This window comes from Pantherophis guttatus, chromosome 7 (genome assembly GCF_059756535.1).
Source record: "Pantherophis guttatus breed Tessera chromosome 7, ASM5975653v1, whole genome shotgun sequence".
Classification (NCBI taxonomy): Eukaryota; Metazoa; Chordata; class Lepidosauria; order Squamata; family Colubridae; genus Pantherophis; species Pantherophis guttatus.
Genome location: NC_142069.1, coordinates 40,047,963 through 40,624,678, shown reverse-complemented (window position 1 = coordinate 40,624,678; position 576,716 = coordinate 40,047,963). Strand labels below are relative to the sequence as shown.

Sequence of the window (576,716 nt, the reverse complement as noted above, 5' to 3'; positions counted from 1 at the left end):
ACAGGGAGGGCCTCCTTGGGGTGCCGTTGGCCAGACAATGTCGGTTGGTGACCCGTAGGGAGCGGGCCTTCTCTGTAGGCGCATCTACCCTGTGGAATCAGCTCCCCCTGGGGCTCCGAGTGGCCCCTGACCTTCTCTCTTTCCTCCGTGGCCTTAAAACATGGCTATTCTGCCTGCCTGGCTTGGACTGAAGGGGTTTTAGAGGGGATTTTAATGGTTTTTATAGTTTTATTGGGTATTTTTTTAAAAATTGAACTTTGTGTGTTTTATTGTTGTGAGCCGCCCTGAGTCCTTTCGGAGATAGGGTGGCATATAAGTCCAAATAATAAATAAATAAATAATAAATCTGCTGCATAGAAGAGCAGAAGTTGTTTCTTTAAATCTCAATCTCTCTCTCTCTCTCTCTCTCTCTCTCTCTCTCTCTCTCTCTCTCTCTCTCTCTCTCTCTTTCTTATCACTTTTATCTTTCTATCTTTTCTATTTTGTTCTCAGTACTTTTTTCTCTTTTCATATATATTAATTTGTATTAAGCTTTATAAAAATCCTTTTCATAAAATTAACAGCTAAACATAAATAAATATATAAGAAAGCAGCAGTTTTTAAAGGCATCAGAAAGACTTTACAAGTCAAAGGCTAGCAATGCTAGAGGAAATAAGCAAACTAAATCCAGTCTTGCTGAGTTTCCATGTACAGTATCACATCACTGTACATCCATATGTCAGCTCAGTTGAATAAGTAGTCAGGTAAATAACTTAATCTTATCATTCTACTGCCACCTGAGTTAGTGCAAGTAAACATTCTCAAATGTTACTTAAAATAGGACTTCTATATTTGCTAAATGCTTATTTTCTTAGAACATAATGCTGTAAAATAATGATTGCCCAGAAAGGGGAAGTTAAGTAAATAATATCACATGGTTTCTACACTATTAAAGGCCAGTTAAAAGTTTATTATATGAAGATGCAGGAAAATAACCCTCATTACTGATGACATTTTATTGAGGCTATGTAACATTTAAACAAATGTAAACTCATTTACAAAGCCATCAAGGCAATAATATGGAAGCAAAATTTATAAATATAGGGTAACAGATTGTCCAGGACAGAACTACCAGTTACAAGTCAGTTAAAAATGAAAGTGCATGGCTTTTGATGAATATATACACTATTCTTTGTTGGCTTTACAATGAAGTGGTTTAAAGAGAGAAGTATTCTAAGCACCAATTGGTCTCTGGAAACTCCCTTGTCAGTCCCACCCAGTTAGACTTTTTCAAGCTACTTTTTAAATCATAATTAAAAAGAAGAGAAATTGGCATGCTATTGAGAAAGCTAACTTCCAAATTCTTTAATTACAAGAGTGCCCTGAATCTCACAAGGGTCCCTAGGTATTCTTTAAAATAGACTTTCAGGTGAACGTTTGAGTAAGGCTGTGCTTGCTTCATAAATGATTCAGAGAGACAGTGAGGGCACAACAGGTTCTACTGGTCATTACTATATATGTTCCTGTCAATATATTAGTGTTAATGAAACACGTTTACCTACAAAATTCATCAAACAAAGGAACAAGTGCAGACAAATAATCTTTAGAAGCCATAGTGATCACTTTCTGGTGTAGAGAGGAGACAATGGCATGTCAAAGAAATATAATGACTAAGGGGCCGGGTAGATTTGGGAGATCCGGGCTGCAGTCCATGGTTAGTCATGAAGTTTTGTTATATCCTGAAACAATAAATTTAACACCACCAAACAACATCTGTCTAACTCAGGTCTGTGGGAAGGACCCAATAGGTGGATAAAAATGCAAAATTCAGTAATAATATGCTTGCATTGAAATGACTTCTTTAGAAAGTGATTGAGCCTACAATGGAACTGATTCAGTGGGAAATATGGAAATGTGGAAATATCTAATGTAAATCTGAAGCATAAAATGAGTGCAAATAAATCCAAAATAAATCAAAAGGTTATAGCAACAGAGTTAAAGTGTCAAGAAAGTGGCAGGCATTAATGATATATGGTAAAACAAAGGTGTAAAGAACATGAGAGTTGAGGATTGATGAGACAAGCCTTAGGAATTCTTATAAGACTAAACCTTTCAGGAATTGTTGAAAGTTTAGCTGGTGAAAGCAAGCAGAGAGTATGATCTTCAAATGACAAAATTGAGAAGTAAGGGGTAATTCGGAATTCATAAAAGGATAGTCAAAGAGATGACTTCCAACTGATTCGGAATGAGTTTGCTAAAGGACAAACATCCAGAGCACTATGAGAGGTAATGGTAACATACTCTGTAGTTAATACAGTGCTGCTCATGACAAAAAAGTCATGAACAACACAGTATAAACTATAGAGCATTGCTGTAATTGTATAGTGGAGTACAAAGAAGGACGACATGAAATAAAAACTAAATAGGAACAAGAAGTCACAGGAGTCTTTTAAAAGGAAGGTAATTGTATGACCTGTAATGGAATATGTTGGATGACCTTGAGGAACAAGGGGAAGAGATGCTGCCTAGGAGACAATCAGACAAGAGAGGCAGGAGCCCTCGGTGGCTTAACAGCCTGAGAAAGAAATTTAGGAAAGATCCACTCTAATGGATCAAGCAGTTAAAAGTGGCAGCAGGAAGTTTGTACCTTCAGACTTGCATAATTTTGTTAATACAGCCTTACAATAAAGTAGAATTAGTTTATCTAGTCATGCTTCCTGTCTGGTTCACCTGGGAGACATGACACTTAAAAAAAAAAACCAGAAGAAAATGTGTCAAAAAAAATAAAAAATAACAAGGGATCATATTTTGATGAAAGTGCATAAATAAGAAAAAGAAGCTCTCTTTTCTACCACTTGGAATAGAGCAGGGGTTGGCAACCTTAAACACTCAAAGAGCCACAAAGGCCCCCCATTCAATTCTGGAGCCGACTAGAAGTTCAGTTTCCCCCACCATAATTTCCTCCTAGTGCAGCGTCCTTTTTCCTCTACCTGTCCTAACCGAAAGCCCTATCAATTGTGGAGCCGACAGGCAACAGGGAGCCACAGGAGAGAGATAAAAGAGCCACATGCGGCTCCAGAGCTGTGGGTTGCTGACCCATGGAATAGAGAAACTCTAGAAATATTCTTTTTTTTAAAAGAAAGATATTTGTAGGCAAATGGATGGAGAAAAATAAGCTAGTCCTGAGGAACCACTGAACTATCTATTCTGTGCCCAGAAATGCTGGTTCACTTTATGGACCCACTTTCTGTCCAGTCATTGCAGCTGTTCCCTTTGAGATACCCTTACAATTCCAAGAACTGCATGACAATTGTTTTCTATACTGCCTTGAATCAAAGCATACTTTTGCCAATTGTTTCATAAACGTACAAAGTGGCTGCCTTAAGATTACAGTAGATGTTAGGCATTTCTTTGTTTTGTAAAATGACTACAAAAAGGTTCTTCTGCTTTGATAAATTGGAAGATATTTTGGAGCCCTCCTCTGTGACTGTGAATTTATTTACTTGTTTGTATATACACTGTTCTTAAGCATGATCTATTGTTCTGCCTAATAATCTATAAACCTCTGTTTTACAGGCTATGGGCAAAATGCAATTGTAGTTGTAAATTGATAAATGGAATATACGTAAAAGAAAACAAAAAATAATGGATAGCAGCATAAAAAAACCCCCATATGTTGAAAGTTTTGGGGAATTGATGAGATTGTATCTTGGTGCTGAAAGTATTTTTAAAGTGTATCATCCAGTTGGGAACTCAGGAAGAGGTTTTGTGAATGTGTACTGCAATGGCTTCAAGGAGGAAGATTTTCAATAGACTAGGAAGTATAGGAAAGAGCCACATGTGATAGGTACAATACTCAGGCTGGTTTGTGTGAAATTGGAGAAAGTCCATATTTAAAGATATTGAACATGAATTTGCTATTGTAATGTGTGCTTTGCATCCTAGCCTGTAGTGAGCTTGGATAATTTTTTGATGCTATTTTCCAAGTAATGGAAACATGTTTGAAAAAAATCTAGAAATGCAGAAACAACTTTTTATTTGGGGGGGTGGAAGTTGGTAGAGTGAACTAAAGGCTTTACTAAGCTCAGTCAAAGTATGGCTCAGTGTTTAAGAATTTCTGATGGGCCTGTGCTTTATATTCAAGCACTAAAACTAATTAGTTAAAATGTAGTCCCATGAGCTATTTTAGTATTTTTGGTTTTCACACATCTTGACTTGCCTGGAAAAATAACAAGAATTATTTTTAACATAGGACGCAATGAGAACATTGTGTTTGTGTGTGTGCGTGTGTGTGTCTGTAAGTTCAAACATTTTACCCTTGGACTTTTTACTATCTTAAAAAGACTTTGGTTGGTCACCTCTAGTACATGACTTTTTCATTCTATTCCCCGATATGTATCTTGGGGACCCTTCAAAACTGCTCTGGAAGAGGAAGGAAGGAAGGAAGGAAGGAAGGAAGGAAGGAAGGAAGGAAGGAAGGAAGGAAGGAAGGAAGATTTTACGAATATGTATTTTAAAGAACTGGCTCAGACAAATTGGCATCAACAGGCAAAACTCTTTCTGGTTGTAGGATTGTTATGGTACATGACATTTGATTTATCCCAGAAATCTTCTCTTGCTCAGATTAATATCTGAGATGAAATAAAATTCAGGAGCATCTAATTTTTGCAAGTATTACTGAATCCTGGGTATGCACATGCTCTCTCTCTCATGTGCACATCAGTGGTGGGTTGCCCCCGGTTTGCACCGTTTCTATAGAACCGGTAGTAAAACTGGCGGGAGGCTCCGCCCACCGACCCCAACGTCATCAAAATGCTTCTGCGTATGTGCAGTCATGCTCTCACGCACACATTTTGCTTATTTATGCAACTTATTATAACAAAGAACTAAAAGGAAGAGAACAAAAAACAAGTATAAACCTAAGAACTTCTCATACATACATATGTCTATATAAAGTTTAAGTACAGTAAATTGCTAGTACATAACGTATGTCAGAAGCAATTTGTTCATAAGACATAAATAACTATCAGATCTTCAATGCACTCAGTAATTAACCATACATTTACTTTTCCAATTCTGAAGTCCTAGTCTCTTAACAATAAGAATAGGCAGATATTTCATTTCCATTGTCCAGCCATCAATTTCCATTTCAATAGAAATATGGTATGAAGACTATGGAGCTCTGAAAATATTAAACCCTCGTTCAAAGTGAAATTAACAGTATGCACTTTCTTCTTTTCAGAACATAACCAGTTTACCACATTACAGAAAAATATCTACATGTTTAGTTGCTCTTTTCTTTTTCTCTACAAATCCTTTCTTAACCCAGAAGCAGGAGAACTTTGCTGGACATCTCTAGTAATCCATAAAACAGATTTAACTGATGAATTAATGTCATTTTTATCATAGAAGTTTATAGCTCCATTAGAGATTCAGAGCTGTTGCTAAGATACCTTTCTGTTCTACCATGTATCAACATAATCTGAACAGGAGAAAAATATTCTATGGCTGAACCTGACTTTAAATTTTCACTCTGCTTTTCCATTAATACTCTGATGCATACTTCCTTGATATGAGCAGATTACATCTAGGCCCTCCCAATTTGTGCCCTCGTTCTGATGTCACTTTCCATACACTGCATGGAAATAGCATGGAAATTTTTACCCACATCTTTGCTGACGATTCCAGGGACAGCATTCATCTTGATCAAGGGCTGTCATTTAATCCTTGTTATCTGATCATTTTGGCTTGGCTTTGTTTTTGCTGCCATTGTTCTGAGGGTGAAGGAAGCAGAGGTCACTTTGTTCTGACTCGGCAGGCAGCTGTTCAGAATGTTCTTTGCTAAAGGGAGCTGCTACATAATAGAAAGAAAGCAAAAAAAGAATTTCCTGCACTCACTGAAAGGCATGCTGTTTCCAAAAAGCAAAAGAACCAAAGGAGGAAGGGACATTAAAACAAAGCAAAACAAAACAAAAGCCCTTGTGCCTAACTGTTCAAAATCTTCTGACTGTTTTGTCCTCAAAATGTCCATATTTAGAGAAGGAATATTCTTGTTGGGTGATTTCTTCTCTCATCCAAGTCACTAATTTGATGAAAGTGCCCATCCTCAGAGAGGGAAACCTTCATACACTGAAAAAGATATTCTCATGATCTGCTTGCACCGACAGAGCACCTAATTCTTCATGAATGTGTTCAGTTCCTTTTTAAAGTCATCTAAATTGGTAGTCATCGTCACACCAGAATGCAAGCTTTAAGATTATGGTCAGGGCACAGCTGAAAAGATTGAGAAATAGTATTGGACAAAGCAGACAGATTAGCGGTCCAACTCACTATGAAATGACTTTTTCTGTCCTTCTCCTTTTCTGTAAAAATCAATACAAATAGGAATTAAAGGATTAGTTTTATCAATCTGCTGTCTATATGTTTTTCCGAAACTATTTCCATAGTAATGAAATGAGTATCAACAGATATCACTGCTAAGGTACAGGAAGGCTTCAGGCAGATTCTTTTATATTGCACAATTTTGGGTCATGTATATATATGTTCTGTTTGTCTGTCTCTCTGCCTGTCTATCGATCATCATATGCTTCCTCAATCACAGAGTCACTCTAGGCAAATTACAGAATAAGGAGAAAATGAGTAAAATAAAAAGCACAAGATCAACAGTAAAATACTTCATGAATACTAGGAATTATTTGTAACTAAATATTCATAATCCCAGCCAAACATCATCAGGGAGCCAACTGATATACCCTACCCATTAATACAACTCAATATCTCCTTTTAATAACTTTATTTAAGCAAAAAATATGCATAAGGAACTTACTTTTAATATGAATAACTCTAGAAGCTGCTTCAGGTTTACATTTGTCTCCTTTGACTCAGTTAAAAGTAAAACCTCTTGAACAATCAATGCATGACCCAGGCTGTTTTTTTTTAAATCACTCATTGGTGATAAGTGAAGATACAAGTCCATACATGCTCCATTTGAGCTTTCAATGCTAAAGCAATCTTACTGAAATTGCATAATCAACCATCTATTATAGTGTGTGAGACTTGTATGTCACCAAGAGCTGATTATACATTCATGAATTCCAATCAATGCCATAAGGAATTTCTGGTTAAATTAGGTAAAAAGTTCTCCCAGCAAATTTCAAATGATAAAGGGTTTTTACTGTCTATGAATGAGGTTTTACATATACCAAGTTAAAACTGAAAATGTAATGCCAAACCTTAATAATTTATCCTCACTCATTTGCACAGACACAGACACAGACACAGACACAGACACAGACACAGACATACACACACACACACACACACACATTTGCTGCTGCTGCTGTTTTGTTAGTTGCAAAGTCGTGTCCGACCCATCGTGACCCCATGGACAACGTTCCTCCAGGCGTCCCTGTCCTCTACCATCCCCTGGAGTCCATCTAAGCTCACACCTACTGCTTCAGGGACTCCATCCAGCAGTCTTGTCGTCTCTTGTTTGACCATGTCCAGCTTGCCTTGATTCATGGATCTTAAATTCCAGGTTCCTATGGAGAATAGATCTTTACAGCATCAGACTTTCCTTTCACCACCAGATGCATCCACAGCTGAATGTCCTTTTGGCTTTGGCCCAGTCACTTCACTTTTTCTGGCGCTACTAGTACTAGCCCTCTGCTCTTCCCCAGGAGCATATTGGACACCTTCTGATCTGAGGGGCTCATATTCCAGCATCATATCTTTTTTTCCTTTTGGTACTGTCCATGGGGTTTTCATGGCAAAGATACTGGAGTGGGTTGCCATTTCCTTCTCCAGTGGACAACGTTTTGTCAGAACTCTCTTTTATGTCCTGTCTGTCTTGGGTGGCCCTGCATGGCATAGCTCATAGCTTCATTGAGCTATGCAAGCCCCTTCACCACGACAAGGCATATATACACACATCATATATTTATATACACATAGACACACATATGTATGTGCATGTGTATGTATAAATGTATATATACTGTATTTGTGTGTCTATATATATAAACACACATATGCACAAACACACATGTATGTATATGTGTGTGTAAAACATATTATTTAGCTCTTGGTTATAGAAATTCAGTTTGTTTTCTAACTTTACAGACACAAGATAGTTTTAAAATTGATTTTCATTTTATTTTTACATTACAGAATAGTGGAAAGTTCACAAATAATTTTGCATGCACTGAATAATATTTATGAAAAATTGTTTTGTTTGTAATGTAAAATAACAGCCTAATCTAGAAATTTGCTGGTAAATTCGCTGATCGTCTTCTTGAATATATTTTTATAAATACCAATTGGCAAATAGCTTCTAATTTCTTTCTCATCTTTTGACAAGACTAATTATTTATAATTAGGAACTGAGATAGTATTAAAAACATTTTTTAACTCAAGTAGAAATGCTACTGATTCCTTCTGGTGAAAGATATTTATTGGCTACAGTCTAACCTTCTCTATTACAGTTGTGGTAATATTGCCAATTTATTTATTTGTATCCCACAAATAATTCAAAGTAGCTATCATGTCCAAGACATTTTCTTCCTCCTATTTTCCCCACAACCACAAACATGTAAGGTGAGAAGGTCTGAGAGAGAGTCAGTCACCCAGCTGGCTGTCATGGCTAAGGCGGGACTTTGAACTCATGGTCTCCTGCTTTCTATCCTGGTGCTTTAACCACTAGACCATGTTAATGGCTACTTCCAACTTTAGATTCTGATTCTTTTTTTAAAAAATGGTGAGCTATCAATGCTTTGAATGGTAAATATTTTTCCAATTATGATGAAAAAGAAGATTTCTATGTGGCAGTTTGAAAAGAGAAAGGTACAATGAAAAGGAGGGAAATGCATTTACTGAAGATGAAGTCCAAAATGCTATTCAGAGTCCATAGTTTGCCTTTTCTTTTATTAGGCCAAGCCTGGTTCACTGAAATATTTTAAACGTGCACCTTGCAACATTGCTACATGAAATGATTACTAGAATTGGGGGGGGGATAGGGTTAGGGTATCACCCTGAGCCAAGAATGTGAGACCTGAGGAAAGTGAGATAGAACCTCATTGTTTATATCCTTATTAACCCACTATCAAAATCTATAGACTGAAGAGTACCACTCAGAAGCTTTGGAAAAGATAAAAAAATTATAATTGGAAATGCTACTCCAGAGAATGGAATTGAGAAGAGAATGAAGTAAATAACAGAGAAATGGTGTTAAAATACTGATCACATAGTAACTTCAAGAAAAAAAAAATAATGTGCTATCAAGATAAGGACTCCAATTAGCTCTGATTAAATCATTTTGGTATTCTGTATCTTTTAAGAACAAAATTAATGCCCAAGTGGTGTAAAAGGAAAAAGAAACCCCAAGTCTTTGTCAATCCTAAGTACTTTATTAGACTAATAGTACTTGTGAATGCTTCTCAACTTGAATTACAGTCATGAAATTTAATTAAAGGTACATTATGGATGTTCTTTTTGTTTTATTGTTATTGTTTTACTATGAACTAACCATAAAATTAGAGTAATACCGGGGCTTTAAAAAGTTTTAACTTTGTGAAATTTTACTCCCTCCTCTCACTCCATAAAACCCCCAAACTTTTCCAAGTTAAAAATATTATAGGGCTAAAACACCTAATTAGGCAGAAAAACTCAAATAATAAAGATGAAAGATGAAAGCCAAATTAAACTCTCTTTTAAGTGCAGTCCCAAACACAGTGTTTATATAAACAGACACATAGCTAATTAAAGTCCCTGTGCTTTGCAGGAGATATATTTATAGCTCTGCAAATTATAGCATTTCTATAGTGCATAATTTATTTGGATCTCTTTAATCTTTATCAAACAACAATGTTAAATTGCATAATGTTTACAAAGCATTCAGTTCCTAAAACAGAAGCATATGGATTAATTATTTAAATTATAAGAACAAATCAGTCAATGAAAGAGTAGCTTGACAATAATGTGTATTTCATAATAACTGGATATGATAGCTTCCAATCCATAAATATCCAGAAGAAGAGCATGAGACAGTGTAGTCTAAGTTGGTTGTATATAAATGAAGGAACTTGCTTCTCTGCAACTCCCCTTCCATTTTCTTTTCTGTAATCCACCTTAGTTCTGATATTAGAGATTTAGATGGGAGACAAATCAAATGGGCCATAGGTATAAGAGAGTAGACATGGAAAACTTAGTGTTGGTTGTTTGCTTGCTAGTTTATTTTTTAAAACACCTGTAGGAACGTAAGTATAATGACTAAGGATAATTGCTTTGACAGGAATGAAAGAATCTACCATAGATTTCTGTGGGAGTAGATCTGCAAGCTTTATTATATTGTAATAAAACATTGTAGTAGGTCTATGGTAGCCCAAAATCAAAAGGAGTTTGGCAGCACCTTTTCAGACTAACAAATTTTATTTAAAGGCACAAAGTTCCATGAACTGCAGCTTATTTCATGAAGTGGCTAATCTAATTATGCTTTTAAATTGGAAGGAGCTAGGCCAGGTGTGTCAAACTCATGTCGTCACAGAGGCATCACATGGTGTATTGGGACTTTTCCCCCCCTTCACTAAACTGGGCATGGGCAAAGCCGGCACATGATGCATCCGCCCCATAGGCTGGGAGTTTGACAGCCCTGAGCTAGGCAGAGAGGAAGAGAAGGTTTTTCCTTCTCCTAGGTGATTATACAGATGTGGTTACATATGAGACAAATTACAGATACCTTATCAATTAGCAAAGAAGATATGTTCAAAAATTCATTGTATTTGTTTTGAACTGAGATGGCCTGAAACTTTTGATTTATGTGTATTCAGTAATCTCTCACTTGATCAACGTCTTTGAAATCTGTTGGGAATGTTACATTCTCAGACATGACATTCTCCTTCCTTTGAGTCCTGATGTCAAAGAAGGTACAGATGTCCTTGTTGTTACAGTTTTGGGGAAATATAGATCAGTTCAAAGTTCTCTGATGAATACCATATTTATAACCTTTACTGAACAATGTACTTAAATGAACGATACCTTTATATGACTTGGAGAAGCAAGAAAAAGAAAAGAAAAAATATGCTAATTCTGAAGTACTCTTGTCACTGGCATTGCACAGTCAGCAATATTACTACGGTCTCATGTAGCTCTTGGTAACCTCAAGGTGTGGCAGATTGTATGCATATCTCTATAATCCTGTAATTATAAAGGAGGAGAGATATTCCAGCTAGCATGGCAAGAAAAACAATGTTAAAAATCCCTTCCATACAGTTGCAAAAAAACCCCAAATCCGGACACATAAGAAACACCTTAGCAAAGCTGATATTTTCACCCCTGTATGAACTAGGTTACAGAATGCAGAAAAACCATAGTTTCTTCATTGACATTTTCCTACCAATATCTGATTATGCATTATTAATTGACCATAAATTGCAAAAAATCCAAAAGTAGACTTGGCCTTGATTTCTGCTGAGATTGTGATCCTGCTATATATTTCCCTAGCTGGGGCCGAAGTGTGCTAAAACTGGCAGGTAAAATGCTTCAGTAGAAAATCTTGTAACAGGCATGGGTGTTAAGTAAGGCCGGTAAACGAGTCTACACCCTTTCCATTTTACTAATTAAGCATTAAAGGAAAGCCTAATGCCATGGGTGTATGGTGATGGTGATAGATTTGGTAAGGAGGTACAATTTCTGAAAGAGGATTATTCTAGTCATGAAATGTTACAAACATTTTATATCCATGTTAAAGTTCCCGGCCTTGTTTTCTCTAAATAATTTTATGCATTGCATAGCTCATCAGACTTTACTTCTACCTTTGGCAATTTCACTACAGATCTGTCTTTTACATTCTGTTGTTTTATAGCTTTACTTTACAATAGTTATGGTTGACATTGAAGGCTGCTACTTGGACCTGTGTATTAACCCCTTTGCTAGAACTCCAGGTTTCTTCTTCATGTGTCAGTGCTCAGTGCCAGCATTAGGTAACTTGCCAGTGCTCTGGACCTTTTAACTGTACAGAGGATTCAGAGTATACTCAGAAAAATCTCAGTATCATCTCTTGCTTATGTTTTGAAGTCAATGCAATGGATTAACAAAATACACTAATTACACCAAAAAGGTGGCTAAATTACTACTGACAATATAAAGATTTGAAAAGGATTAGAGGCACTCCTTTGAATGATAGGGAATTTTGAAGCATTTTGAAGATGTGGCTATCAAGATGGGTACAGCCCAGGGATGAAATCCAGCACGTTCTGACAGGTTCAGGAGAACCGGTAGTGGAAATTTTGAATAGTTCAGAGAACTGGCAAATACTACCTCTGGCTGGCCCCAGAGTAGGGTGGGAATGGAGATTTTGCAATATCCGTCCCCTGGAGTGGGGTGGGAATGGAGATTTTTCAGCATCCTTCCCTTGCCATGCCCACCAAGCCCATCATGCCCACCAAGACACACCCATAGAACCAGTAGTAAAAAAAAAAAGAATTTCACCACTGGTATAGCCAATTACAAATTGCCCATTTTTTGTCAAACATATAACTTACCACCCCTCCATCCTCTGAAATAGCATTCCCCAATCTTTCTGTGTTGGCAACCTGGCGTGGGGGAAACAGGGGATGGTTTTGTGTGAGAATGGTTTTGTGTGAGGAGCAGGCGCATGAGTGGGGCTGTGAGTGCCTGCTCCTCACGCGGCCCAATTGCGAATAGGCAATGGCCTGATAGTGAGCCATAGCCCACAGGTTGGGAATCCCTGCTCTAGAGCTTAGGGGCTGCTTCTTTTGTAGACTGAAAAGAAAGTACAATCTCTACAGAGGCTTATGTGAGTTCAGAAACTTTTTTTTAAAGTAAAGATGATGTTTAGGTTTTTGCTAGTTTTTTTTAAAAGCAGACTAGGAAAGGAAGTATCAGCTAGGCTTTGAAATTGCTGCTTCTCATTTAACTCTGAAATAGAAAACAAATTTGAATGGAGAAGAAATATTTATGGGAGAGAAATATTAGTAGGTATGAATCCAGAAAATAAATATATGGTAGTCATAATATCTTTGTAAACCCTTGAGTTTTGGTAACACATCCCATTATCCTTTAATATGTAGTTATTATCATCTTCTGAACAATAAACCCTATGGGGGCGGGGGGATAAACGAACTTGGCAAAGTAACTAGGGTTGTTCTGCATGGCCCAATTTGTTGTAGATACCTTAGAAACTCATTTGTTTTTATCCAAACAATATGCTGACATTTCAATGTGTTAGGGGGAGATTCCGTGCAGTTAACTCATGAATTTAAAAGGAAAGGAAGAGAACCTGCTGTAATAGGAGGCAATAAATCAGCTGGGTGGTTAGAACATTAAATAAAGTTATGCATCCAACTGAAGTTCCTATGATTTTTTAAATATTGGCAATGCAATGCATTTTCCACGGGAGTCTGCACAAGTTACTTTAACAGCGTCACTCTTACATAAACATGAAAAATTTAACCTCTCATCAGGCTCATTTTATGTGACTGCATAGCTCTTTGAATATAATCTCATAGTAGTTAACAAGCTCCAAGAAATAATCATGAAAACAGTGATACCTTGAATATTGTTGATGTCCAACTTTTTCCTAAAATGAATGTTCGGCTATATTAGAAGAGTCATGTTTGTTTGTTTTACTGTTCTTGGACATTTCTGAGCATTGGTGTTAGGGCTCGCTATGCGGTATCTGTATAACAAGCTCTCCAAGACAGACTCAAACAATTGTCAGGAGACTTATTTTTCACTGTGCAATTTGCAGTCTTATTGTTTGCATTAACAATCATTAACAGGCATTACAGGGATTGCATTAACAGACAAAGGCAGGAATAACTACTATAATCTTTAAAATGATTTATCAGGCAAGCAATATATCTGTATTCTTCCCCATGTTTCTACTCTTAAACTAAGTGTGTTGTTGAGTACCACTATCTTATTCTATTTGTCTTATTGACAAATAAAAATAGTTAATTACTAACATAATAATAAAATTAGAAAGAATATAGCTTCTATTCCAGAAGCTGAGATATAGAAATGGTAGTGGCTTCATGCTGGTGGTATTTAAGACACTTGAATTCTTCAACGAAAAAGTGAAGCATCTCCCAAGTGTCCAGAAAGAACATAGCTTGTGCAGAACCAAAGTTTCAAGTAGCAAAACAAAAATTCTCAAAAAGTGGTTATAAACTTATTCATTTTTTTGGAACGACCATGGACTGACCTTGTGGAGATATGTAATTTTGCTGTCTTTAATCAGTGCATTTGGGGATGTGAAGAAGGATGGAAAGTTGGTTGTCTGGTTTGCCCCTTTTGGGAAGTTTCACTGGGAAAACTTGGCCATTTCTGAGCAGGTCTAAGAAGAATGACCATTGATTATTGTAGAATGACTAAAAAGAATGATCATTATTGTGTATGGACCACTGATATAATCTTGCTGCCTAACTAGTTGGGAAGCTTGATTCTGCTTAAAAGGACTGATTATCACTAGCAAATCATGCCAGAGAAGGAAGTATTATTGACTTGCTATCCTGTGTTCTTAAAATAATGTTTGGGGTTGTATCTGGAACCTTTAGCTGGATACCCATGCAATAGTTCTAAAGAGATATAAGCTAGCTCCAAGTCATGCTGAGTTTTAAAATACAATTAACCAGTTGTGGATTCCTCCCAGTTTGGCCCGGTTTGGCTGAGCCGGTAGCGGTGACAATATGATGTCACCGGTTCTCTTTGTTTGGGAGCTGGGCCCTCCTGCCCCCCCACATTATTCTTACCTTTTACTTTGCCCCGCCCCCAATTTTTTGCTGCCTCCCGAGTCCCAACTGATCGGGTGGAAGGAAAAAAACTGTTTAAACTCTTGCCGCAGAGCTTCAAAGGGCCACCCTATAGCTGATCAGTGTTAAAAGGCAGTGTGATGGTAGACCAATGCGCTCGAAAAACAAATGGGTAGACCAGGGCGCTCCAAAAACAAATGGGTACACCGGATGCTTCAAGAACAAATGGGTAGACCGGTACAGCTCTACAAGCAGTTAAAAGCCTGGTAGACCAGTACCTCTGCTAAATCCTAAAGTATTGTCACATGACCATCAAACCACGCCCACAAAATAAGCCACACCCACAGAACCAGTAGTAAAAAATTTTAGAACCTACCTCTGCAGTTAACCTAATATTATGTGCTAAATTGACAGGCCTTGAACCTAGAATCAGAAGGCTAACAGATGAACTGAATAGCATTTATATTGGCAAGATCAGCATACAAGTGGAACCTTTGATTAGCACAAGAGAAAGCCAAGTTTAATACTTGTGACTGGCCACTTTAAACAAAGTGAAACAGATCTAACATAATTTTGTACCCAAAAGTGTTATAAATTGATTGATATGAGCAGTCAGCCATGTCTGAAAACCAATCAGACCTTTGAATTCTCTCAATACCCTTTGTTTTATAATTAAAACTGCAGGGTTATATATTGTCTGGAATAACTTCAAAAGCAACTGGGGAGGAAGGTGAATTGAATAAAAGGCTGCAAAGCACTTTGCAGCTATTTGGTTCTATGATTGCTTCAAAGAAATTCCTTGCTTTAGTGAGAAACTAGGTTATATATTCCAGTTTCCAAACGTAATTGAATCAAAACATACTTTAATGCTGTGCAAAACCTACTCTGACCATTTTACCTAGAGAGAAATTAAACAAATAAATCTGTGATTTCCCCATGTTTTCCTCTACAGACCACTTAAAAATGTATTTTGTGATTTCCCGACAACAGAGAGGATGTTTTCATGAGTTCTTTGTTATTGTAGTGGCACAAAAGTATCACAGGTTTATTGTACTGAGAATTGGTATGCACCCTAATGTTAAGAGTTCAGATGCAAGTTCTCTTCTGATTTGTACTTTGTAATTGGCCTTACACCTTAGCACTGAGTATGTAAGATTCATATCCCCTACATGGTATCCATATAGTATTTCCTATATACTGAGTCAAATTCTGCTTTGCAAAACAGCATAGTTTTTTGTTTACTTAAAAAAAAATAACATAAAAAGTGAATTCTTCTGGATCATACCTAGGTATTTCAAACTTTTCTTTCTCTCAGAGGCCAGATGGTAAGTATACATTAAAAACATAGACATTAGCTACTGCTATTCTTAATTTCCAATACAATGCAATACAAACATCATGCCACACCATTCCAGACCATACATATATCAGCATTGATTGATTAGATAATGCTAACAATTGTTGAAAAATTTAGCTTTCTCTCTACTTTTACATTCTGTTTCATTGTTGTCCTACTCTGTATTGTTCACATAGAAGCTGCAGTGGATAATAACCTCCCTTATGTAAATATTCCATTTTTTATTTCCAAAGGAACTTTTCATGTAAAAGTAGAGATGTATGGAACTGAAGTTATTTGTTTATCATTTAATTTTCTATAGGAAGTATGTGAAACTTTTCTTTTTTTTTCTTTAAATCCTTTTTATAGAATACTGTCTCATTATTCTTACAGAAGTAAGGCAGCTCCAAATAACAACCATTGTTTTATCTTACACCTCCAAGAAATAATTTCCTCTGTAATAGAGATACTGGGTATTTTTATAATATGTTCTGTATATCATATTTTAAAATCCTGTTCTAAGATAAATGTTATTAGTTATTAAACTACCAAGTTAAGGATAATTTTAATTTTACTATTGCATCTTTTGTCTTCTTCTCAGGAGGCTTCCTTTCATAGCTACCCAATTATAAGGATTTTGTTGCGGATGGCATTTTCAGGAAAAAATAATCCCAGAATAAATACCTACAATTTAATATGAAATCTTATATATTTCAGTTCATTTAAGCTCATGACAAACTTTGCATTTCTCTTCTGCAGCTTCTACATATTCTTGCAAAACCACTAAATGTATATACTATTTTTGAGGGTGGGGGCTATAATGTCTTTGCTAGCTTTTGAAATGTTCCAATTGGAGAAGTTGTATTTGATATTTGACAAATAAAGATCTCAACCACCTCAGGCTGGTTCAATGTATTATTGATGATGAATCTGGAGTGCTCCAGAAACAATATTGTTTGGGGATGCTTGGTTAGGGTGAAGTCCAGCAACATCTAAAATTCTTCCCTGTTTCTGCAATATACCTGTAATATTTCAAGGTGATTGCACTTTCTAAATATCACAACATTATTGTTTAGAAAGTAAAGAAAAATCTTGGATATTTATCATACTTTCTTTGCTTCCATGATGACTCTGTTCTCTATTCTCTCATGAACAATGTTTCTTGCACAGCAGAAGGAGAAGGAATAATAGGAGAACAGAATAGGAGAAGAAGAAGTAGTAACTGACCTACTAAGTTATTAAAATATTACAATAGTTTTAAAACTCCACATGATAAACTCTTAGTGAAATTTATGATTAACTATGGGGATTTCATAAATGAGTAAAAATCAAATAAATAAAAAGGAGTTCAATCATCCCACACTTAGTGTCTTTCATATAGTAGTTTCTTTTCCAACAATCTACCAAGCAATACAATTCATAATTTTATTGTTACACCCAAAAGCCATCAAGTAAGCTCTTACAAACAGCAAGAAAAGAGTAAGCTATTGAATTACCAGTGCAGAGCAAAGGATGCACACGGGTAGGAATTAAATTATTCTCAAGTGTCACACACTAGTTGATACACAGCAGTTGATTTTATATTATAAAAGGTAATCAAGGAAATGTACAATATAGGTAGTCCTCAACAATCAACAGTTCATTTAGTGTCTGTCTGAAATTACAACAGCACTGAAAAAAGAGATTTATGACCATTTTTCATACTTACAACTGTTGCAACATTCCCATGGTTGTGTGATCAAAATTTGGATGCTAGATAACTGACTCATATTTATGACTGTTGCAGTGTCTCACCTTTTGCGTCCTTCTCAGAAGCAGATTCACTTAACAACCATGTTACTAACTTAATTGAGGTGATTCACTTAACAACTCTGTGAAGAAAGGTTGTAAAAAGGGGCAAAATCACGTAATAACTGTCTCACTTAGCAAACAAAATTTTGGGCTCAGTTGTGGTTGTACGTCAAGGACTATCTGTACAATAATAAGGGCATCATGTTTTCAATCCTAATCCACAGCATTGATATAATATACAAAAAAGAAATCTATGGTATACCTTAAATCTATAGCGGCAACTTTATCACCTAATTTTCTTCACATTTCCCAATATATACCTCTAATATTATTGGTGCTTTACTGATTGTGGAAAAAAACAACAACTAAATTTAGAGACTAGACTGCCTTTCTTAAACAATCTAGCCAAATCCATTAAATATTCTGCTGATTCTGCAAAAGCACAAGTCTTGTGGTGGTGTCAATATTCAAAGGGCTGGCTCCATTTCAGTTTTGAAAAGAAAGGCCCCAATAATCTGAAGTGTTGATGGAATTTATTGAATATGAAAGAGAACATGCAGCAACAGAATATTTATCTCTCTATGGCAAGCAGGAATACCAATAGACCCAATTTGCATACACAAGTTTTTTAAATTATCACTAAGATTCAGATAGTGAAAAATCTTTTTAAAAAGCTTGCTCATAATGAACACACTAAATGTGATTGGGGAATTATTGTTTCTCTTTGTCATCATTTAGAAAGCAACTCTCTCACTTACTAGTTTACTACATCCACATAATTCTCTCTCTCCCGTATGTACTGTTCTCTCCAGCTTTAATTCCTACTCATCTAACTGTCGAGAATCAATTCAAAGTAGAAAGCATTATTTTTAGATTCAGTTTCTTTTCCCAGGGAAATATAACACCAGGTACAAGGAGTGCTTTGTTAGTCTTGGAACTTTGTTCTTTTGGACAAGTAGTTGTTAGCAAGATGCCTCATGGAAAAAAAAAAGCATAGAAGACATCTGTAATTTAGACTGAAACTTTATGCTATCCCTTTTCTGAAAAGCAGTAAATGATCGGGCTGAACAAGCTATTGATTTATATCCTAAAACTGCTGCTGTGAAGATTTGATCTGCAACTTTAGGTACAGCAAGTTTGAAGTTCAGATGATTCAATGAATAAATATAAAGATATCACTACACTGATAAATATAATTAAAATTATTTATGATACAGAGTTTAATATATTTGCAGGAAAACATAGGGCTCTGTTTTCAAACTTTCTTGCCAATTCAATTAAAAAAATTAGCATGTTTTTATAAATGAAAATTTTGGTAAATGTTCTTACTTTTCAGAATCTAAACATATACACAATTAAAACACACACACACACACACACACACACACATACACAGCATATTTCTCCAATTCATTTAAATCCTACAGAAAAGACGTTTATACTTTGGCCAGAGTTTTTTACGCATAATATGCAAATGCTACAAATTGTAAAATGATATGTTTTCTCTATGAAATCAACTATCAAAATTTCATGATAGTTTTTAAATGGAAAGCAAAAGTGAGATAAAGTTCACAATTGTTCCTTTGTTTACAATTGTTTCTTTTAGCACACTTTTGTGCTGAGAATAAAATATTCTAATTGTATTATGATATTTTGTTTGTTTTCTGCAACTCTGATATAAAAATGCTTCTTAGAGCAACTAAAAATAAACCATGTATATCAGTTTATTTGTGATAAAAACGGTATTCTTGGGTGTTGTGGAAATTTGGAAATGATTTCCTTCTCCATTAGATTAAAATATGTCAGCATAACTTCTTATTTATGATCACCTATCCTGATGATGTTAAAAGACCAGACAAAATTGTAGAACAGAAAAAAAAATTCAAACACATATTTCCATCATTCAGGATGGACATAAAAATAGGGAAGGAATAAAATATATTTCACATATTAGGAAAACTTGCTAAATCAGTGCTTCTCAAATCTGTGTTAACTCCATTATTTCTGAATTTTAGTACATTTTAGGAAAAAAATCTACACAAAATGGCATACCATTTTACCCAGTTAATGGTAATAAGAATGGGAGTTTTAGTACCATATAGTTTTTTTCCCCATTTTATGGCATTTCTACAATCTGTTCTGAGCAGGTACGGATACTGTATAAATACTCTAATAACAACAGAGAAATTCAGATTTCAGTTTAACAAAAAATTTTTTTACATATCGGAGTATCAATGTTTCAGAAAACTTCTGCTTAAGTAACTGCATAGGCTTGAGTTGTAATTAGAAAGATGGGGGGGGGGGAAGTACATTAGGTGCACTTTGTTGCCATGACATGAAATTCATTTGCTGCAAAGCATATATTTGCTAATTTTATCTAAAACCCAGACAACTTTCTGTTTAGGCTGCTATTGTGGTCAAATGCAAAGAATGTAATTACCTATTTTGATTTTATTAGCAACATCAGTCTCTAAGGATCTCTAAATGTCAGCAATCAGCGGTGCTTAACTACAGTGGTCTCCTGGGATTAAAACAGACAGATGTCACCGAATATGGATATCCGTAATTTAAACAAACACACAATCTGCTGTGAAAGAGGTACAGTAGCTACATCATTTCCAGTTTGCCTGACTGCTTGTTTATGGGGCATAAATGGAGTTCTCTGGACCCAACAGAAAACCATAATAGGATCAGACCTTGAGTTCTCTTGGCTGAAGTGTCTGAAGATAAAAGAGAAAAAGGGAAGAAGGGAATCACATACATGTTATTCCCAGGACAGTATCTATAGTAGGTTAGAGCTCTGAAAGGTTTCCCTATATCCAAAGTATGATTTTTTCTTCCTCAACCTTCTGCACTCATGTTCCTTCCCACAAAGTCTCCCCCACCACTTTCAAGATGCCTGCCTTAAATACTTTCTCCATATGGTTTTATGCTTATGTCCAACTATGATATACAAATGCCTAACTGATCTTTCTTGCAGCCCGCAACCTCATAACATCACCTTAATGTCAACCTCAGCTGTGACAGTCTAAAAATTGTCTTTAGATATGCAATTGTTTAAAAAGTGATCACCTCCCTTCTCCTGGATCATACATACAAGCTATGACATCATGAGGTGTCATTCATTCAGCATCCCTACTCTCTTCTATTTTTGAAAAGTCAGTGTTTTTGAGAACATTACTAGGCCATGTCCAACTTTAGTTACAAGTCACCAACATAGAGAATTTCACACTGCTGATATAGTAATACGTAGGCTACTTAAAAGCTAGCTAGAACTCCCACATCAAGTTCCTGCCCTCAATCACCAAAGCCCACCACATCCCACATTAAGAACAGTGTTTTTCTACCATTAGGTGATACTGGACAGGAGGAGAAATAGAGGATTCTATGAATGATTGACACCAATTATATGTCACATTAAAAGGTCGGCACTCATCACTGAGATAAAATAAAACTCTGCCTTTTGATTAACTATACAACTGGTGGCCTGCGGGCCAGATGAATCATGAGCAGGCCACACCTACCCCGGCTCTGAAAAGGCAAAAAAAATTGTGATATGTCACAATATGTCACGTGATGTGATTGAGTTTGACACCCGTGCTATACACCATCAAGTCATTTTTTATTCCTAGTAACTACATAGATTCCCCCCCATCACACTGTCCCTAATCTTGTCTTTCAGTATTTGCAATAGTTCACTCATTGCCACTGTGAATAAATCTCTCCACCTCACTGGTCTTCTTCTTTTTCTTCTCCTCTTTATTTCACAAATTATTTTAGCATATTTTTCTGCCGTTACAAAGTTGGGAGGAAAGGATACTAATATGACTGTGAAGAATAGCTCTACATATACCAATCTGGGCTGCAAAACTGCAGACAGTTGAATGTCCTGACTTTCTAGTGACTGAATTTTTGCATTCCAGACCTGATATGCTTACTCTTTCTCCCCTCTTCCTTCAGAAGAATAGAATAGAATAGAATAGAATAGAATAGAATAGAATAGAATAGAATAGAATAGAATAGAATTGGAAGGGACCTTGGAGGTCTTCTAGTCCAACCCCTTGCTTAGAAAGAAGGAGGAAAGAAAGAAGGAGGAAAAAAAACAAGCCAAAAAAGAGAGTGGCCATCATGAAAGATCACCATGAAAGCTTCCAGACCCTGCAAATCTCTTTTTCAAGGAGTTATGCTGCTGCTAGCTATTGTGGTGATTGCTCACTAGAGAGCAGCACCTGAGGAAGAGGAGATAATAGAAGGAGAGGAATGATAAAAGCTCTTCCTTCAGTTTTTCCCCTTGAAAAGATCTTCTCAGAGCCTGGAAAAGAGAACGGAATTTGCAAAATGTTACCAGTTTCAAGCATCTTCACAGTTCTCCTTTATTTTCTTTTGCCTACAAATAAAAACAGTTTCTCAACATCTTCAAAAATATTGTTGCTAATCAATATTTTTATTTGAAAAGCTATAGTGCAGTATAGCTCCGTTTTATTCTTATAGAATATCAATATAAATGGTAATAAAAAAATAGAGAAAATAACAATTGCAAATCAAACTACTAGATTTCTTGCCATAATAACATTATCTAGATTTTCTCTTATACTGGCTCACATTGATTTAGCAACTGGTGTTAAAGTTGTATGAGACATAGTATAATAGACTGGCTAATTTATTATAGTGGGGTTTCGGTTTCCTTTTATTGCTCTATGTTCAATGAAATCCTTCTTTTAGATTGGGGAGTAAAACAACATGTTCAGAAGGGCAGTGGAGGATGGGAAGTCTCACAGCCTACATGATGTTGTGCTAGCAGAAAACACCCATTGAGCATATGGCAATGATGTTTCACCAGTAGTGAAAACATGAGGACATTTCACTGAGTTGCAAAATTTAGGCACAGCTACCTAGGAATGTTGTTGATGGTGAACCTTATTGCACTTTTTAAGGCAAATATTATTTCACAAATCCTTCCTGTTCAATATGATTGTGCTCCAAACATATTGATTTTAAAGGGATGGTCTCACAGTTGACAAAGTAGCAATGGAAACCTTATATCTATAAAGGTTAATGGTTAGCAGCCTAAAGGATTATATTGCAAAATTGGCAACAAAACAGTATAGTTTAAGATTTTCTTTTGGAAACATGCAGCAATGATTTTAAGCAAATAAACATGTATTATTTATTAAAGTAAATAGGCACAAATAGGCAGTTTATCATGAAGGTCTACATTACCTTACACTGGATGCCCATTCTTTATTCTTGTTCCTACAGTCTTAACTCTGCCCTGAAATTAAGAGTTTATGCTGTTGAATGTTTTATAAATTTTCACTTTTAATAAAATAAAAAAAGTGAATATGAATGTTGCCATATTCCACCAATTTTATTTATTTTGAAATGGATGAATTAAAGTAATTTTTTAAAAAAACCTTCCTTAATCTGAATGTAAACTATATCACCAAAGAATAGAATAGAATAGAATTCTTTATTGGCCAAGTGTGATTGGACACACAAGGAATTTGTCTTGGTGCATATGCTCTCAGTGTACATAAAAGAAAAGGCCAATGCATACATAGATGCATGTGTTGTACAAACATGTGCATGTGCACACACACACATTTTTACATATATTGAGATCCCATGTAAACTTGGATTCTATAAGTACCAACATACCTTGTGATAATAAATACCATAAATTAATTATGTATTACATAAATGGAAAATGTGTAGTCTAAAAAATTGTGAAAGCTTTTGTGAAAATTCCTAACAAAAAAGTTTTGGGTCTCTTATCTATTTGTAATAACTTACCCCAAAGAAATAAAATACTTGTTAATACATATTTTAACGGCAGCAAGGATAACATATGCCAAAAATTGGAAACTGGAATAAACCCCATCGGAAGAAGAAATAATGGATAAAATTACACAATGTGCTGAAATGGACAGGCTGACAAAAGAGCTAAAGGAAAAAGAAGACACAGAATTTTATAAAGTTTGGAATAAATGATATCAATGGCATACGGCTATTACGGAAGAAATATAACTAGAAGTCAGATAGAATAGAAACACAAGAGTGTATACTCTTATTTTCTTATGGGCAAATAAAACCACAGAGAGAAACCCAGAAAGCAAAGGTATAATCCAAATATATAATACACAGATTATTAAAGCAGAAGTCTTAGAGAGGAGAAGAGAGGAGAGGGAGAAAAGGCAAAAAGAAACTATTAAGTTAAGATTTAGGGGAATAAGTATAACTGTAATACTTGAAAGACCATTACGAAACAAACGCTTCAAATGATTGATTATTTATAATTGTTTGTTATATAATGTATTTTTATGTTTTTGTTATATGTGTTTTATATCTGTTTTAATAAAGTTTATAAATTTACAAAAAAATTGTGAAAGCTTATGTTACTTTCCATTTTAAAGTTGCTTACAACAGTAGCTAATTGCAGTTTGACTATTAAGCGGAGACATAGAGAGATGGTATAAAATATTATAGAACAGCGGTCACCAACCGGTGGTCCGTGGACCACTGGTGGTCCATGAGAAAATTTTGGTGGTCCCCAGAAAAATTATTTGCATTTTTTATATTGCACTAAATCAGGGGTCCTCAAACTACGGCCCCTGGGACGGATACTGCAATGAACGTTTGTGTTGCTGCAAAGAGACCCCCCCTGGTTGGGGTCTTTTTGTGTGGGTCAGAGGGGGACAGAAATTCTGACTTGGGGTCTGCTTCAGCCTCCTGGTGTGGGCTTTTGGTGAAGGCTGGAGGGAAGCGCCACTGCTGGCGAAGAGCTGGAGGACCTTGTTCCAATGGGACTGCATCATGGCCTGGAACTGGCTGACTATCTCAGCCCAGTGAGCCTCCAGGTGTCGGTACCTGGCCTTGCATTCCAACCTCTGTTTGGAAAGCCTTTGCTCGTAGTCCTCAGTGAGGTGCTTCTGCTAAGCCACCTTCTCAGTCAGATCCAATTTGAACTGAGCAGGTGAGGAGTAGCAAATAGAAGCTGGCAAGGTGCCCGTCGATGTGAGTGACATTGCGTTGGCCATGCCCACCCAGTCAAATGACCTTGCCACGCCCACCCAGCCAGTCATTAGGCAGCTCAAATTAGTGGTCCGCGGGATTTAAAATTATGACTTTAGTGGTCCCTGAGGTCCAAAAGGTTGGTGACCCCTGCTATAGAATGTCATTCAAAAGCCTGGTGATCGTTTGATCTTTTGAACATGAATTTTGAAATGTTTCATTGAAAATGGTATGTTACCAATGAAATCTCACTTCTTTCCTAACTTTTCTCTAAGTGTATGTTGAATAGATGGGCTTCATTGTAAAAAAACTCTAAAAGTTGGTTTATGTGTGTGCATTTGTAATGCAACATTTCAAAGCAAATTCACTTTCAATATCTGTAAAGTTTATGATAAATAAAAACTAAGGTTAAAAACATATGATCTGAAGTCTATGTATGGAACATTAATAAGTAAGAAAATGGCATCTATTTTAAGAGTTGGTAATAAGTGAACTATTATAAGATGCTTTTTCATTAATACATTATGCCATTATCCATTACCAAAATAGATAATGCATCTTCAAAAAAACTACTGACAATATAACAACCAGGTCAGATCATTTTTTCAAATCTGGTGGCAATGTCACAAAACTATGGAAGATATTTGTCATAGAATAAAGCACATTTTAATAGTAATTTAAAATAAATTTAAAATAAATGTCCATTGTTGTCAAGTGTTTTTAGAACAGCAGCAAAAGAAGACTTAATGACTATTATCAATAGGGAGCAAAGTTGAAAGACTAATTGGTATCCCCAAATTTATATTAATTGGTTTTGACTTTTAGTTCCTACAACAAATCCATGTTTGTAGTTGGGGTTCCATTACAGTATCAGACTCTGCTTACTTAATCTATTCATTAACTAGTGAAAGAGTCCTTCCATATTCTGCATTCTTCCCTTATTCATTATATTTGCTCATAAACCACAGCTCTCTATGGACTAAGTCCATCTCATAAGCATTTTGTGGACATGAAGAGTGGCATGACAAATGCTTTCATCCATATGAAAGGATTGGAGTCTTTTGCCTCAAAGGTAAGCAACAGATAAACTGCTGCTTTTAATATTTTTCTCATTCTGTCACAATTTGGTGGCAACTTCTACAAACTGCTGAGTTTATTGCTTTTAGAGGAGGCAAGTTGTCTTGTGGGCACCTCACTCAAATAAAATCTATAGTGGATTCTGCTTATATTTTCACTAATATATCATTTATCCAGCCAAGTTTCTCATACTATTCCATTTTCTAAGAATTAAAAGCCCCACATACTTTATTTTCTACTTTTAAACCCTAAAATATGATTTTCCAATATCAATAGCAATAGCACTTAGACTTATATACTGCTTCAAAGTGCTTTACAGACCTCTCTAAGCAGCAATTTGGGTCCTCATTTTACTGACCTCGGAAGGATGGAAGGCTGAGTCAATCTTGAGCCTGATGAGATTTGATCTGCCAAATTGCAAGCAGCCAGCAGTCAGCAGAAGTAGCTGCAGTACTGCATTCTAACCACTGCACCACCATGGCCCTTGGAATGAATCACATTCCTTCTGCTTATACTTTTACCAGAAGCATTTTCATTTAAATGGTGTCCCAAAGGTGTTTTTCAAAAGGCAACTGGATTTTCTTAGTTCTGGAAGAACTGAAGTCAGAAGTCAGAACGGAAGTCAAAACTGAAGAAGCTTCCTGGATGAGAAGCGAAATGTCTTCAAGGAAAAAAAAAACTAAGAAACTTCAGTTGCTTTTTGAAAAACATCTTTGAGACAACCATAACCTGGATGGATGGGAATTTCTATAGACATTTAAATGATGGGAAACCATCTTGCATGGAGTATATAGAATATGCTTTCAGTGCAAAATAAAGAAAAGTCTGTTTCACCTACTCTACTGCTACCTGAACTTAACTAAATTGCCCCCCCCCAAAAGCTATTAGTACCATTAAAACAATAAAAGGTAAAGGTAAAGGTTCCCCTCGCACATATGTGCTAGCCGTTCCCGACTCTAGGGGGCGATGCTCATCTCCGTTTAAAAGGTGAAGAGCCAGCGCTGTCCAAAGATGTCTCCATGGTCATGTGGCCAGCATGACTAAATGCCAAAGGCACACAGAACGCTGTTATCTTCCCACCAAAGGTGGTCCCTATTTTTCTACTTGCATTTTTTTATGTGCTTTCGAACTGCTAGGTTGGCAGAAGCTGGGACAAATAACGGGAGCTCACCCTATTACATGGCACTAGGGATTCGAACCACTGAACTGCCGACCATTATTAATAAATTAAAAATTAAATTAATAATTATGTATTATATAATTATTATATAAGTATTATATATTATTCATAATTATTTATTATATAATTATTTAATAATAAATTATTATTATTAAATTAATTATTAAGATAATAATTAAATATAATTCATGCTAATTGATTTTCTGAGGAATAAATACATTCAACTGCTATTTCTTAAAATGAAAATACATTGTTAAAGTAATAACAGTTGTGTGATCATTAATTTATCACCCACACAAGTTGACATGATTGAATGCTTCCACATTACTTTCTTTATTGAAAACAACTTTTTCCAAGGCATTTTTAACATTTTTGCAATTTTTTCAATTACATTAATATTTTCAATGGAAATGCTTTAATTTAGCCCACATGCTATTACTAATATCCCACCTTAAACCCCATCTAGCCAACTGAGACCAGCTGTGTTTTGGGCTGAGTTTTACAAACACATTTGCAAACATACAGATGCTACTGTCTATACTGATACTGTAAGCAAAAAAAAAAAGGCCTGTTGTTATATAAAACAATAATCTGAACACATGTGTTATATTTATCAAGTATACCCTTTTTAAAAAATAATAATTCTAGCTTTGCTTTCTCCAGATGGGATGTGTGCAGAAAGTGGAAAATGAAGCATGCTTTGCAAATATCTAATCTGGCAAATGTAGTTCAAGTCAGCAGGGCAGAAGCCACCTGACAATTAGCATGAATAAGTGCAAGGTAAATGCCTAACAATCGGTTCTAGGTTTTCTTTTAACTGAATATTCAAATGCAGTGTGTCATATGCTCTTATGTTACCTGATTTACAGGGACTATTTAAGAAAGAAAATGTGTTAACATAACACATTATTATTATTATTATTATTGGTTAATCTTTAGTGAGATTCACAGCCTTTGAGGCTGGTTAATAGCTCAGCAACTCGAGTCCTAACCAAGGACCTAGGAACTGTTAAGGTATCGTCAGAGGATGTAAGCTGTTCTGAGTAAGGTGGTTGTTTGTAAAGTCAAAATGTTCAAGTCCGGCAAATTTAGAATTTCTAAATAGCGGGGTAGCCCTTTGGGTATTGCTCCAAGGGCTCCAATTACAATCGGGACAACACACGATTTCTTTTTCCACAGTCGCTCAACTTCAATTTGCAAGTCCCGGTACTTTGTGATTTTTTCTTGCTGCTTATCTTCAATCCTTGCATCACCAGGTATTGCAATGTCAATGAACCATACTTTTTTCTTTTCAACTATTGTTATGTCAGGTGTGTTGTGGACCAAGTGCCTGTCAGTCTGAATCCTAAAGTCCCACAAGATCTTGAGTTTCTCATTCTCTAAAACTTTCTCAACCTGATGTTTCCAGTGGTTTTTGCTGTACTCAAATCCAAACTTCTGGCACAATTTCCAGTGAATTATCTTAGCAACACGGTCATGGCGTTGTAGGTAGTCAGTTTGTGAAATTTTGCTACACCCACTGATCAGGTGGTCGACTGTCTCATCTTTCTCATTACAGAGGCGGCATTTGCTGTTGGTGGTAACATGTTGAATTTTTGCCTTCATGCAGTTTGTGGCTAGGGCTTGTTCTTGAGCTGCCAAAATAAAGCTTTCTGTTTCTTTTTTCAGTACTCCTGATCTTAACCAGTTATTATTATTATTATTTATTATTATTATTATTATTATTATTTATTATTATTATTATTATTATTATTATTATTATTATTATTATTATTTAATCTTTAGTGAGATTCACAGCCTTTGAGGCTGGTTAATAGCTCAGCAGCTCGAGTCTTAACCAAGGACCTAGGAACTGTTAAGGTATCATCGGAGGATGTAAGCTGTTCCGAGTAAGGTGGTTTTTTGTAGAGTCAAAATGTTCAAGTCCGGCAAATTTAGAATTTCTAAATAGCGGGATAGCCCTTTGGGTATTGCTCCAAGGGCTCCAATTACAATCGGACAACACACGATTTCTTTTATTTTTATTTTTATTTTATATTATTATTATTATTATTATTATTATTATTATTATTATTATTATTATTATTATCACGGTCATCGAGTCCTTACCAAGGACCTGGGATAATCTGGATGTTTGACCATGTTATACATATTGTCACAGGATGGAAGTTGTTCCAAGCAAAGCTGCCTTCTGCAATTGACTAATGGCAAATTTGCCAATGTCTATGGTGTTCAAGTGGTGCTCCAGATGTTTTGGGATTTTACCCAAGGAGATTATTATTATTGTTGTTGTTGTTGTTGTTGTTGTTAAATTTAAATGCCACCCAACTCCCAACAACAATCAGGTATAGACAGAGGTGGGTTTCAGCAGGTTCTGACCAGTTCTGGAGAACCGGTAGCGGAAATTTTGAGTAGTCCGGAGAACCGGTAGTAAAAATTCTGACTGGCCCCACCCACATCTATTCTCTGCCTCTGAAGTCTCACCTGATTGGGAGGAAATGGAGATTTTGCAGTAACTTTCCCCTGGATTGGGGAGGGAATGGAGATTTTGCAGTATCCTTCTCCCGGAATGGGGTGGGAATAGAGATTTTACAGTATCCTTCCCCTGCCATGCCCACCAAGCCACACCCACCAAGCCATGCCATGCCCACCAAGCCACTCCCACAGAACCAGTAGTAAAAAAATTTGAAACCCACCACTGGGTATAGATATTTTCTTGTTCTTATTGCCTCAGTGTGAAAGATAAGTTTCCAAAATACATTTACAATTAATTCCTTAGTGGAAAATTGTATATTATAACAGAAAAGTAACGAAGATGATAAAGGGTCTTGAGGCTAAATAGTATGATGAACATTTGAGGGAACTAAATGTGTGTAGCCTATCAAAGAGAAGGATTAGGGAAGGGGACATGATAATTGTTATGTTCCCCCCCCCATCCTTTTGGGCACATGATAACTGGAAGTACTTGAGGGCCTGTCACAGAGAAGATGGAATGCCAGGACAAGAAGTGATAGCTGGAAGCTTGTTAAAGAGAAATCCAATCTAGAAGTAAGGATAAATTTTCTGACAGTGATAATAATTAATGCAATAGTTTGTCCCCTAGAGTTGTGGGGGCTCCATCACTGGTGGTTTTCAAGAATTGACTGGACATCCATTTGACTGGGATGGTATAAGGTCCTCTGCCTTGAGCAGGAGGTTGGACTAGAAAACCTTTCACGGTCCTTCCAGCCCTATGATTCCATGTCCTATGTTCTATCTGTTTAGCATTCTCTTTATTTTGCAGATTGCAGTTGCAAGAAAAGCAGAAAGATACTGATTGGCACAGTGGCATCCTTAAAGGGAAGGAAAGGGGAGTAAAGCAGTGTTTCTCAAACTTGGCAACTTTAAAATGTGTGGACTTCAAATCCCAGAATTCCCCAGCAAGCTAAAGTTGCTGACCCTGAGAAACACTAGAGTAGAGTAATGCAAGGAGAACTTTAGCATTGCAATGCAAAACATTGTCCTTTTCTATGTGTATCATCACATCAGACACACATTCTCAAAAGGTGCAGGGCTTCATAACGATGCTTTTATTATTCTGACTCCTTTTGCCTCTACTATGGATTGTGACCACCCTATGGGAAAAGACTATATTGGCTTAACTTTTAAAGCTATTATTTGTTCAGATAATAAAAGAAGGAAAGGGGGAAAGCCTGTTGTGCTCTGTGTTTTTATTATGACAAAAAGAAGAGGAAGCAAATTTCAATGGGAAAATGGTGTAAAAGAAATAAATAAACTTTGTTCTAATGATGAGGCCTAGCAGATTCATAAATACAGCATGGCCTTACAGTTATAGATAGGATGGGAAACATCCAAAACATCAAGTTGGTTGTGTCTCATTGGAACAAAACTTGACTTCTGAAGGATTTTGTTGTGAAAGAAAGAAAGAAAGAAAGAAAGAAAGAAAGAAAGAAAGAAAGAAAGAAAGAAAGAATATAATTCTTGGAATGTAAACATTTAGTTTCAGAACTGAGGTTAAAAGGACTTGTTTCAAGATTATTATTTTTAATCTAACTTTTCAAAATGAACAAGCTTTGAAAACACAAAATAGAATGCTTGAAACATAATGGTTTTATTTAATGCTCAGAATGTTAAGAATGTTTTTCATGCTCCTGCATGGTAAAATAATCATTGTAATCATTCCTCAACTTTTTCTTTTATCATTTTGAACACAGGAAATCATATTCTCTACAAAGCCTACCACAAATATAAATAGTACCATGTCCAAAGCAGGCATTTTAAACAGATATTGAAGTGGCACAGTTAATTTAGTAGCACACAGCATAAACTTTAATGTTAACCACAGAAGAACAATGATTAGGTTTTTCAGACCTGGCTTCTTTGGTATATATCCCTATTATTTGACAAATACAGAATAACAGTGTTGGAAGGGACCTTAGAGGTCTTCTACCCCCTGCTCAAGCAGGAAATCTTATATCATTCTAGATAAATGGGTGTCTAATCCCTTCTTGAAAACTTCTGGAGGCAAGTTGTTCTACTGAATAATTGTTCTTCAGGAAATTTCTCCTTAGTGCTAGGTTGGATCTCTCCTTAGAAAGTTTCCATCCATTACTTCTTGTCCTGCTCTCAAGTGCTTTGGAGAATAGGTTGATCTCGAATATTGGAAGATGCTATTATGTCACTATTAGTCCTTCTCTTCATTAGACTAGACACACCCAGTTCCTGCAACCATTCATCATATAGTTTAGCATCTAGCCCCCTAAAAGATCCTTGTTGCTCTTCTCTGCACTCCTTCTAGAATCTCAATATCTCTTTTATATTATGGTGACCAAAACTGGACATGTTTCATGATCATGTATTTTTCATTCTAATTTAGTTGATTCAATTTGAATCTTTAATGAAATCTTTCATGTGCTTGACAGAAATTAGACTTCCTTCCTTTTCTAATTTTGTTTTTATGGATGAAGTTTTAATTACACAGCTGTGTTATTGTTGTGAATTTCAGGGAACACATGCTTCAAGCCCCCTTTTCTGGATTTATTTTTAAGAAATATCATTAACCCTAACCCTAACAATAACCTACAAATGAGAAACCAATTAAACTAATATAAATACCTCCATTAATCATTCAAAAATATTCTGCATATTCAAGTCAGCTTTATTATTTTTTTTTATACTACTACAACATAATTATTTCCCAAGGAAAGTTAATGTGGTTTGTTTCCAAATAATAATATAAATATTATCTATCTATTCTTTAAGTAGGCCACAGCAATATTTGTGAGTTTATTTCCAGGTATATTACTATAGGACCTTACTTCATGCTCCTCCCCATATTTTCTGAGCAAAATTTGTTTTGAGGGCTCTGCTTTTGAGGATAATGATTGCAACTTTGCATTACATTACATTAAAATTATACATATTGAAATAAGAAAACTGCACATGCTGCTAACATGGAGAAGAAATGATGGAGAAAGTGTGGGAAGGAAATGACTGATAATACATTGTGGGATCCCTCAGAAAACATTTTCTCTAGGATCCCATCAATCCTAGCAGTATCATTGCTACACTCCATTGCTTTTGATCCACAAAAATATACACAAAGCATATTAATCTCCACATCTTTCAGGGATAACAGTGGGACCAATATATATCATGTTTTCAACATGAGTTTTACTGCAAATATGGAATCAAGAATCTCTTATATCATACTGTTCCTTCATTTTAGTAATTTATTTTGTATTCTTAACACTGTTTCTCATACTTCCATTGTTTTATCATCTACTATCAGAAAGGGAACAGATAATTTTAAGTTCGCAGACCTGTTAAGTAATGTAGCTATACCATCTGCTTCAAAAATTTAAAACAGAATATATGCATCTTTTATGCTCTAACAATAAATGGAATCAAATAGAACATAGCTTAGATTTTGATTTAATTTAAGCCTATGTTGTCCTAATATTGCAGGTTTCTTGACTATTATTTATTGGTAGGTGAAGTACAAGTCCCAATTTATATTTGACATCTTAGAAGTTTATAAAATCCAGTACTGGCATGGAGTGTGGTTGTGCGACAGCTCCCACAGTACCTGGATGAAACCATCTATCTAGATCCATGCCAGTCCGGCTTCAGGCCTGGGTACAGCACGGAGACGGCATTGGTCGCATTGGTGGATGATCTCTGGAGGGCTCGGGACAGTGGTTGTTCCTCTGTTCTGGTCCTGTTAGACCTCTCAGCGGCTTTTGATACCATCGACCATGGTATCATGCTGCGCCGGCTGGAGGGATTGGGGGTGGGAGGCACCGTGTTGCGGTGGTTCTCCTCCTATCTCTCTGACCGGTCACAGTCTGTGTTGGCAGGAGGGCAGAGGTCGACCTCGAGGCGCCTTGCTTGCGGGGTGCCGCAAGGGTCAGTCCTCTCGCCGCTCCTGTTCAACATTTATGTGAAGCCGCTGGGTGAGATCATCCGTGGTTTTGGGGTGCGATGCCATCTGTACACTGATGACACTCAGCTGTACATCTCCACCCCAGACCACCCCAATGATGCCCTCGAAGTGATGTCCCAGTGTCTGGAGGCCGTGCGGGTCTGGATGGGGAGAAATAGGCTCAGACTCAACCCTTCCAAGACCGAGTGGCTGTGGATGCCGGCGTCCTGGTATAGCCAGCTGGTGCCATCGCTGGCTATTGGGGGCGAGTCACTGACCCCACAGAGGGGGCTCGCAACTTGGGCGTCCTCCTGGACACATGGCTGTCTTTAGAAGAGCATATGACGGCTGTGGCCAGGGGGGCTTTTTATCAGGTTCGCCTGATACGCCAGTTGCACCCCTTTCTGGATCGGGACTCCTTGTGAACAGTCACTCATGCCTTGGTCACGTCACGCCTGGACTACTGCAACGCTCTCTACATGGGGCTACCCCTGAGGAGCACCCGGAGGCTCCAGCTGGTGCAGAATGTGGCCGCGCGGGTGATTATGGGAGCGACGTGGCTCCCACGTAACACCTCTCCTGCGTGAGCTGCATTGGCTCCCAGTGGTCTTCTGGGTGCTCTTTAAGGTGTTGGTTCTCATCTTTAAAGCGCTCCATGGCTTAGGGCCAGGGTATTTGCGAGACCGCCTGCTGCTACCGATAACCTCCCACCGGCCAATACAGAGAGGGCCTCCTCAGGGTGCCATCGGTCAGGCAATGTTGGCTGGCAGCCCCCAGGGGGAGAGCCTTTTCTGTGGGGGCACCCGCCCTGTGGAATGAGCTGCCTCCTGGAATACGATTGATCCCGGACCACTGGACCTTCCGTAAAGCTCTGAAGACGTTTTTATTCCATCAAGCTGGCCTAGCCTAAATGGTTTTTAAATTGGGATTTTAAATTTTATGGATTTGGGGAGCTAGTGATTTAATTATTTTTAATTATCTTAACTTTTGTATTTATATGTTTTTTAATTTTGGCTGTTCACCGCCCTGAGTCCCTTCTGGGAGAAGGGCGGTATACAAATTAAATTAATAAATAAAATAAAACAAATAAATAAATAAATTACAACATCAGATTCTATTTATGATTTAATCAAGCTTAAATTGTCTTAATCAAGCTAAAACAGTAAATGTTCCTTATCCTAAAACAAAGAACAGAATATGAAAGTCATACTGGAGGAAAAATAGAACTCTCTCCTGAATTATTTTTATTATGCTTATGTACTATTCTCCAAATATCTGTAGTGCAAAAACACGCCTTGTGAGATTTCAAGAGATAATTAAAATGCGGCCAAGTATAACTCTTCACACAATTGAGGAGGTTTTTTAAAGCGCTACAGACAATGCCAGGGAGCTCTATACTTGTTTTCAACCAATAATGAGTACAAGTCCCCTTCAGATATTTCTGATCAATGCTAGAAGGTCAAACATCTGAGAGGATGGTACAAACGCCTTTCATGGGTATGAAGGTTAAGGTTGATGTGTCCTGCCCCTCCTATCTTCACATTTTATCCTTCAGTACACGAATGCCAGAAATCAAAGGAACTGTCTGAAGATTTAAACCAGAGACAGATAATCACTTACTTGAATCAGATGATATTCTGGCTAGAGCTGTGTAGGATTGCATTACATTATTTCAGCATAAAGAATGTGAAATCGTCCTAGCCTTGTCCTTCCCTAATGAACACATTAAAGCTTCTCCACCATTGCTTCAAAGGGTAGCTAAGTTGCCTTCAGCAACCCAGCACATTCTTCTTATGGTGGAACAGGATTGTCCCATGACACAAGTACGGTTGATGCTAATAGGTTCATCCCTAACACTCTTTTTATCCCATAATCCCTGAACACCTCCAAAATGCCTTATTCTAAATTTGCTGCCTTCAAATGGATGTGGAAATTATCATCATAGAAGGATAGTCAGAAGTTTGAGCTAGTACTCTAAATTATTCAACACACACTCACACACACACACACACACACACACACACACACACACACACTTCTCAGCATTTATAATATACATTGTTTCCCCAATGCTGATAAAGCCACTGTTCTGAATGTGATTTTTCATTCATGCTAAAAAGAAAAAGAAAGCTACAGATCTTTGTAGTTAACAAAAGTGAAGGTGAACTGCTCACTTAAGTCTGTTCTATAAAAAGTGCCATGGTACCTTTCATAGGAGTTTGACAGTTTTAGGAACATTTACATTTAGATTCATATAAATAAGTTTGTATTCATGGTACGGTCTACCAAGTGAGATGAGATTTAATCAAAATATAATTTTAATTATGCTTTAAACACCATGATAATTAAATAAATATTTAATTTAATTTAAATATTGCCAAATTTATTTTATTCATAGCTTTAAGCAGTTTGATCTGATTTGTAATTTTAAGAGTGCTCTTGATTTTCTAAATTGTTTTATTTAGTTTAATAAAAATATATATTCTCATCCTATAGATGGTATGTTTTTTACTCAATCTTGGGTCCTCTATCAGAGGCCTGTGAGTTTGAGGCTTCTGCATATTATATCCTAGCTCACTGATAGCTAACCTTTTTGTTGTCGCGTGCCAAAAGCGCATGCATGCGCAACAGCATGTGTGTGTGCTGACACCCATTATGCAATGCATGCCCTCCTGTGCGCCCTGCCCCCTGCGCATGCATGCACGAACCCCACATTCCCCCCTGCCCCCGTGCATGCACACACGACCCCCCCATGCATGTGCATGTTACCCCTCTTCCCTCGTTTTGGGCCTAGTAGGTCTCCCTGCAGCCTCCTGGGAACAAAAATGGGCTGTGGGGGGCACACCGCACCCCCCTGCGCCCCATTTTGGGCCTAGTAGGCCTCCTTGCAGCCTCCTGGGACCAAAAATGGGCTGTAGGGGGGGAAACACATGTGCAGTGGAATTGAGCTGGGTTACAGCTTGCATGCCCACAGAGAGGGGTCTGCGTGCCAGCTGTGGCACATGTGCCATAGGTTCACCATCACGGTTCTAGCTGTTCCTAACACTGTACTTACCTGGACAGAGAGCTCTGATGTTGTTCCTGGGATCTCTTGGAGTCACTTTCCTAGCTTAGGAGTCACAGCCCTGAGTGCTCCTATCATCACTGGGATCATTGTGGTCTTCACTTTAAGCATCGTCTCTACTTCCTACTTCAGACCCTGATACTTCAGCTTCCCATACTCTTTCTTCCTGATGTTATTATCTCTTGGCACTACTATATCTGTTACTACTGCTATCTTACTATCTCTTATAGCAAGACTAGTGGAGCTGAGCTATATGTTATATAAAAATTTGTCTAGTCTACGGAGAGGTCAGCCTAAAATTATTTATATTAGAAAAAATGATTTGTTTGAAAATATTTTTTTCTATAATATAAACAAAAAGTATGTTACTAATTATGAATCTATGACTAAACATATTCAAGACATACTGGATATAGATTGTCCTGTACACTCTGATTTGACTGATCTAGTTATCACTATATTAATATCAGAGCAGCATAATGCCTCTAGGCAAAATGCTCACATTGGAATATAGAACATTCTTAATAAGTATACAAAATAAAATATAGGAACCTAGTTAATCATATATAAAGTTTGCAATTTATTATAGTGTCTTTATCAAATTCATTAGTTACACATTCTTCAAAACTTGGCACAGGAATTTAAGTGGAATTCTGTTAAACTTCAGTTTTATTAAAGCACAGTACACAGTATAAATAAAAGATGCCCAATTAAAGCTTGCTACGTGCAGTGTTATAATATATGAACATTTTGATTCGTAACTTCAACAGATAGTTATTACCATAGCAACCTACTGGATCATAACTTGCCAAAGTTGCCTGAATGCAAGATAATCATATTAGGGCTGAAATTATACATTGTGAATAATATGTGTTGTCTGAAATTGCTTTGCAGCCTTCAAGGGACAGATCTCCACATTCACTTAATTCAGAGCACCAATAACCTCCTGCCCCACCTCTTGGCTTGCACAAACAAAAATACTTTCATATTGTCATGACTATAAGCACCTTATAGCAGTATTTATATAATGAACCACTTATCAACTAAAGGAAATAATGTAGATATAAGGACAGGGTTGTAACAACTATATTGTATGGATGGAGAATTATTTATTTATCCAGTTTATATGGCTTCTCATCTATCTAAAAATGATTGGTGGTGAACTCTAACCTGAACCTGGTCCCATACTATTTAGAGTTTTAAAGGTGATAAATAGCAACTTGAATTGCATTCAGAAGTCTACTGGTGCCAGAGCAGCTAATCAGGAGTGGTGTTATATGGGCATATCATAGTGCATGTAAAGTTTCATGTGTTGCTGCATTCTGCACCAAGGTTCTAGAATGCTGTCAAAGGGCAGTCCTGTGTAGAGTGTGTAGCAATAGTCCAATAGTGAGATGGCTTGGCCCTGAGTCATCCTGAGTATTGCTTCTCCATCCAGAGAATGCGAGCAACTGGCATACAAAATACATTTCTATAAAAACTCTCATGGCCATGATTCCCACTGGCTTTTTTCTTGATTTTTACTCAGGAGCCATGAGTCCAAGACAACCCTCACATTGTGCACCAACTCTGAGCAGGGGATGTAAGCTTATTCAGGGTTAACAATGGAAAGTCATAAAATCCAAGGAGTCTTAAAACCCAGAGCAGCTAGGACTTGTCAGGGTTGAGCTGAATACAGTTTTCCCCCATCCAGTTCTGCACAGCCTCCAGTGATTGGGAAAGCACCTCAGTAAGATCACTTGGCCAGTCGTGGGCCAAGATGTACCACTGAGTATCATCAGCATTCTTAACCCTGTGCCAATGGATGATCTTATCCAAAGATTTCATGTAGATGGTAAAGAGGAGTGGAGAGAAAGTTGAACCCTGTCACACTCCGCCTAGCAAAAGGTCGGACCTCATGATAGCCACTTCAGCATTGTCTGACTCTGAGATTAGGAAGCTGCTCTGGATGCACCAGTTGAAAGCATTCCTCAAAGGGAGCTTAGCATCTGAAGCTGACTGAGTTGGAAACATTCAAATCAGCAAGTGTCAGCCTTCAAAATAGATCAGTCTAGGAATCCAATGTCATGCAGTTCAGTACTTATTTCATGGTAAATCTAAAATCACAGAATCTTGCAATGATTCTGAATGCACTCCCCGCCCCCTTCATCCTCTATCTTTGTGAGGCTTTTGTCAGAGACATTTACTCAAATGACATAGAAGTAATAGAATAATAGAGTTGGAAGGGACCTAGGAGGTCTTCTATTCCAACCCCCCTGCTTGAGCAGGAGATCCTGTAGCATGTCAGACAAATGACTGTCCAATCTCTTTTTGAAAGCCTCCAGAGATGGAACACTTACAACTTCTGAAGGCAAGCTATTCCATTGGTTGATTGCTCTCACTGTTAGGAAATTTCTCAGTTCTAGGCTGCTTCTCTCCTTGGTTAGTTTCCATCCATTGTTAATACCACTTTATAATGCCTTGGTAAGGCCACACTTGGAATATTGCATTTAGTTGGTTACCACCTTTAAAGCGCTCCATGGCTTAGGACCTGGTTATCTACGGGACCGCCTACTACCACCAATAGCCTCCCACCGGCCAGTACGCTCTCATAGAGAGGGACTCCTCCAGGTGCCGTCAGCCAAACAGTGTCAGCTGGCGGCCCCTAGGGGGAGAGCCTTCTCTGTGGGGACACCTACTATCTGGAATGAGCTCCCCCCAGAGATATGGAGGATCCCAGATCTGCGCACCTTCCGCCGCACTGTGAAGACCTTTTTATTCCATCAAGTGGGCTTGGCCTAATCTCCTCCCTCTTTTAATATGTAAATTTTAATCTGTTTTTAAATTATTGGGGTATTTTAATTTGTCCGGGCCAAAATGATTTAATTTGATTTTATCTGGTTTTTAAATTTTTTGTATTTAGGTATTTTATTGTTTGGCTGTTCACCGCCCTGAGTCCTTCGGGAGTAGGGCGGTATACAAATCAAATAAACTAAACTAAACTAAACTAAACTAAACTAAACTAGTTTTGGTTGCCACAAGGTAAAAAAGATGTTGAGACTCTAGAAAGAGTGCAGTGAAGAGCAACAAAGATGATTAGGGGACTGGAGGCTAAAACATATGAAGAATGGTTGCAGGAACTGGGTATGTCTAGTTTAATGAAAAGAAGGACTAGGGGAGACATGATAGCAGTGTTCCAATATCTCAGGAGTTGCCACAAAGAAGAGGGAATCAAACTATTCTCCAAAGCACCTGAGGGTAGAACAAAAAGCAATGGGTGGAAACTAATCAAGGAGAGAAACAACTTAGAACTAAGGAGAAATTTCCTGACAGAACAATTAATAAGTGGAACAACTTGCCTGCAGACATTGTGAATGCTCCAACACTGGAAATTTTTAAGAAGATGTTGGATAACCATTTGTCTGAAGTGGTGTAGGGTTTCCTGCCTGGGCAGGGGGTTGGACTAGAAGACCTCCAAGGTCCCTTCCAACTCTGTTATTCTATTCTATTCTATTCTATTGTTTCTTGTCTGGCCTGCCCTTGACTCAATCCTCTTGAGTGCCTCCTCTGTATGAAATTTTCAAATGCCACGTGAAGATATTATTTTTGTAAATAAGTAGGCAAATCTATGTCATAATTTAGCATTCTTTTATTCAATTGTCAAAGCATTTAAATTTGTGAGCAAAGAGCATAAGGCTGAAAGGTTGCAGTGAACTTTCAAGTGTTTAAATGGGAGGAGCAATGGGAGGAGAAGAGGTTTATACTTTAAACAAACAAGAAATAAATACATTTAAATAACTTTTAAAACAAATTTTGTGTTTGTGTCAGTCTGAGTCCATTAGTGTTCAAGCTTGTAGAATGTTTTTGAGATTACATAGCCATAATCTTTGAATAGAATAAAAGGACATTTTGTTTTTCATGTTGATGTGGAGAATATTTACTCAATTTTATGAAACATAAATTCTAGTTAAGTATTAGCTAGCTTTCATGATTTTATTCTGATTTTAGCATTGCTCTCTGTAAACATAATTAAGAGTGTAGGAGATGATTAGGCTGAGCCCAAGGGTGCAATCAAATATGTCATTGGTTTGGAGTCCTCTGTTCCCAAAAGAGATCTAAGTCCAGGCCATCTTGAATTCCATTGACTCTTATCTAGCATCAATTTGCCTTGACCATTAGTATATAAGATTCTTGTGTATAGCTGGCATAAAGTAAATTTATAGTACTTTTGAACTAGATCCTGGGTCCTGATTTCTTGTTTCTGACAAAATGCTTCTCAGAAGTATCTTTTTTGAATAACATACATTTCATTGTGCACTGTATCTAGAATCTATAGTATAATTAGATCATTCATTAGGGTGTTGAAAATGGCCTTTTGCCATGAAGAGATTATAATCTCTTCCCTGAATCATGTTTATATTCTGACATTTGATGCAAGTCACTTTTTTCGTTATTACATCATACCTTTAATCACTTGCCTCTTCTTGTGAACACCTGTCAGGAACTATTTTAGCTGTGTGTTGCTGTTTTACATTGCTGGATTTTATTTCTTAGCAGTTTAGAATAAATTAGCAGGTTTGGATGTTAAAATTAGGTGTAAATAGACAACATGTGAATGGTGTTTTGCTTCCTATGTTTGCACTGGTAAACAGCATCCAAAGCAATGCATTATGGAATATGTCACAAACTGAGTGTATACCCCAATTAAGGAACTACCAATTCAAAACAAACAAGCTGTAAGCAGCAGCCTAATCTAGAAACTATCAAGGAGAAAACCACACAACCACCAATACTGACAGGGCAAGGTATTATGTGTACATTGTGAACAAACTCCACTTCCTTTTAACAATGAAGATGTCACCTAGTCAGCAAGCAAATAACCAAGCTCAAAATGTACCAAGGACTCCACAGTTCAACCTTATACTACATATATCCACTTCTAAGTACTACCTGTATACAAAGTAAGCAATCAACTTTCAATTTCAGCAATTCCTTACGAGGAGTTATTAAAGGTCATTTATTACTAGACAAAGTAAGAAAATCTCTGTTTCCTCCTCCTCCTCTGTAGTTTGTTTATGCAGTAACTGTATGACTTTTTAAACAAATGTGTAAAGTCTATTTGTGCCTGACAGAAGAATGCCCTATACAAAAGTAAAAGTTGAAAGGGGAAGTATGAAGATTACAAGGGGAATAATTTGTTAAGCATGCCTGGGAAGGCATTTGGCAGAATTCTCATGAAAAGGTATAAGAATGACACTGAGCAAAATTTGGAAAGGGCACAATGATTTTAAGTTGGCATTGGTAGACAATATGTATACAAAATATTTGTTTTTCAATGAGTCATTGAGAAATGTGGGTGTGACATAGTTTACTCAATTTTTGTATATGTAGAGAAAAGCATGTAATACAGTATATAAGCATGGATTTTGAACATTCCACACAATTATGAAATCATGAGGGATAGTCGCTTAATTCAATAAAAAGAATTTATTGGAAAACAGAATACTTAAAAGGTGGCTCCATTTTGAGCTGGGATGAGAAAGGAAAGTATAATCTATTCTTATACTTTAATGTATGGATGAATAAAACCATACATTACATTGGAAATACATTTTAGCATGAAAAATGAAATAATGATAATTAGACCAGACTATAGGGAAACTGGAAACTTATGTCCTGAAGCCTGTGGTTATTCTCTTCAATCAATCAATTTTACTCATGGCCAGAAGACCCAAAAGCAATTAAAGTGAATAAAACCTTTTGATAAATAAAATATTTAATAAATATTAAATAATGGAATTTAAATTCCAACTCATCCTGCAAATTCTAGCACTAATAGATACTGATAAGTGCTTATGTTCAGGGATATGTGCACTTATCATTCCTCATAAAACTGTAGTTATCCTTTTCTTACACTAGCACTTTTTCTTCTCATAAACACTTTCCTTTTCCTGCCATTGTTAGCATGGCAGAGATTCAGAGGAAAGATTATCCCAACTAAAAGTAACAAGCAGTTATTGGTGTGGGTCCAGAGCAATCTTCAGGCAACGCTAGCATCCAACAACATGTCAGGTGTGAACAAGCAGGTCCACATGTGAAGAGTTGAATTAATTGTTTTATTGCTCAAATCAATACACAGCAATCTTCTTGGACTGACAGTGTGCAGCTAGGTGAGACTAGATAAGGTTCAAAGGCATTCAAGGGGGTAGGAGTCAAATGTCACTCTTATGTCCATGTAGAGATTGCAGGTTAATTTCCCATTTGGTTCAGCCAGTCTCTCCAATACAACAAGGTCAAAAAAGACCCTTGAGACTGTGAAAAAAGCTGAATATGTATGAATCATGTGGCATGGTGGGACAACTCCATCTATTACCAATAAAGCAAGCCAACCCAAACAAGAAAAAACATAGCTGTTCTAAGAAATTGTGTGGATCAAAAAAGATCCATCTTAGCCAGGTTAGAAGGCAGAGTAAATACTTTTTCAGATGTCCTAACTTTATCATAAACAAACAAACCTTTATGAACACCCACAAACCAGTCTGCTAATGTACACATTTCTAAAATAACTCTTGTCCCTGCCAATAGATACATGAAAATGTTTACTCACGTAACACAGAATAGTCTCTATTTTTTCTAGTACTTTTATGTTTTGGAATTGTAAATGAAATTTCCTCTATGAAGAGTCACCTGTATAAGCAAATGCTTTGGAGATATTAGAGGTGTAGGGGTTAGAGATTAAGTACATCCATACTTTTGTACACACAAAGTGCTTTGTTGTGGCAGAATGCTTGGCAGCAAATGCTAGATAGATTTTATGAGGAATAGCCCAAGTAGTATCGGTGTATTGAAGTCGTTTGTAAATGTATAAAGAATGAATAAGGATTAAATTGCAAAACAAATATAGGCAGGAATAGAGAATAGAATTGATAGAGAAGAAAAAAGGTTGAGAAAGTTGTGATTGGATGGAGATAATGAGAAGAGAGATGAAAAGTTTAAAGAACAACCACAGAATATAAAATGGTTGTGGATGTGATAGACACAAGGATGAAACATGATTCTCTGATTCTTATATCAGGAAAAGCTACAGTAAAGAAAGGACAGATGGCAACTTCCAGGTGATAAAAGGAATGAACAAAGAAAAAATTGTTGATTCAAAAAGGTGGCAGGAAATGATTCAAGATTTGAAAACTTGGGATCAGTGGCTTGGTGGATAGATAGATGATAGATGAATGATAGACAGAGGAATAGCACTTAGACTTATATACCGCTTCATAGTGCTTTTACAGCCCTCTCTAAGCGGTTTACAGAGTCAGCATATTGCCCCCAACAATCTGGGTCCTCATGTTACCCACCTCGGAAGCATGGGAGGCTGAATCAACCTTGAGCCTGGTGAGATTTGAATTGCTGAACTGCAGCTTGCAGTCAGCTGAAGTAGCCTGCAGTACTGCACTCTAACCACTGCACCACCTCGGCTCATTGTGCCACCTCGACTCAGATGAATGATAGATAGATGGATAATAGATAGAAATCTATAAAAATGATAGCACCTTTTAAAGAAATTAAGGGAAATATTATCTAACTGAAGAATGAATGAATGCAGGTCTATATTAAAAAGGCAACAAAACAAAAAGAACACAATTGATAGGACAAGAGTCAAGTAAGTCTCCGGAAAAGGGCGGCATATAAATCAGACCAATAAATAAATAAATAAATAAATAAGTACAGTTAAAAACTAGGAAGCATAATTTAAGCAAATGAATTCTTGTAAGCCATGATTCCATATTAATTCTGATTTAAAACAAATTGCTGTGGTGAAAACTTTAGTCTAATTCATGGCCAGATGTAGGAGATGACCAGGCTGAGCCCAAGGGAGGAGTCAAACGTGTCATCAGTCATGAGTCCCTGCACACTGAGTGCACACCCACAAGAGACCTATGTTTAGGTCTCACCTTGAATGCCTTTCTTATCTCTCACTAATTTCTATTGACCATTAATAGCTTAGATTTTTGTAGAGAGCTTCAGCTTGCAATAAATCTTTATACTCATTTGAACTGCCTGATTCTCCTGATTTTCCCGGCTTTTTGGATTCCATCTCTATTTTGCACAAAACCAGGACACAACTTAAGGAAAAGCGTGATCTGCATAAGCAAATCAAATTTATTGTAGCGCTTTATACATTTAGGATAATTACCAAAAGCCTTTGAAAGTTTTAGTTATTATATACTGACTAAAAGCACTGAATTCTTTCACACTCCTTTTCGAGAGCTTTGCAAGTAACAGAAAGAGACAATAGGAAATATAGCAATTTTCTCTGGTGACATTCAGAACCTACACTATTTCAACAAAGATGTTCGGTGCATTAAATAAAATATGGTTATCTTTTTGCTTTTTAAGCAGACCCTGGCAAAGTTTTATACTTTTCTTTATGACTACTTGCTGTGTAGTTGAGGAGTGGTGGACAAAAATTTCAGGGACCTGTGGGAAGTGAAGAAAAATGCATTATGATTAGAAAGACAACTCAAATAATGGACAATAAACCCCATTATGTAAGCTTTAAAGGAAATTGCATGGAACTAAAGTCCTGATGGTGATAATACTATTTTTCCCCTGTGTCTTCAGATCTCCAGAATCTGCACACACCCTTTCATGTTATAACTTGAGAGCAGAAGCAAATGTTACTGAGAAAATTCTGTCTTAAATACTTACTCATAATAATGCCCTTTATTATCAGATGCCTGACTCATACTTTTCAGGATATCTGCTGCGCAAAAGGTATAACTAATTAATACTTGTGGTTCAACAAGTGTTTTTCATCTCTTGCCCATCTCTTTATATTTCTCCAAATCGAATTTCACAGACATGATTCTCCAATTATCTATCATTATGAATGTTGATATCTACAGACTAATTTTCCATGAACCCATTTTAGGGTTTGTATTATTTATTTTTCTTTCCTTGTTGTGATACATAAACTGTGTGAAGTAGAGTCAGAAATTAAATCATATAGAAGTAACGTGAGACTGGAACATTGTATAAAGAAAACTCTAAGTGATGAAATCTGTTCTTCCTATATCTCCATGTTGAAAATACAGTGGATCCCCAGTTAAATATGCTTACATGTTGTCTGTAAATGAAATGAAAAAAAAAATAATTAGTTGGTGCTTTTTAAAAAAAAACATTAAAATGAAAATTTAAAGAAATAATTTCCATTCAAGCATAATGATTTTAACGTTATTGAGTTAAACTTTGCATCAGAGAAATGGAATTTTTTATTTCTTTCTAAAGATTGGGCAGAACTAGCTTTGCAGATCTCCATTAGAAATGGCTGCAAGAGTGGCTGCTTCACAGATTTTCCCCACCACAATCTGCACTAATTATTTTTGACTACACACACACACACCAGTGGTGGAATTCAATTTTCTTTACTACTGGTTCTGTGTGCATGGCTTGGTGGGCGTTGTTTGGTGGGTGTGCTGGGAAGGATACTGGAAAATCCCCATTCCCTCCCCACTCCTGGGGGACAGATATTGCAAAATCTCCATTTTCACCCCACTCTGGAGCCAGCCAGAAGTGGTATTTGCCGGTTCTCCAAACTACTCAAAATTTATGCTGAGAACCTGCCAGAACTTGCTGAATAGCAACACACACACACACACACACACACACACACACACACACACAGAGAGAGAGAGAGAGAGAGAGAGAGAGAGAGAGAGAGAGAGAGAGAGAGAGAGAGCGCCAATGCTCCTCATTTTGTCCTTTATGGAGAATTGCTTTGCTAAGGAAAACCCTCTTGAGTCCCCAAATGCTTTTTCTGATTGGAAACTTATGTGGTGGATTCTGCCAATCGCCATTTTCCTCACAGAACCAAAACACAGGGTAGGATAATTGCTTCAGAAAAGAAAAAGCAAAGACCCAAAGCTTCCTCTTTTGATCCCCATGGAATCCTTTTTCTCCTGGCAAGAAAAAAGAGCTGAGGGTTAGGACAGATGGGAAAATGAAGATTGTTCTACAAATCTTGTGTGGAATTTATCTATTACACACCACAGCAACATTTTAATGATTATTTATTTCAAGCACTCTGTTTTTTTCTTTGATAGTTAATTTTCCTTGACAGTTAATATTAATACTAATTAATGCTTCATCAATATTAGCAATATTCCAGATTCCTTGAAATTAAAAAGAACACAAAGCACTTTCCAATGGTCTATCCTACTGATAGTTGACTATTCTAACTCATTCTGTTTTGGAGTTGATCTCTAAATGATTGCTATTGGATTAAAGATATTTAGGAAATGTTAATTTTTTTCACTTAACGCACAAAATGCAATTGTAAGAAGATCTTTTCTTTGAATTAATATATAATAAAATAATAAAATATCTACAGACCTCTCATATCCTGGACATAAATTGTTTCAACTTCTACCCTCAAAACGATGCTATAGGGCAGTGGTCCCCAACCTTTTTATCGCCGCGGCCCGCTGAGCGCGCGCAGGGGTGGGGGCACGGCCCAGGAGCTTTTGCGCACGGCCCATTGCGCACGGCCCAGGAGCTTTTGCGCACGGCCCAGGAGCCTTTGCACTGCAGCGTTCATGTCCCCCGGCCGCTGCGCGGCCCGGTGCCAGGTACTCCACGGCCCGGCACCGGTCCGCGGACCGGGGGTTGGGGACCACTGCTATAGGGCACTGCATACCAAAACAACTAGGACAGTTTTTTCCTGAATGCCATCATTCTGCTTAACAACTAATTCCCACAACACTGTCAAATAATTTACTAAGACTGTATTACTATTATTCTTCTCTTCCTTACTAGTGTCTATCTCTTCCCACTTATTACTATAACCATGTTGCTTGTATCTTTCAATTATATTGTTTTTATTTGTTTCCTAGTATGATTTGATACCTTATTAGTAACCTTGACTATTACTAAGTGTTGTATTTCTTTATTCTTGATGAATGTATTTTATTTTCCTTATGTACACTGAGAGCATATACACCTAAGACAAATTCCTTGTGTGTCCAATCACATTTGGCCAATAAAGAATTCTATTCTAAAGAATTCTATTCTATAATCCAATTGTTTGATAATGATAGATCACATAAAACCATAATCTTGCAGCATTCCAAACACAATTTAATATCCCAAACCATTGCTTGAAATATTTGTAATATAGGGTATTGAAACTCTTAAATTACTTTTCCCAATTACTTTTCCAGTGAGAAAACAATAAATCTATTCCTATTTAGAAGATTACAACATTTTGTAATGTTAATTAACCTTAGATCTTAAGTTATCCCTTTTTTAAAAAAAAAAATAGCAGGGTTGTCTTGCTCAAGTCTTTGGTAGATGAAGCTAAATCTTACTATTTCTATAAAGCAGAGGTTAGACAAGAAATCTGTATATACAATATCTCCTAGCCTGTACAATTTGGTATGTAAATTGCTGCGTAGATGCTTTTACTGTATATCCTCATATTTTGTACATGCTGATTAAAAGAAAAATACATGCAGTCTTGAACTATATGAACTAATTATACCCTTTCTAGCAACAGCTGCTGTTTCTTTCTTCAAGGAATCGTAGATAAAATCCCAGTTTCTAGGTTTGTAGGTGTGCCTACTAAAGAACATTTGAACCACAGTATTTTTTTTTTTTCTATAGCTGATCATCTGGCATAATTTACACTGCCTTTTCAAAATATGCTTTAGCACTTTTTCATACATTTGATATATAAAATGAACTGCATGTATTCATAAAGCATTATTATTTTTTTAAAAAAATAAAACACAATGATCAAATTTTCACCAAATTCTATTCACTGTATTGTAGCTCTTTCCAAGATGAAGAAAAGCTCCTGGATGAAACAAAATAAATTCTGATCGAAAGAAATGACTGTCTTTACTTATTATTTATCCGGGAGTTGCTATGAAGTTGGACAGCCTTGGAAATTAAAATAATAATTCAAGTTTATGGGAAGGCAAGTCAAACAATTACAAATAGTAATTACAGATAGTCCTTGATTTATGACCACAATTGAGCCCAAAAATTATGTTGCCAAGTGAAACATTTGTTAAGTTAATTTGCCCCATTTTACAACTTTTCTTCCTACAATTGTTAAGTGAATCACTGAAGTTATTAAGTTAGTAATACTGTTGTTAAGTGAACCAGACTTCTCCATTGACTTTGTTTGTCAGAAGGTTGTAAAAGGCGATCACATGACCCCAGGACACTGCAGCCATCGTAAATATGAGTCAGTTGCCATGCATCTGAATTTTGATCACATAACTGTAGCAATGCTGCAACAGTTGTTAAGTGTGAAAAACGATCATATGTCACTTTTTTCAGTGCTGTTGTAACTTTGAACAGTCACTAAATGAACTGTTGTAAGCCAAGGACTATCTATATTAACTTAAGTCTAAGATACAAATTCCACTGAGAATTTGTAATTCTCTTATAATTTAACTTTCCTGAAACTGAAGCAGTCAGAGCATAGAAGGGTGCTGATCCAACAAACATTTCCATCCTTTCTCCCCATCCTCTCTATCCGAATGGATACAAAGCATAACCAAAATCAAAATTAAAATCACTACCAACCCCTTCACCAACTCCTGAGACATTGAAAAGATTTTTTTTAAATGTTCCAATAAGCACATATTTCATGAAATGCATCACCTCCTATTCTTAAATCTCAAGAACTTTCTAAGAAGCCCTCCTGTCCTTGCAATCATTTATTGTTTTGCTTTGACTAACAGGAAAAAAGGGTGGGAAGTCAGTCATAATATAAGCCTAAAACTGATTATAGAAGTGTTGAAATGATTGGAAATTCACAGCATTTAATTATGGCTGGATTATGTCCCATAAACTGTATGAAAAATAGTTTTTTTTTTTAAATTTCACATAACATTCTCTTATTGATGTCATTTCCTTGCTGCCACATGTGAGTTTGAAGAGTGCTTCTAACAGGTGTGAATCCCATTTCTTTGTTTAACATTACAGTTAATCATAATAGTAACAGCTGTTTAGGGAAGGTAGAACAGGTCTGGTATGTGTTTATGTCTGCTGACATTGCTCTAGATATAAATTATCCATTATGAACTAGCTGAACATTTCTTTGTTCAGATGACTTTGTGTGAACCTCAGTGTATTCTGTACCATGAAAATGCAAATGACACGTACTAGGAAGATTCCCACCAAAATAAGCGTGCTTTGTTTCTCACTAACAGTTACTCGTGATTTTATACATTATTATTTAGAATTAATGTTCTTTCCTATGGTTTCTTAAGAAACTCATAGAAAAATGAATAATACACTTAAAACTCAGATGGTTAAAAATCTATGAGCATTCTGATTATGCTGATGCCTTTGTTTGTCCTCCTAATTATGGGGCAAGTTGAAACTCTGATATGTTAAAGCGTGTGCTTTATACAAATTATTTCCTGATGTTGTCACATAGGACTCAGAAAATAATACTATATAATGTTCTGACACAGCATAAGGCAGCTCCATCCCCAATCTGGCCTGACTAATAAGCTGTCTAAAATGTAATCTTTCCATAAAATTTATTCCCTCCATTTCTAATGTCCAAGCCAAAACAGTACTGTCTTTATGCCATCTGCTTTATATAGACAATTAAATGGAACAGAACAACTAAGGAGTAAATCTTAAACAGTTCCAGTGTAACTGGAATGGTGTAAACATGCTCAGTGATAATTTGTGGTCAGTTGCTTCAGATGGTGACAAAAGAGAACCCAGTGAGGTACTCCACAGTTCTTTCTGTTGGGTATAATTACAGATTGTATGGTTATAGAGACTAAATTGATTTTAAATTTAATAACAGCAGCCAGACTTTTGGTGGCACAGTATTGGAAGAAGGAAGACTTACCAACTATTGAAGAATGGGCGTTAAAAGTAGTGAATTTAGCAGAGATGGCAAAAATTTTGATACTTGAAGGACCATTCAAATGAAAGATATATATTGGAATGGAGAAGATGGATTGACTATATTCAAAACAAATATCGGACCAGGGAGAGGGGGGATGAGGGATGGGGGGTGGGTGGAGGAGGGAAGGGGGGGAGGAGGGATGGGAAAAATTGTTGTAATACCTGATAAAACTTTTTAATTAAAAAAAAGAGAGAGAGAACCCAATGAGGGAAAAATGGAGTATCGTGAAAGAAGTATGGTTGGCTGACAATCTGCACACTGAGGTATTCCACCCTGTAAAATTTTATTCTATTGATCCAGATGGCTAGGAATAATAATAATATTAATTATTATTGGGATTGTAGCCAAGAATGATCAAAACCTATGAGGGAGGGGAAGATTCTTATTGCTTTAAAGAAGCTACTGGATTGTCTGCTTCTAATCGGTCAGCCCTAATTAAAATGGTTATTGTCAGCTGTCATTTTCTCTCTAATTTTTACTTCTTGGAGGAGGTTATTGAGAGAGTAGAATCAAAATAAAAAAAAATAACCTCTGAAAGATATTGATCAACCACAGTCATAGCAGTCTGTATTCAAGTCTGGATATGAGATGGAAACTGCATTGGATATCCTTACCAATGGCATTATGTGCAACCTGAATGGTGGAAGAAAAGCAGTTCAGGTTCTGGTGACCTCTCAATGATCCTCAATATGAAGAATGGTAGCTGAGCTTTTTGTATGGTAGCATTTCCATTCATTCGTGAATCTAGTCAGTGGTGGCAGGCAGGAATGAATTGGGGCCTCCCAGACACTCTCATATGGGGACCTTTATTTGTTGGCTGCCTGGGGAATTCTAAGAGCTTAAGATCCATCCATCTTAAAATTGCCAAGTTTGAGAAACACTGCTTTACTGTACAGACAATGTGCAGAGTACTTTTTTCTGCTTGTAAGGAGAACCCAGCAGCCATATAATCATCCTTTTCCTCACATGCTTATCTAATTTAGGCAGCCACAGAAAACTAGCACTGTTATTTTGGGAATAGCTACTCCGAATCAGAAATTCTTCCAGCAATTAAATGTATCTTGATTGTATATACAATATGGCCTACAAGCAAAGGAACATGATCCTGATTTACACTAATTACTTAGCCATCTGATGTCTTTTCAAGACGGGAGAAAGGTAGTTACACTACATTATATTTGAATAAAATAATTTGCATTTCCCTGAAAGCTCTTTAAAAGATTTTTGGGTCAAAGTAATAGCTATATCAAAGGCAAGCAAATAATGATGCTGTCATTAGTAATATCATTGATAGATTTGGATTTATGTTTTTATTACAATAATTAAAATCTCTGTTCATTCTTTTCTTTTACCTAGAAACATAAAAACTCTTCTAAGTGTTTTTTTTCTCCTTGTGCAATCAGGTAGGGTTAACTGATCAGTATATCAAAGAAGACAAACAAGATCTGATCCCTCCATAGATTTCTTCAATTGGCTGGATGACAGAATTGAGAATGAGATCTATTTTGGATTATTTTTTCAGAAAAATATTGCTTTTCCACTTCAGCAGCTCCCTGAGAGCCAAAGATGTTCTCAGCTGAGAACAAGATTCTTTGAATCATTGTGAAATAGTGTCCTCAGAGAACAGATTTACCTACTCCAGTGGTAGAAGACAGAACAGAACATGAACATTTTCAATGCCTTAAAACTCTGCAATGCCTGGTTTTGATTATCACAAAAAAAGAGAGAAACCAGTTGTCAATAATGTTATTTATAGGGTACATACAAATACTGATTTTCAGATTTGTTTTTTAAGTGTCTAATCATCTGAATGTTTTTTTTTTCCCAGCATCCAAAATTTTGGCTACTAGAATGTCTTCCTATAAATATCAGGGAGAAATACAATCAGGTTATACTGTACAAATACTCCTAAAGTAGACCCCCCCCCTCCCCAGAGGACAAAGAACAGCTTGCTTCTGTTGTACCTTGGGGATTATGTTCTATTAACTGAAAAACAGACAAGAATACTTTGAGCATTTCAAAACAAACATTAAGAATTGATTTATTATTCATGTCTCACTTTAACAATGGCCAAAGCACCTTATAGTAAAAATGACATCTTATTATCTATCAAGTTTGCATTCCGATTCCTGGCAGCTTACTACATTTCTTGTAATAAAGCAAAACACTAGAACATTAATTTGCAATATGATGTTAATAGGCCTTAAATCTCACTGAGTTCAGTGGGAGTTAAGTAGAACTTACCTTGGCTCCAAATATTACTTCATTAAAACAATAACATTTCAAAATGGAAATAGATTTAGACAAATTTCTATAGAGGAGTTCCAAGAGACGTTGCTGCCATTGAAAATTAATTGAGGAAACAATGGATCCAATTTCACTAGATGTATATCAACTTGAAGATATGTTTCTCCAATTTCATATGTAAGAAGAAACACATTTTATCATTTCCCGATTAACGTGTAAATAATATGGATAGACCTGGAATTAATGTGAAATTAAGTGAGTATTCTCCCTGACAGCATTGTTGTTGTTAGTTGCGAAGTTGTGTCCGTCCCATCGCGATCCCATGAACAATGTTCCTCCAGGCCTTCCTGTCCTCTACCATCCTCTGGAGTCCATAAAGAAGTGGCAGCATACAGGAAGGTTTTTCCGAAGCAGAATTGTTCTGCTGAATTTGAACTTTTTTCAGGTACCATGTTTTGGATAAAACAAAAAATATTATTTTTGTCTGTGTGGCAAACAGTGCTTTGGGGTTGGTTTCATTAGGTCTCAAAATAACTTCACCTGGCTTTGTGAGCGTGAATAAATGGTTTTATCAAGCATCAGTTTTATTCTGCAATACATTCTCAGGTAGTGACATAACTGTATATAGGTCATGTTTTCAAGATCTCTTGAAATTTTTGTATCCCTACCCCTTCATTTTAACTAATGCCCAATTCCACTAGTGTTCAACTTGCCTCCCATATATTTTATGGACAATCCCACAGTAGTATAATCAGAAATGTATCACTTATCTTATAAAAAAAATAAAGGGACAACTGATTAGAAAACTCTTTCTCCCTCTCTCACTCCAATTTTGGGTAATATAAATAAAACCAAGTCTGCTTTATATTTATATTTATTATTGACAATCTGATTCTTGCCAAGCCCACACCGGTCACTAAAACAATCTAAAAAAATGAATGTATTTAATGAGAAAATGTCAGGGCAGCATCAAAGGATGGCACATGTGATGGATGAATCCATTGGAACGAAGCTTTATCAATTAATAGCCATAAAAACAGCTTGGTGGTGTTGTTGTTTTGTACAAAACTAGTCAAGTTTAACTAATCAAACAGTGTTTTTTTTAAAGATTGAAATTTCTATTTGCCATACTGATCAAACAAGTACATACTGTATCTCAATACATATCGGTGAACAATATGGCAATAGCAATAGCACTTAGATTTATATACAGCTTCACAGTGCCTTACAGTACTCTCTGAGTGGTCTAGAAAGTCAGCATATTGCCCCCAATAGTCTTGGTCTTCATTTTACTGAACTCAGATGGATAGAAAGTTGAGTCAAGTTGTGGGTAAAATGCAGTACTGCATCCTAACCACTGTGCCACCATGGCTACTTATGGTATATCAGGGAAATTATGTTGCTGAGACAATGAACTATTTAGATATAAATAATGTTTTGTTTAATGTTTTGATATGAACACTGGGAATGGAGTCAGATAAAATAAGCTAGCTAAATGGAGCCTATATTTAATTAAGACTTAATTTAAACTAATGTTATATTGAATTTCTCTTCATGCCTCTGATATCAAGAGAAACAAGGCAAGATCTCCCCTCTTAGTTCTCCCTATCCTAACACACTCCTTACGGGTATACTTATAGTCTTCTTTTCTGTTCTTGACAGTGATTTCATGGTAGCAAGGAAGGCCACTTTAGGTATACTACTCAAAGTCAAAGACAAGTACATTTTCTAGAATCTTGACATCTATTAGCTGTTGAAGTAATGAATAAAATCTTATTAGCATCCAGCAAACTCAATAAACAAAGGAATGGTCTGATTGTGGAAACAAAAAAGGGATGATATTTGGTTCAGGACAGAACTAATTATAAGCTTAGTTTAACCTTTAGCAACGTTTGAACTTGGTTCATAATTAGCTTTCCAGATTATTCTTCCCAGCTGTCTAACTCTAAATTTAGCCTAACTGATTACATTCTATGACTCCTGTATCATCAAGTATTTTAGTATATCATCCTAGAGATTAAATGGGACAGGAGATATAACTGTGACCCGAAATTTGTAAATAAGTAGTTACAAACGCTTTATACCACATAAATATAACAGCAGATATATTCTGGGCATGTCCAAACTATAACTAAGGCATGTCTTGTGCTTTCCACTTAAAAACTTTCCAATTTATATGCAGAAAATTTCATGTTGGAACTTGATGGACAGATTAAGTTCCAGAGACAGGCTTAGCATTTGAAAGTGTAAGTGACATGAAGATATAGGTCCATGGATTCAGGCTATGATTGAAGGGAATTTGTATCTAATGGAACATTTTTCAATTATGCCAATAAAGTATGAAAGGAACGGAGAGACCTGACTTGCATATCTGTGATGGAATCTTGTCTGTGATTTCTAATCACAATAGTGCCAAGTGTTTAAATTGCATTATATATGATGCACTCATTATGAAATAAGCTAGGTGATAACAGGTCCCCCATTCCATGTGCAGAAGCCAGCCAGTATTTAGGTTGGATTTTACTTCAGTTCTGGAGATTTGATGGTCTTTTGTTGTATTTTATAAAATTAGTCTATTTTAGAGTTGTTGGAAAGATATTGTGGTATACGCCATTGTGCCCTCCAGTTTCTGACCTCTGCCTGTTGTCTGATTGCTTGCCTGTTCAAACAAAAGCTTACATGCTGAATAGTGGCACAAATGTGCCTCATGTGAGCAGAGTAATGTATAATGGAGTGCATGCTGTGGGATTTTTTTTTTTTTTTTTGCTTGAGGTAGACGCCTTTTTGAATTAGAAAGGAAGAAGGCAATAAGCGAAGACAAACAGCTACTCAAGATGCTAATTCAGGAGTATGCAAATAGTTGGTAGGACTGAGGCTGCAAATATTGCTAGAGGTGGCTGTCATAGTTAAAAACAGATCCAGTGCCAACTGGAACCAAAACAATAATCTGCCTATCTACTACCTATCAAAAAATATTTTACATAATTCCTTGTTGCAAAGCAGTTTTATTATAAAACATTTTAAATAATAACACAGTAAAACCCAGGATACAATCAATCAACTGAAAAAAAACCCAGAGACGTGTTTCTCATGGCAGCAGTGAGCTTGTGGTCCTGATGTAGTATACTACAACTATTGGAATATCTAGCTAAACGTATTTTAGGCTGCCTGACATAGCTGCAATTTTGAGAAGATGACATGGGTGCTCTTACCAAATGACTGCTACATGAAGGCCTTTCTGGGACTTAGAAAAATTTAATGAAAGGAAGACATTACTGCTGGAGGCTCATGGTTTACTTTGCAGCTCAGCAGAAATTCTTCCATATAATCTTATAATAGGCACTTACTATACTGTCTTGATTCTGCTGAAGTCATAAGCCTCATCTTTAATCCTTATATTTATCTTTGTAAAGTTACTGAGGAACTTATATTTAATACTCTATCACTAGAAATTCTCTTTTCAAGGAGAAGTTTGCAAATATATTTACTGGGTTTTTTAAAAAAATTATATGTGATACAAACGTTTTGAGGCTAAAACCATACAATATATGGCAAATCACTATACATATGACTATGCAAGTTAATGAAACTTCGGACAGGAAAAAGAAATTTGGTTGTAGCATATAGGGTTTGAAAAGTTCTGGAGTGAAGATGTTATTTATTTATTTATTTATTTATTATCGAATTTCTATACCGCCCTTCTCCCTGAGGACTCAGGGCGGTGTACAGCCAGAATTAAAAAACATGCAATACAAATATTAAAAAAACAATTAAAAGATATATAAATTTGGCCCAATTAAAACTCACTACCAATTAAAATATTTAAAAATTTCTTCTTAAGCCAGCCCGGCTTGCTTGAAAAAATGGGTTTTAAGGGCACGACGGAAGGCACTGAGGTCTTGGATTCTCCTTATCTCTGGGGGCAGCTGATTCCAGAGGGTAGGTGCCCCCACAGAGAAGGCCCTCCCCCTGGGGGTCACCAGCCTGCACTGTTTGGCTGATGGCACCCCGAGGAGGCCCTCTCTGTGGGAGCGCACGGGTCGATGGGAGGTCGTCGGTAGCAGCAGGCGATCTCGAAGATAGCTAGGCCCTATGCCATGGAGCGCTTTAAAGATGATAACCAACACCTTGAAGCACACCCGGAAGACCACCGGGAGCCAGTGCAGCTCGCGCAGGAGCGGTGTTACATGGGAGCGCCATGCTGCTCCCGTCACTACCCGCGCTGCTGCGTTCTGGACCAGCTGGAGCCTCCGGGTGCTCCTCAAGGGGAGCCCCATGTAGAGAGTGTTGCAGTAGTCAAGGCGAGAGGTGACAAGGGCATGAGTGACTGTGCACAGGGAATCCTGATTAAGAAAGGGCCGCAACTGGCGAATCAGGCGAACCTGACAAAAGGTCCCCCTGGTTACAGCTGTCAGATGTTCCTCCAAGGACAGCTGCATATCCAAGAGGACTCCCAGATTGCGAGCCCTCTCTGTGGGGGCCAACAACTCTCCCCCAATAGTCAGTGATGGAGTCAACTGACTATATCGGGATGCCGGGAGCCACAGCCACTCAGTCTTGGAAGGGTTGAGCTTGAGCCTGTTCCTCCCCATCCAGATCCGCACAGCCTCCAGGCACTGGGACATCACTTCAAGGGCATCGTTGGGGTGGCCTGGGGTGGAGATGTACAGCTGGGTGTCATCAGCGTACTGATGGTATCTCACCCCAAAGCCACGGATGATCTCGCCCATTATTATTACATCTTTTAATGAATAAATAAAGGCATTTCCTGAATTAGAGCCATTTTTATTTGTTTTTCCTTTTTTGTGATCAGATGTTTCACTTTGCTTATCAGGTCCATTTTGAAAAATATAATAATCTGTTATACAAACTTTTATAAAACAGAGTGGTGGGTTGCCTTTGGTTTGGACCGGTTCGCAAGAACCTGTAGTAACACTGGTGGGAGGCCCCCCCCAACGCTCCGGATGTCGTCATCTGTGAGCTGCACATGTGCAGAAGCTTCTGTGCATGCGCAGAAGCAAGGCGCGCGCACGATCCCATTGCGAACCGGTAGTAAAGGTAAGTAGAACCCACCCCTGATAAAACATCACCTGTAATGCAGATATGACATCTGATTACTTCATTAAAATGAAAGTGTTTTCTTCAGTTTATAATGCCAGTTACAAGTCATTGCTCTAAAGGAGCTTCTCCTTTAGAATAATATTAAACAAAAGATCTCATAAAGTAGAATTCGATTTATAGTCACAAATAAAGGACCCAGTGCTATATTTCTTAATTTTTCAGATTTCAGATTTCAGTTCTATTTAGATATAATTGAACAGAGGCTACTTTCCTTTCTTCTTTTTTCTACACTTACAATGCTTACAATTTTCTGCAATCCAAAAGGATGCATTCAAAGGCACTTTTGTGTTTGTGAAATGCTTATTCAGTTCATAGCAGGATTAATTTACCTCTTGTATGGAGACATTCATCAGTGTACTAAATCAAGATGCAAAAATATTCTTACACTTGCACAAAATGCTGTTTGCATATAGGTTACATTATAAAATAGCATTAAAATAATAAAATAACATTATTACAGATTTCAGTGAAATTAACTTACAAATCTCTTATCCAATAATTTTGAATGGTAAATGGTCAGCAATATCAGCGGTCATAAATTTAACATTTAAATAGGATTGAGATCATCAAAATTATGATCACCTAAATTCTATTTAAACCTTAATTTTTTAAACATATATTTTTATTGGTTTTTCAAAATATAAAATACTAAGAAAAAGTAAAAAGTAGTGGAAAACTAAGAAGAGCGGGAGGGAAATGGAGCTCGGGAGGCCTGCATGTGGTCCTTCCGAGCTCTGTTTTCACTGGCAGAGGCATCGCGGGCCAGTCATTCACTGTTTCCAGGGTGGCCCCGTGGCCCCACAGACCAGATCTAAGCACCCCATGGGCCAGATCTGGCCCTCGGCCCTTGAGTTTGACACCCCTGTGGTAAAGGGAGAAAAGGAAAGAAAAAGGCACTGACTTCAGACTCTCTTCAGCACAATAGGAAATAACAACATTACAACCACAACTTTTTGCTTTTACACAACAGTATGTACAAGCCATTTATAACAATAGGCCTATCTTGTTAACAAAAACAAAATCAAGGTTTCATAAACCTGAAATTTCTAACTATTTAGATATTGATTTTTTTTCTGCTGGTTTTTCTTCTTCCTTCTGAGTCAATTACAGTCAGAGGTGATTGGGCAGAAGAAATCCTTTCCATGGCCCTATTGTGTTAGGTACTGCAGAAAGCATTGGGTTTTTCCCCCTCCTATTTAAGATCAACATAACACCACTGGGTAAGCTCATCCATCACCATGGATTATACTGAGGAATAATCAGTATCTTAAAACTTCAACTGGTGCAAAATGAGGCACACATAGTACACTTCTGCTTCACGAGCTACATTAGATTCTGGTGTTGATCTTTAAAATCCCTTCATGGTATGGGACTGGGTTTTATTTAACCAACTTCCTTGCTCAGATTTGCTACCCATCCCACTGTATCCAGCAGAGAAGGCATGCTACATATTCTACCAACTAGGGAGCTACAGTTAATTGGCCTTTTCTGCAGAGGCACCCACATTGTGGCTTCTCTCTCTCTGAGGTAAAATTGGCCTTCTAAGCTTCCAATAATCCTTTAAATCCTGGTTATGTCAAGAAGCTGAGGACTGCAGGGAACATGTGAACTTATAGGTGGCTCCTTTATTAACAGCCCTTTATTATTTTCTTGTTAGATATATTTTTATAGCTTTTAAATTTTTACAACTAATAATGATAAGGGCTTTAATGTATTTATTCACTGGTTTAGCTTTGTTGTATGCTGTCCATAGTCACATTTGGTGAGAAGGTGGCTAAATAAATCAGATGAAACAAATAAATATTAGTGATATATGAGAGTCTTAAGTAATTGAATCATTATTTCTGGTGATTTTTATGGGATATGTTGGTTATAAGATGGAAGGTTCTAAATAAATAAATAAAATGTTAACAGAAAAGGAAAATGCCAAATCAGATGTTATTTGGGGAGACCTCATAAGATTCACCTTTCTGGTCTTTCTACCTATTCTCTCTCTCTCCTTTCCATTTCCTTGTCTACCAATCCATCCCCACACCATTTAATTTAGAACAGGAATGATCATATGTAGTATGAAAGCTGGTAAGAATTCTCAGAAGAAAGTAACATCATCTCTTAATGCCACAAGTACAGCATGCAGAGCAATAGCAGAATCTCTAGTACCCAATACTTGCATATGATAAAAGTTCATACTTACACAAGAGAGGAAAAGCTGGTAAATTTTTTCTCAGCTGAAAGTCAAATGACACATGATGGCTCCACTAAGGTTGGTAACTCTTGCTCCAATCATAAAATGGGATCTCCAACTGTTCATTCACCTACTCTTCATATTGTTTCTCAACTGCCCTGAGATGGTTTGTAGTGGTCTGCAGAGCTGAATCTTTTGAACAACATAGAGAATATAGAAGCTTCTAACCCTAACTCCAGGTAAGTACAATTTTCCTGGTGGAAGGACAATGTTTATTGAGTTATTTGGACATCATACTTTATGAAGTTCTACCTAACAAAACAAAGAGAGATGTGGTGGCTCAGTGGCTAAGATGCTGAGCTTGTCGATTGAAAGGTCAGCAGTTCAGCGGTTCAAATCCCTAGTGCCGTGTAACGGGGTGAGCTCCCAGCTTGTCCCAGCTTCTGCCAACCTAGCAGTTCAAAAGCACATAAAAAATGCAAGTATAAAAATAGGGACCACCTTTGGTGGGAAGGTAACAGCGTTCCGTGAGCCTTTGGCGTTTAGTCATGCTGGCCACATGACCACGGAGATGTCTTTGGACAGCGCTGGCTCTTTGGCTTTGAATTGGAAATGAGCACCACCCCCTAGAGTCGGGAACGACTAGCACATATGTGCGAGGGGAACTTTTACCTTTACCTTTAACAAACAAAACAAGAGTTTTGGGGTTTTTTTCTGGAAACTTGCACATTTCCAGGTAGCTGGCCCACTTCACTTAAATAGATTATTTATACCTTGGATCTATTTTTGTTTGTATTTGTATGTGTATGCCTTAAAGTCAGTATTGACTTCTGGAGGCTGCCTTGATGATCTCTTGCAGCTTTCTTGGCAAGATTTTGGATGCGGTTTGCTGTGGCCTCCTTCCTAGAATTGAGAGAGAGAGAGTTTTGTCCAATGTCATCCAGCTGACTTTGTACCGAGGGCAGGACTAGAGCTCATAGTTTCCCAGTTTCTAGCCTTTGGGCCTTAAACACTGTATCAAACTGGCTCATTATTCTATACCTTGCAAAAAAAGAACAAGAAAACTAAACACTGGCTGCTATTATTTGTGATTGTTATTTTTAGGAACTATTATTGATAAGTTCAACACAGTTAAACTAAGAAATTTTTGCAAATAGTAAAAGAAGGCAGTTGTGAAGCATGTCCATATTGTTTTGTCAATAAAATTACATAGACACATCTTCGTAGATGACATCTATGAAGTCATCAAGAGTCAAACTCAAGTCAAACTCCTCTCGAAGGAAACTTGTTTTTTACATCTTCAAAAACATAGCAAGCTGTTATGTGCAATCAAAATTAGAAATATCTAATTGTGAAAATTCTTTGTCCCCTATTAGCCTTCCCTCTATCAATTTATTTAATGAAGACGTTTTTATATTGGCTTTTGTGATAATATTCCAATGTAGCAGCAAATAGCAGCATAATGGATGTCCCATAATGTGGGAAACGGCATTAACCATTCTAAACAGCCCTTATAAAATCAAAAAGGAGTGCCTAAGTACTAGAAACTGAGGAAAAGTAGTTTAAAGTATCAGCAGTGAGGTTTGCTTGGTGAATTTTGGCTGGTTATGGTCAGTTCAGCCTCTTTCCTAGAATTTTTATGAAGATAAAATTAGAGCAAGGTGGAACAACCATAAACATATAAAAAGGAAACATAAATGCAGTAAAGATAGAATGCATTTTGATTGCTCACATAGCACTTACATACACAATTAATGCAATCTTAATAGTTTACTGTAAATCACAGTAGATTTTAGTATTTCACACACCTGTTCCTCCTTCTGCCCCTCTACCTGATTGTTTCTACCATATACCATGTATGTTCATAACAGGGATGTTATTATTCACGATTAATGTCAGTATTATTTTTAATTTATTGTATGTCAATTGCTGGTTGATGACCGTAATAAAGTTTTTATTCTATTCTACCATATACGATTGAAAAAGGTCTTTGTATTATCCAGTTCTGGATATTTTTAAGGGGTTACTTCATTGAACTTTCCTTTGCAGTCCATTAACTGCAAGTTATCCATTATCAGGTACTTTCCCCACCTGATTTCTCTCTTGCTAAGTAAAATGACTACATTTATATAGTATAATAGCAATTTTGAAATATATTTTTCTGAGATCTTTATCCATATGATAATATCTCATTCACCACCTTGTATTTCTTTTCATTGATAATTTCAATAGAATAGTTAATTAAGTTCACAGTTATGTGAACCATTGTGAAAGTGAAACCATTATATAATTTTTCTCCTTTCTAAGGTATAAAAGCTTTCTAATGTTCAAGTAGATGATATAATTTGGCTTATTTCTTATGATAAATATGATGTCCAGATTGCTGGGCAGAGCAAAGACAATCTGTGATGAAATCCTAGCAGTTAGCCTTACCTGAGATTTGCACATTTCTGTATAGCATTGGTACAGAGAGAAATAAAAAGAGGTGCAAGAATAATAACATTGCACAGTTATTCCAGAATCTCTTCTAGCTTATTTTCTCAGGAATGAGAAGCTGAGGTTTGTATGAAAGAACCTGTTCCATGTATTTTGCCCTAATGATGTGAAGTAGATGCTTATGAAGGAGAAACTTTTCTGTGATGGCACTGCCACTGTGGAATGGCCTTTCATGGATCCATGCCCTGCTGGTTGTTTGCACTTGTTATTTGTGATATTTTTAGCTCTAGAAGATACTTTTATTCCCCCAGACTTTGATACTTGAGTTAGAGGGTGATGTATGCCATGAACAGAATAATTTGATATGAATGCCAAAATGGATTATTTTCCTTTCTCCCAAGATGGAAAAAAATGGGGAAATTCTCAATGGTGGATGCATTATCTTAATTACAGAAGTGACAAAAGGATTGAGCATGTGTAAGTGGCTTATCTTTCCCTAGGCAATTATCTCTCCAATATTTGTTATCTCTCTGTATTCACATTCTCCAAATAAATCTCAAAGGGAAATGATCCCATGACACATTTTTAGATGTGGAATCATGGGCATTCAGGCAAATCACAGTGTGTTGAAGAGATGTGTAACCAACTAAAACAACCAGGCAGAACAATAGATTTTCAGTCAATTCACAACATTAAAACAAGTTGTTAAATACTGCCAGACGAAATGCATAAAAACAATAAAATATGAACAACATAAACTTTTTACCTCAGAACAAAAATCCAAGCGATAAGCCATTTAGGCATCTGTAAGGAATGAGGGAAATTATTACTTCATGTTTAGCTCCCATCTTTTTACAGCATATGTACATTTCAGAACATCACACGGAAGGCCCACTGTTTTTCTCTTAGAAGTATTTTATTCCACAATTTATGCGGGTATCAAGAAAAACATAGGTTTAGTACTACGATAAGTAGACCGAATTAAGGATTTACTAACATAGTTCGCACTCGATAGGGAATATCTTCATATAATGATTTTTTTTAAAAAGGAAAAGAGATTGACACCAAGACAGAAATATTTTAGCCTAATCAAATAAAAAGTGGCTACAATCTTGTATTATAAATTATTTCTCAAAGCAATATTATTATCCAAGATGTACATAGATACTATTTCTGGGATTCTGAAATAAGCAAAAGTATTATGTGATTTATTGGAAAATGTCCATGGCATGCCATACTTTATTCCTTTTTATCTGGCTGATAAACCTGTCAGCTAGCTACCAAATAGCCCCATTTGGGAACAAGCAAAAGCAGAACAGTAAATGAATAGAATTGGTTAGTAAATCTTTTAATGGAAGCTCAGATAAATGAGTGGTTTAAATATTTATAGCATGAAAGGTGTTTGAACAGTGAAGTGGCAATGCACTTACTCTTTGGTGTCATTTAGATTTCAGTTTTATGATAGAAATTGGCCATAGAAGGGAAAACATTATAAAAAATTTTTTTATAAATGAAGATAAATGAAAGTAGTCTACTATCTATGCTCCTATGTTCTTGTCGGTTCATTATTTGGAATACTAAAAATGGGCAGCTACATGGCACTTATTACATTTAGTAGCACATCCAACTTCTAAAATGAACCCTTCATTACTATTCAAAGTATTGCAGTCTTTGAATTTTTAAATATTGGATATTGATATAGAGTCTTCATCCAATAAATACTTTGTCTCTACATGCATCGTATTTTAGGAACTACTAACATAGGTTTACCTTTTTTAAAAAATAGCATTTATTCATGCATTTAGCAGCCAAGCAGGAAAGGTATGAATAGCCATGTATTATTTTTTAAGTCCATTCTGCCATATTCAAAAGTTAACACTTTTTCCAGTTTCTGTGAATGCTAACTGCTTCATTCTCATTATTGCATATCCATCTGTAGCAATTCAACTAAAATATATACATTTATTTATTCACCAATAATAAATTGATTCTAGTAAAGAATTTACTTAGGGCTGATCAATATTCATTTTCCATATGCTAAGTAATATCTTTTTCCTTTGCTATTATATCAAATAAATCTGTAATTCTTCAATTACAGGATATAATCTCTGCATGTGAACTGGTGATTAGCTATGCCACTGCCTTTAAGAGTTACCTTAAGGCAAAATTAACCTTAAATCTCAACCAGAGCAGCTCTGAATAAAATTGCTTAGATAAAATGTTGATATACAGTAGTATTGACAATGGAATAAATTTAGTTCAATACTTTATAACCTTTCTGGAAAAATGTGGAATTATTTGCTGATTTTAATAAATACATAATGCTGAGGATTTCTTGCTCCCTAAATGTCCAATAGATGATAAAATGGATCCTTCCATTTAAATAAAGTGTGCATTTTATTACAATGATGTTTGCTAAAAAAAATCCCTTTACCCTTTTTCTGTGCTTATAGAGAATTAGACACAAAAGACACAAATATCCCTGAATTGCAGGAATCCCTGAATTGCAGGGCAGCGCTGAGGATTTTGTGCAATTCCTGCATGACAAAGTCACTCAGATTCGGGAAGGTCTGGACTCTGATTGGGTAGATCCGGATGGAGTGATGGAGGGGAATCTTGAGAATGTTATCTGGGAGGGGTTTGACTCTGTGACTCCCGAGGACATGGACAGGATTCTGGGGAGGCTTAGCGCTGCCACATGTTTGTTGGATCCGTGTCCCTCCTGGTTGGTGCTGGCCTCCAGGGAGGTTACACGAGGCTGGCTCCAGGGGATTATTAACGCTTCTTTGAGTGAGGGTTACTTCCCCCCCTCTTTGAAAGAGGCGGTGGTGAGGCCTCTCCTCAAGAAGCCTTCCCTGGACCCGGCTACATTAGTGAATTATCGCCCAGTCTCCAACCTTCGCTTGTTGAGAGTGTGGTAGCGCGACAACTGCCCCAGTACCTGGATGAAGTCGATTATCTAGACCCATTCCAGTCAGGCTTCAGGCCAGGACACAGCACAGAAATGGCATTGGTCGCATTGGTTGATGATCTCTGGAGGGCTTGGGACAGGGGTTGTTCCTATTAGACCTCTCAGCGGCTTTTGATACCATCGACCATGGTATCATGTTGCGACGATTGGAGGGGTTAGGAGTGGGGGCACCATGTTGCGGTGGTTCTCCTTCTTCCTCTCCGACCGCACGCAGTTTGTGTTGGCAGGGGGGCAGAGGTCGACCTCGAGGTGCCTTGTTTGTGGGGTGCCACAAGGATCAGTCCTCTCGCCTCTTCTGTTCAACATTTATGTGAAGCCGCTGGGCGAGATCATCCATGGTTTTGGAGTGAGATTCCATCAGTACGCTGACGACACTCAGCTGTACATCTCCATTCTGAACCACCCCAATGATGCCCTTGACATGATGTCCCGATGCCTGGAGGCCGTGCGGAACTGGATGGGGAGAAACAGGCTCAAACTCAACCCCTCCAAGACTGAGTGGCTGTGGCTTCTGGCGTCCCGGTATAGTCAGCTGGCGCCATCACTGACTATTGGGGGTGAGATCTTGGCCCCCACAGAGAGGGCTCGCAACTTGGGTGTTCTCCTGGATGCATGGCTGTCTTTGGAAGAGCACATGATGGCCGTGGCCAGGGGAGCTTTCTATTGGGTTCGCCTGATGCACCAGTTGTGTCCCTTTCTGGACCGGGATGCGCTGCGCACAATCACTCATGCCCTTGTCACATCCCGTCTGGACTACTGCAATGGGGCTCCCCTTGAAGAGCAGTCAGAGGCTCCAGCTGGTCCAGAATGTGGCCGCACAGGTGGTTATGGGTACGACTTGGCGCATCCATGTAACACCCCTCCTGCGTGAGTTGCACTGGCTCTCGGTGGTCTTCCGAGTGCGATTCAAGGTGTTGGTCACCACCGCTCCATGGCTTAGGACCGGGATACATACGAGACCGCCTTCTGCCATCAACAACCTCCCACCGGCCAATACGCTCCCATAGAGATGGTCTCCTCAGGATGCCGTTGGCCAAACAATGCTGACTGGCGACACCCAGGGGGAGAGCCTTCTCTGTGGGGGCACCAGCCCTTTGGAATGAGCTGCCCCTAGAGCTTCGTCTTAGCCCCGACCTGCATACTTTTCACCGTGCCCTAAAGACCTTCCTGTTTCAGCAAGCCGGACTGGCCTAATATGAATTTTAAGTGGATGTATGTGTGTTTTAATTTGAAGGCCAAATTGTATATATTTGTTTTAATTGGTTTTAAATTTTATAAATTCATGTGTTTTAATGTGGCTGTACACCGCCCTGAGTCCCCTGGGAGAAGGGCAGTATAGAAATCCAATAAACTCTAAACTCTGAATTGAAGTTGTGCAAAACCAAACTTATATAAAATAATTACCTTTACCCAGGGATGGTATTGACTTATCTTAGCTACCGGTTCGCAAATGTGAGCAACTACCTCCACGTGTGCCATCTCCGCGCATGCTCAGGACATTCTGTGCATATGCAGAGCATAAAAAAAAAGACGTGATGACGTCTGCGCGGGTGGGCGGGGCCTCCAGCAGCCACAGATGCCAGTTCGCCCGAACTGGGTAGAACTGGCAGAATCCCACCACTGCCTTTACCGGTATATTGCTCTCTTCTCTAGACCAACAGGATTACATTTTTTTTGTATTTGGAAGCAATGACCACACAGCATGAGTATTTAAGGCTTTAGTCCAAGGCAGTATAAGAAAATAACTTGGCAGTATTTAGAAGGTAACATAATAACACTGAATAGTGAAAAAACAGACTTTACAGCCTTTGTGGGAACTCTCAGGAATTCCAAAAAAATGACAGTGAGCAGACCCCTTCAAAACTGGCAACTATGCAGCATTTTTCCAGGCTTGCTCTGCATCAAAATCCCATCACAAGGGAGTTTCTGACAAGCTTATATAGACTCCTAACCACAATTAATTACAGCTGTTTTCAATGGCTTCTTCTCACATGATTTCCCAAAACTAGGGAGGATAAATTTATTGCATTTTATCCTTAGAAAGCTTTGCCTGCTCCTGCCAAGGATGAAACCATCCCAAATGTAAGCAGTCTTTGTTTACACCAGGTGATTTGTACTGAAGATGAGAATGATAACCCCACTCTGGACAGATGTTCCACGCCAAAGACAGGACAAAACAGATTATAAACCTTTAAAACAATTGCTTAATTTGGTATTACATACTTAACCGTCACATGGCAATGTAAATTTTTATGGGTCTTGCACCTAATGTAAAGAGGTATACATCGTTATCCAATTCCTATTTATCAATCTCCTAGTGAAACCGTCAACCCAACCATGTCACAAAGTGTAATCTATATGATATGACCATAGTTCTGAAAATTTAGTTGCTCTAATTTATTTACTCCATCCTGATGATTTATTTACTTTTTCCTGATGATTGAGAACATTGCTTGATTTTCTGCTATCTCTGTGTGATAATTACTGATCCCATTTCTGCTTTTTGAAAATACTGTTTTGGGATATGGTATCATCTGTCGCTAGGCTTGTTAGTTCTTGAAGCTTCATTTCTTTCTTCAAGGCCAAGTTGAAGACCTGGAGACTTGTATATTGTACAAATACGGTATGTTTTGTCTAGTAAATGACAAAAGATCACTCTTCGTTGCATCTATTCTGAAATATCAAAAAAGCCAGATATTAGCTATCTCTGAGAGCTAAAAATGGTCTTTGCAAGTTACCAAAGCTCTTTATTACTACGGAGCAGATGTAAGCATTTCGGTTCTGACAGCTCCATGTAATGCTTTGATAAAGCTTGTTGGATTCAATCTGTAGAAACTATGATAGTTGCTTTGTCCTTTTGTGTAACATTGGTATCAGCAAGAGCTGGGCCTGCTGCTACACAGTGAAGAATGCAGCCTTATAAGCTTCTGGCTTATCTTCTATGCCCAGATATCACAGTGGCACAACTATGTTGTCTTTTATACTGCTCACCACTGGCTAGAGACTAATGCTGCTGTATTTATCACTGCTTCCTCTCTAATCATCTCTTTATTTTGACACAATGCTACTGAATCATCTCTTGAAATCTAATTTAGATTAAAGTAATCCGAAGGATTGTCATAATAAACTGGGAAACCAAGCCAAATGATGAGCATAAAAGATGCAAGATCTTTTTTTTCAATTTCTTAGAGGAAAAGGAAGAATATCTGCAGTGCACTTATTGTAATATTACACTTTGCTAAAGAAAGTGCTATGATGAACATTCAAAGGAAAAAACTCTCATAGTTCAAATGTCTTATTTGGAATTGACATTGTTCAAATGTCTTATTTGGAGATGAGTTCAAATATCTTATTTGGAGTTGAGATTGTTTAGGCATTATTCTTTTTTCATCTGGAGATTCCATGTGCTAAAACCATGATGACGAACCTATGGCACAAGTGCCAGAAGTGGCACGCAGACCCCTCAATGATGGCATGTGAGCCGTCACTCCAGTTCAGCTCCACTGTGCATGCATGCAAGCCTCCCGCCGGCCAGCTGGTCTTTGGGTCACTGCCGCGCATGCTTGGGTGCGGGAGGCATGCGGGGGGCAAGTGTGGGGGTGGGGTGCATGTGGGGGGTGCATGCACGGGGGGATGGGGTGCACAGAGGCAGGGGCACATGCATGGAGGCCATGCACACATTGCGCATTGCGCACTTTGGACACTCAGTCCAGAAAAGGTTAGCCATCACTGTGTTAAAACGTCTCTGCTATAGTTGTAGTTTAGGTATTCAGTCCAAAGACTCCAGCATGCAAGCAGAACAACAACATGGAAAAGGGGATTGAGAAAAGGGGATTGAGGAGCCTTGGTGGCGCAGTAGACTAAAGCACTGTTAAGTAATACCAGTTGCCTGCAATTACTGCAAGTTCAAATCTCACCAAAGTCAAGGTTGACTCAGCCTTCCATCCTTTCGAGGTAGGTAAAATGAGGACCCGGTTTGTGGGGGCAATAAGCTGACTTTGTATAAAAAGAACACTGCTTGGGGGGGGGGAAGCCCTACTAAGCAGGTATATACAAAGGTATGAAGGCTATTGCTTAACACATTGTAAGCCGTCCTGAGTCTATGGAAAAGGGCGGCATATAAAATCAAATCAAATAAATAAATAAATAAAACACCAGTAACAAAAAATGTTCTTAAAAAAAAAGACAAAATAGATCATTGGCTATAAGATGCCCAAATCTTCTCAAATACTATATAATATTATAATTTAAAATTATAAAAGATATTAAGATATATTATTCCACTTAACATTTATTCAAAGCTTCTTAATATGTATAATGAATATAATATATCAGCATGTACTACATTGAGATAAATTATATTGTGGCTTTGAATCCAAAGCTTCTTTATTTGTAGAGGTATTGTATATTCTTTAATTCTTTATTGCTATAATACAGGTGCTATTAGACATGCCATGAATTTCCAGATGATGAATATTTACGACATGTAAACAAATTGCAGTACACAAACAGATATTGGTGAGTATTTGATCAATATTATCATGTAGTGTCAAATGCAAAGGAGAATAAAAATGCTTTCTATATTGTTCCAAGATATTTGATATCTTGTTCCAAGATATTCTATTTTGCTCCATCAATATTTCTCTTGATTCCACATCCTAAATGGAATTCTGCAAACAGTGAGAGTTTAGAACCATATTTATTTTCCATTTTTTAAAAAATGGATTTTGGAGCAAAAAAAAATATATTAAAGTAATAGTTTTCTATTTCAATATTACAAATGCCACTTTTGCCATATATTGGGTATAGGTTCACTGGCAATTTTTTTTCTTTTTTTTAGTTTCTTCTGTTTGCTCTCTGGGAAATGAATTACATGTTACATTCACTTACACGGCCTTTTTGTGAATGGCCAGCCCTTCTTCTATAGCGGTTCATGACAGTCTGCCTTCAGCAGTGGCATTCTGCTGACTGTTTGAGTTTCTACACAGGCACTCAAGCAAACTCTTTGTGCTTTAGTTGATAAAAGAAGCTGAGATTATGGGGTAGTTTACTTTACCATAGGACAAAGTTCTCATAAGACAAGGAAGGCTATTGTTCTGGCACCACAGGTAGTCTTAAAGGTTAGGATAGGATTAAAATGGTCAATATAATGTTATATTGCTGAAGCTTTGAGGGGTGTTGTGGGGGGAAGGGGGAATGGTGGAAACTGTTGGAAGAGGATCTAGAAAAATGTGCTGAAGAATAGGAGGAAGAGTTGGAATGAAATAAATCTCATCTCTCAGATACCCAGCAACATGTGAGATAAGAAATTTTACTAGCGAGAAATAGTAAAACATTTTGCCCACATTTGTGTGGGCAAGACGAAAAGCAGATGTCCAAACATGCTTGTATAGGTGGATCACATACCAAAAAAAAAAAAAAAGGAAAATAATTTGCATTAATTGTTTTAAGCATCTAGTCAGTTTCATTTGATCCTATTGCCAAGAAACCAGGAAGTCTTCTATCTACACTTCAACAGTTAGTAACTGGCTTTCAATCAATTTTTCCTCTTTCACTAGTCATGACAAAAATGTGGCTCTCATGTTAGCCACATCCTGGCACCCACAGGAGTACTTAACCTTGAGTATAGTACAGTTAAGTTGAATTCAGTCCCAGGTGCAACTCCATGTATGTCTACAACTGACAGAAATTGCCAGCTAGTAACTTGTTTTTTTCTCCATTCTATTTAGTATTCAGAGCATTTAGAAATAAAGAGGGGTACACATACTGAGTGAATCTTAGCTTAAACATATTTACAGAAAGTTAGGTTACATTACTCAGTAAATGAGTGGGAAAGAGAATCACATTTACCATAAAAATGGACAGAAAAAGGCAGGAGAGCCCATGTGTGTGTGTTCAAGTCAGTCTTCTGGTAATTGCCTACTACCCACAGTTCACTTGGCAGCATTTTCAGACGTGATTTGCCATTGCTTTTTTCTAGGGCTGATGGTCAATGCTTCTTTATGGATAGAATATGTCCCGATAGACCTAAAGGATGGAGATATAAGACCTTAACTGAAAAGGCCTTTCTTTATCTAGAAGATTTTTCTAATTACTGTTCAATCTCAACTATTTCATTGCTGGTATTTCAGGTATTTTTTGTTTTTTTTAAAGTCTCAAAACTTCAGATGCATTTGGAAGAAACTCATAATCTGAACCCATAATCAGAGTTTCATCCAGAATAGCCACTGAGGCTGCTTGGATTACTTTGGTGGAGCCTATGTAAAAAAATTATATGCAGGAGTGCCACCCTGCTAATTCTCCCGGACTCTTTACATCTTTCAGAACCATTAATCATGGTATCTGTCATCTGGTACTGTTTGCACACTTGCACAGTGATAACTACCGGTAATTGGTACAGCTAAGGCATGTGTGACCCTTCCCAAACTGGTCAGACTTGAAAACAGTTATCCATGTCTTGTCCAATTCATCTTAATTATTGTAGTGCACTCTACACAGTTGAACTGTCCCAAAATTGCAATTCAAGCAAACACGTTGTGCCTGGTATAAACTATAGAGATCATTTGATGCCTGAACTGAAATATCTGCAATTCCTGCAGACACAATGAAAATATACAACTTTTTGTTGTTGTTAGTTGCGAAGTCATGTCTGACCCATTGCGACCCCATGGACAATATTCCTCCAGGCCTTCCTGTCCTCTACCATCCTCTGGAGTCCATTTAAGCTCATACCTACTACTTCAATAACTCCATCCAGACACCTCGTTCTCCTAAATCTTTAAAGTCGTAAGCAACTTGTCTATGTGACAGAAAGGCTTTCAAACTTCACTGAGAAAGAGACCCAAAAGTATAGTGACTAATTTTATTTCAATCCTTTGAATTGTGCTCCAGGCAGATAGCAAAAGATTCCTGTATTACAAGATACTGGTAGAGAAGATCCTGTGGCATTCCTAATGCTCTCTGAGCTTGGTTATTGCTTGCAGATATCTCATTACCTAATTAGATAACATCTCAGTGCTGTTGAGTGTTGGGTTTGCTCCCTGTTTACATACAGTGGCTTGCCCTGTCGGTATTGATGGGGATGTGGGTTTTTCCTTGGTAGTTTCTTGATTATTGTTGTCTGCATGACTGTTTGTCTGTTGTTAATCCCTGCTTATGTGGGTGTTGATTGCTGTAAAGGATGTGCTTGGGTGTTTTTGTTTCCTTAACTTTTTATTGTCTCTTTTGAATGATATGTAAATATGGTTTTTCTCTATGTCTCTATGCATAATTGATTTGTCTGAATCTCTACTTTCCAGGAATTCCCTTTGGTTAAGTGTGGTGAAATTAACTTCTGGCTGCTACTTGGTGTTCATGGATGCACTCTGCTACTCTTCTGCCCATCTGTCCTACTCAGTGACTGTTACAGTCATTACAGTATATTATTGATGACATTCATTTTTCTCGGCCTACTTGGTCTTTTGGTTTATTTAAGATATTTTGGAGACCTTTAGTTAGTTTGTGTGCTACAGTGATGTGGTTATAATATCTGTTGATTGTTTCTGAGATGTTTAGGATGTTTGGTAGCATTATCTGCTGGTTGTGCTGTAGGATTGAGTGATCAGGTATTTTTTGATAAAGTTGTGTCCATTTTGTTGGAAGATATTGTATAGGCAATCTTTTTCCTTTTTCTAGTGTTGCAGTATATTTGTGCTCATTTGAATAATATTCTCTTGTGGGAAGTTTAGCTGTTAATTTGGCTAACAGAAGAAACTAGAAGATATAGATGATAACTATGTGAGCTTGAGAACTGAAGCTCTGGGATCAGTTGTTTTACTGGCTTCTTATTGCAAATGTTTTGAAGATGTGCTCTTACAGCCTTTACAAAATATAATGAATTCTGTTTTACAGAGAGAGGGGGTGAAAGATGTTGGACTGCTGGAAAGAGGCTAATGTTGCATTAATACTAAAGAAATATAGAATTTGACTTTAGCCAGAAAATAGCAACCAATATCATTACTGAATAATTACTATAAATTGTTAAAAGAGGTTAAAAATAATTTTGCAGGAATTTATTCATAAAGGTCGATTTGAATTTTATCTAAAAGATAGTTAAGGGATAGTATTAGAAATACATTGGACATTTTGAAATATTTGGAGCAATATAATGAAAAACAAGCTGCACTCATTTTCTTACATGCAGCCAAACTCTTCGATGATTTGAACTGAACTATTTTTAAAAAAAGTTTTGGAAGTTGTGAAATTTGGAGATAATTTTTATTAAGTGGGTGAGATCAATTATACCTCATAGAAAGCAAAAGTAATTGTTAATGGAGAACTAACAGAACTTTGTGAGATACTGAAAGGAACACAAGGATGTTTACTATTTCCTTACCTGTTTATTTTAGTTCTTGAAATATTGAATAAAAAAGCAGGATAAGAGAATTGCAGGAGTAGAGATCAAAAGGGAAATTTAAAATTTGGGGTTTTTGCTGATGATGTGTGTTAGTTTTGAAAGATTTATTAAAGGGAATAGAAATATTAATAGGAGAATTAAAAGAATTTGGTATGCCAAGTTTCAAGATTAATAATATAATATATGTAATAATATTATATATACATAAAAAAAGAGAACTGAAGCTCTGAAAATTAAGACCTAGCAAACTCACACAGAACTTCATGAAATCTCATGCATTTGTGGCATTGATGCAGGGAGATATGTTTGAGATCTAAGAATTCTTGCTAAAAGGAACTTTCTCAACTGCAGCTTATATTTAGAATAACAATAAAAGCTCAATTTGTATTCATGATACTTTTCACCCTGGCATGAATTTAAATCCGGACTTTAAACAAAGAAGGAGTGAGGAACACATTTAGTGCTTTCAGCATATAAGATGGGTGAGTTCCTGAAAAGAATTAAGAATCTCTATTCCTGCTGACATTTGATTTCTTTTTAGCAGCAGGACTGACAAAACAATCAATACCTTTCAAGCTAAGAAGGACTGTATCAATATTAACCTCCACGGCATCCTTTACTGGGGCTTTTGACATTTGTTCTAAGTACACTGAAATGAACTTTTCTGACAAGTACCCAACAAATATTGTCCCATGTCACAATTAAACATTAGCTAGGTTCCTTTTGTGTCCTTTTAAAGGGAAGTAGATATAATTGAGATGTACTATGTGTGGATGTAATAATTCCTCTGCTAGTGTTACTATGCTGATAGCATTGGGTCTGGTTAGCATTGGGTCATTTGATTCAAGTTGAAGGGGAATGCCATACTTAAGCCAACAATAACAAAGAATTGCAGTTGTCACAATTTTATCCAATTTATCACTTAAAATAAATTCCCTTGTTAAACTGTGATTTGTTAAACAAGTTCCAATTAGCTGAATTCTTATATTAGACCATAACTACAACCCCCCCCCCTCTATTTGTATATTGCATTGAGTTTAGGTACTGGAGATTACCAGATAGGAAAGTGTTTTTCTGGCTAACAGATCAGATTTCTACAAGTACATTTCTAGGTCAAGATGATACAACCAGAAGAAGCTGTGAAGCATTCTGGCTTTTGATATTCCTTCATAAGTAAATTGAGGAAAGGAACAAAGTAAAGAAGCAAACAAATAAAGCAAAGATAGTAAAGTAAATCCCTCATTTTCAGTGGAACATATTTGTTGCCCCAAAGATTACATTTTTTGATGGGGACTAAAAAATCTGGGAGCAGGGGAAGTGGAGTGGAATATCTGAATGAAGGCATAGCTAGAAGGTGAAAAGGTGTATTCACACAGTTGCATGGGTTTGCATAATTCACTTGTCAGAATAACATAACACAGAAAAAACCTTAATTTGATAGAGTTGTTTTATTTGGAACACACAGAGAACAATTCTAAGTATTGCCCATGGTCATTTCTATACAAATTAATGTTAAATTCTGCAACAGTATTCTTGATAGAAGTAACAGTGGTTGTTAGTTAATTTGTCAGTTATAAATATTTTAATTTGAACATTACTTTTTAATCTGGAAAAATAGGATACTCAATAAGGAATGTTTTCACACACACTACAATACAATACCAAATAAATGATTTATGACCAGATTTCAGCCATTGGCCTTAACCCAATGAAAATTATTTGGTAATTTCCACTAAAACTAATAGGAAATTTATTAATGAGTAAACCCCTATTGAATTCAGTGGAACATAATAACAATTAGAATTAGATGGTTAAAGCTGAGATTTAGTGAAATGCTACACTAAATCATTTTTCTAACTCTACCCCTCAGAGCAAGATCTTCCAAACTATTTTTTGCAAACCAAAATGAATTTGGTTTGCAAACTTCCAAACGAATTGTACACCCAATCCTAAACAGTTTGGAATTTCCATTCAACCATTATAATTTAGAATATTAAAATGTATTTAAGAAAATGCAATAGAATAATATAGTAGTATATTTAAAATTTCAGTTGATATTTCACCTGTTTTAGAAGGGTGCAATACAGTTTGGATTTCCACCCTAATTAGGTCTAATTCTGATGTATATCCTCTTGTCATGCTTTGTTTGGAACATTATTTTGTAATTTTCTTCTGACCAAGAATTTAAAAAACATGGCTTCCATAGCTACATAAAGATGTCAATAATATAATATCAAATGAGAGGGTGGAACAAATTTTTCAGCACATTCCTGAGAGGCTACAAATGGAATGGGTATCTTAAGTCTTGTAAGGCACAATTTTTCCCTTTAAAATATCAAAACCAAAGTACAACCATTTTGAAACTATAGTGTTGTAAAAGGGATGCTGGGGCAAAGATTCTTTCAAGTGATTAAAACAAATCATAATGTAGTGCAACACAAATCTATCTGGGAAGTCAATGGTTACAAGGTCCACTGACATGAATATACAGTTACATTAGGAGTAAACCTTGAATATATTTCACAGTACTTAATTTAAAATAAATATGTATAGGATTGGGCTAGGTTTTTGTTTATCTTAATGGGCTCTGGTTATAACCGAAGCCACTTCATGTAGAAGTAAGGGAAGAAACTTGAATCACACATTTCCTACACAATATCTTCTTCAACTTTTATATCTGTTAGATACATTGAATCTTATGCTTCTCCCACTCCCACTTTGGAAAAATCCTAGATGCAAACAGGAAAATTTCAAAGCAAATGTAATGGTTACTGATTTTTAAATAAGTACTGTAAGATAGGTACTGTCTTGGTCTTCTATAAATTCTATGGATTACTTTTCACCCAACATTTATAACTTAATATAAAAAGAACATGGATATCCATGTGGGCTATAGAATGTAATGCAACTACTTATTTTGTAAAAAACTTCATAAGAAAAGGAAATTTGATAAATATTGCACATTAGATTTAACTCAGCTATGGGACTATCCAAGAAAAATAAATTAATACACGAATAGGAGGTACACCTCAGTCAATCCTACAGCTTTAGAAGGGGTGTGTACTGGAAGAAGTCCTAACTGCTTGCATCCCATAAATTAGTAAACCTTGAATATACAATAAACAGACACTTTTTATCCACAGACACTTGAATATGCACACTGAAGTGATGAATGGAAGGCAAAAGGTAGAATTGAATTGAGTCTGAAGTGAACACTGAAGCCCATTCAACATAAATTTAATTCTGATTCACAACATAATGGCATTTCATAGAATCAAGCAAAATGTTTTGTAACATTGCCAAAGATATGAATAATTATTTTTTTATATCACATGAACTGCAGAAATTTTTCAAATAATATAGGTTAGTATATTTTCAACAACAGAGATTTGAAAATTACAGTGTTTGTGCGTATGTATACATATGTATATCTATAGGTATCCTCGACTTATGATCACAATTGGGACCAGAATTTTTGTTGCTAAGCAAGGCAGTTTTTAAGTGAATCCAATTTTACTATTTTTCTGCAATGATTTTCTGCAAATCACTGCAATTTTTAACTGAATCATACAGTCATTAAGTGAATCTGGTTTCCCCTATTGACTTTCTTGTTAGAAGCCAGCTGGGAAGGTCACAAATAGTGATCACATGGTCCCAGATTGCCAAAGTTGACCACGTGACTATGGGGATGCTGCAGGGTTCATAAGTGCGAGGACCAGTCATAAGTCACTTTTTTCTGTGCCATTTTAACTTTCATCACTAAATGAATGGCTGTAAGTCAAGAATTATCTGTCTATATTTATCATATTAATAAATTATTATAAAACTATGATAACACAACTGCTAATCGTGTTATATTTCCAGTAGGAACAAGATAGATAACAGAACTCAAAAATATTCCCATTAAGGCATTCAGCATAACACCAAATGATTCAGCCACATTTTTTAAAAAAATAATAACAAAAAAAAATATTTAGGGAAAATCTCTTCATAATGTCCAGAGGTTAATGGGGGGGGGGGGGATCCAAAGAAGAGAATTTTCCCAGTCATTAAAAATAACAATAGAGTAGATGATGTTTGTAAAAAGTGAAACATCAAGTTGGAATATAAAAGAAAAAAAAATAAACATAGAAATAATGCTGTATCACTACATTAGTCCAAGGTAAATAGCATTCATATGCTATAATCTGGGATTACTAGTTTCGTAGGCCTTATTTTACTACACCAAGTACTGTCCTCACTTGTTCTTGCTTAACTAGCATATGCTGGTTAAAGAGTTATCAGATTCTTCTTTATATTATGGCACTGTAAAATTTATTTACTTCATTCTCTTACAATTATATTTAGGAAAAGAACTGATCTTTATAATCTGTACCTTATTTAGAGATACGCAACAGTAGTAAATGAGCTATTGAAAATTTGATAAAACATTGCTTATATGCAACTCTGGAATTTTGACAGGATTAGCAACTTTGTTTTATGATTTAATAAAAGGCAGCACAAGAAATCTGCTGTACTGCTAGCTCTAACGCCATACATTTTCCACAAATATCACAGACATTCGAAGATTAGACTTTGCATTGCAAAATATCCACATTGTTATCGCATTGAATTGGCAGTGAATCAGTATATAAAAACAAAAAACAATATTCCCCATAGAATTCTATGGACTGATAATGCATACAAAGGAGAATTTGTATTGGTATACGAACTTATACTTCTGTCCATCTCTCCCAAATCTGATTAATTAGTCTGTATCTACATGTTTGATTAATAGTTGAATTTGCTATATTTTTTTAAAAAAGGGGAATATAATTTTATTGTATATTCCTTTCTGTTTATAAGATTTGGCTTATGACTTGCTTGATTTATTTCTATAAAAAAAAATCAGGAAAACTTATCCCATTAGAATTAGATTCAATTTTAAAAAGTGCCATATTTCCCATGTGATTTTTAAAGGGTGCAAATATTACATTTGCCTCAGTTAAAATAATTGTTTTCAACTATGTGGACAAAGCAATGTGTCTCCTATAGCTGTCTCTGAGTCTTGGCTGTGAGTAGAACTGATCCCAGTGTCGGAGTCTGTATCATTTAGGTCTAAATTTGTCATTTTTTGAAGAAGGTCTGTTCCTGGAAAGTTTTTTGTACAGGTTCCAGTTTCATTGTCCTTCATTTCCTCTTCACTGATTGGATACCTGAATATATTTTTATCTTTAGCATGCAAACCACTAAGCTCTTCTACAAGTAGTTCATATTCTTTTTCCTTCCTTTGAAGCATCAAGTCCCGATATTTTAGTTCCTGCTCTATGCAATTCAACTGAGAATGAATCCTTAGAGCATCTTTCATACTTCTCTCTAGCTCATTCTTAACACTTTCTAGATTAGTGTTTTCCACTTCACCTTTAGATGCGTCTTCTGTCCGTATGTCTCCATTTTTTTCACTTTCCTTAACCTCTTGTTCAATTTCAGCAGAGAGCTTTTCAATCATTAACTTGTGGTGCCTTAGTCCTTCTTCCACTTGTAAAATCCCATCATATTTGTTTGAACTTTCCTGCTGATGGTTGTGAGGCATTTCCATTAGCTGTTCAGAACTGCTACAAGATGACATTAAATAAGACTCTTGGACATAATTTTCCCCATCACTTTCAAGCTGGAATTTGGCTTCACACTCTTCAATTTCCATATCTAGTTCCTTCATTCTATTAATCTGTTGGTGAATAGTATGGTCTTGAGAAAGGATGAGATGGATTAGTGTCTCTATATTGTCCCTCTCCTGCAGAACTCCTTCCTGTTTAAGTTTGGCCAGTTTCTTAAAGGTTTTTCTAAGAATTCTCTTTTGTTTGTCCACTGTCAACATCTTCATATAATTTGCTGGACTCAGATCCAAGTGCATTTCTAGGTTTGGAACTATCTTGGCTTCAGATGTCCTCCACAAAGGCAAGGGAAGGAAAGCATCTGCCTTGACCAAGACAAAGTGCAAATTAGGTTGCTCTTCCCCCCAGGCTTTCCAGAGTCGGAGCATTTTTGTGAGAGGTGGAAGAACCCGCTCAGAACCTCTCCATTTTTCTATAATGCAGTAATCTTTACATTCCCCAAAGAGAAATCTCTTCTCTGCCAATGTTGTCTGATGTTCTTCCAGCAAAGCTTCAATTACTTCCAGGCAAGTTGTGTGTTTAGTCAGTCCACTGACAATCTTCTCTTCCTGGCAAACCCAGACTATGATTTCTTGTTCACTGGAGCCCATTTCTTTCACAGACGACCTGAAGTTAAAGAAACAAAAATATTTTATAAGCCAAATTGTAGCTTTGGGTAAACTCTAGATTATAATAAAATATGGTCATTGTGCACTGAAACTATCATGTAAATATTTATATACACATGCACACGTTTGAAAAGTGTTTCAGAAATTCAAGAAATGTTTGTGTGTTTGCTCCTTTGCCTTTGTTCTTCCTTAAAAAAATTTTTTTTTGTTCTGTTCTGTTCAATTATATAATATGCCCCCTGCAAACCCCCAAAACCATGGATAGGCTTTAGAATCTTAAGATAACTTGGAAGATTATGTAGAAAAGGTGGTCAAGAATCTCAGGAGGAAATAATTTATCCTACATTTTTAATATATATATATATAACCTGTGAAAAAAGCTATGCATGCTCAATCTTTAATCATATGCCTTATATGCATTACAGTAATTCTCATGGAACTTAGTGGAATATGTTTTTGCATACTGTATACTTGTACAGGACTGTATTGCAAGTTTAATTTAGTTTCACTAAAGCTTACAAAGACTGGATGGTACCCTGTATCAATTACACAGAATATAACACAGAGGCAGCTTAAGGAATTGATTATAATTATTGGAGTTGGCCTGAATAAGCCCAGGTTCAAGTCTCTACAGAATTCACTGGATGACTTTCCCCTCCCTCCTCCTCAACCCACCTCACAGTATTTTGTGGAAGAAAATGGGATGCTGGAAGAGCATCAACATGTAAACTGCCTTGAGCTGATTGAAAAAATACAAGATATAAATGAAATGAAATCAATCAATCAATCAACGAATGAATTGGTGAATCAGTAAATCAATGAAGCAAGCAAACAAACAATTCTGTGCAGTTTCCCATTGGGTGAAGTGTAAATACTTTACATCAGTTAATCAGAAAGAGAAAATGTAATGAATCTATAATTTTGAGTTGCATTTCATTTGTTATGTTTTGCACGTTAAATTGCACATTTTCATCTTTTTGTTTGCTTGTTTTGAAATAGGCTTCTTTTTTTTCTATTTACATACTATGTAGACTCCTTCATAGAAACTCTGAACTATTTAGAAAATATGTTTGCTGAAATGTACAGAAAATGAAGGGCATTCATAAGACATGAATATATAGACAGAAGTTAGACATGGTTGTTTGACAGATGTCTACTTAAGAGATGAAAAGCAAAACAGGGAAGTCAAGAAAAGCAAGGAAACACATTTGTAGGAAATGAGTAATCATGTAGTAAAAAGCAAACTCATTAAGGTAACATTGCATAGAAACCACCTAAGATCATTAGGAAGGCTTATTTCAGCTACCTACTTCCCCTTCTGCATGATATATTAATTAAACGAGAATATGGGATCAAGCAGTCTGCTTGAATTAGTTGCAGTATTTGCAGCCATATGTCATGTTAAAATTGGCTCTTGCACAGGCACTTCTTTCTACATTTTACCCAGTAACTGCATTTGGCAAAGATACTGTGCCATCACAACAATTTTTTAGTGAATAAATAAAGTATATGTGAGAGGTGAGCACTTAATAGATTTATAAAAAAGGCATCTCAGTGAGAACTGAACATGTTCAGTGTATATACTGGCATGCTGACTGAGTGGGGTTGGAATGGAATACAGTTTCTTGAAAAATAGCATGATCAAACACATCTAATGTTCAACAGGAATGTTCCAGACTGCAAATTTGGTCAGAGACTTCCCAGCCTACAATGAATGTTTGAATCTTAATCAAAATCACTCTTTTCAGTCAAAGCATGTGTGAAAGGAAGATTGTGTAAAGCTTGTGATGCAGAGTATGGTTTTGCTTTCTTTTTGGCCTTTCTCCACCAGCATGGAAAGCAACATTTAAAGATTATAATATAAGTCATCTTGAGGGACTGCCTTCTCCCATTGCATTTGCCTGGACAAATCAATCTTACAAAATTGGCATGTTCCAGGTTCTTTGATTAAGCAATGTCATCTATGAGACTTTGGAAGTGTGCTTCCTCTGTAGCAGTGCCTGCCCTCTGGAATGAGGATCTCTCAGTGATCCAGATGTCCCTCACTCTGTTGGTATTCAGAAGAGCTATGAAGAGCCTGATTTTCATTGATGTGGGAAGTGAGACTCCTCACTTCATTCCATTTGATCTGCTGCACTTGCCATCTTTTATCAACTTTATTGCAGTATTTTGTTTGATTATTGTAAGCCACCCAGAGGTCGTTAGAAGGAAGGGGACAGACAAATTAGTATTATTATTCTCTGTTCACAACAATGTGAAATTACAGCTGTCAGTTCTGTAGCTGGTGTTGCTTTCATGCACATCATGTGCATTAAAATATAAATTATACAAATTTAAGCTCTTTGTGCCACTTTGCAGGTTTTCTGGCTAGTTCTAAACTTCTCACTATCTCTGTCTGAAATAATAGTGAGGCAATATTAAAATGATTGTGGTTTTCAGTTACAAATTGAATTATGCAGTCTAGAGGAAACTAGGGATAAAGATATTTAGTTAATAAAGTCTGACATTCTAAGAAGGAGATTGGTTGTTTTAATCTCTGAGCTTGTCAGAGTAAAAAATTACACCAGCATGATGAAAGAAATAGTTAACTATCCGGAGAAGAGAAAGCAACCTTATGGATATTTCAGATTCGGTCTTTAAGAATTCTAATGTGGAATAATTAGATCTTCACCTTAATGACTACCTAGGCAGGATTTTTTTTCTTTTTGGAAAAATAAACCCTAATTAATCCATAATGGGTTGAGAGATGAAGACTGGGGAAATGATATGGACCAGAAATAATGTTTCATATACAGCCTGTGTATATTTGTATTATCTCTCACCTAAGAAGATAGAATTGGCTAATTTGAATAGAAGCCTAATGGGCAAAAGCAATATCCATTAACAGGTTCTGAGGAGATAGAAGGAAGAGAATTAGAGGTAAACTTGGCCTTTATCATTACTTGATAGTTATACATGTCTTGAGCTGCTTTACAGCATTGATAATACATGTACCAATGTTTTAAGATTCATAACAATAATTACTAATCAACTTAGGAGAAATTATCTGACAGTTAGAACAATTATTCAGCAGAACAACTTGCTTCCAGAAGCTGTAAGTGTTCCAACACAGGAGGTTTTTATGAAGAGATTGGACAGCTAGTTGTCTGAAGTGGTTGGACTACTGTAGAAGACCTGCAAGGTCCCTTCCACTTCTGTTATTCTGTTTATTAATTTCAAATTTTAATTGGTAGAGAATATGGGGATTTATCAATTTGGCTTTAATTCAAACATTAATTCTAAATGGCTAATCATGATAATTGCCCTCATTTTATCTTGTAAACTTTGTAGCACAATCTCTCTGCTCTAGTTTAATGGGTGAGCAGGACATTAATGCAGTGGAATTGCTATGCTTAACCAGCAATAGTCAATAGCATAGCTATTTGGCATGAAGGTGATATAACTGCAGATTCATAACTATTGAAAACGCCGTTGTCTTTGTAGCTGAGTGAGAAACTCTATGATCCTGAATAACATGCAGCTTAGAAGAAATCCATCTGTTCTGTCCACTAGACTGTTCATACTGGGAACAGCAGCAGAAACAGGTGAGACGTGCTGAAAAGCAGGACAACACTGAACTCATGGTTGACAAAATGTAGGTGCCTCCATTGAATAACTAACCTGCCTTAGAAGAAAACATATAAAAACTTCATGATGGGAGTCTGTACTATATTGAAATGATGTCCCAGTGCCTGGAGGCTGTGCGGATCTGGATGGGGAGGAACAGGCTCAAACTCAACCCTTCCAAGACTGAGTGGCTGTGGCTCCCGGCATCCCGATATAGTCAGTTGACTCCATCGCTGACTATTGGGGGCGAGTCTTTGGCCCCCACAGAAAGGGCTCGCAATCTGGGAGTCCTCCTGGATATGCAGCTGTCCTTGGAGGAACATCTGACGGCTGTAACCAGGGGGACCTTTTGTCAGGTTCGCCTGATTTGCCAGTTGCAGCCCTTTCTTGATTGGGATGCACAGTCACTCACGCCCTCCTCACCTCTCGCCTTGACTACTGCAACGCTCTCTACATGGGGCTCCCCTTGAAGAGCACCCGGAGGCTCCAAGTGGTTCAGAACGCAGCAGCGCGGGTAGTGATGGGAGCAGCATGGCGCTCCCATGTAACACCGCTCCTGCACGAGCTGCACTGGCTCCAGGTGGTCTTCCGGGTGCGCTTCAAGGTGTTGGTCATCACCTTTAAAGCGCTCCATGGCATAGGGCCTAGCTATCTTCGAGACCGCCTGCTGCTACTGACGACTTCCCATTGACCCGTGCGCTCCCACAGAGAGGGCCTCCTCAGGGTGCCATCAGCCAAACAATATAGGCTGGTGACCCCCAGGGGGAGGGCCTTCTCTGTGGGGGCACCTACCCTCTGGAATCAGTTGCCCCCACAGATAAGGAGAATCCAAGACCTCAGTGCCTTCCGCCGTGCCCTTAAAACCCACTTTTTCCAGCAAGCCGGGCTGGCTTAAGAAGAAATTTTTAAAAATTTTAAATTGGTTTGTGATTTTTAATTTTTGGGCCAAATTTATTTATATATATTTTAATTGTTTTTTAATATTTGTATTTCATGTTCTTAATTCTGGCTGTACATCGCCCTGAGTCCTCAGGGAGAAGGGCGGTATATAAATTGGAAATAAAATAAATAAAAATAAAATAAAATATAGATTACCAAGTGATCTCCCCTGCCTATCCTAATATGACCCAAATATGTATTAGAACTGAGAGTCCTGCACTGAGTCATAATTCAGAGAAAATAAAAGGGGATTTAGAAATTATTTTATTCAACCACTGAGTTATAGATTATGGTACTAATCAGTAACTACTTTAAACCTTTTAGCTAAATTTACTATTTCCTTCATCTCTAGACAGTTAATACCAAATGTATCAAACCGCATCATAAAACTGCAAAATCTAAGCATCTCTTCTTTGTCAACTCATATTTCATAAGGTTAAATCAATATGATCTACTATCATATGGTCCTTTCTGGCAAATTATATCATCATTCTTTAATTATAGATAATCCTGGTAATACTCAGCAAAGATACTCTGACTCCTGCTTCTGCTTGTCAGTAACAATTTCATATCATAAACATTTTTGCTCTACCACTCAGAAGTTGATATAATTAATATTTATTGTCAAGGAAATACTTCATGTTATGTGTTCTTATGAAGAAATAAACTGTTTCCATTACCATCTGACATTGTTCTACTGATTCTTTTATCAAGAAAGGGCTTATTACAGCTCTCTGCCTCTATCCTAGCCATAGAAACAACCCTTCTCATTAATGTCTTCAATGTGCAGAATACTGTCCCAGCCCTATTGGTATTTCATAGATAAAAGCTGTTCCAATGTCCATTTGGTCTTAGATTTATTAATTGTATGGCTTTAGTTTAATTAATTTATTGTGGGCACTAGGTACCAGATATCATATTTTTGTTTTAGGACTTGTTGTATCCCACTGAGAGCTTTTTACATTTAAGGCAGGCTAACAATATTGTAAAATTTATTTATTTATTTTATCAATTTATTTTGCCATCATCCTACAAATAAATAAATAAAGTGTGTTCTGAAATCAGGTACAGTCAATTTATACTTTTCCTGGATTGTACACATCTATATAATATTCTTATAGCTAGAAAGCTGCTATATATCACCAAAGAAAATATATTTTTTTCTCCAGGACTTTTGTCCAGAAAATTGTATTATTAGGAAGAGGCCAAATGGGAAGTAGAATTCAGTTGATCAGCTTCAGGTCTGGGACATGCTGGTCATGAAATCCACTCTAGAATGCTCTAGAATCAGTGGTAGGTTGCTACTGGTTCGCCCCGGTTTGGGCAAACTGGTAGCAGTGGCGCAGGAGGCTCCACCCACCCGCCCAGACGTCATCAAATATGATCTGCATGTGAGTGAACCGGCAGCAAAGGTAAGTGAAACCCATCCCTGTCTAGAATGCTCTATATGCCCAAGTTTCTGGTCCTTCTTCCCAGTATGGTTTACTTTTCTGGTATTTTTTCTTTCTGATCTTTCCTTCTCCCCATGTTTCCTCTTACCTAGAAGGGGGAAAATGTGCTTGCTTTATTTTTATGACAAGTGTGGAATTCAATTTGGAAATTTGCAGAGAAGAGCAACAAAGATGATTAAGGGACTGGAGGCTGAAACATATGATGAATGGTTGTAGGAACTGGGCATGGCTAGTCTAGTGAAGAGAAGGACCAGGGAGACATGATAGTTCCAATATTTGAGGGGCTACCACAGAGAGGAGGGGGCCAACCTATTTTCCAAAGCACCTGAAGGCCAGACAAGGAATAATGGATGGAAACTGAACAAGGAGAGATTCAACCTGGAAATAAGGAGAAATTTTCTGACAGTGAGACCAATGAACCAATGGAACAGCTTGGCTTCAGACGTCATCACTGGAAGCTTTCAAGAAGAAACTGGGCTGCCATCTGTCAGAAATGGTGTATGGCAGGGGTGTGAAACTCGATTTCATTGAGGGCTGCATCAGGGTTGTATTTGACCTTGGGGAGCTAGGGTGGGTGTACCCAGGGTGGGCATGGCCAGCTTGATGTCACTCGTGTCAGGGATGCCTGTGGTGGCCCAAGCGCTCTGCCAGCAAAAACAGGCTCTTGAGCTCCATTTTCGGGTGTGATGGCCTCCTGCAACCCTCTGCCAGTGAAAACACCTGTGGCCATTTTCGCTGGCAGAGGCACCGCGGGCCGGTCCTTTGCTGTTTTCAAGGCAGCCCTGTGGGCCAGATCTAAGCACCCCATGGGCTGAATCCTGTCCCCCAGGCCTTGAGTTTGACACCCTTAGTGTAGGGTCTCCTGCTTGGGCAGGGGATTGGACTAGATGACCTACCAGGTCCCTTCCAACTGTTAATCTGTTAAATCTTTCAAGAAGAAGAAGAAGAAGAAGAAGAAGAAGAAGAAGAAGAAGAAGAAGAAGAAGAAGAAGAAGAAGAAGAAGAAGAGGAGGAGGAGGAGGAGGAGGAGGAGGAGGAGGAGGAGGAGGAGGAGGAGGAGGAGGAGGAGGAGGAGGAGGAGGAGGAGGAGGAGGAAGGAGAGGAAGCCATCTTTGCCAAGTATCCACAGAGAGTCCAGTTTCAATGTTTTCCTGCTGTAATCCTTAATCAGTCATTGCACTTGCTACAATTTAAAACCAAATTTCCAAGAACAGATTTCTATCATTTCTGCAAAAATCAAAAGAATATTCATGCCAAGCTATATTTTAAGCAGTAAACAAATAAGTATTTGTTAAAGCTTTCATGGTAGGAGTATTCAAGTTACAAATGCATTTCATTTGAAATTCAAGGCTTTCCATGCTCTGTGCTCATGGAACACTGAATCCTAGGTATGCTGGTTATTTCTTTTGTAATTTTTCAAAGACTCTTTCACGGTAGAAGTAAAATAGCACAACTGATAGATCTAATGAAACTGTATGTAAACATATATATCTATTGTAGATATACCTTATTTTTGGCTTATAGCCTTCATCATTATATTCTATTGAGATATTGCTTAAAAGGATATGACACATCTCTCTCTCTCTCTCTCCCTCCCTCCCTCCCTCCCTCTCTCTCTCTCTCTCTCTCTCACACACACACACACACACACACACTCCTCAAGATTCCTTATGTGGAAATGTTGGCTAAATGAATTAGTACATCTTCTATGGCTATTTGGATCAGGCACAAAGCACATAACCTGTAGTTTTTTATGTTTGACTAAGCCATGATGAATGTTTAACCCCGAAACAAATTTCAGAAGGAAGCTCACCTGACTGAACTAGAACACAGGAAACTGATATCCTTAGTATAATCATTTCTCCATCTAGTCTAGAATTCTTCACATTGACTATCAGCAATCCCATCACCATAGCCAAGATATCAGATAGGAATTTTACAATTGTGTCTGCAATCTTGTACTTGCAAATGAAATTGTTTGTTTGTTTGTTTGTTTGTATTCTGCCTTTATTATTTTTAAATATAACTCCAGGCAGTGAACTTACTTAGCACTCCTTCCATCTTCTATTTTCCCCACAACAACAATCCTGTGAGGTGAGTTGGACTGAGAGAGAGTGACTGGCCCAGAATTACCCAGCTGGCTTTCATGGCTAAGTGGGGGGGGGACTAGAACTCAGGGTCTCCTGGCTTTCTAGCCTGTGCCTTAACCACTAGATCAATCTGGCTCTATCCAAGTAGCAGCCTATCCACAGAAATAACATGGTGTAATTGAACCAAATCTGAATTGGGGGACAACAATAAAAAAAAAAGAATAAATACATGGTAAATATGAAGCCAATCCACCATTATTATACCCTGTTTCCCCCAAAATAAGACATCCCCTGATAATAAGCCCAATCGGGCTTTTGAGCGCATGGCAATAAGGCCAAGCGCTTATTTCAGGGTTCAAAACAATATAAGACAGGGTCTGATTTTCAGGGAAACATGGTACATTTATCCATGATGCCACACTCATGGAAATGAGTTTTCTAAAAACCAAGAACTAAAAGCATTCTTAGCGACTTAGCCCTGACACTTTTCATCAGCACACTCTAACTTCATTATTAATACTTTTTTTTTTACAAATTAGCTTTTCTTTAAGTTGCTTTACTCTGCTTCTCTGTTATTTCTTAGTACTCTTGATTTATTTCATAGGTCTCCTCTGTTCACTGTTGCTAGTGAACCATCTATTGTCATCGCATTCTCAAAATAACCAAATGGCAACACTAACAAGCAACTGAAGTACCCTGTGGTATAAAGTGGCCTTATTTATCATTATCTATTGAAACTCTATGACAACCAAGTAATGAACAAATAAGAAGTACAGTGCACAACAGAATCAGGTTTCTGTCACCTGAGCTCACAAAATGCAGTTATAGTCGCTTTACAATGAACTTGGACTAAAGCCTGAATAAATAGCCCTTTATTCAGCAAGTTTGAACAAAACACTGACATTTAATGAGATATGTTTCATTTTAGTTTCATCATCTGGATAGTCAATTTAAGAATTTGACATGTATTTTACAATTTCAGTATGTCTTATCTTGAACCAGGTTCATTTAGAAGAACACACGCACAAAGCATGTATCTGTGGAGTCGATTCAAGTATTCAATCAACCTGATATCATGGAATAGGATTCTAAAGTGCAGTTTAGAAATTGTTAGGGGAGTTGCAAGCAAGAGAAAGGGAATCCATTACCTAGGCTGAAATGCATTATGGATCCCCGTGAACAAGCAAGATAATGTTAAGAAATCCCAGGTTTAAATCATATTTAGGGTAACTAAACAGTGGCAATACTGCATAATTTGCATGGGGGAAATTACTTTCAATTCACATAGCTCCAAAGTCTGACATGAAATAAACTACTCCAGAGAAGGGGGCCATAACATAAAAGAATCATCACTGGATCCCTCTTCGTTAAAAATCTCAAGAGGGAGACACCTGGGATTTGCCTGTTCTGTTCGTTTTTAATAGATAAGCAGATTTATACAGAACAGGTAGTCTTATAAGTACCCAGCTCCACAGGACCTTATGTATAACAACCAGCATTTTGAATTGCACCCAGAAAATGGTCATCTGGAGAAAGAAGAAGCAAATTCGGCAGCATGTGTTACAACACAAATGCTAGCTTTTTCATACTTGCATGATGGGATGCAAGTATGAAATGTAAAGGGTAGAACTTGATTAATTATACGGAAATAAAAGTATATATATTTGAGATTTTTTTGAATGATAACTATAACTGTCAATAGAAGGGAACATATGTTGCTCAGAGTTGAACTATGATGTCCCTGGTACTCTGAGCTTGGTTGTTTATTTGCAGATGTTCCATTACTTGACTAGGATGTTACCTAGCTCAATACCAAGGACTCCGCAGTTATAGCTGCTTTCTGCTCAGGCATTTTCGAAGTGCCTTTCACCATCTTCCTACCTCTCTTTGTTTCATCCAACAACCTTACCCACTCTGATGTCGATTTTCCATATCAATTTTAAATTGGGAAGAAAGGTCAACCCAGAAATTTGCATGCTAACACATTCAACTTCAGGTTATTGAAATGTACTGGTTGTAATCCATTCTTAGTGAGTTAGTGAGTTATTAGCTAAGACTTAAGTAAGGAATCTTAAAAGTTCAGGCTGTGAAAAAAACAACATTCGCTGGAAGTTAGACTTAGTTTTATGAACTGATTTCCACAGCACAATAAAATAATTGAAAATATCTTTAAAATTGTTTAAAACACTAATTCAAAGGTCTTCAATACCCTGATATTAATTTTTGACTATCCCATTTTTAAGATGCCACAAGAGTTTGTATTGTTTCCAAGATATAATTACATCTTTTGGTTAATGTGACATATCTTCATTTTGGCACTGTAGTTTTCCTTCAATATGTATTCAAACTGATATTTTTAAAAATATTGAATGGATGTTGTATCAGTCCAATTGCTCTATATAGCTTACAATACAGTAAACAATATAAAAACAATATCACAAAGAACAAACCAAGAGTTGGATAAAGAGAAAGAAGAACAAGATGACTCCCATACAAACCATAAAACATCCTACCAAAAACTTATATGCAAGAAGGGGCATCAACTATCCTAGCTTCCTGGGAGAACAGCCAAGTCTTTATGGCACCAATTGGTGCAAACACTTTTAATATTTATGAAACCAAATATGCCAGCGCCAATGTTCACTTTAAAATAATCTGATGATGAGATTTTAAAGGAGCCTAAGGAACATCAGAAATAGGAATATCTGAAGCACTATTTGATCTGCTTGAAAATAGCAGCTTTCCTTCATTTCTGTGCAGTTTCCTACATTGATCCCATTGCAAGTCCTTTTCTATGGATTAAAGATTTAAATCTGATAGTACCTGTAAGGTTAAAAAGTGACAGTACAGTACTTAAAAGGAAAAGCTTTATTTTATTTCACATTATATGTTCACTATATGCATTCATCAATTCATCAGTACAAAACTGTCGGTATCAAACTTCACAGCTATTTTGTGAATATAATTATCTGTACGTTCATTGTGATCTATCTCCTACATTTCATTTTATAACCACTTTTCCTACAAATGGATATATCTGTTGTTCTCTTAAGATAATATTCCATGCATCTCATGAATCAGATTTAATTCCAGATTTAGTTTATGCTGTAATAAAGCATAAGGTCCATTCTTGCTACTGGAGCTCTTACACCTACACTCTTACATATTTTATGCCATTATATTCTTTAGTTACAAACCTACAATGCAGAATGGTTAGGTATACAGACCTTGTTAAGTACTTAATATGATTACACTTTGGTTTTAATTCTCCTAACAGGAGTAAATGGTAAATTCCTAACCACCAGAAACTCTTGATTCAAACAAATGCAATTGCAGCTTCAGATGCTAATCACAAAAATGATTGTTAGACATGACACAAAGTTTCTGTGGAATAGTTGATTAACATATACAGTGTGCATAAGTAATGAAATAAAAACCAGCATATTAACATAATCATAAAAGAGAACAGCTGAAAGAGGTCTAACAAAAACACCGCAGCTGGAAACATAGGAAATATTGTCTTGAGGACTGTTTGCAGTCTTCTGAAAACAAGTATCTCCTTTTATGCAGTTCCCAGTTCTACCCATCAAATGGCAATGTAGAGCTAGAGAAATCTTTCCTTTTTATTGATTTACCGATTAGTGAATCCTACTCACACCAGTGGTAGGTTCAAATTTTTTACTACCGGTTCTGTGGGTGTGGCTTGGTGGGCGTGGCATGGCTTGGTGGGTGTGGCTTGTGCGTATGGCAGGGAAAGGATACTGTAAAATCACCATTCTCTCCCCAATTCAGGGGAAGATTACTGCAAAATCCCCATTTCCTCCCGATCAGCTGGGACTTGGGAGGCAGAGAATAGATGGGGGAGGGGCCAGTCAGAATTTTTACTACCGGTTCTCTGAACTACTCAAAATTTCCGCTACCGGTTCTCCAGAACTGGTCAGAACCTGCTGAAACCCACCTCTGACTTACACCCTCGAAAATCCTGTCTTATGAAGCTTCTTTTGAGCAAGTCTCCTTAAAAGGTGGAGAGCCAGTTTGGTGTAGTGATTAAGGTCCTGTCCTAGAAACAAGAAGACAGTTCTACTATTGCCTTAGGCACAAAAGCCAACTGGGTGACCTTTGACTAGTCACTTTCTCTCAGTCAACTCACCTCGCAGGATTGTTGTGAGAAAATAGGAGGAGGAAGGAGTTATTAGCTATGTTTGCCACCCTGAGTTACTTATAAAATAAGAAAGGTGGGATAAAAATCTAACAAATAAATGTTTGGATATTCATTGACATACTTTCTAACAATTGTAATGAAGACTTACTTACATTACAGTTTTTAGCTTGGGTCCTAAACTATCAGTCCTGCTGAAATCATTACCTGCAATCATGTGTAACTTCTTTTCACACCCAGTGAATCATTAAACATCAGGGAATGGCTATTTTACATCTCTTGAACTATTGCAGCACTAGGCAATTAGGCCTAACCAGTTATTATGTTAAGACTACCAGACTGGGATCTGCTGAGATGAAGACTGTCTCCAAAATCTTGCCTGATTACTGAAAACTCAATTATTTTAGGCACTATAATATGCAATTCTTTGTGGATGATATTTTTTCATACCTCAAGGCATCTTATTACTTTGATTCAGTCTCTCCCCCTCCCCCACAAGTCTTACATTCTTTCTTGGGGTTTTTTTGGCAACTATCCTGTAATCTACTTTTAGTTTTTTCATTAAGGTAACCTCAGTGTAGCTACTGTATTCCATTCAGGTTTGCTTGGAATTAAATCCCACTGAGTTGGAAGATGCATTTTTAACATTTCAGTAACAATTTCAAAGAGGAATTGTATTACCTTCCAACATTCTGATAGTGATTACTGAAAAAAGAAAGATTGGCCGGGAAACTGTTTTCCATCCTTGTAGAAAATTCCTAATGTGTAATTATCATAAGCATAGGAGAAAAAGAGATGTGGCTTGCTGTCAAGAAACATAATGAAAAATAATAATTAACAGTAATTTTTTTTCAGAGTAATGTCGCTTGTTTGAAATGCTATACGAATTGTCTTTTTAAAAAACTTTCTACCATGTTGATTTGTGGGAAAATGTCCAAGGCTGACAACTTCTTTCTTATATACAACTTTAAAGCCTGTCTATGAATTTTAAAGTATACATATCTGACAGTGCAAGTAAGTGTGAATAAGACAGCAGCCAAGTACTTTTTAACATATACGCCAGTGGTGGGTTGCTCCCGGTTCACACTGGTTCACAAGAACCGGTAGTAAAAATTTGCAGTAGTTTGGAGAACCAGTAATAACATTAGCTGGCCATGCCCCCGAATCGGTCCCCGGCCCGGTCGCCACTCACTTGCCCCGCCCACCTCATCAGAGGCTTTTTTTTTTAACTTTTAAAAGCATTTTTTTCTACAACCTCTTTGGCTGAAAAAATGCTTTTAAAAGTTAAAAAAAAAAAGCCTCTGATGATCGTGCGGCTCAGCTGGGATTGTCAGAGCTTTTAAAAGCATTTTTTTTACAATCTCTTCAGCCGAAGAGGTTGTAGAAAAAAAAAAGCCTTTAAAAGCCTCTAGTGATCTCAGCTGGGTTGCCTGATTGTCAGAGGCTTTTAAAAGCATTTTTTTTCTGCAACCTCTTCAGCCGAAGAGGTTGTGTGTGTATGGGGGGGGGAAATGATTTTAAAAGCCTCTGACGATCCCAGCTGAGTTGGCCATGCCCACCCAGTCACATTAACCCCCACCAAGCCATGCCCACAGAACCGATAGTAAAAACATTTAGAACCCACCCCTGATATACGCCACTTACCTTCTCTACAACTATGGAGGGGGGGAATCACTTCTTAATGCTCACAGGCAGTTAAGGGATTGCTGTTCAATTTACATCTAATTAAGCAGACACAAATACCAGTAAAGCAACAAATAACTCTAGTCTGATTTGTGGTAAGCAAATCTGAATTTATCTCACTTGAACTATCACAGAATAACTACATCGGGTTGACATAACTGGAAAAGATCTTGGCTTTGGCTACATCAGCAAAATGGAGCAAAGATAGCAAGTGGTGAAGCACAGCTCTAATATTCCACTAATTATGAATGATATTAGCATATCAAGTGATGCCAACAAATTCCATTCGTGCAGAACTGTCTACACAGATACAATCTCATACTGAAGATCTTTCTGAATAGTTCCTTACTCCTTATATCCATCTCTACGGAGAAAGATCCTATCTTTCTTATACAGAGAAAGTGATATTTTTGCTATCAGATCATTTTTTATTAATTTGTTAATTAGATTAATATATTACCTTTTATAATACATGTATTGATCAATTCTCTCATTTCAAATCTTCTGTATTAATACTTTGAAGTATAATTTGTCCGTTTTACATCTTGCTTTATGTAAACCTCATAAAATAGTTCTGCACTTAATAAACTTGATAACAAAATCCTATTCCTTCATGCTTTTTGTTATTTATTTGTAAACCACCCCATTTATACATCTTCTAAGCTTTGTACAAGTAAGAAAAATTTGAAAACAACAGAACGTAACATAAAGAGATCGTACCTTAAAAATGTTTAGGAAGATATTAAAAGCCTGGATACATTCCCAGGCTTTGAGACAGGGTAGGGGATGAACCTGTGTCACATGGGTATCTTGCTTATTATATGAGTTTTTGACCTACCTTTGATTTTACAGTTTGTATGTTTCATATTTTTTTCTATTTTTAAAACTATTCGAAGTCTGAGAGTTGGACAATCTGCAAATTGTAGAAATAAGATGTAAAAATAATAAAAAGCTAATAGCATTGACAGCTATTATTGGTTGCAGCTATTACAGTGAATATGTGAAAAGCTTTAAGGAAATTATACATTGTTCATAAAATTGTGGGTTATACAGGTATAGTTACAAAATCACGGTAACAAAAATGTCTCAGTACTTTTCTTGAAAGGAAAATGTCATCTACTAAGTTTATCAACTTTTAAAGTTTCCTCAATATAAAAATAGTTCCTGAACCTAATCATAACATTCTGGATGAGCCTTCCACCCTTTAACCTAAGCCCCTCTAAGGCAACAGTGTCAAAGGTGTTTTAGCTCTTCCAGGAACCACAAACAATTAGGCCTGATACAAGAACCTATCAAGTCCCTGAGACCACAAAGATATAAAATTCAAAGCTAGAAGACTAAAAAATAACTGGGATACTCAACTGCAAGAGACCAGTTCTAACCAGTTTTTGTTCAGAACAGAATTGGATCAATGTCCACTTCAGATGAGATTCATCTCTTTTTTACTCTGGATTACTCAGCTGCTGTCCCTTTGTCGGCTTTCTTTTTATATCTGTTATAAAACACAACTAGTTGAGCTAAATCTACTTCATTGTAACTTTATTGTAAAGCTACGGTACTTAACAGAATACACTACTGAAAATACAAATTTTCCGCTCTTCATCTTTAACTGCTTGCTCCATTAGGATGGGTCCTTCCTTAATTCTTTCTCTGAATTAAGTGAAAGTGACTGCAGGCTCCTGCCCCTTTTGTCTGATTGTTTCCTAGTCAGCATCTCTTCTCCTATTTCCTCAAAGTCACCCATACATTCCATTACGTCACCTTCTTCAGACTCATCCTTCCCTCCCGAGTTCTCAGGGAAAATAGGTTATGGGTTATGAAAACAAAAAGTAGTTCTATCCCTCTCCTCTTCTCCAAGCAGCTTCTTTTAAGCCCACAAAGTGTCTATAAATCGGGTGGCAGCCAACCCTTCCTTGGGAATCTTCTGATTCTCCTCTCTCATATTTTGTATGCCTGATGTGGAAAAAGCTGAATCATTTTCCCCTAGTTGTTCTCTTGGTACATACAATGAACACAGGAGTAGTTGCTTTCTTTTGCCCTGCTCGCCTGTGTACTCTTTTAGGAAATATAGAACAATCCAAAGAAAGAGATATAGACTCTCATTTTAATGTGTGATCAATATAAAATACTTCATTAGCCAAATGTGATTAGACACACAAGGAATTTGTCTCCAATGCATAAGCTCTCAGTGTACATGCAAAATAATACTTTGATATTATTATAATTATTGATAATAATGTCAAGCATGGACAATCAGGAAGCATATGTTCTCTACAAGAATTTGAACTACTAATGGTCAAAGCAAATAGGTGGTAGATAAGAGTCAATGGAATTCAAGGTGGGCAGGATTTAGATCTCTCGTGGATGTGAAGGGACTTCAGACTGATGACACTCTTGACCATTCCCTCAGGCTCAGCCTGGTCATCTCCTACATAACTTGTAATCATTAAGAGCCCATTCCTGTTTCTTTGCTGTAAGGTCATGAGAACAAAGTCATAAGCATTAACAAAATCAAAGTTCTTTGTTCAAGGTATAAAAGTGGTCAGGTGTTTGTATCTTCCCATTATCTACTGAGGATCTCTTTGAATTAAAGATGTAACTTTTTCCAGAACAAACTATATTTACAGAATCACAATTGCAATAGCACTTAGACTTATATACCGTTTCACAGTGCTTTACAGCCCTCTCTAAGCAGTTTACAGAGTCACCCTATTGCCCTCAACCATCTGGATCCTCATTTTACCAACCAGGTTGTTGGTAAATAAGAAGGTTTGGAAGGCTGAGTCACCCTTGAGCCTGGTGATAATTAAACTGTCAAATTGCAGTCAGCCGGCAGTCAGCAGAAGTAGCCTGCTGCCTTCTAACCACTGTGCCACTGCAGCTCTTGTCTTTCTCCCTGTATCCAACCTTTATAACATATGAGCTGGAAACAATTGCCCTACATGGCAAACTCTGGAAGTTTCAGTACAAGTCAATTTATCAAGTGCTGTAAATGGCTATTTGATGATTTAAAAACCCAGCTCTTTACATATCTCCTCCCCATGATGTATCTCTGTATCACATCAGTTATCCTCAATGAAACATTCAATTAAATTTAGTTAATATTTTTTCAAGAATGAAGAGTAATGTCTTAAATATTTATTCTGACACCATAATTAGGCTCTTAGACTGGAAATGCAATCTACATCTAAGATACAGTAGTTTATCTAGTAACAAAACACTGAGAACCAGGAAGCCCTGAATCTAAATTTGAATCCTGGCTGAATAGAATACAGTGACTTGTTTGTTTCCTTATTTATAATTCTCATTTCTATGGCTGTCCACTGGTACATAACTTTGTTCAACACTTCGGCTTCCAACTATTTCTTAAACATTTTCATAAATCCTGGTGTAGTAATGTATGGCCAATGAATACAGAATTCCAACCTTGGTGTCCTATCTACATGAAACAGCCTTAAAAGGTAACATGAGATTAATTGATGGTTGCCTCTCTAATTCATAAGGAAGCAGTGGGAATTGATGTTTGCATGATGTTTGTAATTACAGCGTTTGCATATTATGATGGTTAAGATAATGTCTGTAAAATATACCTTTAAGTATTTATTATTCTTATGTGTTCATGGAACTTTTGTCCCCTATGATGTGAGTAAATAATAATTTTCTGAATATATTTAGCTACTTAATGCCTAAAGGAGCTGCTGTCTTTTAACCTGTGATCCCATGTTTAAAAACTAGGACAGATTCACGCAGATGTCTGCTTTGCTACTGATTCAGTTTTTCAATATTCACCCTGTAATACAGAGACATACTCACATACAGGTGAGTGTTTCTCACATACCTCACAAACAGCCTCTTAGCAACCATTCAAAGTTATGACGCACTCCCCCAAAGGTACTTACCACCTGATTTTTAAGTTTCAATGGCCGCACCTCCCTATGTGATCATGCAATAGCATATTGGGTACTTGGCAACTGGCTCACTTTTATGGTCATTTACAGCCACCTACAATCATGTGACCATGAGTTTTAATATTTTTGCCAGTTTTCAGCATTTACTTACAGTTTCTAACAACAACAACAACAAAATCAATTGGACAAGACAGAATGACATTAATGACCACCATGTTCATTGATTGTGTTCGCTTAACAACCACCACAAAATAAGTTGTAAAATTGGGTGCAGTCACATGGGAACCCATTTAACTACCGCAATGACTTACAACCATAATTTTGGGATCAATTACAGCCATTAGCCAAGGATATCTATTAGCGCCTCCTAATGTGGAAGTTTAATGTTTAATTAAACTCTAATGGCAGAAAGTGAAGAGGAGCTCTCTCAATTCCTAGCAAATAGATGGGGAAGAAATGGAGGTAGTGACAGATTTTATTTTCCTGGGCTCCAAGATCACCGCAATGGGGACTACAGCCAAGAAATTAAAAGACACTTGCTCCTGGGGAGAAAAACTATGGCAAATCTAGATAGCTTACTAAAAAACAGAGACATCACTCTGCCAACAAAAGTGCATATAGTCAAGGCTAGGGTTTTCCCAGTTGCAATGTATCACTGTGAAAGTTGGAACTTAAGGAAGCCTGAGCACCAAAGAATTGAGGCCTTTGAACTATGGTGCTGGTGAAGACTCCTAAGAGTCCCTTGGACTGCAAGGCGATCAAACCCATCAGCCCTAGAGGAGATCAACCCTGACTGCTCTTTAGAAGGCCAGATCCTGAAGATGAAAGTCAAATACTTTGGCCACCTAATGAAAAGAAAGGACTCACTGGAGAAGAGCCTAATGCTGGGAATGATTGAGGGCAAAAGAAGGAGGGGATGACAGAAAATGAAGTAGCTGGATGGAATCACTGAAGCAGTCAGTGTGAGCTTAAATGGACTCCGGGGGATCATAGAGGACAGGAAGGCCTGGAGGAACTTTGTCCATGGGGTCACGATGGGTTGGACATGACTTCCACAACAAGAACAATGTGGAAGTTTAGGTTATTTTTATTATATGGATGTCCCACTCAAGTAGAGTTCACCATTCTTTGGCATACCATCTAGAAGGATTTCAATTCTGAGTTAGTCTAGTTTGTTTTAACAAAAGACTTACAATCCAACTATATGTAATTTTTTTTTTAAATTTGATTTATATGCCGCCCTTCTCTGGAGACTCAGGGCGGCTTACAATGTGCTAAGCAATAGCCTTCATCCTTTTGTATATTTATACAAAGTCAGCTTATTGCCCCCACAACTGGGTCCTCATTTTACCTACCTTAGAAAGGATGGAAGGCTGAGTCAACCTTGAGCCTGGCGAGATTTGAACCTGCAGTAATTGCAGGCAGCTGGTCTTAATAACAGGGTGCTTTAGACCACTGTACTACCAAGGCTCCTAATAATTTAATTAATTATTATGATCCAATGCACTAGATCTTAAATTTTGTAGCTCTTATATACTAATAGTTTAAATTCAGAATGAAATATCTCAGGGCCTACAGTCACTTATCAGATGCTAAAGAATACAAAGGAAGTAGACCTCGATGTGTTCATTAAGACCACACAGAAGAAAACAAGAGTAATAAACTCTGACCTCTTCTCAAGAGGGAAGTTTATATATGTTAAGGGCATAAATATATTCAAATTAATGTGGTTACAAATGCTATGCCACCGTTAACTGAAGTGTCCTTATTAATCTTCTCAAATAGCTCAGATAGATTGGGTCTGCAGAGAACGGCTCCAGAATGCATATACCAGTTTACCCAATAGCTTCTTTTGATGGGAACCTGAAAATGACTACTAACAATAATTTAAATTTGACTAGGCAATACCTTACACAAATATGTTTTTTTAAAAAATTGATTTATTCTAATAAAGCTTAAACAGAATCTAAAAACAGGTATGAATATTAGCTCGTTTTGCCATATCAGTTCATTTCTGGGATCCTTATAAAATTACTAGAACTGCTGCCCAAAACAGCTGGCTTCAGCTGATATACAAATTGATATTTGTTTTGTTTATACTGAGTATAACACTGCAGAAACACATAAATCAAGCAACTTGCAGACATCAAAGGGCACTAAAATCAGAACACTTAAATATTTAAAAGCAATGCACAATATACATTTAAGTATTACTTGTTGACTGTCAAAATAAAGTACTTTTGTATCAACACAAATAAAATCCAACAAAAATGGTTATATGGTCCTAAATTGAGGGCCTCATATGCAGTCCATTTAATAGTTCATCACTATAAAAGATTTCTCTTTTCTGATTCAATATGATGAGCTTTTTTTATACTGCACTGAGTTTTTCATTCTCCTCCTATATCCAATACAATACTGAAGTTATGAACAGGATTTAAGAACCCAAACATTTGGCGGATTCCAGATACACCATAATCTAATTTATTTAGATGTGCACCAATGGTGGGTTTCAAAAAATTTTACTACCGTTCTGTGGTGTGGCTTGGTGGCCGTGGCATGGCTTGGTGGGCATGGCAGGGGAAGGATACTGTAAAATCTCCATTCCCACCCCACTCCAGGGGAAGGTTACTGCAAAATCCCCATTTCCTCCCGATCAGCTGGAACTTGGGAGGCAGAGAATAAATGGAGGCAGAGCCAGTCAGAATTTTTACTACCGGTTCTCTGAAGTACTCAAAATTTCTGCTACCGGTTCTCCAGAACTGGTTAGAACCTGCTGAAACCCACCTCTGATGTGCACCCAAAACTGGGATCTGGAGTTCATATTAATCATAATTTAATTAAAACAGTTGGATGAAAAAGACCATTCATTTCATGATGTGATACCACTTAGCATAGTATTATGTTATTTAGTAGCTACACTAAATTTCAATCCATATCATAAAAACTACATAGAAGTTCTTGCAATTCCGATTAATTATACTTAATGGACAAACGTTCCTGATTATTTCATAAAGGAAATAGAAACTTATAAGAAATTAATCAGTGACCTTCTAGTCAAGAATTGAACTAACATTTTGGCCATTATACAAGCAATATTTTTCCAGGTCATTGTGACAATTTAAGGCATCTACACTGATTTCTACAATTTAATATATATATTGTACTGATAATGGTCAGATGGGAATATATGAAGGACAGAAGTAGCTGTTCCTGAGCTCTTTTGCATATAATTTGTAACAAAAGACATTAACGTAGGACTTTGATGAAAAACAAAGAATGTGTGATTCAATAAAATTTATCTTGTTTTACTGATTGCATTCATAACAGAGTGTTCCAGTCAGTTTATCACTCTTTTAAAAAATCTACAGTAGTTTAACTGTTCACAGGCCTTTCTAACATATAACCTTTAAAAATAAAACTTTCTTGATCTGTGTAGTTTCTACAATACATAATTTTTAAAGAGGTAACAACAAAAACAAAAACACTTTTTGGATCTTTGTTCTGTAAGTATCCCAAAAAATGCACTATTACCTCTTTTTTATGGAAATACATTCGTTTGGGTTACATTATTCACAAATGAATTAAATTTGATTTAATTTGTTTTATGAATAATCAGACCCTAGTGAATTCTGCCTACGGTTTTAGTGATCTTCAATTTTAGAGAGTATGGCATTTTGAAATAAAAGAATCATAACTGTCTTATCTTACACCACTTCTCTCTATAGAAGACATATGTACTGCTTCCTCACTTAAAACTTTCAAATGAGTCAATTCCATTTGTGATCAGTCTTTTTAAATTATTATTAAGTATTTATTTCTGACTATATTGCCTGTAAAAGCTGTAAACATTTTCATGTCCTGTTTTTTCTATCTGTTCTCTATAGGTAATGAAGCATTTTCATTTAGGGCCTATTTTTGGTACCACAGGTATAAGAAAATAAATGCTTCACAGTTCAATTCATTTATATATAAATATTTTATTCACGAATCATTAAGGTGATTCTTATTCTTTCTCTGGATTATGTAAGCTTATCCACAAGTCCATGTAATTTTCTCTACTGGAATGAAATCATTTCCTATCTTCTTCAAATAATACATAATTAAAGCCATGCAGCAAAATATCTTCCTGAAGGTTAAATTAGTTCACTTCCAGATATTATAAAGAATGCTCGCCAGTCTCATCCTCAGAAATCAGTCATACTAAGATTTAACTAATGGGAAAATGTTTTAAAAATTGCTCATTTCTTTGAGTGCCATTTTTATATTAAATACAGTGTGTAAGAGAAGAGAGCAAAATTCTCTGTCTGCTCTACCTCTCTACTCGGAGATGGTTTTTCCTGTTATCTCTCAGCCCAGCTCTAATACTTGGATTTGCATATTAATAAGCAAGAAGCAGACTCATCCCCCCCCCCCAAAGTGGAGTGTTCCAATTCAGGGTTCTAGTCAGTCAGTCATGCTCCATTCTGAGATCCTGTTTCATTCTGGGTCCCACCCCACTTCAGCATTTTTTTAATTCTTTTCTGCCACAGGCATTCAGTACTCAATGGCTATTGAACAAGCACAGGCCTTCATTTGGCAGCATCAGAAGGATTGTTCCTTTAGGTTTCAGCAGAAAACGAGAAGTTGATTTATTTCATGTGTTTCCATGATGTGCATGTTCAAACTTAACTATTTTTTATCCTGGCCTCGTATAACTTACATGTATGTCAGAATTCAGTGGCTGAGCATGCTACTAGAGGGAGTGATATGGCATTCATGCTAAGACAAGTCATATATTTCATGTTTGTTTTCAATTTATCTCTTTTTCAAGTGCTGTTGAAAACAAGCACAACTAACTATAGTTGATTGCTCGGGTTACATTTCATCTCCTACATGCTTTGCTTTTCTTATCTGAAACAAGCTTTATTGTTTTAGCATTGAGAGTCAGATAAGCATAATTTTCAACTTCAAGTCTCTCAAGTAAGGCATCCGTCACAAAAATCCAAGCTACTTAGTAAATCAATCCAGTAAAAAGAAGACTATAATCTATGAATAACACTAAATTATAGCATGTCCCATAGAGAGAGCCAGGCAATAAGCATCACATTCAAGATAAGGGATGCTTTTTCAAAGACATGATGGATTGATCATGCTGGCTATGCCACATGCTTCTGGAGAAAATGAACTGTGAAAACATAATATTCTGTTTGATGCAATGGATAATGATCATGATAGCTTGTTTCAACATTTTGACTACACAATTCATGAGATATCTTAACATTCTTTAGAATATGTTTGTGATATGAAGGCATGATTGGAGATTTTTTTGGAAAGCAACATTAGCACTTACCAGAAAACAAGTAAGTAGTAATGTTGCTTTCCAAAAACATTTCCATTCATGCCTTCATATCTTCACAACTATCTAAAGAATGCTAACGTATTCCATAAAGTGTGTAGTCAAAATGTGAAAAACCACAATTGTTTTAGAACCAGACAACCACTGCTAAAATCACTCAATTTAAAACAAAAATAAAAATAGCTGGATCAGTATTTAGTCTTCATTCCTCATATGTCCTCAGGTGCCGGTTATTAACATAAAAAGAACGTAACAGTCTAACCATATTTATATAATGCAAATTCTAAAACATGTCACCAAAAAATAAAAGTGATTCTGTAACTGAGCAAGCTGTGACACTAGGGCTGAGCTTTTTTAATGTCACAAGTGTTTATATAATCCTTGATAATTAAATTTAATATTCATGTTAATCCAATAAATCCCACTGTTCGATATATGACAAGGAAAAGGTGCCCCATTTCTATTTTGCGCAGAAACATTTGGCTATTCAGTACTGAAACCCCCAGAATGGACGCAGACAACTGATCTAGGAGGCTTCTGCTTATGTTGGTATAATCTCAGACGTGGTTAAAAAGTAAACACCGCAATATTTACTGAAATCAATTAGAATGTATAGATGCTTTGATTTCACTGGAGGCATCTGGAAAAAAGGAATCTATACACCAACCTGTCGCAGTAGGATGATTTGCAAACAAGAATCGTAGATAATGATTTGGTTAATGCATTTCTTGCTAGATATGTATTTTTAAATTTTGATACATCAATAATTGCTATAGCATTTCAAATGTATTTTTAAGACAGTTTCACAAATGTTATTCTGAATTCACAAAAGTTTGCTGAGCTCCCCCCTCTTAGAAACATAACTCGTAGGAGTCTCCGTTTCCAAAAAACATTGGTAATGTTACAGATGTAACACTGTCCAGGCATCACTTGTGTCTAAGCCCTAGAACTACGCATCAGGAAATCCAAAAGCTCCATTTCAGGATGATACTCTACATTCCAACAACAAGCAGGTAAATCCTACTCATAGCCAAATTAAGATACAATGCAGCAAAAGCAAGATAATGATGATCTCATTACCATTTCAGCTTTAAAATATCAATTTTCCATCTCTCTTGGCAGCTCTTGAATGACCAGACATAGATTTGTAGCAGGAGCAGACTCTTGCCAAATTTATTACAGTATAGTGGCTCACTGAAGGATGCTTCTGTCTACTTCATGCCTTTTGTTACTATGCAGGTTTAAAGGAGTAAAATTGATCAAGGAGAATAAGTTAAACGCAGGCCAGATTCTTTGGGCTTTAATAACAATTCTTTTCTCAGGGAAACCAGGGTTAAGGTTAGCCCCAGTCTCATTTCAAATAACCCAAAATAATTCTAGCCAAGTATGTCCTTGGACCCTGCTGAAATTACTTCCAGTGTGTACAACAGTTATGTGGATTCATGCTTGTGTAAATTTATACATAATTATAACCTAAATCAATTATTATTGCCGTATAAGGTTCAACATAAAGTAGAAAACACATCTCAAAATATTGTTTGGTCTACAGCTCTTAGTATCATTGGAATATACCTATCTTCTAGCAGTACCATCTTATCATTTCTGAACCCCGGTACAATGCTGAAGAAAAGTCAAGATACACACAGGTACTGAGAAAGACCAGAATACATTAATTGGGAAAACAGGAAAATTTTCATTATGAAGGATATTTTTCAACAGAAACAAAATAGAAACAAAACTCTAATCGGGATTACAAAAACCAGAAGATAAACCAAGATAACACAGGGATCCCCGCATTAACCTCGCCCTCCCCTTTTGCAGAGGTTAATCTCTCTCACATCAATTGTACACGATGGTATTCCTTCCAACACACTTCAAGATGTTAACCAGCAGTTAAAAATAATTACAAAATTCCAAAGCATACAATTTTCAGGGTGCTTTTCTGGGGGGTGGGTGGGGAGAAGACGGGTAGAAAGAAGCACAATAGGAAGACGGGGGGGCAGAGAAAAACTAACAGAAGCCCCCAATGTCACACACCCTAGACATCTTAAACTTTAAGTTGGAAAGTTGGAAAACGACTCCTCCTCCCGGGAGCGCTCAGGAAAACTTTGGAAAAAGTTTAGGTAGCCAGCAAGTGTTTTTTTAATCCGAATGTTACGAGTCTTCGCCGTTTGCAGCGGGGCCAACAGTCACCCCTTTCCCCTCCTCGCCCCATTTTAAAATAACAGCGCTTTGACGTTTGTGGTGAACTTTCGTTCCAACCTGGGATATTCTGCAATCATCCATTCATCCCGGACGACATTTTAGAAGTAATCATCTCTTCCAAGGCTCAGTTCGCAGGCTAGGCTAATAAGGCGATTGTGCTGCTTAGGTACACAGACCGATTTTATACTCTGCTTCACACACCCCTCCCACCACCACCTTTATTCCCCTTTTGAAAAGAGCAGGCGTAGGAGGAGAGAAACTTTGGAAAGTTTTGAAATTCCTTTGGGAGAAACTCACTTCTACCAGGCAATGGCGGAGCAGAGGTAAAGTGGGTAGCGGAAGGTATACGCCCCCTCCCATCATAACCACTTCAGAGGCATCTGTTTCCAAAAAACATATGTTAACCTTTGGAATACGCGGAGATCTGGGATAAAACTGGGACAGGCTGACACTTGGCTGGAAAAGAGACGAGCAGATCCTCCGACGAAAACAAACCCCGCGCACTCGGACCTAGAGTTGAGGGTTTCAGTCCTCGCCTTACCTATTTTTGTGGCGGGTCTTTAAGAGATTCCTTCCAAAGGGAGACATGGTGAGTCCCAAAGGCAGCAGGAGAACATCAAACTTGGGGACCAGGCTGGTGGGGGCAGTGGATGAGCCGTCTCCCCGCGCGTTTTCAGTTGCTGCTGCTCCCGCAGCCGCTGATCCAGCTTGTTAATAGTCACCCGGCGTAGAAGTTGTGCAATCCGTTGCTAACTTTGAACTCCTGCCTCTTGTTGTTGCTGCTGCTCTTTTGGAGCCCTGCCCAGTTGCGAGCTGGAAGGAGGCATTTAGGACAGGGAGAAGGGAATGAAAGCAAGAACAAAGGGAGGGGGAGGGAAGAAGTGGATGGGGGGGGGGACTCTAATTAGACGCTCTTTCTGACTTCACTAATGAAACACCCATAGCTTGGATAAGACTCAAGACTTGCAGTGGGCAGGAAAGAATTTACCGCAGAATGTACAGCGAGGTCATTGGCAAACTTAACCAGAAGACAAACCGTATGGTTGATCCCTTCTGAGCCAAGGATGACCTTGTCTCTCACAGTTCAGATGGTGTTCCTCTTATCCAGATGAACTTATTGAAAATCCAACCTGATTAGCAAACTTTTGAACTTCATTGAATTCTCCATCAGAAAAAGAGGGGAAAGGGGAAAATAGACCGGGAAGGGGGAAAAAAGGACCCTCCGGTGAAATTGCAGCAGACTCAGATATGATTCCTATAGTCCAGAGGTCTTCAAACTTGGCAGCTTTAAGACTTGTCGACTTCAACTCCCAGAATTCTCCAGCCAACATAGCTAGAATCCATAGAATCCAGGCAGCTTTAAGCCTTGTGGAGTTGAAGTCCACAAGTCTTAAAGCTGCCAAGTTTGGGAACCCCTGCTATAGTCTGTTGCTAGTGTGCAATATGGTTTAAGTTTACAAACCACAGTGGCTTGCTTCATTGTGGTTTGTTTGGGTAAAGCAAGTCACTGATGTATAAACTCTGGTTTATGACTTAGTATGCATGTGAACACAGTCATTGTGGTATATTTAAAAAAAAGAACTATGGGGAAGCAATTCATGGCATATCACAACATGCTAGACCAATCAAAGAGGTCCTAATAGAGGAAAAGAAAAATCTGTTTGTCCTTAAATTAGCAGAATTATGAATGAATTTTATTCCAAAACCAGGTAATATTGCAGAGTATACTTTCCCATTAAACCACATTTCCCCTTTTCGTTCCTTGGAAGAATGACTGAGGGGACTATGAGAAGTTGGGATAGTGACCAGAGAAATATCTTTCCCAGCTCTAGTGATTTGCACTTTTATGTAATACCATATTTTTCCCACTAACCAACTGGAGGATATGAGATCACAGGTTCTCTACTGCTAATGTCAGTATATATAAAAAAAAATTTCCAGGGACTGTGCTGTACAGCAGGAAAAAGTGGCTGGGCCTTCCTGACAGTTTCATGGACTATAATTTTGCAAACAACATCTAGAAGACTGTCAGCATATTATTGTTGTATGATTTTTCATAATTTATTTTCTTTGCTTGGGTACTTTTAATCCTGTTTTCACGGGATTAATTGATAGATGATAGATCAATCAATAGACAGACAAACAGATTGGTTATGGAAGATAGATAGATAGATAGATAGATAGATAGATAGATAGATAGATGATAGATGCACACATGCTTCATGTCATTGTTGACTCCAGTGACTGCCTGGTCCCTAAATTTTCTTGGCAAAATTTCAGAAGTGGTTTGCCATTGCCTGCTTTTTCCTAGGCTGAGAGAAAGAGACTGGCCCAAGGTCACTCAGCTGGCTTTGGACCAAGAACTAGAACCAGTGGTGAAATCCAAATTTTTTTACTATCGGTTCTGTGGGCTTGGCTTGGTAGGCGTGGCAGGGGAAGGATACTGCAAAATCTCCATTCCCATCCTATTCTGGGGCAGCCAGAGATGGTATTTATCAGTTCTCTGAACTACTCAAAATTTCCGCTACCGGTTCTCCAGAACCTGTCAGAACCTGCTGGATTTCACCCCTGACCAGAACTCAGAGTCTCTTAGTTTCTAGCCTGGTGGCTTAACCACTGTACCAAATTTGTTCTATGGTACTCACAAAAATTGATATGATGTAATAAATACATATGGTTGGGAAGTCATTTTGTGTACTACAATTTACAAGATGCAGCTGATCAATGAAATAAAAAAACAGCAGGCCATTTGTTTCCATCTGTTGTTCAAATGGATAGATATAGAATGAGGGATATCCAACATGGTAATGATACTTATAAAAAAAATGGTTTGGTATACAGTTAATGCAAAGTGAAACAACAGTGTGATACGGTTTTTTTAACAAAGCAAATGAAATTTTAGGTAGTAATAACTGAAATATAATTCTTGAGTCATTGGAAGCACTTTTTCCATTTTTGTCTGCTTTATTCACCTGAAGTACTGAAAAACAACAAGATAATTAGGGACCTAGAAGTTGAATTCTATAAAGAAACACTGAAGAATCTGGGAATGTTCATGGTAAGAAAAGACACATGATGAGGTATGATAGGATAGGACCCTCCAAACAACTCAGGGAGAAGGAAACTACACAGAGTAATTTCAAGACCTGAGTCTCTTGCTTTGAATATTTGATTCCAAGCAACTAGTTTAAATTACTAGAAAGTCAATTCCAACTGAATGTTAAATTCTGTAACAGTTAAGAGCATCTTGACAGTAGAACCATTTACCCAGACAGCTAGTGGCTTCATTGGATGTGCTTACACACAACAAGCTAGACAGCCTCCTGTCTAGGATGCTTTAATTTGGATTCCTGGAATCAGGAGAGCAATAGAATGAAGGAACCAAATGTTCACTTCCAAGATGGTGACTAAAATATTTTCGCACTTTGTGAGACAGATAGAAAGAGCACATCCTGTAGCAATATAAATCTTGCATTTTGGAAAACATCTGTGACGCTTTGCATACTCACTAATTAAGAAATACACTTCAGGACTCAATGGACATAGTAGGATCATGGACATTACACTTAACGCAGGAAGTATGAATGGGAGCATGTGCATGATGTTTAAGAGGTTACAGCTCATGTAGACCCTCTGGGAAAGGTGTAGAAGAAGTCTTTACTTTGAAAGTTAATTATATATATGACTCAAGGAATCACAAGTTATTTACCCTTCCTGTGTTTATTTACCCATATGATTAGAGTGCAAAGCTGCTTTTAGGGCCCATTCCATTGCTGGAATGCCATGAGAGCATAACTCAGTAGGAGTCTTTACCATTCTGTTCCACCAATGGGGTATACTTAAAATGGGAGCATATCCAGGTTCCTTGGTGATACCATATTATCTTCCTGTAGTACTCAAAATAATTTTTTCTTCTTTTTAAAACGTTGATATATTTTCCAGTTTGGGTACATGGATTTCAACTTGTAATCTTACTGCTGTTAATGTCAGCATTCCAGAAAATCCCCCAATTCCAAGTAAAGACTCTGAAGCAAGCATTTTTCAAAGTTCTATTTACTAGAATAGGTAAACTGACACATCTGGGAAAATCCGAATTTGAGAGGTCCGGATTTTCCCTCAGTAAGTCAAAACCCCCAAAACCATCCCCTCACTCCTCAGTCGATCACCGTTCCATCTCGAGACATCACTCCGACCACTCCTTCTCCAGATGCAGGATCGCCCTGACCTTGACTGAGAGGAAGAATGCTATTATGTCTACAGACAACCCCTCTACTAAATCCCCCCTCCTACTTTCCCACACATGAGAAGGTGGCAGAATGGAAGCTTCTGGCCTAATATGGCTTCCAAAGCTGACAACTGCCTCATTATAAATTATTATGCTATCCCCAAGCTTGAAATATGAACTTTTAAATATATTATCTGTCAAATAACTTGAGTACATTAAGTACGTCCAATGCTTTGAAGCAGAATTTCCAAGCCTTCCTGCATGTATGATAGCAATAGCATTTAGACTTATATATCGTTTCACAGTGCTTTACAACACTCTCTAAGTATTTTACAGAGTCAGCATCTTGCCCCCAACAATGTATGTCCCTATTTTACTTACCTTGGAAGGATGGAAGGCTGAGTCAACCTTGAAGTGGTGAGGATCAAACTCTTGGCAGTGGGCAGAGTTAGCCTGCATTACTGCATTCTAACCACTGTGCTACCCCTATTAATCCTCAATTACTTCCAGCAATTAGGTACTTCTTAACCACTGTGCCACCACAGTTCCTATCCACTGTTGCTGCTGCTTCCTATTCCAGGAATCTCATCACCGAATATACTGTTTTGGCAAGCCAGTTACAGAGAAGAATGCAGACAGACCTCTCAGTTCTCCTTATGCCAGATAATTTCTGGATGGGAAATCTAGAACCCCAGCTGAATAGATAGAAAGTTTGCAATGCCACTGGAGAGAAGGGAAGAGTTGTGTGGGGCTTCTTTCCATTTTCTTCTGAATGATGTAGTGATTTCTCTGAATTGAGAGAACTGAGAATTAAAAAAGGTTATACTTTGCCCCTTTTCAGTTAACTATTTTACTGAATATGTAGAATAATCTCTTTTTACCTTTTCTGCTGAAATTAATTTAATATAAATAAAAGGATCACTAAAAGCAAAAAGAAAATGGGGACTTGGCAGTTGAATGTAGATGTTGTCTCCAAACCATTTGATCATAAATTTTTGTTCATTTGTTTTTAAAGTAACCCCATTAATCTGCATGCAATGATGTTAACATCTACTCCGTGAATCACCTATTAGTACCAGACATACCCTGCATACTTCAAATTAACGTATTTCAAATTAATGTCATGTCACTAAAGTACCTGAGCTGTAGCTATATGAAGAAGGAGCAGAACTGGGTAATGAAACTGAGAAAAAAGAGCAAGGAGAAAAAGCAGCAGCAACTAAATCCTATAAACTTGGCAATTGATCAGGTGGTTCAAATTTATATACCCACAAAAAGTTTTCTATTCATACAGCTACATTGGAGCTGAGTTCAATCATGGGGAATTTCCTCACTATTCAATAGTGACAAATATTTCCTAACCACCTGAAATGTTTGCCAGTGTTTCTTGGCAGAGAAACTTCATTCCACAGCTGCGAATTTTTCCAATATACATTAACTCCCCTCTCCTCCACCCAACCTTCCTTTTTCTTTGTCTGACTTGAAATATTATGGTCAGATTGTTTCAACAGGCAGTTTCACAATATGACACTTTCTCTTATTACAAAGATAAACAATAATATAAAGCTTCAAAGTATCATTAGCTAAGCTCAAGTCATTTTGCCTGACCCCCCAATTTAAGAAATACATTTCTTACAATGAAATGTTCTTCTTTTTCTAACAACTCAACACATCCAAACAGAAAACCGGAAGTATGGTAGCTTTTCCCTTTTCCTTGCTGAGGAAGGGGACAGTAATCTATTCACCAACAAGTGGAAAACAGCTGGGTTACACTTAGGCTGAATTGAGGTTGGTGTACTGCAATTGGAAGCCAATAAAAGAGAAATAGCAAATACAGATAAATGGGACATATTAAAAATTATCAAGAGGAATTCAAAATGAAATCAACAATGTAGTTGTCAATGGATCTCCCAATTATCTGATGAAAAAATCCATGATATACAGCAAACTAAATTAGAATTATCTCAATATATGGTCAGAGCAGCAAGATTTGCAAAGAGATGGAAAGATTTAATGCTACCCACTATGGAGGAATGGGAATGGTAAACTTGCAGCTTTGTCCGTTTTAGCACCAACGTGTAAAGTTACTGCATTTTCTTCCAACAACAGATAAGCATTGGTTCAAATTGTACAAGATTCTTCTCCATGCTTTCTTTGCTTTTTAAGAAAGGGGTCTCCAACCTTGGCAACTTTAAGACTTGTGGGCTTCAACTCCCAGAATTCCTCAGCCAGCAAAGCTGGAGTTGAAGTCCACAAGTCTTAAAGTTGTCAAGGTTGGAGACCTCTGTTTTATGAGAATATGGGCACATAATATCCATATCATCACCATCTTCCTAGTGTTATTCCTGCAGGTACAGGGTTTACGTTTCGGATTGACAAACACCATCCGGTTCATTGTCTGCATTCTGGTGGAGATGGCTGGTTGCTACCGAAACAAAAAACAAAAACCCTGAATGACTGACCAACTGCCTGGTCCTAACATTGGTTTGATCTGTGTTTGGCTCAGCATACCCTGGTAGGTGGGCAGAATCCAGCAGCACCACTAGCAAGAGCAGACCTCACAGCTAACATAATATCCATATATACAATAATATATATGCTTCATCTGTATATGTCAAATATGACAGTAACATAAACTAGAAGAGTGATGCCAGCTCAGATATTGGCCAGATTAACAAGATCCACATCAGATGTAGGAAGGGCCGGATTTTCCTATAGGGTAACTAGGCTTCAGCCTAGGGCCTCAAGATCAAGAGGGGCCTCAAGATCAAGAGGGGCCTACATTCAAATTGTTAACAAAATTAAAATTACATTTTCACTATAGGTGAAAGGGCCTCATAAGTGGAATAGCCTAGGGCCTCTTTTCATCTAAATCTGGCCCTGGATGTAGGGAAACCAGAACAATCTGATAAGGGGGGTACTGGAGCAAACCATACATGGATGAGACAAGAGATCCTGCAATTGATGGTATGCTCTAGGGGTGGGTTCTACTTACCTTTACTACTGGTTTGCAACGGGGCTGCACGTGTGCTTCTGCGCATGAGCAGAAGCTTCCTGATGATGTTGGGGTCGGTGGGTGGAGCCTCCCACCGGTTTTACTACTGGTTCTATAGAACCAGTCCAAACCGAGAGCAACCCCACCACTGGTACGCACATACATATAGAATCAAAGTCCAGATACATGCAGACATGTATGTCACATAAAGAACTCCATTCTTTCCCTAATGCATTCTGACAGGTACTATACCTCTCTATAATGGCATTGCCTGCAACAAACTGAAGCATTGCAGATGATATAACTGGAAAAAGTGTACTGGTACATCAAAAGTAGATCAGAGAGATTTGCCCTCGGGCTACTTCTAAGATGAGTGGGACATGGCAGAGGTTGCAATTGTCTGTCCTGCACATTCCGATAATAGGGCAATTGGGCAGCCTAGATAAGTAGTCACTCTGGTTAGCATGAGCCAAGGAGAATTCATTTGTTGGTTGCAAAGGGGGAAAAAAGGCCAGAAAAAAAATTATAGTCATACAGCTAACCTGAATTGCTTGAAAAGGCAACAGAATGATGTGGCTGAAAGAATGTCATGGACTATTTGATTCAGGAAAGAGATAGATAGATGATAGATAAATGATAGATTAGATAGATAGATAGATAGATAGATAGATAGATAGATAGATAGATAGATAGAGAGGCAGGAACACATTGCTAGTGTTCAGAAACAAGTATGGACTCTGTACATGAAATAGATCATCCCCCTGCATATGATAGTTGTTAAGCCTAAGATTTTTGAGATATATATATAATTATATGGTAGAGAAACTCCAAGTACAGAAGATTAGGAGTTAGCATAATTAATGGACAGAGAATGCTGACTGTAGGAGGTAAAAATGGAATCTGGGTAGAAAAGAGAAGATGTGTGGGGTGGTGAGCGTAGCATCTTTTTAAACCAGATGCATCTTTTTCTGATTTCTGTGTGAACCTGACGAGCTCATACTGTGTTCATATTGCTGCCCATTCTACAGGAAACCTGCATAACCCTGATTGGGTATCACTGATATCATTTAAGTATCAATGCAAGTGTTCCATCTGCTTATTGTCTGTTTCATTTATGAGATATCAGTAACTTTTAAAACATGGAATATTGTCAGTGGTACTTACCAATTTTCAAACATGAATACAATTAATTTTTTCCCTTATTTTTATTTTTATAAGTGATCATATTCACTATCACCTTCAAAAATGTTCAGCTGCAAAACGTTTTCGAAATAACTCTTTTCTATTCATTCCACTACATACAGCAAGTCTTCCTCAGAATGAAACCTCAACTAAACAGATTAGGGGAAAATTTTTGAAAATTTTTTCAAAAAAAAAAAAAATACAAGCAATGTTGCTTTTTAAATGAATATTTAGAATGGTACTGCATGAAACAGCAGCAACAAGTTTTGATTCAAAGCAAAATGTAATTCAGTCATCATTGAGTTTGGGTGAAACAGAAGCATTCCACTTGTTTATTAACTGGCTACACGTGTCATTTCCTGCCTTAAATAGTGTTTATGTACTTCTAATAGGCATATTTCAGGAAAATGTCCACCAGGTGAATATCTAGAACCAGCTGAACATGTTGCTTTCATTAAATTTTTAAAGGTATAGAGCAATGTTCAAGGCCAGGTGTTAGCAGTCCTAACTAACAATTACGACTGACCTTCCTTTGAAAGATGCAATATTTTCTGGACATGAAGTTTTATTCCAGATGGTTTACAAAATTAAAACCATAATACAATTAAGATAAAAATACAGTCATATGCATTTAATAGCCAGCAATGATAACCAGAGCACATTCCCAGATGCTTAAATCATGGGAGGAATGGAAGAAATTGTGCCTGGTACCTAAAATTAGACATTGGTACCATGGAAACTCTATTAGAATGGGTTCATAGTTGAAGATGCTTTTTATTTCACCTCTAACAAGAAGGGAACAGAGCCTAAACCATCCTGGCTAATGGCAAGAGGATGAGAGCTGTAATAACCAGATTATTTAGCCCTGCATGTTAGGTTTATGTGAGTTGAGTTTTGTAAACTGAGTTCAGTAGGATTTCACTTTCACAAATAGGATGGTAGTCACAAAACAGAATATATCTAATCCCATAATACCTGCTCACTATGTCAATAGTTGTGATCATAGCATCTTTAAATCCTTGTCAAAAATATATAGGTCTATGGCATTTGCAGTCTGGATGTTAAAATATATATTACCTGCTCACATAAACTTTTCAGTTAAATTTGGAAGGGAAAGTCATTGTTGGAAACACATGTATGTATGTGTATATATCATGACTGGCCAATAAATTTTGTACATGTTGTCTACTAAAAGTGGATTTTTGGTTTTAGCTACCTTTTCTTGTTATTTAGTCCTCATTTTCATGTTCTTGTAGGTCGTGAAAATATGAATATTCTTCAATGTAATCCATTACTAGTTGTAATGAAGTATGCAATGGGGCAAAGGATATGAAAGATCCATTTTAAGACATTTTTTTGTCTTGTCTCATCTATAACTTTGATTTAATTAATTTTATATTCACTGAATCAATCAAAGTCATTCTGTGAAGAAACAAAATTAACTGGGAATGAAATCTTAGCACGAGTACAATTTAGTGTGTTTTGCTTGTCTAAAAGATCTAATGTTTGGGTGAATAAAAATGAAATATTTGCCTGAAGACCAATTGATTTTGCATAGATGATACAACAAGAATTCTGTTCAGGACTTGGCTCTGTGTTCTACAGTTCCACAGTAATTATTTTATAACGAGCAAAAATGTAATATGTTTTTTTTTAAAAATTTGATTTATATGCCGCCCTTCTCCGGAGACTCAGGGCGGCTTACAATGTGTTAAGCAATAGCCTTCATACTTTTGTATATTTATACAAAGTCAGCTTATTGCCCCCACAAACTGGGTCCTCATTTCACCTACCTTAGAAAGGATGGAAGGCTGAGTCAACCTTGAGCCTTGGAGAGATTCGAACCAGCAGTAAATTGCAGGCAGCTGTGTTAATAACAGGGTGCTTAGACCACTGTACTATCAAGGCTCTTAACCTATGCATACATTTTTTTTAATGAAAAGTATATCCTAAATTAAAAGGGAAAGAATTAGTTTTGTGATGGTTACTGTTTATAATTTCTATAATTTGCTATTAAAGCATACATACATTTTTGATATGCTTATCCATCATTTTTTTTTGTGAAACCTGTAGAAAAATGAGTATTTCATAAGCCACCTTGCAGGCCAACAGTAATGAGCTGTGATCACAGATGGGAATGAATGATCCATCCATCTATGTTTTAAACAGGCTGGAATGATGCTCAGCTCTATCTGACATTATGTGATACAGTAATCAGCATTTGCAGGATATAAATTTTCCCCAGTCTGGTTGAGATAGTCTGAGATAAATTTTCCCCAGTCTGGTTATTTCAATTAGGGTACAATTCAAGAAGTTCAATAATACTGATACATTTTAATTATCTATAATTATTTTATTTTAAGCAAATATTCTATACATATTTATCTAGACCTAAGTCTCAATGAACCTAGTGGGCCATCCTTCTAAATAAACATAGCATTACTTTGTACATACTAAAAATTACAGTTAATAGATCTAATCAAAAACGTTCAAGAAATGACATGTGGATTCTATGACTAATCACTCTTCCTGACTGCAAGTAATGAAATAATAAATCACAATTTTGTAAAAACATTATTGAATGAACAAGCCTTGATTTTCAGCAACTTATAAACAAGTATTATCAATTACTGGATGATTCACTTGGGATTTGCATGAAGTTTGAAAAATTAACTCATGAAATTAATATCTGATCTTCAAACTGTCCTGCCAAAGCAAATCTTACTCATTGTAGGCAGTGCCAGGTATTTTGGATCCTGAGGCAAAGATACTTTGGGTGCTCCAGTTTCATCACCTCTACCAGGTATTTTGGACCCTGGTCGAGATGCCAATCTTAATTTCATATATTTCATTTGTATTCATCTACCAAATAACTGTGAGATGCACAGATACTTGATTCCAGAATTGTTGCTTGTACTTAATGGTTGTGCCATACATTTGTTTTTACAGGTTGCTCTGTTTTTATTCTAATGACATTGAATCAGTAATGGGTGTAGAAATAGTTCCAAGACTTGGCTTTCCTCCATATACAACTTCACAATGATGATTCATTTTTATTCTTTAGCATGTTTACTTGGAAATACATTCATTGGTTTCAGTGGTGCTTATTTGCTGTTTGGACTTTTCCAAGCACGTATTTTTTCCTCTACAACCCTATTCTCCAAAAAGGAAGGAAGAAAGGAAGGAAGGAAGGAAGGAAGGAAGGAAGGAAGGAAGGAAGGAAGGAAGGAAGGAAAGAAGGAAGGAGGAAGGAAGGAAGGGAGGAAGGAAGGAAGGAAGGAAGGAAGGAAAGAAAGAAAGAAAGAAAGAAAGAAAGAAAGAAAGAAAGAAAGAAAGAAAGAAAGAAAGAATTAATTTCATGGAGCCATCTTTAGTCCACCACTAATGTTTCTGATTTTTTAATCATTTATTTTTATCTCTACAACCCTATTCTCCAAATATTTACATTGGGCATTTTTAAATAGTTGGGTCAGCTGTCAGGTAAAGCATCTTTAGTTGTTGAAAATCATTCCATTTTATATTACAGAAAAAATAACTAATCACATTTCAACATTAATGTATAGCGTTTTCTCTGTGATTGCTTTATACAGCAAAAATGGCAATGCCGTGCATTGCAAGGCAGCATACCGATTGCCTTGATTTTGTGTTAAATTTATTAATTTGCATTGATCTTTCAATGAAATCCCTTATTAAATGGACTCTGTAGATTTGGATTACTATCTCACAACCCAACCTACAATAGGAGAATATGGGAAGGGAATGTTTTATTAGGCTGCCTTGAAGTTCTGGAGGAAAAGGGTTATAACTCTAATACCCTGTTTTCCCCAAAATAAGACATCCCCTGATAATAAGCCCAATTGGGCTTTTGAGCGCATGGCAATAAGGCTTATTTCAGGGTTTAAAAAAATATATAAGACAGCGTCTTATTTTCGGGAAAACACGGTAAATCTCAGTTTCTTGGTCTCTATGCCAGAATACAGGATGGAATGGAACATAATGTAATATTATTTGGACTGAAAAAAGTTGCATATTTGTATTTTGACTAAACTACAACTGTGATGCCCTAACATGTATCAGAGCAGAGAGAAAAAAAGATTTTAAAATGGTATCATTATAACTGTAAGTTATATTATCACATCAGGGGTAGGTTCTACTTACCTTTACTACCGGTTCACAATGGGATTGTGTGTGCACGCTCACTTCGCTAGCACACATGCCTTGCTTCTACACATGAGCAGAAGCTTCTGCACATGTGCAGATTGCTTCTGATGATATCAGGGTCAGTGGGCGGAGCCTCCCACTGGTTTTACTACCGGTTCTATAGAACCGGTCCGAATCGGGAGGAACCTACAACTGTATCACATGATATAAAAAATGTCACAGTAAGTTACATCTTTTGATACATGTATTTCCATTCATAATATCACTAGTGTGCTGTAAATAGGATCTTATGTTTGAGTAAAAAAAAAAAAGAAATAAAATAGCCATCTAACCAAATTGCCACATTATTCCTTGCTTGGTTTATTTTATTGAAATAAATTCTGTTTGTTCTGGTTTAATTCTTAAATAAACATGTCTCACACATTAGAACTTCCACCTTCTTTAATTTTAAAAATATCTAACATGGTTACAGTGGCACCTGATTCTTTGAAAAGTAAAGGATTCATTCTGTCAATTCTGGAAACACCACATGACACCCGGTCAGATGAATATTACAGAAAGCCCAAACAAACAAACAAAAGCTTTACTTGGCAAAGATTATAGAATCTGGATTTTGTCTTAGAACAGATGAGATATTATCTCAGGGTGGTGGGAATTAATATCTATCCTTCTAATGTTTAGATTACTTCTGGTTGCTATGGATCTTGGCAGTCACAGCAACCTTTACAGAGAGGAGCAACTATTTAGTCAATGTGCCCAAGAAATCTAATGGCTCCACTTGATATCCAAGGCCCTGGTGGGCACCTCAACCAAGGCTTTGGTCTGTCACTGGAATACAATCTCTCACTAAAGTAGCATTGATTCCGGGAAGATCCTTAGTTTACTGAAGAGCTATGCAAGCTGAAAAAAAGAGCAATCCTGGTAAAAAATAATAATAAGTAAATTCAATTTAACTCAAGCAGGAACTCAATGACAATAGAAGTATCAAAACAGCAATATTTTTCTGTTTTTATTACATTTGTGAATTGCTGCTTGGTGCGTCTTTTCAAAGTACTCTTTTAAGTAGGGATGGGCCAGAAGAGAATTTGTTCTGTAAGACATTTATTTGGCATTTGGAGGATCAAATCATTCATTTACTCAGAATTGGATGCCATCTGTACAGGTTTGATAGAAGTAAAAGAGACTACACATTTTGAGATTATATGGGATGACTTTCATCTTGTTGATCCTGAGGAACTAGACTGCTGTCAGCCTTATGAGGTAGTCCAGACAGGAAGCATGACTGATGAGCTACTTTATTATACTTTATTGTAAGGCTACATTAACTTGGAGATCTCCTTCCCAGTCACCTTTACAGCCCAAGAAACTTAGGGAGGGTCCCTTCTGATATATTTACTATGATCATATTTCCTTTGCAAGCTGAGCTGCCTCATGTCTGACTGTTCACTGGACTCTCTGTGGCTCTTCACTTGTCTCCTGAGGTCATTCTTGTATAGTATTACAGCAACCACCTGTGAATTGGATTCTTTCTCTTAGCATGTGGTTGTGGATTCAGAAACCAAGTGAAATAGGTATCCTCCATTTTTTGTTTGCGATAAGACATGAATAACCATCATGCTGAACCAATGCATAATCTCAGGCAGCTGTAGTTAAGAGACATGGGGCTTTTATACAGCTTCATCTTGTGTGATTTTTTTTTTAAAAAATCTTTTTCTGAGTCAGGAGGCCCTTTTATAATCACTTTGTTCTTGGTCACCACTCATGACTATTTTAGTGTCTTTTACTTGGAGCTGCTCATGAAAACCTCATGAAAGCTACAGCAATAAGTAGTGACAGATTTGCTAAGGTGGTGTGACACCATTTCTTGTAATTACATTTGATTGTTAGCTAGTCTTCTCCCAAATAAGGGCACTTTTAGTCCTTATTATCTCTTTAATGTGTCATCAGAGCAATAGTATTTCTCGATGAGGCTTTTATGAGCAATCACCTTATCTATTTTATTTGACAAGAACAAGAACAGGAAGTTTATAGACCGTTGATGGGTGACACCACGAGCCTCCCATTATGGATGCAATCTTATCTTTTTTTCTCATTGGCCTTCTCGCATGCATGCAACTTCCTAAGCATGTGATCATTTTCAGGTGAACATATGGATGCCATCCCAACCCTTTAGAGGAAAAACTAAATAGAGATGCCTTCTCCCAGCACCACAACTGTACCTCTGAAACATTCCCAAGAGTATGCCACCAAAATGTGGTGACAAAATACCACTCTGTTAGAGAGAAGTTCCCTGAGGATGGGCTCCAGCACAAGTCTATAAGCTTGGAAGACTAAACTTCTGATCTGAGTGACTGACCCAGATTGGATCCTGCAACGTTATCCTGGGACACATTTGTCTTCATTCATGACAAAATACCATATTTTGTACAGGGCATTGTGTTCAGAGCTGTTTTAAGAATGGTAATGGGGAACACAAGGCTTTCATGCTGCCATTCCCACCTTTAACCCCAGACTCAAAATCAAAGGAACATTTGCCAGGTTTGTGCCCCATCCCTTTTGGCAATATAATATCCCTGTAGGCTACTTGCAGCTCACAGAAGATAAATTGCAAGCCCTAATCCAACAGAAGTTATCTGCACTGGTTTTGATATCCTGTATCACTCCCTCCCTTTTCTTTATGCCTTTTGTAGAAATAATATTATCTTCAAAGGATAATCAGATTCTTTTCCTGCTTTAAGATTAGCCGGATCTTCTTGAAGATAATCTCTAAGATAATGTGATTCTCTATAATACCTTTACAACACAATCCATCCTTACAAATCTATTCAGAGATAAAGTCCACTGAGTTCAAAAACCTTTAATCACTGTTCTATCTCCAGATTCTTTGAGGTGAGGAGGTAGGGATATTCTATTACAAAGTTTCATTCTATTTAATCTTAATAAATCATATTTTCTGGACATCTTTTTCCTGAAGTTTAAATCATGAATGTTTCTCATGTATCACTTATATATGAATGCTGCATGGAATTTAAAAACATGTAGGCTATCAGAAATATAGAAATAGAAACGAAAACTTTTCATCAGTACGTTACAGAATAACAAACTGAAGTCATTGCTTCTTGTTTCCCATGTAGGTTCAACAGTAAACTATTTCTAGAGAAGTTGATATTGTTCTCATACTGCCATTCTGCCCCCTAATGGAAGAAAAATAGAAAATGAAGAAACTTTATAAAGTAAGGAAACATTTCTTTATTTCAGTATCTATCTACCAAGGTTTAGTTTAGTTTAGTTACCATTGCAGGCTACCAAATATTAATGACCTATTCATTAAGTTCTTTTTTTAATGAAGCTATTTGGATTTTATGTAATTTCTACTTACTTTGCAAGAAAGAACATATAAAGTTCTTTATTGTCTGTTTTGCAGGCCAAATTTTAAATCTTATTTAAAACATACAGAAATTTCAGTCCTTGCCTGATGGACTATCCCATTAAATGCTGTATAAAGACATGGATAGGGGCTATATTTAAAATGGGACAGCAAACATTCTCTCCCCATCAAATAATTTAAACAGCACAGTTCTTAAAACCAATCTATATGGTTCTGCATTTTAGGACACCAAAAACATACAATTTTCAATGGTTATGCCATTTCTGAGAGAAAACTACTGGTTCTATTCTTTGTGTGATTGCTCAGCATTGCCATATATGGCACATTTATATCCAAAGGAAGACCTAAAAGTGTTTTAAATAATGAATGTATATAAATGTATGTGCATATATTCTTGTAAGTAAAGTGTGCGTCTCTCTTCAACTAATTATTGTTTCATTAATCAGCTATTTATATCTAGCTTTTTAACCCATCAAATATCCAAAGGCACTTCCAATCTAAAATCAAGTATAAACAATTAAAAGCTGAGTTAAAACAATTAAAGTATTAGCAAAGAATCTAAACAGCTTGAATGAAGAGGAAGATAAATTTCTGTTCAGAAAGCAGAGTGGGAACTGAACTCATCCAGCATTATTTACTTGGAGCATCTATGTGTCACTTCCAGGGCATGGGGTTGCATCTTGAAAGATATGCATTTGAGCTTTAGCTACCTTTCCACCGATAAACTGAATTATTAAATCCTGTGTTTGGTGCACACAGTGCTTAGGATGACTTTAGTCAATGCTTACTGGAATGTAGTCTTGGAAAATAAAAATAAGTTATATCTATAAGTAGCAATCAGCAAAATATTGTTGGATATCCAGGGACAAAAATGATGATGATGATGATGATGATGATGATGATGATGAGGAGGAGGAGGAGGAGGAGGAGGAGGAGGAGGAGGAGGAGGAGGAGGAGGAGGAGGAAGCTCATTTTCACTGCACCAATTTTATCTTCCCTAATCTGATTATTTCCAAATGTATAGGACCCTCATGGTCTCTGACTATGAATTCTTAAGAATTGCAATCCCAACATTTCTTCTGAATGTCATTTTGGTTTGGTCTCTTGCATAAGTTGAAATAAGTAAAGAAAGAATGACATAAGAGCACATTGCAAAAATATTTATTTTAGCTAAACAAATACTATATTTCTCAAGTTTTGGGGTTTTTTTTTTTTTTTTTTTGGCTTTAATTTATATGCTGCCTTTCTCCGGAGACTCAGGGCGACTTACAATGCGTTAAGCAATAGCCTTCATACTTTTGTATATTTATACAAAGTCAGCTTATTGCCCCCACAATACCTACCTTCACCTACCTTTGAAAGGATGGAAGGCTGATCAACCTTGAGCCTGGTGAGATTTGAACTTGCAGTAATTGCAAGCAGCAGATGTTAATAACAGTGCTTTAGTCCACTGTACTACAGGCTCTTAAATTCTTTTCCTGATTTACATGAATCATAGAAACAGCTGACTTATACAGGTGACCTGTGATGGGCACACAAATACAAAGGTGACATTTAACTTACTCTCATTAGATTCTTTATACTAGCCTTTTCCAGCCACACATCCCTCACAAATCACAAATCCTGCATTCCCACTTGGGGGCAAAGATTTTAAAATCGGGGGCAACTGGTGAGACGGTCCTTTTTGCGCCGTCTGTCTCACACACCCTTGCCCACTTTCTTTCTGCTTCAGGAAGTGTGAAGCGCAGCGCAACTAATGGGGGAATCGCGTCAGTTTCGCTCCGAAGAAGAGGAGGAGGAGACGGAGCAGGCGGGCTTGGTTAAATGAGAGCGGCTGCGTTCGTGACATCACCCTTCTCTGCTTGCTTATATACTTAGGGGACATCCGGCGCTTCCTTTAGGGTCCAGTTCTTTAAAAATCAGCTCACGGCAGCAGCTCTTTTTTTTTTCCTGCGCGACTCTCTCTCTCATCCAGATAGCTTGCCTTTTTGTATATGGACTTCACTTTATAGAGAGAAAAGGGAGAGAGCGAGTGGATGGCAAGAATGGTGAAGATGCAGTTGGTGTGCGCGATGCTGCTGGGGTCCGCTTCCTGGAGCCTGGCCTCAGGTAAGCTCCCAGGTGCGCTCTCTAGCTCTCTCTTTTTTTGGCAGGCTTCCCTTCCGACTGGGAGAAGGATTTGGGCTAATCCCGCGGTGCTGCTACTATGGGAGGAGTTTGTGTTGTCCAATGCAGGGAGGCTAATGTCTGGTCAATTTCAAAAAAAAAAGTTAGCTTCAAATATAAAATATAAACCAGTTCTAGGATAATTGCTTTGAGAGAGAATCTGGTGGATTAAAATGTGAGGGACAAATGAGAGTTTCTGAAAAGCGTTTTTAATCGGTTCGTTTATCAGCAAATTCACCCTAAAAAGAGGTGAATTGTATCTCAACAGCTACCTACTCTCTTTCTGAAGAGGTTCTTTGGGGCAGATCACCCTGGGACAGGGACTGCATTTACAGACTTGTTGAAATGCACCTGTAGGTTAGCACAGGGAAGAGGAAATTCTATACTTTCAGTCTCTAGGGTTTTGGATTCTGTAATGGACTGTAGAAACAACCTTGAAGAGCAGGAGGAAGAGCTGCAACCAAGACAACCATTAAATAAAAAGAGGCAGAAATGTAATTTGAGAAAGTATCTCAGACTTGACCCTCCTTAGTTCTCTTCAAAATAAAGTGTGTGTGTGTGGGGGGGAGACATTCAGACTTGCAAGATTCTGTTCCTGTTGTTTTATAACAAAAGTAGCATTAGCATTTATGACTTAGGTTGCATGAATTAGTCTAGCTATATAAGGGATTAGTTTCCTACTCCGATCTTTGACTTTTTCAAATGGAGTTTGTGGCATAGAGGCTCACAGTTCATCATACACAGATCCTCATGGACCAGTTTTTCCTAGCATGTTGGAACTACAAATTGTAGCATTCTGTGAGTTGTTACCCAGCAATTATGAAATGCATTACATGGCAGAAGGCTGATAAACAGAATCCAGACCTTGGGAGATGTGGGTGTACAAGGTTCATTACACAGCTATATCATGACAAGATGAATTAAATGTCACAAGTGTCTAGACTGAGTTTGGAATTAGCAGGGGAAAGAAATGGAGTGAATAGTGCCCCCTATGTGTATAATAATACAAATCTACTATAGATCTGGAATCTTGATACAAAGGAACAAGAGTTGTGCCAAGGCAATCAATCTTTATATTTTTAGGTTAAAAAAATGCATACAATTTTGTGCAATGTTTTGGAAAAATCATATATATATATATTTCCCACTAATAAAATAGTTATAACAGTGATCTATACAGAAATAATTATGATAATGAATACCATATTACTGCAAAGACATTTTTTTTTAAAAAAATGTAGGGATGTTTTACAAAACAAACAAACAAACAAACCCACCTGGCCCCAAATTGCAGCTATGGACTATGTATTTGCTTGCTATGTATGTACTTCTAGTAGTCTATAACATGCATCCATACCTCCCCCACAAACATATATACTTTCACATACATGCATCAAGGGAATAGAATAGAATAGAATAGAATAGAATAGAATAGAATAGAATAGAATAGAATAGAATAGAATAGAATAGAATAGAATAGAATAGAATTCTTTATTGGCCAAGTGTGACTGCGCACATAAGAAATTTGTGTCCGGTGCATAAACTCTCAATGTATATACAAACCACAAAGTGATAAGTTATACATCATAAATCATAAGATACAACCATAATTATAAGATACAAACAAGTGATAAATCATAAGATATCAAAAGGAGAAGGTAGTAGGAAAGATGAGAAAGTTGAGAAGATGACCAGGATAATAGCAATATAGCCTATTACATGGGTAAATATAAAAAACATTGTTCTCTTTATAATCTGCTTCAAAAATCAGTACAAGTAAAATCATAGATTAAAATTTAAACTTTTCCAAGTGGAATATAAAATCTATAAATAAGTTTACACAACACTCTTGAGATTCATATGCTTATGCCATATACACTCATTTTTGCCTATTTATTTGGGCATCTTAATGAAAATCATAATTTAACGTACAGTTGTAATGAACCTATTAAATTTTTTATAAATCAGTCAGGCCTCAGATGTGTATTTTTGTACTAAGTGATGCCTGCTAAATTTTGTTTCCAGAGAATATTTTAGAATTAAATATATTTTTTATATTTATTTATTCCAATCCAATATATTAAATAATTCTATTTTTAAATTTTAAATTTAGCTGTAACTCATTACTAAACTCCTGGGTAGTTTCAAATATTTGTGCATCATAACAGTCTAAATCAATAAGCAAAGCAATAGTATTTAATCTTTGTTTTGATAGACAAATAATGCCTATGTTTGTTGAGGGCAATGTATCTATTTCAGCTTTTTAAATTTCTATTCTTTATTTTAATAACTGTTCTAAATACAACCCTGAGGATTAATGTAGTCATATAAAAATATAGTTATATGACCACAATTAGGACAAAAGGAGCTTTGTTCTTCATTGTTTGCAAATTGTGAAATGATTATTAGTATAAATCAATGATACGTATTACAGTATATTGTGATTCTTTGAATTGGATCACAACGGACGCAATCCAGGCATACATTCTTTCAAAATTTATTGATCCAAAGGATCAGATTAAATGAAAATCCATAAAATGTTTCAGGAAAATTAATGGCAGTATTAGTGCTAACAACTTTGCTGTGGTCCCTGAACATTGGAGGAGCAGTTATTTTACTGAGGTTCTGAGAAGTCCTGATTTTGATGATGTTTATTATAAGAATTAGTCAATGTGTGAACTGTAAAACAGTCTCATAAATATGTTTAACTTTTTCTCAGTAATATTACAGTTATGTGTGTAGTTTTTCACTTCACTCTGATGAAATATATTTCCATAATATCATTTCTGGATCCTGTCCAGATAACTTCCCCTAATCCCCATGTCCTATTTCCTGAGCTCTTATGTTTGGAATTCTTTGTCATTAGCATTTGAAGGATTTGTTTTACTATAAGGACTATACAGTAATTTGGATTCAAAGTGGGGACATATGTTTCAGAGCATGCATGGACAACACGTTGCACCTGTTGGTAACTCCTTAAGAGCTCTCTCTAAGGGCTCATGCATGGTCCTGGGGGGGGGGGTGTTGAGGGTGATGGAATTGATTTAAGGCAGTGCCTATGTTTTCAGCGTGTGCATGCTTATATATTCCATATCATAGTTTCTTCTTCAAATCTGGATCACTGGATAACCCTGAAAAACAGATCCATTAAGCATATTATTTCTCATTCATCTTCCACCCTTACAGATACTTTTTAAAATACCAGCACCTACCGGTACATTTTGATTTATTTCTTTTATTTTTTCTGATAATTAAGATTAAAAATATCTTAAAATATTTTTTATTTATTTTCCCTACTATCTTGGCAACATTTTATTTTTTTAATAAAATATAATGTTTTATGCTTTTTGTGGGCCATTTATACTATAGTGCCCATTTATACTATAGTGCCTTTAAAGTTCATTGATATTTTTTAAAGAGACAGATTTTACCACTGGTTTCCATGAGACAGTGACTCTATTTTATAACATTGTTTTACTTTACAGTACTGTTTTGAGGATGTAAACTTGAAATGCAAGATAAAAGCAATATATTAGTCATATTGTATACATTTATGAGCCATTTACCATTTGCTATTTTTAAATTAGGAATATATTGTTTATTACTTTAGTTGGAGCCCATCCAACTAAAGTTACTAATGACTTGGGTCTATTGAAATACATGGAACAACAAGCAGCAGCAACAAATCACAAGAGTTCAGCTATTTGTATCAATGGACTTATTTTCCATGTATCTAGGACTATTATTTTATCATTCACAATTATACTCAACTATAGAGTTTAGATGATGATGATGATGATGATGATAATTAGATAAAAATAGTTTCTGTTTTAACATATCATCCTTCTTTTATTAAGACATTCTTCTAGTCCTTCTAACACTGAACATTGAAACGACCAGGAAATTCAATTAAACTCACTAAAACTTTAAATCTCTTTTCATGCTACGTATACTTAAAGAGCTTCTTTTAAATATATACAGAACATGCTGTCAGTGCAGCAGTATCTTAATTTAGAAATTAAATTTAATTTCATATCCTACTACTTTCACTATTGGTGATCAGTTCTTTAAATGTTTCAGTTGACCAATAATAAGCTGTTTTCATTACTAAACATATTTTTTTCCAATGAAATGGCATAAATTAACAAGCATATATTAAAGAAAGGAGCACTTGCCAAACATTTATTTTAGTCAGTTCTTAACCTAAAATTGTCTTTCAGGGATATTTCTAAATTCTATATGTGAAATCCAAATGCTAGTGATTTATAATTCAATAGTTAACATATGTTTTTCTTTAACTTGCAGATTCAGAAGAGGAAATGAAAGCCTTAGAAGCTGATTTATTGACTAATATGTATACATCAAAGGTAACACTTTTTTGTGTCCCCCCCCCCACTTTTAGGATTCAGGAATACTCATAGCAAATGTATATGTTTAAATGTATAATAATACTACACATAAATGTTGAATATAAGAAATAAGAAAAAAGGGCCCTTAAATCAAATGCAATAAATAAGAACAAGCATGAATAAAAAGACAATGCGAAATAATATTTTATTCTTTGTATTATGGATACATTGCTTAACTAGCTAGCACATTCCCACCAGCTGGCAATTATGGGATAATGTCAAATTATTGGCAGAAGTTATATTTCTAGACAGAATTTGCTTGATAAAAGCTAGGTTAACCTTAAGTCACAGAGCAATATTAGCTTTTCTTATAGTACCAATCGACCACACCAAAACAATCAAACCATTACAAGGAATTATTAAGTGAGATACCCCAAGGTTCTCTCTTAGGCCCAGTACAGGGAGTCCTCCACTTACAACAGTCCATTTAGTGACCGTTCAAAATTACAACAGCACTGAAAAAAAGTGATTATGACCATTTTTCACAGTTATGACCATTCTAGCATCCCCATGGTCATGTGATCAAAATTCAAACACTTGCCAACTAACTCGTACTTTTGAAGGTTGCAGGGTCCCAGGGTCATGTAATCACCTTTTGAAATCTTCTGACAAGCAATGGGGAAACCAGATTCACTTAACAACCATGTTACAACTGCAGTGTTTCACTTAACAAATGTGACAAGAAAGGATATAAAATGGGGCAAATTCACTTAACCACTGTCTCACTTAAAACATAAATTTTGGGCTCAATTGTGGTCAAAACTTGAGGACTATCTGTACTTTTCAACATCTTCATAAACAATTTAGATGAGGGGAGAGAAGGGGAACTCATAATATTTGCAAATGACATTGAGGTGGGGGAATAGCTAAAACCTTAGAAGATAGAGTCAAGATACAGAAGAATCTTAACAGGTTTTTTGACACATAGCCCCTTCCAACAAAATGCAATTCAGTGGTGAGAAAAAGCACTTAGGCAAGACAGACCAAATGCACAAGTATAGAATAGGTGGCTCAACAGCAGAAACCATGAGCGGGATCTAGGAGTCCTAAGTGGATAACCACTTAAGTATCAGCCAACAGTGTGCTACAGCTGCCAAAAGAACCAATGCAGTTTTGGCGGCATCAACAGAGGGATATTATCAAGGTCACATGAAGTATTAATACCACTTTATACTGCTTGGTAAGACCACACTTGGAATATGGCATCTAGTTTTGATCACCACTATAAAAAAAAGATGTTGAGAGTCTAGAAAGAATGCAGAGAAGAACAACAAAGATGATTGGGAGGCTGGAGGGCTAAATCATATGATGAATGGTTGCAGGAACTGGGTTGTCTAGTCTAACGAAGAGAAGGACTAGGGATAACATGATACCAGTCTTCTAATATTTCAGGGGCTGCCATAGAGAAGAGGGGGTGAACTTCTAACCAAGGAGAGAGCTAATTTAGAATTAAGGGTAAATTTCATGACAGTGAGAACAATTATTAGTGGAATGGATTGCCTCCAGAAGTTGTGGTGCTCCATCACTAGAGATTTTTAAGAAGAAAGTGGACATCCATTTTTCTGGAAGGGTATAGGGTCCCCTGCTTGAGCAGAGGGTTCAACTTCCAAAATCCCTTCCAACTCTGTTAATCTGTTAACACAATACAGTTGTGTGCAACTGAATTTTGATGTCCCTCATATTTGATCAAATCACCTCAGATTCTCAAAGATTCAAAATATACAACATATGCCTTGACAGGCATATACTTCCCCACTTCCCAAATCATCTAAATACTCTTTAATCTGTGATTTGAGAATGTAAGCAAATTTTCAATATTTTGCTGTCAAAAAAAATTATTGCATAAACATGAAATCCTGTTATGCAGCTTGTTATATTTTTCCAGGAATAAAAAAGAAAGAAATGATGCATTTCCTCTAAATGTTGGTAAAATGCAGCAAATATTATTGTTATTTTAGGTTCATCACTGAAAATTCAGATGACCATTATTTATAACCTTTTACTTCATTGCATATTTCTGTAATATCATAGTCTGCATCCAGTAATGGCACTAGTTATGCTAGAATCTGCCATTACTCCTCTTATTCTAAATTGAATAAATGCCATCTCTTTTTCTCTAGGCTTATTACAAAATAAGATTTTTTTTCCTGGAAAACATAAAGCATTCACTAAATTCACTGGATTAGTAAGAAATAAAATCTCAGTTTCAAGCCTATAATACTAAAATCCAGATAATGGGCAGGGCAACTGATAAATCAATCAAGTTGTTCTGTTGCAAACCATCAACTAAAAATCAAATTACACCCTTCCATCTTCATAGTTTCATATTAATACAATATTATACACGAGGAAATAGCATTCTTTCATATAAGAAATGTGAACACAAGTGCTAAGAAAACAAATGTGATATGTGGTTAGATTTATACAAAATTTAAAACAAAGAAACAACAACAAAACACCTTAAACCCATAGGAAATAACTATACACAGAGGCCCTATGTTTTGAAGGGCAACAAAGAGCCCCAAAAGATACCAAGAATTCGTCTTTCAAGGTAGGAAAATTGATTGAGCTTATTTTTTTTAAGGTTTCACAATCTATGTTCTCAGGTACTTAATTATTTTGGAGAGCTCTGCCATTAGTATGTAAATGACTGCATGGTAAATTGGATATTTAAGTAATAAGTGATCTGTCTGTACAGAATTGATTTAAATTTCACATTACTGAAATGTATATTTTGCAATTGACAACATAAGACATACCGGTAATTAAATGAAAGCAATTTCCTGGATTCTACATAAACTCATAAACCTAAGCTCTATACATTTTCAGAGCCTCCAATAGTAAGAATGATACTAACACAGTGATGCATACATATAAAAATAGGAAGTAAACAAATACTTGAAGAGTTTCTTCTCTTCAGTCAGAATTCACATAAAGCAACACTTTGAAGCTGATCCACAAATGACATCTCAGAGCAGAGTGGCTGCGTTGCTTCATTGAAGAAAAGAGAAGAAAACAAACTGCAGTTGTAGAGAATAGCCCAAGGTTGGCACCAAAGTGGAGCACCAATCCCATCAAATAGCCTTTATGTACAATAAAACACAGATATAAAGACTGCAGCATTTTATTTCATATATTAATTTTCAAGTCAACTTTTGTGTTTATTTAATAAGTAGAATGTGTAAGGTTTGGGGGGGGTTGCATTTTGTTCAAACTTGTTCAACTTCTCCATCTGCCAAGAATCAATATTAATAAACAGATGTTCTGAAAATGAATAATTGTCATTCAATAGTTTATATGAAACTGACATGGACAGTTACAATTTCATGAAAGAAACAGACGTGTGTGTGTGTGTGTGTGTGTGTGTGTGTGTGTGTGTGTGTCTAAAATCTGAAGAGGTCAAATAATTTTTAGAAAGTGTAATTGTTTTTAAATAAAATCTGTTACACAAATAGACTTCAGTTTCCTAAATTAGGATAAGGATAATTTTATTTCTCTACCGCCCCTCTCCCGAGGGACTCGGGCAGTGTACAGCCAGGTAAAACACAATACAAATATCACAATTTAAATTTAAAAATTCTTAAAAATGTTAACTGAACTCAATTCCCACCAAATGGAAGAAATATTATCAAACATAAATCATTATTATTTCAGATTTTTGCCCATGCTAGCTTTTTAGAATCTTAGACAGATGATACTTACCTAATGCTGTGATAGCAATTTCTTCTTTTTGATCCTTAAATTAAGCTGTTATGTATTGGCTTTTTGGGGATTAATCTTTATTGAGCAAGATGGTCAAAATTAAGAATAATAATTTTATGTTTCTAGGAATGGCTAGAAAAATATTTATCATGAGATTAAGCTCAAAGATTTATAGCTTTTATAGATTGCCAAAGAAAAGTAGAAAAAAACCTTTCAGAAAATCTAGTTAACGTGGAAGAAGAGGAAGAAAACTCAGAGAGAGCAAGGAATCAATCCTAAATGAAACAAATTGATTTGATTAAAAAATGAAAAGCAAAATGATTTCACCAAAAAGGCAAACCAAAATATGTGATTAAAATATAATGTCTCAATTTATTCAGCAAGACACTCAATATTTTATTTTATATTTGTTGTAAACAGACTAATACAGGTAGTCCTCGAATTATGACCACAATTGAGCCCAAAATTTATGTTGTTAAATAAGACATTTGTTAAGTGAGTTTTTCCCCATTTGATTATCTTGTTATTAAGTAAATCATTGCAGTTGTTAAGTTAATAGCATGGTTGTTCAGTGAAACTAGCTTCTCCATTGACTTTACTTATCAGAAATTCGCAAAAGGGGATCACATGACCCCGGGACATTGCAACTGTCATAAATATGAACCTGTTGCCAAGCTTCTACATTCTGATCATGTAACTATACAGATGTATAATGATAATAAGTGTGAAAAATGGTCATAACTCACTTTGGGCCATTGTAACTTTGAATGGTTACTAAAGAAACTGTTGCAAGTCAAGGACTACCTATTCCAAAATATACAAGACATGATATATGAGTTTGTGTTTATCTGTATTTTCCTTTCTATTATGTGGCCTGAGAGAAATATAGAAACAGTTATGGCGAAGAAAACATTCCTCTTAGGAACAGATGCCCTATCTTAAGTAAAGTGAGTTATTTACCTTTAAGGCAGTGGTTCTCAACCTTCCTAATGCCGTGACCCTTTAATACAGTTCCTCATGTTGTGGTGACCCCCAACCATAAAATTATTCCTAAAGCTATTGAAAATATGTGTTTTCCGATGGTCTTAGGCGACCCCTGTGAAAGGGTCATTCGACCCCCAAAGGGGTCCCGACCCACAGGTCGAGAACCACTGCTTTAAGGTAAAGGTAAAGGTTCCCTTTGCACATACGTGCTAGTTGTTCCTGACTCTAGAGGGCGGTGCTCATCTCCGTTTCAAAGCTGAAGAGCCAGTGCTGTTCGAAGATGTCTCTGTGGTCATGTGGCCGGCATGACTAAATGCCAAAGGCGCACAGAATGCTGTTCCCTTCCCACCAAAGGGAAGGTCCCTATTTTTCTACTTACATTTTTTATGTGCTTTCAAACTGCTAGATTGGCAGAAGCTGGGACAAGTAACTGGAGCTCACCCCATTACCCGGCACTAGGGATTCGAACTGCTGAACTGCCGACCTTTCGATTGACAGGCTCAGCATCTTAGCCACTGAGCCACCGCATCCCTATTACTTACCTTTAGTTACCTCTAAATTGTTCCCCTAGGTTCTTTTCCTCTAGCTCTTCTCTTCTTGTGGAAGATAGAGAGCTATGTGTATCATGCAGCTTGCCTGGCATCCATTAAAAGCATCTGCTACCTTCTATCCTATTGCTTGCATTGAAGTTAGTTTTAATTGCTATGGTTGCTCAGCATGTGGTCTTCCAGATATTGTTGAACTAAAACATACAGCAAACCCAGCAGAGTGGCCGACACAATGGTCTCCTCGGTGCCAGATTTTAAAAGTAAAATCTTGTTTATTCAAAAAAAAAAAAAAGAACAATTTTCCTCATACCTAAATTCCTAATGGGGAAGACAGTCTTTCTCATTCAGATAAAATATTGACTGTTAGCATATCAAACCCAGTTAATGGCATTATGAAGTAACTGTTTTACGTTGGCATATATATTTCCTTAGGGAGACTGATTTTTTTGGGTTAGCTACCAAGTACTGCAGTTTTCTGAAACTGAACAGCATAAAATGCCAAATTCTATTATCCTTTGTCTGAAAACAACAACAACAAGATGGCAGATACACTATGAGGGGAAAAAAGAAGTATCAAAATAAACCATGGAACAAGAACATTTTCAATCTAGTCAAACAATTCCCTTTGGAACAGTTACATGTTTTAAGAAATTAAATATGATTTCTGGCAAGATAAGCAGGTTAATAAAAAAAGGCATTTTAATTTAAGAGTTTGAGGTTGAAAAAAATTGGAAAATTTCTATGAAAAGTGAGTAATTGTACCCTATTAAAAAAACTTCCACTATCGTATTAAATGTTTACTATTAAACATGATGCTTATCGCCACAAAGAAATTCCAAGGTGCTTTGATGTTGTGCTAAAAAGTAGAAAGTAACTAACTGTTGGACGGCAGTGAATGGAGGATTATAACCAACTAAACTTTTGTTTCTGTCTCTACCTTGGATATTTTGTATACATAATAATCAAAGAAAATGAAAGTGAGGAGAGGAATCAAAGTTCCTACATATCTGCATAAATTGTTTCAGCAGTTTGCCACAAGACTCTTTGAACCATAATATCTCTCAGCCTTTGGGTGATCTGAGCCTGTGTGCTTAACTTTTAATCATATCTGTATTGCTTGTATTTCGGCTGATCCTCATTAAAATGTAATTGGATCATTTTATCTCTGTACTTCCTTGGGCATTATATGTGAATCCATTGTTTGAAAAAAGAGATAAGTTTAGGGAAAAACTGAGTGTAAAAATTATTTGGACATTTAACGTGGAAGCATTTTATCTGAAGAGCTTCTAAGCAAAGAGAAAGGTGATAATTCAAACAGTTGTCAACTTATGCAGTTACAAACAGCTAATATTCCCCTTGGAATAAAAGAGTTCTGGTTTTAATTAGTGTCATCTCTCACCTTTGAAATCTGGTCAGTCTCACATTAATTCCTAACTTAATATCACTGGTAATCAAGGATTGTCCCTTCCTCTCATATTGAAAATTATAATTTGATGTCAATTTTGAGGAATCACATTCAAAGTTTTGAAGGCTACCTATGTACTTTGAATTAGTCTTTTTCATAAATATTAGATCCTATCAGTTGATCAGTTTGGGATATCAATTCAGGATATCAAGCGCTCCAAAATGGATATTGTGATTGTCATGTTTGAAACCTAAGAACATCCAATTATAGCATCTCCTTATTTGGCAGGGTCTACTTTTAGACCTTAGTTTTATTTATGCGACATTTAGCATTTGTATAGTAATGATGAAGCAATGATAAATATATGGAACATAAAAAGAAATTTCCAAATAGTCTCCTTCACTATAGCTGTCTATAGAGGTCTGTAAGGGGTGTACATAAGAGCACCAGCGTGCCTACCATTCCTGTCCTAATGTTCCCTTTGATTGTATTAATTTTATGTATTCAATTCATGCTTATACTTATATATATTATCTAATATGTACTCAACAAAATAAAATAAATAAAATAAAACAAATAGCTATCTGACATCTGCTAAACCTCTTCTGTAAAAGAAAGGGAAGATTGAAAAAGATGAAGCAAGATGAGTTCCCAACATTTTTGCATCCCGTCTTTTTGATGCAAATGACTTTAGACAGAGGACATTGCTGTGAAATTTTCCTTTTTATAATTGATTGTGTCATTGGATTCAGGGTTAAAGAGGTGGTAATGGTGGTGATGGAAACTAAAACTGAATCGCTTATGAGAGAATAGCTTAAGTTGGAGGTGAGAGCTTGTGGAAGATATTAAAAAGTTCATTTTCCCAGCCATTTCCTGCAGTTCTTGCAATAAATAATGATACATTTTTTTAATTTTTTTTTTTTATATGCCACCCTTCTCTGGAGACTCAGGGCGGCTTACAATGCGTTAAGCAATAGCCTTCATACTTTTGTATATTTTATACAAAGTCAGTTTATTGCCCCCACAAACCGGGTCCTCATTTTACCCACCTTAGAAAGGATGGAAGGCTGAGTCGACCTTGAGCCTGGTGAGAATTGAACTCGCAGTAATTGCAGGCAGCTGGATGTTAAATGCTGCCTTAGTAGAAGGCATTAGCCTCCTACGCCACTCAGGCTCCTGAAAAGACCTCACACTTCTGAGGTTTGATTGTGGCAAGGGAATTATACTATTAAATGCAGTCTAAACTTACCCATTTATTATTTGCAAACATTATAAATTACTTCAGTCATTATTATAACGCCTGGATTATAATTGTTCATTCTTTCTGGGGGGGTGGGGGAGGAAACAGCACCTAAAACAACAACGAACAGAATAATTTACAAAGTTGTTGAAAAACTTACTGCTATACTGAGCTAAAATGTATTTTGCTCATCTTTTGCATATTGGAAAGATATCTCTTCATAATTTAGTAAGAAATAGGACACTAGGCAGAACTATCATATCTCATTCAGAATATAAGGGAGAAGCAAGAATGAATATAGAACAAAGGCTAGATGTGTCTAGAAGGTGGAAGCTTCAAGAGGAAAACTCAGCAATGGGTCATCTTACAGATTATAATTAAAACATGACAATAATATTTCAAAAATAGCCAAATTTATTATTCTATGTTTTTGAATGGAAAATTAGAATATGGTGGTGAAGGTTCGTTCTCCGAGCTTGTGAGTTGGTTTCTGAACGTTTCATTACCAGTCTAGGTAACATCTTCAGTGGAATTTAGTAAACTTCACTGAACATGTTACCTAGTCTGGTACTGAAGCATTCGGAAACCAACCCACAAGCTTGGAGACCGAACCTTTACCTTTATCCTACACCCGAGCTATGGATATTCACCACTATTGCACATTAGGATATTTCAGCCATTTCATTTATTTTATTTTAAATATTTTATTTGCTTTTTAAAAAAAGTATTTTTACATATAGTTTTTAATTGGGAGGGCCCTTATGATATTCCACACAAACTCACAATAGTTCCTGCCTCTGAAAAGGTTGCCGATTTCTGCTGTCCAATAGTTGAGCTTAATTTTATGGCCTCATTATTGATGTCTTGTAATATATGTTTGTAACTTTGTCATTTTACTATATATTAAAATAACTGACAATTCAAAATATTGTTAGTTCAATATTGGTCTTTCTCTAGTCTATACTTGTAATGTATCTTGTCAATTTGACTTGGAGACTGATTCATAAGAAGCTTGCCACAGATAAATGCATGTAGATGCCAATCTGGAACAAATTAGGTGTATCCAGATAAAGTTTTGCTAGTCAATTCCACTTGAGGACTCTCTGAGTTATATTCCAATGAAATAATACTACATTTTAATGTGGGACCTTCTCTCAGTTCTACTTTGGGCACTTGTAAAATTATGAGATTTACAAAATGTCAGTGCTGGGGAGAGTCACATGTTCATACTATGCCCTTTATTCATGATCTGAATGCTGCAAAAGACAAAATAAAACATAATGTATCATTGTGATTAAACCAATATAACATTGATTATATATCATACCATGGGTTCAAGGAGAAAGACCAAGAAAGAGGGAGATATGGCATTAAGAAAGAGTGAAATACTCTTAGAAACTTTTTTTGCAGACAAATGACTAATGTAACTGCTTGGTGCCAATATTACTTCAGAAAAAATCTGGCTCATTACCTTTTCACAATGAAGTGTTGGAACATACAATAGTGCCCAAAATTGTGGAAACCTTTTGGGAAAAGTATATTTTTTAAAACTAGCTAAGAACACCACTTTTTTTTTAGTAGGACCATAAAATTATATATCAATGAAAAGAGAATTTAATCAAGAATGTAATGCAATAACTTTTATGAAGAATTTGCTATTAGAATAGTAGTTACAGTATAAAGAAGAAAAGTGAAACACGTAGAAAAAATGAGATATACAAAAATTATCAGGTCAGTTAATACTTAGTTGGGTAACTTTTAGCATGAATTACGCCTTACAACGTCTTCCCATGGAGTGAACCAAGTTTAGTTCTGCAGCTGTTATAATGTGAAACCAAGATTGAATGATTGCTTCTATTAACTGGGTTTTATTGCTGGGTCGCTTCTGACTAACAAGTTTCTTTAGTCGGCTCCATAGATTTTCAATTGAGTTAAAGTCTGGGCTATTCCCAGGCCATTCCAGCAGTGGAATATGATTATCTTGAAACTCCCAAAAAAAGAGGGGTGTTATTAGCCATCAAACCTATCATGCCAATAGACAAGAATACACCTGCTGAATAATTAAAATATTCAAATTAATCACAATCAGTGCATATTTCCCACATTGTATCGAGTAGTTTTATTTTATTATGAAAAAAAGCATCTAGGGTTTTTTTTTTTTTGATCATCAGAAATATTTAATTATTTAATGTCTTGTTTTGAAATTAAAGGAGAGACATATTCAAATTCTCTGCCATGTTGTGCCAATTTTCTATCATCAAGGAAGACATTTTGAAACATTGTTATGCAAATTTGTCCTTGCCTAGCAGGCTAGTTGACACCATGATTAAATTATGTATTGCAATAACAGACAAATCCAAGAAACAACTCAAAATAGAAGCAAAGTTCTAACCTAAAATTAAGTTTTGGATTCACTGAAGTGTATTCACTCTGCAAAGCATATATATTGGCACATAGATAATCTGCTTTATATAGATGTCTTCAATTTCTAAATTTATCTCAGGTAACAAGACAGTTTTCCAGAATGATGGTTTAGAGCTAGTTTAGAGCTCAGCAGCTATGGGGATCAGCTTTTTACATGACTGCTTATTACTGAGTTGGAAAGACAAGATGATATGAGTGTGAATCACATAGTATGAACCCCAGTTATTTAAAGCTATGATCATTTTGTATAAAAACAAAAAACAAACCATACTTAATTAGAAATATGGCTGAGTTTATTTTTTGCATCATGTGCAGAAGTCTCCCCTTGCATTGGGGAGGGTGTGGATGAAAATATATTAGCTAGGAAGGGAAGAAACCTGCTAGTTTTCTTTCATAATTAATTCATCTTTCTGAGTTACAGCATTATTCATTATTAATAATCTGAAGACTTAATTAATTGTGCATAGGACTCGTTCTAACTGCATCATCAGAAATCCAGAATTTATAGCTCTTGAAGCTTAGATATGACTGTTAGAATCAAGGAATGTAATTTTTATATACCACAGATGACTTGAACAATAGTTTCAGTTGTGTTCCTACCCAGATTCTGGAGTTTGCAGAAATGTATTTCATTTAGTTCTGTCAAACATTTTATACATTTTTCTATCAGTTTTCATTCAGTTCGAATGAATGCAAATTCTTTTAAAGAAAAAGATAATTTCAGTGCATAGAATACTTGAATGAGTTTATTTCATTATATGGTTGTTGACTAGTGTGTCTGTAGGCTGATTGTCCTGGTAGTCTGCTTCTTATTCTCACAAGTTTCATTCAAATCCCAGGTGAAAATATCATTAAAAACACCTTCCCCAGCAGTTTTCACTGTGGAAACTGTTAATTCCTGGATGGCACCAGAAAAATGGAAGAATGTTTGAGAGAGGGAGAGGGAGAGATGGATGGATGGATGGATGGATGGATGGATGGATGGATGGATAGATAGATAGATAGATAGATAGATAGATAGATAGATAGATAGTACCAGTGGTGGGATTCAGCCAGTTCGCACCACTTCGGGAGAATGGGTTGTTAACTTTCTGAGCAGTTTGGTGAACTGGTTGTTGGAAGAAATCATTAGGGCAGAGAACCGGTTGTTAAATTATTTGAATCCCACCACTGGATGAGACCTATTGTAGTATAGTGGTTAAGGTGCCACACTAGAGCCATAGTGTAACATGTCCATAACTTTCTGTGCAGAGGCCTTCATTCTGCAGTAGAGTGATGTGGCTAAAAACATATACATAGGCATAAACATCATATTAGCAGTAGTACCGGTAGTATTATGTGCCTTTCAAATAAGCTCAGAAAAGGCCATCAAGAAAACTTCCGAATGAATGTCTGAAGTAAAGTGGGAAAAAAATGTTTTCATGAGGCAAGGAAGAGCAGGATGTGAATGTGCTCCAAATGTGCTGAATTCAAATGTGAATTCAGCACATTTGGAGGACCCACTGTTGAAGAATGTTACTACATAACTGTTGAAGAATATTACTACATATGAACAATAATTTCTGATTGTCAGCCTGAATGATAGCAATAAAGACATTATTCCCCTTTAGAGTCACTGAAGCAAGGACAGCAATTCCTGTAGTCCAAACTGCAATACACGCACACACACACACACACACACACAAAGTTTTTAAACCATCAACTGCCATACCAGTAGGGAAGGAATCTCTAATAATCTGGACAGGCAAAGACAGGCTGCCTTACCAAAAAATATATGTAATGTAGCCAGTGGTGGGATTCAAAAATTTTGACTACCGGTTCTGTGGGCGTGGCTTGGTGGGCATGGCTTGGGCATGGCAGGGGAAGAATACTAAAATCTCCATTCCCTCCCCCCTCCAGGGGAAGGTTACTGCAAAATCCCCATTTCCTCTCGATAGCTAGGCGGGGCCAGTCAGAGGTGGTATTTACCAGTTCTCTGAACTACTCAAAATTTCCGCTACCGGTTCTCCAGAATTGATCAGAACCTGCTGATTATATGTAGCCTGACTCTTATATACCTTCATACATTTTTGGCTTACAATAGAATAGTTTCCTCCTTCTTAATGTATATATGTGGTTCTTCCTATAAGGTCTTATTTCCATGCCAAAGTTGTCATTTGATTCTGAAAATAAATAATAGCAGTTCAATTATATTTCTCTCCCATTCCTCTATAATATCCTTCTGCTGATACTGTGTTTTCCCAAAAATAAGACCCTGTCTTATATTTTTTTGAACCCTGAAATACGCGCTTGGCCTTATTACCATGTGCTCAAAAGCCCAATTGGGCTTATTATCAGGGGATGTCTTATTTTGGGGGAAGCAGGGTAGAAGGATAAATAATTTACTCACTGGATCTTGCCTTTTTCAGATAAACAAAGCAAAATCACCCCAGTGGAAACTAATACTTTGGAATATTTGTGACTTCATAAGCAACCTGAACAATCCAGAAGAAGAAACAGGTGATCCTGAAGAAGATTTTATGATGAGAAGACCATTTGCTTCTACTTCTGAGAGCTTCACTTTGGAAGCAATGTTGACACTGTATCAGCTTCAAAAAGTCTGTCACACCAGAAACCTTCAGCAGTGGGAGGTAATATTAACAATTAGCATCTTATTATTTTGTATTATCTTGTTTGTATTACAATAATTTATACTGTACATGTAGTTAATTATTTTCTTTTGGATAATAAGTTGGAACCATACTTAGCAAGATACTAGTGAAATCTTATCATTTTAGCAAGCACAGGCAGTTTGATATTTTTATTCTTAGAGCATATTCATAGTTTTACTGCTAAATTATTAAGACAAATTAACAGGACTTCAGCTTAACATAAAGTTTCAGGACCTGTTTAGACCACAAGAGTACAGTTATCCATTTGTGAAGCAAGGCTTCAGAAAATCTGCTATTAAGAATGTGCCAAAGAATTTTATTTGTATGGAAATGTGTGTCCTACCCTTCAAGCACCAATATGCTACCCATTACAATTGAAAACATATTGAAAAGCATATATTCAGTATTAATAATAAAAAAAGTAAAAGTACAGAGGCACAAATGAATGAAAAAGCAACTTATTAAGAAAACAGGTTTTGTTACATTCTCTCTCTCTTTTCTTCCTTCCTTCCTTCCTTCCTTCCTTCCTTCCTTCCTTCCTTCCTTCCTTCCTTCCTTCCTTCCTTCTCCTTTAGAATACAGTGAAAGGCTAAAATTAGCTTAATTCTCCAGGTCATCATACTGAAACGTAATTCTTCCTTTTTATAAGCTTTGCTCATTGTGTTCTTGTTTTTTCAAATTATATTGCTATGTTCATCCCTATTTCTGTTAAGTAACAGAATTCAGGAGAATTTGGACAATATTCTTCACAGAAAAAAATGTTCCGGGGGAAATAATGATTCCATATTTTCTCCTTATTGCCAGCAGTTGCTCCAACAAGATATTTATGATCCAGAGAATGCAAGTCAAGATAAAGATCTGATGAAGAGAAAAACCCCATACATTCTGAAACGACAGTTACATGCTAACAAAGCCCGACGGCCATACATCTTGAAGAGGAATTCATATTACTGACTCAGCCTTTAAAATAATGTACATGTAGTTTATAACTAACTATGCTTTATGTCTCCCTTATTTCAACCTCAAATCTTATGTGTGGAAATATATTATGGAACGCAATCAAGATGATAACATAATTGTGTATTTTTTGCTATTGTTGTTAGTTGATTGTGATGTTTTTCCTACTTAAAATTAACTGGACAAATACATTTACAAATAAATCTAGTTTCTAAGCATTATGTATTGTATGCCATTGATAATATTAAAGAATTGGCAATGCTATTTACTCTATACTGCATACCTGTTTCTACAAACCATAGTTTGTATGAAACCATAGTTCTATGAAAATTGCCCATTCTATCATGTGCTATGTGCTATACTATACAGTCTTCATAAGCAAACAGATGATTACTTAAATTATTTTAAAATATCATTAATGAGTATTTGCATTAAATAATATAGAATTAATAAATTAATAACATCCCACTCAAATTCATTTGCTTGCATTTCAGCATAAGGTGATGGAACAGATAATGAACATTGTTCAGAGTAAGTTAGGCACATTTAAATATTTGACAAATCAGATATTTACTGATCAACACAATTCATGAGTAACAAAGATACATTCTGTTCAATGGCACTGACTTCCATATATATAGGTTGACAAGGATAATTCTTAAATATATTAAATTAAATGCTATGATCTTATCTTGCATGCATTTATCTCCACTTGACATTTGTTAGATGGAAGAGTTTAAGATGTTAAAAATGGAATATAAAGTTTGGATACTATTAATGGCATATTGGTTAAACATCAGGTTTTTTCCCCTACAGCTAGTAGGAAAAACCACCTAATTCTAACCAAATGTATTGTTGTAGCAGTTAAAGCAAGGTATCAACTAACACCAAACATAACATGACAATTCTTTCTGTTTCATTTTTTTAAACTCTTTACTTTTTATCTGCTTGTATTTATTGCTTGTAGTAAAGAATTTGACATTTGACGTATTGTAGATTAAGAATTTGACATTTAAATTGGAAATGTGATTCCCTGTTATCAAAATATAAGGCAGATTTGAAAAGACAAGGAGAAAATGCCCTAAATTTTTATTATATAGAAAAAAGATAGATATTGTTGTGGCCTGCCGGCGGCCAGCAGACAAGAATCAGACAGTGAGAAGGTTGGGGAGGAACATGGGACAGTCCTGGGGGCTGGGGAAAGCTCGGACGAGGGCTCTGCATCAGAGGCAGAGAGGGAGATAGACAGCAGCGAGGCAGAGGAACAGCTGGAGCCCATTCCCAGTGTGCGCATGCACAGAGCTGCCAGAAGACAAGAACAACTCAGAAAGCAGGGTCAACTTGGGAGTAAAGCCACACCTTGGAGATAATTGGCCCCTCCCATATGAAACAAAAGATGAGCAAATGGGGAGGAGCCTTTTGCAGGAAACAATTAATTGGTTCGGTGGTTTCAAGAGTGGAAAGTTCTGTTCGTGACTCTAAGAGACTCTGTGCCAAGTTTTGCCTTACTCTGCGTTTGGAAACAAGTTACGTGGCAATTTGCCAAATGAGATAAGGTGTGTGATAAATATTCCTTTGAAAAACTGTTTGGACAAACCTTGCTGACTGTGAATGAAAATAATTCACAGTCGTGTAAATTAAAGAGGTTTTGCCGGGACCAATTCCTGCTTCCTGCTTTTTAAGGGAGCCTAGGTCAGAAAAGATATTATACAGATATAGATACACATACATATACTAACAATTGAGGAATCTTCTTGCTCCTTCTTTGGGGTTCCTATTATAAAAATGCATCAAGACAAACCTCAGTTAACAATGTTGTTGTGTCAGTTCAGTAGCAAAGTCTGAGGCCAAATTCCTTTGACCTGAGTTGTGTCTTTTAAATGTGACATTTCCCTCTCTGTTTTTCATCTCTATTCAAACACCCTATGATTGGTTATAAAAACTATAAAAGTGGCATGCCTTATTTATAAAGTCTAATGCATGGATTTTTCTTTCTGGCCTATATTAGCCATGCAGGACTTGTTACAGAGATTTTGAGTTCTGAACCAGCTTAAATGAATCCCTAATTTACTATGCAGTTTGTACAAGGCAAAGAACAGTTGCATAATTAGGAACAAGCTATTACACTAGGAATGGGCTACTGATGGCTTGCATGCCATGCGAGTCCTTCTGAAGCTTCATGGATATTGAGCCACTAAAGTTTGGTAGCAGATAAAAATTACATTTTCTCCCTAACATAGTAAAAGAGGCAAAAGACCTCCAGAAGACAAAATGCTTTGCTTTGTAGTCTTATTTCCACCTCCCCCAAATATGGCAGCAAAAACCTGCATTAAAATTTTAGACATCTTGGCTACTGAGGGGAAGATGGTTAAAGATGAATATAGAAGAGATTTGCCTCCGAAGAGCCTTCTGCTTCCATTCTCTCTCTTCACTCTCCATATGTGTGTGGGGAATTAAATATAATTATAGCCCTGCTTTAGGATTCCAAAAAGTTGGGAGGCAGAGCTATGGTCTCCCACTCCTCACACATTGTTCTTTGCCATCTTATAGGTACATACTGGATCTCTACTAATCTTTTCCAGATGCTAAAGGCCCCCTTTTTACACTTCCTACTGTCTTCATACCTCAACTTGACTGAACTTTAATAACATTAAGTTATTGAATATTCTTCCTCTACAATTTTGTATTTGTCCTTTGCATATTCCATTTATAAAACATATATTGGGTTACCAGAGGCATAGACACGGCTGTCTTTAGAAGAGCATATGACAGCCGTGGCCAGGGGGGCTTTCTATCAGGTTCACCTGATTCGCCAGTTGCAGCCCTTTCTGGACCGGGATGCCTTGTGCACGGTCACTCACGCCCTTGTCATCTCCCGGCTGGACTATTGTAATGCTCTCTAGATGGGGCTCCCCTTGAAGAGCATTCGGAGGCTCCAACTGGTCCAGAATGTGGCCACGCGGGTGGTTATGGGCGCAACTCATTGTGCCCACATGACACCCCTCCTGCGCGAGCTGCACTGGCTCCCAGTGGTCTTTCGGGTGCGATTCAAGGTGCTGGTCACCACCTTTAAAGCGCTCCATGGCATAGGATCTGGGTACCTTCAAGACCGACTCCTGCCACCAATAGCTTCCCACCGGCCAGTCCGCTCCCACAGAGAGGGTCTCCTCAGGGTGCCATCGGCCAAGTTATGTCGACTGGTGACACCCAGGGGGAGGGCCTTCTCTGTGGGAGCCCCTGCCCTTTGGAATGAACTGCCCCCGGAAATGTGTAAGATCTCCGACCTCCATGTATTTCACTGTGCCCTCAAGATCCTGCTGTTCCGCCAGGCCGGGTTATCAATGTAATGATTTTAAATTGGGTGTTTTAAATTTTGGGGGTTTTAAATCTGAGCCGAAATTATTTAATAATTTTAATTATTTTTAATTGATGTCTGTCTTTGTGCTTTTAATAGGCTGTACACTGCCCTGAGTCCTTCGGGAGAAGGGCGGTATAGAAATTAATTAATTAATTAATTAATTAATTAATTAATTAATTAATTAATTTATTTATTTATTTATTTATTTATAGTTGGGTTACCAAATTAGATGGCATAAGCAGCACTTCTGCAAAGATCAATGAATTAAATAGTGTCTCTGCCAGGAATACTTCTTTTTCAAAGTACAAAGGAAATTTCCTGTACTTTTATATGCCAGGAATTCTGGAGTATGCAAATATACAATATCTATAGGCATATTTGCATGAAAGGTAGAATTCTTTTGAAAATTTTTGTTAGAAACATGGCATTGCCAAATAAATTGCTTTCCTCTTTTTCATAATTTTCATAGTGCTGACGTGTTGGACGTGTTCCAACACTGATTCTCAACCATGCCCGCAAAAGTGTGGCAAGGGAGGGAAATAACAAAATATAGCATGGATCTGCAACTTTCACACTTTGCTTTTGTATGCAACTTCATGACGTAAATATGAAAAAGTATAACGCTCACTATGATGTCACAATATCTTTTAATTATCTTGGTATCATCTTAGTTCTCCATAAACTTATGTTCCCCTCCCTCCCTCCTCTCCCTCCCTCCCTCCCTCCCTCCCTTCCTTCCTTCTTAAAAAACCCTCAAGATTAAAAACAAAAGGGCTACTTTTTCAAAGAAGTGCATAATACACATTAGCAGTTTTACCAAAATTATCAGTTATGGTAAGATTTTAAGGAGATGAATATTACAACATTATTGTTGGTAAGAATTTTCACTGCTAAAACTGTAAAATAACAAGTAAAACCTAAATTGAGCTGAAGCAATGTTTATTATGGGAAGAGTCATCATATAAGCTCAAAGAGAGAGGAGGGGAGAGAGAGAGAGAGAGAGAGAGAGAGAGAGAGAGAGAGAGAGAGAGCTTTCTAGCACTTTATATTATTTTATTTTAGCTGATAAACTCAGATCTTTCAGAATCTGCTTCAGTTCCTGACTTCAAGGAAGTCTTTCCAGAACTACTCAGTTCCATTTTGCCCCTGGATATTCTACTGGAGACTTACTGCTTTGTCCTCCACCTCTGTTCTTCTATTCTTCTCTCGTGTCCTTTTATAATTTGGTTGTGAAGTTAATTGACCATTAATAATATATGTTCTTCTGGTTAAGAAACCTGGTCTACTGCAGTGTACTCAAAGATTATTTATGTGTGCTAACTAGAAAACCCATGGCTTTTGCAAAACTCATAACTTCAACAATCTAGAACTATTTGAGTAGAAACAAGTCTGGACATATCAAATAGAAGTAGCATCTCTGATTCTTCCTTAAGAAGTTGCCAACAACCATTTTCAGAGATTACTTTGACCTTAACATAATAATATCCCAACCCCCACTGGAATCACTAATGCCAGCTCAGGGGTGAAATCCAGCAGGCTCTGACAGGTTCTAGAGAACCGGTAGCAGAAATTTTGAGTAGCTTGAAGAACCGGCAAATACCACCTCAGGCTGGCCCCAGAGTGGGGAGGGAATGGGGATTTTACAGTATCCTTCCCCTGACATGCCCACCAAGTTACACCACACCCACCAAGCCACGCCCACAGAACCGGTAGTAAAAAAAAATGGATTTCACCACTGGCCCAGCTTTAAGCAATAAGCAAGTTGGTGTTGAAATAATTGGAAAAGACTTATATCTTTTAACTTTTGTATCTATATATTTTATTTGGTGCCTGTTCACCGCCCTGAGTCCTTCGGGAGTAGGGCGATATATAAATCTAATAAAACAAACAAACAGACAAACAAACAAACTTAAAATAACAGTTGATTCCATTCTTTTTTATCACACACATTCTATTCCTTTTAACACACACATACACACAAATTTTGTTATAAAATATAATAAACTTAAACTAAATCTTGAAATATCTACATACAGTGCAATCTTTCCCTCTTCTTCACATGGCTCTTGTCCAGCTGCTGCTGCTATTATCATTGGTAAGTAAAGTAATGGAAAAAAGTGTTTTGTCAAAATCAGCTTCTATTATTCTGGATCTTTTTGCAAGAATCTCTGTGGACTAAGAATCTGCATACTATCCTTTTCATACCTTTGATAGCCATTCTTCAGTGGCATCATCGCTGCTACTTATTTTGGGCTCTATGGGCATCTTTCTGTAAGATTTGTAAAACAACTCAGAGATGGTTTGGGTACGGTTGTCACTTTGGCAGCTTGCCTTTGGCACAATAAAGCAGCAATTCCAGGCAAGAGATGAGAAGCCAAATGAATGGCATTTGGTTGCAATTCAAAATTCATCCCAAATCACCAAGTCAAATAGCTGCTTTATTTTTCATCATGGAAGGGCTGAACAGATTTGTTTGTTTGTTTTATTAGATTTATTTAATTCTGTTCAATTGATAATGCTGCCCACTTGCCATGTGACTCTATTTAGAAGAATCAGCTACATATGCAAATGATAAAATAAAGAAACATAAAATAAAGCATGATGGCACTGAGGGCCAGACCAGGGGTGGCTTCTACTTACCTTTACTACTGGTTCGCATCGCACGCACGCAATTCTGCACATGCACAGATCACCTATGATGACATCTGGGTCAGTGGGCGGAGCTTCCTGCTGGTTTTATTACCGGTTCTTGCGAACTGGTCCAAACCGGAGGCAACCCTCCACTGGACCAGACCCATATATAGTTATAACTGACTCATATAGCACCCTGCAGTAAGAACAAGGCCTTCGGAGTCTTTTTAAAGGTTGGCAGCATCAAAGTAAACCACATTATTTGGCTGGGTGGCTGTACTATAAGGTAAGCCCTTTGACAGAGAAGACACTTTTCCTGGACCACATAATGTTACACTATTTATTTGATGGGATCCAAAGCATCCAACTCTCTTGGGTCTAATAAGACAAGCAGAGATAATTGGAGGCAGAAGGTTCTGTAATATCCTTGGTCTGTGTCATGTAGAATGGCATAGGGAACCACTGGCACTTTGAATTTTACCCAGAGGCCCCTTGATAAACAGTACAGCTCACACAGTAGTTGTGTTACATGGGTAAACCAAGATAGGCTAATAATTTATTGCACTCCCACATTCTAGATTAATTGCAGCTTTTGAGTGGTCTTCTTGGATTGCCCGTGAAAAGTATGCTGCAATAACATAGAAGAGACAGCTACAATTTTGATAAGTTAACAACTCATCACAAATGTTGCTTACCCTTCAAATATTAATTTGATAAGCAGATATCAAAGGTTGATCAATACTGCCCATCAATCTGTTCACTCTGAATTTTTCTATTCTGAGAAAGGAACAAGGAAAATAATGTGCCTATTTTCCCCCCCACATTATGTATAATTGGTAAGAAATAGAAGAAAAATGAGATCACTGTAGTATTTTGGAGATTGAACCGGGCAAGTTTTATTTTCATTATGTAAACATTCCAGTTTTCTGGATGTGAATTTAATTTCATTTATGAATAAATGTTGTTTACAATTTTTTTTTTGGTCTGTTGTGGAGCTGCCAAATACTTCTATATATTTTCTAGATGAATAATTCAACACTTAAGAATACTTTGTTCAAAACTGTCTTGTTTTACATTTGTTTAATCATCTGCCTTCTTGTCTAGTTTTTCCAGACCATACTGGCTAAATGTCACATTCTTCCAGTTCTGAATGGATTTATTCTTTTTGCAATTTAAATGGAGTTTTCTGCCACTTGGCATTGATTCCTACTAGAGTAAGCTTTCTGCTTTTCCTGGTTTGTTGTTTAAAGATTTCAACTCCAATCAGACAGGATTAGAAGCCTAGAGAGCAGGCAAGCCCCTATTAGGATATACATACATTGGCATCTATGAACCCAAGAGTTTTTGGTACCACAGCTTTTCTTTTTTTCCTCTGTCTGTAGTTACATAGTACAGTTTTATAACACCACACTCTACAAAGGCTCATCGTGAATACGATGAAAGCAATAATAAAAGTTAACATTGAGTCTGTTTGAAATCCTATGCTTTGCGAGCTCTGCTTTTCTGTCACTCTTTATAAACCATCAAAAGGGAGAATTTCTTGAACTGAAGCTTTAGATGGCAACTTTGAGCAAAAATCAATGAGGATGTTTATTTATTTATTTATTTATTTGTCAGATTTTTTTGTCAGATGTTCCTTTGTACAACATTAGAATTTATTAATCAGTATTCAGCTAGGGGGAATATTATGTCTATATGTGTTGGGTTTTTTTAATGCACACTTTTCTTTTTTAATTGTTTTGTATGTTTTAGTTTTAGGTTTTTTTCGATTCTTTTTTTGGGGAGAGTTCTGTATTTTGTATTTTAATCTTTTTTCAAACAAAATAAAAATACATTTTAAATAAAGAAAAAATGTTCATTTCTTTTTTTAATAAGTTTCCCCAAATATCTTCATAAACAGGGTAGCAATAATTATTAAAAGTAGAATATGGGAGAAATTGAGATAGATATGACAATCCCTCAATCCAGATAATATAGCCTGCTATTGTTATTATTATAATTTGTATATTTACATTTTTATGCAGCTCAGTCTTACACAGTGGGGGTTGATGAAAGAAAGAGAGACTCTCCCTAATGTTGAAGCCATAACAGCTGCCACTGGAAAGGCAGAATGAGAGAGATAATGGCAAGACTGTTGATTGCTTTCATTTTAGTATTAATTTTAATGGCTTAATCAATTTTCTTGTTATGCTTTTAACTGTGAACCACCATGAAATAATGGAAATATTAAAGAGAATAAAATTAATGAATTACCGTATTTTTCAGAGTATAAGACACACTTTTTTCCCTCCTAAAAGAGGCTGAAAATTTGGGTGTGTCTTATACTCTGAATGTAACCCCGTGTGGTGCCCAAAATGGCTACCCAGAGCAGCTCCTGCCTTCTCTTACCCCTTCCGTGCTTTGCCTGCTTTGCCTGCTATTTCTCTGGCAATTTTTTGTCCAACTCTCACCTATATCTAGCTGGATCTCAAAAGTACATGTTTCTTCAAATTTGAATGCACATAGTAGTTTACAAATTCAGAAAACAAAATCACTCCAGGGAGAACTTGATGTTCAGATCTTTTCAGGTTTATATAAAATGTGTTGATCACAAATAGTATCTGTTAACAATTGTATTACTGTTAATTATTATGTAATTTTATGTTGAAACTGAAACTAGTCATCTTGCTCCATAGGCAGCAAGAATTAAATCAGTATCTGGAGGAATATATTCAATGGCCCAAAGCAGTCTATGAAGCACATGTCATTTTCCTTTCCCATCAATCTATTCTTTCTAAGAAACTCCATTCTTGAAATATGACACTTGGATGTATTTTGGTTTTGCTATTTGTGATCAACATACTATTTTTGACTTCATATCATGGAGAAGTTCTGCCAGCTTCTGCTCACCTAAGGATTCATTGAAACACACAGTTTGACAGGAGATGTCAAAATGTTTGCATGCAACTGTATAAACATACCCAGTGATTGACCTGGATATATTTAATGATATACAATAATGGTATTATTTATATCAATTGATATCAATATCATGATCTCAGACTTTGCAGTACTTGAATAGTAATGTATGAATTGAAGTGAAAAGGAACACAGTGGCCAATATGAACAAGAATTTAAGCTGATATCAATCTAAGCAGAGATTATTTCATCTTTATACATTTGCAACAATTGTGTATATACTGTAGTAAATATTGCATGAGAGAATACATTTTGTGACTTAAAGCCTAGAGATCTCTAAAAATTATATATAGGACTCTCTAATCACTGTGTAAATTCCAATAAAATGTGATGTTCACCATTAATGGTAATGATGATGATAATGATGATGATGATAATTTTTTTTTTATTTTTGAATTTGTATACCGCCCTTCTCCCTGAGGACTCAGGGCGGTGAACAGCCAAATAAAAACATCAGATACAAATATTAAAATACAGTTAAAAATATATATATATAAATTTGGCCCCATTAATTAAAACAATAAACCAAACAATTAAAAACACTTAAAAAGAATTAGGCCAGCCCGGCTTGTTGGAAAAGGAGGGTTTTAAGGGCACGGCGGAAGGCACTGAGGTCATGGATTCTCCTTATCTTAGGGGGCAACTGATTCCAGAGGGTGGGAGCCCCCACAGAGAAGGCCCTCCCCCTGGGGGTCACCAGCCTGCATTATTTGGCTGATGGCACCCCGAGGAGGCCCTCTCTGTGGGAGCGCACGGGTCGATGGGAGGTCGTCGGTGGCAGCAGGCGGTCTCGGAGATAGCTAGGCCCTATGCCATGGAGCGCTTTAAAGGTGATAACCAACACCTTGAAGCGCACCCGGAAGACCACTGGGAGCCAGTGCAGCTCGCGCAGGAGCGGTGTTACATGGGAGCGCCATGCTGCTCCCGTCACTACCCACGCTGCTGCGTTCTGGACCAGTTGGAGCCTCCGGGTGCTCTTCAAGGGGAGCCCCATGTAGAGAGCGTTACAGTAATCAAGGCGAGAGGTCACGAGGGCATGATGATAATGATAATAATAATAATAATAATAATAATAATAATAATAATAATAATAATAATAATAATATAATAGACCACCTAATCAGTGGGTGCAGCAAAATTTCACAAACTGACTACCTACAACGCCATGACCGTGTTGTAAGATCATTCACTGGAAATTGTGCCAGAAGTTTGGATTTGAGTACAGCAAAAACCACTGGGAACATCAGGTTGAGAAAGTTTTAGAGAATGAGAAACTCAAGATCTTGTGGGACTTTAGAATTCAGACTGACAGGCACTTGGTCCACAACACACCTGACATAACAATAGTTGAAAAGAAAAAAGTATGGTTCATTGACATTGCAACACCTGGTGATGCACGGATTAAAGATAAGCAGCAAGAAAAAATCACAAAATACTGGGACTTGCAAATTGAAATTGAGCGACTGTGGAAAAAGAAATCGTGTGTTGTCCCAATTGTAATTGGAGCCCTTGGAGCAATACCCAAAGGGCTATCCCGCTATTTAGAAATTCTAAATTTGCCAGACTTGAACATTTTGACTCTACAAAAAACCACCTTACTCGGAACAGCTTACATCCTCCGACGATACCTTAACAGTTCCTAGGTCCTTGGTTAGGACTCGAGCTGCTGAGCTATTAACCAGCTCAAAGGCTGTGAATCTCACTAAAGATTAACCAATAATAATAATAATAATAATTAGTCCACTGGTCATTATGTAAAAAATACGACTTTCCTGTATCCAAAAAGTCATGGGAACATAAAGTGGAAAAAGTTATAGAAAATGAGAAGGTGAAGATCTTGTGGAACTTTCGAATACAGTCGGATTGTCACTTGGAACGCAACACGCCAGATATCACAGTTGTTGAAAACTGAAACGTACAATTTATTGACATCGTGGTACCAGGAGATGCCAGAGTCGAAGAAAAAAATTGGAAAAAATCATGAAATATCACTATCTGGCCATCGAAACTACACAGCTATGGATGAAACATGTAACAGTGATACCCATTGTCATCAGGGTACTTGGTACCATGTCCAAGAATTTTATAACATACATCAACAAATTGCAGCTTCCTGCAATAACACCAGTGGAACTGCAAAAAACTGCACTACTTGGAACATCGTACATCTCAAGATGGTAGTTTGTTGATACCTAGGACGCTGGCAGCCACCTGTATCAACCATTAGCACCAGTCAATGGTATTTGTGATGCATTTTTGAATGTTCAGTTGACTGAGTTTCATGTTTAATCAATAAAGTAAATAATAATAATAATTTAAAATAAAAAGAACTAAGTAAAAGTAAAGGCCACCATTCTGATAACAAAGAACATAAGGAAGGTTGTCTTTTGGCCTTTCTACATGATGGTTCTGCACCAGTTTGAAAGCAGCTTTACACCTCTGAGTTTCTGTAAGTTCCACTCTAGTAGAAAGTTGACAGGAATTATTTTCCACTCAGGTGTAATGTGGCTGAAATTACTGCACAGTTTGTTGTAGTGGTGATTGTGAAAGTCATTCTGTATTTGTTTGACTTTTGGCAGCAGCTTCCCTCTCCCCTCCCCGTCTTCCTCGTTCATAAACTATAGATGCTCTCAACAGATATAGCTTAGTGGTTTGCAGTTGCTTCTGGGGAAAACCAGCAAGAGTTTGTTAATTATTGATTTTCTTCAACAACTGCAAATGGACTCCAAATCGCTAGGCAACTGAAAGGTTTTCCCTTTCTTTTTCATTGGAGTGGGGATGAAGGAATTGTTAATGCTGAAGAAACTAAGCACAATGATTTCCAGAATGACAAATAAGCAGAAAGAGGAAAATTACACTTGATCTTCAAGTACATGGTATTTGAGAAGTAAAATAATTGCATCTTTTGTTTTTCAAGAGCTTTTTCAGAAGCCAGTTGAAACTATCTAAAGAGAATCAATGCTATGTTTAATATTAGACCGCCATCTTGTGGATATTATAAGACTTACTACATAAAGAAGAAAGCTTGTATCTCAAAGAAAAACCACCCTGAGGATATATAACAAATTAGAAGTTTGCAAGAAAGATAGGTGAAGCTAACAGGTTGCAATGTGTGTTTTTTGTGTGGGTGCATGATAAGACAAATTTGTTTAATGACTCCACTCAATGCTAAATAATGCATGTTTACTATTTTCATGTAGGGTTTTTTAGTACATCACATCCAACAAATCACTGGCAATAAGTGAATACCAACACTTAAGCAATTGGTAGTCAGACCTGCAACTATTTCATTAAAATGCTACACAAAGATTTTCACTTTAAATGAGAGATATAATGGTTACATTTGTCCATATCACCACTGTAGTTTCCTGCAAATGTTGTGAGTTTTTCTGAACCAAGAAAGTAATGACCTTCCCAGCAAGTCTAAACTATTTATTTAGCAACCGCAGAAGAAACACTGAGAAACTATCTTCATGCTATTTTCTCTGGAGCAGCAATAGAGTTAAAAATTAATTGGCCCAGCTTGTAAAGACCTTTGCAAGCTTCTCAGTATCTTGTGGATGTGGGGATGACATTTTAAATTAGTAACTCCATTGGCCATGGATGGGACATACTTCTGATGGCATGTTTAGCTGATTCTTCTATCATGTCCCTATTTCTAGTTCTGAAATAATGCAAGTATGCTATGCTACATTTTAATAGGAGAAAAAGTAATTGAAATAATTCAGAATGTGTATTATGGACTCTCATTTATTAATTTTGCATATAAAGCCATAAAGAATAAAGCCTTAATTATGCTCTATCAAATTTCTATGAAAGGCAAACAAACAAAGCAAAAATTCTGAATTCCTTTTGCAGTAAACAAGGCTTTCAGTGGCCACTAGGTGTTACTCTAACTCTAAACTTCATGTGGGAAAACAAAATGGAAAATTCTGAGACAACATTCAAATGTAAAAACTTATTTCAATTGTTATGAACTAAGTTTACAACAATATATGAGCTATTAGAGGAGCTGCATTAAATCTGATATTTTTTTCTGATTCCAAGCAGCATCGTGATCTGGCTACTTCCCAAAATTTGCAAGATTTTTGCATACTATTGTGAATGCTCATGAAATTATTTGGCATAAGTGTTGCTTCTTAAGGTGTAACGTTATGTGTGAATGATCTTGGGAGCAGGGGGAAGAGTTGCTGCCTAGACCAGGGGTCTCTAACCTTGGCAACTTTAAGACTTGTGAACTTCAACTCCCAGAGTTCCTCAGCCAGCAAAAAAGGAAGAAAGGAAGGAAGGAAGGAAGGAAGGAAGGAAGGAAGGAAGGAAGGAAGGAAGGAAGGAAGGAAGGAAAATTTTTAATGTTCCTGCCAGCTTCCTACAATGAAACTCAGTAGGGAAGCTCACACGAAGTCGGAGGTCAGCCCTGTTCCCACTCCTTTTTTGCCTACCCATGGTCATTCTGTTTTTTTGTTTTAGGTAAGTAACTTACTGAAATGATGACTCAATGCAGCACAGGCTATCTAGTATCCAATTATAAGTACACTGTAGTTAGTGTTGTAAGAATAAATACAGGAGATCCATCATTAAAAATGGACAAGTATGATGTTTGCATAGTTGCATAGAAACAGTAGATTTGAATTGTTGATGTATTCCAGCTAACAGTGTAATACAATTGTCAAATCAATTCAATAATGTTTGATTCAATTATTTCATTTCACTTTCCTATTTGGAAAATCTACTGATTAGAATTCCACAATGAAGGTTTGCACAACGCAGCTGCAAGGCACAGCATGGACAACTGCAATCAAGCAGTTTAGGTCCTGCTTAGTCTGTCGTCCATATGCTAAAAGCAGGATAATTTTAAGTCCCTTGCTTTGCTCTCTTACATTCTCTCTTTTCTCTTTAAACCAGTTCTTAGTTCTTCCAATAGAGTAGGAGTTTACAATTGGCATCAGACCTCTCTTTGTTCTCTACTAGTAACTCTCGTAGGTGTGCCAAGTGACATTGTGACAGCTATGGAATGAACGGGACTAAATACAAATAGTCCTTGATTTACGATACAACTGGGACCAGAATTTTCATTGCAAAGCGAGTCAGTTGTCAAATGAATTGTGCCCGATTTTACAACCTTTTTGCCATGGTTGTTAAATGAATCACTGCAGTTGTTTAGTGAATCATGGGCTCATTAATCAAATCCAGCTTTTCCCATTGACTTTGCTTGTTGGAAAGCGGCTGGGAAGGTTGCATATGGTGATCACATGATGCCAGGATGCTGGTAAATATATACCAGTTGCTAAGTGTCCAAATTTTGTTCACATGACCAAAAGGATGCTGCACTAGACTTAAATGCAGAGACAGGTTGTAAGTCACTTTTTTCCAATGCTGTTTTAATTTCAAATGGTCGCTGAATGATAGGTTGTAAGTTGAAGACTACCTGTACTCTGCCTTTAACAGAAGGAGTTCTAAGAAACAGACTCCCAAATATCAAAACCCCAATTCTGAAATAGAAAATAGTAACCTAGATATTTATCTTTGGGAAAGATAAACTGTGGTATTAGGAAATCCTGATGGGATGGAGGCCAAATGGTTTTTGTGGTGCAAATATTGAGCACTTGGATGCAAAATATGTTACGGTGAAAAGCAAGTAGTAGAGCAGCTAGTTTTCAAGCTTGGTTCAATTGAATCATCCAGCAGAATTCAGACTAGTTAGACAGTATTTCTTATGAAAATATGATCCAATGGTCTTCATTTCTGGACATATGGGATTAAAAATTATTTGCTTCCTTATTGTTCTTTGATACTTCCAAGCTTGTAGACATTAAAAATACACAGTATATGAGCAATTAAAGGAGGTGGGGGTAGGAAAAGATAGATCAGCCAGATCAGAACTGCTGGCCCAGTGATTGTTTTTAATGTCTTCTTACACTGGTGCAAGGGAATCTGGTGCCCCTGGGTAACATTGGCTGATGGTGCCCCTTCCCACCAAAGCAAGGATTTTCATAGTTAAAATGATTTGGAAGTATGGGCAACATTGTACTCTCTAAGCTTTAGTGTCTATTTAGCCTTAGACTAAACGTAGCCCTGCTCCTGAATCATTGATGGGATTCAAAAATTTTTACTACTGGTTCTGTGGGTGTGGCTTTGTGGGCGTGGCATGGCTTTGTGGGCATGGCAGGGGAAGGTTACTGCAAAATCCCCATTTCCTCCCAATCAGCTGGTACTTGAGAGGCAGAGAATAGATGGGGGAAGGGCCAGTCAGAGGTGGTATTTACCAGTTCTCTGAACTACTCAAAATTTCCGCTACTGGTTCTCCAGAACTTGTCAGAACCTGCTGAATACCACCTCTGTCCTGAATACATGAGAATTTAGAAGCTTGTTAAAAACCGATTCTCAGATTCATTGTAAGATCTATCAGAGGCTACATAGAGACATATATTTGCATTCAAGCCAGAATATATTAGCTATTTTTTTTTTTAGATCTCTAAGATAAATGTGTGAAAGTCAGATGGAGGAGATGGGGCTGCGTGCATGGCCTTTCCTTCATTCGTGTTCAACATCCTCCCTCTTTGTTCATGGAAGCATCTGAAAAGGACTTTAGCTGGGCAAGTATAAAATGGGCAAATTCCGTTTGTGCACAGTTTGTAAGTATGATCATTATTCTCATCAATCTGTTTTTCTCCACAGCTTGCCGATGTACAAAGACATCAATAATTTGTCTGAATGACTCTACTTGCCCACAGCAAGAGTCTATAAAACTAAACAAATTATTGCAATTGATGCTAGAAGCAATGCTAAAGAGGATGCTGTGAGGGAAGTCACTTGGTTATTGAATGTAGAGAAAGGCTAATAGATACTGTGACCAAAATAAATATCAAGTAGCTGTTCCTTAACTAAAAGACAGAAAACTTTGACTTCAGCTTTTTAAAGAATATATTGCTTTTAGGGTTGTGCAAGCCACAAAAAACTTTTGCAGGAGAATTTGAGATTACCTGCAAGTGGTTTTCATAGCCCTAATTGTTCAATCTAGTAATTTAACAACTATCATTGCGAACCGATAGTAAAGGTAAGTAGAACCCACCCCTGTCCCCCACATACACACATACTCATGATTGAAATATGGAGAGTACAGTAGCAGCTGGTTTTACTTGTGCTGCCTTTATTTGGATCTAATTTAGAGGTGGAGAGGTGGGGGTGAGGAAAAGTCAAATAAGAAACGTTTCTCTGTGTTACATGTGTTTTATGCTTTTTTTTTTTACAGGCAGGTGGCCAAATGTGAATGGTGCACATGCATTAAGTTAGAGTTGATCTGCTGTCAAGCTTTGCAAAAATGATGTGCTTTGTTTATTGAGACCGCAAGCAGGTTGCTAACTGTGAAATATGTGCACATTATAAATAACCAATATGCTTTTGAGAATGTAGGTTGCCAAATGTAAAACCTCCCTTGGTTTGTTGCTTATTGAGTTCTGCAAGCAGGGTCGAAGAGTGCAAGCGTGCGGATTAAGGACTTCAGGCCAATTACCACAGAAATATATATTTGTTGTCATTATATTATTTATAGACTATGCTGTTCAAGTAAATCAATTGTTGTTGCCTTTTTATTCCCTTTGTGAAGGCAGGTAGCAAATTGCTTCCACAATTTATTATAGAAATAGTGAAAATGTTCCTGATTTTTTTTTTTTTAATTCCTACGGCCATTTTTAAAAAAAATAATTTGATGATAAATAGCACTTGGAATGGACTAGCAATCATCTGTTTTTGAGGTCTAAGAGGACAAATTAAACAGTAAGGAACTTATTTTGCTTTCCCATTGTTTCATTTTAAGTTGTGCTGTCAGAACTGATGGATACATCATTTCTGTCTAGAAAATGTTTTGCTTCATATGCAGAACAGAGGAGGGATCAGCCCATGTCTTCTTTCTTTCTCTATTATGCATTTGTTATGTATATAAAAGAGCTCTCTCGGGAGAACAAGGCGGACCAAGAACTGAGGCGACACAGGATTTGTAGAATTCACAAACCTTTATTGGTTTAACAATGCTAACAGGCCAACTCGGAACTGGCAACAACTTATCTGTCTGACAGTTCTTTATAGAGCGGCTGTCAGACGCTTTAGCCAATGGCAGGGCTTCATTCTCCCACCAAGAAAACTCCAAGTTTAACCAATAGGGGAAGTGTCTGCATCACCACGGCGGGCATCAGAGGAAGCAACAAAAAGGGTTAAAACTAGATAGCTAAAGGTGCTCTGTCCATACTAACTATCCACAGTATTTGATAGCCCTACAAATCAGGCCAGAAAAAGAAACCATTGTCCTGTATGTTGGAACTACATTAATTGTAACAGCAAGAGTAGCAAAATCTTACAAGTCTGAATGTGCTTTCCACAGTATTGTTTCCACTGGATCTGAAAGAATATTTATTTATTCATTTAACTATCATATTCATATGGCCACTCATCTCACAGAATGTGACTATGGGCTGCATACAATAAAACCATAAATAATATTAAAGCATAATGTGATTTTAAAATATTGATATCATTACTTTAAAAAGCCTAGACAAGAACATTGGATGTTATGAACAGTAGAACCACTTCAGCAGAGAACCATTCCCTGAGACCCCAGGCACCTATTGATACAGCCAAGTGCTGAGGGATTTGGGGAAGGGTGGTAGGGAATGAGTAGAGAAGAGCCAAGTGTTCAGGAGTGGGGGGACCACAGAGTGGGTGCCATGAGAAAAAAAGCCCACCAAATGTAACTTTTTAGTTGATGGAGCCACAGCATAGTTGTTCTACTGGATCTGATGGGATGGGCTGATGTAACTGGGAAGAGGCAGTTCTACAGTAACCTGAACCCATGCCTTGATGGTCCAAGTCAGCACCTTGAATTGGACCCAGAAGCAAACTGGGAGCAAATGCAGCTCTTGGAGTGGAGGTGTAATGTGTGTTATTCTAAAGGCATGCATATCTGCCTGCACTGCCACATTCTCCATCAACAGAAGCTTCCTGATAGTCTTCAGGGGAGCCTTATGTAGAGCACATTGGCCAAGTGACCAAGACATGAGTGACAGTGAGCAATTATCTCCTTTTGACAGATAGAACTGAGAATGCAGGTTCTCCTTTGCCTTTTTGTCCCTTTTGTCCTTGCCAGTTGTCTCTTCCCTGCTTTTGCTGGCTTTCTATTTGTTTTGTCAGTTAACTGTTTTTGACATTAGCTAATGTTAACAAATAAACTTCAAACTACATTTTTGCTAGCTGAACTGACTGGCAGTTGTGTTTGTTCTCAGGTGGATCATTGACTGGGAGTCAGAGGTAGTATTCAGCAGGTTCTGACCAGTTCTAGAGAATCAGTAGTGGAAATTTTGAGTAGTTCAGAGAACCAGTAGTAAAAATTCTGACTGGCCCCTCCCCCATCTATTCTCTGCCTCCCGAGTCCCAGCTGATCGGGAGGAAATGGGGATTTTGCAGTACACTTCCCCTGGAGTGGGGAGGGAATGGAGATTTTACAGTATCCTTCCCCTGCCACGCCCACCAAGCTATGCCCACCAAGCCACACCCACAGAGCCGGTAGTAAAAAAATTTTGAATCCCACCACTGCTGGAAGTGTGCTGGAGACAAATTAAATTGGTCATTAGCCACAATAATTTTCAAAAAATAAACAACCAACCCAACCCCAGCCAAATCAAAACATTCCAAAGAAATATCCAATTGGGGCAATTTATTCCAAGTTTAGGGCAAAGTTTCTTGCTATCTTTTGTGCATACCGTTGATTAACACAAGTTAATATATTAAATCTTTTTTAACAATTATGTTAAATTATCCCCTTCAAACTTCAATTTTTTGCAATACTTTGTGACAACTGATAGAAATCAATATTTCTAAGAGCAATGAATCATTTCTAAGTCAATGTTTTGCATCAGGTTGTGTTCCTAATTACATCACTGACACCAACTCCTTAAAGATGAAATCTGCTTCTGTTCTTTGCTAGCTGTAAAACATAACAAGTTACAGTGAGGTACCGAGAATTATACAGTATATAATTTCCAGCAGTGAACGAATAAATTACTGACATAGTTGATATACAGACAGTGACAAAATTGTTGTAAGAATAGAACATCCAGTTCACAATAAGTTCTCAATATCACACATGACTTTGATTAAACGGATATCTTAAATCTTGAAATGTTGTATGTACTGTTTGTGCTGATTCAGACTGTGCTTGGGATATAAACATTCAATACAACTTAGGTCAGTTTTCAATACCTCCTTCTCTCTCTCTCTCTCTTTTTTAAAAAATAGTTTTTATTGAATATTTTATATTTTAAAGCCAAAAACATAATAGAAAAAGACAAAAAAAAAAGAAAAGAAAAAGAAAAAGAAAAAGAAAAAAAAGAAGAAAGTTGTAAAATAGTATATAATGTTGTTATCAACACCTCCTTCTCATTTTCTTACTGTTGTTAGGGATTCAGTATTCTGTGATCAGATTCTTTTATTCACTAATATTTAACATTGAGAGAAATAAAAATGAAGAAATGTATCCTTAAGACTTGTGTCTTCCTTTGTAGGAAAATTATAAAATAGAACTTGGAAAACAAATGTGTTTTTAAAGTATATGTTGATATGTTCTTAAAGTTAAAGGGTGTTTTAATTGGCACAAATCACACCAGCACTTGAAACTTAGGTTCAGAAGGTACTTCACATATCCTGTTTTCCTAGGGATTAATGACATGGATGGTTGCTAAGGAAATAGAGGAAATTTAAACAAAGGTTCTTCTCTTTGAGAAGGAGAAACTTTTGTGCATTTTCCAGGGCTGTTTGTTGGATCATTTATTTTGTGGAACTTTGTGCTTTAAATAGCTTTTTTTTTTGCCAAGCCACATCTAAAGTTCGTTTGATTTATGATTCAAGAAAGCTATTGGCCTACTACTTCTTGCAGCCACATGAATAATCTGTCCTTTTGAAAGAGCCTTACTGGCATATGCAATGCAGAATTTGACTTCTTTTCCTGTTGGCATGTCTGTACAGACATTCCTTCATCGTAATTTTAATCAACGCAATGGGAATGGCACCAATTTTTCCAATTAGGGATGGCGACTGCATTCCTAAGAGGACCAGTACAAGAATTTATTGTGCTCCCTTTCATGAGTTGACTATTGGGAAACTAATTATACCCTGAGGAAAGTAGAACACACCAATCTCTCAGCTTGGAAATCCTTTAGGAAGATTTTTTTTTTTCCTAATGCACACAGAGCTCATTTAGATATTATGTTCATGTTTTTAAATCACAAATCACAAGACGCACATAATATGATAATATTTAAATCTTAAAATCTTATTAAACATTTGTACAGGTAGCCCTTGACTTACGACCACAATTGAGCCTAAAATTTATGTTAAGTGAGAAATTTGTTAAGTGAATTTTGCCCCATTTTATAACTTGTCTGGCCGCATTTATTAAGTAAGTCACTGCAATTGTTAATTTGGTAACTTGGTTGTTAAGTGAATCTGGTTTCCCCATTGACTTTGCTTGTCAGAAGATTGCAAAATGTGATCATATGACCAATCAAAAATAAGAGTCAGTTGCTAAGCATTGGAATTTTGATCACATGACCAAAAGGATACTGCAATGGTTGTAAGTATGAAAAATGATCATAAGTCACTTCTTTCAGTGATGCTGTAACTTTGAACGGTCATTAAATGAACTGTTGTAAGTCAAAGACTACCTGTATATCTCTGAAATATGAAAAGCCTTGAAAGAGCCTAAGTACAAATTCGTCCATTTGTTTATCCTACCAGGAAATGTGCAGCTGCATAAAAAAATTGCAGCTACTTGTCATAGGGCTACTGAATTGGGATAATGTAGATAATATGCATTCCATAATGTGGCGAAGTATAATATGTAATGGACCATCCTTTTTTTGACAAAAATATATTTTGAAAGCCTAACATTCCTACCATCTTGATATAGATCTAGGAAATATTCATCTCTGAAACCCTAGAGTAGTATTTCTCAACCTTGGTAGCTTGAAGATGGGTGGACCTCAACTCCCAGAATCCCCCAGCCAGCAGCACTGGCTGGGGGATTCTGGGAGTTGAAGTCCACTGATCTTCAAGCTTCCATGGTTGAGAAACACTGCTCTAGAAAAATATTGCCAATCAGCATAGATGGTATCAACTTAATGGATCAATATGTTAAACTCTGATAAAGTAATTTCTGTGTTTCCTAAAGTAGTTAAATTATGATCTGTAGCCTGTGAAGTTATGCTGTTTCATTGTTTAATGCAGTTCATAAATCTGACTCAGTCCAGGAATCAATACAGAAGTAAATCACATTAAAATGATGGGCAGATGTCGATTTATGCTGGATAGTTTTGCTCTACATTCTGTCATATCTACCTTTGTTAATAGTTTTGTATAGTGCAGGGGTGTCAAAATGGCAGCCCCCAGGCCGGATGAGTCATGTGCATGCCACGCCCACCCCAGCTCCATGAAGGGGGGAAAATGTCACAATACGTCACGTGACAGCAATGTGACACCATGAGTTTGACACCTGTGATCTAGTGCAATCTTCCATCTGTCAGACCTAGACTGCAAAAATATTACTGGCTAATACAGATAGTCCTTGACTTACAACCACAGTTGAGCCCAAAATTTTTGTTGCTAAGTGAAACACTTGTTAAGTGAGTTTTGCTTCATTTTACAACCTTTCTTGCCACAATTGTTAAGTGGATTACTGCAGGTGTTAAGTTAGTAACATGACTGTTAAGTGAATCTGGCTTCCCCATTGAGTTTGCTTGTCAGAAGGTCACAAAAGGTGATCCCACAACTGGACACTGCAACAGTCATAAATATGAGCCAGTTGCCAAGAGTCTGAATTTTGATCATGTGACCATGGGATGCATCAATGATGATAAGTGTGAAAAACGGTCATAAGTGACTTTTTTCAGTGCTGTTGTAGCTTCAATCACTAAGTGAACTGTTGTAAATTGAGGACTACCTATAGATAACTTCAAAAATTAAGCATCTTTTTGCTGCTATTTTCAGTCGTCCATATTTTTTTTTTAAGGTGGGCAAGGGCGGACAGGCTGTATAATTGTAGGATTTTATTTGTTTTTAAATCTGGAGGTGCATTTAGTTGTAAAAACAATCACAAATCATCATAGTTCTTTTAATTTGTCTTAGATTCTTAGATTACCAATCTTAGATTACCAATCTTAGATTGTTTTAGATTTCTTAGATTACCTTACTGGCCATTTGGTTAATAAAAAATAATCCTCTCACTGATGTTCCAATGGTTGATATTTGCAATAATTTAGTAGTGTGAAACAGTTGAAGAAATCCCTATAGGCAATGATCTAGCCCAGGGGTCTCCAATCTTGGCAACTTTAAGTCTGGAGGACTTCAACTCCCAGAATTCCCCAGCCAACAAAGTCCTCCAGGCTTAAAGTTGCCAAGGTTGGAGACCCCTGGGCTAGCCCTCACTAGTATTTCAGTTGTTATTTTGTGCACACTTTTTCCCCCCATGTGTATCAGCAGGAAGAAATAAGAACAGGCTCATACTTGGCCTAGGCTACTGGTCGACTGCATTCCCAATTTTCTTATCAACTTCCCTTTTTCATTTCGGTGTCTCCTTCAGCGACCCTTACCAGTGTCCTTGGCTTTTCCCCATTCTTAACATTCCAAACACTTTTGCTGAAAACTATGTTTATCTGCATCTTCATTTCAATTTATATGCAGACCAAACGACCTACACAGTATATACCAGTTTGGGTGCAGAGAATGCAAAGCCAAGATTCTTTGTATAGAACAGTTCACAAATGGAACATTTCTGATATTGCTACTGCTAACATATAAACACATTTATCCTGTGTTCCATATTTGGGTATTTTTAGAAGCAAAAAATAAGGGGTGACACAAAGCAAAAGAGTGGTCTTCTGAGGTTAGGACTCAAATGCACAAAAAGTAAAAGAAAAACAAATTCTAATATTGATAAGGGGAAGTGGAGTAGGAAAGGAAAAAATGTTCCTATTCCACAGCTGGATGGTGGTCCATTGAAAGTATGGTTAAGAATTCGAAGTAATCAGGTATATATTTCATTCAAGTGAGTAATTGTCTTCCTATATGTCTGTCATAAATTTCTTTTTTCTTCCTTTCTTTCTTTTTCTTTCTTTCTTTCTTTCTTTCTTTCTTTCTTTCTTTCTTTCTTTTCTTTCTTTCTTCCTTTTCCTTTTCTTTCCATCTATCGTCTGTCTGTCTGTCTATCTATCTATCTATGTATCTATCATCTTGTAATTATTTCAATAGTTGAAGTTGTACAATATTTCTCTCTCTCTCTCTCTCTCTCTCTCTCTCCCTCTCCCTCTCCCTCTCCCTCTCCCTCTCCCTCTTTCTCTCTCTGAAATTGGCTTCTATGAGAGCAACAGTGGAGTAGGAAAAAAGACTCAGGGAAGATCAAGTATACACATAGCATGGCTAGCCGTCATGGTAAGTTACGGCAAGGGTAGAACCTACCTCTATCATGAGATCTCCAAACCCTGTCAGTTGATTGAGAATATGGAACTTTGAAAGAGATTTTAATTCTTTCTGATAAGAGGGATAGAATTTTTTTCTTAGGTATATTCAAATATGATATCTACACCTGGGCATATAACTTCACTTGTTGAAATGCTAAACATTTTTTCTCTTTGTAGAGCAGCATAAACTAAAAAGACTTAAATTTCAAAGGAAGACTGCTTTCCATTTTGTCAGCTAGATCAATATGAGAATGGAAATTCTCTACAGTTGTTTCCATAGCGATTTATCACTGCTACTGTCACAATTGACATCAGTTATCACAATGAACATCACCTCCAACATAAGGGCTTCAGAAATGCCAATTTCACAGTCTGTGCACAATGACAACTACTTCTAGCTTAGTAGTATGAAATATTACTAGAGTTTGTGTATGTGTTTTGGGAGTGGGAGGTTTAAGGAAAAATGTTAAGCTTATATATGAAAGATAACTCAAAAAGATTTGGGGAGAGGCATAAGGATTACTCTAACAATAAAATCAAGACACTCCTATTTTTTTTTCTTATTTGAAAGGGAATTCTTTCACAGATGGCCCTTAAGCAAAAAATTAGAATTTTTCTACCTGATCTGATAGCCATAGCGGGTTCCCCCACCCCCTGTGCAATGGGAATGTATATATAGAGCAATGAAATATGTCACATGAAAAATCACAGAAACCACAGAAAACAAAAAAGTTAAGGGCATCAGACAAACAGGTAAATATAATTACATGAAATAAAGGATGTCAGTCAATATAAGGACAAACAAACGGCCTTAAGGGACATCATGAAAGTCTGATAAAAGAATCACAAGTTTCCTTGTAGCAGAAAGGGATATATAGATGGTTAATGTGTACAAAAGATTATGGTCAGAGATGCAAAGTAAATTATACATTTCATGAATGAAACATGGGAGGAAAATAAAAAAGGAATTCAGAAGATTCAAATAAACATGGTTTTGTGGAAATTGGGCAATACCAAAAATTCTATAGAAAGAAGAAAATGGAGTTGGATGGCTGAGTGACTCAAAATATGAGAAATATTTTGCGTAACAGATAGTATAATGAAAAATGCAATCACCCATACATTTTCCTATTAATAGTTTGCAAGAAAGGTAAAGGGCATAAAATATTTTAAGACACTGAAATGGAATAAAGCTATGCAATAGCACTATTATGTATTTGTGATAATGCAAAAATTGGCAGAAATCCACTGTAAGCGAGGTGCTTATTTGATCAGATCCCACTCCCAATACATGAGATTGTAGATTGGTGTTCTGGGACTCCTTGATAGCGAATTCTATAAAGAGAAATTATAGTTCAGCACCATAGCATATTTTGTGGGAAAAAATACCTTTCTAACATTAATCTGTAATATTTTCAGTTTTAAAGGAGTTTGACTAGAGTGGCTGGTGACAACCTTGGCCTGAATCATTGACAATAAAAGCTGGAGCATGGCTTTACAGACATCACATAGTATTGTTGAATCTAAGCAGGTTTGTGCCTGGTCAAGGCTGGACTAGAACTGGGGATCTTAAGTTCTGCAGTTACAGAAAAGTGGTGATTGAAATATTATAACTAAATAAAATAAAAAGGTGGAGTATAGTCAATATAAGGCAGATTTTTATATTCATATACTTTATCATGCTAACTTGTGTTTAATTTTTTTTTTGAGTTTTTTGTTATATTTCTTATACTGAAAAAGAGGTTCCATATTTGTATGGCAGCTCTAAAGAACTTTAGTTTATATTCCTGGGAATGTGTGCATAACAAATCATTGGTAGAATTCATTGTGACCTCACATAATACATAATTCTTAATATTCTTGCAGGTCTATGTTCATCTTACTAAAATCATTTGCATTCTACACAAATTCAAAAATCATAGTTTTGTGTAAAACCTTGAATAATATTTCACGTAAAGGTATAAATCTGGTTTGAACAATGAAAAGTAGAAATTAAAGATAGATGAAATTCAGTTACCCCATCAATGCATCTGACTAGAACAAGTAATGTTTGTAGAGAATTCAAGAATAGTGGATACACTTACTGTAGTTTACAGGATAAGTACAGATTTATAACCAATTGTGTAATTTCAAATGTAATTTCAACATATCTTTTTTACAATGCTCACAGTAGAGAACATCAGCTGTATTAACAGGACTTCTTTATCAAAATTATCTCAAAACAAGCCACCAACCACTGTACAATTACAAATCACCACCACATTTTTAATTTGTACATGAATATGAAGGACTTAAATTCCTTTGACAATTGATGATCATGAACCCACAAAATCTATAAATTGTACGATGTCAAAAACACAATCAGTCCTTCCCAAAGGAGAAAAGAGAAGAAAACAACAAAGAAGTGGATCTGTGTCTGAGTGATGGACAAAACTTGTCTACACGTTCTATAAAATTCAGACATTCCAACAAAGTAATACTTGAATATTGCCTCACTGAACTAGTAAAAACTAGATTGCTTTTATTTGTTTGGTGATTTCCCAGATTGCCAGTATCTGTAGCAAAAAGATTGAAAAAAAAAAGTCATTTCATGGCACTATTTCATTGGATTTAGGCAATGGTATATTCTGCTGCTGTTGATTTTCCTTATTGACTTGGTAGCTGTGAAATCCATATGCTAATGCTTCTAATGATCAACCATTCCTTTTGGCTTTTGGTAACAAGTATTCTCATGCAGTTAATATCAAAAAGAACTTTATGCTCCACATCTGTGATTTCCAAATTTCCATTTTTAAATTCTCCTAGTCTCAAGAAGGTAGTACATTGCCTTTCCTTTTTGCCCCCAACAGTTTTTTCTCCAACTTCCAGAGCACCATGATGCAAAACATCATTTTGACGGTCTTCAGTACCAGTGACAACTTTGATTTTGTTAATTTTAAGAGGCCTATCAAAGACAACGACATAAAAATCTCCAGTAGAGGGTGCTTTCGCCCAGAAGTATTCATCCACACTACTATAGGCCTTGCTCGCCTCATAATTCTCAAATACATTCATATTGGTATGCAAATTGGCAGGAGGGTTATCTGGAAGGTCAAATGAATCCTCTTCAAAGTCATCATCTTTTAATTTATTTTCAGCTCCTTTGTAAGATGAGTAATATCCCATGTGCTGAAAAAGGGATGGTTTGAAGCGTATGACATCCTTTTGAGCCAACAGTCCACGGAAATGTATCAGCAACCAATCACAAGGCATTTCCTGGTAGAACATCAATAAAAAATGAGCCAAACGAGGGAGATCATGGGAATGATACAATTTCCCAATGTAACCCAACTTGGAAAATTCTAAAGTTACCCAGTAGGTTCCCTCTCGTGAAGTTATGACTTTCTTAATAACAGTCAAGAAGTTTTTTGCACATCTAACATCATCCTCTAACATTACATAATAATCAGAAAGGTTAGCACAAAAGTTAAGCAAGAATGCATAATCAACATTTTGCTTGGAGCGAAATTTCACCCGGTCTTCTGGATCATTGTAATTTCTCTTAAGTCCATCCAAAGCTGGATAATATTCCTCTGGTGTATGGATTACCATTAATCTGCCAGCAATTACATGATGGGCAAATTTCTGTGAAATATCTTGAACCATGCTATCACACCACGTGGAGTCAAATTCTGCCAGATGTACGACCACAGCAATTTCTTTCAGTTCTTCATAACTTGACTGTTCAAATATGGATTTGATTGTCTCCAGCAAATAATTCCCTTTTTTCCGTTTGACTGAAGATAGTCCAATGGTAAGATATCCTGAATAATAACAACAAAAATAAAAACAATTTTTAAGTTCTATAGAACTGAGCAATAAAAGCAAATTCATAACAAATGATCTGGAAGATAAAAACATAACCAAGAAATATGTGTGCATGTCCAGAAGAACGTTTCCCTTTTTGCTTTGGCTGCTTTTGAAGCAGCCCTTCTTGCATATATCGCTTAGCAAACATTTTGCCTTGTCCATCCGTCCATTCATCCATCCATCCATCCATCCATCCATCCATCCATCCATCCCCCTATCTCAAAAAAGAAAGGGCCTCTTACCTTTCAAGTAATAGAGTTTTAGACAATATGTGTTAAAGCGTGTGAACTAAATTATGCTAAAATGTCTTCATTTGAAAGTGGTGGGATAGCAATAACAATAGCACTTAGACTTATATACTGCTTCATAGTGCTTTCCAGCCCTCTCTAAGTGGTTTACAGAGTCAGCATATTGCCCCCAACAATCTGGGTCCTCATTTTACCGACCTCAGAAGAATGGAAGGCTGAGTCAACCTTGAGCCTGGTGAGATTCAAACTGCCAAACTGCTGGCAGCCAGTGATCAGCAGAAGTAGCCTGCAGTACTGCACTCTAACCACTGCGCCACTGCGGCTCTTCCATTGATTTTAACTGTACTTAAGTCTATCTGGGCTCATGTAAGAATATATTTTGAATTGGCTTTCAAAATTGCTTGGGAGACATAATTTTGGCACTTTGAATTCAAAGCACCAAAACCGACAGTTTTATAAATAATATCTTCTCTATTGCACCCTAGTATGTTTGCCTTCTCATTTTAGAAGAAATGAAGCCACATCTCGAACAAGCAGAGAAAGCAATTGCTGTTGTATCAAAATTACCATGTGGTGAATGTGGATACAGAACCTTAGGGATGGTTCCTCATGCTCATCCAAACAAACAAAGACCTATTTTTAGGAGCCTGGAAACAAAGAAGAATTAAGAATTCCCTTAATTTCTACAAAGTTTTGGCTTATTTATAAGCTATAGCTATCATTATTAAAATACAGCATAGTTATACAAATTGTATGTCTGTGTTTCTTTGGAGATCTGTAGATGTTGGTAGTTTGGATTTATCAGGACAAATTTGATTCCAGATATTATTAAAAGTCTTCTGCTGATGGTATATTATGAAATATTTTGCATTGCATCTAATAAATAACTTTACTGTAGATTATATGAGCCCATCAACCTCAACTGTATGTTTACATCATCACAGGTTTTTGATGACACTAAATCTTTTTAGAATGCCAACTGTTTTCTTAAATATGGTTATCATTCTATCTTTAGATAAACAGAGGGCCTTGGTAGAAAACTGAATCTCTCATGTAATCCATAAATGAAAATGAAATAGTATTAAGTTGAACTATGGTGTTCCCCAACAGCTACCTAATTCCAAGAGCAGACAAAGATTGTTGAACTCTGAATGTGCAATGAAAAGACTGAGCAGGAAAATGTCTTCACGGGAATGTGTCTTAACAATGAATTCTTCCCAAACAAGTTCTTTGAAGAAGCCAGAACTAACAACGTTTTTTTGTAATCCTTTGTTCATGCCAGGAGAAAAGACATAAAAGAACTCAGCTGGCAAAACCAATCATTTCCTGATATTTTTAAAATTTCTATCATTTTTATTTCTTCCATTTTTCTTAGGTAACCACTAACTGTGCCTCAGGACAGAAATCCCCGAAAGAAAGATAAGGTTATGTCTGTGTATGGGGCAAGGTTGCCTAGCACTGATGGAAAAGGTAATCTCTCTCTCTCTCTCCCTCCCTCTCTTTCTCTTTTTATCTTTCTCTCATTCTCCCCTCATTAATTAGAGGCTCTTTCTAGCTTTTTTGCCTAGAAAGCAACCTCTCTTTTTATTCTCAGATTCCAAGTTAAGCTGTGAGCTTCAACATGCTCAAATGTTCCCTGCTTAGCATCTAAATATGTGTGTGTGATGTAATTTAAAGATGTAATGCTACATCTTTAAAATCTTTACTTTTTTTTTTTTTTTGCTGTAGCAAGAAATTTAATACTACCTCTGTACATTTCTTTCTTTGTTATAACAATAAGCCTCAGGATTTTTCTTCTTCACTGCTGTAGCAAGAAACCACATCTTTTTATATATTTCTTTGCTTGCTTCCTTGCTTTTACTTACTCGTCTATGGCTAAATTCTCTGTATGTTCCATTAAAGAAGATCACTTCTCAAATTCCACTACTTCCTTTCTTTGAACTTGCATTCTCTTTTTCTCTCATTGAATGCAATATAATTCCATCCACCAGAGATTGTTAACTGCTCAAATTCTCTGGATTAGCATTTGGACTGTAATTGTTTAAGAATGCTGTCTGAAACTGTTAATAGTATCTATGGACTATCAAAGGATTATTTGATTGCATTATATGTCTTTTAGATCAAATATTTCTCAATACGATGTACTAATGGATTATTAATTATAGCTTAATTTTAGACTTCCAGATTGCAGAAACCATTTATAAGTCTCTGGATCCTAGAGAGAAATGGTATGAGGTGGTAGGTCCCCCTCCCCCCCTTTTTTTGTAACCTGGGTCAAAATATGATTTCTTTGCTTTTGCTTTAGAATTTTGTATGCATCTACTCATGATGGCATGGAAACATAATTATGGTTGAGATTGATTCAATTATTTTTGGTTAAAAGAAATGACTTATTGTAATGTGTAAACTAGCTTTTTTCCTCTAATTTACCTGTAGTTTGTGGGAGCAATATGTGAGCAAAATTACTCAGTTGGCTGCTTAATGAGAATATGAGATATTAAAAATGATTCTCAGATCTATGGAAAAATGTCATAACTACTAAAAGTAGAGCTTCTCTATTTGTTTGATATCCCACTTTTGAAAGGGAAATGGCTGAGATCTCTTATATCTAAACCTCAGCAGAGACAGGAAACATCTGGCTCACCTTTTCTGGACTTGGAAGTTGAGTAAATTTAATCCTGGTTAGTACTTGAACTAACCAATGAACCCCAGAGAAATAAACTAGGCAGGGAAAGTAAAAGAAAAAGAAAAAGAAATATCCTTCTGGAAGAAAGCAATGACAAATTACTTCAATACAGCTAGCAAGCATGTCCAGGGGTCCCCCAGGAGTTGACCTCATCTTGAGGACATGTTTATTTTTATACCATGTAAAGATAAAATTCTAGGTGGATCAAAAGGTGTTCCCCAGTTCAGCAAGATTACAGAGCCCTAGCTCTTCTTCTGAGTTGCACATAAGCTTTTTATGTTCTGTGAAAAAGGAGTTTATTAATTTAATGGCAACTTAAAGCTTTTTTCATTGCCCTCTAAAAAGCTGATGAACTTACATCTGCCACATTTTCTTTGTGATATTTAGAATAGATAAAAACACTATTTGTTGTTAAGAAAATGGAAAAATTCTGTTACTTACTTTTTCTTAGTAAAGGTGTGCCAGCCAGATAGCGATAGGAAACATTTATTGATCCTGAGAAGTTGGACAGATCTTTAAAACTGTGAACATATCGCTCAGAATTTAATTGATGTGTTGCCGTATCTCTGATTAACTGCTTATCTCCATTCTAGAAGTTGGAAGAGAAAAGAAAAACAACATAAAAGACACACAGCATAAATATTGTAAGACGGGGAAGGAAGCAATATGAACAATATCTTGTATTATTTATCTGCTTCTATCTTACTTTATATCCAATCCAGGTACCGGCATGTTTAACACATATATAATGTCTCCTATGTTTTCCAGCACCAAGACAGGCCATATCATGTTATGTCAGATTTGTTCAGGCCTATATATAGGCTCTTATAGATAGTTCTCAGGTATGGAACTACCAAATGCTCTTAAGGAGAAAGCAAGTAGTGTTAAATACTCCAAAATGTAATGGGCTAGAACCCAATCTCTTTTGTTTGAGAAGAATGATATCTATTGTTTTGCTTTGGTAACAGGCTGGATTGTCTATTTGGAACTGTACCAGCTCTCACATTTGTTAACTTTGATCCCTTTCAATCAATGGCAGGTAATCACAGGAGTGAATAGTACTCCTATAAGAACAGCAAGACTGCCAGAAGTCACAATTTAGGTTATCTATCTAGCTATCTAGGCATTAACTGGATATATCTCAATCTAGCAGCCTAGTACTTTTTTCCAGCAGTTGCACCCAAAATTATAGGTTAGTGGGTGTTGCTTATATTAGTAGAGAAAAACTGAAAGTTTTAGTGGATTTATGAAAGTGACTAAGTTTGTATAATAATAATAATAATAATAATAATAATAATAATAATAATAATAATAATAATAATAATAATAATTTTATTTCTATACCGCCCTTCTCCCAAAGGACTCAGGGTGGTGTACAGCCAATTTAAAAACACAAGACACAACAATTATTAAAAATTAAAATTATTAAATAGATTTGGCCGATTTAAAACCCCAAAAATTTAAAATACCCCAATTTAAAATTATTATGTTGATAGCCCGGCCTGGCGGAACAACAGGGAAAATGACAAGGGAAAATCAACAAGGGTTGTATAGGAATTCTAAAACCAATAAGTTTCTGATTTCTAGGATTAGATTAGGCTAAAGGATAAAATCTTATCTGCTAAAAAGCTCTGAGTTCAGAAGATAGGCAAGATAAGAGCTCCTGTAAATGGGAAAATTGATTGGCTCCAAATCGCATGGAACTCCAGTGTTTTAGACTTAAAAATAAAAGTTTAAAAATTCTTCTTATGACACAGCTGAAGCAGAAAGAAGTCCGCTCAGTTGCCCAACATGCCATGCTAAAACAACATGAATGTCTTCATGTGGAAATCCCATGAGTTCACTCCAGTTTGATGTGGTTATCTTTTCTCCTTTAATACTACCTCTAGAGTTAAGGATGATAGTTGATATTTCATTATTTAGCTAAATAATCATAAATCATAATATTTTTGTGATATGGTTATTGTTATTATTTTACTATGTGTGGATATTTTGAATGTTAATTCATATTTCATTTAACTAAGTCAGATAGAATGCTCAATGTACTCTTGGCTTTTTACTGTAGATTAATAAAAAGAGAACAATATGATACTTTTATTGTATAATCTCCTTTCTCCTTCTCCTGAAAATAAGGCTAGAAGCCAGGATCTCAGATTTTCTTTGAAATAATCACTGAATGTGATTTCACTAATACAAAATTTGGCAGTCTGAACAATGCTTCCTTGTGATTCATATATCTCTTCTGTACAAGTGTCTTCTTTAATGCATCTCAAAGCTAGGCTTCTTCTACTTGTATTCCTTTCTACTTCTCAGGGGATATTCATGCAAAAACTACTTTGTTGCATTGCATTGAAATAGAGATTTTTGTCCCTTTTTTCATGGCAGATTAATGTGGCTAATGCTGGTAAGCAGCTTTAGTCATAGCACACGTCTAGAAATATGGAAAAGAAATTTGCATAACTGTTGAAAATTTGAAGAAGTCAATTTCCTTGCATGTATTCTGCATCTTTTGAGAAGTCTCAGCAGTAATGCAATCTATTTCCAACTTCTGACAGCTGTGTGACTTCTCATCTCCTCCTCTGTCCCTTGGCTGCCTGTGCCAATCTATTTTTTCCTATTCCTTACCCAAGAGAAGATGACAAAGCAAACTGAACTTCTTTCTTGTCCTTTCCTCTCTCCGAGTGAAAAAGGTGACTAGGTATTCACCAAAGAAAGGGATGAAGCAGAAGATTTGATAGCAGAAGACAGGAGGGTTGGCTAGATATTTTTCATCTAAGTTCTAACACCAAGTGTCTATATTCACGTTTCCTTGACATTGCCTCTCTACTTATTTATAAACTGCTTAGTCTCTGAAGGATTATAGGTTACATTAATTAAGACAAAACAATAGGACTAAGTGTAATACATAATGAACTAAAGTGAAAGATATACTACATATGTTTCACTGACAGAGAAGCAGTGAAGGGACAAAGGCATGTTTAGAAAAAAGGATCATAAATCCTAAGTGAATGGTTAAAACCAGGTCTTCATTTGGTACAAAAGGCAAATATTATTAACACTACTCTGGCCTCCAAAAGAAAGTCATTCTAACTTGTGTTGTACTTTTATTATCACTGCCTCAATCACTTTCACATGTTCATTCAGGGTCCTGAGGACTACACATCTAAGTACACCTGGAGAGCTTTAAAATGTTTGTTGTTTCCTATCCTTTTGGATTTTGAATACAAAAGCTTTCAGAAAAAAACATAATGAAATCATTAATCTTCTTCATTAATCAGAAGACAAACAATATAATGGAGAAATCAGAAATGCTGAGAGCTCTGCTCACAAAGAGAAAAAAAGCAAAACAAAGAAACAAGCAAAGAAATCAAAAGCTTGATAAAGGTCAACATACATACTGTATTACAAATGAAAATAAAATCATGAATTATTTGAACCATGGTTTGTTGAATAAGCTAAAAACAAGGCAGATGAACAGGGTAATAATTTCAAATCAATATGCAACAAATCAATTCCTGATTTGTTGCATGTCCTTTCTAATGCAATCTTGCCTTCAACCTCTGTGGATTGGTTACAGATTTGTTGCAGCACAAAACTAACCCATCAATAAGCTATGAATTCCTGTTCACCTGATACATTAAACTAAAAATAGGAAAAACACAGTTTACTGGGAGCTGTAACTGAGCCAACATTATATTTAGCTTAACTTTTTAGTACTGTTTTGCAGAAACAATGACAATGATGTCATAATATCATTGATTCATAATGTCTCACAGCTGGATGTGGCTGGTCTTGAAGAAACATTGCAGAGAAATATTTGGTAAAGGTAAGAGAGTTTCTTCTTTTTCTAAAAAAAAGTCTGTAAAATTGGTAGGAAACAATGTCTCTGTATTTTTGATATTTGAATTTTGATAGGTTGGTAGCTTTAGAGAAGCTATAAAAAGGCTGATCTGATTAATCCTAAAGGTACTTTGCTGTTAGATGTGAATTCAGAGTCAATCAAAAATTACTTATGAAATTGAGTTTTGAGGTGATGAAAAACTTCAAAGCAAAATAGAAATCTTTATCTGCTTGTTGCCTGCTTATACTATAATTTGTGTTCTCATCAGCAAAAACTTGGTTTCATAATATATCTAAATGCATCTGCCGAATTGGCCTTAAAAATTTCAAGAGCATTAGATAAGCAAAGCTGAGACTTGGCAATTAAATGTATCAGTTTTGTTTTGAAAGAAACAATGAGGGACAAACCTTTTTATTATTAAAAAAAGACAAATTAAGTGTAAGACATCATGCCATCTGGGAAGTTCACATAAAGATCTGAAAACAAGCAAAACAGAAATAGCATAAACTGCAACAAATAGAAAGCAACAGGATGCATGCACTTAGAGGATCTTGAATAATTAGCAAACCAAAGTAGGTATCAACAAATGTGACAAAAACATGGTGTAAACCAGGTAAATTTAATCACAAGTGAGGGGGTGTGAATAAATAAAATCCTACAAAATATTTTAATGCAAACAATGCCATTAGAAGAAGCCATATTTCAAAAGCCTAGTGGACTAAAAATGGCTAAAGAGGGAGTTTCCTTACTTCTAAAAAAATGTGATTGAAACTGGAATATCCATCTACAAAAGCAAATTTTATCGGTGGTAAAATGTGTGTCAAATCGAACATGAATCATATAGTCAGTTGGAAAAAGGTCTTTCGATTAAGTGAAATGGTCCTAAAAATCCAGATTCTCTAGAAGTCTCCCATGCAAGAAGCAATGACAGAAGTCATTTTTGACTGTACGGATGTGAACATCAAATTATTACCCATCAATTCCATATCTTTGGCTCGCAGATAAATTTAGCTAGATGCTGTCGAAAAGCTGGCTAGATGCTGTCAAAAATAGTATGGTGGTATAGACAAACTTTTGACCTAAGCCTTTGCAAGCAATTTATGGGTTCCTTGCCCTGATATTTCTTACTGAAATTTTTGAAGGAATCCAGTTTTTGAGAAAGAAGAGCGTATTTACAACATAATGTGGAATTCTATTTCCACAGTGCTACAGCATCTGACCAATAGTAACTATCATTGTATTGAACATGGGTTCTTAGGGTGATACCAGACAACCCCTGACTTGCTGAGCCATCCTTTCAGAGATGCTTCCTTATCTAAACAGAGAAACTGAATGACCACAGGAAAGCAAAAAAGGTACTGGGAACAGAAGTGCTTTCTGGCTTCCACATTGAAATGTCTTCTAGGAAGCTGGAAGGGAACATTAGAAATCTTCCCTTTCCCTTCCCAGGTAAGTGACTGCTGCTGTGTATGGGAGGGGACATAGGATTGCAACAGTGGCTAGAAACTGGGAAATATCATGGCATGTTCAAAATGAGCATCATACCAGCAACCCTGAAGCAGACACAACTTCCCCAAATTTCATTCCTTTGGGTCCTGGATTTTGGATGCCCATCTAAGTTAGCCTATTTTCAGGTCCCTTGGTTCAAAAATTGTTGCCCTGTGATGCATTGTTTCACGCAGTTCAAGTTACGGGAATGAGAACTTTAGCATTATATAGATTTGCTGTTCTCTATCATGCAGGAATAAGGTTCTAACAGGGACTGTTGCATTTGTCTTAGTTTGTCTTTTTGTCAGTACATCCTTTCTTGATTTAGTGACTGTACTCTGTTCCAGTGACTTTGTTGCTAAGCAGAAAGGTTGCTAAGTTAACAGGTGGCCAGGGGGAGGGGAGAGAGGAAGGGAGACTGTGAAGATTGCTAGTTGCTACCATCTAATTTAAAGAGCAATTAATTCTATATAATATCCAACTTACCAGAACATAGCTATCTTCAATGTATAAGTTCAAGAACAACAAGCAAATGACAAGGACTCCTAGAAAGGATACAGCGGATCGCTTGCGCAGGCACCTCATTTTGTCCCAAAGCTTCAATGTACATCTCACATGGAGATACAGCACCTCCTAAGAAAGAAAAACAGTAAAATTTGGTTGGGGCATTTAGCTATCACTGGAAATTTACTTTTTTGGTTACATTTTTAAACAAAAAATATATTAAATTCATTTCCTGGCTCCATAATATGCACAATCTTGCAATGGCTTGGTAGGAGTTTTTGTTTTAATTTGTTTGCTTTTTAAAATCTGTTTCTAGCCATTTTAACTGATCTTTTTAATTTTTTTAGCTAAAATTGATCTATCAGTTACATTTTCTATCTTGGATAAAATAAGGAATACACTAAGGAATACAGTATTCCAGATATGGAAATAATTCACTGGAATTTCTACACAATCATCATGAAAACTAATCTAAAACAGTTTATGTTCATTTTTTTTTCCATAGAAGACTATAATTTGGGGCAGATTAAATGTTACATAGAATTTGAACTTTTAAAAATTGGTATTATTGCTTCTCTGTTTAAATGGAAAACAACCTTTGCAGCCTACTGCTTTGACACACCGAGCGGTTAGATAATTTAGTCAAATTACATAGGAAGGAAACAATATGTTAGTTAAAGGAAATTAGGAAGGAATAAAATAATTGACATGTTTTGATTTTTCTGCAATGAAGTTATAATAATAGCAATAGCACTTAGACTCAAATACTGCTTCAGAGTGCCCTACAGCCCTCTCTAAGTGGTTTGCAGAGTCAGCATATTTTCCCCAACAATCTGGTCCTCATTTTATAGACTGAGGCTGAGTCAACCTTGAGCCTGGTGAGATCTGAACTGCCAAATTGCAGGCAGCCAGCAGAAGTAGTCTGCAGTACTGCATTCTGACCACTGTGCCACTGCGGCTTAATAACCTTCCTTTTTACTAATAACATTAGTAAAAAAATAACATTTATTAGTAACTTTACTAATGCTTTAAAAATCTTGTTAGGACCCAAATAACCCATTTGGATGGTTGATGCTTTGAAATAAATGCTGTATAATACACATGTTATTGCAACACCTTCTAAAGCATAAAAACATGAGCCTGGAAAAAATATATGGCTGCTTTAATGATTTAAGCAAAGGTGCTTTGAATCTGCTCTCATGCATTGCAAATAATTTCAAAGCACAAGTAAAGTTCTACAACTCAATAATACTCTAAGAGATTTTGCTGCAATTAAAACATCATACTTATTAATGAGTGGTGCCAACTAAAGTGGATTGCATTAGCTGCGTCACAAGTTAAAAAGTCTAATTCATATTTCAAAGTTGAAAGTGCACTAATTGGATCATTGTTATTTTGTTCCTCATGCTTTAGAGGAAAAATAAAAGTGTGTAACCCTATGGATATATATCGAGATGGCAAATAAATTCACTTATTTATGTATATTATGTACATTAAGTACAATATCTGAAAGAAAATAATACCAAAAATGCAGAGTTTTAAAAATAAAACTAAGATGTTTGTTATATCTAGAATGGTAATACCACTTTGTTTTTTAAAAATTCCTAACTTCATTAATTGTTCTGAAATCACTAGATGGCAGTATGGACTTATAGTTGTTGTTTCTGCATCTATTTTACCTCTTTACAATTAGGTTACAAAAATGCATCATTTCATTTCACTTTTTTTTTCCCTTAACATTTTGGACCAAATCTGATTTAACATTTTTCTTTTCAAAAGAAATTTACAGTATATTAAAAAGGTTACATCAGAATTCAAAACTGATGGGGATTTTTTCCCCTCTGGATAAGGAAAAAATGTAAGGCAAAGACAAAAGCTGTCTGTTCACTAAAAAAGCTATTTCCAAAATTCATTAACTACATAGCTGCATATGTCACAGAAATAGAGCAGTGAAAATAATTTATTTGAAATTGTGTATTGCATTTTAAAGATTAATTATACATACTTTACAAAAAAACAGTGAAAACAGACAAAGAAAATAAACCAGGAGGAATGAAAGGATAAGCAGATAAGTTTTGCAAAATATAAATAATATTTCACCTCCAAATCTGTGAAAAAAGATAAAAGCAATAAGGCTGGCTGAATAAGAGATACAGCTTTATTAATTAATTTGGAGATTCTTTAGTGGGGATATGTTCATTCATCCATTCATCCATTCCATTTGTTCATTCGTTTGTTCATTCATTCCATTTGTACACTGCCAATCTCAATTAAAATAACCAACTTCTTTCTTTTCACTTGTTCTGCAGAGGTCCATACTACTAAAAGTTTAGGATCGGAAATATCTCCTCACTTTTCTAAGTTCATCCTGCTTGACTCAAAGTATCAAATCTATTATTAAAAGTTATCTTTATCTCATACTGTTGATTTACCTTAAAAATATGTCTAAAGCTTCCGGTCACAGTAATTCTTGTCATTAAGGAAGTTGTCACAAAGCATGATCCAGCTGTTAGGTCACCACAAGACAATGAGATACATGTAAAAAATGTATATACATCAGAATTCTGCTACAAGGGATCAAAGACATATCTGGTCCATCAATCTGTTTCCACAGCTAGATACTTAGGGGATATTCAAAAATAGGATACTAACTGCACTGGTTTTTTTGTTTATTTATTTATTAATCACTTTTAAAATAAAGAGAGAGAGAATCAGCAAGCAAAAAGAGAAATAAAAAAATATTATTCTATATTCTATACTATTCTATATTATTTACAGATATATACTGATATACAGAACCTTGCACAGGTTTGTCTGGTGCACCAATTGCGACCCTACTTGGATCAGGAGGCTCTCCTCACAGTCATTCATGCCCTTGTCACCTCACGGTTGGATTATTGCAATGCATTCTACATGGGGCTACCCTTGAAAAGTGTTCGTAGGCTACAGTTAGTCCAGAATGCAGCCACGCGAGCTATTGTAGGTGCACCTAGATACACCCACATTACACCAATTCTTCATGAGTTGCACTGGCTCCCTATCAGTCTCCGGATGCAATTCAAGGTGTTGGTTATTACCTTGAAAGCCCTACATGGCTCAGGACTGGGCTACCTTCGAAACCGCCTTCTACCGCATAGCTCCCAACGACCAGTAAGATCCCACAGAGTCGGTTGCCTCTGGATCCCATCAGCTAAGCAATGTCGGCTGGCGGGCCTGTGGGGGAGGGCCTTCTCTGTGGCTGTCCTGGCTCTCTGGAACCAATTACCCCCTGAGGTCCGGGCTGCCCCCACCCTTCCAGAAAGCGGTGAAGACTTGGCTCTTCTAGCAGGCCTGGGGCCATTGATCTCGCTATGGTGATCTTGTGAGACCCGGCCACGAATTGGAGTGTATGGGTTGTAATGTTTTCTTTTAAACTTTTGTATGGGATATTGTTCACATTGTTTTATTCTCTGTTGTTAGCCACCCAGAGTCCCTCGGGAGTTGGGCGGCATAAAAATGTGACAAATAAATAAATAAATATTATCTATAAGTAAATAAAGGAATTCCCAAAGTTGTACAATTGGAACAGCACATATTAGAAATTAACCATAAAAAACAAAGAATGCAAAAAAGAGAGAAAAAGAGAATAAGGGCGAAGAAAATTACTAAAAATCTTATAGATTTTTATCGCTTTCCAACTTCTTTATTGTACTCTTGACTAATGTACAATATTTATAGACTTTAATTATATCAATTGATATTCTAAGGCAGGGGTCTTCAATAGTGGTGGGTTTCAAATTTTTTACTACTGGTTCTGTGGGTGTGGCTTGGTGGGCGTGGCATGGTTTGGTGGGCATGGCTTGGTGGGCATGGCAGGGGAAGGATACTGTAAAATCTCCATTCTCTCCCCAATCCAAGGGAAGGTTACTGCAAAATCCCCATTTCCTCCTGATCAGCTGGGACTTGGGAGGCAGAGAATGGATGGGGATGGGGCCAGTCAGAATTTTTGCTACCGGTTCTCTGAACTATTCCAAATTTCCGCTACCGGTTCTCCAGAACTGGTCAGAACCTGCTGAAACACACCTCTGGTCTCCAACCTTGGCAACTTTAAGACTTGTGGACATCAACTCCCATAATTCCTCAGCCAGCTTTGCTTTGCTGGTTGAGGAATTCTGGGAGTTGAAGTCCACAAGTCTTAAAGTTTAAAGTTGCCAAGGTTGGAGACTCCTGTTCTAAGGTACTGTTTCCAATACTAAAAATTACTGAAGCTCTTACCCTCCATAACTTTCAAATAAGACCAACTAGTATCCATCTATGGAATTCCTTTCAATCAGATTAATGGAGGAAACAGGCACTGTTTCTTAATTCAAGAGGGACAGAGATATGTGAACTGTAACAATTGCATCAGTTCATTCCTGGTTGTTCTGTGATCTTTTTAGGTCGGCTCATTTTCTAGAACCAAATGGAAGCTTTGTGACAAGCTATTTGGCAAACATTCAAATAAAATGCATGGCATTAAAATGTGTGTGAACAAAGAGCTCCTGTGAGCTTTTCTATAATGCTAAAGTAATTACAAGATAATCTTAGCTCTAAAACAATATGCACATTAAACACATTTGCTAATGTTCTTAGCTTTTTAAAAAGTAATAACTTATAAAGTTGAAACTAAAAGAAATACCCCAAAAATAGTGGGTACTAACAATGCAGAGTATTTGCTTCCTTGGTGTCACTCTGAGTATATATCTTTATGCTTTATTGCTCAGTCTTATGCTCTGCTTAGCTGAGGTCATCATCTATAGGAGCTGATGCAAGCATACCTTCCCCATCACTCATATACAAGGACACATTTTCTTCTCATTCCAATAGGAGGGTATAGTTCAGCTCCAGCATGTTGCTGCATCTTCTCCTATGCCACTATTCAGCAAACCTGTTTGTCACATCTATGAAGCCATCAAATTGCACTATCTTGCATTAAAGTGCTATTTAGAAAATATGGATGGTGCAAAGGAAGTGCAAATTTCTGTCTGGTTTCACTTCACAGAGAGCCTTGTTGAGCACTCTAATATTTCAATAAAGGCTTTTCCATTTTATTGTATAGGAAGCATTAGTTGTTAATGATATTATTATCAAATATGATGGATTTTTTTCAATGGTGAAATCCAAATTTTTTTACTACTGGTTCTGTGGGCGTGGCTTGGTGGGCATGGTGTGGCTTGGTGGGCATGGCTTGGTGGGCATGGCAGGGGAAGGATACTGCAAAATCCCCATTCCTACCCCACTCCTGGGGGAAGAATATTACAAAATCTCCATTCCCACCCCACTCTGGGGCCAGCCAAAGGTGGTATTTGCCAGTTCTTGGAACTACTCAAAATTTCTACTACCGGTTCTCCAAATTGCTCAAAATTTCTGCTATTGGTTCTCCAGAACTTGTCAGAACCTGCTGGATTTCACCCCTGATTTTTTTACAATGTACAATCCTCTTAGACTTTATATGAAGAGATAATCTAACTAATTATGAAAAATATGTACTTTTTAAAAATCTGTGGGGTCCTTAGTGCTGAGTTTGTTGTCTTGCAGACATTTCATTATCCAACCAGGTAACATCATTGGTGATAGAAGGAAGTGGGGTTTGCTCTCTGTTTATATACAAGTGGCTTGCCCTGTCAATGTTGGTGAAAATGTTTTTAGTATTTCCTATTGTTTACTGTTTGATTGCTGGTCTGGAATTAATCCTGGTTTTAATCACTGATTATTGTTGATTGTTTCATATGTCTATTCTAGTTATTCCATTTTCATTATGACAAAGGTGTCATTTGCATACTGGATCCATATTAGATTTGTATCTATGGGAGTACTATACTTTCTAGACATTGCATTACAGAGTCTGCTATGTATCCTGAAAGTGGTGATTTGTTGGTATATATTTGTCAAACTGAAAGTAGGCAGTACGGCAAAAGTTAATGAGGTCCATGATTCTGGGTATTTCATTTTTAGTATTTGTTTAATACTATGTGTTGTGTAGAAGTGCTGCATGGATTCTTTCACTAATTCTGGATCTATAGATGTAACGAGTGCTGTGACATCAAATGAAATGATGATCTTATCTTCTGTTATCATTCTCTGATTCTTTTGCGGCAGAGCAAGGAGTTGGAAGAATATTGCTTCCCTCTGTAAGATGTCCAATCTTATTTAGCTGTGCTGTAGATTGGGTTAATGATAGAATTGCACAGAAAATATGTCAGGCCAAAGGGACTTTGGGGCATTCATAGAAGTGTGGGAGAATGGGTCCACTGCTTTTCATCTACCACTATTCTTCTTTTGTGATTTTGTTTTTCTTGGTAAGGTCACTAAGGGATCTCTTGATCCAATGGTCTAGTTTCTTTATTGGATTCATTTTAACTGGGATGTAGGTTTCTTTATCTTCCAATAATTCTTTGGCTTTTTATATATATGGTGATCTGTCCATCATAACCATGGTTTGGCCTTTGTCTATAGATAGGATGATGATGGTTTGTCTGAAACAGAACAGAAACAGAACCAACTCAAAAGCAGAAGACAGAGCAGCCCTCAAAAGCCCAAAAGACCAAACCATTGTCATCCTACCAGCTGTTATATCAGAGTGATGTATTTTGATACATTATTTTTAAACAATGCATCAAAATTTAACCACCAGAGAAGCTTAAAATTTGTATGCCCATCAATATTTGGCTGATATTATAAGCATTTAGTTAAATTTTATCTTGTTTTCATTATTTTTATAAATAACTCAAAGTGGTGAACATACCTAACTTTGTCCTATTTTCCTCACAACAACCATTCTGTGAGGTGGGTTGGGCTGAGAAAGAGTGACTGGCCCAAAGTCATCCAGTCAGCTTTCATGCCTAAAGTGGGACTAGAACTCACAATCTCCCAGTTTCTAGCCTGGTGCCTTACCACTAGATCAAACTGGCTTCTACATCTACATTTCTTGAACATATTACTTCATATTTGTTTTTTTTTTTCCTGAGACAGTTGCAACATATTGCATCTTTCAATTGAGATGATCTCTTATCTTCAAGCATGTTCAATTTTATCTTTCTATTCTTCCTCTTTAAAAGCTGTTAATGATGCCCCCAGGCCTATATATTATTGCCTTCATCAAACTTCAGAAGAGATATTTCAAAACACTATCAAAATAACAGCATGTCTCCCATGGATAATATTAAATTAAATTAAATAGGACATAATTTCAAAGTTATTAAACAGATTTGTGGAATTTCTTGCTAATGAAGTGAAAAACGGTGCAGGCAAAAAAAAGTATATTGAAGATCAAAATATAGGTTGTAATTTATAATAAAAGTTTATTGTCCAAAATAAAAATATGGCAGTTCTCCTCAAATTGTACATTTATTATCAATCAGAAAAGAGAAGGAAAATATCAAAAGAGAAGGGGTGGGGAGGAAAGAGAAGAGAAGAGAGGGTCCAAGACAGGATTGGGATAGGGTGACATGGGAGCTGTAGAAGGTTTAGTTGGGAAAAAATTCCTTTCCTTTCCTTCCTTCCTTCCTTCCTTCCTTCCTTCCTTCCTTCCTTCCTTCCTTCCTTCCTTCCTTCCTCCCTCCCTCCCTCCCTCCCTCCTGCTGTTTACTTCATTTAAAAAGTGGCTTAATTTAAAAAAGAAAGAAGTAAAGAAAGAAAGAAAGAAACCCTCCTGTATTTCTCAAAGAACTAATGGTCTCTTAGGGCAGCAGCCCTGCTGTTCTCTCTCATCATTCTCATAATCCTGCAGGAACTGCAATGAGCCTGTCTTCAGACAATGCAATGTCAAGTACAGACTTTCATATCTACAAGCCATGTATGGCTTAAAAAGAAATTCAAAAAGCAAAGTCAAATGAAAAACCTATTTCCAAATAGTAGTTTTCACTTTGAAAATGGCACCTATTTTCACAGAGGAAGAATGTTTTAAGTAGATTGAAAAAAGAATGTGCATCAAAAGATTCAGAGGAGGCACATAGCGAGAAGATGCCAGTAAATATAATTGCTAGGGATGATTCTGACGTCTATTCCCATCAGAATCTGTCTTGAAACACATTTTGGCAAGGATGCAAAGGAAAGATGTTGGGGATTGGCCATGTCCCAACACCTTGCCTGTAAACAAATGCCTTGTTTTTAAGTAAATGTGATATTTGCTTTCCTGTCATCCTGCTTCATTTAAGAAAAGGATCTAGAACAATCTATCACAACTTTGGGAATTTAAGGTGCATGGATTTCAATTCCCAGAATTCCCCAATCAGCATGTTGGCTGTGGAATTCTGGGATTTTTAAGTTCCCAAAGTTAGAACTTTAAGCATCTTAAAGTTCCAGAGATTGAAAACAATGGTCTAGCATAATGCCATTGGTGGCTCTATATTTTCCCTTCTGATATGCATTCTAGTTCAAATAAAGCAAAAGAAATAAAAGGCTAACATCCCAGATGGAACTGTTGACATCCTTTTTGCAGCCAAGAAGGAAATGTTCCCAAAATAATAAACCCTCACATAAAAAAATATTTTCCTTTTAAAATAATAGTTAAAATATTACAAGCAGCAGGTCTGGAAAAAAGGAAAATCACAGGGAATAATTAGTTTGGCATAGATATAGCAATGGTCTGCATCAGTTTAAATGCTTATTTTCAGTTTCATCTGCTTATTTTTTCAGTAGAACTAAATTATGTAAATGTTTGGAGAATAGCTTAAAAATGTTGCTCTATCTTAATACAAATATTGAAAATTAGTTGCAGAGACATTTATGAATTTAGAGTCATATAATAGTATACAAATCACTTTGGAAGTGCTGATTCTTTTTCAAACACAGTATCTTCTGTATCTATAGGTCTTCAAAATTCTATTTTCATTAGTATGTTGCGGCTATGTCTATATTTCTCATTACATAAATGTAATAATCAGGGGCTGCCACAAAAAAGAGGGAGTCAAGCTATTCTCCAAAGCACCTGAGGGTAGGACAAGAAGCAATGGTGGAAACTAATCAAGGAGAGAAGCAACTAAGGAGAACTTTCCTGAGAGTTAGAACAATTAATCAGTGGAACAACTTGCTTCCAGAAGTTGTGAATGCTCTAACACTGGAAGTGTTTAAGAAGATTGGATAACGATTTGTCTGAAATGGTGTAGGGTATCCTGCCTAAGCAGGAGTTTGGACTAGAAGACCTCCAAGGTCCCTTCCAAATCTGTTATTTTATTATAATAATGAAACTGCTTGACAGCTGAACTTTGAACCTACCTGTTTTTCCCAAGTGCACAAATATTTTCCAAGCACGCAAACAAACAGATATACATACTGATAAAACACCTGCAAAGAGTAATATTTTACTTTGTAGTATAATATAACTTTTTCTGTATCCAACTTCCCCTTCAAAGAAAAACAGGATGTAATGAATATGGATGATCCATTAGGAAACGCTCTACAACAACCTTCTCGAATTTAAAATTCTCTAGATGTGTTGGGCTACAATTTTGCAGAATTCCCATGTAGCATGGCTTAGGAATCTTAGAATATCTGGAGAGGACCAGAATTAAAAATGCTTGTGTGTGTGTATGTATATATTCCAAATAATTCCAACATATCAAAACAATTATTAGAATGACCTTTGCTTTGAAAGCTGATTGTGGTTTGAAATTGAATTATATACAGAGATAAATTCTTCCACCCACAACTAATAAACATCATTCTCTTGTTATGTTGTTTTTTAATCCAAAGTATCATTTCCCAGATACTCTTCACTGCATGGAACTTTCCATATATCATCAGTTCATAAGCTCATCAGGGATAAATGAAAAGCATGATCAAGATGTTTTAATTTGTTCATAGCAGAACGGACTGGGATTTCGTTTGCATCTGTGTAATTAAGATCATACTCTATTCCAAAAGGAATGAATATTAGATTTTCTTTTGCCTGCCATCCTTTCATTTATAAAATGAGAAATAGGAAGCTGTAGATTCCCCTCTGCTGCTTTGTAACACATGCAACAATTCAGCACCCCATTCAATAGGAGTAAAACAATGTCACCAAAACAGTCTTCTAGAAAGGAGGGAGGGAAGGAAGGAAGGAAGGAAGGGATAATTCTGCACCACAGCCTAAACAGCTCTTGGCTATTTCTTAAGCAAACTTCAGTAAATACAGTCTGGATTGCAGTAGGATAACCAAGGAGCTGGGCTGGTGCTCAACTGGACTATAGCTACTGCAAGATGATTGCTCATTTCCCTCTTGCCCTTTCTATCAGTATCTGCCTTTTCTTTTAGGGTTAATTCCATTTCGTTGGTTTCCAATCTCTGAACACTTAGTTTTAGTAACTTGGATGTGCTGAGTTGCAATATTAAATGTAAAACATGTTGGTTTTGTTAGTAGCTTTAACTTACATAGTTATCAAAGTTAATTATTGATTGTCTGTATTTATATTTACCCATTTATCATTGGACAAGCTACCTGTAGTGGTGCTTGTGATTTTTATGAAGCCATTTATTGGTAAACTACTCACTGCAGATGATTCCAAAATATATTAGCATTTACAATTGCAGACAATGTTTTCAAAAACTTGTCTGTTGAGATTCAAAACTAACCCTGGAAGCCTTGTGGTCTGTTAGCATTTGCAAATGAGAAGCATGACAACACTCATCTGAGTTATCCACATGGACCTGTGTGGTGTCTTCTTCAGTTTTATCTTAATCAAGTTAATATAAATTTTTGAACTGTTATTTACTTTATGGTCTACATAATTTTCTGCCCAAAGCATCAGACTATTTTCTGAAAGCTTCATGTTTCAATATGTAGCACAAATATTTTTGGATATGAATATTTCTAGTGAGGCAGCATCCATATTTATAAATCCCTCTTATTATGGTTGTTCAAATAAAACCATATTGACTTTGAGCTTGTTTGGAGGACTTTGAGCTAGCAGAAGAGCATAGTTATATACTCTTTACTGATGATAGTACACTCCTTTTATATGACACAGTCATCCTCTTCCACTGTGCACACAGCTTTAGAAGGGATACATAGGGAGTAGTGAGTAAAGAAGGGATCTCTCCTTATCCAGGCACCCCATCCAGGAATGGGGTGACATATTGCACCCAGTCTGTCATCACACCTAAAGCCATATTAATTGATACACATCCACACCATAGCTCAAATTATTTACAAAAAGGAAAGTATCTAAGATATTTTTTTAAAAGTGCATCCATTTACTTATGTTAAGCCAAATTATGATTTCTTCTACATTGCTGGTGGTTTGTCTTTGGCCAAAGGTATGACAGACAGAAAGGAATGGAAGGAAATGGCCAAGTTGCAAATAAAACCATCCATCTCTAGAATGACTACATTCAAGAATGCTTATATTATGCATAAATGTTTTGTGATTTCCAAAAATGTCCTTGGATTTCTACAGAGGTAAATAACTGAGTGGTTGTAATTTTCATATATAAATGTCCATATGCAAAAGTAGACTTCAAAGAAGAAACTATAGTCATTCTGAAAAATTAAAAAAATATAAAGCCAGAGTTTCAAGTAATTCTCACAACCTTCATCATTATTTTAAGGGTTGCACTGATGTGTCATAAAATAGAAGCAAAAAAAAAAAATCTTCCATTTAAGCACACATAATAAATAGATTTCATACGGAGATGGAGGAAAGGGAATAGAGGAACCAAGATGTCAGGAGCAAGTAATGTGTTCATTTTCCTTCATCTTATTTATAATAGGAATGTCAAGTCTCTCCTCAAGCCCTGACCAAAGAGAAGTTTCTAAATGATCATCTAAAAGTCAATGGACTGAAATCTGATGAATGCAAATCTTATGATTTATTATATCAAAGTTTATTATTTATTTTTCAGTGCTTTCCACTAATTAATGCAAATATTAACATCTTCATTTGGGAGATAACTTTTCACATTTTCCAAAAAACATTTGAGAAAAAGTCTTCACCTCTCAAGATTATTGCAAAAGTGAATAGTCTTTTCTTGAAGACAAACAGCACTCCTAATACTTCTGTCCTTTAGTGACATAGAAAGAGAATCCAGGATGAGGTTAACAAAATTCAAATTATGTTAGAATTGAACAACCTAAAATGAAAGCTTAGGAATGACTTTTTTGTATTTTATTCATATATCAAGGATAATTGATTTAATTGTTGGTTTTGTGGTTTTAAGTCTTTGTCTGTAAACAGGTACAAGGTGAATCATGCAATGATCAGTGTATCCCACAGCTGCTCATAGTAAAGACTGATAAGCATCCTTTAATGTTGTGTAGCAATGGTCTAAAGTATTCTTGCCTTTCGTGAGACAATTGACATGCTGAAAATATTTTGGTAGCTCTTTCCTTAAGTTAGCTTTGTTAAAATCTCCTAAAACAATGGGAAATGAATCTGGGTATTTAACTTCAGCCCAAGTAATCTGGTCAGCTAGAGTTCATAATGCATGGTTTACACAAGTTTGTGGAGAAACATACACAGCAATTAGGAGAAATGAGGAGAACTCTCGTGGAGAATAAAATGGTTTGCAATTGATAATTAATGTCTCATATCTGCCTTCAAAACATATTGATGAGATTTTGAGAGATGGTGCCATATAAAAATGCCACATCACTGCCAAGATTCTGGAATTCATACAAAGCTTTTCTAGTCTACCTTATCTATCCTTGTTCACATATAAGAAGTTTATATGTTCTTTCAGTTCACCAAAAAGGGTATAACAAAGTATTTGTGTGGAGGAAAAGCACTAGTACATGAATGAAAGGGAAGGAGATTTCAAAGATGAAGACAGATCATTTATTGCTCAACACATTTCAAATATTATATATCCTCAGGGATGACTTTTGTCAATTCTTTCGAAGAAAAACCATCTTTGTTATAGATGATTTGCTATACTACCTTAGAACCCCAGTTGTATTACTTGAAATATGTCAGGTAATAAGTCACCTCTGTACATTTGTATGCATACAGTATGTTTATTAGACAAATTTTGATTGATAAACAATCAGCTGCATTAGGTACTATTTTAAACTATATTGAGCAAAATCAATTTTTGGAATTCAAATGTATTCTTTCATGTTTTCCATTAATTTAAGATATAAAAACCAACATGTCCTGGAAATGATGAAACAAAACAATATATAATTAATAATAATAATAATAATAATAATAATAATAATAATAATAATAATAATAATAATAAATTTATTTCTATACCACCCTTCTCCCGAAGGACTCAGGGCGGTGTACAGCCTATTAAAAACACAAAAATATACAGACATCAAATTAAAAAATAATTAAAATTATTAAATAATTTCAGCCAAATTAAAACCCAAAAATTTAAAACACCCAATTAAAAATCCTTTACATTGATAGCCTGGCCTGGCGAAACAGCAGGGTCTTGAGGGCACAGCGAAATACACGGAGGTCGGAGATCTTGCGCAATTCCGGGGGCAGTTCATTCCACAGGGCAGGAGCTCCCACAGAGAAGGCCCTCCCCCTGGGTGTCGCCAGCTGACATACCTTGGCCGATGGCACCCTGAGGAGCCCCTCTCTGTGGGAGCGGACTGGCTGGTGGGAGGCTACTGGTGGCAGAAGGTACCTGGGTCCTAAGCCATGGACCAACACCGTGAATCGCACCCAGAAGACCACTGGGAGGCAGTGCAGCTTGCGCAGGAGAGGTGTCACATGGGCACAACAAGTCGCGCCCATAACAACCCGCACAGCCGCATTCTGGACCAGTTGGAGCCTCTGAGTACTCTTCAAGGGGAGCCCCATGTAGAGAGCATTACAGTAGTCCAGCCGGGAGGTGACCAGGGCATGAGTGACCGTGCACAAGGCATCCCGGTCCAGAAAGGGCGGCAACTGGCGAATTAGGCAAACCTAATAAAAAGCCCCCCTGGCCACGGCCATCATATGCTCTTCTAAAGACAGCCATGCATCCAGGAGGACACCCAGATTATAAACCCTCTCTGTGGGGGGCAAAGATTCACCCCAATAGTCCAGGCAGCAAAACATCACATCAAGGGCGTCATTGGGCATATGTAACAGAAGAAATTAACTTACTGTATACTGGAAAAAGTCTCAATTAATAGGTGGTGCTTGGAAAATGCCCTTTCTGTACCCAATTAAAATTTAATTGCTGCAAACAAATACCTATTAATTCACTTGTGTGTGAGGGATATTTCTTTCTCAAAGTTGTCCAAAATAATATTAAGTGTTTTCAACATGGTTAAATATACCTAACATTGACACTCTTGCTATAGAAGTTAAGACAATAACATTGTCTAGACCAGAGATCTTCAAACTTGGCAGCTTTAAGACTTGTAGACTTCAACTCCCAGAATTTTCCAGCCAGCTGACTGGAGAATTCCGGGAGTTGAAGTACACAAGTCTTAAAGTTGCCAAGTTTGAAGACCCCTGGTCTAGACCAAGAGAGTCAAATTCGTGTTGTCACATCGTCACGTGATGTATCACAACTTTTCCCTATACCAGGGTTGGGAGTGGCCAGTGTGTGAGGCATCCAGCCCACGTGCCATGAGTTTGACACCCCTACTCTAGACAATATAAAAAAGTCTAATTGTTTATTCCACAATTAGGAGATTTTCAGTATGTTAATTTCATTCAATTCCACTGGGTGATTTTAAAAAAATCCATATTTTCAAAGTTGTTTTGCAGCTCTGGTTGTGTGAAATCTCATTCACAAGCTTCAGGGCTTTTTTTCTGTTGACAAACTGCAACTCTGTGTTGCTCTCTGGGAGACTCAGATAGCTATTTCTGCCTTATAAGGCTTCGTCGGTTGTGATTTAGCTGTCTCTTCCTTTTAACTGCTAGTGGGGGTGTGAGCTGATTGGGTGGGAACTTGGCTGTGTTCTGATTGGGTGGAGGTGTGTTTTGATTGGTTAAGGGCTTGGCTGTGCTCTGATTGGCTGGGGGTGTGTTCTGTTTAGGTGGGGGCTTGGTTGTGCTCAGCTTAGTCTGAGTTGCAGGGGGATTTGAGCTGGTGAGCTGCGTTGTTGTTGTTTGGCTTCGTGTTTGTGGCCGTGCGAGCTCTTCATGGTGGGTGTCAGTCTGCTTCATGTATGGATTGGAGGGGTTTAAAGTGGCTAATGATGCAGCTGCGGTCTGGCTTCTGGTCCTTGGTCATGGCTCATTATCAGTGTGGGTTTGAGTCTGCTTTCTGCGTGGATGTGTGGTGATGACGTGGCTCTTGTGAGTGTGGATCTGGTGTCATTCGTCGTGTTAGGGACTCGTTTGTCAATAAGGGCGGGTTTCCAAATGGCTGGTAGGCGGGAGGTATCGTCTCGTTTGTTCATGCTGTGTGGGTGTTTTTCTATCTCGATGGCTTCTCTGATTATTCTGTTGTTAAAGTGTTCAGTTTTGGCGATAGTTCTGGTCTTTTTAAAGTCAATATCATGTCCTGTGGCTTTAAGGTGTTGGACCAGGGAAGAAGTTGGTTCCTCTTTTCTGACTGAGTTCTTGTGTTCTTCTATGCGTGCACTTATTCGTCTGTTGGTTTGTCCGATGTATGTGGTGGGGCAGGCGGTGCATGGGATTTCATATACTCCTTGATTTTCTAACTCAATTTTGTCTTTGGGGTTCCTTAGGATGGTGGATATTTTTCGGTTTGTGCAAAATGCTGTCTTGATGTTATGTTTGTGGAGGATTTTGCTTATTCTGTCTGTGGTGCCTTTTATGTATGGGAGGAGGACTTTGCCGTTTTCTTGTTCTCTGTCTTGGATTTTAGTGGGGGTTTCTTTTTGGATTAGGTTGGTGATCTTATTTCTTTGGAATCCATTGGATGTTAGTACGTTAGTGAGAGTGTGTAGTTCGGTTTTTAGGTGTTGTTCGTCAGCTAAGCGTTTTGTTCTGGAAATGAGTGTCTTGGCTACAGAGTTGATCTGGGCAGGGTGGTGGTGTGAGAGTGCGTGCAGATAGCGGTTTGTGTGTGTTTTCTTCTGGTAGATAGTGTGTCCTAGGGAGCCATTGGATTTTCTGTAGAGCACAGCCAAGCCCCTAACCAATCAAAACACACCTCCACCCAATCAGAACACAGCCAAGTTCCCACCCAATCAGCTCACACCCCCACTAGCAGTTAAAAGGAAGAGACAGCTGCGATCTCACATTGCTCCTGGAAACACGAAGCCGAGAACACCAGCCTGAAGATGACGAATGAGACTTCGTCGAAACGTCGCCAAGACACTTCCAATTTTACATGGGAGAAGACCATATATATATATATATATATATATATATATATATATATATATATATATATACACACACACACACACACACACACATACACATAGACTATATATATATATATAACATTACTCTCTGGGCATGTGTATTCTTAAAGACAGATAACCCTACCCTTAAAAGTCAGAAGACGCACAAAGAAAGAAGAATTTTTACTAATCTCTGCTTCAATTGTTTAAAAGCAAGGAGAAAATCTAGACTCTGAAAAAGTGATCCAGCAAGCATAACAATGAAGCAAGTTAACTTTTCTTATATTAACATATGTCATAATTTCTTTGGAAATTATTGAGATTGTGACATTTATTATTAAGTGGTAAAATAATATATAATTAATGTGTAAATTAAACAAAAGAGCATAAAAAGAATGTAGGTGGTTCTCACAGTTTTCAAAAGCCACACGAACTTACAGCTTTAAAGTGTAAATTGAATTTTAATCCATTTTTGAAACTAGAATTTAAAAGTGAAATATGTGAAAGAAATAGTGGAGAACTTTGACAGTTATGTACCATTTTAAAAAATCTAATAATTGGGCTTCTTACCAAGTAACCAATTAATTTACTTGGTAAGAAACCCAATTATTAGATTTTTAAAAATGTTAAAGTAGGTTCCTTATCTTTTATATACTTCCAATATCGAAACAAGGGCAAATATAGCCAGTAGAATGTTTTACTTCCTGTGTTAGGAACTCTATAGTATAAATGCTATTGTTCTGACCTCTCTCTGGCATCTAAGCTCATTAAGACTTGACTATCTCCTCTCAGTTGGAATGGTTCTTCATATTCAGAGTCACTTGTTCCCCTTTATCCTCTGAAAGTAGCCTGCCTAAAGAGATACTCTTGATAAGAAGAACTATATAATCATTTAGGCCATTTAGTCCAATCTCTTCTCAGTACAAAATTTCAATTTAAAGCATTGCTGAAAGATGAACACTGCCAATGAAGGGAACCCACCAGCTTTCTAGGTTTTCTTGTTGAATTGATATTCTGCTGTGAAGTTTTTTCTTATATTCAGTTAGAATTTTCTTTTCTGAAATTTAAAGCCCTACCTCTGAAATGATAGAAAAAAAGCCTAAACCTTCTTTTCTATGATTTCCTTTCAGATGCTTGAAAAGTGGTATTGTATCCCCCTTTAATCTTCTCTTCTCAAGGCTAAACATTTTCAGGTCATTTCTCCACCAGTGACTTATTGTATCTTCCTGGCATTACCAACTATCTCTGAAGATGCATAAAACATGGCCTCATTACTCTTATTTTTTCACAATGGTTGAGTGCAATACTTAGACACTATTAGGAGTGAAAACTGTGCAATGGACAAAGCTTCTTTACGTTGTCTTTGTAGGCCATATATTTTAATCTCTTGTCATCCTCACTGCCCTTTATGAAACCTGTTCTAACTTGACATCCTATAACTACTTTTAATGTCTTAAAAATCATATTATTGTTGCTACAGGCTAAAATTACAATTTCTCCTCTACTGAAAATGTGGGGGAAGGGGAGAAGTGACGAAATCCAAGTCAGTACTTCCAAATGGAATAAAAAGTGTATCTGGGGACAGGCAGGGCTCATGCATAAAACCTGGTTTAATACATCCTTTGACAATAATGTAACCATATAATATCCACCCACAGACATGGCTTCAGAATGCTTGCCTCACCCTGAGGCCATTAAATATGCCAACCCCATCACAGCATTATCTCTCCAGAAGATAAGTGTTCAGCTCTGCAAACAAGAACAAAAGAAAAACAACAGGAAGTATGTGCATAGTATAAACAAGTATACAGTATAAACAAATAAATAATGTTCTGAAGATTTAGTCTGTTATATTAACCCAAAAATTGATAGCTAAAAAATTGTGTTACAACTCTGCAGGAATGTCTAATGCAGGGGTGTCAAACTGGATTTCTTTGAGGGCCAGATCAGCATTATAGTTCTCTGTGGGCTGGCCAGGGGGGAGACGGGACAGATGCCTCCTGCACCACCTTGCTGGCCAAAATGGGGCATGGGGGGTACATGCACCCCCATGCCCCATTTTGGCTATCAGAGGCACCATGGGCCAGTCCTTTGCTATCTTCAGGCTGGCCCCACAGGCTATATTTAAGCACCCCGTGGTCCACATCTGGCCCATAGACCTTGAGTTTGACACCTCTATTCTAATGCAATGAGATTATATCCTATATTATTGGCAAATGAGTGAACAAATGTGGCTTTGATTTAAAACAAGGCTTGAAAACCTGTCTTTATGGTTTATGGAATGTACCTAATTGCAAAAGAAGAATATGCTTACCTTGGCATCTCAAGGAATTACAAATTTATATTCTGGAAGCTTTAAAGAATCACAAGATATTTTATAGCCATGCTTAATTTTGTGTTTAATTATTGATTGGAAATCTATGCAATACAGATTTTGAAATGAAGATGTTCAAAGTTGATGGCATTTCCAAAAGTCCAAAGAATTTGAACCAACTGAAATCTGAACTAGTTGATATTTCTGCCCCTCACCTTACTAATTTTGAAACAGATGTAATGTTAGTGGCAGATATTATAACTGATTCCAAAGCTCACATTATATATGAAATCTGTGTTGTTGTTATTGCTGACTCCATTGATACATTGGCATTTCATGGCAAATAAAATTGGCATTTCATTTGAGTTAGTCCTATAAAAGGAAATTGGGTGCAAGGCAGGAAAGATTAAAATTGTAAGCTAAATAACTAGATTGCAGAACACAAAAGACAAGACATTCTAAAAAATGTAGGTACACAAATTTTGAGAAGAGATGGGAATATTTTTCAGTGAGATATTGTATATGATGCCATCCCTAAAACTCAGGAAATGGGAGGAAGATAAAATGGAGGAAATAAAGTTGATTTGGGAAGCAGAATAGGGACAAAGCAAATTCAACCACAATTTTGACAGGAATACATTTTACAAGGGCTGAGAATCTGCTTTGCAAATCTCTCAAGGATTCAGATACAGCAAGCTCAAAACCAACTCCAGTATTATAACTTGGCATTGTACATGCAGTTCAGGAAGGTATGGCAGAAAAAAAAAGCATACACTTGGCAGTATCCAGAAAACTAATGAAGTGAAAAGGGAATGCAAGATGAAAGCCATTTTAGGTTGGAAAAAGTAACATGGGGAGAAAACAACATCAACTTGAGTCTCACAATAAGTGTACTCTACAATACTCTTTTCTGTAACAGGTGGATACAATTAACCTAAAAAGAAGCATATTACTACTTGTTGAAGAATATTGAGTTATATATTACAATAGTGGAAGTAGTTAATATTTACATACTCAAAACTTCAGTGACATGCTTTATAACATGGTTGTCCAATCATTTGGCTTCCCTGAAGATTGAGCTACATATAAAACATATAATATAGTTAATGTATATAAATAACAAGCTTCCTTTATTTTTTAATATTTTTTATTTCGTGGGGCCATATTAACTAGCTGTCCAGGGCTGCATGTGGCTCATAGCCCATGGGTTGGGAAATACCTGCTCTATCAGCTTCATGTGCTCTTTTTAGTATCCAAGAATGCAACAATTTTAGAAAATGTTTCACTTATTTGCAAATAGTCTACAACAACATCTTGGGAAGCCTCATAAAAGGTGCTAGAAAATTATATCAACACTGATTTCACGTATTTCTGTGATAATAGTATGAAATGATATGTAATACATACACCATATGCAAGAAACTAAATAAAATGCTCTGAACTTAACCATGAAGAAGAAAAAAAAAGATTAAAGATCTGAAATATCTGTGGTTGGGCAGTTTGGTCTGGTGATTAAGGCACCAGGCTAGAAAGTGGGAGACTGTGAGTTCTAGTTCTGCCTTAGCCATGAAAGCCACCTCGGTAACCTTGGACCAGTCACTGCTCTGAGCCCAACTCACCTCACAAGATTGTTGTTATGGGGAAAATGAGTGAAGGAAGATCAGTTGGATATTTTTTGCTGCCTTGAGTTATTTGTAAAAAAAAAAAAAGCATGGTACAATAAATAAATATTTTAAAAATGCAGCAAAAACATTTTTATTAAGTTTTATAGACTATTTAGGAAGTAAACAGTTACAACTGAGGGCAAAGGATTAAATTATTTTAGCTTTTTGTTTTATATGTAGTCATAATAAAGCAATAATGGAAATCAGTGATGAGGGACACTGGGAATGTTAGCTATTTCTCCACCATCACTGCCACAGTAATAATAGTAAAAAGTCTTCTGACAGCACAGCTCTACTGCTTTAATATAATTAGGCCACTATTGCTAATCTTAGTGCTAAAGAGCTTACTTGTCTTAGTTTTGCTCAACATGTAGATATTGCCATAAATGTTTTCTTCTTCATGAATGTTTAGGAAATTAGATGATAAAGAATCATCACTTTTTGAATATCCATTCCTTAGAGAAAATGTGATCCAATGCTTAATATGTTCCATTAGGAGCAGGAAGACCAAGGTCGTCCTCTCCCAGCCCCAGAAGCTAGGTCAGTTATTCTTTCTCTGCCCAACTTATCTTTTGCCTGTGTGCTGCCAAATGGTGACCTATTGTAACACATTCAGTATAGTTTCCTATTAATTGCTTTGTGCTATTAAGAGATTAGAAGTTAGTTTAGTTTCCAATAAGACAAAAGAAGCTCATAGGTTATCAACTGGCATCAGAAGTGGAGTTTTGAAATGCCAGAGGAATTCCTTTAAAAAGGATCAGGGAAGAGATTGTAACTGGGAGTGAGTATTCTGACAAGTAAGATAAACTAAATAGTTTTGCCTATTGAAGATTGGCTGCTGGTTTTATGAAAGCAAATGGCTTGATGATCATCCTGAAATGGATTTGATACTATTATACTACTGAAACTCCAGTACCAACTCCTGAGATGTTGGTTCAAGAGGAATTTGAAACATTCTGAAGTGGAACAGGGCATAGGCCAAAGAAGAATGCTGAAGAGAAGTATAGAATAGCATAAATCTACCATGCATAAATGATTACTCAGAGAGAAAACAATGGAAGGTCAGAGGTTTTAGCAGGCCAGTAAAGTCATTTGCAAACCTGACTGACCCAAGGAAATTGTTGGCCAGAATCTTTAACATCTTTCTTAATTCAAAATAGTAGTAGTTAAAACTACTTAGAAACCCAGAGAAGGTAAGACAAACACAACTAAAAGTACCTCTTGAAAATACAGTATTTATGTGGTTAGAGCAGCTTTAGACTGCATAATTAATATTAAGAAAAAAACAATCCACTTACCCTGTATTTTAGATCTCAGGTTGAGCCTTCACCCTCTTTTCTAGTTCTTAAAAGGGTAAAAGAAGATGAGGTAATGCATTGGGTTGTGTATCAGTATATCACTCTGCTAAGGAATATGCCTAAAATGAAATTAGATGCTGCTTGTTTAATAACAGAGGAAAAGAGGTTTCCCCACAGAAATTTATTTATTAGATTTTACTGTTGTGTGGAAAATTAGAGGAAGTGCTATTTACAGCACCTTGAGCTTCTGAATGAAAGACTAGAGATAAATCTTTTCTTTTTTGGGGGTGGTGGTGGTTCGAAATCTGAGTCCAATTATTTTGATTCTTTAATACTTCGTGGCTTACTGACCATAAAGGGACAAGTATGGACAAAGAGTTAAATATCTCTTCTTGGTTTAATTTTCTGCCTCCTCTTTGTCTAAAACAATTATAATCTAAATTAGTTGCCCTCTGCTTTTCTTCCAGGTATCACAGGCTCTTTTAACCTATTCCTAGTAGAAGAAAGCCAGCTAATTGCTAAACTTTACTGTATATCTCTATAATTTGCTCATCTCTATAATCTCTAATTATAGAGTTTAAATACAATACATTTACCATTAAATACAATTACATTAAATGCAATGCTCTTGCAAGTTTAAATAAAATTGTAACCTGCTTAACTAATTGTTGCCCAGATCAGATTCGTAGGCACCTTCACATGTGCACACCGAGAATAGTGGCAAAATAGAAATTAAATTATTGTGTCAAATAAAGGGCTGAATATTCCTAAAGGATGCTGGAAGATCATTATTCTGGTATTTTTCATTGGCAATTCACTCTTAGGTTGAGCTAAAATACCACTATTGAGGGTAAACAATGTTTGCAGTTTTACAAAGCCTTTATGTCTGCAAAAGGAAAGTGGCATTGAGAAATTAGCATTAAATTCTTGCTGCCATGTTAAATTGATCATAAAATATGTGAGTATAGAATTCTTTGTATTACAACATTATTTTCATTAAGGAAAAAAAATGACATCTGCAATTCAACAGAAATTAAAAGAATAAAGGCTTCTTTTAAAGCATATGTTCTCTCTGTTTTCAGTGATAATGCTTTATGAGAGAAATGTGGCATGAAATGTACCACAATGAGAGTTTTGGTGAAAAATGTTCTCCTGAAACAAGTGACATGAGAAGAGTATAGGAAATGGACCAGAACACAAAGCCTGAATACATAATTGTCCAAACTTCTTTTCAAATACGCTGTGATGGATAGCTAACTATTTTTCTTCACAGTTAGTTGATATATTAGCATAACGACAAGAATCCCCAGGATATTTTGTTCCTTTTCTTAACATTAATGTAATTAAAGGGGAAAAAAAAATCTACTTCTGAGAGAAAGGGAAAGAGAAACAGTAAGGAACTGCCAAACAGAGGAAAAAAACAATCTATACCATTATTAATCAATTGCTTCTAGCGCTGCAGTGGAAGATAATCCATTTTGCAAAAGTAGCGAACTATGTCCAACTATGAAAAACCATATGGAGCCCTTTTCCTATTCTTGCTTTGAAGAGTTGAAGCAGAGGATCACACTGGGCGACTCCCTTAATCTTGAGCCATCCCTTTGCAGTGTAGGGAACTGTTAGACACTGATGCCATGAATCAATAGAATGGAGAATTCATATTTCCCCAAAAGGCTTTTTCAGGTATTTCAAAATGTGCCCAAGGTTCTATATTTGGAGGGTAAAAGTCTGTATAGGAGAGATACCTTGATGCAGAAACCCTAGGTTGTTCTTGAAACATGAAAGCTTACACATTCTTTTTGCCTTTTTAATAAATTAATATGGCCATGACTGCTTTTTATGTCCCTAGAGAATTAGATTTTAAATTATGTGGAGAATATTCAAGCATTCTAAACTGGGGCAACGTGTGTGCACCAGTTATGCTCAATATCAATACACCTCTGTCCTCTGTGCTCAACATCAATACACCTCTGGAAATAACTTTGTACCTGACATAACGTTGAGAAAGTCTTTATTTTTTTTTTAAAGGAGCTAAATGGCAAAGTATAAATTTTATCTCAGACCGAGACCCGTGTTTCAGTTTTTTGTTGGCTGTGGAACTTGCACAGTCCTGCTGGATCAATCACTCTCAAATCAATCTACCTCATGGAGAGTGCCCTCATATTAAAATACGTTCCAGCATGTTTTTTTTAACCCCCTCCCCAAATGTTTTTTTTTTTTAAATAGATGTGATTACTGCATTCCTACAAAGTAGTTGAATCAGTTTTCTCCTATGCATTGGACATGTTTATTTTGCACATCAATGTATAATATTTCATTTTAATGCTATCCACCTTGGCTAATTAGAACAAATATAAATAATACTAACAATATTAATAACCTAATGCTTTGATTATGATTACAAAAGTCATATTCTGGAGGACTGTCTTTTCAGATATCTAGAAGGTTTCATGCTCCACAGAACAGACCTTAGGAAGCGAAACAGCCCCTCACTGCCAACTTTTCCACTGTAGTGGCTGTAACTGTACAGGTTAATGTTATATCGGATAAAACCAGCATCCAGTTGGCAGTGAGGGGCTGTTTTGCTTCCTATGGTCTGTTCTGTGGAGCACGAAACCTTCTAGATATCTGAAAAGACGGTCCTCCATTTGGAGAAGCAGCAGTGAGCGAGAGCGTGTGTGGTGTTCTGCATTGCATTTGCTTTGATGACATGCAAAGAGTACCATCCCCAGTTGCCCCCCCTCCCCAAAGAGGATGTTGAAGTATGAAAACAAACAAATATTCATACATATTCAAGGCAGGGAATCCGCAGTAATTTTCAAGTCATAAACTCATAAAATTGCATCATGATATTTATCTTCAAAAATGAAATTTAAAAGGTTGGGTGAAAGAAGGAGCTTTCAATGGTGCTAAATTGCCAAAAGCTGTTTCCAGGTGCTTTTTATTTTTCTTTCTGAACTTAGATACGGGGAAAAAAAGCAACCCTTTTTGTCAAAAATTGAAAAAAACACGATTCATGGAAATCAGGTTTAATTTTACAAATTCTTTGTGTACTCAAGAATCCTCTCTCTGATTCAAAGCTTCTTTTAGGCAGGTGTTTCTTCAATTAATTGAATGCTAAATAATGGACTGCTACTCTCGAATTGTTCATTAGAATTAACTGGGAAATGAAAGAATTATTATTTCAATGGAAATATTCCTTTCAAAAGACTTGGGATTGTTTGAAATAAATTTTGCTGCCTCAATCATATTGATCAATATTAAATGCAATAATAATTTCTACAGTTAAAAGCATTGAATACTGCTAAGCTACCATTTAAAAAGAAATAGCTAAAGATCTTTGTAGCACTCAGGGCTGATGAAAATTTTAGCCCTACAGTTGGAGGGAATCGGGTTGGTGAAGGCTGCTCTTTACTGGAAGCTGTGCTTCTAACTTGCTTCTTTTTTTTAATGTGGCAGTTTTCTCAACACAGCATAGAAGTGGAGAGACTCAATACAATGCTCTGAATAAAATTCAGAAATAAGAAACAGTAGGCTTAGAGTTTTGTAATGTTCCAATTTCATGTGCGAGAAAAACAACTAATTGAGAACTCTGAAAAAAATCAGCACCAAGCAAAAGTGTTTTGCAAGTTTGCTGGCATTCTGAAGGAAATTCACTCACCCAGAGAGACAAGTAGCACTGCATAACTTTTTCTTTCCTGTAAAAGAAATGTGTTCACTTATGTGTGAATGTTCCAAGCAAATCATCCTCTTTTTCTTGCTGCATTTCTCCCCTTACAAAAAAATCTCTTCAGTGGCTGATCATAATTATTTTTGAAATGTTACCTCATTATTATATCAAAATGCAAAGAACCCAAAAAAAACTGCCCTTCAGTTTGATTGGAAGCAAGGAGACAAATGCAGCCCAGCCCAGTGGTGGGATTCAAATAATTTAACAACTGGTTTGCCCAGGGTCAGGTTGGCTGTCGTGGGAGGTGTGGCCTATCCCCATCCTCCAGCTTCGCCGCACATGCAGGACAAGCCTCCTGCAATGGCCAACCTGACCCTGAGTGAACCGATTGTTAAATTACACACACACACACCCATTAGCAAAGTGGATCCTGGGCGCTGCGCTGCAATGGAGAAACGGGAAATAGAGCTGTCAGCACAAGGGAAGGAGGAAGAGCAGGGAGAAGAAAGAGGGAAAGCGGCCTTCTCCTTTCCTCATGCCAGTTGCTCTGTTGCCTGTTTCTCCATTGCAGCGCAGTACCCAGGATCCACTTTGATAGTGGGTGGGTGAGGGGTTTAATTTAACAACCGGTTTCTTGAACTGGTGCTAATCTCACCACTGGCCTAGCTTATTTCCAATTAGAATCAAGTAACTTAACTTGCCCTATCCTCATGGTTCTTTGCCTACTCATCAGCTCTATGCAGCAAGGTTGTTGGATTTTTTTAGCTTTACTTTTATGTATGCACTCACAACTACATTCAAATCCAGATGTAGCCCATCCACATTGCATTCATAGGTGAACTATGTACTAGGATAGGACTGTACAACTTGGCCTTTGAGTCATATACAAGGTTCAGCATTCAGGTGGGGTCTGAACAAACATATAGACAGTGACACTTACTGTAAACTAAATTAATTATAGATGACATGTTATTATGCAATCATTTCTTCTTGCTAGCATGTTGAACTTTTTAAATTGATAGCAAATTTAGGAGCACTTCTGAGATTGCATTCAAAGTTTTTATGTTTTGTATTTGGCTCTGAGAACTCAAATTGTGAACCTCCAAATTAGAATATTAACACAAATGAAAGCATGTCTATATATGTGCCTAGTTGATCAACCACATGTGAATAGATCAGGTTACAGGAGTACTGGCAAATAAAGAACAGTTTCAGAAACATATGCAAAGAGTTGCTAAAAGGGTATGAGTCTGTATAAGGTGGATATACAACTCTCACCTGGCCATTTTAGTTGTACAATATAAAGAAATTAATCACTAACTGAGTTTAAGACCTGTTGGAAAAGGAAGGACATTGAAATGACATTGAAAATGAATGGAGTAAACTTCTATCAATCTGACTATTAACTCCTAAGGTGGTAAAGAAGGTAAAGGAACAGCAAATTAAAACAATCTCTACCATGTTTTCCAGAGCTTAATAATGTCATCTTAGGGTGAGAAAAACAATCCAGTAAGAGACAAGTCTTGAAGAACTCCTGAATACCTAAAAAGACAGAAAATCAATACAGGCCATAACTATTGGCACAGACATGTAATGAAGTGTAAAACTTTGGTGTAACAACAAATTAAAATACCATTAATGTCTAGGTTAATGAGGGAACATAAAATGAATTTTAACATATACGTGTTCTTTGCTTTCCTCTTTATTAAAGGGGCTGTGAAGCATTCCATTGTGAATGTCAATGAAGAGTTAGGACTGAGAATAATCTATTAAAAGCCACCCCTTCTCAAAATTTTAAAGCTAGTGCCATAGTTTAAATGAATAACAAGCTTTGCAGGGGAAAAAAAATAACATGAAGATTGCAACAGGCAGGTTAATTGGGTTCATGTCTTGAAATGTCTTCTGAATTGATTATCATCAATTTTCCCCCCCATTGATACAGCTCCAACTTCTGACAAGAGGAGAAAAGCATTTTCGCTGCAGACTGATAGTAGTAGGGGCTGAGCCATTTCGGAAAAGAGAAGTCAGATGTTTATAAAAAGAAAGCTGATATAGACAGACAGACAGACAGACAGACAGACAGACAGACAGACAGATGATACTGTAGACAGACAATAGATATAGATAAATCTGTTATTTCTTCTACTTCCCTTTTGTCTACAAATGCAATACAATTTATTTCATTTAGTATGTACATTTCTGGGAGTCCTTTTGTCATTTATTGTCATTTTGCTTCATACATAAATTGATCATCTGACTACACTGTCATTGTTTGTCCTAGCAGTGCTACTGTACATAGTTGTATTTCCATTTTCTCCAGAAGCATGGAGTTTCTTCTAAAAAAATGTCTGTTCTGACACATGTTGGCCTGCTAGGTTATAGAGACTAATGACTTCCAAAGTGAGAGATAAATGACAACATGCTCAGTTCATTTAGAGTAGGGGTGTCAAACTCCTGGCCTGCTGGCCAGATGGGTCATGCGCAGGCCACACCATGCCCAGTTTAGTGAAGGGGGAAAAAGTCCCAATACATCATGTGACACCACCATTATGACACAGCATTTGACATTCCTGATTTAGAGCCCCATATCTGGAAACATCTTGTGAAATGCATCATAGGTAAAAGTAAATTGGGTCCAATTTAGCACTATGGCAATAGTTATAGTAAGATTTCTTCCAGTTATGTACCCTGTTTTCCCCAAAATAAGACATCCCCTGATAATAAACCCAATTGGGCTTTTGAGCACATGGCAATAAGGCCAAGCACTTATTTCAGGGTTCAAAAAAATATAAGACAAAAAAAAAGACTTATTTTTGAGGAAACACGGTAATTATGATATGAAGAAAATATCTAAATCATATAATTACTTTCTGTAACATTATTAACTGGAAAACAATATAATGATTCAAGCCTTCATCATGTTGTACTTTTCATCTCTAGCTTTGATGTCGTTTAAAGCAGTATTAGGTGATATTTTGGGAAGGATGAATAACTGAATGGTAGAGCATAATCTTCTCATGCAAAATAACAACAACAACAACAACAACATAACAACAACAACTTTATTGTCATTGTATGTGTATACACAGTATACCCATACAATGAAATTCACTTAACACCCAAAGACCAGGTCCAACACACATAACAATCCCCAAACACACTCCCACCCAATTCCCTAAGCCTAAACCACTCAAACAACAGACCAAGTAATGCTGTACAACAGCTCACTGATGATGGCCCTTTAGCTCATTGTTGAGTGCAATTATAGTTCTGGGATAAAAACTATTCAGAAAACGTGTGGTCCAAGTTTTAATTGTTCTGTATCTCCTGCCAGAAGGCAACAGTCCAAAAAGATTGTAAGCAGGATGGGAAGAGTCTCTGAGAATGTTATGCAACTTTCTCAAACAGTGAAATTCGAAGATGTTGTCCAGGGCTGGTAGCTGGAGTCTGATGATATTCTAGGCAGTTTTAATGATTCTCTGTAGAGCTTTTTGTCCGCTACAAAGCTGCTCCCATACCATGCAAGAATGCTGTATGTCAGGACACTCTCAATTGTGCTGCGATAGTAGGACAGAAGTAGATGTTGAGATAGATTTATCTTCCTGAGCATTCTCAGGAAGTACAGCCTTCTTCAAAAGTATGTCAACATTCATAGTTCATGAGAGGTCCTTCAAGATATAAATGTCCAGAAATTTAAAATTACCAACCCTCTCCACCTCCTCACCATTTATGTACAATGGTAAATGTACATCTCTCTTCCGCCTGAAGTCAATTATAAGTTCTTTAGATTTTTGGGTGTTAAGTGTAAGATTATTTTCTTTGCACCACAATGTCAGCCCTGTACTTCCTTTCTGTAAGCAGACTCATTGTTCTTATTAATGAGTCCCACCACTGTTGTGTCATCTGCAAATTTAATAATTGCGTTGGTGTTATACAATGGGGTGCAGTCATGTGTGTACAAGGAATAAAGGAAAGGGTTTAGCACACAATCCTGGGGGGCTCCTGTGCTTAATATCAGAGTAGAGGAATGGTGAGATCCCATCCTTACTGACTGTGGCCTATCTGTTAGAAAATCCTTTATCCACAAACAAATCCTCTGATTTTTACCCAAATTGGACATTTTAAGAAACAACCTGTTGGGTAAAATGGAGTTAAATGGTGTTAAAGGCAGGTTCAACCCACACAATCCCCACAAAGGGATGGGAAAATATTTTTTGTCTCAAATATTGAAGACCCATTGACAATCAGCAAAATATATCAGTATCAGGAAGTGTGCTATGTTGCTTTAATGTTCAATGAAGACCTCTAGAGATCTATTTAAATATAAAATCCAAGAGACTTTCATCAAAAATCATAAGAACCTAAAGAATCCAAATCATGCATCAAGAGTTACATTTCCAGGAACCCATTTATATGTTAATGTTGTAATTCCGTATAGATGGTTGACCAAACTTTATAACATTTTATGTATTATTTGTTGTCACTTTTCTTCAACAATGCCTTAATGCAACCTTCTCCACCAATGACCCTGTTGAGGATTCTGGAAGTTAAGCTGCACCAATATAAGAAGTACTCAGGTTTGGCAGATAGAGTAAAAAGTACCATCAAAATTCTTCTTCCCTATAACTATTTGAGTCTTATTTTCCCTCGTAGAAGATATCATATTGTTGAGACTACTTCCGTAGGATTTTCTCCAAGAGAACTAATCCAGCTGCTTTGGTAATGTGATCAAGGGATAAGCTAATATGTCAAATTTGAGTTTCTATGTGTTAAGCAGTAGGATATAAGAGAAAAATAGCACTTCTCAGAAGTAACACTTCTTAATCCTTAACTATGTTATAAAAAGAACAGAAGCAGCATACTACAGAAGGAAAAAGGGTTGGGAATCACAAAGTGCTATATTATAAAGATTCTAACAAGCTGCTTAAATGGCTCTGTACATCTATATGATGCACCACTAAAATTGCATCCTTCTTCTTTTCTCCAATAGAAGAATAGAATAGAAAAGGGACTTGTTATGTCCAAGAGCTGAGAGTGGTGATGAAACAAGAGGAAGGCCAATTTAAAAACAAATACTCTACAAACTCCTTGTGACCTCGTGCCTCCCCATCCAACCTTCTCCAGTTTTATATAATTGGTATGAAACCACAAATACACCATTCAGGAATTCTCATGGCTGAAATTAAGCCAAAATTACAGACTGACCTGAGAAGATTGCTTTAAACATTGCTTTAAAGACAGCAACTAGATGTGTGTAGTACAGAAAACATTATGCAAACATTAGATTTTGATATTGATGAAAGACATTCATACTAAGAGAAAGCAAAGTAACCAGTATCCAAAACATACTGAAATCAATACATGTATTCCTATTTAATTTAATTTGGACCAAGCTAATTTTATGCTGATTTCTTTCTAAGATGAAACAACTATGTAGATAATTGGTACACTCTGTGTTCCTTTAAATCAATACCAGAACAATTACAGGTTATATTTGGTTTATATGTCTACTATATTGTGATTCTGAGCATATATCTTGGCAACATGAATCTGAGCTAATAATGGAAAGAAAGAAAAAGGAAGGGAGGGAGGGAAGGAGGAAGGAAGGAAATTTGTTTTTAAACATATCAGAACTAACACAATGCCTTATGAAAGCCATGGTTCTGCTAAAGAAGAACTATTTCAAATCTTAATGAATTGTTTCATCATTTTTTACAGTGGAGGACATAAGTGTGATCCCCCGATCAATATTTTCAGCAGAGTTTGAGATACTGGATTAAAAGGAAACACTAATCTCATTAATGGCTGGAATTCTTTGATAAATTATTTGAACAAACATAGCCATAGAAATGTACGGTAGATATTATAGATTTGGATTTCCAAATTTTTTATTCAAATTCTTACCAAATGGTTTTCAGTCAATATAGCAGTTATAGTAGTTTATTAAGCAGTTATTGATTAAAATTAGGAAAAATATTATAAGTGTAATTAAACTTAACTTGGTTAAGTTACCAAGTTAAATCTTAACTTGGTGAATCAGAATCAGAATTGGAAACTGTGCTATTTCATTTTTCATAGCTAGCTGGGGACACACATGAACAAGGAACAGTCTACAGTTTACTGATGATGTCAAATTAATCAAGTCCATTAGTGGAGAATCATCAAACCCACTCATGATGTTCAGTATAAAGGAAAGTTGGCTGGGGGGATAAATTCAATTCATGTACTAGTAAGGACTGCACTGATTTGAGTCTTATCAGAAACCAGATATGTTGGATTGTTCAATTAAAAAGTGCAATAATTGCAAAAGCTTTGGAAAAACCAAATACCATATTTCCAGTTACTAAAAAAGATATTTAAATTATACTGACTTTATCTTACTTGTGTATTTATTGACATGTCTACTTTATACTGCCATATTCCACATAAACTCAATATTGCAATGCTCTCATTCAGTTTGACAATACAGGTGTATATAATTAAAAGGACTGTAATTCTATTTAAAGGCAATTCAGTTATGTTGCTTCTTGAACCAAATTGCTTCATAACTTCATACTTGAGGTATTCAATCAGACACTTTTGCATTGCTTTAAGAAATGTGATGGTGGTTTTATGGAATTTCTAGTACTTCATTACTCTGTTTCAAGCATAATTAATATTTTCTTTCCAGTTACGGAGAGAGCTAAGAAGAGCTAGAGATATATAATGTGTTCTCAGATATCAATATGAGTAGCTATTCAATAAGTCTCATCACCTGTGTAAAGCCTTTTAGAGTGTTTGGGAGAATGTCACCCTTCTATCTACATCTGCTTTTCTGCTGCATCTTTTCTGCTACATCTGCTTTTCTGCTTTGTAATTTGCTTACAAAGGGTCACTAGGAGAAAAATAATTTAAGATTTATTCTGTTACTCTTTAACAAAAAGAAAATCCATCATTTGTTTGTTTCTGCTACTTGTCTTCCTTGGATTCACTACAAAGCGGGCCTCCTATGGTTAACTGTTAGGACTATTCAGTATGCATGCTATAAAATTTGTTATAATTTATTACATATACAATAGTGAAAACATATTTATCAAACTTTTTTTTAAAAAAATTGGGCGATACATTCCCTGTTTCCATTTAAAAGTGATGAAGACTTTTGTACGATTTAATATATTTACTTCTATCCGTGTGTGTGTGTGTGTGTGTGTGTGTGTGTGTGTAATCTCTCTCTCACACACACTTGCTGGATATTTGCAAAGCTATCTTAGTTCAGCATTTTGTTTCTTATAGTGATCAGCCCAAAGCTATCTCATAATTTTTTTTTATTGTTCTCCTGCAGTGAATATTTGGAGGCAAACTACCTTCAGTTTCAGATATAACACTGAATTGCAAGGTTGATAGCCTTAATTAAAACCATCTTTTTTGAACTTCTCCAATTATTTTTTAAAGCGAATTCTGTGAATTACAGAATTATGTTCTAAGTAAAAAAAAAAAAGAGTAGCTTGTTTTGTATATTCTAAAAATTTTGGTCAGTTCCACTAAGTTAAGTTCGGTCCAAAATTAAATTTAACATGAGAGGGTAATATTTCACTAATTACTTCATATGTTTTTTAACTGTGAAAAAATTAATTAATTATAAATAATAATTGTTATATATTCTATTTGTTTGCAGTGTCCTGTAGGTAATGCTAGGATCAGACATTGTGCATTTTATATGACATCCATGTTAGAAGACAGTTTCAGTTCAAATGGTATTTAGCATTTTCTGTGTGAAGTAAAACCTTCTTGTAGAACTCTCAATAAAAATAATATTGTACATTGAATGGAAACTATTTCATAATCATAACTCCTTTTACTAATCTTTTATAAGTCTCCAAATATGTGCCTGTACCTATTATCAAAATACCATCTTTTGAATTTATCTATTTCAAGTTACTTGATATGCTAATTTTGACCTACAGTTAAAAAGAATCCACACATTTTATTTCTGTTTAAACACTGTGATTTCTCAGTGTTCTAAAGAAGACCAAATAAAAAGAAAAGAAGCCTTTTTTTCTTAGACATATCAAAACCAAACATGCCACCAAACTGCCCTTTTATTTAGTTTAGTATAGAGCAGTGATGGCTAACCTTTTCTGGACTGAGTGCCCAAAGTGCGCATGCACCTGGACCCCCAAAATGCAATGTGTGTTCAGCCCCCACGCATGCGCCCCACCCCATGTATTTGTGCCCCCATGCACCCCCGCATGTGCCCCTGCATGCACACATGGCCCCCTGCACATGCTCCACCCCCACACATGTGCAGCAGAGACCCAACAACTAGCTGGCCGGTGGGAGGCGTGCGTGCATGAGCGGCGGAGCTGAACTGGGGTGACGGCTTGCATGTCCACAGACCTATGGCATGCATGCCATAGGTTCACCATATAATATAGAGGTTACTAAATGCATTTTTCTTTAGTAAGTAACTTCACTGCTTTTTTAAAGTTACTTGCATAAAGGAGCTCATTTGTATAATTCAGCATGACTGTCCATAAGGATAAAATGATGAGTATTCCAAGGAAGTGAATATTCAAAGCTGATCTAAGATATTTTGCTTCCCAAGAGGAACCAACTGATGCCTATCACTCAAAAAGCATAGCATCATAGCAGATGGTCCCCCCAAATCACCATCTCTTTGATGCTCTGGAAATTATAGCAACGTTTAAAAATAATAGAGCTATATGCAGAAAAATTATAAATAACAAAATGCAAATTTTCTAATTTTTTCAACATCTAAACTTTTTCACTGTACACAAGACATGACTATTTAAAACAATACAAAACTTCAGTCATGATAATAATGACTTACTTAAAATGTATCTTGTTAAGTAAATCATTATAAAGTCAAATATTAGAATTTTCTTTGAAATTCAAGTTTTCCCAAGAAATTGCCAAAATCCTCTTGAAATTAGTTCAGCTCATATTTGCAATGGGAACTATTGAACAGTTCACCATAGGATAAAATGATATGCATATTTATTGAGATGGATTTAGAGTATATATACTTTCTGTGTGTCTGTATATGTTTGTTCTATCAAGTCATTTTTGATTCCTGGTGGCTACCTGCATTAGTTCCTGTTGTCTTGGCAAGATTTCAATAGTAGTTTGGCATTGCCTTCTTCCTAGGGCTGAAAGAGAGAAAGACGGGCTCAAGGTTACCCACCTGACCTTGTGCCTAAACTAGTACTTGAATTCTCAGTTCCTAGCATGATGCCTTAACTACACCAAACAGGCACTAACATATACATACAATAGAACATAACTATTGAAAACAATGGAAAGAGAATTCATGACCCATGAAATCCTATTTTTTTCTTCCATTAATGCTGAAAGTTCTTCATTTGGATATTGGGCTTAAAACAATCTCTTATTAGTCCAATGAGACTAAACGCCCTTCAAGAACTGTTCTTACAGAATTTTAAAAAATCTTCCCTCCTCCACTTTTGAAATGTCATCTTCTCATTATCTTATAACATCATAAATAACTCCATAGCTAATGCAATCTGGTTTATTATGGTACCTAGTGATTTCTATTCAAGACTTGGGAAGCGAGGAAGGGAGGAAGGGAGGAAGGGAGGAAGGGAGGAAGGAAGGAAGGAAGGAAGGAAGGAAGGAAGGAAAACTCTGCATTTATCTAACTCAAAATCATTCAGGAATTATGCCAAAGGTTACTGTTTAATTGATGCTATGAAAACAATTCAGCCTCATTTACTGACAATGTGTAAAGATTTGGATATTCATAAAATTCTCCTCCCTCCCTCCCTCCCTCCCTCCCTCCTCTGGGTCTTAATATACAAATGTTTGTTCTCTTGTTTAGCATTTTTTTAAAAAGTGCATCTATCTACATTGTTTATTTCCTTAGCTCCTCCAGTAAATGAAATGGACATACACGAATGCAACATTATTATAATTAATTTAATGTTTCATGCTACATGTATTCATAAATGTTCCATAAAGGAAACATATAAATAATGTAAGAGAGGGCATGTAAAGAAACTAGCAAAAATAACAAATGGTGTCGAGTTTCGAGGTTGTCTCAAATAAATTGCATTTCAAACAAAGTCTTTGAAGAAAAACTCCTATTTATTAAGCACAACATTCTAACCTGACTCCAATCGAAGCCAACACTGATGTCCAGCCCCAAAACCCTCCCTTTCCGTTCCCCACTCTCCTGCACTCATTGGCCATCTTCCAAGTCATTCTACCCCTAATCTACTCCAGCTCAAAGGAATTTCCCCCCTCCCATCCCATCTTCTAGGGGATATTATCTCCAGGGAAAATAAGTAGGTGAAAAGTCAAACGTCCCTTTCCAGACACCTTCGCTTCTCCTTCTTATGTCAGCACTAGAGTAAATGCAGGTTGACAAATGGTTTTGTTCAAACCTTTTATGAAGTGTTTTATTGAATCCTCAGGGTAAATAATTGAAAATAGGGGAAAAAAGAGTCATAATCTTGCATCTACAGATATCATTACCATAATGCTCAGTGTAGTATAAAATTCTTTTAAATAACTAATAGAGAATCATAGTTGGCTAAGTATAAAAAGAGATATTTTTCCTTAAAAAACCATCACATTTCTAAAGTAGATGGTAATTTAAAAATTAAAATTATTGTAAAGAACAGAAGAGTTACATGTTCCAAAATTTGAAATACTAGCAAATCTATAGTAAAATTATAATAGGGTAATTGCTACACTGTTAACTAGATACAACATTATGTTAGTTGCACACTGGCAGCCAAAGAATATCAAGCAGATGTGTTTGCATGGATGGCATGAGAACAAACTGAAATAACAAAAAAATGCATGCTATCAGAAACAGAGATGCATTGATGGACCATCCCTATATGCCACACTCTGCCCTAATATGCGAGAATTCAAACATCATTTGTGGAATATTTGAATTATAAAAGTAGGCTGCAGCTGCAAGAGCTATTACTATCCCAAATGAGTGTATCATCTGAATAGCAATCACTTATTAAAAGAGTCAGTTATCTGTTTAGAAACTCTATTACTGAAAGATCCAAATCAAGAACAAGAATAAAATCAGGAATTTTATTATTTTAGAATAAAATTCTAAATATCTGAAATGACATTAATGAAAAAAAATCGAACAAGGAACTCTTCAGTTGCCCTATTCATTGCAATATTGCTGGGTTGGATTTAAACTATGTTTCACAAGGACTGAATCAGGACCAAAGTTTCTGTCTTCAGATCATTTTCCCTCCCTCTCTCCCTCCCTCCCAACATTACTTCTATTTCTTTCCTGTAACCAAGTCTACTCTATTCTAACACCATATAAGTTCAATGCCACGGTAAAATAGTTTGAATCTCTGGATTCTCTTGAATCTCTTGTGCAAAAAGATGGCTGTTTAAAAATTGGTGTTAGATGTAAGAACTTTTCATGATATTTTGAAAATGGAATAGCTGGTAATACATATTGTTCAGTGAGTTGTCCAAGGCTACTTAGAATATCAAAAAAATCATATTTCCAATTGTCTTTTTCCTATACCCTAATTATTATACTTCGTTGAGTATGTGAATTACAAATATACCCAATACATGTTTGTGATTGCTTTACAATGATATACACATTTTTTTGCTCCTTCTTGAAAGTGCCACAAATTCTTTGTTATTTCTTTTACTAAAAAGCAATAATTAATAATGATGCTCCTAAATAAAATATCTCTAGTTAAAGAATGCTCCATCAGATTCAAAGGATACAATTGTCAAGTAGGTATTTAATTTTTTTTCAAACTTACAGTAGTTTTCTATATTTAATTTCCATTGCTTAGTCCAGATCCACAATGAAACAGCAGCAGTATATGAAAGGATATTGGAGCTCCTATAGTGCTCAATATTGTACTTCTATGCCTGATGGACTGTGACTCATATTGCAGTTTTCTCAGCTGTCAGACTAGTTTTGTCAGTCTCTTGTACAACCACACTGATATTAAGAGAAAGAGAAATTAAATTGGTTGAATGTGTAACTATGAATTATATTTAGTCACTGTATGCTTTATTTACTCATTATGAGTAAAATATAATGTCCACGATTTAACTTTTGAAAGGTTACAATTAAGTCTATTAAAATATTTTAGGGACATTTAACTGTCCAATAAATATTAACTTTTTTTCTGTTAAGTTTTTCTGTAGACATATTGATTCCTTAATGATCCTTTTGAGCTTCCCTGTGATTTTTGCTTTCATACCAATTTTAAAAATGGAATCTTATTTCTTTTTGTTCAGTTTATCAGGAAAAGTTTGGAAAGAAAGAAGGAGGGAGGAGGGAGGAAAGAGGAAAGAAAGAAAAAAAGAAAGAAAGAAAGAAAGAGAAAGAAAGAAAATGAGAGAGAGAGAGAGAGAGAGAGAAAAAAAGAAAGAAAGAAAGAAAGAAAGAAAGAAAGAAAGAAAGAAAGAAAGAGGAGGAGGAGGAGGAGGAGGAGGAGGAGGAGGAGGAGGAGCAGGAGGAGGAATGTTTGCTTGTCTGCAATAAGCAAATTTAATATTTTAATGAAAAAAGGACAATGTTCTACCTGCCCATCTCAAACTGTTAAGTTGATGCATCTTTTAGAAGAAAGAAATTACCCAAAATCAGCTTCAGAAAAATAGCTAAAAATATTCAAGGTTTTAAAACAAGTGTTCAATGCTTCTATTTATTCTGCAGTCAAAAGACATAATCAACAAATGATAAACTTGTTATAGATCAAGAGTGAAGCAAAAAGTTAAATCCCAAAATATTGCTGAAACAATCCAGAGAAATCAAGTCAGACAACATCCCAAAATTTTAACTACCAAAGAAACCTGGATAACAAAACTCAAATCTTGTCATTTATTAAGTATTCAACTGAGTCATGACAAAACATAATCATCGTTATCACATCTTATACTTTTTTGTCTCAATTTCTTCTCAAAGTGCATCCCTAATTTTACATGAGTTGAATGTGGAGATTCTGCACACACACATATGTACATATGAGCAATCTGAGTTTAGAAAACCGTATGTGATTGCATTGTTAATAAGTACATCTGGATAAGATACAGCTGGAATGAACTATTAAATTAATCTTCACTAAAGCTGGTTGAATGGAAATCTTGAATAATCCAGTCTATTAAATTTGCAATTATTAACATGTGGAAAACTTTTAAACCGGCTACGGCTAACCTCCTTCCCAGGCTGAAGGAAATCAACAACTGGCAGATGACCTGAACATGTTTTACTGCAGGCTTGAAAGGAAACTATAGCCACCTATCTCCACAACCCTCATCTCAGACACACCAACAACAGCCAAGCCTCCTACAACTGATCCCATCCCATTGGGTTCACAACCCTTAGTGATCACAGAAAAGGAAGTGCAAGACCTATTTCACAGACAAAAGCCAGGAAAAGCTCCAGGCCCAGACAAGATAACTCCTTCTCGCTTAAAAGTCTGTGCTGACCAATTGGACCGCGTATCTTCAATACATCGCAAGAGATGTGCTATGTTCCTTCTTGCTTCAAACACTCTACTATCATCCCAATGCCAAAGAAGCCCACCATCAAGGAACTGAATGACTACAGACCAGTTGCTCTAACATCTGTACTCATGAAAACCTTGGAAAGGCTAGTGCTGTCCCACTTGATAACCATTATGGATCCGCTGTTAGACTCCTTGCAATTTGCATACCGAGCAAATAGATCAACAGATGATGCTGTTAATATGGCTCTGCACCACATCCTACAACATCTTGGATCTCCAAAGACCTACGCAAGTCCTCTTTGTAGACTTTAGTTCAGCATTCAATACTATCATTCCAGACACACTTCTAACTAAGCTAAACAAGCTACAGGTACCTGAACACACTTGTAAGTGGATCATAAGCTTCCTAACAAACAGGAAACAGCAGGTGAAGCTAAGCAGAATCACATCAGATACCTCTACAATTAGCACAGGGGCCCCACAAGGCTGTGTGCTCTCCCCACTTCCCTCTGTATACCAATGACTGCATCTCTAATAATCCATCTGTTAAACTACTGAAGTTCGCAGATGACACAACAGTGATCGGTCTCATTCGAGACAATGATGAATCTGTATACAGATGGGAGGTTGAACAACTAGCTTCGTGTTGCAACCAGAACAATCTGGAACTGAACAAACTCAAACCCATAGAAATGGTGGTAGACTTTAGGAGAAACCCTTCCATACTTCCACCTCTCACAATACTAGACAACACAGTATCAACAGATGTGACCTTCAAATTTCTAGATTCTACCATATCGCAAGATCTAAAATGGACAGCTAACATCAAAAACATCATCAAAAAAGTACAACAAAGAATGTTCTTTCTGCGCCAACTCAGAAAGCTCAAACTGCCCAAGGAGCTGCTGATACAGTTCTACAGAGGAATTATTGAGTCTGTCATCTGCACCTCTATAACTGTCTGGTTTGGTTCTGCAACCCAACAAGACAGAAACAGACTTCAGAGGATAATTAGAACTGCAGAAAAAACAATTGCTACCAACCTGCCTTCCATTGAGAACCTGTATACTGCATGAGTCAAAAAGAGGGCTGGGAAAATATTTACAGACCCCTCACATCCTGGACATAAACTGTTCCAACTCCTACCCTCAAAACTATATGGTATAGAGCACTGCACACCAGAACAACTAGACACAAGAACAGTTTTTTTCCTGAACACCATTACTCTGCTAAACAAATAATTCCCTCAACACTGTCAAACTATTTACTAAGTCTGCACTATTATTAATCTTCTCATCATTCCCACCACCCATCTCCTTCCACTTATGACTGTATGACTGTAACTTTGTTGCTTGTATCCTTACGATTTATACTGATATTGTTTCCTGATTGCGTATTTGTGCCCTATGACTATCATTAAAGGTTGTATCTTATGATTCTTCCTGAACGTATCTTTTCTTTTATGTACACTGAGAGCATATGCACCAAGACAAATTCCTTGTGTGTCCAATCACACTTGGCCAATTAAAAAATTCTATTCTATTCTATTCTATTCTATTCTATTCTATTCTATTCTATTCTATTCTATTCTATTCTATTGTTTGAGATGAGTACATATATTTTCAATAATGAATCTGGACTTACAAAGAAAGCATGAAATAACATTTTTGATTCTGGGCAATTTTTCATAGAGATAAAAAAGAAATGCTTCTAAAATGTCTTTTGAGTATTATGGCTAAGATGACCTTTGAACATTTTTTTTCTTTCAAAAGGTGACATCATTTCAAATTGCTTTTCAGACCTTTCTTTCTCTTTTGCAATTATTATGTTGCTTAAGTATCATGCAACCAAGTTATTTTTTGTATATTCATATTGCTGAGCCAAATATGACCTTAGGTTATAACTGTAAACTCTTTATTATTAGGACTCATACAAAACTGAAGCTCTCCTTATTATAACTTTCCCCATTTCATTCATAAATTTGATGGTAGGAGAAAGAAGAAGAAAAAAGAATTTAATACAGGCAGTAATTTCTATTTTATAAATGTAAAATCTAGAATTTATCATTAGCCCTATATTTTGCAATTAAATAACATATAATAAGAGGCGATTTTATTTATCAAAGTATTGTGTTTCACACCCATTCTTTCTGCAGGCTTTGTAATACCCTTATTAAGGGGTTAAACTGTAAGAGAAAATCCAAGTCAGTGCATCAACCGATCTGTACTCAGGCAATAACAGATTTATGAGAGAGTCACTGTACTATTAACTCTTGCAAAAAATATTTCCATTTGACTTTGTGTGACTCCCCCCTGTGGCTATGCTGAGTCTTTAAATTTCATTTCATTTTTCAATGAACAAGTCTGGCAGGGCTTAAAATGTATGTTACTCATTCCTGTGGGGAAAAATGATACATGAACTAAAACACAATAAAGGAATTTGTGTGGCCGAGAATATAAACAGCAGATCATTCTAGGCATCAAATTCAGTTCTCGTTTTTTCATGAGTTGGCTTAAAGCTACAGTCATATATGATATGCACAAAATGCTTCCCTGCAGACTTCTTTTATCTCAGGTACCAGTCCACCTTCCTGTTGACTAGTAGTTGACCAAGCATTGAGAGCATAACTACATCCTTGTGGATACAAGCAAATGCAATTTTTGAACTGCATCCTGCTGCTGCTACTCAATAAATGTTTTAGTGGTTGAAAGGCAGGGGACTGATATTAAACCTGACAATTTCTGGCTTTGTTACTTCCCAAGAATAGATGATAGAGTCATTTGCTTATTTTTGCTTTTACTTTACTTCTTATTCAGAGTTAGTAATGGAAATTATTTTAAAATATTTCTTGAGATGCAAATAGTCCCTGCAGATTTTATTCTGCTAGTCGTTGCTGACTATAGGGGTAGAGCTCATCTCCATTTCAAGGCCATTGAGCCAGCGATGAAATGTCTGAAGACATTTCCACAGTCATGTGGCCAACACAACATCATGCAGCACTGTTACCTTCCCACCAAAGTAGTACCTATTAATCTACTCGCATTTTCATGCTTTTGAACTGCTAGGTTGGCAAAAGATGGGGCAAGGACGGGAGCTCACTCCATCGTATGACTCCTCGGGTCTGTAAGTGGGGGAGACTAAGAGAGAGTACAAAGGACAAAGGTAGAGTGAGCCTGTCTCCACTGCATTTGAACTTCCTAGAGGCTGCTGGGAGGAGCTGCTGGCTGTAAGTGGGGGTGATTGAGACATTACTTTGGATGAAGAATGTCAGATAAGAACAAATGTTAATTATTCTCTCATGTAATATTCTATTCAGAAATATATAGTTCTCATCCATGATCAGATTCATCAGAATAAGGGGGTGCCTATGAATATTAGCTAGATATTGGGGGTTTATATATTATTTTTAAAGGAGAGACAGAGGGATCTATCACTACCCTCTGAATTACTAAATGAATTACTAAAACTGAAAAGGGAGGACTTGCAATAAATTCCTCAATTAGTTAGATGCCATTCAGTAGAGTTCCCTATTTAATAATAAATCATAGCTCTTAGAAGTTTCTTGGAAGTAAGATCATCACCTTCCTTATTAAATGTAATAAAAGAGATAGCAACATGATTTCTGTCAAGTCCCACACAGCTGGGCAAGATTAAGGAACTACAAATGTCTGTAAGGTATCTTTAATGCTAGTCTAATAAATAGCAGTATTTTTGAAACTGTAAGAAGCATTTCCTACCTTCATTTGTAATGAGTTCATTAAGGAAGAACCTCTTTGAAAAGTTTGAAAGGTTTCTTTGCAGGTTTCTTGCCATACGGGCTGAGTTGCTCTTTATAAGTTAACTACCAAGGAATTTATTTTCTATCTCTTTAATATTCTATTTTTTTAAAAAAACTTTGATTTCCCTTCTATTACTTTCCTAGCCTTCTTACAACCTTTCACAATACCCTTACATTGATTATCCCTCTCAAATATCAGTTGCCACTAGAAATGAGAAAGGATAATGGACAATATCAGGACAACATGTATATTTCTTCACTGCATCTTTTAGCAAGAGAACATTTACATCATATTGATATAATGTTTAGGAGTGATAGAGGATGAATGGGAAAATACAAGATGCTTACTGGGTGAGCTTGAGACACTTACCATCTCTTACCATCTCTCATCTTAACTCACCTGTCATCAAGATGAAACAGAGCCATGGATGCTGCCTTAAGTTTCCTGGAAGAAAGATGATACAAAATGGTGATTGAAATGCTGATATAGAATGGTGATATAAAACTAAAACACAGAATTGTTGTGTGTTTTTTTAAATACCAAAACCCTGATATCTTCTTCAGTCTGACAAACTCATTATCAGCATGTGTCATTTGGATTGCTTTCAGCTAGTTTTTATCTGAATGGTAGCTGTCCACTTATACAACAAATGCCCTGATAGCAAAACCTAATAACAGAACCTCTAAGCATAATCTTTGAAAAATCTTTCAGGACCAGCTCCTTGCCCAACCTATGGTCACTAGGCACGTCATCCCTATCTTCAAAAACGGTGACCTATCTTCAAAAAGGGTGATCTCTATCTTCAAAAAGGGTGAAAATTACAGACCAATATCTTTATGTTGCGTCACCTGCAAAGTCATGGAATCAATCATAAACCAATCCATTACCCTTCACTTAGAGACAAACAACCTATTCTCTAACAAACAATTTGGTTTCAGAAAAAAGTTGTCCTGTAATCTGTAACTCCTACACTGCAAAAAACATATGGACTACACAACTCAACCAGGGCAAAGCAATAGATGCAATTTACATAGACTTTTGTAAAGCCTTTGATTCAGTGGTACATGACAAACTACTTCTAAAACTAAAATCTTAGGGCATTTCCAAACCCCTGCATAATTGGATAGCTGCGTTCCTGTCAAACAGGCAACAAGTGATCAAAATAGGGAGCACTCTTATCAAATCCTGCACCTATTAACAGCAGTATCCCCCAAGGCTGCATTTTAGAACCAACACTCTTTATACTTTATATAAATGACCTTTGCGATCATATTATAAGCAACTGTTCTGTTTGCTGATGATGTAAAACTATTCAACACCACTGACAATGCTGCTACCCTTCAAAAAGACCTTGACTATGTGTCAGAATGGTCAAACAATTGGCAACTCCAAATCTCAACCAACAAATGTTCTGTCTTACACATTGGCAAAAAAAAAAAATCAGAACACAAAATACAAGCTGGGCAGATACAACCTCGTAGATGACCCTCACTTTGTCAAGGACCTTGGAATACTCATCTCTAATGATCTAAGTGCCAGAGCCCACTGTAACAACATTGCCAAAAAGGCATTAAGAGTCGTTAACCTAATCTTGTGTAGCTTCTTCTCCGGTAATATTACACTACTAACCAGAGCATACAAAACATTTGCTAGACCAATTCTCAAATACAGTTCATCTGTCTGGAACCCACACTGCATATCAGACATTAATATAATTGAGTGAGTCCAGAGATATTTCACGAGAAGAGTCCACACTCCTCTGCTCGTAACAGAATACCTTATGCTACCAGCCTTGAAATTTTGGGCTTAGACAACTTAGAACTATGCCGCCTTCAGTCTGACCTAAGCATAGTATATAAAATTATCTGCTACAATGTCCTACCTGTCAATGACTACTTCAGTTTCAACTGCAATAATACACGAGCACACAATAGATACAAACTTAAGGTAAGCCGCTCCAAACTCGATTGCAGAAAATACGACTTCAGCAACAGAGTGGTCAGTGCCTGGAATGCACTACCTGACTCTGTGGTTTCATCCCTAAACCCCCACAACTTTAACCTTAGACTGTCTACTGTTGACCTCACCCCTTCCTAAGAGGTTTGTAAGGGGCGTGCATAAGCACACCAACATGCCTACCATCCCTGTCCTACTGTCTCCATTTATTTGTATCCATTTCATGTATTCATAATTATGTTTATAGTTATATATGTTATCTTATACATGCTTAACAAAAATAAATAAAATAAATAAATAAAAATTGTTATCCAAAGACTTTTCAAGTTCTGGGCAACTCTTTCCTTTTATGTTTCACAAAGCTTCTAGCAAATTAATGAAGGAAATAGAACAGGTGTTATTTTGTTTAGTAACATTCAGCATCCTCATTATTTTTGTAACAATATGAAGAAGGAAGAAAACAGAGACACTGAAGCAAATAATACTGTGATTTGATTATGACTGATTAATACTGAAATGCCAGCTTTGCCAGCACTTTGAGATGCTGCCTCAACTACAAGTTTAGCAGAACCATGAGGATTCATAACTAGGAAGACTGGCTTTAGAATCCATTGTTTTGAATTTCAGCCTGGGTAACAATTTCAGCTCAGATGTTACCCCTATAAATGGGGTTAATTTAAGTTTTAATTTCCTAAGTGTCAAAAGAGAGTGGCTTAATGGATTTGGAGATATTTTCTATTGATCACACATCGTTCAACCTCTGGTGTTCTGTATTATCACAGTTTATTTCTGTGATGAAGGAAATAGGATGAGATTAAAGAAATCTTTTAAGTGGTCCACAGAGGAAGGATTCAAGGCAGTCTGTTGGAGAAATACCAGAGTGTATTTTATTAGAGAAACTTATGTCTTTCTATGGTATGAAGCAAGAGTGCAAATTCAGATAAATTGAAAATTAAAATAGTTAAGGGATAATTAATCTCGGTTGAATGATCTCTCTTATGTATAATATCACATGGGTTCACAAAACTGTTTATTCTGAGGTATGCACAGATTGCTGGCTCAGTGGTCACAAATATGTGTGGATCCAATGTGCATTTTCACACATGCAACATCCATAGGCCCATTAATCTTTTCTGGTGACATACTTTGCATAATATATTTAACATGCTCATGTCAAACCCCAAATACCCTTTGAGAATTCTAGGTCTTCATAGTTTTTCAAAACTTAGTAGGGTTGGGGATAGTCTAACTTCTGGAGGAATGCTATTCCAGCAAAATCTTTCCACCTTGATTCTAACTGAAGTACTCCTTAAGAATAGGAATCTGGAGAAAGCTCTCTCCTCTACAGTAAATATTACTAGGCAGGCAGATATAAATTGAAGAAAGCAATCTTAAAGATACCAAATGAGCCATTTAAATGTGAGAACCAACAGCCTGAATTGCACCCAAAAGCCAGATGATAAACACAGTAGAGAAGTTAGATGGACAAATTTCAATGCAGATGTGTTAGATGGACAAATCATATGGGATGTATGCTACTTTTGGACAAGTTCAAAGCTTCAAATGGTCTTCATGGGAAGTTCCACACATAGCAAATTTCAATCACAAGGTGATCCTTCTTCAGCCCATGATAACATTAGCCTATAAGCCCCCAAGTAGAATGGTAAAATAAAGGTCCTAGTGTTTATTCAGTTTCTATTCTCTGTCAAGATAAAATTATAGATTTATCTAAAAAGATTCAAAATACTTCAACTTTCTATGAAAAATGAAATCATAATGACATAAGGAAAGTCAGTCCCCATTCTAAACATATTTTTATTCACCTTGGCATTTTACACTTCATGTTGGGAGTTGTTAAGCTATTTCTGAATTCTTGAAATTCACATATGTGGAAAATCAGATATATATTGTGTACAGAATGCCTTATATATGTTTATATTAATTAGGGTATTTTATAAAACATATTGTAAGTTATACCCTCCCTGGTCATGGATAACTACTATATAAATATATAATTATTTAAGTGTAGTAATATTTATTAAAACATTGATTTGAAATATTAATATTTGTATATTATTTAATGATACTTCAAGTCACTCTCTAATGAAAGAATTAATAACAACCAGTTACACTTATTTCTATGCTGCCACAATTAAGATGTCTTTTAGTACTCGCATAGAAAAAACACTGTCAAAATAAAATAAACACCACCACTAGAGGCATGCCATATTAATATTTTTATACAAAACCTATTTAACATATTGTTGAGAAAGAGCAAATCCTCACAGGGAATACAATCTTTGACCTGTAAGTAAGAAAATAGATACCTTCTTATAAATTTGGATAAAATTTGGATAAAACTCAGAGTCTTGACAGTGGACAATTCTCATTTTGATTTCTATTGTTTCTTTTGTCAGAACTCAGGGGAAGAAAATGATAGGTCTGTCATCACTAGTTTTCTGGTTTAATTAGTGTTTATAAATTCAGCTGAAAGCTGATAACAGATTATAGGACAAAGCAGACACTTCTACTATGCTGCAAAAATGAAAGCTATTGTTCATTTCCTCCTATTTCACCTACATTAATGAAACTGGTAATCGTTCTGGACCTCATGGCCTTCTGTCATGTAGTTACAGCTTGTCCTTTCACAAAAGAAAATGAGAAAACTGCTGAGTATTAGAGATATTAACGGTTGCTAGAACAGTATAATAAAAAGGCTCTTTTTCAAAAGCTTTGCCAAGTTCATGTCATTATTCATGAATGAGTAATGGATTCACAAGGAGAAGAAACCTGTTCTCTCAGCGATGTGGAGCAGCAAGAAAGAAAAACAAAAACAAACAAACAAACAAATCATGTAAAACATGCACATCTGGGCATATGGAAGAACAATTTTAGCTTGAAGTGATAATAAAGTCCACTTACAAGAAATGAAGGTGTCTTTGCATTCTGAGAAGGCATTGCTTAACATTCATAAAACTACAGAGATAAGCAAACATTTTCAGGAGGGGAAAAAAGGCACTAAACCCTGGAGGCTTTCCATAGAACTCTTCGCTTCACTAGTCCATTCAAATTAAAAGTTTAACAATGCAAGATCAAACTTGAGTATATCTTGAATGAAAATGTGCCAAGCCACACTTGACCTTTGCAGAAAGAGATGGGATCCATATAACAAAAGTCAGAAATAAGTCCCATTGTATACAGTCAGCTTTTCTATACCCCTTGTCAGGAAGTTTAGGCTTGGGGCATGAAATAGATGGTTTATTGTGATTTATTTCAGTGGAAAATATTCAGCAAATGTTCAGCCTAATTATATGGAAAACTAGACTGTGAATTCAACAAGGCATATTCTCATGTAAGGATTAGAATAAGTAATAAAGATTCTATTTGTGATGGGATTGTATACAATTCTATTTTTAGTTCAATGAACATGCAATGTCTATTTTTCCCCAGATTGGATCACAATCACATAACTCTTCTAAACAATAAACATTTCCTATATGGATAAAGAAATCACCTGTGTTTAATCAGAGTATGCTTTCTTCAAGAAGTAAAAATATACTGTTTGAAGTGAATATTCCACAAATGTTAGGTCTTATCAGCCTACAATGATTTTAAATAATTTGTATGATACAGATATGTCACAGAGGAGTCAAAAAAAGTCAAGATGGTAGTCACAATCATGCAATCAAAGCCTTGCCACCTTTTAATGTGTGTTGTGATGCACATAGAAAAGGGCAAAGCTTTGATCACATGGTTGTGACTGTCATCTTGACTTTTTTGCCTTCTGTCCTCTCCCCTCCCCCTCGTGAACATCCCTGCTATGTTGTTGCTTATGGGATTGCTTTTAAAGATGTTACATGATATGCAAAAATGCAATGGCCAATCAGTTGTCAAAATAAGAATAAAAATATAAAATTGAGTTTATTAAAACCACTTTGTTCTCTTATATTATTGTCCTCTGGTTACAATATTTTTAAGCCCTGCTCACATTGTTTTCCTCCCAAGATTTAGAAGTCCAGTGTTCCAAGCCTGCTGGGATATTTCAGAGTTTTGCACTTAAAATTAAAGTCCTAACTTTGAAATGTTTTCCTTCCCAGAGTCACAAGAAGGAATTAATCATTTGACTGACTCTGGGAGATGACATTGAGCCTCAGATAGTTTCCCAGATTATTTGGTAGAAGGTAGGAAAGGCAGGGGTGTCATCATACTATTATAGACAGCTTGAGGTATACTAAAATAAATGATTCCTCCTTTTTCATTTTCACAGAAGATATTACATGCTAGAGAAAAATAGGGTGACAGCTATAATTAATGGCAGGGAAAGTGGCATGCAATATTCTTTTGGGCAGCTATAAATTGTATGCTACCTTGATCATAAAGAAGTTTCAAGCTCTCATAACTAGGATACATAAAAATGAGATGTGAAATGATGAGATTTAGAGCCTTCCTAAAGATTTTTTTATTGTCATGTAACTTCTGTCAACCACAGTGGAGAAGATAATGATAACATGTATATTTGCAATACAGCATGTGAATTATTTCCTTTAATGAAGGAGTGCAAAGCAGAAAGTCTTAAGAAATTATTCACAAACAGGCTGATGCAGGCTGAACTTCAGATTCTCTACCAACTTCAGTATATTAACTTCACTATATTAAACCAAGAAGCATTGCATTATTATTAATATCAGTGAACAGTGTGCACTTAAGCCCAAAATGAAATTAGGATGGTTATGTATTACAGACCACCAGAAGACTGTCATTTGGATGATGTACAGTAGAATACTAAGAGCTGCTCTTTTGGTGAAGTATTACACCTCATGTCATCACACCAATGATATATTTCACCATAGAATAAGGACCACTGTGAAAATAGATCATTGGATTAATATATAAGGGAAAAATATATCCCCTCAGCAAGGGCAATCTACCCAATGTTGGATGATAGTTTACACAGTGTATATATTTCCCATATTCCTAGCATAAACAATTGTTGGGTCTTGTTTCCATATTGCTGTTACGGTATTTGTATATGTCAGAAGTCTGAACCTGAGGTTTCATACAGTTGCAGAATGCTTAAGAAAAACAAAATAAGTTAGATGGTTATATTTCTGTTTCCATGTGGCTTAAAATTGCTGGCTTAGTTGCTTCCTACAGTGCAGTAACACATTAGCGGGGAAGTTAAGCAGTTACTTTGAAAAGCATGAGTGCCACGGATAACTAGTTTGCATAGCAGTAGGCTTAGCATTTCCTAATGGACAAATACTGCAGCCTTTGTCAATTATGTAATAATGACAGTACATTTTTGTACAATAGTGGGCAGCTTTTGAAATGTTGATAGCTTATTGCTCCTCTACAATCTAAACACTCCGTGGTTTAATTCTCTTAAATGAAGAGAAAATGACTTGGGATTGCAGAACTGAAATGTTCAAAACTTGAATGTTTTTTATTATTATTATTATAGAACACATGCACTACCTCCTTAAGTAAGAATTACTTTATCTGTAGCACATCAATACTTCTGCAATCACAACCTATGAGAAATGGCTGCTAGAAGAAGAAGAAAGGCATTATTGCTTCCAATAGCAGAAAGGTATTGACTTATTGTTCCCAGTCCAGCAGTCTAAATTATCTGTCTTGAGTTTAAGAAATGTATTTAAGACTGTAAAGGTAGAAATTAGGAAAGAGGGGTAAAATCTTTTCATTTTAGTTATTTCAGGCTCCTTAGAATGACTACAAAGTTTGGAAACTGGGTCTAAGTTTGGAAGAGAACTTAACAGCACTTACTATTAAGTTGTCCAGTTGCCAGAACATCACAACAATTTTTAGAGGGCAGAAACAGAAGTTGCTCTTTACCCACCTCCATCACAATTACAACCTCTCCATGTGTTTTCTTACTGCAGTTTTAACACAATCTTTCCCTCATATTGACTCCTAATCTATTTTGTCTCCTATTTATTTTACTTCCTTTCAGCCTAATCCAAGCAGTTCAGTGGTATTTCATGGAGGAAAGATGTTTTCTGTTTCTCTGTGGTATCACAGAACACTTATTTTACTAATAGAATATCCCTAGTTTGAAACTCAACAGAAATGTTTTGGGTTTTCTAATCACTACTTTTCCTCTGACCTCTCTATTTCCCATTTTTGTGTGGTTTTAGTAAGTCTAGGGCTACATCATTTCTACAAGCATTCTTTTCAATGCTTCTGGAAACAGATTTGTCCCCACTCCCAAACTGACTTAGACTTAAACCATCATGAGTATAGGATAAAAACAGCTTATGGGAGTGCAGTGCAAAAATGCTTATAAGAACCCTTTTCTCTGCCAGCTTCTGACAATCGTTTTTATCACATGATTCTCATTATATTCAGATTGATTTCATGCAATTAATCAGATATTTAGATGAGCTTTGACTGGTAATATGCTGGGGATTTTTTTCTTCCATGGATTCAGTTCTAATTCAGCAAGCACATTTAAAAGTCATTGATACGCTTACTATCTCTGGGCTTGTTTTATCCTTAGCTCTCCATTAGTTAAACCTGAGGGAGAATTTCCATTGAAGTATATAAGGAACTGATTTCTTTTTTTTTTTTTGAACAAATGTTCGCTTTACAGGTTTCCTTTAATATCTGTGCTGTGATACAAAAAAGTAAAATAAAAAATAAAAAAATGAGAATAATGGTAACAAAATAATAAACATTAAATATTAAATCAACATCATTAAAATTGCAGTGTAACATGTAGCTGATGTAGCAGTCATATTTAGCATATACTACAGGAACTCGTATTATTTAACTTAATGGTATCTGTATGAGGAAGACAAACTCACTGGCTTGAAACTGTAATGAGGTAAATTTCAAGTCTGATCTACCTGCATGGAAATGAATTCATATGAGTGCTTACATTTGCATTTTGATAAGACCATGAAAAATATGGCAATTTTCTTTACAATTTCTATCATTTCTATATTTTTATGCATACACACAATACCTCTAGAAAGTCTTTCCATTCCAATATGTGTTTTGCTCTGAAGCTCTTAGTTTGATTATAGAATGTTTAACTTCAACTATAAAATGTTAAACAATTATTTTAGGCAGTTTATATTTATTTGAAACCTGATTAAATATTTTTGACTTAAACTGTAAACATGCATTTCAAAAAAATAATGAAATGTCAAGTCCTTATATTTTCATGAAAAATGCATTAACAACTTTAATTACATTTTAACCTAGCCAATCCTTTTAAATTATTTTAAATACTGAGATGTTCCAGCCCACGTTTTGCTACACAGATTTTACATTTTTACTTAGAAAAGTGTCACAAATGATCAAATTTGCATTAAAATGGTGTGTGGACATATCAATTTGGTTCTGCTTAGTTTATTGATCAACTTGAATATAGTCTAGAAGGCACGTATAATACCTAAGCTTCTTGGATGGGAAACAAAATGTTTCCAAAGACTTGAAAAAATAAATCCAATTGTCTTTTTCCAAAACTATATTTCCAATGACTATATTTTCTTGCTAGATTCTGCGCAGCAACTCTGGGGATTTGTCGGAAACAATGATTAATCCACCATAGCTATTTTACACAACTAATACAGCAAACCCTTTTGCATTATTACTGTTTTGCATTTTAGTATTTAATGACTATTGGCCTTACAGTTTAAGGATTTGTATGATAGTATAATTAAGCCATGCTGTGTTTTGCTCATGGGTAACTGACAGATTGGATGCCAAATTGTGATTTTAATATAGATTTTAACTGTTATTTATTCTTTTATTCTATAATTTTTAACTGGATATTCCTTGAGTGTTTCTAACTTGTTCTGGTCTCTGGTCTTTGACTGCAATAAATGTACTTGACTTGATAAAAAATGTTTATGTTTATAATTTTGCTTTGCAAAAGAGAATTTGAAGCCAAGAAAACAAGGAATTAAATAAATCTAAATGAGACTTTTCTGAAATAAAGGACTGTCCTTTATAATAATGAATATATTAGTGGTGGGTTGCCCCTGGTTCGGACCGGTTCTATAGAACCGGCAGTAAAACCGGTGGGAGGCTCCGCCCACTGACCCTGACATCATCAGAAGCGATCTGCGAACCAATAGTAAAGGTAAGTAGAACCCATCCCTGGGATATATGGTCACTGTTAGTATAGTTCAGTGCATTAATTGAATTCAACCCACAAAATACCAGATGTGGCCATTATTATTCAGACTACTATCATGATTACTATGTTCTAGAAATATTCTAGTGATATTTCAAAGAAGAAATGCTTGGATTGCAGTACAATTAATATATTCATAAAGAAAATGCTGAATTCCATTAATGCAGTAGAAGCTTTCAAGTTGCCAACCTCATTCTTTTACTCCTCTGACCAACACCAACTCTCTCAGCTATAGAAAAAAGACAATAACAAACCACTTTTGAAATCTTGATGAGCAGTTGCTAGGAATCAACACTGACTCAAAAGTACACACACAAGTATTAAATAGCTGATAATTAACAGTCTGAGAAAAAACAGGTGTCTATAGATTTTCCAAATACTGTGAGAATAGAGGATAAATGCAAGTCTTAAGAGAAATCATATAATCTCCCTCTTTTGTGTTAGAAAGACAGTGCACCCTTTCCTGCTGATCTTACCTGGACAGGCTTGCAAGACATTGATGTGAACTCTCTCCATAGCTTGATTTCAAATGCAATATTCTTCACACCCCCTCACTCTCTTTCCCTCCCTCCCCTCCCTCCCTCTCTCTCCCTCTCGCTCCATCTCATCATCTCCATCTCCATCTCATCATCTCTATCTCACTCCAGCTCTCTATCTTTTCTCTCTATTTTCTGTATCTCTATCATTCTCATCTCTATCATCCCTATCTCCATCTCATTCTATCTCTATTACACAAAAATATACACACACGCACACACAAGCAAAGCACCATTTTAAAATTACTGAATGTATATATTCTAATAAATTCAATGATTGTTACATTAAAATCAACATGAGGCATAAGAAGGAACAAGGAAAATTATGAATTATTTATTGACTGGTTCATGAGAAAGCTTTCAGCTAATAGTTCAAAGTAAATAATTCAGAACACCTCTATATACCCATAAAGAATCTGAATTAATAACATGTCAAGGAAATGCAAAAAGAAGGATATGTTGATTTAGCAGTCTTAACTATGCTGAGAGATCACTTTTACCAATCTCAAGAGACAGGAAAAGAAGAGAATAAAACTAGCATACATAACAGGTGATATACATAGAAATGAAGATTTACTGCATGTCAGCAGAAATAAAACATACTGAAAAATCCAAATAAGAAAACAGAAGAACACTGGGTTAGTTTCTGGTAAGCCCTTGATCCATCCAATTTTAAAATTATACTAGTTAGCCAATACTATTATTTATCTGAACATTCATACGCATTTATTATGTATTACTTTTTATAATTATAAGTGTTTGCAGCAAATACAGTAAAAATAGGCAGAATACAATATTATAACATAAATAAAATTATTGAAAAAGAAACAAAATGAAAATACAATAGATGTATTCTGTAGGAAGAAAACAACTGACAGCTCAAATTAAAAATAATACCAGGATTATTCAGGATTTGTAATTCAGGATTATTAAGGACTACCAGGATTACTCAGGATTTGTAATCCTGAGTACAGGTTTTAAACCTAGCTATATTGATGCTCTGAATAGTGCACTTTCTTTTTCTTCTTTGTTTTGCTCTCTCAGACTAGACTAGAGAGCTCTAGTGTTAATTTTGTCTGAACCAAATTTCCCACAAGTAGCCCTTACAGTTGCTCCTTTGAGGAACCACTCAAATTGTATCATGTCTAAACTTTTCAAAATTATTTAAAGCATCTCAATTTAATGCAATATATCAGATTAGTTCAACAATTTACTTTGAATATTTGAGTTGAAGTGGTGAGTCACTCAAAAAATTGTGAGTTAATTTGTTGAAACTGGTACTACAAACGTTCAAACAAATAATAGCCTTTGAATTTAATCTTCCAAATCTTCCAAAATAATCTTCCGAATTATTTGCATGTCCATATGTACTTAAGATCTGTTCAAGACAAATTGATATTGTATTAAATTATGCAATATATAATAGGATAAAATTTCAACAAATGTTAGCTCCTTCATTGTTTATTGTTCTTGATGGGTCATCAGAAAATTGAAAAGCCATTTTCAATAGCTGAATAGCTATTGCCATTGCTATTTGCCTGTATTTTCAAAGTTCTTCCCCCAAAATTTTTCACCGAAGAAATTGGAAAAAAAAGATAAGAAAACATTTTCTTTCTGCTCTTATGAACTGAACTAGGGCTCATGAAATAAATTATGGTAAAAAGTTTAGCTTTAAGATCAAACCTTTATTGTCAATGCACAACATGTGTACCACGAGATTGAATAAGCCTTTCTTGGAGCACCTCCCCCCGAAACAGAATACATCACAATAACTCAATAAATAAAAGAAAAAGAAATCCCTAAACCCAAAATAAGTAAAAACTATCACACATTCCTATATACATATATGTATATAACATTATATTATAGTACACCGGTATGAACATGTTGCATGTTGTGCTGGCCCTGCAAGTCTATCATATTAAACCTAATTGTGTTATGTTGCATTCAGAAGTCTGACAGCCTATGGATAAAAGCTATTTTTCAGCCTATTCATTTGGCTGGCTATGCTTCTATATCTCCTGCTATATCTATATCTTCAGACTGGTGAACGGGATGGGGACAGAAGTCTGGAAGAACAACTTCCTCCGATCTGTGGAAGTGGGAATTGACCTTTGGAAGAAAGGTGGGGTCCAAACGAAGGACAACTCGATCGGAGTGAAAAGAACACAGATCCTTGTGAACAGAAAGTGTGGCAAGCTTGGAAACTTGGCGAGCAGAGGTGATGGCAACTAAAAAGGCAACTTTAAAAGATAGAAACTTAAGACTGACTGTGGATAAAGGCTCGAAGGGTGAGTCCATAAGGGCTTGTAGGACCAGGCAAAGGTCCCAGGAAGGATATCTGTGGACAACGGGTGGGCATAAGTTGGTTACTCCTCGGAGAAAACACCTGACACGAGGATGAAGCGACAGGGACCTGTGGCCCTTGCAGGAAAGAACAGTAGACAGGGCTGCCACCTGTCATCTGAGGGTATTGACCGCCAGATCTGCCTTGAAACCCACATGTAGGAATTGCAGGACCTGCGGGATGGAGGCCCGAGTGGGGTCAATGTGTGCCAAATTACACCATCGACGGAATGCGGACCAGGTGGCCTCATAGATGCAAGTGGTGGAACTCCTGCGAGATGCAGGAGAATGTCTATAACTTCCTCGGAATAAAGCTCTCACTTTAGTAGGACCCTTTCAATAGCCAGACGGCTAGCTGAAGCCATTGGGGGTCTAGATGAGACACGGCCCCTTGTCGCAGAGAAACCTGGTCCAGTGGAATCCTCCAGGGAGGAGCGATGGAGAGGTCCTTGAGATCCGCAAACCGGGCTCTCCAGGACCAGAAGGGAGCAATTAGGATGACTTCTGCTCTCTCCTCCAATATTATCCGGACAACCCTCGGAATCAGAGGAATGGGAGGAAAGGCGTAGAGCCAACCCGGAGGCCACTGGCAATGTAGGGCGTTGGTGCCTTCTGCTCCTGGTGCCCAGTACCTGGAGAAGAACCAGGTCACTTGCGCATTGACCGGGATGGCGAAGAGATCCAATGCTGGTAGGCCGAAGTGTTGAACGATCTGATGAAATAGAGAGGGATGCAGCTGCCATTCTGCCGGATCGATGTCGGTGCGGCTGAGCCAGTCCGTGTGAGTGTTGTGGATTTCCACTATGTGCTCCACTTGCAAGGAGAGCAGGTGCATCTCTGCCCAAAGACTAAACTGGGCGGCCTTGTCCATGAGTAGCCTGGAACGAGTGCCGCCCTGGCGATTCATGTGGGCTTTTGCCGTGACATTGTCCATCCGAAGAAGAACATGATGACCTGACAGGTGGCTCTGAAAGTGACAGAGAGCTAGATGGGCAGCTCGCAACTCCAGCCAATTGATGTCGTTGCGGAGATTGTTGGCAGTCCAATGACCTTGAATGAATTGGGAGTTGAAGTGGGCCCCCCAACCCACCAGACTGGCATCCGTGGTGATCACCAGGTGGTGAGGTTCAAGCAGGGGGGATCCTTTCCCCAGGGTGGGAGAAATCCACCAGAGGAACGACTTGAGGACCTTAGGAGGAATCCTGACCCCAATGGAAGAGTTGCTGATGCCTGCCCTCTGGCTTGGAAGAAGGAGCATTGAAGAGGTCTGGAGTGCAATCTTGCCCAGGGAACGATTGACAGGCATGAAATCATCTGCCCCAGCAACTGGGAGAGCTGGAGAAGTGGAACCCTGTGAAGTGCCCTGATCTGCCTGATCGTGGATCTGATGTTGTGACACCTCTCCTGTGACAGAAATACCTGACCCAATGATGTATCGATGTGGGCTCCCAGGTGAACTAAGTCTGTGGAAGGACTTAACTGACTTTTCTCCCAGTTCACGGTGAAACCGTGTTGTTGAAGAGCTTCAATGGTGAGTCGAACATCCTCCTGGGCCTGTTGAAATGAGGGAGATTGAATAAGAATATCGTCTAAATAGCACTGCAGTCTGATAGGGAAGGAACACAAATGGCCCACCACTACGTCTAAAAGCTTAGTAAAAATACGGGGGCTGAGGAAAGGCCAAAAAGCATGGCCCTATATTGATAATGTGCGTGCCCGTAACAAAACCTAAGAAACCTCCTGTGGGAGAGCCTAACGGGAACATGTAAATTGGCCTCCCTGAGGTCAATGGATGACAGAAAGTCCCCCAATCTAATGCCACTCAGTATGGAATGAAGGGAATGCATCTTAAAGTGCCTATAACGAATGTGAATGTTCAGGCGCTTCAGATCCAAAATGGCCCTATAACCCCCCGACTTTTTTGGAACAAGAAACAAAATGGAGTAGAACCCAGAGCCCTGGTGTTCTGTGGGGACCGATTCAATAGCCTGAATGGAGAGAAGATGCAGAATCTCAGCTTCCATCCAGGTCCGCTTGGAAGGGTCCACGGGAATAGAACATTGAATAAATCTGCATGGGGGGGAAGAAACAAACTCCAGGGTGACTCCAATGGACACCGTCTGAATGGCTCATGCATCTGTGGTCATGGAACGCCATAAATCTGCGAAGTGCATGAGCCAACCACCAATGGGATGTAAAGGAGATGCGATATTATTTTCTGCAATAGGGTTGAAACCCTGATCCTCTGAGGAGGCGTCTGCCCTGGGATTGAAGGCCACGATCCCTGTAGGGTTGATGGTCCTGGATCCTGTCAGAGGACTGGCTGAATTGACCCGCAAGTTGTGGGATTGTAGACCCCTGTTCAGTGGGACGAAAGGACTGCCTGCGATACGGGAAGAAAGACCTCCTGTTGTATTGCTTGGACGAAAGAGGAAGGACTTTCTTCTTGTCCCGACCTTCCACCAACACAGGATCTAATGCCTCACCAAAAAGAGCACCCTCCTTGAAGGGGGCGGACGCCAAACACCACTTGGTCTTCATGTCCGCTTGCCAGTGATGGAGCCAAGCAGGTGGCATGAAGCAATGTTGGAAGCCATGGTGCGGGAAGCGAATTTGGCTGAATTGAGTGTCGCGTCTGCCATGTATTCAGTGGCGGCAACTATCTTGCTAATGTCCTGTTGTAAACGGGTATCCTCTGTGGATGCTCTGGCCTGCATCTGTTTAAGCCAGATGAGAGAGGTCCTGGCGAAAAAGGAGGCCGCTGTAGCCAACTTAATGGCCCATGCAGAGGCCAAATGAGTCTTACGTGTTGATATTTCGGCCCTTTTGTCCTCCGTGCGGAGACCTTCAGCAGCGTCAGATGGAAGGATGCTGGGGGAAGTCAGGCTGGCCATGGGAGGATCAATGACAGGGAGCTTCAAAAGCTCTTCAAACTCTTGCTCCACAGAATACAATTTCTTATCCAAACCACTGGGGTTGGAAATGGAACCCGGCTGAGACCATTGACGCTGAACAGTATCAATAAAAAGCTTAGGAGAAGAACTGCATCTTGTTGGGCAACACATTCAGTGAAAAGTCTGGCGTTGGAATCAGAGGACTCCGGAGCAGGCATCGGTGTAGGCTGAGCCAGACCCATATTCGCTGTGACCTTGATCTTGTGCAGTAGAGTCTTGAACATCTCGTGATGGAAGAGTCCTGTGGAAGGAGAACTGCTAGAAGAGGGATCCTCATCATCATCAGAAAGACAGAAGTTGAGATTTTCATCATCAATAAAGGACTGGTCATTGCGATGCAAATGAGAAGGAGACAGGGAAGGAGCAGGAGCCTCCTGGGTCAAGAGTGGAGGAGAACCTGAAGAAGGCCTGGGCGGAGCTGGCACAGAAGAAGGAGCCAAAATACCTCTTTGTGAGAAGATGGATTCAATGCCTCTAGCCACCGACTGGGCTATCATATCACACATCTCTGGTGGAATAGAAAAGGACTGACCTTCTGGAGGGTGGAGCCCCATTGATGTAGGAGTGAATGTGGCAGAGGGCTGAGTGACCGCAGGTGAGGGGACCTCAGTTCCCTGCGTAAAAACCTCTCTCACCATAGACTGGTCACCCTGAGCAGAGAAATCAATGTTTGGAAACCAGGAGGAGGAGTCCTGAATGGGAGGTGGCTCCGGAGACTCTTCTGGAATGAGATCAAGGGGAACAGGCATGACAGAGGGAGGGGAATGCACAATGGCTTCAGCTTGCTTTTTTGCTTTACCAAATTGCTTGTTGAGGGCCATGTGCCTTCCCTGGGCATCCTTCTCTGCAGCAGCAGAAAGAGAAGCAGAGGAGGGAGAGGGAGAGCTGGACCTGGATCCTCCTTTATGCTGAGAGTGGACTTTGGAACTTCTAGTAGAACGGGTGCGTTCTGCCATGATTATAAATCAGCAAAAATATATAAACAGTCAGAAGAGTCACTGAATCTTGCCCAAAAGGGACCTGAAATAAACAGGGAATATCAGGGCAGTTAGTAAAAGCAGACAGGCATATGAAATAAACTGCAAATGGCCCAGTTGGGAACAAAATGGTGCCCAATGACTCAGCGCTAAAGGCGGGACCAAAATGGCGGCTCAGGTGAAGGACTGACGAGGCAGTCCTACTCTGAAAAAGGTGTCAAGCCTTGCAGAGTAATCCCAGGACCCAGAGCAAATAAGCGTAATTATCACAATTTAAAAAGGGGGAGGAATGCCCCAGGACCGATGGAACAGCCCCAGAAGCACTCTAAAAATCCTTGCAAACAACCCCTTTAAGCTTATCTTGAGGAAATACAGGGAAGAGCTGAGCCAAGGCACCATGAAGCTACTCTCCATTCCCTTAGCGCGAGGCTGAGCAACACAGCCTCCCACGCGCTCTCCTTCCTCTGCAACGCCAGAAAAAAACGGCACAAAAGGACAGCCAGCCTTTGATTCCATCCAACCCACAGCAAATATATTGTAAAAACAGTGCGAGGCCAATGAAACAGCCCCTTACGCGCCCTCCGGTAACTCACAATCACACGCTGTCGGAAGAAGCACTTTGAGCCGCCGCCAAAGCTAGCGCTCTACAGCTGATCAGTGCTTGCAAAATTCCTCCCTGTGCTAGCTCCCCGACAAAGAAAAACAAGAATATCCAAGAATCCAAACCAAATATTAGCTTAGAGAGTCCAAAGAGTGGAGCTCCAGGAAAAAACAAATAATTGAGGCTCGGATTGAGTAAGGAACTGGGCTAAGCAGGAAGAGGAGGTGTGTTTAGTCTAATTTCTTACTCAGTAGAGGCCAATCGGATGAGGAACCTCCCACTCAATGGACTCTCTAAGCAGCGCAAGGGAGAATTAAGCAGATTTACACTCCACCAAATTAATATTCTTAATTTCAAAGATTGCCTTATAGTAGTTGCCAGAACTTCAAGGATCAAATTCAATAGCAAGGATGAAGGTAGACAGACTTGCCAAATGGCACATTACAACTCAAAAAAATAAATAATTTGATTTGTTACAATTATGACACAGAGTTGTATATAATAAATCTCAGTTCATTGAACAAATTTCCTTGAGAAGTCTATATAATCATTACTTGCCTTAAAATGTAATCAAATCAAAGATTTTATTGCATCTAGAGGTATAAGTACAGCAGGGTTCATCCTATCTTTAGCTACATTCAATGTTTCAATTGATCAATATAAATTGTCTGATGCTTTATGGCACTGTGAGGTGTGAATTATATTTGATAAAACCTTCTGCAGCAGTCTTGCCAATAAAGTGCCCAAATTCTGAATATCCACAACAAAATAGCTTATAACTTTAGGATTTAGGATCTTTATCTGGTTTTAAAATCAACCCTGCATATTCCATAGTGGCAATTTAGCAGCAATTTAAAATATTAATTATACATCTTCAAAAGTATATAGTCCAGCAAATCCTCAAATGCTTTGTACTATTGCACTGAAAAGTCATATGGGCCAGGAGCTTTAGTATTTTACAGCAATTACATAGAATTAAATAGTTCATGAAATGATAGAAGAGCTTTCAGTATAGCAGTTAAACAATAAGAATTGACTATCCACCTGACTCAAAAATTCATCAGCTTCATATAATTCTCCTTATTATCAAAACTATATATTAACTTACAGAAAAAAACTGATAAGTTCTGAATCAGTCTGGTCCTCCTCAATATCTATTAGGTCATTCCATGTCAAATGGTCTGGGGGGTCCCTGCTCAACCATCACGGATTTCAATTAAATTTTGTGTGAACATTTATACATGTCCCCAATGAACATTGGTAAAGTGTGTTCTGTCCCCGTCCCACACACGCACACAAACAGACAGCCGGGGGTTAAATAAACTGGCAGACAACCAATTCTTCCAATAAGAAGCTTGGCAGCAACCCAGTAGCTGCTTGCCAAGAACTTTACTCAATAAACAAAATACACACAGTCAAGAATTGTCCAGTTCATAAAATAAATCCAAGGCCGATAATGTTGTTTCCAAAGATGCAATGTGACTCGATAGTAGTTAGTTTTGTCCATCACAGAGTCTGAATGGCCACCTCACCTCCTTTTATACCCTGTGGGGTGTGGTCCAATGACTCAGCTTAATCTCTGGCACGCCTTTTCTTCTGTTGCGCGCGCTTATCTCTGCGACACTGCCGAGGATCCAGCCAAGACTCATTTCCCTCATCACTGTCCACCTGTGGCTGCGTGGACGTGCTTGGCCCCGGCCCTATCTCTTGCCCTTCGGCGGACACCAAAGGCATTGCCAGAGAGGAGGGTCCTGGAGAGGGAGGCCTTGCCAACTCCTCTCCTTCACTCTCAGAGTCCTCTCCTGCCGATGACACAGGCTCAGGTAATGGAGCCACAACAAAGTGTTACATGTGCCGATGCAATACTTGCGGACACATATCCGGAGATATATTTTCAAACCGAAGTCCATACTATTTGTATGAACTGCCAAATTCCAACTATCACTTTTTTATTATTGAATTTACGTGCCACGTTCTTTAGTGTCACTTCTGGGAATTGATACTGTCAATCTGATGATGTAACTGAAGGCGCTGGAAGCACAGAAATAAGATGTGGTTTTGAAACCCAACAAACATCTTGTCTTTCAGGCCAATAAAATAATGAGCAGGGCCTCGCAGATGCATAAATGTTACCAACACATCATTTTGTTTGATCAAAATTTCCATGACATTGCCTACCCACCATTTTTTGTCATAAGTGCAGGCAACATAACATCAGGGAAATATGTCGGCCAATATTAAATTCGGATCAATAGTATTGGACATTTTGGCCATAAAGTTAATTGCGTCATTTGAAACTTTGTTGACAGAAATTGAATTTGAATCAACTGGCACAAACTGGTGATGATCTCTTGTGCCAGCTATTGTGCTACTACCTTTCCATCTTTCTTCTTGCAGCATCCTGCTTTCTTCAATTTCTTCCTTCAGAACATATATATATTTAATTCCGTGAATGTTCCCTATGGCGATGGGGTTGCTGGTTCAAGTGCTTGAACTGGTAGTGACAATGTCACCATGGACCAACACAATATGATAGTAGTAAGGATGTCTATATAAAACAAACAAGATGACAAACTAATAGAATGCATGTGACATTGCCATAGCAACATCCTCAACTTTGTCCCTATTGTTAGGGCTTTATATGTCTGTGATGAAAAACCAACCCTACTTTTTTAAGGGGGTTGTAACATGCTCTTTCTAATGAGAATGAGTTAACACAGTTTCCAGAAGGTCTTTTTTTTTTTTTTGTAAAAGTGGGCTGAAAATACCCTATTTTTGGCGTTTTTACAAAAAACATCAACTTTACACTCAATTTGTAAAGGATTAGAAAGCAGTAGGAGAATGAAATTTTATATTCAAAAACCCTGTGTTACTAAGTTATTACGCACTAAGTTTCACGTTTATCATACCTTTCCTTCCAGAGATATAAAAAGCCAAACTTTAACCTTTTTTTGAGCTGCACTATTTTCATCCAACTTTGCTCCAAATTATCTAGCTGGAGATTGGTCATGAGAATATTTTTATTATTTTGTTTAATAGAGCACAAAAAGTTGTACAAGATGGCCAAGTTTTGTTTCTCTCAACAAAATATTGCTGGAGATATTATGTCTGAAAGTTGCTAGAACCTCAGAGTCATACTGTAGAAAGCTGCAGTATGGGGTCACACAAAAGTCTATATCTCTGCAAGTATTGCATCGGCACACGTAACACTTTACCAATGTTCATTGGGGACATGTGTGCATGTTCACAAAAAATTTCATTGAAATCCATGATGGTCAAGCGGGGCACTTTTCTGAAATCAGACCACTTGACATGGAATGACCCTATTGCAAAAATTAAATTGTTAATTTTGTTGAATAAAATGCTGTGCCAACAATTTATCGGCTTTGTCAATGAACTCCCAATCATTCAATTGACTCAATGAGAATTCTACCTTGTCAGCAGAACATTCCCCCAAGTGTAGCTTGGCTAATAAAAAGACATTATTAGGCCTGACCTATTTTTCATAATCTAACGATCTCTCTTTAACTAAAGTGTCTAGCTATTGATGCAGAAGACATTTTTCTCATTTCGTCTTATGAGCATATATGCCTTATAAGCATCGCATTCGTTCTGTGAAATGGAATTAATTTCAAAAAATGGCAAAGTTAATTGTCCCTTTTTGCAATAAGAATTAAAATGCCACCTTCCATAAGCATCAACTTTTGAAATTGAAGAGTTAATATGATAAGGGCATGATCAGCTGTAACAATAAGATAGATAGAAAAATCAAAAACAAATTCCAGTAAGAAAGAGGAAATAAAATCTTAGATTATTTTGGATGTCTATGAGCATAGGAAATAAATATATAGTTCCTAACCTGAGGCTTATAGTTTATTTAGGAGTCAGTTTTACATGAATCAGCCATTCAGTAAGATATTCAGGTCATTAAATACTTTGCTTATGAAAAAGCAGATGTTATCCCCTGTAGATCATTGAACTGTACAATGAAATATTCATGAAAAGAAAGGTGTTGTTTATTATTAATAAACCTGCTACTCACTATGGAAATAAGGGGGTACATTTCATTATAGCAATCTGGACGGCTTAACAACTTCCAAGCCATTTTTTGCTTGAAACTTTATTTAAGATTTTAATAAATAATCTTGGTGTCAAAAACATATATTGTACAATATGGTGCGATGCATCTTAGAACAGAATAGACTTTTACATTCTAAACAGCACATTTGGTTTAAAATTAAGCAATAGAGGAGGAAATACTGCATGAACAGAACCAGAAAAGATAAAGGCTTGAACAGTTAAACACATTAGCACAGTTAAACTTGCTACTTCAAAACTCCCTTATGGCCTGGCTGCATGAATTACTAAGTCAATATTTAATTTAAAATGGAGCTTTATACAGCTGCCATTTTTAACCATGAATTTTTATCGTGAGTTAAATATTATACATCTATTCACTAACTACTGAAAATGCAGTCAACAATTTACATTCAGCTCAGTTTATTAATTTATAGAATTATCCATAAGGTATATTATTATATCCATTTAACTATGAAAGATACTTATTTAGAAAATCTCTAATATAGAATAAGAAGAAAGCCTGGGCCCTGAATGAAATCAGAAAGGACAGAAGTAAACAGAACTTGGATATAATTGAGAAGAAAACAAAGATTAAGATTGATTTCAAGCCATATTTCTATAATGACCTTTTCCTGCGGAAACCCCCTTTTTACTAAAAAAAAAAAAAGTTACTTTAGGCGTAGCAGCAGAGATCAATTCACTGAGATTAACTTCAGTCAAAATGGCTATTGCAATGTACATTAGGAGGTAGTCTAGTATTTCAGAGATTGTGAGAAGACTTGTAAATAACAAGAGGAATGTTAGACATAAGCAACAAGAAATAAGAATCTATTCATACTCTGTCTCTTAAATGGCAACTAAATCCAGGAAGAGGCATCTGGAAGGGAAGTAATTGACATAAATGTTGCATGCATGACTAGCTGATAGAAACCCTTTGAATGTGATGCAGGCGGCACATATTAACAAAGGGCAAGGCTTAGATCGCCCAGTAGTATCTGCCAGTGTGATGTCGCAGTTCTCCATCCTGTAAACACTTCAGAGTCAAGGTGTCAACAATCCTAGACATAAATATTTCAGAACATTCTAAGAGTTTCCATCTTAATGAAGTTACTAAAAATGGGTTAAAATTATTCTTGCTATTTCTATAATTTATCTCTAATTCTAGTGTTAAAAACATCTTACTGAAGCCTATGTAATTCTTCTTTCCTTGATTTCCCTCAGCTCTGTGGGGTTTGAAGTCATATCCCTTTGCACATCTGGCAATAAAGGTCTACTACTTATAGAAGGATTTTGCTGCAAGTATATACTAAGTTTCTTCCTGCCACCATATGTATCTGAAAGACAAAATTAATATTCCTTGAATGAATGCAAAAATCATTTATTTAATAATGACATATAATAACATAGCAACGGCATAAGTAGTAGATCTCAAGCACCCAAAGATCAACAGCATCTATCAATTTCCATGACTTGAAAATTAACACCTTGGAAAGCAGTTTGAAAGTGGTGGGGAGGGGGACAGAAATTCAACCCTAAATGAGGTTAGCACTTGAATTATTCTACTCCCGGAACAAATTAATTGCTTTGTGAAGCCCTGCAACAATATCATTAAAAGTTTGTTTGGCTCAGAGGAAAAAAAGATAGTGTACACGACCTCACTTTGCTAAACTAGACTTATTAAAGAATATTAAAAGAATATCAGTGGATTGGTTGTGTTCAAAATTCCATGCTTCAGTCCTGAAGTATTCCAGCATGGTACATATACATATTATTCCGTTTTTAAAAAAGGAATCACGCTATCACACTGGAAATGGTCCTTTGTTTTCTGAAAGCATATGTTCTAAAACAGGAAATGTTTTTCAGCATTCTGGATGATTAAGAGAAAACTATAATATATGTAGTCATATTTGGACCAACAACTCGGTCGTTAAGCAAAGCAGTCACTATTTGAAATTCTCACCGTGTGTATGTCACTATAGCTTTCCTTTGCTTTACAGTTGTGCAAAAGTCATAAAAGTGGGCATTACTCAAAAATTTACTTTTTCCTCACCACTGTAATTATGAATGGTCATTAAATAAGGCAGTCACTAAATGAAGTCTCTGTGTCTTTCATAATACTAAGCATTGCACATCTTTACAGTAAAACTGTTTGGTCAGGCCTTTTTTATAGTCAAATCGGTATCTAAAGAAATGTTTTCCTAAACACCTGTTGGTGTTTAGGAAAATGTTCATACATAATATCCAAACTTTTTTGTGCATTTTATGAGAAATCAACTTTGAAAACAATATGGAAATTTTAGCCTGGGCACAAAAAAATTTGAAGTAAGATGGATATCTCTCCCCATCTTAACAATTAATTATGATACATTTCAGGACCCCCATTGAAAGTACTGGCTTTAGAATTTACAATAAGCCTCAGATAGTTCAAGGTCAATTGGTCTGTCTGTAGGTATTTAACAGTAACAGAGTTGGAAGGGACTTTGGAGGTCATCTAGTCCAACCCCCTGCTCATGCAGGAGACCTATACTAGGGATTTGAATTGTCGAACTGCCAACCTTTCTGATCGACAAGCTCAGTGTCTTAGCCAGGTAGTGAGTTTCTTAATGACATAAAAAGTAAGAAATTCTTTGCCAACTTACATCGCTCAAGTCTCAGGATTACAGAATGTTAAGATATATCAGGGGTGAAATCCAGCAGGTTCTGACAGGTTCTGGAGAATATGTAGCAGAAATTTTGAGTAGTTCAGAGAACTGGTAGCGGAAATTTTGAATAGTTTGGAGAACTGATAGAGGAAATTTTGAGTAGTTCAGAGAACCAGCAAATGCCACCTCTGGCTGGCCCCAGAGTGGGGTGGGAATGGAGATTTTGCAATATCCTTCCCCTAGAGTATGGTGGGAGTGGAAATTTTGTAGTATTCTTCCCCTGCAACGCCCACCAAGCCACGCCCACAGAACCAGTAGTAAAAAAATATTGGATTTCACCATTGAGATATACCATATATTTACTAAAGGAAGGGAGCTGATTTTCCTTTGTAACTCAATCCTTTGACTCCACCATTCACTCATTCCACCATCCATTCTCCATTGGAGCCTGCTTTACAGGATAGATTATCTGCATAATTCAGAACCTGAACATAATAATTCTTAGTTTTGCAAAATACTGTGATTTGATTTGTGTATAGTAGGAACAGTTGAAAAATTGTTCATCTAAAAATAGGTACAAAAATAAATGTGCAGTAGTGTGAATTTAACATCTACCTACTTGTTCATTTATACTTACGATATTTTAACCATACATTTAATATGTCCGTTTTGGCTATATTCCTAGTTAATGAATCTGCATCTCATCCTAATTATTTTTAAAAATCATCTATTATAATTACTTACATTCCAGTGTGATTAAATAATGATAATTAACACATGGAAGATAGTTGTAGAGATTTAAATTCATTAAATTGAAAGAGCAGACTATAGAAATATTTGTAATCCAAATTTACCATGCTATACATTCTTTCTTGCCTGATGCAACCAGTACTCTATTATTTAGAGAAACAATAAACTAACATATAGTAGATAAACTTATGAATATAAAGAACAGAGCCTTGTTTCAGAAGGCAAGTATTTTTGGAACAAAAAAGGGAAGAAGAATAAAAAAAATAATCTTGTTATAGTTTCTTCTCTTCGATTCTGTTGTCTCCAGATACTGCCATGTCCATTAACCAGATCTTTTTGTCTTTCTAATTGATAGTTTTTAAGTCTGGATTGTTAATGTGACACGTGTTTGTTTGTTTTAATTCTAAAATCCTAAAGCATTTTAACTTCTTCATTTCTATTACTTTGGTTTCTCTTCAGATTGTATAAATCATATTGTCAGGGTTCCAAGTAATAATCCCATAGCAAACAAAACCGAGGACAGGAAATACCTCAAAGCAGTGGTGAAATCCAATTTTTTTTACTACCGGTTCTGTGGGTGTGGCTTGGTGGGAGTGGCATGGCTTGATGGGCAAAGCTTGGTTGGTGTGGCAGGGGAAGCATACTGCAAAATCCCCACTCCTGGGAGAAGGATATTGCAAAACCTCCATTCCCACCCCACTCTGGGGCCAGCCAGAGGTGGTATTTGCCAGTTCTCCAAACTACTCAAAATTTCTGCTACTGGTTCTCCAAACTGCTCGAAATTTCCGCTACCAGTTCTCCAGAACCTGCTGGATTTCACCTCTACCTCAAAGAATAGTTTATTTGGATATATCATGTTGGCACAGTTCTGGTGAAAACTGACTCTGAAGGTTCCCGTGGTTTTCACCTAATTAAAAATTTTCCCCCTTCCCCAGACAATCAGTCACATGGTCCAATGAGGTTGCTATCTGGTTGTCTGGTAATGTCACCCCTCCTCTCTCCGACCAGGTGTGAGAATGTCCTTGATTCCCAGGAGAAAGTATTTTGTCTTGTCTACAAAACCCCAGCTATCTCCATTCCCCCCTCCCTATCCCTCAGCTCCAGTGTGGCAACACTGAAGCTTCAAAATGGCTTCAATCAGGTCAGTTTAAGGGTTGACACATACTATATAAAACCATCTATTTTTTGGTCTCACCAATATTACTGTTGTTGTTGTTGTTGTTGTTGTTGTTGTTGTTGTTATTATTATTATTATTATTATTATTAGTTGTAGTAGAATATCTTTTATTCATTAAAGATGAAACTCAATCAACTGAACATTTAAAAATTTATCACAAATATCATTGACTGGCGCTGATGATTGATACGGGTTTCTCCCAGCATCCTAGGTATCAATCAAGTATTCTCTTAAAATGTACGATGTTCTGAGTAGCGTAGTTTTTTGCAGTTCCACTGGGGTTATTGCAGGAAGCTGCAATTTCTTGATATATTTTGTAAAATTCTTGGACATGGTACAAGTGCCCTGATGACAATGAGTATCACTGTTATATGTTTCATCCATAATTGTGTAGTTTTGATGGCCAGGGCGTGATATTAGTGATTTTTCCCAGTTCTTTTTCTTTGACTCTGGCGTTTCCTGGTTAAATTTAGACAAGATTTATCATTTTTGTCCATCTACCTAAGTACTATAATTATTGTTATTGTTCGTTTTCCTCACTTTAAGATCTGAAAGGCTCACCTTAGCATCTGAAAAATTCATTGAAAGATCAAATAAAGGACAGGTCATCATGAAGAAAATCTACTTATGTAGTTGCTATAAGTCAACACTAACTTCATGACACCTAATAAATCAACCATTCAAATCAATCAGCATATTTAAAAAAAAAGAATCATGATGAAGCCCGTTCTCTATCATGGTGATGCCAATTAGAATTATGAAAATTAAATACCCAGTGTATTTTGAGGTCAGTAGTTTGGTGAAGCTTCTTTTAAATTAAATTAAGAGAACCTTACTAATACCAAACTATATGTATCGTATCTCTGAAGAACAAATGTTTACCATTTGTAATTCCTCAGTATTGTGCTTTTATAGTGAAGAGACAGTCTTTTGTTTATATATGTATCACAATCCTTGCTACATTGAGAAAATATCACAAAAAGTACCACTTGAAAATGTGTATAGAAAAAATAAATAATTGGGCAGGAAATACATTCTTATTTTATTTGCTCAGACTTCCTAAATTCAGGACAGCATATGACCAAGGAGTTCGAGCTGAAACAGTTTCCTCACCAGCCATGAAAATGATAGTTAATAGATATCAAAGACATTCAAAGGTCTGAAAGAATCCATAAAAAAATCAGAGAAGAGGGGAAAGGCAACAGCCTGCTAGTTCTATAAATAAGAATTACCACTTTATTCAAGTAACGCCAAGAAGAATATGAGTTTGATTTTTTTTTTTAAAAAAAAATGAAGTGCAGTATTTCTATTGATTTAAATCAATATAGGACAAAGTTTAAGGGACACGGTGGCTCAGTGGCTAAGATGCTGAGTTGATCAGAAGGTCGGCAGTTCAGAGGTTTGAATCCTTAGCACCACATAATGGAGTGAGCTCCCATTACTTGTCCAAAACGGGAAAGTACATAAAAAATGCAAGTAGAAAAATAAGGACCACTTTGGTGGGAAGGTAACAGCACTCTATGCACCTTTGGAGTTTAGTCATGCCAGCCACATTACCATGGAGACATCTTCAGACAGCACTGGCTCTTCAGTTTAGAAACGGAGATGAGCACCGCCCCTAGAGGTGGAAACGACTAGCATACATGTGTGGGGGAACCTTTACCTTTATCTAGGACAAAGTTTAGATTGGTTGTGGCTGTTCTTTTATTATTTGTTTATGGGTCTTGAAGCTCTGAAAGTTTCAGGAAATATGGCAGTCACACTGTGATCTTATTAGATTAGTAGAACCCATTTTTTTTCCAATTTCTGTGGGTTTGGGAGATAAAAGATCCCAATGGATGTGTAAAGGCTTGTAATAGCTTAGGACCCCCTGTTTTGAACTTAATATAATTTAATTCAACCTTTAATTATGCCACTGAACATTTTAACAAGACCCAAATGCATGATGTCCTGCATTCTTTTGTTAACAGTTATAAAAGCAACTTCTTAAACACAATAACAAAAGAAAATTGTTCCTAGCATCTTCTCATCCACAACCTCCCAGTATTATTTAATAATTCACAAATTGCAATATGTCCTAGTTCCATCTGTCTGATTTCATTTATGTCTGATTCGTGATTGTCACTTCCTTTCTTCTATAGACTTTCATTTTCCACTTGAAATATCATCCTGTGTTTGTAACTGCGATGCAGTCTTCCAAATTTACAAAAGAGCATTTGAAATAAATACTCCCAGAATTTTATAAGGTCACTTCACTTCTAAGTGTAAGGGCTGAAAGGATCTTCTCCCACAGCACTGGAAAAAAAGCCCTTTAGCAAATGCCCACAATATGACTAAAGTGGTTAGCTTGGAAACCTCTCAGCATGTTTTAAGGTTTTCAAGGTTGGGTAGCTTCAGCAATCCTGTCTGGCTAGAATATGTTGTACTGCAGAGAAGATGGTATTTTTCCCCCTCTGGTGAGTACTATTCAGGATGTACCCCTCACTTCCTTGAGACAGCTTGTCAAAAACTTTGTGCATCTAAGATCTTTCAGACTGGACAGTTCTGTCATGCAATGTGTGCTTTGCATATAATACTTTGGACTCATCTTGATCTCCTAGGCTATATTAAAGGTCATCTGGATCAAGTAACATTGATACATGCTGTGGACAATCATAAAGCCATCCAACCTGAAGATCTTTGGTCACTAGGAAAGAAGCCCAATAGCGGCACTCTTCTTTGTCTGAAATGGTATAGGGTTTCCTGCCTAAGCAGGGGATTGGACTAGAAGACTTCAAAGATCCCTTCCAACTATTCTATTCTATTCTATTCTATTCTATTCTATTCTATTCTATTCTATTCTATTCTATTCTATTCTATTCTATTCTATTCTATTCTATTCCTCTACTCTACTCTACTCTACTCTACTCTACTCTACTCTACTCTACTCTACTCTACTCTACTTTGTCAGCCCTTTGACAACATGATTGGACAAGGTTCTTGAATAAAGTCCTTCACCTGATCCTTTGTCAAAGTAAAATATTCTTATAAAGTTCTGCATAGCCAAAGTAGCAAAACAATAATAATAACTTCTGTGTTTTTTATTTCAGATCAAGTTATGATGGCTTAGTGATAAAATTCATGAAATCAAATTTCTACAGATACTGGAGAACTTTGAGAAAAAGGACAAAACTAAGCTATTTTCACATATTATTTAATTTGTTAAAGATAAGCTTGACAATTTCCTTTATTTTATATCAATCCCCCAAAGTCACTGAGAAATATATGTTTCTTTTCCCCACTAGTTTAGAGTAAACATCTACAGGCAAAAACTATGTTTTCCCAATTAACATCCTGTTTTTGCCTCTGTGATAAAAGACATCACTTGAATGCAAATAAGCAACAATAAATTGTCAACATTAAGAGTGGAAAAATGCAATAGGGTCTAGCAGGATTTCTGTCATCTCTAGAATTAAAAAATCTCTGGAAACTATGAAATACCACATACACAATTATAGTAGGCGAGTCTTCAAGCATTTTTTGTATTTGTTTCAGGAGTTAAAAATACAGACATTTATTTATCAAAACGCAGATGTGCATTTCTTCATTGCATTTCTCTACGGCATTATGACAATATAAGGAAAGCACATATATACAAATGGAAACCACTGAACAAAAAGATGGTGTGAAGTGATTGCAAATTCTAATCATCTGTGGGACTAAAGTTTATGCAGCTCATTCAAGCATAGAGATAGGTCTATGGAAAAAGAAAATCAGAAGTGAAAATGGGATATGTTCTGTTGCCTTAGTAACATTTAAATTGCTAGCTAATGTGTTTAAAGTTATATTCAAGAATTTATCTGATGGAGCCACCAATATTTTTCTTATACAACACAATTCTTAATATGAAAAAGAAAAGAAACATTTGGTAAATTAAAGTGCAGTTTATTTAGTGTCTGTTTTAACATGTTCACAAAACATATACAGTATACACAGTTAATTATGATGCACTTCATAATTAAAGCCACATCGTTACCAATTTCATTCCATTCTCAAAATTGTAGAAATATTTTATAAGCATATAGTTAATACATTAGACACTAATTGAGATTATGTTTGTACTGTGCTATAGGAAGAGGATGTGCTAAAAATGAGTAAACTAGAACAAAAGCAGGTCAAATTAGCATTCTTCTTTTTTTTTCTGAATTAAATATTAAACTTATATTAAGCAAGAAAGAGCCAGTAAATGAAGATGTGCTACTTGAGACTGGCAAAACAGATCAGCCAAGTCTCAAAACCTCAAAAGCTCAATTATGCTCACTCTCATATCTTTGTTCTGTTAATTCTCATTTATAACCTATTTAAAAGACAATAAATTCCAGAGCATAGATTTTTGTAGGACAATTTACTTCCTTTAGCTAAAACCTGTCACTTATAATTAGAACATATATCACAAAAATGTTTGTTTAAATGACTGTGTTTAGAAGAGAGGTATGTTTTTTTTAAAATTGTGAGTTCTTTATATCAAATTCAGCAATTAGCAAATGGAGTTCTAGCTCTCCCAAAAAAAAAAAAAAAGTTTCAAGATGTTTTGCAAAATATGATGTTAGAATTGACCAGGGAAAGGCAATTTTGTCTGGCTTTGGTGTGGCATTTTGTATCAGAGAGATGATACAGTTATACTAACCAAGGTGAAAATATGGTGAAATTTGCCTTGGTAAGCCCTTTCTTAACACCTACTTTTCAGTCAACCCCTAAAGTCTTTTCCATCTGTTTCAAAGATTCAATGAGGCACTCAAAGCAGGCAAACTGAAGCATTAGAAATGAGGGGTGCCATGTTGCTTTATGGAGTAGTTTAGTGGGGGTGGTTTGTTCATGTTTTCTCAGAAAAAAGCATATTTTCAAAAATCAGTATGGCCTACTCTAATGTGATATAGTTCTTAAAATATTTTTCTTATGTTTATTTTTAATCATTTAGTTTTGGAAGTTTCAGTTTTCAGCAAAAACCATGTTGTTTCCATGTAGCTGGAACACTTCCCCAGGGAGTATACTGTATACTGTATATGGTTCAAATCCTTACTGCCTTTGCAATAAGTCTTGGATTTTTTTCTGTTGCAATATGTTCTGCTCTAATTAGCATTCTGAATTAGGTTTTACACTGATTAAATTCATCTTCATCTTAGTTTTGATGTATTCTTAACCAAAGTACACATTTGCATGTTTAAATTGTTACTTCTTTTAATGTTATAATTGCTGTATAAATGTCTGAATTGTTGATTTTACTGAATATTATTTTCCCACAATTATTTTTAGATTATTTCTTATGGTTTATGCTAAACGCTGATTTCTAAAACGCTTTTGTCTTGAAAAAATAGGATTTAAAGGATAAAGAGTATATTGCGAATTAACCTATATTTGAATGATGGGACTACTCCTTAACTAAGCTGTAGGTCTTATGATCCTCTGAAAGGTTATCCAACAACTTAGTTAAGAGCCACATTGGCTACAAATTTGTTCTTCTGCCAAACAACAAATATCATTGAATATAATCCCAACACTTAAATTAAAAATCAATTATTGTTGTCTGTGTGTTCTTTGTGCTAATATTCTATATTCAAGGAGGAGGATGACATTAAAGGATATAATATGTGAAGGACCTACTTGCTTGCTTTTTGTGGTTTTGTTTTTAATTCTGCAGGACAGAAAATGGGGGCAGGTTCATTTTGTAGTGGAATTTCCACCTTGATCATTGTAGCACATGACTAGATAGTGATGGGCAGATAACAGTTTCTGAGGGATACCAAAAGTTAATTCACTTTCTAATGAAATCAGGAAGCATTCATCTGTGGCATGGCTCAGATACAGACTGACAGTATTGGAGATGTAGCTGTTGATTTGAATTGTGTAACTTCTGAGTTAGATTAAAAAAAAGGAAAACAAAGAATGCAGCTGTGAAAAATTGAGATACCGGTAACTCAGGAGTTTTCAATAGACAGCTGGAGAATTAATTTCTCAGTTTAAATATGTACTTATATTTAGCAAAATAATCACTCAGTAAATAAAACCTGATAGATAAGGTAAAGGTAAAGGTTCCCCTCACACATATGTGCTAGTCATTCCCGACTCTAAGGGGCAGTGCTCATCTCCGTTTCAAAGCCGAAAACAAAGCAGAGCCAGCACTGCCCGAAGACATCTCCATGGTCATGTGGCTGGCATGACTAAATGCCAAAGGTGCATGGAATGTTGTTACCTTCTCACCCAAGATGGTCCCTATTTTTTTACTTGCATTTTTTACGTCTTTTCGAACTGCTAGGTTGGCAGAAGCTGGGACAAGTAACAGGAGCTCACCCCATTACATGGCACTAAGGTTTTGAATTGCTGAACTGTTGACTTTTCAATCAACAAGCTCAGCATCTTAGCCACTGAGCCACTGTGTCCCTTTTACATCATAGATATTACTGTTAATATGTACCCTGAATCTAACAGTAAACATTTGTTATTAATGGACAATTAGGAGATAAAAATTAGGGTATGCAAAATGGTATTCTTTCTTGACCATTCTGTGCTTTGTGCTGCACAGGAAACTTGGTTCACTTCAAAGCGTCAACACATTTTCACTCCAAGAAAGATGGTTTGTGTATGCATACTTGTTTTGGTTGAATAAAGAGGCATAGTTTTGTATAACCCTATCAAGGGCAGGAAAAGCAAAGGGAGATGCTCTGGTAAAAACACAGATTTAAAACTGAAAATATTTTTTTTCCACTAAATATGACTTGATACAGTTCTTATGACTGAAATCAAGTTTCTCCCAAATACTTTAATTTAGACTAGAGAGGATAAATGTAAACAGACTTGCAATGTGAGCATTTTTTAAATGCAACTAATACAGTAAAATTATTAAATATTGATGCTGAGCCTCAGTTGCTAGAAAGTGTCACGAGTGTTTCCAGGATTGCTGTGGCTATCTGCCTACTCACAAACAGTATGGTTTTAATCAAGCCATCTGCTGTTGCCAATTACCTGCAAGCCTTCCCCGCCCTAGTTAATTGCAGGTTAACTCCCTATATAAGCAAGGACCTTTTGCTTGCTACTCGGGCCTAGTCTGATCTAGGCCTAAATGCACAGCTCCTGCAGGAAGCTTGTTGCAACGCCGCAGATGGGAGAAGAATGCAGATAAGGACTCCAGACGCCGCTACAGAGAGACTCCCACGGATGCTTGCCTTTTGCTGTTTTGTAGCACGCAAGCTATCATCGGGACTACTGTTGCTGGATCTTCTTCCTCCCACAAGCTTCAAGCAATGTTTGCTTTTTGAACTGTTTTTACTTCAGGTGACTTTCAGCTGTGAAGCTCGTGCTGCTCCCATTATGATTGCCTTGATGATGTATCGACGCCGAAGCTGCTTACCTTCATGCTAGCTTTATTCTTTCGTGAACTGTTTTGGTATTGTGGAGAGGGATCTAGGGAGATAGCCTTGTTTCACATACCCAGATAAGACTTTGTTTTTAATGTGCTTTCTTAAAGACATAGTGCTTTTTAAATGTTTTAAAGTAAATTATATTTTTACACAAGACGCCTCTGTCAGAATCATTTCAGTCTCAGTGTGTTTACTCATGAGCTGGTTCACGGTCCGGGGTACCCCTCAACCCCATTTCGTCACAGTTGGTAGCAGAGGATGGTTTAACGAACTTACGCTCATGTGGTAACGCGCTAGACTGGAATGTCTGCAGTTGAATAGATGTTGACTAGGGCAGCAGCAGCAGCACAAAGTATGAAGTCACAAACTGGACTGTCTGGGGCTCAGGCCAAAAATGTTTTGGCTGAAAAACCCCAAACTCTAATTGACTTAGAGAATAGTGGAGCTATAAGTTTTGGAGCAGAGGCCTCAACTCCTGAAGGGCCTAAGATAGTGAATAAACCATCATCACCAAAAGTAGTAGAGACTGGAAGAACGCCACTTCAGGTCTTGAAAACAAATACAGAGGTGGATGATGAGTTTAGGAAGGCAATCCTTCAGTTTTTAGGTTTGCCCACAGTAAGTCAGAACCCGACTGCTGATTCTAGTGAATTATTAAAGAATTCAGCCGTGAAAGGAAAGAAGATCGAAGTCCTACAAAACACCGGATCGGTAAGAGACTTTCAATCTTTTCCTAAAACCCCCACCTCAGACCATAAGTGGGTAATGGGGGATAACAGACTGCCTGATTCAAATGTTCCTGCTTCTTTGTTAAACCAGCATGGCCAAGTTGACATTGCGCCACCTGCTGTTGAAGCCATCATAGATCAGGCTATAAAGACTTTAGCTCCCTTGATGACATCAGTGACTTCTGCTAAAAATTTAAGAGACTCTCATGTTGAGCGTAAGGTTGCAAGTGTGATAGAGACTTTGGCAACCATTTTAGGCGATGGTTTGCAGGCACCATCGGCTCAACAAATAGGAGCTGCGCATCCCAAAGCCCCCCTGATGTCTGCGACTAATTCAGCGCACGCCACGAGTGGGATATATCCATCCGTGACGACATCGACATCCAGGACGGTTCCGGAGGCTACCTCAACTGAAGATAGGAATTTGGGAGCGCGTCCAAAAATTCCTAGAGATGTGCACCAGAGAGGACCCTCGAGTTTTTGTGATCAAGCCAGGATGAGTTTTGCATCCGCACAACGTGAAGTTTTAATCCCTCCCATTGGGGAGGAACGATCGTCAGAATGCCAGATGGAAGACACTGTGTTGTGTGCTTCCATTCCAATGCCTTATTGCCCGTTCCAGGACGGACCACATTTTGAACATCAATTAATGTCTATTTCCATGTTTAATAATGTACAGGTCCTTCCTCCTAATTTTAAAAGTTTAAGTGTGGGTGGAGGAAATTTTAAGGAATGGGTTAAAAGTATTCAAGTAATTTTAATGAAAGAAAATGTTTTATCGTTGCTGTTAAAACCCCCACCTAGACCATGGTCCTTAGAAGCTGATATTTTACACCATAAGGCCTTTTGTATTTTATTGATGTCCATTAACCCTGCACTATATCCCAGTATACCTAGTAACCTGACCGTAACAGAAGTTTGGGTGAAACTACATAAGCTATTTTGTTCAAAAAGCTCCCATGTTACAAACAGAGTTTATAGGGAGTTCTATTCCGCAAAGTTGAAGGCGGGAGTAGATATTAATGAACACTTATGTGAGTTGAACAGGTTAAGGCAGGAATTGATGTTGAGGGGGGAAACAGTGTCTGAACAAACCCTCATTACTGTTATACTCAATTCCCTTGACCCTAGCTGGGATAATTTCATATCGCAACTGGATAATGTTAGTTGTAATAACTTATCTTTAGAAGTGTTATCTGGCAGACTGATTGCTGAAGATAACTTGCGAAAATGCAGGGCGGCTTTTCACAAAAAGGAAAAACCTTTAAGAAGGCCCGATAGTTCAGATAGAGCATATACTATCGGAGAATGCTTCAATTGTGGTTCAAGAGAACATTATAGAAGGGATTGCCCACAAAATGTGAATGCTAGGGCATGTTCAAAGGCACCTTCTGATAATAAATGTAAGAGGAGGCCATTGCCTCCTGGTAGAAAGCCAAGTATAGATGTTCCTAACCACAGAAGGGGTAAAAAGCCAAATGGAGGCAACAAAGGGAACAATCCCAGGTTTAATGATAGCTCTGTAGGTATAGTGGAAACTACTGAGTCAGAGCTTACAAGGGAACAGCGAGAGCAACTATGGTTAATGGACAGTGGAGCCAGTAACCATGTTGTCAGTGACCGAAGGTTGTTTGCTAATATGAGAAGGCATCAATCCATGGTCAAAGTTGCAAATGGTAAAAAGGTGAATGTTGTTGGCATTGGAGATGTTTATATCCCTGGGATAGGGGAGATTCACGGAGCATTGTATGTACCAGAGATAGAACATAATCTGCTAAGCCTGATGAGGATATCTGAGAACCCTAGAGTGGAGATTCTGTTCTCAGGAGGAACAGCTGTGATCAAAAACAACAAATGTGTGATTGGGGAGGTTTTGAAGATAGGTGGCTTGCCTTATTATTCCCCCAATACGAATGCTGAGTCCTGCAGTGATAGCAATTATGCTATCTCATTTGGTAGTAACAATGAATCACAGTTAGAACTAGGTGATGAGGATCAAGACTTTCACCAGAGGAAGCCTTGTAAAGACAAATGTAAAGTTAATAAAAAGTTTTTAAATTTTAACTTAGAGTCAGATAGTAGGAAACCTGAAAATGCTAATGCAATTGCTACAGGTGAGCCGTTGCACAATGAATGTGCTCACTTGATGCATCGTAGATTAGGTTATGTGAGTTTTCCTACAGTGAAGAAGGTAACCGAACACTCAAGGGGAACCAAGATCAATGACTGTAACACATTCCTAGACTGTTCAATTTGTAGGAGTGCAAAGTTGAAGGCGAAATCTGCGCCCGAGAAGTCTCAGAGGTACTCTGAACACCCGTTTCAGCTCGTCTACATGGATTTGGTGGGTCCATTCGCACCTTCCGTGGGTAAGAGACGGTACTTTCTTACCATAGTAGACGACCATAGCAGATTTGGATTCGTTTTTCCCCTAATGTCCAAGAGTGAAACGTTGACTAAGTTTAAGGAATTTTGTAACTTAGTCCAGAACCAGCACCAGGTCAGAGTTAAGAAGATCTTAACTGACAGGGGGACTGAATTTAATTCCAGGCAGTTCTCCAGCTGGTTGAGGAGTAAGGGTATAGTCCACTTACGCACCGCGCCTTACTCTAAGTTTCAAAATGGCGTTGCAGAACAGCGCAGCGATGTATTACAAACTATGATGCGGTGCGCCCTACAGGATTCCGGACTAGACTTCACGTACTGGGTAGAAGCAGTTAGATACGCGAATTACACCTTGAACCGAGTGTGGTCTAGTGTAGTGCAGAAGACCCCATACGAGGTGCTATACGGCCATAAGCCTAGCTTGGCACACCTCCACGTTTTCGGGGTGATGGCCCATGTTCATGTCCCGAAGGAGCTCAGGAGAAAGGGAGACCCAATCTCTGTTAAACTGAGATTTGTTGGTTATGAGCAGGGCTCCAAGGCATTTAGGTTTGCCTACCCTAACGGGAAATTAATGATATCAAGGTCTGCCACTTTTCACGAAGGGGCCAACTGGAGTAAAATCCATGCCAATGAGATTCTTACTCGGAACCCTTCCCGTAGTCGTCATAGGCAATCGGAGGATGTATCGGAAAACCTACCCGAGGATAGGGATACATCTGGTTCTGGGAAGCGTGCATCCCAGGCACCCTTGAAAGGGGTATTGAAGCGCAAGATGGGGGTAGCCAGGAAGGATAGGCGCCCAGCTTCTGAGACGCATAGTGATAGTCACGAGGTAGATGACTCATCGGACGACTCTGATGTAAGTGACTCCCCTAAAGGCAGACCAGTTAGGGTTACCAGGGGCAATAAGCCTAAGAGGTACGACGACTTTGTTACCTCAGTCGACCAGGTTTTGGCCACCCCTCAGAGATATGAGGATGTGTTGGCCTTACCTGACCATGAACGACAGAAGTGGCTGGCCACCATGGATACAGAATTAGACAGCCTGAGAAGGCTCGATGTATTCATGCCAACAAGATTGCCCAAGGACAAGAGGGTGATCGGCACCAGGTGGCTTTTCAAGCAAAAGCCCATTGAAGGTGGGGGCTTTATCTATAAGGCGAGACTAGTGGTGCAGGGATTTTCGCAGAGATTCCCTGACGATTATGAGGACACCTTCTCGCCCACGGTGCGCCCTGAGAGCGTGAGAACAGCTCTCACCATCGCTACCATGCGAGGCGAACATGTATATCAGTTCGATATTCAGACCGCGTACCTGCACGCCCAGTTAGACAAAGAGCTGTACGTGAGGATTCCTCAGGGAGTAAGCCATCGGGAAGACGATGTGTGGTTGTTGAACAAGAGCCTATATGGCTTAAAACAATCTGGTAAGCGATGGTACGAGTGTCTCACAAAAGGCCTGAGAGAGATGGGCTTTTTACCATCATCGGCTGACGAGTGTGTTTTTGTCAAGGAAGATCAGGGCATTAGGGAAACAGTACTGTTGTACGTCGATGACATACTATATATTTGTAGATCAGAGAACAGGCTTAAGAAGTTCTCTGAGGACCTAAGTAAGAGTTTCACCCTAAAACCATTAGGTCACATTAGCAAATTTTTAGGGGTGCAATTCGTAAAAACCGAGAAGGGGTTTCGGCTCTCTCAGGAAGATAAGATTCAGGAATTGCTTAAAAAGTGTAGCATGGTAGAGGCGAAGCCATGCGATACCCCTATGGCAACAGACTTCCTTAAGAATATGTACACTGAGAGTACGGAGTTTGAGGATAAGACCCTTTACAAGTCCGTGATTGGGTCATTGTTGTAAATTGCAAATTGGACTAGACCGGACATCAGTCTAAGTGTAAATGTGTTATCTAGACATTCTGAACATCCCACACAGTACCATTGGAGCGGAATCAAACGACTCCTGAGATATTTAAAAGGTACTGTGAACTATTCATTGTTATTGGAACCAGAAGCAACTAGAGAATTAAGATTGAGTTGTTTTTCGGATGCCGATTGGGCAGGGGATGTTAGATCTAGAAAAAGTACCTTGGGGTACATCGTATACCTAAATAGTAGCCCCGTGTATTGGTACTCTGGGAAGCAGAAGTTAATTGCAACCTCCACAGCGGAAGCTGAGTATGTGAGTTTGTCCAAAGCTTCCAATAACTTAGTTTGGTTTGATGATCTTCTGGTAAGTTTATGGAGGCAGCCCATGCAACCTATAAAAGTTTATGAGGATAACATGGCTGCCATTAACATATCGGAAGCCGATGCTGTAGGCCAGAGATCGCGCCATATTGATATACAAAACAAACATGTGAGGCAATTGGTGAAAACAGGTTTCATTAAGACTGTGTATTGTGAAACCAAGGAACAGGTAGCGGACGTGTTTACCAAACTGCTGCCCCGTGACCAACACCTCTATCTTCTGGGAAAAATGTCGATGGCTATGTGAATGTACTTACCATTGATGTATATATGTACCCAATGTAGAATGTATGTTTGTTAACCAGTCAAATAGCCGCAGAGAAGGGGATTGTCACGAGTGTTTCCAGGATTGCTGTGGCTATCTGCCTACTCACAAACAGTATGGTTTTAATCAAGCCATCTGCTGTTGCCAATTACCTGCAAGCCTTCCCCGCCCTAGTTAATTGCAGGTTAACTCCCTATATAAGCAAGGACCTTTTGCTTGCTACTCGGGCCTAGTCTGATCTAGGCCTAAATGCACAGCTCCTGCAGGAAGCTTGTTGCAACGCCGCAGATGGGAGAAGAATGCAGATAAGGACTCCAGACGCTGCTACAGAGAGACTCCCACGGATGCTTGCCTTTTGCTGTTTTGTAGCACGCAAGCTATCATCGGGACTACTGTTGCTGGATCTTCTTCCTCCCACAAGCTTCAAGCAATGTTTGCTTTTTGAACTGTTTTTACTTCAGGTGACTTTCAGCTGTGAAGCTCGTGCTGCTCCCATTATGATTGCCTTGATGATGTATCGACGCCGAAGCTGCTTACCTTCATGCTAGCTTTATTCTTTCGTGAACTGTTTTGGTATTGTGGAGAGGGATCTAGGGAGATAGCCTTGTTTCACATACCCAGATAAGACTTTGTTTTTAATGTGCTTTCTTAAAGACATAGTGCTTTTTAAATGTTTTAAAGTAAATTATATTTTTACACAAGACGCCTCTGTCAGAATCATTTCAGTCTCAGTGTGTTTACTCATGAGCTGGTTCACGGTCCGGGGTACCCCTCAACCCCATTTCGTCACAGAAAGCATGGTTATACAGGAATTGAATTATATCACTCAGTTGCAGGTTGGCACTAACTGAGGCTCATTCACAACTCCATTCACAAAATTCTCTTGCTTTGGTACTTGTCTTACTAACTTATTTCATTTAATTTGAATATTACTGTAATCTATAGGAACTCAAAGCTATTTGTTAGAAATGCAAGTATTTTACCTTTCCCTCTAGTCTGAGGGGGTGAGTCCCTAAATGACTCTAAAAAGAAAAAGCAGGACTACCAATTATTTCTTCATTGGGTCACATTGGCAAGAAACAAATGATAATATTGAGGAGAAAGGAATTAGGAAAGGTAAGGAATGTAACTTGAGAGAAGGTCACAGTCCATTTAGAATATCTTGTTCCCCAAAATCCTAAATCCTGAACTGCCTCTAGGTTATATTTGTTTGAATGCTGCTTTAAGCAAGCATTAAACTGACCAGTATCTTATATTTACCGTATTTAAGGACAAACAATTTATAAAGAATTATCATACTCAAAATTCTTCTGGCTGAGTTGAGGCTCTGGAGATTTTGTTCTTTAAAAGCCTTTTCTACTTCCTTTGTGCTTTAAAAATATATCCATATTTATAAATACACTTTGAAATCTGAATTAATAATTAGGTTTTAGAAAGATTTTGATTTAAATTAATTTAAATAATTTATTTTACATTGGATTGAAAAATAGGAAATTTAGTAATGGTAATTAACATAGAAACAATCATTTAAACACTGTGAAATCTCAAGCTTTGCTAACATTAAGAGAATCAACATCTTACTTGAATTGAAATGTTAAACCACAGACTTTTTCTAGAATAGAAACCAGCAGTAAGATATAAATTCTATATATTCTTTGTTCTAATACAACTATATTTTAGAGTTTTTAGCTAACTTTTCTATTTTTAAAGGATATAAGTTAATGTTAAGAATACAGAAAACTACATTGTCAGGAAATATCATTCAACATTCTTTACGCTTAAGAAAAGGAAACATTGGTAGACGGTAAAGTGAGCCAGATACTCCAAGAAAGAAGGATGCGGTTAGTTTTCAAAGAGTTCTATAAACTGTCTTTCAGGAAAAAAATAAATAAAAGAAAGATGTTCAATTTACACATTAGTGAAAAGTGACTCTGCCTGGACTGGCATGCCTCTGGGGACTCTGTGCCATCCCTTTTTTTTCCTAGATAATAGCTGAACTAACACTTGCTATTTGTGCCAGCTATCAAGATAAATTGGTGGCTGGAGGTTATTTTTCTCATTTACTAGATATTTCCTGATAGCCTTGCCCTTCTAGCATGTAGCATTACTGATCTAAATTGACAGATCAATTAGGCTACTGCAATATCCTCTCCTATAGGCCTACCTAGCAAGAGAACTGAGTCTTCTTTTGTTCCCAGTTTGTGAACACTGCCTTCCATGGCTAAAGTCGCACTCAATAGAGTATGGTGAAGATGCTGATCCAGAGGACTTTGGTATTCAGAATTTCAGACTCATAAAAGTGAGCTAATAGAGGTCATGTAGCCTTTTTTTCAAATCCAATTCAATGAGAAGTGCTACTGTAAATACAAGTGGGTGGTTATCACACTGGTGCCATTTCATGTAATAGTTTTTTTTCCCCCTGTGATAGAGGATTACAAACAAATGTACAAAACAAATTTCCTTTTCAAAAGCTGGATATAATTTATATTTTGTATTACGTAGTTCAGTTCACATTATATTTAAACGTATATAAATTATGGGTATGAATGTGATATTTTGGGATCCAGACTTTGTCTTGTTTAGAAGAGTAAAGAAATAAAAATCTCAACATTTGTAGCTGCATTAAATCATATTCTTTTTAGTGGGTGTGCTCTCTCTCTATAACTTTGGGGCTTCTGAAACTAGGCCAGTCTGCATCTTACTTCATATTTGGATCTGGATTGAGATGTGGAAAAATGGAGTTTACTGGGAGGCTTCTCCTTATAGTAGGGAAAAACAAAAACAAAACACCATTGTTCCAGAAATTGTGGGTTATTATTCTATCTATACTTTCACTGAGCGACCAGTCAGCTTAACTACATGATGTCTAGAGAGAGAAGTGGAATATGATAGAAGGAATAAAGGTTAACATTGCCTTTTCTAAATCCTGTATTGATGCTATCACAACAAATACTTCAGCAACGTCAACTCTAATGTTTCCCTAGCTACATTACAGTCCTTAGTCTGAGTCCCCAAAAGAAGATCTAAACTAAGGTTTCACATTGGATTTACTTGCTGATACTTGCTGATGCTCGTTTCTAGTGGCAAGTGACTCGCCCTTTAGAATTACAGCAACAAATCTAGTAAAGCTTAACAAAATATATAGTCAGTATTTTAAAATAATTATTCATATGAATGTTACAATTTAAAAATGAATAAAGAAATGACCCTTATTACTCTAATGATTAATGTCTATGGAGATTCTCAGTCATCCAGGTCATGGTTGTCACAAAGGTACTTTTTCAAGAGGCAACTGGACTTTCTGGTTTTTCTTTTGAAGATGTTTCACTTCTCATCCAAGAAGCTTCTTCAACTCTGACTGGATGGTGGGGATTGGAAGGATTATATTCTTTGCAGACAGCTGGACATTTGCATTGTTTTAGTGAATCATTAAGGTCACCTGGAGATTTATCTGTGTCATCAGGGTCACCTGAGTGGTGCAAATTGGTATGGAGCCTTCTTGGAACTCTTCAAAGGACTGTATTGTAGATTGGCAATAGATGATGTAGTATCCCTCCCCTTCTGTTGAGAGAGGGATGTTCAATTTTGACATAGATGGCCTCTTTGACACCTCTTTCAAACCAGCGGTCTTCTCTGTCAAAAATGTGAACTTTTCTGTCTTCAAATGATTGGCCTGTATCTTTTAAATGCAGATGGACTACTGAATCTAGTCCTGATATGTTTTTTTCTCCTATGTTGTGCCATGTGCTTATGAAGTGGTTGTTTTGTTTCCCCAATGTACAGATCTGCACATGGCTCGCTGCATTGTACTGAATATATTACGTTACTCAGTTTATGTCTGGGTGTTTTATCTTTGGGGTGGACAAGCTTCTGCCTTAGTGTATTCTTGGGTTTGAAGTGTGCATGTATGTTATATTGGCTGAAGATTCTCCTGAGCTTTTCAGATATGCCTGCAACGTATGGAATGACAATGTTGCTTTGTTTATTGTTTTCTTCATTATCTGTTGTGGAGGAGCTCCTGTAGGGTCTTTTTTGAGATTTGATGAAAGCCTACTTGGGATAGCTACACATTCTGAGGGCTTCCTTGATGTATTTTCATTCTTTTTCTTCCCCATCTTTGCTGGTAGGCAGGCCTTAAGCTCGGTGGTGTAGGGTTCTGATGATTCCCATTTTGTGCTTCAGTGGGTGGTAGGAATCAAAATGTAAATATTGATCTCTCTGGGTGGGTTTTCTATAAACTTCAATGTTAAGGCTTCTGTCTTCCTTAATGTGTACTGCATAGTCCAGGAAGACTAGACTATTTTCCTTAACATCTTCCCATGTGAATTTGATGTATCTGTCCACAGTGTTGACAGTTGATATGTTTGGTGAATGCTTCCATTCCTATGTTTCGATCTTGATCCTTTGATCTTGGTATAGGTATGTGGATGATACTTGGCTCAAGATGAAAACACAGGAAAGAAAAATGCATAAATGTCTATTTCATGGCCATCTTTAAGCAGAAGCACATATTATATCCCAATATCAGAACATCAAAGAGATTTTTCAAATTTTTTATTGATAAATGCTCCATATATAAAAGAACACAGTAATGAAGCTCTGTATTGTGTATAGCTATTATATTCTTCCAAACGGCATCATGGAATATCTCTCTGTTAGTATGTTAATATCACTAAATCTCACCTTGTTTAATATTCAGGACTATGATATCTGTATAAAAAAATCATACTTGCCAAAAGATAGCAATCTGTGAATGTCTATTCAGTGTCATAAGTTAATTATATTTTCCTAAATGAATGAGCAGAAGATAATAACTGCAATCCCATAGACATTTATGAGGATATAAATCCCATTGTTCACTGTAGTTGACATCTGAGTATGCAGGATACACTGTTATTCTGCTTATTTCTAGCATTTACTAATTTAAAGTCAGTTTTTATATGTGCTTAATAAGCATGCATTATGAAAACAATCTAAAATAAAATTCAGCATCAATGCTGTTAGAAAACCAATCAATTGAGCTGCAAATTTTATGAGCTACGTCCTTCAATTATTATACAAGTCTTTGTCATTTTCATCTGTTGGGCTAGAGCCAACCATTGTTCCCCACATAATAAATAATCAGTAAATTACATTTATTTGATATAAAGTTAATAGTTAAAATTATTTACAATTCATATATATATGAATATTATATATTATATATATTATATTATATTATATATATATATATATGTATAATATAATATTATACATATTTTATATATATATATATGTATATATATATGTATATATATATATATGTTGTAAGTTTTATATATACATCAAAAATTATCATTGTTTATATGTATATAAGAGAGAGAGAGAACAATCATCACCTGAATATTGAACTGCTGCATAAGAACAATTAACCTGATACATTATTTCATCATGCCATTCCCCAATGAACAAACATTATTTCCAAATTAATATGAATTTATCTCTTCAGATTTCAACATGCTGCATTAAAATCAGGGAAACTTCTCTAATATACATCACTCCTAATTTAAAATCTAATTTAAGGAAAAGCATGTCTGCAGGTTATTTGTCTGCTGCCAATGCAAAATAATTGTTCCTTTCTTGAATTATTTGTCTGTCTATAGAAGGTTTGATTTTAATGATACCTTTGAAAAACCTATATCAGGGGTCAGCAACCTGCGGCTCTGGAGCCACATGTGGCTCTTTCACCCCTCTGCTGTGGTTCCCTGGCACTCAAAATATGCATCACAACCGCCAATGTGCGACACCCGCTGGCACGCAATTTATTGAGCTTTTCAACCCCCAGTAGGTCAACCATGGATAAATCCATGAAAAGAAAAATTTCAGAAGAAAACAGAACATTTAATTCAACTACATTTGCTAGTTTTGTGATGGCTCAAGAAATAGTCAGGCACAGGAAGGGTTTTGTGGCACCCGGTGTTTTCTTTTCTGTGGGAAACCGGTCCAAATGGCTCTTTGAGTGTTTAAGGTTGCAGACCCCTGACCTATATAGAACTATAAAATTAATAGGCGCATCAAATCCTTCTGATTATACTCTTCACATGTTATAGATTTTTGTTTTTTGAAGACCAATTTATCCTTAGTGTTCCACTACATGTGATTTGTCCTTGATATTTTTGATTCCGTTATAACTGATATCCAGTTTTTTTTTCTTTCATTCTTAGAAGGACATTTTGACACCTAATCTAAATAGAACAGAAGGGGGAGCTTGTTTTTTTTAATGTCCTCAGCAACAGAAGCTGATTCCTTAGCATATAAATGGGAATGAAACTGCAACAGCTGGCTGTAGAAATTTAAACATCATTCCAAAAATCTATAGTGGTGTGATTTTTTTTGCTGCTGTACGATATGAAAAAATGAAGTTGATTATAAGTGAACTGATTTACATACACCATTATCTAATCCATGCATGGTTCTATATTTGTGCTTTTCCAGGTAGGACTTTCTTTGTCATTTCTTCTCCCAGCTTAGAGCAACTTACTCCTCCCTTTAAGGGCACATTTTGAGTTGGAACAACTGCAGGTTTTAACATTTTGAAATTATATGTATATATATTTTTTTCATTCTGATTTATGAATAAATGAGCTGAAATGCATTTATGAATGCACACATAATTTAAGCAAAACTTGGATTGATCTCTACATCTCTTAATTCTAGGAATTTCATGCAATTGTTAAAAAGATGACAACCTAAAGCACACAGATGAACCCTGTAATGCAGAAAATGTTTCATGGATGAATCACTTTGATTCCAAAGCTTCCAATATTAGTAGAAGACTGTTCCATTTTTGGGAGGGATCTGACTGTGAAACAGACTGTTTCATCCACCAAATGTTTTGCTATTTCTAGGAAGGGAAAGAATTTGTTCATATTACACAAAGCTTCCTAGCATCATGTTTTAAATTTATTTAGTCCTACTAAATTCCATGATGCAAGGATGTAAACGTGGACTAAATTAGTCTAAGCAAACCTAGGGAAGTTTAGGAAGGCAGAAGAAAAGTTCAATGGCTATAATCTGTGTTCCACCCTAAAATAAGTAACAAAAAAAGTATAACTGTAGAAGAATAAATGTAAAAGCAAAACTAAGAATTAGCCCTGACCTGTTAAAACTATGTTGATCAATAGAAAGAAGGTATGAGGATAGAAAAGAAATAAGGTAACTATGCAAACAGAATGATGAGGTTTCTGTTTCAATTTGGAAGCCTGAACATGAGAACTTTTACTAAGTGTTGAGGACATTCTCATTTTCTTTCCGATCTCTAGATGGTACTCGAGTCATGAGAAATATACTAAGTAAAATAAATGTTAAGGGAAAAAACCATCACATAATAAAGCAAAATCCACCTGTCTGCAAGAGAAAGCATCAAAATAATGTCTTCACAGAAGGAAGCTCAATATGATGGAACTCAAAAGCTAGCCGTACAACTAAAACATCAGACCATTCTTTGTTATTCCCATGGAGCTGTCATTTTTAAACTGCCTTTTCTTAGAGGAAAAAGACTGGTCTAGTAGAGAAAGTCAAGTCATCCATCAGCCTGGTATGTGAAATAAAAAGGTACATGGTAATTGCTTGTACCAGATCTGTCACGAAGATGTTTCTGAAAGTTTGACCTTTAACAGATACTTGCCTTATGCAGACATGTTTCTATTGAGTTTCTACTTAATTTATATCTGAAATGGAGAAAGGCACAGCTACTGGATCATGAACAGATCATCCTCCTCTCTTCAGTGTTAACAGGTATATTATTCTGGGATCAAAATAATCAGTGATTGGAATAGATTAATCATTAACGCATCATTGCCGGTATACTATACAAAATGATAAAATTCTCCAATAATGCTGTTTCCTATAGAAAGCCTAAATTAAAACTACAAGACAAACTGTCCCATTGTGACCTGACAGTGGCCTCCAAAACTCAATACAACTTTTCAGATCAGTAGTGCAAACCAGATGGTCATTAAATATTTTCAAAAAGAATCTTTCTCACCTTTCAGGCCTTTTTCTGGTCTTTTTCAGGCACAGGCAGGGTATGGTTAAATAAGTCAAGCTGATGGCCACAATAAAGTGATCAAAGCTGCAGGTATTTTTTCAATATGCAACATACCATCTTGACTTTTCTTTTTCTTTTTTAGCACACTCTGTGGACATCCATATCCCTTTCATTTCAGTTGAGTTTTGGGTTGGGAGATGCCTATTGCACACCGTAACACAAACAACTCTTTTGAGACCTATGTTGCATGTTCATATTTATATTTATCATATTTATCAAAGCTGAGGAACAATTGCTCCCAATTTCTAGGGTACCAATTTCCATGGTGTGGTTGAAAGCCTAGTTGAATTAGTACAGTAGTAAACAAATGATTTGTTTGTTTTCTTATATTTTCCAGCTTTAAAACTGCTCCCTTTTTTAAATGAAGAAAGAACTACTGTATTTTAGAAGGAAAATAATTAAAGGAGGTGACCAGAACTAAGCTCTGCTGAATTATGAACTGATAATTGGATAGTATCATGTAGTAGATTTTATAGATATATGCATTTTAGGAACTTTTCCTGCTATCATATTCATCATGATTAACAAATTACAGAAAGAGACATTTTAACTACCAGCCATTTTGTAAAATACCCTGTATCCCAAAGCAGTTGGCAATATTTTTAACACCACCACCAGGAACTTCTACACACTATTTTGAGAAGTAATTCAATTCTAATAATAGCTTATGAAATATTGGTAAAATATTGGTGAATAACGCAATACCTTACATATAGTGGATGCTAAGAATTTTCTTCAGTCATCTGAAAGTATGGAAGAATGAGAGAAGGACTTACTTCGCCCAACACATACAAACAAACATACTTTGAGATGCCTGGCTCCTTGAAGATAGTGTGATCTATCAGATCTTGGGGACACAGCTGAGGCTGTGAAACTGGGCTCTTAAAGAAGAAATTCTAAAGTTCAGGAAAAGGGAGGAAGTGTCAGAAATAGATTCAAAGTAACTCCTCCATAATTACATTAGGTATAAGTTGTGCAGGGGAATTGCTTCGATGGGCTTGCAAGATTCTGTTACATTCACAATAAAGGTCTTTTCAAAAATCCAAGCAGTTGTTTCCTGAACTTCCCAGTCTTGCAGGACTTGACAGATAGAAGCATAGCTAACTAGCCTCAGAACATACAGAGATGTTTGAAGCATTGTATTGATTTAAATATGTACATAAAATATGTTTATATTATCATTCATGCAGACAGTAGTAACAGTCCTTGCCCTGTTTCTAGAAGATTATTGCTCAGTCTGACCTTCATGAAAGTGGGATAGACAAGGAAGTGACTCCTAGCTTTCAATGTCTTCTCTTTTGTCTGCTTGCTAACAGTTAATAAACTTAGTCTATCTGGCTTAGTCTCTTGCATATCATTTGCAGTTTGTTAAAAGCAAATAAAGATTATGATATTCATTTAACCCAAGGCTGTTATTTGGATTGTTTTATTGTTTATTGTAATTGACTACTGGCAATTTTCAAAAACCTCCTCCTCACACTTTTTTCTTTCTTTTTTTCTTTCTCTCAGAATAGACATTTAGGCTAGAAAAATCCAAACATTTTTTAAAAAGTGCGTTATGCCTTCATGTAATTTTATATATGCTAAAATCCACCATAATATATTCTTCTAAAACAGATATATTATTTCTTGAAGTTTATGGATGAAGTTTAAAAGTATGCCATATAATGAATGCAACTGATTCATTGGTTTAGTAAAGTTAGATATAATTTAGGCAGACAGTGATTTCCATCTAATCTTGTCCATGAAAATAAAATTTTTATCCATGGAACAGTGGCATTTATCATAATAGCCTAAGTTATTTTCAGAACCAAAAATGGAATTTTAATGTGCTAATATAAAATAACACTTTATCATTATCTACTAGCAGACAGACTATCTGGAATTCTAACATCATTTTGTATTGGCGGGGAAAAAAGATTCTCCTTGCTTCATGGTTAAAAGACAGATTTTCTTCTAATCATAGTTATTTTAATGTCTAGAATAGAAGAATGTGATATGATAAAACCTCTGTGCTGAATACACACACACTTTATTATTTATCCTAAGAATATCCTGAAACACATGATACAATTAGAACAGTGATGCATATTTATTTTTAGAAATATCTGGCATAGAGAATTATTACTTTTATATGAAAGTTCAAGAAAGTAAATAGGTTATTCAATAACATCTGTTCCAAAAGCAGACCTCCTGCAAATTACTGTATAGGACATGCAACGATGTATGAAATCTGATTGCAGCTGCAATTTTTCTTGTAATAATACCACAGAATATTGAAAGTATAGCTGAATATTTTTGTAATGCTCTGATAAATACTAACTTTGGATATAGCAGATATAGTATTGCAGACTTATTTTAGTTTTTGGCTGACTTATCCTGCCACTCCATAGATGAGAGATAAGGAAGTTGTAGCCTTCTAAATGTTCGTTAAATTAAAAACATCCCTCATCATGGGTAATGCTGGGAATGTTTGGAAGTATAATTCAGTTTGGAGAGTTACCATTTCTCTATTCCTGACTGAGACAGAAAGACAGCCTGTTTGACAGGTTATATGACACTTCCACATGGTTAAAATGCTTTCACACCACAGTACTCAAAAGCAGCTTGAAAGTGTCTTCCTTTCTGCCAGTTCAAAAATGCTGAGAACAAAAAACATAAATCATGGCTACACCATGAGTAGATTCTGTAGCAAAAGAAACAAACCAGCAACAACCCTTCAATGCCACTCTGTGCTACAGAAAAAGGAAAATAAATTCTTTTCCACTTTCTATCCCATCAAACCATATCCTTTCTGTTATGGTAATTTTTTTGACTGTTTCAAATAATGTCAGTGATTTCCATGTGGAAGAACTGAAAAGCTGTCAAGCTTTTTTTTCTTTCTTGAAAAATGTGCCAACATGGCTACAGGCCAGGAACTAGAAAATGTGATGAGGTGTTTCCATAAAAGAAGAAATGGTCCATCCACAAACACCACTCAGCTTCTGTATCTCAAAAAAACCCCACAAATTTACTTTTTAGCAGTCTGGAATTAATTGCCTTATCTTCATAACAGAGACATTATCATGGGATAGAAGAGTTGATTCTGGAATAGTGTAAATGGCAGATTTGAGAGGCCTATCAATTTATAATCAAGCTTGTTTAGAACTGCCTATTCTATCAATATAGATCTTTCCATATATATATATATTATTTCTGTACATCCCTTTTTGGGCTTTCATTGTGTTATATCATTTTAATATTATAATTTTATGATTGTCACAATTATTTTGGTTATTGGAAAGCTTAGAAGTAATATGAAAACTGCATCATAAGACAGCAATTAAAATGGAGGTCAACAGTGGGTCCCAGAAAGTATCTCTGAGGAAAGAATATATCTTCTCTCTTAGTGCACCACTAGATGTGCTATGAAACTGTTAAAAGCTTTGGCTCTGATCATTAAAAAGTTGGTATAAAAAGATAAATTTTATCTGTAGTGAAATGTAAAGAAAACTAATAAAGGAAATAAAATGAAATATAATCTTAATTTTGGTGCCACATATTCTTTTTCTTTTCCTTTTGTTTTGCTCCTGGCATTCCACTCAAGTGCAGTCCTCAGATAAAAAAAAAATTCTGCATCCCAATTTAAATGGTAATGGGAAATAGGAGAGGCAACATGTACCTTATGAAGGTTATAAAGATTAAGCAGATTTATCTGATCAATCTTTCCATTTGAGTGACAAAAGATTGTTAACCCACATCGTAAGCATAAAATCCTTTAATATCTTGCTGTTACAATTCACCAGCTCTCAGCATATATAGGAGATAGAATCACAGAAGCAGCAGTAGCTCTTTAGTCACCAACCACTTTATCAATTGAAGATTTACTCCTGTACATATGCAAGATATCCAATGCCCGATATATTCAGAGCAATCTACCTGATTGTTTACCCTGCATATTAGATTCAAGATGATGAAACAAGGAGCCAAATTGTCCTTGTTACTCACTGAACAGTTTATCTGATGTGAACAAGTTATTAAGGCATGCCAACTTTCTTGGAAATCAGATTGTCAATTAGCTGAAATGTAAAGTTGGATAGAAGTTCTAAGTCAGGATTTTAATTGGATATTCTTCCAAAATCATTCTTCACTCTCTCCAGTCTCTCCTAGACTGAGATAATGCTGGAAATGAATATAGAATGTTTTACCGAACAATATGATTACTACTGTCTTGGATACAGGTAATTAAAAAAATCCACAAATGAAGCCAATATTGAAGTAGCCCAATACAATGTCTTCTCTGAGAAACATCTTTATTCCCACCACCATTAGAAATGACTGCAGAAAGGCTTGCAAAGCAAATATTTGCCTCCATACCACATAGTCCTAAGTCTCCCTGTATATCAGTCAGTCATGGAGAAGTGAAAAAAGACAAGGGGAGTTTCCTGTTTGTTGTATGTATCAATCTCCCCATTCTAACCCTTTATGAAATATGTTTTTATTAGAAAAACCCTGTGAAAAGACAAGACACATGTTTGGCCGAAATAGCAGGAATTAAATCTTTAAAGGCTTGTTGATTTCAGCACAAAAATTCAATGGGAGTTGTCTAATGGTTAAGGCACTAGGCTATAAACTGGGAAACCATGAATTCTAATCCTGCGTTAACCATGAAAGGCAGCTGGGTGACCTTGGGCCAGTCACTTTTTCTCAGCCAAACTCTCTTCACAAGGTTATTGTTCTAAGGAAAATAGGAGGTGGAAGGAGTAATAGATATGTTCACCACCTTGACTTGTTTATATAAATAATAAAAGCAAGATTAAACAAACAAACAATTCTTCCTAGCTATCTATCTAGACCCGTACCAGTCGGGCTTCAGGCAGGGGTACAGCACAGAAACGGCATTGGTCGCGTTGGTGGATGATCTCTGGAGGGCTTGGGACAGGGGTTGTTCCTCTGTCCTAGTCCTATTAGATCTCTCAGTGGCTTTTGATACCATCGACCATGGTATCATGCTGCAGCGGTTGAGGGGGTTAGGAATAGGGGGCACCGTTTTGCGGTGGTTCTCCTCCTTCCTCTCCGACCGCTCGCAGTTCGTGTTGGCAGGGGGGCAGAGGTCGACCTCAAGGCGTCTCGCATGGGGAGTGCCGCAAGGGTCGGTCCTCTCGCCCCTCCTGTTCAACATTTATGTGAAGCCGCTGGGTGAGATCATCCGTGGTTTTGGGATGAAGTGCCATCTGTACGCTGATGATACTCAGCTGTACATCTCCACCCCAGACCACCCCAACGATGCCCTTGATGTGATGTCCCGCTGCCTGGAGGCCGTGCAGGTCTGGATGGGGAGGAACAGGCTCAGACTCAACCCCTCCAAGACCGAGTGGCTGTGGCTTCCGGCGCCCCGATATAGTCAGCAGGTGCCATCGCTGACTATTGGGGGTGAATCTTTGCCCCCCACAGAGAGGGCTCGCAATCTGGGTGTCCTCCTGGATGCACGGCTGTCTTTAGAAGAGCACATGACGGCCGTGGCCAGGGTGGCCTTTTATCAGGTTCGCCTGATTCGCCAGTTGCAGCCCTTTCTGGATCGGGACGCCCTGCGCACGGTCACTCATGCCCTTGTTACTTCCCGGTTGGACTATTGTAATGCTCTCTATATGGGGCTCCCCTTGAAGAGCACTCGGAGGCTCCAGCTGGTCCAGAATGTGGCCGCGCGGGTGGTTATGGGCGCAACCCGTTATGCCCATGTGACACCCCTCCTGCGCGAGCTGCACTGGCTCCCGGTGGTCTTCCGGGTGCGATTCAAGGTGTTGGTTACCACCTTTAAAGCGCTCCATGGCATAGGACCTGGGTACCTCCGAGACCGTCTTCTGCCACCAATAGCCTCCCACCGACCAGTTCGTTCCCACAGAGAGGGCCTCCTCAGGGTGCCATCAGCCAAGTTATGTCGGCTGGCGACGCCCAGGGGGAGGGCCTTCTCTGTGGGAGCCCCAGCCCTGTGGAATGAACTGCCCCCGGAAATTCGTAAGATCTCCGACCTCCGGGTGTTTCGCTGCGCATTGAAGACCCTGTTGTTCCGCCAGGCCGGACTATCAACACAATAGTTTTAAATTGGGGTATTTAAATTTATTGGGGTTTTAAATTTGAGCCACTTATTTAATTATTTTAAATTTTATATCATTGTTTTGTCTGTGTTTTTAAATAGGCTGTACACCGCCCTGAGTCCTTCGGGAGAAGGGCGGTATAGAAATAAAATTATTATTATTATTATTATTATTATTATTATTATTATTATTATTATTATTATTATTATTATTATTCCTCTACTTGCCTGGAAACAAAACCCAATGGAGATTATTTCAGAATAGACATGCATGAAACAACTATGATACACATCTCTTCCATTAAAATCAATGTAATTTAAATGATTCTACACACTCAGTTTGAAATGTCCTTTAGAGAGCCAAGTGCTAAAAGATGTTGTCAGGAATCATCTTAGCAAGGACCATGCCATTTCTCTTGATTTTTACCTCTCCATTAGACTGGCTCTACTCTAAATCACTCCATATGTTGCAGGTGATAAATAGGTTGCCATAGCTAATCACTTATGGTTTACCCACCAGTGTGGTTACCAAAAAACAGCCAATGGCACTCCAGGGTGCTCATCCCTTGATTTGAAAAAGGACCTTCCTCATAATAAACATTTTTAGAAGCATTTAATAGTTACCCGTATTTTCCGGCGTATAAGACGACTGGGCGTAAAAGACGACACCCAACTTTTCCTGTTAAAATATAGGGTTTGGGCTATACTCGCCCCTCTTCCAATGCACACCAAATAAAAATTAAAAAACATCAACTGGCTCACCCACAATGTAAAAGCAGCTGTGCTAGACCCAAAATGGCCCCTGCAACAAGCAGGAACCTCACACAGCCACAAAAAGTCCAAAAAACCAACTTTCACACTTTACACACACAAAATTCCACATACAGCTTTGTGAGATTTTGTGTGTTTGTGTAGTTGGAGTGAAACACTACAGAAACACACTAAATCTCAGAAAGCTGCACAAATATTATTTTATTTTATTTTTATTTTTATATGAAAGCTAAATTTAAAACTTCCTAAACTTTAAATGGCTAGGTCTAAAAAAGAACAACTAAAAAAACCCCAATTGACTATTTTTTTTAAAGCTCCCAAAGGGGAAAAAAACTTACCCAATAGAACAGGGGTCTCCAACCTTGGCAACTTTAAGACTTGTAGACTTCAACTCCCAGAATTCCTCAGCCAGCTTTGCTTTGCTGGCTGAGGAATTCTGGGAGTTGAAGTCCACAACTCCCTCCTTGCTTGATTGCAGGCAGGGAGTTGCTTGCTTGCCTGAATAGATTCATGCAAACAAAGCAAGGCAAGCGTTGCGACTAGCAGCTGAGGTAAGCAAGCTGGAGGGAGAAAACTTTTTCCCTTTTACATGGCTCTGGCCATCCCAGCTGAGTTGCAGGGAACTCAGCTGGGATCGTCAGAGCTGGGATCCTCAGAGTAAAAGGGAAAAAACTTTTTTCCTTTTACATGGTTTCTGGCGATCCCAGCTGAGTTGCAGGGATCTCAGCTGGGATCGTCAGAGCTGGGATCCTCAGAGTAAAAGGGAAAAAACTTTTTTTCTTTTACGTGGTTTCTGGCGATCCCAGCTGAGTTGCAGGGAACTCAGCTGGGATGGGATCGACCATCAGAGCTGGGACCATCAGAGCCATGGTTCTGGCGATCCCAGCTGAGTTGCAGGGAACTCAGCTGGGATCGTCAGAGCTGGGATCGTCAGAGTAAAAGGGAAAAAAGTTTTTTTCCTTTTACATGGTTTCTGGCGATCCCAGCTGAGTTGCAGGGAACTCAGCTGGGATGGGATCGACCATCAGAGCTGGGACCGTCAGACCCATGGTTCTGGCGATCCCAGCTGAGTTGCAGGGAACTCAGCTGGGATTGTCAGAGCTGGGATCGTCAGAGCTGGTATTGCCAGAGCCATTTAAGGCTCGTCAGAGCCTTTCGGGCTGGTCTGCCTGGTTACAGGAGAACGACACCCGGCGTATAAGACGTCCCCCGACTTTTGAGAAGATTTTCATGTGTTAAAAAGTCGTCTTATACGCCGGAAAATACGGTATATGTAGTAGACTTTGGAAGTTTAAGATATATCACCAGCACATTGAAATTACAGTTAATACTAAGCACTTTTCAAGGCTACTTGATCAGCCCAAATAGAAGCTTTTTGCAGGAAGTACTTGGTCATACCAAGTAGGATTCATTAATAAGTTATGTAACAAAATAGCTAGAGATGATATCTGATGTGGCATGGGAGGAGGGTTGCTATTTGACAAATCTAGAATACCTTTTAGTGTGTTGGTCCATCTTTCTTTCAAACCTAGATCTAGTATTTCCCTGCTGTCCCATTTATCTAAATGCTAAAATGCATTTAAGATTCAATTAAACTCTGTGTTCAGTTATATTATTAAACACAGTTTTCAAAGCTTGAATCAATCCTTTTCCATTCAGACTTCTGATTCAGTATTAATATTAATTGATCTGCCACTGATTCCCAGAACTTTGAGCAGAAATGATGAATTTTTTATCTTATCCCATGTCATTAATCTATCTTCCTTTTTGCAATAACCAGCATAAAGTGTAATCAGGAGACTGAAAACAGCTTGTGAAATTTAATGCACTGGCCCCCTTGACTGAAGCTTTGGGTTTAACTCTTCTCTTTTCTAGTTATAGTGGATTTTTTTCCCCTCCAAGGACCAAATAATATATTATGAATAAAAATTAACACATTGTCCCTATTGTTTACAAAGAAGTAAAAGTTAGTCGATTGAGAAATGTAGAATGTACAACACATAAATCCTTGTGGTAAAGTTTTTAATTGTAAAGGGACTGAGATTTGCCAGAAACTCTGTAATAATGATAGTAGTTTTAGTTTATTTTATGGTTTATAGTTTATTGTCATTGTAAACTGGGGTACACAGTATACCCCAACAAAATTAACATAACACCCAGAGACCAAGCCCAACACACATGACAATCCCCAGACACATTTATTGAGTAATAAAACTGAGTAATAAAAACCTCACTCATTCCTCTATTTAATAAAATAGTTTTTTGGACAAGAAATATTTGAAGGTAAATGTAAAGATACTTGAAAATACTTGGATTAGTCAAACTGTTGTTAATGTAAAGGTAAAGGTTCCCCTCACACATATGTGCTAGTTGTTCCCAACTCTAGGGGACAGTGGCCATCTCTGTTTTAAAGCCAAAGAGCCAGAGCTGTCCGAAGGCATCTCCATGGTCATGTGGCTGGCATGACTAAATGCCAAAGGCACATGGAACGCTGTTACCTTCCCAGAAAAGGTGGTCCCTATTTTTCTACTTGCATTTTTTTTTATTGGAAAAGTTTTACAAATACATTTTCTCCCCAATTTCCCCCCCTAACCCTCCCTAACCCCCCCTAACCCTCCCCTCCCCCCATGACTTCCACAAAATATAATCCAAATCAAAATCACATTTTATAAAACTTGAACCCCTCCACCCCCTATATACTGTTTATACCTTCATAAAACTCAATTATTCTATCCCTATATAATACATTCAGTTAAAAGCTATCTGATATTTCCTAGTTTGATATTTATTCTGCACATAATCTATCCACTTTTTCCACTCCCATACATAAGTCTCTTGAGTTCGGTCTTTTAAATATGCTGAAATCTTCGCCATCTCTGCAAAACTGGCCATTTTCAAAGTCCATTTTTCAATAGTGGGCATAGCTTCATTTTTCCAATATTGACCTATCAGTAATCTCGCTGCTGTCACCATATACAATATCAGCTTTGTTTCACCCAATGTAAAACCCTTAACTATACCCAGTAAAAACAATTGTGGAGAAAACTGAAGTTTTTTTTTCAAAACATTTTGCATGACCCACCAAATTTTTATCCAAAAGTCCTTCACTTTCTTACAAGTCCACCACATATGGTAATATGTGGCATCTAAGCAATCACATCTCCAGCATTTTGGTTGAACATTAGAATACATACAGTACACGATAATTTCTTAGAATCTAAATGCCACCTATAAAACATTTTATAAAAGTTTTTCCTCAAGTTCTGCGACTGTGTAAATTTAACATTTTGGACCCATATTTTTTCCCATGTTTCCAACATCACTGGTTCTGCAAAATTTTGTGCCCACTTTATCATACAATCTTTAACCAGTTCATTTTCTGAGTCCCTTTCTAACAAAACATTATAAATCCTCTTAATATGCATTGGACCTTTCTCTTTTGTATGTCTAACCAAATCTTCTTCATGCGTCATTATACCAGTTTTTTGGTCCTCTTTCCATCTCAATTGAAGTTGATTATACTGTAACCAAGTTAAATTAATCCCTTCTTCCAACAGCGTTTCTAATGTCTTCAGTTGCTATCTGCCCGCATCTGTAAAAAGAACTTCTTTGTATAAACCCCCCCCCGCCCGAGTGACATTATATTTGTATTCCACATGATATGACCAAGATCCAGCCATAACGGTATTTTATAATCCCATTTGAATCGGTGCTTCTTCCAAACTCTCATCAAAGAGTTTCTAAGTATGTGGCTTTTAAATACTTTATCCACTTTATTCTCATAGAATAAGTATGCATGCCAACCAAATTCAAGATCATAACTTTCTATATTCAATATTCCAGTTTTTTTCCTTCCAAACCAATCACTTGCTTGCGTCAAAGCTGCTGCTTCATAGTATAATTGTAGGTTTGGAAGTTTAAGGCCTCCCCTTTCTGGAACATCTTGCATAATTTTCAGCTTAACTCTCGGCTTTTTTCCATTCCATACAAACTTATTCACTCCACTTTGCCATTCTCTCAGCTGTTTATCACTTTTAAGCACCGGAATCATTTGAAACAAAAAAAGAAATCTAGGTAGAACATTCATCTTAACTGCTGCTATTCTTCCAAGTAAAGACAGCTGCAGTTTCTTCCAAGTTTCCATATCCTTTTGTACCTCTCGCCACAACACCTCATAATTATTTTGGAACAATTTTATATTTGAATCTGCAACTTGAACTCCTAGATATTTAACCTTTGATACTATTTCAAAGCCTGCCTTACTTTCAAGTTCCTGTTTTCGATCTTGTGTCATATTTTTAACTATCATCTTAGTTTTTTTCTGGTTCAGTCTAAATCCTGATACCATACCATATTCTTCTATAATGTCTTTCATCTGGATTATTGATTCCATCGGCTGTGTTAGGGTAACAACCAGATCATCTGCGAATGCCCTTGTTCTATAATCCTCTTGCCTTATCACTATTCCCTTCAAGGTACTTGAATCCCATATTGTGTTCAACAAGACTTCTAATGTTAAAATAAATAACAATGGGGATAACGGACAACCTTGTCTTGTTCCTTTTTCAATACTAAAATTTGTAGTCAAACTTCCATTAATAATAATTTGTGCCATTTGTTCTTGATAAATTGCTGAAACCGCCTGTATAAACTGATCCCCAAAGTCCATTTTTCTTAAAGTCTTTAGTAGAAAGTTCCAATCCACTCTATCAAAGGCCTTCTCCGCATCCAAGAAAACCAGCACTGCAGGGATCTGTTTATTCTTCTCAAGATATTCCAATAAATCTATAATTTGCCTTACATTATCCTTCATATATCTGCCTTCTATAAATCCCGTTTGATCATAATGAATCACCTCTTGAATAACTGGCATCAACCTGTTGGCTAATACTTTTGCAAATATTTTATAATCATTATTCAGAAGAGATATTGGTCTAAAATTCTCAGGTTTTTTTAGGACCTGCTTGCTCTTTCGGTATCAATGAAATATAAGCTGTTTTCCATGATGGGGGTATTTTACCCCCTTGTTGTATACTACAAAATAGATCTTTAAGATGTTCAATCATTTCTGCTTGTAAAGTTTTATAATACACCACAGTTAAACCATCCGTCCCTGGTGCTTTAGCTGTTTTCAATTGTTTAATTGCGGCAATAATCTCCTCAGATGTTATAGGATGATTCATTCTCTCCTTTTGTTCACTAGAAATTTTTGTAACTCTTCTTTTTTCTAAATATTTCTCTATAAGTCCATTCTGTATATCATCTTTGGCATATAATTTGGTATAATAATCTAAAACAACTTCTTTGATTAATTTTTGTTGAGAAATTTCCTTCCCTCCACTATCAATACTATCAATGACCCGTGTACTCTGCCTCTTCCTTAGTGTATAAGCCAACTATCTGCCCGGTTTATTAGCGTTACAAAATGTGTTATGTTTCGCAAATTGTAAATTTGTTGCTGTTTGTTCCACCATAAGCATTTGAAATTGATCTTTCAGAAGTTTTATAGCTCCTCGTATTCTTTCATCTGTTGGATTTTTTATAAGTAACTGTTCTTTGTTCTTTATTTCTGCTTCCATTTCAGATCTTTTCTTTTGTCGATTTAATTTATGTTTAGAATTCATATAAATGAGTACCTCTCTCATATATGCCTTACTTGCATCCCACACAATTTCAATAGGGGTACCCTTGTTCAAGTTCATTTCAAAAAATTATTTCATCTGCTTTTTAAGTTCTGTTATATTCTTTTCATATCTAATCAAATTTTCATTTACTTTCCATGATCTTCTCTCACTCTTTCCCATCTCAATTTCTATCCATACCGGGCTATGGTCAGTTAAAGTCCTTGGAAAAATCTTTGTTCTTTTCGTTTTTACAAGTAAATCAGATGATAGTAAAATAAAGTCAATCCTAGAGAAGGATCTGTGTCTATCTGAGAAGAAAGTAAAGTCCAAATCTTTTGGGTTATGTATTCTCCAAATATCTTTTAATTCCAAATCTTCTTTCATATCAAAAAAAGTCTGTGGTAATCTAATCCTTGACTTTGCCAAGCTCTTTTTGTCTATTTTGGAATCAATTACTCAATTCCAGTCTCCCATGATTAAAATAGATCTATAATCCCATTGCAATATTTTAGAATGCAAAATTTTGTAAAAATTTTCTTGTTGTTGATTAGGAGCATAAATTCCAATCACCAAAATTGGACCGTTTGCTGTGTAGAGTTCAATTGCTATAAACCTGCCACAATCATCTGCTTCTATAATTTTAGCTGACAGTCTTTTATTTATATAAATCACTACGCCATTCTTTTTTTCCAAATTCGAAGCTATAAATTGTGTTCCTAATCTTGAATTTATCAAATATTTTTGATCTTGTATTCTGATATGAGTTTCTTGTAGACAAATAATATTGTTATTAAATTGTCTCAAATAGTTAAATAGTTTCTTCCTTTTCTGTGATGAGTTTAATCCATTCACGTTCCAAGATAAAAATTTAATTGTCATCTAGACTTCTTTGAAGTGACAAGAACATATGCTGAAGGCTTTCCGAGTCGGTAGTCTTCGGCTTTGCTCCTCCCATGGCTTCACATTCTTGTATATTGCCCTTGACTCCTTTCTTGTATTGCTGTGGCTTGGTCCTTTCCTGTTGTTGTTTTTCTTTAATTTGCTTAGAAACTGCTCGAGTTATACGCTGATCTTTGGCTTCACACATCCGGGCTAGGTCCAAAGCCACTTCTCTTGTAGTCTTAGGTGGTTCATTTACAATTTCCAAAGGAAGATCTATCAGGGGCGCATCCAGAAATCCTCCTGTAGCTCCCTGCATTTCCATTGCCTCCAATTCCAACTGCTTAGACTGCTCTTCAATCTCTTGCTGAAATTGCTTCTCCTTATCGCTCCAGCACAGAAGATGTACGTGGGGATGGTGAACTCGCTTTGAAAAAGTTAGAATAAAATTCTTCCACCTTCTCAACAGTATTTAATCTATATCTTTCTCCTTTAAACCTCAAAATTATGCCAGTTGGAACATCCCACCTAAATGGGATTTGTTGTTTTTTTAATTCATTCACTAGAAATCCAAAATCCTTCCTGTCTTTTAACATCTTAGGTGGCAACTCTTTATAAACTCCAATTTCCTTTCCATCCACTTGCACAGCAGAGACAAAGGACTTTTGCAGAATATCATTTCTTATTTTTCTATCTGTAAAATATATCACCACATCTCTAGGCAGTTGTCTTTGTCTGGCCACCCAAGAATTCACTCTGTACACTTTATCCATTTTACAAAAAATCTCTTCAGGACTAATCTTTAACATCACAGCTAATGCATCAGCACAGATCTTTCTCAGGTCTTCCCTATCATTCTCTTTTAAGCCTCTCAGCCTTATAGCAAACTCCATAGACCTGAATTGCATCATTGTCATCTCATTTTCAAGTCTTTGCATTTTATTGTCAACATTAAAAATTTTATAATCAGCCTCCTTCATTTTGACATCCACTTCTGATCTAAATTCCTCCACTTTTTTATCAATTTTAATAACTGCTTCTGACAATCCAGTCACCACTGTCATTAATTTTTTGGTCACCTTGTCATATTTTTCTTGTACCACCTCTTTAATTTCTTTTATCTCCTGCTTAATTTCCTGTTGTGACTTTTTAAACTTCTCATCCAAATATTCATCTTGCCTCATCAAAGCCTGGGCAATAAAATCCTTTAAGTTTTCAAGATCAATCTCTTTTTTCTGGCTCTGCTGGCTGGGAGGCTGTTGTTGAGGCTTGTGTGTGTGGGATCCCCCCCTGCCACCTTCACATCCTGTTTAGTCTGTTTAGAAGCCATTCTGCCACGTAGTCTAGCTTTTTCAAAAAAGGAAGTCTTTTTTCCCTTTCCTCCTCCACAAAGTCCTCTGAACAATTCCCCCAGGTTTAATCAAATTAAAGATGAAGTTGGATCAGAATCAGGCTTGTTTTAAAAGAAATTCCCTTTTCCTTCACTTGTTACAGACAATGCTACTTTGTAACTTGTTGAAATAGCTATGCAAATCCACTCTCACTTTCAGCTCTCATTAACGCTGAAGCTGGGTGCCATTTTCAGGAGACTTTCAATCTTTTATTTTAAAGTTAGTCACAGGGCTAGTATAAATACTTGCAGTTTCGTGGTTCAAGTTCCGATTCCACCCTGTTTGTTTGGAGAATTCACTTTGTTTTCGATAGAAAGGTTGGTCCCGCCGCCTTGTTCTACGATGAGTAGAATTGTCCTCGCTGTCCGGAGCCTCGGCGAGCTGGATAGGGAGCCACGCCTGTTTCCTCCCCAGAAGCAAAGGGGTGCTATCTGGGGGCTCACAGGGGCTCTACCTGACTCTCGCCAGCTCTATTCACAATTCCTAAAGGATTCAGAATTTTCCGAGCCACTTCTCCTTGTTCGAAGCGGCTCTAACAGGCAACGGGGCTGGCGGTCTGAAAAAAGACCGTCTGTCGGTGACGGGAACCAAACCGGAAGTCCTCTACTTGCATTTTTTATGTGCGTTCAAACTGCTAGGTTGACAGAAGCTGGGACAAGTAACGGGAGCTCACCCCGTTATGTGGCACTAGGGATTCAAACCGCTGAACTGCCGATCTTTCGATCAACAAGCTAAGTTTTAGTTACACTAAAAGGATTGCCATTATTATTTGTAAATGCCAGACACTAAACCAGAATCTTTTGTATTCAAGTAGGATTGTGTAGATTAGTTTAATTGGGTATGTTGCTTTAAGAAAGTAAGTCATTTTATCTTGAGGCATAAGTTTGCACTTCTTGAAGTTTCTAACTGAATAAAGACAACCTGTGTCCCATTGAGTCCTTCTTTCAGAGATATGTCCTTACCAGATTCCTCAGTGCCTTCAACAATGGCAGAACTTCAGGCTTCCGGGTTTGTCTGCCACCGGCGAAGACGGTCGCTTTTGAAGGACCGCCAGCCCAGCCGCCTGTAGAGCCGCTCCGAGTGAGGGGAGCGGCTTGAAAACTCCTAAATCCTGAGGATTCGAGGAGAAGAGTGAAGCAAGAGGCAGGTCGAGCCCCTGTGAACCCCCAGAAGTTTGCTACTGGGGAGGAAACGGGCGCGGCTCCCTTTCAACTTGCGGAGACTCCGGATGGCGTGGGACGACTCTGCTTGTCAGAGCAAGCCGGCTGCAGCAAACATTTAAATTGATGAAAAATAATTTTACTACAAAACAACCTCAACCCCCAAACCAAGAAACTGCAAGTAACTCTTTGTTTCTGAACTTTTGATTTGGGAAAAGGCTAGAGTGAGCGGAACGGCTTGAAAAAAAATGGCGCCGTTCCAGCGTTAACGAGCTGAAAGGGAGAGTGATCTTGCAAAGCTATTTGAACAAGCTACATTGTAGCACTGCTTGTAGCAAGTGAACAGAGAAGAGTGGAAGAAAAAATTCCTTTTAACATAAACCCGAGCTTGCTTCAGCTTACTTAATTTCTAATTTGGTTAAATCTGGGGGACTTTTTCAAAGGACTTTGTGGAGGAGCAAAGGAAAAAAGACTTCCTTTTTTTAGAAAAGCTAATTTACGTGGCAGAATGGCTTCAAAGAAACAGGAAGGAAAGGCTGCAGGGGAGGGATCTCCCACTCATAAACCGGAACAGCAGCCCCCTCCCAGCCAGCAGGGTGAGGGAAAGGACTTTGATGTTCAAAATTTGAAGGACTTTATTACCCAGGCTCTGGATGATAAATTTCAAAAATCACAACAGGAAATGAAGAAAGAAATTAATGAATTCAAAGAGGCAATGAAAGAGAATTATGACAAGGTGTCTGACAAATTGACAAATGTGGTTTCTGATCTGGCAGAAACCATTAGCAAAGTGGATTCCAAACTGGAAGAATTTAAATCAGAAGTTAATGTTAAAATGAAGGATACTGATTCTAAAATTGTTGATGTGGATAATAAAGTGCAGAGAGTTGAAAATGAGATTACAATGTTACAGTTTCGATCCATGGAATTTGCTATTAGGCTTCGAGGAATAAAAGAAAATGATAGGCAAGATTTGAGACAGATTTGTTCAGATGCCTTGGCTGTATTGTTAAAAATTGATCCAGCAGACGTGGTCTATAAAATAGATAAAATTTATAGAGTAAATTCATGGGTGGCTAGACAAAGAAAATTACCCAGAGATGTGGTGATATATTTTACAGACAGAAGAATAAGAAATGATATTTTGCAAAGATCCTTTCTTTCCTCTGTGCAAGTGGAGGGAGCTCAAATTGGAGTTTATAAGGAACTGCCACCTAAGATGTTAAAAGATCGAAAAGAATATAGGTTTCTAGTGAATGAATTGCAAAAGCAAGAAATACCATTCCGGTGGGATGCCCCAACTGGTATAATTCTGAAATATAATGGAGAAGGACACCGATTGAATACTTTTCAGAAGGCGGAATATTTTTACTATAATATTCTTAAAGAAAGATCATCATCCCCACGTACATCTACAATGCTGGAGATAAAAAGTGATAAGGAAAAGCAATTTCAGCATGAGCGGGAACAACAGTCCAAGCAGACGGAATTAGTGGAAATGCAGGGAGCTGTAGGAGGAGGAGGCCTTATGGAGGAATCCCTGCTAGAATCTTCACCAATTTTGTCAACAAGAGATGCTGCTTTGGATCCAGCTCGGATACCTGAAGTTAAGGACCAACGTATAACTCGCGCAGTCTCCAAGCAAATAAAAGAAAAACAACAACAAGTAAGCCAACATAAAGGGGGAGCCAAAAGCACCACACAAAGTGAAGCTATGGGGGGAGCAAAGCCGAAGACCTCAGAAGAAGCGAGGCAAGGCAGCTCATCGCTTCAGAAAGGTCAAGATGACAATTAGGCTTTTATCTTGGAATGTTAACGGATTAAACTCACCACAAAAAAGGAACAAGTTATTTACATATCTGAGACAATTTAATAATGACATAATTTGTCTACAAGAAACTCATATTCGAACTCAAGATCACAAATACCTGATAAACTCTAAATTAGGAACACATTTTATAGCTTCAAACTCGGAAAAAAAGAATGGTGTGGTTATTTATGTAAATAAAAGATTGTCTGCTAAAATTATAGAAGCAGATGAAGGTGGTAGGTTTATTGCAATTGAATTGTATACAGCAAATGGCCAAATTCTTTTGATTGGAATTTATGCTCCGAACCAACAACAGGATCATTTTTATAAGACTTTACATAATAAAATATTGCAATGGGATTATAGATCTATTTTAATAATGGGAGATTGGAATGGAGTAATTGATTCTAAACTAGATAAAAAGAGTTTGGCGAAAGTAAGGATCAGACTACCACAGACTTTTTTTGATATGAAAGAAGATTTGGAATTAAAAGATATCTGGAGAATTTACAACCCAAAAGAATTGGACTATACTTTTTTCTCTGACAGACATAGATCTTTTTCCAGGATTGACTTTATCTTGTTATCAGATGATTTACTTGTTAAAACAAAAAGAACAAAGATATTTCCAAGAACTTTAACTGATCATAGTTCTGTATGGATAGAAATTGAGATGGGAAAAACTGAGAGAAGGTCATGGAGATTAAATGAAAATTTGTTTAGATATGAAAAAAATATAACAGAACTTAAAAAACAGATGAAAGAATTTTTTGAGATGAACTTGAATAAGGGTACCCCAATTGAAATTGTATGGGATGCGAGTAAAGCGTATATGAGAGGGGTACTCATTTATATGAATTCTAAACATAAACAGAATCGACAAAAGAAAAGACTCGAATTGGAAGTAGAAATAAAGAATAAGGAACAGCTACTCATTAAAAACCCAACAGATGAAAGAATATCTGGTGCTATAAAACTTTTGAAAGATCAATTTCAAATGCTCTTGGCGGAGCAAGCTGCAACAAATTTACAATATGCGAAGCATAATACGTTTTGTAATGCTAATAAACCGGGAAGATGGTTGGCCTATACCTTAAGGAAGAAGCAGAGTATACGGACTATTGAGAGTATTGACATTGGAGGGAAAGAAATTTCTCAACAAAAATTGATTAAAGAAGTCTTTGTAGAATATTATACTAAATTATATGCCAAAGATGATATACAGAATGGACTTATAGAAAAATATCTAGAAGAGAAAAGAGTCTCAAAAATTACTAGTCAACAAAAAGAAAGAATGAACTATCCTATAACAGTTGAGGAAATAATTGCAGCAATTAAACAATTGAAAACAGCTAAAGCTCCTGGAACAGATGGATTGACTGCAGTGTATTATAAAACTTTACAAGCAGAAATGGTGGAACAACTTAGAGACTTATTTTGCAATATACAACAAGGGGGTAAAATACCCCCATCATGGAAATCAGCATATATTACTTTGATACCAAAAGAACATGTAGGTCCTAAAAAACCGGAAAATTATAGACCAATATCTCTTTTAAATAATGACTATAAAATTTATGCAAAAGTATTAGCCAACAGATTGATGCCAGTAATTCAAGAGGTGATTCATGATGATCAAGCGGGATTTATCGAGGGCAGATATATGAAGGATAATGTAAGGCAAGTAATAAATTTACTGGAATATCTTGAGAAGAATAAACAGATCCCTGCAGTGCTGGTTTTTTTGGATGCAGAGAAGGCCTTTGATAGAGTGGATTGGAATTTTCTAGTAAAGACTTTGAAAAAGATGGACTTTGGGGACCAATTTATACAGGCGATTTTGGCAATTTATCAAGAGCAAAAGGCACAGATTATTATTAATGGAAGTTTGACAACAGAGTTTAAAATTGAAAAAGGAACAAGACAGGGATGTCCATTGTCCCCACTTTTATTTATCTTAACACTAGAAGTCTTGTTAAATACAATACGGGACTCTAATATCTTGAAAGGTATAAAGATTAGGCAAGAGGATTACAGAATAAAGGCATTTGCAGATGATCTGGTTGTTACCCTATCACAACCAATGGAATCAATAATCTTGATGAAGGACATTATACAAGATTATGGTAAAGTTTCAGGTTTCAGATTGAATCCAAAAAAGACTAAAATGATAGTTAAAAACATGACACAAGATCGCAAACATGAGCTTGAAAGGAGGGCAGGTTTTGAGATTGTACCTAAGGTAAAATATCTAGGAGTTCAGGTTGCAGAATCAAACATGAAATTGTTTCAAAATAATTATGAGGTGTTGTGGCGAGAGGTGCAGAAAGATATGGAGACTTGGAAAAAACTGCAGCTGTCTCTACTTGGAAGAATAGCAGCAGTTAAGATGAATATTTTGCCAAGATTTCTTTTTTTGTTTCAAATGATTCCGGTGCTCAAAAGTGATAAACAATTGAAAGTTTGGCAATTTGGAGTGAATAAGTTCGTCTGGAACGAGAAGAAGCCGAGAGTGAAATTGAAAATTATGCAAGATGTTCCAGAAAGAGGAGGTCTTAAACTTCCAAACCTACAGTTATATTATGATGCAGCAGCTTTAACTTTAACAAGTGATTGGTTTGGAAGTAAAAAGGCTGGAATATTGAATGCAGAAAGTTTTGATCTTGAATTTGGATGGCACGCTTACTTATTTTATGATGACAAAGTTGATAAAATATTTAAAAGTCATATACTTAGAGACTCTTTGATGAGAGTTTGGAAGAAGCACCGACTCAAATGGGATTATAAAATACCGCTATGGTTGGATCTTGGTCATACTTTGTGGAATACAAATATAATGTCACTCGGGGGGTTTTTATACAAAGAGGTTCTTTTTACAGATGCGGGCAGATGGCAGCTGAAGAATTTGCAGACACTGTTGGACGAAGGGATTAATTTAACTTGGTTACAATATAATCAATTACAATTGAGATGGAAAGAGGACCAAAAAATTGGTATTATGTTGCATGAGGAAGAATTGGTTAGACATATAAGAGAGAAAGGTCCAATGCATATTAAAAGGCTTTATAATGTTTTGCTAGAAAGGGATTCAGAAACTGAATTAGTTAAAGACTGTATGATTAAGTGGGCACAAAATTTTGAAGAACCAGTGAAGTTGGAAACATGGGAAAAAATCTGGGTCCAGAATGTTAAATTTACACAGTCGCAGAATTTGAGGGAAAATTTTTACAAAATGTTTTATAGATGGCATCTAGACCCTAAGAAACTGTCGTGTATGTATCCTAATGTTCAGCCAAAATGTTGGAGGTGTGATTGTACAGATGCTACATATTTTCATATTTGGTGGACCTGTAAGAAAGTTAAGGCTTTTTGGATAAAAATTTGGTGGGTTATGCAGAATGTTTTGAAGAAAAAAATTCAATTTTCTCCACAATTGTTTTTATTGGGTATAGCTAAGGGTTTTACAGTGGATGAAACAAAGTTGATTTTGTATATGATTACAGCAGCGAGATTGTTGATAGGTAAATATTGGAAAAATGTAGCTTTGCCCACCGTTCAAGAATGGACTTTGAAGATGGCCAGTTTCGCTGAGATGGCGAAGATTTCAGCATATTTAAAAGACCGCTCACAAGAGACTTATGAATGTGAATGGAAAAAATGGATAGATTATGTGCAGAACAAATATCAAACTAGGAAGTATCAAATAGCTTTTTATGGATAGTATTATATTACATTAAGATAGAAATATTTGAACTATGTGAAGATGAAAAATGATATGGGGGTTGGGGTGGTTTAAAGTTCAAGGGTTTTTTTTTATATAAAGGGGATAATGATGGGGTACACTCTATGGAAGTCCGGGGGGGAGGGGAGGGTCAGGGGGGGTTAGGGAGGATGGGATGGGGAGTTTGGGGTGGGTTAGGGGGGTGAAAATGGGGTGAAAATGTAATTGTAAAACTTTTACAATAAAAAAAAAAAAAAAACAATGGCAGAACTTCTAATGTACTGCCTTCACTGGAAAAACTGGGATGCATTCAGAGATGTATCTGCCTTGAAAGACTATAGTATAGTTAAACATCAGCACAGGAAATGTTTTGTGACATTTTGTATTATGTCATAAACTGCTCAGCCATTTTGACCTATATAGGATAGTCAAACGTCAACCCAGGAAATGTTTTAAGACATTTTTGAATTACAGTATGTTATAAACTGTTTTAGGATAATTTTTATGTCATGAAATTTTTTATACAATTTGTCAAATTTCAGTTCCACAGCAGTCATGGAGTGCCAAATTTTAGACGCATTCTATAAATTAATCCATCCAACGTACTTGGAACAAAAAGTTTTGCCCTATCAGCCACCATTTCAGCCACCTAAGGTTACTGGAATCAGTGTTTTAATAGTGTCTAGATACCAAGTTGGAACTGATTTGACTTATTCAGCCATTGCACTGTTTTATTGTAAACCATGCAGAGAGCTTCAGCTGTTGTGTGATTTAATTATGTTTAATAAATAAAAAATATAAATAAAATATGTCCTACCAATCTGTTACCAAATACATCAAAGTGAAACAGTAAGGCATTATGTTAATTCTATCCAGCATTTTGAAAGAGGGCAACTATTTTACTGATATATGTAGAATTGAGGTGACACTTTCACTTTCCTTTGAAGCAGTGGTTCATTTGAAGCTCCAGCAAAGCAAAACAGCCCTTCATATCCCTAAGGTGGATTATGTGTTCCACCACTATGCTACAGCTCTTCCCCTTATATGCAATGTAATAAATATTCACTTTAATTTAAAATAAATGTTCCTAAAATATGAGTGGCCAATCTCCATCTTCCAGACTGTCAATATATCACTACATCTGTCTGTCTGTCTGTCTGTCTGTCTGTCTGTCTGTCTGTCTGTCTGTCTATCTATCTATCTATCTATCTATCTATCTATCTATCTATCTATCATCTATCACCTATCTATCTATCTTGATATGTAGATTTAGATGAGGGAATAGAAGGGGAACTCATCAAATTTGCAAACAACACTAAACTGGCAGGAATATCCAACACTCCAGAAGATAGGCTCAAGATCCAGATGGATCTTAACAAGCTTAAACACTGGGCAGTATCTAACAAAATGAAATTTAATGTAGAGAAAAGTAAGGTTTTACCCTTAGGCAAGAAAAATCAAATGTATAGTTACAGATTCGGTGAAACCTGGCTTAATAACAGTAACTGTGTGAAGGATCTTGGAGTCCTGGTGTACAAACACTTAAATATGAGCCAGCAGTAACCAAAAAACCCAGCACAATGATATGTTGCATTAACAGAGAGATAGAATCAAGATCATGTGAAGTATCTTGTAAAGCCTTAATAAGGCCTCGCTTAGAATACTGCATCCAGTTTTGGTCAACTCTGTTCTGTTCTGATATAAATACAGGCAGAGGAAACTCAGAAAGCTCTCAAGATAATCTTCAAAATTCAAGAAATTTCAAATTAATACAGCATGATTCTCACAGATTATGGGAGGAAAGTTAAAGAAAATAAGTAGGTTTCATCAGGCTTAAATCAACATTATCAAGAACAACATACTTTGAAAAATGTAATGAAGGTGGAAAACTTTCTCTTATCTCATCATTATACCTTAGGGGATCCCCTTTCATCATGTTTTGGAGTTTTCAAATTATTTTTTTACAAATTAAATTATATTTTTTTAAAAAAGGCTAGCAGAAGGGATACAATTTGAAATCATGTTTGAGATATCTAATAGTTGTTGCTATTGCTTTGGTTAAACGATTTGTAATCAGAACTCTACTGCAAATCAAAGAACTGTATTAGTATATTCTACAGATAGTCCTCGATTTACAATACTTCAAAGTTACAACAGCTTTGAAAAAAGTGATTTATGACCTTTTTTCACACTTACACCCATTGCAGCATCCCCATGGTTGGAGGATCAAAATTCAGACACCTGGCAACTGACTCATATTTATGACAGGTGCAGTGTCTTGGGATCATGTGATCTCCTTTTGTGACCTTCTCGCATTTAAAGTCAATGGGGGAAACAGATTCACTTAACAACTGCGTAACTAACTTAACAGTTGCAGTGATTCACTTAACAACTGTGACAAGAAAGGTCGTAAAATATCTCACTTAGCAACATAAATTTTGGGCTCCATTATGGTTGTAAATTGAGGACTACCTGTATTTACTTCCCTACATTCCCCTCTCACATTCTCATGCTTATGATTAGTTTGTCAAAAATAATAGGAAGGTGTCACTGCGTTTTTGTATTTACCAGATGAGCTCATATTTTTGGACTCTAAGACTTTCCGTAGCTTGCCAAATTTCTTATCAGTAAGCTAACTTCTTCTACACTTTCTTTGTTCTCCTGCCAAGAGGTCCGGCTGCAGAGAGGTGGCCGGCAGGAACATTGCCAAAATGTAACTAGATAGTGAGATGTTTTTATTTTCTTTATAACAAATAAATGAGTTTTTCTTAGAAAAATATATCTTTGGGATTTATTTTCTTGCAAAAGTATGCTTCAAGGGAAAAGTCTCGATCCACGTCTCTAAATCAAGGTGCGATTACCCAAAAGCAGAATGGGATTAATTAGCACTCTGACAGAAGGAAGGAAACATTCTTAACCTCAGTGAGGTTGCAAGATTTTTCTATTATTTCTACACCAGTGACAAAATAAGTAAGTACATAAAATTTAGCTAAATTGAAACTTTAACATTTCATTAATGCAGAACAACAATCTCTGAGCATGATGAATGCAAACAAATATACATTAAATTTCAACTCGTGCACCATAGCAGAATATCTTCTTGAACAGGAATGGATTTAAAACTGTGAGCGGAATGAATGTGGATTTGTTCAATTTCCATTTTAATGTGAACTTAAACAATTTCCCCTTTGATTTAATCAGCTAAATTATACATCCATATAAGTACTTTTCAGAATTAATAATAAAGTAAAAAATTGTGTATTAAAATACGTAGAGTGGATAAAAGTATGCACAAAACATGTATATCATGAAAAAAGTACACACTAATTGCATTACATTAGGGAGAATTGCCAAGGCAACCAGGTGACACCCCCAACCTTTTCATATTTTGCTAAGCGGATAGTTTCATTCTCCTGTTTAACAAGGAATATATCTCTGTGTTTTATTTCTTTCTCTGGTTCTTGGTGTCAGCTCTCAGAAGAGGACTGGTTTGCTGGTTTTATTCCCCTTCTGAGTCTTATCTTCTAGTTTTCTCTTTCTTTATGGCCTCTTTTTCATTATTGGAGGATAGGGGTTAACTTGGTGTTTTGTAGTCATCCACACTTGATTATTTAATTATGTCTCTGGTCAGCCCTGGTACAAATATGCCTCACCGATTTCTTCTTTTTTTCAGGCATCATATTTCCCTTAGCTCATGAGAAATCAGGTTATGTCAATGTAAATTATTCCAATTTTAACAATGTTTTTCTCTTAAAAGAAACAGCAACTTAGGGCAGTTTCAACATGTGAAAAATCTGATATATTTCTTCAACTACTCCAATGGGGATGTTGATAGTGTGAGGCCTATTGGCCACTTGAGGCTGGCATAAAGATACCCTCACCTCAGATTTCAAAACTCTCCTCTGTTGCCCTCCTTCTCCTTTCTCCTCATCCTCTTTCTTAACTACTGTCATTGAGCATGTCATTTCCTCAATTCTAAATCTTTTTTCCCTATTATTGATAGATAAAACAGAAGAAAGAAAAAATATTTTACTATTAGGAACCCAACAATAGAAAGCTATTTTTCCACTCTCCTGAAAGATTATTTGCAAATCAAATTATTAAAGGAAATTATTTAAAATATAGTTTTAGCTAATTTAGTATAAAACACAGTACGATTAGTCCTCAACTTACAATAGTTTGTTTAGTATCCATTCAAGGTTAAAATTGCACTGAAAAAAAGTGAAGATGAACAAAATTCAGTTGAATGGCAACTGACTCATATTTATGACAGTTGAAATGTCCTTGAGTCATGTGATCACTTTTTGCAACCTTCTGACAAGCAAAGTCAATGGTGAAGACAGAATCACTTTACAACCATGTTACTAATTTAACAATTGCAGTGATTCACTTAACAACTGTGGCAAGAAAGATTGTAAAATGGGGAAATATTCACTTAACAATTGTCTTGCTTAGCAACATAATTTTTGGGCTCAATAGAAGGGATTCTATTCTATTCTATTCTATTCTATTCTATTCTATTCTATTCTATTCTATTCTATTCTATTCTATTCCTGTATTAGTAATTTATTTAGTTTAAAGCTTTGGGTTACTGGATAATAGCATGTTCTTCATTCTGAAATCTATATTACTGAACCACCATCTGATTTTCAATGCCTGTCCTTTGGAACCACTGAAAAGTTACACTTACCAATATTTCAATGACATAAGAAGACACTAATGTGAGATGGATTGAGATTTTTACTTGGAATGTCTCCAAAGCAATGATTATTTAATAATGCAAGAGCTTATCTTTTTTTCATATGATTAATGTGAGTTGGGATCTCTTAGTAGCTATAGAAAACAATCAGTTCTATTTCCATGGCAGATTGATTGGTCACCTTACTAGCCGAAATAAAATTTTGGGAAATAAGTTGGTAAATCGTTAACTGAAGATTACTTTAAGAAGCATTGCTGTATCATTAAAGAGAAAGTTTTAAAGAAGTTGAGTGTAAATTGGTGCAGATCTATAGTAGATAAATTAAGTAGTGTAATAACAGTGTCAGTTAAATTTCATTCACATTTACTCAAAAGTAAGTCTTATTGTATTCAATGGTCTTACTCCAAGGATGCATGATATGTGGAAGAAAGACCTCACTGAGTATATTTCTCACCATCTTTATAAATGATGCTATTAAAATCCATAAGAGACACTACAGATGGAGTCTTGGAGAAATGGATAAGAGACACTACAAATGGAATCTTGAGACTCTTCATAGAGATGTAGAGGGGAAAAATAAATAAAGCATCAGTATATTTTAAGCAAGAACCAATACAAATGACTTTGACTGGCAGATATATGGAAATACTAAGAAAAGGAAGTTTATTAGCTTACCCTGAAACTTTGGAACATCTGCTTAAATGAAGCTTTTGGGCTGAGATAGCAGCCCTAGAATTATCAGTGGATCATATTATATAATAATATATAAATTAATTTATGTCTAAAGTTATAAAAGAAAAAGGAAGAAGAAAAGAAAGAGAAAAAGGTCCTTACTCAATTCACATTGTTCTATCTTCTTTTAGTAGACAGGATTAAATTTTTCCAAAGTACCGGTATTCATTTTGAATGTTGTATAAACAGTTCAACAGAATCTCTCCATTAATGGGCAAAAACCTGGTTGTCTGTAGTAATGCTTGAGGAAAGATTATCATTATTTATTAAATTTATATGCCACCCATCTCACTATGGAGCAAAAAAACTGAAAAGTGAAATCTAAAGTGCTTCTAAATGTACCACACATCAGCCTGTCTTATTTTCATCTCAAGATATCTATCTGAGGGGGGATAGAGAGAGGAAGTATAATATCAACTTACTCACACACATTTGTTGTTCAGTTAAGTCATGTCCAACTTTTTGCTATTCCATGGACCATAGCATGCTAGCCCCCCCATTTTCCACTGTCTCCCAGAGTTTGCCCAAATTCATGTTCATTTTATCAATGACACTGTCTAACCATCTCATCCTCTATTGTCCCCTTTTCCTTTTGCCTTCAATCTTTCCAATGAGTCCTGTGTACTCATTAAGTGGCCAAAGTAATTGAGCTTCAGCTTCAAATCTGTCCCTCCAAAGAATAGTCAGGGTTGATTTCCTTTAAGAATTCATACACATGCATATACACTGGTATAAATAATTTCTCAAATTGCCCATGTGTGCTTCAGGCAGATGCTCCACAGAGGAGACTGCAATTGGTTTGAGTGATGGAAGACAAAGCAACTGCAGTGGAGTGTTTTAAAGGACACTAAATTTGCAAGCCTCATTTTCTAATCATTTTCAGAAATTGCTTATTAACCATTTTAAGCTATTAGAGGCCTTCAAAAAACAAGTTTGAAAAGTTGCGAGATGAGTTTAATTTCACCTCTGAACAAATAATAATAATAATAGTTACAAGAACTTAAGGAATTTGAAATAAAGAGTGAAAAGCTAAACAAGTTTTTGATCTAAAAAAGTTATAAATGGATTAAGGATAGAGTTATATTTGGAACATTGACTTTTACTATAGGATATGGGAATTAACTATAAAAAATAAATAATTTCTCATGGGAATGAGAGTTATTTTGGCTATCTTGGTTTATAATAAGTATAAATAATTTTATGATTTTAGAAAGTGGACACTAGAGGGGACTAAAGATTCTAAGCAGAAATAATACAAGCCAGCCTTTGGTATTGGTTAACTACAAAATGTCAGAAAAAATCATAACATTGGAAATATTAAAAATCTTTTCAGAGTGAACCCAGAAATTAGTAACTACAATATCAACAATGCTCATAATAATGTCTGCTTCTATAGACAAATTCTGCCCAAAAGATATCAATGAGGGAATGACAAATGTGGAACATTTTTTGTCTGACAAGACAGGAAAAGTACCAAAAATGGAGCTACAATTGATAGGCTCCACATGGGTCTATCCTTGAAGAGCATTTGCAAGCTTAAAATGGTGCAGAGGTTGGCAGCGTGGACAGTCTTTGGGGGCCTTTAGAGTGGTCCATTTTATGCTGCTGTTCCGCAAGCTGCACCGGCTGTTGGCTTCCTTCCGAAGGCAATTCAAGGTGCAGAAGGTGCAGCCAGGTTTTAGCCAGGTTTTTCTTACGTAACCAAGGGCTGCAGAAAAACCTGGCTAAAAGAAACACACACACACACACACACACACACACACACACACACACACACACACATATATATGGTTTTATTTTGATATTGTAAGCTGCCCAGAGTCACCTTGCAGTGAGATAGGAGACAAACAAATTTAATTAACAACAAAGAGTGGGTAAATCCCTCCACTGTTAAAATCATTTGGGAATACAGGTATGTTGACATATGATGATAGGAAAGAGAGAAAGATAGAGAGACAGACAGACAGACAGATTTCTAAATCTGTTAACTGCCATATACGCTCTATCCACAGCAAAGCAAAGAGAAGATAGACAGATGCACACATACAAGCACACAAATATAATACACAGAAAGAGAGAGGGTGGAGGAACAGATAGATAGAAAGGGACAGAGAAAGAGAGACGAGAGGGGAAAAGAGAAAGATTATCAAACTAGCAAAAGTGTGGTATAAGTCAGCTTTTCTCCACCTTGCACCCTTCAGATATGCTATATTTATAATTTCCAAAATTTGAAAGTTGTATGGAGAAACCCAAAGGTGCTTTTCAAAAGGAAAAAAAAACCCAAAATGTCCGGTTGCCTTTTGAAAAGCATCTTTGGGACAATCATGACCTGGATGATTGAGAATCTCCATAGACATTCAGCATGGGCTTGGAATTCTGGGAGTTGAAGTGTGGAGGGCTCACAGTTCAGAATGTCTGAACTAGGAGTTACTGCCTCAGCTCCAATTCTTCCAACCTATCACCTAAAGTTAAGACACCAAGATGTGTGGGACTTGGCTTGGGGTGAATAGAATGGGGTCTACATTTCAAGAGGAATATTTGGCCATCAGCCAAAGAGAAGTACTCTAACACATAAGTCTCATGATAGTTGGATTAAATTTAGCCAAATTTTTAAAAAAATGTAAATAAATGCAGGCCTCCTTTTTTTTCCTTCTCGCTATTGAACAGGTAAAGAAACGTGGTCCTTGACAGTTGAGCCTTGGTGCTTTGTTATATTTGTGTTTGTATGAGAAAAAGAGACTAAAGATGCAATGAAGAGTTGCTACAAATATAAAAGTTTTAAGTAGCTGGTGACTTTATGGAATACTTTTTAAAGAATTAATAATGAAACAGGTTTGCATATCACATTTCAGAATCTAAAAGCAAATGTATGCCCACTACAGAAGAAGGAATGAGATTTGCATTGTGATAAACAAAAGTTAGCATTGTGGTTTTCAAGATATACAGTTGTATCATTAAGCACATTATTATGACCAAACTTTTTGTTTCAAAGAACCCCCCCCCCCCCAAAAAAAATCTTCTGGTATTTTTATTATTTTTTTCAATATGTATTAGTACATAGTAATATTTAAATATTCCAATTACATACATAAATAACACTAAGAAAAATAGAATATGGACCATCAAAAAAAGGAATATCATTTGAATAAGTAAGGCCACTTTGTAATCCTCAACTTACTAAATGCTCTCACAATTTGTGCCATTTGTGAGGAAAGGATTGGAATAAGAGGCAATATATTACTTATTTCTTTTCATCTGAAGAATTCACAGCAGATTCACAGAAGATTGACAAAATGAAGTGTCTTTAACTTCATTCAGAACTGAGGGACATCAATAAGTTTAACCTTGAGAATGTAAGACTAAGTAGGATATTGCAACGCTATCACACAGAATAAAATCAAAATCATCCCAGATTGTGAAAGAATGCAGGATTTGGAGCAATTGTCTCAAAGTGGAAGAAAATATATTCTGCTTGAATATTAAGCAAAATAGTAAGAGTGCTTTGATGATTAATTATCATCAAGTAATGCACTCATCTTTATTGAATATGCTTAAACAGAAACTGAACTGCCATTTGTTAGCAATGTTTTACTTGGAATTATTTCATTCAGCAGAGGGTGGAACATGATGGTCTAAATAGGCATTTTCAACTCATGATTCTATAATTCTGTTTCTATGATTCCATGAAGGTGGTAGAATTATCATTAGGGATGGAAGTTTCCAGAGTAGGAGCTCCATAATAAATAAGACTTGCTTCTTTATAGAAACATAAAATGAGGCTAAGACCCACATTTGGAAACCAATATGAGAAAATTGGTTGAATGTTTCTTAAAATTATTTGGCTCCCAACTTACTTATGAGCTTTAAAAGTAAATGCAGAAAACCTGAATTGGATGTGGATACAAACGAGCAGTCATGAAGACTAAGCGTATAGTTTAGTTTTAATGGTATCAGTACTCTTAAACATTGGTTTGTAGTATGCTCTAATCTTTATAATACTTAGCTCTTGTTATTTGTTCACCCTTTAGAATTTAATCCTTTCTGGATTTACCACAAATCCTGATCTCTCCAAGGCCAAATCACCCCATAAATATAAGAAGAGATGCATAAATGCTAAAAAAAGCACAATGCAACTTTGCTATTATATCTCCCAACATAAGAGAATTACAATAAGAATTTGCCTTTTTAAAGACTTAGGGGAAACATGAATGAAAATAGATGCCAAAGCATGACTGAGCTGTTTTAATTCCCATTTACTATGAAAATGTTTCATATACAAAAAAACACAATAACCAACTTCTATTTATATCTGTTCCATATATAAATAAAAATAAATGTACTTGTAATATCTTTATATAACTTCTGAAAAATATAATATTTATTCAGGATATTTAACATTACATATTTTTTTAAACACTTCTTTTAAGTATTATAGAAAATAGCATCTGTTGTAAAACCTTTATGATAGATAGGAAATAATAATAATTAATAATTAATAATAATTAATAATAATAATAATAATAATAATAATAATAATAATAATAATAATATACAATCATAATGTGGCATTTCTTTTACATAAATTATTACATATTTTTAAGATGTGTAATTTCTATAAACATGTTTTGCAGCCTGATCTTATACAGGTTTATTCAGAAGCATAAGTAAGCATAGTAGAATTTATTCCTAAATCAAGTAATGGCTGCCCAGCTGGGCAATGTTAAAATGGAATTATAAAAATCACTGAGAATAAAATTGTCAGTGATTTCTAATCACATGGGCTATATATTATACTTTTATGCAAATAGGGAACCAAACAATTGTCAAATTATAAATCCCCAAATCCCTCATCATTGGCCATGCTGGCTGGAATTGCATATAGTTGTTCTTCAGTAATATCTGGAGATTATTCCAAACTTCTGAAATATTAGATTTGAGAAACTAGATTTTCTCATGAAATCTTGCTAATGATATATGGCTTGTTATTGATGATTTTATTATTAGCCTCTATCTTATTTATTTTTCCCCTTAAGGCATCATACATAATTCATTCTCAAACTTGTGAGATTTTAGAATAAGCAACAACCTGAGTCATTGAGTAAGTGTCATGGAGTATGGTTTTGAGCTCAGTCTATCTAGTAGTATTCTATCACTCTAACAGCAACACATACTATCTGTTTTCTCATAGTTAAAAGCAATATCATCATCCACAACAATAAATCTCATTTCTGATGGAAGTGAGTTTTGATGAGCTTATAAAGCATCCTGATGCAAAATAGAGAGGGGTGCAGAAAAAGTACCATGACTTGCCTTTGCTCTAATATATTAGCAATAGAAGTAGAGTGCTATTTGGCAGTTACTTTTTTTTTTTTTGTTTAAAATGCTTAAGATCATGACTATAAATCCAATATATGAAATCTGACTCAGAGAGCCATTATGGTTATGATGGAGTGAAATGATGTATGGATATATCTGTTTCTCCTTCAGTGGGCTAATACTGCAATGCTATACATTTCTACTCAAAAGGAAATCCTACTGAGTAAGTGGATATAGGATTACAGCCTTAGGGTTCTAAACGGAGTAGCTCTATTTCTTGCTCAATAAACATCATAGTCATGAGAAGCTAGCAAGCAGGTCCTAAATTATTGCTTCAATAGTTTCATCCTAATGGCCATTTGGGTCATAAAGCAAAAGTAATGTTTTCACTGTAAAATGAATATTTCTGATGTTGTTGCTATATTATGTATCACCTTCCTTTTAAAAGAAACTGGGATTATTTATAACACAAAACAGCTAGAAACAAACAAATTGCACTGCCTAACAGACTATACAAAGAGAGAAAAGCAGAAAAATAATTAAGGAAGAAATGGGGTTATTACAGAAGACAGTCCAGAAAGGGAGGAAGTTTGGGAGATTCAGAATGATTCCACCTTAATTACCCTATAAGTTGTGTGATAGAATTACTTAGAAGGTTTTCAAAATTAATGTCAAGCCCTTCAAATTTAGGAAACAAGAACCACTTGAACTTTGGGAAATATCTTCATTGCTAATAGGTAATGGAACAGAATCTTGAACACCTTCCAGAGCAATTCTCCTGCACAAATTTTATCTAGCGTAATTAAGGTGGAGTAACTCTGAATCTCCATCCTCCCTTGGACTCAAGAATCTCTTCTGTAAGAGCCCTGTTTTATTCCTGAATTGTCTTGCTTTCTCCTTGGTGTTTCCAAAATCTATTAGGCACAACTACTAAGCAAAGCTTTTGAAGTAAATGTTAATTACAGTGTTATAAATAAATAACATTCCATAAATAAATATGTACTTGTAAATAAACAGCAGAGAAAAATAAGAAGATAGATTCAGAGATGTTATATGGCCCATGGTTGGATGAACAAAGACTGTCTTCAGATCTTCATGCCTGTTTGATGAAAAATGGCATTATAGGTTTTGCTTACCATCTCCAGATGTTTGGGCTGTGAAGTGGGGAAATATCCATTCACACTGAAAATCTGGGATCTGGAAACGTAATGAGATAGTTATGTGATCTCAACTCCAAAAGTTTAGATTCAATCTATATTGTCACTCATCATCCAATGTCATAGTTCTAGGTTCTTGCTTAAACTTGCTTATAGTTCTTGCTTAAACCATTAGCCAGGATGCCACTCACTGATTATTATTTTCATGATGGAAGAGGGAAAATTCAATAACTGAAGTCTTGTTATAATCTGATTTTTATCTGTCATACTGTATATTTACCAGTTGATTCCATTGAGCATATCTTTTTGGACATGTATGTACCAAAACAGTTAAATCAGATGTGGTAAATAATTTATGCTGCTGTGAAAACACTTCTGAGACAAGGAAAGATGAGCAAGCAAGCTCATGATTGCAAATGATTGTATTAGTAACAATCTTTTGTTTCAAATTAGTGTAACTCCTAGAACATTAATATTTCAATACAAATCATAGCTATAGATTAGTAGTAATGGAATTATAATTGGCATTCCCTCATAAAAGTTCCAGTAATTAGAAAACAACTTTTACTGTAGTTTCTCAGATTAGTTTAAAAAATGCACCCAGTAACTATGTGGTAAATATTCAATATAATCAAACCTTTCCTACATAAATAGAAATTCAAACTTCTAAATTAACTCTGGTCTGCTGTTTAGTTCTTATTATTATTACTATTTGATTATTTAAACTGGTTATCGGATTGTTCAGACAGTAGCCTTCAACTCCCTCAGTCAATTAAACATTTATTGTATCTGATTTGTCAGAGTCAGTGTCACAGCTAATCTCTTAAACCCACATCAGTTCAGGAGCTTTACATGTGTTTACTCTCTTGCAAAATGAGGTGGGTACATATAAGTAGACTCATAAAGAACCACAGATAATCACCACTGCTTTACTTTGCGCATGATAAAACAGCAATTTTTAATCCCACATATAGACAAACATACAAACATATTTCCATATACGCATATATAGAGAACTGACATTTCACAACTGCTCTCAGGGTGTATATTCTACATGTTGATCATAAGGAATACACAACCAGTATGCCTTCTCATAAAGAAGAAAGGCAAACAACGTATTTGGTAATCATGACTATCACAGTCATATCACTGATACAAAACTACTCCAGAGCATTTAAAAAAAAAGTTTGATGTAAAATTATTCTTCTATGCACAAAAGCTTTCCCATACATTCCACTGAAGTGATTAAAGTGCATACAAGGAGCAGGCAGGAAACTACAGCAAATAACTGATCAGAATTACAGATTTATCCAGAGAGTGCCAAATATTTAGAGAAATATGCATAGGCTTGTCACGCTGTTGGAATTTCACTCTGGCAGGCAGGCAGACAAGCAGGCAGGCAAGCAGGCAGGCACACGTGTTTTTCTTTCTCTTTAAAAATTAACCTTTTCATAACAAAGGCCATATTTAAACATAACAGCAGGAGCTCCGGGATTCTAAACCAAGCTCCTTTTTCTTAGGCATCGACAGATATCCATCATCACCTTCATTTTGAAAAGGAAGATAAAAGCAGAATACTCTCTTACCACCGGAGTAGAAAAAGCAATTTGTTCAGCTGCATCCAACTGAGGCTTTGTGAATGAGGCTTTGTGCAAGCAGGCAACACAAGTGATTCTCGGGCCTCACACAAAAGCAAAATAATTGGCTCTCAATGAAGAGATGTAAACATCCATCATAATAGCACTGGAACTGAAGCTGAAAGCTACCTCAGCTGTTCTATGTACTCTGACTGTAGGATGATGTCACAAACATCAACTGGGTGTACTCTCATTGGTTTCTGTTACCTGGATTCATATCTTAACCCTAAACTGGCAGCTGCAAATTTGAACGGGATTGCTGTTCATTTGGGGATGGGGCGAGATGCTCAGAGATCCTTCAATCTGAGAAAGGAGAGTAACAGGTGCTTATTGATTAAAGAGAGAAAACAAGATGCTGGTGGGGAGAGGAGGCAGTTAACCCCCCTAATTTGCTTATACAATTAAAGCTTTGGTAATTGCATTCCTACACTCTGTTTACTAAATGACAGTAGTAATCACAATCTCATAGAGAATGGATATTAAAGGAATTGATAACACATTGCATACCATTGCATTTAGAGAGTTATCTTTTCTTTTGGCATAAGCTTGCTGAAAAAACATGCTTAAAAAGAAATAGTGGGATAAGCATAGTTTGCAAATAATTTGTAAGCATGGTTATAATTAAGATTGTTGAAGCCAGAACTGGACTTCTACAGAATATTTTTTGTCAATGTAATCAATGCTCAGATGAAAAGTTCTCATTTGTATATGAAATTGGAGTTCAAATATTTTATAGTCAAATTAAATGAAAAGATAAAGTTCAAATTCACAAACGCATTGTAAGCCACCCTGAGTCTCCGGAGAAGGGCAGCATATAAATTAAAGCAAAAAAAAAAAAAAAAAGCAATTCTATGACACTAGAATTGATCAAAATCACCATCCAAAGTCAGTCACAAGATTCTACCTTCCCAGAAATGAATTCAACATCATATTTATTGTTCAGTCTGTCAACTGTGTTTCTGCATGTGTTGTAGGTTACATTGCCAACCGTTTAGTTGTTCTCTAAACATCTTCCTTCCCCTTATGGTCAACACACACACACACACACATCATTATCATTATCTGGGTGAAATAGTGCATCATAGAACAATAATTTTTGAATTAAGATGCTCAAATGAGCTAAATTACAGGTGTCCAAAACCCAAGATTTATGACTCCTGAGGGAATGAAATTTGGGAAAGGTGTGACTGATTCAGTACTACTGATTACTCCTGTGCTGTGTGGCTGCTACTGCTACTGCAGTCTTCTTCTTCCGGCGTGTCCCAAGATGGCGGCAGTCAGCTGAGCTCCGCTGAGGAGATGGAGAGGTCGCTGGTGTCAAGGGTCTTCGGGAGCCGCTTTAACTACCTCCGGCTCCAGTCCCAATGAGGGGAATGCCTGCCCTGCCTGCTGAGGGCTTTTTCGCCCTCCAGAATATCAGGGCAGGGCGGGACTCGCTGTTTGAAGCCGCCGCAGGAGATGGGGCAACGGCCTGCTGAAACAGCTGTTTCCGGCTTGTCAGCGCCGGGAGGAGTGGAGGCCGGAGCGTTCGGCAGCGGGCGGCATTGCTGTGCGGCGGCGGCGGCTTGGAGGTGCCCTTCATCCCCCTCGCCCCTCAGGGATCTCTGGGACACTCTCCGGACGTTTTTCGGGAGTCCTGGAGGCGCCATGGGAAGCCCAGGGTGCCGGTTGCGAGCTGGCAACGGCGGCGGTGGCGGCGGTGGCGGAAGGCAATGGCAGCCATGGATCATCCGGTTGAGGAAAGAGCTTGCAGTAAGTGGCTGGGGGAATACGGACAGCCTTGCCCTCAGGATTACCATCTGCTCTTTTTTGAGCCTTGACCCCTATTATCCGGGGTTTGTTTTGTCATCAGAACTGAGACTGGGGATTTGGGGAGATTTGGGGCAGGAGAGGCGGGAGGCTGACCAGGGCTCTATTGGTCGCCTCGGGTGGCTTCTCCTCCCCCCCCTTCTTCCCCCAGGTATGGGTGGGTGTTGGCCTTTGATGGCCACCCACCCTTGGACTTGGACTGGGTTCTTTGTCTGCTATCCCTACTCTTGCCCCAGGGAAGAACTTGTGCCTGTGGGATTATCATCATTGTCTTTAATAACCTTACAAATTGCTGGCTTCTTGTGCGACCCCAAACTGGAGGAGAACTGGGCAAAATGGTGTGCAGGTGCTGAGGGGGCTGTTTGTCATCCGCCAGATGAAAGGATGGACTATTGTGACTTTATTGTCGGTGTCATCTGCCTCAATCACTGTGAGAGGGTGACTGGGATAATTATCCTCCAGACGTGGGGGGATGTCACTGGCCCCTTTCACTGCCGTGAGAGGGCAGTGAACCAGCTCCTGATATCTACTTTGACCCATTATTATTGGACGATCTGGTGAAGCCCTGACCAGTTGCCTCTCCATCTCTGTTTTGTGCGATGTTTACGGCTGCTGACCTGCTTGCGCTGCGAGACTACCCCCTCTCGCAGGTTTGGCCCTCCTCACTATCGAGGGCCTACCTTGATGATGGATTTTGGAATCCCGAGAGGTGGCACGCGGCGAGGAGGGGGTTGTGGGGTTTTTTGGGGAAATTTTTAGATAAGGTTTTAAAGGTTTCTGGGAGGGGGTGGGTTCGGTGGGTTTGGGGGAAAACCTGTCGGGGAGGAGGCCAGATCCGGCTGAAGAGCACGGCACTAGAGGTGCGGGAACCGGGGTCAAGGAGGGGGTTAGAGCTTGTGTTGTGGATGGACATTACATCAGTACTGTGGGTGGGAGGGGCAGATATGGCGGGAGCAGGGGGCAACATCAGGTTGTGGGAGCGCGCGCCCGCTGGCTCCAAGCGGTGGCGCGCTCCGGCCTCCAATGCTCCCCTCGTTCCCCAGGTTGCACAGACCCTCAGGCCCTGGGCCTTCGGCTGATGCTGTGCAACGCCCGGTCCGTGGTAACTAAAGCCCCCCCTCATTTGTGATCTTGTTCAGGAGGGGGGAGCGGACCTGGCGGGTATTACAGAGACCTGGTTGAGCCAGGAGGGGGGTTCCCCCTCGTTGAGATGTGCCCACCTGGTTTCCGCACATTCCATCAGCCGAGGAGGGGAGGGGCGGGGTGGTGGTGGTTGTCATTAGAGAAGGTCTTGGTCCGAGGGAGGCCACTGTTCCTCAGACGGCTGGTTGTGAGTCCCTCCTTGTGAAGTGGGGTCATGAAGTGCAGATGGGCGTGCTGGTTACGTACCTGGCTCCCTGCCATGTGACGGCAGCCCTGCCTGAGCTGCTCAACGTTATAGCCACGGTGGCGGTTGACACCCCCAGGCTTATGGTCATGGGGGATTTTAACCTGCCATCCATTGGTGAGGTATCTGAAGTGGCTCGGGAGTTCATGGCTTCCATGACGGCCATGGACCTGACCCAGTTAGTTCATGGCCCTACTCACACGGGGGAAAACACGCTAGACCTGGTTTTTGTCTCTGGTCAGTGGTTGAGTGATCTTGAGATAGGGGATATAGTGATCGAGCCCTTGTCATGGTCAGATCACTCCCTCCTTCGCTTTGACCTTCGAACCGCCGCACCCCACCGCAGGGAGGCGGAACCATTGAGGTGGTACTGCCCCAGGCGCCTGATGGATCCTGATAGGTTCCAGACAGAGCTTGGGCCATTTCCTGAGGCTCTGGCACACGGCTCGACTAAGGAGCTGGTGGCCGCCTGGGATAGGGCGGCCACTGGAGCTTTGGATCGGGTCATGCCTTTGCGGCCTCTGACCCGGCATCGATCTCGCCTGGCTCCTTGGTTCACCAAGGAGCTGAGGGAGATGAAGCACTGGAAAAGACGCCTGGAGAGTGGTTGGAGGGCCAGCCATTCTGAATCTGACCGAACACTGGTAAGGTCTCATATTAAGACCTACCTGGTGGCGATAAAAGTGGCGAAGTATAACTATTTTGCCACTCTTATTGCATCATCAGATAATCGCCCTGCCGCCCTGTTTAGGGTGACCCGCTCCCTGCTCCACCAGGAAGCACGGGAGGACCCCTTGGAGGGCAGAGCCGAGGATTTTGTACAGTATCTGTATGACAAAATCACTCAGATTCGGGAACACCTGGACTCTGACTGGGTAGATTCAGCGGGGAGGACAGAGGCAGGTTTTGTGAGTATTATCTGGGAAGAGTTTGATTCTGTGACGCCCGAAGACGTGGACAGGATACTGGGCAGACTGAGCGCAGCCACATGTTTACTGGACCCGTGTCCCTCCTGGTTGGTGCTGGCCTCTCGGGAGGTTACACGAGGCTGGCTCCAGGGGATTATAAATGCTTCCCTGAGTGAGGGTGTCTTCCCTGCCGCCTTGAAAGAGGCGGGGGTGAGGCCTCTCCTCAAGAAGCCTTCCCTGGACCTGGCAGTGTTGGTAAATTATCGTCCAGTCTCCAACCTTCGCTTCATTGTGAAGGTTGTTGAGAGTGTGGTAGCGCGGCAGCTCCCCCAGTACCTGGATGAATCATCATATCTGGATCCATTCCAGTCGGGCTTCAGGCCCGGGTACAGCACGGAAACGGCATTGGTCGCATTGGTTGATGATCTCTGGAGGGCTCGGGACAGGGGTTGTTCCTCTGTCCTGGTCCTATTAGACCTCTCAGCGGCTTTTGATACCATCGACCATGGTATCATGCTGCACCGGCTAGAGGAGTTAGGGGTGGAGGGCACCATCCTACGGTGGTTCTCCTCCTTTCTCTCTGACCGGTCGCAGTCTGTGTTGACAGGGGGGGCAGAGGTCAACCCCGAGGCCCCTTGTATGTGGAGTGCCACAAGGGTCGGTCCTCTCACCCCTTCTGTTCAACATTTATGTGAAGCCGCTGGGTCAGATCATCCGTCATTTCGGGGTGAAGTACCATCAGTACACTGATGATACTCAGCTGTACATCTCCACCCCAGACCACCCCAATGATGCCCTTGAAGTGATGTCCCGGTGCCTGGAGGCCGTGCGGATCTGGATGGGGAGAAACAGACTCAGGCTCAACCCATCCAATACCGAGTGGCTGTGGTTTCCGACATCCCGATATAGTCAGTTGGTGCCATCACTGACTATTGGGGGCGAGTCATTGGCCCCCACGGAGAGGGTTCACAACTTGGGTGTCCTCCTGGACTCACGGCTGTCTTTAGAAGAGCACATGACGGCCGTGGCCAGGGGGACTTTTTATCAGGTCCACCTGATTCACCAGTTGCATCCCTTTCTGGATTGGGACTCGTTAAATACGGTCACTCATGCGCTCGTTACTTCCCGCTTGGACTACTGCAATGCTCTCTACATGGGGCTCCCCTTGAGGAGCACCCGGAGGCTCCAGCTGGTCCTGAATGCGGCTGCGCGGGTGGTTATGGGAGCGACGTGGCACTCCCATGTGACCCCCCTCCTGCGCGAGCTGCACTGGCTCCCAGTGGTCTTCCGGGTGCGCTTCAAGGTTTTGGTTACCACCTTTAGAGCGCTCCATGGCATCGGACCGGGGTATTTACGAGACCGCCTTCTGCTACCAATAGCCTCTCACCGACCAGTACGCTCCCATAGAGAGGGGCTCCTCAGGGTGCCGTCGGCCAAACAGTGTCAACTGGCGGCCCCCAGGGGGAGAGCCTTCTCTGTGGGGGCACCTACTATCTGGAACGAGCTCCCCCCAGAGATACGGAGGATCCCGGACCTGCGCACATTTCGCTGTGCTCTCAAAACTTTTCTATTTCAGCAGGCTGGCCTGGCCTAACTCTCCTCTTTTAAATTTTTTAATTTGTGATTTTATAAATTGGGTGTTTTAATCTGTGTTTCGGCCAAAATATTTAATAATTTTAAGGGATTTTTAATATTTGTATTATCTGTATTTTATCTTGGCTGTTCACCGCCCTGAGTCCTTCGGGAGTAGGGCAGTATAGAAATTTGATTAATAATAATAATAATAATAATAATAATAATAATAATAACAACAACAACAACAACAACAACAACAACAACATGATCTTCATTTTCAACATTCTGTGACAGTTTCTCAGCCAGTCTCACAATCCCTTGCTCCTTTCTCCACCCAGCAGCAATGAATTGACTCATCATATGGCTCTTAAATAAGCAACAATGTTAAGGTGCATGAAGAAAGGCCTGGATATTTTTTTTTACTGCTTTATGTGCTCTTCTCTGGCACACAAACATGCACATCAATCCCATCATTGTTCAGGCACGTACATAATACTCCATGCATGATTTGCACAAGGTAATATTTCTGCTGATGTTGATGCTATGGCCAAAGTCTGCCCTCAGTGTCATGCATTTCTATTCTTGAAGAAGCCATCAATTTATGTTGTATAAAGGGAAAGGTCAGGATAGTTCAATTTACAACCTCTGTCTAGTGAACGTCTCATTTTATAGGGCAGTGGTGAACTTACTGAAAATAGGTTCAGGAAGAATATCAGACAATACAACTGCCTCTTCCAAATGATATTCTTGGTGCCAAAGATGTCCTTCCAATGAGGAAAGGATGGAACCCTTCTGTGACTTTTCAAGAACAAATTTGTTATTATATCGGACATGTTAATGCTGGATCCTAACCAACAAGCCAAATTTATTCAAATTTACCTCATGGATCCTCAAGACAATGTAGAATTGAGAATGGGTTTACTCTACAATGATGGAATTCATCATTGAGATTGTCTGTTGAGATTGTTGAATTATTGGAGAAACTACTACAACAAAGAAACTTGCACATTGCATCTCTTTCACTTGCAAAAGAACAAATTTGAGAAAGTCAGAAGCTTTCATTGTCATTCATCTTGACTGGAGATCACCACTTGAACTTGGGAGATGATTTAATGCACAAATTGACAATAAAGTCACCATCATTGTACCAAACAACACTGGAACTGAATCAATAATAAAGGCACATTATGTTGAAATACCAAGAAGGTTGTTTGAAAATAATTTCAGACTCTCATTCAAGTTCTTATAACAGTTTTCAATGCATACTTTTCTTTCCTCTTGGAGATGATGGCTGGAACCATCAGCTCCAAATGTTGTACAACAAGAAATGAATGGCAATATGTTATTATGCATATTGAATAATGAACCATGAGAATGAGATTAATAACCTTATAAGCATGAGAATGAGATTAATAACCTTCTAATAACCTTCTATTCCAACAGTATGTGGTTGGTATGTCTGCTAAGATTGAAGGTGAGAGACTGAATTACATCCAAATGAATCAAGCAATCTGGAGATCAACAACATATAAAAGGCCTGTCTGATGCATTGAATAATAATGATGGTTTTAGAAGCAACCCGAAAGTGCATCATCCTATCTTTAACATTTGTTGGTAAACCAAGATAGATGATGGAAAGATGGAAAGATGCTGCGATGGCATGATGTATAATATATAGAGTATGGCACTGCTTAATTTTTCACATTGACATGCAATCCAAACAGGCCAGAAATACAACAACATCTTTTTTTGAGTCAGCAGCCAAATAATCAGCCAGATTTAATCACAAAAGTATTCATCAAGAAGAGAAAGTTGTTCCTGAAGTATCTCACTGGAATACATGACCTCCTTGGTAGATGTATTGCTTACATGTTAAGTCTGGACTACTCCAGGTGGGGTCTGCCTCATTTGCACTGTCTGCTGGGCTTGATGAAACATCCAAGCCAAGACCACAAGATTATGACACATTTGTGCAAGCTGAAATACCAACCCTACAAAAGTCCAGAGCCACATAAAATGCTATTGAAGCACATGATCCATGATCCATATTTCAACAAAATCTCAATGTGTTGGGAAACAAGCAATAAGAGTCATTGTACCAAACATAAACATTGGCACATTCAAAAGTGACATTGTCATGATTCCAAGAACTATGCTAAATTTATGAGAAGGTGAAAATGTCCCTCTTCAGTATAAATGGTTCCCAATACAGTCATGTGCTGCTCTCACTATACATAAAACACAAGGACAAACCATGGAGAATGTGCTAATCTAGTTGGAGAAAGTGGTATTTCAGCATGGTCAGCTGTATGTTACTTGAAGCCATGGAAAAGGAGGTAAATGTTAAGAGTATTTTAAAGAATGGCAGATTAACCACAAATGTTGTCGTAAAAGCATTCTTTGTTAAACAAAAACTTACCATACATATTTCTTCTTTAATAAAATGATGTTTCCTTTTTAAATTTTACAACCAAAACAATAACAATCTGCCCGTGGTCATTCTGTTTCTTTGTTTAGGCAAGGAAATAATCCTGAAAGGACAATGCAACAGGACATGTGATGTTTAGTGCAACTTTGGGGCCATGGCCCACTATCAGGCCACGGCCTATTCACAACCAGGCTGCGTGAGCAACCGGCTGGTGTGTATATGCTCACACAGCTGAACTCACACAAGCTGCTGGCTGGCGCGCACATAACTCAACTTGCGCAAATGTGAATACCCACATAGACACACATTAGACCAGTGGTCCTCAATCTTTGCAGCTTGATGGCTCAGTTCCCCTCTCCTCACCAGCCGGGCTGCCAAGCTGCAAAGGTTGAGGACCACTGGTCTAGTGTGTGTCCGGGTGGGTATTCACATACATGCAAATATACATACAGTCTGTGGGACCCGGGATAGGCAGATGATGTTGTTTGATCATGTTAAAGGTACTGTCACAGGATATAAGCTGTTCCAAGTAAAGCCATTTTTTTTCAATTGATTGATGGTGGTCTTGTCAATGCTAATGGTGTTCAAGTGGTACTCCAGATACCTTGGGATTGCACCCAAGGTGCTTATTACAATTGGTACTATCTTTGATTTTTGTTTTTTGGCACTGTCATTGTACTTCTATTTGCAGCTCTTTGTATTTTGTGGTTTTCTCCCACCTCTTCTATTCTGCTATATCCAGGTACTTGTAGCAGACCCAGTCCAGAATTGTCTTTCTTAATGATAATAAGCTTGGGGTGCTATTGTTATTCCAAATTAGGCCACCTTAATGGCTAGATCAGTTTTGGGCTAAGAAAATCACAGATCAACTCCTCCGCACCCTGTCTGTGATATGCCCTATTTTGGTGCCAGGATGTTCTCTAGCAGCTTTTTAATTATTTTTCTCCTTGCACTGTTCTGAGCCTAGAAGTGCTGAGAGGCTGTTGCTGCTTTACTTAGAATGTCTAAAAATTTTGGATTGCAGCACTGTGACACAGCTATTGTCATCCTGACCCCCTGTCTACCCTATGGACTCTCTGTCATTTGAACCACTTCACCTATCAACACTGAAGGATCTGGATGGTGTTCTTCATTGCAAAAACAATGTGCTGGTATTCGTACACACTAAATATACTAAAATGGGTTTCTTTTGTTAACTTTGTTGGTTGTATCCTTGCGATTGATATTGATATTGATTGTTTCCTAGTATGATTTGATTACTTATTGGACCGTATGACTGTCACTGGGTGTTGTGCCTTGTGATTCTTGATGAGCGTACCTTGTCTTTTTATGTACACTGAGAGCATATGCACCAAAGACAAAATCCTTATGTGTCCAATCATACTTGGCCAATAAAGAATTCTATTCTATTCTATAAAGATAATAACTGATACTATGAAAACCTGTTTTATATAAACATTGGATGGATAACTTAAGCATAATATATGCAAAACTGAACCAGACAGAATACAGCACTGCCAATTCTTTCTTTAAGTCAATTTTGATTCCTGTTATCGACTATATAGTTCTTTGGTTTGGTATTGCTTTTTCCAAGAAATTATTTTTTATTTCCCAGTATAGTCTGCAGCCCTGGTATTTTCTTAGGAATCTCATCTAACCAGCTCAGGATTGCTTTGCTTTTACAGATCAGCCAAGGTCAACCATATGAACCACTCTTGCTGAGCTATTTCTTCCATTCTCAGGATCTCTATGTGATAAAACCTGAGGTTTGAGAAAATACTGCAAACACATTTCATTCTGGATCCAGGCTATCCCTTTATTTTTGTTTTGCTTTGCCTTGAAGCTAAGCATTCTCATCCTCTACAAAGAAGACCCAGCTAAGTGAAAAATACCAAAAAACAAAAAAGACATAAATTCAATAAATCACTCCATCATTGCTGTGTGATTCTTTAACAGAGTTGTACAAATTCAGGACTTGAAATTCAGGAGACTTAATAAACAACTTTTCTGTGGAGGGTCCAATGCAAGCTTTTTGTTAAAGTATACTTTAAGTGGAAATGAAAACTTCTCATTTATTTCTGGCTCAAAATGTAGATTTTTAGATGGAAACATATAGAGAGAACAAGATTCATTGCCATGCAAAATGATATATTAGTGATCAAAAAGATTAATTTGGACAATGGGGATGCCAACTTTGGAGGTTTCTAATGATTAATGATAAAAATAAAACACAGTAATTGTTAAGGTGATATGAGCCATGATTAAAAGAATTATTTATGAAATAAAATCTGTTTAGGCATATCACATGTATAAATTATATTCCTCTGAAAATCTACTACTATAAATAGTCAAGATCAAGAAGAGAGATACTCTCTATAGAAATCAGTGTGTGGTTGGTTCACTCAGCTACAGCTTCTTTTTTCTTTCAACCAAGAAGTTCAGAAGACCACATATTCTGTTTTTTTCTATGACGTGTTTCAATTTAATACCTTCCTCATCCAAACTACACTTTTCCTTGGAAAAATTCTAATGCAAATGCATTAATATAGTTTTATGCATAAAATAGCCGGTCTGTAATTCCTAGCCCTATAAATAAATAAGCACAATTCAACCATTTTGTTTTGTTTTCCATTTAGTCAGTTGCCAGTAATGATAGAGGAACATCATAAAGTGTTAGTTTGATTTTCTTATATATATTTCTATTTGTACATTTTACCTAAATAGATTGCTCATCTTGAGTTCTTGCCAAGAGCATTTTTCCAGCTTTCCCCAGTCTAGTTCCCTCCAGCTGCATGGAGCCTGCAACTTGCCTTGGAACAGATGTTTAATGATCTGGATGTGGATAGCATAATATCTAACTCTTTCCCGTGATCTGATCATTTCCCTGTCACAATAAGATTGGCTGCTTCCTCTGACCTCATGTCCATTCATGTGGCCTGCTCCAGATGCCTTTTATGGATTCTTGTGGACTCTTGAGATCTTTCTGATAATTCAACGGGCAGCTCTGTCAGTTGCCATTGGCAACAGGAGGGGACCCAAGCTCTTGATTGGTCTTCAGTGACCTCTCTCGGTTCACAGTTTGTTTTCCTATTGTTTTGCTGAGGACTGACAGGAGATAGAAGTGATAGAAGTTGTTCCAGATAGAAGTGATAGACGTTATTCCAGGAGTAACAGTGGAGAAAGACCAGAAATGAACTTGATCTAAGATGGGTTTCAGCTCACATCTAAGCCTACACTAAACCAATAAGAGAGGCTTTACTTCCCCTCCCTTATTTCATTAGGGAGGATACCTTGTTTAGGGTGTCAAATTCCCTTTGTGTTGGGAAACATCTTGCAGCAGTTATGGCTATTAAAGGGAAGAAACCTCAGAATACCTTAAAAATATGATTATTTAGAAAATTTTCAACTGTAATTCAGAACTATCATGGAATAGAAACAATACTGGTTATACTTGATATAATCTAGATAAGAAAGTTTATATCTTCTGATTCTATTAGACCTCCACAATGATCTCCTTCTAGAATATTTCTGAGGACAGAGATTGGGGTACCAGGATCCAGTGGATCTACCCATTTCCAAAGGGCAGTTATAGCTGGTGGTTGTAAGTGGAGAGAATTTAACCAAATGGCTTCTTACATGAAGGATGCTATAGGATCTGGTTTTCTCATTATTTTTAACATCCATATGAAGCCATTGGGAGAGGTCATCTGTCCATTTGAAATAATAACAGTATGTTGCTGATATATAACTTCGACCATTTCAATGACTCCACTAAAGTCTTGTACTTGGCTGTTGAGATCTGAATGGGAAGAAACAGGCTGAACCAAGCAAGCTACATCCCAGTAAGCTAGAGTTGCTATTTATTCAGATGATTTTCTGTTCAACCTAATGGTGTCTCCAAAAGATACCACCACTCCTAGGTAAGTGTGTTGGAGTCCATCTGAACTCACATCTTTTGCTGTATGGGTGATAAGACTATGGCTAGAAGGTCTTTGCTCAGTTTCATTTAGTGCATTAGAAGCCTATCAGGAACCAGGGTTGAATTAAATTGCAACATTCATGCTCTTATTGTCACCAGTTAGATTAGACAACGTGCTCTATCTGAGGCTGCCTTTATATACCATCTGAAAACTGAAAATGATTCAAAATGTAGTGGATCATGTATTAACCAATACTAAATGCTATGAGCACATACACCTGTGTTTATGAAATTGTTTTCTTGGTACTATTTTAAGTGCTGCTTTTACTTATAAGCTTTATATGGTCTTGTAAAACTATAACTAATATGACTTGTTTCCAAATATTGGAAACACTGCCACTTCAGTTAGAACCAACCTATCTAGTAAGAATATAGAAAACTTTTTTGTGTCTCCACAAAATGAAGTTAGAAGAGCTGATGCCAGGATGAAGGGTGTCTTAATAATGGAATCTCTTTATAATCTCTTTATTATGGAACACTGTCTCCTTGACAAATATAGCACTGTATTTACTGTCCTTTAGGAAACAAGCTAAAATGAAGGTCTTTCAGAAGCCTTTCTATTTGTTGAGTGAATGACACATATATGTCTATGATAGTAGGAAATAAATATAATTTAGTGTTATACATGTTAGAGTTGGTGCATTGTGTTGTAAGAATTTTTGAAGTTAGGTTTTGGGTAATAAATGTTTCATTACCATACTAGGTAACAATAGTACAGGAGATGTGCTGAACTGAGGTTTGTTGACTGGCATATATTATGCAAATGAATTGTTGGTGCTGCATCTTGTGACACATCTATGAACAAAATTAAATATGTACTAAATGCTAACAATTGCGTGTCATTTGTCTAAATATTGAATTGAGTTATTTTATCTCACTTCACTTGTATGCTGCCTGTTCCTGAAACTCTGGACAGATAAGCAGATCAACCTAAAATAATGGGCAAAATAATAAATCTACCCATAATATAAACAAAGTTGGAAATATCAAATAATAAACATTAAAAAAACCCATATACCTACCAGATTCATGCTTACACAAAATTCAAAATAAACAACAAAAAACTAAGAAGGAAATAAAGACCAGAACACAAACCCTCCAGCCAACATCCAGATAAACAGGGATTAACAACAAACAAGCAATCAAGCAGAAAACAATACTTAAATCAAGGAACTACCTAAGATGAAACCATATCCCCACAATACTATGTAAACAGGGAATAAATTGCACACTCACTAATATTGACAATGTTATCTAGTTGGGTAACAATTGTCTGCAAGCAAACAACCAAGCATCAGGTAGTATCCACAGTTCAACCTTGAGCTACACTTATTCTCTTCTATTGGGATATCCAGGTCTTGACTGTTTTCCTGAAACTCAGAAAGGAAAGGAAAAGCCATGAGAAGAAAATTTCAACCAAGGGGAAGTGGCAACAAGAAATGTCTGCTTCCAAAGTCCTGTCAGATGGCAATTGTATATAATCAGGAGGGGAATTGACCCTATTCATTTTGATTAGAGAGGTTAATGCAGAAGAAGGCAGTCCCTCCCACTGTTTAGGACCATGCAGATGTTTCAAGGTAATTCAAGGTGACAACCAGCACCTTCAACTGGCAACAAAATCTCTTGCATTTTTCAACACACCATATTCTAAAATTTCCGCCAGTTCCAAGTTGAGATTAGATCTTAGATTGTCTGTATGAAAGGAGGTTAGTGGTACAGTATACCAGCATGTGTTTTGCCTTCTAGTTGATCCTTGCAGATACGTTTTACTAATCACTGTCTGTATATAGTGGTGTTTTTAGCCTTTATTTTTATTTAATTCCTATTTTGTTTCTATTTAGTATTATGGATTCAGATTTGCACGTAATGGTTTCTGTGCTATAGTTATTCAGAATAGTTAGAGTAACATCTTGGACTAGAATATCTAGATGTGTGGAAGGGTTGTTCTTTTCATGGCTATTTATTTAAATAGAATAAATAAATCCTAAATAAATAGGATTTTGTGATGTTACTGCTATAGCAGTTGGATGTCTGTGTCTTTTTGGATGAAGTTGTGTGAAGATTGGTTGAGCTGGACAGTGTCTTATAAATGATTTTTTGTGTGTTTTATGATCTGATGTGCTGTAGTGGATTATGGCTGATCTCTTTATCTGTATGAAAAGTTTTCAATTACAGATAAGGGTAGCTGCAAAAAGGAAGGAAGGAAGGAAGGAAAGAAGGAAGGAAGGAAGGAAAGAAAGAAAGAAAAAAGAAAGGAAGGAAGGAAGGAAGGAAGGAGAGGCAGAAGGGAAGGAAGAAGGGGAAGGGGAAGTACAATATCAAACTACAAGAGTGTATACTGAATCTTTATAAGAACAAATCAACCCAAACCAACATAGAATCTTTTCATTTAAGAAGAGCAAATGTATCTCTTGGAAGATTTAAGGGAATACATAGACTGTTGCTCCATACTAAAACTTAATTAACCAATAAAAATAACTTTTACACAATCCTAACATATTAGCATTACCTGTGTGAAGTGCATCCTTTGCATTACTTGTCAGGAAATATACTATAAGAATACACACTAGCAATTCACCATCTACCCACATGAACTCTGACTTTCCCCTGGGGAAGAAAAGACAAAAGTAATTTAATAGGCAAACTGTCATGTAGCAGCTGTGAAAAGTCTTCTCTCTGGCCATGTGTTTAACTGCTTATGTCCTCCTGATGCTTCTCAGACTCATCACTCCATTCATCCAAAACTAAAAATAGAAATGACATGACTGGTTACTGTTGTTCTATTGGTTAGGCTTGAAGTTCTATTGGCTTCACACACACACACACACACACACACACACACACACACACACACACACACAAAGGCTCAGTCATAAGCCACAAGACAACAGTCCAATTTCAGTGCACCTTTTGAAATAACCATGGTGGTGACTGTAGTAGTGGTCATAGTGATTATAGCAATTTCTTGAAACATTTATATTTTTGTTTCATGCTTGAATTACTCAAAAGAGTGGCTTTGAGATTAGAAAATTTAAAATTGGTTTGGTATATTTTGTCTAATTTTAGGTGAAGTCTAAATAATTGGAAAAGGCATCCTGAATTTCCTTTAATGTACCTATTATCTACATTGCATTGCTTGTCAGGGAAAGCCAAAGCTTTCTCTATGCCAATTTACTTATCAAGCTGTTGTATCCATGGGCAAACTTTATAGCCATTTATTACTGTGTTTCTCAAAACACAGTAGAGATTTTTTCCCCCTATTTGGTTATAAGCACAATTAAAAAGCTAATTCATCTGAAAAATTCTAAATTATAGATGAATGTGTTTCTTTCTTCCTGTGAATTATTACAGATTAATCCTGCTTTGGTAACATAAATCTTTTTATATTGCTTTGCCTAGTCCTGCCATCTTAAAGCAGTGCATAGTAGAAAGCACATCTTTAAAAAAAAATCCTGCTACCCATAGCCAAAAACTATTATAGAACTGAATGACAAAATCTTCTTGGCATTTAAAGAAATGGCAGTTTATGTTCAAAATGATGGAAATATTAAGGGTTCGGAAAGAAATGGGTAGAATAAAACTAAATGAAGCAAATAATAACAATCAACACATTGAGGAATCTACACTGCAAGATTTCATGACATATAAGAGATTTAGAAAGATTTCAGTATGTGTGTGTATACTACACATTTACTTGTTGACATTGTATTATTCTGTATACTACAAATGAACATTAATTTCAAAACCTCCTTCAGCTATTTTCAGTGACTGAGTAAAAAATAAATACTGGAAGATTTAAGTAGTTGAAATATTTTGGTTTATTATCCCAGTTCTTAATGTGACAAAAATCAGAACACAAACACACACACACACACACACACACACACAGAGAGAGAGGGGGGGAATTAATATGGAATTCTAATGTTTAGGGCCGGGGTACTTACGAGACCGCCTTCTGCCACCAATAGCCTCCCACCGGCCAGTACGCTCGCACAGAGTGGGCCTCCTCAGGGTGCCATCTGCCAGACAATGTCGGCTGGTGACCCCCAGGGGGAGAGCCTTCTCTGTGGCGGCGCCCACCCTCTGGAACAACCTCCCCCCAGAGATACGTACAATAACAGACCTCCGGATTTTTCATCGGGCCCTGAAAACCTATTTATTTCAACTAGCTGGGCTGGCTTGAGTTAAATTTTAAATTGATTTGAAATTGGGTTGTTTTAATTTACGGCCAAAATATTTAATTATTTTAAACTGTTTTTAAATTTTGTATGTTCTGTTTTTTATTTTGGCTGTTCACCGCCCTGAGTCCTGTTGGAGAAGGGCGGTATAGAAATGGAAACAAACAAACAAACAAACAAACAAATAAATAAATAAATAAATAAATAAATAAATGTAATATGTAATGGTGGCTTCCACTGATTAGCAGTATTCATCAGAAGTACAAGCTTCACTTCTCCCTTTATCCCACCTTTTCTGAATAGTTTTTATCCCAGAGCTATAATTGCACTCAACAATGAACTAAAGGGCCACCATCAGTGAGCTGTTGGACAGTATTACTTGGTCTGTTGTGTGGATGTTTGGGTAGTTTAGGGGTGGAGAATTGTGGTAGGTGGGAGTGTGTTTGGGGATTGTTATGTGTGTTGGACCTGGTCTTTGGGTGTTAATTTCGTTGTATATATTCGGGTATACTGTGTATACACGTACAATGACAATAAAGTTATTTATTTATTTATTTATCACCTTTTGCATATTCTAATTTTGATTATATAGAGGGAAGAACTCAGGGGAGTTGCTTTAATACCCCAATCAAGAAGTGAACTGCCAAACAAGTCAACAATAAACAGCCCAACCAAAGAACCAAGACCAATCCCACCAACAACTGACAAGGCAAGGCGAGACCATAATATAAAATTAGAATAAGCCCTCTCTTACTAGCACTGATGAAGTTACATAGTTTAAGTAATGAAATGTCTTCATGGAAACAATCAAGTTTAGAAAGTATCAAGGATTCCTCATTTCAACTCTCAGCTGTGAGTTAACATATTCTCCTCTAGGTCCCTATACGGAAAAACTGGGTTCGTACAAAATATTGGACAAAAATAAAATTGGATTATGTAGGTTCTAGCATGTTAGGTGAACCAGACCAATATATTCAGCTACAATACATTTAAAAAATTTATTACAATGTAAGGTGAACACAGCAAATGTATTTGTAGACTGAGCTTTCGATTTAACACATGGGAACTTAAGCAAAGATTTTGCATGAATCTGTGTCCTATTTAAGGAAGAACGGTTCTTGCAGTTGTAAACACAGCTTCATCTTCAATTACTAATGTCTTATTATATTGGAAGTAGGATTTGAGAGACCTTGAGAGAGAAAGTGGGGTGTGGTGAGAAACACCCCCCCCCAAAAAATGAATACATTTGGGAATGATGGTATATGTAGTTTGTTGGATAAAGCAAATCTTTCTTTCTCCTAATTTTCCTGTATTTAAATTTTTCTGATATGATAATACTGCAAATGAGGCATCATGTTCTGAATTTGAGGTTAAACTACACTAAGTATTGGGTCTGGCATAAGAACCTCATTGTTTCCATCTAAATAAATGCCTAGCCCTTTTTTATTTGTCACATTGAACCAAAGTGAAATACATTTTTGACTGACCATTAAGCTAGTCATAAGAATTGAATGTGCAGTAAAATTGTCCAGTTTACAACAATTAAATGAGAGGTAGACAAGAACAATTATTAACATATTCATGATTTTTGGTTTATTATCCATAAATTCACAATATCTATTTAAACAATCACTTTCAGCTCTAGTAATTGTAACATTCAATATATTCTAACACATTTTAAAAAAAATATTTCCAATGTCAAAAGCAGCTGTAAAACAATAAATCACTGAAGTACTGAAGTGGGATCCATAATTATAGATTCTACAAATCAATGAGAGTTAATTTAGTTGTGATTTAATTAATTCCTTTTGGTTTGCTTTTTAAAATTATATTGCTATAACATAGAGAAATAAATAAGAGGGGAAAAGATGCATTAAACAAAACAAAATTCAGTGAATTATAAACACGGAGGCGGAAATAGAGCCCAGTCAGGCCTATAAACTGGTATCAGGCCTACTAGATGGACCAGACCAGGAAATCAACTCTGCAAGGAGGCTAAAACCACTTTATTGAGTTTTGCTATCGTAACAGGACTTCTGAGAAAGTAGTGTTGGACTGAACATTACTTTAATGACCGTAGTGAAAAGAATAAGTCCTGACTACAAGAGTGATATTGAAAAATGTTCTATGGATTTGAAAATGGATTTTCAAAAAATCAAGCTATAAGAATAATATGGAAAGCGGTAATACAATTGATTTACCTTTGATACTGGCTGATGTCTTAATAACTAAAGAGGACATATAAATAATAAATCAAAAAAGTCATTTGGAAAGCTTGAATATCTTAAATTTTCAAAGGGGATATGTTAAACCACTGAAGCTGTTCCTGAAAGGAAACAAAGTGAAATCAACTTGGGGACATTATTTAATGGGATTAATGATCAATGTTTAAAAAATAAAAGGAGAAATATAAAGTAAACTTATTTCACTAGTTAAATTTTTGTGTTGTGGATTCTGGCAACTTCTAATGGATGTTTTTTTAACTAGGACTGAATGATGAAGGGTTAAAGATCTGTGTATAAATGGGAAGAATTTTATTTTGTTTCTTAGAGAAAGTGATAAATTGAAATATGAAAGTGTTTTACTTGACTAAGGTTAAAAACATGTATGCATTAGCTGATAGCTGGTAGCTTTTAATAGGGGTGAATAGTGAACTTTTATAATTTGATTATTGATAAGGAATGAGATGTTTTAAACTAAAATATTAGGGTGTTAAGTTACTGAAATGGTTTATATTTGTCTAGAGAAAGGGTGAGACATTTTTATATACATTTTCTTTTTTGTTTTCCTTTTTTCTAGCTCTTCACACTTTTTTTTTCTTTTCTTTATTTTGTATAGTTTTTTCTTAGTTTGAATTAGTATTTTATCTTTATATTTGTAACCTTTTACAGGTAATCCCCAGCCCCTGACCACAATGGAGTCTGTCCATTATGTTTACATAAGTGGTGATCAGTAGTGGGTTCCACTTACCTCTGCTACCGGTTTGGAACTGTGAGCATGTGTGCACACTTGCTTCACTTGTGCACGGTGCTTCTGTGCATGCGCAGAGCGTCCGTGATGATGTCTGGGTGGGTGGGCGGAGCCTCCTGCTGCCACTACCGGTTCGCTTGAACCAGGGTAAACCAGTAGAAACCTGGTTGACGTTGTGAGATAGCCTCGCTTAATGACCCTACTCCCTGCTTTCCCTAATGCTGCCATTAAACAAACCTGAGTATTGTTAAGTGAGCATGGGGTACATCATGGATGGGGGAAGCCCTGAAAGGCTTGCCACTCTGCTGGGTCCCTAAAGTAGGCAGACAAGCAAAGGTTTCCAATTATTTTTCTGCCTGTCTGACTTTAGGATCCAGCTTCTGCTGCAACCATTTTCTGCATGTTTATGGTTTCACTGCTTTTTCTTTTGAGATAAACTTTTTCTTCAACTCCTCAATGCAAACAAGCTGCAGGGAAAAAAAATATCTTTGCTTGCTTTCTTCCTTTCCTCTATTTTTCAGCCTGGCAGTCACTCATCAAGGTAAATAACTTAGAGATTTTGTCACCCTTTTTCCAAGAATGCAGTAAATTCAGTAAATGAGGTGGTTAAAAAGGACTGAGATTGGAAGGCAGAAGGTAAAGAATTCAGTTTCAGCCTCTAGTGTGGGGGTGGGGGGGAGGAGAGGGTGGGGAGGAGAGATCAACAAGTCTATCCTTCCCAGATTTTTGGTTTTCTTTGTTAAAGAAATATGTGTTTCTGGGAAGAAAAGGAGTTAAACAGGGGAAAGGTTTTGGGAATCTCGTATTGAAGCTGCTTAGTAGCTGACTTTCCCAAAGACTAGCAAAAGCCAGGAGAGGCTTGCAGTCTCCAGATGGCCAGCTGATCGGGGCAGAAAGCTCCAAAAGCAGCCTCCAATTCCACAAGGAATTTTTGGAGCACTAAAAAGGGCAACTGCTTCCTGGAGGAATGGGAAATAGGTCCAAGCACTACAGGGATCAGTCAGGGCGGGATGAGGGGGAAAGAGAGGACGGGCCACTGCAGTGTCCCTGTGATCATTTTAAGGGCAAATGACTGCGAGGGTGCTGCATCCGCATAACTTTGAAACAGGTCATATGTTGTAACTTCAAATGACCATTAAGTGACCTGTCATAACTTGAGGACTACCTGTACTTACACCTTATTTTATTTTTTAAAAAAAGATTGGCTGTCACCGAATGTTGAAAGTCTGGTTGTGCTGTACCACTTCCTCCTCCTTCTCCTCCTCCTCCAAGTTCAGTGAACATTCAATGGTTTCAGCCACTTCTAAATGTCTGGAGTTGAAAATTATTTAGCCCCTTATCTAGCCTAGGCAAGAGTTCCTGCATCATTCTGTCAAAGTCATCTTCCTTACTGCTTCCCTTGGCAAAGCTTCATTTGGAACCGTTCAAGAAATGTTCAATATTTTCTGTAGAAACGTTGGCTGAACTATCTCTATAGTGGCACAGAGTAATTGAGGAATTAATCTGATGAAGTAGAGTTTTGTAGTAATGTACTATGTGTCCAGTAGAAGATGGCTTGATGACTGTAGATATCAAAATGTTTTCCACAATGGACTTTGTGAGGTTTGTTTAGCCAATGGATGTTTCCTGGATATTTTAATATTTATATTTGTTCATTTATTTGTCATTTCTGTTCATGGCTGCTTAGAGAAAGCTAAAACTTGAGTTGGACTAATTTATCAGTACTTTTTCCTCCTTGTATAATTTCACTAGGGATTATAGTGCTTGGAAGTCCCAAAGTACTTTAGCATCTTCATTTTTTATTATTTTATCTATGTTGTGATCCCCCATTCTTGTTGCAGGCAAATGATATTTCTTGCAGCTATTCCAATTGTTGCTACTTTGTCATGATGTTGTTTGTTATTAATCCATGTGATCTTCTAGCAGCAGCTAAGTGGTCCATTGTTTCTTCAGCTTCTTTGCAGAGGCAGCATTTGCTATATGTTACTGTTTTCTCAATTCTGGCTTTGTAGGCATAATTACATACAAATATAGTACATGTGCATAATTATTATTTCAATCTGATCTTGAATTGGTCTTTCTTCAGTGGTGGGATTCAGCCAGTTCACACCACTTCGGGAGAATGGGTTGTTAACTTTCTGAGCAGTTTGGTGAACTGGGTGTTGGAAGAAATGATTAGGGCAGAGAACTGGTTGTTAAATTACTTGAATCCCACCACTGCCTTTCTTGATATCCATGAGAGATTCAGAGGCTATTACAGTCAATCTCTTGTAGGTTTTGGAACGTGGAAACCAGTTTCATGAAGCAAAACAATCTTGTTGCCTTGGAAATATTGAGAAAAAAGAAGAAAGATATACCAAAGGAAACTTTTCCTTCTGCAATGATCAATAGATTACTGCACTAAATGACAGGAGCGTTCTATGTAGTTTCTTTTAAAGCATGTAACATTTTTAAGGCCGTTGCTTTTTAAAGAACTTTCTCCTTCACATGAACATTTTCTGTCCTTCTTTTCATTAATGTGGCTACTAATCTTTGACAATAGCAGACAGTCCAAATTTGACACTCCTAATTTGATTTTTTCCAACAGCAGGTTTTATTGATTGCTGACATGTAATAACCTACATGGCCCCATGCTTATTTGCTAAGTTGTTTTATCTTTGTCTTTAAGATTTTCCAGTAGCTTTCATTGTCCTTACCATGCAAAGGAAGCATCATATGCCATAGCTGCTGCCTAGTTAATTGAGTAACTCTTTACAGATACTAATAGATGATTTTATTTTGACTCTGAAGACAAGTACACATAAATAATAAGTAGTTTTGTCAATTTCTGCTCATTTAGAAATTAGGAGTCATCAGTTTGTTTAATAAATGAATTTTACTGGCACTGTTGCTTGCAGTTCAATTTTCAGTAGCTTTCAGAATGTTTTTTTTTTTACACTGCCCTTGTTAGTTACTACAATATAAATTGATCTTTTTCAATACTTTGGCTGTTTCCATTCCTGCTTACAAACCATATACAGCACTTTCATTGCATCATCTTGTAAGCCCTTAAACAGTTTTTCTGGTATGTCTTCCATTTCTGCAGATTTGTTAACAACATTTTCTAAGGCCCATTTAATTTCCCTTTCCAGAAAGTTTGATATCAAACTTTCAAAACTTTATAATAGTATTGATATGGACCAGTGGTGGGTTGCTCCCGGTTCGGTCTGGTTCTATAAAACCGGTAGTAAAACCGGCAGGAGTCTCCGCCAACCTGCCATAATGTCATCATGGGTGATCTGCGCACGCACTCCCATTGCAAACCAGTAGTAAAGGTAAATCGAATACATCCCTGATATGGAGATCATCTTTATATAACTCTTATACATATTCACACTGTTTTGTACATTCTCTTCCTTTACTCATTGTTCTGCTTTTGAGATAGAAGGTTCTCTTTCTACAATTTTTTTAAAAAATAAATATCACTTTTATTTTATTATTCTCTAAATACTTTCTGGTCTTTTCTTGCTATTTTCTGCTTTCAGCATTTAGTTGAGAAAATATACTTCTGGCTTTCAACTTTCTGCCTTTCTATGGATATTTTCAGCACATCAGCAAAGAACTATTTCTCTTTCTTTTGCTCTTTGTATTTCAGGATGTTTTTATTTTTTTCATCTTTAATGATGAAATTAACTTCAATCCATATCTTCTTTTAACTAACTATCCACATAATATAGCCTAAAAGATATATATGTACATATGTACATGTATTGTGACAACAAAATACATCTGCATGTGCATGGATATGTCTATGTATTTTGTCAACAACAAAACAGATTAATTTGCTGAGAAAAATTAGGTCAACGTTACTCAAAATGCATTGATACTGATTGGTCCTGTTTTGTGTATCTTTCCCCACTGAAAACAAAGAGAAAACAACTGAAATGTTAAATAGCTCTGATTCTAAAAAAAGAAAAGAAAAATATCACCTTGAAATAATTAATAATGAAGACTGCAGAAAGTATCATGTATACATAGGATACCTTCAAATTAATCTTAGTTTATATTTCAAATCTGCTTTTTTTCTTCTATTTTACAAAAGCTGCTGTTGCATTCTGTTTGACCTTAATTAGTATAATTGATAATAGCTTCAGAACTGCATGCTGTTTAATCATGTAGTTACATCTTTCCTGACAGAAGAAGAATGAAGGAACAGCTGGGAGTCATCTATTAATACTTAGGCAATGGAAAGCTCTTTTTTTGTTATTGTTGAAAGCTTGGGTCTCCCATGGGATAGCTAATGACAAAATAATATATTTTCAAGTGGATCACAGTGATCTGTCCCAGAATATGAAGGACAAAAAAAAGAAGAAAAGATCAAAGCATAGTGGAAATCTGGCATATTAGGAAATCTAGGTCTAGCAAAAAATACACCTGCACAATAAGCAAACAACAAATAAGCCTACTATCAGATAATGAAATAATGAAGTTTATATTCCCCAAATTTCAGATGTTTGCATAAGCAACCACAAAGCTCAACTAACATATAATATTCAGAATCATATATTTTCTTCTTCCTTCAGTGATATTTATGCTTAAACCAGTAATTTGTTCTTATCCAAAGCATATATTTCAGCAAGTTCTTCTGGATAAAAACTATCAAAATCCCTCAGAGAAAGAGTCTTCTATCAAAAATTTAGGAAAATGATGGCATTTGGCAGAAGAAAAAAAGCGAAGACCTTCAGAGCAGAGAAAAACAATATAAACACAAATAGCATTTCAGTGCCTAGATTTTCTTAAAGCATTGTCTTCTTGAAGGTTTTAAATGCTGCTCTCCCAGGGTTTCTTTTCATTTTTTGGCAACAAAGGGAAATTCTTGCTTATCAGGTGGGTTTTTGCCATTCTTATTGCTCCGACAACAACAACAACAAAATCACTGCCCTGGCCCTAAAGAAGGAGGTCAGTGTAACTGCTAATTATGATTGGAATATTGTGATTTACTGTGTTTTCACATGGTAAAATACATAGAAAAAAGCAGGTGCTATCTATTACTTTTAAAAAATTATTTGGGAATACTATATCTTATCTTGTGTTTTCATATAAACATTTTAATTTCTTGTTAATAATAATAATAATAATAATAATAAAATAGCACCAGTTTCAAGGCAACAAACATCCAGATTTGCCAGATAATTCTGTTACTTCCCAAATGACCTCTACTATTACACATTTTAAAACCTAAATTAAATTAAATACTCCCCTAACAAAATATCTCCAAGTATATTTTGCTTCGTAATGCATATTGGTTAGTATATTGGGAAGCTGTGGCTTAACATTAATTTAATATTTAATAATTATTTGTATTGTTAGCTATTGTTAGATATTTTAAATCTTAGTATGATTCTTTGGGTGACGATGAGTAGAAAAGGGAAGTCCATAGTGGACTGATAAGCTGCCTATAAATGACCTTTCTTGCCTCAACTTCCTTTGAGCCTGGGCTTCAAGCACAAGTAAATTAGTCAAATTAGTTAAATGGCAACTAGGCCAAAGGAGAAACAAAATTCCCCATACCTCCTCTGGAAGTCTTGGAAGGGTCATATTGTAGCATGAAGAAATGAGCCTGGGGTGGGCTTCAAAAATTTTAGCAAGAGGTTCTTTGCCCGGTTGCTGGGTGGGTGTGGCCATGGTGGGCCATGGTGGGTGTGGCCTAGTCAGCCTGCAGCATGGAGGGGGGTATTTTTGCCCTCCCTGGGCTCTGGAGGCTTTCCTCGAGCCTCTGGGAGGGAGAAAACAGCCTCCCCAGGCTCCAGAGGCCTCTGGAGGCTGGAAATGGCCCTGTTTCCAGCTTTCATGAACTTCTAGTAGGCCTGTTTTTCGCTCTCCCCGAGCCTCCACAGGCATTCTGCACTTACCTGCATCCAAAATGGGCCGCATGGGGAATCCGCATGGTACGGCGGGGTGGGCGGAGTGGGACCAGCCAGGAGTGGGATTTGGGGGTTCTCCAAACTGCACAGAATCTTAGCTAGAGGTTCTCCCAAACCCCTGTGAACCCCCAGCAGCCCACCCCTGAATGAGCCCTCAGAATAATGTGTTTTATCCTAAAATGTATATATATATATATACTGTTGTGTATTGAGCAGGTTCCCTGGGTTGTGCCCCCTGTTGGAATGCATTAATGGGCTATTACATTGTGATTGGTTCGCTGGGCTGACAGCTAGTATATAAGAGCTGTCAGCAGGCTTTTCTCTCTGTTCGTTTCTGAGGAGACTGTGTTCCGAGTCTCCTGTTCTGTGTTAAATAAAGAAGTTACCAGGTGTTATCCACTCATTGTGGAGTCGTCATTAGTGCCCAGCTGATATTTATTACTGGCGACAAAGGTGGGATCGCCAAACCTGACAGAATAAATGGCTGTATATGAACTGAGTAAGGTAACAGTGAAATTAGACACCATGGCGGCATCGCACAATTTCCCTCCATTCAATCAGGGAAAGGAAACGTGGGACACCTATGTAGCATGATTCGAATGTTTCCTGATCGCCAATAATTACACTAATTTGTCGCCTGAAAGGAAGAGGGCTTATTTCCTAAGTTTTTGTGGCACGGAAATGTTTGACACAGCCATGACTCTCATGGCCCCTCGATCCATACATTCCGGGACTTGGGAGGAATTCATGGGCAAGCTTAAGCGGCACTACGCGCCAGCTCCATCCAGAATAGCACGGCGCCATCATTTTTATCGCCGTGACCAAGCTCCAGGGGAGTCCATTAATCAATATGTCGCGGCGTTACGTAGGGCTGCCCGCCACTGTGAATTTGTAAATCTAGATGATTACTTACTTGACCGCCTCGTTAGTGGGGTGCGAGATCAGAACTTAAAACAGCGCTTAACTGCCAACCATGAATTAACGTTCCAGGTGGCGCTGGACGAGGCATGTGCTGCAGAATTAACCGCTTTGTCTATTGCTGAACTTCCCCCAGGTCAGAGCCCGCCTAAGACGGAGAAGGGAATAAGCTGCGCTAATGAAATCACAGCCGAGAATTATTCTGACTCAGAGGATGAGCTTGAAGTTTGCCGCATTAGAGAGACTAAAAATAAGATCCCTGACTCTAGGAACTTGCCTGGCAGGCGCCTGGAATGTCGCAGTTGCGGGGGTGGCCACATGTTGTAGATTTAAAGAGGCCGTATGCAGGCGCTGCGGACGCGAGGACACATTGCCAGAGTGTGCCAGTCGGCGCAGCCGCAGACGAGCTCCAAATTCCCTACTGAGGGATATTCCCAAAGGAGGCCTGGCCCGCATGCGCGGCCGCAGAAGGGGTTCTCAGCTATCAACAAAGTAATGCCACCTAGAAACGCGGGAAATCAGAAGATTACCTTGACTGTTCATATTGAGGGCCACCCGTCTCAAATGGAAGTGGACACGGGCTCTGCCACCTCCATTGTCTCCTGGAGCACTATCAAACAGCTCATGCCTAAGCTTTCTAAACGATAATTGGAGCCATGCTCTCTCCTTTTAAAGGATTATCAGGACGCTCTCATTCCAATAGTGGGAACTGGCACCTTTAGAGTAAAGTTCTGCGAATTCAATGGCCGGCTGTCGCTTGTGATTGTGGATGGCCATCTTCCGAGCCTCCTCGGTTTAAACTGGTTTGCTGCTCTTGGCCCTACAATCCACGGCATCAATGCTATCCACTTCTCTGAACTGGATGCTTTGGCAAAAGAATTTCCCTCAGTGTTCACAGACACGTTAGGAAAGTACACTGGGACACCAGTGTCATTTAGTCTCGACCCTGCCATACCGCCAAGACGCCTCAAACTGCGCAGGGTGCCATTTGCTTTGCGGCCCCGGGTGGACACTGAGCTAGACAAGCTCATTCAACAGGGTATCTTGGAACATGTTGATTACACCCGTTGGGAGACCCCCACAGTAATCGCCATCAAGGCAAATGGAGGGATTCGAATCTGCGCTGACTACCGGGCAACCATCAACCATGCCCTCCAAAGTCATGCTTACCCCGTCCCAGTTGTCCAACATTTACTGCACTCTCTGGGGCAGGGATCTGTTTTTGCAAAACTTGACTTATCCCAGGCCTACGAACAGCTGCCTGTGGATGACATGACAGCAGACGTGCAGACCATCGTTACGCATCGCGGGGCTTTCCGCTGCTGCCGCCTGCAATTCGGGGTCTCCGTGGCCCCGGGGATTTTTCAAAGTTTAATGGGGCGGTTACTCCATGGCATCCCCGGGGTCGCCCCTTACTTCGATGATGTCCTTGTCTCCGCCACTAACGTCCAGCAACTACTGTCATGACTATGCCGCGTTCTAACTCCTTTCAACATGCCGGCCTCACTGTAAAAAAGGAGAAGTGTCTGGTGGCTGTCCCGGAGGTGAAATTCCTGGGATTCTTGATCGATGGCCAAGGCATCCACCCTACTCCCGCGAAGACACAGGCGATCCTAGAAGCGCCTCCACCAACCTCCAAGGCGGAACTGCAAGCATTTCTCGGCTTACTTAACTTCTACGCCATTTTCTTGCCTCATAAGGCGTCTGTCGCGGAGCCTCTCCACTGGCTGCTCGATCATGGGGCCATCTGGACCTGGGATGCCCGGGCATCCTCTGCTTCTGCCGCTGTCAAACGTTTACTTGTCTCAAACTCTGTAATAATCCAATATTCTGAGACCCTTCCTTTAGTGCTTGCTTGCGACGCCTCCCCCTACGGGGTTGGTGCCATCCTGAGTCACTCTTTGCCAAATGGCCGGGAGGCTCCCGTAGTGTTCTACTCCCGCACTCTGGCCCCAGTGGAGAGGAACTACTCGCAACTTGATAAGGAGCCTTTGGCTTTGGTCACAGGGGTTAAGAGGTTTCATGATTACTTATATGGGTGGCATTTTTCCCTAGTAACCGATCATAAGCCTCTGCTGGGTATTTTGTCTGGGGACCACCAGACACCTCCCATATTGCCCCCCCCCGACTCACCCGATGGTCAGTTTTTCTCTCTGCTTATAATTACACACTGACCTACATACCGGGCAAACAATTGGCCCATGCAGATGCATTGAGCCGCTGCCCTCTTAAAACTTTTCTATGCGACCCAGCACCCACGTCGGCAGTACTCCTAATTGATGAATCCCCATTACCGACAACTGCTGCTGACGTTGCTCTGGCCTCTAGTCGGGACCACGAAATTGCTACTGTTCGGAATTGGGTCTTACGGGGGTGGCCTACAAAGGAAGTGGGCCCCGAGTGGAAACCATTTACCATCCGCAAAACTGAATTGGCTGTTCAGGAGGGGTGTTTACTGTGGGGACATCGGGTGGTGATCCCTGCTCCCTTGAGGAATACTATCCTGGCAACCCTGCATGCGGGCCATCCGGGCATAGTGCGGATGAAAGCCCTTGCACGTGCTTACCTGTGGTGGCCTAAGTTAGATGAATGTATAAATAGCTGGGTGTCCACCTGCCCTCAGTGCCAAGAATCCCGGCCAATGCCACCTAAAGGAACACCTAGGGTGTGGGAGGACCCAAGGGGGCCTTGGTCCCGCATGCATATTGATTTTGCAGGACCGTTACAGGGCCAGATGTTCTTGATCCTTGTTGATGCATTCTCCAAATGGGTTGAAGTAATTCCTATGCATTCAACCTTGGCAGACGCGGTAATACGGGCCCTGTGTGCGCTGTTTGCTATGCATGGTCTGCCCAACGAAATTGTATCCGATAATGGGCCTCAATTAATGGCATCCGCTTTTGAGATATTCTTGGCAGGCTTGGGCATCCGACACTGCCTTATTTCACCTTACCACCCTGCTAGTAATGGTTTGGCTGAGAGGGCAGTGAGATCTACTAAGGACGCATTGGGCCACATGGGCACAGGAAATTGGGCCACCCGGGTTGCAGAATATTTACTTATCCAACATTCTACCCCCTGCTCTCTGACTAACCGCAGCCCGGCAGAGCTCCTTATGGGCCGCCGGCTGCGAACTGTACTTGACAGATTACATCCCTCCTATACCCCTAGTAAACCTCTAGACTCATCCAGTACCCACCGCAGTTTTCAGCAGGGGGGCTTAGTATATGCCCGTAACTATGCGGGCCAACCACTATGGGTGCTGGGAGTTATTGTAGCTGTTACAGGCCCCTGCTCTTACAAGATAGACATGGGATGCAGAAAGGTCTGGAGACGGCACCAAGACCAAATACGAAGGAGGAGGACCACTGGGACGAGCGGGGTCGGGGGAGAAGGGGAAGTAACTAAAGCTAACCCATACAACACGCCACCTGATGCCCCCGAACATCACTCGATGGCTAGGCCCCGTACACACACACAGGTCGGGTCACAACAGCTGATCAACGAAGGCCAACATGCAACCCCGCAAAAGTCCGGAAAGTCGCAAGCAGATGCAACAACTGCCCAAACAGACAAACAAGCACACTCCTTACCTGAGGCCATGGATGGCCGTCCAAACCCGGTAGCCACTGTCCCCGTAGCCGCGAAGAGTGCAGACAAAATTGCAGACCTAGAAGGCCCCCGATGTTCGGACCGAGTCCGGCGAAGGCCGACTCACCTTCAAGATTATGCATGCGCTTTCCAGGGATTAAGGAGTGTTGTGTATTGAGCAGGTTCCCTGGGTTGTGCCCCCTGTTGGAATGCATGAATGGGCTATTACATTGTGATTGGTTTGCTGGGCTGACAGCTAGTATATAAGAGCTGTCAGCAGGCTTTTCTCTCTGTTCGGTTCTGAGGAGACTGTGTTCCGAGTCTCCTGTTCTGTGTTAAATAAAGAAATTACCTCAGGTGTTATCCACTCGTTATGGAGTTCGTCATTAGTGCCCAGCTGATATTTATTATATACGGTATGAAGATAAGAGCTATATCATAAATGCTAGGAAAGTGTGAAATTAAAAAAGGATGTTCTGATTAATACTTTGTCCAGGAAATACAAAATAAGTTGATTCAGAAATCCAAGTGATGATTACTACAACTTTAAATTTTACTTTCCCATACTTCACTTTTTAGCTCATTTCTCCCCATTCATTTACTAGTTTAAATATTTTATTTTATATTAACTAAACTGTTGTTTCTCAGCACATTCCACATCTGCCAATAGATCTACGTTTTCTCTGGCAATCTTCTAGACTCCCATCTTTGTTTAGGTAATCCATCTATCCTCTTTCAAGGAGTATAACTATATTTTTCTTGTGCCTTGTTTATAGAATACACAAATAAGAATACTGTGTGGCAGTGGGGAGCATCAGTCAGGAGTCTGTGGATGCAATAAATGTGGAGAAGAATTTATTACCCTTATCATAACCACGAAGATTTGAAGGTAAGCTCTTACTAATACTTATTCAATTCTTCTTCCAATTTTCCACATTTCCACCCTAGGATCCTTTTCAGTCTCTCCACAACTGAGTAAGAAAACAAGTTTTTAAACTTCGGCTTTTAGATGAACATATTTACGCCTTTAGAGGAGCATAAATGTGAATTTACACAAAGGCAAGGTTTGTAATCTGCACCGTTTCTACTTGCCACTAAATAAAAGTAGGAAATAAATAAACATAGTGTATTGTTAACTTTATAAAGTACATTTTATTGGATTTATCAAGAGACAAACCTCAGAAAAAAAAGTTTTAATATATAAAGAAAATGGGATAGGATGGCAGAAACTAAAGCCTTCTTAAGTGATAAATATATTACCAAAATTGTAATTTAGTACTGTATCGTTGGGAGAAGGAATACAACTGGTGTATGCATGAAAAGTATGCACTTAGTCTGTCTATAGATATTGAAAAGAATGCACTTTATCTATAGATATAAATAAATATCTATTATCTATGGTGGTGAATTTTAATTGTTAAGGAGAGCAGAGGGAGCTATCATGGATGTAGCTGTTATTTGTTATACATCATTCCATCCTCTGAATTTTGTTCTTAAAGAATATTAATATTTAATCCCACACCACCTTAGTTCAAAAATCTATTCTTTCAACACTCTCTCTCCCTCTCCCTCTCTCTCTCTCTCTCTCTCTCTCTCTTTCTCTCTCTCTCTCTCTCTCTCTCTCTGACTCATGGTACCTTTGCTTTTAAAGTTGCTTTAATGAATTGATTCCTTAAAACCTTTTTCAAGCCTGTGAAGAATTTTGAAAGGAGCCATTGCTACTTTAATTACTAGCCGTGTCTTTTGTTTTGTTTTGCTGGTCAATGAGCAGAATAAACAGAATAAAATGATCGACTGACTTACTATGAGTAAAGTTAAGTGCTGTCATGAAGAAAACAGCACCTCTGAAGGATTTGTACACACACACACACACACACACACACACACACACACTTACACAAATATATATACACACAATGTTGAATTTATATTTTTATAAACCAAACAAATCCATCAAGGGTAGGACAGGACAACTAGTGAAGGGCTCAAGAAAAATAGCTGCATTTCTGAAGAAGTAAGGAAGTGAGGAAAAAATGAAACATGGCATCCAGCCTGATATTTTATCAATTATTTCATCACAATGTCTTTGACTTGGTGTTGACACCTAACTAGTGCCTGGATTAATCCCTGCAGTTTTCTTGGCAAGATGTTTTTGCCCCTGTCTTTTTCTATGGCTGAAAGAGATGAGTGGCTCATATTCACTCGCTGGCTTAATGCTTAAGGTAGGCTTGTAGTCTGATGCCTTAAGTACTACACCAAACTGGCTCTCAGTTACAGCATAGAAAATAAAAGTAACACTCTATGAAGCTATTTTGACAGAATTGTGTTGAGTTCCCCAAGATAGGATGAACTAGGCAGTAGCTCCCCACAGATTTGGACTAACAAAGCTATGAACTAAATCTTTGTTGTTTACTGGAATTTCAGCCATAACACAAACTGACAATGAATAAGCAGTCAACATAGAACAGACAGGGCAGAATTTATAGGCAATCACACTTCAAATTCTAAAAATTGTTTAGACACTAATCCTATACAATGGGCTATTTGAATTCTTTTCCCTACACTGCTTTGTCCTATTCATTGGAAACTGTTGCTCTTGACAGTTTTGATAAGGCTCTTTGGAGATAATTTAAGTGATTTGTGTCAAATGTCAAATGAATTAAAATTAGGGCACTGCTATTAATTGTAATAACATAAATCTTTCATTTTTGTTTCAGAATCTCAGTTTTAATGTACTTGTGATATATTCATTAAAACATAAGGCATATATTCTAATGTCAACATTTATGTTCCATTTCCCTCTCCCAGAAAAAGATTCTAGCTTTTTGTAGAAATTTACCGTACTCAAAATATTTTCTTTTGGATCAATGCTAAAGACAAAAAAGGAACACACTAAAATTTTCACTCTCTTGAGATGAAAAAGTAAAATCCAGTTCAATGTGTTTAAGCCAAGTCCGTTGAATTCCATTCCATTATACTTCATTATCAATATGTAATTAAAAAAAGCAAAACTACAGAAGAAATGGCATTATTTTAAATATTTTTTCATAAAATCCACATTCATGTGTAATATTTAATTATTTTAAAATAAGCCAGCACAATCTATATTGTATTAGAAAATAGAGTTATGTGAATATTTGACTGAGAGATTCAATTCAAATTTTTTTCCAGTGTAATTATATATTTAATACATTCTGGTGAAGCAGGATTCATTGCTTATAGACAGGGATGATAATCTAGAATTAATAATAAATCTTGGAGCTTCTGTAGTAACAGTGGTCATTGTTATAGCTTTTCTCATTGAATGCAGTATTAGACTCTGATAAAATTATTCAAGTGTCTATTCTTTCTTTCAATGTTGTCTTTTCATAAATATTAAAATGTGTATTTTTTTAAAAAAAAAGTTTGTTTGCTCCAAGAATCATGAAACGATATAAAAAAACCCTCTATTTATGCCTTTTTCATTGCAGAATGCGTAAAATAGGTCTGTCTGATTTTTTCACATCCATTGATAAGTATAGAATTTTTAAGCAGAATAAAAAGTCATCAATTAATATAAAATAACTGTGTTTGAAATTATGTATTGATATAGAGATGTCTATATGCAATGGTTTGAAGCCACATAGATATATTAATTGATCTCAGTTATAATTAAACTCTGTTTTCTTTATACAATTCCTTTGATACCCAGAAGCAACAATATATTGGACTGAAAATTCCCATATATCTCAAATAATCAAACTGAATTTAAATATGTTACTATCAGAAATAGCAATAAAAGTGGATATGTGAGCTATAGTTAAATTGAATATTTGGCATAATATTAGTGCTTTAAAAATGAATGTCTTCTGAATCATAAGTAGTAGTCTTATGTCACTTAAACCTTTTGAAACCTTTGCATGTGCTTGAATTCCCATAAGTTGCACTTCTTTTAGATTTTTTTCAGCTGCAGCCCTTTTGCCAAGTAGTCTTTAGCACTGAATATTTTCTCTATCAGTCACAGTAGGATAAGAACTCTAAGTCACAACTCTGAATCACTGCTCGTTAAACTGCAGGGGCAAGAAAGAAAAGGGTAGGCATGGCATCCTACCTAGAAACAGATGTACATAGACCAACAAAAGAATAAATATAGAAAGATTAAGGGAGAGGTTACAAATAGAATAGCCAGGTGAAAGCTACCCAGTATAATACCATGAATGACAGCATGTGGTTTCCAATATTGTACAATTTACCTAGTTTTTACGTTTGGTTTTTTTTTAAAGATTAAACCAGAAATATTTAGTTGTTTCTCATACATTCAAGTTGGCATGCTTCTAATAATCATAGCAGATAATCAACAAATTGAGAAAACTGGGGGGAAACAAAAGCTTCACTGTTATTCTGAACTGGGAATAGCTGCACTCCTTGAAATGTACTGATGTAAGATGGTTATTTATTTTCCTTCTGAAATGAGCTTGCCACAATTCTCAGATTTCTATTTCTAAGTCTCAGATTTAGATATAAACACTGTCTAAAATGTATGGGGGGGGGGAAGGGCAGTTATTCCATTCCATTTGTGCATCCAATCCTTACACCAGACCCAAGGACAGTAATTGTTAAACTCTTGAAACCAGTGGGGGATTTCACTTACCTTTGCTACCGGTTCGCTCTCGTGCTTCACTCACACAAGCGTCATTTGATTACATCTGGGCAGATGGGCGGAGCCTCCCGCCACCATTGCTACCGGTTTGCCTGAACTGGGGCGAACCAGTAGCAACCCACCACTGCTTGAAATCATTGATAAAATGTAAAAAAAATGTTTTAAAATGGTTTAGGAAGAGGTGAAAGAACAAATGATATATTCATGTGAAACAGATTTTTTTTTAAGTCATAAGCACATTACTACACTTTTAATTAGGTGGAAATCTGTTAGCTTTAGTCCATAGTATTGATGATAACAAACAGTTTCTTCCATAATGAAAGTAACAATAACAATATCACATACTCACATTGAAATTGACTGGGCTGAGATTATTTTTCACTGCTCTACAAATTGGCAGGTTACTGTCTAATTTCTTATTTATCACACAGAGTTTTCTCCATGTGAAAATAATGAGCCTCCTATTGGTTTGCACAGTCTGAGATCTCAGAAACGAATAGGTGAATCTTCTCTAGTGTCAGAGATCACAAATATTTGCATCATGAAACTGGATGGGGTCACTTAGTTTAGATACACAGAGGAAAAGCTTTTCAAAGTTGGTGGATTTTAACTTGGCCTCTCTATAAGCATCTCCCAACTCTGCACCTTAGAAAGAGGGCACCATCTCAGTTTAACCAACATGTAATGTACATTTCAAGTACTATTTATTTATTTTTATATTTATTTATTTATTTATTTATTTATTTATTTATTTATTTATTTATTTATTTATTTATTCCATCAAGCATGTATTAGATAACAGATATAAGTATAAACATAATTATGAATACATGAAATGGATACAAATAAAAGGGAACATTAGGACAGGGACGGTAGGCACGCTGGTGTGCTTATGCGTGCCCCTTAAAGACTTCTTAGGAATGGAGTGAGGTCAACAGTAGACAGTCTAAGGGTAAAGTTTTGGAGGTTTGGGGAAGAAACCATAGAGTCAGGTAGTGCATTCCAAGCATTAACAACTCTGTTACTGAAGTCGTATTTTCTGCAATCAAGTTTGGCGTGGTTTACCATAAGTTTGTATAATATGCAGTATGTTATTTGAAATCTTTTATTTCTCCTTCTTCTCCCTTTTCATTTCTTGTTATTCAGTTCATACATTCAAATTGGCATGCTTCTAATAATCATAGCAGATAATCAACAAATTGAGAAAACTGGGGGGAAACAAAAGCTTCACTGTTATTCTGAACTAAGCTACTAAACATGGACAGTGGCCTCATATGTATGTGAAAATGTATCCATTATATGCATATGTATTTGTGTGTATGTGTATGTATGCATGCATATTTTTATGGGTGCACACTCAAATACAGATGGATAATAGCCTAATCCTGAGGTTTAATTGAAGGCAGAATAGAGACTGATGAAATTTTTCCAAAAGCCAGATAATTCTTTGTTAGGTAACTCAGCAGTATAAACTGTGATAAAAAGGTTTGTTCTGATCTTTCTTGATTAGCTCATGCCTAGTCAAAGGATGGAGTACAACTGAATCTTTGGAGACCTAAATATCATTATCTTGAACCATACTAGAATCCTTCTATACTACCTTCTATTGATTCCAGGTTGCTGGAATGCAAAGAAATTGAAGAGAACTATATATTGTTATGCAGATTATTTCATTATTGTTTAAGGGGCTGATATGGATAAAAGATATAGTCAAAATGGATGAAGGACAAAAGTAGACACTTATGATTGACCTTGATTTTATCTGGACTATAAAATGAATATTGATCATAATTATTTTGCCAGCATTACTATGATCACAATTCAAGACCAGTATATTCCTCTTTCTATATTATGCATTTTCACTACTATTTTCTGTGCCATTCTGTAAAGTGCTCTCAGATTATCCAGATTATTCCAAGTAGTCTGTAAAATACACACCAACTAAAGTGCATTTAAGGCTTATTGAATAACCCCCTATTTTTGGTATGGCACTCCTGAGGATGCCAAGAAGTCCAGCTTTACTTATGACAGCCTAACACAATTTCTTTTTATTGGGGAAAGAAAGACTCTGCCAGGGAGATTTTAAAAATCTCCCCTCACCCTGTTCATTTATAATATAGTTAGTTGGTTTACTTTATTGTCATTGCACCTCATACAATGAAATTAAATGCCATCTTCAGTGTACATTATAACTATAAAAATAAAACACAAGCATACATCCTTCACATTCTATACAATTGAATTGAAAATCCCTGATATTGCATTAATATTGCACTATACAGTAGAATTCAATATAGTTGTTGCCCTGGGATAGACGCTGTTTTTCAGCCTATTTGTCCTTCTTTTTATTATTCTGTACCATCTGCCAAATGGTAATAGTGAAAAAAAGGGTGTCCAGGATGAGATGGGTCTTTAAGAATGTTTTGGACTTTCTTAAGGCTGCAGGAGCTATAAAGCTCTTCCAAGGACCACATGTTGATCAAAGGCATTTGTAATTAAAAAGGTAAAGGTTCCCCTTGCACATATGTGCTAATCGTTCCTGACTCTAGGGGGCAATGCTCATCTCCGTTTCAAAGCTGAAGAGCCAGTGCTGTCCGAAGACATCTCCTTGGTCATGTGGCCAGCATGACTAAATGCCAAAGGCACATGGAATGCTGTTACCTTCCCACCAAAGGTGGTCCCTATTTTTTTACTTGCATTTTTTATGTGCTTTCAAACTGCTAGGTTGGCAGAAGCTGGGACAAGTAATGGGAGCTCACCCCGTTACACAGCACTAGGGATTCAAACCACTGAACTGCCGAACTTTAGATCGACAAGCTCAGTGTCTTAGCCACTGAGCCACCGCGTCCTGTATTTGTAATTAGTTAACCTCAATATTGCAGCATGAATCTAGCACGTCTTAAGCTGCTTACAACATATCATGTAACTGACTGTACAAATGTTGAAAAGTATACACATATGAGACAAAGAGAAATTAAATTCTCTCACACAAAGCTGCTGACACTGGTCGATATATACTCTGCATTACTACCAGAGACCTTGATCCCATCTAGATTCCCAATGGACCATTATCTGAAAATTAAATGAAGAAAAGGTACTTCTTGAACATGAAATAAGCCATTATTCAGAGATTGAAGATAATCAAATAATTAACTGCATATTGGATAATTTGCATTCTATCAGTTCAATAAATAAACTAAGTACACTGAATAGTTGTCAGCCTCCCCAGGTAATGCAGGAAACACTTTATAGTTGCTGAGTGTGAATATACTTAGTGAAGGTAGGAATATCCTTCTAAGCCCCTGGCATTTCACCAAATGAGTAAGTTATTGACAAGAACCTAAAATCTTGTCTGATCACGAGAAGAGGAAAAAGGAGTCCTTTTTGGTGAATTTGCTGCTTCTGGAGCGATCAAATGTAATAATTTTTCAATCCCAGAGAATATACAAATTGTAATGCTGGATCCAGTATTATGGGGACTTGTAAAGGAAAATTTAAATAAGGTTGTAGTATCTTGATTGCCAAAACTGTGATTTGAAGAAAACTACATTCAGAAATTGATCCTAAGAGCAAGGTTAACCTAGGTTGCATGCTTCTGGCAAATTAATCCATCCTTTGAGGCTATGAATGGTTGTCTTTATCTTTACTATGATATAGCTCCCTGCCTATCCCTGCTTGCTTATGTGGAAAAAGCTCCAGAAGATCGTTTCTTCATGATTATGTTTTCTTCTTTCCACGGATGCCTGGAAAAAGCGGGGAGGTTTTATACAGTAGATCATCACATAAAAAAATTACAGAAAGAAATTCAGACACATGTACAAAAATCTCTGAAGGTTGGGTGTGGAAATGAGTGAAAGAAAACCTTAGCCCTTTCATTAGGATGTTCCCAATTTCCTTCCCACCCTCAAAAGATAAATTGCCACCTTTCTTTTGTTGCTAACATTTTTAACTGTTTTAAAGTTTGCTCAACAGACAAGCTTTCTGCAAACTGGGAATAGCTGCACTCCTTGAAATGTACTGATGTAAGATGGTTATTTATTTTCCTTCTGAAATGAGCTTGCCACAATTCTCAGATTTCTATTTCTAAGTCTCAGATTTAGATATAAACACTGTCTAAAATGTATGAGGGGGATAATGGGCAGTTATTCCATTCCATTTGTGCATCCAATCCTTACACCAGACCCAAGGACAGTAATTGTTTAACTCTTGAAACCAGTGGGGGATTTCACTTACCTTTGCTACTGGTTCGCTCTCGTGCTTCGCTCACACAAGCGTCATTTGATTACGTCTGGGCAGATGGGCAGAGCCTCCCGCCACCATTGCTACCGGTTTGCCTGAACTGGGGCGAACCAGTAGCAACCCACCACTGCTTGAAATCATTGATAAAATGTAAAAAAAATGTTTTAAAATGGTTTAGGAAGAGGTGAAAGAACAAATGATATATTCATGTGAAACAGATTTTTTTTAAGTCATAAGCACATTACTACCCTTTTAATTAGGTGGAAACCTGTTAGCTTTAGTCCATAGTATTGATGATAACAAACAGTTTCTTCCATAATGAAAGTAACAATAACAATATCACATACTCATATTGAAATTGACTGGGCTGAGATTATTTTTCACTGCTCTACAAATTGGCAGGTTACTGTCTAATTTCTTATTTATCACACAGAGTTTTCTCCATGTGAAAATAATGAGCCTCCTATTGGTTTGCACAGTCTGAGATCTCAGAAACGAATAGGTGAATCTCCTCTAGTGTCAGAGATCACAAATATTTGCATCATGAAACTGGATGGGGTCACTTAGTTTAGATACACAGAGGAAAAGCTTTTCAAAGTTGGTGGATTTTAACTTGGCCTCTCTATAAGCATCTCCCAACTCTGCACCTTAGAAAGAGGGCACCATCTCAGTTTAACCAACATGTAATGTACATTTCAAGTACTATTTATTTATTTTTATATTTATTTATTTATTTATTTATTTATTTATTTATTTATTTATTTATTTATTTATTTATTCCATCAAGCATGTATTAGATAACAGATATAAGTATAAACATAATTATGAATACATGAAATGGATACAAATAAAAGGGAACATTAGGACAGGGACGGTAGGCACGCTGGTGTGCTTATGCGTGCCCCTTAAAGACTTCTTAGGAATGGAGTGAGGTCAACAGTAGACAGTCTAAGGGTAAAGTTTTGGAGGTTTGGGGAAGAAACCACAGAGTCAGGTAGTGCATTCCAAGCATTAACAACTCTGTTACTGAAGTCGTATTTTCTGCAATCAAGTTTGGCGTGGTTTACCATAAGTTTGTATAATATGCAGTATGTTATTTGAAATCTTTTATTCCTCCTTCATCTCCCTTTTCATTTCTTGTTATTCAGTTTTGTCTGCTGTTGATTCTTTTTTTGGCTTTGATTAGTCCTGTTCTTATATTTATACTTATTATAAATGTTTATATGTTCAAACATCAAAGAGCCTTGGTAGTACAGTGGTCTAAAGCACCCTGTTATTAAGACCAGCTGCCTGCAATTACTGCAGGTTCGAATCTTGCCAAGGCTCAAGGTTGACTCAGCCTTCCATCCTTTCTAAGGTAGGTAAACTGAGGACCCAGTTTTGGGGGCAATAAGCTGACTTTGTATAAATATACAAAAGAATGAAGGCTATTGCTTAGCGCATTGTAAGCCGCCCTAAGTCTCTGGAGAAGGGCGGCATATAAATCAATTTTTTTTAAAAAAAAAAACATTGTATAAATAAAAAAACCATACAAATGTATTGTTACTGAAACAAATAAGTTTAAAGGAATAATTTCAATAATTTTCAGATATTAAATAATAGAAATAGACATGGATTTAGTCAGAAATCAATGAATGTACTGACAAAAGGCATCTACAAATATGTACCAACATTTCCAACATTTTATATGCCATGTGATGAAGACAGGCTCCTGTCTTCATTTACCATGTATTAGCTGCCTTCGCAGTGATTCCCATTTTAATCTAGGTTTCATCAAAACTGAAAAGAGCATACATAATAAATATTTTATTTTATTTTATTTGATCTCCTGCCAATAATCTTTTTTTCTTATGTTTTTATGTGTAATATTTCTTACCCAAAAGAGGCTGATGTATATTCGAAAGTAGAGAAAACTACCTGGCATTTTAATATGTAAAGATTAAAAATGAATACAAAATAATATAGAGTAAGGAAGAAAATAAAATAAAGAAATCAAAGAGCTAAAAGTGAAAGATAGGAAATGTAAAAGAATAATAGAAAAGAAAGAAAAAAGATACAAAGAAATGGCTTCCAATCTTCTCAATAGGAGTTATAAGTACAATTATAAATTCCCCCTTTTCCCTAAAATTACATCATGACTCTTTTCTGTCTATAGTCTTATTTAAACATCAAAACCACAAATTGTAAGATTTTTTTTAATGCAAAAGTCCATAAAAGATGTCCAGTCAACAATAAAAGTACATATTGTTCTTTCTCTAATCAAGCAAGTCAATTTGGCCACCTCAACAAATTCTAGCATCTTCACCAATTCATTGTAGGATATTGCCAAGTCTTTATGCCTACACTAATTGTGCTGTGGTTATCATATACAAAAACGAAGTTCAAATTGTTTATCCATCAGTCCCAAGAGAAAGAGGCCTGGTTTCTTTTCTATCAGACTACCTGTGCCCTGTTGGGTCTTTGTTTTAGAGATATTTCCTTACCTAGGAATGGGAGCAGTTTTCAACTTCCTGTCAGCTTCCTCATTAAGGATTTTTTTTTTTTTTGCAAAAGGATGGCAGGAAACATCAAAAAACTTCCTTCCTTCCTTCCTTCCTTCCTTCCTTCCTTCCTTCCTTCCTTCCTTCCTTCCTTCCTTCCTTTTCAGATTTTAGATGCATTCTGTTAGCCCATTTGAAGTTTCAAAACTTGTTGCCTTATGTTTCAAAAAGTTACACCTTGTTTCAAAAATTGTTGCCCTATGCTGTGTCCAGATAATCCAATTATAGAAATGAGAGTTTTTGTGATATATCGATTAATCTTTAAAATCCTCTGAATCCTTGTATGTATTTTAATTCAAAATTATCCAGCATTTTGCATGCATATCAAAGATGATAAAAGTATCCTCCTTGTTGTTATATTTTAGGAAGCTGATTGTGACAATCCACTCTGAAATACATTATTCAGAACAAATTTTTTGAACAATTCTTGGTTCTTCCCCTAGGAAACAGTTTCTCTTCTTCTGGCAAAATTTCTTCAGTGAAAATTAACAGTCACAAAATTTTGATAAAAAACCAAAAATGAAACATGCAGATTATAATTTTCTAGTTTATCAGTACTTCAACATGTTGAAGCATCAGCAGATATAGAAATCAGCATATTTGTAGATTTGAAGTAATGACAGTTTCTCCCTGGATATATCTTTGTGGAATCAAATGCAGATATTAAGTGTCTGGAATAGGTCAAGGACGAAGAAACTAGCTATCACAAAGTGCTTTTACTCTGTAGTATTGACTCTAGTTTACCAGCCATTACTTGGTTAATTCAACCTCATATTAATTCAGTATTGATTTAAAAAGATTAAGCTTCTATTCTGAACCTTGTTCTATATCAATGTTGTGTAATGACTTATGTCTGCACATATAATAAACTGGCATACATAATAAAATAAAAAGACCAACAAGGTGATCAAATCTTTTTACTCCATAGCAATCTCATCAGAGCAAAATCATCTTCCTCCCCTTCTTTCAACTAAAGACAGGCACTTGGAAATGTGTGTTGAATTATATATAAATAGAAGAGGGAACCTGGCATTGGGAAAATCTTCTGGGTCTTCTGAATGCCTCTCTATACATGTAGACAAAAATGCTCTGAGCAGACAATCTGGAAAAAAAAAAATGATTTACCAGCCCTCTCTCAAATGGATGTGTTTCTGAAGCTAGTAAATAACTACATTTTTTCTGTTAGAGATCCTGTCCTGGTTTGTAAAACTGTCACCAGTTATAGTTGGTTGATAGCATTGGGGAAATGACCACTCACAACATAACAAGAATGCAAATGAAATTGCTTTGACTATAGGTGCCTGGGGAGCTTGCTAAACGTTTTACACAGCAGCCACATCCTGTCACTTTTCTCAACAGCCAGAAAAACTTGCTCTGTTATATAGATCTCATGCTGTCTATTTTTCAGAGTCCTAATATGGGTGTACTCAGGCAAAAGTCTTCCTAAGGACAGGCAGCGGCTTCCCAATCCCTCTTCCTTATGCAGGATTATTTCACTTTATTTTTGTTGCCCCAGAGGGGAAAAAACCCCAAATTTTAGGTGTGCAGACTATGCATTATTGTAATCATCATCATCATCATCATCATCATCATCATCATCATCATCATCATCATCTTAAATAGAATCATGAGTTTTACCAGACTTCACGAATGGTTCAGCAATATGAACATGTAGAATAAACTAAGAGAGATTTCTAAATCATATAGAGTAGATACTCCTAATGACATACTGTGCATATGAAAGAAAGGAGAATAGTAATAGCATGGTCTACTACTCTCTCTCTCTGTTTAACCAGATACTGTATTCCATCTCATCAACAGAAGAGTAATGAAAACTATTTGCAAATCAATCAGAATAGAGCTGGAAGGGACCTTGGGGTCTTCTAATTCAACCCCTGCTCAAGCAGGAGACCCTACCATTTCAGACAAGTGACTGTCCAGTTTCTTCTTAAAAACCTCCAGTGATGAAGCACCCACAACTTCTGAAGGCAAGCTGTTCCACTGGTTAATTGTCCTCACTGTTAGGAAGTTTCTCCTTAATTTTTAAGTTGCTTCTTTCCTTGATGAGTTTCCATTCATTGATTCTTGTCCTGCCCTCTGGTACTTTGGAAAATAAATTGACCCCCTCCTCTTTGTGGCAGCCTTTCAAAAATTGGAATACTGCTATCAAGTCCTCCCTTATCCTTCTTTTCTCTAGACTAGCCAAAGCCAAATCATGCAACCGTTCTTCATATATTTTAGTCTCCAGGCTTTTAATCACCTTAGTTGCTCTTCTTGCACTTTTTCCAAAGTCTCAACATCTTTTTTGTAATGTGGTAACCAAAACTGGATGCAGTATTCTAGTTGTGGCCTCACTAAGGCTTTATAAAGTAGTACTAATATGTCATATGTAGTATCATCGAAGTATCAATATCACCAAAGTATCTGGTATCTCCTTCTAGTTCTTTCATATAGATATTGAGTAGGAAACAAAATAAAATGTTATGTGAAATTACATATAAATGATGATGGCATTTATCACCATCTTCTGCACACATATTTCAGGAAGCATAATAATCACCTGAAATGGAACACCCAAATTTGTCAGCAAAGAAGTCAGGGAGAGGTTGTTACTGAAAATGTCTCTGGACTTGATATTATTTTTTTTCCATATTCCATGATGATGGGTTTTAAAATGTGCAGGGAGCATGTTTTGCCTCAAAAAAGGTTAAGGGATTACTTTGTACCTACATTTTGGAAAACAACAAATAAGCATAAATTAAAATCTAATATAACCCAACGGTGGGCTTCAAAAAATTTAGCAAGGGCTTCTCTGCCCAGTTGCTGGGTGGGCGTGGCCATGGTGGTGTGGCCTAGTCGGCCTCCTGCATCAGGGTGAGGGGGGGCGTTTTTGCCCTCCCTAGGCTCTGGAGGCTTTCCTTGAGCCTCCGGGAGGGCGAAAACAGCCTCCCCAGGCTCCAGAGGCCCTCTGGAGACCAGAAACGGGCCTGTTTCTGACCTTCCCGAACTTCCGATAGGCCTGTTTTTCACCCTCCCTGAGCCTCTGTGTGAGGGAGGGGTGGGGCGGGGTGGGGTGGGAGGGGCCAGCCAGGAGTGGGATTTGGGGGTTCTCTGAACAGCACAGAATCTTAGCTAGAGGTTCTCCCAAACCCTTGTGAACCCCCAGCAGTCCACCCCTGATATAACACCAAAACTGTTATTTTGCCACTGAATACCATGGCATGAATCTAGGAGCTCTGAAGACTTCAAAAAGGTGGCACTGGAACTCCACCAGTAACCACACCTACGTTAGCCTGCAACACATTCAGTGATTATTTTTCTTCCCCAGATGTGTCTCCCCACACAAAGAAGATCACTAACTTTTAAAAATATATTACACCTATTGGTTAATGTTACTTTATATTATAACACACTAGGTGTTAATGAGGGAGAAAAATAAATATTTGTGGAATGGAATGCAAAGTACTTTAGATTTTTACAGCAGTCAAAATATGGAAATGGATCAGTGCATGAGAAAACTCAAAAATCAATTTTAAATGATCCATGAATTTTCTCCTCCACTAAAGCTCACTTCAGCAGTAAATTGAAACTGTAAATATACTGCGGGTAGTCTCATTAACATTGCTTTGTCACTTGTTTTTATCTAAAACAAAGTCAGTCAAGTGATAAATATTGCTAATTTATCTCTCTTTGATTAGTGGACTGCATAAATAAATAGAATGAAGTGATCAAAGACTAAATTAATTCTGGCAATATATCAACATTTGAACTCTCAAATAATATAGAACAACTTTCCATATTGATCGTAGATCACTTTGTTAGTTAATGCCTCATAATTAATTTGGATGAAACAGCCCAATCATTTGATGCCAAGTAGTCAATTTTATTACAACTCTGTATGGCCAGATTCTTTCTGCAATGTGGCTCATTTTGAATCTATACTCAAGAACTGCTTAAGTTATGGTATCAACTATATTTCTGTGAAAGACCTGTGGTAATTGTGGTACTTTTTGCTTGAGGTACCAATCTGCTTTAACTGATTCTTGTAAAAACTCACTCCTTGTAAAATTTTTGCTAAATTCAGTTTGAAATTCTATATCCAGACTCCTTTGCTTAAGCTTTACCATGGCCTGTTCATTAGTAATTATTCCCTGTAGTTCCAAGATAATATCCATAGTTTAATATCAATAATTTGTTAATACATTTATATATTATATTTATAATTTTTGACTGGACATAGATGACAAACAGTTGCCTGACTGGGAACTAGTCATGGTTTAAGAAAATGATGGCAACTCAAAACCAGAAAGACACTATGACAGTTTTTAATGTCCTCCAATTGATACAAAATAGTTTGGACTGGTGCTTATCTAACCAGGTCTCATTTTTTTGGTTTTTTACTAATGTATATGTTGTCCAATACAAAAATGAAATTTTACATGCCTAATATCAGGTTTAAAATTGCAAATATATCAAGCAGAGAAGAAGGAGGGAAGCACATAAAAGCATGTGCCTGTGGGCACTCACCTTCCTAACTGTCCTTTAAAGAGGAGCTGTCAATATATCCAATGCCCAGGGAAAATCAGGTCCTCAGTGCCTTACAAAGACCAGCAGGTCAGGAATATGCCCTTCTTACCAGGGCACTGAACCAAGAAGACACTCCTCATTCCCATCAGATGAAAGACAGTACCCATCTTATATTGTTGGAGAAGCTTGTAGTGAAGTTTGGACATAATTGACTACATTGTCAAGAAGAGCAAGACAGATGACTCAGTTTATTTTAATCCTATCAGCCTATTACTAGCATGTTCTATGTCAGATATCTGTATTACAAATGACTAATCTGATTGAAAGAGAACACAAGAAAATAAACAAAATTTAGTCAAGTCATCCAAACTGACTCAAGACTTTCTTCTTTAACATTAATTGCCTAAGGCAGATTTGTATGCTTCCTTTATAGAGTGCAAGTATCTCTTGAATCAATATCTAGGAAAATCCTTTGGCATAAATTCACATTCTTCTCAATGTATCAACACTTCTTTGCCTTCATATGCATTTTATATAAGAACAGCAGACTAATATTAAGGTGTCATCTTATATAAAAAGTTTAACTAGAAAGAAGGTAGAATAAATTACCCTAATACCATTTAGTTTTGACATCAACTTGATAATGGGGCATTTAACCAAAGGAATGCTATCTTCCAAGGTTAATCCAATAAACCAGGGATGGGCAAATGTGGCTCTTTTACAACCTGTGGACTGCAACTCCCAGAATTCCTGAGACAGCTGGGGCCACATTTGCCCACCCCTGCAGTAAACCAAAGGCCCTTTGATTATGTACCATCAAGTCATTCTTTGAATCCTATTGATCACATAGATTTTCCCCATGATCACCTATCTCTATCCTATTTTTGCAAGTCTTTCAATGGTGTACTTATTGCCATGATAACTGAATTCATCTACCTTACTACTGATCATCCTCTTCTTCTCTTTCCTTTACTTTCCCCAGCATTAGGGCCTTCTCCAGAGAGCTGTGTCTTCACATGTGATAATTTGAGCCTGGTCATTTGTTCCTTGAGAAAACTCTGGGGTGATTACTTTGATGATCCATTAGTTTGTTTTCTTGGCTGTTCACAACTTTAGGTTCATCTTTATATAAATCACCACTAGGACTAAAAAGAGCAATGAAAACTGTGCCATACTTTTAAAGAGATCACTTACTCTGTATCAGGTTTAACAAAATTAAGGCTATAGACTTACCTGTGGTAGCAGTTGTTTTAATGACCTGGAATATTGATGGGCATGGCGTAAAACAGATGACATGCTTCAAATATTTACGCTACTTATTCCAATGTATAGGGAAGTATATTGTTCATCCTACTGATATCTAACTAAACATCTGACGAATCTCATTGGTTAGTACTTATTTTTTTTTCTAGGTATTATTTGCCAGCATTTCTAAAATTATTTGAGGGTATGGCTACTATGGCTACTTATGGGACCAAGTAAGCTCATGCATTGCATTTGCTAAATAAATTCTTTCAGGTTGCTTGGTGCAATCCTAATAAGTACTCTGCATAAAAGCAGAGACTCATTAATCAGAGATGAGATTATAGATAAAAACCTTCACTCATTGACTAAAAGAACAATTCTTCTACTAATATTAGGCATTCTTGCCTCTGTTTGGAAATTCAGATCCCAACAAAAGTACTAATAAATCGGAATGACACCAGCTTGGGGTACATTGACAAATGATAAAGGGGAGATGGGGGAATCATTGATCTGAAATGAGTGCTGTTAATAGAAACAAACAACTTGCCCTCACCCAATATTTTCCTTGGTAATTTTTTTAGTCAGCGCAATTGATAACGATAGGCAAGAGGATTTTTCTAAGGTTCTTAAATATTTCTGAGCCCTAGATGTTTATAGTTCTACTAATACTTGAAAAGAAAAACAACTTTTTTCATTCTTCCATAATTGACAATAATCTTCTACTGCATCTTAGGTAGGCAAATACAGTAGCAGTGGACAACCAAGCACATAAATGTGCAGTAATACAGGTCATCTCTTTCTACAACAATGAGTCCTGCTATAAATCTGAGACGTTATGCTATTCTACCCATCTGGGCTTGTTGAGTAGGTCTGTCTGTTACCATGTGATAAGATTGTTTACCCTGGATTTTGTAAAGACAGGCCTGAAAAAACATTAATGTAGAGGCCAAATCAAAGTAAACAATAATAAAACCTCATAGGACCAAACGCTTGATGCAATAAACTTCAATTCAGCAAACAAAAATATACACAACTAATGAGATTTGGCTTCAATACCCATTTGCACTGAATTACAATCAATAATATAGAACAAATTTCTTTTTGCCATAACTCCATTTGTTTCATTGTTTATACATAAAGATTTCATAAGCTTGTTTTTAATGAATCTTCAACTGGCTGAATGAAAGCAATGTTCCAGCTGGATGAAAATCTGCAAATCTGTTTAACCAGAAACAAGCAATACAAAACAAAACCTCCAACCTACTGCCTTATTCAACAAGATTTTAGCATAAGAAAGGATAAATGCTTAGGATTTTGAATGAAAGGAATATACCATAATGGAAGGGAGACTATGGTACTTAATGGAATTCAGAGGCTTCATGGGTTTCTTAAAAAAGAAAACTACATGTTAATTACATACATGGATACCTATAGTCGCAAAACAATTCATTCAATTTCTTTACTATTCCAGATTTTCCTTCTTTTGTCTTCCAATGACCTTCTTGTGCATTGTTTGCATGAACTAAATATTAGCAATAATATCTTCTTCCAAACCCTTTTTTGAATCTTTGCTATCTGCTTGCAGATTTTTATTAACCTTTCCCTTCTTTCCTTCCTCCCCCTTTCCAGCAAGTTTTCAATTTTGTGATCTGGCTTCCCTGTTTTAATAGTTCCCAATGCTGATTGTCTATGAAATGAACGTTAGCTCTGCTGCTGTTACTATGGTAGACTAGATAAATTTGACACTTTGCTTTCTTTTTGTTTCTTTCTTTTACCAGTGCTCTTATTCTGAAGACAAGTTTTTATTGGATTCTCCAGACAAAATTAATTTATATATAAATTATATAGTGAGGTAGACACTGTTTCCAATCAGTACAATAGCCTAAGATGTTAGGATTAATTTGACAGCCACCTACCTTCTGGTCATTTCCAACTGTTCTTGGAAAAGGATCTTTTTGAAAAAGATATTTTACACTGAGCTATCCAATTTATAGTAATGAGATTTGTAAAAGAATGACGTGCATCTTCCTTGTACTTATCTGAACCCATATCGCAATTTGACAATTATGAGCTAAGTACCCTTTAATAACAAAACCATAATTCAGAGATTTTCATGTCCAATAAAGAGACAGCATATAATGATAAAATTCTGTCTTTAAAGGCACTAAATATTACATCCTGAGGTAAAACCAATAGCAGAGCTTGTATCAATAAGAGTAGATAACAGTAAATATTGGGGTACGTGCTCTTGTTGTTTGGGCGTTTAATTGCTACCAGCTTCCCATGGCCCAATGGACATTAGTTTACCTGAATTGTCTTTCAGTAGCTGTTCCTGCAAGTTTTCATAAGTTTCTGTTTGTGATGTTAGTAATAGCATCTGACCACTTTGTCTAGCAAGGTCTGAGATACTTCCTATGCCTATATAGCAAACATGCCTGATAACAGCTTCCAGTTTCTATTTTCTCATAATATATTTCTCTAATATATTTTCTCAAATATATTAGAGCCTACAACAAAACCTATAAAAATCTATAATCTTTGAGGTTGAAACAATTAATCAGTGGAACAACTTGCCTTTAGAAGTTGTGAATGCTCCAACACTGGAAGTTTTTAAGAAGAGACTGGACAACCATTTGCCTGAAATGGTATAGGGTTACTGCCTGAACAAATTCTATTCTATTCTATTCTATTCTATTCTATTCTATTCTATTCTATTCTATTCTATTCTATTCTATTCTATTCTATTCTATTCTATTCTTCCAAAGTCAAATGCAGTTATTCATTAAATTAGCCCAATTGTTTTCACATTTCTGCACAATCCTAAAAAAGGAAAAGCCACTGCTTTAAAGAATCCACTCATTAAAGTTAATGCAACTCTTTATGCAATTGTACTTTAAAAAAAAAAAAACTATGAAAAATTGTGGAAAAAAGGTTTATTGACTCACAGCCAAGTGCTATACAGCTCCTTAAATGTCTCAGCTGTGATAGGCATCTATATTATGATCTACAAGCTGTATATCCTTATGGACACCTGAAAGGGCATAGCAGAATGGCTGGGAGAAGAATATCATTATTGGCCATGTACAGTATGTATTGCACTATCAATGTAAATTGATTTTGTGAATTGGATGAATGCATGACATTTACCTATTATTGGGAAAGAATTTCTTCTATTCCATTACAAAATGGCTTCCTCATAACCCAAACAATTAATGTAGAAATTAAAATGTATTCGAAGTTCATATTATCCACATATTAGTGTAACGAAGGCTGCCTTCATTAGCTAGATTATTCCTCATGGCATTTTAGATTGTTAAACCCTATATCTACTGTTGACAAGCTAGTAACTAATTTTAGTAATTCCGAGAGATATTTAAGTCCGTGGAAGAGAACACTACAGTATGGATAAAACCGAATAAGGTTGTTCTGGGGATGGAAGAATTTTCATCAGCAGAATTAAGATGGGGAAATATAATCTCTCCCTTTCAGCTTCCATAAAGGTTGCAATGAACATAAGTTAATCTTTCAAAGCCAATCTTAGACTTCACTGGGGATTTAAGAACAGAAGAGAGAAAGAAATCCATTGCAAAGCATTTACTTTGCCCTAGGAAACAATATTAATGAGATAAAGCTACACCTTTGAAGTACTAAAAAGTAATATGTGGAATGATGTTTGCATGCAAGGGATTAACAGTGATTCTCTAAAACATTTTTTGTACCTTTATATCTCAGAAGTGATATATCAGATTCTGCCTACCTAGCAATTCAAAAGCATGCAAATGTGGGCAGATAAATAGGTACCACTTCAGTGGAAGGTAACAGTGTTCCATCTGCCTTTGGCGTGTAGCCTTGCCGGCCACATGACCATGGAGAATATCTTTGGACAACGCTCTTCCCTCAGCCAAGAAATGGATATGAGCACTGTGCCCTAGAGTTGGAGACGACTCACAGGGAAACCTTTACCTTTACCTGTATCTCACAAATCCACTAATGTAGATTTACCTTAATGAGTCTTAGTTCACTCTGTGACCTTACAATGCATACCGCATATAAAAGTGAATATTGACAAATAATTTGTACGGATTTTTTTTAAAGTATTATTTATCATATTTACAAACTGCATCTAGTTAGTGTATGGGAAAAAATGTTAAAAACATAAAAACTGAATATAACAAAATTTAAAAAATTAAAATAATAGCAAAGGTGTCTAAAATTCAATATTAATTAAAGGTGGGGGTGAGGCTTGAGGACCAGTGGTAAATTCAGCCAAATCTATCTGGATCATGTGATCCGGTAGCACTGGTGGCAGGAGGCTCCGCCCGGATGTCATCACGTCCCATTTTGACCCTCTGCACACACGCTCACATTTGTGAACAGGTAAGGAAGGTAAGTGAATTTCATCCCTGTTGAGGACACTAACCAGCTGCATGACTGCATGCTTCTCTGCAAGGCCCAAATGAGGTGGCAGAGTTAGGTCTTTAAATATGTTCAAAAGTCCAGGAGAGTGGGAACCCACCACACCTCTGGGGGGTATGAGTCCCAAGGATGGAGACAATAGCAGAGAAGACTCTCTTCCTGGACCTCGCTGATTGGAATTCTTTAACTGATGTCATCCGCAATGTACCATCCCTGCCTGATTAGGTGGGATGGGCTGATGTGAAGACAGAAGACAGTTTCTTGGGTAAGCCGCATATAATACAAGGTATAATGCATTACATTATTATATTATAGTGTAAATAAATGTGGCAAGTGAGTTTACAATAAGATATATTGTGCATCTTCTTAGTCAATAATGTCATGCTTTTCAAATACAGCATTTAAAGTATTAGCTTGTTTTTACACTACTAGTCTTAACATGAAAGATCTACCAGTACAAAAAGAGTGCTGCACTAAATTAAAATGCCAGAACTGGATACTATGAATAGAAAATCTATTGTATGATCCAATAATTAGGTTATCAGTAGTCCATATAACATGTCTTATTTACATGTTAATTCATATTCCACATTAATGTTCAAATAATGTTATGTTTATATATTATACATATATCTGCATATACTTTTAGAAACAACAACACATGTGCCCCAGTGTGCATTTATGACTATTATGTATCACAAAATGCATGTTTTTAATACATTTTGATGCAAAGAACAACACTAAGAGCAAAATCTCAAAATTCCTTATGACGCATGCATAAGTCTGGAATTGGCAAAGATTCCACATGAATCCTTAATACAGCTATGACAACTTCCCATGTAAAAATATCCCTGCTATAGTTCAAACATCCATGCTAAAAATATTAATTTAAAAATAAAATATACAACAATAATAAATAAGATTGGAGATTGCAAAAAAGAAAAGAAAGAACTGGAGAAAATAATAAAATACAAAGAGCTGCTAATAGAAGGAGAACAATTTTTTCAAAATAAAACAAATACAGTATCAACAGTGAAACATGGTCTTGGGTCCAATCCAAAAACATCTGGAGCATCACTTAAACACATTGGCATTGACAAAATCATCACCAGTCAACCAGTCAGATATGACTACAGAAAAATATACAAAGCACCTTCATGCCTCCAGCCATCTTGGATTAATTGCATTTCAACTGTACATAACAAAGAATATTAAACTTAAGAGAACATATTGAAGGATATTAATTAATATTCCATTGGTATTATTTTATGATGATTGTACCTTTGAAAATTGAAATCTCTTTTCACTACATAGCCTGATGTAATGTTAGAGATGAAACTGGTTCTAATTTCAGATTTGCAACTGATGACATTTAAAAAAAACCAAAAAAACGAAGCAGTTGTAATGGTGAATAAAACGTATCAAAAGTGATATTCCAATAAGCAACAAGCAGAATGCTAAGTGCGTAAAAGCTCAATATATTTTTCCAGTAGGTTTTGCTGTATTATTACACTTGTATGATAAAGCACCTGTCCCTGATTTCAAACTTACAACTCTGTTATCAACATAGCTGATGATTAAAAAATTCCATAATGTGCATATTTCATCTACATCAAAGTATTTGCCTTTTATAACAGAACCTGGGTAATAAACACAGCAGTTGCTCCAAAGTGAATATCAATTTGGGGTTTGTGGATGACAGAAACAGTTGGAATGTTTTTGAATTCAGCTAGCAGCATTTTTCTTCCTAGTTTCTGTATTGGTATTCTAAAATGCCGTTCCTAATATGATAGTCACTGCCTGCAGTGAATGCACCAGTTCATGTTCATTAGCCTAGAAGATAATAATATTTTAGCATGATACAAAGTTAACACGCTAAGCTATTAAAAATATGGGTAAAACTTAGCTTGACTTGATTGACAGAGAATCAATTTGCAAATCCAAAGCTTTTGCATTTTTTTAAAAAAAAGAACAATTATTTACTGATAGAATTCAAATTTTATTTTATTAGAAGTTATGAGTGCCCAGTTGACACTTCTATAGGAACAAGAATTTAAAAAGCAGTCAAGGTGACAATTGAAAAGTTTCCACTGAGGATGCTGTATTTGACATCTAGACTCTCATTCATCTCTCGGCTGTAAAGCTAGCATTCAAGCAGAAAATAAAATGTATTGAAAAAGAAACATATAACCTTGGTAAATCTTGAAACACAGTCCAACCAACTTAGACTTACTGGATGTCTTACTGAAAGCTTGATTTGGGACAGTCAAATGCAAATATGACTACTAGTGTTTATGTGATATTCAGATGGATTTCTGCAAAAGACTACAAATAAAAAAAATGAAGTTTTAAATAAGAGGAGTATTACAAAATAGAGGAGGTGGAAAAGTTATTTTATACACACATATTTCAGGTCAGGACTTGGAGAGAGGTGACTGCTAAAGAATCTCTTGCTATCTTCTAAAATGGAAAAGCTTTATATATTGCTTTTAGTTGGTAAAATTATTAATAACCTTGAGCTATTTGCTATTTGTTTTAAGGCTAATTGTTGCCCAGAAAAGTTTGAAACAAAAAAAAAATCTGTTTTATTTAAACTGATATCTGAATATTTACATTTTCCTGATATATACTAAAGGTGGAGGGAATGAGCAGCATCTGAAATGAACACGACAACATAGAAATGATGATGGGTATATGGTAACATTAAAATAAAGTGATTTGGTTATATACTGTACAAAGTTATATTCATAAACCATGACATTTGATGCAAATTCATAACTCACACTGTTTCTGTGATGAAGTCATCAAGTATGTATTGTTATTTGCCCCCTCTCAGTCTTTAGAACTAACATCTAAAGTTATATGATTTGATATGTATTAGGGGCAGTCAAGCTTTTTTCAGTACAAGGCCTCTAAATAATGTGCTAAGAAGGAAACGCTTTAAAAAAAAAATCAGTCAAGCAGGACAAATAGTTTTTTCACATTAAAAAGTACACTTCACTGGCAATTTCAGAGGACTCTGAGGATTCAAGGTTTTGGGAAATTGCATTCAACCCCAAGAGTATATGGGGTTGTATATGGGAAAATATATTTTCCAGAAAGCTTTTGTTAAAGTAGTTTATCAATTATTCACATGCATTTGTACTGACTTTTCTGATTATGTAATACTTTTTGTTATGTTTGAATGCACACCAAAGCAACTTTTGCTTTGATGGAATCCTGATGTATTTCTTTTACCTTTAAAAAAAATCATATTTTTGCTTGCCACTCAAGCCTTCATTTAATAAGGATGGACACAGGGCAGCAAAAATAATTCACACTCATATTATTGATGGTAATGAAAAACAATCTAGAAAATGCAGGGCCTCTGATACATCTAGTGCACCAAATCCAAAACTCACATCTAATCACAAAATAAGAAGGCTTGGAAAATATGTTAAAACATTGATGATAGGCAATTATTCAGAGCGAATTAACTAAAGTAAAATTTGTATTTCAATGGCATTTGGTTGCTTAAATTCTTAAAAGTATAAGTGAATTAGCCCCAATTTTTTATTATTAAATAAGGTATGTTCATATTGCTATTTTATTTAGTTAATTATTTATTTATCATATTTCTACACTGCCCATCTCAGCTAAGTAAATCTGGGTGGTTTACCATAAAAAAAAGTAAATAAAAAGCAAATACAAAGAAGCATCAAGGGATAATAACAAAAGTTGGACGTTTCATGAAACTCTCATAACCTTCTACTTCAAGGGCATTAAACTCGATTTCATTGAGGGCCGCATCAGGGTTGTGTTTGATTTAAGGGGGCCAGAGTGGGCATGGCCAGCTCATCACTCATGTCAGGGGCGCTTGTGGTGGTCCGAGTGCTCTGCCAGTGAAAACAGGCTCCCAAGCTCCATTTTCAGCTGCGACGTCTTCCTGCAACCCTCTGCCAGTGAAAACGGAGCTCGGGAGGGCTGCCCTCCTGAGCTCCGTTTTTGCTGGCAGAAGCACCATGGGGTGGTCCTTTGCTGTTCCCAGGGTGGCTTCATGAACCCCCAGACCTTGAGTTTTATACCCCTGTTCTACTTCATAAGTTTTCCATCAGTAATATGATAAGCCCAAATGTTACATCTATACTATTGATAACATGCATTTACATATGCATAAAAACTGGTCTCCCTTCCCTTTTTGATATATTGTTCATTTTTTGTTTTTCTTCAGTGGGTCTTGTCTGTCCTCAGTGATCATAGATAATTGCTACTTGAGAAAAATACCCTAAGGCTATTTTCTTCCATTAAAACTGGCAGATATTGGTCTCTTTGCAAATCACACAAGTTCCTCATGCAGTGAATTTCAGGTCATTCTGCCTTGCTTGTCTCATCATTGAAGTTGGAATTTGGCAAACTAAAGTAGCAGCTTGCTTTCTACAAAAGAAATTTAAGTTTCTGTAGGAATATGAATTAGTAAGAATACCAACCGCATGAGCTATTTAAATAAGAATTAACACAAGTGGTGTTTTCTTACGAGGTCATGGTATCCAATTATGTGGCAGTCTCAGTAACTGCTGGATGTTCTATTCAAGTACATCTACATTCTGATAAAGTACTATATAGTTAACATTATACTCCTTTTAGGTTATGAGCAATTCTAGAAGGAATGCTGTTTTATGATTTTAACGGGGCATAAATAAATGCTACTGTACAATGGGTGGCCAGCAGCTATAAGGGAAAAGCATATAAGTGGGATAGCACTGTTCAGAAACTCACTTTTTTATTTTCAGGTAAAGAATAAAAACTTCTATTTGAATCTCTGGAAAGTATTGTGGTTGGGTGGGTTAAGATTAAGATATGAGATTGAGAACAATGAACACTTAATGGTTTTCACATCCCATTTAAAGGATTTTATTCCCAAGAAGGAAAAATATCTGGGTCATATCTGCCCTGCAGGACCCTTCGAGAGAAATACTGAGGCAATTCAAATGCAGTATTGCAGGTTAATTCTCCTGACAGCCAGCAGTTCGATTCTCTCTGGCTCAAGGTTGACTCAGTAACAGTAACAGAGTTAGAAGGAACCTTGGAGGTCATCTAGTCCAATCCCCTGCTCACGCAGGAGACCTGTACTAGGGATTCGAACTGCCAAACTACCGACCTTTCTGATCAACAAGCTCAGTGTCTTAGCCACTGAGCCACAGTCTTCCATCCTTTTGAAGTCAGTAAAATGAGAACCCAGATTGTTGGGGGCAATATGCTGACTTTGTAAACCAGTTAGAGAGGGCTGTAACACACTGTGAAGCAGTATATACTTCACAGTGCAGCGTTTAATAGTAAAAAGTCTATGTGCTTTTGCTATTGCTATTGCTAATACCGGTACTCAAATACAATAACTTTTATGCATTTATTTACTTATGAACATGTAGATATCATACATATTCCATAAACTCTGGAGGGAGGGAGGGAGGGATCTTTTTGTCTCATGGGTTGAACAGTTCCCAAATGTGTATTTGTTTCCTTTTTTGTTTTTTTAATACTGTAGGTTATTTATGTATTTTCCCTGATGTTAGGGAAAAAAAGTCCTTGTCCTTGATTGAATATTGAGAAGAGATCACACTCTGTCCTTATTGGTTGCTTGAACTGTTGAAAGCAATTATTGTCATCATAAGTAGTTTGACACCTTGTCTCATTATACATCTGAGACCACCAGATGAATTGAATCAATTACAATGAGATGAATGCACTGTTGAAGAACATGAAGGGCAAGATTGGAGACAGATCATTCTGGAGTTGTGGTCCCTAGGAAGGATCATCAACTTAATGGCAATAATAATTTTTACCATACATTTTCTCACAGCATTCTTATAGAGTTCTCTATTTACAATTTTTCATTCATTTGAGTTATCTTGTCATCCATTGCCTTAAAGTTTTCATATGATTACTGACTCTTCTCCCCCAAAAGATTTTTACTTTTATATTTGTCTCAGTCAGTCCACACATTAAATACACTTTGGTTTATTACAATAAAACTGATAACAAAAAAATAAATAAATAAATAAAATAAAATCAATATTATATTTCAAGTGGACAATTTCATAACCACACATCATTTCCTTATAATTCAAATGACCGACTTTCAGATCCTGTATTTGTTGAAATTATCCATTCACATAGTTTAAAAAATGGAATAAACTCTGATTTGTTTCCTCTAAGTTTATATTTCACAGTAGGGTACAGTGTTTAAAAGTAAAAGGCTTAGCTCCCCCCACCCCCAGTGAATATTCTTCTTCTGATGAATTCAATTTTTTTAAAGAAGGATAAGATGGCTCCCCATCTTGTCCATCTAGAGTAAAGAAGAGGGTGGTAGCTCCTTGTGACCATCTAAAAAAAAATTTAATGCATAGCTAAATCAAAAGTGTCTTTGCAGGTATTTCATGTGGTGGTTGAAAACCTGCTCTTTGGAGACTCTCTTTGGGGACTGTTTGGAGAGTTGTGGAAGAGCCCTTCTGATGGCTTTTTCAAGAAGAACATCTATAAGTCACAATCTCTTTGTCTCTTTCTGAACTTCTGGAAAAATACAGACAGATAAACTTGTCACACTTGCCAATCACATCAGCAGGCACTCCAGCTGAGTTCATGCAAGATCAGTAGTGGTGATTTCAGCCCCCCTGTGTTTTTCCACATTAGGAAATCAACCATATCTAACTTTACAGGCTTCTGGAAAGCTACACAAATAAGCTATAGTCACATTCCTCTGGAATCAATGGTACATAGCTTTTATATTAAAGTGTGCAGGGGCTCCACCACAGAACATTTCTGTTAATGTTCTGAAATACAGCTCTATGCCAATTTCAAAGGACTCCTTTGCTATAATGTGCAATCCTAAAATTCCTCTTTCAAAAAGGTTATAACCATTCATGTATTTCAGTTTAAGGGCAGATGAAACTCTTCAAAAGGAATTACATTCACAAATCCCCTACTTTCATAAAATGAATGGAACAGCTGTCAGAAATTTAAGTAATGGGAATGGTGCTAATGTTGGTGATTGTGTTTGTTATTTGTTTTGCTTCATTCTTTGGATAAAAATCTTTGATTTTTTTTTTTAAATCTGGCAGTCAGATAAATATAGAGAACTCTGAGAAACCTGTTAAATTGCAGGTGTGAACCTTAAGTGAATGCATGACGTGTGTTAATTTGATTCAGTTACTTCCATTTCAATTCAGCTTCCTTTTAAGGAGAAAATGATATTTAAAGCAAGCGCTCTCTCTCTCTCTTAAGAAGTGTTATCTTTCCAATTAAACATTGTGAAATGTACCTATTGCATTTGGAGCCACTATTTATTAGACAACCTCACAAAGTTTTAAAGTCACTAACTAATTTACACATGACAAACTGTGAAGTACTTTTCTTTTAAATGTTGTGAATTCTAATGATTGGACTTCTTTTTCCATTCTTTTTCTCTAGCCCCATCCCTCCCTCCCAAATGGGGAACCTGTGGGCTGAAGAAACATTGCTAATTCATCCTCTCTTCAATCTCTATAGAAATTTAAAATGTCTTTCAATGTTGTTTAATAGAACAAGATTGTACCTTTGCTGTTGGCTTGGCATTATGTCAGTTTAGGATGCCTCATTGACTCAGTGTGGAAGGATGTAATAAAATAAGTTAAAATAAAAATTGTCATACATTAGCTAAATCTAATTAATGTTTAGAATACTTTAGTATGAGAAGAGTAATGACATGCCAAAGAGTGGAGTTTAACTAAATGCAAATGTCCATGATGTAACTGATGAAAAAGAAACTGTACATATGTTGGAGAACTGTGACTGGAGAAAAGTCTGAATATGGATGAAATTAGCCTATGCAGTGTCTGGGCAGTTTGTTTAACATACGCATAGAAATTATCTTTCATGTCTATCAATTGTGTAAGGTTTTAAAGATATACTATGGAGGCATACTTCCAAAGGGAAAGATAACAAGAGGGAATACAGAAACTACAGGAGGATTTTATTTTTTTTGTATGTCTTCCTGTAAAGCTATTTAGCAGAATTCTGCTCTACCGGATACAATTAATAAAAACGAAATGAACAACAGTTTGAAAGTGTCGTGTGGCTTTCTATCAGGCAATAATGCACAGAGTCTATTTTTGGTCTGTAGCAGGTCATTTAGAAATGTTTGGAGAAAAAAAGGTCTACTTAAGTTGAAAAGGCATATTGTGAAATAAGAGGGTTGAATTATAGAATGTTTTGTGTGAATATGCAACCGATGGTTGTTTGCTGAATGCAAGAAAAACAACATATGATGGAAATAAACTTAGAGAATGGTTCAGCAATGAACAAAAGTAAGACAAAGATCTGTGATATCGAATTGGTTATTTAAAGCATTTCTGACTGAATGTGCAACATTTGGATGACAATCCAAATTTACAGCACATGCTAGATAGATTGTATGATGTAAGGAAGACTTAAAATCTGAAAAATAATATTTGGAAGACCAAGATAAGTGCATTTGATAAGAAAAATTGAATGAATAAGTTCAAGCTATGATGAAAATTTCAATGCAGCAGGACTTTAAGGTCCACATCTCTAACTTTAACTGATTATGTCAAGACAAGCTAGAGAAATAGATTTCTTGCATTGGTAAGGTTTGGCTAGAGGGACAGATATACTTACCAAATTTAAGACTGTAAACTCTGAACAATTTTGAGATGTTAATACTGAATGCTCATGCCTTTTTCAACATGTTAATTGTGATATATCAGCAAAACCTTAGCGGATATAGCTAAAGAGAATTGTCACCATTTTATTCATTGTTAATGTTAGATCAGTTTCATACCTTATTTAAATTGCAATTTCATCATTCTAAAATATTCTATTAAACCTGAAGGTAGAAATCTCTACTTCCAATATAATTTTTAGAAGAGTCGGAAATATGTTTATCTTCCAGTAGGAAGAGGTTACACTACATTTTCCCCATTTTGCCTTTATTTTGATATCTAATACTTACTATGCAATTTAAATTCTAATAACTATCACCCAGAATAGCTAGAACTCTGGGCAGCATACAGCCCATTAATCACATTCTAGGAAATTCAAATAGAAACCATATTTCCATTTTGTAAAGTATATAATCTTTCGTTATACACCATTTAAAAAAATGCAAATAAAAGCTGGATATAATTTCTTTTTTTTTAAAAAAAAAAAGCATAATACTTTCTGCTTTGCCACACATCACATAAATGTCATTGTACTCAGTCTAAAAAATTGCTTCATGTTCATCTCTATTATATTAACATTTTATCAGCTTTTCCTGAAAAATTGAGGGCAACATTTAATTAAATTTCCAAGGGATTCAGCTTCCAAAACTTCAAATCAAAACAACAGTTTTGAAACTGAGTATGCTCCCACCCAGCTTCATGACTTGTTTGTCCTAGTCCCTCATGTGAACTGTGGGAAAAGATGAAATGTTTTGCTATATTAACTGAAGGCACGTGCATACGGCGATAGACACACACACACCACTCAAATAAATTAGTGAATGTATTCTGAATTAGACTATTTGACACTTGTTTATCCGAGAGCTATCCAATTTTGCTCCCCCTTTATTTAAAAGCTATAGCCAAATGATAAAAAGCTTCATGATTATCAAGCACCCCTTCTTGTTTGTGCACCAACCAAGAATGCTTCCTATTATTTAAGAAAAGGTGACATCAAGAAAGGCGAATAAAATGCTATCTGCCAGCAGGAAATTCATCAGAACATTAAGAAGCTTTGTGCCTTTGGAAATTTTTTCAAGGTTTTCATGTTTTCCATTTCTACTTCCTGACAGCTCCAATACATTAAGGTAGCAGTCATGGTAAAGTTCAAGAATGTCACAGCAGGGCTTTACACCAAGGTACATTTGAAGGGAAAGAAGAAAAAACCTGTCAAACTTGAGCAAACATACCACAAAGCAAAAAATGAAAGTTGGTGATTTAAACAACCTTATCTCTTTTATTGGAAAGTATTCCAAGCAGGTTGGTTGCTTTCCAATTAGCTGCATGAGAAAACTTATTATCAAATTTTTTGGCAAATTCTTACAGCCCTAACCAGATGCAAAATTGCCAGTATATTTTGATATAGAATTGAATTGTATAGCAGGAGCAGAAAAAAGATTGATAATCACGTAAAGGGAAAATGAGCCTGAATTAAATGAACTCTCATCTGTTTTCGTACCCATTTTAGTTCATCTAAGATTATACTCTCTTTTTAAAGTTAAATTACTGGGGGAATGAATCTAATCTTCATGCCACAAACACATAAAATTACAAGGCTACAATATTGTAATATTAGAACAGAAAATAATTTTAATAATATTGAAATGGGAGTCATTTCTAGGACAACTATCTACCCTATAATTGACTACTGAACAAGGATTCATATAGTGCTGAAGAATGAACTAATGAACCACTAAAAAACACTTGTGATGTTTTTGTTTAAATGAGGCTATAATTATGGGTTGTGTTTGGTGCCATTAATTATGAGATACTAGAGTTCTGCAATTACTCAGGATAGGCCCTGGAGGATTCAAAAGGTAGTAGGCACAAGGTTTTACATTCAGGTATGGAACTGCCTCTAAAGAAATGTATATATTATATAGGAATAAACGCCATCTCCCATCTCACCTCAACAAACCAATACATATAATATGTGAAGGATTCTAAACATGCTCAGAATGGGCAAATTGTCTTTATCAGGAAAGATTGCCTGAGGAAAAAGGCCTAGATACACATTTCCACTTCTCTCTTCAAACATCTATATTTTATTTTGAATCTTCAAAATAATATTTCAAATTAGTATACATTAACACTATTTTTTTGTAGTGTTTAAACTAGAAAACACTAAACTAGAAAACACTAGAAAAAAATAAATACCACAAAACAAAACATGTCTTACCTTTTACTCCTTTCACATTTAGTGCAGATCCATCATGTTAAATATGACTAGCAGAAATGATAACATTTACAATTCCAGGTTCTGTAAATCCAAAACAAAACAGATATGTATCAGAAAAAGACAGAAACAAATATGTATCAGAAGAGAGAAGCCAAGTATTTTCAGCAAGCATATATTGAAACAAATATGAAAAGTAGATCTGAAAATAAGGTTTATTTTTTGTACATTCATCATCTTCAATCTGTTTTACCCCTCTTGTTGTCCATTTGCTATTCTATGTTTCCCCTGAGTCTCATGCAGCCTACTTTCCTTTGACCTATGTCATTACTTTTCATTACAGCATTCCCAGCACTACTGACTCTTTTCCTTGACCCCAATATTCTACTACCCGAGGCATGAAATTAACATGAATGCCAAGAAATATACAAATATTTCTAGCACAATTTTAAACTTAGAGGTTTATGACAGTCTTATACATATATTTGACAGTATACACCTGGGTTTCTCAACCTCAATAACTTCAAGCTGTGTAGACTTCAACTTCCAGAATTCTCCAGCACTGGCTAGGGAATTTTTGGATTTGGTATCCATGCATCTTAAAGTTGTCAGGGTTGAGAAGTATGGATATACACAAAGGGTCTGCAAAGTTTCAAAGGATGGATTAAAGCTCTCTTTCAAAATGCCTCAATAAAGAGGAGAAGCAGTTTTCAGGCAGCTAGTTAACAAGAGATATGGCAGACCCAAACAAAGTTTTCAGTAAATAGAAAAATAATATTTTAATTTCCGTAATGAAGTGGAAATACCGTATGTCCAGACATCTTTGTAAAGGAATTACTGAGCTAATGTTATGAAATACAAGATTCACTGAGGCATTATGGTTTAAGTGTTACACTTGGGTTGGGGAGAACTGGATTAAAATCTATCTCCAGTCATGGAAATATATATTTACTGATTTGGGGGCAAATTTATTATCTCGATCCAATTTATTTTACAAGATTACCATGGGGATAAAACAAAGGAAGGTTTTTTATTCAAACTGATTTGAGTGTTTGGCATATGGATGCAGCTTGTAGATGCCCCAAATGAATAAATATTCCTTTTTCTTATCAACTGATTACCATGCTAGATTTGAAAATATGTATTATAACAATGCCAAGGTAAATGGCTCACTACAAGACAATTGTAGTAAGAAGAGTTCCTTTAATATAGTGGTCCCCAAACTTTGTAGTTTGGTGGCCCAGCTGGGGGGGGGAGAGGGGAACTGGGTTGGGCAAGCAGTGGCCTAGTGCGTCCATGCGCACACACAGCTTCACTCACACAAGAGAGAAGAGAAGTCTTTGGGGTAGGTATCAGGCTTCTTCAGGCTTCTCTGTGCCAAAAGCTTTTGCAAAATGATGAAAGGCCTGAAGCAGCATGATATCGCTCCCCCAAAGCCTTTCATCCATTTGCAAAAGCTTTTGGTGTGGAGAAGAGAAGTCTTTGGGGACAGAGCCTCATGCTTCTTCAGACTCACTGAGGCTGCCCGACATTCCAAATGTATATCAGGTTCCTGTGCAGGCAGCCTCAGTGAGTCAGTGAAGCTAAGCAGGGCATACTTGTCACACTTAGCCTCTGCTGTCACCACTCTGGGAGCAAGCAGTTTGGGAGCAGGTGGCTTGGAGGTGGGTGGGTGGGAGAAGGGATAGGGGAACCAGACGACACAAGCAGCGGGTTTATACACATGCACACATGCATGCATGCATACAGCCACACAAAAGACAAGAGAAACCTTTGGGGAATGCACACCAGCTCACCTCTTACATGGTCCAGTTCTGAATAGGCCACAACCTGCTAGTGGACTGCAGCCCAGGAGTTAGGGACCCCTGCTTTAATAAATGTTAATAGAAGCCTACCAGTCTCTAAGATGTTTGGATGTGGTTATTCCAGCAGGTAGAAGAATTCCACAATTAGTACAAGTAGTAATTGAACCTTTTCCAGATTGATAGGAATTAACAATTTTGTTTACAGAACTCCAAAGAAAACTACTTACTGTCACAGTATCTGGATTCTATTAGTGTCTGGATGATAAGGAAGAGGTTTAATCTTAACTCTAAGCAAGATCTTTGATGGATGGGCTATAACCAGGGATTTTTCCATCCAGTTCTCAATAGGAATGCACATTACTAGCTAGAATTGATACAAATTTGGGGGTCCTTCTGAATTCCAAGCTTTGGATGGAAGACAAGTGACAGTTGTGGCTAAGAGGGATTTTGCAATGATCCATTGTGTATTGAATTGAAACCTTTTCTTGAGCAGCAGACATTTCTCATAATCACTTGTGTGCTAGTCACCTTCCATTTGGACTAATGGAATGCTCTTTACCAGGGGATGCTTTTAAAACTACCCAGAAACTATTGGTGATCTCTAATGCCTCTATGCAACTAATGAGTATAGAGTACATCCATGTGACATCTCTACAACACATTCTGAACTGCTTACCATTAGTTCTATTCAAGTCATAGTATACCATACTATGTATATATAGATAGTATAAGTATATATAGGTAGGTATATAGAATGTGTATGTGTGTTTTATGTATGGGTAGAGATATACTTTTTTTGAGACTAGGCAACAGAATTTCATTTTTAATATGTAACAGTGTGCTCACAATAAAAAATGACAATAAAGGTTGTCTTAATCTTAAATCTTAATCTACTGAATCATTTTGTTAGGAAATCATTTGAACTCAATAAATACAACTTCAAACCATCATCACTTCTAAAGGTAAAGGTTCCCCTTGCACATATGTGCTAGTCGTTCCCGACTGAAGAGTCAGCGCTATCCGAAGACATCAGACATGTGGCTGGCTTGACTAAATACCAAAGGCGCACAGAATGCTGTTACCTTCCCACCCAAAAACTTGCACTTTTTGTGTGCTTTCGAACTGCTAGGTTGGCAGAAGCTGGGACAAGTGTCAGGAGCTCACCCCGTTACACAGCACTAGAGATTTGAACCGCTGAACTGCCGATCTTTTGATCGATAAGCTCAGCGTCTTAGCCACTGAGCCATCACGTCCCTTATCATCACTTCTACCCAATCCCTAAAATACTTCACAAGCTGCTTTTTATTTCTCAAGTTTATCACCTTTCTATGAACATTTCATCAGCCAATCAGGCAATAACTCTCTTAGTTTTCCTCTTCTTCTTAACATATTCTTGCTTCCTTCATATATGTATTTGTGCTGCAATTGAATTCTGATTCTTTCTCTATATATAAACAAGTAATCTCAACATAGTTTTATAAAAAATGGTCATTTTATGTGCAATCTACATTTGTTCCATGCCCATTTATGTTGACCTTTTTTTACTGCACACATTTCTTGCACCACATTCTTTCTGAATTCAATTTATTTCTTCTATTTTCTTGACATATTCAGCTCTCATATGTATATATAAGTGAGTTGCCAAATGACATTCCTATATATAGTACATAAATTTCACTTCTTTCAGTAAGCTTTTATTACAACAGACATTGTCCACTATTTTTATATCAGAATTTGTAGATTAAATAGAGGTTTGATAGGATATTTCTATCCATTCTCTTGCACAGCTTTCTATCAAGCTTCTCAAATTCCTTTTCTTTCTATAATTTTTATTATTATTATCATTATTGTTGTTGTTGTTGTACTAATCTACGGCATACAGTAATTCATTATATTTTCCTAATTAGGTAATTATTAATTATTTTGGCCTCCAGAAGCTGTGGATGCTCCAACACTGGAAATTTTTAAGAACAGATTGGACCACTATTTGTCTGAAATGGTATAAGGTTTCCTGCCTGAGCAGGGGGTTGGGCTAGAAGCCTCCAAGGTCCCTTCTAACTTTGTTATTCTGTTATATTCACTTTCAGATTCATATTCCTCATTTGCATCATACAACCTAATGTATCAATGATTTGATACAAATAATTCAATATTGCAGCCAACCGTACAGCAATACCTGTATACAAAAATATATACACACTTTTCAAAAGTTACCAAAAATATTTCTTATACATTTATCAATAAATACATTAAACAGGAGGGGACATTAGCCTATATTTCCTAAGGACTAGCTAAAGAAAAGCATCTATTTTGCCAAATATTTTTCCAACCAAAGTTAATGAATTAATTACTCTCAAATTATTTATTTTCATTCATTCTTTCCCTTTGGGTCAGCACCCAAAGGGATTAATAACATCCCTCCACCAATCGATAAGTACTGATGCAGTCTTCACAAAAGACAAATAAATTGCACAAACATACTAGATGCAAAGTGTATTCATATTCTTCAAGGTCACTTATAACACTTGCAGCCTTAATATTCTTCAATATTTCCTCAGTACATGTGGCTTCCTTTTCTTCATTGTTTTTCTTGAACATTCATATTTATTTCAATTCCATTCTTCATATGTGGGATTTAAATTAATATCTAACTTTTCTCTGGCAGTAAACAACAATTGCCCAGTTTTAATGTCAAGATCCTCATGATGAAAAACCTATTATTAGAGGCTCTATTATAGAGCCGAGGTGGCACAGTGGTTAGAGTGCAGCACTGAAGGCTATTTCAGCTGACTGTTAGCTGCAGTTCGGCAGTTCAAATCTCACCGGCTCAAGGTTGACTCAGCCTTCCATCCTTCCGAAGTCGGTAAAATGAGGAGTCAGATTGTTGGGGGCAATATTCTGACTCTGTAAACCTCTTAGAGAGGGCTGTAAAAGTACTGTGAAGCTGTATATAAGTCCAAGTGCTATTGCTATTATGGAGGTGAAAGGGAGGACCACAAAGAGCAGGAAATTGTTTTATTGGCTTCTTTGCAATATGGAATTAAAATTCTTATCTAAGTGGGTCTTCGGGGTCTTAAGCCAAGTTTGACCCTAGCACCCAGTCAAGCCATGGGAAATGAAAATTTCTTCCAAAGTCCTGTCATCAATGTTGTAATTTTAAATCTCAAACAATTCTCTAAAAAGTTCTTACCAGCATTTCCTCACATCTTTTTCACACCAAATTGTTTTACCACTTTAAATTTTAATTCCATTTGCCCTGCTAACAGATCCATTTTTATCTCTGCTGATCACTTCCAAAAGTTTAGGACTTCTTTGGAGGGGAGAATATTCATGTCTAAATCCTTGAATATTTATCTTTCTAAATAACAGAGTTAATTTATATACATTATATACTTTCTTTCTCACATCCCTGGGTTTTTTTTCCAATGACTATTCTTCTACGTGTTTTTTCCCCTCATCCATAGCCATTTTCACTTCATCTGTCTATCTTCTTTTAACACCTTTGTTAGCATAATTTCACATACTTCTATGGGACTCTTTAATGTAATAATTTTTACTCTGTTCCAAAAGCTTTCACAGCATCTTTTCTTAAATCCATTTCCCATGATTCTGTTCCGAGATTAATCTGCTCAGCTTCTACAGGACTCATACTTTTCAATTGTGCAGTTATTCATTTTTATTCTTCTTTCTTTCAGCATTCTCAAACATTATGCATATTCTTCAATGATAAAGATTGTATAATATATTCAGAAGTCGTAGGATTGCCATTTATAATTATATCTCTACTTCTTAAAACTTCTACCTTACAATTCCTTGTACTGATATAAATTTTTCCCAATGCTTGAAATATGAGCAATAAAGAAATAAAGTAAGTTGTTTCTATATTCTCCAAACATATAATGACTGTTTTAAATATATAAATATAGATTTAAATATAGTTAAATTATATTTAAATATATATTTAAAACTCAGCAATTAACTTATTAATTTCAGGAAGAAATGACATAGCTCTAACTAAAGAACTATCTAAAGCAAATTCCTAAATTCTTAGTTGGAAAATATTACTGTATTTAGTATGCCAGACTTCCATCAGGATATTGGTAATATTATATAGATATATATATATTTTTACATTGAAGAGATAATTTTTGAGTTGGAGCACCAACAACTTCTGGAGGCAAGTCGTTCCATTGATTAAGTGTTCCAATTGTCAGGAAATTTCTCCTTAGTTCTAGGTTGGTTCTCCCCTTGATTAGTTTTCATCCATTGCTTCTTGTACTGTCTTCAAGTGCTTTGGAGAATAGATTGATCCCCTCTTCTTTGTGGCAGTTCCTTAGATATTGAAACACTGCTATCATATCACTCCTAGTCCCTCTTTTCATTAAACTGGACATACTGAATTCTTTCAACCGTTCTTCATATGTTTAATCCTCCAGTTTTCTTTGTAATCTTTATTTTGATTGAACTGCTTTCGACTTGAAATTCTGATGTGGATTTTTGTACATTCTTAATTTAATGTTAATATTATCAATTATATTTTATTATATTACATTGAGAAAATGTGAATTTATTTTCATTTTGTTGTCCTTTAATTCTCCCTTATTCTTTTGCATTGAACAGAAGGATTTTTTTTTAAAAAAAAATTAAATGGCTGTATCTTATGTTCTAGAAAAAATATTACAGTTTGTGAACAAAAAGTTGCCTGCTTCTGATGCCCTTTTGTTTTATGTTTGTAGAGATAGTATCAGAGTTATATTTGTGTGATTCTTATTGAACATCACTAAGGTCTATATCAAAGTTTAGGCCAAGGAGAATTTTCTGGTCAGTCTTAAATGCAACCCAGGTGAATAAACCTTTCTGAAAAAAAATGAAAGCTCAGTTATTTGCAAGTTATATTATTGCTGGGGAAAAAAATGTAAAGCCCATTCCATTTACCATTTTATGAAGTGAGTCTGTTCAATAGGATTATTCCATGAAGGTGTAATTAGAATGAACCATTGGGGAAATCCTATGCATGCTTTCTTGTAGTAAGTTTCATTAAATACTTTGTGATTTATTTCTATAAAGCACAACCAATTTTACCAAGATGAATTCTTGATTCTTGGGAAACTCCAGAAGATTGATCCAAACAACTAAAAACCTATGAAGCCCATTTAATTGGAGAGGTTTGTGAAGTTTTTACAAAACTCTTAGAAATTGAAGTTAATGGAATTTAAAAGTGCTTAACTTTGGCTGAGAAATGCTTTGTTTCATTAAGAAATCCATATGATTTATTTCAGAAAGCTATGCTTTGCTAACACTACTAGCATATATTGTACATTGGTGCCCTTACACAGTTTATTATTTCAAAGATATGTAAATTTGTGGATTGAATCACTTTTTCTTCATGCTCTCTGTCATGATGCATTAGAATAACTAAGATTTCATAGAGTACCATGCTGTAAATTATGTACAAACAGAAAAATATGAATTCTAAGTGGTTGCCATAATCAGATTTCTTTCTCTTTCTGTATTGCTCTACAAAATGTATTAAATTGTTATGTATGACTACTATTAAAACTGTTTCAGCATCATGGATGATATCATTGCTATTCAGCATTATGATAATAACAAAAATATATTCTTAAACTTCAACAAATCTCAGTGGGATAGATTTAAATATTTGCACCTAATTCTGTGAGTTGGAGAAAATTCTGTGAATCTTTTTAAAAACAATTGGTGAGACTACAGAGATTCTGAATATGTATATCTATCTAACCCCTACACTCTTTTACCTTGCCCTCTTTATCTGTCTGACTCCAGAAATCAACAAGAACAATTAAGTGTTAGTTTATATCTAAATCATTGTCACATTTTTTCACATGGAAAAAGATCAAAACTTGCCCTACTTAGCATACTAATGAAGATAGAAGTCAGGATGACAGAAACAGAAAACAAGTTATGCAATTTAGGTAAATTTATTTGAACAAAACAAAATATAGAAAAAACCCTCTATGGTTATTCAATGTTTCTGTATACTCTAATAGTTACTGTTGCAAAATATATAGAGAGTTGAAAAAAAATAGTCTGGATGGATATATATTTAAGTAATAGGTCAATAGTTTCCTCCTTAATTCACGTGGGATTTTACATCAAATTTGCCACAAATATTGAAAATCTACCTTCTAATTTATTATACTCCTTAACTGTAAGCACTATTAGAATTTATTTCAGTTGTGGAAGTCGTCTGACCTATCCACTGTTAACATCAAGTTCGCAGATGACACCACCATAATGGGTCTTATTACAGGTGAAGATGAAATAGCATACAGGGGGCAGGTTCAAAAAATATCCACATAGTGCTTAAAAAACAACCAGCACCTGAACATCAGCAAGACCAAGGAGATGGTGTTGGACTTCTGGAGGAAGAGAGAGGAATCTGCCACACTTTACATCGAGGGGGGCTGTGTAGAGAGAGTTTCCTCCTTTAAATTCCTGGGAGTCCATCTCAGTGAAGACCTCACCTGGAAAAACAACATGATCCAGGTGGCCAGGAAGGCCCAACAGAGACTCCATTTCCTTAGGGTCTTGCATAAAAACAGGGTGGAACAAAAACTGATGACCTCCTTTTACCGGTCCACAATAGAAAGTGTCCTCACTTATTGCATCATGATATGGCATGCCGGTTTGACAGCCATGGATAGAAAAACATTATGGAGAGTGGTGAGTACAGCACAAAACATCATGGGCTGTCCCCTGATACCACTAGATGAGATCTGCTTTAGAAGAATGAGGAAAATCCTCAGGGAGACTCATACCCTGATCAGCACTTCTTCTTCTTCTTCATTATTATTATTATTATTATTATTATTATTATTATTATTATTATTACATAAACATAAAATCTTTTCCAAAACGAAGCATTGATCCTGTCACAGATTAATACAAATCACTAACAAATCTTAATTTTCAATTAACACAACTTAATATGTTACTCAGTTATTTCCCTCAATTCTATCTATTTAACTATGCCATTGTCCCAAAAACCCGTTACTTAAATCTTAAAACCTAACCAAATATCATTCCATTTTTCTCTTTCTTTTTGCTTAGATGGATATATTTTAAAAAATATAAATCATTACAGTTATTATAAGCATTCAAAAAATATTTAATTCCAACATAATCATTTTATTTTTACTATTAAACTCAACTTTATCATCTTTGTTTCTGTTATTAAACCCAATTTATTCATTTCATTTTTACTGTTAATCTCAACATACTCCTCCTTATTTTGGCTGTCTAACCTCATTTTATTTTCACTGTTAAGCCCAGCAACGTTATCATTATCTTTGTTGTTAAACCCAGCATAATCATTTCATTTTTACTATTACTCCCCACAAAATCCTCATTATTTTGCTGTCCTACCCATCATAATCATTTTTGTTTTTTGGCTGTTACACAGCATAGTCATTTTTGTTTTTGACTGTTAAGCATAGCATAATTGTTTTTATTTTTTGGCTGTTACACAGCATAGTCATTTTTGTTTTTTGGCTGTTAAACACAGCATAACCATTTTTGTTTTTTGGCTGTTAAATACAGCATAATCATAGTTAGTTTAACTATTAATCCCTACATAACCCTTTCTTTGTTGTTTCTATCCATCTATCCATTGCTTATTTCCAGTTAATCATATTTATCCTTATCCTTTTTCATGACAATTTAACATTGAGACATGGTTCTTACTTAAAACATACCTTTGTATATATTTATAAATCTCTTTTAACATGCTTAATTTCTCTTATATTTCTATAAAAACCTCCTTTTTATTATTACTATCCATCTACACATTATTTTATTTTTAATCACATTGTTTTAATCTTCTTTTTTCTTTTTCCAGCTGTGTATACTTTATTTCTTCATTTCCTCCCCTGCTGGTATATATTTCCTTCCATTTTCAAAATCTTTGAATTTTTCCTCCATATGTTATATTAAATCTTTTTCTTATTTTTATTCCATAAAAATGAATTCCATTTTATGATGCATAAAATGCATCAAGTTCCCTTCTCTTGAGCCTGCGCTAGATCCTTCTTTTATTCCTGCACCAGTTTTTTAAATTATTTTTATTTCAGTTATAGGAGTTGCATTATAATTTCTTTTTCTTTTCACCAAAGTCAAGCTGCCTGCAGACAAGAAGAAAAACCCTCCTCCGCAAAATCCCTGGGCTGTTATCTGTAAAGCTCAAAATTTTCCATAACAAAGACGAGTTACAATGTTCCTTTTTAAACCAGAAGGTGTCCCTCTACAATCCACATTTTCCATTAGTCATGCAAGTATCCATTTTGCTGTAATTATGTAACAGTCCAATTTATTTCCTCTTCTTCTTTTAATTTTAAAAATATCAAGTCTTTTTTTTTAAAAAAAAAATCCAATTCAAATTTTAAAGTATCCAGTCTTTTCACCATGTCTTAGTATTTGATTCCATTAGTTCTATTCAAGAGTTAGTTGTTTATTGGGGCTTTGTCTCTTTAAATTTGCATTTTAAACTTTCCATAGCCCGTTTGTTGTTCAGCCGCTGTTTTATGGCTAGGGGTCTTCTAGTTAGTAATATTGCTCTAGGCATTGTTACAAGCCTGGGTTGGTTGTTACTCACCCGGCTTCAAAGAGATCCATTTCAATCCACTTTCCTCCAGCACATCTCTTAGCCCGGTTGTCCCAGCTTCATGACAGTCGCCATGGCTGCCTCCCCCTGCCGCTGACTCACAGAGGATTCCCTCTGACCTCCGAGGAACTTGCCTGTTCCTCTTGGTCTTCTGAGGTGTCCCTCCTTTTTCCCTGTCCCTGCAGGACGGTTCCGATCCGAAGACCAATCGGCAGCGGTTCGGCAGCCGGGGTTTTCGCAGCATTCATCAGAGCCCACTATTTCCCTGACTGTCTCTCTGCGACACCAAACTGGAAGTCCACCTGGTCAGTACTTCTTTACCCTCCTTCCATCGGGAAGGAGATACAGAAGCATAGCCAGCCACACAAACAGGCTGAAGAACAGTTTTTATCCATGGGCTGTCAGACTCCTGAATGCAAAATAACATCATAACTACATAGTTCGATGGACTTGCAGGGCTGGCGCAACGTGTAACATGTTCATACTGGTGAATAGGATTGGGAGTTGTTAATATGATTTATTGGGTTAGGGATTTTCTGTCTTCACTGTGAGTTGTATTGTGTTGTGGGGGTGCACTGAGGAAGCTCAACCAATCTCATTGTACGTATGTTGTGCACTGACAATAAAGATTTGAAGCTGAAACTTGTTGTTTCCAACACCAACTTAATCACTGTTTTCTTGGACATTTTCCCTTTGGATAAAGTATTTTTAGATTTCCTATTGTGTTAATTTGCATTCAAGAATAGGTCCAAAATACCTTAGCTAATACATTCTGTCCAGAGCACTATCACCTGCAGATGATTGACGTTTGCACTAAACACTGTATCATATCTGTGCCTCTAGCAGGATGTGTGACAAAAGTACTTCTAGCTTATACACAACCTTTAATTCTATAAATCCAAGCAGAAAGGGAATATTCACAATGATTCCCATCATATTTCAAGATCATACATGCATCTATTGGATTGGATTGAATATCATAAAACAAGCTATTCTCAGGATGTCATGTACATATAATTTCCAAATGAACATACTAGAGTAGATTTAAACTGAAGCATCAATATTAACTTGCTTCATTCGTCATAAATGGAACATTGTTATACTTAGGGGATCAAATGCTCTCTACCATCTCAACCTTTATAAGGGACTGAAATATTTGATCATCTTATGTCTACTCAAGAAAGTCCTACTATAATAAATAATGCCTTGTGTGTAATACTGTACTAATAAGAAAAATATCAAATATACCCTAGCCTTTCCCCATCCAGTACTCTTTCAATATGCCGGTTTGAAGTCCGAGCTGCATTTTCAATTTAATTTTAATTTTAATTTTTGTTTATGTGATGCTATGATATTTGTAAGGCAAAAACCTATATTTCATGAAATTTAAATGCATAATATATTAATTTGGGAAACAAATTAAGTGACTGTATATTGCCCAGTCATTCTCTATTGAAAGTAACTCCTTTTATAATAATGTTATTATTAACATATTAATTACACACATGTGGCTTAGTTTAAGAATCATGCAAATGCAATTTACATTCATAGCCTTTTTTCAATTATTGGGTAAGAAAATTAATTTTAGTTTATCACTACTAAGAAAATGGCTTATATCTACATATAAGATTTGATGAAGGCCTTGATTATTTGGAAATGAGGTGTCAGCAATTTTAAAATCTAAGATGACCAAAGTCCATGAAGAATATATTTCATTTTAACATATTATGTCATTTCCACTATTTTTTCCTCTTAAATATATACTAGAAAAAGCAATAAAAGGCAAATATTTCTCAGAAAGAAGCAAATCATTATATTGTTCTCCAGTGCATTATACAGGTAGTCCTTGTCTTACAACAGTTTATTTAGGGCAAGTTCAAGTTAAAACCTCTGTTATCAATAGTCTGTGTCTGTGTGTGTAAAAACACTATTTTCACAACTCTTCATGACTCTTCAGGAAAAGATATATTTCAAACTTTTACAGAATGTGTGTGTGTGTGTGTGTGTGTATGTGTGTGTGAATGTATATGTATAAAACGTCTATAGAATTATATATATATAATAATATATATTGGCAACGTTTCGACGAAGTCTCATTCGTCATCTTCAGGCTGGTGTCTTCGGCTTCATGCTTCTAGGAGCAATGTGTGTTCTAGGAGCTCCTAGAAGCACGAAGCCGAAGACACCAGCCTGAAGATGACGAATGAGACTTCGTCGAAACGTTGCCAAGAAACCTCCAATTTTACGTGGGAGAAAACCTGAATAACCAAAGACCTACATACAAACACCGAAAACCTCAGAAAACATGCACACACACACACACACACACACACACACACACACACACATAATTCAGTGATCTGCAATGAAACAAATGTAAATTATGTAAATTATCAAACCCCTAAATATCTTAATTGGTCAGAACTATACATCAATGAGTTTTAAAAATGCAGTTGAACTTCCAACATCAGAAAAAGAAAATTACTGCTTAGTTTTAGCTAATGTAAATGGAAAAAAATATTAAACTTCTTTCACTTCAATGCTTAATTCACAATTCATTCATTCAATTGTATAGACAGATACAAGATATCCTTCTAGCAAACTTCTACCAGATTGCCTTTATAGCATTGACAGAGAAAACAACAGAAGAGGCAGATTTGAAAATTAAAAAAATTACATCAGCATAACCTTTTTGTTTCCTGATCCTAACATCTAGAGAGTCAATCAAATGAGCTTCTCCTTCTTTCTTAATAAGTTGTCAACACTGAGTACATGATAAACACTTAGAAATGCCAACCTCATATCCCCATAAGACACAATGTTATAATGTCATACTGTAATTAGAATTGCTACTGAGTTTGGACAGGAGTGAACTTTTTTCTCCCAATGGATCTATAATATGTGTCAAGAAGCTCCCTGCTTCAAAAGTTTACTATCATTGAAATAGTGTAGCTGAAAGGACACGAAAAGTTAGACTGCTTATGCTGAGTGTCTTCTTCTGTATGGAAGGAGATTAAGAAAATCTCCATTAGGCTAGCAAGAAGCCAAGTCCCTAAATTTTTTAATACATTCATTTCATAGATGGAAATGATTTTGAAGATTAAAAGGATTAATAATAACAATTACAGTTTAATAGATTCAGATTAGGTGTCATCATTTATTAGAGTGCCTGTAACATATTGTCTCACTTTAAAAATCATGCTTCTAAACCTAAAACAAGTACCAGCTTCTTAGTATTCTGTCATTTTAGCATGTTGTCTATGTCCTAAATTTTACATCATTACTGCCTGTCTCCCATAGCAGCTTCTTGGCCAGTTTGATTTGGCAGATCTGGCGTGCTCCAGATCTTAGTGATTAAACAATCCCATCTTTTGAGACCCCAGAAACACAGTTTGTCTATAGCAGCACCTGCCCTCTAAAATGAGATTCCCCATGAAATTCAAATGCCCGGCCCTTGGGGTTTTTAAGGACCCTTATAATGAAGACAGCTTCCCTTCCCTTCCCTTCCCTTCCTTCCCTACCCTTCCCTTCCCTTCCCTTCTTTTCTCTTGCAGGTTTGTTTTCTTTGCCATCTTTGTTTTCTCTTTCTTGTATTGTTAAAATGTTTTTAACATTTTTAAACTGCCCACAATCACTGAGAATTGGGTGGCATCATCATCATCATCCAATATCTATGAATTTTTCTAATTCTCTTGCACATTATTTTACCATTATCTTTTAGTATGGAACTTAATTCAGTTATTTTCTAACACCCAATATTGATAGTTACTATATATGTACATATTTATTCTGTGTATTACATTTATTTTTCCAAGTGAAATCTGGATGTTTTACAGATGTTACTATATGTTCCTAGATATGTTCTAGCATATCTAGAAAACATAACCAATGATGAGGGATGCTGAGAGTGGTATTTCTGTAGTACCATAGATTACCTGTTCATGTTTAAGGCTAAGATTTCTATAATTTAAATGGGTTTCTATTTGAATGGGTTTCTATTTTATATATCGGGTTCCTAACTGCTGTAAAACTAGTAACTGTGTTAAACTCATATCCAAGGAATATTAAAACCCAAAGTACTCAATAATCAAAATATTTTACCTGAAACATATTTAAACTAGTATATATATAATGTAAGGCTCATAAAAATTCACTTCCAAATTCACTTCAATAAAGAGATACATTTTTATAGACTTACTTTTACACATTTTTTGCATTTAATACAATGTTATTCTGATATCTCAAGGGCATCCTTAGGCAGGATATAGTCACAAGTGTTCCTGCATTCACCAAAATGTTAAAATTAAAGCTCTATAGAAACAAACTCTCAAAATGATGAAAAGCATTTTCAAGACATCAAATAAACTGACCAAACAAAAAGCACTATAAACCAAATAATCTACCAGTGACTAAAAAGCCGTTAAATGATCCAACTCTATTAATCTTTATTTATCTTAAGCAGATAAGATCTAGTTTTAAACTTTGCACTTTATAATGTACTACAGTAAGGAAGTAAAGGTTTTAAAAATGGACACTGGGCACCTCTCTTGCAATAATCACAAGTTATGTACGTAGAAAAAGGCTGCAACTAAGGCTTAGATCTGCCTGTGATGTGTTGTACTTCCTCCTGGCTAGGAGCATGATGTCTTCCTCCTGCATGAAGTCTGGGGTAGATTTTTTTTTTTTTCCTTTAATGCTTAGATTTCTATATGTTAAGGATTCCTTATCTCAAAAAGTTGAAAATATTTAAATGATTAGAATTATGTGTATAGAATTTCTCATTATAAATGTTCCTGCTAGTATACAGATTGAGGTATCAAAAGAACTATGATGACTAGGGATAGAGCTAAAGATACAAACATGTAATCTCATTTAACATCCAAAAAATAATGCATTGATGCAAAGTAATATCTTTTGAATCAGTGTACCTCAATAGTACATTTTTTATTATGCATATGGCTTTTCGGGGGAGAATTACTAGACTTATGTATCACTTTGAAGGTATTATTCTGTTGAAAAGTGATTGGATCTGATTGGATTGATTAACTCCTTAAATAAGTGTTTGAGCTTTGAGTAGCTTTACAGATATTTAAGGCAATCCTGAAATTAAATTAATATTTTGGGTGAGTTGTCTACTTTTGCAGAATCTCAAACTTTCTTCCAGTGGTGAAATCTAATTTTTTTTACTACCAGTTCTGTGGGTGTGGCTTGGTGGGCGTGGTTTGGTGGGCATGGCAGGGGAAGGATACTGCAAAATCCCCATTCCTTCTCCATTCCTGGAGAAAGGATATTGCAAAATCCCCATTCCCACCCCACTCTGGGGCCAGCCAGAGGTGGTATTTGCTGGTTCTTCAAACTACTCAAATATTCCGCTACCAGTTCTCTGAACTGCTCAAAATTTCTGCTACCAGTTCTCCAGAACCTGTCAGAACCTGCTGGATTTCACCCCTGCTTTCTTCCCCATATGGTCACAGATGTTTGTAATTTAGAATTTTTTTAGGTAAGTTTGCTTGGAAAGAGTGGGAGAAATAAGATATTTATACTACTGATCTCTTCTGATATGTTGCTTTAATATATCAAACTTTACTTGAACCTTGCCATTATTGAATTGAAAATTCAAATACAACTTTCACTGATTTTTGCACATCTGTTACTAGTCCTTCTAGCCCTTCTATTACTAATTCAGCAATTTTGGTATTTTCATCAACCAGGATTGCATTCTATCTGACCATGAGCCTAGTCAATATCTTTCAGCTTCATCTGGCTCAGAAGATTGCTGTTTTGAGGATAAAATTGCAGTTATTTCTCCATATGTTCTATCTTGGACTCAAAGAATAAAGATGGAATTAAATATAATAAACAACCAAGCAAATACTGATAAACCTTGGGAATTGAGGACTATATGGCCTATCTAGACTACATTGATTCATATTGTGAAATCTAAAGTACACTTTAAAGTATCATTTTGATTGAGGTTGCTAAAATTTGAATATCCATGGATTCTATGATAACTGTTATCTGTCTTTCTGTTCCTTCTGTTCTATAGATTTTGAGACTGAGTTAAAACTTATGATAGATTTAGTCAGAGAGGAATGAAACAGTAAAGAAAGCAACATCCATCATCTTCAGGGAGTAGAATGAATGAATGAAAGAAAGAAAGAAAGAAAGAAAGAAAGAAAGAAAGAAAGAAAGAAATAATGGTAGCCACCAGATTAGATGTCAGTGAGCTGAACTACAGTAAATCCCTCTTGGAAGATAAGAATATGAAGACTATACATGCAGTAGAAATTTTATGAAGTTATATTTGCCTAGATGACTAGATGTAAAGGGTTAGAAAATATAATTAAATCTCCATTCAATAAGTTTACCATAGAAAATGGGAGCAAAGATTATTTTTTAAGGACACAATTTCTCAGATTCTTACTATTTCACAGACATTCTAAATGGATAAAAGAAGATCTTGAATTAAAAAGCCACAACATATTAAGCCATACAGAGTTACCTGTGGTAAGTTTGGATACCAATAAATAGTTAAATAAACAACTATTAAGCATATGTTAGATAAATATTGTATAAATCGTTAAAGTTTAAACCTTGAATTTAGGAAAAACTTTTTTCTAATTAGTATTAAATTTGTGTTATTAAAGTGCAGTATTGTTAAATGGTTGTTGCTGACTAAAGAAAATACTATTTTTGTACTATGGCATATCCTTACTGAGAAATTGCTAGGCAAGTTTATAGAGATAAGATAAGTCAGTGTCCAAAATTAAGGATATATTTTTGTTGAATATTTTTATTTAAGGCTATGTCATGATGTTATATAGATTTTAAGACTTTAGCTTTTGATATCTATTTGTAAATTTTTTTTTACTAAGATTAAAATGTATATATAGTATATTTGTGGGACAATCTGGCATTTTGTGCCCTTTATATTTGGATTTGGATCATTGGATTGTCTCCCTATTTGTAGAAATACTGTATGCCTTGGGAATTATATTTTAGAAACAACTAAAAGGCCACAGGTTCATCAGAACGACAGAGTAGAGAAGAAGAAGCCTTATAGATGAAGTAGAGACTGAAGAAATCAATAATCATTTTTATGAAGAAGATTAAAAATTCATGCAGGGTAAATCAACCTCACACTACAGTAAAGGGTTCCATTGTTTCCTGTTTAATAATACCTTCCTGAAATTTCGATCAAGGAATACCCATGATATGTATTTGATTTAAGTGGCTAAAGTTTAGCATGCTTTAGAAGAAAACTTAATTCACTTTTTAATGTGAGTACAGACAGGTTAATAAATATACAGCATGAGCAAAAGGTGAGGTGGTGGGGTCTTGCCAGTGTTAATGATGCCACTAGCATAAGGTTGACAAGTAAGGGGGTCTCTCTTTTTTTAGAGCAGTGTAATCAAGCATCAAATATATGGTAAGCAGGTACCCAATGGTCACCAGAGACTTGACAGCTTGAATTACTTAGTTCTAATGAAGATAAATAGTGTTCCAGACATGGACATTTATTGCACCCTGAAGAAAAATTGACAATGAGCTTGTTGCTAGGCAACTCCTGTTCAGCATATATAAGACATACACCTTCTGTGATTTGATTGTTATCAATACTTAAAAGTAAGAAGGGAAAATATATTTTCTTTTTGTTTATCCTGCAAAAATGTGGTAATACTAACTTAATGGAAAGCTACATTTTTATTTCCACAGCTCCCCTCTCCCCCATGTACCACACCCTTGTTAAAGAGACTTTGCAGCAGGCAGGGATGACTTGGTGGGAGGGGGGTATTCTAGCATGTATCACTGAAACATGATTGGGGAGAATGGAGTGGCTAGTTTTATTTATTTATTTATTTATTTTATTTTATTTTATTGAATTTCTATACCGCCCTATTCCCGAAGGACTCAGGGCGGTGAACAGCCACGAAATAAAACACATACATATAAAAATTTAAAATAGAATAAAATGAATTAAATAAATTTGGCTGAATTAATACCCATAATTTAAAATACCCATATTTTAAAACACATTAAAATTTAAAATTGCACTTAAAAGGGAGAAGATTTAGGCGAGGCCAGCTTGATGAAATAAAAGAGTCTTCAGCTCGCGGCGGAAGGTGCGCAGATCCGGAATCCTCCGTATCTCTGGGGGGAGCTCGTTCCAGATCGTCGGTGCCCCCACAGAGAAGGCTCTCCCCCTAGGGGCCGACAACCGACATTGTTTGGCCGACGGCACCTGGAGGAGCCCCTCTCTCTGGGAGCGTACTGGTCGGTGGGAGGCTATTGATGGTAGTAGGCGGTCCCGTAAGTAACCAGGTCCTAAGCCATGGAGCGCTTTAAAGATGATAACCAGAACCTTGAAGCGCACCCAGAAGACCACCGGGAGCCAGTGCAGCTCGCGCAGGAGAGGTGTTACATGGGAGCTCCACGCCGCTCCCAAAACCACCTGCGCGGCCGCACTCTGCACCAGTTGGAGCCTCCAAGTGCACCTCAAGGGGAGCCCCATGTAGAGAGCGTTACAATAGTCCAGACGAGAGATGACGAGGGCATGAGTGACTGTGCGTAGCGAGTCCCGATCTAGAAAGGGACGCAACTGGCGAATCAGGCAAACCTGATGAAAAATCCTCCCGGTCACGGCCGTCAAGTGCTCTTCTAAAGACAGCCGTGAATCCAGGAGGACGCCCAAGTTACGAGCCCTTTCCGTGGGGGCCAATGATTCGCCCCCAATAGCCAGCGATGGTGCCAGCTGACTTTATTGGGACGTCGGAAACCACAGCCACTTGGTCTTGGATGGGTTGAGCCTGAGCCCATTTCTCCCCATCCAGATCCGTACGGCCTCCAGGCACTGGGACATCACTTCAAGGGCATCGTTGGGGTGGTCTGGGGTGGAGATGTACAGCGGGGTGTTGTCAGTGTACTGATGGTACTTCACCCCAAAACCACGGATGATCTCACCCAGCGGCTTTACATAAATGTTGAACAAAAGGGGCGAGAGAACCAATCCCTGCGGCACCCCACATATAAGGGGCCTCGGGGTCGATCTCTGCCCCCCTGTCAACACAGACTGCGACCAATCAGAGAGAAAGGAGGAGAACCACTATAAAATGGTGCCTCCCACCCCCAACCCTTCCAACCAGTGCAGCATGATACCATGGTCGATGGTATCAAAAGCCGCTGAGAGATCTAACAGGACCAGGACAGAGGAACAACCCCTGTCCCGAGCCCTCCAGAGATCATCAACCAACGCGACCAATGCCGTTTCCGTGCTGTACCCAGGCCTGAAGCCCGACTGGAACGGATCAGATACTGTCGCACAACCACACTCTCAACAACCTTCGCAATGAAGCAAAGGTTGGAGACTGGACGATAATTAGCCAATACTGCCGGGTCTAGGGAAGGCTTCTTGAGGAGGGGCCTTACCACCACCTCTTTCAGGGTGGCAGGGAAGACACCCTCACCCAACGAAGCATTTATAATCCCCTGGAGCCAGCCTCGCGTCACCTCCTGGGAAGCCAGCACTAACCAGGAGGGGCACGGGTCCAACAAACATGTGGTCACATTCAATCTACCCAGAATCCTGTCCACGTCATCTGGGGTCACAGGATCAAACTCATCCCAGATAACAGTCTCAAGACCTGCCTCTGTCACCCTCGCTGGATCTATCCAGTCAGAGTCCAGACCTGCCCGAATCTGAGTGATTTTGTCATGCAGATACTGAACAAAATCCTCGGCTCTTCCCTCCAAGGGGTCCTCCCGCGCTTCCTGGTGGAGCAGGGAGTGGGTTACCCTAAACAGGGCGGCCGGGCGATTATCTGATGATGCAATAAGAGCAGCAAAATGAGTGCATTTTGCTGCTTTTATCACCACTAGGTAACTCCTAATATGAGATCTTACCAGTGTTCGGTCAGATTCAGAAAGACTAGCCCTCCAACAGCTCTCTAGGCGTCTTTTCCGGTGCTTCATCTCCCTCAGCTCCTCGGTAAACCAAGGAGCCAGGCGAGATCGGCGCCGGGTCAGAGGCCGCAAAGGCACGACTCGGTCCAGGTCTCCAGCAGCCGCCCTATCCCAGGCGGCCACTAGGTCTCCAGATGAGGCGTGAGCCAGAACCTCCGGGATTGGCCCAAGCTCCATCTGGAACCTATCAGGTTCCATCAGACGCCTGGGGCGGTACCATCTTATCGGTTCCGCCTCCCTGCAGCGGGGTGCCACGGTTCAAAGGTCAAGGCAAAGGAGCAAGTGATCTGACCATGACAAGGGCTCGATTACTATATCCCCTATCTCGAGATCCCTCAACCACTGTCCAGAGACAAAAACCAAATCCAGTGTGTTTCCCCCAGTGTGCATAGGGCCATGGATTAATTGGGTCAGGTCCATGGCTGTCATGGAAGCCATGAACTCCCGAGCCACCTCAGACGCCTCACCCACGGATGGCAGGTTGAAATCCCCCATGACCATAAGTCTGGGGGTATCAACCGCCACCGCGGCAATAATGTTGAGTAGCTCGGGCAGGGCTGCCGCCACGTGGCAGGGAGCCAGGTACGTGATCAGCAAACCCATCTGAACCCCGTGGCCCCACTTCACAAAGAGGGACTCACAACTGGCAGTCTGAGGAACGGTGGTCTCCCTCGGTCTAAGGCCTTCTCTAATAATAACCGCTACTCCCCCGCCTCTCTCCTGTGACCTCGACTGATGGAATGCATGGAAACCTGGTGGGCACATTTCTACCAGAGGGACCCCTCCCTCCGGGCCCAGCCAGGTCTCCATAATACCCGCCAGGTCCGCTCTCCCCTCATAAACAAGATCACAGATGAGGGGGGCTTTATTTACTACGGACCTGGCATTGCAGAGCATCAGACAAAGGCCCGGGCCCTGAAGGTCTGTACTACCTAGTTAATTTGCATGTGGCTGCAGCAATGAAAACTCTAAATTTGGAAAGGAAGAATTATCTGCAAGTGACTGGAAGTGAATATTTGAAGGGCTTTATGAACAAGCTGGTTACATTTGTACTGCCAAACAACTGTTGCCTAATAGTATGTGTCTCTGAACTCCTTCACCTGATCTCTGAGCTGGTGGCTGATCCTTGCAGACTGAAAGTACTAGAGGAATTAATTTGCCATATTCTCCTAACTGAATCCAGAGTGGCTCAGGATTTAGGCCTCAACACAAATAACCAGCATGTTCAAATTGATTACCAGCACAGATCACACAAGTCAATGGGAGTCTGCTAGAATAGTCACTGGCTTCAAAATGGTGATTGTCACCGGCTGATCAGCCCCTACACATATCACACATATTGCAGCCATATTAAAAGAGGTAGTGATCATTGCTGTGCACATTTTTGCTGTTATCAATACAATTCTTTATAACAAGAGGTTCATGGTCTGAAAATGAAGGACACTTCTGATAGTCCTTTATCATGGTCAAATCATATTATGGTCTCCCTGAAATCGAGCGGCACCTCCTGACCTTTTGTAGGAAAAGAACCATTAATATGGTTCACCCCAAATATCTTATGCCTAATTGATTCTGAGTGGGCATTTGTATAGAGTTTGATTACTGACAACTTCATGGATACATCCATATAGTTCTCTTGGCATACATAGAAAAATAGCTCTCCATTGCTTTCTTAGGGGACATTTTTGCTACTTCTCATTCTAAAGGATTACCCTGGGATTTCCTGTATAGCTATCTGGGCTATATCCATATTTAATCAAATCCTGTTTAGCTTGCAGGCCCAGAAAAATTTGGTTAGATGTTAGGGTTGCCAGGTCTGCTTCCAAAAAATAGCGAACAAGCGGGGGGGGGAGGGGGGTTAAGTAGTAAAAAAATTAAAAAAAAATTTACAATTAAATTATATATTTTCTTACAAACATTTTAACACGCCATTTTAGGTCAGTCGACACAAGCTACAATACATTTTAAAAATGTGAACTGTACATAATTTTATAATATATTTTTATTTTAATCTCATCATTAATTTTTTCGGAGAATCGAGTTCAATGGATATTCGATCTTTGTCTCATTCTAACTTATGAAAAAAAAAGACAAAACGCGATTCTCCTATCCTTATTCTCTTAGACTGTACAGCTTTAGATTACGTACCATTTCATCATAAAGCTTTTGAATAAAAAAAATGTCCACTATTTTGTGAAAAAAAATAGTGAACATAATGTGAAAAAAGCGGACTGTCCACTCAAATAGTGGACACCTGGCAACTCTATTAGATGTGCCTAACTGTGATGACACACATTTGATAACTTTTCAGTTCTATCATTAGAGTGTCGTCCATTCTAGCAGAGGAAAAGCCAGACATTGATTGAAAGCTATATATCTAAGGTAAGTGGGAAGAATGCTAGTTTTCACCCACAATAATTTTTACTATACACCTTTTAATTTTTTTTAAATAAAACTGAAAAAAGTGATTTTAAAAAGGTACAGAATGTCCTAACCTAAGACAAAGCAAACTCCCCTGGGTTATAGTCAGCCATCCCAGAAAGCCTATCATTTAGTGAAATCAGGATCAGATAATTTCAATTAAACAGACTCTTCTTACAAGTTTACATGTTTGGGAACCTTTGAAGAGAATTATTTACACGTGGTGTCCTAATTGCTTAGTAAGTGAGGAAAAAAATGTCAAAGGGCTACTGAAAGGAGATATGCTAATATGGATAAAATTCTACAATAAAGAAATAATAATGGATAAACCTATAGGATATATATGTGTGGGTGTGTCAACCTGCTGAATAGAAACATCTCATATTAAATAAAGAATTCTACACAAATTGTTTTAAGGTTATGAATCACTTCAAACATGGCTTTCAAGAAAAATTCTATTCCCTTGAAAGATGCTTCACTTTCAGCTCACCACTTCAATAAATATTACAAAAGTTTCCAGGGATCCAACTTTGTTTTGTTTGTTCAGGATGAAAGCCTCACAAATCCTATTAAATTATATATCCCAAACAGGATATAAGTCTGAAATTGTCAAGCAAGGAAGGAAAAAAAGGTGGCGACAAGCTGCACAATGTGACAGAGAGTGAATCAGTTACTATTTTGCTCAACCATGATTTTTAATTTCAGCCCATTGGATGGATTCCCACATTATCCTTGTCTATCAGGTATGATTGTAGACTTGAATCTTTGAGTTCACAAGATGCAATAAGCCAACATCAAACAAATTAAAGTCGGTGTAACCAAAGAAGGTAAGTTGGACATAACATTACTATTATTTTGTTAGCTTTTGCATACAATATTTGGTTTAGCCATTAACAGAAGTGAGACATTCAAGCAGAATTCATTATTGAATGTTTGAATAGGACTTGTGACTTCCAAAATTCTGATCTGTAAATACTGATCTTGCTGAACATTTTAATAGAGTCACTAAACTTGGTACAGTTTCTCACCAATTAAAGAATAAGATTTAATCTCTTCCTCCTCAATATTTCATCACAACCTTACCCACTCTTTGATTTGCATTGCAACATTCAGTTTAAATCTCTATTGAGTAATTACTCGACATTGTGCCACAGGAAATCAATTCATTCCCACAATTTTCCCAGGCTTCAGAATGCCAGCATTTTGGCTAGATTGTTGTTCTCCTCTGATTTAAGAATTAAATTCTGCTTAACTATTTCTGTCAGGTTTAATCAAATACTATAAATGGGAAGAGAAAGAAAGAAAAGAAGAGGCACACCCTCCCCCTCTGTTGTTTTGGAGCATAAGACTTTAAGGTCAATAACCCAAAGATCTAGTAAATTGCTAGTTGAATAATGTTCTGATTTAATTGCAGGTAAATTTCTCATCTGGTATTACAATATTAGGCAATGGCTCCATAATGTTGAATAACCATTATAGATCAAAGACCACAGACAGACATTTAGATTACACAATATAACAATGTGCCAACAATGCACAAAAAAGGCAACATTAAGAAAGTCAATGAATAACTGATAGTTGAAGTAGTTGAACACAACACTTTAAAATTTAAATTTAATTTAAAGAAAATTTAAAGTTTCTCAGAAGCATGCTATAATTCTTTACAAACTAAGGTTTTTGAGCACATGAAATATGTAAACAAATATATAATATTGGGGGGAAAATCAACCTATTTTTGTGTATATGTGAAATACTCAAGAAACAATGATACCTTGATCTTCAGCTGATGACTTGCCTTCAACTCTTCATCTTTCTCCTACATTGCAACATAGATGGATGATAGCTTTCACAGTCTGACAATGGCCAGAAAGATTAGCAGTATTGTGGACATTGACAAATTGGTTATATTAAACTTTTGCTACAGGGAGCCTGCAGTGGTGAATGAGACACCTTAAGCAAAATACCAGTTGCAAATCTATTGGGGAAAAAAAGATGCTGGCATTATATAGGAATCTTTTCTTAGAGGTATTTGCATATAGCTGTATCCAGCAGATAAATTAATTTGTGTAATTGTACTGGAAGAGAGATGTTGTTTGGAAGCCTCTCTTTTAATAGTGGCCATCTGATTAATGCTTTTACACATTTTCCTTCTCCCAAAAAACTCCTTATCAAGAGATACTCATCGTAAATTAGATCAGAGCAGCAGCTTAAAACTTAAAACATCACATTACTTAAAACATCACATTAGAATAAAATATAACAGTCAGTACCTGTTGATTCCATTATAAACCTCAGTTTATGACAATGCAATAAGATACTAGAATTCACCTTTGATATACTAATTTATACCTATAGGGATATATTTATCAAGCTAAGTTAACATGTTATTTTAGATATGCAAAGAGACTAAAATAGGAAGATATTTGTTTAGGAAGTAGAATCAAAAAATGAGGTTTAATTTTTATCATATGTTAAACACCATTAAAATCATCAGCATGCCTGAAGTAATCCAAAAGCAGTACTGAAACCAGATGCTAAAAGAAATTCAATTAATAAAAATAATAAATAAAAATAAAAAGTCAGATATTGTTTGGTTATATAATAAATGTAAAAACACTGAGGCCCATATAGACTCAGAGTTCTTTAAGGAATATTCATGATGATTAACACATAAAGTCATATGAATAAGATATACTGATAAATAATAGTTCACCATTTATGGAGTCAGTCAGAACCTGCTAGCATCAGATGAGCTACAGTGTAAAGATGGTATAGATGGTTCCAGATCAAAATTTCATCCTAGCTGCCTCTTCCTCTTCCTCTTTCTTTTCCTCTGCCCCCACCCTCCTCCTCCTCCTCCCCCACCCTCCTCCTCCTCCTCCTTCTCTTTATTCAGCCCCCAGGATAAAGGACTAGTCCAAAAATATGACTATGCAGAAAATAAACATGGTTCCCATTCATGACTGCCCTTAATGCTGATAAAATAATCAGCACAGCAATTTTCAATTAATATATGTATTGATTCATTATTTATAAATAAATTTAATTGAAATTCTTAAAACTGTTGTTTAATATTTTCACTAGATGTCTCACTTTGAAATATTTTTATTCAAGAAAATGACCAATTAAATGATGCATTTAATTGTTTGCTCCAAATTAATCACTTCAAAAACATCAGATGTTTGCGATATAATGCATGATATGTCAAAAACCTCTCATTTTGCAATTCAAACCCATAGAAGATAGAGGTGATCATAACTAAAAAGATTCAATACAGTCTCTAGATAATCTGGTTATTTCTCATTCTATCAAGTTGCCAATGAATTTTGCCTGAAGGAAAATTCAAGGTGATTTATGCAGCAGAAAAGCTTCTGCTTATCCCAAGTTGCTCTATAATCTGTACTGTTGAAATTTCAAGAAAAAAAAAACATATTTCAGTAATGTTGGAAATGGTATTTTGGAAGAGCTTGTAACAAATAAGACAATAAGTACCTCTATACAGATAGGGGTGGGGGAGAAAATCATTTAGTTTACATTTTAATATTAACAAATATGCACTTCCTTTAATAAATTAAGCAAAAAATGGGGAGAAATGTGGCTTTGGGTTTTTCTTCTTTCTTTCTTGAGTAGAAAGAAAGATTGCTGCCATATTTACTTTATCGGAAAAGAAGAATAGATTCTATAGAATTATAGAGTTTGTAAGATATAATCTATGCCACTGAGACCAAGCCTCTCTTCCTTGTAAAAATCCATGGAAAAGGGCTGTCTAGCCTTAAACAAATCCAGTGAATGAGAATCCACCACCATTCTGATAATGGATTCTATTTGTCAAATTGCTATTAGAATTTTCATGTTTCCCCCCTAATATTCAAACTGTTATGTATACTGCATTCTGAGAAGCTAAAAACATATTAGCTTTCTGAATGTACCCTTTCAACAATTTCAAGAGTGCTATCATAATTCATTTCTGGGTGTACATGTGATATGAGTAAAAAAAAAAAGATTATAGCTGCCAAATTGACTTTTTAACCACCCTGGGGATAACTGTGGATCTCCCCTACCTCATCTTTATATTTACAAAGATAAACCTCAATCTCACCTTCCAGACCCTTCAATATTTGAGTGAAGGAAGATTGATATCACAAGTTTTCCAAGGATAAGTGTCAAAGCATATTTCACAATCTTCATAAAATCAGAGAAAATTGCTTTTTTACATGCAGAATTGTTTTAATTCCCATCAGTGTCAGAACTTTCAGGAATTAATGGTTCCCCTTGCTGGCAAGAATGAGAAACTGCTTTTAGAATTATTTTTTCCCTAATTCTAGCAAGATTTGTAACACATATTAGGATGCAAACACACATCTGGTGCAGAGGGGGACAGAGTCTATTCAGAACATTTAGATGACTGAATATTCCTGTCCTAAGAAAATCTGAACAAAACTAACATGCCAATCACACAAGTGCCTATGATGGTGTATGCTGGAGCAATGCTTTGTGTAGATTTTCTAGACATTTCTGGATGGCTGTTTCATAGAACTGGTTGAAGGATCTGATGCTTTCATCAAAATAACAAAATGAGGATGTTGCATATATAAAGGAGAGGAGAGCTTGAATCACAATGGCTGAATTTCTTTCATCATTTCTCCCCCACCATTTACAATGACCCTGACATTTGCTTGCACTAAGGTCTGAAACAGAATGCTAAACTAAATGGAATTTTTATTGGATTTATACGTTGGTTTCTATGTATAATTATCTTAAGAATTTATGTAAGGAAATATGTAAGGTAGTAAACAAAGAAAAATATTAACTAAAGCTGCTTCTGGATGATGATTATCTAAGAGAACAATTTCTCATGACTCCATATCTTTTATAAAGCTATTAGTAACCAGGAAATTAGAATTGGTTTAAGAGTTATACATCTATAAGACATTCTTACAATATTTTCCACACATTCAGGGAAGTTTTGATTTAATTTTGACTCAGTACAAAAACAGTTGTTTAACATATCCATATTATTTATTTATTTGTATCTATCATCCATCCATCCATCCATCTCTATCTATCTATCTATCTATCTATCTATCTATCTATCTATCTAATCTTTGAATATGTTTGAATAGTCATAGGGTTGCTTAAAATGTTGTGCCTTTAAAGGGAGAATCTTCCCCAAAAGACAGAAATGAATTTATGTGTTACCTGTCTACAAGTAATCCTCAACTTAACAAAGTGTTACTAACTTAACAACTGCAGTAATTCATTTAACAACTGTTTTATTTAGCAACAGAAAGTTTGTGCTCAGTTGTGTTTGCAGGTCAAAGACTACCTGTATTGAAATCACATCATGCACAAGAAGTATTTCTTAGATGACAAACAACAGATAGTGAGAAATGATTAAAATATCAAGAGCTATTAATACAGGAGACTGGAGAATTCAAAATGATTCCAAAAAAAACCCCAATTGTCTGCAGAAGGATATAGTTTTCATATATTCAGTTAAGAAAAGGGTTTAAACTGGCTAAAAGACAATTGTAACTTAAAAACATAAAATGGAATTTAATTATGTACTTGCCAAAATGCATAATTTATTGTTAAGATTTGAAAGAGAAGATGGACATATAAAAGATTGCATGATACAATTGGCTGTTAATTTTGGATACAGTATATAAATGGACACTTTGAAGAGAATGTGGGTAACTATATCAAATTTACAATGTATCATAATTTGAAAGAAAACTATTATAAAATGATGTATCACTTGGTTTATGATATCAGAGATTATCAAAAAAATTTTACAGATGCATTTCAAACAAGTGCTGAAAATGTGGAAAACATGAAGAGACATTTTATCATGCATGGTGGACTTCTGGGAAAGCTAAGAAATTTTTGATACAAATTCACATGATAATGCAAACAATTTTAAAAATAAGTATTCTGAAGAAATTGGAATAATGAACAGTTTCTAGTTCAACATGGACAATGAACAAGAAACTAAGTTCTACTTGTGGCAGATACGTTTTGTATATGGTAACTGTAGTAAGGCTATTGTATGCACAACAATGGAAGAAAAATTAAATTCCCACAATGGAGGAATGAATTGTGAAAATGTCTTAATTTGTTGAGATAGCAAAGCTGACCTATTTGGTCAGAGGAAAAAAAACCCAAATGTTTTCTTAAAAGACTGGAGATCTTATATGGACTTTTTACTGAAAGAATTAAAAAAAATATGGTGATTTATGGGCTGAGGATTGAAAATGTGGATGTCGTAAGGAGGGATTTGTATAACATTTAAGAGGCAAGGAGGTTTGTAAAATTGTAATTATCTTTTAAAAAGAAGGTCAGAAGTCATTACATTTCATAACTGTAGTTTCTTTTCTTGCACCTTGTTCTTTTTTACTTTCTTTTTCTTCTACATTTGATTTTTACTGTATGTAAAATTCTTAATAAATAATAAATACACAGAGAGAGAGAAAGCATTTTCTCTTAAATTCTCAGAGAAAAAGATGTACAGATATGTACATTTCTTGGTGGAGAGGAAATTTATTTATTTTGACAAAGTGTAAACACCTTTTGGTATTTCCAAAAACAATGCTAAACATGAGGACCTGGATCGTTAATGTGCTGTATATAGTCATCAACAAAAGTGCAAAGAGCCATGAGTTCATTTCCCATATCCAAACTTCAGGACATACTATTTACATTTGATTATTTCCAATAAGGATAAAACTAGCTTACATATGACCTCCTGGGGTTCAATGTGTGCAGTACTCATGAGTACAGGATCTTTTTACCAGCATCAGTTGCTACCAGGATTGTGCTACAGAGGCCAAAATATACAATAGCTTTATCACAGCTGACATGTGGAATGTATATGAATTAAACCTGTGTAAACAACAAGATTGCTGCATAAGATTGGGATTTGGGTGTGAAGAAGAAAAAGGGTTCTCAGTGATAACTTCCCCATCCTAAGTAAGTCTAAGTCAAAGTGGAACACAACATTGTTTTTATGCACTACATTTTATATATATATGTAAGAAATCATGCCTGTGTTCTCCTGGTCAATCTTTGCTTCTTCTTTTTTTAAACTGAATTACCCATTATTGTTTTACTCATTTGTGACTGAATTATGAAATAAATATTGCTGTGTCATGCTGCATATTCTACACCTTTGGTGCATGTGATACTATCAAGGATGCAGAGAAGGTGGGTGACTTGCATCACAATGTTGCAACCCTGTTCTTGTTAGCCTCCATCTTTCCCCCCTGCATCACTACTATCACAATGGAATCAGGGGCGGGTTCCAAATCCCGTTGCTACTGGTTTGCTCATGCATGCACACTTGCTCATGCGTGTGCATGTGCTTGTGAGCTTGCACAGTGCTTCTGCACATGCACAGAAGCTTCTGTGCATGCGCAGAAGCATCCGGGCAGATGGGCAGAGCCTCCTGCAGCTGCCACTACCGTTTCGCCCGATCCAGTACAAACCGGTAGCAACCCACCACTGAATGGAATAGTATGTACTCATCATCACCACGATCGAAGCATTTAAAAAAAAAAAAACTTTGGGAGAAAATAACCATTTGTGCTCTTTACAGATCAAGCTTTTTTCTTTTATGTATTACTTGCCTTAAACTTGTTAATTTGTTAGTGAACTTTGCATTTTTAAAAATCTCTGATTAGAGGACAAAATTATTTCTTGCTAATTGTTACATGTAAAAATGTGGGTCACCCTCAGGAAAATATAGTTATCTTTATATTCTGAACACTTAAGTTTCTTTCAATCATAGTTAGGGAAATTTTTGCCTGGGCTTCAAAGGAAAAGAAAATAGTATGTTAATTTATTCTCCTACAGAGACCTTTGGATGGAGTTTTCAGGTTCCGGAGGCTGTAGCTGGTGATGAAGCTGTCAGAAAATGCTATACTTTCCTCACCCCTTGAAAGATATATGATATCACTGAAATCAAAAACATATGGCTGCTACTGAAACATTATTAAAAGAACAAAGAGTTCATAGGTATCTTTTCCTTGTAGCAGTAAGATACATATTTTAAAACATCAATTAAAATGTTAAAAGTAACAAATTAAGATGCTTCAATTCTGCATTTAATCATTTAAATAATAAAACATTTTCAATCTTGTCTTTGAGAACATATCTGAAAGGATAACACAATTTTCTAAAAGAAATAAATCATGAAAATACAAACAAACCAAAAGAGTATTAAAAGATGAAAAACTAGCAAAATTAACTGAAACTGAATGCTTTGAATTCTTCATAAATCCAGGGTTCTTCTAAAGAAAATATGAATAAAAGTATGAGAGTATATATAAAACAAAGAATATAGCTTATATCCTACCAATATTTTCTCATAAAATTGTTGTGACTATAGAGCAAATCTTGTTCAGATAATCTTCAAGCATAATGCAAGTAATGGGATACATAGAACTAGAACCTACAATAAACATTGTTGGGCAGTTAAGTAGCTAAATGATTATAGTTTGAACAGAACAGATATTCCAAGATTTATGTTTTTAACTGTAGGAATAATTGACTAAAGATAAAATCAATTGTTTTATTACTTTTGTTTGTCTGGATGAATTTATGTTCCACGTAATTTGCCTGGGTGTATGAGACTTGAGTGTATTTGTATATTTCTGGGTGTATGAGATTGTTCGGGTTTATCTTGAAAGCTGATGTGACACAAGTTATTGGAGGACTCTAGAAACATACTGTGAAATAATAAGAAAAAGCACTGAAAGGCATCTGAAAACTTTGAAAGCTCCCAAACAGCTTTGAATTGATTAGTTAATAGAGCTAAAGTATGAAGTAATAGAGTTTTGTTATTGTTGTTGCTCTAAAACTACTTACAATGTCATATCTGGTTATAGAGAAAAAAGATTGACAAATTCAAAATCCTTCACTTTCTCCCTTAAATGGAACATCTGTCTAAACTAGTGTTATTGTTGTCTCCCAGGGGATGAATTTTCACCTCAGACTACTCTCATATTAGGGAATGGACTTCTTAACCAAATTTGCTTCCAGCCAAGCTATTTAAAGATCAAGGAGTGTTAATACTAACTTTGAAGTGTGTTGTCCTTTAAGAATAAAGGGGAATAACTCATTACTGTAAGTTTTGTAGGGAGGAGTTGTTGAAAGTTACCATGACTATTTATGTAAGACACAAGTATTAAGAGAGAGAAACTAAAATAAATGAAAATTATAAAAGCATTTTCCACCTCAAAGGATCTAAACTTCAAGATACTGGTAAAAATAAACATCCTTAGGCCTTGCAAATAAATCAGATTTCACTCCACATAATTTGAAATTTGCTTAAGAAAAATCCATGATCTTTATGGGGGAGCTATAATAAATTAACAGTCTCTTCCTTCACTATCAGGATTTATATGACGATTCTGAGGACCTAACATTTGCAGTTTGTAGTTTTCTGAGATAGCTGCCCAGTTAAAATGACATCTAAAATGTGGATAGCAAGAGAAAATGTATGCAAAATTACATAAATATGAATGAACAATTTGCAAAAACAGATTAGACTTGAAGAATTCTTTTTTTTTTAAGGTGTGCTTTAGGGACTTCTAACAAAAACATACTGAGACAGAAGCAGGAAGAAACACACTTAAGGTTAAGTGACAATAAAATTGTCAATTCCTTTTCTGAAAATATTGCTTGAAAATCACATTTAGTGCCAGAGACATTCATCTGCATTAAATGCAGCATTGCATTCTCACATACATCTGTATTTAAATCATCTATATCTTTCTTTTTTATGCCTGTAATAGGAAAGTCTGTTCTTTTGAATTTAGAATTAGGATAACAGATGGTAAAAAGCTTAGTTTAAAACCAATATGGACTTTAAAATATAACCACATTTCCCGCATTCTCCAATGTAACAGACATTTAGTTTAGTATAAAAAACAGTTTTTTGCTATAATGGAGTGCATCAGCAGATGTCTATGCCTTAGCAAGTATATGCAACAACATCACAACATTCACTCTCTCTCACACACACATTTCCTCTTTCATATCAAGTGAATGGATCCAAACACTGAAGAAAATCCAGGATGTCTTGTAAAAAAACATAATGCAAACTAAATTGAAGAAAAGGATAAGGCTCTGGACATTAATGTTTAATAACAATTTATGAATAAATACATATTTTTGATCTTGAAATATGTTTCTGAAAAGATGTTCAGCTATTGCAGTTATGGGCAGATTAAAAGCCATGGTTAACTGAGAGAGTTCTTGGAGGCAGTTTGGCAGGACATGTATCCACCATTCCAAAGCAATAGTACATATGCAATCTGAAGAGTCGCTATCTTAACTAAGATCATGATGTGAATCTACATAAACTTAAGACTACTGTCACTGCGAATGTTTTTAGGAAAACCAATATCTTATCACCTATGTTTTCTGCAATTATTAAATGAATGGTCAATGTCGCTTTGAATATAACAATTGGTATAACTATTGTTATAAAATTTTGGGAGAGGAAGTACTGATGTAATACAGTCAATTGCTGAAAAAAGCAATGTACTTTTAGGATAGGCACAAAATATGAAAAGGAGAATCAATCGATTATCTTTCAGATCAGGGGTGAAATCCAGCAGGTCCTAACAGGTTCTGGAGAACCAATAGTGGAAATTTTGAGTAGTTTGGAGAACTGGCAAATACCACCTCTGGCATTCCCACCTCTGAGTAGGGTGGGAATGGAGATTTTGCAATATCCTCTCCCTGGAGTGGGGTGGGAATTGGAGACTTTGCAATATCCTTCCCCTGCCACACCCACCAAACCACGCCCATAGAACCAGTAGGGAAAAATTTTGGATTTCACCCCTGCTTCAGATCTGTCATAGCTGGTGAGCCATGTGAAAGCTGGTTTTAGGAAAAGTGCTGTAGAATGCCCAGGCAGATAATATAGATACAACATTGTTGACTCATTAAAACTGATTAGTCCCATCTATTGTTTCACTTTTTTCTCTTTCACATTCTGGCACAAATCTTATACTCCCACATTCCCTCCTCTTCCCACCTATACAATTATTTCTCAATTCACTGGAGAGTAGGTGGCAATAATTAAATCTGTTTCTTTGTTAAATGGAAATAGGACAGGGAGATGCAGCTGTCCCTCTATTGGTTAGAATTAATTAAGTATCTAAGTTTACAGATACACACATCTATCTGGGAGACTAAATTGATTTCCTAGTAGACTAAAAAACAAAGGCAGGCACAGAGGATGAATTGATTGATTGCTCAGATTAGGTCATGTAGAATCTTATTGTTAGATATTAAAGTAAATTTTTAGTATGCAGCTCCTTAAGACAGGGAAAACAGGAGATAAATTCTCTAAATTTGTATATTTGGACATTTGTACTTCAGATGACAACATAAACTTCCCTAAGAAACTAAGATCATAATCATTCGCAGCCACTTACTTTAAACACTAATTACTAGCTTTGCATATTTGAACTTCCAAAGTTAAGAATCAAATTTGCAGCCCTGAGGTGGCATGTGCTGTGCTTTTTACTAAGCAATAAATGCTTATATATAACAGTAATAACAATAGCACTTAGACTTATATACCACTCCATAGTGCTTTACAAACTCTCAAAGCAGTTTACAGAGTCCACATATTTTTCCCAACAATCTGGGTCCTCATTTTACTGATCTCAGAAGGATGGAAGGCTAAGTCAACCTAAGAGAGGGATATTGTTGAGGAAGATAGTAAAATAATCAAATCAAAATCTAAGCAAGCAGATAACAGAATAATTACATTATTTTAATCTTATTTGTTCTATTTTACATTGCTTATGAAAATGTATCGATAAAAACATTTTGTTATTTTATTAAGAAATAGATAGATAATCTTTTGCAAACTTTATTTTAATAATTTGAGATCTCTCAGATCACTCCATTAAAAGTTCTACTCTTCAAACAGCAAGTTGCAAAAACTCGGGACTCTTCTCTGAATATTACTGCTATTGCTGCTGAGAATGAACAGCTGATATTCTTCCTCATGAAAGAATGGAGGAAGTTATTTGATAAATATATCAAAACAGGTTTCATTTATTAAAATATTTTTTCAGAAGATCAACAACAACAAAAAGTATTCAGTCTTGAAAATATTCACTGCAGGAAGAAATATTTTGTTTCCAATACCATGATATCCACCAATGTTTTTCTTGTGGTAAGCATCACTTGATTTTAGTGATGAAATAACCTCGGGCTGCATGCAGGTAATTTGGAGTAGTAAAGATGTAATACTTACTGCAAAAATTATTTGTGAAAAATGCTTTGGACCTCATGTGAATATGGTATCCCTCCACTATTCATTAAAGTAACTCACTAAGTCTGAATAAAAAAGGCAGCTGCTTAAGTAAACCCCTCATAACACTACAATTGATGTAATTCTTGAGGCAGATACATTTTTCTTCCAGTCTCACAGGAAACTTGGGGGGGAGAGTGTTTGGCTAATTTACTGAATTGCAGAATGATCTTATCTTGGGAAGATCCAAATAATGTCTTCCTAATCATTTCACAGGTACACACTTCTAATAAATAGCATCTAAAAATAATTCAGGATTTTGCTAATATTTCACTCACATTTTTGTACACCAGAATTTTCTGAATGTTATGTTATGTTATTGTGGTTTGCCACACAATCATCTAGATGTTCAGACTGGATTTGGCATTTTTGTCCACCTACTGAATCCTTCCCAAGGAACAAGGATATTGTTATTGTTGTTGTTGCTGCTGCTGCTGCTGCTGCTGCTGCTGCTGCTGTTGTTGTTGTTGTTGTTGTTGTTGTTGTTATTATTATTATTATTATTATTATTATTAAGACAACTCTGAGTGATTTCTCCACACTATTAAAAACTAGAGTCTACCACAGTGTCAATTCTGTCAGGACCTTAACTGGAGATATATTAAACAATCATAGTGAAAGTTCCAGAATTAAAGTATAATTAATAAAAATACACCCACTTCATTATATAATCTTTGAATTTAATAATATACCAAACAAACAAGCAAGCAAACAAACAAACAAACAAAAACAGTTTCTTCTTTACTTCAGTCAATATTTGAAAGTAGAATAGACAATCATTTAATAATCTGTGAGTTTACAGAGTAACATATTCTATTCAGAAGATGAAGCAGAAGGTCAGAGAAGGGCAGAAGAAATGGTAAAAGTGTATGATATCAATTCACTTTAAGCAATATTGATTCTTAGAAGGAGAATTCAGAAAACAATAAAGACTTCTGCATGATAGAAAAAGGCAGAATTCTGAAAATTTCCTGCCGTAGATGGAGAGTCATTTACAAAGAGTGTCATTTTGTATATTCAAACATCAAGGGGAAGGAAAACGTGAGTGAGATTTGTTAAGAAGGAACATCTTTTGCCTAGACGTCACACTGCTTGGGAATGGAGAATAGAACTTAGTTAATGTTTCTGAACTGAAGAGGAGAAATTGGAATTGTCTTTCCTTTTCATTGCTGGACTACTTGTGCACACAGTTCTGGTCGTCAAACTCTTGGAGAAGGAAGATAGTGAGTTTCATCAATGGCTGCTTGTTTTGCTGTTTACCTGGACTCTCAGTGTGCTCTTTGGCTTCCTGAATCTGGGATTATCCCAAAGCTAGGAGCTGAGATTATACCAAAGGGTGGGCATTGATATATTGTTCCTTTATTTGATTCTGGATCCAACAGACCAGATGAAGCTGACTTATTTTTCAAAGCAGGTATGTTTCAGGGACCCAGAAAGTTAGTGCTTTCAAAGTTTAAGATGGTGAGAAGACTATGGTTCGGCTCCTGTAATGTTAAGCAATCTCTATGACAGTGTACTGCATGTTTAATCTGATGGAATAGATTTCTGCACTTTTGGATGTCACATTGGCTAGGCTCAAATCCATAAGCTAAAAATATTTCTTCTGGGATAAGCAAAAGTATGGATAGTGATGGAAAGCTCAGGAATGACTCCCTTTTCTAAAGTTCTAAAGTTCTTCAGAGTGACTTTGGTTTTAAAAAAAAGGACTATGATAATGTTTTCCTTATTTTATAGAAGATTTATGTCTGCGATAAAATTATTGCTAGTTTAAATAATGATATTTGTGACAGATACTAGAAAAAAAGAAGTGGTCCAGGATAACAAAAAAGGAGTAAAAGGGAGACAAGGGGGAAATATTTGGCTAGACTGACAACTTTCTTTCTACCTGAAAAAAATGTGGTGGTTCTGAAAAGGTTTTCTAGACATTTTATTTATTTATTTGTTTCCATTTCTATACCGCCCTTCTCCAAATAGGACTCAGGGCAGTGAACAGCCAAAGTAAAAAACAGAACATACAAAATTTAAAAAACAGTTTAAAATAATTAAATATTTTGGCCACAAATTAAAACAATCCGATTTAAAATCAATTTAAAATTTAACTCAAGCCAGTCCAGCTAGTTGAAATAAATAGGTTTTCAGGGCCTGACGAAAAATCCGGAGGTCTGTTATTGTACGTATCTCTGGGGGGAGGTTGTTCCAGAGGATGGGCGCCACCACAGAGAAGGCTCTCCCCCTGGGGGTCACCAGCTGACATTGTCTGGCGGACGGCACCCGGAGGAGGCCCACTCTGTGCGAGCTTACTAGCCGGTGGGAGGCTATTGGTGGCAGAAGGCGGTCTCGTAAATACCCCGGCCCTAAGCCATGGAGCGCTTTAAAGGTGGTCACCAACACCTTGAAGCGCACCCGGAAGACCATCTTTTTATTGACCAAGAACCTTCTGAAGAAAAGATATTCTGAAAAGTGTATGCAATTGCACTGAATAGCAAACGCCTAGGTAGAGGCAACATTATTGCATACAGATATAATTTTGTTACATCTGCCATTATTTTATCATCACCCATCAATCAGCAATGTAATGGGAAGAGCTGGGGAAGATGCTTACCTATTCTTACTTTGGAAATATTGTCCGTAACGCATTTTAATATCTTAGCCCCTGTTGCTACTAGAATTTCTGTACACCAAGTGATAAAAGATTACCAAAGGTTTACCACATTTCTTCAAATGGAGATCATTTTTGTAACTGATAGGCCAGCCAGACTCCTTGAGGGTACCAGTTTTAGGGCAAAAGGAAATTGTTATCTGCAGTCAGGAGTTTGATATGTTGGCTTGACTACATTTTTAAGATTGCACAAATATTAAGCCAAATAAGAGGCACAGTTTAGGTAGAGCCAAATCAGATAACAATACCATAGAAACCAATGGGTGGAAATGAAGACAACCACTAATTTTAATTACAAAAGATTTCACAACTGAAATTATAACTAACTTATTTCATTTTCGTATATTCATGCCAAAGTTGAGGTATCTAGAATCTGAAATAGATTCAGGAATTTTGATGGAAACTTGATGGAAAGTTATACCAAAGCATAATATACAAAGATCATCTAACTCTTTATTTTTCATGTAAAATTTGTAATAGAAAGACAGAGGGGAAGGGAAATAAATTATTGGGGGAATAAAATATGTTTATTTTAAATACATATTTTATGCATTAATGTTTTTCTGATAATATAGTCAAGTGGGATAAAACTTAAGGAGTTTATAAAGTAATTTTTTAAAAAAATATTTAATTTACAAGCAGAATAAAATGAAAACATAAGAGATTTACAGGAAAATGTGATATTTCTGCACTAAAGTTTAATATGCCAGCAGGGAAAGAAAGCAGACAATTAACAAGTGTTATTCCCAGGTCTATAGTAATAGTACTGATGTTGGTATACTAAGTACTAAATGATACAGAAAACTATTGACTAGTAACATGGGAGTCAATGAAGGAAATCTTTATATTCACTGGGGCTATGTGTTATTAGCTGCACTGAGTTTTACCTTGCTTTCATTAAGTATCTGATTAAAATTTTGCATAGGAAAATTTATCTTCAAAAATAAATAAAAGAGATTGAATACCATGGATGTAAATACAGATTCAGGAGAAAATAAGTCTTACCTGTGTAGATTCCCAAAGTGCATGATTCCCATAAGAAATAATCAGATTAAAAGGAATATATTTATATCTAACATTAGAAATTGTGCTGGAGCAAGGAGATGACTGCCAAAGGCCTTTTGTTAATATTGAAAAGTATCTTGCCTTTGATATTAAAGATTTATTTATTTATTTATTTATTTATTAGTTCGATTTATATGCCGCCCTTCTCCGGAGACTCAGGGCGGCTTACAATGCGTTAAGCAATAGCCTTCATACTTTTGTATATACCTGCTTAGTAGGGCTTTCGCCCCCCCCCAAGCGGTGTTCTTTTTATACAAAATCAGCTTATTGCCCCCACAAACCGGGTCCTCATTTTACCTACCTCGAAAGGATGGAAGACTGAGTCAACCTTGAGCCTGGTGAGATTTGAACTTGCAGTAATTGCAGGCAGCTGGTGTTACTTAACAGCACTTTAGTCTGCTGCGCCACCAAGGCTCCTTACCACAGTAAAGTTCACATATGCTTTTGAAAGGTATCTTTAAGGGGGTGGGGAGAGAAGAAAGGTACTTTTGTGTGATAATAAGACAAATGTACATCAGGATGATGATAATTCACCTTTCCAACATCATTCTGCTTTATAGTTGAAGTATGATAATTAATACTTCAACAGAAACCTGAAAATCTTTGCTTTTTCTCAGCATTTTTTTCTTTAGAAGCAGAATCTCCCATTATTTATTGAGATACAGTATAGTGAATAAATGCTGATGAATTTCCTTATAAAGAACTACTTAAGTAGCCCTTTTCAAAAGGCAAAGATGTCTGTTTTGGAACTCAGATTCCCAAATCCTGCGCACAGCAATCATTCCAAAATAAAACCCCTTTAAATCTAGTTTGGATCTCAGTGAACTTTTATAATTTAAGCTAGTTAAATTGTCTCTTGTGATTTCACATTCTGTGGTCATCATCATATTCCTCTAAACCTGGCACAAGCATGTTCTGATGATGATTTTATATGGACTTTTTATTAAAAATGGGGAAAAAAGAAAGAAACATACAGTTCATATTAGTCATAATAATTCCCCAGTATTTTACTCTATTCTCAGTTAATTTGAATACCCATTTTGCAATACATTCTTATTAATTTCACAACTTTCACATCTTAATTTTCTTCTTATTAATTTTGAATCCAGTTAATACACCAAATTCCTTTAATTTTTTTTCTCCCATAGGATTTTTGAAAATGAAACCCAAATCATCTGCAAATGCCTTTAATATACTATGATTTCCAATGGAAAACATGATATTCTTTCTTGATTGCTTTGACTCAGAATCATCCTAAATGATGATGATGATGATGATGATGATGATGATGATGATAATAATAATAATAATAATAATAATAATAATAATAATTTCAAATACAGAAATACAGGATCATCATTTGGAACACAACAGGCCAGATATCATGGTTGTCAAGGGTTGAAGTGTACAGTTTATTGACATTACTGTACCAGGAGACACCAGATTTGAAGAAAAAGAACTGGAAAAAAATCACGAAATATTGTGACCTGGCCATCAAAACTACATAGCTATGAATGAAACATGTAACAGTGATACCCATTGTCATCAGGGCACTTGGTACCATGTCCAAGAATTTTACAAAACGCATCAAGAAATTGCAGCTTCTTGCAATAACACCAGTGGAACTGCAAAAAACTGTGCTACTCAGAACATCATATATTTTAAGAAGATACTTGGTTGATACCTAGGACACTGGCAGCAACCCGTATCAACCATTAGCACCAGTCAATGGTATTTGTGACACATTTTTAAATGATCAGTTGACTGAGTTTCATGTTTAATAAATAATAATAACAATAACAACAACAACAACAACAACAACAACAATAATAATAATAATAATAATAATAATAATAGCTGTAGCTATAGTTATAGTTTATTATATTTATATACCGCCCCTTTCTCGAGGGACTCGGGGCGGTGAACAACCAACAAATAAAATACACAGATACAAAATTTAAAACACAATTAAAATCCAATTAAATCAATTTGGCCCATAGTTAAAAACTCTATATTAAAACCCCTAATTTTTTAAAACAATTCTTTTTAAAAAGAGTAGGTCAGGCCAGCCCGGCTTGATGAAACAAAAACGTCTTTAGGGCAGTTTCGGAAAGTGCGAAGATCAGGGATCCGCCGTATCTCTGGGGGCAACTCATTCCAGAGGATAGGTGCCCCAACAGAGAATGCTCTCCCCCTGGGGGCCACCAGCCGGCATTATCTGGCCGATGGCACCCTGACGAGGCCCTCTCTGTGGGAGCGTACTGGTCGATGGGAGGCTATCGGTGGCAGAAGACGGTCTTAATAATAATAATAATAATAATAATAATAATAATAATAATAATTGTGCCAGAAGTTTGGATTTGAGTACAGCAAAAACCACTGGGAACATCAGGTTGAGAAAGTTTTAGAGAATGAGAAACTCAAGATCTTGTGGGACTTTAGGATTCAGACTGACAGGCACTTGGTCCACAACACACCTGACATAACAATAGTTGAAAAGAAAAAAGTATGGTTCATTGACATTGCAATACCTGGTGATGCACGAATTGAAGATAAGCAGCAAGAAAAAATCACAAAGTACCGGGACTTACAAATTGAAGTTGAGCGACTGTGGAAAAAGAAATTGTGTGTTGTCCCGATTGTAATTGGAGCCCTCGGAGCAATACCCAAAGGGCTACCCCGCTATTTAGAAATTCTAAATTTGCCGGACTTGAACATTTTGACTCTACAAAAAACCACCTTACTCGGAACAGCTTACATCCTCCGACGATACCTTAACAGTTCCTAGGTCCTTGGTTAGGACTCGAGCTGCTGAGCTATTAACCAGCCTCAAAGGCTGTGAATCTCACTAAAGATTAACCAATAAATAATAATAATAATAATGACGTATATGTTGCCTGACTCGAAGAGATGGAAGAGAAGTTATACTATTTAGATTCTGAAAGGATGATTTCCTTCTCTTTCTTCCTATCTTGTAAATTTGGAAAGAAATTATAATAAATGCACTACTGGTAGTCCTTTTTTAGCAACCATAATCAGGACTGGCAACTTGATCATTAAACAACGTAATTGCTAAAGAAACTGATGGTGTTTACAACCTTACTTCAGGTTACGTTTGCTTTATAGACCTGTGAAAATTGCAAATGCAAGGATAGGTCCCAAAGTTATTTTTTCATGACCATTGTAAATGCAGAGGGTCACTATATGAGGCAGATACTAAACAAGCTGTGTCTATTTCATATTAATTATTAAATGTCTAAGCTTGCAAGTCTCTATTGCTCTAAAATTTGGAAATGTGCATCTGCGCTCCTTTGAACACTCTGCTATGGCTCTTACTTTTAAGGTTAAACATTTTCCTTTTCTTCCTTATTTGCATACACATTCCCCTGCTACAATCACAGTTTAATATTTTTTTAAAAAATCTGGAATAGATTAGAATTATATGTTGGTGATTTGCAAACAAAACATTCTCAGCACCTAAACTAATGGCAAGAGATTTCAATAAATTGATTGGCATGATTATATGATCCTATATAATATATACCATCTTTTCACCTCTGCTATAGAGATAGTTCCATCATTTCTTATGCATAAAAAAGAATAAATAAATAAATAAATAAATAAATAAATAAATAAATAAATTTATTTCTATACCGCCCTTTTCCCGAGTCCTGGCGAATCAGGCAAACCTGATAAAAAGCCCCCTTGGCCACAGCCATCATATGCTCTTCTAAAGACAGCCGTGTGTCCAGGAGGACACCCAGATTGCAAGCCCTCTCTGCGGGGGGCAGGGATTCACCCCCAATAGTCAGCGATGGCACCAGCTGACTATATTGGGACACCGGAAGCCACAGCCACTCAGTCTTGGAAGGGTTGAGTCTGAGCCTATTTCTCCCCATCCAGACCCACACGGCCTCCAGGCAATGAGACATCACATCAAAGGCATCGTTGGGGTGGTCTGGGGTGGAGCTGTACAGCTGAGTATCATCAGCATACTGATGGACTCTCACCCCCAAACCACGGATGATCTCACCCAGCGGCTTGACATAAATGTTGAACAGAAGGGGTGAGAGGACCGACCCTTGTGGCACTCCCCATGCGAGGCGCCTCGAGGTCGACCTCTGCCCCCCTGCCAACACAAACTGTGAACGGTCGGAGAGGAAGGAGGAGAACCACCACAAGAAGGTGGTGGGAAAATTCTGTAGAGTGTGTTTGCTACAACATGTTTTTAGAAGCTGTATCTAACCTTGCTGAATAATAGTCAGTAATAACCTTACTGACTATTCAGCAAAATTCTTATAGTGGGCCAGCACAAAACCTTCCCTAATATATTTTACTGGAGTTTCACAATGTAATACCCATCATTTAGAATTGTTCCATAGACAGCCAAGCTGACAGTGATCATTTCCTAAAGATTCTATCCTTGCAGATGTCTGACAAGTTGCTTCTTGACTTAAGCCTTGTAACTCTAGGAAATGAATTCTTCCCTATTCAGCTTAAATAATCCTCACAACAGGAAGAAACATTTAATAAATTCCTGAGAACTGAGACAGCACATCAAATTTACAATGCAATAATTAATTGTTCAGATGAGTTAAATGTAAGTCATTAATCTAATCTAATTCAGTTACTATAACCTTCCTCACATCATCCTCAGCCCCAAAGACTATAAATCATAAACTTACATTCAAAGGATTGGTTTCATTTGGATTGCTTGGAAGTTAACAAAACCCTAATTTGGCTTTTTAATAAACATAAGGAAGATTTGCAGACATGTTCTATTATAAGTCTATTATGAGAAGAACATTGTGGAATAGACTGACTCCATGTTGTCAAAGAAGTAAGGCTACATACTCTCTCCTTATTTATTTAACTAATGTGCTGAGTATATATTAAGGGAAGCTGGTTTGGAAGAAGATTAATATAGTTTTAAAACTAGAAGAAGAAATGTCAATAATCTGTACTATGTTGAGGACACCAGCCTGATAGCTGAAAGTGAAGGATTTGCAAGATCTAATAATAAAAATTAAAGAACGATAAGGTAAGATCAAACTAATGACAAGTAGTGCAACCAAGTTTAGAACTGACAATGAAAATATGATAGCTATGAAAGTGATGGATAGCTTCTTTGTTTTAGATTGACCATAAACACTAAAAGAACAAAATGTCAAAAAATATGCTGCAGATTAGCAATTGGTAGAGCATCCATGAAAAATTATTGAGCTGCCCTTGATGTGTCTACAAAAATCAGAATAATGCAGGGAATGGTATTCACTGTGAGACTCTCTGGAAATGAGATGGATTTTGAAGAAGAGGATAAGAAGAATTTTGTCCTTTGGTGAGAATGCCATGGATATCCAAGAAAGCACAGAAATGGATTACTGAACAAATCAAACCACTAGAGGCACAAATTACCAGGTTCAAATTATCTTACCTCAGACACATTATGCAGAGACCTAGTTCTTTGGAAACTCCTCCAATGCTGAAAAAGTGAAACAAAAAAGAAGAGTAGTAATGATCAGCAGCACAGTGAATGGACTCAGTTACAGTGAAAATGGAAGTACTTTTGTAACACCTGAAGAACCAGGACAGAATATCAGGTAGGACATCTATCTATGTAGTCAATAAGAGTCAACAGTGACTTGATGGCACATAAGCAATCAATCAATTGAAGAAAAGATAATATAAGAAATTAAAAAAAATAGTTGACCATTTTAAACTCAGTGCCAAGTAATGATTATTTAACAGCAGAAATTATTCAAACAAACAATAATAGGAAATCCTGGTCCTGGTCTTCTCATTGATCTGATTGCAATGTTTACAAAAGATTAGACCTCAGCAATAATGATCCCTATGTAAAAAAAAAAAAGGAGAAAAGAGACTTACCAGCTAATTATCATCAAATCAGTTTATTTATTAAGTATCATCAGCAAACCATATGCAAAACTTCTAAAAAATAAAATTGATGGAATGGCTGAAAGCAGAATCCATGCAGAGAAACAGGCTAGCTTAGAGCTGACTTCTCTCCTAGATCAACTTTTCATTCTACAAATAGAGAAGTATGTGACTAGAGCAAGGGTGTCAAACTCATGGCCCATAGGCCAGATGTGTCACGCACTGGCCACACCTACCCTGTTTTAGCGAAGGGGGAAAAAGTCATGATTTGTCAAGTGAATGCAAAGTGACCCCACAAGTTTGACACTCCTGGACTAGAGCAAAATCAGTTTTATATGCTGTTTTTTTTTATTTTAGATTAGCCCTTTCTTTTTTATACTGGCTAACCTGGGCCCTGTTGGGTCATTGTTTCAGATATATTTCTGAAAATAATGATATTAAAAATTTCTGATATATAAACAGAGAAACAGAATGACAAAGGTGGACCCCAAAAAACAGTGAGAGCAGGAGTGACTTCCAATTTCCTGTCACATTCCGCATTGAATTTCCTCATGATAATCTGGCAGGGAGCACTAGAAATCTCCCTTTCCTTTCCTTTCCTTTCCTTTCCTTTCCTTTCCTTTCCTTTCCTTTCCTTTCCTTTCCTTTCCTTTCCTTTCCTTTCCTTTCCTTTCCTTTCCTTTCCCCTTCCCCTTCCCCTTCCCCTTCCCCTTCCCCTTTCCCTTCCCTTCCCCTTCCCCTTCCCCTTCCCCTTCCCTTCCTAGCAGGCAGATAAATGGCTGTTGCTAGGTTAGGGAAAGAGGGAGGGATTGTGAGAGTGACTGGAAAACTGAAGGAAAATGAAGATCACATGATCTCAGCAGTAGCCCAGCAACCCAGCAGCAGTTAGTAACACTGAAGCTGCTACAACTTTTCCAAATTTTCTTCCCTCAAGAGTCATTGATCCCAAATTTGGGACACGTTCTCTAAGTTAGCACTTTTGAGATACCTTGGTTCAAAAACTGTTGCCCTCTGACACATCATTTCATGCAATTAAAGGTCAGGACAATGAGTGTTTTAGTAGTACATAGATCAAGAATTATGCTATGGGACAAACTTGCCAATTCTGCATTTAAATAGGTGTCTATTGCTTCTGATATAAAAGCTTCACAAAATTTCTGAGTTAAACATCTGACTCATTGCAACAGGTTATTTTATTTTTTTTTTAATTTGATTTATATGCCGCCCTTCTCCGGAGACTCAGGGTGGTTTACAATGCGTTAAGCAATAGCCTTCATACTTTTGTATATTTATACAAAGTCAGCTTATTTCCCCCACAAACTGGGTCCTCATTTAACCTACCTTAGAAAGGATGGAAGGCTGAGTCAACCTTGAGCCTGGTAAGATTCGAACTTACAGTAATTGCAGACAGCTGGTGTTAATCACAATGCTTTTAGTCTGCTGAGCTACCAGGCCCGCTTTAAGCAAAGCAGTTCGATAAGTGGAATGGGACAAGACTGCAGAACAGAACCATTGCTATTTAACTTCTATATAACTTCTTGGCTGACCATCAGGACAATAATGGCTTTTTTTATTTCCAAACCTTGCTCATAGATATGTATCTATGTTTATGTACATGAAAGATGTTCTTTTATTCCAGACCTTGTTTGAATTAAAAGGGCTTTGAGGTCCCTTGTCATTTATTGAAAGGATGAAGAATGAGTAATAAATTATGAAAAAAATATAAAAGTCCTAATATTTTCTAAATGACTTAAATCTCACAGGTGGCAGCTAAATGGAATATAATTGAACAAACCAAATAGAATTGATGATAGAATAGAATAGATTCAAATAGAATCATTTTTCAAGCCTCGGTGGTAAAAGTTCTCATTTAGACTATGTAGTTCAGAATGCCATCTCTCCCCCTGCCCGCCCCACCCCGCCCCAAAAAAGCTTTGGCAATTGGAACTTTCTATTGATCAATGTGTATCTTCTTTATTCCTGCCACCTTAAAGTTATTCTCGGCCAAAATATGCCTCAACCTCTTGCAGGGTATGCAGCTAGGTTTTAAGATAACTGTTTAAGATTGGAAAAGATGTAATCTAAATTTCTGCAAAGTATCTTTCAGCTTCTCCACTATGCTTCAAATCTAATCCTCCATTGTGAAGCTGGTGTAATTAAAATCAGAACTAAGATATGGATATCTTATTTCCATACTGGTTAAAGTTACATTTTTTTATCCATTGGCTTATTTTCCCCCTTAACACTAGTGGATAATTTCAATGTTCAAATGGAGAAGTTATTTATCAGAAAACTACACTTTTGTGGATTCTCTGAAGAAGCTCTAATTTTTAAGGTATGAATTGGCCAAACAGGTATTTATTAATACAGTGCATGATGGACTAGATAAGCCTCAACTACCCTCACTGTTAACATTTAAATTCTATCACAATTTCTAAGCTGAAAAGAGCTTTAACATTAACTCAGTTTAACGTTCTACCTTCCACTGCTCTGGAAGGCAGATTGTATGTATGTATGTATGTATGTATGTATGTATGTATGTACACAACCTTCTGCATCCTATTTCTTATTACATAGGTGCTGCGGAATCTATCACTCAAATTTCATTATATTACAGTTTTATTTGAATTATAAACTTTGATTCATGTATACCCAATATATAGCAAAGTATCCTGGGCTTATAGACTCCACTGATGGGATACAAAGAGCGATCTGGTTAGCCTCTTAACTATGTTTGATAGCTTCAATTTTAGAATTAATAATGTTTCTCAGATTCCTGCCATTTAATTTTAGGGATTTAGCCTTTCAAATACCATAATATTATTCTTAGTTTTTAGGTTATTGTTAGTTCTATGTATTTTTAGCTTAGCATTAATAGTAGTATGTTAGAATACCATACCTCCATACATGGAAAACTCATCAAAATGTTGTTTGATCATTTATAGTTTTGGTTTTTTTTAAATGCTTGTCTTTGACTGAAATAAAGTTGAATGCATCATGAATAATAAATATCATAGTGTGTAAATTATCTGCTCTTGATTGGCATTCAGTTTTATAAGCAGGAATGCAATCATTGCTAGCCTCATGTCATAAATATAATTCATTCCAAAGCCGATTAGATGACATGCAGTGGTGGGATTCAAGTAATTTAACAACCGGTTCTCTGCCCTAATGATTTCTTCCAACAACCATTTTGCCAAACTGCTCAGAAAGTTAACAACCGGTTCTCCCGAAGTGGTGCGAACTGGCTGAATCCCACCACTGAAGACATGTCACTGTCGGAACTAAAGATTGGTATAGAGAGCAAATTCAAAATAGGAACAAGATGATACAGAATTGTTTGTGGTTGCAAACAATGGAAGAACAATATAAATTAGCACCCATTTTTGGTTCTGTGTTTTGATTCTGATCAGAAAAAAAATAAACTTACCACACATCTATCTACACTGCTGTTCTGAGAATGGTGGTCAGAAGTTCATCATTCTTAAAAAATTTAGCTGGTCTCACCCTTATGAATTCATACTGCTGAAGGAAAAAATAACTTTTGTACAGATGGTCACACATTCTATAAGTTTCAGTTAGCGTCATTCCAATTGCACCCACTAATTACCATCTCTACTTGTAATTTCATTCATTCAGAGCAGTGGTGAAATCCAAGTTTTTTTATTACTGGTTCTGTAGGTGTAGCTTGATGGGCATGGTGTGGCTTGGTGGGCATGGCAGGGGAAGGATACTGCAAAATCCCCATTCCCACCCCACTCCTGGGGGAAGGATATTGCAAAATTCATATTCCCACCTCACTCTGGGGCCAGCCAGAGATGGTATTTGCTGGTTCTTCAAAGTACTCAAAATTTCCACTAACTGTTCTCCAGAACCTGTCAGAACCTGCTGGATTTCACCCCTGATCCAGAGTCAGGAACTATCAATCAACATTTTCTTTTCTGGATTTATTCTTCAGTTTGTTAGCTCTCATCCAGTCCATCATAATAAAGCTTATCTGGTTTTCATGACTTTTCCTGTTTAAATTGTGTAACATATTGATTTGGGGCTTACTGAAAGTTAGTTGTATGCTAACTATTGTTGTGGATTATTGGAATAAAGAATCCTTCTTGTGTTCCTCCACTTGGACTGAATAATATGTAATGGCCAAATTTCCTAGGTACCTTCATACCTTCAAATTTTTCATTTAGTATAATAATTTGAAGACAGTTTGAAATATAGTTTAGCACATCTAACAGTGCGTGGGTACTGTTTTTATGAGAAGACAGAAATAACTGTTCTGAAACATTTGAAGCAATTAATTACTACTATTCAGAACTGTAAATGCATACTTCTTTGCAATTGCTTTTAAATTATTTAATTCTGCTCATATTTTATTTATCAGGCACAACATGTAAACCCAGCCCCTACACTCAAGGAAAGAAAGGAATATTGAAAAATAAACCCCATTGAAATCATTTTATTATTATTATATTATGCATATAGAAATATATAACATAAAGGTAGTTCGTATAATTTATTAAATCTTGCAAAGTTGAAGTCCTATGGTGCTCAGAAGAGAATGCCAGGTGTCTCAGAAATAAGAATCCAATTTTGGAAACTCAGTCTTACAGTCAGGTTTTTTTGTGTGTGTGTTTTGTTTTCCTGTCATCAGAAAGGCTGGCAGTAGGCAGCCGAAAAATAAGTCATGCTGAAGTCTGGCCAGAGAATGTGTTGAAAGGGGTCATCAAGAGGCATGCAGTATATACCAGCTGGCCTTGGAACTTAAATAGATTGATTTCTTCCTATCCTTCAAGGTCAAGGAAAACTAGGCAAAAGGAAAGAGTAAGCTCTTACAAAATGCTTCAGTTGGATGTCAATTTAGAACTTGCTCATACAAGCTCATACAGTAACTGCAAGCCTCTCCCCCCCTCACTTAATTCACATACCAATTCTTACTACATTACTAGCATCTAAGAGTCTTTAAAAGCATTTTCTTCTAGGCTCTGATTTATTTTAAATCTACTCATAAACCTGGGTAAAAATAAAATAATGTTATTAGATTTCTAATTGTCTCAGAACAGTTCAAAAATATTTGCAAGTATCAGAAACTAAGGAAGCAGAAATTTATTTTCAACAAATCAGTTCATAATATATTTTAAGTAGTATTCATGAAGCAATAACCAAATGCCCAAACAAAAAGATAGGATGTCACCAATTTTTGGAAGGAAATCTTAGCAATGGCCATTCTAGCTAGGGAATTATGAGAATTGGTGTACAAGACTGGAAGTTACCGTGGTTGGGAAATACTGACTGTGACCAGTAGCATAAATCTGGTATTTAAACAAAACTACATCATTTAGTGTGGATAGATATTGTCTTATTATTGTCTTGCTTATTTTAACTTGTTTTCCTATTCCGTCTTCAACAATACCGCTTTTGATAGATGGACTATTTTTTTCCCTTTGTGTAAAAACAGATGCAAGGAAGGAATTAATCCTGTACTATTCTTTACAAAGTTGCTTTCCTCATTTCATTGGAAATTATTACCAGCTATGAACATTAATGATTTTTTTTATTTAGTTTGTCAAACATGTACAAGATAACAAGTGTAAGTATTTAATTGCATTAAAGTTTTTACTTATATACAATTCAAAAGCAACAATGCTTGCATTAGCAGTTATTATTGGTTAGGGTGAAAGAGGAAAATCACCACCTGAATAACTAAGCAGTGAATTAGAAATGGCCACAATTAAAGGTGTGCGGTATAGCAATTCAGGTAAGGAGTCAAGGGTTTATGTATGCATATGGCTAGAAAAAACAGCCATGGAACATTTGTACATGCTGTTGCCATAGTAAATGAGTGGGGAGGATTACTTTCATAGCAGTAATGCATGATTGAAAGCATTCACATTTTTCCCCTTCTTAGGCTCTTTGGGATAGTCTTTCCCCTTTTAATATCATGGAACCAGTTCAAGTCCTTATGGCACCTTGGAATCCTATGGGATTTAGTTTTACAGCCTCCACACACACACACACACCCAGCATAGGGCACAGATTCAGTTCTTGGACACCCACCTGCTGACAATTTTACCCACTGCCTGCATTATTAGTATTGAAATCATGGAACTTTATGATTCTCATTGACATGAGCTGTTAGTATAGATCTGTCTTGTCTGGGCTGGTACACCTGTGACCAGGTTGGGTTGACATTCTTGGCCTCATCACAAGCTCTTTTATGGGGAACATTCCATATTCATAAGCAAGATAGAAGGTTGCTCATCAATGAAATAAATCCAACTTAGTGTGGTCCTACCAGCCTTTGATTCTGTGATGAATTGTGTTTTGTTATTCAAAACAATAGCTTTGCTTCTATAAGAATTTTCTACTAAAACAAAAATTTATCCATATACTCCCATGTTGACCTTTCTAAAGGATTGCAAGCTAGGTTCTATGAATAACTACTAAGAACGTTGCTAAGAACAATTATCTGTGAAGAAGTTCACAGATAATTAATAGACCAAGTAGAGATTTGAGATTACAGTATCATCCTGTTGTTAGAGAAATCTAGCCTTGGGTAATGTTTATTGAAACATCATGTTATTGTTTCTTTCTTTTTTTAGTTTTATATTATTACTATACAACCTATGTACCATTGGGTCACCTTTTCTTACCTAAATAGAGAAACAGAGTGGTTAAATGTCTATGGAGATTCTCAATCATCCAGGTCATGGCTGTCCCAAAGATGCTTTTTTCAAGAGGCAACTGGACTTTCTGGTTTCTCTTTGAAGCTCTTCAGAGCTAAAGAAGCTTCTTGGATGAAAAGTGAAATGTCTTCAAAGAAAAACTAGAAAGTCCAGTTGCCTCTTGGAAAAAGCACCTTTGGGAGAATGGTGAAGCATGGGCAAAAAGGGAGTGGAAGCAACTATGCCAGCTTTCCCATTAAGCTTCCCTATGAGAAGCTGGCTGGGGTCACTGGAAATCTTTCTGCCCTGCCCTGCTCTGCTGGCAGGTAAAGAAAAAGGGATTGCAAGACTGCCCAAAAACTGAAAAATGAAACTTCATTGAAAATGAAGATTATGTGACCAGCAGTGCAGTAACAGCCAGAAGCACTAAAATAGCCACAACTTCCCCAAATGTCATTGGATTTTGGACATATTCTGTACGTTAGCAAATTTTGGGTACCCTGGTATAAAAAAATGTTGCCATATGCATCATTTTACCCAGTTAAAGGTCAAGACAATCAGAGTTTTAGTGATATATGGATTTTGGGTATCTGTGTGTATATCTTTGATTAAAAAAAAAAAAAAACTTTTAAGCCAAATTAATAATTGGCAAAATTTCTTCTCAAGACTGTTAAACAACAGCTTACTCATACCTATATCAGTTCAGGGATTCAGAAAAAAATAGTCCCAAGATTGTAATGATGAACAGAAAGAAAGCTAGCAATCAAAAAGATGACCCTATGTGTAAGTTTTGGTAATAAGTACATAACATTTGAAAATGAACTGGCAACCTTCAATCCACTCTCCAAAGTCCCTTTTCCATCACCACCACTCTCCCCAGCAAATCAGAGGACGTAGTGGGCAGCTAAATGATTAGCAACAAATGTTTCCCACCACATTAGCCTACTATGGTAACACAACAGGATTTCCAATATGTTGGGGATAATTATTTATTTCCATTTAGCAGAAGTAATACTGAACAGAAGACTTTCTCTCCAGCCATTTTCATATGCATGACAGAAAAATGGTTGTGAAACTTTAAATAGATCTGGATATAATTGACCTATTGAAAATCTCCACCAGATTTGTGGGCAAAAAATTAAAGGATGTGTCAAGAACTTCTTCTTTAGCAGCACCTCTGTTTAAATAATCCCCTCAGGAAAAGTTCTTTAATAATGTCTTATTTTGGGATTAAATTAAAACAAGGAAAGCCATAGAGGCTACGGAATAATAGAGAGATGATTGAGGAAAGCAGCAGAGCATACCATACCATAGCTTCCTTGGCCGCCTTGTAGCTCAATACGTACAAGAATATTACTCTCCAGCAATTAAAATGTCTTCAAAATTATGTTCTCCCTTAAAAATAATATCTAAAGGAATTTTTTAATTCATTACATTGAGTTAAAACTCATAGAAAACACATCAAGAGTTTCATCTGAAGTCTGTTTTTAAGACCTGATTTGCAGTAAGCAGCCACTGTGTCCTTCCTTGTCTGGAGACCAATCAGCTGGAAATGATTGCTAGAATTGAGGCATATAAACTGACAGCATAATCTGTAATACACCTCTTAAATGTGCACTCACACATAAACATTCAGATCTGCTAATGAAGATAAAGAACTAGTATAATATCAATTAATCAATTGGAAACTTTTCATTGAAATTACTAATAAGGCATCAGAAATTCAAATGCATATACAGTATAAACAAAGCACTGTATATACACTGTTCTACTTTATTCTTTAAATACAGCAATTATTTTATGGCATTAAAAAAAATTCCAGGTTAATTTCAGAAAGCTGTTGGGCACAGCAGGATCTTTTTTTATTAAGAACTATTAGTTGTGTGGATGCATCATTTTATTTGATGGACAAATTAGATGAAAGATTTTCATTAGGCTTTTGTTTATTAACCTCCAAATCATATATTCCAGCTGCATAATATCCTGGTAATATCTCTGAAATGTAAGATGCAGTGAGATATTATTGAGTAATTTAAACTGGAATGGTGTTAAGAAAGACACTGTGAGAAATAAAGAGCAGAAGGTCCTGGCATGATAGCAGGCATAATATTGGATCCATTAACACTGTGAATGTCCTTTGGGGAACTGGCAGTCTGTCACTTTGGCAGGTGCTATCATTATTTAACAAAATGTCCTAACATTCCTTACATTGCCCAGATTTGTATTTTAGCACATTCATCCATCCGCTTTCAGCAGAATAATCCCACTATAATAAAAAGGAACAATGCCAGAGTACATGATTCTTCTATACTACTGGCATTGCTTTTCTTGTGGGTTTTTTATTACTCAACTGACACAAGTGTTAATTTTATTACTATGATTTAGTATCATGATTCCAAAATGTATGTCTTGAATGTGGTGGAATAAGATGGGCCAACTATAAAAATGTTTTTAACTCAAAGACCTACTGTGAGAGATGAGAGCATCAATAAAAATAGAGATTTACAATCCCTCAATGCATTATTAATATGCATAGTGATACTCCTTAAATATGTGATAGTGTTTCCAAGTATAATTATGTTGGAAGAAAGATTGACTTAGGAGCTCGTGGATAATATATAAATGATGCCTCCCTCAGCCTTTCTCTTATTTTTATTCTTTTAATTGCTGCAGAGTGTTGACCCAGTTCTAGACCGGGAGTCCTTAAGGATGGGAAGGATCATAATGCCAACCTCCATACAGATAGATACACACTTTCTATATCCCTCCTTCCCTCCCTCTCTTTCTCTCTACATTTTTCTATGTATTCGTGTGGGTGTATGTGTGTGTATATATGTCATGCCCCATTATGCAGGATATAATTTTTTTTTTCAGAGCCTGACAGCAGTCAGTGTATGTAGGCCCTTCTTAACTTTTTCCTTTATCCACTCAAGGAGTGAGTCATCTGAACCTGTGCTATGCTCCAGATATCAAAGGTAATGCTTTCCCTACCTGGAGGTGGATACAACATATGAGTTGGAGTGAAGGAAAAAACACAATACTCCAACAAAGCAAAGATGCCTGGGGCAAAATTGCCTTCTTGAAAGACATGGAAGAGCAACTGGAAGTGCTGAGGAAGAGAGAACTGATTCAGAAGTTCAAGTGGGGCTAAATTGTAAGGAGGGAAGCAGTGCCAAGCAGCCACACCAATTTTTTCAGCTGCACCAACAGCTAACCAGAATTTGTAACTAACTTGCCCCTTCTCTCCCAGAAGATGAAAAAAAAATGCCAAAATCATAAGGGCAGCTTAGATCAGAGCAAATAATACCTGGACAAAAAATGTGGTAAATGCCAAATAGTAATCAAGGCAGCCAAATCTCAACTCAGGTTGAGAACTTTAGTTTTTGTACATCCACAGCCAGGACAAGGCTAAATTTTGTATTTAACACATCTATGAGTAATTCAAACCTCCTATAAAAGGGGGAGAGGAAGCAAAGTTAATAGAAACTCATAGAAACAGTAGATACAGTCAAAGTAAACCTGTAGAATGCACAGCACATTTTAGAAAAGAAATGAATATAACCTCAACTGTACTTCAGAATAAAAAATTATTTTTGAACAATAAATTCAATTGTTCGACAAGTCTGCAACTTTGTCAAGTTTCCTAGTCTGTGGCCTAAACTATTTCCCAAAAAGAACTCATTATAATGCCATTATGAATACAGCTGAATAGGTATGTCTTTCTGCTGATTCAGTTCCAGTGGTGGGTTGCCCCCGGTTCAGATCGGTTCACAAGAACCGGTAGTAAAACTGGTGGGAGACCCCGTCCACTGTCCCAGATGTTGTCATCGGTGATCTGTGCATGCGCAGAAGCTTCTGTGCATGCGCAGAAACAAGGCATGCGCAGAAGGAAAGCATGCGCACGAGTGAAGCGAGCACACACACATGATCCCGTTCTGAATCGGTAGTAAAGGTAAGTAGAACCCACCCCTGTTCAGTTCCTATGTGCATGATGAATAGATGAATAGATAGTACTGGGATTAAAAAAAAAGGCTTTGGAAGTTCAGGCTGCATAGTTACCAAATTCAGGTTTGATAGAGAGTGAATGAATTTCTGACTACTGATTTTGCAGGATTGTGATCACTTGAATCTTTCTGGACTCTTTGGGAATTCTGGTTATCTCATTATTGCCTCTGGGATCTTGACTTCCCCTTTACTTAAGACTTAAGATTGGATAAGTGAGTTAATTCAGATTCCTGGTTCATCTTATCTTGCAAAGCAAGCTCTTTAACCCAATCACAATACAGGTGGGAAGCAGTGGTGGGATTCAAAATTTTTTACTACAGGTTCTGTGGATGTGGTTTGGTGGGCATGGCATGGCTTGGTGGGTGTGGCTTGGTGGGTGTGGCTTGCTAGGCGGGCAGGATACTGCAAAATCCCCATTTCCTCCCAATCAGCTGGGACTCAGGAGGCAGAAAATAGATGGGGCTAGGGCCAGTCAGAGGTGGTATTTACTGGTTCTCCAAACTACTCAAAATTTCCACTACTGGTTCTCCAGAACTGGTCAGAACCTGCTGAAACCCACCTCTGGTGGGAAGTAGTTATGAACAAAAAAAGTTGGCATCTTCTAAGATCATAAGGAGGATATCATCAGACAAAACAAAGTTAATCAGATTGGACATATCAGAAGCAGCTTTTTAATATGTACTTAGACCCTAAATCATTTGAGGTCATAAATTATATGTGTGTGCTTATTTATCACCTGGTGGTACTCAGTATTTTAACTGACTTCCTAGACATTCCAATGTGTTATAGCAATCCTAATAGGAATCCTAATAGGAAGCTACAAATGCATGGATCAGTTTGGCCTGCACATTTCAGTTCAGGAGAGGCTAAAATTAGCCGTTGAATTTATGCTGAAAGTGCACTTCTAACTACAGCAACTCAGACAATCCCTCTTCCAAGTAATGGATCTCCTTCCAAGAAAAATGCAATAAACAAGCTGAAATTAGAAAATGACAATGATTTTATTTCCAGATAATTTATTTTCATGAATAAGTATTTAGGAGTTGAAACATGCTCTTCTTCCTCATTACTACTTTTTTTTTTTATCATTTTCCACCTGAAAATTCAAAGCTTATTTCATGCACTCTCTCCTGGAGGGCTATTATTATGTTCTTGGACATCTGAAGGCTTTCTTTCTTTCTTTCTTTCTTTCTTTCTTTCTTTCTTTCTTTCTTTCTTTCTTTCTTTCTTTCTTTCTTTCTTTGTAGGAAGAAAGAAATATTTTTACAAGATGAATAAATAAAGCAGGAGCATACTTAGAGAAGAATGGATGTTTACAAGTACAGCAATGGTGGGTTGCCCCCGGTTTGGACCAGTTTTATAGAACCAGTAGTAAAACCGGAGGGAGCATCCGCCCACTAACCCGGACATCATCAGAAGTGATCTGTGCGTGGGCACGATGCAAACTGGTAGTAAAGGTAAGTAGAACCCACCCCTGAAGTATAGATTTGTCATTGCAGTGAGCAGTAAAAACCGCTATATGAAAAATTACAGGACTGTATATGAGACTAAAAACTTATTAATTTTATTTTGCAGATCTATAAGAAATCTACAGAGTTGTTTAAATAAAATGTTTTAATGACAGCAGATGCTAAATTTAAAATACACTTGGAAAATTAAAATGACAGTAGTAAAGCAAAATAGAAAGGTTTTTTTTCTTTTTTGCAAGAATAGCAAGCAAACAAAAACAATATATTTACTCTATATATCATAGAGAAATGCACAAATGTTTTTCTCTTTAAGGAAGGCTTAATTTATATGTTCAAAAGCAAATTTATTTCTGCATCATTAAACCTTAGCAAAATGCATGAACATTTTGGGATAAATTTTCTTTAGTTCATTTCACCCACCATTTCCCCACAAGGCAGGCTTTTGTAGTAGCAGTTTGGAACAATCCTGGGGAAGAGAAAAGACCGAATGGTTGCACTGTAATTACTCTTAATTTCAAGCGATTTCAATGGGAACAATTTAAGAAGACTCTGCAAAATTTCAGTGGGGTGATTTAATTCATAGGTGATTTAATCTAATCTAATCTAAAGAATATACTGACATCTTCAAAACAGCCATTTCAATTTATGTCAACTTTGATCCTGATGTGGATGTCTACACATGGATACTTGTCCACACCTGTACAGAAGCTACCAGCCTTAGAGCAAAGTTGATGACAAAAGTAAATGATGCTCATCATGGTGTTTTCTGAAGCAGATAATATCACCTTTAGCACTTCATTTTGATAACAAAGGGGAATGTGTCACTTCTGGTACTTGAAGTGAAAACAGATTCAACAAGACTGGCATTTAGGCAGATACTTAGCCATCTTCAGAACAGCTTCATTTGGCCTAAAATATGCTTGCCATCATTGCATGGCATATTACTCTGTTACTGAACAAAAATCCTTTGGCTTTGATTGAAGAACTGAGTATTGCTTATTTACCTACCAAAATAAAGGTGGCTTGCAGAATTTCACAAGTTGTGATAAGCAGTAAGGTGCATCTTTTTAGTTTATAGGCTTCTTATTTTACTTTGAGATTTGATTCGTTTTTGTAGTATGTTACAAAACTGATTTGCATTTCCTGCTTGCCTCAACATAAAGTCAAGCTACTTACCATTTGGGAAGGCCAAGAATGGACAATGTTCACCCCAGTCCACCCCCAGCCTGCTTGAAAGGTAATTCCCAGTTAATAATTTCTTCTGAAAGAGGCTAAGAAATTTTAAAAAGAAAGACAATGAAGAAAGAAATTTATAGGTGGGTTGGAAGCCAGGATTTGCAAAAACAGAAAGTGGGAAGTTTGTAAAGGAACAATAGCAAAATTTTGTGAATATTAGAATACTAGTAGTTTGCATTACACTGAAAATATTGCTTTAATGTGGTATTTTCTGCTCAATTTTTATACAACAGCAGATATCAAGGAGAAGAGAGCTTTATATTCTGTATTGAAATTTGATTGTTTATGTACCATCAAGCCCATATTTATTTATTAAATATTGGGTTTTAGGAGCCACATAAATAGATTTTTTTCCAGGATGGTCTGTCCCACCTGCTCCTTTAGGTCTTACAATAGTGTAAGTATAATCACTAAATTGAGCCTGTCCAGCTAGCTGTATCTCCTTTCTCCCCCTTTCTTCTACCTTTGCCTTGGTGGTGCAGCAGACTAAAGTGCTGTTAAGTAGCACTTAGCTGCCAGCTGTCTACAATTACTGTGAGTTCAAATTTATTTATTTATTTATTGGTTTGATTTATATGCTGCCCTTCTCTGGAGACTCAGCACGGTTTACAATGCGTTAAGCAATAGCCTTCATACATTTGTATATACCTGCTTAGTAGGGCTTTCGCCTCCGCCCCCCAGCGGTGTTCTTTTTTATACAAAGTCAGCTTATTGCCCCCACAATCTGGGTCTTCATTTTACCTACCTCGAAAGGATGGAAGGCTGAGTCAACCTTGAGCCTGGTGAGATTTGAACTCGCAGTAATTGCAGGCAGCTGGTGCTACTTAACAGCACTTTAGTCTGCTGCGCCACCAAGGCTCTGGTGAGATAATAAACAATACCCAATCAATAAACTGCCAAAGAAGCCAACAGCAAACAGCCCAATCAAAGAATCTTCAAGATCACTCCCCCCCCAACACTGACAGGCGTGTAACACTGACAGAGTGTAAACTGACAGAAAACTGCACTGATGTTGGTACCTGGTTTGAGTAATGAAACATCTGCAAGAAAACAAACAAGCTCAGAGAGCACCAAGGACCCCTCATTTCATATAATTTGTGTAAAATATGTAATCTGAGACTGGTTATTTGTGCCTTGTCCTGTCAATAGTTTTTTTTTAAAAAAAGTAGTTCCTTCCAAAAATATGTCTTGAGTTTTGGGCATCTGCAAAGATGAGTCAGCAAACTTTGCTTCAATAAAAATTGCTGAACAAACAGCCAAGAATCTAAGTATAGGCATGACAGGAAATGAATGGGCCGCTTCAGAAAAGAGATCAACTTCATCAAATATTTATCCAGGCCTCTGACATGTTGTAGGATGGATATAAAGTTCAAAGAAATGATATCCCAGGTTGATGTGGGCAGGGAGGAGCTGTAACAATGGAAACTCTTGTCTGGCATTGGCATGGTGTCAAGCTTTGACATATATGCATTGCCTATGTCACAGAGGTCTATTGTGTTGCTCCCAGAATCACAAAGAAAGAGTTGGACTATTTAAAATGCTCAGCCATAACTCACTAAATACTACTGACCAAAGCTGCAACCAAGAGTTGCTCAATAAGATAACAGTATGATTGGCAATTGTGGAAGATTTCTCCACAGTTCCTAATAAAAGGATAAAAAGATAAAGGTCATTTATCTATTCTTAAAGGTCATTTATCCAAACCTGTACATATGGGTCCTACTCATGCTGACTACAGATTGATTAGGTAAAGAAGACTCTCCCAGCCATCCCCAACAATCTCACAGAGTGAATTTGGTGTTAGAAGAAGACAAAGTTTTCTGGAAGGAAAATGGACGATGGAAAGGGTCATAAGGTAAGAATGATTCTTACGTAATAGTCTATTCTTCATCTATCCCCACAGCAAACTTTCTGTGGCATAGATTCCTGAAAGCTGGGAATGAAGCTAGGATGTTCACTGTCTTTCCATGAATGAGGGTGAACCTGAAGCTGAATATTGCTGGCTCTAATCCAACTCTTCCAACTCACTCTCTTTACAATTAGAGAGTATATGGTTGTTAAACTGAAATATATTTGGGAAAGTATAGCTATTAAATTCAAATAACATCTACCTACATCAGTTAAAAGTAGTTCCATTTAAAATTCAGCACACAGAACATTTAATCCTCGTATATCATTTTTTGTTAGAGTTTACATGTCAACAAGATTTATTTCTTAATACACATTTAGACAATAGTTATTCTTTTGATTAATCGGACTGCTAATTGAGTGCTGAATGTACATCTACAAATGCCCTCTAATAATTTTCTCAAGGATACCGGTAATCACTAAATGTACAGTGTTTACAAATAACTAGTCTGCTTAAATAAGATTTAAGCTCATAAGTAATGGTTTATTCTTACAATTATATTGGGAATCTATGGCTCTGATGTATAGATCTTATCAGTTAGTAAATGCCATTATACACTAAGCTAAGAAACGTATGATTGCTTTCCTGATTGACAGCACTTATCATCCATGGGAAGATGGAAGAAGATGCCTAGATCACATACACTCACACAAGAGATCAGTGTTAGTAAAGCTACATCAATCATTTTTTTGGCAAGCATACCCATGGTGCAAGAGTACTTTTTCATCATGTTTGGTGTAAGATTTTTTTTTCCCCTCATGACATCTATTTGCATATATAAAAGAAAATTGACAACACCTGTGCAAAAATTATCCCCTTGCTATCGCTGCTGTAAACATAAGTTCCATTTAAATGTTTTCAGGATCAAGGGTTGGCAATAGCCCCCAAATGGTCTATTTGATAGTGTGCCCTTAAGATGAAGGGCATTTTGTGGATTAACGTCGCAGCAAGACAAATATTATGTGAGAAGCTTAGTATAGGGTCTGATGATTGCTATTGGTTTCAATATAAAGATTGGTCACTATCCATGCCAAGTATATTTAAGAAACAGAGTTCAGTTATAAGACAATGAATGTTCATTATTTCTGTGAGAATTTAACAAAAAGAATGAAAAATGCAAAAAGAAATGAGACAACACAAAGTCTTTGATAGCACATATATAAATCCCAAGTATTTAAATTCTACATCTGATCTCACATCAATATGCATATTAGACTTGCCCAAGATGAGAACAATCATGTCATTTTGGGAAAAGTAACTGTTTATTTCTATACCTCCTACTGATTGAATGTGTCCCTCTTGGAGTAAGTATGTGTGCCTATGAAGGAATTTTTCTTGTCTTCTGAATTTGATTGCTACATTTCATTAGCAAGATCTGCATGCAGATATAGTAAGGGTTGGATGCCTTCAGGCAAGCTGTTTATCCCTAACAGCTTCAGAAGCATCTTTTGTTCTTAGAGACTTTTATTTTAGGAGGCATATAGGATGACCAGGAAATCACCAGAGACTTTTTTTCTTCCAAGACTTGGTAACATGTTTATTTCAACCAATAGTTTATACATTCTCTTAGTGTGCCTCTTTTCTGGCTTAGCTATGAAAGGCTAATTAATTGTCATTTTCTAATATGTATTATGACATGAAAAATATTTCTTAACAGTAGCCATTGGAGTCAGTTATCTAGGAAGCACATCCTTGGATAGCTATAGGCAAGGCAGAGTTGTTCTATTTTCTCCTTTCCCTGTCAGTCCCTACTTCATGTATCTTCTCACTTTGTCAGATTCAACCCAGTTCTTTTCCAAGTTGGATTTAACTCTCAGCTTACTTCCCCTGGGCAACTCCCAAGTCTCAATTTTCCCTTACCAATATTGACATAGCCTTTTCCCAGGCTGATTTTTTTCTTTTTCTTTTCTTTTACTTTCCTTCTCCCTACCTGTCTTCCTTGAGGTCTGCTATCAAACTTGTCCTGACCAATATCAGAATAGAAATCCCACACAGCTGCAGGAGAAGTCAAACAGACAAGATGGCAGATGCAGATATACGTTTTAATGTAAATCCCCTTGTACATTCTGCCAACTCTGTCAACACTGAATGCAAGATGTAGGGCTCTGATCACAATGCTGCAACTGCCATCTTGCCTGTTTTAATCTCTCTTGCACTATTGCCCTATATTTCAGGATTCAGGGATGGAGTGATAACTTCACACTTTGGGGAAGGAAAATGACTCAAATCTGTGTATTGTTATTATAGTGGACCAGTCTGATCTCAATCTATTTGCTTCTGGTACTGCCAAGTCTAGCATTTATATTAGTAGTGCTTTGAAATAAACCCTTTTTTCTTGGAACGCCAGTTATCTTTATTTTCCAAAAATGTATATGTGGTCCATCTGGGATCTTGGTACATTGAACCCAGTGGTGGGTTTCAAATTTTTGTACTACCAGTTCTGTGGACATGGCTTGGCGGGCGTGGCATGATTTGGTGGGTGTGGCTTGGTGGGCATGGCAGGGGAAGGATACTGCAAAATCCCCATTTCTTCCTGATCAGCTGGGACTTGGGAGGCAAAGAATAGATGGGGGTGGGGCCAGTCAGAATTTTTATTACTGGTTCTCCAGAACTGGTCGGAACCTGCTGAAACCCACCTCTGATTGAACCAAATGACAATGGCAAGCTGAGCATTCATGAGCATGGAAGAAGATCCTCATCAATTGCATTGCTAATTTACTACACTACCTGAAAAACTTTAACCACTGTAATATTTTTAAAAATATCTACTGAACAAAAATGAAATAAATTACTGTTTCATAGACAGATCTCATTATTATATTATTTTTCAGTTGTGCATCCCATTAACTTTACTATAGAATCTGTGCTTCCTTCCTTATACAGAATTTATAACACATGAGAAGGTATTTATTTTTACACAAACTGTTTTGGATAATAAGGCATTGATTCTTCTTTCATGGTAGACCTCTACCGCTAATGTGAAATTTCCATTTTCCTCTTGTTTGGTCCTTTATTGCCTATTTGTAAATGGTGTGACTGTAGGAAAATGCCAGTTATTTTAAATTCTGCTATATCCCTGAGCTCAAGTTATAACTTTAAACAAGGCACTGAAAAACTCTAGGGAAAAATGAATGAAGAACCCCGGGGATTATATACCTATCAGACCTTTGTTACAAATGTACATTTCCAGGAAATAAGTTCACTGTACGGCAGCATTCAGGCTATCAAAACATCAACAGAAAGGAGACTGAATGGAATATATGCAATGGCTTTTCTAAATAAGAGAGGTAATAAAAAAAAAAGCTATTGCTGGCAGCCACCCATTTTATAAGGTAATGTGGCTGCTTGATAGCTGAGTGGTTTATTTTTCTCTCTTTGTGGAAGAAAGTTCCCTGCTGTTGAGTTACTGAAATTAATTATTCTGTGGTAACACTTCTGCTAATCTTAGACCCTTTTGAAACTGTATTCTATTGAGTTTTACATAGAATAAGCTGAACACTACACTTCAAAAGCTATATATGAAATGGGGAGAATGTCTTTTATGTTTGTCTGCTTGAAAAGGAAAAATTATGAAGTTCCGATACTTATTTAAGTAAGGAATTGCCTTTTTATTATTTATGCTTAATAGAGGCAGGGGATGTATGGTATAACCATGTGCCTGCTAGCATTATTGTTTCTAAACTGCCCCAAGAAATATCTTGACTTTTTTCCCTTTTTCGTAAAAAATCAATATGTAGACATTCACTTTCTGTGATTGATCTCATAGTGTACATATCTGACATGTCTTAATGTATATTAATAATTACTATCCATCTCTCATTTCATGCCTGTTTTCATAGTTATCTTATGACATCAAATCATAGCTTTGATCTCTAATGGTTCTATGATGTCTTTTTGTGTTCTACTTCTCCTTTGACTATTTTGCTAATGCAGAACAGTCAAATGTGGCTATCTCAAGGTTAGACATGTGATATCTCTACAAATATCCGTTTGTAAGATTCATACATTTTGGTTTCTCTACTACACTCCTCACAACAATTAATCAGTCTAACAACTTTTATTTGCTCCTATCAGAGCCTTTCAAATTAATATTAATGAATGCCTTCCAAATATTTCTAACATAATCCAGAATGATTAGTTCTATATGGCGGGAGCCGAGGGGTAGGCCGCTCTCAGGGAACTAGGACTTGCTGTCACAAAGCGATTACTTGTTCCAGCCCCTCTGGTTCTGGTTCACCGGGCTCGCCTCGTATACCTGGTGACTTGGGATGTCAGGGCTCTGGCCTCAGGCTGCTGCTGTTTAATGCCAGGTCTGTTGTCAACAAGGCCCCCCTCATTCGGGATTTAATCCTGGAGGAGGGGGCTGACCTGACATGCATAACTGAGACATGGCTGGGCCAGGAGGGGGGTGTTCCCCTCTCAGAAATGTGCCCAGATGGGTATTGCATCAGCCGTGACTCCAGGGAAGGGGTGGAGGAGTGGCAGTTATTGTCAGTAAGAGTCTTTGTCCTCGCAGGATACCTGCCTCGGAGATTGTTGGGTGTGAGTCTCTCCTCTTGAGGTTGGACTCAAGGGTTCAGTTGGGCTTGCTGTTGACGTATCTGCCTCCCAGCTGTTTTACAACAGCCCTGCCTGTGCTGCTAGTGGCAGTAGCCAGGCTAGCGGTGGAGTTCCCCAGGCTTATGGTACTGGGAGACTTCACTTGCCATCACTTGGCGAACCCTCAGATACGGCTCAGGAGTTCATGGCTTCCATGACAACCATGGACCTGACCCAAGTAGTTCAGGGTCCGACTCATAGGGGGGGGGACACACGCTGTTTCTCTCGGGGCAGTGGAGATATGATCTGGAATTAAGGGGTATAGATGCTTCTCCCTTGTCGTGGTCAGATCATTTCCTGCTGAGATTGGACTTCAGGGCACCACTCCTCCATCGCAGGGAGGCAGAGCCAATTAAGTGGTTCCACCCCAGACACCTAATGGACCCTGAAAGGTTCCAGAAGGAGCTTGGGGAGATACCTGACTCCCTTGTCCACAGTCCAGCCAAGACCCTGGTGGCTGCCTGGAATAGGACGGCATCCGGGGCAGTGGACTGGATTGTGCCTTTGTGATCTCTCCATGGCGGTGGATCCAGGAAAGCTCCCTGGTTTACCGAGGAGCTCTGGGAGATGAAGCGCCAGAAGAGACGTCTAGAGCAATGCTAGAGGACCAGTAACTCCGAATCTGACCAAACACTCTTAAGAGCCTTTATTAGGACTTATTTAGTGGCGATACTGGCGGCAAAATGTTCGCAATTTTCCGCACTTATTGCATCCGCTGATTTGCGCGCAGCTGCCCTGTTTAGGGTGATGTGCTCCCTCCTTGATGTAGGGGGAGTGGAGGAGCCCTTGCAGGGTAGAGCTGAAGAGTTTGTACAGTTTCTGTCAGATAAAGTCGCTCAGAATTTGGATGGAAGTGGACTCTGATTGGGTAATTCCAACCAAGATGACAGGGGCAGGTTTTAGTCCTATTATGTGGGATGAGTTTGAGCCTGTGACTCCTGAGGAAGTGGACAAGGCTGCAGGGGCGATGAGTTCCTCCACTTGTTTGTTGGACCCATGCCCCTCCTGGCTGGTCTTGGCCAGCAGAGAGGTGACACGAGGCTGACTCCAGGCTTTAGTTAATGCGTCCTTGAGGAAGGGGTCCTTCCCGCAAACATTGAAGGAAGCGGTCGTAAGGCCCCTCCTCAAGAAGCCTTCCCTGGATTCAGCAGAATTAAAGAAATTTCATCCAGTCTCCAACCTACCCTTTGTGGAAACAATTGTAGAGAAAGTGGTGGCACTTCAGCTCCTGCGGTCATTGGATGAAACGGATTATCTGGACCCTTTTCAGTCTGGCTTTAGGCCTGGCTACAGCACAGAAACTGCTTTGGTCACACTGATGGATGATCTCTGGCGAGCCCGAGATGGGGGTCATTCCTCCATCTTGGTGCTACTTGACCTCTCAGCAGCTTTCAATACCATTGACCATGGTATTCTTCTGGGACGACTAAGGGAGTTGGGAGTGGGAGGCACCGTGTTACAGTGGTTCTCCTCCTATCTCTCTGGTCGGTCACAGTCGGTGTTGGTAGGAGGACAGAGGTCGACCCCTAGGCCCCTCGTTTGCGGGGTCCCTCAGGGCTCGGTCCTCTCTCCCCTCCTATTTAACATCTACATGAAGCCGCTAGGTGAGATCATCTGACGATATGGGGTGAGGTATCAGCAATATGCTGATGATACCCAGCTGAATATCTCTACCCTGAGACAATTCAGTGATCCAGTGGATGTGATGTGCCGGTGCCTGGAGGCTGTGAGGGTCTGGATGGAAGTCAACAGGCTCAGACTTAACCCAGACAAGACCGAGTGGCTATGGTCTCCTAAAGACTATGTTGATTGTCCATCCTTGGTTCTGGGGGGGGGGAGAAATTGTCCCCCTCAGAATGGGCTCGCAATTTGAATGTCCTCCTAGACTCACAGCTAAGATTAGAGCAACATCTGACAGCTGTGGCTAGGGGGACCTTTGCACAGGTTTGCCTGGTGCACCAATTGCGACCCTACATGGATCGGGAGGCTTTCCTCACAGTCACTCATGCCCTTGTCACCTCACGGTTAGATTATTGCAATGTGCTCTACATGATGCTACCCTTGAAAAGTGATCGTAGACTACAGTTGGTCCAGAATGCAGCCGCGCAAGCTATCATGGGTGCACCTAGATACACCAACATTACACCAATTCTCTGTGAGCTGCACTGGCTCCCTATTGGTTTCCGGGCACAATTCAAGGTGTTTGTTATTACATTTAAAGCCCTACATGGCTCAGGGCCAGGTTATCTTCGAGACCGCCTTCTACCACATAGCTCTCAGCGATCGGTAAGATCCCACAGAGTTGGTCTCCTCCGGGTCCCGTCAGCTAAACAATGCCGGTGGGTGGGCCCGCAGGGGAGGGCCTTCTCTGTGGCTGCCCCAGCTTTCTGGAACCAGTTACCTCCTGAGGTCCGGACCACCCCTACCTTATTGGCCTTCCGAAAAGTGGTGAAGACTTGGCTTTTCCAGCAGGCTTGGGGCCGTTGATCTCGCTGTTGCAATCTTGTGAGATCCGGCCATGAATGGTGTGAATGGGTTTTAATGTTTTAATTTTTAAATGTTTTATAATGGTTTTTTAAATGCATTGTAAGCCGCCCTGAGTCTTCAGAGAAAGGCAGCATATAAATTGAAATAATAATAATAATAATAATAATAATAATAATAATAATAATAATAATAAGAATTCCGAGGGAATTCTGGAAAACCATACCGGCATGGATTATGGAAATCACAGGTTATAACCTAATTCTGAAACCAGAGTACTATCTAGTGAACATTAGGCCAGATAATATAGGCACAAATATATGGTGTCTGTGTGTATTTATCACCACCTCAGCAAGAATATGTTTCGCCCAACATTGGAAGGGGAAAGACCTGCCGGCTGAAGATTTGATTCTGGAGAAAATTTTGGATTATGCGGAAGCCGACAGACTGACTAAAGCATTGTGAGATCAAAAGGACTCCGTATATTTCCAATGTTGGGACAAATGGTATGTTTGGTTGAACAACAGACACCCAAAAAGTCAAGTATAACCAGGACTATGTTTAATATTTGTTAAATTTGACTGAAGCCTACATACCGTAGAAAGCATAAATATCATGTAAAGTTTCTGTCGCGATCATTTGTTTGACTATTTCTTTTTTGTTTGATGTACTGTTTTAAATAAATAAAAATTAATAATAATAATAATAATAATAATAATAATAATAATATTGCATAATAGGAATACTGAGGTTGAGAAAATGGTTAAGATTACTTTGTTTATTCATAAACAAATCTAAGATTTCAACTTAAATGCATGTAGTCTTCGCTTAGTGACCACGACTGGAGCTGACAACTTCCATGATCACTAAGCAGAAAATCATATGACTATAGCAAGCTCACAATGTCACTTCCCATTTTGTCACTAAGTGAATCATTGCAGTTGTTAAATGAAACATCACCTGATGACAACTTGTAATTTTATTGGCTGACTTCTCCATTACTACTGCTTGTCAGAATCTAGTTTGGAAGCAAACAAATGGCGACCACATGACCACAGGACACTACAATTGTCATAAATACATACCAATTGCAAGTTGCCAAATGAAAATCATGTGACTGCAGGATACTGTATGGTCATAAATAGAAGGATTGTTGCAAAGCATAGTTTTATACCATCGTAACTTTGAATGGTTGTTAAATGAAGCAATTGGTAAGTAAAGACCACTTGTAGTGTATCTGTAAATAACCAGCCATGAATTCACACTGGCAAAAGTCAGCATTAATGAAGTATCAAGATTCCAGATATAACTCTCTTCATTTCGAAGGAAGCAGAACTTGGAATACAAGAGCTAGAAGAGTCGCATATAATCAGGCTATTTCACCACTAGTGACATGTAGCATCATAATACCATCACCTCCCTTATTGTCAAAATGGTACAAAGCCTATCCTCGTCATTGTTATTTTGGCAAGTTGCTTGGATGACTATAGAATATAAGTTATTGTTGGGTAAATGACCTCAGCTGGCCTCCAAATTTTGATTGCATGATATCATTTTATAACTATACAGGGCCTGCATTGCTGTTCCAGTCTATATTACATTGCAAATACTTTGCTGGGAAACAAATCAATCTATTCATGGCACCATTTCAATTCCCTGTCCCATACTATAAACTTTCACTAATAGCCAAGGCAGGAGAGAGAGATTTCAAAAACCGGAATATATTTGTCACCAGCCTATCTTAGGCTTCTACACATAGAATTGTAAAACCTCTAAACAAAGCAAAAAATGCTTAGCTTAGTGAATTATTTAGCAAAAACGTGTATCTTAGGAAATAACTTCTGAATCCAAATTAAATTTATTTTATAATATGAAATATTTCCACTTCACACCTGAAGCAGATGGAAGGCAACTGCATCAGTAAATCAGACCTTTCAAATTACAGAGGTTTATGAAGCTCATCTACATTTTAATCAGTCATAAGGGGTTTATTTCAGGAAAACCTCAAGAATGCCAATTTTTGCCACCTGGATATACATGGGAAAGCTCATAGTAAATCAAATAAAATATGTTACCCATTTTCATTTTGCATATATTTCTCTCTTGAGCATATTGTATTGCACGGTTATGGATATCAACAGATTTTACTAGCAGTAATATATACCGTCAAAACTAGACATGAAGTTTATTTTACATTCCTAACCCATTTAATTGGAGTTAATACTATTTCAGTTTAAAAATATGTATATGCATGTCTGGTTCTCATATTAACATTTTAAAAAAATTAACCAGCTTTTGTAGCATCACGTCTAGTCTGAGTTTGGAGAGGCTGGTTTCATATAGTCAGAATATATAATAGTTTTCCTCTGTTATGAATGTGAGTTATTGATTCTGGAAGGAACAGACCATAACCTGCCATGCTGGTCCAATGTGGGTTGGCAGATGTTATCAGTGTTAGTCTGAGGTATTTATTGATACTATCCGTATTGATATTATGGCAACTTATTGTTCAATTGGCAACCAGACTTTCTTATTGTATCAGCATTTCTGAGTACACATATATTTCAGTCCTATATGCAGGGTAAATATTCTAACAAATTCAGTCAAATTAAATGAAGCTCCCTATCATACATAACTTAATGTAAAATATAACATCTTATTATTATTATTATTATTTTATTGAAAAAGTTTTACAAATATCAATTTTTCCCCATTTCCCACCCCCCATCCCTCCTTATTATTGTCTGTGATCTTTTCAAAGAAAAAAACTAGCAGCTTAAATTAAAAGTTTAAATTTCTACTATAACCACATGCATTTTCACTGACTTGACTCTTCCTGATTTTAGTTGCAAGAACACTTTTATTCATTTTCCCCCACTGAAATGTATGGGTTTCAAGGAAATGTATTAATTAATTAATTAATTTTCCTTTTTTATGAAATGGTGATGCAAAATGGAATCCTTTATAGCACAATAAACCACCTCGAAGCATTTATTATACGAAACATTATACAGGAAAAAAGTCAAATTTGAGGATGTTATAAAAACAATTGTGAAAACTGCATACAAATATATATTTGGGGAAGCTATAAAGTAAAAAAATGATGTTATATTTCAGGAGAAAAGACTAATATTAAGTAGCTTTAATATTAACATGCATTGAATATAGAATTATTTCTAACTTCCCATTTCCATGAACTTTATAATCAATTATCAAAATATGCTGTTTGCTTCCATGTTTAAAGTCCATTCCCTGCATTGTGTTATTTCATTCTTATATTTTTAAACCCTCATTTTTGTGACACTATAGGGACAATTCTAGAGGACTCATTCTGGAAAAAGTTGGCTCTTTTTTGCGAGTCCTCTTCAGGATGTGGAGAAGGCCCATCCCTTGTGAACACAAGCATAAGGGCTTTTCTACATTTCAGGCCTCAGATACTTGACTCTTATTTATTTATTGGTTCGATTTATATGCCGCCCTTTTCTGGAGACTCAGGGCAGCTTACAATGCGTTTAAGCAATAGCCTTCATACTTTTGAATATACCTGCTTAATAGGGCTTTCGGGGCCCCCCCAAGCAGTGTTCTTTTTTATACAAAGTCAGCTTATTGCCCCCACAATCCGGGTCCTCATTTTACCTACCTCAAAAGGATGGAAGGCTGAGTCAACCTTGAGCCTGGTGAGATTTGAACTTGCAGTAATTGCAGGCAGCTGGTGTTACTTAACTGTGTTTTAATCTGCTGCGCCACCAAGACTCTTGTGCATTAACAAGCTAGAAATGAAGCCATTTTAAGATTTTCCAGATTTTAACTTCTCCTACTGCTTTAGCTGACTAGGTGGCTCAGTGGCTAAGACACTTGTCAATCAGAAAAGTCGGCTGTTCGGCAGGTCTACTACAGGTCTCCTGCGTGAGCAGGGGGTTGAACTAGATGACTTCGAAGGTCCCTTCCAACTCTGTTACTGTTATCAACTGTTATCAGCTATGATTAGGTCCTAGTATATCTACCTGGATGAACCTTACCAAATATCCGGATTGGTAGAGTCCCTGCTTCTTTAGCTCTGCCACATATGCTTCGAAAGGAGGCACCTATTCCTTACCTTTGTACAGCCACAATGACAATACATGGTCTTCACTGATAAATCTTTTGTCTCAGCCACCATCAACCTGTCATTTCAGGCTAGAATGGTAACTAATAACTTTTTGATAATATCACGTAAAAAAGAAATATTTTTCCGAAGGGATTATGGAAAAAATAACATATACAATTCAGAAGAAACTTTGCTTCATTTATTTTCTCTTTTAAAATAAAGAAAATTGAGAAACTGAATGAGTAACATCCATCCATCCATCCATCCATCCATCCATCCATCCATCCATCCAATCACTCATCTACAGAATCTATTATAAGTCATTTTTGGCCCATACTATAAATTTCTAATCAGGCATTTTTAAGATACAATGTGATATGTCAATAACCATAAATAAGGTTATGATTAGGGAAATGAAAAGTTGAATGAATTAAAAATAGACTGACCTTCTGTTATGCAGCAAAAAGAAGCACATTTTTCTGGCTCTGAATTTTTTGTTTGCCCTGTCATTATCACTATGCTTGGGTACGGTCATATGCATTAAAAAGGGTTTAAGGATATTGTAAGGAAAAGTCTAATCTTAGACCAACAAAACTCACAGTCAGTACATGTTAGTAATAGATTCCTGACTGCCACTGGCAACTTTTCTCAAGCCAGATGGTTATTAAATGTATAAAAAACAAAGCCATATGCATATTTAGTTTCACAATTTTTCTTTACTAAGGAAACCAAACACATATCTAGTAGATAAATAACTAGTAGATAACCTTTAAATAATTGCAGAAGTGAATTTAATGTATGCGAGTCTTTAACACAGGTGTGTCAAATTCGCGATGACATGTCATCACGTGACGTATCACAACTTTTTCTCCCTTTGCTAAAACGGGGTTGGGTGTGGCCAGCACGTGATGCATCCAGCCCACATGCCGCGAGCTTGGCACCCCTGCTTTAATAAGAATGACTCATGCCACCACTTAATCACAGATGTTATGAGTCATAATAAGCAGCCATTACATCCAAGGAATGCCCAGTATGATGATTGATGTGCATCCTTGAGTGTGTAAATGCTTGTAGAATTGGTTTAGATAGATCAGGGGTATAAAAGAATATCAACTTGGAATTAATTTGGAGGTTTTACCCTGAAGAAAATTATGTTAGTAAAAACAAATAAGAATTATTTTTTCTTCCAGAGAGGAAAATAAATCCAGGAGTAACTAGGGAAGTAGCATTTTCTTTGGAAAAATAATAGGGTGGCTAAGGGATCTTTCACAGATTTTTCAATCTTTAAAAAGCCAGGGAGTGCACTTCTTGACTTGAAGGAGTCAGAGATAAGAAATACATAGAATGGAAGAAACTTCTCATCAAAATATCTGAGGTTTTTGAACTTTTTAATAAATCTTCTCTATGTGATGAATTTATTAGGTGTCCTTGAGGAAAACTGTATTTCATATCCACGTTTAATTCTCCACTTTCACTAATGAGAATAATAATTCCTCTAAAGTTTGTATAGTTAGATAATGCTTGTGAAAATGTTGAACATATGAAAATGCTATGAAAGTATTATTGTTGTTATCCAAATATTTTCATCAATGTATGGAACATAGGTCCACTTTGTGACCAAAGATAAGAAGATGGGACACCAAATATAAAGAACATAAGACAAGGATCTCTTGTCAGCTGTCCCAGTCGGTCAGGAGCAAAGAAAGACTCTCGAGGCCATGGCTACAAAGAATACACTTTACTGTATAGCCAGACTGGTTACAGCATTGCGAAAAAATTCTGATTTTTTGCCCCCAAACCATATGGTTAACTTTTTCCCTTTCTTCCCCACCTGCCTTGATTATCTATGTTCATCTAATTACATTCAAACAAGTTGTTTTGGTAACAGTCCCTATGCTAGCAGGCAAGATGGTGTTGCATTCCATGATGTGACCTTGGAGCTGCCAGTGGGTCTCATGGGATGGCACACTGAGTGCTTTTGATTCCTTTGAATTTAGCCCCCCTTGCACCCAGCCTGCAGCTCCCTCCCCCCCATTACTCATGGCAGACACTGGCATGTAGCGAAGCGCAGCATGGCAGTTGTGACATCTCTACTTTGATATTTAAAAAGAAAAATGAAAAGGCAAATTTAAGAGTGAAGTCCCAATAGATATGAAGAAGAACCTTCTTCAGAGTCCCAAAATACATTTTCTTAATAATACACATAGTTTTTGATTTACAGCCATTTGCTTTGTAACTGATATGATATTAATTGTGGTTACAAGTTGTGGATTACCTGTATATCCAGAAGTGTGTGTAAGTGAAAGCCAAATTATAGCAGAGCGTTCACAGTTCACCAATAATTAATTTGTTCATTTAATTATGGCCCAATTGAAGGCCAGTTGCCAACAATCTGTTTCAGATTGTTTCAGACATGTAGGGAGTTGCCTGTTAATTAATAACACTACTCAATTCTTTCACAATTTTAAAAAAAATAACAATGCAGGTTAATAAACAATGAAAGTTATTTAAAAAATAACTGTGTATGTGTGTGTGTAGCTAAAAAATGCACATAAAAGAAACCCTGGATATTGAAGGAAAAGAAAAGAAGTAAACTGTAGTGAGAAGTGTGGTAAATAATTTTCAATTCATGCTTATTACATATGCTGACTTTCATCCAGCAATTTAATTTAAGACTATGTGTCCTTTTTAAGGAGGACTACTTGAGTATCTTCCTGTAGTTTGCTATGATATGTTTGTGTAATTCTTCATAGATAAAATCACTTGCATTCAGTCAAAGTTGAATATCATTTTGACTGGATGTAGCAGAATGACTCAGACAGCATCATGTGAGGAAAAAAGAGGGTTTTTTTTTTTTTAAGTTTTCAGAGAAGTTAAGATTAGGGGCTTTTGTGCATGAGCATTGTCATCTTGGATTTATGCTCCCTGAACTATTTGTGCATCTATGTATGTGTGTGGCTGCATTTGAGAAATGGCAAATGAATCTTTAAGGGAGGAATCTTTGAATAACTCAATCTAACCATTTCACACATTTGCTTTTTGGGGATGCTTTGAAGAAGGTAATTATTCTGCCCCAGCTCCGGATTCTGGAGGATATTGACACACACTAACGGTCCTTATCAAATTTATTAAGTAGCAAGAATAAACCAAAGTCCAGCAAAGGTTGGCAACCAGCCCAGAAAACAAGATATGATAAGACTTTTCCAAAAATGTTCTGATGATAATTACAAGTTGTTTCCAGCAAGAAATTACTAACTGTGTGCGACTTAAATAGGCTAAGTAGGGTTGCCAGGCCTGCTTCCAAAAAATAGCGGACAAGCGGGGAAGGGGGGGGTTAAGTAGTAAAAAAAAAATACAATTAAATTATATATTTTCTTACAAACATTTTAACACGTATTAAAATAATCACTTCAAAACTTTACTTAAAATTCTAAACATCAAATATATTATAATAATATGTAAAATATTAAATTACATTTTACTTTGCTGTCGTGTGTATTTTTTATTTGACTGCGCAGCTTTGATCAATTCTTTGTGTTTAAGGAATAATTCTTTAATTTCAGTACAACATTGAGAAATATTAAAAAATATACAAAGTTCACTTCGAACTGATGGTACAAGCAATCAGTTACATTCGTCAGTCCACAAATTTCCCATGATGCTGAAAATTCATTCAACATTTGCATTTGATACCGGAATTGATGCACAATACTGGAACAGTTTCAGTAAACTCGGAGCTGGCTCTTTCTTGAAAAAGTATGTCCACTTATCAAGGGATGAATCGCCCTGCAGATGAACATAAACTTCTTCTAAGGCAGAAATTTCATTGAAGAGAGTGTTGGGTGGAAGTTCTTCTCGCCATGGTGATAATAACCAGATGTTCATCATTTCTTCTAAAGTTGGAGTATTATTGCGATCAATTAGATTGAAACAACTTAGCGTCTCATATACTGAATCGGTAAAATTATACCACTTTTCTAGGTAAGCAATGGCTCTTTGATACACGTTGATGGCTTCTTTTTTGAACTTTTGCACGGCATTCTCAGGCAAATGTTTTTTTACGTAAGGCAAATAAAACTTTCATTCCAAAAAACTGCTCATCGTATTTTTTTTGCAAAGAATCACGCAGCTTACACATGATAATGTGAAGATCACATGCCAATTCCAATTCGTTATCACTAAGAACTCGACACAGCTGATTTTTTATTGATGTAGAATCTTCGAAAGAATCCTCATAAAAGCCTAAAATTTTCACACACAGTCCTTCTTCACAAGTAAAATATTGTGCAACAACGGGATACATTTTGCGATTTCCCTTGTTTGATGTGTCAGTGGAGAGAAAAAATGGAATTCCAGTTTTAAGATCATTGAGAACCAACTCAATAGACTTCCGGTTTGCTGTTTGTCGCTGCCAGACGTTCCTTTGGGATCGTCAGCTTCCATCGCCTGTCAGAGCCGCCTTCACAACGGAACGGCGGCTCGAAAAAACTCCGTTTCCATGAGGAAACGGAGATAGAGCCGGCAGGGGTGGGTAGAACTCTCCGCGGAGTCCCAAAAGTTTTTCCTTTACTTTTGGGACGGAGCGGATGAGATGCCCCGTATCCCCAGCCGCTGCTGCGGGCTTTGGGAGACCTCTGCTGATGCAGAGCCAGGCGTCAAAAGCAAGCCTGCAAATTTAACAGACTACTCAAAGAAAATGTGAGCTGGACCTGTAATACTGAACTGCAAGTATTTTACTGATTTTTTAAAAAATTACTTAAGAGAGAGGAGGAAAAGAAAGAGGAAAAAAAGCCTTTTAAAATGGCGTCGGCTGGAGGAGAGGCTGAAAGGGAAAGTCCTTCCGTTTTTTATTACTACAATGTAGCGGAATAAATACCACTGGCTACATTTGTAGACAAAACTTCGCTCCTGTGTCTTTTTCTCTTTTTTTTCCCTAACCCTAACCCTAACCCTGATATTGTTGTTGATTGGAAAGAAGTCTTTTTTTTTTCTTTCTTGCTTTTTTTTAACAAAGCCTGCCTGGGCGGAAACATGGCACTGAGACTCATAAAGTCAGATAAACAAGAAGGGGGGGGATTCCCCCACCAACAACTTAAAGGAACAAGTCTTAACTCTTCAGTCTCAGAAACCTGATTTTAATATAATAGAATTTTTTATAGAGGAGATTGAAAGAAGGGAGGAGATTGTGAATCAGCAACTTGAAAAATTTAAGCAGGAAATTAAAGAATTGGTGAAATCTAAGTTTGATTTTTTGGAGAAAAAACTCTCAAAAGTGGCTAATGGTTTTACAGAATTTATGATACAGTTGGACACAAATACTAATGTACTAGAGTCTAAAATGGAAGAAATTCAAGATAAATTGGACAATAGAATTCAAAAAATTGAAAATGATTTGACAAACACTCAGGATAATAGCTTAGAAGAAAAACCTAAAATGGATGCTGATCAAAAGTATGGTAATGCAGAAAATCTGCAACAGAAGATTGAAAAAGAGATTTTAATGGTACAATATAATTTCACAGAATATGCGATAAGATTAAGAGGTTTGCAGGAAAATAATAGAGATGATTTAAGGAAAATATCTTCTGAATTTCTAGCTGGGATTCTAAAGGTTCAACCTGACAAAGTGTTTTGTAGGATTGACAGAGTTTATCGAATCAACTCCTGGATTGCCAAGCAAAGGCAATTGCCTAGAGATGTGGTGATTTATTTTACAGATAAAGAAATTAGGAATAATATCGTGCAAAATTCCTTCAATTCTAATTTGCAATTGTATGGAAGAAAGATTTGGATTTACAAGGAACTCCCACCTAAGATATTGATGGAAAGGAAGAAATTTGGTTTTCTGGTGAATGAGTTAAAAAAGAGAAATATCCCATTCAGTTGGGACGCCCCAGTTGGTATTATATTTAGATACCAAGGAGAAAGATATCAGCTAAATACTGTTGAAAGAGCGGAAGAATTTTATCAAAATAGGTTGAAAATGAACTTAACATCTTCAGGTATAATACAGGATAAGCAGAAGGAGCCGGAAATAAAGGTAAAATATCGAATCACAGAGACTGTACCAGATGAATTGCCTTTGGATTTATTGGATACCCCAGCTGGACTATCTACAAATTTGAGAGAAGTGGCATCTAACCTTAATGTGATGACTTATCAAGGCAAGGATAAGCATGGAAACCAATTAGGGGATATACAAGGGATAAAAAAGAAACATGAGATACAAAAACAAAACCAACAAGACCAATCTACAAAGCAGAATAAAAACCAACCAGATGATACACAATTTGTAGAAAGGAAACCAGGATGGAAACCAAACCCACAAAAAGAAAAGAAAAAAAGAAATAGGTGGCATAAAAATAGAAATTTCTAAATCAGGCAACAGTGAAGCCAGTGACTTTAAAATATGAATGATTATGTGTAAACACAGAAGAGGCGACGTATTGGTTAATATCATCCTGAGGATTGTGGCAGATCTCTGCATGGCCGTAATTTGGGGACGTGAAACGAGCCTTAAACTGATGGATTTGAATTATCCATTTTGGAATTTCTTTTTGTGTTGATAAACATATTATATTATCTTGAATCACAAGGCAAGAGAAGTATGCTGGGGCATGCAGAAGATCGGGTTGTTACCCACTACGATGATGGGAATTAATAATCCTGATGAAACCCACAATTATTACTATATGGAATATAATTATAATGTCACTCGGGTGGTTGTTTTTACTTTTATACATATAAGAAGATATTTACTACTGATGGGGGCAGATATGATTGAAGATCCTGAATAAACTGTTGCACCAGCAAGCTATGTTACCCAATTATGGATGTTGGTTCTACCAATCCAGTGGAAAGACCTCAAAGAAGATATTATATGGATTATAAATTTAAAGTCATTGTCTTTTCTTTTTTTTTATTTAGATATAATGGAAAATATAGACATATGTTTTTAAGTAGTGTGGGCAGTGAATCAAAGATATTAAGAAATGTTGTGTATGGTAATTTTGCATGATAGTGGGTGAATAAGCTAGTTAATAGATTGATTAGTCTAAGAAAAGGGATTTTTAAGTGATATATTTAGGGGAGTGGAGGAAATGGATAGAGTGGAATAAATGTTAAACTAGATTTTATGGGGAAGGCCGCTTTGAAATGTTATAGTAATATATATATAGAAGATTAAATGTTAAAGTAGGACTTATTGTATAGTTTTAAAGTGGAGAAGTTATTCTATAATGTCATAGTATAATGTCTTTTTTTTTTCCTTTCTTTTCTCTTTTCTGAAATGTATGGATAAAGGGGGATGTTATAATATTAATAATATTTTTAGTAAGTAAAGGTTAATATTTAGAGGAGGGAGTAAGTAATCTGTTATGAATTAGGTTTTTTTTTTGTTATGAAGAAGTCACAGGGGGGATGGGTGGGGAGGGGGGGTTAGGGAGGGGGAGGGAGAGGGGAAAAAAAGGGGGGAAATTTGTATTTGAAAACTTTTTCAATTAAAAAAAAGAGAGAGAACCAACTCAATAGAAAAAGGATACAAAACGTCATTGACAATAGCTGATGATTTGGTTCTTCCACAAGACATCTTTTTTACAATTTCTGAATCATCAAAAATTTGCTTCATTAACTTAATACCGCAATCTTGAGCCAGGAAAGAAATATGGTGTTTGATCCCATGGTAAGTTTCAGCCATTTCAGCTACAGTCACTTTCTCACTGAAAGAGGAGTTTTTAACAATGAAAAACGAATTGATTTGCTTGTTGCTGGAAGATATTTTCTCCTTATCTAAATGATTTTTTGTGCTTGCATGCTGTGTGACAGCTTTTATACCATTATATTCAATTGTGAACAATTTCTGACAATTTACAGTAGGCCGTCGTATTTGTTCTGTTGGTTTCGTTGTTGGTAATCCATGCAAAAGTAGCTTCCCAGTCTTTGGTGTATTTGCACATTCCTCTCTTTCGTTTTAAAGAATTCGAAATCTCGCCGCTGTCACTCTCATCACTCGACGCCATTTTAGGGCAGTTGACACAAGCTACAATACATTTTAAAAATGTGAACTGTACATAATTTTATAATATATTTTTATTTTAATCTCATCATTAATTTTTTCGGAGAATCGAGTTCAATGGATATTCGATCTTTGTCTCATTCTAACTTATGAAAAAAAAGACAAAACGCTATTCTCCTATCCTTATTCTCTTAGACTGTACAGCTTTAGATTACGTACCATTTCATCATAAAGCTTTTGAATAAAAAAAATGTCCACTATTTTGTGAAAAAAAATAGAGAACATAATGTGAAAAAAGTGGATTGTCCGCTCAAATAGGCAACTCTAAGGCTAAGGGAGTGGCCAATTATTCTCAATCCTTACTCTCAAGGAGACCTCCGCCTCCTGAGTAGCCACTCCTGCCTTTTGGCAGCCCTGCGTGCTCGAGCATTGAGGAGAGGCTCCTCTACTTCGCTGTCTCCACTTGAAGGAGCCTCTGGAGGTTCTGAAGGCCCAGGCTGAGTCTCTGCCTCTGGCACCACATCCTCTTCAGCTTCCTTGCTATCTGACGCGACTGACCCCACACCAGCCTCCTTGTCGTTGGGATCAGCCACGATCCACGCAGGCCGCTGGCGGGCCACAACAGAAGTAGGGCTTTGGTCACAAAGGGTCTTAAGGGAAATTGAGTTTCTGTCCCTTTCCAGTCGGGTTTCAGATTTTGACATAGGACATAAACAACTCTGGTCAACCTGGTGAGTCTTTCAGGGTTAGGATGAAGATAATTGACATTCTGACTTTTATTTGATTTCTCAGAGGTATTCTGTATCATCAACCATGGTATTCCTCTAGACTAGCAATGAGGGCTGGAGACTGGGTGCAAGGTTTTATAGTGGGTCTGTTTCTTCTTAAATGAGCAGTTCCAGTTAAGGGGGGGGGGAGTGGAATGGTTGGTTGTTTCAATTTGGGGCATATCAGATTTTAAACCTCTCCCTTTACCTTCCAAAGTGCAAAATTTCCATAACTTCCTGACCTTCGGAAAGATTTGTAAGAACTTGTTATTTGTGGAGCTTTTGGGTGCTAAAAGTACAAACATTTTGTTAGCTTTTTACACGCAAAGCATTTGTTTCGTGTACACTGCGCATGTGCATGCAGCATGTGTTGGGCACGCACTGTGCATGCATGCGTGCAGCATGCATTTGGCACACACCATGCATGCCAGGCAGCAAACTGGTGGCACACCATGGAGGATTTCACCACCTGCTATGTGGTGCATATCTGTGGATGTTTTGTTTGTTTAAAAATAAGCAGTCTAAAAAATGGTAGTATACAAATATTTCTATGAATAAAGAAATAAGTAAAACATCTGTTAGATTTGAATTGCCTGCCTTACAAATATATTTTTTTTAAAAGTTTCTTTTTATTTTACAAACACAGAAATAAACATACAATGTATTTTTTCTGAACAGAGTATTGGCCAGTTCACAAATTTAAACATTTTTTAGTTATTTCCAACACAATTTATATATTCCGTTTTTGCCATAGTATTTATTCTGTCTAATTTTTGTAGACCAATATTACCCTTTATCCTAACCTCTGATTTTAATAAAATTCAATTTCAGAGAGGGTGAAAAGAGATGAAGAAAGAAAAAAGGGTGGAACGGAAAGAATATAAAAACTTTAAATGATGACACTGGGATTAACAGTGGGAAAATAAGAAAGAGGGAAAAGGAATGGAAAATAATGGGAAATACAGGGCAAAACAGAAGAGTTCAGGATTTTTTTTAAAAAAAGAAGGGGAAGAAAAAGAAGAAAATATTAAAAAAATGGGAGAAAGAGAGAAAAATGAAAGAAGAATATGTTGTATACACTCAGAATTGAAATATGAATTGAAGTAAGATTTATAGATAATAATGAATGTTAGAAAAGATAATAGTTGAGATTATGATATTAATTAAGTAATATAAAATAATGGAATAAGTTTAATATATGGGATTGTAACAGTTGGAATAGTTTTAATTGAAACTAGGGAAATTGTAATAATTAGAATATTTCTAATTGCATTTTTGCAATTTAATAAAAAAAGTGGAAATGATATTGTATTATGAATTAATTAGACTGTGGTGAAAATAGAAATGATTAAGATGTTGAAGAGGTATAAATATATATATTTGACAAAATAATTGAAAATTAGAGTTAAGATTTAAGGAAATGTATGGTATAAAGTAATTTGGCTTATTATTATCATCTAATAAGAAAAGATTAACATATTTGGAAAAAAAACAACAGAAAGAAATGAATGATTGTAATGCTATATAATTAACTGATTTTTATTAAGATGTTGGATTGTATTATTTGAAATACATATATTTGACAAAGTAATTGAAAATTAGAGTTAAGATTTAAGGAAATGTATTGTATAAAATAATTTGGCTTATTGTTAAAAGAAATGAATGATTGTAATGCTACATAATTAATTGATTTTTATTAAGATGTTTGATTGTATTATTTTGAATAGTTGATAATGAAAAATATTTGTGATCATAATAAGGGAATATAAGGAAATACTAGGAATTATATTGTGAGATTTTAAATTTAAGGGTTTAAATTAGAGATGAAAAAGAAAAAAACAAATATTTTTTATAGTCTTCCCATTTGCAGGGAGAATAACTAGCTGGAAAAACAGCATTGTTTATATTATATTATAAAATATTATATTTTAAAATTTAAATAAATAGAAACCTTTTAGTAGGAATGCAAATCATATGCTAGTGCATTAAATTATTGTAATCTGGAAATTTAAATGGCATAGGTAGACAAATTTCAAATGTTTAATAAATTGCACATAATTTGTGTTCATTTTACTGGAACGTGAATAATTTTTTGTGATTTTGATTTTCTGGGAGAGTTTTAATGATGTTGAACGCTTAGGTATTGATCTTTCTTTTTCTTCTGCTAAACAAAATATATTTAGAAATTTTTAGAGGTTAGAAATTTGAAATGGAAAAAACTAATGGAAAATTCTAAAAGTTTATTTGATTGGTAAATAAACTGCAGGGTGACAAGAGTTCATTGCTATATGAACTTGATTCAGCTCAAATTGCTTCCACTGTGTTCTATATTTGCATGTAATCCAGTAGTAGGTTTCAATTTCGGCCACTACTGGTTTGCTCATGGGCATGCACAGAGATGTCTGGGTGGGTAGACAGAGCCTCCCATTGCCGCCGCTATCAGTACACCTGATCGAGGGTTAACCCACCACTGACGTAATCACTTTTTTCTGGTCAAGAGAGAATAATTGCTTATTATTTTATTAACAGATTTCAAGGCAAATAATTGCTCAGTATAAAATGAATAACAGGCACCATTAGTAGTACCTGTTAAAAAATTCTGTATATGTGATTCAAGAGCCAGTGTGGTGTAAAGGTTAAGGATTAGAAACCAGGAGATTGTGACTTCTAGACGCACCTTAGACCTGAGGCCACTGGGTGACCTTGAATCAGTCATCTCTCTCAGCCCTAGGAAGGACGCAATGGCAAAATTTCTAAAATCTTACAAGAAAACTGCAGGGACTTATTTCATTTCATTTCATTTATTGGATTTATATACTGCCCTACTCCCAAAGGACTCAGGGCGGTGAACAGCCACAGAATAAAACACGTAAATACAAAATTTAAAAACAGAATAAAACCTAATTAAACAATTTGGCCGAGACAAATTTAAAACACCCAATAATTTTAAAAACAAATTAAAATTTACATTTTAAAGGGGAAAGATTTAGGCCAGGCCGGCTTGATGGAATAAAAAAGTCTTGAGAGTGCAACAGAAGGTTCGCAGATCTGGGATCCTCCGTATCTCCCGGGGGGAGCTCATTCCAGATAGTAGGTGCCCCCACAGAGAAGGCTCTCCCCCTGAGGGCCGCCAGTCGACATTGTTTGGCCAACGGCACCCAGAGGAGCCCCTCTCTATGAGAGTGTACCGGCCGGTGGGAGGCTATTGGTGGTAGCAGGCGCTCCCGTAAATAACCAGGTCCTAAGCCATGGAGCGCTCTAAAGGTGATAACCAACACCTTGAAGTGCACCCAGAAGACCACCAGGAGCCAGTGCAGCTCGCGCAGGAGAGGTGTTACATGGGAATGCCATGTCGTTCCCATAACCACCTGCGGGGCTGCACTCTGCGCCAGTTGGTGCCTCCGAGTGCTCCTCAAGGGGAGCCCCATGTAGAGAGTGTTGCAATAGTCCAGGCGGGAGGTGATGAGGGCATGAGTGACTGTGTGTAAGGAGTCCCGATCTAGAAAGGGACACAACTGGAGAATCAGGCAGACCTGATGAAAAATCCTCCCGGTCACGGCCGTCAAATCTTCTTCTAAAGACAGCCGTGAATCCAGGAGGACGCCCAAGTTGCAAGCCCTCTCCATGGGGGCCAGCGATTCACCCCCAATAGTCAGTGATGGCGCCAACTGACTATATTGGGGCGTCGGAAACCACAGCCACTCGGTCTTGGATGGGTTGAGCCTGAGCCTGTTTCTCCCCATCCAGATCCGCACAGCCTCCAGGCACCAGGACATCATTTCAAGGGCATCATTGGGGTGGCCTGGGGTGGAGATGTACAGCTGAGTGTCGTCAGCATACTGGTGGTACTTCACCCTGAAACCACGGATGATCTCGCCCAGTGGCTTTACATAAATGTTGAACAAAAGGGGCGAGAGGACTGACCCTTGTGGCACGCCACATATGAGGGGCCTCGGGGTCGACCTCTGCCCCCCTACCAACACAGACTGTGACTGGTCGGAGAGAAAGGAGGAGAACCACCATAGTACGGTGCGTCTCACCCCCAACTCTTCCAACTGGTGCAGCATGATACCATGGTCGATGTATCAAAAGCTGCTGAGAGATCTAATAGGACCAGGACAGAGGAGCAACCCCTGTCCCAAGCCCTCCAGAGATCATCAACCAACGTGACCAGTGCCGTTTCCATGCTGTACCCAGGCCTGAAGCCCAACTGGAACGGATCCAGATACATCGTTTCATCCAGCTGCTGGGGGAGCTGTTGCGCAACCACACTCTCAACAACCTTCGCCACGAAGCGAAGGTTGGAGACTGGATGATAATTAACCAATACAACTGGATCCAGGGAAGGCTTCTTGAGGAGAGGCCTCACCACCGCCTCTTTCAGGGTGGCGGGGAAGACACCCTCACCCAATGAAGCATTTATAATCCCCTGGAGCCAGCCTCGCATCACCTCCCGGGAAGCCAGCACTAACCAGGAGGGACATGGGTCCAACAAACATGTGGTCACGTTCAGTCTGCCCAGAATCCTGTCCACGTCATCAGGAGTCACAGGATCAAACTCATCCCAGATAACATTCTCAAGACCGCCTCAGTCATACCCCCTAGATCTACCCAGTCGGAGTCCAGATCTTATCTAGACAATTCCCAGGAATTAACACTGACTCAAAGGCAACACACAAAAAAGTATGTGTGCTTGTAAATTAAGTTTGCATGCAATTTTAAGGTTTATTCTCCCATGGACCAAGCCTACATAGATAAGTTGCACATTGTATAAGGTTATATCATTGAATTCTATTTTCTTCTAAGAGGAAAGAAAAGACCAATACTCTTTGTCCTGCCCCCACATTAATCTGTCAGTTTTCTGATTTTAAGACATGGCAAAATAGCTCTTGCCAGAGCAATTTTCTCATTGAGAAGGATATAGCAAACTGAAGAAAAACATTTTTGCAACAAACCTTTTAGTGTCTTGATTTGGCAAAATGTTGCTGAAGTTCATTCCTATATTTCTCAAACCAGAAATTTCTGCTCTTATTTTGAGACACTGATATGTTCATCACTTCAATATGAGTTTGTAAATGTTCTTCGTAACTAAATGCTAAGTATCTCATATTATAGGATAGAGACAATTAAGGTATTTATTTATGGAGCAAATGAAAATGAAGCTGCAAAGGAAAGAACAGAAAAATATTCTTTCTTTATAGTTGAACTTTTCTATCTTTAGTCATAAAGATTCCTGTTATTATGTAATTTTTTGAATATTTTTTATATAGGTAGTCCTTGACTTACAATAGTTCATTTAGTGATTGTTCAAAGTTACATCGTCATGTTCTGACCCAGCAGAAGCAAGAAACAGGCTCCTTGTCACGAAAAAAACCCTCTTTCCTAACTGCTCTGCACATACGTACATCTGGAACAGGTCCCAGCTGTTCTTCCTCCTCACTCATCTCAGCCTCTAAAAGCAGTTACCTCTCCAGTGGCTAGGAAATGTCAGATGGCCCTGGCTCTATCTCTGTGTCTGACACAGAGCATCTATCAGAGACTCCAGAACTGACCCAAGTTCCTCCCCAACCTCCTCATCATCCAAATCTACTGCCAGCTCTGCTGGCAGCTGGTAGGCCACAACACATCACTGGAAAAAGTGATTTGTGACCATTTTTCACACTTACAACCTGTTTGAGTTTGCAGCGATCCAACCAGCACACAAGTAAACAATTCAGCAGGATTCATGTATAAAAGAAACTTCTTTATATACAATAATATAAATCATGATGCACGTATACAATACCCATGCAGCAGAAGCCAGAACCAGAACTCAGAATCCAGAAGTACAGAATCAATTTAATCACAGAAGCAATAATAATCCTTATATATTCAGTTCAATGAAGCTAAGCCACGCACAGGCTCCGAGCCATCTCCCCTGGCTCATAACAGATCCTGTTTCTTAGTCACCAAACAGTTCCCATTGGCTGACTTCTTGTTATGGCTATCCCAGCTCATAATTACACTGACACAACCTGCTGCAACATCCCCGTGGTCCCATTATCAAAATTCAAATGTTTGGCAAGTTATTCATATTTATGACGGTTACTGTGTCCCAGGATCATGTGGATTACCTTTTGCAACCTTCTGACAAGCAAAGTCAATGGGGAAGCCAGATTCACTTAACAAGCATGTTACTAACTTAACTACCACAATGATTAATTTAACAAATGTGGCCAAGAAAGGTCATAAAATGGGGCAAAATTCACTTAACAACAGTCTCACTTAGCAGCATAAATTTTGGACTTCATTGTGGTTGTAAATTGAGGATTGCCTGTATTATGTGCGTAATCATTCTTTGTAAGTTTCCTTGAGCTGAACTGCTCCCTTATGCAAACAATTGCATCACAGTGACAATGGTGATATTCTTTGTCTTCATTTATTTCCATTTTCTTTAGCTATAGACTTTTTGTTTCTCACAATTCTTCCAAGTAGTTCTCCATATATTACAGGGGCAACTTATGCAGTTTGAGCATTCTATAATCCTATATACTCCTTGTATGCTTTAATATTATAGATCTATATTCCTGAGATTGATTTTGCAAATGGAGCTTACACAAGTTTATTTTTTAGCTGTCAGTGTGTGGGAGGCTATGGACATGGGTCAGTATAATACAATAGGAAATGGGGTCAATGGTTTCATCTCTGCTTTCATCCTTATGCAATCCTACTCTGTTTTCCCCAAAATAAGACCTTTTCTTGTATATTTTTTGAACCCTGAAATAAGCACTTGGCCTTATTGTCATGTGCTCAAAAGCCCGATTGGACTTATTATCAGGGGATGTACTGATATACAACAGAGTACTTATATAAATTGGAATACAGTTTGTAGATTACACAAATTGTGTGTGTGTGTGTGTGTGTGTGTGTGTGTGTTTCTAGATCACCCACCTCCCTCAAGAAGTTGTCAGAACAAACCATCTTATCAGTTTCATAACTTCCCAGAGCATTCCATGTGGAATTCTTATTGGAATTAGATATGGGTACTATTTTACAGGAATTACACGTAGTCTTTTAAACTCAATGTCCATAGGCTTTGGTCTCCATAATTTGCAATAGAAGAATGAAGTGAACAGACTCTTGGGAAAATTTGGAACAAATGATCTGGTATTACTATGTATAAAAACAGGCATTTTGAAAGAAATTAACATATATATTTTACATATTACTATGCAGTGCTACTTCAAGGGTGTATGGCACCCATAAGTCACTGAGTCCTAGCTCCATCTCCCATTAATGCATATAATCTTATTATTAGAATGATTTGGAAGATGTTTTGATGCTCTAGACTAGCGTGTCTACTCAGGCTTATTCCTAATTGGCCCCGTTCCTACTCATATCTTACCCAGAAGTATCTGCAGCCCAATATATTGCTTAGATCACACTAAACTTTAAAATTTGTATTTTACTGAATCTTTCAAAAATCTAATTTCTCTAAAATACACAAGAGATACAGACTTCTATATCTCCATTTATTGGGGCACTTTAGGTTAGACCTATAGCTTAGGGTTCTTCAGCACAATTTCTTTTAAGGGAAGGCACTGGTGTGTATCACATGACTGCTTTAGAATTCCAATTAGAATGCCACACATACCAGATCAATCAAATGTCAGTAGTTCTATATCTGTTCTTTTCTGGGCTATTATTTTTCTATAGCCAGAAGTTGAAAATATTCTCAAAGAATAGCTTTAGTCATAAACATTGGGCTCAATTTAGTCTTCTGACAGATTGATCTACTATGTCAGACTTTAATACTTCTTCTATTATTCTGAGAGTTAAAGCCATCATATTAAAAATGAAATTCCATATTATGCTAAGAATTATCCTTTTTTCCTCCTCCAGGTTTGGAAAGTAAATTACATAAATTAAGAACACAATCATATGAAACTTTTATTCTGAATGAACCTATCTGAAGAATTTTGCAACATAAAAACAATAATTTAACATTATTCTTTCATTTACTACTTTTCTACCTAAAGTGGGACCCACAATATTGCAAAAAAACTTTGACCTATTTTTTCCAGCTGCATACAATATGTAAATTTTGTAATCCATATGGATGAGATGGGTGAGCTAAGAGGGAATAAAATAAACATTAATAGCTTGAGAGGGAAATACACAGATGGACCCATGGATATGTTTATGCTTTGAATATATTATTTTTACTCTAGATAACTTACTCCATTTATTGTTTCCAGCTGGATTCACCAGAATGAATATGAATATATTCAGGAAACTATAGTCTGACTGATTTTCATCTGGCTATAGTTGCTTTAAGCAGCATTTGACAGTATGAAACTAATTGAAGTAAGCAATGCACAATAGGGAATCATTACAATTTTCTAAGGAATTATTCTGTAATATGGCTTTGGAAGGTGTGATGTGGAAGTTTTCTGCCAGGCTGATCACTTGAATTTTTAGTTAAAAATACACAGTGATATAGTATTATGTTCTAAGATCTATGAATTTATGTGTTGTTTATATGTTACTTTTCCTTTAACTTCCTGGGAAATGGTGCTTCCTTCAAGACTTTTTATGATATTATAATTCATCATATTGTATATTCCTCATATGCTGAGAGAATCATCGAGAAATTTGCTTACTGGAAAGATAATACATATTGATTACCCAGTTCTATTATTAGCAGAACAAAATTAAGATTTATCAAGTCTTATGTTACACAGAGCACTTCCTCAATTTTACAGCTGGTTCCAATATTCTCAAATAACGTAATGGTACGTGGGAATGACCTTGGGATGCAACCAAGGCAATCATCAAATAAAAAGGAACTTACCATATTTTTCGGAGTATAAGACACACCTTAGTTTTTGGGGAGGAAAATAAGAAAAAAGCTGGTTGGCGGGTGGATTGGCCTCCCGGAATATCCCCAATCAGCTGTTCCCGGGGGTGAAGTTTAGCAAGAGGTTGGTTGGTTGTGAGCTCTGTGCCTTGCTTTTTTTTTTTTTTTTTTTTGCTTTTTTTTCTGTCTCTGAAAGCCTCCAAAACAGACCTTCAGAAAAAAAGCCTCTAAAGCTCTGTTTTGGAACTTTTTTTCTAAAGCTCTGTTTGGAGGCTTTTTTTCTGAAGCTTTGTTTCTGATGCTTTTTTCAGCCTCTGAAACCTCCATTTGAGAAGCTGGGCGGGGCTACATTCAGAGTATAAGATGCATCCAGATTTTCACCCTCTTTTTTGGGGGGAAAAGGTGCGTCTTATACTCTGAAAAATACGGTAGCCTGCGGTAGGAATGTGGGCAAGCAGCTCAGAAGGATCCTCTCTAGTTTCATGGGTTATAAAGGGAACAGAGGGAGAAATGTACTTTCAAACTGTCAAGATTCTGTTAATGTAACCTTACAATAAAATAGAATGAACATGTTTCTTGTCTAGTCTACTTTACAAGATTGACAAATAAGTAGCACGGCAATCAGATATTAAAGAAAGATGGAGAAATATTGAGGGATTTGATTGAATTTCAAAATTGTGTCATGTGTAATGCTGAATATTTACTGGATTCAACGTTTTTGAATTTAAATAATATTTCTGCTAGTGAAATATTATGCAAAAAGAATATTAACTTCACTTCAAATGCTGTACTTAGAATTGGAATAAGATGTTTCCTCCTTAGTCTATTACACCAAACATCATAACTAAAATTAATAGCTGCTTTTCCCAAAAATGCTGAAAATGAAATGAGTAGAACAATTCTTCATATGTGGTAGCAATGTTGCAAAGTTCAAAATATTGGAAATTAATTCATCGTGAAATGGAACAAATTTTGAAAGTGATAATTCTCTTTTAACTTTAGATACTTTTATCAGCTTTTACCAACGCACACATTGTTTCAAAATGTGTATATGATAACAGCTGCAAGGACTTTACTGTTTGCATTTAAAAACCACATTGGAAAAAGTGTGTGATCCCTTCTATGGAAGAATTGTAAAACTGTGAGTATGCTTTGAAGTATAGTATAACTTGAAATCTAAAAACTAAATCTGATGTACAGTTCATTGTTATTTAGAAATAATTTCTAGATTATTGTTCTATACATGGTATTGTGCGACATCTAAAATTTGTGAGCTGTAATTTATATTTTAATCTGAAATATAATTTACACATTATTTACACTATTTTTCAATATGCATTGTTTAATATGTATAGCTTTTTTTCCCTTTATTGATTTCACTTGTGCTATCCAAATAATTTTTCAGTTCAGTAGAGACTTGTCTTGATAATAAATTGGGAATTAAATGTTTTATAGTAATTTATATTATAAATGGCTTATTTGAATATATTAGCTCTAAGATATTAGAACATCTGGTTATTCAAGATTGCTTGGTTATCCAAGTGTTCAATTATTATATTACTATATTTTCTTTATTATTTTAAATATGTATCATTGTTTCTTTTTGTTTTATTATAATTACTTAAATTATAGTAACAATTATTTTTTTAAAAATAGTAAAACGGCTCACTCGATTATTTTCATGTGGTGAAGTGCCTTAGCAAGGCAAATAAAAGATTAACTCACTTAGGCCTAGAGTAAGGTGACCAGATTTTAACATTGGTAAAGAGGGACATTGTGGGCGTGGCTTATTTTGTGGGCATGGCTAGCTGGTCATGTGACTGGGTGGGCGTGGCTAGCTGGTCATGTGACCGGGTGGCCATGGCTATGTGTATAGGGACTACTCAGAGGGCTGAAAAGTCATTTCTGACAGGTCCTCACACTTTTGACTGGTCCTCACACTTATGACCATCCTCACATTTATGCCCGTGCAGTATTCTTAACAACCATGTCACTCATTTCACAACTGCTTCTCTTCACCATGGTGACAAGATAGGGCAAAAACGTAAAATGTGAGGACAGTCGTAAGTTCGAGGACTGGTCAAAAGTGTGAGGACCAGTCAAAAATAACTTTTTCAGCCCTCTGAGTAGTCCATATGCACAAAAGGACTAACCAGAGGGCTGAAAAAATCATTTCTGACAGGTCCTCGCACTTTTGACTGGTCCTCACACTTATGACCATCCTCACATTTATGCCCGTGCAGCATTCTTAACAACCATGTCACTCATTTCACAACTGCTTCTCTTCACCATGATGACAAGATAGGGCAAAAATGTAAAATGTGAGGACAGTCGTAAGTTTGAGGACTGGACAAAAGTGCGAGGATCAATCAAAAATAACTTTTTCAGCCCTCTGAGTAGTCCATATGCACAAAAGGACTAACCAGAGGGCTGAAAAAAGTCATTTCTGACAGGTCCTCGCACTTTTGACTGGTCCTCACACTTATGACCATCCTCACATTTACGCCCATGCAGCATCCTTAACAACCATGTCACTCATTTCACAACTGCTTCTCTTCACCATGGTGATAAGATAGGGCAAAAAACATAAAATGTGAAGACAGTCGTAAGTTCGATGACTGGTCACATGACCAGCTAGCTACGCCCACCCAGTCACATGACCAGCTAGCCATGCCCACAAAATAAGCCACGCCCACAATGTCCCTCTTTACCAATGTTAAAATCTGGTCACCTTAGCATAAAAGGATACAGCAATAGAGAGGGATGAAGGAAGGGAAGGGAAATTAGAGTAGGAGTGAGGGTAAGAGAGGGAGGAAGAGAGGAGAAGGAGAAAGGAAGAGGAAGTAGGGAGGAGAAGAAGAGGGGGGGGAAGAGAAAGTAAGAAGGAAAGAAAAGAGAGAGATGGTAGGTTTGAGGAGAAAGATTGCTGTACAATAAAAAAGATGAAAGGGAAGAAAGCCAACCCCAAACAAATATAAAGATATTAAGATAAAGAATGAATTGTTAAACTTTAAAGAATAAAAGAGAACAAATATGAATAAATAGCAATAATTAGAAACACACATACAAACATACAATGTATTTTCTTTGAACAGAGTATTTGGCCAGTTCACAAATTTAAACAGTGTTTAGTCATTTCAATTAAATTTACAATTTCTATATTTCCTTTTTGCCATATTTATTCCTCATCTATTTTTGTAAAAAACCAATATTACCCTTCATCCTCATCTCTAATCTTAATCAAATTCAATTTTTCCCTTCTATTCTATATTATACCCCTTCCCATTGTCATCTATTTTTATATCCATCCTCACATTGTTTAATTATGTAATTATGTAATACAGTTGTTTAATACAAATTCAACATTTTAATATAAATCAATTAGTTATAAAACTATCTTTTTTGTATATTAATCAATATGAACATGAATATTCCAATTATTTCCATGCAATCCAATTTCTTACAAATCAATTAATTATATTTACCAATAATAATAAACCAAATAATTTCCCCCATATATTCCTCTGAACCACAACTTAAACATTTCTGCTTTCAACACAATATACAATTAATAGTATCTCAATTCAATTATTACAATTCCCTAGTTAAATACAGCTTTTTTTTCTTTTGTGTTTTAAAATCTTGAACTCTCCTCCTAAATTTCCCATTGTTTGCAGTTTTTCACCTACCTTTTTTGGGGAGGAAAAATAAAAATAAAAATAAATCTCTCTCTGCCTCATTTTGTCACGTTCCACCAAAGATCCTGGTTTCGGTTTCGTTTCTGCAGCTTAGCTAGGGGGAAAAAAAACTGCTTCAGGAACTCTTTACACTGATTGCCTGTAGGGCGGCCCTTTGAAGCCCCGGGCAAGAGTTTAAACAGTTTTTTTTTTCTTCTAGCCATCAGCTGGGGCTCAAGAGGCAGCGGGACTGAGGAGGCAGAATGAAAAATCGGGACTTTTTTGAAACGCCGCAGGACGCGGGACAAATTGCTAAAAAGCGGGACTGTCCCGCCAAAAGCGGGACGTCTGGTCACCTTAGCCTAGAGCTGAGAGTAGAGGTGATGATTCTTGCTTTTGAGACAGATCTGTTCTAGACTTTCTCTTTCTCTCTCCTCCCACTACACACATTGCTTCAGCCCCTTGAATGAAGGAATAAAGCATTATTCTTCACCTGCCTGGCTTCAGAACAACCTGCCCAATTTAGTGCTCAAAAAATCTGGTGACAGTCTGCTCACATTCAGAGAGAGTGAGGATGAACATACTAGAGAACCCTATGTATTGTTCCTAAGGGAATATTGGTTATTAAGCACAGAACCGTTTCTATTTGTATAACTGCTTCTCCCAGGTGACGACCTGAAGATTACTGTTATCTAAAGCTATCATAGCTAGAGTGCAAAATGAAGGTGCTTGGGAGAAGGCAGGCTAGAGAGTTTTCTGTTTTTTCTGACTTAATTGCCCTTCTTGAATTTCCTAGCTAAAATCTATTACACCATCTCCTAAATTCCTGAACAGAATTTATTTTAATGGCATTTTTATTTCTGAACTGTTCTAAAATCACAACGCATAAGCCATGTCATTATTGCCACAGTCTAGGACAGGCAGCTCTCAGGCTATGATGAAGCATATATTTTTTTTCTGGACAGAATCAAATCTGCCATATTTTCTTAGATTTGGGTAGGGTGTTTTGCAGTGGTGAATTTCAATTTTTTTTACTACTGGTTCTGTGGGCGTGACTTGGTGGGCATGGTGTGGTGTGGCTTGGTGGGCGTGGCTTGGTGGGCATGGCAGGGGAAGGATACTGCAAAATCCCCATTTCCTCCCCACTCCTGGGGGAAGGATATTGCAAAATCTCCATTCCCACCCCACTCTGGGGCCAGCCAGAGGTGGTATTTGCCAGTTCTCCAAACTACTCAAAATTTCCACTACCGGTTCTTCAGAACCTGTCAGAACCTGCTGAATAACACCACTGGTGTTTTGGGAGAGAAGTTCTTTATTTTTTTAGGCAATGATTATTGCTACCAGGCTCCATAGACATTGCTGAGCAATGTAACTGATTGCACTTTTTTTACTTTCTTCGGCTGCAGATAACTAAGCTGGAACATTCTATCTGGATCACAGATTAGGTCTCTGAATTAATATGCCCTGCAGACATCTTTGTTGTGCATTAAATTGGGATGTGTTCAGTGCCCTATTTGAAATCTCATGTGTTCTTATCAACTGACGTGTACTTTTGGCCTTACTTTCCAGGGATTGAAACCTTGTATAAGGTTTGATTAATATTAGCCCCTGATTTTTTTTTATCTCTGGCTTTAGCTCAGACCATAAGAAAGGCCCTGCAGGTTTTCATTTTCAGAAAAGTTCAAATGCCAGCAAAGCCTTCTAACTTTAATGACACTTTGAGAGGAGAAACTGATTTAATACTGCTGGAGCTTTGAGTGCACACAAGGGAACTCTCAGAAGTCTTTCATGTGGATTGATAGTGTGTTTTCAGAGGATTTAGAGACAGCATTACGTCCTCTAAGGGTTCTAAGATGTGTAAGTCCTCTTTACTATTTATTAATATCCTCAAAGAGGCAAGCCCTCTCATTTAGTACTTGTGCCTTAAACCAAGAATAGATTGGAGATACATTTTGTTCAGTTGCCATACTTTTCTGATCTTTGTTGTTGAATTTTCATCTGAAAAGAAAATGCATGCAATGCATGCAAAAAGAAAAAAAAGTGACCCTTAGGGAAAAAAATATGAACAACATGATTAAGAAAAAATATGTTTGCAAAATTTTGTCTCTAGAGAAGCCTCCGTGTAACCAACATTATTGTCCATTGGGCATTAATGGTATTTATATTTCCTCAAGGCTTTCTAATGTAAATTAATGCATGTTTTCCCTCTTTTGGTATAGTTATTTTGTTTGCAGGTTTGATCTTATTTTTAATGATAACAGAAGTTGTTGTATAAGTAACATATAACCAGTGTTGGGTTTCAAATTTTTTTACTACCGGTTCTGTGGGTGTGGCTTGGTGGGCGTGGCATGGCTTGGTGGGCGTGGCAGGGGAAGGATGCTGTAAAATCTCCATTTGCATCCCACTCCAGGGGAAGGTTACTGCAAAATCCCCATTTCTTCCCAATCAGCTGGGACTGAGGAGGCAGAAAATAGATGGGGGCAGGGCCAGTCAGAGGTGGTATTTACCAGTTCTCTGAACTACTTAAAATTTCCACTACCGGTTCTCCAGAACTGGTCAGAACCTGCTGAAACCCACCTCTGCATATAACATGTGTGTGTGTATGAGAGAGAGAGGGGGGGGGTATTTTTATTGTTTGTCTTGGCAGATTGGATTGAATTAGATAATTCATATTAATGGTACATATGAAGGTGAGTCCACCCATAGGGATAGCTGTGCACAAAATTTAGCAATTGACTTTATTTTATTAAAGTAAATATTAAAAAGAACTTTCCAGGAAAAAAAAAAACAAGAGACCTGCAAATGGACATGGCAGAATTGTTATTTGAACAAAAATGGATGAAATTGACAGAGAGATACAAGGGGAAGGCAATTTCATAAATGGCCCTCTTTCCAGGTACAGCAGTGAAATGCTTTTTCCCCTTCTTTTCTTTCATTTAGCTGGGTGAAATTGACAAGAATTTTGCACATTTTCCTACCTCCAAATGACAGGAAGAACTGTAAAACTGCCCCTCCCTCATTTCTGTCCTGACAAATAAGCTCATAGAAGGGAAAGCAATGGTATAAGTGGGAAGAAAAAAGAAGTAACGAACCTGTCAATCAAGGGCTATGTTAACTGTGGTCAGTCATTGTAGCTAAAGTGAAACAAGAAGCTAAAATGAAGAAAGCGATTTCTTAAGCACCTTCATTTCCAGCCAATATACATATAGAAAGCAAGCAACTGAATGCTGCTGAGTGGAAAAGTTCTCAGTTACTTAGAAGTTCCTAATAGGTATTTTATCTACTGCATGCTGAGTTCTCTCCCTTGCCCTTATGATGACCCTCTGAAGGCTTATAATCATAGAGAGGCCAGCAGATTAAAAAAATCAAACAGGTGAAGTTAGATTACCATCCTCTGCAGGACAGTAATGGTTTTAAGGAGGAACCACACAATGTTTCCCTTGAAATGTCATAGGTAATATCTGACTAGGTAATATCTTCAGTGTTTGAAGGGAGTGCAGTTTTCTCTCTGTTTATATACAGTTCCTTGCCCTCTCAGTATTAGTGGCAGTTTTCTCTTGTTTTCTCTTTGGTAGATCCCTGATTAGGCTGTCAATTCAGACTTGTTTGTCTGAATTGGTAGTTCCTTAATTAAGGGATTATTTATTGCTTGATTGTTCATCTGATATTAAACCTTTTTGTTTCCTTCTTAGCTATTTTATAGTCTCTTTTGACTAGTGTGCAAATGTTATTTATCTCTATGTGCCTTTGATGGTTGATTTTTCTGAATGCCATGCTTCCAGGAATTCTGTAGTATTTTTGGTTCTAGCTTGTGTATCAGGGAAGACCAATGCCCCTTCTGTAGTATTTTTGGTTCTAGCTTGGTCTAGGATACTCACAGTATCCTAAACCTGCAGGGCGGCAACCTGACATCACCCTCTCTGTTTATCAAACATTATAAGTTAAATATGTACGCCTCAGTGGAGGCGGCATTTGGCCGCCGGGTCCTTCAACAGGTACATATGGATGGAGAGACTTCTGACTAGATGAGGGCCCATCTGTAATGCAGGGGACAGCCAGCTTCGGTATGTCCCATTCCTGGATGCTGTCTCAACCTAGAGGGAGAAAGGGCATTGCTCTTATCTGATATGCACCTTCTCATTTGGTAGACACAGCATCCAGCCCCACCCTTTCCATTGTCTGGTCTTCACTTAACAAGACTTTGAGATACCGACACTTCATATTCATCAAAAGCGGGGAAGCCCTAGCAACAAGGGCAGAGCTTAACAGCTTTGACAGACTCAGTCCTTCAACCGAACAGACGAGAACAACCCATTCCTGGATGCTGTCTCCACCCAAGGAGAAGGTGCATATCAGGTAAGACCAACGCCCCGTCTGTAGTATTTTTGGTTCTAGCTTCGTTTAGGATACTCACAGTTTCCCAGTTAAAATTATGGTTAACTCTGTCCATGTGCTATGCAATTAAGGACTTGTCACGATACCTTCTGACTGTTAGTTGGTGTTCATGGATGCACACTTTTAATTTTCTGCATGTCTGGGCCATATAGAGGCTGTTACAGTCCTTAGACTGATGTTATAGATGACTCCTTTTTTTTTCTTCTGGGGCTATTGGGTCCTTTGGTTTACCTTAGATGTTGTACTTGGTTTGTATAGTGATGCCAAGTTGTGATAAAAGGCTGTTGGTGATTTCTGGAATGTTTTTGTTGCATTACAGTGTTATACTTTTCAAAACTTGTGTTGGTTATGCTCCGCTGGGTTGAGAGTTATGGGACTTTTTGATACAGTTGCATGGATATCCATTTTATTAGAAGGTTTTCTCTAGTCATTTATAATGGTCACTATGTGTTCACACATATACCTTGTTCGGACATATGCCCTGGACATCTTTTAACCAAATACATTGAAAATATCCTATCCCATTCATTAGAAGTTCACTGCAATACTTTTTTCATTCTAAAGCTTTCAAAAAGAAATTATTTTTCATTACATTTAATGACAACAAGTTGTTGTTGTTTTTAAAAAGATGGTACCAAGGTTGGATTTGTTTTCTGGATAGTCTGAATTGGTTGAGGAATTTTGAATATTACAGAATGTACAGAATGTATGTAGAGATGTAGAATTTTCTGAAAGATCTTCCAAAATTTCTCCATTTCAGGGAGACAGGGCAGGAGAGCCATACATCAACCAAGTTGTCTCACATCTAGCCTTTGAGTGATCAGAAAGCAGTCAGAGGTTGATTTTAAAATATAAATCCAAAGCATATATTCATTGGAGAAGCGGATGTGGAAGCCAAAGGGAAAGCCAGCTAAAAGATGTTAAAATATGCTTCTGGAGGAAAATGTTCATTGACATTTGTGCATGACTAACAACTGGTGCAGTAAAAACTCTATCACGATAACAAGGATGTCTTCTTATTTTTCCTTTCTCCATCTAATACATGTTATTTGCTTTACTTTGTATTTTTTTTTTTTTTGATGGAAGGTTTGGGGGATAAACAATAGTATGTGACAAACAAGATCTCTCAGTCACAATTTATGCCACTGAAAAACAAATGTTCCTTATATCTTTCCATAGTTTTTTAAAAAAACGGAATAGAAAGATATTTTGCATTGCATTATCCTTGCCATGGTACTCCACTCACGCCTTTGTGTTTTAAGCACTGAGCCACTGGGTGTCTGCCAAGCAAACATTATGTCTGTGCTTGTAATAATGATTTTTAATCTTTGATTTGGTTTGTGCAGCTGTCATTGATCAGCACTGTCTTGTCACCTATTTGCTTTGGCATTTGAATCCTGGTAACCATATTTGTTCAACTAGCTTAAGTGCTGCAGAAGCCCTGGAGGTTGTTTGCAATGTTTATCTGTTAACAGGGTTCAGTATAGATTTATGCATCAAGTTTCAAAGAAATGTCATCTATTTTCCCACAAACCCATTCTTCTATACTCTTTGTGTCTGCTATTTATATTATGATTAGAAAGGAAATACTCAGATAAAAAGTTGGGCTTCAGAGTATGACTACATAAGGGACTTGTCAGGAAAGTGGCATCATTATTTCATCAGAAAATAAATGTAACCAGTGTAGAATAAAAAGGCAACATGTTAATTAAAAAAAAAACATTAGATTCATGGCATAAAATTTAAATTTGATTCCAGTAAACAGAAATGATACAATTAGTCTGTCAAAATATTTGCAGTTCATTTAATTTCAGAACATTTGTGTATATTTCTTAGGGTACAGCAATAGAATTTAAACTCTAGAAATGATAGACATAATTGTAATAAGACCTAGATTCTAGAGATCTCTAAAATGGAGTCCGTTATATTATGCACCATCATCAATAGAGCAAAAAATTGTAGGTCTGAGGTCTTGAAACTGATACTCTCATTTACATTGATGTAAGAAGTTAGTATAAAGTTCTGTAGTACTCTGGATATGGCTAGTCATAAAAAAGATACTTACCTGATGGAAAATTCACCTCCCATATTTCTCATAATTCCACCCACCCCCCAGTCAGCAGCCAACACAATGTCCATCTGTCAAGCCTCACATAGCTAGGCAAGTCTGAGGAAGCAAGAATTACATAGATTTCAATAAGATATCCTTAATGCTAATGTGAGGTAAAGACAAATATCTTACAAATGAAAAAAGGAATTTCCCTGTAACTTCATTTATAGTGAACTTATTAAGGTAGGGTCTCTTTGCATGACTTGAAGTGCCTCTCAGATTCTTATATCTGAGCTAAGGTTATGTTTCATTGTTTATGTTTGCTCACCCTCCCATTTTTTACAGGGACTCTGGGCAGTTTACAATATGAGAAAAAGATAAAAGAAGTTAATAGAAATTAAAATTAAGAGAATTAAATAAGAAACTAAAAATCAAAATGATGATTGACATGGAGGTGAAGATCTTCTCTTGACCACCTCAGATTCCCCGAATACAGCACGCCTCTATCAGGGGTAAGTCTACTGCAGGCCAGCCAGCAGAGCCAGGTTTTCAGGCACTTCTGGAAGGTCAGGAATGTAGGGGCAGACCACACCAGGGGTGGGTTCTACTTACCTTTACTACCGGTTCACATCACACCCGCGCATGCGCAGATCACCTATGATGACATCCGGGTCAGTTGATGGAGCCTCCCACTGGTTTTACTACCAGTTCTTGTGAACCTGTCAAAACCAAGGGCAACCACCACTGGACCACACCTCCAGATGGAGAATAATTCAGAGGGTGGGGGCCCCACAAAAAAAGGGCTCTTCTCCCAGATGCCACTAGCTGAAATTTTTTGGAAGACCAGATCCAAAGTAGGCCTCTTCTTCTGGAAAGAGTAGGATGGACCAGTCCCATTGGAGTGAGATGGCTCCTAAAGATATTCTCAACCCATGCCATAAAGGACTTTAAAGGCAATGACCAACACCTTGAATTGGACCTGAAAAAAACCCAGAAGTGCAGCTTGTGCAACAGCAGTGTTACATGTGCCATCTGAGGGGATTCCAGAACAGTCTGCATCACTATGTTCTTGTTACGTTGGAAAAAGCTCTTTGTTAAAGTTTTAATAAAACCCCTTTGATTTATTTTACTTTTTGTTTTAATTATGTCTGTGTGCCCTTCAATAAGACTGTGTATAAAAAGGCATGACAATTCCAAATTATATGGGTTAAAAATATAATCAAGAAATCAATAGGCTATGTATATGTACTCATGTATTCTATAACTGTGATTCTTTGAATCTAAGTGTAAAAACATGCTCGGTGTATGGTACAAAAATAAAATATATTTGCAATTTTTAAAAACCTTTTCCTGGTCCTTGCATGCTTTGAGGTATTTTTTTTTAAATCAAATCCATAATGCTGATTAGCCCTACCTTATAGTATTATCATAGCTGAACAAAGAAATCTTAGAGAATGAAAAATAATCACGCTTTTGGTTTAAAGAATTCAAGTGGCTTATAAATGGAATGTTCATTGTATATGGTAGTCAGTATGAAAGGAAAAAGAAATCTGCTGCTTTATTTATGAGTGGCACATGGGAGTTCATTTCAATCACATTTAGTTTATTCACAGAGTTCCATTATGAAGGACTGAATTCATTCTGATCACTTTGTCAGTGTCTGAGAAAATTGAACTCTAACATATTTCAATCCCCAAATAAATTGCCTGGTGCTAAAGAGTTTCAAATAATTGTTAAATTTCCATGTTCCTCAAGGAAGAAAACATGTCTATGATTAGTAAAGTAAGTCAGAAAACATAGTCATAATAAAAAGATATCCTAATGTTGAAGACAGCACCCCAATAAGACTATTCGTATTAATTGATATTGATTCAGTTTGTAATTACTAACTAGACTTCTAGATATGGGATTTATAGTCCTCTGAATTGCTCTTTAAATGGTATAGATTTTCTTTACTTCAAAGAAAGATGAGTTTGGTATGAAGGGGGAAAAAAATCCCAGAAAAAATATTCCTCTTCACTGCTCAACCAGTTATATAATCCAGGTAAGTGAAGAGAAAAGTAAATATAATGACTGACCAACCAATATAATCTATAGCAAATATTAATAATAATAATAATGAATGATACAGAACTGTTTAGATAGGTTTGATTCATTAAGTAGAACAAAATTTTCACTTACAGATATATTTTGCTTATGCATTCCATATATAAACAGCCAAGGCGTATCCAATTGTTAGGAATGAATGAAACATTATTTTCTAATATATTTATAATTTTTACACATTCATTCATAAATACTTTCCGGTCCATTTCTGTATAAATAACGTTTTTTAAAGAAATATTTTTTGTGGAATTTATAAAGTGTAACTTCTGTTTTAAGCTAAAAACAAAATGTTTGTTTCATTTTTGGACAAAATATATCACAATATTTGGAGAAATGTGAAAACCAAAAAAAGAATGATAGCAATCTAACAGTTACATTGAGAAGTCAAATCAAGCTGTTCTGTTACTTAGTAGACAAAGCACAAAACCTTGAATAAGTGTTTTCATAATTTAATGCTTGATTTGAAAGCTAGAAAATTTAAAATATTTTATGCCATACTCTTTATAGATGCAAAATGTACATGAATTGAATTCAACTGCAGTTACATGGGTGAAATAAGATGAGCATTTCATTAAAATTCATAAAAATTGTGAATAGGATACATTATTTCAGATGAGAAGGGGGAAAGTTCTTTCTTCTTCGACTCGTATGCCCTCATTAAATGGGTTATATGAACATAATTAGATAAAGTACCCTTCCCCAGTCAGATGCTGTTCATGTACTGAACTTCAGCTCCACAACTCTTCAATCAGCGTGCCTGTTCATTATGCTGTTAGTTTTTGGAGCTGAAACCCAAAACACTAGGATGATCTAGACTGAGGAAAAATAGAACAATCTGTATCTGTGTAAATTAATCAGTGCTAAAGGTTTATGTACTCTTGCTAGTGCTAGATGTCTGTTATGTAGTTGGCTTGAATCCTAATCTTGCAAAGCTACTTGATGCTTAGAATCATTGCTGTGAGTTTTTCCACTTTTATTTATAGCAGGTGCTAATTAGCTCCTCTTTGAGGATTTCAAAAGCAAAATCTAACATGTGTACAAGATGCTTTCAATGTTTTGGATTTTAGGTCACAACACACTACTGTTAAAGAAATAAAAAAAATAGCTATCTAGAATCACAAAAACAGAAACATATTTAGGTCTTTGAATCCAATCTATTGTTTAATACAGGAATGCAAATTAAGGCATCCCAAATAGATGGATGTCTAGTTTCCATTTGAACATATTCATATTGACTCAGCCTTCCATCCTTTCGAGGTAGGTAAAATAAGGACCCGGATTGTGGGGGCAATAAGCTGACTTTGTATAAAAAAGAACACCGCTTTGGGGGCGGGAAAGCCCTACTAAGCAGGTATATACAAAAGTATGAAGGCTATTGCTTAACACGTTGTAAGCCGCCCTGAGTCTCCGGAGAAGGGCGGCATATTAATCGAACCAATAAATAAATAAATAAATAAATAAATAAATAAATAAATAAATAAATAAATAAATAAATATTAATTTCAATTAGGGATTTGAGAGTTATAATAAAGGAGAATCCATAATCACTCTGAGCAATAGATTCCACTACCAAACTGACATTAAAAAAAATATTTAAAGCTGTTAGTTTACTGACATTTGTGAAATGTTGATAATTCTAAAGAATGCCTTTGGTGAAATGAATGTGTGTGTGTGTGTGTGTGTGTATGCAAAACCTTTCTTACAAACTGACAGCAAATTATTAGTTACTATATTCATAGTAGCAAAAAGGAACCAAACAAGTCCATTCATTTTGCTATCAGCCATCCTTTTCTTATCTTTCTTTCACCATTTCCATATCTCTCAAGAGAGGTATGCCTTCTGATAAAGTACCACTTGATCATGATCATTTGTTCTCTGGATTCACTTGTTTTATGATCCACTTTTCTTGACCATCCATGGTAGTTTCAGGATTTTTTCCAACATTAAATTTCAAAAGTCTCAATTCATGTTTCACTTTCATAGATACAGAAAAAACTATTGTCTCTATGTTCTTTGTAGATATAAATACATCAAGAAAATCATTAAAGGTAGACTCTAGAACATTTGTAATAATTTATTAAAAAAAAGAACAAACTTGTTGAATGAGTTAAAAGTAATATGAGTACCAAATTTAAAAACATCTTATCACCTTAACATTTTAGAGAATAAATAACTTGACAGGGTCTGTTATAATTGTTGTTGTTTGTGGCCAAACGGGTGGTAGCAAGATCTTGGAAGACATAAAAGCAAAATGTAGATCTTCTTATGTAATTAAACTATCTTGGAGCTGGATTGTGAAGAGTCATTATTAAAATCTTTTTTTATTTTCTTTAGTGGAAATGAATGGATTTTATTTAAACAAAATTAAATAAAAGTGATTAATACATCTTCTGGCATTGTTTTTGAAAGATATGTGGATCACGTGTTTTAAAAACTCTTTAAAATCATTTTAAAAACTCTTTAAGTTCATTGCTTATTGATCAACAAATTTGTTTTTGCTTAAGAAATTTCCCAGAACTTAATGTTTGATTGCCTGTTAGCTGAAATTTCTTTTCCTTGAAGTTTGGGAGAGCATGAGGTCCCCTCCAATGATCTAGAATTTCACATTTTTTTTCAAGATTTCAAAGAGATAATATATAAATTCCAATCAGAGTAACAGCCAATTCCATCACTGCCCTAGGCTGCAATTCACTCTTTCTGAAGACTTAAATTCATTAAAAGCATGTGAAAATCCCCATAGAAGATGCTGGGCTTGTCGGCTACAAAGTCGTCAGCCAAGGTTCAAGACCCGAGCACCACGTGATGGAGCGAGCTCCCATCTTCACCCTAGCTCCTGCAGTTTGAAAACGTGCAAATGCAGGTAGATAAATAGGTACCACTTTGGTGGGAAGGTAACAAGGCTCCATGATGTCATGCTGGCCACATGACCATGGATATGTCTTCAGTCAGTGCTCTCTCAGTGGCTTTGAAGTGGAGATGAGCACTACCCCCTGTGACTAGCAGGCTAAAATTCACAGGGACTCCTTTTTTTAAAATTAAGAATGGTAAAAAATGCAAATAAAATATTTATAAAATAATTATTCAAAAAATAAATATTAATGAAGTGTGTACATGTCTAATATGGAATACAATAATTTTGAAATCACAAGACTTGTTTTATAAGACAAAGAAAAGTGATTTCTTTTGAGAGCCAATTTGATCTTTTGCTAAAGCACTAGATTAGAAACCAGAAGACTGTAAATTCTTGTCTCGCCTTAGGCATGAAAGCAGGCTGGCTGACTTTTGGCCAGTCACTCTCTCTCAGTCCAATGCACCTCACAGATTGCTGTGGTAGGAAAAATAGGAGGAAGGAGTATAGGTCACTGACTTGATTTATTTATCAAAATAATAAAGATGGAATTAAAAACAAATAAATAAATAATTTAGAAGACCAGTGTTTGCAGAATTTCAGACTGAAATTTCAACAAACTTTGCTTAAAAGACAATAAAAATTTAATGAGCTTTATGTGAAATCAGAGCAAAGGTGTTTCTGCTAGGACAACATAAAGAGAAAGATAGAAAAATAGGCAGGAAACATAAAGGAATATAGTTCTACTTTGAAAAGTTAACTACAAATTGATTTATGCACTGCTTAACCTTTGCTTTGTAAAGTTCCAGTAACATTTCCATTATAATCCCAACAAACCTCTTCCTACATAGGGTTACTAACAATAAAGAATGTCCTTATACCTGTCAATCACTCTTTTCATACACAGAGAACAGTGCGGGAAAGGTTATGATCTTGAAAATGGCTTTTTGCTGCCATTTAAGCTGTTGCAGGTATATTGGCTTCAGTACAGCTTAGAGACTTCAATTAAAATAGCCTTATAGCATTTTGACATTCCACTTCTAGCACTTTTTGATGCTTAATGTTATATTTAACAGGTCTTAAAGAGCTAGAAAAGTTATTTAAATTACAATCTCAGGGGGAAGAATAAAACTCATTTTGAAAATAACAGTCATCAAAGCTTTTCCCATTACAAAAGAAATGCCAAAAAACTGTCGAAGGTTTAACATTGCAAATGCCACAATCCATGTACTTTCCATTCAAACAGATTTGAATGGAATCCACCTAATAGATTTCATAAACAATGACTGCAAACCTAAATAAACTTGCTAGGCAGTCAATACTATGGGATACTGTGAAACTTGCCATGTAAGTTGTTTTGTTCATTTTATGCCGTATTAACAAATGCTTTGTGCCTTGTATCATAAAAACGGAGGTGGACATTGGTGGAGCAATGCAATGGTGGACTTTTCTTTCATCTTTTTAATCTTTTGATGTATCAATGAAACGGTAAAAAAAAGGTTTAATAAATAATATTCCACATTCTACTAGTGAAGAGATAAAACTGAAGGATGAAATTTGATAAGATTTCTCTTCTTCCTGTGTGACTACCTGAATAGTAATACTGTCTACAGTTTTCTTTAAGACTGGTAAACTAAAGCTTTAAATGCCCAGAAAATTATTAGTCCTGTTGTTGGATTTATTTATCTGCTCACTAATACTGAATTATTTTTATAACGAGGCACGTTATTTTTTATCATTATCATTATTGGAGTTCTATTTGTTATATTACACTTTGCAGGTTTTAATTTGCTGTGTGCCATCCAAAATGACTGTTTTAAGATTGGGGGCTATATAAATTGTTTTATTTAAACCTCTGCCTGCAAGACTGGGGAGACGTATGGGAAAAGATAATAACTGCATGTCTTCAAAAACTCATAGGCATGCTATATAAACAGAAAAGATTGTGGTTGATGTTTGTTTTCCCAGCATGAGTGGAAAAGGCAACAAAGCAAGAGAATCTACCATTTGCCCTGTGATGACTGACCATTTTTAGCAAGAAAACCTGAATAACATTGTCAAAATAAAGGAATAGATTGAAATCCTGGTAGCAATTTCTTCAGATGGCTTAATTACCAGCTGGTTTCACACCAGCTGGTTCAGATGACCTTTTATTCTAAAGCTGAAAAATAGCAACTTGTTAAATAAAATCTTTTTTTTTTAAATAAAATCATTTTTTGCCAATTCAAAGCAGATCTGAAGCCTATCAGTATGAATCCTCTTCATATATTTGGCAGTAATCATTTGTGAAGGGGAGATATGGATCTGCCTCTTCTACTCTTCATCTTCATGGTATGAATAAGAAAACTGAGTCCCGAGTGCAAAGGATCCAGTCATTTGTTGCACAGTAACAATATTCAGGAAAACATAGCAATGTATTTTGATATCATCAGAATTTCACAGCACTAGAGGACCTGTCATGACAAAGCCTGAAGCAGGTTTTGATCAATGGCAAAACAATATATGTATAGTACCTACATATATACATACTGTACATTAAATCAAATTCAGCAATAATTATATATACGTAGTTTTCTATAAATAGACCTTTTGGATTTATTTTCAAGTAAATATATGTTACAGTTATATTAGTAGTTGTTTAAAAGATCCAAGGTTTAACATAGAACAGAAATGCTTACAGGCAAAAATATTATTTTATTGCTTAACTGCAATTGAAGAACCTCCCCCCCAAAAAAAATAATAAATAAATAAAACAGTCTATTTACATCTTTCTTAGGAATTTTCAGGTATGTCTGCTGATATACTGTATTTGAACAGAAATATATTGTATAGTAGCAGTAAAGCCTGCATTTGTATAGTAGCAGTAAAGGCTGCATTAGGATATTTAGTCTTCCCCAATCATTCAACACTTCTGGCCGAGTACAACAAAGTAATACTGTATAACAAAAAGAAAAAAGTGCAACAGGTATTTATTAAACTTTGTAATAATAAAAAGCCTGATAGGCACTTAACGTACCCCAAGGGCTGTATTTCATTGGAAAAGCATGAATTGGGCTACTCTATGAATTGCCTATAGCCGTGATGGCGAATCTATGGCATGCGTGCCACAGGTGGCACGTGGAACAATATCGGTGGGAACGCGAGTTCAGCTCCGATGTGCATACACGCACCGGCCAGCTGATTTTCGGGCCTTTTGGGCCCACCGGAAGTCAGGAAAAAGGCTGTTTCCGGCCTCCGGAGGGCCTCTGGGGGAGTGGGGAAGGCCATTTTTGCCCTCCCCAGCCTCCTAGAAAGGCTTTAGAACTTGGGGAGAGCAAAAAATGGGCCTACCTCTCTATCACATGCCAAAAGTGCGGGGAGTGTGGGGGGGTCGCACATGCATACGTGGGGGGCAGGGCTCATAGAATTATGGGTGTAGGCACACATGCGAGCGACCCCCCTGAACTCCCCCCACTTTTGGCACATGATGGCAAAAAGGTTAGCCATCACTGGCCTATAGGATGGAACATTCTGTATCCCTGGGAAGTGAATATTCCAAAGAATAGAATCCACCATATCCCAGATATCTATGGTGGAAAACCCACCACAGATAATCACTTGTTGACAAAAATGGATGGACAGATTCTTGTTGCCTGATATATCCCAATGTTGTATTATAAAAGGTTTTAAAAGTAATATCAAGCATTTTGGATTGAGCCTGGAGCCTACTAATAACCCATGCATGACTTCAAAATTAGCATTAACTTGATAGAGTTATCCTATCAGAAGTGTGCTATCACAATTACCAGCTGTAATTTCCAGGTTATCTGCAAAGGTAGCCCCACATTGAGTACATTGCAGCAGTCCATATGAGTGATGATCAGGTCATAATTGGTGCATCAAAGTTGATCAAACTCTCCCTAACTTCTGTTTAAACAAGTGTGAAAAATCCACAAGAGCCCTCAAATCACAAACTTACTCACTCAAGGGGTAGTGTAGCGTTATCCAGAATTACTAGCATTATTATTAAATTTCCTGTTGCCTGTTGATGCCAAGCAGCTTCTCAAAAGTTTTTAATGTGGTTTCCAGATCTTTACAGCCTTCAGATAGCAGCCTAGAACTTATCTCTGGTATCGCTCAAGAGTGCTGTACAATTGAGCATTCTGATGATACCTCACTATGAACCACTGAATGCCCTCCCCCAATCATTTCATAAGATGTTAAATAATACAATAAATAACACATGGAGTTCCTGCTTTAAACAAGGGATATGATGTGCCCAGTTTTGGAGTTCAAGAATGCAGTACAGTATATTCATCTCCTGGTCATGAGGCAAATAAACCAGGCATTTAAGAGATTCAGTGCAAGTTATTTAATCTTTATTACCAAGCATGCAACAACAATGTAGATCTAAATTACATTTTGCATTTTTTTAAAAAAGTAAGTAACACCAGCTGTGGTTACTCACATAAAAAAATTAAAAATGAATGTAATAGGTAATAAACTTAAATAAAAAATGATCAGTACTGCAATTTTAATGACTGCAGATACAGGGGTGTATAAAGTTATGGACATTTCTACTCTATTCAGTATGCCTTTCCAGAGTACATATGATGTGCTACAGATGACCTCAATGTTTAAAATTATATTGTTAAGGCTTGCTTTGGAAATGCTCTTCCAAAGAGCAGTTGGAAGAAGAAGGATTCTTTACATTTCTGAACCCAGCTTACAACTGTGTAAAAAATAATATAAAAAGGCAATTTCTTTACCATTTTATGGATGGATGAATGCTTTCCTCAATCTGACTCATATTTTAATAATGATAGCATTTTATTTACCTCTCACTGTGACAAATTCTCAAATTTTCCTTTAATTTTTTTCCCTTTAAGTATTTAAGATTCAATCAAACCAATAAAATTAGGATATCCTTGCTTAAACAAATTTAAAAACAGAAGCTGTGAAAGCAAATAATACAGAGACTGAAATTAATATTGGGCCAGTTTTTCAAAAGTTGTCTTCTGTTTCAAACCAATCCCCACCCACCACCCACCTCATTTTTGTATTTTACTGTATGTCTTTGAATTTTTTAAAGAATTTCTTTGAGTGGCAGTTTTGAGCTTTATTGATGTCATCATCATCATCATCATCATCATCATCATCATCATCATCATTTTAGCCATTGTCTATCCACTGCAGGATGAAGGCTTCTTCTGCATGTTTCCAACCTATAAATATTATTGATGTATGTTGCACAAAGTGCTGCTGCTGTATTGTTCTTTGCCATTACATATCTGTTCGTCCATCTGAAACCTCCCTGACTACTCACTTTTCCTGAAAAGGGTCAGGGAAGTTCTCTTGTGATGTCTCTAAAGTGTGAGAAACTAGGCAGTTGTTAAACTTTGGAAAAATAATTATAGAATGAAAAACATGACAGTCATTCCTTCCATCTTTGGTTACCTTATAATTAAAGAAAATAATTTCACCACTATTTTACTCATTTGAAATAAATGTTAAAAGCAACTTTTTTCTTTAATTAAAGCAAAACTAGTTACAAAAATATAGGATAATTTTTCACCATGATGTTAGATATAACTTTAATCTCATAAGTAACACATTTACAAAGGTCAACCATTTTTTGTTACCTGCCTAAAACCATCAAGAATAAAATTAGTCAAAATTGTTTTAATAATATATTGCATAATTGTAATGTGGGAAAGGAAGTTCTTGCCAATTGAAAGTAATAGGAAGCAATGAGTAATACAAAGTTATCACTGACTTTTTCTCATGTGTTAAGTAATAGCTGTATGGTGCTAATCACCAATAGATCATTTTTTGTTTCGATACTCAAATAATTCAGTATGGATTATTATAATACTCATCAACTGATTATAATTTTTTCCCAGCCTTCCATACAAGAATAAAATGCAAATCTACTCTTCCCTTATTTATCTTCTTTTAGCATGTTAACCTAGGAGATTTGGCTCAAGGTGATCTTTATACTTAAAGAGCTAGATATTTGAGCTTAATTCATTTCAGTAATAATTTGATCTCTAAATTAGTTAAAGTTACAGTGTCAAACAAATGATAACATTAAGAACCTTTTCCTTCTGTGTCAGGATTTCCCACATCACATAATAGGGTAATCTGATAATGACCTGATCATAAACACCAAACTGATTGGAAGGGGGGCAGATCTGTCCATCAGAAATCCAACAGTTATCTTTCCTGGCTCATAATGGCATTTTGCAAAATTGCAATATAGTCTTCTTTTGAAGATATTGTGGAGCAACAGCATAACAGATCAGAACAGGATGTCCAACTCTATCTAGATTTGCTCTATTCTGGGGAAATGAAAATCTATCCTATATCTCTATTATACCTCAGCTTCCAGGCTTTAGCCAAATCTGAAATCTCAAATATATAAGAACTTATTTTTTATAACAAATATCACACAGATCACCTTCCTCTGCTCTACATCAAATAAAACATTGGCAAACACTTATTAGAAAAAACTTTTTTCTGCCATTGAAAAAAATAAATAAAACTGCTTAGTAAAGGAGATATTAAAATAAGATCAAACCGAGTATACAGAAACAAGCCAGTGGTATGCCACTCCAGAAAGTGTGCCTCATCTCAGGTACTTTTCTTACTGGAATAAAGCTCTAGAAGCCATAATTTTGAAATATGTATGCCCAAACATTTTCAGTTATACACTCTAAAAAATTTAATTAGTAAAAATAGAACATAAGTTTATGAATAAAATCAACTCACAAAGCCACTAAACGGAAGATTTTAATCTAAGTGGGTTCTTTTTGCTGGACTTAGAGATACTGAATTGTATTATTTGGAGCAAGCATAACGGGAAATAAAATGCATTATATGCAACCAATATTTTAGAACAAGCATTTTAACAAATTTGAATTACAATATTTGACAAACATTTTCTCCTGTGGGAAAGAATGTTGATATAACCATTTTTATTGTTTGCAGAATATCTTAATGTTGGCTTTCTTATCTGATTATCATTTCCATATAAACAGAACATGGAGAGTATTTACAAAAGTCTTTGTAATAATTGAAAGCTTTTGATCAATTGCCATCTAATTTTTTCTTTGCACCTGACAATATGTTCTACCAGCTGTCTGACATTTCTATTTAAAACAGCTCCATCAAATTCATTAGAATAGAGAAGTCTTTATGAATTTACACCTCACTTCAATAAACACCTTCCTTGGAGAACAATTTCTTGTGAAGTATTTTTCAGAGAACACTTTTCATTCTTAATAAATTTATGTTTGTTCTTGTTTCATTGTTACTGTTATTTAAATATGGTGGAAGGAAAAAAGCATATAAAACGTTCAGAGATGGAATAGATCTGAATGTTTATTTTGTTAAGATTAATACTAAGACTGTGCAGAAACTATCTAATGCATTTTGAAGGCCAAATAAGATTCCAGAAATACTTGAACTAGGAACAGTCTTTTGAAACATGTTTCTATTTGTAAGAGATTCTGTTCTTACATAATCAGGAAAAAAACCCTCTTTGGGAAGTATTGTTTTTTTTATGTTCTTTACTTAAAAAAGTGGTTGGAGCCCAGTTGCTCTGATTCAATTCAATTTTATATCATCCAACCTGAGCAACTAACTACCAAACATTCCTTAGAGAAAATCTACACAGATTCAAGCCAGAGGCTAAATAAACCCAAGTATTCCAAGTTTCTAGCAAGATGTAGATTGAATATTTATATAACTAGGACAACAAAGAGTAACATTCTTCCTTCAAACTCTCATCTTGATTCTCTTCAGGTTATTAATTTTGGCAACAGTGTCTCAAGTGTGTTTTCTAAACCAGTTGTAGCTTTTACCTTGAGTCAACCAACATCCATCAAAAATGTCTCATATTTTTGTATAAATAGCAACTATTTGCTAAAACTATTTCACAGTAAACTGCCCATTTTTCTAAACTCTGCTTCCTGAGAAGCCCTGTTTTCATTATCTCTTTAACTAGTCAAGTTGTTGTAACTGATGTAACAAAGGAAGTTTTACCATGAAGGTCACTCTGAGTAGAGAGCAGGTAATGATCACTCAATTCATACTAGACTACAACATTGATCCTTTTTCCCGCAGGCCTGTTTTAATATTGGTTCTTTATACAATTTCTTAGAAAATGTCAGATAGTTTCTCAACATTAGCACAACAGTTTCATTTGTTCCTCTGGTAGGTTACTAGTGCTCTTTTAGTTTAATAAAAGCTAGAATTTTCAGAACTGAGACAATTTTTTAAGATAATATAATACAAAACCAACATTTAAACATAATTTAGATGTGAATGTCTTTATATCCATTAAATGTTAAAATTGATATAAAATATAATATACAATTTTAATTCATTCTCAAATATGGCATGATATTTAAATGATTCCTGTAAAATCTCCTTGGGAGAATAATGCTAATTATACAACTCATTAAATTGCTATACTTCTTGGGTCAATTCTTTTGCTAAGAATCATGGTGGTACTAAATGGACACTAAGAAGCCTCTGCCAAATATGCATGTCAGGTCAGGTGCAATTTTCAATGATCAATGTGAACGTTAAGCAACAAACTTTTGGAGCAGAAACCATAGACCTTAGTCAGCAGAACAGGTTTAAAACACTTAGTCTATTATTTTAACAATTATTGAAAAAGTAATGTTTGTTGATTAATTTTTAAGTAGATTTCCCAAGGTCTGAGTTTTATGGCTTTCAGCTGCATATGAGTTAACTCAGAATACTTAGGGTCAGCAAATTATAAATTTAAGGTCAATGTTTTGGTTAACTTGCAAGCCGGAATTGTTATTAAAGCTCATTGCTTTAATATAAATAGCCCATAAACCTAGAACTTAACTTTTAGTCATACACTATCTGTCAGTGTTCCAGAAAACCCCCAACTCCAAGTAAATATGGTCTAATATGGCTTCCAAAGCTGACACTATCCTTTATGTCTCCAGCAAAACAAAGTAATAGAGGAAGAAATCGACTTGGAGGAAGAAATCAACCTAACATTATTTTCATTCATCTCTAATATTTTTTATTTGGCCTTACCACTGAGACCATATTAAAAAAATAAAATACAAATTTAATTAAAAAAAATATTTAATCAATTGCATCAAGTAGGGTAGGCTTATGGATACTTAGTTTCATATGTATTCGTTCATATTCATTGTGTCATTGAAACATTTGTATTTCTATTCTCCTTAGTCCTGAGCCCTCCCCAAAATCTTTAATTGCATTTTTAAAATTATTCTTACCCAGTTTAATGAAAAAGAGAATATTGCAATATAATATAATTGAAAAGGGGGAATCTGCAGGAGCATTAAAATGGTTTGATGTCAGGGTCAATAATTTTATATATGTATACGTACATGTATATGTATGTGTATGTGTATATGTATATACACTGCTCAAAAAAATAAAGGGAACACAAGCAGAAGACATCCGAGATCTGAATGAATGAAATAGCCTTATTAAATACTTTGTTCTTTACATACAGTAGTTTTGTGTTCCCTTTAGTTGTTTGAGCAATGTATAAACTACTGTATGTAAAGAACAAAATATTTAATAAGGCTATTTCATTCATTCAGATCTTGGATGTCTTCTGCTTGTGTTCCCTTTATTTTTTTGAGCAGTATATATTAGAAATATATTTTAAAAAAGAAAAACTGCAATAAACAATACAGTATTTTATTTATTTATTTAGTGTATACAGAGGTCATGCAATCACTGATATACACATTTAGTTTAAATAAACTGTCAGAATGTGTATGCATGTGTAAGATGTGGACAATACAATATAGAAGATAATAAATTAAGATAAAACCATAACAAAATCACCATAATATGGAGCCATTGGGGTATGAAATATAGACTACCTCCACGATGGTATACCCCGGGTAACTGAATATTGCATCCCTCACGGTCAAAAACTACAGAGGCAGCAATTAGACAACAACACAGTTAACGAAAAAAAAAAAAGAAAAAATACTTTAAAAGATACTTTGCCCTGTTTTACAACAATTAAAAGAAACTCATTATTCCCTTTCCCTCTTTGAACATTACAATAATCCCTTCAAACTCTTTGTGTAATCTCTTTGTGTTTCAATCATCAAGTCCAGAAATCACCATTTCACTTTTTCCCCCTTTTCAGCAAAAACCCCATGCACGGTTTCCAGTCTTTTATAAAAATACTTATTGATTTGTACCTGACCAAAAAGGTCAGTTTTGCCATCTCTGCTAGTTCTGCCATCTTCACAATCCATTTCTTTATTGTGGGTATTTCAGTATCTCTCCATCTTTATTATAAACTTTCTAGTTACCACATATAAAATCAGTCCTCCATAAGTACTTTCTAACTGATTATCCATAAGTCCCAATTTAAAAAAAATGGTTCCTTCTCAATAAGAATCATCAAAATTATTTGTATCATTCTGTGTATTTGTTTCCTCTGCATGGCAAAATGTTCCTTCATGTTTTTTCACATTTCTAACATTGACTAGAATACATTTATACATACATTTATATTTTTAACTTGTTCAACTTCTGTTTCAAATTGCAACAGATGTTTACACATTTTTGCAATCACCTGTTCATCATTTGTACACAGTTCATTTTCAAATTCCATTTTATGTTGTTTAATCTTCATTATCTTTTTATCTTTTTCTTAATTGTGCATATGAAGACCATTGAAAACTAAATCTCTGCAATTAATTCTTTCTTGGCTTCATCTTAAACTCTCCATCTTTCTGTATTAAGAAGTCTTGATATGTTAACCATTTCTTGTGCTGAGACCAATAAGATATTTCTGGGCGCAACCCAAGTTTATACTTATTCCAGATCCTTAATATGGCATTTGTCACATAATGATTGGAAAGTCTGCTACCTTTCTATGTACATGGACATATGTGTCACATTCAAAAGGATCATGGCTTTGACCACATGACCACTATAATGACCTTTTTTGACTCCTTGAGGATGCCATTGCAGAAAATGCACAGAAGTATTATACAATAATTTCTGTACTGCTCTGTAGACATATTGTCTTTCCATGCTTCAATTCAATTCTGCAGGGAGGCAGAACCAATAAGGCGGGTCCGCCCCAGGTGCCTGATAGATCCTGATAGGTTCCAGACAGAGCTTGGGCCGTTGCCTGAGGATCTGGCACACGACTCGGCCAAAGACCTGGTAGCTGCCTGGGATCGGACGGCTGGTGGGGCTTTAGATCGAGTCGTGCCTTTGCGGCCTCTGACCCGGTGCCGATCCCATGTGGCTCCATGGTTCACCGAGGAGCTGAGGGAGATGAAGCGCCGGAAAAGATGCCTGGAGAGTGGTTAGAGGGCCAGTCTCGCTGAATCTGACCGAACACTGGTAAGGTCGCATATTAAGACCTACCTAGTGGCGATAAAGGCGGCAAAGTTTAATTACTTTTCCGCTCTTATTGCATCATCAGATAATTGTCCGGCCGCCCTGTTCAGGGTGACCCACTCCCTGTTACATCCAGGAGTGTGGGAGTACCCCCTGGAAAGCAGGGCCGAGGATTTCGGACAGTATCTGTATGACAAAATCGCACAGATTCGGTGGGATTTGGACTCTGACTGGGTAGATTCGGGCAGGGTGGCGAGGAATAGTCTTGAGAAAGTTATCTGGGAAGAGTTTGACTCTGTGACCCCTGATGACGTGGACAGGACTTTGGGGAGACTTAGTGCAGCCACATGTTTGCTGGACCCATGTCCCTCCTGGTTAGTACTGGCTTCCCGGGAGGTTACACGAGGCTGGCTCCAGGGAATTATCAATGCTTCATTGAGTGAGGGTTACTTCCCCACCACCATGAAGGAGGCGGTGGTGAGGCCTCTCTTCAAGAAGCCTTCCCTGGACCCGGCAGTATTAGCCAACTACCGTCCCGTCTCCAACCTTCGCTTTGTGGTGAAGGTTGTTGAGAGTGTGGTCGCACGACAGTTTCCACAATACCTGGAGGAAACGTCTTATCTGGATCCATTCCAGTTGGGTTTCAGGCCTGGGTACAGCACGGAAACGGCATTGGTCGCATTGGTAGATGATCTCTGGAGGGCTCGGGACAGGGGTTGCTCCTCTGTTCTGGTCCTGTTAGATCTCTCAGTGGCTTTTGATACCATCGACAATGGTATCATGCTGCACGGTTGGAAGAGTTGGGGATGGAGGGCACCGTGTTACGGTGGTTCTCCTCCTTTCTCTCGGACCGGTCGCAGTTTGTGTTGGCAGAGGGGCAGAGGTCGACCTCGAGATGCCTCATATGTTGGGTGCCTCAGGGGTCAGTCCTCTCGCCCCTTTTGTTCAACATCTATGTGAAGCCGCTGGGTGAGATCATCCGTGGCTTCGGGGTGAAGTACCACCAGTAAGCTGATGACACCCAGCTGTACATCTCCACCCCAGGCCACCCCAATGATGCCCTTGAAATGATGTCCTGGTGCCTGGAGGCTGTGCGGATCTGGATGGGGAGGAACAGGCTCAGGCTCAATCCATCCAAGACTGAGTGGCTGTGGTTTCCAGCATCCCGATATAGTCATTTGACACCATCACTAACTATTGGGGTCTTGGTCCCCACAGAGAGGGCTCACAATTTGGGTGTCGTCCTGGATACGCAGCTGTCCTTGGAGGAACATCTGACGGCTGTAGCCAGGGGGACTTTTTATCAGGTTCGCCTGATCCACCAGTTGCGGCCCTTCCTAGATCGGGATTCCTTGTGCACAGTCACTCATGCCCTCATCATCTCTCACCTGGACTATGGTAATGGTCTCTACATGGGGCTCCCCTTGCACCCGGAGGCTCCAACTGGTCCAGAATGCAGCTGCACGGGTAGTTACGGGAGCTGCATGGTGCTCCCACATAACACCTCTCCTGCGTGAGCTGCACTGGCTCCCAGTGGTCTTCTGGGTGCGCTTCAAGGTGTTGGTTATCACCTTTAAAGCACTCCATGGCATAGGACCTGGATATCTTCGAGACCGCCTGCTGCTACCAATGGCCTCCCACCAACCTGTGCGCTCCCACAGAGAGGGCCACTTCAGGGTGCCATCGGCCAAGCAATGTAGACTGGTGGCCCCCAGGGGGAGGGCCTTTTCTGTGGGGGCACCTGCCCTCTGGAATCAGCTGCCCCCAGAGTTACAAAGAATCCAAGTCCTCGGTGCCTTCTGCCGTGCCCTGAAGACCTTTCTTTTTCAGCAAGCCGGGCTGCCTTAACACATTTTTAAATGTTTTTAATAGGTTTGTTACTGTTTTTTAATTATGGGGCCAAATGCATATATATCTTTTTAACTGTATTTTAATGTTTGTATTTATGTTTTTACTTTGGCTGTGCACCGCCCTGAGTCCTCCAGGAGAAGAGCGGTATATAAATCTGATAATAAAATAAAATAAAATAAATAAATTCAATTCAAGGAAACTGAACTAGACATGAGGGCTGCAGAGTGATGAAATTATATGATACAGATAAAAAGATAAAAAAGAGTGGCAAAATAAATTCAGACTACTTAAAGAAATTATAAAATAACTGAAAAATTCAATAGAAAAATACAATGGAACAAAATGGTCAAGAAACTTAGGAGCTAGCTTTCAGAAGAGAAGTCATTTCCACTATGATGTCCAAGAGAAAGTTGTCAAAATGTTTATTGGTTGCAACTCTCATTAATACAGGAATGACAATAGTTTTATAAGTGCTGTATTTCTGCAGGACAGACAATATCTCACTTTCCAATTTTTAAAAAATTGTTTGTTGTCCTGTTTCTGAAGGAACCTATAAATGATCCAAAAATGTACTGAAATAAATTGTTGCCATTTGTTCAAGCCAAATGCAGAACAATTAGTTTTATTTTAAACATGGAGATTGTGGTGTTCTACATGGTTTATGGTTGATGAGGATCGTATTAAAAAGAAGAGGAAGGAAAATGAGAACATTAATTTAACACCCCAAATTTGGTAAAAACGAAATTAAAAGAAAAACAAACAAAATCAGAATTTTAAAAGCTAAGTGTTTAAAATAGCCCATCTGAATGGATAATTTCATTCTGTCAGATTCATTAAATAATCTTTAGTCTTCCCATTCAGTATTTCCATAGTATGTACACTCAAATAGAGAAGAATTATGACTTTTTAAAATTATTATAGCACCTTTTTGAAATGAAAATCTATGTGTTAATTATATTCTAAGCAGCTTCTATATCTTTTTTTTTTTCTATATCTTTTTTTCATCCATTCTTTCTGTTGGGAGATATTTTTTTTCATGCTGGGATTTCTTGCTTGTTTGGATGGGCAGCCCTATAATTTTTTTGAAGCCAACACAAGGTGAAATTACTTATTTACGGGGGCAGTGACTTAACAAGTGGAAGGACATTTTGCTGTTCTCATTTCAGAAATTGGAAAATGATGCAATAATTAGCAGCAATTTTGTTCTTGAGCAACATTTGAAGGAACAAAGAAACATATGCATTGATGAATTGATGAATTGGGATGTACCGTATAAAAAAAGGATCCTTGGTAGAATTATGAAAGGAAAGAAGATTTGTATGAGAAAAAAGATCGGGACAAGTAACAAGAAAGATGCTATCTAGTGTACAATTGGGGAAAAAAAGTTAGCTGCAAGGACCCTGATCCTCTCACCCTTCTTCATTCCATTGGGCTCTGTAATAAGCCAGCTGAAGAGTGAAAGCCTCATTACTTCATGCAGTGAGTACTTCATCATATTAACTAGACAAGCACAGTACAAATAAGTCAGTGGTGGGTTTCAAATTTTTTTACTATTTTGTTCTGTGGGGGTGGCTTGATGGGCGTGGCATGGCTTGGTGGGCGTGGCTTTGTGGGCATGGCAGGGGAAGGATACTGTAAAATCTCCATTCCCTCCCCACTCCAGGGGAAGGTTACTGCAAAATCACCATTTCCTCCCGATCAGCTGGGACTCGGGAGGCAGAGAACAGATGGGGGCGGGGCCAGTCAAAGGTGGTATTTACCAATTCTTTGAACTACTCAAAATTTCTGCTACCGGTTCTCCAGAACTGGTCAGAACCTGCTGAAACCCACCTCTGAAATAAGTGTATAAATAGAAAAGGGCAAGCCATTTTCACTTTGTTCTGAAGAAAACAACATGGATGAAATAGAGAAGTCCCCTTCCCAAAATGTATATTTTTCAGAATTTTACAGTGCCATTCATAACTTTCCAACTATGGTTCCTTGGAGAAAATGTGCACATTAAAATATCGCAAATAAAGAATATTTAATTAGCATTAAGATTAATTAAAATATGAAATGCTTTATTTCTCATGTATTCAATACTTTTATTCTGTCACATTAAAAATTACCAACTGTTGAGCACTGTAACTGAGCTTTGGGCACCAGATTCAGTTTTCAGCATGCAAATCTTGTTTCAATAGTTCAATAGAAGCCACTGTTTAATTATTTCTCAGGGGAACAGAGTGAGATTTAATTAAGTTCAGGAAGCTTAAACATTCTAAACTGTTGGTAGCTTCTGATCTGGCAAAATCTTTACTTTGCTTGGAATTCTAGCATTTGCTACTATGTATTTCCACAGAAGTGGTTAGCTTTGCACAATAAAAAAATAAATCTTAGCCATGGAAAAGATAAGAGTTATATTTTGAATTCAATAGGTTAGGTTAAATGTATCATTGATACATTTCTTTCATGTTCTTCTTTTATGTTAAGTACCAGCAAAATAGTTGAATTAAGGTCTACTCTTGAGAGAATTCACTTATAAAAACCTAATCCGTGCCTTTAATTTTTTTATTTATCTATGGCTGATATCAGTACCTCTTCTCCAAGAGCCTCCAATCTTGCCTACCCTAGAAGCTTCCTGATTTTCCCCAGGAGCTTCTGGCCACTCAACCCCTCTTTCATAGAGTTTGATCTATAGTCATATAATTGTTATCATCAGAATGGCATTGCAGCAGGAAATCACACTGAACTTTCTACTAAATTTTTCCCATATACATGACCATCAAAGAAGCTAAATGTCAAGCTTTTCCATGATGGCATAAATCAATATTGTAGCTTTTCAACTCTCTTTTCAGCATGTTCTCAGTCTTGTACTGTTGCTTTTGGTTTTGTTGTTGTTGTTGCTGTAGTTGTTTTTTTCTCATTCCATTTGTACTAGTTCTCCTAATATTTGTGTGTGTGTGTGTGTGTGTATGTGTGTATTTGTGTATATAAGGCACAAATGTCAGTTATTTGACAACCAACAGTTGCCCAGTTTCAAAACCAAAAAGTACAGGATGAAAAAACAAAACAAAACAATGGAAGATATGGGAGAAACTGGCATTCAACTACAGCACTGTAGTATAAAAAAGGAATTGCACCCTTATGTTGAAAAAGGGCAAATCAGCTTTTGTAATAGATTCTTCTCTATCTGTGTTGTATTGTGAATCTGAGAGCCTTAAGCCAAGCATGGTCTATGAGTGGAGAAATCCACTCATATCTGTTGAATATCTGAGAAATTCTGAAGTTTTGCTAAAGAATTCAGTTTCCTTAGGCTAGAGCATTGTAGCCTGTATTTTATTAATCCTTGCACAAATATGTTCAGTTTAAATAGGTTATGACAAGAGACAAAATATATTAGCCTAAACTATCATACATCAATATTCATTCATGAACTACTAATCTTTTTTATTGACACAAGCAATATTATGAGTCCTAAAATAATTCAACTTTGAAGAAGAAATTTTAATTTAAATGATGTTAATACCAGTTTGAAAAAAATCTCTTCCAGATTCATATAGTTAAAAGCCTAAATATTTAAGTTTGCAATTCTAACTCTCATTTAAATCTAATTACAACACTGGCACATTTAAGTTTGCTCATTTAAGTTTTCCACTGAAAAATGACCACTTAGAGAATTGCAAGTGAGATAATATGTTATACTTTCAAAAAGCTAACGGTGACGTCAGCGTGTTAGGGGCGAAAGGAACGACTCTCTGTTCCCAAAGCCTCTAATAATCCCGATTCGAGCACCGATTTAGGCGCTATCGACCCTGTAGAGGTTGATAGAGGAAAGGGAAACCTCTGAGGACCTCTGGGAGGACAGCAATCCCCCAGAAGGTTCAGGAAAACTCCCTTAACTTGGACCGGGAAAGAACCAGCCACCCAGGCTGGCCAGAAATGGTGACAGCTGTATAGAGGGAAGCGAAGATCGAACAAGAAGCATCGGTGGAAATAGAAAGCAAGAAAAGGTACTTTTACATCTTCTAATTATCGAAAGAAAGCGGGAAGAAGGAACCCCTGATTTAAAGAAAGAAGAGAAGCGGCGACTGACAAGTGAGCGGAGGGAGAAATCCATATTGAAAGTGACAGCGCATAATTTGGTAGCCAGTGAAACCTGAGGAAACCCAGAGGGAAGCAAGCCGATCGAGCGTGAGGGCAATATTTAGAACTTTATAAACAAGAATCCGAAAGAAGTTAAAATTTCAGGAAGTAAAAAAGACTTGACAGGAGGATTACTAGATCCCCAGATATCCAAGAAGAAAGACGGAGAAGCCATATTGACTTACAGCAGAGAGAACGCAGCGAGCTTGGGATTGTTCTGTCCCCAACCCCACGCACACACAACAACAGACGTTCAGGAGTTAAAGACCAAACCAGCCGGCAAAATGCTTTTCCTTATGATAACGGAACTTGGCAACAACCTAGTGGCTGCCTGCCAAGAGTTTATTATTTACAAAGAGGAGAGATAACTTCTCCCCACTTCTGATACATCAAAAGAAAGCAGCTCAATAATTACAATCAAGTCCAGAGATAATCCAGTCTTAAAGCAAAAGTCCGGCAATGCAGAATGGTGTGGAAGCTTTCAGCTTTGTTTGTCACAAGGTTTGACTGGCCACCACGCTCCCTTTTATATCCTGTGGAGTGTGGTCCAGTGACTCAGCCTAATCTCGGGCACCCCCTTTCTTCTGTTGCACACACTTACTCTGCGATGCTGGCGTGGATCCAGCCAAGACTCATTACCCTCATCACTGTCCATCTGTGGCTGCGTGGACGTGCTTGGCCCTGGCCCTATCTCTTGCCCTTCGGCAGACACTGAAGGCATTGCCAGAGAGGAGAGTCCTGGAGAGGGAAGCCTTGCCAACTCCTCCCCTTCACTCTCACAGTCCTCTCCTGATGATGACACAGGTTCTGGTAACGGAGCCACAACAGGGATTTAAAATACTCTTACGTTTACTGGATAGCTCGGACAAAGCCCCGTTAATAGGACTGAGACAATTGGATTACTGGAGAATAAGATAACTGGATAATTGGCTTAAATTACTTAGGGAAGCAGACGTTTGACATTATTGGTGCACATTTGGTGATTTTTGGATATATATAAAAGGGAAGGAAAAGTACGAACGAACTTGAAACACATTGGACCTATAATATTGTTTTTTCTACCGTTTCCAGTTTGGGAGGACTAGAACTGAAGACTAGGAAACAACTGGATAATACTTAGATATATTAAAAAAATTGAAATCACGGACAATTGAAAATAAGTCGAGCTGGATTATAGTTGGACACTCAGTATAAGGAGTAAGAAGAAGGAGAAAGTAACGAGCGTGGGAAGTACTTCCAAAGAAGAATCAAAGACCTGCTATTAAAACTACTCATTAATTATCAATAGGGACCAAGAAGTAATATTTATATATATATAATCATCTTTATACACGATTGCATAGTATAATTTGGTATTGATTAAGTCGATTATTGCCTTGTCAGCTTATTTTTATATACTTATACTTACTTTATATACTTAGAAACAAAGGTTTAGAGTACAGCATATATAGCATATTTACTATATTTGTGTAAAGTATACCTATTCATGTATGCTAGAGAAATTAGAAATTAATAGTAATTGATATTTATTGGATTATTGAATTAGTCACTGAACTATCTATTGATTATTGAATTATTGTTGCATCAGTCTACCTTCATACATTTAGGAGCAAAGATTTACAATTAAATATATTTATATGTTTATGTCAGATAAATTAGAAATCAATGGTAATTGATAGTTATTGGAACTAAGATATATATATACTTATGTGTTGTTGAGATTTACTTTTATATATGATTGCATAGAATAAGTTTATTAACACTAAGTGAACTATTAACTTATAAGCCAATTTTTACACTGTTAGAGTCAAAGACTTAGTCTATAGTATATTAATTATATTTATATAAATTATATATCCTTACCGTATTAGATAAATTAGAATTCAACAGAAATTGATTTTTGATTAATAGGATAAGAGTTATAGCAGGTATTTAAATATTTAATTTTAAGAACAACCGGTCGATGGATTGCTAGATTAGTGTACTTTTCCCTCAATCCCTCCCTTTTAGTTCCCATCATTGTTGTCTCACAAATATCATGAAATAACAGAAGAATATTGAATAGTTATAAACAAATCTGGGTGCATAGCCAAGAATCAGAATTACAAATATTGACTAGCATATGAAATTGTGGGAAATCATAAAAAAAGAAATAATAATGGCAACTAAAGGCACAGCAACAACAACCAAAACAAGTAAGAAAATACCATCAAGCCAAATGATACTTATGGCCTCGCCAGCCCAACAAAAAGTAACTGAAACTACAGAAAAGGAAAAAACGGGCCCAGCCCTCAACATACAGAATATTCAATCCGCACTAGCAATGATCCAGGAAGGTATGAATAGAATGCAGGAAACGATGGCACACAACATGAGGAAACAAGAAAAAACCATGAAGAACTGAGGTCAGATGTAAGCGAAATAAAGGATAACATCAAAAATATGGATGAGAAGATAGAACAAATCCATCAAAACATAGCAGAAAATGAGCAGAGGATTAATAGGGTGGAAGAAAAAATAGAACACATGACCAACAGAATGGAAAGATTGGAACAAGATCAAGGGGCATTTAACAAGGAAACCGAAGACGCATTAACGTATCTGGAGATGGAGAAGGCATCATTCTATTTACGTTTTCAGAATGTAGAAGAACAAAAGTAGGTAGACCTAGGCGAAACAATGACCGAGATATTGGCGAAGGCAACCCAGATGTACAAGGATGAATTGCGAAATGGAATTGATGAAATATATAGGGTGTATACGAATTACACAAGAAGGAATAAATTACCAAAGGAATTCGTAAGATTTACGAAGAAATCGATAAAGGAAGAAATCTACAGAAAAATGAGAGAAGAGACAACGATGTATAAAGGAAGAGAAATCCTAACCCTTAAACAAATACCGAGGAGAAGTGGTGACAAGATAGGGCAAAAACGTAAAATGTGAGGACAGTCGTAAGTTCGAGGACTGGTCAAAAGTGCGAGGACCAGTCAAAAATAACTTTTTCAGCCCTCTGAGTAGTCCATATGCACAAAAGGACTACCCAGAGGGCTGAAAAAAGTGATTTCTGACAGGTCCTCGCACTTTTGACCGGTCTTCGCACTTATGACTGGTCATCATTTATGCCCATTGTAGCATTCTTAACAACCATGTCACTCATTTCACAATTGCTTCTCTTCACCATGGTGACAAGATAGGGCAAAAACGTAAAATATGAGGACAGTCGTAAGTTTGAGGACTGGTCAAAAGTGTGAGGACCAGTCAGAAATAACTTTTTCAGCCCTCTGAGTAGTCCATATGCATAAAAGGATACAGCAATAGAGAGGGATGAAGGAAGGGAAGGGAAATTAGAGTAGGAGGGAGGGTAAGAGAGGGAAGAAGAGAGGAGGAGAAGGAGAAAGGAAGAGGAAGTAGGGAGGAGAAGAAGAGGGGGAGGAAGAGAAAGTAAGAAGGAAAGAAAAGAGAGAGGTGGTAGGTTTGAGGAGAAAGATTGCTGTACAATAAAAAAGATGAAAGGGAAGAAAGCCAACCCCAAGAAAATATAAAGATATTAAGATTAAGAATGAATTGTTAAACTTTAAAGAATAAAAGAGAACAAATATGAATAAATAACAATAATTAGAAACACACATACAAACATACAATGTATTTTCTTTGAACAGAGTATTTGGCCAGTTCACAAATTTAAACAGTGTTTAGTCATTTCAATTAAATTTACAATTTCTATATTTCCTTTTTGCCATATTTATTCCTCATCTATTTTTGTAAAAAACCAATATTACCCTTCATCCTCATCTCTAATCTTAATCAAATTCAATTTTTCCCTTCTATTCTATATTATACCCCATATATTTTTATATCCATCCTCACATTGGTTAATTATGTAATATTAGTTGTTTAATATAAATTCAACATTTTAATATAAATCAATTAGTTATATAACTACCTTTTTTGTATATTAATCAATATGAACATGAATATTCCAATTATTTCCATGCAATCCAATTTCTTACAAATCAATTAATTATATTTACCAATAATAATAAACCAAATAATTTCCATATATTCCTCCAAACCACAACTTAACCATTTCTGCTTTCAGAAATATACAATTAATAGTATCTCAATTATTACAATTCCCTAGTTAAATAGAGCTTTTTTTCTTTTGTGTTTTAAAATCTTGAACTTTCCTCGTTTGCACCTACCTTTTTTGGTGAGGAAAAAGAAAAGAATTCTGCCTGCCTAATTTTCCAACCTTGCAGCAACAGCAAAGCAGTTTCAGTTTCGTGTTTCAGCAGAGCTAAGGGGAAAAAAAATCTGCTCCAGGACTCTTTGCAAGCAAGGAGCAGATCCGTGAGCAAAACAGCTGAGAGCAAATCAGCTGAGACTCGGGAGCCGATCTAAGCAAGGACTAATTAGCCTATGCTGAAGCTCCGTGGGCCAATAAAATTACAAAAAAAACCACCGAACCGTTTGTTAAATTGCTGGCTCACCCGCCCCTCGCCCACCACTATTTATTGGCAATAAATAGTGGTGCAGAGGGGCGGGGCAAGCCAGCAATTTAACAAACGGTTCGGCTGCACCACTGCCTATAGGGCGGCCCTTTAAAGCCTGGCGGCAAGAATTTGAAGTTTTTTTTTCCTCTAGCCATCAGCTGGGACTCCGGAGGCAGCAATAGATTGGGAGTGGGCAGGGTAAGCGAACAGCCGGCAATCCAACAGAGCAGAGAGTGAGGGTGAGTGAAGGCGTGGAAGCTGCTTTCTCCATCCTGCTCTCTTGCGTCCGGAGCTGGTTGGGAACCACGTGGCAGCCCACGTGGATCCCAGGCAGCGGAACTCAGGCTAGGGAAGGGGTGGGCAATTGTGGCTCTTTTACAACCTGTGGCCTTCAACTCCCAGAATTCCTATGGCTTTGAACAAAAGAAGCATTCTATACATGATAAATGATAAATATACATGATTAACTTACAATACACTAGAATTTTTTCAAGGTGAATCTTTTGTCTTTCTCTTTTCCTTTTTTCTTATATATATATATAAATTTATTAAAAGTTTAAAAGAAGTTAACAAGTAACAAAAACTATATATAAGTTTTTGTTAGCTGTTATCTTCTTCTTCTTTTTTTTTTTAATTTGATTTATATGCCGCCCTTCTCCGGAGACTCAGGGCGGCTTACAATGCATTAAGCAATAGCCTTCATTCTTTTGTATATTTTATACAAAGTCATCTTATTGCCCCCACAAACTGGGTCCTCATTTCACCTACCTTAGAAAGGATGGAAGGCTGAGTCAACCTTGAGCCTTGGAGAGATTCGAACCAGCAGAAATTGCAGGCAGCTGTGTTAATAACAGGGTGCACTAAACCACTGTATTATCAAGGCTCTTTTAAACTTTTAATATTTTTAAAAAACATTGCAATAAAAAAATATGATTAGAAATATTTTAATTCTTGTCTTATTTGAATTTTCTATTCTTTGGTAGCAATAGAATCACACTTAGACTTATATACCATTTCACAGTGCTTTACAGCCCTCTCTAAGCAGTTTACAGAGCCAGCATATTGCCCCCAACAATCTGGGTCCACATTTTACCAACCTTGGAAGGATGGAAGGTTGTTTGAGCCAATGAGAATCGAACTCCTGGCAGTCAGCAGAATTAGCCTGTAATACTGCATTCTAGCCACTGCACCACCATGACACTTAGCCACCTTACTGATCAATCATGACTATCCAGAAAAGCAGGTTTTCTGAAATTTATTATTATTTTTATTATTTATTTATTATTTATTTATTAAATTGTATACCGCCCTACTCCCAAAGGACTCAGGGCGGCGAACAGCCAAAAATTAAATTCATATAATACAAATGTTAAAAAAACCATTAAAATACAATTAAATAATTTGGCCCAGAAAACAAAATTTAAAACACCCCAAATTTATAAGACAAATTTAAAATTTAAAAAATTTAAAAACAGTTTAAAAAAGAGGTTAGGCCAAGCCGGCCTGCTGGAATATGAATGTTTTGAGGGCACAGTGGAAAGCGCGCAGGTCTGTAATCCTCCGTATCTCCGGGGGGAGCTTGTTCCAGATGGCAGGTGCTCCCACAGAGAAGGCTCTTCCCCTGGGGGCCACCAGTCGACACTGTTTCAACTGACAGCACCCTAAGAAGCCCCTCTCTATGGAAGCGTACTGGTCGGTGAGAGGCTACTGGTGGCAGAAGGCGGTCTCGTAGATACCCCAGTCCTAAGCCATGGAGCACTCTAAAGGTGGTAACCAAAACCTTGAAACACACCTGGAAGACCACCAGGAGCCAGTGCAGCTCGCACTGGAGGAGGGTCACATGGGAGCACCACGTCACTCCCATAACATAATTTATTTTACATGCCACCCATCTCACTATTGATGCGACTCTAGGTGGCTTACAAAATCATTAAAAGATAATACAAAATGAAAGAATAAAAGTAAGAAAGTTTAAATAGAAATGACAAACCAAGAGGACAGGCACCATAGAGGAGGGAATATTCTCTCTACCCTGTCAGCCACCCACCTAGCAATAAGCACATCTATTGGAGCCCTGCTACATTATTATATTTAACAATCTTGTCATAATAGGGGAGATTTTAAAATATCATCTTCCTTCATTCTGTGTATCAGTCATTCTATGCTTATCTTCCATCCTGGAGAGCAATCTCTTTCCTATAACTATTAAGGATTTCCAGTATGTGATTATTAAGTCATACATAATACAAATGCCCAGAAAACATGTTAAAATTATGTTTATACAGTTCAGCCATAGCATGTATAACATAAACGTATGTTTTTCTGACAATGTTTGTCAATGCAAAGGAAATGTCCTAGTACTAAAATCATATATAAAAGAGGTCATTTAAATTTATCCCCAGACCTACAAATATGGCTTTAAAAATCCTCAGATAATATTCTGTTTTGTAACCAATTATGATTTGTGAACAGGTTTGTAAGTGTGTTAATTTAAAGGGTATGTGACCATAAGGACTGCATGGCATTTGGATAATTCAGCTAGTTAATGAGTCTAATACTTTTTATGGAAAACTGCATCTTAATTCCTGAACTGGAAAGGTTGATGAGTCTATGATTCATATTGTTGCTACACACTGCATTCATTAAAGAAATGGATATTAATTATATATAATCTTAAAAAGGAAAAAGAAGTAAGCTATGAGGAACAGAAGTTTATAGACGACTCGGTATTAATAAAGATTTAGAACAGCAGTCTCTTCTGTGTAAAAACTACAGCCATTTACTATTAATTAACTTAATTGATAACAATTACAACGATATCTGGCATTTTAATCATGCAAATATGTCTTCTGCTGTCGGAGCATAAAATTAAAAACAGCTAGGAGTCTTTCATTTGCAGTGCAAGCTGGAGAGGAAATTAAAGTAGGCCAAATAATAAATGAGTGATATATTCAATTAAAAAAAAAATAACAAAGATACAGATCAGAAGGCTAAGAACAAGATACCAGGATACCTTGGAGCAAACATAAAAGGTAATTATTTCCCCTGCACTAATAGCACTAGGAATGGACTTGGAAAGAATAAACAGATTCTTCTATTAGTTTAATATTTAGGATAAATATTACTTATAAATATTAAATAATAATACAACATATGTTGAGGGATTTACAGAATATCAGTAACAGCACTAATTTGCATCCACTAATCCACATTATTTGTGGATGCAAATTATTAAAATATGGTACAGCTTCTCTTTCTCTCAATATCTGTTTTGATTTTGACGTTCACATAGTCTCTATCTGCCAAAGAGATGGATATCAGTGGTGACAAAAAAAAACCCACTTCCATTTAGAGAACTTAGGTAAAGGTTCCCCTCGCACATATGTACTAGTCATTCCTGACTCTAGGGGGCAGTGCTCATCTCCATTTCAAAACTGAAGAGCAAGTGCTGTCAGAAGACATCTCCGTGGTCATGTGGCCGGGATGATTAAACGCCAAAGGCGCACGGAACTCTGTTACCTTCCAACCAAAGTGGTCCCTATTTTTCTACTTGCATTTTTTACATGCTTTTGAACTGCTAGGTTGGCAGAAGCTGGGACAAGTAATGGGAGCTCACCCACTAGGGACTCAAACCACTGAACTGCCAACCTTTTGATCGACAAGCTCAGTGTCTTAGCCACTGAGCCACCACGTCCCTTTTAGAGAATTTACATGGCCCAAAATTTACTCCAAAGTCTGTCCAACTATTTAAAGCAGTTTTAATGAGTTAGATCAGGTGGGAGAAAAGGAAGGTAATTGCTCTTGATAAAAGGAGATAGAATCCCAAAATTGATTAGTAATGAATACAAGTCTGAGAAAAGGGTGACTAGTTATAGACATAACAAGTGCATTAAAACATGAGATATATCAATGATAAATTTACGAGAGAAATTAATGAGAAGGAGAATACTGACTGTGTTAATAAAGAATTAAATAATTGCAAAGCTCAAATAATTTAGTTGTTAAGCATGAGAATAAAGCAGATGAAAATTTGAAATAATACAACAAGCAGATATTTGTGTGAGATTACAGAAGCAGCAGGCAGCAAGGATAGAATGAATGATAAGATTCTTAAAATTATATAAGTAATCAAAAGAAATACCAATATCCTCAGACAATACAGCACCAAACATTCCCCAGATACTGAGAGAATTGTCAAAGCATCACTTCTTTGGCCTCACTAAATATGTAAAGCTGAACATCATCAATATACTGATATTGATGATGTTAGTGGTGGGCCTTAGTCGTGGCACTTATGGTGTCGAATATCCTCCACACTAAGGTGAGGCTGGCACCATCACTCTTGACCTTCGGAATATCTCTCAAGATTTGGTTGCACCATCAATCCTGGTAACCCCAGGGAACTGGTGAACTTGTAAGGTGATTCTATTATTAACATTCCTTCACCCATTATTTCTTTTTTAGCTGTGATTTTTTTAGGTTTATTGTTAGTGCAACAATAGTTATTATTTTTTAGCTTTGTTATACACTGCTCAGAATCACTTAATTTGCAATATGGCAGCTACATAAAATCAATCAATAAGATTGGGGTGTGGATTGAATTCTGAGGTACTGTATAGAGAAGGGACCACAGGCCAGCATCATCTGGAACCAACCTAGAAGGAAAAGTAACTAGTACATATTGTGTCCCCTGCTCCTAATCACCAAAGCTGATCTACAAGGATATCATCATCTTTGTATTGAAAACCACTGAAAGATCAAGAACAGCTGACATCAACATCTTACCCCTATCTTACTCCACCCAGAAGGGATCCATAAATCTGATCAATGGTGCAACATACTTAAACTTGAAATATCTAAGGGGTCATGGTAATACAACTTTATCTAGGATTGGCTGAACTTGCAGTGTGGATCACTTTCTCAACAATCTTTCCTAAAACGGGGAGATTGGAAACAGGATAAAAATTATCCAATAAAATTGAGTATGTTGATGGCTTACTCAAGAAATACATCAAATAGAACTTGGGTGCCAGTCTAAAATTATTGAGCTTATTTGTGTGGAGCTTTGAGTGCAAACTATATATTAATTTCATTCCAGTTTTTTTGAAAGATTTCCACCCCATGCAACATTTGCATTATAGTAGATTTATTCTGTAACAATAAGATAGTGATGAATTTCTACCAAGTGAAATCCAATCTCTACATCTTCAAGAAAACATTTTAGGGAAAGCTCAGCTGTTTTTAATTAGTCCTGGAAAACAAGTATTCCTTATTCCTGTTTTGCTAGAATATGAGGCAAGGATAACTGTCAGGAATACATCTGTAAACAGAGAAGCTGAATTATGTATTTCCTGCACATCCACTGATCATTCAAACAGAAAATGATTGTTTTATTATAACATAAACATATTCACTTGTGGCTGATACAGTTGTACTGACTAATTAAAAATGAGCTGCTATAATTAATCGATTTCCATGAATCTTCATATCTTGAGATGTTCATTCCTTTTTCTTCCCCCTCTTTTATATCATACTGTCATTTGATATTCTTTTTGCTTCTAAATGAAAAGTCAATGAAGCTGTGTTTCCTCCATATGAAGATATTGAAAAAGCATCCCCCCCCCCCCACCAAATGCTTGTGTTAAAGTCTAGCTTCCTTCAGGCACAGCAATTGGACCCTTCCAATTCATTCAAAAGGAGTGCACAGCTAATAACTTTCACAATCACAACAGAGAATGATGTCATTGCTAGCATGTTGTGTGTGAGATACCACTTTACTTGGTATGTTTCAATAGTGGGAAGGTTATCCGCTTCTAGAACTTTTTGAAGATTTATGTGGCTTTGAAAACTAAAATGAAGCCATGATTCCAGATTCATGAAACATAACACATAAAGTGTTGTATTTATAGATATCAATCAAAATAGCAAATTAGTTTTGGGAGATCTTTAATGAGTAGGTGAATTTTGGAGATAGCTAAAATTGTATGGATATAGTAAGATATACAAGAAATGTATTCTTCTGCTGTATGTTGGGGGAGATATAAAAGTCAGTATAATAAATTGCCCACTTATATGCCAATAAACAATAACAAGGGATTTGTTCTCATACTGTGCACAATTTGGCACTTCTATTTTCACATAAACACTTATTAAAATTATTTATGTTGGTATTACTGCACTATAATAAAGTATGGTGAAGAAAGTAGGGCATTTTACAAAGAAATGAAAGGAGTATAAAATCAAGGGAAAGAAACCAGATTCTATCAAACTAATTAACATAAATCTAAATAAATTGTCCATGAGACTTAAATGCATCTGCTTGCTCTGTCAATAATGTTTTGCATGAAACTTGACTAGAAACAGTTCAGATTGCTCATTTTATACATGAAGACTGACAAACTGAGCACCCATATTTCCTGGAGGTATATTTTACATTACAGAATTTTTATCTGGTGTATTCTGTGTTGTGGTTACAATTTTGCAAGGAATTTTCTTGGTGTTTTAAAAGCAGTGCACTATGCATCGGTACTTGTTGGCCAAAACATTTTGATCAGCATGGTAAAGTATGTATTATATGTAGCCTGAATTCTAATCAGTAGAGTAGTGCAAAAATTTGAAAGAGTGTTTCAATTTGATGAACTTCGGTCAAATCACCCGACTGAAGCAGATTTGCCAACTGAAGCAGAGATCTGGCTTGAAGCAGGAAATTGAATAGGTGTCTTTGAGATACATAACAACCTTTTCAGCTAGTTCATATATTTTTTTTTACTGTGGCTAGGGTTTTTCCAAACAATATGCCATGTTCCAATCTCATTTCCAGCTAAAATGGGATTGAGTGATGGGATGATCTCTCTGACATTGTTATGAGTCACCAACCAAATGGTTTAATATCTCATTAAATTCTATGTCTATTAAACTCTTTTGGGATGGAAATGCTAACATTATTTTGGGCTTTGTTCACTTTTTCATCTTGAAATGGGGCCAATCACAAGCTTTGACTTTGCTTTCTCTTGTGCTTTAGATTGTTACATTTCTATGCTGATCTTGCAACACAACCTGGAGCTTAGCTCTCAGCATTCTAATGATGGGCTCAGGGCTTCCTTTAACTTTCACATTTTGTACAATTTGGGCCAAGATGAAAACTCTTGATAATTACAGAATGAATGCCAGGATAACACAGAAACAGGACTGGAGTGTAATGCTACAAATGCTATTTTCTCGGTGCCAGATTTTTTTTTCTCTTGGCTTGCCTATCTCACTGTGCCATCCGCTTCTGCTGCCTCTTTGAACTAATTAACATAGAGTATTGGCAGCAAGAGGGACTCCAGATGCAATTGAGTCCTGCCAGTGATAAGTGGGCCCTTTCCAGGAAGGGCCAAGCTTGCCAATCAATTATGCTAACCCTCCTAGCATCCCAGTGATCAAAATTATAATACCTCAAAAGAACAAGTCAGTAGCCATTCTTCTGTCCTCTCAGAACACGGTTTACCCTGCCTAACATGTTATCTTACAGAGTCTGTACCAAGCAGATCCTGACCAGATTGCCTCAAACTTGTCAACTATCAACTATTGTAATTGGAGAGAGAGAGAGAGAGAGAGAGAGAGAGAGAGAGAGAGAGAGGGAGGGAGGGAGGGAGGGAGGGAGGAAGGAAGGGAGGGAGGGAGAAGAGAAAGAAAAGATAGAGCTTATTTTTAAAACCAATTTTTAAAAACCATATTTTTGCATGGGAATAGCACAATTTCACATTAAGTCAGATAAATTAGATAGACACACATACATATTCTTTTACTGGGTAATTTGGAGACTAATTTTGGGGCATGGGTTAAAAATCAAGATATCTTTTTCGAAGAAGTGGCAAGGAAAGTTTCTAATTCTGCTGGAAAAAAATAGTTTTTGGTTGGACATTAGGAAAAGTTTCTCTATGGTGAGTCTCAGTCATCCAGGTCATAGTTGTCTCAAAGGTGCTTTTTTCAAAAGGCAATTGGATTGGTTTGTTTTTTTTTTTTTTTGAGGAAGAAGAAAAAGACATTTTGCTTCTCATCCAAGAAGCGAAATGATGTGAGGCAAAACTTCTTCCTCAAAACAAAAACAAAAACAGTCCGTCTGCCTTTTAAAAAGCACCTTTGAGGTTCTTTATGCTAAGACTATTCAACAATGGAACACATTGCTGTGGAAATAGATGATTCTTTGCTGGAAGTGTTTATAGAGAGGAAAAGACTGTGGGAAATGCTTTAGTGATTCTTGCTCAAGGCATGGGATTAGACTACATAATCTCCAACCTTTTCCAACCTTTCTGTATGAATTTACATTTTTCACCATATGTATTTTTAGGCTTTATATATTTTTATTCATTCATTCATTCATTCGTTTGTTTGTTTGTTTATATTTCATGTTTCTAAATCACCCATCTCCCTTAAGGATGGGCTCTTGGTGGTGTCAAGGGGGAGCATATATATATATATATATATATATATATATATATATATATATATATATATATATATACATACATATACATACACACACACACACACACACACACACACACACACACATATATATATATATATATATATATATATATATATATATATATATTCTTTATTTATGATTAAACAACTCATATTTAAAGAGTAAACTGATCTGTCAATGTATGCCCACTGTTACGTTGGGTGAATGAGGACACAGCAAGCCAGGCAGTGAGTGACAACAGCTCTTTATTGTAGGGTGAGAACCCAGCAATTGACCTAGGGAAACAGCTCCCTTTATATACCTTGGAGCTGTGGTGGTCAGCCAATCAGCTGATGGTCAGTTAGTTCAAACTTCCCGCCAAGAAAACCTATTTACATAACACTCCTCCCCTCCCAGAAGTCACTTTGGGTTACTATTTGCATACAAAGTCTCTCAGGTGACTAGGGCGTGTACGTATCCTGGTCAACCTGTGCAGTTCAGTTGGAGGGGAGGTGTCGAGCAGGTCGGAGGGACTCCCTGTCTCTCCCTGCTCCACCAATGGAACCTCCGAGATCTCTTTGTGGGCAGCGACTTCTCTGGTCGGTCGGACTTCATCGATGGGGCGGTGCTGGACGCCAGGATCACCAGCTAAGTCCTCCGCTGCACTCGGGCTTGATGTAGCTTGTGGTTCTGGTTGGTAGTCAGGGAGCGGTTCGTTGAAGTTTTCCTCGGCGTCTGTGGCTACTCGTTTCCTCAGTTGATCTATGTGCCTGCGCCAAACTCTCCCGTCCCCCATGTCTATTCTGTATGATTTGGGCCCCATCATTTCTGTGATTGTTCCTGCTTCCCAACTATGGGCCCTTCCCATAGTTTCTGGCATGTACTGGAGTCCCTATGATGAATTCCCTGAGCTTCCTCCCCCCCCCTTTGAAAAACTCAGGGGAATAGTTGGGATTTAGCCTATCCAGTACCCCTCGGAGCTTCCTTCCCATTAATAGCTCTGCCGGGCTTCAGCCTGTGGCTGAACAAGGTGTGGAATGCTGGGCTGTTAGAAATCAATCTATTCTTTCCTGCCAGTCCCCGGGGCCTAGGCGTGAGTGGGCCTCCTTGGCCGTTCTTACAAATTTCTCAGCCTGATCATTACTAGCCAGATGGAACGGGGCCAAGAGGACGTGTCTGAGCCCCAGGTCCGCTAGGTACCCCTCGAATTGTGTGGCCGTGAATTGGGGCCCGTTGTCTGACACTAGGATGTCCGGTAACTCATGGGTGGCGAACAACTGTCTCAGTTCCCTGATGACCGCGTCGGTGGTAGTGGCCCTTATAAACTTAATCTTTAGCCACTTTGAAAATGCGTCCACTATGACCATAAAGGTCTGCCCATGAAACTGCCCAGCGAAATCTATGTGGATCCTGGACCAGAGCCCCTTGGGTCTTTCCCACTCTCTCACCGGTGCTGTCGGTGGATCTGGCCTAGACTCTTGGCAGGGTTGGCATCTCCCCACCCACTCGGTAATGTCTACGTCCATGTTGGGCCACCAGACGTAGCTCCTGGCTAATCCCTTCATCCTAACAATCCCAGGTTGCCCCTCATGCAATAGTGTTAAGACTTTTTCCCTTAGGCACAAGGGAACAATAACCCGATCGCCCCATAATAGGCATCCCCCTTGCATAGTTAGTTTGTCCCCGCCCCCAGTCTTCTCCGGCCACCCCGTCGTCACCCAACTTGCGACCGTCCGGATCACATGGTCCTTGGTTGAGGCTCTCGCTACTTCTGCTGATGTAGTGGGCCCTGAGTCCAATACGTCTATCAGCAGAATGGGGATGCCGGGTGTGGGGTCTCCCAGCTTGTCTGGTAGTGGGCATCGGCTGAGTGCATCGGCGTTGCCCATGTCCACCCCTGGTCGATGTACCAGGCGATAAGAGTATGCTGCGAGGAAGATGGCCCAGCGTGTCATCCTGGGCGATAGGGCTGCCGGTGTTAGTCGGTCTCCTGCGATGAGACCCAGGGGCGGGCGATGGTCGGTGATCAGGTCGAAGTCCCTCCTGAATAGGTACTCGTGGAACTTTTTTACTCCCAAGGGCCTCCTTGGCAAGCTGGCTGTAATTTCTCTCGGTGCTTGACAGAGTTTGGGAGTAGTAGGCGATGGGTGCCTCTAGGCCATTCGGGAGTCTATGGCTCAGGACGGCTCCCACGCCAAACAGGGACGCATCACAAGCTAAAACAAGGGGAAGCGTAGAGTTGTATTGTATCAAGAAACTCTCAGCTGACAGCAGTTTCTTAATGTTTGTGAATGCCGTGTCCTTGGCCTTCCCCCATTTCCAAATGGCCTTCTTGGCTAACAGTCTGTGCAGGGGTTCAGCCACTGTTGCCTTGTCTTTTAAGAAAATCACATAGAAATTTAATAGTCCCAGGAACGCCTGTAGTTCCGCCTTGTCTTTAGGGGTGGGGGCCTCTTGGATTGCCCTGATTTTACTTTCGGTAGGGTGTATGCCAGTGCTGTCTACTCTGTACCCTAGGAATTCTACTGAGGGAACTGCAATCATGCATTTGTTGTGCTTGATCCTGAGTCCCGCATTCCTGAATTTTCCTAGGACTTCTCTGAGCCTCCCTCCTAGTTGCTGTTCATCTTCAGTGCTGATGAGTACATCATCAAAATATGGGACCACCCTGGGGATCCCTTGTAGCAGCCGCTCCATGGTGCTTTGAAAAAGTCCAGGGGCTATGCTAACTCCAAATTGCAGGCGGGTGCATTTGAAGGCCCCTCTGTGAGTTACTATAGTCTGTGCTTCCATGGTAGTGCCATCTACCAGCAGCTGCTGGTACGCCTGCGCAAGATCGAGTTTAGCGAAAATCTTGCCTGGGCCTAGGGAATGCAGCAAATGGTGTACAATTGGAACCGGATAAGCGCTCTGTTGAAGGGCCTTATTAATTGTACACTTATAATCAGCGCATATGCGCACTGACCCATCCAGTTTCACGGGTGTCACAATTGGGGTGTCCCATTTGGCGTGGTCGACTGGCACAAGCACCCCTTGCTTAATTAATTTGTCCAGCTCGACGTCTATTTTGGGTTTCAGGGCGAATGGTACCCTCCTAGGCTTTAATCAGATTGGGGCAATGTTGGGGTTGAGGTTGAACGAGATAGGGGTCCCCACATACTTGCCGAGCCATTCGTCGAATACGTCCTGGAACTCCTGCATCAGGTCGTCTTTCAGGGTGCTTTGTATGTTCCTTTCTCCAGTGAATCCCATGCCCAGGGCTCGAAACCAGTCCATGCCCAGGAGGCTCGGGAGCTTGCCGCTGACAATGATGAGGGGCAGTTTCTCGCTGAATTCCCCGTATTGCACTTGGAACTCGCCTATTACTTCAATGGGGATGCAGTTCCCTTGATAGTCCTTTAGCCTGCACCGCTGTTGTTGGAGTTGCCGCTTGTGTGCGCTGGGGATGGCTTTCTTTAAGTTGTCCCACAACATGATGGATATGAGGGATCCCGTGTCGATCTCCATCTGGCACTCACGTCCCTCGATCTCGACCACGGTGTAGATCTTTTCTCCGGCAGAGGTGCAGATCTGGCCGATGCGGATAGTGTAGGCCTCGACGTCTTCAAGTTTAGCGCCCTTCCGGCTTCCACCATCTTTATTGGGCCTCCGGCACGGCGCTGTCTCGGATTGGTTGGCTTGGCCTTGTGGGTTGTAGCCTTGTGCCTGCTTGGCCCTGCAGACTCGAGCGATGTGGCCCTTTTTCTCGCAGAAACGGCAGATCGCATCCCGGAACTTACAGTTATGTCGGGAGTGGGGTCCTCTGCAGCTGGCGCAGTCGTCCCTGGGTCCCCGTCGATCCAGCCTGGACTGCTCTGTGCGGTAGATCTCCTCCTCAGACTCCCCTTCGCTCTCGGTGCTTATGGCTTCATGGTGCACGGTCGCTGACCTCTGCACTGTCTGGCCATGGATGGTCCCTTGCAGTCTCTCAGCGGCCTTTATGGACGACTCTTGGGCTCTTGCTTCGTCTAGTGCGATACACAGGGTCAGGTTCGATCTCGCGAGTAGTCTCCTTTGTAGCCGGCCATCCCTCACTCCGCAAATTAGTTGCTCTAGGAGCATTTCATCCAAGTCTCAGTACTCGCACAGGTTTGCGGCCTTACGTAGGGCAGCGACGTACTCGCTGATCGACTCCCCGTCCTGCTGCAGCCTTTGCCGGAACTTGTACTGGACGTACTTCGAAGGGGTTGGGGCATAGTGGTCTTTCAGCAGGGTCTGCAGCATTGACCATGATATGGTGTGGACCGAATTCGGCTCCGATACGGCTTCGGCCGTATCGAACACCCGTGGTCCGCAGTGGCTCAGGAACAGGGCCTTCTTCCGAACGTCCGGTAGTCCCTGCAGGTCGTAGGCCACCATGAAGCACTCGAACCAGGATATGTAGGATCCCCACTTTTCTTCCTTCAAATGATTGTATTTTATTCCGATTTCATTTTAGATGGTATTTTATTCTAATTGCATTTTTAATCGTGCGTTATTCCAATTTCATTTAAATTGTTTTACCAAACTTTTGTAATGATTTGTTTCTGGAACTCTGCACTTTGATATGACCCAAGGGCTAATCAATAAATAAATTCATTCATTCATTCATTCTTCCTTGGGGTTGAAAGGCGCTGGCGGTGTGTAGGTAGACATCGTTTCGTGATTCTCCGGTGCTCCGCTCGCTCACCTGGCTGGATTCTGGGTTCGGGCGTTCCGCTTCTCTCTCGGATCATGGCCTCAGTTCTTTCCATGGCCTCAGCTCTTTCCTTGGCTTCTGGCCTCAAATCCCACCCTCGTCGCCAATGGGAATACAATAGGGAATATTGCCAATAGGGAAACAGCTCCCTTTATATACCTTGCAGCTGTGGTGGTCAGCCAATCAGCTGATGGTCAGTTAGTTCAAACTTCCCACCAAGAAAACCTATTTACATAACACCCACCATTTTCTCCATTACAATCTGATAGAAACTGGGATGTGACTAATGCTTTGAAGGAAAATGTCTCAAAGTTGCTAGAGAACTTTCAGTATAGTTTTCTGTAACATATATGGGAAATATTTAAAAGTTGCATATAATAAGATATCTTTATAAATATCCTTCTTGCCATTTTAATAAAGGGAAAAAAGTTTTGTTCGTGAAAAAGCCTACAAACCAGTCTTTCCTTAACATTTTATATTTCTTTTTTAAATTCCTATTTTATTCAGCTTGACCTTCTCTGATCATAGCAATTGAGTTTAAAGGACTATAGGAAAAAATCTCTTGATCTGCTCTTATTAAGCTTTTCCTATACTTCAGTCCTTGATTAACAAGAAACTCTGAGCCAACTGGATACATTTTTATCTATCTAACACTACCCTTCTTAACTTTGTTTACATATGAAGAATGAGTCCTTAAAAAAGAAAAATCAAAATTATTGCAGAAAGTCTAATCAGTGATTAGAGATGTCAAACATCATATGTATTATGCTTTCTCCACAGAACAATGGATATACAGATAGGAAGCATTAGGCACTGCTGGATAAAACAAAAATCCATCAAAGTCCTATATTTCTAAACCTGACAGCTTCCTGCAAGATATAACAGACACTTATCAAAGAATATTCCCAAGAAACAAGAGCTGGTGCCTAACTCTTGGGTAATACAAGGTTTGGAACTGCAAAATGTATTTCAGTGGGAACAACTTTGAACATAACAAGGGTCTCAAGGGGACTTTGTAGGCACTCATAGGTTCACTTAGACTTTTCTGAATGCCTGAAAGATTCCATGCCAAGACACTCCATTAAAACTATATATTTTAATATAAAATACAAAATGGAAAGTTGGCATGCTGCAAAATAATACCATGTGTAATCCCAAAAATATTTCTGGGCTCTACTACAGGTATTTTCAGGAAGGGAAAAAAAATAAGACAAAGGAGTGGACAGTTTGAAACTGTCGCCACTTGTCTTGAAATATTGCATCTTATGTGAAATCTTTTTCTCTTTTATATTTGCTGGGATGAATCAATTTACTCCTTAAACATGAGTTGCATAATCATAAGTAAGGTATATATATATATACACACACACACTCACACTCCTTCTTGACACTGCCCAGAGACGGAGGACTGGTTTGTAGGCTTTTTCATAAGCAAAACGTTTTCCCTTTACTTAAAATGGTGAGAAGGATATTAAAAGACAATTTCAAACTTAGCACTGTTCCAAGCTTTCAAAAACTTTTTTTGTAAATCCAAAAACTTATCTGGGTCACTCTTTTGATTTATTATTTGTGATTGTATTTTGATTTTTAAAGCACCAAACAATTTGTTCTATTATGAAATACATTTTTCCATGTCATTCTTGCAGCCTGTCATTTGTAGATCCACTTTCAATACTATCCCTGCTTTGTTATACAAAACATTAGTCTTCTGTCATTTTTTACAAAATTTCTTTTGAACAAAGTCTATTCAGAAGAGCAAACATCACTACTGACATTGTTGATATTACTTCTGATTCCATTTTTCAAAAGTATCCTGTATTTCCAAGGTTATAATATTTTGCATAATTCTGTAGCTGTTATAGATTTATGTACTCTTTAATTAAAATCTTTAGATCCCTCTAGTATTTAATGTTTAAAATTGCTTATCTGTATTATGGCTTAGAAAAAATTCAAAGCAAATTCACTTTCCCACTGGAAGGATTATTTATACTTAATTTCAAAATCATATATCAAATTTATCCAGACTTTTAATCCATTTATACTTTTTAAAATCAAAGCCTTAATTAGTTTTTTGGGTGATTTTTCAAGTTTTTCAAGTTTTTAAACTTATAGTTAAAATTTTCTAATGATTAGAAAAGGCAGTATGTCAACTTATTTTCTTTTTTAGGGTTCTGGCTTTGGTTTGAGGAAGATGGCTACTCCCTTGCCTCCCTTTGCTCAAAATGGCAATCTCCTCATGAGGAGCAATCGTCTGAAGCAGTTGTGGGTAATCCCTTCTCCTCTCTTTATCTGGACAGGTTCAAAAAGCCAATATGTTCACTTTGTTTTTTCCTTTGACCATTGGCTTTGCTTTTCACAGAACTGTCTTCAATCTGCCATTACTTCCTCTGGAAGACTCACTTGTTGAGATATATTGCTGTTGTTCTTTTCTCTGGCTACTTATATTTTTAAATGTGTTTTAAAATTACATACTTGAAATATTGTGTGCTAGCCAGAGCCTTTTCAGAGCCAAGTGGTCTAAAAATCCAATGATTAAATTAAAATAATATTTTTAAAAATTACTTAAAAATCAGATTTATATATAAAATCAGAATTATAAAGTAACTGTATTTTGTCACTCTGATAATCAGTAGAAACATATCTATGTAATCAAAATACAAAATGATGGTAGTTAAAATGCTAAATATCACTGCAATATGTTCATAGTTAAAATAAAATATAAAACGATACATAACCAATTTACACCAGACATTTCTGTGTACTTGTTTTAATAATAATTAATGTCACTGTGAGTTGCTCATTTGTTGTTCTGTTATCTGTTTTCAGCCTGAAGTGGAAATAATTCATTCAGTTAAATGGATTAGGAATCATCAGCATGGGGGGAGAAATCCAAAATATAATTAGTTCTGTTCAAATACACATTTGCACATTCTTTTATAAAATGGTATTTGAATTGGGTCACATCTGTTAATGACTCACACTGACAAAGAACAGAAACTTAGATACAATTGCAAATTTTAAGATTATTTTAAATCAAACATAATGTTTCTAGAATTGCTGCTATAGGAAAGACAGTTTATTTTATTTATTTTATATTATATTGGATTTCTATACCGCCCTTCTCCCTGAGGACTCAGGGTGGTGTACAGCCAGATTAAAAAAACATGCAGAACAAATATTAAAAACAATTAAAAGATATATAAATTTGGCCCAATTAAAACTCATTTACCAATTAAAAACGTTTAAAACATTTAAAAACAGTTAAAAATTTCATCTTAAGCCAGCCCGGCTTGTTTAAATAAATGGGTTTTAAGGGCGCGACGGAAGGCACTGAGGTCTTGGATTCTCCTTATCTCTGGGGGGAGCTGATTCCAGAGGGTAGGTGCCCCCACAGAGAAGGCTCTCCCCCTGGGGGTCACCAGCCTACATTGTCTGGCTGATGGCACCCGAGGAGGCCCTCTCTGTGGGAGCGCACGGGTCGATGGGAGGTCGTTGGTAGCAGCAGGCGGTCTCGAAGATAGCTAGGCCCTATGCCATGGAGCGCTTTAAAGGTGATAACCAACACCTTGAAGCGCACCCGGAAGACAACTGGGAGCCAGTGCAGCTCGCGCAGGAGCGGTGTTACATGGGAGCGCCATGCTGCTCCCGTCACTACCCGCGCTGCTGCATTCTGGACCAGCTGGAGCCTCCGGGTGCTCCTCAAGGGGAGCCCCATGTAGAGAGCGTTGCAATAGTCAAGGCGAGAGGTGACGAGGGCGTGAGTGACTGTGCACAGGGAATCCCGATCAAGAAAGGGCCGCAACTGGCGAATCAGGCGAACCTGACAAAAGGTCCCCCTGGTTACAGCCGTCAGACGTTCCTCCAAGGACAGCTGCATATCCAGAAGGACTCCCAGATTGCGAGCCCTCTCTGTTGACAGTTATATGTTTACTCTTAAATTGTAGTATTGTGAAAGATTTGCTGTTTCAAGCAATTCTTCATATTAATTTTGCAGGGATGGTTTTAGGTAATGTCTGAAGTTATTTTAGAGAAATAAAAATCACAACATTTCTAAACTTTTGATGAGATATTGTAGTTATATTTTTTTTAAAAAAATGACCTATCGGGAATACTCATCTTAATGACCTAAAATGGCTGCTTTAAAATAATAAATAGTCAATTAATTGCATTAAGCATGATAATAGTCTACTGGTGTTTTTTGCCTACTAATGATAATAGGATTTATAAAAGCCCTTTTAATGGGTGGTTCAATAATTAAACAAAAAAGCTGAATGCACAGTACTTTATACCACACAAGTCCAGACAAACAAAATTTTGGCAAGATCTAATGTAATTAAGAACAAGAAAAATTCTGACAACTTTGTAATGAAATGAATGCTAAATAATTCTAAGAGTATACACGGTGGTGTAACAATGTATGGTAAATATAAATGTACAAATATTCCCTTCTCACCCTTATGGGTGCATGTGTCTTCCTCAATCTCAGGTCTTCTGTCTGCCAGAGTTTGGGGGGGGGGTGTCTTAGGGTTGTGCAAAGTATCTTAGCTGCTCCTTTTGTTCAGGGAGCTCTAATATCCTTGGGAATATGAATATATATTTATATATGCTTAATCATTATTGAGATGGTTAAAATCTTCAATAAGCCCACAAATACCTAAGGGTATTTTAGCATCTGTTCTGTTAGATTTAGCCACTTGGGCATCAATAGATGTCAATGCAGAACAAATGGATTCACATCATTGTTCTTACTTTAATTGGAACAATTTGAAGCAAAATCTTGTATATGACAAACAGGTGTCTTATGCTTAACATTGTTGTTCCAAATCCATTAAATATCTGTTGGTAAACCTTCAGAATCATACTGAAATATTATGTTTACCCTTACGCTGGGCAAACAGCATGGTATTTGTATTCCCATGAATACAAATTTATCAAGTTATTCTTATACACTTTCCCCAGGCAGTTATATTCATGCTGCAATTTCTCAGCTTACACTTGAACAGAAATATCCATATGTACATATATTCTGAACAGATTGAAAACCAAGGTTATTCAATATAGATCTAAAATATAGGTCCAAGGTCAAGGGTATTTTATGAATATATCAGCACTAAGCAGTGCATTTTAACCAATGGGGAATAACTCAAGTAACTCAGTTCAAAATATAAAGATTTATTTTTGATATATGTGAACTCATGCATGCACAAAATAAAGCAATTGTCAAAAAGAAAGTAAATGTAGCACTTGTAAGGCTCACTACATGGATGGATACATTACATTATTTCTTATGATTCTAACTACAGAAATGGCAAGGAATAGTCAATAGGACCACAGGTTAAAATTATGGCTTGTATACATGAACAAAGACTATTTAGAGAAGGAGAAATGAAAAAAGTCAAAGTCTGATCTATATCAAAGTATAAAGCTTTCTTAACATAGCAGCAAATAGATTTTTCCAGAAAAACTTACCAAAAAAAAGCTGCGGAAAAAAAAAACACGAGTGGAGGATATTAATTTTGAAACAGGAGATTAACACCAGAGTATAGTACCAAGCAAGCAAGAAAAGAAACAAAATTGGAGTCAACTTTTGAAAAATAAAGAGAAATCATACCTGGGCTCAGATTAATCTAAAGAATCTTTACTTAACTAGATTATACCTTTTTCAACAAAAATCATGTTAAAAATCAGAAAATAATCCTACTATTTAGAATTATAAGGTATATAGTAAAACAGGGGCCGGCAACCTGGGGCTCTGGAGCCGCATGTGGCTCTTTCATCCCTCTGCTGCGGCTCCCTGTTGACACTTAGCTCCAAAATTGATAGGACTTTCAGTTAGGATAGGTAGAGGAAAAAGGATGCCGCACTAGGAGGAGAAACTATGTGGGGGGAACTGGACTTCCGGTTGGCTCTATAATTGAACGGGGGGCTTCCGGTTAAGGCCTTTTGTGGCTCTTTGAGTGTTTAAGGTTGCCGACCCCTGCAGTAAGAAAAATTCAGGTGATACTTTGATAAGCTATCCAATTTGAATGTGGAAATGCTCTGCTATTTTATTACCAGTTTTCGGACTATACAATTCTGAGTTTTTTTCTGGATTTATTGCAGTGGTGAAATCTAAAATTTGTTACTACCGGTTCTGTGGGCGTGGCTTGGTGGGGGGGGGGTAATGTGACTGGGGGGCATGGCCAATTTTTTTTTTACTTTTAAAACCATTTTTTTACATGTAAAAACCATGTAAAAAAATGCTTTCAAAAGGCTCTGACGATCCCAGCTGAGTTGCCTGATCGTCGGAGGGTTTTACCGATCAGGCAACTCAGCTGGGATCGTCAGAGCTTGGATTGTCAGAGGCATTTAAAAGAAAAAACTTTTTTTCTTTTAAATGGCTCTGATGATCCAATCTGAGTTGCCTGATTGGCAAGCAACTCAGCTGGGATCGTCAGAGCTTGGATCGTCAGAGCTTGGATCGTCAGAGGCATTTAAAAGAAAAAAAAGCCTCTGATGATCGCACACTCAGCTGGGCATGGGGGGCAGGGGCAGGGATTTTTGCTACCGGTTCTCCAAACTGCCTGCCGCCATCGCTACCTACTCGCCCGAGCTGGTCCGAACCGGGAGCATTTCATCCCTGATTTATTGGCATAAGGATCTTTCTCACCTAGACATGTATTTCATATCTAGGGTTTTCAGGGATCTCTGGAAACAATTGCATTTAATCTAAATCTTCCCTCAGAGATTTTGATGAAAAACATTAATGAACATTGCAGTTAATATTTGGCAAGAAATTTCTCAAAAATTATAATAAGATTAACTTCTTATAAATAAATGTATATGTAGGAGGAGTGGAATTGACTTATTTTAATGTGAATTAAAAAACAAGAAAGTAACTGTGAATTCTGCTTTTGAATAGATAGAATTCTTCCTTATGGACATGCTAACATCCATTCTTCCAGTCCATGGTCACCAAAAAGAAAATTGCTATAATAAATTGAGCTGTTTGGACACCCAAGATCTAAAAAGCCAGCAGACTTAATGCAGGACAAATTATGTAATTTTACAGGTGAAGTGTCCTGACTTTGTTTGTCCTTCCAACAAATGACACTATCTGGTTAAAAAAAATCCTTCTTAATATGAGATGGTGCTGGGAGGAGCAATAAGTTTGGACAAATGGCTACACTGCCAGGTTTCCTCATCAGCTAAAACCTTGTCTTGTTTTCATTCAAGTGTTCAGATGCATTAAAAGGTAGTCACACAGATTTTGTGCTATTTTGGAGTAGTATTTTTGGGTCACCTTTATCCTTCAGAGGGCTAGTGTCACAGAAAACAGGGTCACAGAGTATGGGAAAGAGAGATTAAAGAAGCAGTGATTCCTGCTAATAAAGCATGTACTTGTGTGAAAGTATATGAAATCTGAAAGATAGTATATCTATGTTGGGTTGGTGTCTCCTTCTAACTTCTGGAGGAAAATGAGAAGACGGATGTCAGCAAAAGAAGAGAGGGAGGTAAAAGGAGAAGGAACTCAACTACTCTATAGAATTCTTCTAACCCCTCTAACAGCCTAACTCAAGCACTTACCTTCATCTATTCAATGACTAAATGACATATATAATATATCCATGCACACATTCAACTACATACCAAGAGAAGGAGAGAAGGGAATTAAGACAATATGGGAATCATCAAGAACCTTCAACTTCCCAAAGGCCAAGCAAGAGACAGATATCCTCAATTTACAACTACAATTGAGCCTAAATTTTCCATTGCTAAGTGAGACAGCTGTTAAGTGAGTTTGGCCCCATTATATGACCTTTCATACCATATTTGTTAAGTGACTCACTGCAGCTGTTAAATTAATAATATGGTTGTTAAGTGAATCTGGCTTCCCCATTGTTTTTGCTTATCAGGTCAAAAAGTTGAACACATGATCCTAGGACATTGCAACCATCATAAATATGAACAAGTTGCTAAGAATCTCAATTTTGATCACATGACCATGGGATGCTGCAACAGTCATACCTGTGAAAAACGGTCATGTCACTTGTTTCATGCTGTTAGAATTTTGAACAGTCACTAAATGATTGGTTGTAAGTGAGAACTTCCTGTATATAAAGTATACACATCCAAGAACTAATTTTCTATCAAGAGAGTATTATATCAAATTTTGTATTTTAAACAAAATGTTACCATTCTTTTGCCAACAGACTAGTAATCTTGCATTTATAAGGACTTCACATATTCCAAACAATTGCTTTGGAATGCAACAGCAAGCATTATGCAGGCAGATGCCTCTGTGACCATATGTCCAATCTTTTCTCCAACCCAAGAGGGAAAAAAAGGACACTGAAAAAAAAATCTAATGTCCAGAAGGAAATTGAGGATGCACTAAGCTGTCCAAAGTTCACAATGGAAAACTATAGCAAAATTGGTGTCAGAAGAAAAGGGGAAATGTACTTTAAAAATGGAACAGATAAAGATGAATTTAGGCTCCCTTCACAGTGAACCAGGGGTGGGCTGCTGGGAGTTCGCAGGGGTTTGGGAGGAACTGTAGCTAAGATTCTGTGCAATTCGGAGAACCCCCCAAATCCCACTCCTGGCTGGCCCCGTCCACCCCACCCTTCCCAGGAGTCCCCACACAGCCCGTTTTGGATGCAGGTAAGTGCAGGGAGGTTCAGAGAGGGTGAAAAACGGGCCTATCAGAAATTTGGGAAGGCTTGAAACGGGCCCATTTCAGGCCTCCAGAGGGCCTCTGGAGCCTGGGGAGGCCATTTTTGTCCTTCCGGGGGCTCAAGGAAAGCCTCCAGAGCCCAGGGAGGGCAAAAACGCCCCCCCACCAGTGTGCAGGAGGCTGACTAGGCCACGCCCACCCAGAAATGGGGAGAGAACCCCTTGCTAAAATTTTTAAAGCCCAACCCCTGCAGTGAACTGAAGATGCAATGAAGGAAGTATCATGATATATCCTTTAAAAATTGTCAGCCTATGGTTATCTAGAAAGCAATTCCTTAGATAACTTTTAAAGTGGGGGGGGGGGAGGAATTCTGACTGGAAATCACTTATGACTCACTTCACAGTGAATCTCACCAGGCTCAAGGATAACTCAGCCTTCCAGCCTTCCGAGGTTGGTAAAATGAGGACCCAGATTGTTGGGTCTTCATGTTGACTCTGTAAACTGCTTAGAGAGGGCTGCAAAGCACTGTGAAGTGGTATATAAGTCTAAATGCTATTGCTATTTAGACCTTTCAGTCCTCTGCTGTATTCTTCTATTTTTTACAAAAAAATGAAATAATGAACGTAGCACGTGTTGCAACTTCTATTTTCTGCAGCACTAAATGCTGAATTCCAAATGAAGTGTCCTGACCATCCCAATTTGAATCAAGTTACTTCTGCTGGTCCTTTGAATAAAAGAGATGTGGTACCTCTTATGCCATAAAAGTGAGGGAAATGAAGTGAGGGCAAGAAAGAGGGAGGAGAGACAAATTATAGTAGACAAAAATCAAAGCAAAAGTAGAAAGTGAAAACTTGGAACCCTATCCAGAGATAGTGACCCCATATAAGTGACAAGATCAAAAGAATGAAAACAAAACTCTTGATGTCCTTGAATAGGAAATTTAAGGCTGCCCATGATTTTGGAGAAAGCATTGATAATCAGTAAAAGAATATGCTCACAGCTCATTTCATACCTGTTTCCATACCTGCAGAGATGTCTCGGGAGTAGTAATCTTGCACCTTGACAAATGCTTGGTGATGGAAATATCTCAAAAGCTGCACATATCAAATCTTTACTAGTAGCTAAAATAAACCTCCATTCTCATTTTCTACCAGGTGTGGTTTAGAATTAAAATTATATTTTAAATGACTGGAATGTGTGTGAGCCCATATTGTACATATATCTATTTGAAAATGGGTTTCAAAAATAGAGCTTTTCTTTACATTAGTTCTATTTGACATTATTTCCCATGGTTTTATTTGATTGGCCATTATGTAGATATGGAATGTAGAAAGTCTACAAAAATTACTGTGTCTGGAAGCTCAGCACGGCTCTCAGATTGTATTATTTCATATATCTGTGGCTCAACAAAGTAATTTCTGCATAACACAATTTTCTATGACTTTATCTGGAAGATTTTTTTTCCTGCTTATGCGGACCTCATAAAAATGAAGTAAAATTACTATATTCCTTTTCATACTTTTCTCATTTTGCATAGAAGTATGCCATGTATGCAGAGTCTCACCTTTTGTTCTTGAGACTTTTGATCAAATATATTTCTCAATAAATAGGAGACAGAACAGGAAAGGAAAAAGAGGGGAGGGAAAGGGCGTGCAATATGTGAAAACTGTGTATCTGAGGAGGAAACAATGAGGTTTTTCGAATTTACATAAAAATAAATCTGAAAATAAGTTTTCAGTCAAACTCTTCAGTTAAATTCATTCAACTAATTATGTACCCAGATTCATGATTTGTTATTGTGAAAAAAGAATATGCATATTATCAGCATGATGCAATTTAAATTATCCACCAGAGCATAATTAATATAATATACTTTTCATACAATAGATACAAATCTTTATTGCCTTAAAAGAAATAATTGCTTTGATAGTTGCTCACCTAAGTATTGAGGAGAGTGCAATAAAATTAACAAAGAATTTTAATCTTTATGTACAATAGTACTGCTGCACAGTTTTAACTCTTCTTCTTAAAGTTGGAAATTTTAAGACTTGTGACTATGGGTTAAAAGAATGCTTTTAGGAACTTAGGATGTTTTTATTTAATTTAGTTATTTACAGTTATATAAATAAAGCACAGAGGGAGACTGGTAATATTAACATCATGACAGATAATATATGTGCCAAAATGAATTATTTTTTTTTCATCCAGTGTTCTATATACTTCTTCTGTATCTACATATTTCTTCTGCACCTATATAGAAAACATCAATCATCTGCTCTGAGTTATAATTTAAACTGGAGCATCAATTTTGCCTTCTGCAAGAGAGATGACCTGCTTAGTTAAGCCATCTTCATAAAGATATGTAAATAGTATAAACAAAGAAAATTACAGAGTTTGAAATGATTCTACACAGAACAAGGCAAATATTTCTTCTATTGCTATCTATTAATGTTATCTAAACAATTAGGTACAACATTTATTTGAAATTAATTCATGTGTTTTCAGATTTTCAGATTTTCAGGCTCAATTGGATTGGGATAATGGAATGGAGGAATATGTAGAATTAAAGAGCCCATGGAGATTATTATTTTGTACTTCACTTTGCTTTGCTTCCGGTTTTAATACAATTAAAAAATCAAGATATTTCTGTAGATCTCTTCCAATATCTTCGGATGATATACAATCATCAATTATTACTTAACTTTTCATACCCTCATATAATTTTAGCTCCTCAAGCAATTTAGAACATTAATATTAGTGCTCATTTTATATTAGAGCTATGATAATATTTGTTTTTTACACGAATCTTACAGTGTATAAGTTTGAGATGCTGAACACTGCAAACATTTTGATTTGATGTTTGGCCATGTGTATAAGTGTGTAGGTGAAACCTAAATAGTTTGTTGCAGGTATGTTCTTAGAGAATTGCTCTCAGTTATATACATTGCCTTGGTGTTAATTTCTAAATAAGGATAACATATTGAAATTATTTCCTTTTTAAAAATATATTTATTTAAAATGGAATTTACATTTAAATTATTTTTCACTGTTTTATTGATTTGGGTATGTGCATGTTAAATGTTGCCTATCTTATATTTAAAACATGCTCATAGTTTACTGGCATTTTATTTATTATTTATTTATTCATTGACTTTGTTTTATTCTTATTGATAACTTAGTATACCTTTCAGTTTTAATTAAAGGAAATGTATTACATTTTTTTCAGATTAGAAACATGAAAGTATTTTGAACACCTTAGAATAGAATAATCACTTACTCATAAAGCAAGGATTTTGTTATATTAATGTGGATAGAATTGTAATTCTGCAGCAAGATTTCAAACACAATTTCGAAGTTGTCCTTTAGGAAGGTGTCATTCAAAGCCTACAATCATTGTTTGCATTTAAACATACTGCGTACCTTCCGTCGCGCGCTTAAGACGTTTTTATTCCATCAAGCTGGCCTGACCTAAACTTTTCCTCTTTTAAATGGAATTTTAAATTTGGTTTTAATTTATTGGGGTTTTAAAATGTCTCAGCCAAATTTATTTAATTAGTTTTATCTCTATTTTAAATTTTGTATCCACATGTTTTATTTTATGGCTGTTCACCGCCCTGAGTCCTTCGGGAGTAGGGCGGTATACAAATTTAATAATAATAATAAAAAATACAAACAAACAAAATGATAAAACTTTTTGGCTATGTTGGGTGAGAGTTATGTTTAGTTTAGCTACATTAATTGTTGCACAATATTTTCTATTATTTATTTATTATATTTATTAATCAAATTTATATAATCAACCATTTCACAGAAAGTGACTGGGCAGTATACAACAATCCAATAAGACAGTGAATAAATAAAACAATCATTACCTAAAACCATTACATAATAATTATTAAAAGAACTTTAAAACTATGAAAGCAGAACTCAAACAGGAAAAGAGAATAATAAATGGAGGGATGTTAATTCTCTCATCCCCTGAGGTAACCTGCTGGCATAACCAAGTTTTGAAAGACCTTTGAAAGTTCAGGAGTGATGAGACTGACCTCATCTCTGGAGGGATAAGATTCTACAATGCAGGCACCACAGTAGAAAAGCCACAACACACACACACACACTTAGGGCTCACCAAATGCAATTTCCTAAACAATGAAGCCTATAACATACCCATTCTACTGGATTTAGTGGCAGATAAAATCAGGAATAACTTAGTCCCATGCTATGTAAGATCAATACCAGTACCTTCAATTGGACCCAGAAACCAAATGATAACCAATGCAGCTCATGTAGCAGAGGTGTGGGATACACCTTACATAAATACATGTAACTGCTCGCACTGCTGCATTTTGCACTAGCTGAAGTTTCTGGATACTCTTCAGAAGTAGCCCCATATAGAACATATTGCAATAGTCCAATTGGGAGGTGACCAAAGCATGAATGACTGTAACTAAGGTCTAAAACTAAGGAGAGATTTTAATCAGGCTGTGGTACAATTCCCACAGAGCTGTAATTATATAAATTGAATGAAGAGAATAGTCACCACAAATGGACTTTATTTAATTCCATCAGCAATTTGTCCTTCTAGCTTGTTGTTTTTCCAGTTTTATGACTAGAGAAAGCGCCTGCTGCTTAGGAAAGGAACTTTTTTTATAATGATTTATCTCTGCAACCTACAGAAGTTGCAAAAGTAGAATAAACCTGCCACGGGGACTTTTCCTTCATATACAGTGAAGCCAAGGTACATGCACAAAGTAGAAATGTTATATAGAAAGTAGGTGTGTATGCATTTAATTTTGGATTTAAATTGGACTAGTAGGACTCTTCTTCTGTTTCTGGAATTAGTGTTTCCAGTCATTGAAGTGCTGCATCCCTGTAACCATTTATCTTTCTGGCCTAAATATGCACCAGAAAATTTAAGGACACCCAATTTTTGAAATGGCATATGTGTCTCTCAGGCTGTAAGCTTTATTTCAGAAACATGATTACTCTCTCTCCCTCTTATTCAGTCATTCATTTTCTATATTCTAAAAAAGGCTGAGGTCAACAATTCACTGCTAGAATGTTATTTGTCACAGATGCCAACAAATTATTGCTTAGCGCATTGTAAGCCACCCTGAGTCTCCGGAGAAGGGCGGCATATAAATCAAATTAAAAAAAAAAATGTCCCAAGTTTCTGAAGCCACATAGTGGGGGAGAGGTTTTAAAAATAATCCTGCTAAAAGGAAGGGCAGAGGGAGGAAGGAGGAGCTATGGCTTTGAAACAACTGGGAAACTTCTCTTATGTTATAAATCAGGGATGGGTTCTACTTACCTTTACTACCGGTTTGCAGTGGAACCGCTCGTGCGCATGCACAGAAGCGTTTTGATGATGTTGGGGTCAGTGGGCGGAGTCTCCCACTGGTTTTACTACCAGTTCTATCGAACCGGTGTGAACCGGGGGCAATCCACCACTGTTATAGATGAAACTAGAAATAAAGCATTAAATAATAATTGGTGGCATTAAAACTAAACAAACTGATCAACACAAAAAACTACATTCTAGATTACAAATTAAATAGATGTTTCTTTTTCCTGATGTTTTAATAGCTTAGACATTATTTAATTTTCTTTATTTCTGCAATGGACCATTTGGTTTGATAAAAAAAAATGAATGTTGTTAATGTTTCACTGCTTTCCCAGTCTTAAATTAAAAAAAAATATAGAAACGATTATGTAAGACATGCTGGTGATGGAATACAGTATATTAATTTAAGATTGTGAATTGCATACACTTTCTGATATCCTGGAAGATTGAATATATTCTGAAAATTCATTTATGTGAACTATGATGACAATTAGAATAATTTATTAAATTTATATGCTACCCTACTTGCAGCAAGTCCATCTTTCTCTAATACTGCTCTTTTTAGGTGTCAATTTTTTGTCTTAGTGAATCCAGATTTATAGAAAATGGGATGAGATATGGAATGAAGTATTTAGATGAATTTTAAGAAGCAGCGATAAAATGTAAGTGTTGACTAATTTGTTCAGGATGAAAGGGAAAGATTCTTATAATGTTTTCTTCCTTTTTCCTTTATTTAATATTGTTGTATTCCCTTATATTTATATTTTATATTATTTATTATTTTATTTTGGGTGTGTGTATGTATTTTCCTTCTGTGGCTGATATGTCACTTGGCACTACTTCAACTATTACCCCTGCGGTCTTCTGGTACTTGTCTACTACTATGATGTTTGGTTGATTGGCCAGTATCTGCCTGTCTGTCTGGATTTGGAAATCCCACAGGATCTTAGCATTTGTATTCTCCATAAACTTCATTGGAATCTCCCATGTGGACTCGGGATGGTCTAACACAGGGGGCTTCAAACTTTTTAAACAGGGGACCAATTCATGGTCCCTCAGATTGTTGGGAGACCAGACCGGCTGGGTGGGCATGGCTAGGTGGTCATATGACTGGGTGGGCATGGCTAGGTGGTCATATGATTAGGTAGATGTGGCCAATTTAGCAGTCCATTAAACAATACACACAAATTAAACTCTAATTTGTTTTGCTCCAGGGGGTGTTTTATTTGCTTTTGTTTGCATGTTGCTCTTTTGGTTGACTTTTCTTTTTACTAGATCATTTTTTTTTAATTATTTAAGAAACTCAGTTTTGCAGCAATTCTTCTCAGCCCCAAGGAACTTACAATCAACAAGTCTCTCTCTCTCTGTGTGTGTGTCTATCTCTGCTTCTATGTATCTCTCTCTCTCTGTGTCACTTTTCTCTCTGTGTGTGTGTCTATCTCTCTTTCTTTGTATGTATCTCTCTTTCTCTGTCTATCTCTCTCTCCCTCTCTCCCTCTCTCTCTCTCTCTTTCCCTCCCTCTCTCTCTTTGTCTATCTGTCTGTGTCTGTCTCTCTCTGTGTCTCTTGTCTCTCTATTTCCCTCCCCCCTCTCTTTTTTTCTCTCTCTCTCCCTATCTCTCTCTCTCTCTCTGTGTGTCTATCTTCGGGAGGTGGGGGAGGGCAAAAACGGGGTGCACAGACACCTTAGGAGGCCAAAAATGGGGCCATTTTTGGCCTGCAGAGTTCTTCTGGAGGAGGGGGAGGCCAAAAATGTGCCCACTTTTGGCCTATCCAGCCTCCACTAGCACTCTGCAGGCCAAAAATGTTGGCCTCCTTACCTTTCAGTTCCAGCCCATGAGGCTCATAAAGGTAAGTCTTGAGCTCAGCCGAAGGGTGGGGGCCGGAGGTGAGCGGGGCAATGTGGGCAAGGCAGCCTTGTGGTCCTGCACAGACTGGATTAATGGCTTCAGCAGGCTGTATCCAGCCCACAGGTGTAGTTTAAGGACCCCTGGTCTAACCCATTCACTGTGCAGATGTTCCTATACACAATGTTACCCAATTTGTTCTGCCATTCAGAATATGCTCTTTCTGCCAGCATCTTACAACATGATACCATATGTTGGACTGTCTCTGAGGCCTCTTCATAATCTATACCTCAGATCCTGTCAATAGAACTAGAGGTAGAGATAGAGATAAAGATAATGTAGTTGTAGAAAAATATAGTGATATATAGATATTCATTTTATTTCTGTATTGGAATTTTGTATTATTCTTTAAAATAATCCATAGAAAATTATTAAAAGAAACTCAATTCTTGACCCTGAGAGAAAAGAAAATGGTTTGTTTAGTTCCTCAGCAATTTCTAGGTGCTTCATGCAACATTAGCAAGCTTTTTGTGCATATATTTATACTATGCCCAAAGCAAATTACTCAAAAGTTTTTTTCTGAGAAAGAGATTTGTGTTTCCTTTTTTCCCTATGTTATTCTCAAAACGTTTTCAAGCTGCTTTCACAATTTTTCTGCCAAAGTTTAAATACTTCATTTCTGTAACTTATTTCTCCATAACTCTATAGGATCCTTTGCATCTCTTTTTCTAGGCCTGCTTGGAACATCATGAAGAAATATAGAAAGTTTTCATAATTATATTTCTATTGCAATTTTCTTGAAACGTTGAAAGACAGGGAGTTAAAAGGCCACTAGAGAGATTATTATTCTGTGATTTATAAGACTGTCTCATACACATACTTCAACCACTACATAGATACAAGAACTTCAAACTGCATCCCTGATAAATTTGCTAATACTAGTTACTTTTTACATCAATTAAAGATTTTTTAAAAAATGTTAAATTAGCCTAGGCTTAACTATACTGATTTATAAACTATATAAACTGTATTTCACCCTAATCTACCATTGGGTCCATTCCTTTTTAAGAGTTTTAGTGTCAATATTTCCAAATAACTGAAATGATCAACTTCAAAGTCTGGCAGGGGGGTGTCTAGTATTGGTTTTCTCCCTAATGAACAGAGATTCATCTAAATCCAAAGGGAAATTTTTAGTATTTTGCACAGGGATGCTGATTTAATAGTCACAAGACTGCAGACACAATGTATTAGATAGGATGTTGATTTCCTTTTTTCCATCTATGAAATGAAATTTAAAACTGTCCATTTGAAAGATTATGCTTCCTTATCTATTGTATTTTATAATAATATTCCAAAGCAGCATTATGACAAATAATCAGAACTTTTAAGTTTAAAAGCTCAAAAACTGTCTCTTGCTTAGATTTCATTATTTATACAGGTTTACATGCAATATATCACACACTAAGGAAGAAATTACATTTTCTTATGCTATAATTTAAGTGAAGCCACAATCACTCTTTAGTTTATGTTAATACTTAATCTTCATTACAGCAACATTCATATAAAAATGTAAATTTGATACAATTTAATGCAGACAAATGATTACAATATAAAAAGTAGCAGCTCATTATTTAAATGTTGTTAATCTATGCCACTTTACTTCTGAACTTCTTTTTCACTTAAGTAGAAGACAAGAAAGATCAGGTTTGCAAAAAAAAGAGAAGGTCAAGTTTTAGTGAATACCTTATTTCAAATATTTGAAAAAAAAGCAATGTTGGTGTTCAAAGTCATGAATCTTACGTATTTAATATACAAATCAAGAATCCTTTAAAATACTAATGTGTATAGTTCTCATTATAGTGGGGCAGCATAGGAATATTCCAATAGCAATTATAATATTCTGGTAACCGCCAACATTATTTTGTTCAATTATTCATACAAAGAAGAAATGAAAGTCAAAATTACAGAGTCTCAGAGTGGGTGATTTTATCCGAGATACTTTCTTTTCTTGAAGAAGGTAAGAATAGTTCTGACCCTATCAGAATAGTTTATAGGCATAAAGAAACAATCTTATATTGAGACAGCTCAGTTGGCTTCTTATTTCACTCAGTATTGTTCACTCTAACTTTATATTATCTTGTTCTTCATGATAGAAAAGAGTAGTCCCAAATGCAACTGGACTGTTTTTCCTTGAAGCGTTTCACTTCTTAGCCAAGAAGTTTCTTCAATTCTGACAGAATGGTGGGGAATAGGAGGATTTATATTCCTTGCAATCATCTGGTCATTAGCACTAGCAATGACTGGATGACTGCAAGTAATATAAATCCTTCCATTCTGCATCATTCAGTCAATTGAAGAAGTTTCTAGATGAAAAGCAAAACGTCTTCAAGGAAAAACAACGTCCTGTTGTCTTTTGAGGGACAACCATGACCTGGATCAATGAGAATCTCCATAGACATAAGAAAGCGTACATCTTCCATCATTCCTGGTTGGAGTGATGAACTATGCCTGCTGAGCATTATGGGACCATTGATCTAACAACTGTTAGAGAAAAGTAGTTACTAGAAATATTTTGTTCACTTTTGGGCTTTTTTGAGATTCAATATGAATTTTGCATATCCTTCATCAGAAAGCTACATATAGCTTTTTCATGTCGAATTTGCTTAGCAACACAAATCAAACCCTACTTTTCTAAGAAAACCAAGATAAAAAATCAAACCAAATCAAAAGTCCCATGATCACGTGACTGTTATTTAAACATTTATTTTTTAAAAAAACTCATTCAGAAAAATGGATTGAAATGGAAGAATGGATTTGCTTAATGTCATAATATGTTTTATGATCACAGTGACTTGCTTTATGGTCGGGAAATTGAGTCTGGTCACATAGTGCTTCAACTTATGATCACAATGACTTAGCACTGAAATTTTGAACTCCATAGTGGTCATAAGTCAAGGGCTACATGTACACATGAAACCTTTAATGGAACACTACAATCCCAATAAGGTTTAGCAAGTTAAAACCAAGAGGAAATAATTTTAAAAAGTCTTCTAAACAATTTTATCATATTAATTAAAATTCTTTTTTTTCTGCTCCTTCATCAGAAACAAAAAAAGTCCACAAATGCATTCCATTATTGACAGACAACAATCCCTTTTTGCCAATCAGATGTAGTTTTTTCCTTCCAGTATTTATTGTATAGTAACTATTTTAATGGATGCCCCCATCTGAAAAATCCAGTTTTTGATACAGTATTTCATAGACTTAAAACGTTGAAGATAAAGCCAAGAAGAACATATATGTTTTGAACATAATGTGATAGATCCAGAGTAATTTCACCAACACTGATGTCAGCCCAAATTGCAGTAACAATAGAAGCAGGCTAAATCATACTCATGTGTTACATTTCCAGGAGCAGGGAAATTGTAGCCATTATTTACAAAACATTATCTGAGGTATCCCATATACCCCAAACAAAGTCTTTAAGATCATTTTAAGGTCAAAGGAATTCATTCTACATTTTTAAAATGCAAACTTCCATTATTTATTAGGACAGGATATTTCAGATCTTTACTACAGATAAATCTGTATGTACAGTCTTTGACTTATGACCATTGATTTAACAACCATTCAAAGTTTTGAGGGTAATGAAAAAAGTCACAATTATGACCATCACAGCATTCTCTACAGTCACATCATCAAAATTTGGGCAATCTGCATACATTTACAAGAGTTGCAGCATCCTGGGGTCAAATGATTGCCATTTATGATCTTTCCAGGTGGTTTCTAGCAAGCAAAGTCAACGGGGGAAGCCAAACATGTTCAGTGACTGCATAATTCTCTTAATGTCCGTGATGAATCACTTATCTCTAGCAGAAAGTTGCCTAATGACTATATAATTTAGTGACAGAAGTTCCAGTCCCAATGGAGATCACAGGTCAACAACTATCTATAACTAATATGGATGTCATCAACTTTCTTAAATTTCCTATAATGAGAAGATACTGTCTAAGATGCTGCAGATAATTCTTCCAAAAGCTTTAAGTATTCTTAATCTTAAGAACATCATTAAATGTTTGTGACTAACCACAATGATGCCAAAATGATGAAATTCTGTCATGACATCACAACCCAAGGTCCATTCCCTTGTATTGGCATAGTGATGCTACACACAAGTACAAAAGGGTTTGGATTAGGGTTTATATTACAACTTTCCAATATAAATTTCATCCCTTACTATAGCCTTGCCCTGTTAATATACTTGTGAGAGCACCAGAGGCAGACATAACTCAAATGCTTGGTAAGATACTCTAGATATTGGACAAGACTGAAAATATGTTAAATAATCATTTGACTGTATTTTTGGTTTAAAATTCTCCTGACAAATGGAAAATTTATCTACTTGGGGAAAATATGTCTTATAATTGCAGAATAACAAATGAAGGTGCTTTAAATTAGGTTGTCCATTGGTCCAATGTTGACTATTCTGACTGCTCTGCAGAGCCTCAGCAATTTTCTATCATCTGCCAGGAACTGAATTTGGGAACTTTGACACATAGGAATCAGGGGTGGGTTCTAATTTTTTTTACTACCGGTTCTGTGGGCATAGCTTATTTTGTGGGTGTGGCTTGATGGTCATGTGACAATTATTTAGGATTTAGCAGAGGTACTGGTCTACCAGGCTGTTAACTGCTTGCAGAGCTGTACAGATCTACCCATTTATTTTTGCAGGCACTGATCTACCCATGTATTTTTGCAGGCACTGATCTACTCATGTATTTTTGCAGGCACTGATCTACTCATGTATTTTTGCAGGCACTGGTCTATCCATTTATTTTTGCAGGCACTGATCTACTCATGTATTTTTGCAGGCACCGGTCTACCCATTTGTTTCCTGTTAACACTGATCAGCTGTAGGGCGGCCCTTTGAAGTCCCACGGTAAGAGTTTAAACAGTTTTTTTCCCTCTAGCCATCAGCTGGGACTCAGGAAGCAGCAATAGATTGGGGGTGGGGCCAGATAAAATGTAAGAATAACGAGGGGGGGCGGGGGGCGGGGGGCTCAGAACCAGTTCGGTGACATTATATTGTCACTACTATCGGCTCAGTGGAACTGGGCGGAACCCACCACTGATATGAATACAAAACACCACACTTAATGCTTGAATGCTATTTCCACACGTGAGTGCAGAATATATTATATGTATTTCCTGAATGGGACTGTGCAGCATTTCATATTCAATCTCCCAAAGGTAACTTTATAAGGCACAGATATACAAATATAGACCTTATCTGAAACATCTTAAACTAGGTGATGGAATAAGAACATAGTCGTTAGTACCAAAAATTTGGGGGGATGAGTTTGTTTCCCTTAGTTTAATTATGATTCTAACAATGATTCAACAATTAGTAACACTATGCTCACATTCTTAAAAACAACATAAGAAAGATCTTGTTATGAACTTATGTTTTGAGTTTTTAAAAGGAGAAATATCAAGCAAAAATATATGGCATTTTTCTTTCTTCATCATATGTTCTATTGTCACATTACATATGTTAATTCTGCAATCCTATGGCCTTTTACCTAACAGTCAAGCTTGATGAATCAGTTGGATTTACATACACATACTCATATATAGTACTGCACTGTTTTTTTCTAGTAAAGAATAGTAGTGCTTATACTATACTGTCTAATACCAGTACAATAGTATAGTACTATGTTTTGCATTATGACTAACATTTGATTATTTAGTGCTACATAGAAATGATTAAATGAGAAAGAAATGTGGTGTAACCAATGAATATCTATTTAGAACAAATGATACATATAGTTTATAGTCACATAAATCTTCTACCAATGCATGGAATTAGTTATGCTAATGTATTATAAATGCTAAACCTTAAGAGGGTTTCCAAATCATCACCAACTTTATTTATTAATCTTTTTAAATAAAAGAGCCCAGAAGGTGATACAAAAGAAAAGAAAATAGAAAATACATTGCCAAAACTCATCTAGGAAAAATTTGATTAAAAATACCTTGATGTCAATTTCTTAGATTGTGCTTTAAACAAATATTTGGAAAATTGGAGCAGAATGAAGATAGGTCCATCTGAGTTTTTTTCCTATCCTTTTTTACCTCACAGTTTCAGCTGTTTTCTAGCTATTTTATGCCAGAAACCAATAAATATTTCTTTTCTTAATTACGTATCAGGTTTTAAATATACAATATAGACTGGAACAGAAAATTCTTTATTGACCAAGTGTGATTGGACACACAAGGAATTTATTGCCGGTGCATCAGTATATATACAAGCAACAAAGTGATAACATAAATCATAATTATGAGATATAATCATAAATCATAAGATACAACCAACAAAGTGATAGTTATACCAATAGGAGCAGGTAATAGGAAAGATGAGAAGGATAATAGTAATAGAGCCTTACTACATAGTAGTATATGCTTAGATATGTAATAGAAAACTCAAACTTTGTATTCACTCAAGCTTTGTCTCAGTTTATTTAGGTATATAAGATAAAACATACATAATTCTGTAATATTTCTGTTTACTTATTGTGGTTGAACATATGCTAACTTGAGTGTTCCTGTCAGTGCAAATATCATGTCAAGGTATGTATTTAAGAGGCAGGACAGTGGTGTGCTGAATTACAAAAAAAACCCCATCAATATTACCTGTTACTTAAAGTTTTTATTTGAAAAATATTAGTATAGTATAGATATACACCATTAGTATAGTAACAGCATGGGCTTCTTTCAAGATTTGATCCAGCATCTCTTTAGTATGATAAAATTTTAGCAGGTAGACACATACTGAAACCAAAAAAGTCACATCAGGAATAATTTTGAGATGAACCCATCTCAGTCTGAATAAGTTATTATGATTTTCAGCCATTTATAAGTGGATCATTTTGAACACTAGCTCTCTGATAGAGAAAAATGTAGTGTGGATTTCTCAACAGTACAGAAATACTCAGTGCTTTGGTCTCCAACCCAAAGCATGAAAATCATCACTCACTAGCAATTTTTGACACTCCGAACTTTCTATCTCATTATCTACCTCCACAACTAGTTTAATTCACTCACAACCTTGATCCACATAAGCTTCTATCTGGAAGATTCATTTAAATCTCAGATGAACTGATTTATAAGAACATACTGAAACACTCAATGTATTAGGGAAAGCTTTTTAACCTTAAAATATTTGCCTGTTTATTAAACCCATTGATATTAACCACAGTGGATAGATGCTCATTCTTCAGTCAGACACAAACATAGTACTCTATATTTCACAGAAAAATTCCCAAGGCAGCCAATAGGAATTTAGAGTAGTGCTGTCTGCAGATTTGTTGGTGTGTGTATGTGGGTGTGTATGTTTGCTGACAGTGCACTTTGTGATAGTATAACAGCTTCAGACCAATAATAAACAATTCAGAGTATTTTAACTGCAATCATGCTGCAACAAAGTGCTATCATCATTCAATTTTAAAAAAGGGTTATTTACTTAACATTTTTTCTAGTGTATTTGGATCGCCAGCCCTTGGGATTATTTTCTGATATATGGCATAGTTAATGAATGGAAGAGCAACTACTTACCTTCAGGAAGAAGCTGCCTGCTAAAAATAATCCATTAAGAAACTAGCATCGTCTTCTGATCTATCGCCTGCAAACCAGGGACTTGAGGAGAGTTTCATTCCTTCCAGTCAATCCCCAGAAGAAAATTAGCACGATTTGAATATCTCTTAACTGTGACACTCAGGAGCTCTGGTCACATTCTATTTCCCACAGGACAGCCATCCGATATTCCAGGGTACACACAGCAGTGAAGATAAATGGGAAAAGCTGGAGATAAATTAGAGATGGCTAAGTTAAAATTGTGTCTCTGCTTCTGACTCTCTCATCTGCAGTCTGAAAGTCTATTTTGCTGTGGAAAAGCTAGATGGCAGACTGCCTCAGCAAGTTCTTTGGAAGCTACAGAGAGAATTTCCAATGAAGATTTCTTCTTTTTGTTCTTGGGTTTTTTTCCCCCTTTTTCATTATCTAAGCTAATGTGACTGGAAAAATGTCTAGTTTTTCAAAACGTGCTTCCTGGCATGGAAGTCATTTCATTGTTACTTTCTTTCAGTTATATAAAAAAACAAAACAAAAAGCATGCCACTAGAATCCATATTTCCATCTGAATGAAACATTCCAACTTTTCAGATAACAAAACTAAGGACTTGCTAATGCCCTGTTTCGTTCAGTACCTTCGACACAGACAATTTTCCAAAAGCCAGTAACTGTCTAATTCATGCTACTTGGCTGCCTATTTCTCACTATATTTGCTCATCTCTCCCATACCATTACAGAAGTGTCTTATATTTAATGTAATTTTAAACCTCTTCAGAGTGACTGTATTATTTTGTGTCTTTTGTGTGAAACTCAGACACTAAGACACCTAACAACATAGAGCTTCCATCCTGCTTTTTATGTCCATTGGAGCATTCTAGTGAATTTTGGTGGGATAACTATAGAAAACTGTGAGCAGGGCTTCCTGCCATTTTTAGGTTGAAAAATATACTTTAAAAAGTAGTGTAAACTCAAAGATAATACTATTATCAAAAATAACAAAGGTCCTGCGTTCAAATCCTGCATTCAGGTCCAGGCTTGCATGAATGATGTGGCTCTTCCCATTTTGCATTACAGGTAATCCTCAATTTATGACCACAATTGAGCCCAAAATTTCTATTGCTAAATAAGACATTTGTTAAGTGACTTTTGCCCCATTTTTATGATATTTCTTGCCACAATTCTTAAGTGAATCACTGCAGTTGTTAATTTAGTAACACAGTTGTTAAATGAATCTGGCTTCCCTGTTGACTTTGCTTGTCAGAAGTTTGCAAAAGATGATTCCATGACCCCAGGACACTGCAACCGTCATCAACATGAGTCAGTCACTTGCATTGGCATCCTTCAGTCTCAAGAGACTATGGTATCGTGCTCTGGAAAGAGGTCCTAAAACAGCATCTAGTGTGACTAAAAAGGCCAATTCGAGAATGGCAATCCCTTCCACACTGAGGGCAGATACATTCTATCCCCTGCCCAGCCTCCAGATTACGCTGGTTCCGGGACTGCCTCTTTGCCTCAGCCTGCCAAACAAGTGTCTCTTCGAATTGGAGAAGGCCATGCTGCGTCTTTAGCCTCCAAGCTGAACGATCGGAGGTCAAGGTTTCCCAGTTGTTAATGTCCATTCCCAGGGCCTTTAGGTCCCTCTTGCAGGTATCCTTATATCACAGCTATGGTCTCCCTCTGAGGTGCTTTCCCTGCACTAATTCTCCATACAGGTGATCTTTCAGAATCCAACCATCAGCCATTCTCATGACATGCCCCAGCCAGCATAGACGTCACTGTTTCAATAGTGTATACATGCTAGAAATTCCACCACGTTCCAAGACTGCACTATTCGGAACTTTGTCCTGCCAGGTGATGCCAAGAATTTGTCAGAGACAGTGCATATGAAAGGTGTTCAACTTTCTCTACTGCTGTGTGTAAAGGGTCCACGACTCACTGTAGTACAAGAGTGTGTTCAGGACACAGGCTCTATAGACCTGGATCTTTGTATATTCCGTCCGCTTCTTATTAAGCCATACTCTCTTTGTAAATCTGAAAAATGTGGTGGCTGCGTTGCCAATACATTTATTCAGCTCAGTATCTAAAGAGAGAGTGTCAGAAATAGTTGAGCTGAGGTACACAAAGTCATGGATGACCTCCAGTTCTTGTGCAGAGATTGTAATACAGGGAGGTGAATCCATGTCCTGACCCATGACTTGTGTTTTTTTCAGGCTTATTGTTAGTCCAAAGTCTTGGCAGGCCTTGCTAAAACTGTCCATAAGTTGTTGAAGGTCTTCAGCAGAGTGAACAGTGATGGTAGCATCATCAGCGAAGACAAAATCCTGTAAGTATTTCAGATGGACTTTAGACTTTGCTCTCAATCTAGAGAGATTAAAGAGTTTTTCATCTGATCTGGTCTGGAGGTAAATACCTTCTGTTGCAGTTCCAAAAGCATGTTTCAGCATGACAGCAAAAAAGATCCCGAATAAATTTGGTGCGAGGATTCAGCCCTGTTTCACTCCACTTCGAATATCAAAGGAATCTGATGTTAAGCCATCAAAAACTACAGTGTCCTTCATTTCGTCATGGAAGGACCTGATGAAGTTGAGGAGCTGAGGTGGACATCCAATCTTGGGGAGAATTTTATATAGGCCATCCCTGCTAATCAAGTCAAAAGCTTTCATAAGATCTATGAAGGCTACGAAAAGTGGCTGTCTTTGTTCCCTGCATTTCTCCTGCAACTGTCTAAGGGAAAATACCATGTCAGTAGTGGACCTGTTGGCTCGAAATCCACACTGTGATTCTGGACAGACTCTCTCTGCAAGCACCTGGAGCCTCTTCAGTATGACACGGGCAAGCAGCTTCCCTACAAACTAAGAAGAGAGATGCCGTGGTAGTTATTACAGTTACCCCTGTCACCTTTGTTCTTGTACAGTGTGATGATATTTGCATCCTTCATGTCCTGTGGTACTCAACCTTCCCTCCAACAAAGACAGAAGATTTCATGCAGTTCAGTGGGGATGTTCTCTTTGCAGCACTTCAAAACTTTGGCAGGGATGTTATCTTTCCTGGGTGCCTTGCCAGAGGCAAGGGAATACAGGGCCACGTTTAGTTCTTCTAAAGTTGGTTCACTGTCAAGCTCCTCCAAGACAGGCAGGCACTCAATGTTATTTAATGCTTCTTCAGTTACCACATTTTCTCTGGAATATAACTCAGAGTAGTGCTGCACCCAGTGTGCCACCTGCTGTGCTCGGTCCTGGATAACCTCATCTGTAGCAGACTTCAGAGGGGCAGATTTCTTCTGTGTTGGACCTAAGGCCTGCTTGATGCCATCATACATCCCCTTGATGTTGCCTGTATCAGCTGCTATCTGGATCCGAGAGCAGCCAATAATCGTTAGCACATCTCCTGGCAGTCTGTTGGACTTTGCTATGAGCAGCTGACAGAACTGTAGGTTGCACTCACTGGAACAAGCTTTATATGCAATTAGAGCTCTCCTTTTTTTCTCGATCACTGGGGTCAACTCCTCCGAATGGGCTTTCAATCAATCTGCTGTCTTTCTAATCTCCTTACCAAATATTGACAAGGCGGTGTTATAAACAGTATTCTTGAAATATTCCCATCATTCAGATGCAATTATTTCAGCCGGGCCTGGGAGAGTTTCCTTGAGTGCTTGTGCAAATTCCTCCACTTTTCCCTGATTGCGGGTCTTGTTGATGTCAAATCGTGGTCTTCCATCCTTCTTTGAGTGATGCAATCTCTTTGTTTGCAGTTTTATTCTGCTGCATACCAAGGAGTGGTCTGTATCGCAATCAGCACCCTGAAAGCTGCGTGTGATTGTAATATCAGGGAGGTTGGAGCGCCTGGTAAGAATCAAGTCGAGCTGGTGCCAATGCTTTGATTATGGATGTCTCCAAGAGAGTCTGTGTTGAGGCTTTGTTTTAAAATATGTATTCCTAACACAAAGACTATAGTAGCAGCAAAACTCCAATAAAGCATAATAAACTTCCATAAAGCAAAACTGTTTATCCTTGGCGATTTTAATGCCAGAGTTGGAGCTGATTATAATTCTTGGCCCACGTTTTTAAGTCAGTTCGGCATCAGAAAGATGAACGAAAACGGCCAGCGACTGCTGCAGTCAGTCACTAAGCCTCTGAATTTTGATCACATGACCACAGGGATACTGCAATGGTCATAAGTGTAAAAAATGGTCATAAGTCACTTTTTTCAGTGCCATTGTAACTTTGAATGATCACTAAATGAACAGTTGTAAGTCAAAGAGTACCTATATTAATCTTTCCATTGCAGCTTGAATTGTCATCCCTTGTGGCTGCCACCCTTGGAGTTTGTTCCTTTCCTTAGAGAAACCTTAACCCTGCAAAAGACTCTGCTTTGAAAATGATGAGGCAATCTTTCTTCCTTGAACAAAAGAACTTTAACATTACATATTGGATTTTTATAAAAAATAAAAATAAAAATGTAGAGTGGAGTAGAGTTAATGGCACCCAATAACATAAATAAATTAATATCAAAGAATTTCTATTTGACTACAGCTCAGATAATCCTAAAATATGGGAATTATCAGTTGAAGGGGCCTCATTCCCACTTGAAAAATATCAGAAAATCCTCTAATTTAGCGTTAAGGCCTGAAGAAAAGACACATAATTGATATGCCGTAGAAAATTTTCTTGTACTATACTCATGCTGCTGAATACACTTCCTTAGGAATTGTGTTTGGTTTTTGTTCCTGGATAAAATGTGGTAGATATAACTTTCTCCAATATATTATTACTATATACTTGCTGGAATGCTTTGCTTGCTAATAAAACATTGGTAGAAGGTAGGATTGGTAGAATAAAACATTGGTAGGAGGATTGCAGTATTTGGGAAAGAACCATGTAGCTAGTATCAAATACTTAAAGGAGAAAATGAAACATAATTCATTGTTATTGTTGTTGTTGTTGTTATGAAGCAGTTGTACAAAAACATTTCTATCAGCTTGAAGTTTTCATTTCTGTGGAAATGAACTATAATTAGCTTTTTGATATATCATAAAATAGGGCTCATTTCTACCTGGTTTTGGAATAGTCCAAAACGATGCATTACTAATTTCAATGCTATCTTCTAATATATTCTTATTTTAAATTAACTAATTAATTAATTAAATTATTTTAAATTTAAATAAACACATGAAGGTGATTCTGTAAAGTCAAGGCTTCGCATTTTCTCTCATCAGAATTTCAAGTGAAGTATGTTGGAAATAGGGGTGCCATTGTAATCTCTCTCTCTCTCTCTCCCTCCCTCCCTCCCTCCCTCCCTCCCTCCCTCCCTCCCTCCCCCTGTGCATCTTGATGAATGTGAAAAAGGCAGAGTAATAGATCCAAGGGGGAAAAAAAGAAACATAGTGGCAGCAATCATTTTGTTTGTGTGACACCCCCCCTGCAGACACCCCCTGCAGATACCCTTGCTGACATCTGTTTTACTTGTTTCTAAAGTATCTAGTTTGAAAGTATATATATGTGGTTATATATATGTAGAGCTGTGATGGTTCAATGGTTAGAATGCAGTACTGCAAGCTACATCTGCCAACTGCCAGCTACCAGCAGTTTGGCAGTTTGATTCTCACTGACTCAAGGTTGACTCAGTGTTCCATGATCCTTCCAAGGACCCAGATTATTGGTAAAACAAGGACCCAGATTATTGGGGGCAGTATGCTGACTCTGTAAACTGCTTAGAGAGAGCTGTAAAGCACTGTGAAATCTAAGTGCTCTTGTGATAGTTTGAAAGAATTTTCCCCTATGCTTACCTTGTATTAGGTTTTCAACTGTTGAATAGTTAAAAAAAAATATGAGGGGGAAAAATACTACCACTTTCTTCAAAAGTCTTGCCAAAAGATAGAAAGATGAATATTTCAAAATCAGCTCTGGGGAAAAAAATAGTTAATACATTGTGTTAATTGGAAAAAATGTTTTGGATGAGTGGACTAGGTAAATTCTTCCTTGTGAATCACTCTTCCTTTGATTTGATTTGAAAAGTTGGAACTTGAAACTTTTGAGTCATTTTTTTTAATTAAAGAACTGTAATAGAACTTTTTAAAATATATCTTCTTCTTCTTGTGCCATATCCGTCATCGGACATTGGCGATCATGTTGGCAATCCATATTTATAAATATATAAATTGATTAAATAAATACGTGACAGAACTAAATGGAAAATTGCCACAGATAGAATAGATGGGTTTGTTTCCCCCAAAAGGGAAATAGAGCGCAACAAGATAAACTTTCACTGAGAGGGATTAGATCACCTCCAGTTCTAAATTCTTCTTGTCAGAATGATTTTTCCATGGATAAGCTCATTGCTTAAAGATACTAGTAGTTGACTGGAGGAGAGCAAGAAGGGTTCAGTAGTAAAAGATGATCCATGTACAACAATCTCTTTATATTAAAATGAATTACCCCATGCTAAACTTAGTGTTATACTCTGTTGCTGCTGCAAAATAAATTCACAAATCAATTTTATTCTCACTACTGAAAACCATTTTTTTTCAGTAATTATTGACTGTATATTTAATAAACAAGGAAATCTGATAATGTGTTCAGAATTGAAGAAAGATTTAAATGTTAATTAAATAATAACCCCCACAGATTTTTGGCACATTAAAAAAACAATATTTAAATAAGGTTTAGTATCGTAAGGGTAGAATTTAATACTTGAGTCATTGAGAAACAAATTAAGTTGACAAAGAAGTTAGCCATTTCCTGTGCTGAACAGAAGCCTCATCTTCTGATTTAATGATGCTCTCACAACAGCAAATAAAAAGGGTCACCAGTTTGCATTAACACCATTAAAAGTCATTGGCAATTTATTTTCCCAAGTGACAGGGTCACATAACTGCATCATCTTTTTCAATGAGTCCCAATAAACAGGAGCTTATTGGTTTTAAATCTGTCTCCTTTAATCTAGAACTTGGAACTCATAACTTTATAATATAGAACATGGGACATTTAATTTAGGATGCAGTCCTGTACACAACTTGCCAAGAATCAGGTGTGCTGAACACAATGGAAACTCCTTTATGGTATGCACACAATTATGGCATGAGGAATATGGAGAATTTCCCTGGGCAGGAATGCTAAAAATGTCTCTAAACCATGTCAAAATGTGAAAAAGCAATATTTCTATTAAAGAGCAGGAGTAAAAGTTGCTGCATGATCCTGATTATGTCCTGGAACCAAAGGGAAGCCGAGACTTGGACAGGATCATGCCTGTGCAGTCTTCATTACTCTATTGCTCCTGACACTCCCCATAGTTCCTGGAGGAGGTGTGGGGTCTGAAAAGGCTTAGGAGTCACCTAGAGTGATGCTGGAGGAAAAACAAGGGATGAATTTGACTAGATACAATTTACAGCTGCTATTAAGGCCTATCTCACAGTAACAAGAGTGGAAAAACACCATTATTTCTCCACCCATATGACATATGTAGAGTATCACCTGTGGCTCTGTTTGGGATCAACTGGCTTCCTGGGACAGGAGGACTTGGGTGATCATCTTCATGTCCATGAAGAGGAATTTGTGGAACACCTGATGGACAAAGTTGCTCGGATTCATCTCCAATTGGAAACTATGCCTGGTGCAGGACCATTAGAGATGCCTAACAAAAGATCTTAAGAATGAATCTGGGAACAGTTTGAGCCTGTTGGACCTGATGAATTGGATAGGGTCTTCAATGCTGTCAGTACAACCACCTGTCAATTAGACCCCTGCCCCCCCTCCAACTGGTGAAAGCCTCCAGGATGGTGACAACAGATTGGTTCAGGCAGTGAAATATTCCTCACTGCAGGAGTGTATGCTTCCAAGACCTTTTAAGGAGGCTCTTTTAGTTCACCCTCCTCCTCAGAAAAACATCTTTTGATCTCACGTCTCTGGACAATTTCCATCCAGTCTCCCTTTTTCAGGAAAATAGAGAAGAAATTGATTATCTAGACCTGTTTCAGTCAAGTTTCAGGCCCAGTTATGGGACAGCAACCATATTGATTGCACATATTGATGATATCTGGTGAGAGTAGGATAGGGGGTAGTGCATTCTGTCAGCATTCCAGAAAAAAACCCAACTCCAAGTAAAAACTCTGAAGCAAGCATTTTTCAAAGTTCTATTTACTAGAATAGGTAAACTAGTATCTGGGAAAACCCGAATCTGAGAGGTCTGGGTTTTCCCTCAGTCAATCAAAAAACCCCAAAACCATCCCCTCACTCCTCAGTTGATCACATGCTCCAATTACCATTCGTCCTATCTCGAGACATAACTCCGACCACTCCTTCTCCAGATGCAGGATTGGCTTGACCTTGACCGACAGGAAGAATGCTTTTATGTCTAAAGACAACCCTTCTACTAAATCCCCCCTCCTACTTTCCCACACATGAGAAGGTGGCAGCATGGAAGCTTCCAGCCTAATATGGCTTCCGAACCTGACAGTTTCCCTGTATTGGGATGTGGTTACTGTACGTTAATCAGCTAGACCATTCATTGTTATATTACATTCTTCTCATTCTTAAAAAGTCTAAATAATAGAAAAGGCTTGCAATTTGGCCTCTATCCTATGTGCATATCTCTCAGGGGCTGGGATTCTCAACAGAATTCTCTTTATGACTGGACTGGTTAGGCAGAATCATATTTGGTAACATGATGCCCAGTATATCCTGGTGCCCTAGTGTATGGGAGCTTTACAGGATATTGGGCTCAGAAACCCACTAGCATAATCACTAGCAGTCATTAGAAAATTGGTGTAATCTTCTAATTATGAGTTTCCCTGGCTATCAGTGAGACTGCTGCATTCTAAACCAGTTGTAGTTTCTGAGTAATTTTCAGAATGCATTACAATAATCCAATCAAGTGATAATCAGCATGAGAATCACTGTTGCCAGAGGCAGGACCAATTAATTTTTCATCCTCCACTAGTTAGAAGGTAACTTTATGCAATGAACATGCACTTTGTTGGATTAACATCTAGATCACCCTCTTAGTTATGGGCAATCAGCCTCTGATTCAGGAGTGGGCAATCTTTGGGGGCTACTTATTTTCAAATGATGTAAAGACTGAACTGAATGAAATAGTAGTGCCTCATCATAACATAGATAGGGAAAGCTTATCTTGTTCCTTTTTTTGGAGAAAGGGACAGTGCGGTATGTGCGCGTGTGTTAAGACTATGTTAACTATAACATACACTAAAATGATATGTGTTTTCATTTTTCAACATGGAAAGGAAAACTACTGTCAGTATTGAAATGCCAAGTTACTCAAATAACAAGTTCAGAAGACCTTGTTATTGGTTGCTTATTCTTGGTCTAACTCAGGGGTGGGTTCTACTTACCTTTACTACTAGTTTACAACGGGATTGCGTGCGCTCGCTTCACTTGCGCACATGCCTTGCTTCTGCGCATGCGCAGATCGCTTCTGATGATGTCAGGGTCAGTAAGCGGCAGCTCCCGGTGGTTTTACTTCCGGTTCTATAGAACCAGTCCGAATCAGGGGCAACCCACCACTGGTCTAACTCATGTTGGATGGAGCAAATAAATAAATATATGATCTTCTTTAACTGATAGAAGATTTTAGGGAACCAAAACTTGAATCATGGCTATAATTCGGAAAATTTGTGAAATACTAACATCAATCCAGTATGCCAGGATTCCACAAAATAAGCAATATTTATATTAAATAAAATTATTTGTGACAGATAGCAGGGCAGGAAATATTTCGCAGGCTCAGCCTGCTCTCTTTCACCCTCTTAAAATTATCTTGCTTTCTCTGAATCACAAAAATAATTTCTGAACTTTCTATTAAATAGGTACCATGTAATGGAAAGGAAAACAGAGAAAGTAGAACTTGTGCTGATTGCATTTTATATTCCAATATAACCTGGTTTAGATAGCATTTTCATAAAGAGTAAACCTAGTATTTCAAAAACAGGAAGCCCAGAAAGAAAAAAAAATTAATGAGGAGAAAACATAATATAGAAAATAGAAAACAAAACTCCTCATTTAAATTGTTCTATTTTTCAAAAAAAAAAAAAAAAACCTATTTGGCAGAGATATGGACTAAACTCTTCAAAGGCTTTCATTTCAAAGAACTTTGCTCAAAGCATTTCAAAACATTATCTACAGCAATATTCTAAACCAATTTTAGTAAATCCAAAATGGCAGCAAGGGTTTTGCAGGCATCAGCTAAAAACACGGAGAGAAGAAAGGAAGAGATCTTCTTGCATTAGTTCCAATTAGAACAGACATCCACACCCTCAATGCCATTGCCCAATTTAGTCTAATTTGATTGTAGAAGCCTGACACCTGAGCTAAATAACCTTATTATTTCCAAGAAAGAAAATTATGCAAGCGGTTTCAGTGGATAAAAGGAAATGAACCAGTGATACATTCTTTAGTGGCTAAATATCTGGAAAAGCATTGGTATTTAGAAAAGCATGAGCTATTTTTTAAAAAAAAATGATTAATTCCTGGCTGTAAGAGTGCAAAGACTCTATACATTTTGGCTGATATGTGTATCTGGTTTTCATAGGTCAGGACTCATAGGGATGCAAAATTAATTAAGGGTTCAGACTTGGAGCTGTTGCCAAGTATTGTGAGCTTTTCATTTAGACTACAACTTTCAAGGAATAATGCACATCAATGCATATGATGGAACCAAACCAGAAAAGAGAAGGGGCGTTGGTCCTACCTGATATGCCCCTTCTCGTTGAGTGGAGACAGCAGCCAGACGTGGGTTGTGCTCATTGGTCAGAGGTTGGACTGAGCCTGAAATTCTTCTTAAATTCCACCCCCTGTTGCTAGGGCTCCCAGCTTTTGTCGAAGGAGAATTCAGACTCGGTGTGTGGAAAGAAAAAACAGTAAACAACAATGCAATAATACAATGACATGGATGACCAGACTGAAAAATCAGGGTGGGGCTGCCTGCTGTCTCCACTCAACGAGAAGGGGCGTATCAGGTAGGACCAACGCCCCTTCTCCCTTGAGGGTGGAGACAGCAGCCAGACGTGGGACATACCAAAGATCACTGTCCCATTTCACAGGTGGGGACAATCTGGACAGAACACCCCTCCCGAGCTTCAACACCGTGTAACACTCTCCTCCCAAAATCGGCCTCCGCAGAGGCGAACTTATACAGTTTATAGTGTCTGATAAAGGGGGAAGGAGATGTCCAAGTCGCCGCCCTGCAGATCTCGGCCAAAGAGGCCTTCGAAGCCCAAGCCGCCATGGTCGCCGCACTCCTAGTAGAATGGGCTGTGACATTAGAAGGAGGAGGCAACGACCGAAGTTCATATGTAGTTGTAATCGTCGCTCGGATCCAGCGCCCCACTGTGGAAGACGTAACACGTTGTCCTAAGGAAGATGGTAGAAAGGAAACAAACAGTGATTCTGTTCGCCGAATAGCAGCAGTCCTCTGGATGTAGAGTTCAAGCGCCTGGCGGACATCCAGGGTGTGTAACTGGCTCTCCAATGAATTGGAAGGACAGGGATAGAAATCAGGTAGAACTAGTTCCTGTAAACGATGAAAGGGAGAGTTAATCTTAGTCACAAATGTAGGATCCAATCTGAGGACCACCCGATCCCCATGAAACACACATAAATCATCCCTAGTGGAAAGCGCTGCTAGTTCGGAAATTCTGCGCGCCGAAGTGATTGCCACCAAAAAGGCTACTTTGCCGGATAACAGACGTAAGCTGACAGAAGCAAGAGGTTCGTACGGTGATCCCATAAGGGAATCCAGCACCCGGGCGAGATCCCAGGAGGGATACCGATGTAGTACAGGTGAACAGAGGTTAGTCGCTCCTCGGAGAAAACGTCGGATCAGCGGCTGCTGAGACAATGAATGAACCGAATTATACGTCAGGACAGAAGAAATAGCTGCCACATGCCTCCGGAGAGTGTTTGGAGACAGCCCCTTGTCCAAACCCGACTGTAGAAAATGGAGTACCTGTAAAATGGAGGCTTGGAGCGGGGAAAACCCTTGGGTTGCACACCAAGAAGAAAAGGACCGCCAAGTAGCAGAATAAATCCGTTGGGTAGATGACCTCCGGGATGCCTGGATGGTATGAATTATGTCAGAAGGGATGCGGTCCCGCTGTAGAGCTTCCCACTCAACCGCCAGGTGGTCATCTGAAGCCACTGAGGGTCCGGCTGTAGAATCGCCCCTTGGCTGAGGCAATCTGGAGTATATGGAATCCTCCAAGGAGGGGAAACAGATAGATGCATGAGGTCCACAAACCACGACCTCCTCGGCCAGTGTGGCACCACCAGGATGATCTCTGCCTGTTCCAGCAATAGTTTCTGAATTACCCTCGGGATGAGGGGAAATGGAGGGAAGACGTACAGTAGGCCCTGTGGCCAGGGGGAGTGCAGGGCATCCACCGCTTCCGCCTGATTGGAAGGAAAACGGGAAAAGAAGCGAGGTAACTTGCTGTTCTGATGGGAGGCAAACAGATCTACCTGCGGACTCCCGAAACATGCAGCTATCCTCTGGAAAAGAAGAGGATGAAGGCTCCATTCTCCATGGTCTACCTGTTGGCGGCTCAACCAGTCTGCTGTCATGTTCGAGACCCCCGAGATATGGTCCGCCTTCAAGGAGGCCAGATGTCTCTCCACCCAAAGGCATAGTCTTTTTGCTTCCCGCATCAGCGAAAGGGACCTGGTGCCCCCTTGGCGGTTGATGTGCGCCTTGGCAGAGGTGTTGTCGGTGAGGATTAACACGTGCTCGCCGGAAACCAGAAGATGGAATGCTTGAAGCGCCGGGTAAATCGCTTGCAGCTCCAGCCAATTGATGCTGCGGGTAGCTTCCACGTCGGACCACGTACCCTGCGCGATTTGAGCCCCGCAGTGAGCTCCCCAGCCGAATTTGCTGGCATCAGTGGTCACTATTACCCACTGAGGGTCCAGGAACAGACAGCCCTTGGAGAGCGTTGGAGAGCGCCACCAGCGAAGGGATGAGAGCACCTCCTTTGGAACTGACACCTTGGTGAGAGAGGATCCCTTGCCCGTTCTCTGAAAAGGCAAGAGAAACCATTGGAGGTCTCTAAGGTGTAACCTGGCCCAGGGAACAATAGAGATGGCCGAGACCATCTTGCCTAAGAGTTTGGAAAGAAATAAAGGGGAAGCCCTCTTCTCTCCCAGGACTTTATTCACCATGGACCTCAACCCGGCCTGTCGATCTGGGGAGAGAAAAACTCTACCCTGCTCCGAATCAATAATAGTTCCCAAATGCAGGATTCTAGTCGAGGGTTCCAGGTGGCTTTTCTCAACATTAACAGAGAAGCCGTGTGACGCTAGTGTCTGGAGTGTAAAACGGAGATCAGACATGGCCTGCTGATGGGAAGATGACATAAGGAGGATGTCATCCAGGTAGCACTGGAGACGAACGGCTTGAAGCCTGAGGTGAGCCGCCAAGACCGCCAAAATCTTAGTGAAACTACGGTGGGCAGAAGAAAGGCCAAAGGGTAAGGCCGTGTACTGGTAGTGAACCCCAGCATAACAAAAATGGAGGAACTTCCTATGGGAAGGGCGAATGGGGATATGGAGATAGGCCTCCGTAAGATCAGTTGAGCAGAGGAGATCACCCCTCCGTACACCGTCTAGGATGGAACTCAAGGATTGCATTTTGAACCTTCTATAGATTACAAACTGGTTCAAATGCTTAAGGTCCAGAATCGGTCTCCACCCGCCTGATGACTTGGGGACTAAGAAGACCCGAGAGTAAAACCCCTGTCCCGCCTGATCACAAGGCACACGTTGGATGGCTAGCAGATGGTTGATAGCCGCGTCCATGAGGGATCTACGCTCAGCTATCTGGGACAGGGGACAGCGAATAAAGGACAAAGGGGGGGTGGAAACAAATTCAATGGCCAATCCTGATGAAATGGAGGCCAGGACCCAGCAATCCGAAGTAGTACTCTCCCAAATTTTGGCGAAGAGGCCCAATCTTCTGCCAATGGGAGGACCGTAGGTACTACTAATGCCAGCGAGAGATGGAGCGACCTCCTCCCCCTCAAAAGGGCCACCGGGAACCGAAAGCCCTCCCCCTGGGGGGGTCTGTCCTGGAAATTCCTCTGTCTAGGGCCTAGATACCCTGTATGGAAGTTACCCATGGAACGGGAGAGCCCAAACCACCCTCCAAAGACCTCATCGGGGGGCGAGGACCATAAGGAGAGAAACGGGGTTCCCCTCTCTGAAAAACAGCAGGTAAGATCTTTCGTTTGTCCTTGGTTTCGATAAGAAACTTGTCCAAGGCATCACCAAACAACTTCGAGCCTGAGAAGGGAACAGAGGCTAGGCGCCACTTGTGTCTGGCATCTGCCTGCCAGTGACGAAGCCAGACCAAGCGACGAGCGGCAACAGCGGAGGCCATGGATTTTGCTGCAAACCGCGTAGCGTTTAAAGTGGCATCTGCAGAAAATTGCACCGCAGCAACAATCTTGTTGAGGTCTTGTTTCAATCTTGAGTCCTCTGAGGCCATCTTTTCTTGCAACTGGCGAAGCCAGAGAAGTGTGGTTCGATTGAAGAAAGAGGCCGTGGCCGCCGATTTAATGGCCCATGCTGCCCCTAGGTGGGCCCTCTGCAGGACCTGTTCAGCCCTGCGTTCTTCCGGCCTTAGACCTTCCTCCGGATCCCCTGGCAGAGGTGACGCTGAAAGTAAAGCTGCCACAGGGGCGTCAATAGTAGGTATCTGCAGCAGGGAATCAAGGTCTGGGGACACAATGAAATTCTTCTTGTCCGTGGAGGACGGTACAGGAATCGAAGATGGTGTAGACCATTGCTTATGTATGACCTCCAAAAAGAGAGGAGGAGTCGGGATTGCTGTTATCGGTTTAGGTTGCTCAGCAAACAACGGGTTTAAGGAGCCTACCGCAGAGGTAGGTTCTGGAGGGTTAGAGGGACCCAATTGGGCCGCATTCACCGCCTTGAACAATATAGACTTAAATAAGGCCTGAGGAAACAAGCCTGTAAAGGCGGGCTGATCTGGGGGTAAACCCTCATCCTCCGATAAGTCTGGTTCTAGGTCTCCTGCCTCAACCTGAAGGGAGTGATCGCTGACAGAGGAGATAGCCGGGGAATCTGATCCCGCTAGCGAAATTTCATCCTCCATATTAAAATCGTCTACAGGCTCCTCATCGGCCGAAGGGACGGACTGGATGGGGGGAGGATTATGGGCCGGAAACCCCCGCTCCACCAAGGATTGCTGCACAGCCACAGCAATCATGCGCTGAATGTCCTCAGGATGCCAATTAACCTGCGTTTGGTCGCCAGCCGGCCCAACCTCTGTAGAGGATTGGACCGGAACAGAAATTAGAGGAGCCTGAAGCCCCGAAGGCGCGGGAGTGCAAGACTCCACAGGAGGAACCATGACTCTGGTCGAAGAAGAACCCCACATATCAGTGGATTCGGCAGATAATTGGTAATCCTGAAGGGACACCTGATCAGAAGTTGCAGAGGACACCCGTCTGGGTTCGCTAGAAGTAGCCCTGAGCCCCTTGGGGTGTGCCAGGTTTAGTGCAGAAGCTTCTCTACGTTGGTCCGTAGGAGGCTTGTCCTGCCCAATCCCATTAGTGGGAGATTTGGTTGAATGTTTAGAACTCTTGGTCAGGGCAACCACTTTATGTGCCTGCGCATGGTCCTCTTTGGTTGTGGTCACAGACTGCGCCTGCACTGTGGCCCTACGGCCATGTTTAGATTTGGCTAAAGATTTGGGCATAATGAGTCTTAATGCTGATTGAGCTACACAGGTAAATATTTAAGGCTGGTAGCTTAGTACTGTAAGAAATTTGTGCTGGCTGACAAACAGCTGCCAGGGGAAAAGAAGGGCACAGTAGGTCAGACTGGAGGCCCTCAGAGATCGCAGCCAATCTTTGATGCCTCAAAATGGCATGGGCGCGAAAGGCGGGAAGGAGCGAAGACTCCTCTATGCCTTGGAGGTTATAGCTCTCCCCCGTGGAACTTAATCAGCGACGAGAGCCTCACAAACTGCCCAGATGGATCTGAGAAAAAAACAGGGCGTGCAGCCTTAGCCCAAGCACCGGCAAAAAGCGCCGGCAAGAAGCGCCCACAGCTGAAACTAATTAACGCCGGGCGCAGAATACACAAAGGAAGTGCCTTGTAGTTAAGTACGAGGCTTCGCTAGCATGGCGAGGCTAGCGTGGCGAGGCTCTCGATAGTGTGGAGGGCTGTCAAAGCCCTCTAAGCAGCGCTCCAGCACGATCGAGATATCTAACAGCCGGAGAAACCACGGAGCCGACAAGCGGCTATATGAGTGAGCGCAAGGCTCTCTTAGTAACAGCAAGAGGCTCAAACTTAATTGAAGATAAAATGGCCGCCAGACAGCAAATGGAGGGGGCGCAAGGCTCCACTGCTTGATTTAGGACGAATGGCTGGACCAGATGGCTGAAGGCCAGGCAACACCCCCACCCCACGGGAGCGCTAAGCTCCACCAAATAAAATAAATTACTGACCGTATAAATGCTGGAAATGGAGGGGGATGAGTGAAAATAAAGAGGTGAGGAAAGAAACCTCAGAAATTCAGGAAAGCCTCTGTGAGGCCTGGAGTAACAAATCCGAATCAGAATGCCTAGAATAGTCAAATCAGTCCAATAGTCAAACCTAAGAATCAAATAGAAGGAATAGCTCTAAAAACCAAGGTCACTGGAGCCACAATCCACACAACTGTCCAGTCTGATGACTGAGCAAAAAGCTGGGAGCCCTAGCAACAGGGGGCGGAATTTAAGAAGAATTTCAGGCTCAGTCCAACCTCTGACCAATGAGCACAACCCACGTCTGGCTGCTGTCTCCACCCTCAAGGGAGAATTAAGACATTTAGTGATGGGCATGTCAGAAAAAGGAGTGAGAAATGATTTACTTTGATACGTATAAGCAGTTTTTTTTTTAATCAGAGCAAGTAACCAACAAAATGGACAGAACTTTGTTTTATCACTAAATAGAGGCAGTATGGAATTTTAAAAGGGGGGGCTTTTAATGCCAGAGAGAGAGTCTTTGACAATAGAAAAGCACTTTCTATAGTAAACAAGCAATGTGACTGTCTAGAAGTTACTACTGAAGAAATAACTAGATTTCTTTCCTTCCTTCCTTCCTTCCTTCCTTCCTTCCTTCCTTCCTTCCTTCCTTCCTTCCTTCCTTTCTGATGTATGAAAATGTCATAGGTTGCTTCTTAAAAAGAAAATAGCCAGGGTTACACATTCAGCTATCTCATATGTGACACTAATCTCTCATGCATAAAACTCCTGTATTTTCCTTTAAGCAATATACTTAGGGTTTTGGGGTTCTTTTTTGGAACACTGACAAATATTCTAGGAACAAACTTTAATATGAATGATCACTGCTACGACAAAAATCTTTTCTGTTTCTTTAGTTCTTTCAATGAAAAGGACATTGCATTTGATTTTGTTTCCTATAGGGATGAAACTTTCATGTGTGTGGCACAGGCTTTTTGCATTTCCCTTAGTTATAAAATTTGTGCACACGTGTCAATGTCTTGTGTTCATAGTGTAATCATTTCTCCTACAATCTGCAGTCTCCCTGGTTCAATTAAATCCAAAAGGATTTCATTAGGGACTCTCCCATGCAGCTTTTTCAGATCAGGAAGCATGAACACCCTCAGAGCTCCAGGGTGGTGAACATAATAAGACAAGAAAACACAAACGGAAGCAGCACTGCTTACCACCTTCAAACAATAAAAGAAGCTGAACAATACTATGCAAATAAATTCTAGCAAAGTTCTAAAGCATCCTGAGAATGAAGCTATGAAGCAGGATAACCTTTTAACAAAGAAAACTTTCAAGCACAGAAGATGAGAGTATAAAATTCTTCTATATATTCATTGGGTCATTATTATTTTTTTCTATTGTGTAATTTCTGTTATGTACAGATTTTGCAACACTGAGTAGCTTCTTTGCTTTGTGTATGAATTTTATGTGGGCAAAGCACACATAGAAAAGCAAGTTTATAAATCCTTTCTGATGAGGTTCAGCTTAATTCCCTGTGGTCATGTTATTGCATAATTGCTCATTTCATTACTTTGCCCTTCTCTGAGAATAAGAACAGGAGGAGGCAATGGAAACTAATTGTTAACAACTGTTGGGGAAATGATCTTGAGTCACTGGACTGGCCTATTAGTATGGTATTAGGACTCCCAAAAGTACCAAATTCCAGCAGAGATATAAAACAAATGTATATTAGTATGTGTATGTGCTATTATAATAGAATTATCTTCTAATAACTATTTTTCATTTGATACTTTTGAGCTACCAACAGTTTTCTATTGCCCCTTAAGCACAGCCATGCTGTGCAGACTAGCTACGAAAATAATTAAAAATATTGATCTATCTCTTTATTATTATGTTAAAAAGTTGTTGATATATTGGCTATTAGGAAGTCATAACCCTAAACAGAAGCATCCCTTATTAAAATAAGGTCCTGACCTCCTTATATGTCCTTTTGTTTATATTTTGAATACCAACTTTGCACAAAGAAAAGAAGAAACCAAAAAATGAAGTTTTCTCTTTGAAAAGGAGGTTAGAAAATGGTTTAGAAATAGGAAGAAAAATCCTATATACTGTTCAACTTCCAAATCAGTCAACATCAATTGCCTCTCTCCTGAAACATCAAACAAAGGCAACCCACTTTGTCATCCTTCCACTGTCAAACAGAAAATACAAGTCATGGTGCTTGTTTCTCTTCTCCTTCTCCTTCTCCTTCTCCTTCTCCTTCTCCTTCTCCTTCTCCTTCTCCTTCTCCTTCTCCTTCTCCTTCTCCTTCTCCTTCTTCTTCTTCTTCTTCTTCTTCCTCTTCTTCTTTTTCTTCTTCTCTTCTCTGAGGGTCCCTGAGGGTCGTGAGAGCCCTGACACTCACATTAACCTACCTTGCCCTTCAAGATAGATCAGAGTAGGTCAAACCAAAGTTATGAATGATAATGCTATTTTTATTATAAGATTAGAGTAACAATATCTTGCAAATGTAAACATGATTCTGCTTTGCTCCCTTTATCTTCAAGAGGATTAGGGATAGTCCCGTCAGTTGTGTTCTCAAATTATATTTCTACCCTTGTCAGATTTCTTTTATCTGACCCTTGTTTCAGTGACAACTCTTTATCTTGTTCCTCAAGGTTATTCTTCTGGCCATTGCAGAGAGTCCTGTGGTAAAGATTAAAGTGTTGGATTAGAAGCCAAAAATTTCAGGTTCTAATCCACCATCAGCCAATGGAAGTCTTGAGTGACTTTGATTCAGCCAATCTTTCAGTGTAACCTACCTTAAAATACCATAGTTTTTCTCTTGGGCGGGGGAGAGGAGAAAACACTGTGTATACCACCATAAGCTCCCAAATGAAAAATATGATAATATCTTCCCTTTGGTGAATATTACACAATAGTTCCTCCCCCATCTCCTTATACAGTTTAATCATTGCATAAAAATAGTTCATATTAACAGAAAATCCATCTACCTCTATGGATTTCCTGATGCTGGTATCAACAGTTACTCAGGATTTTAATATAATGATAATAAAATGAAAGTATGTAAGACATATATGCAACTCATGATACACATAGAATTATTCAATTTCATTATACTAATATAAGTAAGTTTTAATTATCTAAAATCTTCCCACTTGATATATCCATTAACATTTCCTAAAATGTTCACATTCAGTTTTATGCTATTAGGATGGACCAAAATGGAACTAGGGACAGCTGGTTAAAAAAATGGCTTCTAAGTTAGATGCAGCATCACCAGTTAATGCCATACTGAAATATGAAACTCAGCCAGTGCTGAAGATTCCATGAAAGAATCATGTCTAAAGTAAAATAAACTATTTTGCACAAAATATTAAAATGTATGATGTGAAAAAAATGATATTCAGTAATATAATTTTTTTTTAAAAAAAATCTGTTTATAAACTATGATACAATAATAGATATGAAGTGTCAGGAAATAAAATTTCTATTGAATTGCTATGCCTGTCCCTTCCTTAGCAAATTTTATTCAGACATATAATATCTATACAAGTCCTGAAACTTTTTTCCAACATGCATATACAAGAAAATAGTATTCTATTCTACCTGATGTTATTGGGGAAATAATGGAAAACCTGCTTAATGTTGCAAATCACAATAACTTCCTAAATTATCTGCATATCCCTGCAAGTTGACACACTGTTTTTTATTCTCACAGGCCATAAACCCCATGAGCATCTGTCAATATTTCTTATATTATTGCTTTGAATGTCTAGCAAGCACTGCAACAACCCATGGAACAACTTTCTTGCATCTGTGCTCAGCTTAATGTCCTATTCCATGACAGAAATGTAGTACAGCAATTAGTACAATTTGGGTCATTAAAGGAATGTTTCACTTCATCAGAGGTTCAAATTGTAAAGCAATGTGGCATTCTGCTTGTAAATAATGGCATAATTTGCACCATTTCATTTTGCTGTATAACCTTGGTAAAACATAGTCAGGTGCTTCTGTGGGAACTGATACAAAGGCAATTTTTGGTCAATACAATTTGTTTTACAGATTTGATAGTTTCATATGATTTGTCGATGGAGGGTTTCATGGTATAGAAGAATGTATAAAGCTGCCTTCTACCAAGACAGACCATCAATATTATGACAAGTGCCAGCATTCCAGAATTTAAAAACTGTTTTTAGAGTTCATTTTATTTCATACTGGAACCTGCACTGCATATCGGACATTAATACAATTCAATGTGTCCAGAAATATTTTACAAGAAATGTTCTCCACTCCTCCACTCACAACAAAATATCTTATGCCACCAGACTTGAAATTTTGGGCTTAGAAAATTTAGAACTACGCCACCTTCAGTATGACCTAAGCATAGCTCATAAAATCATCTGCTATAATGACCTACCTGTCAACAACTACTTCAGCTTCAACCACAACAATACATGAACACACAATAGATACAAACTTAAAGTGAACTACTCCATACTCAATAGCAGAAAATATGACTTCAGCAACAGAGTGGTCAATGCCTAGAATGCACTACCTGACTCTGTGGTTTCATCCCAAAACCCCCAAAATTTTAACCTTAGACTGGCTACTGTTGACCTCACCCCTTTCCTAAGAGGTCTGTAAGGGGCGTGCATCAGAGCACCAGCATGCCTACTGTCTCTGTCCTAATGTTCCTCTTAATTGTATTCATTTTATGTATTCAATTCATTTTATGTATTCAATTTATTCACCAGATATAACAAATAAACTCTTTTCTGATTGCATTCTCTCTTGAACATGTGAAATCAGATTACAGTAGGCTTTTTCCCATTTGCATTTTCTTCTGCCATGATGTTGCCTTTATCTCATCCTTAACCCATATCTGAGACAACCTTGGCTGTTCCATTGTTAAAAGTAAAATATTTCTCTTAAACTGATCGCAACTGCTGCACTTTAGAGTGTATTACATGTGTCTGCATATCTGAGCACTCTATGACAGCAAATTCACAGGTGGAGTCATCTGGCACCCATTGCCCACGTCAGACTAGTCTGGGTGTACCATGTCCTTTCAAGTCCCATTTTGGTTTGAGGATTCAGAAACTCTGTATCCTTCTCCTTCTCTTTCCTAAGCAGAAGCAGACAACCTTGAAAAACATTGTAATGCTTTATGGAGGTGGGAGGTTGAAGAAATTTTTGCAAACTATTTCTAGGCAAAGGCCAATAGTGATCATCACCAAACAAATCCTACACTGATAAATAGATGAACCAATAGTAGAAATCAATAAAAAAAGAAAAGAAAAAAAGAGGAAAATCTCAGTCAGCAAGAAAGTGAAGGTGATCAATTATTTCAATGACTCCACAAACCAAATAAATTATCATCCATATTTTCAATAATAAACAACTTATTCCTTATACCGCAATGTCCAGATAGGACCTTCAATAAAGAAGCTTTTGGGGCTCTGCCAGAAATATCGTACAGCCAAAAATCATTAACCTGTGGAGAAAAGGAATACGCCTTTCAACCAATAATATAGGCTATAATCCTATTCCTTATACCAGATGTTTCTCATAGCTAACCCAATACCTAGCCTCTTTGGCCACAAAAGTCATCCTGCACTCTAAATCTGAATTATCCCATGCTGATTTGTCTCTAATTCATTCTCAAAAATATCATACATTATGGAATCCATCAAAATCTAAATGAAAATTCTGGTAGGAAAGAATATTATTCAAATTCCAAATTACAATTATCACTGATTCCTGTCCTCCAAACCTGTCTATTTGTATAACTTGTAAATCAGAAAGGGGATTCAACAGCATCATAAATTTCCCAAGATACAAATGTAATAACCATTCCAAAGTCAAAAAGTTGTAGTTAATTCAGCCATCATGACATTAATCTCACTCATCAGCCAAAAGACCTTTTCCACTTTTAGCCGAGGAACAAATGCTGCCAAAATCCTACCACAATATGCGCTATTTGATCCATCAGTATATATTTTACAAAAATTTAAATCCAAAGAATATTAAAACTAAAACTAGATATCAAAATCCAGTCACGAAACAGAATTCTTCCACACATCCTTCTTAAAAGGGAAGGGCTTGAAGCCAAACTAGATACAAGGAGGCAACATTCTTAAAGTATCCAATTCTGGCCAAGAAGCCTATTGAACAAAATGAGGTCAGTGACCATCCAAAATTTACTATTCTCAACAGACAACATACACACCACTCCAAGTTCCAAAAGTCAATATGTTTAGAAATGTGGTAGGATAATTACCAGAGGCTTTCTTGACATCAAGAAAAGCCAATCACTGGAATAGGTTGCAGCAATTGACTTTTCTTGATGTCAAGAAAGCCTGTGATAATTCTTCTACCACATTCCTAAACACACTATAAAGGTAGTATCAAAGGCCTCTATTTGAATTAAATTTAACTTACATAAAACTGCCTTATAAGACATATTAAAATGAAGGCCTATATCACTGAAAGACATTCAATCTCTCCCCCAACTCCAGAGTCTCAGAAATACTGTTCTGTACATGAATATGAGATTTACACTTATTCTCAACATATTAAGCATACAAAATCAAAATCAACTTACAATAAACAATTACTTCCAAAATGTTGACTGAAGAAACGAATTGAAGAACTATACAAAAACAATTTGCCATTTCTTACAACCCTATTCTGTGAAAAAAAGTAATATCCCCACAATTTTAGTTTGAAAAAAATTAAACACCCACTCCTCAAGCCAAAATTGAAGGGCAGTTAATGGTGAAGTAGATAGGGCTTCATTATATGGTGAACCCAGCATCTTATAGCTCTTATATGAGCTTCTTAGCTACTAATAGATACAGGTGGCAAGTTAATGGGGAAAGGTGGCCTTTCGAAGTCTCCAAATCCAAGAGCCACTGATGCACAGTATAAAAACCCTGAAAGCTTAAAAATTTTCTGGCTCACCAGATTCCTGGATGCTTTGAAAAAGGCTCACTCTTCATCCCTTTCACCTATTACCTGACCTAGTATGGGCAGGCTGAGAGAGCTGAAAGATGAAGAGCATCTATACTTGCCGGGTCTCTCTACCTATAGATCCATTGTTCCATGTGATTTCAGAATTTGAAAGTTTAAAAGATTCAGAAGACTTTTGTCAGAGTCTAAACTGATGGCTTTCTTTCTTTCTTTTCTTTGTGTTCTTGAATCCACATTGATTGCTGTCTTGCATTATGTTATTATGCTAGTTTCTTAAACTGCCTTAGAATAAAGCCTTAAGTATACATAGTGAGTAGTCCTTGCTTCCAAATGCAAACGAACCTGTGACCCAACCCAACTGGGCTGGAGACAGAGCAATTCAGAAACTGCTCACACAGAAATGATAGATCCTATTTCTGAATACTATTTATATTGTTTATTTAGATATTGGCAAGATACCAAAGCTGCATTAGCATCATCAATAGTGTCTGAAAAACCATAAAATAGAATAAAAATGAAGTGTAAAAAAAAAAATAGAATGGCAGAAATGCTAGCCTTTTCATGAGATTTTAGAGATGGTATCACCAATATTTTATAAGATGTGACGATGATCACAGAAGATTACAGACCTACTAATTTATTTTGGCATGTGGTGCTTGGAAATGTTGCCAGTCCCTGTTCTACTGTACATGTTTACTAAGAAATAAATTTTATCCTAATTGAAGAAGGATGTTCTCAGAACTGAAGCATTATGTCCCCATAAATATGCACGGAGATTCAGCTTTTGAATATACTTGTTGGTGGATGTCTAGTGCCCTACGTATAAATTCTGTCCATCAAATTGCTTTGAGAGGCCATTGACATTGCATACCAGATGAATGAATAGCTCTTCCATTTGCTCCACTTCCACCCTACTGCTTAATTTTCAGTCTTTGCCTGTCAATTATGTAAGCCTCAATTTAGAAATCCATTGCCTGCATCTTTATCTATTAAGAGTAATGCACCAACTTGGAAAGGGTGGAAAAGTGCAGTGTATCTCCCAGCTTAGTAAAAGTGACATTATTTTCACAGAACAGGTCAGTGCATGTATCTCTGACTATTTTCTCCATTCTTTTTAAATCCCACTTTGCTGCCTTAATAGAACACTTTTCTCCTTTGTTCACCAAGTAGAATATTAAAAAGCTTTAGCTGAGGTTCAGTTATACGCAAGTACAAACCATACTGCAGTTATATAAAACAGCACTTCTCTTTTGAGCTCTGCAAAATTCACTGAAATTTGAATGCCTTTCACTTCACCCTGTGCCATTATTTCACCAATACAATCATCACTGCATTAGCATTCAGCTACTAATTACTTAGAACCTACAAGGTCATGTGGTGTGATGGTAGATATGTCCAGTGGTATTAAGTTGCACATTAATCCTGCTAATTTATTTGTAGGAGAACTGAACAAGTGCTCTTTCAGCTGTATTCTGTTTTTGCAAGAGAGAGGCAGAGTACTGTAGGAAAATAATTAGTCTGAAAACAGATCCATAGCTACTTAAAATATACTGCTCCCATTAATAAGGCACATAACCAAAGAAAGTCAATAATACAAGATATAAGTGAGATATAAATGTCACTAATTAGATATATATGTAAATACAACTATCATAATTTAGTATTTGCATTTTGAAACAAAGCAGATAATTTGAAGCTACTCTATCAAAATGCAGAAGTTATAAAATGCTTAAATATAAAGGCATCTCTACATGTAACACTTCCACAGCTCCTGGATAATTCCAAGCTTCTGTGATCCAGCCCCATTATGTTTATTAGGTTGGTCAGTTAATTAAACTAGTTTCTATAAGACAAGTGGAACTTCTGTGGGGAGAGTTTTGCTTAGGAATACTAGAATTTGGGGGTAAATGATTTTGCGGTCTTGGATGCGGCCCTGGATTTCCTTGCCTCTGGCAAGGTACCCAGGAAAGATAACATCCCTGCCAAAGTTCTGAAGTGCTGCAAAGAGAACATCCCCACTGAACTGCATGAAATCTTCTGTCTTTGTTGGAGGGAAGGTGGAGTACCACAGGACATGAAGGATGCAAATATTGTCACACTGTACAAGAACAAAGGTGACAGGAGTGACTGTAACAACTACCGCAGCATCTCTCTTCTTAGTATTGTAGGGAAGCTGCTTGCCCATATCATACTGAAGAGGCTCCAGGTGTCATGCTGAAACATGCTTTTGGAACTGCAACCGAGGGTATTTACCTCCAGACCAGATCAGACAGAAAACTCTTTAATCTCTCTAGATTGAGAGCAAAGTCTAAAGTCCATCTGAAATGCTTATGTGATTTCCTCTTTGCTGACGATGCTGCCGTCACTGCTCACTTTGCTGAAGACCTTCAACAACTTATGGCCGGTTTAGCAAGGCCTGCCAATACTTTGGACTAACAATCAGCCTGAAAAAAACGCAAGTCATGGGTCAGGACATGGATTCACCTCCCTCTATTACAATCTCTGCAGAAGAACTGGAGGTCGTCTATGACTTTGTGTACCTCGGCTCAACTATCTCTGACACTCTCTCTCTAGATACTGAGCTGAATAAACATATTGGTAAAGCGGCCACCACGTTTTCCAGACTTACTAAGTCTTAATAAGAAGCTGACAGAACATACAAAGATCCAGGTCTATAGAGCCTGCGTCCTGAACACACTCTTGTACTACAGTGAGTCTTGGAACCTTTACGCATGGCAGGAAAGAAAGTTGAACACCTTTTATATATGCTGTCTTTGATGAACTCTTGGCATCACCTGGCAGGACAAAGTTCCAAATAGTGCGGTCTTGGAACGTGCTGGAATTTCTAGCATGTATACACTATTGAAACAGCGATGTCTATGCTGACTGGGGCATGTCGTGAGAATGGCTGATGGTCGGATTCCGAAAGATCTCCTGTATGGAGAATTAATGCAGGGAAAGCACCTCAGAGGGAGACCACAGATGTGATATAAGGATATCTGCAAGAGGGACCTAAAGGCCCTGGGAATGGACATTAACAACTGGGAAACCTTGACCTCCGATCGTTCAGCTTGGAGGCTAAAGATGCAGCATGGCCTTCTCCAACTCGAAGAGACACTTGTTCGGCAGGCTGAGGCAAAGAGGCAGTCCTGGAACCAGCATAATCTGGGGGCTGGGCAGGGGACAGAATGTATCTGCCCTCAGTGTGGAAGGGATTGCCACTCTCGAATTGGCCTTTTTAGTCACACTAGATGCTGTTTTAGGACCTCTTTCTAGAGCACGATACCATAGTCTCTTGAGACTGAAGGATGCCAATGATGATTTTGCGTTGACAGAAACTCTTATTCCAACCTGTTTCTTGATTTGCTATTTCTCCCCCCCCAACACTTAAACACTACATTAATTGACTATACAGTATTCACTAATTGACCTTCTGATTAACTATAGCAATGGCTTTGAATCTCCCTTGTATCATCACTGGTTAGGGGAGTTTGTGTTTTTGTCTGTGTGCCCATATGTGTGTTTTAAGCCACTGAACAAAATGGAGCAGAAACTAAGCATAAGGATAAATGCAGGATAGAGTAACACAACCATTTTTTGTGTACTCCCGTAAGGCAGCTGGAGGAAGTGTTAATGAACAAATTCTGCACTTTAAACTCTTCTGTCTGTAATGAGCATAACTGAAGGTTAGTCTGAAAGTGTTTGTGAGATGAGAAAATGGGAATGGTGTGAAAATTCTCTAAAATAAACTATTAACTATATGTCACGTTTGTAGCTAACTGCAGGTTCTTTCAGTTAACTTTAAGAGGATAGGTTCCTGCTATTCCCTGCAATCAGCGTCAGAGGTTCAAAAGCCTTAAACCTTCCTCATTTCTCCTGCATTTTAGAATTCTGTCCCCATGTTCTCATCATGGTACATGTTCTATGTTGTTGTTCCATTTCAATTTGTTGTTTTGTTTTTCAAGATACAAGAAAAGGACCTTTTTAAAGCCCCCTCATAAAGAGCATTCAATCAAATCATAACCAGGAAAATAAGAATCCTTTCACTAAACGTATTGGTTTACCTTAATATGTTTCCTGCAATGGTGGAATTGTTTATTTGCTTGTTTTAAAGGAAAAGGATAGATAAAGTCAAATATCTGTCCATCCTAACTGTTGTCTTGCCAGCCCACATTGGCCTAGTTTTCACCTATTTGAACAATTCCAACTTTTAAGTTAATAGTCCCCGTGAGAGGAAAAATCATTAAAAAACATTTATAATTGGCAGTCTTAGTGGGCTATTTGAAGGAGATGGAGAAAAATCAAATTTTGACATATGGATTTGACGATTGTTAAATTTTAAAAAGAGAAATAAAGATTTTTTTAAAAAATTCCCGTTTACTTTTTGTGAGAAAATAGACATTTTATTACAGTCTTAACTAAGATCAAAAGTAAGCATTCTTTATATCCTTGGAAGAAGAAGTCAGAAGTGATTATTTGAATATGTTTATGTTTTCCTTTCTTTTTCTTTACACTTTTTCACACTTCTATCCCTATTCTCCTTTATACTCTTTATAATTTCTTTTGATTGATAGATTATGTTGTTTTTTATATATATGCTTTGTAAAATGCAATAACATTATTTGAAAAGAGTTCAAATTTTTAAGTGGTTTGGTGAAGTATTAGAATTCCATTGCTAAATGAATTTCTTTATACATTTTCACTATGTATAAAAAGGTCCCAGTGAAAAGAAATTTAGATGTTATTGAAATAATAATTGTGTTTTAACTGCTTTTACATTTCCTAATAATTTGAAAATTTTCACAGCAGGAAGAATATTGAACAGTTTTGTTTTGTTTTTTAAATATTATTTAGTAATTATAGTACTCCACCATCTTTAACTCATAAAAAGAACATGAATGGTAAATGAAGCTGAATTCACATTACCTATCTCTTGGTTTAGTCTAATTACTTTAAAATTATTTTCCTAAAACTTTTTATAGTTGAGTTGCTAATTCATTTTTCTTTTTTTAAAAAAAAAGAAAGAAAAAAGAAAACTTAGAAAGGCCTCATTTGGGATTGTTAGTAGATTCAGATTTTTTAATATTAAAATATTCAAAAAGGAAGTTTTCAGAAGAAATAAAATCAGCAAATGAAGTATATTCAGCATTTTTCAAGATAAATTTGTAAGATAAAGGCTAACATCCAGCTTATTCCTCCTGCAGAATATGACCTCAGTATTTCAATTAGGAAATGTGTCCTTGTGATGCTTCCAGTGAAATCTTGGAAAACATTTTCAGACTCATATTGCATTTTATTTATTTACACTGTAGGAAGAAATATCCTTCTGGGTTCAGCTCCAAGTGGGGAAAAGACACTGGAAACATGGAGAGTGCTTGGAAAGATGGTTTAATGGTGGACAGGATCACATGGTTTGAGTTCCTGAACAGAAAAGGGGCAGAGATGCTGAGCATGCCTTGGTTTTATGCCCTCTTTGAACTTCTTGGGGCCCAGGAAGAGTATCCTGATTGGTTGCTGTCAAAGGTCATAGCTAGCCTTATAGGTTGTCTGTGTGCCAAGTTTGGTTGAAACTTGGTGGGTGGTGCAATAAAGGGCAATTAAATGGCTCTGCCTGAAGGAGATAGATCTTATGTAGAATAGACTGGTTCAGGCCTTAATGGCCCATTAACAAAGGTGCGGGGCTGAGTTTCTGCTTCTCTGAGTTTCTACTTCTCTCTTAGGAAAAATATTCTGCCTTTAGAGTATATCTTAAAATATTTCATTTTTCTAGGAGAGGGGTGAGTGCTAACTTCCTACAATACTATTTAGAGACCATCAACTCCAAGCAGTTGAACTTTTTAAAATAAGAAACAGTAAAATAAATAGCATTGGTTTATTTAAAAAAAAACCACAATAAAATCGAATTTCTACAAGAGCTCAACAACCACCTTACCCCAAGAACTGGGGAAGTAGCCAAAAATTTAGTGCACATTATTGTGGTGGAAGCCACAGGAGCGTGCATGTGCTTCTGCACATGCGCAGATCATTCATGATGACATCCGGGCAGATGGGCGGAGCCTCCAGCTGTTGTTACTATCAGTTCGCGAGAACCGGACCAAACCAGGAGCAACCCATCACTGGCTAGGACAGAGAAAACATGTTTTCAAAATCCCGATAAAACACACTGTTTGATCAAGGAGACCTGGAGCTTACCTATTCTGCAAGATCTATATTGATTAATACCTAATAAGTGTTTTTTTTAACTCACTGAATTAAGAATTGATCCTATCTTTATAGCAATTCCATTTTATTTCAGATTTATGACAGCAGACCTCATCACTTCAAAAAATTAAAGATAAATTAACTTAAATTAAAGGTAAATTGACTTGACTTTACTTCATATGAGAGTACATAATGTTTGGAAAGTGAAAGTTGAAAAATTTGACACGTCCTAGGAGAATATTAAAGAATCACCATCAGTGTTACTACAGTTCTGCTATTTTATTATTTAATCATTATTCATTCATCATTTCTCAACTTTCCCCAGGAATTCTTATATGAGGCTGCCCCTTCATTTAATCCCCAAAGAAGAAATCTAGAGTAGATCTGTTGATATTTAAGTGTAAGTGTATCTGGCCAAAGTCAACTTGTTGGTATCCAGAGTTGGCATAGGCATCAGATGCCACTATTTTTATATAAATATATGAATATAATTTTCTTCCTTTAAAGCACAGAACTACTATGCACAGACTCTTCTATTTATATGAAGATGTATATTCATAATGATTATATATTAAGAAATGCATTTCCGATATAACCAACTATAGCATTATGTTTCTCATCTTGTAATATATTTATATCTGAGAATAAAGAGCCTGCAGATATGCTGTATATAAGTGCCTATACATTCTTAATAGAAATTGTAAAAATTTAATGTTTTAATATTACTAGATTCTTCTCTTATACATGAGCATTTTGGATGCATTTTAATATTGAAATACCACACGGATTTAAACCAGTTGCAGGTTAGTTATATCCAAAATATTATATTCCTTGAAAAGACATTGGATATCATATTTTTAACTGTATACAGTTTTAAGTTCTGTATAACATGTAAATAAAAGCATTTTAGTAATTAATTTTATTCACAAACTATATGAGATCCCATTTGTTTATAAATAAATAAATATGAGATCCCATTTCAATACGATATACTTTATTTATGAGCACCATTTTGACTTCTACCCATCATCAATTGTCCTAGCACAGTGTTTCTCATCCTTGTCAACTTTTAGATGCATGGACTTCAACTCCCAGAATTTCCCAGCCAGCATTTCAAAATGATGAAACACTGAGGAAAGAAAAAACTGGAGATTCATGTATCATCATCATCATCATCTTGCTATTTGTATTTTTTAAAAAATGTTTAAAAGAACAGAAACGATTAATTATTTTTTTGCCATCTTTCACAGATTTTTTTATTCTTTCCAACCCAACAGAATGTTAGACGAATGTTATAAAAGGCATTCATGATTCTGTCATCAGGATAAGATAGAGCATAACAGAACTGGATTGGACTATATTTGGTAGTAAGACAAACTGACAAAGAAATTACTGAGTTCAAAAATGGGAGGCAGAAAAAATCTTCCAGTTCATCTCTATGGGAAGATACAGCATTTTGGAACAGTTGCAACTGTTCCACTCTGCACTGTCCTTGTTCTTGCTTATGTGACCAAAGCAGTATATATTAATAAAGGACTTGAAAAAATTCAACAAATTACACTATGGATGCCTTCCTACCTTTTATGTACGTGTATGTGATCTTACATGGTTATCTGGAAAGAGTTTGATCCTGTTAAGCTTGAGGAAGTACACAAGAATTATTGAAGCTGTTAATTCAGCAAACTTTGTATTAGGTGCATGCCTTTCCTGCCCTGAAAGGGGATGTGAGTGGCTCCAGGCAGTGATTAATTCCTTTTTGATGAGGGGACAGGCCCATCTCTTCTTAAGGAGATGGTAGTGTGTCCTTTCTCAATGGAGGCATCACTTGATCCAACTAATCTGCACAATTTTTGCCAAGTTGCCAATCTTCCCTTTTTGTAGGAAAAGTTGTGGAGAAGGTGGTCATACTGCAACTTCAGAGACTCTGGATGAAATGGGTTATTTGGAACCAATGGTGGGATTCAAATTTTTTTACCACCGGTTCTGTGGGCATGGCTTGGTGGGTATGGCTTGGTGGTCATGTGACTGGGTAGGTGTGACCAACTCGATGTCACTCAATGTCATTCATGTCGAGGGGTGCTTCACCTCGCCTGGCCTCTTGTGTCCATGGGGTGCGGCAACGGTTGTAAGTGTGAAAAACAGTCATAAGTTACTTTTTTCAGTGCCATTGTAACTTTGAATGGTCACTAAATGAACGGTTGTAAGTGAAGGATTACCTGTACAAAAATACAAAAAGCTTCTTTGCTTGCAAAAAGCTGCCCTAAATACCAATCATTAGATTAGAAATACCTGCAAGCCGGAGTTGGACTAGATGACCTCCAAGGTCCCTTCCAACTCTGTTACTGTTACTTTGAGTTACAAATCAGGCAGAGTGCCAGAGCACCGTGAGGAATTAAGATAGTTAAAATGTAATAATAACTATCAACAGTTAACCCTTGCTCACAAAGTGAAACCTTTAGCAGAGAGGTCATTTAAGCTCTCCAGGAGAAGCAATCCTTAGATCCATTTGCACCACTTAAAGATACTAGCTGGTCTCACTCACCTCATAAGATATTCTAAGGAAATCATCCAGATTTAAGGAAAGATCACATGCCCCCCAGAAAGGCAGTACAAAAATCAGTGCCAAGCTTGCATCCTGCCTCTTGGAAGTACACCCCAAAAGGACAGTGCCAAGAACCACTAAAGCAGTGAAGGAAGACCCCCCTCCCCAGATAGAAAAAGAACTTGAGATAAGCCTAAATACAAAAAAACAACTAATACTAGAAGAAAGCAAAGGAGCAAACACAGTAGCTGTTGCTTGTTAAACCAATTACCAGAACAAATAGACACAGGAACTAGCCAGATTTATGAAGCTGTTTCTTTTCAGGAACAGAGATTAACATTGTTCCTTCCAAACAAAGCTGAATAGGAAAAATTATCCCATCAATAAACACAGGATTAAACATCATCAAGCACAGAATTAAACTTCACCAAAAACCAGTTTTAGACCAAAAGTCAGAAAGGGTATGTAAACTCACGTTTGAATGTCAATCTTTCTAGCTAGCCAAAAAGCCTTGCTGAATGTCATTCATCTTGGTTCCTTGTCATTAAAGCTTCTTTCCAGCAGCTCTGCTTCATTATTCAATTATTTCTTCAAAGTGCTGATCATTGCATCCCTGCAGGAAGATCTCCAACAGGGGAGTATTTCCTCCTAACAGCAGTGTAAAAAGCTTAAAACAACCCTTCCCCTTTAAGAAAGAAAGAAAGAAAAAAAAAACTCCGGAGAAGCTCAGGGGACAGTAAGTCTAGGTGTACTGCCAAGATTGTAACAAGGGTTAACTGAGAGGCAGTTCTGTAAGCAGGCTAAACGTTTAGGCTAGAAACAACACCAGAATGTTGTAATTCCTTACAGGATTAACCCTGTAAAGTGAAAAAAAAACAAAAACAAAAAGAGATTTCTTCTAACAACTAGTTCTCCGAACTGCTAGCGAACTGGTAGAAACCCACCTCTGTTTGGAACTCTTTCAACTGGAATTTGGACTTTGGGTATGGAACCAAAATGGCATTAACTACACTCGTAGATAGTATTTGGCAGGAATGGGATGGTTTAGTGTATCCATCCTTGCTTTTCTTGACTTCTCACATTTTTTGATACTATTTATCTTGGTACCCTTCTGGGAGTTAAAGCGGAGCAGTGGCACTGTGTAGTGCTAGTACTCCTCCTTCCTCTGGGTTGATTACATCAGGTCTAAATCTAGAGATGGCACAATGAAATCCAATTGAGTTCATTTGTTTTGACAAAATCTTGTCAGTCCAAACCTAAGCTACTAGTCTATTAGATACTGTATATCCTGAGAGATTCCAGGGTCTATCCTGATCTGGCTATCCTGATCTTCTTCCCCTCCACCTCCCTCCTGGTTGAGATGGTACAGTGTCTTCATTTGGCCCTCTTTCTGGGAAAGTTCCATGTTGCCAAAACTCTTCCCCATTACTCCTGCAAGCGCACATTCCATTACACGTTCCAATCAATGTTGATGGGGTTCTACAGGTCTCATATATCTCTCCTCCTTTTAACATCTATATGAAGGTGCTAGGTGAGGTTATGCAACAATTTGGATCAGTATGCTGATGATACCGAATGTTATATCTCCACCCCAGACTGCCTGTGTGATATCTTATCCTAGTGCTGAATACGGTCCAAGAAGCACTGAGCGGTTTTGGATGTTTGGACCTTCTCATGCCAACAATTTTCCATCTTGGTTGTGGATGAAGTGGTACTTTCTCAGAAGATGTAGTATGCAACCTGGCAATGAACCTGAGACTATGAGTGTCTGACCAGAAATACCTCTCCTGGGTGTGTTATTGATTAATGATACCTTTCTCTTGTCTGCTATGTATTTTAATTTGGTAGTTGTCATTATTTTTATTTTTATTTTTAGTATTATTCACAGCCTAAAGTTACTTGTTGAGATGGGTAAATTGATGAAATAAATAAATGTCTGTATTTAATCTATATACTTTGGCAAAATACTCCATGAATCCATTTTGTTTGTTTTTTTAAAAAATAAGGATAATTTATTTAGCCTGTTGGCCAAGTACCAATATTGTGAGACAAAATCTAAAATACCTGAACAAAAATGTTTTAAAATTATATTTATTTTTACAGATTTCGACTATCTAAATTATTTTGAGGTTTGTTCTGGGGGTGTTGTGGTAACAATCTCAGAGGATAACATTTCATGAAAACATGGCACTTTGATAACTTCCCAAGGAGCTCTTGTAGTGATTAATACACAGTGGTAATATGGTTGAAGCTGCAAGGAGAATTGCTACTCTGTTTGGAGTTTGCAAAAATCCAGAGCTATGCTTACATTTATGTCCATTAAAACATAAAAATCTATTATTTAACCATGGCAATATTTTAGGTGGCTATATCATATTTCTATCCTGGAGTGTATCTCTGCAGGGAGTTCTCTATAATGACAGCACTTGAAAGGTTAATGGCATTCATTGTTCTACTAATCTACCTTTGAACCACTGATTAGCACTGAATTTGATTTGGAGCTACTTATAGTTGAAAAAATATTAATCTAGTCTTTGCAGATGAAATCTTACGTTAACAGATAATGATATGTTATTAACATACACCTAAAAAGAAAAACATCCATTCTTTTTAGGAGAACATTACAAACTGCTAATGTTTAATTCCTAATTTTTAATTCCTTAAAAATTCCTTTAAAAATCTACACAATTGTAAAATAAAATGTATTTATCTGAAAGTTATTAATACCAACACATAATACATTCTCTCCTTTATAATGGTAGGTAATAAGATTATAAACTTAGATTCCCTGAAGTATTTATGGAATGTTTTGCTAGTTTGTTGCTGTTTCTAAGCTAGTGTTAAAAACAAATGTTCTAATGCAAATCATAGATTGGAGCATGGACCTGCATAATAAGCAATATTTGTTTAGCAGGGCAAGCCATTAATCAGGTTTTCTGTTTAGCTTTAGATGGAATTAACATAGCAGTAGTATGGTAACATAGTAGCTAGGCTGATAGTACTTAGTTTGACTTGTTCAATTATCATTTTCCAAGGAGAAAGTTCATGAACATTTAATGTTTTGTTAATTTTCTATCTGTTCTGCTGTTTGGTTTAGGGAAAGCATTAAAAACTTTCTCAGGTTTTCCATGGTTGTACAGAAGTCAACCTAATGAAACTGGACAGGACACATTCATTTCAATAACAACGATTGCAGGGGTGAAATTCAGCAGGTTCTGACAGGTTCTGGAGAACCGTAGGGAAAATTTTGAGTAGTTTGGAGAACCACAAATACCACCTCTGTCTGGCCCCAGAGTGGGGTGGGAATGGAGATTTTGCAGTATTCTTCCCCTGCCACACCCACCAAGCCACGCCCACAGAATCAGTAGTAAAAAAATTTGAATTCCACTACTGAGCGATTGCTATAATTCTTGAACTGAAATGAATGGAATAGCTGTGGAGATATGCAGATCACCATCAATTCATCAAACCCCACATATAATCTGATCAATTTCTCAATTCATCCATTAAAAAGAAACATGGAAAATCTGTAATTGCTATCATACACCTTTTACAGTGGATACATCTTTCATAATACACCATGCCAATTTTTCAATAAAATGTGCCCCCATGTATACCTCTTTCCCTATGCTTTTATCCAGTTTCCCAGGCATTTTCACAAGTATATGCTGATTTTAATGCAACATTTGCGAATAAATAAAATTTGTGTGTCTATTATCAGACAGCATTTACTTCTGCTGAAAGTTTTGTAATGGAATTATGACATTTCAAATTTCAAAACAAAACAAAATTTGTCACTTCCCTTAGGACAATGGAATTTCATAGAACTTTCCATTTTTGCTTGTATGTGTTGTAGCTTCCTTCATCTTGGACCAAATCAAATTATTAATAACAAAATTGTTTAATGTCAACTAACTCTGTTTCATGATAGCAGTGAATCATAACATAATTTTCCAGACAGAAAGAGGCATCAGTTGTTACAGAGCAATTGAGATACTGTAGATCAGTGTTTCTTAACCTTGGTTAAGCACTGGCTGGGGGATTCTGGGAGTTGAAGTCCATCCATCTTCAAGCTACCAAGGTTGAGAAACACTGCTGTAGATAGAAGACTAAAAGGTCATTCCCCTAGTTCTTTAACAAAGACTTTGTTAACATATTTGCTTTTTTTTTTCTTTTTGCTTCCTTTCTGGAATATGTATGAATAATAAATCAATCCAGAAATAGGCAACACTGAATTCTTAATAGCCTATCACTTGCCTTAAAAAGAGAGAAAATTACCTTTCTAGCTTTCACTATATTGATCCTGTAATTTTTACCTTGCATAAATAGTTGTAAATCTAATCATCTTAAATAGGAACTAACTAAGTTGTATTCCTAAATTTCATCCTGTTGAGTATTACCCTTTAAAACAGCTCAAAAGTACTGTAGATAGTCTGCTGAAGATACGGAACATGTAATTCCCCTATTAAAACAGCTCCTCTGTTCTGCTGTCTGACACCATGCAAAGTATTATTTATGATTTATGAAACCCTGCACAGTTAGGATTAGACTATCACATTTTCCCCTTACAAAACTGCTTTAATATCATCAGGAGATATTAGTTCCCACTATCAGAGAAATCCATCACAATGAGTTATCAGTAAACAATTGCCACGTTGGTCTCTATGGCAACTTCATCACTTTGAAGAAGTTGGAAAATGGTACACATACAAACACACACAGAGAGAGAGACCATTTCCAAGAATGTAGTATGGTTTAACATAGTTTTTAGCTCTTGTTTTCAGCTCTCCATTCTACTGTCCCATTTAAGTTTTTATTTCATCTCTAATGTAACAAATTATTTTCTTTCAGTTTGAAGCCAAGTTTTCTCAAGTTTTAGACACCCCCTCTACATGGGGCTACCCTTGAAACGTGTTCGGAGACTACAGTTGGTCCAGAATGCAGCCACGTGAGCTATTGTGGGTGCACCTAGATACACCCACATTACACCAATTCTCCGTGAGCTGCACTGGCTCCCTATCGGTCTCCGGGCACAATTCAAGGTGTTGGTTATTACCTTTAAAGCCCTACATGGCTCAGGGCCAGGCTATCTTCGAGACCACCTTCTACTGCATAGCTCCCAATGACCGGTAAGATCCCATAGAGTCGGTCTCCTCCGGGTCCCATCAGCTAAACAATGTCGGCTGGCGGGCCTGCAGGGGAGGGCCTTCTCTGTGGCTGCCCCAGCTCTCTGGAACCAATTACCCCCTGAGGTCCGGACTGCCCCCACCCTACTGGCCTTCCAGAAAGCAGTGAAGACTTGGCTCTTCCGGCAGGCCTGGGGCCATTGATCTTGCTACGGTGATCTTGTGAGACCCGGCCACGAATTGGAATGTATAGGTTTTAATGTTTTTTAAACTTTTGTATGGGATATTGTTCGCGTTGTTTTATTCTTTGTTGTTAGCCGCCCAGAGTCCCTCGGGAGTTGAGCAGCATAAAAATGTGACTAATAAATAAATAAATAAATTCTAAAATCAGCTTCTCTTCCTCACTGCCTTGGCTTTTGCATTTGCCTTATCCAATTGTCTGCAAGAAAAAGCAAGAATCCTCACTTCCAGGAAAAGGAGATTGAGGAAAGGTGGGAGAAACCTACTAATAAAATACCCTGTTTCCCCGAAAATAAGACATCCCCTGATAATAAGCCCAATTGGGCTTTTGAGTGCATGTGCTAAAATAATGCCCTCCCCCAAAAATAAGCCCTTCCCGAAAATAAGCCCTCCCTGAAAATATTTAAACACATGTGCATCTGGTCCCTGCCATTTCCTCTGGTTAGGGTTAGGGAAACAGAGCTGGAAATCAGGTAAGATGGCAAAAGGATCCCCATCTTGCTCTACACACCCCAAAATAATAAGACCTCCCTGAAAATAAGGCCAAGCGCTTATTTCGGGGTTCAAAAAATATAAGAGAGGGTCTTATTTTCGGGAAAACACAGTAGAAGAATGCACAGCAGTACTCTTATGGGGTAATATTTTTGGTTGTTGTTGCCTGGGAGCAACAAAACCTACTTTAGGTTGGAGAAGCAAATGGTGGAAATTAAATTAAGGATAGGAACTAGCATTTTTAGATATCTAAAAGGTGCTGCATTTGTAGCAAAGTAGGTGAAGAAAACCATGCAATTTGCTGTGTGACAAAAAGTGAAAGTAGATAAATAATCATGAAAATCTAGAGAATCAAGAGAATCTTGATCCTGGAGGAAAGGGCAAAATAAGAAATTAGCATAAAAGATAAAATAAAAACTAGATCCAAGTAAATAGCACCTAAATCAATGACACTTTATAGGCTACATGATAATGGACAACTAAGGTTTTTAACTGGGAAAATGTAATAAAGAGTAATAATTCCCCTATCAGAAGAATGGGGGGGGGAGGGAGAACAAAAATAAAATATTGGCAATGTAAGCATCCTTGGACAGTCTCATATAAGTTCATCTGAAATAATTTTGCCAGTGTAGAATATTATTTATAGTTTTTACTCTATGCATATTATTATTAAAAAATCAACATTGACAACAATGCAATAATTCTTGAGATAAGAATAGAAGAGAAAAACAAATAACTTGGATGACAGAATACTTCATCCTTGCATTAATAACTTTCAGGTTTGGGCAGTTTGGGTGGGGAAAAAAGCTACAATCAGACTAGCCAAGGCATTGAGAACATGAACTGTCCAATTTAATGGCTGAACAGTTCTGAAAAGAGCCTTCTGAGTCCCACCTGGACTCCTTTGCTAAAATGTCAATTAAGCCTGAAGAGCCTTCATGTGTTAAATTATTTTTCGTTTATCATAACTTTCTGAATCCAACTTTCATTCTTATGAAAAATTGAAGATTTTGTGCCTAAGAGTCATACATATATTATGCTCATAAGAATTTCCTAAAAGACTTCCATCAAAACACTGAGACAGAACAGGAGATGAAGCAAATTGACTCCTCCCTTCAGTAGAATATTATTATTCTACTTCTGAAATATGTGATGGGTTCCTAGCTCTAGCTACTTATCTGCTACCTGCTCGTTTTTATAAAAAATAAACTACTTTACACACAGAGAGGGAAATAGTGTTTGCTTTTAGTGGTGGTGGTGAATTGCCAAACTAGAACTGCTGTTCTTACAAACCTAATCAAACAACGAACATATATATCTGAATCTATTAATTTGAATTCTGGCAAACCAGATTTCCCAAGAAGGGGAACCAGTCTGCAATTTCATTATTTTTATGGGATGGCACATAGTCAGCTAAATGTTCAGACTGGATTTGGCATTTTTATCCACCTATTGAGCTCTTCCCAAGGACCTAGGATAAAGCAGATGATGGTGATGGGTGCTGCTTATTGTTAGTTTAAATGAAGAAGTATCCTGAGCCCAAACATCTCTGAGAGACTTTAAAAAAAACAAACAAGGAACAATAAAATATGAAAAAGTTCATGTTTAACCTGGAATAAAGAAAAGAGAAAGAACACAAAAAAGAAAAATCAGTAATGACTGAACTACTCCTTTACCCCAACATTTTCAGAAGTGTTGAGGTAAACACTTCTGTGTTTAGTAGGTCTCTGCTGTTTTATAGGGCAGGCCTCTTCACTGAGAGGTATGCTTCCTAAATCTCAACAAATTTCATTAATTGACAGAACCAGTAACTTACTCACTCTGTCTAATTTTATTGTCTGGGCAGAAACTTTCAGAGTGAGGCAATCCCTCTTATAACCAGGCCCTATGCCATGAGGGACTTGATAGGTAATAACCAGTATCTTGAATACAACTGACAAACACTGCAGCTGGAAAAGCAGCAGTGGCACATGGGTATACCATGATGTACACATCATTGACCATGATTCAAGACCAGCTATACCTTCTGAGTAGTCTTCAAGGGCTGTCTCAACTATAGAGCATAGCAAAGATTATTTTATGAGATTTCATAGGGCATGACAAAGCCTCCCAATCTTGGAACAGAAGCAACATTCTGCAGGTCATCCTCTCCTGTTTTGTAGGCCTCTTTATACCTTTTTTTTTAAAAAAAATATATGACTGGTTTTATGTATTTATTGATTTTATAATTAAGCTATAGAAATATGATAAATAAACAAACTGGCTATGTATTTGATTATTTATGTCCCACCTTTATTATTTGTATAAATAACTCAAGGCAGTGAACATATTCAGCACACCTTCCTCCTCCTATTTTCCCCACAACAATAATCCTGAGGGAGTTGGACTAAGAAAGAGTGACTGGCCCAAAATCATCCAGCTGGATTTCATGGGTAAGGCAGGACTTGAACTCACCGTCTCTTTCTTTCTAGCCTTGACCAAACTGGCTCTCATACTAAATAGATCTGTGCAAAGGCTGTCCTGACAATATCTGCCACCTACTCTACCAACAGGAATATAAGACCATGCCTGAATTATTCACCAATATCAAACAGATAAGTGCTATCCTATCCAAGACTAAAAAATAAGAAGTCCACAGATATATCCATAGCAACTCATTCTTGTCAGAACTGAGCTGGACTCTATTCCTCCCATCCAGACACAAACAGTCTCCAGATCCTGGATAGAACACTGAGAACATCACTTGGACAGTCCAGTCAACATGAATATTTTGTATTCATTTGTATACTCAAGACACTGAATATATGGAATAGAAACTTTATTGATTTGGTTATTTGACCATATCAAAAATATAAAACTAATACAAATATACAAATAGTTAAAAAGAAAATAATAGGACATGTTTATAATAAGTCATCACCACTACAGTCAACCTAATATAATCAACGTATTCCATCTTCTTCAAAAAAGCCTTTGATATAAAGAGTGAAGTCTTACTAGTGATACGCAGGTCCATTCTCTGAGAAAGACAGTAAAACACTTCTCCTGGATACACCAATAGTGTTTAGTTTTCAAATAAAAATCTAAATGATCAGCCCTTTCTGCAGAGTATAGTTTGAAGTCAAAAAGGGTATGTCCAATGTCTGCAACACAAAAACACAGTCTTTCTTCAAATGGAACTCATGAAACCTCCCATGACTTACCATGGAGTCCATTTGTTTGAAATGAGCTCTAAAAAAAAGCTCTCCTGAGATGTTGAGGCATATAGATTGTTCAATATTTTTCCAACTGGAGGCAGGGACTATCTGAATTATGCTGGGCCAGTCACTTCAAAGATTTAACATATTTAAATGCTGCAATATCATTTTGGGCAGCCACATCAACCACTCTTTGTTTGAAAGTTTTCTTTCAGAGATGATTGTACTGGGAATTAGATGAAGATTCCATATTCTGTTATAACATTTGAAGATTGGGTGGTGCAAGCACAAGTTAAAATATGATGCAATTGCTCTTCAAAACACAGCTTGGGTAGTCTATTTGGATCCATAGATATGATCTTTAGCCTGAATACTTTAATTACTATATAGCTTTGTATAGGGGGTATAACCATCTTGGCTCTTATTGCTGGAGTTAGTCCACTCCTGAGATACATTTCAGAAAAATCGATTGTGTCTGTTCCAGTAAGGGGTCATTTATGTATCCCCATAGTTCTGTGCCATTTGATAACTGGAACTATTTTGCGTTATATACCTTTATGGTTAGAATTAGAGAATCCAAGAAGCTATGGCTGGTGCCTTATTGTATTGGCAATCTGTAGCTCTTAAAAAACTCCTTTTAAAATGTGGGAGCCAGGAACGTAACTTGGTCTATTCATATTCAGGTTCCAATTATATCTAGTCTAGCTCTTCCCTCAAACAACTACTTTGGTATTATTAACTTATTGATGTTCAAGTAGTTGAGTGCACATTATGAGTGAAATCTGTACAGTAGTCTTCTCATCCCTACATGGTTATATGATGTCAATATATTCATGATACTGGACACCGAACCAAGGAATGACCTTAGTCAAACATTCCATGTAGATCAGGGGTGTCAAACTCACGGCCCGCAGGACAGATGTGTTACGTGCTGGTTGCACCCACCCTTGGTTTAGTGAAGGGGGGAAAAGTCCTGATACGTCATGTCACGTGATGATGACATGATGTGAGTTTGACACCCCCGACGTAGATGTTAAATGGAAGAGATTAAAGTGGCATTAACAAGCCCAGCTGTGACCAGAATCTAATAAACAGAAAATAATATTCACAATTTGAAGGATCTTTTGCACATCCTTAGGAGTCACGGGATTCATTCTAGATAACTCCATCACACAGGAGACTTAGCTGGACTTGTCCAATTGGAATCCAACTCTCAATGGGCCTGAGATATTTTATCCATGAGATAGCTTAAATATTCTCCACAACAAGCCTATGGCTTGTTCCTTCCAGCAAAGCTACTGACAGAAACAATGAGGATGGAGAAATAACATTTAGCTACTCTTTTTGCCATAAAATAATTCTGAATATGGGCTCTTGCCCATTCATGAGAATGGCACTGAAATTCCCCTTTGGGGGAAAAACTAAAAGGAATTTCTTTTTCCATCAAAGTATATGAGAATGGATTTTTAAAGTTCAGGGGAAAAAACTCGTATTTAGAGTTTCAGAATTCTAAGTTTGTGTTAGTGTAGTAACCTTGTATTGGAGGTAAAATTTAATAATTTGATCATTGCCTATAGAAAATATTTTAAGGATTACTGTCTACTCTCTAGTTTCAGCAGCATTAGTTTAGAAGTCTAAAATAATGTAGAAATGCTATATATGCCTGGCTGTAATCATTTTGTACTGAAATCTCTTAATCAGCAAGTTTCTCTATAATATACTAAAAAAATATTTTCATTAAGAGTATTAAGTTGATCACCAGTGACAACTGAAGTTGAAGGTGATCTGATCTTAAGATAAAAAAGTAAGAAAAAAATTGTCATGTCAGCTAACCTAACCTGTTTCTTACAACATGAAAAAGAAGCTACAATGCTTAAGGGGGAAAAAAAGAAAGAAAATACCTCTGCATGAAAATATCTTCTGAAGCTCCAGCAGCTTCATATTTTAATTGCCTTCAATTTTTGTTAAATTGGGATATTTCCGAAGCTTTAAAATTAAGTTTTACATGTATAATCATAAAATATATTTTGACATTTTTGTGTCCTCATGACAGATTTTCAGATATATTTTAAGGTTACTTCAGATATATCTTAAGGTTTCAGATATATCTTAAGTATCTTCAGTTACTATTCTTCTTCTTACCAACACTTACATACAGAAATATATTCAACAGATGTTGTCTTGAAAGTTGATAAGAAAATAATGACCTACTTCTAAGTAAGAGGCTAAGAGGTGAAATTCCAGGAGGCTGTTATTTGAGGAATGAAAATTAGCAGATGTTTTCTATTATCACCCACAGCTGAGGTGCTGCAACAGAATTATCTTATCACAGTCAATAGTTGAGACCATAATTAGTCACTGCTTGCTTCTGATTATCAAGAAGATTGAATCCACTCTTGTTAGCAATATTAATTTTCATTATTTGGCAATAAAATGTTAGGCAAAAGCCAAATACCCTTTCCAGAATATTTTAAACTGAATACTGTCAGTGGTGGAAAGAAAGATATACATTCAGAATTAAATTACAGCAATTATGAATCCATGTGGAAAAAAATGGGTCCTTATCTTCTAAACCCTGAACTTGCTAAATGTAGCAGAAAGTGAAATAAGGATCAGAATCTTGATAAAACAAGTTTCTTGACTCCACACAGATGTATTTCTTATAAAAACTTTCTTTCAGGTTCAAGGACTTTTAGAATATGATTACTGGGCAGAAAATTATCTTACTTTCTTTTTTTAAAAAATCCTATCTAGTGAAAAATAAATTTGTTTTTTGTTGTTTTTTTTTTTTTAAAGGAAAAGAAAAATTCAATGAAATTCTCATGGATAGAGACAAATAGCATCAAAATGGCCAAGGATGTGTGTAAATCCTGACATTCATTGTATAATTGTCTCCCTAGTGACCTACAGTCTCTTTGACTTCCCAATCTTCCATTAAAATCTCAACTCTCAATCTTGAAAAAAGGCTGTATCAAGAGAACTCAGATCTAATTTGGCTTTTTCAGGATGGAAAATACGAACAGCCAAAGAAACACCAATAGCTGTGCTCTCTGGAACATCCAAAAATAAGGTAAATTTTAAAACTACACCAAGACTAATAAAATTCCTAGGCAATATTGACCACAAGGACAAAACTGTGGTAAGAAAGCTTTATAGTGCCAGAGTGTATCAACTTTTTCTATTAGCTCTTTTGAGCTCCTCCTAAGCCTTCTTGGTTTTTGATAAGATTTTTAAAATCTCTATATTTGTTGTGGCCCATCAGTGGCCTGTGCAGCTAGTAGTTGATTCCGACAGTGAGGAGGCTGGTGTGGTGCTGCGCCAGCAGCCTGTGCAGCTGGCACTCAAGTCAGACAATGAGAAGGCTGGAGAAGATGTGGTGCCAGAGGCGGGGATTCAGCCAGGGCCTTCAGAACCTCCAGAAGCTTCCATGGATGAAGAGGAAGAAGAGGAGGAGCCTCTTCTCGATGCACGGGTGCGCAGAGCTGCCAAAAGGCAGGAGTGGCTCCTCAGGAGGAGGTCTCCTCGAGAGTAAGGCTTGGGGCTAATTGGCCGCTCCCTTAGCCTATTTAACGACGGACAATGACTGAGGCAATTTGCAGGGAACAACTTAGTTCACTCTCCTTCACATCTGGATCTTAGTTCTTTTATCAGTGTCCTGAAAATTGCTTCTGGGCTTTCTGCCAATCCTAGTAAGATTACGATTATTTATTCTTTGGATTCTTGTAGGCTGTTAAGAAAATTAATTAACAGCCTTCGTTTGAAAAAGACTGATTTAATTTAGTAAACTAAGGTTTTTACAGACTTTGTGTGTGCTACGTTCTTTGGGTCCGTAGCTGGGGCAGAACAATATTAGAATAATAGGGTAAACTGGTTACAAAAGACAGTACATATAAAATCGATACATTCAGATAATTTATCATAACTACCAAAGTGTATGGAAACTGGTGTTCAAAATAAGGCTGCCCATTTGTATGGTTAGAAGACTAATTAAGTGGAAAAAGAGAAAATACAAAGGAAGTTTTTCTACACATACTGCTTTGCAGATGAACACTGCAATGCAAGATACTGCAGTGCTAAAATAAAGAATAGCGCACAGGATTAATTTAATCATCTTCAGCACTACAAATTGTTTAAATATTATATTGATCCATAATATTACACTTAGAAAATATAAAATACATAACTCCTATGCATCATTTCCCCAATAAAATAAATAGGCCTTTTATTTGGTGGGCTGTGGCAAAGAGGTTATTGTCAAGGAGGGCCGCTGGTGGAAAAGAAATAAAATAGATTTTTTCCCCCCACAGTTTAGGGCTGTTTCATTATTCCAGACAAGACTTTGTATTGATCCGCCTCTATTTATTTCTAATTTTGTTGCCTTTGATTGAACTGAGCTCTAAATCTTCTCATGGCATACATGCTGTAAGGATGAACTTTGCTACAAGAAGTCCAAGATAGCAATGTTCTCCTTTTATGCTCTAATTTAGTCTGCTTCACTGCAGATTTAGGACTCTCAAAGAGCACTTTAGCACAAAGACCAGCAGTATATTATATAACTTCAATTCTTTAAATAGCAAATGCGACACTAATTACTCTGGATATTTGAACTGCCACAGCTTTTTTTAGGTCTACTAACCAGGCTTGATCCCTCCCCTAATATTTACTATTCCATTGGTTGGTCCTATAGATGTGGCCAAAATAAGTTGAAGAATCCTTGCCTTCCAGAGATAGCAAATAGAAGCAATATGTGCATTATTTCCTTCTTTAACAAACTCTGCACCCACAAAGGTGGCATTCCAAATTAGCTCCCAGAGTAGGCTGCCATGATTCTCCACAATACTCTGATAGTATGCTTCACAAGGAATTCATGACAGCCTCAGTTTTACCCCAGCATTCTAGCTAACACATAACATAGCTCTTTTCAATGACTGCAGATAGAAAATCGTTTAAGAATGTAATTTGGTGTGGAGATCTTGGAGATGGAAAATGCCAATTTCTTTATGAACTTTTTATGCAGTGTTTCTTACCCATCTTTCAAGATATGGTCTTACTGAGGCAGTTCACAAAGAAACTTGCACTTTTTGTAAAAAGTTAAGCATGCCTAAATTTCCTTTGCCCTAATAATTTTGAAGGTTTTTTTTTTAAAAAAACCCTAACAAATAGCACATGATATTTTTAAAATGAGTTTGTTTGGTTTTTTCCAGCTCTTGTATACTGAAGAGAAAATGGTTGTTCTGATGGCCTTTTCTTGGCAATAACACATTCATTTTATTTAGACAGCTTTTGTCCCCCAAACTGACTCATAATTATATGACTGTTCATTACTTTAATTGTTTGTTTGAAGTTCTATAGATAAGTTACTTTCTTTTTTCTTTCTTTGTAGATCATTTAAAAATCATTTAATTTCTGATTGCATATTATTACTTGTGAATGCATGATATCAATTAAAAATCAGAACAAACAAACAAAAATTAGAATGATAAAAGAAATAAACCATACTATACAGTTTTATTCTATGTGTAATTCAGAATTGAAGAAAATGAGACCACACTTGGAATCCTGTGTCAAGTTCTGGTCGCCATGATATAAAAAAGATGCTGAGACCCTAGAAAAAGTGCAGAGAAGAGCAACAAAGATGATTAGGGGACTGGAGCCTAAACCATACAATCAATGGTTGAGGGAACTGGGTATGTCTAGTCTAACGAAGAGAAGAACTGGTGAGACATGATAGTTCAGGTACTTGAGGGGCTGTCACAGAGAAGAGGAGTTGACCTGTTCTCCAAAGCACCCAAGGGCAAGACAAGAAGTAACAGGTGGAAAATCACAGAGGAGAGATCTAACCTAGAACTAAGGATGCATTTTCTGACTGTGAGAACAATTAATCATTGGAATGGCTTTCCTCCAGAAGTTGCAGGGAAAGCTGACAGACCAGGGATCGACACTTGAGCACTGCATGATGGGGTGAGCTCTTGTTACTTGCCCCAGTTCCTGCCCACCTAGCAGTTCAAAAGCATGAAAAAGCGAGTAGATTAATAGGTGCCACTCTGCTGTGAAGGTAGCAGGATTCTGTGCACATTAGCATATATTGTAAATATGCAGACCACATGACCATGGAAATGTCTTTGAATAACACTGGTTCCCTTGGCTAAGAAATGGAAATGAGCACCGCTCCCTAGTGTCAGAAATGACTAGATAGGGGAAACCTTTACCTCTTCTTCCTATGAATATATATCTTTAAGTAACTAGAAATATTTTGGCATTCCTATTTAATAAATGTTAAAGCTAAAATATATCTATGATTTAACATTGCACACATTAAATCAACTATTAAGGAGTCATTGCAGCACGGAGTACCATCTGCTTTTCTTGTTGCAATCAATCGTTTTAATAAGAGATCATAATTATTTATCTCATGCAGAAACAAGCTCTATAAAATAGTTATAACTGCTTATTTTCCTCAAACTACTTTTGTGTTTGAAAAAAAAAGTCATTTGTTTTTCATGCTACTACTTTGATCTGACAACAAAATTTGAAGGGACCTCAGGAAACAAATATTTCAAAATGCTGTGCAAAACACTACTTGATCCAATTTGACAAGATGAAAAAATCACCAATGGTACCTTACTTAAAACATCTGATAATTATTTGTTAAATAATTGCTATTGCCTCCAGAAAATCTCTTCTTGAACTAAGGCAATCAAGGTCAAAATAAATTCCAGTATGAACATGAAATTAAAATTTATTAACAAACATAACAAACAAGAATCCAGATTCTAGATTCTAGAATCCAGATTCTAGATTGGGGATGTTGTTTGGTTTTAATTAATTAATTATTAATTCAGATTGGACAGTACATTTTCCTATAGTGGATAATTCATTTACAGAGCTTACTGTCATAAGATATGTTAATGGCCCTTAGCTTAGACAGCTTTAAAGGGAATTAGGTGGCTTCAAAAGGAAGAATCGGTGTATCAATAGCAATTAGTTGTGATTATTAAACCTTTGGATATAAGATCTTAGGAGACAAGTTAATGAAGATGGACTATGTCTCATGGATTCCTGCTTCTGGTCTTTACAGATATTTTCATTTGGTACTGTGGAAAAGGTAGCTGGATGAGATGAACCTTGGTTTGTCTAAAAAAATGTGCATTGTGTTCAAGTATGGTTTGCTGGGTTTTCACTACTCCATCAAGGCTACTCCATCAAGGCTACACAATCTACTCCATCAAGGCTACACAATCTGTAGATCCAAGTCACATGTGGCTTTCGAAAGCAAAAGGGGGGAAATGATTGAATAAGTGTGAAATAATAAGACTAATTGGATTTAGTTAATTAAAGTATATTTCAATTAAATTAAAATGAAATCAAATTTTACTTTGTTCTGGCTTCATTTACTTTAAGCTGGCCTCACAAGTCTGGCCCTCAGCCCAGAAAATGTTATGCACCTTAGTATTAGAGGAATTACTGGAGAAACAATTAGCTTCCAGCAGAATTAGTTGGGTAATTCAAAAATACTGTGGAAGTATTTGTTTTTCTTCTGCTTCTTGATTTTCATTTTCAATTTACTACCTTCCTGCTAAGTAGCATCTTTGCATCCATGAAACTTTTCCCAATCCTAAGTATACTATGCAAAGAAAGATTATTTTGTAGAGGAATTAATGCCTGCTGCCATGTTTTGTACATACTATATGCAAAGATAGTAGTTGGCATTCAGTGCATATAAGGAGGATGTCAGCTGCTGTACTTCCACATGCATCAATCTCACCCCATTTCCAACTGCACACTTTGACTCAAGTTTTTATACTGAGCAAGCCTGCATAATTGTTATACTATTGGGATGCATCATTTTATACTTTTGCAATGTGCTTTGCATAGGACTGCCCTTGAAGACCATCAGGAGGCTACAATGGTCCAATTGTAGTGGTGCAAGAGGCCTTGTGTCACTGCTGCTATGTAAACTGCATTGGTTGCCAGTTGGCTTCCATTGTAATTCCAGGTGTTGGTCACCACCTATAAAGTCTTATTTCCAATAGTTCCTCCTCTTCCCCCCACTCTTCCTAGGTGCGCACAGAAAGGATACTCCAGGTCCTTTCTAACAAACATTGTTTTCTTGTGGAAAGCATTGCTTCTCAGTTGTTGTCCCAGCCCT

At 37.1% G+C, this 576,716-nt stretch overlaps 4 protein-coding genes and 3 long non-coding RNA genes across 21 annotated transcripts; 4 read left to right on the top strand and 3 right to left on the bottom strand.

Annotated features, from left to right (window-relative positions):
- Positions 1–75,332: 75,332 nt before the first annotated feature.
- Positions 75,333–106,336, bottom strand: RASSF9 (Ras association domain family member 9). Of its 2 annotated transcripts, none has more exons than XM_034403758.3 (2): positions 106,086–106,336; positions 75,333–80,163 (listed from the first exon to the last, which is right to left on the bottom strand). In XM_034403758.3, the coding sequence occupies exons 1-2, from the start codon at positions 106,130–106,132 to the stop codon at positions 78,903–78,905; spliced, it is 1,308 nt and encodes a 435-aa protein (XP_034259649.1). In that variant the 5' UTR covers positions 106,133–106,336; the 3' UTR covers positions 75,333–78,902. The 2 variants fall into 2 exon arrangements, with proteins under 2 accessions (XP_034259649.1, XP_087730178.1); XM_087874052.1 differs by lacking the exon at positions 106,086–106,336 and adding an exon at positions 105,602–105,696.
- NTS (neurotensin) lies at positions 105,765–142,202 on the top strand. Of its 7 annotated transcripts, none has more exons than XM_034403764.3 (6): positions 105,765–106,133; positions 121,242–121,340; positions 123,228–123,604; positions 127,967–128,028; positions 140,782–141,003; positions 141,832–142,202. In XM_034403764.3, the coding sequence occupies exons 3-6, from the start codon at positions 123,532–123,534 to the stop codon at positions 141,976–141,978; spliced, it is 504 nt and encodes a 167-aa protein (XP_034259655.2). In that variant the 5' UTR covers positions 105,765–106,133; positions 121,242–121,340; positions 123,228–123,531; the 3' UTR covers positions 141,979–142,202. The 7 variants fall into 7 exon arrangements, with proteins under 7 accessions (XP_034259655.2, XP_087730181.1, XP_034259654.2 ...); XM_034403763.3 differs by having other exon boundaries at positions 105,840–106,133; positions 141,829–142,202; XM_034403762.3 differs by having other exon boundaries at positions 105,940–106,133; positions 123,228–123,616.
- A 25,313-nt stretch (positions 142,203–167,515) lies between these two features.
- Positions 167,516–527,642, bottom strand: MGAT4C (MGAT4 family member C). Of its 8 annotated transcripts, XM_087874045.1 has the most exons (13): positions 302,675–302,835; positions 301,068–301,128; positions 243,252–243,403; positions 220,855–220,899; positions 212,283–212,347; positions 209,953–210,072; positions 204,657–204,740; positions 203,190–203,226; positions 199,529–199,574; positions 180,478–180,551; positions 178,028–178,174; positions 172,654–172,801; positions 167,516–169,232 (listed from the first exon to the last, which is right to left on the bottom strand). In XM_087874045.1, exons 10-13 carry the CDS (start codon positions 180,520–180,522, stop codon positions 168,076–168,078), a joined length of 1,497 nt encoding a protein of 498 aa, XP_087730171.1. In that variant the 5' UTR covers positions 180,523–180,551; positions 199,529–199,574; positions 203,190–203,226; positions 204,657–204,740; positions 209,953–210,072; positions 212,283–212,347; positions 220,855–220,899; positions 243,252–243,403; positions 301,068–301,128; positions 302,675–302,835; the 3' UTR covers positions 167,516–168,075. The 8 variants fall into 8 exon arrangements, with proteins under 8 accessions (XP_087730171.1, XP_087730172.1, XP_087730170.1 ...); XM_087874046.1 differs by lacking the exon at positions 243,252–243,403; XM_087874044.1 differs by lacking the exons at positions 199,529–199,574; positions 203,190–203,226; positions 204,657–204,740; ... (1 more) ...; positions 212,283–212,347; positions 302,675–302,835 and adding exons at positions 364,889–364,969; positions 409,205–409,252; positions 517,797–517,950; positions 527,291–527,642.
- On the top strand, positions 176,006–180,463 carry LOC117655824 (uncharacterized). Its single transcript, XR_004588798.2, has 3 exons — positions 176,006–176,038; positions 177,312–177,502; positions 178,031–180,463. It is a non-coding gene; the product is annotated as an uncharacterized LOC117655824 (long non-coding RNA).
- On the top strand, positions 424,609–462,814 carry LOC132712598 (uncharacterized). Its single transcript, XR_009623242.2, has 3 exons — positions 424,609–424,895; positions 454,742–454,880; positions 462,572–462,814. It is a non-coding gene; the product is annotated as an uncharacterized LOC132712598 (long non-coding RNA).
- LOC148112817 (uncharacterized) lies at positions 519,544–527,568 on the top strand. Its single transcript, XR_015728936.1, has 2 exons — positions 519,544–524,615; positions 527,215–527,568. It is a non-coding gene; the product is annotated as an uncharacterized LOC148112817 (long non-coding RNA).
- A 13,757-nt stretch (positions 527,643–541,399) lies between the features above and the next one.
- Positions 541,400–543,031, bottom strand: LOC148112816 (uncharacterized). The gene has a single exon (XM_087874314.1). The coding sequence runs from the start codon at positions 543,029–543,031 to the stop codon at positions 541,400–541,402; it is 1,632 nt and encodes a 543-aa protein (XP_087730440.1).
- Positions 543,032–576,716: the final 33,685 nt, after the last annotated feature.

Coding starts and splice junctions, on each gene's coding strand:
- RASSF9 (XM_034403758.3), bottom strand. CDS start 106,132: ATGTCTCCCTTTGGAAGGAATCTCTTAAAGACCCGCCACAAAAATAG. Junction 80,164..106,085: donor AAGACCCGCCACAAAAATAG/GTAAGGCGAGGA, acceptor CTTTAACTTCAG/GTCGTCTGTGAAAGAAATGG.
- NTS (XM_034403761.3), top strand. CDS start 123,532: ATGGCAAGAATGGTGAAGATGCAGTTGGTGTGCGCGATGCTGCTGGGG. Junction 128,029..140,781: donor CTAATATGTATACATCAAAG/GTAACACTTTTT, acceptor TGCCTTTTTCAG/ATAAACAAAGCAAAATCACC. Junction 141,004..141,828: donor GAAACCTTCAGCAGTGGGAG/GTAATATTAACA, acceptor CCTTATTGCCAG/CAGTTGCTCCAACAAGATAT.
- MGAT4C (XM_087874044.1), bottom strand. Junction 178,175..180,477: donor GCTTTAGACATATTTTTAAG/GTAAATCAACAG, acceptor TTTCTTTCTTAG/GAGGTGCTGTATCTCCATGT. Junction 172,802..178,027: donor TTGAAGATAGCTATGTTCTG/GTAAGTTGGATA, acceptor TCCAACTTCTAG/AATGGAGATAAGCAGTTAAT.
- LOC148112816 (XM_087874314.1), bottom strand. CDS start 543,031: ATGCCCAAATCTTTAGCCAAATCTAAACATGGCCGTAGGGCCACAGTG.